Source organism: Rattus rattus, chromosome 11 (genome assembly GCF_011064425.1).
Source record: "Rattus rattus isolate New Zealand chromosome 11, Rrattus_CSIRO_v1, whole genome shotgun sequence".
Classification (NCBI taxonomy): domain Eukaryota; kingdom Metazoa; phylum Chordata; class Mammalia; order Rodentia; family Muridae; genus Rattus; species Rattus rattus.
Genome location: NC_046164.1, coordinates 68,634,532 through 69,121,519, shown reverse-complemented (window position 1 = coordinate 69,121,519; position 486,988 = coordinate 68,634,532). Strand labels below are relative to the sequence as shown.

At 51.1% G+C, this 486,988-nt stretch overlaps 4 protein-coding genes across 7 annotated transcripts in view; 3 read left to right on the top strand and 1 right to left on the bottom strand.

Annotated features, from left to right (window-relative positions):
- The window catches only part of Afap1 (actin filament associated protein 1), a 108,702-nt gene extending 66,855 nt beyond the window's left edge, over nt 1-41,847 (top strand). Inside the window, exons 7-18 of the mRNA XM_032917078.1 lie at nt 5,245-5,346; nt 5,903-5,984; nt 12,072-12,221; nt 17,561-17,772; nt 19,255-19,400; nt 25,925-26,042; nt 28,812-29,078; nt 31,039-31,153; nt 34,934-35,098; nt 36,882-37,072; nt 38,348-38,512; nt 40,660-41,847. Of these exons, the coding sequence (XP_032772969.1) occupies nt 5,245-5,346; nt 5,903-5,984; nt 12,072-12,221; nt 17,561-17,772; nt 19,255-19,400; nt 25,925-26,042; nt 28,812-29,078; nt 31,039-31,153; nt 34,934-35,098; nt 36,882-37,072; nt 38,348-38,512; nt 40,660-40,686 (1,740 nt within the window). The 3' untranslated portion in view covers nt 40,687-41,847. The remainder of the gene's footprint in view (nt 1-5,244; nt 5,347-5,902; nt 5,985-12,071; nt 12,222-17,560; nt 17,773-19,254; nt 19,401-25,924; nt 26,043-28,811; nt 29,079-31,038; nt 31,154-34,933; nt 35,099-36,881; nt 37,073-38,347; nt 38,513-40,659) is intronic.
- Nucleotides 41,848-53,584: 11,737 nt separating this feature from the next.
- On the bottom strand, nt 53,585-415,684 carry Sorcs2 (sortilin related VPS10 domain containing receptor 2). Of its 3 annotated transcripts, none has more exons than XM_032916916.1 (27): nt 415,094-415,684; nt 265,475-265,542; nt 189,438-189,537; nt 115,441-115,605; nt 108,967-109,040; nt 106,407-106,471; nt 103,787-103,905; nt 100,624-100,713; nt 93,787-93,966; nt 88,289-88,435; nt 85,473-85,575; nt 84,077-84,153; nt 81,959-82,050; nt 81,023-81,130; nt 78,323-78,443; nt 77,208-77,341; nt 76,493-76,621; nt 73,536-73,707; nt 67,707-67,893; nt 65,344-65,477; nt 64,270-64,393; nt 63,088-63,200; nt 62,243-62,368; nt 60,985-61,084; nt 60,395-60,497; nt 57,693-57,799; nt 53,585-55,789 (listed from the first exon to the last, which is right to left on the bottom strand). In XM_032916916.1, exons 1-27 carry the CDS (start codon nt 415,571-415,573, stop codon nt 55,725-55,727), a joined length of 3,483 nt encoding a protein of 1,160 aa, XP_032772807.1. In that variant the 5' UTR covers nt 415,574-415,684; the 3' UTR covers nt 53,585-55,724. The 3 variants fall into 3 exon arrangements, with proteins under 3 accessions (XP_032772807.1, XP_032772808.1, XP_032772810.1); XM_032916917.1 differs by having other exon boundaries at nt 57,693-57,796; XM_032916919.1 differs by lacking the exon at nt 415,094-415,684 and adding an exon at nt 271,180-271,211.
- Psapl1 (prosaposin like 1) lies at nt 240,979-242,563 on the top strand. The gene is given in 2 exon segments (XM_032916920.1): nt 240,979-241,743; nt 241,745-242,563. Coding segments are annotated over 2 exon segments (1,584 nt in total).
- Nucleotides 415,685-480,382: 64,698 nt separating the features above from the next.
- Grpel1 (GrpE like 1, mitochondrial) lies at nt 480,383-486,607 on the top strand. 2 transcript variants are annotated; one of them, XM_032916058.1, is made up of 5 exons: nt 480,417-480,499; nt 483,121-483,308; nt 483,991-484,153; nt 485,172-485,253; nt 485,616-486,607. In XM_032916058.1, the coding sequence occupies exons 2-5, from the start codon at nt 483,208-483,210 to the stop codon at nt 485,960-485,962; spliced, it is 693 nt and encodes a 230-aa protein (XP_032771949.1). In that variant the 5' UTR covers nt 480,417-480,499; nt 483,121-483,207; the 3' UTR covers nt 485,963-486,607. The 2 variants fall into 2 exon arrangements, with proteins under 2 accessions (XP_032771950.1, XP_032771949.1); XM_032916059.1 differs by lacking the exon at nt 483,121-483,308 and having other exon boundaries at nt 480,383-480,499.
- Nucleotides 486,608-486,988: the final 381 nt, after the last annotated feature.

Sequence of the window (486,988 nt, the reverse complement as noted above, 5' to 3'; positions counted from 1 at the left end):
GAGCTGTGAGTCAAAGGAATACAATGTGCCCTCCAGGGGACAGTATACCCAGAGTCACACAGACAGACAGACAGACACACACACACACACACACACACACACACACAGGGCCACACAGACAGAGTCACACAGACAGGCAGACACATACACAAACACACTGACATACAGGCAGACACACAAACACACTGACATATAGACACACACACACACACACAGGGCCACACAGACAAACACACAGAGTCACACAGACAGGCAGACACACACATACAAACACACTGACATACAGACACATAGAGACACACACACATATAGACACATACACAAACACACTGATGTACACACACACGTACACACACACACACAGAGGCAGACAGACACACACACACAAACACACTGACATACAGACACACAGAGACACACACACATATAGACACATACACAAACACACTGATGTACACACACACAGAGGCAGGCAGACACACAAACACACTGACATATAGACACACACAGAGACACACATATAGACACATACACAAACACACTGATGTACACACACACACACACACACACACACACACACACACACACACACACACACACGGCACCTGCCTCCCCCAGGGCTGGTAGTTATAAGTGAAACCATACTGCCACATGCTTCTCCCACGGGCAGGACAACACAAGACAACAATGCTGTCCCAGCCCACGCCTTTGCAGCCACTGTTTGGAGTGCGGGCTTTGGTAAGAATGAAGAACTCATCAAGTTCACGGTTGTTTGTGTAATTGCAGCCAATTTTCTTAGTTAAAGCTGCAATTACAAGCTGAGGTTACTGGAGGCCTGGTACAGGAGAAGTGAGGGCTGGGGTGATCCTCCACTGCCCACCACAGGGGTGCCCACCACGGCCTTGTTCCGTGGCCGTGGCATTGGGTGTTGCTTTGTGGAGTTTAGTTAAAGAGTGTAAGGCTTTGTAAGAAGCTTGGCTTTGCTCAGGCCGTGAGTGGGGGGAGCTGGACTTGAACCACAGGAGCTCAGAGCTTCCCCTCCCAGCATGTTTCCTCCCCAGAGAAAGGATAGTCTTGTTCTTGTTTGTTTGTTTGTTTGTTTGTTTACATTCCAAATGTTGCCCTCCACCCTGCTCCCCTCCCCCAGTCTTGTTCTTAATGTAAATATATCTGTCACTTTGAGATTTAGTCACTGTTTGGGGCAGAAGGAAGGGGAACCTGAAAAGGAAGCCAGGGACCTAGCCTAGGAGAGAGGGAAGCTTACCCCCCCCCATCTCACTGTCTAGGGTAGGCAAGGTCCCTGGGTGGAATGTCCCTCACAGGCTTTAACCTCAGAAGTCACAGGAGGAGCCTTGCAGCAAGGCCTCAGCGTCTTCCATTTTCTTCCCATTTCAAGTGTGGGCATCGTGGTTTTCTCTTGGGGAAGCTGAGTGGCAAAGTGGCTGGGGTCAGACCCCAGTCCTGCTGATGGATTCTTGGGTCAGATCCCAGCACCAGTGCAGTGACAGGGCTATGGAGGTTGATCTTCCTGCCACTGTGCAGACACTGGCATTTCTCAAGAGTCTAGGTTTGAGTCCCGATGCAGCTTAGGACGCAGAAGGAGGGTATTCTGAAAGAGCCATCTGCTGACTGCAGAGATGATGCCGGTAAAACCCCACATGCTGAACTCCACCCTCTGTGCCTCACAAACACAGTGAACACAGGGGGAGACATTCTGGGGTTGCGACCCTTAGCCTGGCAGTCCCTGCCTCTGTGGCTAGTCCAGGGTTATGGTCTAAGCTCTCGGCATGAGTCGGAAGGCTGCTCACACTGCTGACTGCTGATGTCACAGAGGCTGCCGCCTGGGAGGGTGTCCACGCTGGATGCTGAATTGGGCGTAGTCCTACAAGATGGGACTTCTTCCTTTTTTTTTTTTTTTAAGATTTATTTTATTTCATGTATATGAGTACACTATAGCTGTCTTCAGACCCAGCAGAAGGGGACACCGGATCCCATTACAGATGGTTGTGAACCACCATGTGGTTGCTGGGAATTGAACTCAGGACCCTAGCAAGAGCAGTCAGTGCTCTTAACCGCCGAGCCATCATCTTTCCAGCCCAAGATGGGGCTTCTTAGTCCTAGCCTTTGCTAGAGAGGAAATGGAGATTTGGGATAATTTGTTTCTTTACTCCAAGGCCACAAAGCTCGTGGCTGGTGCCCTGTCCTGATTCACAGAAACCCCAGCGTGGTCAGCGTTCCTGGGCTCAGAAAAGGAGCACAGACAATCCTTTCCTTTGGTGCAACTCCTCCTGACAGGGAGGAGGGAAGAGGGAGGAGGGAGGAAGGAGGAGGGAGAAGAGAGGAGCTGCCCTCCTCTGCCCTCTGCTCCCCTTAGACCAGTGGTTCTCAACTTTCCTACTGTGTGATCCTTTAATACAGTTCCACATGTTGTGGTGAGCCCCCAACCGTAAAAGTATTTTGTTGCTGCTTCATATCTAATTTTGATACTGTTATGGATCATAATGTGAATATCTGATATGCAGGATATCCAATATCTAATCCCTAAAGGGGTCCCGACCTACATTTTGAGAACCTCTTCTGCCTGTCTCTTTGCCTGCCTGTCCCTCTAAGTCTCTCCTAAACTGCTTAGCTGTGTCCATTTGCTTCCTGCCTTCCTGTCCCATCATGCTTGCTCTCCCAGTCTCTCCCCTTTCAGTGCAGGACAGAGGATGGCGGAGCATGCTTGATCTTCCTCTGTTCACTGGCTTGCCCTCTCTAGGGAGGCTCACCACGCTGCGGCTGGGAACACTGGTCCTAGTGCTTGCAAATGTTCTTATTTTGTGCCCTGATTGAGATGTGTCTCTGGATCCAAGCTTCTCTCCAGCACCCCTGTATGTCTTTCTTGTCACCCCAGTGCTGAAGACAGAGATACAGACTGTGTGCCCAGGGCCGAGTGAGTCTACCAGCAATGGCTTCTGCTTCCTTAGGCAATGCTTGCATGGCTCAGTCCCATCCCAACCCTGCAGCTTCCCTGTCACCTCTGCAGCCCCATCCCACCCCTGCATCTATACTGTCACCCTGCAGCCCCATCCCACCCCTCTCTCTATACTGTCACCCTGCAGCCCCGCCCCACCTCTGGAGCCCCACCTCACCCCTGAAGCCCTACCCCATCTCTGCAGCCCCACCTCACCCCTGCAGCCCCACCTCACCCCTGCAGCCTCCCTGTCACTGTCACTTCTGCAGCCCCACCCCACCTCTGGAGCCCCAGCCACACCTGCAGCTTCACTGTCACTCCTGCAGTCTCACCCCACCCCTGCAGCCCCATCCCACCTCTGCAGCCCCACCCCATTCCTGCAGCCTCCCTGCCACCAGTGCTGTCATTGCACCTTTTCCTCATCTCAGTTCCTGCAGTCTCCCCTGAGGTCCCTACACTGGTTTTTCTTTTGCTGCCATGAGCTTGTTTCTTCTTACAACGGCTCACACCCATCATGCTCTGAGTCTTGTCTGAGAACTTGGTCTGTACAAGTGGGTGTCTTTATTTTGTTTCTGATAAAGCCAGCTTAGGGGAGGAGGATTTCTTTTAGCTCACAGTCCCATCATTGCGGGAAGTCAGGGCAACCTGAGGTAGATGGTTATACCACGCTCACAGTTGAGAGCAGAGAGCAATGAACAGTATGCTTGCTGTGTTTAGGCCATTTTCTCTGCTTACATAGTAAGGCTGCATAAGGAATGGTGCCACCCACGGTGGAATCAGAGCAATCTGCCTATACACGCTCACTGGCTCACCTGATCTAGACACTCCCTCATTGGCTCACCTGATCTAGACACTCCCTCACTGGCTCACCTGATCTAGACACTCCCTCATTGGCTCACCTGATCTAGACACTCCCTCACTGGCTCACCTGATCTAGACAATCTCTCACTGGCTTACCTGATCTAGACACTCCCTCTGTGAGACTTCCTTCCCGGACAACTCTACGTTGTATCAAGTTGATAATTGAAAGTAGCCATCACAGGGCATTTAGTCCATTACGCCTACTTTAATAAGATGTGTTGCATTGGGTCATTCACAAACGAATGTGTGTCCCACATTTCTAAGGGGGGATGGTCATGATCTCGATGCCAGGAGGCCGTGGCAGCATGTGTTGTGCTTGGTGTAAATAGTTCTTAGTTTCCGTGTCCTGTACACAGAAGGCATGGGAACTCCTCTCTGAGATCTGAGCCACACCCAGAGGCTTAGCTCCCCTGACCCTGTTGCCTTCTAAAACCTCCCCATTCCAAGGCTGCTGCTGTGGGGTTTAATTTTCCACATGAACTTGGAAGGACAGAAACATCTAGAACACGATATTTGTATTCCTCTGGGGGGCGGGTGGTGGCTCAGGTCAGAACAGTTTATTATTCTGCTAAGGTGAAAACCAGACAGCAGAGCCATTAGCCCTGGCCGTGGAGCTCCTCCCTCCTTTGTAGTCTGTCCGTCTCTCCTTATACTGACCAAGTTCAGTCTCCCCGTCAGACCCGAGAGGGCCATGTGACTGGGCCCCTACAACTGCATCCATTCCTTACTTCTCTGCTCTGTTCTCCCCAGCCACACAACACTCTGGGGGCTCCTTGTCACTTGTCACCTGGTGCAGGGCCTGCTGTCCCCTCTGCCTAAAAGCCTTTCTGTCGGTCCACATGGCCAGAGTCTCATGGCCTCAGCTCACACAGCTTTGTCACCCGGGCGCAGCACAGAGTCCTCCGGCTCTACAGTAGCTGAAGCTTCCTGTGAAAGAGCCATGCTTTATTCGTGTAGCACTTTCGTCAGGCCTCACCTTTCTAAGAAAAGATTTATTTTTTATTTTAGTTTTTAATTATGTATATGCGAGCGCAAGCCCGTGAGGAAGAGAGAACGAAACTCAGGTCCCCTTTAAGAGCAGTACGTATTCTTAGCTGCCGAGACCCGCTCCGGTCCCTCACTTTTTGGATGACCCTTATTGCTTATGACGGCAACTCCGTGCTATGAGAGGGAACTTCCAGAGAGAACCTGGAGTGGACTTCCCTGCCATTTTCCCAGTTAGCACCAGGACTGCAGAGATGGTTTGGAGAGCAAATGAAGGAATCAATAAACAGAGTCACGTCCGTGTGAGTTCAAACACCAGGTGCCGTTAACCCCTCGAGGTCCCCTGCCACACTGTAGGCATCTGTCTGCCCACATAGAACTACCCTCATCACCTGGATCCCCCTGCCTCTGATCAGGCTCAGACTGTGTCTCACTCACTCCCACAGGTAATCAAAGAGGCCTACAGTGGCTGCAGTGGGCCTGTGGATCCAGAGTGTTCTCCACCACCCAGCGCCAGCGCCCCTGTGAACAAGGCAGAACTGGAGAAGGTGAGGGATGCCCGTACGGCTCTGTTTTGTTAACGGTGTTTCTATCCTGTGTGAACAGATGAATTATATGTACTTATGAAGAATTGTTGAGACAACTCAGTACATGTGTGCAATGTATTGATTAGCCAGGGTGTCCCTCATGGCTGCCACATCAGATTTCAATCCTTTCATTTGTAATTTGAATGTGTAATAACATTCTGTGAGAACCACAGCACTTCGGCGGGCGTGTCCGTACCTCTGCCCCTGACTATTTTCAGTGCCTGCTTTGGACTGAGCTCCAAGGAGTCACTTCACAGACTCCGTAGCCCGTGTTATCACCAGCGATGGATGAAGATGGGGACTTAGAGGAATGGATGGCCTGGATCATTCATACCTATCAAATGAAATCAAATGCAGCGTGCCCACTCAGCAGGTCTATGCTGGCACGCTGTCTGCAGAGTGTTGAGCGTTCAGCCTGTGTGGCCTTTAACTTTTGAGATAACATTTCGCTTTCCACCGTACCTCACCAGGCCTGCATGACCGAGGTGGGAATAATGTGTTCCTTGTGTCCTTATAGAAATTGTCTTCAGAGAGGCCCAGCTCTGATGGAGAAGGTGTTGTAGAAAACGGAGTCACCACGTGTAATGGAAAAGAACAAGGTGAGATCCTAACACGTGCCAAGAACATCTGAACTTGAAAAGCCAGTTGTCATTTTAGGTGTGACTGTGTAGGAAACCTCCGTGTTTCAGCCATGCAGGCGCTGCCGCCCTCTGTCCCTGAGAACACAAGGAAGGCCTCTTGATTTGTAAAAACCCAGAACCTTCCTTTTAGCCCACCTGCATTTAAATTATTGTTAGACCATAAGAAAGTACATAAACCACAGGATTTATAATTTTCAGCCATCTTAAAGTGTTCTGTAGACATTAAACACGCACATTTAGTGCGTCTATCTCTGGAACTTTCTGTCTTCACAAAGCATAACCTTGTTTCCATGAAACCCAAGTCCCTCATCCCTTCTTAGCCCCAGCAATCAGCATTCTGCTTTCTGTCCCTACGTATTCCACACCCTGGGGGCCTCATACAAGTGGAATGCTGTGGTACTTGTCTGTTTGCAACTGGCTAATTTCATCCAGTATGGTGTCTTCAAGGTTCATCCTTTTCACGAGTGAATAATATTCCATCATATGGACTGCACATAACCACCCAATCATCTGCCAGCGGCACTTGTATTGCTTCTGACCTTCGGCGCTTGCTAGCAGAACCACTGTGAACACAGATGTGCAGGGGTTAAAGTCCCATTTTTAAACTCAACACCATAGCAAAACAGATGGCATTCAGTGAAATGACTTTGACTTAGCCCCAACTTTGACGTAACCGTTCTATGAGCTTTAATATATGCCTCCAGCAAGTAACCATCACTACAATCAAGAGAAAGAACCTGCATGTCTGTCACCCCACTGTTCCTTCACACTCCTCTCTGTCACCGCTGCCCCAGACTACACCAGGTAGCCACTGCTGTTTCCTGCCTGCGCTTGGGATCTGGGGTGTGTTGCCTGTGGAGACTTTCTTTCCTGTATCTCAGTGCACCTTGATTTGCAGTGTGAGAGCTGCTGTGCAGCTCTCCCTGTGGAGATGAACTCTGCTAGACACCCACTGACCAATGCCAGGACGCACAGTGACCCTGGGACAGTCTGACTCCTGGGTAGGACTTTGCATGGTCATGTCCCCCCAGGGGCCTATCCAGAAGCAGGGTTGCAAGGTCATACATTCTCATAGGATCGCTCCCCTGGCTGGCCTGCAGTCTTTACCTGGTATTGCACAGATGTGTGGTGGTGTGCAGCTGTGGCCTCCCAGCGGGTGCAGTTTAACACACTTGCTGTCTGTGCATCTCTGGTAGAACGTCTCCTCAGACCCTTTGCCCATATTTCTGTGGTGTTGTTACTGAGCCTTTGGGGGCTCTGTGCATGCTCTTCCTACTTTTCCTCCGTGTCATTTGTAAAATGTGTTTCTTAAGGACTGTCCCCATCTGTGTGGCTGGACATTTTATCCCTGAGCGTGCGTTGAAGTGTGGCTTGCAGGTATGTGGAGGGAGCTGGACCCAAGTGCCTGAGCCCTCAGCTGTGCGGCTCACATGTGTGAGGAATAAGTCATGTGCTATACCTGCAGCTGTCCCAGCCCTGAGAATTCTGGGGCCAGACAATGCGACAGTTCACCCGGAAGGTCACACAGTCTTTTTCTTCATTGTGGTTTTCTGATGCAATCTGGTCTGAGTGTAATTTTAGTCCTGTTCTCCGGAAGCTACTACCAGTCATGATATACATAATAAGACCTCGGAGCCAGAAGCTATCTTTAACTTCTGCTCTGAGGTGGGACACCCTGTAGTCTCTGGGCTCCAGCTTCACTATTTGGCTCCTCTCTTCCCTTTTGGTTTTGTTGTGAGGTGATCTTTTCATCCAGGCCGATCTCAACCTGGTGGACTTAAGCTGTTTGTTGTCCAGCCTCAGCCTTCCAAGCCGGGGCCTCAGAGGTGCCACATGCCAGGTGACTGACTACTGAGGTGCGACAGACATGATTGACAGCTCAGTTTTCATAATATTCCCCATCCCCCATGAACCTGTGCGCTTACCCCATTACTATGGAGTAATGTGCCTGTTGGATGTTCATGTATGTTTTGATTCTGCCCCCTCCCACCCCAGGATCTCCTGTTCACTCCTTAAAAAGAAAATTACTGTTTATGTGTGAGTGTATGTTCAGGTGCCTGCAGAGGCCAGAAAATAGCTTTGGATCTGGAATTAGAAGTGAGGTGCACCTGACCTCAGTGTTGGGAACTGAACTCGTATCCTCCAGAGGAGAAGTACAAGCTCTTAACCAGCAAGCCGTCTCTGCAGTCCCTGCTGTACTCTATTCAACAAGAACAGCTTTGTGTGTTCATAATGGGCAGGCGACCCGGCTCAGACATTTTCCTTTTGTCTGACACCGTGCTTGCCTGTCGAAGATCACGAAGGAGCCTCCTGGTCCAGATGCACCCCGAGCATCTTCTGTCCTTGTTCTTGATCCTGACTCCTCTCTGCTTTGCTGTGGAGGGAAGTGAGTGGAGCTCTCTTTAGCTTGGCCCTTTGTGATAGGTTTGCGGTCGTCACAGACAGGAAGTCTGCCCTCCTCCATGCTATGGCCTCACTGGAGAAGGCAGTGCTCTAAACTATAGCTCTGCTCTGAGATACTCGTTTTTTCAGGATGAACCCCACTGTAGACACTGGGGAGTCCTAGAGCAGATGCAGGGAAAGACGATTGACGTCCTAGACTATAGAAACTACTGCCCCAGCTAGTGCTGTGTGGCTCTGAGACAGTCCTCAGAGGGGGTGTCTGTGGGTGGACTTGTTGAACCAGAGGTCTGATGATGTCGCCTCTCTCTCCCCTTACTTCCCCTAGACTAGACAGAAAATCATTTGATTTCCATCTCTGTAGGAGAAAGCAGGCTGCCTAGGTTTGTGACATTCCCATACTGAAATATGTCTTCATTACTGGGGCATTAGTCTTGGCCATCTGTGACCTTTGATCCCCTTCTCCGGTTCTGCCATGTAACCTCCCTGACTTGAGAGTTCTCTATTGACTTTTGGATTTAATCATGTGCTAAATCCTGCCCCTTCCCCACTGAATAGCTTCAAAGAGTCCTTGATGGCTTTTCTGTCATATCCCTACATAGGGCCCTTTCTTCCAAGGATGACTTAGGATAAGATTATTCTCTGCCTTAGGAGTCGGAGTCTAACAGGCACTTTGCTGGAAGGAGCCGGTTTCAGTTATGGTGACTGTGAATCCCACGCTCACCAAGTCCTGCAGCCTGGGTGGAAGGGTTACCCCGGTGCAGAGACCACAGGGAGTGGGTCTCTGGTCACCTCACTTTGCCTGGGAATGGGACGCAATGAAGTTCATCTTCAGGTTCCTGGGAAGCCGCTGATGGAGCCAAACACTGTCACTTCTGCCCACTGTGGCTTGACTGGACTGAAGGAGAAATAATCCAGTTCTCTGGCCCCAGGATACTGTCCGGTGGAGGGGGAAGAGTTAGGTCTTCCCACGAGACCTCGGGTAGGTCTCATTACTCAGCAAGTATGTCTAAGAACAAGGAAAAGGAGGTGCACAGATGTTCCCATGGGCATTCCCCTAAGATCTCGGGGGCCTTAATCTGGTTCATTTAAAATAAATCACAAATGTCTGTGCTTTAAAGATACTGGGTGAAGACTGAGGTGCACACAGCAGAGGCTCAAGATGAAGGCCAAAAGCAGGGTTACTCCCTGGGGCCTTTCTTCCTGGCTTGCGTCCCCATATCTTCTGGGTACACACAGTCTATAAAAAGGGTGCTACGTTTTGGATCAATCATTCGTAGGCATGAATCTTTTGCAACCGACTTTTAATAAGGGTTCTACCTCTCCTCTAGCCCACTACCCAGCAGAGGTAGTGGAAGAGAAAAGCTATTAGGATATGGGGGAGTGGACCTGTTCAGCAATAGTTCTTTGGGGGTGAGCTCCATCCTCCTGGGCAGTAGTTCAATGCCATAGCAAACACCAAATATGATTCAGCAGCTGCAGACAACAGTCCTCTAGGCAGGCAGACAATAGGCAGCTGTAGTTCAATCCTGAGGAGACCACCAAGCTCACCAACTGACCTAAGGTGAGGCTGCAGAATCAGCAAGCTGCCGCAGGAACCCCAGGAGCACTCTTGGGTGAGTTTTTCTCAGTGGCAGGGTTGCCACAAGTTGAGCTCAACAAAACAATGTAAGGCGAACCAATACATGCGTGTCATTAGCCAAGAATAGTGAGGCAGAGCAAACCAGACAAGCTCAGTGCTTGTCTCCCCCTCTGTGGGGTCATATTTATACTCCTTCATCAAGCTCCATAGTTACACTCCGTTCACCTGTGTGCCCCAGCAAAACGTCACTTGACATAACCAACTTTCCAAAGAAACTAGACGTTTCCACTCCAAACCTTCCTTATTAGCACTCCTGTCTCCTCAGTGCTGTGGGACCAGGACCGGAACACTCAGCATGGAAGGTTATATTTGCCCTCCAATTTTCATGGCTTCCTATCTTAGCTGCAGGGTGGCAGTTCTTTCTTGGACCCTGCTACTCACCTTTACACCAGAGGGGAGGCAAGGATTTCATCAACTGATCTAAGTGGGTGGGCAGAGTAGAAGTAGAAACAGGGACTGTTTTCTCCTCTTCGCCAGAGAGGATTGGGGAGGTCCCCCTTGTGAGTGAGCACGTGTGTTTAGAGGAGGGGTTGGAGAATTCTTCTGTAACCTGTCCCATGCCCCTAGGTGTTCTGTCTCTGGAAGAGTCCATATGACCTGCTGGGTTCATTTGTTCCCAGAGAGGGAGCCTGGATGCCCATTGTTTCCTAAAAGGATTTGTGTGTTGCCTAAAAGGTTGCCCCAAAGGACTGAAGGGTTGCACCAGGTGTGTAGTGAGTGAGGTGATGCTGTGTGGGTCTTGACTCAGAACTGCACCCTGGTGAGACTGTGTTCTAGTGGAGAAGACCCTTGAGGTAGGGCCTTACACGCTGCCTCTAGCATATGGCGTTCTTAAGAGACTGAGACGGGCTGACTAGCCTTTGCCCGGAGTTGCCCTGGAGTGGAAGGATCAGGCCCCTCAGCTCCGTGTGCACCCTTGTGCATTCATTCGGATTTGTCTGAGCCTCCTCCTGTGATTGAGCTCAACTCATGGATGAAAGCTTGAGGGTAAGAAAGGGCTACACATGTCTGAGTAGGAGCAAATTCAGGAAACCAGTTCATAGTCAACTTCCCTCTGTGGCATGGTATGGACAGGTGAGGGCTGCCCTGTGCCAGAACCTGGAGCCATTATTAGCCTGCATGGACTCTGCACCAAGGTGCTGCATGTGGGAGTCCAGGATTGCCAGGTCTTCTGGTCTTTGCAGAAGCCAAAAGTTCTTTTTATACAGAATGTTTCTAGATTCATGTGTTGACAGTTCATTCCCCTCAGTCACTGTTCTGGCCAAATGGGAGATGACGGCCTGAAAGGTTGGCTCTGATCTGAGAGCTCTGCACAGGGAAGCTCAGCGTAGTGTCCAAAATGGACAGGAGAGACCCCTAACATGGACCTACTTCCGTCTTCCTTTCTTCTTTTTTTTTTTTTTTTTTTTTTTTTTTTTCCGGAGCTGGGGACCGAACCTAGGGCCTTGCTTTGCAGGCAAGCGCTCTACCACTGAGCTAAATCCCCAACCCCCGTCTTCCTTTCTTAAGGACATGCCCCTTGTTAGCCAGGCTGCTGTTGCAGTGATACCAGCTCCTCTTGGTTCCTTGGGCCCTGCCATCTCTTCTCTTTACACCCAGGAGGTGCTCTCTCCGAGACAGGCAGAACTCATTCTTTATGTCTGAGCAATCCCCCAAAAGTCCGCCCTGGGCAGGTTCTGTCTGACCAGTCACCTATTTTCCAAGTAACTCGTATCTCCACGTGCTTTTTGTCATCCTTTGTTGCCACGAGTCCATCTTGTATGTATGGTCATGTTCATGCGCCTGTGTGCACATGCATTCATACCTGATCCTCTCTGCAGTGCAGGCTTCCTGCGTACAGCCGTATCCTTCTGCAATCCCAGCATCTGGACCCCCAGCTGGCTTGTCACAGGTGCTCATGTGCACGATGAGTGACAGCTAGAGAGGAGGAGATGCCTGGTGATCAGTGCTGTGACTTTTCCACTTAACGTGGACGGTTAAGACACATACTTTTGTGTTGACAGCAAAGAGGAAGAAACCCTCCAAGTCAGAGGCCAAGGGGACTGTGTCCAAGGTCACTGGGAAGAAAATTACCAAGATCATCGGTCTGGGAAAGAAGAAGCCATCCACAGATGAGCAGACGTCATCGGCAGAGGAAGATGTGCCCACCTGTGGTAAGACCCTGCTGTGTGTTAGCAGACTGTCCCTGGGTGTGCTCTGGGGCCGTCTGAACTGTGGAGAGCAGTTTCAGCTTTTAGTAATGGAAGAATCTCCAGGGCTCGTGATGCTTGCCACGGTTCTTTCAAGGTAAAAACCAATATTGTCTGTGGAATGATGACACATTCCCTGAGTTCACTCCAGTGTTTCCAGACTCAGACACAGGCACATGACAGGCCAAAGCTCTAGAACTGAGTCTCCTTCAGGTCACACTTTAGACTTAAGTTGTAGACAGAGCTGTCTGGCCATCTCTGTCTCTGTCTGTCTCTGTCCCTCTGTCTCTTTCTGTCTCTCTCTGTCTCTGTCTCTCTGTCTCTCTGTCTCTCTGTCTCTCTCTGTGTGTGTGTGTGTGTGTGTGTGTGTGTGTGTGTGTGTGTGTGTGTGTGTGTATGATGCTATTTTGTCAGAGACTAGGTAAAGCATATGGTCTCTAACAGTCACCAAGCCAGTCTTGCCCACCATTGTGTCTAGGTTAGGGTCTATAGAGGAACCAAAGAGGGAAACTCCCTGGAGGATGCATATGTAACAGTCAGCTGTCCCCACCATGGGGAAAGCAAAGAGGAGGAGAGAACTTGGCTGCAGTACAGCCAGCTGGACAGAGCTGTGACAGAGTAGGGAGAGTCTGGGGACACTGCCACACTGCTCCTTGCCAGCCCCTATCTTCCTGGAGCTCTTGGGGACATAGTCTTTCTCTCTGCCTTTGTCATCAGCACTAGTGATGACAGCAGTCGGGAGTTAAGGCGACTTTTGCTTTTTTTTTTTTTTCAACTGTTCTAGGTTAGAGAGGATAGAAATTATTTTTTGAGACAAGGTCTCACCATATACAACAGGCTGGCCTTGAACTTGGATAGATCTTCCTGCCTCTGTCTCCTGAGCTTTGTCTGGGATTAAAGACTAGAGGTAGAATGCTTTTAGAGGGGTTGGGGATTTAGCTCAATGGTAGAGCGCTTGCCTAGCAAGTGCAAGGCCCTGGGTTCTGTCCTCAGTTCTGGGGGAAAAAAAAAGACAAAATAATGAAATGCTTTTAGGAGGAATGGCTACATATTAACACGGCAGACAGGATGAATCTCAGGCCTCATTGAAGACAGAATTGGTGACCCCTGACCTCACAAGCTGGTGACTCAACTCCCCCAAACACTCTCTGACTCCCTGTAAGTCACTTCCTTATCAGAAGAGCACAGCCTTGCAGGCATTTCCCACAAATGGCTGCTTGCCCTGTTACTGTCGCACAGTGGCTCGTCTCCACACTAGTCATTTTTTTTTTTTTTTTTTTTGAGAGCTTGGGTGATCCTGAGAGCAGGGCCCTGAGGCTTTGCTGGGCACAGCTCTGGCTTCTGCTGAGACAATGTCCTCTGTCCCTACAACTCTAAAATTGTCATGCAGCTCTTTGCCAGACCAGGGGTAAGGGTAGGTATCTCCGGGGGAACAGGGGACAATGGGCATTTTCAGCCCTTCAGAGCAGCTGCAGGGCTTCTCAGCAGAGGAATAGAGCTGGACTCGGGCCCGGGGGACTGACCCTGCCAAGCTGAGCCCCTGCAGCTGCTGGGAGACAGCGCTTAAGTCGATGGGGCCAGAAGGGCAGAGCAGCTGGGCAGGCAGAAAAGATTCCCTGGAATTACTGAGCCGAGTTTGGTGCGTGTCTGTGCACTGCTGTCTAGTTATGCTAGACAGGGCGCTCTGCTTTCGTGGGCTTGGAGCAGACCTGCAGAGGCAGCTGGGTGGCCCTAGGTGCCATCTTTGTCCTTCCGAGAGGCCTTTGAGGGATGCATTAGTGTTGGTTGGGCAGCTTGTTTGGTAATGCACCCAAGAGACACGCCAAGACTCCAAACCCAAGGTGGCTTTTATCTGGCCTTCTATGGGCTGACAAAGTCCCAGAATTCTTGTTACCGTATAAGCGAAGCTGTGAGACCTGGAAGTGTGCCCTCTCTCCAGCTCTCCAGTCTGTCTACTCCCCCTTCCACCACCACACAGATGCCTTACAGCAGTCACACCATCCTGGGAGCCAGCATGAAGACCTCCTCTTGCCACCCACCTGGGATCTCAGTCTTGTCTAAGCTCCCTTGCTTTGCCAGATTATGACACTGCTCTACTGGATCACCACCACCCAGCACAGGGCCCAGAACATGCCGGCAAGGCCACTCATATTTTTGGGGATTCGGGCTGCTTGTCTGAGATGTGGCCTCAACAGTTCCTTGGTTTCTGTGGGGGGGGGCAGGGGCTGGGCACCTGGGTTACTGCTGCTGTCTATTCACCCACCATGCTTTAAAGTAACGGAACACATCTGCACACCAGCCCTGCCCAGGCTCTGGAGAAAATGTAGCCTTCTGAGGCCTTCCGAGTTAGCTTTGGAATTCAGACGTGAACTTGCTCATTCTTGCTTCCTCTCCTGTAGAATTTGGAGTGGAGTGAATCTCAGAATATTAAACTGAAATTAAGTTTTTAACGATATATTAATTAGCACATTGCTATAATATCAATGGGATTAGAAAGAAAGAAAGAAAGAAAGAAAGAAGGAAGGAAAGAAAGAAAGAAAGAAAGAAAGAAAGAAAGAAAGAAAGAAAAGAAAGAAAAAGAAAGAAAAAAAAAAAGAATAATTGTTCCCCAAAGCCTCCCAGCCAGTCCCGGCCCAGGTCTTAAGGTCCTGGCTGCACTCTGGCGCCCTCTGGTGGCAGATGTCTACTTCAGCTCGAAGATCTGACTGATTCCCCCCCCTTGGCAAGTACAAGACTGGGACCCACCCTTTGACTTGATCCCTGCCTGGGGAGGTCTGCCATTCTCTGCCTGACCTTGCTCATCTCCCTCCCTCCCCCAAACTTAAATCCCAAGAATGTATTAAAATATGATAATGTCCCATGAAGTCATGCTCTACGTTAAGGAGGACCTGTCTCATGCAGGGAGAGCCGCAGCCTCTGGTGACTATGGGCAGACTCCATCTGGACCGAGGGACAAGAGCCAGTGCTGCTGTCCTACCCAGGCTGGTGTCTGAGCTATGAGCTTGAGGTGTCCTGCAGTGCGGTCACTGGAGGGTCTTGTGCCTCTCTATCTCTAATCCTTGCCCAGGCCCAGTCACAGACAGCTCAGGAGACCTGGACAGGACATGTCCTTTCCCTGCCCGGCAGCTCCATGAAGCCCATATGCCCTGGTGTTCAGAGCTTTTTGTGTTTTTAAAGGCAGGGTCTTCATGTGTCAGGCAGATTCATCTTGAACTCATGTCCTATATCCAACTTCCTGAGTACTGAAAATAGATGTGCTACCACAGTGGTTACCGTGTGTGTGTGTGTGTGTGTGTGTGTGTGTGTGTGTGTGTGTGTGTGTGTGTGTGTGTGTGTCTGTCTGTCTGTCTGTCTGTCTGTCTGTCTGTCTGTCTGTCTGGTTTTGTTGTTGTTGTTGAGACGGGGTTTTCTTATATAGCCCAGACTGGCCTTGAACTCTCGATCCCTCTGACCCTCCCTGGTGCATGCTGGGATCACAGGCATGTGCATCCACTCCCCATGGACAGTGGCTCTTTAACAGGGGGGGAAACAATCTGTGCATGTGTGATCCTTGTCTATGGAGTATATCCAGTTACTTGAGGGCTTCCTGCCATCCTGTTTGTGGACTTATGCTCAGGAAACACTTAGGCTCTGTTGATACAGGTGATGTCTACCCAGAGGTCCAGCATTTGACTCTTGGCATGATTGATTGCTGTAGATGGCATTCAGAACCCTTCTGGTAGGATGGTCGTTCATCTGACTGCATTTTAAAGCGGGGCTTTCCTTCTTTCTTTTAAAACAATAATAAATCAGAATGGTCCCACCCATACATTAAAAGCCTTTAAAAAGGAGCCATGTCATTTAACTGCTATTTCTCAAGTGAGGCCCACAACTGTACTGGGAATTACCTATCTCTGATTTCGTGTAGGCATCGGGTCAGATGTGGCCTCTGGGATGGCACTCCATATCTGAGGGTGCCTTCTCTGTCCTAGATGGCCTTTGGGAAAAACCTTTAAAACCTGCCTGCACACAAGAGAGCAGCTAGTCCCCTGCTCTGGAGCTCCCGGGCTCCTGGCCTGGCCTCTATGACTTCAAAGATTCTTTGCCTAGCGTGACAAATAGCAGTCTTTGTTCAGCAGGAGATGCACTTTACTTTGGGTGGGTACAGGAGACCCCCCCATCCAGATGAGGACTCACATTTTGCATATGTGGGTGGGTAGTCATCATGCAATATCTTGAAAAATATTCATCAGAGACATACAGACCTTCGTCTGGGCACTGAGCATGTGCGTACGTTACATGCACAAGAACTGAAGGAGGATGAGCAGCTCCCAGCATTCTCCGCTATCCTTCCTTTCTCATGCTGGCCATCCTTTCCCTGTCTAATCCTTTTTTAATCTCTGAGGGGTGGTGTGTGCACAGTGGGACAGTTGGAGGTCATAGTAGGACAACCGTCACAGTTGCTAGAGTCTCCATGAAACCTCCAACTTACGCCTCGAAAACTTCCTAGAAATTTCTACGTCATGTTTATGATAGCCTCAAACTGTTGTTTTCCTATGTGTGAGGATCTTTCCCTCCTAGGGGATAACATTCCCTGTAATTCTGTCACGTGGGACACCACACTGAATGTAGCATCATGCTGCTGATACACCGAAGACACAGTATTATGCCAGACACACCAGAAACATCCCCGCTCAGGCCCAGACCTCAGGCAGTTTCATCTGGGTTAGCCTCTCCATGAGATGAAGCCCTCACTTTCACAAGCAGGGATGGATCTTAGAGACCAGGAGGAGGCCTCGGGGCTGTGGGTGGGGAGCTCATACCAGCCACGTTCCGTCACTCGCTGGAACACATCCAGTGCTGGGGAGTTTACCACTCCCCCGGCCTCCCACTTCCTGGGGAGTTCTCATCTTCAGATACTTTTATTTCTGTCTCACATGCTCTGCCTGCTTACAGCATTTGCAGCTGGGCCCTTTTGCTTGTGAGTTCTCCTCCCTACGGGCAGGCAGCTGTCGGCCTCTCCTAACCATCCCATGTCCACCATTACTGTCTCAAGGTGGTTTCCAGGTTCCCATGTAGACACCAAGGAGCTGAAACTGGTCCTTACACCGTGAAATGGGTTCTGTCTGGAGAAGAGCCTCCAGGTCCTATTGAAAGCTAACCGTGTAATAATGACTCTTCTGTCTTTAACTGTCTTATGAGCATTGAAGGCCTGGGTGTGAGTGTGTGTGTTTCATGCACAGTACTTCCCCGGTCTGTAAAAGGCCACAGACAAGGGACTTGGCCTCCTCAGGAGTCTGAGCTGTGGCATCCTCTCCTTGCAGGCTACCTAAATGTGCTCTCTAACAGTCGCTGGCGGGAGCGCTGGTGCAGAGTGAAGGACAGCAAGCTCATTCTCCACAAGGACAGGGCTGACCTGAAGACCCACATCGTCTCCATCCCTCTCCGCGGCTGCGAGGTGATTCCAGGCTTGGATTCTAAGCACCCATTGACCTTCCGGCTGCTTCGAAATGGACAGGAGGTGGCTGTCCTAGAGGTATGGAATTCCCTGGGGCTGCTATCCAGAGAGGTGTACACAGGTTCTGCCAACGCCATGATTAGGTCCTCTGCAGAAGGCCCTGGCTGCCTGTAGGGACAGATTTTGATCCAGTCCCTCTCCTCCCTTGGCTAATTCTGTTTTGCATTGTCTTCTGGGTTTCTCTTTTGGAGAGGCAGGGATGACACAGGCTGCTGAGAGCATCATGCATGGCAACTTTGCTTGCCACAGTTAAACACCCAGCTCCAAATAATGGGGCACTTTTCAAGGTGCCCAGGCAGGCAGTAACTTGTGGGGAAAAAAATCTCCATTAAAAACTTCTTCTAAGCATAGGCTACTGAGGCACATGGTGACGGTTTCTGTCGATTGTCCTTTGGAATCTCTGTACATTTTAGGGCCCCTGACGCCCTGTGGCAGGGTCAGTGAACTTCATTCCTGTGGCTACATGCGTCCTTTGTCATCTGCTTGATCACTTTATAGGAGAGTTCACCAATCCTCCATCTTATTCTTTTCCATTTGCCATTAACCCAGACTTATTTTTCCCTCCCCCCTTACCTTATTATGATTAAGATACACACGTATGTCATACATTCACAGACCTGAAGCATTGTGTTTTCCAGGGTACATATTGGTGTGTTTGCGCCCTGAGGCCAGCAGAAGTGGGGTTATGTTAGGCTTGGGTCAGTGGCCAAGATTGTTTTCACAGTAGGTTTTTGTTTGGTTTATTTTGTATTTGACGGGGACCTTACATTGTCCCTCTAGGACTCACTGGCTCAGATAGTCTCAGGGAACCAGGAAGAGGACTGTGCCCCCTGGTGGTTGCCTTGCAAAAACACACGGCTCATCCAGTTCTGGGATGCTGTACCTGACAGAGCAGCTGATCTGACAGCAAGCGGCCAAGTCTATTTTTTCTCTTGGCCTTGTACCTGCCTATAAAACCACGTAACAGGGATGGCTTAAAATTTTTAATAAGGATATTTTTAAAAGTAGTCTGAGAAAAACATTAAAGAGACTGCAAGGTCTGGCACCGACAGGTATCTTAGAAACTGTATACATAGAGCTAGTGGAAGCCACAGAAAAGTGTCACAACTGCAGAGATGCAGTGGGCTTGCTATCCTACACCTCACCTGCTGAAGCACAGGCTGGTTAGGACCTCTGGGAGGCGCCCGCCTGCTCTCCAGGCCAGGCCCTCAGCGAAGCTTGTAACTTGCTGTGGCTCCGATGTAATTACTCTTGTGAATCTCTATGTCCTCCGTTCTGATGCTGTCCCCCAGATCATGGGGAGGCATCTTGGTGGCTCCAAGGCTCCAATTTTAAGTCCCTTAGCATAATTTTTCTGTACCCTCCGGCTCTCCAGCCTAATGTGAACACACAGCTAATTCTCTCACTCAGACAGTGAGTATGGCGCCTTTCTCATCCACATTTGGGCCTCTGTGTTTTCTTTCCTTCCCATCACATCTTCGTCTCGCTTCCCCTCGGCAGGCATCATCTTCTGAAGACATGGGCAGATGGATTGGCATCTTACTGGCTGAGACAGGGTCCTCAACAGACCCAGGAGCCCTGCACTACGACTACATAGATGTGGAGATGTCAGCAAATGTCATCCAGACGGCTAAACAGACCTTCTGGTAAGACTCACGCATGGCCTGAACTCAGCAACATTCCTCTACTGTTTGGCAATAGGTGTCGGTGACCATGCAGACCAGAAGCACACCCGGGGACGTTTCCTTGGTGGGGTATTGACCCTGATGACCCTGATGTTGGTCATCTTAGCCCTCTGGGATTTCTGCTAGCGTGGCCTTAGCAAACTTGTCTGAAGATGGTAGTATGGGCTTTGTGGGCCTGACGATCCCTGCTATATCTGCTTGGCTCTGCCCTTGCAGCCAGACACTATAAGGGATTATGGCCATTGTCCTTTATATCAACGAGTAGTAGTCCTGATTTTGTCCTGTGGGCAGCCGTTCCCCCCACCATTCCTGATAGGGATCTTCTAGAAAGCAGAGGAGGTTCTGTATGTTGCCAAAACAAGGCCCAAGATCTCAAAAGCTGTCAGTGCAGCACTTTCTAAATTTAAGTTGTGACAAATAATTCTACTTCGGGGGAAAAAGCCTCTTTATGAGTTAGGATGCTTCCCGAGTGCAGTAATCATGAGGGCTTTGTAGCAGCAGATTCTGTGGGGTCCACAGCCCATGTGGGCATTCAGCATCGTCAGCTGTTCCACAAGGGGAAGGTTTTTTCCATGGTCACCAGGGATGTGTTCTCCTTTCTCACTGCTTTGGCACAGACTGTCGTCCAGGCTGTGGTGGTGAACAGGCCCTTCCTCATCACTGTGCCCCGGCATGCTCCTTTACACACGATGGAAGTAGGGAATGTTGAATATATTTGAGGTGGCCTTGGGCTAGAGGACTTCATTGGCCACAGTGAACTGCCCATGGCCCAGGGGTGCAAAGCCACACATCAGGCACAAGGAGAAGTTCGGGCAGTGGATTGCCAGTGGACTGGTGGCCATTCCCAACTTCCTAGTTTTTACCTTGAAAGATAACCAATGGGCTAGGGACATAGCTTAGTTGTTCTAGTACTTGCCTAAGCATGTTCAAGACCCTGGGTTCAATGCCTAGCACCACATAAACTGGTGCACATCTCCCTAACAAAACAAGCCCAAAAATCAAACACCAAACCAAAACAACAACAACAAAAGCACCCATGAAAAACCCTGGGGTCCTTTTGTGTTGGCAACTACTCCTGGGCATGGGGCCAGGCCTGGAATGTGGTCGTATGCCTGGTGACTCTCCAGTAGAGAAAATGGGCTTCCCCTTTCTAACAGGTATCAGCTGCAAATAGCTTCTTCTGGGGAGACGCAGATTGAAACGGTCTCTCTCTACATCTCTGGCTGCCCTAGAACTCACCATGTAGACCAGGCTGGTCTCAAACTCACAGACATCCACCTGCCTCCGACTCCTGAGTGTTGAAATGAAAGGCATGCACCACAGTACCTGGCACGAATAGCTTCTTGGTTTGTGGTGGGTCTTGGTGTCTACTTGCCCTGCTCAGTGCTGGGGTTTGCCGTTCTGAGCGTGTGCAGATCACGTGCGTGCTGCCAGTCTCTGTGAGCTCCAATGTGCGTCAGTCCTGTCGTGTCTGGAAGACACTCTTTCCTTGGCGTCACCTACCACCTCTGGCTCCTCTAATCTTCCTCTCATAGATCCCCGAGCCTTGAAGGGAGGGGTTAGGACTGAGGGTTCCAAAGTCTCTTGGCTCCTTACGTATTGTCCATTGCGGATCTGTGTTCCATACCATCTGCTGTGAGAAGCAGCCTCTCTAATGAGGGCTGAGCAATGCTCTGATCTTCCAGTTTAGCAGTGTGTCATTGGGAGTCATTTTACTGCTATGTCCCTTTATCAGAATAATAGCAGTAGGTCTCCCCCTGGGACCTCCTCAGCCTCAGGTTCTTAGCCACGTTAGCAGTGTTAGGTATGCGTTTCATCGCATGGAGTGGGCCTTCGTGAAAGGCAAAGAATGGTTGGCTACGACCATGACGTCTGTGCCGCCATTGCACCGGTGTATCTTGCATAATTTATAATTATATCATATATAGCATAATTGCTATGGTGGGTCAACAGGGTTTGCGGCCAGCTTACATTACTGATTATTTGTTCCCCCTGCTGTAGCATGTAGAGTACCTCCCAGCACTACGAACACTCATCAGTAGCAGTAAAACGTCTCGCTGGGCACCAGCTCTAGTTCTCTAGGTTTGATAGCTAAGTGGTTTCTTCAGCAACAGTGTCTTAACATCAGCTTATGGGAGTAACCGATAACGTTGACAGTAGCCTGTAACATTGGGGTGACTATGGGACCCCACTGGCTAATGACTGAATAAGATGTAACCCAATCCCTGCAAATGGAGGTTTTACTTGGTGGCATAGAATGTCATAGTTGGTGCATTGTCTCTCTATGGCGTCTCCGTCTAAACTCCTTTTAGATATTTTAGAAAGATTCTACAGTAGTCGGTTTCCACGTGGCTTTTCACAAGGCTTTAGTATTAATTGTCCCTCCCATGTTCCTTCCTTTACCCCTACCCTCCCTTCCCCCCTCCATGTTTAATTCTTCTATTCTAGTTCCACTTTATAACTCTATATCCTATTTCTCCTTTGGGATATCTACCCCCCACAGCCCCAGTCCCTCACAGGCTACTTAACTCCTGTAGCTGTTTTAAATGAGAAAGATTCTGTAAACCGAAGGACGCCATCACTCCAGCAAAGTGGCAGCCTATAGAACTGGGGGTGGGGGGACTTCACCATTTAAACATTTGGTGAAAGTCATATCTAGAGTATGCATAGACCTAAAAATAAAATCTGAACACCAAGAAAACAAGTCAGTTTTTAAACAGAGTATGGAAATATCGTAGGGTTTCTGTGATAAAACATGGCCAAATGTGTCTTAAGGAGGAAGGGGTTTGTTTCAGCCCAGAGTCTCACATCACAGTCTACCATGGAAGTCAAGGCTGGCCCTCAAGCGGGGAGCCTCATCCTGTGATGTCTTCACGCCCTCATATATTAGCAGTTGTTAGCTGTACTCATGTGGAAATTACTGAAATCCTCAAAACAAAGTTCACATAATGTTAGCTCTAACCAGCAAACGGATTACCACATTCAGGAGAAACCCTGAATGAGAGTATTGGCCTTTGCACACAGCTCAGTTTTTCCTTTATGTCCAAGCAGAATTTTAATTTAAACCAAATGTAGGGTGGTCACATCTTGGAGAAAGGAATGCAAGTCGCTGCATTGGACACTTTTCATTAGAAAGGCACATGCCATAAACTTAGCCTTGGAACCTTTTTTTTTACCCTCATTAAAATCTTTTTAGGGATGTCAGCTAGCAATAAAGTTAATTTTCATGTTTCAGTTTTCTAGCCAAACATTCCCATAAAACTTAACAGAGAGGAGACTGAACAAGGAAACAGCCTTCAAAATATGGTAGCTGGCCAAGCGATAGATAGCCAGGATTAAGTTAATTTTTCGCTTTTTTATAACTTGGCAGCCGCGTGGCGAATCTTCGCCAAATGATTATGAGAGAATTATCAGCAATTGTGTCTGACTGAAAGAACGAAGACAATAAGGTTTTAAAAAGGAACAGGAAACGGAGGAAAGAAAACAGCTTGTGGTATTGTCCTGGGAGTTGGACATGCATGAGTGTGGGAGCTGGACACTGGGACACAGCCAGGGGCTGACCAACGACAGTAGGTCTTGTGACAGAAGGGCAGCGTCCCGGCACTGCCCCTGAAGCTTTCACACGTGTTGCCCATTGTTGGCCCAGCAGAGGGTGGTGGTGGTGGTAATATATGCTTCTCCCTGACTAGAGAGGGACAGGGTGGGGAGAGCCACCTTCCAGCCACCATCTTCAGGTCCCTACAGGTCTCTGCATTTGCATATAGCATTCCCTGGAATGTGCTTATGTTTTACAGTTAGACTCATTTCTACTTGGCTGAAAGTCAGTTTGGAAAAAGTGCCAGAGGGAAGTGGGAAGCCCCTGCTTATTCTTGGCTCCATGTGAGTTCTCTTTACTGGCCTCTGCCCCTCCATGTAAATTTTGGGATATTCTAGCCAGTAGAGAAGGCCTTTGCCAACAAGGACATGTGTGTGTCATGCTCCCTGAATCCTTCAAACATCCCCATTGAAGGAATCAGACGTGTGTCCAGCTAGAGACCTGGGCTCTGTGGACTGTCTTTGATCTTCCTGATATCTGTGTGTAAGTGTGAGAACTGGGCAGGTTGCCAGAAGCTGACGCAGCAGAGCAAGCATGAGGTTCCCGCTGTGAGGAAGAGAGTTATGTGCACACACATGCTGCACTGAGCTTCAGCAGGGGCTGTGCTCAGAGCCAGCAGGTGAAGGAACACTTGGTACCCTGCCATTCTTCCATTTATTACGTCTCATTCATAACCGTTCCCAGACCAGTCCTCAACCAAGACATTCAGTCAGTGCCGTAAACGCGCATGTGAAACATGCAGACACCCCTAAGTGGCTAGTGAATCCTTTCCTTTTGAATTTCCTCCTTCCTGTGCATTTAACTTCCCTACACTTGATTTGACGCAGACTAAGCGTAGAATAATTATATCAATGTTCATAAGCTGAGAAGGGTAAGATGCTGCATCTGCCAGAGGAGCGGCGCTTGCCAGCTTCGTCCAGCAGGGGGCAGCAGTGCACTGTTGAGAGTGTGTGGCCATTACCACACAGGTGGCTACTTTCAGAGAAACAGTTTTGGGGGAAATGCATTTGTTGCTTAACTTTCCGTGACTTTAGTTTCTCCAGTTAGGAGCAAATGCCATCTTGGTTATTTCTTCCTGGGTTTTTACAGTTGCCCTGAAACAAGCCCAGCTTCTGAGAGGCCAGCTCATGTCTCCTCATTATGCTCTGGAAATTGGGGTGACAGAACACCCCAGAAGCTTATGTTCTAGTGGGGAGAGGCAGACAAGGAGTGGGTACAGAAAAGGAGAGCTTGGGACACAAAAGAAAGTCAGCATTGCAGAGAGAAGGGGCTTCTTCATGTCAAGGAAGGACAGCCTCACCCCGCCTCCCCGGGGCACATGGGTTGGGAAGAGCAGTGCTCTGAATGGGCAGAGCGGAGAGGCAGAAGGGGCTGAAGAACTCCAGAACATTCCTGACACCGTGCAGGCCGGGAAGCAGAAGCCGGAAGCACCAGGGGCAGAGCTGGAGGCTGGTGCCTGCAGCCTGTCCTGGACAGTGTTTCCCTTGATTGCTTTGTTGACTTGGGAAGCCTCCAGAAGGTGATAAGCATCGGGCTGATGTGCTCTGATTCTCTGAGAAGCAAGGGCGGGGAGGAGAGGCAAAGTGTCCTCTTCCAAGGTGCAGACACTTGCTCTCCGCCTCTGGCCACCAGGTATGGGTCTTTTCATACCAGGTGACACCCTAGTTCTCTCTGGGAGGGAGCCACTATTCTGTCACTGTCCTGAAGATCGAAAGCTCTGTCCCCTCCAGATGTCATTCACACACCCAGTTTGTCACCCATGCTTGTCCCAGAGCAGATGCTAACCTGAGGTTCTCACAACCCCACAGACCTCCTTAGCCCTCGGGCAGTGGTTCATTTGCTAGGTCACTGGTGTGCTAGGAATCCATTGGTGTGGAGCTCTTGGGTAGGAGGGGCAGAGCGCGAGCTATGGGAAAACCAGGGCTTCCACTTCTCCCCTGGTTAATGGCTCCAGCACCTTCCTTGGGTACACGCCTTCTCTAGTTAGGTACAGTGACTTTCTTGGTACAACTCTTTGCCTGAATACAGTACACCCCACCCCCCGAGTGAACACCTTTCCTGGGTACTTTTTTTCTGGGTGCACTCCTCTGTGTATAGTGCCTTCCCTGGGAGTGTGAGTCTCCTTCCTGGTGCCTTCATTCCAGAAGCCCTTCCGCCCTGTCACCTCAGAGTGGAAAGTCCTGGACTGTGATCCTATAGCCGTTCCCTTAGCCACCGGCACCTCTGTCCCCAAATCCTCCAGGCTCTCTTGGGGCATGGAAGGCGAGCGGCTCATTATGATGGGCAAAGGCAGCCTGTCTCCTGTGACCATTAGGGAACTAAGGATTTAGGGGCTCTGGCCAAGGACAGGAACCCAATCATGCATCTCACCTATCCCAGCAGCCCAGGCTTCTGAAGCCTTAGCATGGCTCCCCACAGCACCCTCAGAAGACCCGGGACCAGCTGAAAGTGTGCTGTGTGGCTGCCAGAGATCACAAGGGCTGGCCCGACAGTCACATGCATCCCCCAAATGGCCTGGTAGTGGTGTAGACCATGCTGCTCCCTGCCATTGGGAATGGCCAGACTACAGACAGAAAAAACTGGCTCAGGGCTGTGAGATGCCCAGCCTGTCAGAAAGAGCTGCTGTGCCCTCCCTGTGTGTGCGTGATCCTTGCTATCATGTAATTAGTGCTGGCTGGCTGGTTCCCCCCACTTGTAGGTGCTGCTGTGTGTCCCCATATAATGGCATCCGTAGTCTGTGCTGAGGCCTGTCTTTGCTCTGGGTGAGGATTGGCCCCGGTCCCTTTAAGATGCCATGTGCTGCTGCCTAAGGACCTGACATAACCTTTGGTCGCATCAGTGTACAGAGAAGCCCTGCTGGTTAACTGACATGTCCGTGTTTCTCTCTCAGCTTTATGAACAGGAGGGCAGTGTCCGCTAGCCCGTACCTGGGGAGCCTCTCCAATGGCTATGCCCATCCCAGTGGGACAGCACTACACTATGACGACGTCCCTTGTGTCAACGGCTCGGTGAGTGTCCTTCAAGAGCCAATGGTCAGTTTTGGTTGGTGACAAATTGCTGGTCAAGTCAGTCCTGGGGTGTTTACCTTCCGTCTAGTGAGATGGAGAATTAAATCACTTCCTCCCAAACCCTGGTCTCCGACATGAGCATCTGGTCATGTGACCCCCCTAGTGGACAGCTCATCTATCATTAACACGTACATCTCAGTACCCAAGAGACTGGCTAGAAGTCAATGGATTAAGTTAGAATGAATAGATGGAGCTGGGAGGATGTTCCATTTTACAGCATGGGTAAGTCAGACAGCGCAGTGTAAGTTGCCCTGATTCGGGTTCGCCCAACACAGCTGCAGCCACCATCACACGGAAGCCTTGCTGCACAATTGTTTGGCTCCTGGTACTGCCTGCTCAGTGAGCGGGTGTGGGACAGCATACGTGGGAAGCCTTGTGCTGAGAAGAGCCAGTGTGTGTCTTAGGAGTTCCTCGACCTTGGGTGATGTTTTAGACCTCCGTCCTCACCTCGAGTCCTGTCTTCGGCTTTTTCCCTGATATTCTGATGGCAGGAGCCATGATGCATTGGAAGACTTCCCAGAGTAGTGCCTGCTGTCCTTTGCTCTATAGCCCTGTGGACAGATCTTAGGGTCTATGCCTGATGAGGGCTGTGAGCAGGGATCTCAGCCCAGTCTTTGTGTCATTGTGGTCCCCAGCCCCCACCCCCAACCCAGTCTGGCTATTGCACCGTTTTCAAGGTGGGGCGTGGCCTCCCCTTATTGTGCAGACACCAGTAGCACTGGGTTGGCCCTGTTTCTGTACCCTAACATGTAGGCTCCCCACAATGGTGAGCAGTCTCTCCCAGCCTGTGGCCTCAGACAATGTCTCCACATATCCATGCACCACCTGCACATGCGTGTGTACACACAAGCACACACACATGAGCACACACACACTTACATGCCCACCATACACACACTCACATGCCCACCACACACACACATACAGAGAGAAAGAGAGAGAGAGAGAGAGAGAGAGAGAGAGAGAGAGAGAGAGAGAGAGAGAGGAGGTAAGCAAGGTGCTGCAGGGACCTAATGAGTCACACTGGGCTCACTTGTCCCCGTCACCCAGACAGTCCAGACACCATGCTGGCTGTTTCCCTCAGTGCTTCTCCCCAGATTCACCCATGGTTTCATGTGCATTTGGAAATCAGCGTTCTGCACTGAAGAATCCTCCTTACATGTACGCTCTGGTTTCCTCAGGCCTCCCCTGCTCGGGCTTCCTCAGCCTGTTTCCTGTGTGCAGGTCTCTGTTACCACGTGACTGCATTTTGGAGGCTTCATTTCCGGGTTCCATAAAGTCTAAGCTTTACGGCCTAACGCTCAGCATGTCAGAAATGCAATTCATTCTGCACCCCCTTTCTTTTTTTAAAGAAAGGGCTCTGTGCACATGCTCCAGAAACTTCTGTGGGATTGCTGTCACTGTTTACTTAGTGTTCCACATGACTTGATCCTTGCTATTTTAGGAAGATGAGAGTCAAGTACAGATCACTGTGGACCTGTGTGGCTGTCACTGAGAAACGCCCCATTCTGGCGTTTTCTACGTTGTTTTAGGTTCTCGTTTGTCTCCAGCATCACAAAAATAGATACTGATGTGGCTGCAGGAGAGACACTCCCACTCTGGGATTTTTGGGCCTTTCCTATTTTTATAACAAAGAGCTGTAATTATAGTCTGGCAGGAAGGAGCACTGCAAGGGGAGATGGGCAGAATCTATGAATTAATATTTCTTTTTATAACGCAGGGCAATTGACAAAGACCTTTGAAGCCTAAAGGGATCTGGCACTGGCTTTGTGGGGTTCCTTTGTACCTTGATGCCGGTGCTCTGGAATCCCTGTGTCCTGTGACGTGGCTTTGAGCTGTTAACTCTTTGTCCAGGTCGTCAGCTTGCACAATGCCATTGTCCCATGCAAAGGCTGAGGCACCCTGCATCCTGTGATGACTTGAATTCTGTCATCAGCAGACTCTTTGGGCTGCGACATTCTCTTCAGATGCTCGAGTGTGGGAGTTAGATTGCGTTGACCTTCCCGGTGAATTTGCTGGCCCCAAGGGCAGCATGGATGAGCCCAGGATGCTTTTTATTCCAGACATGTTCCTCTATCAGAGCCTGCCGCTCTCTGATACAGTGTGTGGCCATAAGCTTGGCTTTGGTCAGCTCCGCCTCTCCCTAGTTGTGTGAGCTGCTGTTGCCTCAGTTTCCCCTGATTGCTAAGTAGACTCTGTGATAAATCAGCCAGTGTGCAGAGCACAGCAGGCACTCTGGCTCTTGACCATGACCTCACACACCTTCCTGTGCAGCACGGAGCCCCAGGCTCTGCCCAACACACCTGACCTCACTTCCTATGCACCAGGGAACTTTCAAACTCCAGGTCGCTAGAGCTGGTAATGTCAGCTCAGCCCTCTTCATTTTGTAAAACAAAACAGAAACGTCATGATCCGATGACTCTGGGAACAATTTCAGGACAGAGAAATCTTTCTATGACTTCAAAGGCAAAGGGGGCTTTAATGAAGTAGCCCATAGCTGTGGGAGATGTGCCTGCCGTGTGGGGTGTGTGTGTGTGTGTGTGTGTGTGTGTGTGTGTGTGTGTGTGTGTGTGTGTGTGTGTTTACGCACACGCGGGTGCACGTGTGTGCGACTGGTTATGAAGAGTGTTGGGGGACTGCTAACATCTCGCTATGCTGATCTTCTCTGTTCTCGTCTGGCCACTAACAAGCAGGCTGTATGTGTTGCAGTGGGACATGGATGGCGGCTTTCCTGGCTGTGGGAGCAGAGGCCCAGTGGAAGAGGTGCTTTATGATAACGCAGGCCTCTACGATAACTTGCCATCGCCGACAATCTTTGCTCGCTCCTCTCCTGCTGACCGGAGGGCATCTCGGCCACCCACTGACAGGCTGTCCTCTAACCACTACAAATCCCCCACCTCCTGCAGCCCACCCTGCTCCCCATCTGTCACTAACACCTCTTCTGTGGGGAGGGCGTCTCTCGGGCTGCACTCCCAGGTACAGACTGTGTTCCCAAACTCCCCGACATCCGTGGACCTGTGGTGACCATGTGCTCACCACCTCACACACACCAAAGTGTCACGTAGTCTTCAGCCATGGCCTAATTGACAGCCACTGAGGGACTAGAGAGATATTTGTGGCCAGCTCCCAGATTGTCTCCCAGAATTTCTCAGTACATTTTGAGAATTATGTCAGAGATTATAAAAAGAGGCCATGTCACTTTCCAGAAAATTCTAGAATGGCATTATAGTTTATCTTGGGTATACGTTAGCAAGGATTGCCCCCAGGGAGGTGGTTACTTCCTGTCTGTAAATATGACCAGCACCATTTCGAGAACCAGGGCGTCGTCAGGGAGAGGATGACGTGTGCTCTACAGGAAGGCTCTGATTCTGAGTGGCAGACAGGCTTGAGGCCAAACTCTTGCTCTCCCACTCTCTGTGACGTGCCTCAGCTTACCTGAGCGGACACTAACTGCGTCCATGAATTTTTAACCAAGTGTACTCTTCATTTGTATACTCTTGTCCACTCTGCCTGGAGTCCTGGGTTCCTCATGTAAGGAACACTCTGAAAAGAGAAAGCAAGAGGCCATGCTTTCTGCATTCTGCCCCATTCTTTGGGCGGTTTTGAGAAAATAACAGACACCAGGCAGGGTTAGTAGTGACTCACGCTTGCACCTCCAGACATTGTTTTGTCGGAACAGACACAGAAGACTTGCTGTGTTAGCACAGTTATACAGACCCCCCTGCCCCCGGAGAGTCTGACTTCTGATGGGAGGGGTGTGGACCACTGGCTGAGTGACCAGCTGAGCACCCTTGGCCTCTTAGAGTTTCTCGAGGATCCCCGCCCAGACTGGGCCATTGTAGCCTATCTGCTTAACTATCCATTTACTGATAGCATAGCTGTCTTTGGCTAGCTTGGTACATCCACCACCTGTGCATTGGGATTGACCCCTTGCTGGTCAGGTATCACGTGATGCTATCACAGTTGTTTACCCTAGTCTCCGTTTCAAACAGGAAACAGTCCCAGGCTGAATTCTAGTGCCTTGGCATGTCACATCCTTGTGTGGCCATTGTGTGGGGGAGCATACACTACCAGAGAGGACCTGGATGCCACCTTGTGCATGGCTTGTGCAGTGTCCCTTAGAGTCCTGTGAGAGGCGTCAGTGTCTTTATATTTTTAAGTAAGCAAGCAGAGGTTCAGGAAGTTTCGAAGGGCTAGCTTAGGTTCTTCTAAATGACAAGCCAGAATTGCAGCTAGATCTCTATGCAGCTCCACACTGGGCCCCCAACATGAGAGGCAGGCGGTGGGAGGTGGGGAGGTGGGGAGAATGACAGGGCCTGGGTGTCAAGTTCCTTCTGTGTCAAGCTCAGTGCCTGGCTTGCAGTGTCACCTGCCAGATATGGAGCTGTGGCTTGCAGAAGTTGGGCGAGCAGAGGACTGTTGAACCTTTTTAAGCTCATAGCTGGTCAAGACTTGGTCTTTATGTGTTTATGCTATTCCTATATATGTGTCTCTTACATCCTTCCATCAGATCCAAACAGAGGTTATGCATCTCATTATTATATCACTCGGTTAAAGGCCAGAACCTCCCTGCAGAACCAGGCCTTTCCACTGGAAGCAGTCCCCTTATGGAAAAGTCACCTAGCTCTAGAAATTCAGGTTCACAGGTTCTCAGAGGGTATTACATGGTCATTCAGAGCTGCTTTCTGATCTGCGCTTAAGGCCCCGGTAGAAACATAACATCCCTCCCAGTGCAGACGTCATGGTAGGCCTGGGTATCCAGCCCTCAGTGCTAGGATGACAAGGCAGCCCGGTGACTGGGGAGCAGATTGGTTTCCTTTGTCCTCTGACCATGCCAGCAGGTCCTACTTAAAAGTCAGAGACTAGAAGAAATAACTTTAGGCAACAGGGTGCTTTTCTTCGATTATTTTTAATTTTCTCTCGTGTGTTTTGACAGTTGAAGAGCAAAAAACCTCCGGTGTCATCTAATGGGCTTCCTGTGAAGGGGAAGGCTCCCAGCAGCCAGCAAAAAAAGGTGGAATCTGCGGGGGGCGTGAGGCGCACAGCATCAAGTGAGTTCCCCCTCTGGGTCCTCTTTCTGCTTTGGTGCAGTTTGCCAACTTGAGATTGAATGAGCCACTCCTGCAGCAGATGCCGGACTTGGGGGTGTGCTGGGAGGTGGGACAGTGTGCATTCCTCACCCCCTCTTCACCTGCCAGGGTCTCTAACCCAGCCTCTAACCCCTGTTGGCTTCCTAATATATCATTCAAACTTGAGGCACTGGGCCTGTGGTCCGGAGACTCTAGTTTGTGTCCCTAGAACACCATTGACAACTCATGTAAACTCTGAATACATCTCCTTCCTCTGTCAGACGTGCAGAGAGTCGACCGCTGTGGTTGATGCAGTGGGAACGGGGATGCTGGGCACCCAAACCAAAGCCCCCAAATGCTCAAGGGCACAGGAGGCCTTGCTACTTCTATGCAGATCACAGTCCACAGCCAGCGTCTTCTACTCCCGCAGGTCTCTGACAGCTGTATAGTCAGTGTAGATGCTATGCACCCCGTTATGCAGATGAGGGGTGAGCCCCAGGGAAGTGCAGGAGAGCCAGAGGTCTCACAGCAGGCCAGCCACTGAGCTAGGATGTGGGCCAGGCTTCCAGACTGCAGAGCCAGCTGTACTAGCAGGCAGGGAGAGCACAGCCTGCCTGAGCATCCAGCAGCCCTCTTCCATCGGCAGCTAGATCTGGGTGTGCTGGCACCTGGAGTTGGTGTTTGCCCTGCCCAGCTGCATTGCGTGATCTACCATTCAGCCAGCCAGCCTGTGGGACTTATTCACTCAGGATGCTCACTTGTTGCTGGGGATGCAATGGGAAGACCATGCCAGCTTAGAAAAGCAGGCCTAAGGACTGCATGGGGCTCTGCAGCTCCTGGAGCTCCTCCATCAGTCTGCGTCATGCAAATCATGACAAGGAGCTCCTCCATCAGTCTGGGTCAAGGGAGTGTCTATGCCAAATCATGCCATGCCAACCACTACTGGGGGTTCCTACTTGAGCCTTCCAGTCTGCAGCCATGCAGTTGATAGATCAGCTTCCATGATAGTGTGGATAAGGCTTCACCTGGGGGACCTCCATTCCTACTTGGTACAGGAGAGAAAAGGCCCCAGACCTACTGGCATCCATTGTAGGGTCAGAGTGCACAAGGACACAGAAAGGCTGTCACCTTCCATGGTCAAAGTATGGATGAGCCTTGGGCCTTCAGCAACATTTGGCTATGTCGGCCCCAGGGAACCTATGAGTTCTCGATAGGAGTCTGCCTAGGCCTCTGCTTTCAAACCTGCATTTCAGATAGGTCTGTCAGGAGTCTGTCTGGCTGAGTGTCCTCATTGCCACTGACTTCCCCTGCCCTCTCTCTGTGTAATTTCATTCCCGATGCCTTGGATGTGCTCACACTCTTGTTCTTAGTGTTGTTTGTGCAGGGAGGTGCAGGAGCCAGAGGGATGTGTTGGCCTAAAATGCCTTGTTAAGCAAGATCTGAATCCCACGCGGGCTCCCTCGGCCTGGTGTTTCTCACGGCCCTCTGCTCGCTTCATTTTATGGATGATTTATCCCAGTATCTGGTGGGACCTTCTGCAGGGAATGTTTTATTAACTTTGGTGACATCTAATGGAAACAAAAGAGAAAAATAATTGCCTCCTGCGCTTCTGCAGAGTTCAGCCGATCGCATTACAGTTGTACGGAGTTTATTGCATAGGGACCAAATCGCGGGGAAATTTATAAGCTGTCGTCCGTAGGTTTGTTGGGGGACATATTGGTTTAGACAGTGGAGTTTGCACAGTTTAGCATGGAATTTTCTGGAAGTGCCTTGGTTTCAGGAGATGGGTTATTCTTGGGCTGAGGACCAGGCAGTGTCATCCTGTGGCGGTCTTGGGGAGGGAAAGGATGCTGACTGGACACGGGAGAGTACACGTCTCCATGAACAGGGTACGCTGTTGAAGAAGCGATGGCAGAACCAGCTCAGGGCAGGAGCTGTGTGAGCAGGACTAAGGAGTCAGCCAAGACTGATCGCCATGGGGCCACCCCAGGCACATAGTTATCTGTGTGTGCACATAGTTATCTGTGTGTGCACATAGTTATCTGTGTGTGCACCTTCAAAGACACACGCAACAGCCCTCGTCCCTCCATGGCTTCTACTCTGAAACAGATAGACATGCAGACAGGCAGCGACAGACGGACAGGCAGGGTCCAGCTACCCTTGGAGCTGATGGGTGTGTAGGTAGCACAGAGACTATAGAGATGGTAAAAGCAACGTCAGGGTCAGCAGGCCTTGGCCAGTCATGTGAGCATCTCCTGCCCCTCATCATCTTTTCCAGGGAGTTTTTTTCCTAAAGTCCTATCGGACTGCTCTAAGTTCCTGCCTTGACTTCCCCACAATAACCCACCGCAGCCTGAAACTGTAATCCAGGCTGAAGAGACTGTGGGGCCTGAGGTCAACACTGTGTGAATCGCTAGGTACTGGTTGCCAGGATTCTGGGTTTCCCCCCAAAGCATTTACTTATTTACACAGTCACTGTTCAGTCATTAAATTTTAACAGCTACTTATACAGGACTCAGTTGGGTAGTTACTTTAAGTGCTTTATAACTATTAATTGACTTTTTATAGCTGCCTGTGAATGGCCTGCTCTTATCCCCATTTCACAGGAGGAGAAACTGAGGGACAGATCCATTCTAGGTTATGGGGCTCCAAGTTTGTCTTCTAAATAGTGGGTCTCCAAGCACCACGTGCTGCCTTTCTGTCATTTTTATTTGCTGGAGAAGCTTCCCCCTCCCCTAGAACCTCAGACCAAGGAGATGTCTTCCCTCTAGCCAGGGGAAGGCTAAGAACAGATGTGGGAGTGAAGAGAGGCATTGTATATAGAAAGGACTCCTATAAACTCTAGGAGGGTTTTGGGTCTTTTCCTGCATGTTTTGCTTACATGTCTGTCTGTCCACCATGTGTATGCCTAGTGAGCAAGGAGGGCAGAGGGGGTTTGGATGCCCTGGAACTGGAGTTCAGATGATTAGGAGCTGTCATGGACTTGAATTCTGGTTCTCCAGGAGAGCAGCCAGTTCTCTTAACCATGGAGCCCTCCCTCCAGCCCCAGTAGAGGTTGTTGTTGACAGTAACAGATTCTAGCTTCATTTCTTTTGCTGTAACAAATACTCCAACAAACGCAATTTTAGGAAAGACAGAGTTTCTTTGTCTGATGGTTATAGGTTACAGTCACAGGTTACAGTGTATCCTGGGAAAGTCAGAGCAGGTGCTTAAAGCAGCCAGTGGCTTCTCATCCACAGTCAGGAGTGGAGAGAAGAAATACATGGTTACCTCCCTGATGTCCAGCACTCGGCATACCAGGGCCTCATGATATGTGCCACCCACAGTCAGGGTGTAAAAATGCAGGATATAATATTCAAGACACTCCCTCATGGACATGGACACAGGCCAATCTGATCCAGGTAATTCCTCCTTAAGACTCTTTCCCCAGATGGTTCTAGATTCTATCTGGTTGACAGAACTGTCCAGGTCACTGCCTTGCCAGGTTCCAGAATCGCCACTCTGAGCCTTATTGACAATTATTTGAAAGCTGATGCCCTGTGGGGAGGAACACTGACGGGACTCCTCAGTATTCTGTCTCTATTTGTGAGCATGCAGATCAAAGGATTTGAGGATTTGAGGCAAGTCGAGAGTCTCTGCTCCAAGCCCCCCCTTCCTGTTAGGACTGGCCAGGAGCAGCTCTGTGGTATCCCGAGCGCTGCTGACCACAAGCATGGGCGGCCCAACTCCTCTGGTTGAGCTAACTGTGTGCTCCTTGCTCAGATGCCGAGCAGTACAAATACGGTAAGAACCGGGTAGAAGCAGATGCCAAGCGGTTACAGTCCAAAGAGGAAGAGCTACTGAAGAGAAAAGAGGCCCTGCGGAACAGGCTGGCACAGCTCCGGAAAGAGAGGAAGGACCTGAGGGCTGCCATTGAAGTGAATGCAGGTATGGGGGACTTGGCCCTGATGGCCCATGTGCCTGTGTCCACTGGAGTTCTCGAATCCATTCAACTAACCCTAGGATCCATGGGCCGAGGCCGCCTCTTTAGCCTTGCCTCCTGGAGTGTCGACCTTGTGGGGGAGCCTGGGGCAGCCCAGGGTTGGCTCAGTGGTGCCACCATAGGCAAGGACTGTGCCCTGGCCCCAACTGCACAGTGAGACTCCGGCAATTTCAACCTCCGGAGCTGACAGCCAAGGTTGGCAGATTTTGTTCCTTGTCTGAGGTGACTCAGTGGGGCTTCTGTAGAAGAAGCAGCCAAGGGGTCTGAGAGGTTTTCTCAGATCTCTGCCAAGGTCAAGCAGCTCTCTTCTCCCAGAAGGGCCTAGGGGGAAGCAAGGCTGCACCGGGGTTTAAGGACCAGAGAAAAGGCCTATGGTAGTGATCCCGAAAGAGGGGCAGTGAACAAGGACAGCTGTCAGGGGAGTGGTGTCTAGAGACGGGTAGTACCCAGGCACAGGCTAGGCCTTGTTCTTGCCAGACCTCCTAGATAGAAGCTTACACGTCCCTCTGGTCCTGGCCAGCGCCCCCACGGGGCCAAGGTTTTTCATATTTTCTACTAGCTCAGGAGAAGGGGGCTGTGCAGTGGATGGGGAGCCCAGAAGGCTTCAATGTAGGCAGAGGCTGGTGCATATGCTCATCATAGTTAACCAGAACTGAACTCTGTCTGAATTAAGGCTGTTCAGGGAAGTGATTTTGGGGGTGGGGACAGAGAACAAGAAGGGGGGTAAAGGTGAGCCCATGAGGATAATTTGTGGGAGCCGGTTGGGTAAGGTGTCAATATCAGGCTGCTGGAGAGGGATGAAGACCCCCGGATCTATGACATGCAGGGAGCAGTGCATATCAGGCAGCTTGTCTACCTGTCTGTGTAAGTCACAGGACAGAGATGCAGAAAGGCCCAGCTCTGCCCTGAGAGGCCAGGCTCCCTGTGCCCTGTGCTTTGCTCACTTCCGTGGCTCACTTTTCTTCTCTGTCCATCTCTGTGCATTTTCTGCCCATGTCGATCATCATAACAAATTTCAAAGAGATGAGTTTACTGCCAAACCATGGAGAACTATGTGCCAATCCTACAGAGATATGGGCAATGTTTTGTGACCAGGAAGTATATACAATTGTCTTAGGGTTTTACTGCTGTGAACAGGCACCATGACCAAAGCAACTCTTATAAAGGCAACATTTAACTGAGGGTGGATTACAGGTTCAGTCCACCATCATCAAGGTGGGAGCATGGCAGCACCCAGGCAGGCATGGTGCAGGAGGAGCTGAGAATTCAACATCTTGTTTCAAAGGCAAACAAGAGAAGACTGGCTTCCAGGCAGCTAGGACAAGGGCCTTAAAAGCCCACACCCACAGGGACACACTTCCTCCAGCAAGGCCACACCCACTCCAACAAAGCCATATCTCCAAATAGTGCCATTCCCTGGACCAAGTATATTTAAACCATCACAGCAATAGACCACAAGTAACTGGTAGATTTGAGACCTCTCCTTATTCCACTTCCTAGTCAGTGTCACCTTTGGACACCATGTCCTTTAAGTGAGTGTCATGAGGCCCCATGGGCTGTGTAGGATTATGTTTGACTCCTGCCCCTAATCTCACACAGCAACAGGTTATTAGGGAAAGATCTGGGCTCTGCGGGAGGCAGTTGGGCTGGAGCATTGTGGGGAAGACCTAGCAGAACTCAGCTAGGTCGGCCCCTCTATGCGGTGACCATGTGTTCCTGGGATTTCAGGCAGGAAGACCCAGGTGGCCCTGGAGGACAAGTTGAAGAGGTTGGAGGAAGAGTGCAAGCAGAGGGAGGCAGAGCGGGTCAGCCTGGAGCTGGAGCTGACGGAGGTCAAGGAGAGCCTGAAGAAGGCCTTGGCGGGTGGCGTCACCCTAGGACTGGCTATCGAGCCCAAGTCAGGGACATCAAGCCCACAGGTGAGTGTCAAGGCACAGCACACAGAAGTGCTCCATGGTCTCTCAGGTAGCATGTTCACCACCATGGGTGGTGTCAGCCTAATGTTCCCACTGTGTATGGAGACACTGATGTCTCTTATGTTCACTGGGGTACTTAAAGTCCAGTACTGAGTCCTCCTCTGCATGGTCAGGTGTCACAGGCAAGCTCTTCTACCTTTTGTCCGGTCTGACTTGACACCAGCTTGCTAGGCAGGGACTTGCTCTCACGCTGACAATACTGCCGGGTGTCTGGAAGCTGCAGTGTCACCTGTCAAGTCTGAGCTCTTACTTTCAATCATGGCTCCTTCCTCATTGTCACCTGACTCAGCCACTGAGACTTGCTGTTGTCCCCAACTGTCCCCTGGCCAGGAGTAAGCATGGCCTTCAGAAGCTCAGGAATGGGTGCTCATGTCTCCTGTGTCTCCTGAGGGTCCTCTCCATACCCTGGGCTTGCCTCCTGCGTTGGTGACAGCATTATGTATAATTGTAGACTTGGAGGAGTGGCTTGTTTGGCAGGTCCTTCTGCTACAGACACCTATTGCCTGACCATCTCCAGAGACAGGGGCCTTTATTCTGTCTTTGCACTAGTGACCACACCCACTTCAGAGTCGACGCAGCCTCTGAAGATGTCCAAGGAACGGTGTATGCTGCCAAAACTGAGCAGGGAGCACTCCGGTCACAACCCTTCACAGGGCTTCTTGGGCTGATGTTGCTCTCAAACAACACCCTGCACATCCCAAGTGTCATTCACAGTGCTGTGCTTTCTCAGCGGACCCTTAGCAATCCTCTGCGGAAGCGCTGGCGAGCCAAGTCAGACCCGAGGCAGCCGAGGAGATAAGTTGCTTCATTCTAAGGTTTCCAAAAATTTCTCTCTGGCATCGGCAAAGTGGGAGTGGTCACAGACCCAGGATCGCTTGGGGCCCGTTCATCGTCCCAGGATACCAAGCTCATGCTGCCTGCCACTGGAAGTTTCTGCTGCCAGGTCTGACCCTCTCAGGGGCAGGCAGCTCCAGGAAACATTTGCAGACTTAGGTAGCATCACATTGATGGGCAGGTGAGAGAGGTAGTTAGGGTAGGAGTGTGGGTTCGAATCCGGCCTCCTGGTCTTCCACCCCTCTGAAGGTGCTCCGAGGATCAGGTGGTCCTTCCTAGTTCAGCCTATTTTCAGATCTATTTCTTCCTTACGAAACCGTTTCTCCCTGGGAAATGCCAGTGGCTGAGAACCACCCCTCACGCAGGCTCTCCTCTCATTGACAGTCTCCAGTGTTTCGGCATCGGACTCTGGAAAACTCCCCCATCTCCAGCTGTGATACAAGCGATGCTGAGGGGCCTTTGCCTGTGAACAGTGCGGCCGTCCTGAAGAAGAGCCAGCCGTCCTCCAGCAGCTCCCCTTGCCGTGGGCACGTGCTGCAGAAGGCCAAGGTGAGCCCCCTGGCAGGGCCAGGTACCTGAGCTCCAAGTGAACCCCACTGCACTTGGCACTCAGTCTTCTGCCAGAGGCATGGAGCTCCTCTCACAGCCCCCCCAACACCCTCAGGGACTGTGGTTCAAAGATAGCCACCAAACCTGAACTCCCACAGATCCACGTCACCTCAGAAATGAGCAAGACGCCCACCCCCGGGGCTTGTGTTCTTTGGGCAACACAGACTGGGCATCGTGACCCCGATATCCTTCCTAGCACTTACCTGCAACAAAGAAAGGGAAAAAAAAAGCCAGGAAAACATTTTTCCCCCCAGGCTGTCTCCCAGCACCCTGGCCATCAACTCAGGGCCCCTCCTCTCCCTGCAGTCAGGAAGAGGAGACACCAACTTTTGCCACGATTAAATCCTGGGGGTTCTCAAAGCATAATTTCTAGATGATCAGAGCCAGAGCTTCTTGCCCGTGGTAACGGAAGCATCTGGAAAGGAATGGCATCATAGCAGTAGCAGGTGGAACTGAGCGGGCCTGGGGATGGGACATGAGTCCAGATGGTGTCCTTCTGTCCTGAAGGTGAAGGAGCTTCTGTCTCCAGGCCATGTAGTGATGGCATTGATGTGTTGGTCATTCAGCAGGCCATGCCCCTTCCTCAGGAGCTGCAGGCGTATTGCTTCCAGCTGGACAAATTTCATGTAGGGGAAGGACGGTGCTAGGCTCTTGGGTGTCCTGGGATGCTGCCAGAGGTTGTGCTTGCCCCTCAGCCCCTCAGCGTGTGCTTCCCCAGCAAGCATGCTTTCTGGAAGGCTTCACGGTCAAGTGGTTACTGAGCTGGCATTCCAGTGGCTTTCCTGCACACCCCTCAGGCCTCCCTAATCTATAGTCTAACTCTCCTTCTTAGAGGACCATTTTACCTAAGCCGTGTTAGAATGGAGCAGCGTGATGCCCCTCCCGGTGTCTTTACCATCAGAGAAGGGGTCAGAAGCTGAGCCGTGCTATGAAAGAAAGGCTCCCTTGGCCCAGGCTGTTCAACTTTGTCCCCTTCTGATGGCGAACACGAAGCCTGTGACCGTCGGTATGAGACACAGACAACTTCATACAGTTCCTGTACAGCACAGGAGGGCTTCTGGTGCCAGCCGTAGCCAGGACACAGACAGGAGGTGTGGAGGTTCTCGTCACTGCAGCTTATCTCTGACACAGCCTCAGGAGTGGACTTGAGGAGAATGACCCCTGGGGTCAGAAGGGCCCCACAAGCTTGGGGGTGTGTGGGGGGGAACATGCTGACTAGGCTAAACATTCTCTTGATGTTTCTAGAATCAAAAGTTCACGTGTCATTAATGGCTGCTGGCATAGCACTGGCAGAAATAAGAACCCTAATGGAGCAGTTGGCAGAATCAGGAACACTCAGGCAGGGCTGGATTGGTGGCTTGGCTCTGTGGAGGAGAATGCCTAGCCAGGTCCCCATCTCATTCTCCACAGATACCTCCATGATGACTGAGAATAGGTGCTGAGAGCTTCACGTCTGAGGGCATCGTGCAGGGTCTGCTACCGCACCCCCCCACCGTCCCCATCCCCCCACTGCCCCCCTCACTCCCCCCCAGCAGCTGCTGTGTCCGCTTCACCCATCCAGCCACCTGTCACCCACTCTCTTGTGGTAAAAGAAACAGAGCTAACCCGACCTATTAATAGTGCATTCCCATGTGTGTCCCACCTCTGGAATTCCATCTTCCTAGATGAAACACCAAAACACCAATGCCACCTTCTTCCCTTGCCCCAGGCGTATACCGTGACACTGTTTATCTCTGTGAGCTTGGCTGCCTCGGGCTTCCATGTAAATAGGCTCACTCAGATGATATGTAGTCCTTACTTAATGATATCCCAGCCATCTGCTCTCCCTGCCTTGTTCAGCCCGATGAGTGTCCCATGTCTGCAGGGGCCACATTTACCTATTTGCTCCTCTTGGGTATTTGGGTTAGCTTTATCTCTGGCTGGCGACCTGGAGGTGGATGGCTAGATAATTCTTTTGTTCAGGGAGAGCCTGCATTCTGTTGTCTGTGTCTGAGTCCCCACACTGTAAATCTCAAAGGCTCTTGGGACATAGCGGCTTACGGTAGCCAGTACCAGACCGCCTGAGTTCACACACCTCTCTTCTCCAGGAGTGGGAGCTGAAGAATGGAACATAGAGGGAGCCCAGCCACACCCAGAGACTGTGTACTGCCACCAGCCTTGCATGTGACACGTGCGCCTCCCAAAGTGGCCCGAGCATGACTGCAGAAGTTTAGACCGAGTCTGACGCTGACCCTTGGCTGGCTTGCGTGCACGCTTTCTACTGTACGACGGTGCCCTTTAGGAAAGTTTACTTTAAAACTTTGGTGTCCAAATTTACTTGTTAAGAAGCAGAAATGAAAGGGATTGACAAGCGGTTTTGAAGCACCCTCTAGCAGATGGGGTGGTTCTGAGGACCTCAGCTCAGTCCCAACCTGCAGCCCACGGACCGTGCGCCCCTGTGAGACGGGGTGGGCCGAGCCTTCCCCCTGTGCGGTCAGAGCTGCATACCTCACCCTGTTTGCCAGAGGGTCCTACTCTGCAACAGCAGCATGAGCTCCTGTGTCTCTGCATACACACCCCTCCTCCTCCCCTCCCCACCCCCTCTCCCTTCCCCTCCCCTCCCCTTCCCTTCCTGTCCCCTGTCACTGGAGGTGAAGCCATGAGGAATAGTGCTGTGAAGCGACTTTAAGATTCAGTTTTGGTTTTGGACAAGCCTTTTGTCACCAGGATAGAGATGTTGTCATTCTTTTTACCAGGGTTTTTCATGTTTGTTTTAAAGAAAATGCCCCTGCCCTGCCCCTTTTCATCATGTGCTGTGCTTGGACCTTAAGGACTTTTCAGAGACCCTGTTTCCTTCCCACTGTATGATGTACTTTGAGAGGCTGCACAGAGCTTTCAGTCCTTGGCTAGCATGTACCCCCTTCTCCTGACCTGAGACCCCAGCTTCCCAGGCAGGGGCTCCTGAGCCCAGGAAGCACAGCGGCCACCATCTGCCTGTGGGTGTAACAGAGCAGGTTCTAGAACCTGTAGTTTAACCTGGCCCGTCTGTGAACAAAGACGATCCTTCCAGAGCTCCTTCTTCAATTTACAGTCGAAGCTGTAGATCAGGGTGCACTCACATGCCGCGGTTCGGATTGCATGGGCCCTTCCCACTCTCCCGTCTGCCTCTGCATTTCATAGGATCGTTCAGCTGCTCGGGATGCACCGTCTGCAGGTCATGGGGGCTAGCCTCTACCCTAGGAGTTTGAGAGTCAAACTGGCTTTGGGAACTTCCAGAGTGCAGTGCGAACCTCTCCACTATGTTTAGATGCAGGCAGTGACCTGGACGTTAGACATCTCTGCAGACTCGTGCAGGGCCAGTCATACACAGTGAGAACCTCGTGATGCCTTTCCATCACAGCCCAGAATGTCCTTAGCACACACGGGAGGAACGTCTCCCAGGCTCCCTGCAGAGGGGCCTTCTCTGGGCAGCCTTCATATCCAGGATTGGTGCTCTGGGCTTGAGCCCTGCAGCAGCTGCCTTGGAGTCACAAAAGAGCAGCAAGGTGGTTACCGGGGTACAGGGACAGGAAAGCTACTCAGCTGAAGGTCTGTCCCAGGCTAGCCCACTGTAAGACCCTTGCCAGCTGTGCAATGGTGCTTCTCTCTAGTGCCTTCCTCCAAAGGGCAGTTCTGATTCTTCACACCAGCATCGGTGTGGGCTGGTGTCTGCCAGGAAACTGTGTAGAAAGACCAGGAGGAGGGATACACCCTCCACACACACCAGCCTATTCACGGAGCTGCAACTGGGGGAGCCCCTTGGGTCATCGCAGGGAGCTGTGACCATTCCATGCTCTGAAAGGGAAGAGAATTTAATGTGCCATAGACTTCTGCTGCCTCGGGTCTCAGAGCAGTGCTTTTGGCCACTCCAATAATGGCCTTCTTTGCCAGGAAAACTGGTCCAGGCTTTGACTGTTACCAAAACAAGGAGAAAATGCCCAACTTGACAGCCAGTCCTGGCCAGCATAGAGGGACATAGTGAAGTATCGTGTCCAGCAGATAAACCTCAGATGAGTTTGTCCTGATGAAAACACAGCAGCCTCCGGGCTCCTGGCGTTCTTAGTTTGTGCTGAGAAACCCAGGCCTGTAATCCTTTCACTGTGCCGGACACTGCAAGTTCCTCAGAACCATATAAAGTAGGTCCTGGAGAAGTTACGGCTCCCAACACAGGGCTCCACTGTCCTGTGGTCCCATTAATGTTCTTAGATTTGGTCGGAAAGCTAGTTCAAAGCATTTGTTTCAAAATAAGTTATTTATTTGTATATGTTCAATAAATAGAGTTTTAATTTATATATGTACATATTGGGACACCCATGATCCTGTCAGGATTCTCAGTGCTCTCATTCTATGACCCTCCCAAAGCCACCGGCATGACCCCAGCCATCGATGGCAGGTTTGCTTTGTGTGGATCCAGGTAGGCAGAGGGCTGAACCAGCCCCTTTCTGTGAGCAACCAGGTCCTCTGCACCATGGGAGATGCTCCACCTCTTGGGGCCTCTCTTTGAGGCCACAGAGTTTCCCTGGGTCTACTTTTGTTACAACTTGGCAAGATGTCATCAGCTTCCACAAACCCCTACTTTTATGTCCGTTTTCTAACTAACCATTTGCATGCAAATATCATGCTGGCCCGGGGATTTGCTGTGGTCCCTGGCCTGGGCATGTGGGTGCAACCCTCAGTGTCACACAAGCTCATGTACCAGTGTTCTTGCAAGGGTGAGCGTGGGTCAAACAGGTCATCCAGGTGCCAGAGTGACCTGTCGGGACGGTATGGACCCACTTCACACAGAATCTTCCAGAGTGCTTGCTGCTCCCCTGCCTCAGCGTCAGTGCCCGGTCGCTTCCCCATGCATGCCTTGGTCCTGCCTCACCACCCTGTCCACTTCATCTGTCCACTGCTCCAGTTTCCCTTTGGCTGTTTCTGTGTCAGCTCACCCATGCCAATGGGACTTTTAGAAAATCGGCTTTGGAAAGCAATGTCCCAGGCCCTGAGGACATCGAGGAAGGCTTCCAATATGTGGGGACTGCAGTCCCCCAGGTAGAATTCACACGCAGGCAGCAGCAGGACTGTGTGTCCCTGGCCTCTCCTCCCAAAGGCAAGGGACAAGCCTTCCCTGTCGTTGACCTCTGCCCTGTGCTCTGGGGAATACTTGAGCCAAGTTAAGACATTCACACCCACCCTCACCAGCAAGCAGGATACCTTCAAGGTCCGTTCTATGGGTGGGGCAACATCTAAATGATTGATCTTTCTGGGGTTTTTTTCTAAAGTAATTTTGAAACAGAGACATTTCAAATCCATGACATAGTTTTTATAGAAGCAACTGAATGTCTGGGTCTTGTTCCCACTGACTTACTACTAATCACGCCAGAGGGCTGGGTTTCTACTGTGAACTAAACTGAAACTAAACCCCCTCACTCCCCGTGCCATCCTCACACAGCTCAGCCCCAGGGAGAGCGGAAGCAGCTTGGCCATGTCACTGGCGTGGAAAGCCCACCCCTCAGTTTTGAGGAACACCCTTTGCCAGTAGGTGGGGATACACCACCGTGATCTTTGGAAACCTGGGCTTCCCGTACACCAGATTGGATTGTCCTTTCAAAATGGTGTCTTTAGTTCATAATTCTTAGGGACCAAAGGTGTTTTTAATATGATAATGTTTTAATTGATTTCTAACAAAGGTTTACTCTACATTTTAATACCAGTTTTTTTTACATTCTAGATATTCCAAATCAATTGCTCGTGGCTCTAAGTTGTAAAATGTTTTCACGTTATGAATGTAATTATTTCCTTAATGTATTTTTTAAAAAAAAACTAAAATCATATTTAAAATAACCTTGGAAAGACAACAGGCAAAGGAAAGAGAAAGTTTTTTTTTTAATTAACTATGTTGGTAGCCCATTTGAAATGACTGTAAATATATTTTGATTGTGTAGCTCAATGTATTTAATTCAGAAAGTAAAAATTTTTTATGTAAAGAGACTTGCAATGAAAAATCCTAGTTTTCAGTCCATGCCCCCATCTTGTAGCCACTCCCTCCCAACTTTTCTCCTCTACAAACTGATTTTTTTTTTCTACTGTTGTAACCGTGTACCCATCGACTGGCGCCCATTGGCGGAACTTGTTTGTGTATTAATAAAACTGTGCTATGTAGTCCGGCCTCATGTCCTCCTGACAGTGGCTCATGGTGCAGAAGAAGTTGTTCACCGTTGTCTGAGTCTTCATTTCTGGTCACCTGACAGGTGGGAGGGGCTGGATCACACTCGTGCACAGGGAAGGTCACGTACACGAGAAACCCCTCTGCCTCAGAAGACCCTTGGGGATTTTTCTGAGTGCTTTTGGTCTGTGGACCTGAGTATTTAACTCAGTAGACATCATCACCACCTCCTCACATCCCCCACTCAGTGCCAAGTGCTGGAAACAGAGTGAATCCCCTGGAGGAGAGAGCATGATAGTCCCAGGCAGGAACTGAGTCTAGGACCTACTACTGAGCTTGACATCTGGATTGAGAGCCACTGGGTCTGGGTACCTGCGGAGTGTGGTGAGGATGTGTTGGTGTTCAGGGGCATGAGTGAACCCAGAAGCCATTCACGCCATTCATGGCTTTGGTGCTGGACAGCAAGCAAAGCCCAGACGTTTATCACAGGTGATGGAGGAGCTTACTGTGTTGAATCTGGAGATGGGACCCAGGCTTCCGGGTGACTGGGAGACCACAGAGCTATTCATCAGAGAAATTCCATTTGTGGGGGCCCCTGGAGCTCTTCATGAGAAGGAAGAACCCACTCTTGCTTGCCCAGGGTTGTCCATTGAGTCTTAAGCACTGGTCAAGTGTCACTGAGCTTGTTTTTAAGCGATGCCTTTGGTTTTGGAGTCCTGGTGGGCTGCCAGGGAATGAAGGGGTCTCCTCAGTGTCATTTAAAGCAGAGGATGACTGAGTGCTTGGCCACAGAGAGCCCCAGGATGCTCAGGTTGTGGGTTATGGTCTGTAACCCAGTGTCATGGAGCCTATTAGGTGCACAGCAGGAACCTCCACGGGAAATGTCAGATGTCTGTAACTCGGGAAGAGAAGGGTTTTATGAGGCTGTTAAAAAAAAAAATGCCTCTCTCCTCATGAGAAGTTAGCCAAGAGCTCAGGTAGGAGGCACAGCTGGGAAAGACTCCATGGGAGGAGACAGGTATGCATTCCTCCTGAGCTAAAGGTGGGAGCTCAGGCAGTACAGGAACATGCAGAATGCCCACAAAAGGACCCTTCATACGTTTTCTTAAGCCCCAGGCCGCACAGAGCTGGCTGCTTCCTTCCTGGGGTGCCAGCCTCCCCTAGGAGTCTAGCTGGCTTGCAGTATGCCTCTCTTCAGGCCCATGCCAAGCGAATGTTCCTGTGCAGACTGGCCAGTCCAGAGCCTGTGCCCTCTCTCCTGCCTCTAGGGGATGTTTGTCTCAGCATTCTGCCACATGTGATGCCAACTGCTACACACAGGACACTGCCGGTTGGGTCTCCAAGGAGCAAGGTGGGAGGTCTAATAAGACCGTGATGTCCAATTCTGGTGCTGTGTCAGAAAAGATTAAAATGGGAGACTAAGGGATCATGGAGCCACCTCAATGGCTGACAGAGCCCAGCTCAGGAAACTGCCCCCAAATCTATACATATGAGAGAGGCTCCTCTCCCTTTTGCTACACACCTTAGGCTTGCCTTAGACTGTCTCTGGAACAAGCTCATATCACACCCTGTAGGGGACCTACGGAAGCGATGTCTAATGCCCTACCCACTATACTCGTGCCCACCAGCCTTGAGATCAGTATGTCCCTGCTGTGGGCTTACAGAGTGCACAGATAGTTGCAGGGATGTCCTGCTCCTGAGATGCATGGCCATGGCAGGACAAGAACGCCTGGCACACCAGGAGGGCAAAGAACTTACCCACTCAGCCTGCAAACCCTCAGTTCATTATCACAGCCCACCATCTGTACCCCAGAACTAAGGTTGGACCACCCCAGCCCATGCTTGATGCTGACCTGCATGGTCTAGGCACACGGTATCATGGAAGCGTCTCTGGTTGTCCCTTGGTAGCTCTTGTCTATGGGTGCTCTGGCTATCCTTGCCCTCTTATTTCTATATTTGGAGTAACTTCTCCTGCTTTATAGCTGACAGGGGTACAGGAGAGACCAAAACAAACCAAAGGGCTTCCTTCTGTGCTGGTCATGTGTTCTGATCAAACCCTCACTGGAGGAAGATGTGGAGTCTGGAGGTATTGCAGCCTTCCAGTAGCCTGAGAACAGACAGACAGACACACATGACAGACAGCACGCACGCGCACACACACACACACACACACACACACACACACACACACACACACCACTACATCCCCTCAGAAGACCATAGCTGCTCTCCACTAGGCTCTGTGGTCCAAATCTGGTGAGGCCCTCCTCCTCTTTGAGGACTTTCTTGCTTGCCCCACCTCTGTGACCATTTTCTCTCTTTCCCAGATAATTTCCTGTCTTCTCTTGCTTCCCCACCTCACTTCTGACTTTTCATAAGAGTACAGCACTCCCAGCACATCTGGCTGTGTTCCCCAGTCCTGGGGGTGGGCACCTCTGCTCCCAGGTTCCACTCCTCTGCCCCGGGCTCCACCACACTTGATCCCTGTGGCCTGGCTGTGGTGTGACTCCTAAGCTGGATGCTGTCCCATCCCAGCCTCCTCTCCCCAGGAGCAGCACATGGCCCAGTGGGCATTGGTGGGGCTCTAGCATTTTCTATTCTTCCATACTGTCTGTTCTCTTGAGCTTGACTCTTGCCTATCTCTTACTCAGCTCCCTAGGCTTCCCTGCTGTTAGGATGCCAGGCCTCAAACCAGGCACTAAGGGACATCTTTCTTCAGCCAGAAGTGAGTTCCAATGGCTTTCTCCTGCAAGGCACACTCTCACTGCAGCCACAAGGTGGCCAGCCTCCGTCCCTAGCTTCCTAGCTTGACCTGAGGCCCAGGGGACCATGCCCCTTACCTGATCTCATTCTCTCCCAGGGCTCCCTCTCCCTTCTCATCTCTTACAGCTCCTGGCTTCACCAATGTAAGGAACAAATCCGTATGGCCCACTTTAAGAATGAGGTGCATTTAGAGCACAATATGGAGTTGCAGTAACAGGAGGTGCTGGGCACAGTCTTCCTTAGTTTGAAGCTGGTGCCTGCTTGCCTGGGTCTGCTCTCAGTTTATCCAAGGGTCGGAAAGTTACAGGCAGCTATGGGATGGAGCAGAAACAAGGGAATCTTGGGATTCAGGAGGATGGGGAGTTTGGGATAAGGATTATGTTAGATCATTGAAGACTGTACCTCTCTGAAGAACTCAGCTAATGAATTCATAGTGGCAGGGAAATGTGACAAGGAACATAAAAATCTGTGCACCAGTCGTTCTAGCCTTTCTTCTATGCTGACCCACAACTCTGTAAGGTCATAAAATTACTACATCACCTTCACTCCTCGGAACCTCAGGTGCTCTTACTAAGAAGTGAGGACTTGTTTCTCGAGCTGGTCCCTGCTGTGACCATGCCACATAGGCACCTGCTGTGGTCACCGGTGATCTGAGCATTCCCAGATCTGGCTGGCCCTGTGACTCAGGGTCCTCCTCCACTGTGGAGTGGCTTCCACATCTGCTTCAGGGCCGCTGCCAGAATGGCCCTTGGAGCTGGGGGAAGCGCCATGTGCTGGAATCGATGCATGGCCAAGACTGAAGCCGTCATCGTGGCTGGTTTGTCACTGCTGTCCTGCTGGCAGGTGCGGCTCAATACTGCCAAAAGCTGGGTAAGTCGTTAACAGAGCTGAACGTGTGACACCGGCTGCAGGCTGCCAATGCTGCCGTTAGCCCAGTGGTAAGCCAGCAAGTCCTGGACTGGGCCAAGTACCACAGGCGTGCTGAGTTTGGGCATGCTAGGCCTGGGATGCCTGTGATAAACAGTCATCCATACTGTGACAAGGAAATATTGTCACCAAGATCCACTGAGCGTAAGTATGCTTGGCTGCTGTCCCTGGACCCTGAGGAACCTCCATGGTTAGTGATGCTGATATGAGGCAGAGCAATCATGAATGACTCTTGGTGGAGATGAGCACCTCACAGCTCTCACAGAAGGAGCTCAGGAGCACGGGTCTCCATGTGCTGCCCTACTGAGTGCCTCCAGATGCCCTCACTCAAAATCTCCCTTCCCTGTGAATCTTGTCCCTCAGCAAGTCACCAGGCCCCATCTAGACCCGGGAGCACAGTTAGAGCTGGACAGGAGGCCCTGTGTGTGCTTCGTGAGCCCTGGACACCTAGGCTAGAGGTGTGAGGGCCTGGGCGAGGGTGGCCCTGGGGGAGCTAGAAGAGCTGTGAGTGGCCAAGTGGCCAAGGGGTGTGTGGCCAAGGGAGGTGGTCACCTGCGATAAATCTTCATCTCATACCCGGGAGGAAGGCCAGAAGGTGACAGTAGGTGACAGGGCTGATAAGTAGCAGGCTCCTACTCTCAGACCGGACTAGGCCATCCGGTGGGTCTGAACACTGATCACGACAGTTGTATTTCATTTTTGCCTGTCATGCTCACAGTGACTTTGTCCTGTGCTGGTGGCTGTTAACAGTCAGGCTGCATGGCGCAGGTGTTTATAGACACTGCTCTCTCATGCTGGAAGAAGGACCATGTGCCTGGCTTTCCACAGTCTTGGAGGCAGGTGCTGGTACCATCTGCCCTATAAGTAGTGCCCATAAGCGTGCCTTGACACTCCTAGATCTGGCACTAGCATCTTCTGGAGGCCTGGCAGCATGAGGTGTAGAAACAATGGCTCTGGGACCAAGACTAGGTACTTCGTGGGCATCTGACAAACCTTCAAGTGGTCTTGAACCCCTTCCAGACAGTCCCTGATGGTCAACTCACCTTCTGGAAGGAAGCCAGCAGCCCTTGGGTGCAGCCTGTGTTACTACCGGGCAAACTTGCCTGACTTGTCAGTGCCTGGTCCAAGAGCCAAGGACAGGCTTCAGCCCTAGTACAGTCTGTCCAGGACACTGCAAGGTTCTGTATTTCTATTACCTATGTGGTTTTGATACCAAACTGGAGACTCTCACATTCAGGACTTAGTGATGCTTGAAGTGCTAATTCAGCAAAAACAAGCAAACGCTCTGTCAACAGATCTGTCCACATGTTGCTGCCTCTTCTGGGAGCTCTGAATGTACCTCAAAAAGACTGTGAGGGAATGACTGAGGCAGTGAAACATCCTGCCACAGCATTGGTTCTCAGGGAGCAATGTCTCCCAGGGGACCATACTTGTGGAATACCTGCAGCATACCCTGAGCCATGGTGCACCTTCAGGAAGGATCTTATCTGTTTGTAGCCCAGGGGCTGTGACTGTGGTCCAGGAGGGAGAGGATGTGGTGTCACTGTGCCCTCTCCAAAGCATCCACTTTACCTTCTTCAGCACCTACACTGTACACAAGCCTCTCTGGCCTCTGTATAGCCTCTACACAGGTACCCACTGGGGGAACACATTGCCTCGGGGGCCACGATTTTAGAGGGATTTGGGGTGTGTGTGTGTGTGTGTGTGTGTGTGTGTGTGTGTGTGTTGTACGTGTAGTGTAGTGTGGTGTGGAGTGTAGTGTGCTTGGTGTTATATGTACAGTGTGGAATGTGTCTTATGGTGTGTGTGGTGTGCCTGTTATGTTTGGTGTGATGTGTATGTTGTAGAATGGTGTGGATGTGTTACAGGATGTGTGTGTTGTGTTGTAGCATGTGTGTGTTGTATTTTGATGTGTAGTGTTTGGTGTGACTGTTTGTGTATGCTTGTCCTAGGGCATGACACTATTAGGAGGTGTGGCCTTGTTGGAGGAAGTGTGTCACTGTGGGGGTGGGCTTAGAGATCTTCCTCTTAGCAGCCTTCAGATGAAGATGTTGAACCCTCAGCTCTACCTGCACCATGCCTGCCTGGATGCCGCCATGTTCCTATGGACTGAACCTCTGAACCTGTAACTAAATGAACCCCAATTAAATTTTTCCTTATAGGAGTTGCCTTAGTCTTGGTGTCTATTCACAGCAATAAAACCCTAAGACAGTATGTATGTTTCAGTATGGTGTGTGTGTGTGTGTGTGTGTGTGTGTGTGTGTGTGTGTGTGCTCGAGTGTGTGTGTTGTGTTGTGGTATATGTATAGTATTTTGGAACAGGGTGTTCGGTGTGGTTGTTTGTGTGGTGTGTGGTGTTTGTGATGGTGTATCTGGTGTGTGCAGTGTGGCTGTGGTGTAATGTGTGGTGTGTTATGAGGTGAGGCAAACACTGAAGACAAGGGCGTCCCTGGTCTTCATGCCTCCCTCTCTGAGAGCCCAGAGTCTCCAAGTCTGTTCCCCTCTCCTCTGTCCTCCTTCCTACTTGCTTTGGTTTCTGCCCCAGCATGCACTGGGCGCTTGCCGATGTTTTCACTTTCCAGTTGCTACGACATAAACAGGCTGAGGAAAAAGAGCATTCTGTCTTCTCTAGACTATCAAAATGAATGTGATTGAGTTAGTGACCTCTGGAAATGTCTTCACCATGGGCGACAAGATCAGCTGAGCAGTTGCTTGGTGGGTGTGGTAGGCGGGGCTTGTGGGCCCCTTTGCCACTTGGGTGGTATATGGGAGATCAAGTGTCTTGAGAACTGGTGGCCTCAGGTGTCTTGGATACTGAAGAAGCTACAGGGACCTGGGCCCAAGTTCCTGTTGTCAGGAACAGGATGGCAGTGTGAGCCTGTCAAAAACTAAAGGAAAAAACCAACTGAATCATGGGTAGGTGTGGACTACTGAGTCCAGCCTCTTCCCTGGACAGACTAGACTTCACTAGCTACTCCCTGACGGCAGACACTTTTTTCAACTTGATCCTCCTTCTTGGTCATGGGTGCTCACTGCCACTAATCTACGAGCTTACACAATTTAAAGACCCTAAGCTTTAGAGTCGAAAGAAAAGCTTGTCAGCCTCTGCTCCCAGCACATGACCCAGTGGCTAAAATTCACTTGGACAGCTCTATACCGGTTATAAAGAAGATAGGTGCTTTGAGTCCAGCCAGCTGTTACTAGATTCAGCAACGAGTCTCCTGTCCAGTGTAAACCACTGGGTTCAGTTTTGTACAAATGACTTGTGTTTATGTTAAATTGCCGTGTACTGTATGAACTCACTGAAACCTGCCTCTGGAGATGGAATCCGGTTTTTCCACTGCACCCAAGCATGCTTTATTCCAAGGTCCTTCAAAACCTCCTTTCCTGAGTCGGGATGCCCCCCTCCCCCAACTCTGTGCCAGGGATAAAGAACCACAAACAGCCGAAGACAGAAGGCATCGTGACTATGATTTATCTCACGATATAAACTCTGTTTGTATCTGCTACTTACAGTCCTTCGAGGCGCAGTTGTGGTAGATTACACTATGTATTGTATGAAGACTGTCTTGTGCTTTCTATAGGGTTTACCTGGGAACTTACCATGCCCCAGAGTTTAATAGTATGTACACAGGTAATTTGAATTTATTACCTATGCCGTTTGGATCCTACCGTTCTTTACTAAGGAGTTGTTATACTGCACTGCCCTCTAAGCCGGCTAACTGCCATGATTCAGCTGTGTCAGCTTGCCTAAGATGGGCGTGTTTCCTGATGCTCTGTTAATGTTGTTGCATCGCAGAAAATGGCTGGGTTTTTTTTTCCCCCCCAGAGTAGGAAAGAAAGGACAAGCAAGTTATGATGGTCTGAGAATGTTATCTAAGGTGTATGAAATGTCATAGTTCAAACCTCTGCTTAAATCCATCAAGTTACGGGCTGCTTTCTGTAACAATTACTAGGACTGGCTTAAGAAACAAAATTATGGGGTTGGGGATTTAGCTCAGTGGTAGAGCGCTTGCCTAGCAAGCGCAAGGCCCTGGGTTCAGTCCCCAGCTCCAAAATAAAGAAAAAAGAAACAAAATTATACGTTTAATCCAAGCTTATTTAAGTGTTAGGTTTTTGCTGAAGTTTTATCCAAATGTTTCACAGGACCAGACTGGTGTGATGACACAGATGTTTGATAACCATCCTTGGAGGCTATGGAAATGTTGTGGTCAGAGGGATTAAAGGGGAGAGGATCCCCCAATCCCCACCCAAGGCCAGCTAGGTCTCAGGGGACTGTAAGTCATATCTGTGGGGGGTCAGTGACCTGTTCTCTTGTTCAGGGAGACCATGAATCCTGTGTCCCTTGGACTGACACCCCCCTAGGCCGCCTCCTCTCTCATGAAGCAGGTAGAGCAGTCATTGCTCTCCCACCATGCCAACATGTGGTGAGCCTCTCTGGGAGGCAGGGAATGAGAGAGTTAGAGGTCTGTAGGTAAACTAATAAATCAAAGCAGGCTCTCTGGGATGGCAGGTTCTTGTTCCCAGAAGTCATTGTGAGAAGAAACATCGGGAAGGTGCAGGAGGCAGGTTTCTGATTGGGACCAATAAGTAAAGGGGAGAACCCAAGGGTCCTAGAAAATTCCCACTCAGTGTTTGTTTAGGACTGCCAGCCTTAGGCCTTTCCCCTCACAGGGGAATACACTCCCTCGCTCCACAGCGTGCTCTTCTGTCCTTCTGAGGTGTTCAGTTATCTGTGCCAAGGGATGAACCCCGAAATCCCCTAGGCTGACAATATCCCTGGTGCCTGGCGCATGGCATGTGGTATTGTATGTATGCACTGAGATTGTGGTACATGTGGTACGGAGAAGCACTAAAGACATCTTCACACTGAGATAGATGTGTGTTCTGTTGTGGTATGTGGGGTGGTATGTATGTGATATCATATGTGAGAGGCTGATGTGTGTGTGTGTGTGTGTGTGTGTGTGTGTGTGTGTGTGTGTGTGGTTTGTGTAACTACAGGTGAGTATGAATCAGATCTTGATGCTGAGGTCGAACAGAGCCTATTTGTTTGGTGCATGTGGGATGTGTATGTATTAATGTGTGTGGTGTGAGAAACACGTACACGTAAAGCATAAAGCAAATCTTCGCACTAAGGCAGAGACCGACCCTGTCGATTTAACCTTTGTTAAAACCATCACAAATGATTTATTGGTTTTTTTTTTTTTTTAGAAAGGAAAAAACAAAGAATTTATCACCTCAGCTATGCCCACATGCCAGGTATGCACAGGGCCCAGTGGAGAGTGGTTGTGAGCCCCTGAGCTGGTGGCATCTGGGCTGTCCGTGGGGCTTTTGCCCCTGACTATACAATGCATGGCACCTCGGCTGAGAAGCAGGGAAACCCTGTGCCCGCATAGCTGTCTGCAGTTACGGAGATGAGAACAGGGAGGCTCCTGGGTCTATGCACTCCAAATGTTCTTAATAAAAATAGTAACACAAAACCCGAACAGCGAGGGAAAGCCTACCCAAGTGTCCTTGAGGGTAACACAGTGCTCCAGGAAGGCAAAGACCTACAGTTGGTACCCCAGGCACTGGTTGGCTAAAGTGACGGGCTACATCCAGGGGTTCTGTGCTGACCGTGGACCTTGTGGAGACTGTGGTGTGTGAGCATCTCCTTCTGTGTGGGACTGGGTGATACAGTGCTGCGGGGACATGGATGGGGGAAAGGTCTCTGCTTAGGTTTCTTTTGACATAGCAAGAAGCCATGTGGGGCAAATGCCTTAGAGTGTCACAGCCTTCCCTGGCACTAGGGTCCCATTGGTAGCCCCTCACAAGGAGGACAGCCTGCAGTTACCTCTGGAGGGACCCCTGAGCCCCAGAGAGTGGCAGAAAGTGAGAGATATTGGGGTACAGTTGAGATCCTCCCACAGACCGGCTTTGTGCCCACATAGCTGCCCTGGTCTGTGACATGAGTGTCTGGAGTGCTGAGCTGTCCTGTGTGAGGGTCTGTACTAGACCTCTCCTCCTATATAGACCACAGCTCTTCCCCAGGGAGAACCGGTGGGTGCTGGTGGGTGTGCTAAGCAGCAGCAGCAGCAGCGGGTGGGGAGACACCTAGACCTGGCACCAGGCCAGCCTGGGCTTTCTGGTGGGGCAGCAAGAGTCTGAGGTGGGAGGACGGAAGAAGAGGGGAAGGGAAGGGAATACTGACTTCAGTTCAAGGCAAAAGGTGAATTGTGCCAGCTCACAGTGTCAACCTGTGCTGGGTCCCTGACTTGGCAGTGGGAGCAGACAGCAGGTGACTCTAGGGCTACCTCTGCTGCTTTTCTTTCTACGACCTTGAAAGGGCCACAAGTCCCTGGATCCTCTAGTTCATTTCACCAGGAGACGCTGCCCTCCCACACCTCTCCTGGTTGGTTCTACAAGGGTCCCTCAAGCCATAGGGCATCAGAGCCTGATGTATTCAGCTAATGTGCCTTTCTGGGGCCTGTAGACATTTCTAGAGCCCAGCCCTGACCAGAAAGCAGTCATCAGCCTAGAAGCTGTGGAAGGGCGCATCCTGCTGGACATAGCTGGAATTGCATGTAAGGGGTCCTCCCTTTCTTGCCTCCAACCCCATAGCCCTGAGGGAAAATCAGAGAGATTATTTGCCCCTCTAGGCCCAGCTCTGGGCATTCTGAAAGAGGGTTCTGAGAGTGGGATTCTGATAGAACGTAGATGGCTTCTATTGCCTGGCCTTGAAAACAGAAAGCTAAAAGAAAGAGCCCCCCAAACTCAAATAGCTCTACCCGGGCAGGTATTTACACTGCGGTGGAGAGTGGCTGCCTGGAAGGTGGTGTTAGACAGGTCTGGCCCATAGACTTCCTGGCTCTGGGGTCCTCTGCAGGGACAGGGACTGTGGGGCCAGGGCTGAGCAGGTCTACAAGTCTGGAGTGTGTGGGGTGGGGTGGCTGCAGGCTCACCCCAGAAATAGGCTGGTCCAGCCCCAGGCAGGAGAAGCCAGTCCTGGGCTGCAGTGGCAAGTTGGAGCAGCCAGGGCAGCGTGCTCAGGTCTAAGGACTGTGATGTCTCAGAGTCAAGGGTGGGGACTTTGTGTGGCACCACAGGCCCGTGTCCAGGTGGGTCATGAGTCGGCTGTCCCAGGATCCCATGGGCCAGCTGGGGCTGACAGGGAGAGATGTCTGTCCTCTGAGTGGGGACAGCTAGAGGAGTTGGCCTTTCCACAGGTCTCAGAGGGTGTGTCGTTCCAGCTGTACTTGCGGTCCTGCGCCCTCTATGGAGGAAGCAGGAGGAGAGTGTCCTGGCCAGCTGATGCCATCAGCCCACCAGGTAGCTATGCATCTCTCGGGAGTTGATGCTCAGGACCACACCTGAGTGGTTGCCTGGGGAACAGAAGAATGCAGCCCATTAGCGAGGTTGGTGGGAAACGGACCACACAGGTGACCTCAGCAGCACATGGGGCCATCATGCAGTGAGGTTCCCTGGGCGCGTGCTAGGTGCAGATGGAGACGGGGTCTCCAGGGTCCTACGTGGTGACAGGAGGGAAGTGCCAGGTGCCACCACAAGCAGTGGTCCAGAGGACTGTGTAGTGAGGCACCCACTGACCTGCGTGAGGGCTACCCCTGGCATCGGCAGCAAGGGGGCACAGGAAGGGCTGAGGCTTGGCCCCCTCTTGGTAAAGAACACTGTAAATGGGGGATGAACCAGGAGGCAGGAAGGGAGATAAGGGACATGAGGAGGAGAGAGGGGAACACAATGTTTGTTAATAAATGTCCCCCTGTGCGAGCTTCATTATGAGACCAAGGGACATTCTCCACAGAGTCTGTCTCACTCACTGTCCTACTGTGTGCACAAAATGGAAGGCACTTGTTGGGGGAGGGGGGCAGTGCTACACAGGCTGTGGAAGCCTGTACTTGACTACTGGTGCTGCCTGACTAGTCATGTGACTCTCTACCAGGGCCTTCACCTCCACCTCACAGGCCCTGGTCAATCTCAGTCACCAGGGCACCATGGAGAAGGACCATCACAAGCAGTGCCTAGTCCACGCCATGGTCCCCATTAACAGTGTCCCGGTACAGTTACTAGGAACTTCACAGCAGAAGGCTGTGGGGTAGGGGGTGCCTGTCTACCTGAGACCTCCACACCCTCCTGGTGGAGGCTATGATTTCCTTGCATGACAGCAAGGCACAGGGCTATGAGCACAGGACTGGCTCCCTTCTGTTCCCTCTTATGAATGGTTCAAAGGTGAGGTTCCAGTCACCTGTCTGCAAGAACAGCGCCATATGCTTCCAGGGTCACATGATGACCGAAGTTCTGAGGTCTGGGACCTCCTGCACGCTCAGTAAGTTACTGATGGCATGACAGTCCCAGAGGCTGTAATGTGTCCTTTGAGAAATACTCCTGGGCTGGCAGATGTAGGAGTGGCTGGAAGGGGTGGGTAAAGCTGCCCCTAGCCTGGAGGGTGCAGGCTTTGAGCTCACGCTGACTTGGTTGGGATCCAAGGTCAGTTACTGACATCTAGCTGTGCCACCCTGGGTGACAGAAGACCCTGCTGGGTCACTGATTCTCAAGGTAGGAGCTATCATGGCTCCAGGACCAACAGACTGGGATACATGTGGTATTTAAGGAGGATGCTGTAACATGGCAGCTAACCTTGACAAAGCCTTGCTGTGTGTCACACTCTGCCTAGACACCCCAGCAGAATGCCACTGAAGAGGCCATGGTGTCTACCATCACCAAAGGGGAATGGATAGGGCCTGTGTAGGACAGAGATTCAGGGCCGTAGGGCTCTGATGAGTCCTGGACACTGTTCCAGCTAAGAAGCCATGGCATTGAGGAAATAACAGCCTAGGTGACAAGTCTGGGCTTCTCCTTCTGGGCATGACAGGAACGAAAAGTCATCTTAGGGAAAATCCTGTGTAAACTGTGAAGTGCTGTCCCGAGGGTCCATAAAGAGATGCTTATGAGCTCTGCATGTGCAATAAGCAGTCGTGTGAGGTGTGTGGAGGATGAGGTAGTGTGAGGGAGGATGGGGGTGGGAGGTGTCCTCCTGTGAGGGAGTTTCCTGTCTCTATGGCAGCTGTGTAAGCTGGTCACCCATGGCAAGGAGCAGCAGCCTGCAGCCTCTGGCTTCATCCTGTAGAGCCCTGGGGAACTATCTTTCCTATGCCAGGACGCATGGCCTGGAGAGACTATCTAGCAGGGCTGGATTGGCCTGTGCCCCCTGGGCTCTGATGGACCCCTCTATGGTGGGAGCACACAGGGTCACCATGCCCCAGTTCTTACCCTGCATGGCGCTCTGGGCGTCCTCACTGTGGCTCACGGGACTTGTCATCTCCTGTTCCTTCTCATTGTGCATCTGGGCGTACACCGTCCTGCCTGGGCGCTTCCTGCTGGCCAGAGGTATAGCTCAGCTCTGAATGAGCTCGTGGCCCCAAGTCTCTTGTGGGGACATAGTACAGACAGTGCCACACAAGACCATTCCCCTGGGAGCCTACCCTCCAGCACACTCCCCAAGCCCATGTTCCGGTGCCCACAGCGAGTTGTAATCAACCCGTTCTCTTTTTCTTTTGATTTATTTATTTTATGTACATGGACGAGTATGATGTAGCTGTCTTCAGACACACAGAAGAGGGCATCAATCCCCTTACAGATGGTTGTGAGCCACCATGTGGGTATTGGGAATTGAACTCAGGACCTCTGGGAGAGTAGTCAGTGCTTTTAACCATTGAGCCATCTCTCCAGATCAGTAACCTACTCATTTTTTATCCAGGCATGCTATAACTGCTGAAGCACTGTCATCATTGTCTCACAGTGTCTAGAAACTAGGACAATAACACCCATGCACGTTCACACGTACACGCACAGGGCTGACCCAATCCTGAGGGACACTTGTTGGACTCTGTCTACAGAGATTTCCTGAGACTTTGCTTTCTAGTCTAGGGCCCAGGGGAAGGAGAGAGGGTGACAGAGCACACTCCGCCCCACCAGGACGGGGCACATTGCCACAGGCCTTGTATTGAGAATAGCCCCACTAACTTCAGCCAACCAGAAAGGTCTAAGCCTGTTCAGAAACAAGAACTACAACCAGAAATAGGCCCATTTAGAGACAAGAAGACTGAGGCCCAGGGCATGGTGGTGGCTGGTGCTTGTGGAGACATGTGGAGATAGGCACATTCAGCCCCTTGAGGAGGAGAGGGCTACTAGCTCTACTGAGAGTGTGTATGGGCCATCTCCCCTTCAGGAAGGGACACTCACGTGATGGACTTATATTGGGGGAGGGTGGCCCTACCTGTCATTATAGACATGTCAGGGAGAAACAGACCTTTCGTGGCTGTGAGACTGGAGATCGCTGAGTGGTTTAGCATCTCAGGGCTGGGGACAGTGTCAGTCAGAGCACAGTCAGCCCCCCAGATTCCATGGCTTGGGCAGAACTTAAGCCCAGGTAGATGAAAGGACAGATGAACAGAGAGGAAGAACCCAGCACTTTCCACTGCCCCGCTTTGCCTTTTTCCCCTGGGGGGTGGCCCGGAGCTTATGAGAAGGGGTGTTTGGCCCCTGCCTGAGCTCTCTGTTTCTATGGCAACATATCCTTCCCTTCCAACCTCAAAGCCTTAGCTGTTTCAGAAAGATAGCCTTGGGCCTGGGGATGTTGGGCTAGCCTCACACTGGCAGTGTTTTGTCATTTGGGCCACAGGAAGCACACTGAGGGGAAGGTTATAGAAGCAGCACTGGGGAATCTGAAGGGCGGGTCTGAAACATCACCCACAAGGACCAGCTTCTTCTACCCCAGGCAAGCATGCTGCCCTCTGAGTGACCACCCACGGTCCTGAATGTCCCACAGAGGATGGGACCAAGTCCAGAGGAGCATCCACACTCACCCTGACATCCACACACCCGGATGGATCTGGAAGCATCCCTCTGCCTGTCATGAGGATCACACCCAGACCCAGGGCTCTGTCCTCCACTTGCCCGTCTACCCAGGGCTCATATGCCACCATCCTGGAGCCATGCAAGGCAGGAATACTGCCCAGCTGGCTCCTCCCCCCAACCCCCCACATCAGTCTCCTCCATCGCATGTCATCTGTTGAACAATGTCACTATGGCTCATAGGGGGGGAAAGCCTTTATCTGAGGCAAGCCTGTGGCAGGGCAGCATGTGGGCGGATCTCTGAGGTATACTCAGTGCTAGCCACCTGAAGGGCTGCCTGCCGGTTAGCTAGGTCCTGCCCTGCGGTATGAAGGCTGCTGGGGGCAGAGGTGTCTGAGGTCATGTCACATTGCCCTGTAGCAGAGTGCTCCAAGGGTGTGCCTGCTGGAGGGGGAAAATAGCAGGCCTTGAATCAGATGGGTTGCACAAGGGGGCGTTGCTGGCTGGCTGGCTCTCAGCAGCACCACTGTGTTTAGCGCCAACCACCTTGCAGTTGTGTCTGTAGAACGGACTTGTACCTTCCCAATGGTCATCACTCCAGGGCTGCCTCCAAGTGGAGCCCATGAGGAGGACTGCCAGCACTCAGCCCCACGCTGCACACTGGCACGGCAGAAGAGGGACATGGCTGGCCTCCATCACCCCTGGAGCTATCCCATGTTCACTGTGAGGACAGGACACAGAGGGAAGAGGGCACCGAACTCTGTATAGGAGACACATGGTCTCCCAGCATCCCTTGGAGTCAGTTTCAGGTGCCCTCAGGATCACCAGGAGCCCCTGTGGCAGCCATAGTTAAGGTGTGGGAAGCCAGGAGGCAGAAGTTCAGCTGGCAAATCCTGCCCCACTGGCCTTGGACTTGAACTGTGCCTCCTTGGACCTTGCATCCTTATCCATGGAGGGTGATTGAAGGTGAAGATGCCCTGAGCCTGTGCAGAGGACCAGGCTGAGCAGAAGGGAGCCTGAGAGTTTTCCTTGGGAGAACTCACACCACCTTCCTCCATGGCCACTACCCCTGGGGCCAAGAGCTACTTACCACGGGTCGATGCTGCCATGGGCCTTACCTTTTGAACTTGTAGAGGATGAATGCTCCTACTGCAAAGAGCCCGATGACAAAGAGGACCACCACGGCCCAGTAGCCACCACTGCCACCCGGCCTCTGAGGACCTACAATGGAGAGGAACGAGAGGAGCAGCTATGGGTTGGTTGTCCCCAGCCTGGGCCTGGATGTGCCTACTTCGTGTTGTCCAGCAGGCCTTGCCCATGCGTCTGAGAGTACGGCAGGTTACGAAGGATAACGACATGACACCAGGCCTTGGAGGACTGGCCTCCCTTTCTGGCAGTCCTACTATAACCCACTTTGACTGGGTTTCCTTTAGAGGGGAACCCCCCTACCCCCTTCTTCTACACTGGTTTTGAGTGAATCAGCAGATTCCTGGTGGCTGTGGTAGCTGATTCCATACAGGTCATACCAGATGGTGAGGCCCAGAGCTGGCTGTGTAGGGGTTCGTGCATCTAGCCAGAGATGTCCCAGCCAGAAGGGACACTGGCAGTTAGATAAAAGCCCGTTCGAATCCTACAGTCACACTTAGCATCTGTGGGCCTGGGCCCGTGCCCACCCTGCCCTAGGGAGGACCCAAGCCAGGTCTGTCACCTGCATCTGTGTCCCTCAGCTCCACCAGGACACGAAGCCCTCCTCGAAGGATGAAGCTGATCCTGTGGGAGTTCAGCGCCTGCTGCACAGCTGCCAGCCTCTGAAAGCAAAGGAGGTGGGAGAGTTCCAGGGCCTGGAGCACTGGAGTCTCTCGGGGCTGGGAAGGGATGCTGCCTGATGTCAGTGCTCTGGGAATGGCACGAGAGCCCACCAGCTGGGGTCACAGGAAGCCCTGCCATCAGCAAGCTCTCATTCCAGCGCAGAACAGAGAGAAGACACGAGTCTCAGTGTGCCGGGCTGGAAGACTTGGAGTGCTCCAGCAGTCTCCACCCCGGTCAGGGAGGTCAGCGAAGCTTCCAGGAAGTGGAATTTCACAAAGAGGAGACAGGGTAGGACATCTTGCCTATGAGGGGACTCAGGAGGGACAGATGGCTTAGGGGATTCTGGGGGAGCATAATGCCCTGTTCAAGATTCCTGTAACATGACCAGTAGGTGAGGCTCATGGCACCAGTCAGAGCTCGCCTAGGCCTCACCATCCGTATGTTACCACCTATTGGGCCCAGTATGGAGACCTAGCTGTGCCCTCTGACACTCATTTCCATGTGGCTATGCCTCTGGGATTCTGACCTTAGGTAAATCCACTGTGGCAGAGCCAGAAGCTATGACAGTCACAGAATCCCAGCTTTTGGAGGAGAGAAAGCTTTGCATCCATGTGAACACCTACTATAGGTTCACACTGAACGTACTCTGGCACACCAGGCGGTCAGCCTAGCGCCTAGCTAACTACCACTGTGGAGCAAGTTGTCCCAAAGGCTACTCGACACTCAGCATTTGGGGACCTCTCTGATGACAATTCCCGAGGAGCTCCCTGCCAAGGCACCTCATGGAGGTTGTACTTAGGTTTCCTGTGCTGAATTCTGTTTCGCCTGTAGCCTGAGGCCAGAGTCTCCCATAGTGCTTAGCCATGAGTCTCAGTGTCCCTGGCAGTGAAGCTGAGGTTACATGGCAGCTCCAGACAGTGATGTGAGAGACTGGAGACCATCCCCACAATCCCAGTCTAGCCTCTTCCCCCTGAAAGCTACCTATCTCACTGACCTCGGATGCTGTCCAGTGTGGAGCCACAGGCAGAGGTAACCCAGGTCAGAGAGCATTATAGTAAGAACTAAACCTTTAAATAGTGCCCCACAGAGATGTGTTTGTTGGGAGTGACCCCCCCCCCAGACCTCAGCCATGAAGCCCTGCCACATCATGGTCATACCTTGTCACTTGTGAGGCTCCTCTTCCTTGTGGGCCTGGGAGGAGGCAGAAGCACATACAGATCCGCTATGGTGGGCAGCCCTGGCTTGACCACAGTCACTAGTAGCTCCTCTGGGATGCTGGTCTCCTGTGAGGATAGGCAGGACACTTGGGTCCTCTTCTGTTCTTCATCTCTTGTCACAAGCTAAATTTCCAGCCTGATCTGCTCTCCCTTCCTGGCCTAGGTATATCCTGCTCACCTGTCCTGATCCACACTCCTGACCCTCAGCCCCTCATGAGTTCAGGCTGTGGCTCTAATGGTTCCTCCCCTGCCCAGGCAAGCCTTCTCAATCATATTCTCATCCTGAGGCCGGAGCAGGCTAGCGCACCCTGTTCTTGAGATGACAAGAGGCCCAGCTGACTCCTGCTGTCTGCCCCTGTGCCCCAGCCTAACCATGTACCTGTACAGCTCCACGCTTGCCAGATTCAACTCCTCAGCAGTTCCCCGTCTTCTGGGAGCCCCACTCCACATACCATGGGCTAAACCCTACTCATCCTTTAACCCAGTACAGTTTCACCAGCACTATTCACGGGATGAAGGAAGGGGGTCAGGGTGGATCTCTGCCTGTGGTAGTCTTAGGTAGAGCTAGAGAGCTTTAAGAGTGCTGGCCCACTGGAGGAGAGGAACTTACAGTGTTTTTGCTGCGAATGACAATGTCCCTCCCTTGGAGATGTCCAGCGGTGAGTGGCCGATCCAAGTCACCAACCCATCATTTCCCAGTTAGCCCCCAGCCTTGTCCTACCCTCACTCAGCCCACAAACCACACTGTGGCTCAGGATAGGATCGAAACCCAAGCCACAGGGCACCTTGGAGAGAAGTCGGGTGACCACCAATCCCACGTCCCCCCTCCATTCGGGCGTGTTGGGGTTAAAGGTGTCCAGGTCCCTGGAGAACTGCAGAGGCACCACCTGGAACTGATCTGGAAGAGGACAGAGTGGCGCCTGTGAGGTCGGGGCTGGGATCCTACTCAAGGTAGCATGCCAGAGGGTCCAGATGCCCCACCTCTATCCCTGAGGTCCCCATTCTGTGTTGGAGGACAAGAGCCCTCCTCTTGTGTACCTCAGTGCCTGACGTGTATGATGATGACACTATCAACCTGTGAGGGGGCATGGTACTGCACACACGTGCTCCATGACGTCTGCTCCTCAACTCACAGGGATACATAGCTTCTGATGTCATCTACTTCCTCAAGGACCCTTGACTGGTCACCCCAGATCAAGAGTCCCATGAGATTAGAGGCCCCATCTCACGTACGTTTCATTTCCCAAGGAGCACAGCTCTGCTCTAGAGTCACAGGAGCCCCAGCCCTGCACTCTCAGCTGCACTGGCTCCTTCTCCTTTCTCTCTTACAGAGTGGGAAACAGCTCTGCCGGGGGGAAGGCTCAGGGGATAGTGTTTTGTGAACTGTGACCCAACGTCTTATGGTGTGGGAAGTCCCAGGTCCACGTAAAGGGAGAACCAGCCCAGGGCAGCCTCATCCCTCAGCCTGCAGGCCCCTAATGTGACTGATGGCTGCGGTCCATAGCAGAGGACGTTTCTAAGACAAATGGGTTTCAAGTGTGCTGAAGGAGTAATGTGTATTGGAAGATCCCGCCGCCAGACACGTTATTTTATGGAGGGGCTCACAGCCCCAGGGAGCCCAAATAAATGATCGCCATGTCCAGGTCCTCTTCTGGACCATCCTTAGAGTGGTGGGTGCAAGTGGAGAGGTCCATGGAGGTTCTAACATGAAGCTCACCTGTTCTTGCTGTTAAATCACTGTGCAACAGACAGACTCACTAGCCTCAAGAGACACTTTACTTTATAGAGGGGGGTGGGAGTGGGGACCAGAGCCAGAGTCTGGAACTCTTCAATAAAGCCACATAGCCAGTCACGGAACCTGAATCCACCTGGACTCTGCAACCTAGGGCCCTCCAGGAGTGAACAGGCCCTCTGCAGCCATGTACCCACTCACGCTGGCCTGTGTAGGGAGTCAGGGGACAGCTCACCGAGCACACGGACGAGCCTGGAGTCCTGGAGCACCGAGTTCCCACAGGCAGCTTGCACTGTCACACGCACATCCCCAGCATCTGTAAACCTTGTTGTCACGGAGTTGTCCAAGGAAAGCAGAGGCTGTAGGCACAAGCAGGGTCAGGCCTGTCTGGCAGGATGCAAGACCATGGGGACACTGGCCCTTGGTCTACTGTCAGAGCCACGTTGGGACTGGGCTGGACCTGGTTCTCACCAAGTGGGTAGCTGGAGGCTTCCGCTCTGGCACTGTCTGAGAGGTGTGGGAGGAGGGCCTGGAACACCTGAGCTCTACGCTGGACTAGGAACTTGTCCTGCCTTCATAGCATGGCACATCCTTCTAGGCTCTAGACTCTGGACGCACCTGTGGCCTCCTATAGAGCCTTTGGGTTGTCTGCTAGGCAACCACAGGTCAGGCTTTAACCCAGTTCCATTCACTGTTTCACCCATTCCTGCCCCAGCTGAAGCCCAGGTCCCGCTCAGTGACCAGAGGCAGCCATCCTGGGTGACATCTCCTGGGTTATAGGTCAGGCCGTGCCCTTATAGAAACAAGGCTATGGGAGGTGAGATGGGGCTTGGGGCACTCAGGTAGCAAGGCTACACGGAGATTCAAACCCAGAGCCCCTGGTTGTTCAAGAAACCTTCCACCTGAAGAGGCATGACTATATTTGAAGCCCCTCCCTTCTCTTAGCCCTCTGTGTCAGGGGCTTCTGTGGGGATTTAGGGCTATTGTATCTTGAGTGAGGAAATAGATCCCCTCCATTGGTCCTAACCCTGAACTTTGGGGAACTCTTCAGCTCCCCTGCATGTTGATCCAGTCAACTGCTCTATCCCATGTCATTCACAGGACTATTTAGGGGCTTTTCAGGTGGACCCCCAAACAGATGCTTAGGGTGGCCAATGAATAAAGGAAGGTCAGAGCCCATTCCTTTCAATGGTCAAACACTGTGTGCCCTGGTGCCAGGATCCAAGAGCAGCACCCCGCCCCCACCCCCGCCCCCCGCCCCCAGATAGCAATCTATGGGCGGGAAGACTGAGAAGGTCGTAGGGTGTACCTGCAAGCTGTGGCCGATCCACCAGTAGAAGACAGTGAGGTTGGGGTTCAGCGGTAACAACACAGCTGTGAGGTTCACCTCCTGGTTGATGCCAATGACAGGAACTACTTCGAGGTAGAGGGCCTGCAGGGGAGCTGAAGAGTCCCCCAAAGTTCAGGGTTAGGGGAGAGTGAGACACAGAGCTTTTCAGTGGCTACATGATCTCCACCATCACCACCACCACCACCACCATCACCATCATCACCACCACCACCACTACCACCATCACCATCATCATCACCACCACCACCATCATCATCACCACCACCATCATCACCACCACCACCACCATCACCACTCACAACAACCATCACAGTCATCACTCTTTGCCCTCCCCATCCCCACCATCCCCACCAATGTTAAGGTTGGAATCTAAACTGTCTCCACAGTTCACATTCCAAATGCTTGCTCCCTAGCCCATGGTCCCGATTGTTCAGCCTCTGCTCCCTGTGTCACCGTGGTCTGAGCAGCCTCTGGCTGCCACATACTCCTCACTGTGTACTCCATGGTCCCTCCTCACCATGATGGAATGAACCATCTGAGACTCTGCAACAAGGTAGACCTTCCCTCCTTCCATTCTTTCCCGGTAGGTCACAAAGAAGCAAAAATCACGAATACTGGAAATGGGTAGACGGCATGAGCGGCTGCTGCTTTCACTAAATCTGACCATGCAGGCTTAAGTCTTTGGTATTGTTTTACGAAAAGAACTTGGAAAAGTGGCACTGGATTTTTCAGGCACACAGGAGGCAAGGGTTACAGGGTCCTAGACACGTGGACTCGGATTTGAAAGGAAAGTTTCTTGAGCTAGGCACTGTGTGCGTTGCAGGGAGACCTGGCTGGGCAGTTCGTGAAGCTTCAAGGGTGAGGCTTAAGATTCACTGGAGACCTCGGCGTGGGATGCAGGAACATGGAGGCTGTAGAGACAACCTGCAGGTAGTGAATGGAGCCTGTGCAAGCATGCTCAAAGGGGACGGTGTGAGCCCAGCCCACGCTGCCACCGCATGCTGCAGGTGCTACACAGAGGGTGGACGGGACACCGTGGGACTCAGTGTTCCCTTGCTGTGCTTCAGGATTGTTTTGATCAAATCTTTTTCTTGCTGTTCCCCTTGCTGCTGTGTTTGGAGGTGGGAGAATGCTCACTGCAGAGAGGAAGTGCAGAATCGCCTTTTACGAGGACTGCTAGGAGATTTCGTTGGGTTGAATAGAGTCTCCGGGCTTAGACTTTTAAACAGCATCGGGACTGTTAAGACCATGGTGATTCATGAAGTTGCACTAAATACATTTTGCATTAGAGATGCGAGCCTCCAGGGGCAGAGGTAGAATGTTACAGGTTAAACCTAAAATGTCTCCCTCAGGTTCATGTTTTAGTTTGCATTTCCTATCTAGAGACACTCTTGAGGGAGGTTGTGGAGCCTTGCCGAGGTAGGTCTAGCTAGCGGAAGTAGACCACCAGAAGCAGACCTTTGGGGGTTATAGTCCAGCCTCTCATCCCAGCCCCATTCTCTGCTTCCTGAACCACTGTGATGTGAGAAGGCCCAGAGTCTTACATGCTGCTACTGCTGTGAATGATGCCACGCCTTCCTTGCTTGGACAGACGCAAGCTCTATGAAACCGTGAGCCACAATAAATATTTCTTATGATGTTTCTGTCAGGCATTACAATCAAAGCCATGCAAAAGTAACTAATGCAATCACCACCCCTATCCATCCTATAGTCATCACCATCACCACAGTCATTACCACTATGATTACATCACCACCATCACCATTACATCACCTTTATCCCCACCATCAACATTATACCATCATCACCGTCACTATCATAATCATTGGTAATATTACTGTCTTCACCACCCTTACCAACACCATCAACACCACCCATCATCATTATCCTATCATCATTGTCATCACCACCACAATCATCACCAATATCATCACCAACATCATCACAACCATAACCACTACCATTATCAACACAACTATAGCATCACCACCACCATTATCACCGATATCACCATCACCACCATTGCCATCACCGCTCTCACTATCACCCCACTGTCATCATCATTGGTATTATCGTCAGTACCAGCACCACCATTACCAACATCATCAGCATCCCTTGTAGCACCATGACCACCACCATTACCACTCTCACCATTACTTCATGAAGACCATTGGGACCAGGTCTGAGCCCAGCCCTTTCTGTCCTTGACCTCCCTATCCTGAGAACATGTAACAACCCTACATGATTCCCTGTGCTTCCCCAAAGCTCTGGCTCTCCGTTTCACAGGGAGCCATGCAGCCTAAAAGGAGCAGTGGACTTACAGTTGACCTGGACAAAGAGCACAGCCTCATCGTGGCCTGCCATGTTCTCAGCCCTGACGGACACGCGGTAGATACCAGGACTCTCGTAGTGGTGCCGAATGGGCTCGCCTGTCAGAGTGAGGTTCACGTACATGGCCTTGAAGCCGTCCCCAAGATCCACCTGATACTTAGTGGTCAGGACATCACCCTGTAGAGAAATACCACAGGGTCACTTAGGAGTGACTCTCGAGGAGGGGTTCCAGCATTAGATGCCCAGGCCTCTCTCCTTTTCCTCAGATGTAGGTTCTCTGAGACCAGAGAGTAGGTCGTCTCTGCTTTCAGGGCTTCAGCCTGCAGCGGGCTGAGCTGGGGGACAGCTCATGGGACCAAGACTTGGCTCTCCTTTAGAACAGACCACCCACGGGTGATCTCGGGGTGGTATGTTGAAGGCTGTGTGGGGCCCTTGAGAAACCCTTGAGCCTGAGCCAGGCACAGGACTGGGAAAGGAAGTGGGAGTGTCACATGAAGACCGGAGAAGGTTTTGGTAGCTACCATGAGGTCTCCTCAGGGAACCACAACAAAGAAAACACAATTGTCTCCCTACGATAAAATGGCTTCCTGTCTCTCATCTCATCCCACACCATGCCAGGAATGAGGTTTGCTTGTTTGGAGTAGGCAAGGAGGGCTGCTGGGACCTTGTCTCATAGTGGCACTGAACTCCCCACACAAGCTGCTGACTGACCCAGACTTTTAGAGTCAAGGCAGGATGGAGTTGCTGTGTCCACCTTCGAGCTCCCCTCCCTCTTCTCCCTGCCTCTCTCCTCCTTCCCTCCTGCTCTCATCCCCTCCAGCCTGGTCACCTCAGACTTCCCAGTTCACACTCTCCAGCCTTCAGAAGCTGAGGACACTTGTATGTAAATGATGTCTATTTAACTTTGCCCCATTTGCTTGTTTGGTCTGGTTTGCTTGTTTGTCTGGTTTTGAGATGGGGTTTCTCTGTGTAGCCCCAGCTGTCCTGGAACTCACTCTGTAGACCAGGCTGGCTTCAAACTCACAGAGATCTGCTTGCTTCTGCCCCCCTTCCAAGAGCTGGAATTAAAGGTGTACACCCTCCATCACTGGGTTCGTTTAACTTTCTCTATGAATATGCTATACTGGGTTAGATAGAATCACCCCAAATCCACATCTGTGGGGACCGTCTGAAATGGACATTTAAAATAAGCCTGCAGATGCAGATCATTAAGAGGTCACCATGGGGCATGAGTTCCAGAAACCCAAGGGTACATTAGAAGAGAACACAGTGATTTGGGTATCAGGAATGGCTGAGTGGACACAGAGGCAGACCCTGGGAAATGCAGCCATGGGCCAAGGAGCTCCCATAATGCCCAGTAGCTGGTTGAGTCTTTGATGGGGCATTCCCAGGAACCAACATATATGGTGTTTTACGTGTCCATTTTATTGGTTACAATACTGAGGCTTTTAAACATCCAGGCTGTGGAGGCGGGCTCTTTGCCTATTGCTTTCCTGGCAGGGTTCGGCAAGGAGAATATCTATACCTGTCCTGGCTGGTTTTGTGTGTCAACTTGACACAACCTGGAGTTGTCAGAAAGGATATGCTTCCCTTGAGGAAAGGATCTCACGGAGGTGAGATCCAGCTGTAAGGCATTTTCTCAATTAGTGATCAAGGCAGTGGGGGGGAGTGTGGAAGGACTTTGGATCTTTGGGATAGAAGAGCCATTGGGTGTTAAGAGCTCTGTGGGGTGTTCTGTAGGCTCTTGGAAGATAATGTTGAGAACAGTGCAGAAGATGGAGGCCTGGCTTGTGAAATTTCAGAGGGAAGATTAAAGACTCTTATCAGGGATGTTACTATTTGGGTTGTAAAGATTCTGTGGTTTTGGTTAGCTGGGGCTGAAGAATCAGCTGTGATTAACAAGCTACCAGAACTACTAAAGCGAAACCTTTGCCTTACTGGGTCTATTGATGCTGGTCAGCTGGAGCTAGAAATTAGTGGTGATTAGGAAGAAACCAGCATCACTAAGGTGAAATTCCCTGTTTTCTGAGAGCATGAAGAGGCTGTGTTCTAGAGATAGCCAAGGTTATACCTCAAGCTACAACTGGACTTGGTGATGTGTAAGAGTCACCCGGGTGGTACTGATTTTAAAGGCACGAAGGGGTCATGAAGAACAGCTAAGGCTGGGCACTGAGAGGCCGTGGAAGGCCATTGGTGAAGGTGCAGCCTCAGGTGCAATCGATGGCCCAGGACTGAAGGGGTCATGCAAAGGAGTTGAGGCTTGGCACCATGAAGAGAGCCTGTAAGAGGCTATTGGTGAAGCCTCATTGCAGTGGAAGACAGCAGTGTTTTGGAGACGCCAGTGCCATGAGATGATCACCAAGGACAGCAGCAGCAGTGGAGTAGAGGCAGCTGGAATGTAGAAGACAAGCTGTGTGCTACAGAGGGCAGAGCTGGAGAAGTGACCCAAGCCCTTGGAGGAGCCCAGAAGATCATGGGTGGATCCCAGACATTAGATGGTTAGAGTTTGATTTTGCTTTTGATTGTGACTGTGCTCTAATATTTTTCCCTCTTGAAGAAATAAGGATTTTAGTAGAGCCCAGAGTTAAGAGACTTTGAATTGTAAAAAGACTTTGAATTTCAAAAGAGATTGGATATTTTGAAGGGATTGAAGTTTTAATATGTAAGAATTTGTAAAGACTGTGGGACTTTTAAAGTTATTTAGATCTTGGGGATGAATAAGAAAGTAAGGATTGAGGCTTTATAGTGATGTGTTTGTGTGTCAACTTGACACAAGTTGGAGTTATCACAGAGAAAGGAGCCTCTCTTGAGGAAATGCCTCCATGAAATCCAGCTGTAAAGCATTTTCTCAATCAGTGAACAAGGGTGGGAGGGCCCATTGTGGGTGGTGCCGTCCCTTGGCTGGTGGTCCTGGGTTCTATAAGAAAGCAAGCTGAGCAAGCCAGGGGAAGCAATCCAATAAGCAGCCCTTCTTCATGGTCTCTGCATCAGCTCCTGCCTCCAAGTTCCTGCTCTGTGTGAGTTCCTATCCTGACTTCCTTTGGTGATGAACAGCAATGTGGAAGTGTAAGCTGAATAAACCCTTTCCTCCCCAGCTTGCTTCTTGGTCATGATGTTTTGTGCAGGAATACAAACCTTGACTAAGACAACACTCAATTCTTTCCTATGAGGGGTGGGGTTCTTGGTAGCATTCAAGAAGTGGGTGTCTGGCTGTGGTTTTAAAGTCCCCACCCTTCAGAGTGCCTGCCTTTGCTTACGCCTTTCAGCCTGCTGTGCCCACTGTCTCCTCATGTCTCTTGCCCATTTCATGCCGCAGAGCTAGGGAGTCCTTTGTATGGTCCAGCTCTGCTGCTCACTGGGCTGTGCCCACAAACGCCCCCCTGTCTACAGCTGCCTTTATGTTCTCAACAGTTTCCCTGCAGTTTCAAATCTAGACTTCACTTCATTGTGTGGCCTGGAGCCCCATTCGTGTAGAGCCTGTGCTTCTGGGCAGGCTTTGGTGTGGGTCCTAAAAGTTTACTCCTTCCTGCACCCTATGCAGGTGTGTGATCTATTTTAGGTTCATGTCTGAGGTCTGGCTGGGGAGGTGCTGGCTGGGGGGATGCTGTTTCAGAACAGAGAGACGCCACCTTCCCCAGTCTGTTCTGCACCTGTCAGCTATAGACAGGAGGGCTCTATGGGTCTGGTCTCCATCCCCCAACACTGTGAATTCTTAGATACTAAGGAAACTCAGGCTCCTGACACCAAGTCCTGTGTTCAAGCTCAGCTGTGTGTAGGAGTAGGGGTTTGTGTAGTGGGAAAGTAGTGGAGGAGAGCACACTATGCCTATAAAGTGTGTATGAGTGTGTAAGGGAGTTAGTGTCACAGTGTAATTGTGCATAAGCTTATCCTCAGTCCCATGTTTCTATCCCCTTCCCTCCCAGGCCACAGTGGCCTAGGAACCCCTATTTCAAGGCATCTTTGTGTTGTTCCCCTCAACTCTGCCCACTCCAGTCTGAGCCTGACAAGTAGCCCGGCAAGGGTTCCGAAGATGCTCTGTCCTCTTGTCCTGGGGACCCAGTGGAGGTGCCTAACGCTGTAGTTACTAGCTTCAAACTCTAGGGGGCAGCAGATGGCCATGTTTCCAGGATGTCTGGACAGGAATTTGAGAGCCTCCTCTGGGTCTGTCTGAGGATCCAGGAAACCCTAGGCTGACTAGGGGCTCTGCACTCCTGTGATCTCAACACAAATGGAGATACAAAGCCCTGAGGCAGAGCTGCCTGATGGCTCAAGTGAACCTTAGGACTGTCTCAGTCAGTGAGAGGACCTGGGAGGTGATGTGTGCGTGTGTTGGGATGGGAGGAGGGAGAGTTGTATAGCTTGGGCATGGGGGCTACAGACTTAGCCACTGTCTGCTTGAAGTCCTGAGACCTCCAGAGGACACAATGTCATCTTTGCCTCTTTTTACCTTGAGAGAATGGCTTCCCTGTCCACACCTCAGCTTCTTCATTGATAACATACATTTATTGGGTGCACAGTGCAAGATTGTACTTCCAACAGGAAGCGGCTGTCACAGTGCCTGATGCACACACAGGTGCTTAGTGTGGCTGGTCTGTTTTCCATAGGCTCGGTTTCCCTGTTTTCAGGAGACTAGGCCTGTGCCTCCAAAGTCAGACACCTTGTGAAGGATGTTTGTACACAGCATGTGTGGTCCTGGATTCACCTATATTAGCCTTCACGTCCCTCAGCTGAAGATGTGGGATCCTGTTGACCTGTGAATGGAGACTGTCCAGAACCCCAGGGGGAAGGGGCTCTCTCTCTGCCTTCGTGAGTGGGCATTAGCTGAATCTGGAGGCCAAGGGGGACCCCCCCGCCTTTGGGTTTCTAGATGTTCATGCTTTCCTAATGGTCATTTTATAATTTTCTTGCAGGGATCATTAGCTGCTTCTATTAGCCGAGACACGGGGATGGTGTCACGCAAACTATTACGTTTTACAGGAGCCAGAAAAGTTAATAGTCCCCTCGGGGAACAGGATTTTGGGTGATATTTATGTCTGTGATGGGTCTTTTTTATATAAATATGTTTCCTAAATATACTACAATGAGCATACATTATTTTTAAAGTCAGAAGAAAAAGTAACACTTGTTCTGAGGTAAAAATAGAATGAGTGGGAGACTGGGTGGAGGGAAAAATATGTATATATGTATATATTAGTGTGTGCATATATATAAACTTGTATTTATATCTATCCCCATACATGTACAGAAGGCATTATTTCTGGATTGTGATTATAAGTCATTTTCTTGACAAAAAAAAACCTTTATGCTTTTATTGGGATTCCAGATCAACTAAATCAATATAATTAGATGTTTAAAATTGCTTCAGTGCTGGGCTGGGGGTGTGGCTCAGTAGAGGAGAACCTTCTCTACTTGCAAAGGGTCCTGGGTTCCATCCTCATCATTAGAAGAAAAGAAATCAATAAAATAAATTCTACACCACCGATGGGGAGGAATCAATTTTGTGTCAATGTTTGATAAACTCAAGGTTTCACACACATGTACATATACACATCCATACACTCACGTGTACATACATATGTGATCTTTGAGTCCGTTTCCTGTTGACTGACACATACTTGTTCTCAGTGTCTGCTTCATCTCAAAACACTGGTCTGACCAAAATTTAGAGGCAGAACTAATGTTTTTCTTTCAACTTTGGTTCTGTGGCCTCAGGGTCAGGCTGGCCCTCTAATGGCCATGCTCTAACTGTTCAGAGAAGAGCCACCCTTGGGTGCCTGGCTGGAACTGCCCTGACAGTGACAGCCCAGGCGGATGCTCACCTGTTCCTGTCGCACCACAAACAGCACATCTTCTCTAGGTCGCACAGCCACTGCCTCTCCTCGGATGCTCACCTGCAGGCCCCGCGGTGCTTGTAGGGGGCACTGCAGCTGCACTGGGCTTTGCTGCAGGTCCACACCACCTTCGCACACATTGGACACCACCTTCCGGTACCTGGGTGGGTGGGGAGGGGTTAGGTCCAGAGCAGACAGTGGTTTGATGGGTAGAAATGGTCTCTTCTCCTGAGGCAAATCATGGCACCAACCTCTCCAGCCCCCCCCCCCTTGCTGCCTGCTCCCCATGGTATCTCATGGCTGCTTCTGCCCATATCTGAGAGCATCAGGTTGGAGGGTGGGCTGTGCTGGTCTGCTTTAGAGAGCTGAAGCACCCATGACCTGATCATATTGCTCACAGTAATAATAACTGGGTTTTGTTTATGTTTATTTTTTGTTGTTTGTTTGCTAAGGGTGACAGAAGGACACAGTACAAACTTAAGGTCTTGCTGGGAACTGGGGAGATCAGAGTGGCTGAAATGGACTGGGCCTTGGCTTCCTGGGTGGCCATAAGCAAGTGTTGCTCTTCTTGGGATGGCCGTACCCATCCACTACCCATATATCTACCCACTCAGCCAGCGGTGGCACAATGGCCTCTTTGGCAGCCACCAGGGCTTGGTAAGCATGATTCTTTATCTGAAGCGTCAGCCAAGACCTATACCAAGAGTAGACGGGTATAGGAAGATGGGTATTTGTGGGGGCATAAGAATACGTAGATTGGTGGGAGGATGGGTGGGAGAGTGGATAAGTGGGTAAATTAATGCAATAAACAGATGGATAGATGAATAGGGGATGGATGAAGTGAATGATAAGTAGGTGGTATAAGGATAGATGGGTAGATTGATGGGTGAATGGATGGGTGGGTGGATGAGTGGGTGGATGGATGGGTGGATTGGTGGATGGGTGGATGGGTGGATGGGTGGGTGGGTGGGTGGATAGGTGGATAAATAGATAGAGGAGGATTGTTGGGTAGATGGATGATAGATGTTAGGCTACATACTGTCAAGGCTAAAGCATTTAGTTCCTGCTCCTGCCTCTGTCTCTTCCAGCTCTCCATGGTAATAAGGAATCTCCCACAAAAGATGAGGAAATGGGCCCATCACATGGAGCCTTTGGACCCTGCTGAAACTGGAGACTCACAGACGCTATGTACTTGGTATTTCTACATGAAGTTGATTCTGTATAAGCAGTTTGTTCATCTCCACCACTCGGTGGGGTGAAAGGCCTGCCCGCCACTCCCCACTCCTACAGAGCTTTTAGCCAGCACAGCACAGACTGTAGTTCTCACTGTATGTCATGGGCTTAGGTCCAGAAGGTGAGTATGCCCGTGGTTTCAGCTATAATGGAGGAAAACCTGGTGTGGTGGTTTGAATATGTGTATCTCAGAAAGTGGCACTATTTGGTGGTGTGACCTTGTTGGAGTAGGTGTGGCTTTGTAGGAGTAGGTGTGGCCTTATTGGAGTAGGTGTGGCCTTGTTGGAATAGGTCTGGCTTTGTAGGAGTAGGTGTGTCACTGTGAGCATGGGCTTCAAGACCCTTGTCTTAGCTGCCTGGAAGCCAGTCCCCTCCTAGCAGCATTTAGATAAAGATGTTGATTTTAGCTCCTCCTGCACCATGCCTGCCTGGACACTGCCATGTTCCTGCTTTAATGATAATGGACTGAACCTTTGAATCTGTAAGACAGCCCCAATTAAACGTTATCCTTTTTTTTTTTAAGATTTATTCATTTATTATATATAAGTACACTGTAGCTGTCTTCAGACACACCAGAAGAGAGCATCGGATCTCTTTACAGATGGTTGTGAGCCACCATGTGGTTGCTGGGAATTGAACTCAGGACCTCTGGAAGAGCAGTCAGTGCTCTTAACCACTGAGCCATCTCTCCAGCCCCTAAACATTATCCTTAAGAGTTGCCTTGGTCATGGTGTCTGCTCATAGCAGTAAAACCCTAACTAAGACACCTGGGGATAGAGGTTGAGAAAATGACACACCTAGGCTTCTACCTGGAAGTTTGTTTTAAGAAGAGTGCCCCAGGCTTTGGGGGATGCCTCTGGTACTATCACTGCACGGGTATGAAAGGTTCAGGAAGACCAGAAGGGTGAAGCTGCTTTGGGGTCTCAGTCCCATTAGTTGGAGGCCTTGGGGCCTCTTCTGTCTCTCTGTTCTCAATGCTGTGCCAACTCAAGGTAGCTCTCTCATGATACTAGTCCCCAAGAGTTTAAATGGGACCTGTGTCAGTCTGATGACTTGCTGAGCCCTGTACACTCAAGTCAAGCACCAGGACCATGGCCTTTCCTTCTAAGCTGTGTGCTCTGAGTATAGAGCATCCCTGGGCTCTGCTTCTGGAGCTGGTTGGCTGATGGGTGAGGGATGGATGTGTGGGTGGATAGATAGATGGATAGATGAGTGAGTGAGTAGATGTGGAGGTGGGTAGATAGGTGGATGGATGGGTGGGTGGATGGGTGGATGGATGGGTGGATGGATGAGTAGGTGGATGGGTGGATGGGTGGATGGTTGGATGGGGTGGATGGGTGGGTGGGTGGGTGGGTGGATGGGTGGGTGGATGGGTGGGTGGATGGGTGGATGGATGGATGGGTGGATGGATGGAGGGGTGGATGGGTGGATGGGTGGATAGGTAGCTGGATGGATGGGTGGATAGGTGGATGGTTGGATGGGGTGGATGGGTGGGTGGATGGGTGAGTGGGTAGATGGGTGGATGGGGTGGATGATGGATGGATGGATGGATGGATGGATAGATGGATGGATAGATGTGGGGGTGGGTGGATAGGTGGATAGATGGATGGATGGATGGATGGACGGATGGAAGGATGGATGAGAAAGGGGGTGGGTGGGTAGATGGGTGAATGGATGGGTGGCTGACTGGCTAGGTGACTAAGTGTACTCACCCAAGGCTACTGGTATAGGTCTGTCCCAGGACACAGTCTTCAGGAGGAGACAGGGGGTTGAACCAGAAGTTGGCAGAGCACTTGTTGACAGTAGACTCTGAGGAAGATGAGCGCTCAAACCCGTAGTCACTGGGAAGGGAAAGCTAGGTTAAAAGGTAAGATTAGAGGTATAGCAGCTGGGGTGGAGAGCCTTAGGCCACGGGTCTAGATGTGTCCATCCGTGGGGACATGGATTAATGCACAAGTTTGTTTCAGAGGAGAACAGATCGAACATACTAACTCCATTCCAGGCCAAGGAAGATGAAAATAAATGGGAGCTGGAAGGCTTCCTGGGGCAGGTGAATGACTCTCAAAGGATGACCGGGAGAGAGAGGAAAGCAAGGAATGGCTGTGAAGTCAGGGTCAGCTGCCCGAGAAAGGACACAGAAGACCTGAATGTGGGGTGCTGGGTAGAGAGTGTGAGGCAGGTTGGGGGTGGAGGTTTTGTAAACTACATTGTCACAGGACAGTGGGCCTTTGAATAGACTGAATTCCTAGAGGGAGGAGAGGGGCTAGGAGAGGGTAGCTCGTTCCCATGATGCCCTAAGGTAGAGGTGGCAGCGTGTGTCTGAAGACTAGGCCCTGTAGGACACTGTGACCTGTGCTCTGGTTCTGGGGACAAGGTCATCCTGAAATAAAGGTGCTGGAGCAGTCAGGAGGGAGGGGCAGTGCCCACCAGAGGAAGTCAGAGTCCCGGCACTTGCACACACGGGATGTGAGTGCTGACGTGAAGCTCCTCCCCTTGACACACCAGGACGTGGACTTTCTCTTCCGGTAACTTCTCTGCTGGCCCATGATACAGTGATCACCCTGTAGCAAGAACACTGGGATGAGGAATCAACAGAGGATGGTGACAGCTGTCACTGGCTTGTCCTGTGGCTCCTGGCCTGGTGGCAGCTGGGGTTGGGGGCATTTGCCTCTTGACAAACAGGGAAACTGAGACATGGTATGTCAGTCAACTGGCTTTGCTTCCCTTATCTCAAGCATTATGATTGGCCCTTGGTGGTCACAGAACAGCTGGGCCAACAGGGGCCAGGTTTGTGAACATCTGGAGATGACACACAGGAGTTTCTTAGGCTATGCTTGGAGCAACACTGCCCTGATCCCAATAGCAGGGCACCCTGGTAATGATGGGGCAGGGCTGGCAGGGACTCTGGAACCTTCTCAAAGCCCATCTGAGCACTTTCTTATAAACCAGTTTCTGCAGAGAGCTGTTGAGTCACTAGCCAGACCATCCTCCATGTGTGAACTCTCAATGCTGGATCTCTACCTACAGAGCTACCAGGCCCCTGGCTGACTTCAGTGATTATCCCAGCTGGCAGCTCAGCCAGAGTTCCTGACCCCAAGTGTTTCCTCTTAGGAATTTTCCATCTTGGCTCCAAGTCTCCACTTGCTATTTTGTTTTTCCGGTCTTTAATAAAGTCCTCCAGTCTGACCACAGCTTCGGCAGGTACCACTAAGTCACACCCACTCACAGGCCCCAGGTACCCACTGAAGTGTGAGCTTCTTTTGTACCACCCTCCAGGAGCTGACATGGGGGTCTCATGTTCAAACCAAAATGTGAGGGCTAGACATTGATGATGGATTATGACATAGGACAGTCTCAGACTCGGATGTCATATAGTCTTTGTCCATGTCCCCATAAGCAAAAGAGTCCCAAATTGTATCATGGAGACCTCCTGGCTGAGGGTGGGGCGCAGGCCTTGCAGGTGCGGGGATCAGAAAGAGCTGCAGATCAGAGCAGCTACAGGGACAAGGAAAGGGCCCTGTGGCTGCGGGTGCATGGCCCACCTGGAGGTCAGTGAGGTCCCAGGAGCTATAGTCATCCTCAACACATGGCCTGGGGAAGGAGGGCCGGAAGTCCACCTTAACCAGCTCCCAGTCAGAGCGGAAGCTGATGTGACCAAAGACCCTGAGGGGAGAAAGGAGGAAAGTCACTTTAGACTGACCCTTTCCCGAGACCAGAAACTCAGGTTCCCTGTACCACCACCTGTGATGCCTCTCCTGCTCAGAAGGATTCAAGGATGTGACATGCTATCCGCTGGCCTTGTCCAGATGTTACCACCTCAGAGCGATTGCTGTCTATGGCATGCTGATTGTTTTAGAGCAGGTTATCCATCCGACCTCTGCAATCCCCTTTCTGCCAGGAGTAGGCTCTCAGGTGAGCAGGTTCCCTGACTTCTTGGCTGCCACAGACTTCCATAGCCTACATACCAGGCTTGCACTAGTTTTGTGTGAGCGGGAGACATGTCCCATAATACCTGGTGTCTCCTTGCCTTTCTGCTGGCCTGCCTCTGCCTACCATGTGGGATTGGCTCCAGGCTGTTTACCCTGGGCGGGGCTGGCACTCTAGAGAGAGAAGTCATTGTAAGGCTTGGACAGTGGATTTCGGGTCATGTGACAGTGCAATGCAACCCACTGAGCAGAGGGAGGGACAGAGGGAGGCCAGCCACAGAGGAAGCACCACGATGCATGGAGGCTAAGCGTGCTCAGCTTGGTCATCTGGTCAGCGTCCCACACTGACTTCGACTCCTCCCATCAACTGCTCTGTAGACCTGCCATTCCTCTTGTCAGGGCCTCATTGTCGCCGTGACAGACAGCTGGAAAGGGGGTTCCCACATTTCTGTCCATCTCTTTAGGACTCACCGCATCCTGTGAGGAATGCATGCAGATGATCCCAGATTTCAGAAGGGGAGCAGACTAAGGAAGGTCCCCACCCAGGGTGGTCCCTGGGGCTGGCAGCTCACATCTGTGAGGCGTGGTTTGGGACATAACCAATTAGCCTGAGTGTGCTAGCCTAGCATCTCCTGGATGGGAACACCCTATACTCTGCGTTCTGAGCTCAAGCAGAGAAGCAGGCTGGTCCAGCTAACCCCCTCTCTATGTCAGGTCCCATCTGTGAAGAAAGCCCAGACCTCAGCTCCTACTGTGAGCATCTCTCATCTAGTTCAATGGTCCTAGCAGGAGAGGCCAAAGGGCCACTACTTGGCAGAGAGCAGGAAATGTGGGCCACGCCTTAGAGTGTATTGCTGGCTCCGCCCTAGGGATGGCTTGCAGCCCTGCTAGGCTGAAAGCCCTCATAGTACAGCCCAGGGCTAGGACCCTCTGTCCTGTGCTGTGCTGGGGGAGAGAGCTGTGGGCAGCGCTGTGAACAATGTCCTGACAAGGTGACTAGTAAGCTTAGATGTGACCTTTGGGTGGATGAAGACAAAGGTACCGTATGGGTGGGGCTCTGTCCTAGGCTCAGACAGAAAAGTTTTTCATTCTGCCAGCCTCTGTCCCTTCTGAGGCACGTGGCTGATCTCCACGTCCACTGAAATTGGAAGCTGTTTGAAGAGGCAGCTTTGTGAAAGGCTCCGTAGGAACCTTGTGGCGCTGTTTAAAAACTTGAAACATGAACGCGCGCCTGCCCGTGAACTTTGTAGCTTTCTCTGGATGAAAGGGATGCATTTGGGACCAGACCCGGATCTGAAGACTTTGGCTGCACAAAGCACTGATGTCCCAAAGCAGCTACAAAATGCAGACTACAAGATGAAGTGAGGCGGAGGAGGGGAGGGGACGTGCTCAGGGCAGAAAGAGCCCCCATGGTGGGGCCTGGCTGGGGAACCTGAGGCTTGGGAACCCTGCCAGCTTGCTGGAGCTCTGAGAGCCCTATCAAGGCTGTCACCTTTGCTGCTAGCCCTTGCTTTGCAGGTTCATCCATGCAAGCTGTTCAACCTACTTGCAAAGAGGCCAAGGGACCAGGCTGAGTCTGCCTTAGCTCAGGATGTAGTCAGACCAGGGGCGCCAGACTTCCTCACCTGCTTCTCTTGACAAGTACCAAGCATCGTATCCCTGACCTGCTGTCTCAACCCACAGCCTTCATGCCAACAGTCCACATGCCTCCCTGGGGTCTTGGCAGGTCACAGCATCATGAAGGACCTGAGCAGAGGGAGACTGGGACCAGCTCACTCTTCCATGCTGGAGCTCAGCTCTTCTGGGATACCCATACTCCCTATGTCCTGCAATAGGGCTTGCTCTGGCTTTCTGCTAGCCACCGAGGAAGGAGGCTGTGAGCCCAGCACCACCGTGGGCTTTCTCACTACAGCCTGGCTGTGTGGGAAGAACTCCATCTGCTCCTGGGGGGTCGTGGGCATTCTGTACAGATTCCAGGGGACTGTGGACACTCCATGGGGCACTGGGATGCTCTGTGGGGCTCTGTACGGGTCATGGATGCTCCACGGGGCTCTGAAAGCTCCCTGGGGCCCAAGTGGGGAGAGACATGCAGACCACATCACCTCCCCGGCTTTCTTCCTGGCAATCACTGGCCAGTGCAGGCAGCAGATGCACCTGCTGGCCAGGGTGAGAGGAGCAGCCACTGGCCTGGTAGCAGGAAGGAGAGGCCCAGTCTGAGCCCACCTCAGAGACCAGGCACAGTCATCCTGGGGGGTGGCTCTAACCTGGGTCTTCCTCACACCTGCCCGTTTCACCCATGTCCTGGCACGCACTCACGTCATGACCAGCGTCTCATCCCCTGGTTCGCTCAGCAGCCCATCCACGAACACCGAGGTGCTGGTGAAGTTGTGTGTACTCCAAGTGTGGCCCTCGTCCACGCTGAACCTGCGAAAGGTCACCAGTGTCCACAGAGTGGCATGGTCTTACCCCCAGGCCTGACTCCTATCACCAGAGACCAGATCTGGGACATCCCAACACCTAGGCCACAGCTGGACCACAGCCTCTCTCTCTCTCTCTCTCTCTCTCTCTCTCTCTCTCTCTCTCTCTCTCTCTCTCCTCTCTCTCAGGTGAGACCACAGCAGATACCTGCCAGCCAGGTGCCCTGACTAGCAATGTGGTGGACTGGTACCCTAGACATACTGTGGTACTACACAGGCACTGTGCCCGATGAATAGCAGGGACAGCCGAGCCTTAGAAATATCTAGGAATAGCATGCAAGGCTTGATCCCAGCTCAGGGTTCCTCTGTCGGTGACACGTTAACGTTACAGTGATACCACCTCCCAGGACACACAGCTCTTTTTCAGACTAAAGCGACACCACCTGCCTAGAAGTTTCCTAGCTTTGTCTCCTAAAGACCAGTGTTACCCTGCCCTCGATCTGTCGATGGGTCCTTCAGCTATCTGAAGCTTCAGTTGAGCCATCTCTTATCTGGGCATCCACTGGCTTCCTTGTCTGTACTCCTGGTTCCATCCCTCTACTAACAGCTTCTTGCTGATACTTAGGGTGTCTCTCTGGACTCCTGAGCCCCCAGCCCTCCTCCAAGTTACCCTGACTAGGCTATGTATTCTTTTTTTCATCCTGAGGGCAGCATGGTCCATCTTTGGGCATCTCAGAGGTCTGGGAGGCCACCCCAGTGTTAGGATCCCAGGGAACTGTCATGGTCTACTGTGTGCCCTGGGCCCGCATGTCCACCCTCTGGCCCATGCTCTCACTTGAGGGTCTTCAGGGGGATGGAGGTGTCCTTGATGGCAGCAATGACACCACCGTGGTCCAGGTACAGGACATGGTGCTCTTCCTCAAAGACCTGTGGGGTGACATACACTCTCAGGTGAGACCCCGACAAGGCTGGGGAGCCTGGTCAGGGAGCGATACTAGCTCTCTAACACCCCCACGTCCACTCCTGACATAGCACATGAGGAATGAGTGGGGTTCGGCCGAGAGTGGCAATTTCTCTACCCTGAGGGACGAAGGAAATGGTGATGTGTACACACCCCGTACTGCCATAGAGACCCAGGTCAGCAAATGGTGCAGAGTGGAAGACGTCCTGATTCTAAGAAACTAGGCCCAACAGTAAGCTGGTTGGAGGCAATGTCTGAGAAACTGCCAAGAAAGTCTCTGACTGGGTCCACTTTGTGGTTCTCAGCACCTTAAGCATTCCCTGGGGTGCCGGGCTGAGGGGACACAAACCTATCCCTAGCTCAGCTTTTCTGTTACTTCAGAGTCCTAGCGGGGGTTTTAAAATTCTGCTGGTGAGATCCTTGGCCATTCCAGGAAGCCCAGGGTCTTTTGTTATCTAGGTTTTGAGACGGATCTTGAACTTGTGTAAGAATCTCCCTTTCCTGCTTCCCAGAAGCTGGTGTTACAGATGAGCATCACCAGGCCTGCCTTAAAGCTTGTGTCACTCACTCTGCAGGAAAATGTATGTCACTCTACACTCTGACCCACCTCCGTCTGTCAACGCCTCTCTGGCCAGGGAGGAAACACCACAGCAGCCCCAGAGGCCCCACTGGTCTGGAGCTGTTGATAACTCAGTCCTCCAGCAGCAGTCTTCCTCCCCCACCATAGCTGCCTACAACCACAATATGCATCTGTTTCTCTCTGATACGCACATGCATGTACACACATGCATGTGCATGCACACACATGCACACAGGTGATGCCCTTCAGGCATCTCACCTGTGAGTCTGGCTGTCCCTGGCAGGGAACCTTGCCCTGTAACACTGATCCTGAGGTCTCCAAGGTAAGCCTAAGCAGGCTGCTTCACAAAAGTGGTCCCTTAAATGTCTATAAAATGAGGAAGCCCTTCGGTACTGCCATCAGTGAAGGTGGACAGACGGTGACCTTTAAGAACCTCAGAGAGGCTTCACTGACTTCGGTGAAATAGAAATATTTAATGCAATAAATCTCTTCTGCCCTTTACAGATGCCTTGCTCGTTGCATCTTATTAAGGGAGCAGCAGCCTTACACCTTGACACCGGCGAGCTCAGTGTGCAGGGATGAGTGTTTGGTGCCTCCCATGACCAGGCATTGTGGAGATGTCCTGGGAACAGGACTGGTCTGCAAGACACCTGGCTCAGGTCATCTTCTCAAGTGTCAGATCACCCCTAGACCAACTGAGCTAGGACCCCACTCCCCCCCAGAGAGGTGGTCAGTGTCTGTTTCACAGGGCAGGGCCATCTTGAGAGATGCATGGGGTGGAAACCTGCAACGTCTATGTGTCATGGGCTCTGTGGGGCCTGCCAGACCTGCCAGTGTCCCCACTCTTCCTGTGCTACAGGCTGATGGCAGCCAGCATTCTTCTAACCGGTGGCTCTGACCATGTGCAGCTGTGAGTGGGAGCGGCGCAGGGTCCAGCTGTTGAGGGCATGGCTCCCACAGGCAGTCTTTCCTCACTTCCTTTCCCTCCTTTGTCATCTTGGGCCACATTTCTTCCTTGCAGCAACACACAGGATGTCCCCCAGGATCCTAAACCTGCCCTCTCACATCCTCTTCTTTATTTGTGTGTTCACCATCACTCTCTCTTGGCCTGAAGGAGCTCAAAGTCAAGGAGGAAGTAGCCATGTGGCCTTCAGTTCCTTTTCTCAGGTATCCTGAGACACACGTGGCTGTGAGGTGCAATGCCCAGCAGAAGGCACAAAGCTTTGGGCAGATGGCTCCACCCCCAACTGGCCCCACCTCCTGGACAGGCTCTAGCCCTCAGCAGAGGCCTCAGAAGTGATAAGGCTGATTGCCAGGTGCACACATCGGCTGAGGCATCTAGGGAGCCCCTGTGAAAGAAGGGGTACAGACGGATGGAGTCCTGGGGGGCTGAAGAACCTTTGTCACCTTACCTGTCTCCAGGTGTGCCCGCAGTCAGATGTGATGTACATTTCCTCTTTATACTCCACCAACTGTGAGCCCAGGTTACCTGACCAATAGAAAAGGCTGTGTTGCTCTAAGGCCAGGCAGATCCCCCAACCAAGGGCTGAAAGTTCCCAGAAAAGGAAACTGTGCCGAGGCCTATATTTTTACTATAGTCACCTACAGCAGGCCCCTGTCTGCCTTCCTTTTCAGACAGTGGCCTGGTGTGGCTGTGGGGCTTGAGCTGGTCCCCTCTAGGAAGAAAGAGCTCAACCCAGATGAGCCCAGTGCAAGGCTCCGGCCTCAGCTACAAGGTGGACAGACTCAGGTGCTACTTGAGGGTAAAATATGTGAAGATGAATCAGGGTCAGGACTAAGGCTATGAGCTATCTGGGGCAGCAGGGGCTTGTGGTCCCTGAGACATGTGAGGGCTGCATGTATGTTTGGGGACTAAGTGCCCCAGAGGCCAGAGAGCAGGGGAAGGCCAGGGTATATCTGGGCAAAAGGTAAGCACAGAGTGGGTGCATATTCAGTTCCTATGGAGGGCATAGTCACCATGTGAGAAAGGTGAAACAGGCATCAGGGGATAAACCCTAGCCTGGGTCATCTCTAGGCAGACAGTATCCCATCCAAGATGTAGGCCAGTGCAGCCCAGCCCAGAGAAGGTACCCCATGTAAGATGCTACAAGAAGGGATGGAGACGTCCAGTAAGGAGCATAGCCATATAGGCTCACAGGATGAGGCACATATGGCTTCGCCAACTGGACCTGGTTTCCCCAAAATCCCACCATGGCCTAGCACAGAAGGTTCCTGATGAGTCAGCTGGTTGCCATCAGGTTAAACTGTCATCTACCTGCTTGCCCCCTTCTCCATCCATCTATCCTTTCAACTTCCCATCTACCTACAAATCCATCCACCCATCCATCCATCCATCCATCCATCCATCCATCCATCCATCCATCCTCCCACCCACCATTTTGCCCATCACCACCTCCATCCATTTACCCACCCCTCCATTTGTCCATTCACCTGACAACTCACCCACTCTCCCACACACTCATCCATCTATTTGCCTATCTACCCACTCATTCTCCCACACATTTATGCATCCACCCACTCACCCTCCCACATACTCATGCATCCACTCACTCATTTATCTACTCACTCATCCGCGCTCCCATCTATCTGCCCATCCATCCATGTACTTATCTACCCACCTATTTAGCCCCTCCCTCCACCAATGTCACTTTCACCCTTAGGATTTCCAAGGGAGTCACACCTCCTTAGAGTAGATGACATTACCTCTAATGGACACAGCATGACCCCAGTTCCCACCCATGAGATAGTAGATTCCCTCAGGCTGTAAAAGCTACTGTAGCCACCCACCTGCACCCATGATGAGGCCAGGGGCAGTGTCCTTGGTGTGTACCGTGCCTGACACATAGGGGTTGTCTGCCCAGCGCAGGTGCAGGTGCAGATGGCAGTCCGGCTGGGGAGGAAAGAAGGAAGAATGGTTGGCATGTGAGAGTGACCGAGGAAAACCAGTTCTGTGGCCACACATGTCCCCTAGCCTTTGTCAGTGAAAGCTGGGTAGGAATGACTTGGAAGAATGAACGGACAATGGGAAGCTGTGCTCAACTGGCTGCTGGATTATGGGGACATAGGGTGAAGATGACTTCAGCAGGAACTCCCTGGGATCTAGGGAACAGAGGAGTGGAGTGTAAACAAGCCAGATACTGTCTGCTGGAGAACAGAGACCAGAAATCTAAGAGAGGGCATCCAGGGGGCGCTGCATCTTTTTCTACAAGGGAGGGACTTGTGACCTGGATTCTCCTCAGGATGGGCTTCCCTACATGGATACCACATGGATAGCTAGGTCAAAGAATGTGTGTGATCCCTGGGGTCTGTGCAACCCTAGCTCTCATTCATTTATCCATCCATTGATTCATTCCCTTATCCAGAATCTTTACTGGGCACTTTGGCTTGAGGCCCCATTTCTTGGCTTCCAATAGTCCTGGCCTGTCAGGCCATCCTAGGCTCTGCATTAGTCAGAGGTACAAGCCCTCTGAAGCTGCCCAGAGTGAGATCAGGCCATAGAGGTAAACAGGATCCCAAGGATCTTATACAGCAAGCCCAGGTAAGGTGGCTGGCAGATGAGTTATCCATTTCTACTCCTCCCATATGTGGGAGCTGGCAGATCCTCTGCAGAATTGTCAAGCAAAATAAATCTTGCATCATTGGGTGGACATCAGGCAGCAGCTGAACCAGCCTCAGCTCTGTCTACAGGTACTTCTGACATACTGGTCCTTCTGAATACATATGTTTCTGGGGGCTTTCATTAAGAATCCCAGACACTAACATTTAAATCCATTTCCCATTCATTCTGTTAGAAGAGATCTGATCAGGGCTGAGGAGATGGTGCAGTGGGTAAAGTGTTTGGCATGAAGACTGGAGCTCAGTCCCTGGCATATGCATGGAAGGTATGCACGGTTGCATGCATCTGAAGCCCTAGGGCTAGGGGTTGGGGGTGGAGGCAGGAAGATCCTAGGGCTTTGCTGGCTAGTCAGCCTAACCAACTGTTGACCCTCCAGGTTTAGTGAAGGGGCCCTGTCTCAAAAATAGCGCTGAGAACAATAGTGGGAGACAGCCCATTAGCCTCTGCTCTTGGCATGTGCTCATATAAATGTGCACTCATTTGTTATCATACAGAGGGAGGGGAAAGAGGAGAGGGGAGAGGGGAGAGGGGAGAGGGGGGGGGGGAGGGGAGGGGGAGGGGGGGAGGGGGGGGGGGAGGGGGGGGGGGGGGGGGGGGGGGAGGGGGGGGGGGAGGGGGAGAGGGAGGGAGAGGAGAGGAGAGGAGAGGAGGAGAGGAGAGGAGAGGGAGAGGAGGAGGAGAGGAGAGGAGAGAGAGAGAGATCCGATTAAATGTTCCACTGTATAAGAGTATCTATTTTCCCATGGCTAGAGGGAGACATCCCCAGCCAAGCCAGTCAGAGAACTGAGAGCCAATCATGACAGCAGAGAAGTCCCACCAGTCTGTCCCTGGCTCAGGGACAATGTCAATACATGCACCAAGACCATGACAAAGACCCCAGATGTTCCTGGGTGGCATGGCTCCAGGCAGACCTTACATCCCTGAATTCCCAGGAACCTTGCCACTACCATCTGAACCCTGAGTCACACATGGCTGAGAGAATTACACTGTAGGCTCTGAGGGCCTAGACTTGGTCACCTGTCAGTCTGTGTTGTTTTACTCTGGATGGAGGCCACAGCTGCTCAGGTGGGAGCCAGGGCTTTGCACTGTTGTTTGTTGCATCAATGGCCTGCTGGCTCCCAGGTACTTTGCTTTGGTCTCCAGTGGACTCTCTGCCTGCCTGGGCCACTTGGCAGCTTTCTCATCTTTTGGGTCACGTGGACAGAAATCTCATGGAGGCTGCCTCCTCACTGAGCTGCGTCATTTCAGACAAGAACTTTCTCTTAGCTGAAAGTTGCTTTGGCAGATGAATGTGACTTCACGTCCCCAAAGATGATACAAAAACTAGCCTTTCATAGCAGCTCTGGACCCGAGAGGGTTTCTTTACAAATGGTGAGTGATTCATGCTTCATGCAGGTGGGCAGAGGTTGTGGGCCTTCCATATCTACAGTGGGGTCTGACGAGGAGGCCTGAGAATGGAGTGAAACAGAGAGCTTGGGGCAGACAGACTCCATCCCTGCCCAGGGGAAGCTGTTCCTTGGGGCAGCTCATATTCAGTGGCCACCTAATGACTGTGGAAAATGCTGTCTTTGGTGGCACCTGTCACTCTTCCTCTGTCACTTGGCAGCCCTCAATGGTGTTCATCAACATACTGAAGTAGGCTTGGAAGTCCCTCTGCTCCTGCTACCCCTTGGTTCTCTGCTAGCACCATGGGGTCACACCAGTACTAGTCTGGTGGTGAACACAGAGTGAAGGGCAGATACCAACTTAAGTCAGAGGGTCTCTGGCCTGGGGCCATCTGGACAAGGGCCGTGGAGCTGAGAGTAAGTGAGGAACTAGGGTTTGGGGTAGTTTCTCACAGTTGTCCATGGACAAGAATGATGTCATGTTTCCCTGTGTATGTATCCCTATGCCTAGCAGAAACTGGCAGCTTGTGTGTCTCAAATGTATCCTGGCAGTGGCATCTGTGCCACTCTCTCGGAGGCATGTGACAGAGTAGATTACTTACTGGCTGGCAGTTGGTAGGCTTCCCATTCATGTCAGTGCTGGGTGGCCTCAGGTAATCCCAGTCACGGCCCTTGTTGTAGGTTATGACCGTTGTCACCTTGCCATCCACTTTCTGGTTTGCCAAGAAGACTCCCTTCACCCCTCTGACCTGAGGAGACACAAGAAAAACCATACGTCTCAACATAGATCGCCAAGAGCAACAGTGGCCTGGCATTGCCCCCTACTGAGAACATGCATGTGGCTTTACCTCACTCTGGTTGCAGCCTGAATCATGGAGACTGACCCCAGGCTTAAATGGGAAGAGTTCTGTCTACTCCGGGCTGTGGGTGATCTGTAGGACACTGAACTGTTTACCCAGGACCTTTGATCCTCAGAAAGCAGGGAGGGTCCTGGTCCCCTGACTAGCCAGTGTATTGATGAAGGAATTCCCCCTACACCACCCCTACTCAGGAGCCCAGGATCCCCTCAATTGCTGTGACTATTAGACCTTTTCGGGGAAGTCCTGTACCACAGCAAATACTTCTGGATTTTCTTAGGGTCCCATAGCTCAATCCCTCAATTAGTCAACTAGTGACAATGCAAAGGTCCCTGTTTGTCCTGGCATGGATTGACAGGGTTCCACTCTGCCTTCTTTTCTTTTACAAGAGGTCTTACAAGGTCTCCAGCTGAGGCTGTAGCCTCTAAGGGTACCCACAGTGTTGATTCATAAGAAAATACAAAAGCCAGCCATGTTATCACCTTAAACCCAGTTCCTCCCAGGAACACTCTGTTCTTTGAGCCCTTATTGACAAAGACTTAAAGTCACATTCGTTGAGTGCCTCTAGGGGGGTATGACAGGTACAGAAATGTTCCCTTTCATCCAAGCCCCACAGCAGAGGGACATCTTCTGCCATACACGTCTTGTATAGTATGCTGTTGCTGCCGAGCCTCCAGGGACTGGGGCTCAGACAACTGTGTATTTTACTCAGAACTCTAGAGCCAAGGATTATAATTAGACCGAAACAGTTATTAAGGACATCAGTGCTCTCTACACTGAGCTTAGCATGTACCATCTCATTTGAGTCTGAAAAGTCAGTTCAGTTAATCTCCATGTGCATGACTGCAGTACAGGTGGACAGCCCACCAGAGATGTGCTGCTATGGATGTAGGGATAGAGCGAGGAATAGGTATGTAGTTGAATGGTGGTCTGGACGAACCATAGATGGAAAGATCTCCGTGGATGAATGGGTGAATCAGTGGATGAATGAGTGAATGATGGATGGGTAGGTGGGTAGTAGGTTAGATGAACAGTTGGATGTGTGGATGGATGGTCGATGAGTGGATGGATGGTTGGGTGGACAGGTAGATGAATGGGTAGATGGACTAATATGTAGATGGGTGGGTGGATCATGGATGAATGGATGAATAAATTATAGATGGTTGGATAGGTAGATGAGGATGGGTAGATGAATGAGTGGAGAGGTAGATAAGTGGATGGGTGGAGGGTTGAACTGTGAATGAGAGGATGCGTTATGGGATGAATGAATAGATAGATAGGTGCCTGGGTAGATGAATGGGATTCATGGGTGGGTTACGGATGAACTGAATGGATAGATGAATGGGTAGATGGCAGGATAAGTAGGTGAGTGGTGGACAGATGAATGAGTAGGTAAATGAGTGGATGAGTATATAGGAATAGGTGGTTAGTTGGGTAGATGAGAAGATGGATGATTGGATGGATGGATAGATGGATAGATGGATTAGTAGATAGAGTAATGGTATTTCTACTATCTATACATCACAAACATGGCTTCAAACAACACACTTCTCATCTACCACTGTGGTGTCCAGAGCTCTGACCCAAGTCTCTGACCTGTTGTCAGGAGTGCATCCTTATCTGGAGGCTGTCGGGAGAAATCTGATCCTCCGGTACAGGCTTTGGCTCCTGGACCCCTTTCTCTTCAAAGGTAGCAACACAGAGTTCCTGGCTACCACCATAGCTTTCCTTTGTCTGGCTATAACTGCCTCCTGATTCCCCTTTCAAGGACCTTATAACTACCAGGGCTCTGTAGAGATGGTACAACGTCTCTGGAGCAGCAGCCTCAAGCCTGCCTGTAGCCTTGACATCCCTTTACCAGGCATCGTGACACACAGAGGCGTGGGCTGTGGGGCTCAAGGAGATGATGGGTGGCTGGGTAGGCATATTCTGTTCAGCAAGTGCATCCTCTGACCTCCACAGACACATGTGGGTCTGTCATAAGGAACACATTCACCCATCTGAAGGTCCCCAAAGTTCTCCTTTTATATACATCAGTATAAGTTAAAAAAAAATCTCAATTTCACCAACTCAAAGACTGCTGCAACTTGTATTAAATAGGTATAAATATAAAAATGGGCCTGTGAAATGAGAGAGTAAGAGCATCCTGAACCAACCTGGGGCCAGGTGTAGGTGTGGTGTAGGGCACTCCAGTAGAAAATGGAGAACAAGAAGGAAAAAAATGGAAGCCCCTTTGCCAAGTGATTTCATCATCCAGCAGAGAGCAGCCCCTGGTACCATAGACTGAAATGGCTGCTTGTGGTCAGGGGTCTGCTCTCTGACTGCCTTTCTACTTCAGAATGAGCTCTGTAGAACCTGGGTCCACGCCCTTCGGCTCTGCTTCCCTGTCTCTGTAGTCCACGCTGCTGTGTTTCTGCTGTTAGCGCATTTTCAGGGACCTCGGTGAAGACAACAGCATTTGGCACATGACACCTCAGGACCAAGTTCTCAGCACAAAGGAGATTTATTTGCCCCAGAGGGATAAAAGGGAGAGAATAAGAGACAGAGACTGGAGATAGAAGATGAAGGGGAAGGGAAGGAAGGAGGTGGGGGAAGGGATATTTGTCCCAGAGAACAAAGAACTGCCTCTGGATAGAATGAAAGGAGACAGAGGTGGCTACAGGAAAATGGCGGTCTATAAAGGTAAAAGGGGAAGTCCCATGTTAGGATGAGGTGTTTAATTTTAATTGGGCATGCTAATTAGGGCAGCCAAAGGGGGCTTTTGATTGCTAGACTTCAATATTCCAATACCTGGACCTTGGTACTTAGCCTCAGGAGGAGGAAGCAGCCAAATAAGGGACCTTGGTGACTAACTTTAGGAATGTCATCTAACAGTGTCTAGCAAGGCAGAGAGAATGGGGGAGAAGGGCAAGGCTGCCAGAACCATTTTGCCATGCTTGGGCCTCCTAGAGTCCCTTCATTCGGTGTCTCTCCTACCAAAGTCATCAGGATTCGCTGCAATGGACTCTGCTCCCCACAGTTAGCCTGGCAGACACATCTCCACAAGCACTTCACATGCCTCTTGTGCCACACAGTGTGACCACAGGATCCATGAAGTGAGGCGATTTGGCCTCTGATACACTGTGACACCCCGAGCCCACTCCCTAACTCTAACATAGCAACTCAGAAAAGATCTGTCAAAATCTAATAGGCCCAGAGGAAGCAACACAACCAGGGGCCTCACAGACCAAGCAGACCACCCTGCAACTCAACTGCAGAGAATCTGGACCAGCTGCTGGCTTCCCAGTGACCATATGCAGGGGATTCATGTACCATCTTCCAAGACAAGCCCTTTCCACCCACCATCCCTAGTGCCAGAGGAGGTGGCACTGGGAGCTTTGCTGGACTGGGCCTTATTTCCTAGAAAAGACATCTTCGAATCCTAAGAGGGCATTGCTATGGATGCCTCTTCATAGCCCAGAAACCAAGCCCAGAGAGGTTAAGTAACCTCCCAAAGACAACACAGCACAGCACAGCACAGCAAAGATACCTGAGCCTAGAGAAGAGCCCAGGTGATGGAGAACCAGAGCTGAACCTGTTGCTACTTCCCATTTGAGGAACTCAAAGAGGATGAGTCACTTTGGAGGCAATGGATGCTGTCTTTGCACCTGGCTGTGTGAACCTCTTTCGTGCCCTTGAGGCTCTCTCCCTGGTGGTCTCTGTGCCTGGCTCACAGCTTCCTCACTTGGCTGACTCCTGCTCAGCCTCCCCTCAATGCTGTACCCTCCTCCAGGAAGCCTACCCTGATTCCACCTAGACTTGTCAAAGGCATTGCACTGCGTTCCAGAAACAGTGTGGGGCTTAAGGACATTGCTGAGAATCATCTTCTTCATGGGGGAGCTGAGAGTGGTCAGCATGTGTGCCAGTGTGAAACCCAAAGTGTGGCAGGCAGCATGCGTGTGACACATCTGTGGAGAGGGTAGACAGCGCCCCCTCCTGTCAGACCTGTCCATGACACCCTCCCATCTATCACTGCTCACCCTAACTTGGAGCGACAGCCCCAGCGCTGAGCGCTCTGGTGCTCAGATGTTGCCAGAAATATCCGGAGGGCCAGAGGAGTGCTGCAGGATGGCGCTGTCCCTCTGCAGCCCCAGCTGGGAGGGAACACTGACAAATGGGCTCTCTTCACAAACAAACGATTACATTCATCATTCCGCTGGGGATAATGGCTCCACACTGCCGCTGACAGCTGGAGACACATTGAGGCTCCTAGCCACCTGGGAGGTCCCCTCCCTCTCGCAGGGGCGAAGCCCATTGTCTGCCAAGGGCTACCCTCTGAGCCAGACTCACCATCCAACAGAAGCACCAGTGGGCCTCCTGTGGCTCCCCTCACTGGCCTGAGGGCCCCAAGAGCAGATGTGAGGGAAGATGTTGGGAGATAGTGTGGCTGGCTCTGCTCTGCTCTGTCTTGAAAGGTTGGAGGGGGGGTAGTGGTTGAGGGTGGTGATTCTGTTGAGCCTGCAGCCTGAATTTCCTGACCTGCACATGGGCTAAATATTACTGAGAGGATTGTGAGGAACCTGTCCAGACCAGGCTCTTGTCGGGTGAACTTTTTGTGGAATTGATCTGAGGATGAGGGCACTCTCACCAGTGGAGAGCATGGGTGTGAATTCCAGAAGCTTGGGTCAGTGCTTTAGCGTGAGTGGGACCCCCATGAAGACTTTCGTGGAGCCAGGTAAGGCCAGGACCCCTGCAGGGGCGAGGCAGGGGCTGTCATCTCAGGCAGGTAGCAGGAGAGGCCACGTCCCGGCAGGTAAGGCTGGACAATGGTATGTGGAGGGGTGAGGACTGGTAGGAGAGATATATAGAGGCGAGAGACTCCAGTTCCCAGGACAGGGAGAGGAAAGAGAAGTCATGGGGCGGGAGGAGAGAAACAGAAGCGAGCCTCTCCCAGCTCCAGGATAGCTCAAACCATACATGGCTGTGGCTGCCTTTGCACAGGGAAAACCTTGCATGCTAAAGACTGATCTCAGTTCTGCAAGATGTCACCCACCAGGAATCTCCTCCTCATTAGCAAACACTGTCTCAATGAACCTCATTAGGAAACCAGCTTCCCTCTCTGTCTTTAACTCGCTATGCTCGCCTCTGACCCTAAAGCCTGAAACATCTGGTGCTTTGCAGGTACCAGTATTCCCTAGGCAAGGGAGATGGAAGACAGGTGGGGGTGGGGAGCTTGAGCTGTTCCTACCCTGCCTGGTGCCTACCTCAAGGATGTCGATGACCACGTTCTCCTCAGCCTGCCTCGAGCTGCGCACGTTCTCCAGCACCAGCGAATAGCGCACTCCACGCAGGTCTGACTGGTACAGGTTGTAGGTGTCCACCTGGTTCCACTCCTGGACGGCCACAAACACCTGCTGCTCATCTGTGCTGATGATCTGTAGGTCCTGGGGACAGAAGAGCTGTCAGAGAGGGTAGACCGGGGCACAGTGACACCTCCCCGCTGCCCTGGAGAGCAGCTGATCAAGGAGGGTGATCAAGGTTGGGAACCCGATGAGCCACACTCAGCTTTGTGGACAAGTGGCTTCACCTCCATAGACCTCCGTGCCATAGCTTTAAAACTAGGTTGAGGGATAGTGTGGGGATGTGTCTTCTTCCTCACCCCCACTGGACTTTGTCCAACTCCCTACAATGAGGAAGGGCTGCCTCAAGTACCCCACATGGTCAGAATGAGTAGCAGGTACCCAGCTCGGCTCCCCTCCATCCTGGGAGTCAATCATCCCTTCGTTTGTCCAGCACACATGTTTAGGAAGCATTTGCATCAGGACCTGTTGCCAGCGCTACCTCGGCCCTGAACTTCACAAAGGAAGAACTTGCTTTAACAGTCAGAGCGTGGTATCCACACAGCACCCTGCAAACAAGTTCTACTTGTCCGCCATCCTGTGCACCCGGCCCTGGGCCCCATGGGACAAAAACTGCTAGGAGACCCGCAGCCCAGGCAATGGCTCCAGGACTCAGTTTCCCCTTGTGGGTCAGGTAGCTCTGTGGGAATCAGCTGAACAACTGTACAATTCAGAAAAAGAGCCCTATCGTGTGCAAAGCAAAGCTGGGCTGACCTAGGCTCCTTGTTCTCCCTTTGTGCAGACCTGTGTGGACTGAATGACCAGAGAAGCTGCAGCTGGGACCACTGAGCCTAGGTATCAAAACATTCCCATCTCCAAGCTAAACAACTTTGCCCTGTATCCTCCAAGCCTTGTCTTCTGCCCTTTGGAACTCCTCAGTCCTCTGACAGGGGTTGCTAGGCTATGGGAGCTGAAGATGGATGCGGGGGTGGTGGTGGTGGGGTACCCTCACATGAAGACACCCCTTTACCCTCATGCCCTTTGGGGTATGCTCACTTTGAGGAAGTGATTTTTGTGTCTCTTCAGTGAGGGACCCATTGGACTCTTGAGAGTTGGCACCTGGTCCTTCCCCTCCCTGCCAGACTGTACCCTATGCTATGTGTTCAAAAGGCATTTCTGAGCTGGGCATGGTAGTACATTTCTGGAACCCAGCACCCAGGAGGCTGAGGTAGGAAAATAATGAGATTGAGGCTAGCTTGGGCTATATAACAAGACCCTTAAAAATGAAGTGGTGATAGCCTAGTAAGATAACCAGTGGAAGGGGAAGCCCTCGTCCTGCAAGACTGAACCCCAGTGAATGTGATTGTTGGGGGGCAGGGCGGTAATGGGGGAGGATGGGGAGGAGAACACCAATATAGAAGGGGGGGGGAGGGTTGGGGATGTTGGCCCAGAAACCAGGAAAGGGAATAATAATTGAATGTAAATAAGAAATACCCAAGTTAATAAAGATGAAAAAAAAAAGTGGATAACAGCTGAAAGAAATGGAGTGGTGGGGCTTTGCAAAAAGGGGTTCAATGTGCGAAGCATCTATCACATACCTCCACAGCTGGAGGACCCTACAGGAGAGGATCTGGACCCTGTGTCTACAGATATAAACTTGACACACAGAAAGGATGAACTAAGAGGGGCGTGACTCAGGAAGAAGTATGTGGTCCCATATATGAGATTAGACAGAAGGGTGGTGGAAGGCTCTGGAGTGTCTGTAGGAACATGCTGGCCAACACCCATGTACCCACCCCCAGTCCCTGAGCTGTGGGCAGGAGGCAGGATGTTTTGCTTTTGGCTGGGGGCCATTTTGCTGTCCACCAGGGAGGTCATGCCCATGGGTTTGGTAGATAAGCAGATCCACCAGAACTGGGTGAAAGTGAAGACTTTCCCACAAGAAGGCTTGGCAGGGTCAAGCTTATAGGAGGATGGAGCAAAGGGAACTTGCACGGTGGGGTGCAGTAATTCAGCAACAGCCCTGATCGAACACCACTTACATAAACTGGTTAGAGGCCCTGCACGGCGCTTCCTGTAAGCACTGAAGCAGCTTGGGGCCATCCACAGCGCCCCTCTAGAGAGACCTGGAATTAACACTTCAACATGTTTATGTTCGGGCTCTCTCCGAAGCATGATTCACACACTCTCCACGTCTGCTTTATAGCTTGCTCTGCACACTGTGTGGGTGTCTTCTTCCTCTGCCATGAACGTTATTTATAAACACCACTTTTAATGACTGCATGATACGTATTTGTGGCCCAGCCGTATTTCACTGAGCCATGTATGTCCCTGCTGCAGAGGACAGAGGGGATGTTTCTAGATCCGAGTCCCTCCCTGCCTCTCTGCTTATTTCCTTCCCATGAATTCTAAGAAGGGAGATGGCCACATCAGAGACAGGAAACGTCTCTAGAATGCTTGTTGCATGCTGTTAGCCTGCTATCATGAAGTTCAGATCGGTTCCCTCCCCAACAGGCTGTTCATGTCCCTTCTTCTGGGTCAGTACTGAGAAAGGTCACGCAGAAGACTTGCTGACCAGTGCAACAAATCCTTTGCACTTTCATAAAAACTCCATTTATTTCCCTCACTTTTTGTTTTTAGAGAAGCAAGCAAAACCACTCCTTAACTCCATTGTTAATAGATGCCCAGAACCTTCACGTGTGGTTGGCACATGTGACCCGGAAAGATCTGCAGACAGGAAACACTAGTTTGTTAATATTTCTTATCGGCGGACTCAGGAGTCTTTAAGAGACAGCCTCCTGCCTGTGAGAAGAGCCCAGTGGTGGGCAGGCTACGGTGGAGGACCAGCAAAGTCACCAGGGGTGGAGCTCCTACCGGGTCATCATTCTACTGACCCAGGACATGGTGCTTGCCTTCAGGGTCCTAGATGGGTGTTTGGGTAGAGTTACAGCATCGCACCGAATGGAAGGCAGCAGGAATCGGAGGCATGGGGAGAGGGGCGGACCTCCATATGGTGCTCTCAGAAGCGGCACAAGAAAACTTCATTAATTTCTCACTGGCGGATCGTAAACGCATGACCACATGCAGAGGAAGATGGCTTCCCCGAGAAGCTGAACAGCAGCTAGACTGTAAGTTTGGCTAAACTAAGACGAAGGGCAGAATGAATCCTGAGAACTGTCCCAGATTTCCTCCAGATCCTTACTTTGAGACAAAGATGAAACATGGAGGAAGGAATGGGCCAGCAGGCAGAAGTGATATATGTGTGAGTCACATCATTTCTATGTTTGTGCATATGCTCATACGCAAACCAAAACTTGTAAGTTATAATCATAAACTGTGTATAAATTATAGCATACTATACATATACAGAAAAGGTTTTAGAACATTTTAATAAGCATGATGACAGAAATTTCTCATGGACCTTCATATGGAATCCCAATGAAATATTCCATAGATTTTTTTTTTAAAGATTTTTATGTGTCTGTGTGTCTGTGTGAATGTATGTCATGTGCATGGGTGACCACAGAGGTCAGAAGAGGGCACCAGGTTCCCCAGAGCTAGAGTTACTGGAGGTTGTGAGATGCCCAGCAGGTGCTGGGAATCAAACGCTGGTCCTCTGCAAAAGCAACAAGGGCTCTTACCTGCTGAGCCATCTCTCTAGCCCCGGCACAGATCTTTTTATGAAATTCACAAAGGATTCCTGCAAGCCAGCACCTTCCTCCTATTTTGTCAGTGCTTTGGCAACTTGGTCCCCTAGCCTTCTGGTAAGAAATCTGCAGGTCATCTAGGCAGGGAATCCCTCCTCTGTGACAAGTGGCTTCTCTTGTGCTGCTTTCTAGACTCCTCCTTCATCTTTCTGGCTTAATCTCTTGATCAAAATGTACATTTGCACGTGCCTCCGTGTATCCCACGCTTGGGATTGGCCAACCTTTGAGACATTCACATTCATGCGTTTCATGATTTTGGGGGGTGGGTAAAAAGCCACTGTTCTTAAATCAATCTCTGTGTCCCTTGCTCTCATGTCCCTTTAGGATTCTCAGTGTGTAAGCACTGATTTGACAATGGTGTCAAAAGATCACAATATTTGGCTACTTCTACTGTCTTGTCCTCAAGTTCTCAGATTCTTTCTCTGCCTGCCCAGATCTACTTCTGAGTCTTTAGGTGGACGTCCTTTGCTTATTACTTTTCTCATTTCTTTCTAATTATGGTGTCAGGGTTTCTTTTTATGGCACACTTCACATTTCCTATCTCTTTGCAGACTTTTCTTTTGTGCATAGTGTCCTCCTGCAGTTCTCTGAGCATCTTGAGACAATTCTATTGAAGTCTGCCCAGCAGGTCGACCAGCTGGCTTTTCTGGGGCATTGTTTCAGTTCTGAGGAGAGCATGCTCTCCTGTCTCTCTGTGATTGTTGCCTTGTGTTGTCTGTTGCCTTTTGATATTTGATGACTAAAACTGGAAAGTGTGTGGTGTGTGTGTGTGTGTGTGTGTGTGTGTGTGTGTGCTCTGAATTTTTCAAGGTCTTACCCTTCAGTTTATGTTAGCCTTAAATTCATGATCCCCCTGCCTCAGTCTCCCAATGGTTAGGATTATAGGCATGTTCCATCCTGTCCACTTAAAACAGGATGTTTGATACAGTAACTTTGAGTTCAACTGTCTGTTCCCTGTGAGACTGCCTTATTGCTTTTGCCTCTGATCACTAGAGGCTTTGTCTACTCTGAGCACCAGACTGACACGTGTGAGGTATGGTGACATTGGGCCCCTTTCCTATACATTTAGATATGCTGGTCCTTAAAAACCTGTCCTCCAAAGAAGAAAAGAGGTAAAGAAAAGCAAGTGGATGTGCTCTACCCTTCTTCAGCTGACCTTGACGGTTGATGTCAGAATACAGGCCTGTGTCTGGAGGGAAAGGTCTAAAGTACCCACCCCTGGCCACATGCTAGCTGCTCCAGGAAAGCACACACATTTGCCCTTGTGAGGCAAGGGCAGGTATGGATACTGTTCCTAGGTCAAAAGCTTAAACTGTCAAAAACTGGCCTATACCAGTTGGCCTGGGCACTGGAGCCTTATAACAGACCGCAGAGTCCCAGAGCGGCCATGAGCTACACTCTGCTGCCAAGGGGAAGCAGGGAGAAGGCCCTGGAGCTTGAATTCACCCATCCTTTCCAACACCACTCTCCTCTATTCCGTGCGATATGAATTTCATTTTACTTTAAATAAATTTATTACAAACACAGGATGATTTTTTTTCTTTCAAGTAAATTTGCCTTTGCCTTATCCCTGTGAGAGCTTTTTATATAATTTGTGGTTCTGTAGATTCTTTGCATGAACATTTTTCTCTGCCAGGGAACTGCAGGACTTTAAAAACAGTCATTACAAGTCAACAATTCAAACCAAGGATGCTGACTTGTCCTAACAGCTGGCTACCCTTCCAAGCATCCAGGAGTGGGTAGACCGAAATGGCAGAAAAGTATTGTTTACCCACCCCCTTAGACACTGAGCAGGGAAGGCATGGCTCAACTTAGAACCAGACCACTGGGCCGAGCCTGATCTAGTTCCACAGGATGACTTCTGTGTGTGTGTTCAGTCCACTTCCTGAAACTCTCACCAGTGAAGCCCCACAGTGTAGTGGGTGCACTTAGAGGGACAGCCACATATCTGGACAATGGCTGGGCTGAGCAGGGTGCTGACTCCTGAGCTTGAAGCTCTGCAGCTAGTTACTTACTGTAGGACCATGCATTCTTTTATAAAAGCTGCCAGGCACACTGTAATGCTAAGCAAGGTGCTGGCGAACTAACTCCTGAGTTAGCCACACCAAAGTCACTTTGGTATGTGACTAGGGAGGACCAGGACAGGGCAGGAATGGGAGAAGGGGCTCTTAGCTGAGGTTCCTTTTAGGCTGAGGCAGCCACTTCCACTTTCTTGACATTATTCACATAACTTTAAAAAAGCAAAAAATGAAGGGACAGCTTGTTGAGAGGAAGCAGGCAAGAGTTGCAAACTCTCCGTAAAACAACAAAATCTGATTAGGAAATGCAGTTAGCAGACCTATAGGCTGCTGAGGGTATACTCTTCAGCATTTTGCTGAGCTGGGTGAGCAGGAGGGAGCAGGTCACAGGCCCCGGGTAGAGGGCTCGGGTGCTGAGAGGCCCCAGGGAGTTGGGCTCAAGGTCACAGAAACCATGACTTGTGGACATGTTTGTTAGAATCTTCTTCTCCACACAAGGACCAGGGCTGTAACCCTAACAGGCCCAGCAGAACCCCTCAGCTCCAAGACAGTTGTCTTTGCTGAAAGGAAAAACATGAGCTTTGAATTTGCTTACTCAGCCAGGTCGATAACTTAGTGAGCTTGTTACTTTCTGTCCCGTCTTCTCTGTTTCTGAAGAGATGTTGAAGGATGGCCTACTTGACTTTTCCCTTTGGTTCAGAAAAGTCTGAGGTACCTAGGTCCATAGCTCACAAATGAGGACTTTAAGATATATAGCCTCTGGTCATAGAGGTCCTGAGAGGCTGTCTCCCTGCCACTCCACACTACCCTTGGCTGTGCCCCCTGCCCCAGGTCCTTTGCACATGCTCTGCCTTCTAACCTAACTCTTTCTTTTTGCTCTTTCCAAAGACTTTATTACAATGGGCAGGCAGGGGCTGAGAAAGTGTGGCCACATCCATTCTTCGTTCCTGCCTCACTTGACCTTGGGATTCCCAAACCCCAGTGAATGAGGTCTCACAGTTTCTGCATTTGGCATAGGACATGGAAGGCCACCTCACCTTGGGCAGGGCATACTTGGGCAGCTTCATCAGGACAAAGTCGCTGCGGCGATAAGAGACATAGTATTTGGTTCGGTTTGTTGATGTCGCCTAGGGAAGAAACACAGTGTCAAGTGACAGAACCCCCAGTCAAACTCCTCTCTCAGTTTGAAAGCGGACAGCTTGGCCTGTCTGCTCATAGCCATGGTGGTTCGGAGCTTTGCTAGACTCAGGGTCGTCACCTAGGAGATGGTGACGCCCGCCTCACATCGTGTCTATGAGAGCATTTTCAGAAGGGATATCAAAGCGAATATCTACCCTAAGTTGGAATAGAAGCAGGTAGCAAGGCACAGGTGTCTCCCTCTGTATCCCAGCTGCCATGGGGTAAGCTGCTTGGCTTTGCCAGGCCCTCCTCACCAGGGTAGATGGCAATGTCCCAAACTGTGAGCGAAGTAACTCTCCCTTCCTTCCAGTTGTCTCTGGAAGCTTCTCTGTCATAGTCACAAGAAATCTAACATGTCCTGTTCTGCCCGAAATTGCAGGCTCCTCTCTCAAAACCCCTTGTTGAGTGCTGCAACTCTAGGGACTTCCCACATCTTTCCAGCAACCAGAACCTGCCTCTCATCTCATCTCTCAGCATCCTGTCTCCTTGTAGCCTAGTCACGGGACAAGGTGGAGAACGTTCCATTTCCAAATGTTCTCAGAGAGAGCACTTCAGTGAGCCCCTGGATGGAGGTATAGACGGGCCGAAAATATGTGTGTCTCCAAAAGTGATCATCCAGCCTTCTAGGCAAGGGAACCAAAATAAGTCACATTCTCCAGGGCCCATCTACATGGCCAGCATCCCCCTTGGTACTCCCCTGGGGCCGTGCCTCTGACTGCAAAGCAAACAGCCCCATGAGTTTGGTCATCTGCACCAAACAGATGAGGAAACGCAGGCCCAGAGATTACACAGTTTATCTCCTGCATTGAAGAGGAGACTGGAGAAGAGGCCTTTGCTCCCTTGGGTGGTCAAGGCTAAGCTCTTGAGAGATCGAAAGGACTTGGTTGTGGTGGATTCTCTGAGGTAGCTCCCTGTTCTCAATGTGTGCACATGGGTAGGTGTGGAGCCTCATGAATCTCTAGGAGGTGGGTCTCTCTGTATGCACATGTGTGCATGTATGTCTGTATGTGCACTGTGTATGTGAACCATGTGAATATCTGTGTATGAGAGTGTAAATGTGAACATGTACATGCGGGAGTGTGTATGTGTGTATTGTGAGCATGTATGTGTATGAATGTTTTGTATGAGCATGTGTTTGTGTGTGAACATACGTAAGTGCACTCTGTGTGTGTGTGTGTGTGTGTGCACGTGCGTGTGCCCACGAGATGCATTTATAGGGTTTCCATATGGGTGTGAGCATAAGTCAGGTGTGAGTCCCACTGTAGGCAGGTTTCCATGTGTGGGGCTGTCTAGCGTGGAGCTGGCTCTCGGGCACACCACTTCAAATCCCAGCTCTAAGAAGGGCTCAGGCCCTCCTGAGGATACAGCAGCTTCCTGAGCTCAGTTTCTCTGAAAGGGGATGGTACTCTCAGAATCCCGGGGAGCACTCCCAGGGGACTGTGCTTTCACTACTTCAAAGATGACCCATCTGTGAAGGAAGGGACTCTTTGGTCTGGAGGTGTCCAGGCCTCGGTAGAATGGCTGTGACCTGGACACACTAGGAACTTGGAGAAAGGGCCCCAGAGGTGGGAAGGCCTGGTATCCTTCCCCACACAGTAGCAGCTATTCCAGGAGACAGAGGACCTCCAACAGGTGAGGGATGCTGTGACTGACACAGTGTCCTGAAGAAGCTGATGCGCCCATTCCCCAAGCCCGTCAGGTAGATGAGCTCAGCGTCAGAAGCAGAGCCAGGCTTCGCCTGTTCTCATTCCCTGGGGAAGCCACTTGGTGGAGGTTTAGTGCACAAGGACATGACCACCATGACTGTGAAGGCAGTGGGGTCTTCCATGAAGCATGGTGGCTTGGTTTTCTCCCTGGCAACAGAAACCTCTTCAGAGCAGGAATGAGAACCAACTGGTCGAGACCAAAGGAGGTACGTATAAGACCCATAGGTGCAAATGCAGAGGTCTTGGGCATGGCTAGTGACACAGTGAGGTCCGTGGGGCCCAGGGCTTCCTGCCATGTTGAGAGAGGGGCCAGCACTGCTGTGATGGCTCATACTTAGGAAGGAGCAGCATGGAGACTGGGCAGGGAAGAAGGACAGAACCTGGAGGACCCTCTGGTGACAGGACCCGGGGCTGCTCTTTGGAGTTCTCTTGCAGGAGGCTCTGAGCTTGTCTCCCAAGGTTCTATAGGGCAGAGCAGGGACCAGCAGTGAGACCCAAGGAAATGGCCTGTCTCTGTAGATGAACTTGGAGATGGTGATGGTCAGTCGTCAACTTGCTGGGATTTAGAATCACCATGGAAACCAGTCCCTGGACTTGTCTGTGAAAGATTGTCTCGGTTTACTGAGGTGGGAAGCCACCCTAAATGTAGGCAGTGCATTCCATAAGCTGGGGTCAGTGACTGGCTAAGAAGGAGGAAGTGGGCTGAGTACCAGCATCCTCTCTGCTCTCCAACTGTGTGTGACTGAACAGCTGCCTCTCACTCCCTCTGCCACACCTTCCCTGACGTATGGGCTGTATTGCTGGAATTATAGAGAAGGAAAAAAATTCACCCTTAGGGTGCTCTTGTCAGGTACTTTGGCACAACAATGAGAAAAAACAAACAAAAACAATGTGAGGGCTAGCAGGTCTAGCAGGGTCCAGGGTTCCCATTCTAGAAATGGCCAAGACGCCTCCCAGCAGGGTTCACTAGCATTTCCCAGTTGGCCTGAGATATATACTGGGGGCCTGCGGCAGTGTCCTGGTCACACACAGGTCTTCAATAACCAGAGCATCCAGGATAAAACCAAATCACGAAAAGGAACCGAGTGAAATGTATATACTTGGATTTGTGGGTCCCGGGTGATGGGCAGATGCGTGGTGGACAGAGAAAATCAGGACAAACCTTGAACTGAGGTTCTGGTACCTGGGCACCTCTATAAAGACGCAGAGACTCTGAGTCCTGCTAAGCGGCATTTGGAAATGAAGTGTTGTTCTATTGACTCTTACGATGGCAAAAGGTCATGCATTGTCCCCTCCCAGCACTTGGAACACTCACCTTCAAAAAGATGTACTCATCCTGCACGGTCAGGGACCCTCGGTCAATGGGGCCAGGGAAGGGTGCTGTGTGTGGCTGGGCTGAGCAGTTGTGGATCAGACACGTGTAGTACCGATAGCCTGCAGGTGACAAGAGCAGCCAGGAGATACAGACCCTGCTGAGGCTCAGGAGCAGCGAGGACTTCTGGGCTCCCTCCATGAGGTCGTCCCAGTAGGGACAGGCACCATTTCGGGCTTCTTTAGCAACAAGCCAGAAATTGGTGTGTGGGAGAACCATCATCCAATGGAAGTGACACTCTAGGCCCCACCCAGCCCAAGCCCCACCCCCTTACAGACCTGGGCACCTTTCTGGGCAGGAGTAGGTGTCTAGGCACACATTCCCTCTAACTCAGAGCCCAAACTCTCATCTTTCCTCACAAATTCCAGTGCATCACACTGAACTTGGTTCTGCTGGGAAGCTGCTGTCTCCCACTTGAGAGGCATTTCCAGGGCTGGTTGAAACAGCCAGACTGCAGACATCCACTCATGCAAGCCCTGAATCGGTCACTCACTGGCTCAGTTATCTCCTTACTCAGCCACTCACTCTCTCATTCATTTGCTCACCTACCCACCCACCCATTCATCCACTCACTCAATTATCTACCTGTTCATTCATACAACCGCTTATATGCTCATTCATTCATTCACTCAGCCACTCACTCATTCATTCACTTATCTACCCACTCACTAATTCATTTATTCATCTACTCACTCAGCTACTCACTCATTCATTCATTAACTCATGCACTCATTCAGTCATTCATTCACTTATCTACTCACTCATCCACTCACTCATTCATTCAATCACCTACTCACTCACTTATCCACTCACTCATTCTTTCATTCACTCATCTACTCACTCACTCATCCACTCACTCATCCACTCACTCATTCATTCACTCATCTACTCACTCACTCATCCACTCACTCACTCACTATTTACTTGTTACTCATTCATTCATTAACCCACCCTCACTCATTTGCATACTTGTCATTCATTCATTAACCCACTCTCACTCATTCACATACTTGCCATTCATTCATTAACCCACTCTCACTCATTCACATACTTGTCATTCATTCATTAACCCACTCCCACTCCCATTCCTGCACGATTCATGAGGAAACTGCCTGAGGAACGTCCTGAGCTGTGAGTGACTGCCATAAAGGACTGGCTCTTGGGAGCAGTGAGAACTGCTGCTGTGGAGAGTGGCAGACAGACAATGAGGCTGCTCTGGTAGGGTGAGGGCAGTGAGTATCATTCTGTCCTGCACAAGGCTGTACACAGGGGGCCTGGCTGATGTAACACCTCTGCTGGGAGACTAAGAACCAGTCAGCATTCAAACTCAAGAAGCCCTCAGGCCAGGGGAATGCACAGAAAGCTGAGTGCTAGGGCACTGTGGAGTCCTAAGAGTGGTTGGCTGAGGTGACCTGGAGGTGATGGGGAAAAGCCCACAATATATAAACAGGGCCAGGCAGTCCCAGCCAGGTAACAGGAGTGTGGTGATCTTGGAACAGTGTCCCCTGGAGGATAACAGGGACAACAGGTTAGGAGATGGGACCTCAGGATTTTAAGTGATCTTCTGCCAATCTCTGAACACTGTTCCAGCAGGGCTCTAGGCTGGGTGCTGGTGAATTAGGATGTGAGGTCTTCAGGAGCTAGGCAGGGCCCCATTCACGAGCCAAGTTGGTCCAGAGGCTCTTGATGCAGAGAAGCCTGCTGCACACAAACTCCGCTTCCTCCAAAATGGAGGCTGTGTGAAGGATGTAAACCACCCTGATCCAGGACTCAGCCTATCTTTTCTCCTAGAGCATGGCATGTTCTGAGTCTCAGCCAGACATGCTGTCACATGGAGCCTGCTGGACGTCACCTCTATACGTCACTGCATGGGACGTGTGTCCTAAGACTTGGCATCCTAATGCCCCCCTCTGAGCTTTGCTCCCTGCTTACCAAGACAGCAGTTGGGGTAACATTTGGCCCCACCCTTTGAGGTATGGAGCCCTGTCTGAGAACTTGGAAATGGCACAGGTCATCACCTGGCGACAGCTGCCTACATAGAGAACTAACCTGTGTGGATCCATTGTTGGCCACGTGCGTCAACCCACTTAAGGAGGACCCAATTTTCCTGCCCAGGACCCCCAGGGCTCCACCTAGCTAGTGCCTGGGGACTGCAGAGGACTGACAGGACCTCTGTCACTTTCCCAACATGAGACTTGCTCTGTGTGATGGCCCCAAAGTTACTGGCTGGCCTGAGCCAGCCCTGCTTGTGGAAGGGGAGCCACAGAGAGACCCAGAGCCATCTCAGTCGTCACCCAGGCTGGGTGGGGCCATGTAGTAGGAAGTGCTCAGGAGCTGGAACAAATTGCCCTTTTAATAGACTTCCCACAGAGCAAGGTTCCTCCACTTCAATTCATCCCCAGCGGGGAAACAAGTGTGCTTCAAATTACAGCACACCAGAACACAGAGAGGTTGGTGCACAGGGCTGACCACTGAGGATACACCAGTAAACAAGAGCCAAGCTGAGCAGCACCGCTGGGCAAGGAAGCTCAGGGACACCCGTGACTGCACACCACCTGCTTACCTCCACTGAGGTCCTGTGCTTCCATGTGGACCAAGTTGGGATCATCGTCCACCCCAGACACAGCCCTGGAAAAGGAGAGGTTGAAGATGGCATCTGCGAATGGATAGCTACAACCTCCCCCTGGGCTTTCACTGACCACATGGCCTCTTTAGCTCTGGGGCTACTCTTGTGAGTCCAGAAGATATAGCCCTCCCCCCACCCCTAGACCTTCAAGGTCCAATGGGAGTCTTGACGAAGCTGGATAAATCTGGCTCAAGTTTGAGGAAGCCAGCACCCACTTGTTCATAGCATTGTTTATATGATTCACTTCTTCGTCTGGGTCTCACACCCCAGCTAAGGCACACAGGCTGGCACGGCCAGCCCAAGTCTGCACAGAGGGAAAATCAGAGGTGCATAGAGACACTCCTGTGGTCACACACACCTAACAGGATCACTGGGATTCCAACTAGGATTGGGACCTGAGTGGCTGCCCTCTCCTTCACCTGGCGGATGACCGGTCAAGTTGCCCACCACAGGTTGCAGGGAAAAATCCCTTCGGAGTTTATCCCAAGCCTCTGTGCTGGCAGAGGTTCTGTGAGAGCAGTTTTCTCCCATATCACCCTTATAAACATACTAGACTACCTTAAGCCATGGGTAAGCCTTGCATCATTAACAGGCAAGGGGTTATGTGACTTGCCCAAGGACATAGTTGCTGGCCAGGGTGACCTGAAGCTCCCACCAGGTCTGTTTGACCCAGCATTCATACTCCTCTCAGAGTTTCCCTGCAGGTGAGGTTGTGTCCTGGGACCCTATTAAGAAGCCTGTGCTATGCCTCCAGAGAAGTACTACAGCATCTCTAGGAGCCAGTGGGATAGAGATTGATAAGACAAGGGCTGAGAGCTAAGGGGTCAGGAAACTCAGGCTGGGACCTTCCCCAGCTGGCACACTCCCTCTTCCAAACTCCCAGAGAGATGGGGAAAAGAGCTAAGAATGAAGGGAGTCGGGTGGGGAAGGGGAAGGAGAGCGAAGTGGGCAGAGGAAAGGGAGATGGGGAGGGGGAAAGGGAATGGGAGGATGGAGGGGGAGGGGAGGAGAGGGAGATGGGATGGGAGGAGGATAAGGGGAGGGGGGGGAGGGAGGAAGATAGAAAGGGAGGGGAGAGGGAGGGAGGGGGAGGGAGAGAGGGAGAGAGAATGGGAGAGAGAAAATGAGAATATTCAGGGAAGCTCCCTTCTTGGTGCAGAGGCCTGAGCAGCCCAGGTAATAGCTACACACACTGATAGATCCAGGGGGCAGGGACATTCTAGGTGCTCTGGAGGCCCTTTAAAGGCTCATCCACCTGCTTACTCAGTCACTCATTCGTCTGCACCTCATTCACTCACCCACCCATTCACTTGCTCACTCATAACAAGGCATCAGCCAGCGCCTACTTTCCTGGCTTAACTCCAGGGCTGCTGACCGCTGAGGGGAGGTGACAGTCCAGAATTGGCGCTTTGCTCCGCGCCCCTCAGGATCTCCTTAATGAGCCAGTGTGTGGTGTAGCTTCAACACTGCTAATGAGCCAGGCCTGAGATAAAGCAGAGGTCCTGGTGCTTTCTGCTGCAGATCCGAGGACAAAGCTGTCACAACAGCATTATCTATTGCTCACAACAGGGGCCGTCCCTTGTCTGTCACCACATTCCAGAAAGGATCCAACCAGCTGTGCTGCCAAGCATCCTATGACTCTCCCACATAACAGGCACAGCCCCAAGCCACAGGCGAAGCTTGTGGGCAGAGCCAGTCTGAATTGTCCAAGATAATAGCAGCCTGAATGTAAGTCCTTCCTTCCCCATATCCCATGGCTGGCTTCTCTCTAGCTAGAGAGTATCCAAGAGCCAGTCTGCGACTCCCTTAGCCTCGCTTGGGACAGGTGACAATGCTACAGTCTCCCTGAGGCCTTCATGTTGGTGGAACTGGAGAAATCACACTTCTAGCCTTAGCTCCCACTTCCTGGCCTTAGTCCCCACTTCCTGGCCTTAGCCCCCACTTCTGGGGAGTGACTCAAAGGACAGTTTCTGCTTCTCTCAGAGTGCATCAGTGTTGGGCCTGTGACTGACAGCAGCCCTCTGGTTTCAGGAAGGGTACTCCAGTGGGTCGCTACAGAGGAGCAATCATCACTTCCTCCCAGGAGCAGAAGGCACAGACATCAGGAGTCAGTGTTCAAAACCAACATGGGAAGTGGACCCTTGCAAGCACAAGCATGGCCTTATGAGGAGGTGGGATGGGAAGGAGGTGTTTCTACTGTGTGCACATGGGGCACCTCTCAGGAGAAGGTGGGAGCTGAGTTGGCAAGGAGTTGGGAGGAGGGCAGCCAGGAGCATTAAGCTACTCTGAGGTGTATTGTGCCGGGGTCCCTGTGTTTCCCAGTAGATGGACAGAGAGGACAAGGTGGGGCCTGAACAACACAAAACCACACAGCCTGGCCATGAGGGAATAGGCCTGAGGGATGCTGGGCCCTGGACACTCCAGGAGTACACAGAGGACCCTAAAGATCCCCTGGAGTGAGGAGGGGAGTAAAGGCTCCCATGGAAAGAACTCTCACCAGAACACGTGGTCCTTGGTCACCTGTTCCTGCAGCAGTGTCCACTTCTTCCCCAGGTCGGACGACACATACAGCTGCAGGGCAGACAAAAGAGACAGAACTTTGGCAGGGAGGTCTGAGAAACAGTGAGCTGCTACAGGACTCCCCCAAGGGAAGCCACTCTTGTCCTACAGGCACACTGGAGCTAACACACAGGCTAACCACCAAGGGCTGAAGCCAAAGAGAGGGCTCCACATGGAGGTCTTCTCACCCAGACAGCCTGGCAGGTAAATTCTTAAGGAATGGACAAACAACCAAATCCAGAGGGTGGTCAGGGGTGGGTTCCCTCTCCCGGTCCAGCCTTGGGTGGTGCATGCAGTCCGGCAGATTCACATGGGACCCTGTCTCTTCTTTCCCTCCTCTAGCCCTTCTCAGGACTTCCCCAGTCCAACTCTCTCTGTGGGACATTTCTGCCCAGGACTGGTGACCTCACTGGACAGGGAATTCTACTCTTTGTCCTCAGCTGCAGGTGGCTGAGGAAGAGGCTATTTGTTGAGGCAGAGAGTAGCTGTTGTGGCTGTGGCTTCTTCTCTCAGGCAGGGTCAGAGACATATTTTGAGTAGAGTGGCCTTGGCTTCCTGCTAGGCAGGCCTTCTGCTTTGATGGGAGTGGGGCAGTGGGAAGACTGATGAAGGCAGACTGACTTCTTCTCCTGAGACGATCAGTCAGGATTTGTAGCTGGTCAATCTCAGAGCCCAGTTGTAGAGCAGTTAACCTAGGTATGCATTTGCTACAGGACAGACACAGTAAATCCCAACACCCACCTCCCTCATTCTCTTATGTCCCTACATTCTCATGGTTCTCATGCCAACAGTCACATACTGAGATAGCAGGCTTGGATGGGGTGACTCTGTCACCACTGTTCCCAAGGCATCTTTCACTTGCATTATCTCATGGTATCACCTCCAGTGCTGGCTTACTATGACAACTATGCCCTTCATCTCTTTGTGGAGACATGTGGGCATTGGAGACCCCCTTTGGTCCCACGGGGTTCTGTACATTGAAGTCTGACTTCACTGGAACTAGGTGCAGAGCTGTGTGACACTGTCTGTTACTTGTAACTGACTTCAGAGGGTGGACGGGAAAGAAATTCCTGCCTATGGCTCTACCCCTGCTCTCTGTGCCTGTTTGGCATTTAGTTTCCTCACCCACCAAGCATCCGTCATCCTTGGCAGTGGCATTCTGAAGGGGCGAGCCTTTGACTCCAGCAAGCATGGCTTCTGCCATAGCCCTTCATCCACAGATGCATGACCATGCATATGTTCTGGGTTCTTCTAAGCCTCAGTTTCTCATGTTAGGTCTTCACATTCCCCCCTTAATGGAGTGTGGTAGGATATCTCAATCACCACAGAAAATGCCAGGCATCTGGGTAATGCACAGTGGAGCTCCTCAGCTCGGAACAGTGCCCAGGGAATTGGCACTGGATGTGGAGCCCCCAGCTTCAGGCTCACTTCCTTCCACCCCATTTCCAATCTCTGTGTACCCTTGACTGCCTGGGGCACTCACCCGCCTTGCTCACCTTCTGCACCATTGCTGAATGGATCCTTGTCTACCAGGTACACCAGTGAGTTTTCTGAATGAATGAACACATTTGGCCGTGGGGCAAGGGGTAGCTAGAAAGGGCAGGAGAGTAAGTATTTCTGGCTTGGTGGACTGAGTGGTCTCTATGGGAACCCTCACCTCCGCCCTCTGAGCAGAAGCTGAGAGAGTTGAGAGTCCCAGATAGATATATAAGCATAAGCATGGCTGGATGCCCCCACACACACTGAAGCCTAACAGGAAGTTGGATATTCTGTGTGGACACCTTCTCTGGATCACATGGATAAGAAAACAGCATCTTCCATTTGTAAAGGAGCTTTAAACAAGGAAGTTTCCCTCTTTTGGATGACTGCCAACAGGCAAGGTTCTCCTGTGCTCTGTAAAGTCCATGGACTTGTGCCTGGCATGACCCAAAGCTCAATAACTATGAAGGCACGTGGATCAGCTTGGCTGTGATCTATATCAAATGCTGTCTCATCAAAAGCCTGCCCATACAGGAACACACACTCAAACCTACCTAGACACCCACACTCATACACCTACAGACTCTCATGCTCATGCACATACACTATCACAGACACAAACACTAGAAGGATACTTTTTCTACTTTGACAAGATGAGGGAACTAAGGTCCAGAAAGGTAATACATCACTCAGCATAACATAGCATTTGCACATAGCAGCGATTCCCATCTCATAGACCTAAGTTCATAGTACTATGTCAGTGGTAAAACAGCATCCCCAGAGGAATGGCTGACCCTCTCTGGCCCTCTCTCTGGGCCATCTGAATGATGGAGGCAAAGTTCCTTTCCATCTCATGAATCAGTTTATACATCTGCAAATTGGTAGAGCATGGCTCACGCACCCATAGCCAGTCAAGAAGAAAAGCATTTAGGGGTCCAGTGACAACATTCCTGCATTAATGGGGCATTATCACTGTTATCCCCACCAATGTGCTGGTGTTTATGACGCCCATCCCAGAGCTTTATGATGCCTTTCCCGTTCGTGCTCATGGGGGTGGTGAGTTTACTGTCTGTCATCAATTGCTGCAGAAACAGAACACTTCTGCTCCATAAAAGGTAAACATAGAAAACAAACAAGAACCAACATTGGAGGGACACCTAGTAGTTAAAATCTTCATAGAGGTAGCCTGTGGTAGGGTGGTAGATCAGCTCCAGAGGGTGTGTCCCAGGAGACTGGGGGAGTATACTTTAAGGCATTGCTTCCTTGAGAAAGGGTAAGGTGAGAAAGTGCAGCCAAGTCTAGGAGAAGGTGACAAGAGAAAGTGCACCCTAGGAGTGCACATCAGTGACCCTCATATGGGACCAGAAGGCCAGCAGCTTTGCTCTGAGCTCTGGTGGTATCACTACTGAAGGTCCTCAGCTTTCATTATCCCTTGCTCAGAATACCTTGTTGTCTTCATAGGTGGAACATGGATGTCTGCCATTGTGCTGACTCTCTTGCAGCTAGATCAGAGAAGAAATGTGTTCACGGGGTTTGGAAAGCCAAATTGTGATGAAGGGTTTTCCTTCTTGCCTTGGGATATACCCTCATATCTTAGGGAGCATGCTTAACTTTGGAGTGCAGGGGGAAATATGTATTCTGTTTTTTACATAGGTGCTAGGGATCTGAACTCAGGCCCTTATGCTTGTGCAAAAAGCTCTTTGCAGACTGAGCCATCTCCCCAGCCCCTCAGAAGAGTTTCTTGACTGGAAGAGGTGGGAAGCAGGAAAGAAAGCAAAACAAAGTGAATCTGACCTTATCTTAGAAATCAGTGCCCTAGCCAGAAAGCAGGTCCACAGTTCAGGCCCAGGGAGATAAGGCTGTATAGGTAATGAGACAGTATTCCCAAAGGAGCTGAGTAGAAGGGGCAAACCAGTCCTGGGAGCCTTAGGACTTTGCTAAGACATGTGAGGAACACATATGGGGTATCACCCAAGAGTCCTGGCCAGATTACAGTAAGATACCTCAGATTGTGTCCTAAATCATGACATAGTGAGGAAGGAACAGAGGGAGGTAGGATAATACTCCCAAGTAAGGCAGAGCCTTTGTCAGAGCAAGGGCAGGCATCTGGGAAGAGGAAGGAGAGGTGGGGGAATGGCAGATCAGGGGAAAGGAGTCTGGGTCTTAGTGAACAGTTTAGTCCTGTTCATAGAGTGTTTGTGCCAACCTGGTTGCTTGGGACCTGGTGTATGACTCGGGTCAAAATTGAAGCTGGCCAAGTTTCTGTTTTGTTTCACCCATGTGATGAAACCAGCATACTCCCCAGATGAAAACCACATGGAATCCTGGACCCTAGTAGCTAAGAACCACACCTAGAACATTCCAGAAAAGCCTGGCACAGTCCCAGCTCCCTACAGACCCAGGACCAATGCCCGACACACTGCTCTGAGCCAGAGTGCTTCGCAGTGTGTGCCTCTCAGCAGTGTCCAGATGCCTGGCTAACAGCAAATTTGTAGATTTGTAAGGCCAAAGCTGGCCTGATTCCACTACAGACCCAGCTTCTTGGGCATCTAAACATTGACAGACCACCAAGCACCCACAAAACTCAAGCCGGCCATCACTTACTAATTTCCCCAAATCCCTCAGTCCTTTTATAACAGCAATTAAACCTTTTTTCCCTCTCCTTTCTTCCCTTGTCATCACAGAAAAGAGCCAAGGAAAATAACCAAGGTTTCAGCTCCATTAATTTTTCAGGGCACCATAAATTAAGGAGCAATTGCAACACAGTCAATTTCTTCAGGAAAATAACTCGCCGTGGCTGTGCTTTGGTCTAATTACATGGAAGGCTAAGTACTGCTATTAATACCCATAAGGGTGTGCAGCCCTGAGGGAAAAAGATAGGAACAGACAGGCAGCCATAGGCCAGGGACACTAGAACTTGGCAAGAAGGCTGGGCTCTGGGGAAAGCTGGCCTTGGCCATCACCAAGGACTCCATTTAGGGTTCTCTTACCTGGTTGATCCCCATTAGTAGGAATTTGTCATTGGTCCATATGTTCATTCATTTAACCAACTTCTATCCATCCACTCATCCATCTACCCATTTATTTACCATTTATTTACCATCTACTTCCTGCCCACACATCCATCCACCATCCTACTTACCCAGGTATCTCTCCACTACCCCACATTCCTATATACTCAACCCTGGAACCCATCCATCTATTCATAATACTCTCTCTCTCTCTCTCTCTCTCTCTCTCTCTCTCTCTCTCTCTCTCACACACACACACACACACACAATCAGTTTATCCAAATCTATTCATCCATCCATAATCTGCCTATGGTGGTTTAAATAGGTTTGACCACCAAAGACTCATGCGTTTAAATGCTTGACCATAAATAATGGCATTACTAGGAGGCGTGGCTTTGTTGGAGGAACTGTGCCACTGTGGAGGTAGGCTTTGAGGTTTCCTATGCTCAAACTGTGCACACAGTTTGGCAGTCTCCTTCTGTTGCCTCAGATCAAGATGTAGAACTCTCAGCTCCTCCATCGCCATGTCTGCCTGTACACTGCTATGCTTCCCTCCATGATGATAACAAACTGAACCTCTAAAACTGTAAGCCAGTCCCAGTGAAATAGTTTCCTATAAGAGTTGCCTTGGTCACGGTGTCTCTTCACAGCAATAAAATCCAAACTAAGACACTACACATCTACGTAAAATCTATTCATCCAGCCATTTTTCCATCATCTGCTCATCTATCTATCCTTCCCTATATTCATACATAATCTATCTAGTCATGCACCTTTCCATCCATCCATCCATCCATCCATCCATCCATCCATCCTTGCCTATGTCCATCTATAATATATCCACCCAGCATATATTTTCAGAGAACACTTGATTTTATAATGGTAAAATATAAATCCAACATGGCTACCTTCCAAGAGCTCAGCCCTAGTGTGTGTGTGTGTGTGTGTGTGTGTGTGTGTGTGTGTGTGTGTGTGTGCGTGCGCGTGCACTACAGATTGTGATCAAACACTAGCAGAAACACACAACTGCATGTTAGCACCAGGGAAGGGGCACAGGAGCAGGAAGAACATGGAACATGTGTCCATGTTTATTGCATTTCAGGTACAGAGGTCTGACAGAATGGATACATGCGGGCCGTCACACCTGTCCCTCTCCCAGGGGCAGATGAACAGCAGTTTCCAGTAGTTGCTGCACAGGCCGTCGGGAGTGTTCAGATACAGTCATAGACATAAGTACACCAAGCACGTCCATGTGTGCATGCAGTGGGCTTCCTAAGGATGGGCAGAGACTTAACCATGAAGATATATCAATGCTACTTTAACCCAAAGCACACAGAGGCCACCAGGTCTGGGAAAGGGGGACCATTTCTCCCCCGAGACCCAAAGACATTCAACTTTAGCCCAGAGATACTAATTTTATACTTCTGGCATCTAGGTCTGTAACCAGACACATTTTTGGCACTTAAATCCTTAAATCTGTGGTCCCTGCTCATCATGGCTGCAGGAAACAAAACAGTAGCCTGAGCATGTTCTAGCCTAAGGTAGAGGAACAGAGGCAGAGGGACTCAATATTACCTAAGACCTCCTGACTCAGCTCATAGGCCTCTGTGTACCAAGGGCAGCTCACTTGATAGCCACAGTGTGGCAAGTACTGCATGTCTGTCAGCAGGGCTAGAGACCCCTTCTGGGACCTTTCTTTTGCCTTTTATATGGTATGGTGGCACCTCTAGTCATTGTAACACACGCCAATGATGTGAGACTCCCCATGCTGATACACGGCCACATGAGCAACATTGAGGTTCATGCCTCCCAGCTCCAGCAAGGCTCTTCTTCATCAGTTGGGGGTTCCTGAAAGGAACGCTGCTTCTGTCCTAATGTTCATCTGATTGGCTCATGGGACCTCACATCCCATGTCTTCTTACCTTGCTGTCCTTGGTGTAGGCAAGAACCTTGTCCTCCTCCTTTGGGTGGAAGAGGAGAGTCTCCACAAGGAAGGGGACAGGATACTTCTGGAAAGTGGTGCCCTCATCGGTGCTGAGGAAGAGACTCTGTTCCCTGTCACCGAGGGATGAGCTCACCAGGATGATCTGAAACAGAGAATGTGAGACTGAAATCAGGGTCACTGTTAGGAGATGCGTGCCCCATCAATGCCACTCCCCACCTCACCCCCACTCTTGAAGTTCCTCTGCAGGAACTGTGGCAGAGAGCTGAGGCTTGACCTGGAATCCTGAAGTTCAAGGTCTCTACCATAAAGAGTAGGCTCAGAGGAGAGCTGAGATGGGTATGAGTATCACTCAGGACGTCTGAATGAGAACTGTGTAATACAGGTAATGTGAGGGACGTGGGTGATGGGAGTGGAGGTGCCTGTGTGCAGAAGAGAATGCTGCTAGGTGGGTAGTAGCCTAGATTTCAAAGGGTGATGAGGGGCTGACAGAGATGGAAAGGCTACTGCAAGGTCACTGCAGCCAATGGATTAGTGTCCCCTGAAAACATGTACCCACATACTAAGCCCCTGGGAAGGTGAGAGTTGAGAATATATCATGTCCTAAGACCTCTATGTTGTGTTAGCTGTAGGTTTGGGGCTGTTCCTTGCCCTCAAAAAGTTCATTTTAGCAGCAGCATTTGTCTCCATTTTGGGCACAAACTTGGGGGGCAGGGTGACTGTACCATGGTGGGCACGTAAACAAGACCACCTGCCAGAGACCTGGGATGGGGAAGGCCCCCAGGAGTCTATGGGAGTGACATTAGCAGAGACCCCTAGCAGTGGGGATAACCTGAAGTGGGCACTTCCTGTAGCCAGACAGGACCTCCAGTGGAGGGATATGAACACCAACCCACCCATAAAACTTTCAACCCAAAATTCGTCCGGTCTACAAGAAATGCAGGGACAAAGACGGAGCAGAGACTGAGGGAATGGCCCAACAATAACTGGACCAACTTGAGACCCATCGGAAGGGCAAGTACCAATCCCTGACACTATTAATGATACTTCGTTATGCTTACAGACAGGAGCCTCGCATAGCTGTCCTCTGAGAGGCTCCACGCAGCAGCTGACAGCAGGAGATGCAAAGACCCACAGCCAAATGCTGAATGGAGCTTGGGAAGTCTTATGGGACCCAAAGGGGATAGAGACTCCTCAAGGAGACCAACAAACAGGGGTTGGGGATTTAGCTCAGTGGTAGAGCGCTTGCCTAGGAAGCTCAAGGCCCTGGGTTCGGTCCCCAGCTCCGAAAAAAAGAACCAAAAAAAAAAAAAAAAAAGACCAACAAACAGAGTCAACTAACACGGCCCTTGGGGGCTCTCAGAGACTGAACCACCAATTAAAGAAGTGAAACACACACACACACACACACACACACACACACACACACACACACACACACACACAGCAGATGAGCAGAGCTTGGTCTTCATTCACATCCCCCAAAACTAGAGTAGGAGCTATTGCCTGTCTATGGGAATCCATTCTCCTAACTGGGCTGCCTTGTCTGGCTGTGGAGGGAGAGGATGCACCAGCCCTGCAGAGACTTGATGTGCTAGGATTGGGGATACCCAAGGGGGCCTACACCCTCTTAGAGGAGAAGGGGAAGAGGGTTGGAGGGAGGGGTTGTGTGATGGGGGAGACTGGGAGGAGCAGGGCAGCAATCAGGTGGTGAAGTGAATGAATGAATAAATCAGTGGGGAAAATAAAGAAGACATTACCTCGCGCCGTGAGAGCATGCGCCACAGAATCAACTAAGGGCTCAAGGGGCTCACAGAGACGGAAGTGACAAGCACAGACCTATGTGGATCTGAGCTAGGGCCTCTGCATATACCTTACAGTTGCATAGTTGGTGTTCTTACAGTGGGAGTTGTGTGACTCTCTTGCCTATGCTTGGGACCCTCTGCCTTCTAACGGGTCACCTTGTGCAGCCTCCATAGGAGGGTTTGTGCCTAGACTTATTCTAAGTTGCTACACCTAGAGAAACAGAAGAGAAGTGGATCTAGGGGAGAGAGGAGGTAGTAGGGGGATTGAGAGGAGGGAGGAAGGAAAACTGAGTTTGGGATGTAATATGTAAAGAATTATTAAAACTAAAAAACAAAAAATAAGAAGTCACCTGACACCATGACGGTGACCTATCAGCTGACTCATATTGGCATCAAGGGACAGGAAGCTGAGAACTCCTAACGGCCCCAAGGGCTTCAGCCTAACTCAGTCCCCAGGTTGATATGGTGTCTTAGTCAGGATTTCTGTCGCTGTAATGAGACACTGTGACCAAAAAGCAAGTTGGGAAGGAAAGAGTTTATTCAGCCTACACTTCCACATTGCTGTTCCTCACCAAAGGAAGTCAGGACAGGAACTCAATCAGGGATGGAACCACTGCAATGGTATTTGCTAGAAGATTCCAGAGGGAGGCACTGTCTTTAGGACACTGGCTGGTGGGTGACCCTCAGGCCCCTGTGCTGGGCTTGCTCTGCTGTCCTTTTTAGTGGGATTGTATCCTGCCTCCCCTAGGGTGAAGCAGTTCAGTAGTGATGGAATTCTGCCCTAGAACAGGCCTCTCCTCCCCTGCTATTTACTTAAGCATTCAGTTATATCACTAGGGAATCATGAATATTTATTTTATACTTTGCATTGTAATTCATAAACTGTTTTGCTCAGAGCATCCAGCTGCAGCTCTCTGGAACTTTTGGCTCCCTTGTTCTTCCTTAGACAGTCCAAACTATGTGTCCATACCTTGACAAGAAGAAAAAAAAGACATAACCCACCCAGAAATCCTGCGTTTGGCTCATCGGCCTGCTTAACATCCCTTTCTCCACCCCAGTCCCAAGATGCACAACTGGTTTGGCCAATCTTGTGCCTAGAGCCCACATGCTTCTCATTAAACTCTTTCCCATGCTGCATTTGACGTTGCAACTGCTTGCCATGGGCCTCCTGGTTGAACTTCATGCTCTGAGCAACTCCTATGACTGCCGGCATAGGAGTGGGTGGGCTTGGCAATTGGTCCATCCTGGGTGCACGGGGAATAGAATGTATGCATGAATGAGGAGATGGTTGGCCCCAACTCCACCTGCACTCCCATAGGATCCTGTTTGTTTTTCTCTTTGGGAGAACATTCTCATGAATATTCAAGTAGCCTGGAGGCCAACAACCAGAGAGTCTCATTTACTTCCTCCTTGCTGCTCCCAGTAGCAGACAGCACACATTAGTGAAGGCTTGTTCATTCATTCATTCATTCATTCATTCATTCATTCATTCTTCTATGACTGCTCACTCATGAGCAAGAAGGGGGCCTTCTCTGAGGAGGGGCACACAGATAGCTATGTCTTCAATGGGTAGATTTCATTGGCAAAGCAGGGCAGTGACATGATGAACAGGGTTTCTAAGAGCAGGGTACCTGGCCCAGCTCCCCTCTCCACCCCAGGCTCCTGTATCAGCCACCTTAATTCTGTGTTTCTGTGGTAGACTGAGGCAGTAGGTACCTTGGGTTTCTGGGTGTGTGCTGCTCCCTACATGGATGCACAGGAGGATGGGGATAGCCCAGCTCAGTCACTGGTGACTTCAAATGTTCTGAGTGCAAACTCCCAGACAACAAAGCCCTACCTGCAGATGGCCCCACACCAGTCAACCTGTGGGTGGGGTCATAGCCTTCCTCCTACATCTGCTTATCAAACAGCGTCCTGTCCACAAAGGCTCCCATTGCATAGGCTGCCTCTTCCAGGAGACCCCCCTCCCACCTCCCACTCCCATCCTGGTACAGAGTCAGTGCAGCCTCTTTACCCTCACCCAGAGTGGCTTGCACCATGAGCCTTGTGGCTGGTTATGCTCTCTGGGGAAGCCTCCCCACAGCCTGGCAAAGCTGGATCTGTGTATCTGCTGTAGCCATGTCTCAGCCTAGACAACTCCAACTGACCCAGAGTAGGTGCTGTGACTTCATTCCTGATTAAGAGCTCTGGGCTCGGGCCACCAGACTCTGAGGTGGGTCCAGGCTTCTGTCTACATGATCCTGAGGTGAATGCCAAGAACCCAGCAAGCTCACTGAGGTCTATTTTCAGCCTTATGACTGGGAGAATGAGGCAGAAAAGAAGAAAGTGCTGACAGGGATGAGAGTCCTGGGGCAAAAAGCAAATCAATTAGCAGCTTGGGGGTGGAGGCGGGCAGATTGCACTTCCAAATTGGGAGGCAGACTCTATTTCTAACAGGGTATTTTTACTACTTACTATTCTGGGGGAGACATATGGTACCTGAGCTAAGTCCTGGGGCCTGTGAGGCTGGGCTTCCTGAAATCAGAGGCAACATGTTCAAACATGCTGTGGAAATACCTTGACACATTCGTTTGACTGATGGCTGGGCCTGAGCTCTAGGAAAGGCTAGTGAGCTACAGGGCCCAGCACAGAGTGAGAGCTATAGGATAGGGAATGGTATACGGAGCACTCACAGCATAGCTACCAAGGAAGTGTGATTGCTTTCATTTCTCCAAGGTTATGCTGAGGCCAGCGAGGCCAAGGGCCTGGTGAATGGCATTCGCTTAGCTGCACCGACTTCTTTCTCTTCATGTTTCCCTGCACCACCCAACTAAGGCCAATGCCAATGTCAAGGGCACAATTGCATCTGGAAGGCAACTAGCAAGCACCGGGGGTCTTGATACGGCAGAACATTCTACAAAGGCCTTCCTCCCTACCCCAAGGACCAGAAATGGCTCCCAGAAGTCTACAAGCCATCAACACGCTGGGGATGGATTTCTGACTGCATGAAGCTCCCTGGACCTTTCTCCACCCTGGTCACTGTCAGTGCACACACATGTCCAGAGCCCCTATTGCAGCAAGCCCTTCCTCCAAAGTACCTCTGTTCACAAGGCCCACAGGGACAGAGAGAGGACCTCCGTGTTCGGGAGCACAGCCCGTGAGTGCTCCAACTGCCCTACTGCAGCAGACAGATAACTTCTATGGAAGTCAGTGCAGCCACATACGAAGGGTTTGGGGGCAGCTCCTGGCAGAAGTGGGGCATGCTGGGTGGGACCTGTGCTCTATTCTTGTTCCCTTGGCTGTATCAGGAATCCTGACTGCTTTGAGGTCTTCTTCTGGCCTCCAGATTTAGTCCAGTCTCCTTCCTGTCTGCTGTGGTCCATGGGATACTAGTTAGAGCCTCCTAGTCCGATGTGCCCCTGTGACCCCTTCCCTCTGAGGCTTCGCGTGGCTTTTCTGCTCACCAGGTGCTGGATGTCACTTCCCTGGTCTGAATCCTGCCATAAAGCTTTAACCCACCTCTTCCAAAAGCTAATGCTAGCTCCCAGCCAACCCTAGTGACACACATTGGACTTTAACCACTTACACGGGGCTTACAGAAAACAAAAGAAAGTAAATGTCATCTTTGCTTGTCAGAGCCTTGCTGGGCAGCCCCACGGACCTTCCTTCCTGTCTCTCCATTGTGTATGTGTGTGATTGTGGGGTGTACTGCCAGCCTAAGCCTCAAGACTAGTATCACCTGTTTGCTTAGCTCCCCACCCCCACATGTTCCTGGCCAGCCAGCCAGACCCAGCTGGGAATCCAGGAAGCTTGGTTTTGACTGCTGGAGAGGCAGACAGTGGAGGCAAACACAGAGGCGCCACCCCCAGATCTGAAATTAGAACCTGCCTGAATCTCATCTGGAGGTGAGTCATGAGGAATGAGAATTCTCTAGCCCAGTGCCTGTTTGGTGCCTCGAGACTTGCAAATGGGGGCATGGCACCCTCTGGTGAGATCTCTGGAGAGGCAGGAGTGGTCATCTGTTTGGCCATCTCCAGGGCACAGTGTGCCTTAGGTATACAAGAGGAATGGGAGGCGGGAGCTGTAGGAGCCAGGTGGGTTAGTTAAATGAGACCTCAGACAAAGGCAGCACAGAGAGGGGGTGGATGGGTGCTAACAGTGCTTGCAGTTGGGGTTCGGTGGCTTGGGTAGGGAATGAGTGACATGGGTCACACATGCTGCTGGCATGGGCAAATATAGACAGAAGGACAGTCATCCTAACATGTGACCATCACCTCAGCCCATCTAGGCCTTCACTCTAGCTGGCCTGTGTACCATGTACAGAACCCTCTGGGTCCCAACGTTAAAGTCCCTTTCCCATGCCTGCTGTAGTTTCTGATGATGAAAAGATCTAGAACTATATTAGCAGTCAAAGGCCAGGATTTAGTCCATTCCCTTCGTGCTTGCTGAACAATGCACACTTCACCCAGACCTTTCCCTGTAGAGCCTCTTTGGCCTTGATGTCTCCGATTTCTCGTCTTTGACCTATAAGATCCAGGACTTGGCTGCCTCAAGACAATCAGCTCTTTCAGCAGCGTGAGCTTGCTGTGAGCTAGGAACTGCATTCCTGCATCGAGGTGACAAGATGGAAATATGTGTTGGGACAGGATGCAGATGACACCTGTTCACAGCATGACTCCCCAGAGATTTGAGCTCCCATTGTGCAGAATACATCAGAGCGGTCCTCACGCCCCAGCTGGGAGCTGCTGTAGTTTCTTAGAAATTCACCAGGAATGCTGTGAGAGGGGAGTGCACAGAGCATAAAAGCACTTGGCACACAGACCTGATGGCCTGAGTTCTGTCCCTGGAACCACAGTGGAAGGAAAGAACCAACCAAGTTGTCTTGTAACCTCTCCATGTGCACCGTGGCATCCGTGTGCCCACCCCATCACCCTAGTACTAAACAAATTCATCGGGAGCCAGCAGACCACAGCAAGACTGTCTGAATAGAAACAGGGACACAGGTGTTCTTGGCAGGGCACCCCAACTCTCCTTATTTGATATAATAGTTCCTTCTCTATTGCTATAATCAACACTGTAACCAAGGCAACTTGGAGAAGAGAGTTTATGGTTTTCCAGAGGGCGAGAGTCCATGATGGCAGAGTGCAGGCATGGCTGCAAGAGCAGGCAGTTGAGGGCCCACATTTGGAACCACCAAGCAGAGAAAGTGAACCAGAAACGCCACAAGTCATTGAACCCCCAAGCCCACTCCGCTGACACACTTCCTTCCACAAGGTCACACTGCCTAAGCCTTCTCAAACAGTGTCATCCACAGAGAACAAAGTATTCAAATGCCAGAGACTGTGCTGGACAGGGGGGTGGGGGAGGGTAGGGGTGGAGTCTCATTGAAGCCAGCGAACCTGGAGAGGGGTTACTTCAGAGCTTATGAAGGACTGGAGGGTGAGAACTGGGCCCACAGGTGGTGACTGACAGGATGTATGGTACTGGGGTTGCGGAGATACCATACACAGGATTCCTGTTATTTATCTACACCAGTACCCTGTAGGACCATCACAGTGACCAGGAGGGCAACCTCCCACCCCCTTACCTGTCTCAATTCTGGGCAGGATGCATTCATAAACACAAGCCTTAGTCTTACATAACACCCTGGGCGGGAGAATGCCCTCGTCTCTCTTCCGGACAGAGAAGCAGGAGCCTGGAGGAGGAAATGACTTGCCCAGGGCCACGCAGCCATATGCTCTCCCACAGACACATGGATGGCTCTGCTCGTGTGGCAGCCACCCTGCCTCTGTGCTCACACTTTGGGCTGATGAGCACTCAGCACTGATTTAGTAAAGCAGCCACTCAAACACAATCACAGAATTGATTGTCAGCTAAGGGCTGGTTCAGCTTTAATTACTGACTTGACAATTGCTGAAATGCCAAGAAATGTCCCCCGGGCACACTTGTAAATTGAAAGGAAGAGGCACGCCTTTCCCTTGGCCAGGGGCTGCCTTGAAACCTGGCACCTGATCGATAGTCATCGGAGAAGGAAGGCATATTTCGGGAGCTATAAAAACAACTCACCACCCACGTTCTACAACCTTGATTTATGGCTAATCTTGTCAATAACATGGAACTCGAGGCTGGGGCATTGTTGAGACCTCTGTTCTCTGAGGGGCTGTGCGTGGAGGCCCTGGAGGGGATGTGGTTTAATTGCGTTTGTTTGCCTGTCTGAAGGCATTTCGCCGACAACGCAAAGAAACCTACTCGCTTGGGCAGTGTGTGGAGGACGGTGAATTCTCTGGAGTGACTGTGTTGGCAAGATTGTCTTTTATCGGGACCGTTGTGTTAACTACGTAAGATTAGATCAGTGAACAATTTGTTCATTCATCTGCCCTAATTGAACAGCAGGAGGCGAGGGACTGCCTGGCAGCACCCTTAGTGTTCTGGCTTTGCAGGGCTGCCTGCGCCTGGGTAATGGTGGCACTGTGGGAATGACACGGTCCCTAAGATGTTCTCATGAAATAGTCACAAACCAGAGACTAAGGTGTCATTGTCACCACTAGACCAGAAGTAAGGTAGTGCAAAGGTACTGTCTCAGCTTGAGCAAGAGGCCATTCTGGTCATTGTCCCTGGAGAAGGATGATGGAGGCCTCAGAGCCAGTTGGCCTGCATGCCCACTTAGGGACTGTTGATGATCTGGTCAGAGAACCCAGTGAGGATAGAGCTGAATGGCCCACAGTGAGGCTTCCTGTTTGGCCCTCACCACAGTTTCCTGTTTGGCCCTCACCACAGTTTCCTGTTGTCCCTCACTGCAGCTTCCTGTTGTCCCTCATTGCAGTTTCCTGTTGTCCCTCACTGCAGCTTCCTGTTGTCCCTCACTGCAGCTTCCTGTTTTGCCCTTTCCTTGGCTTCCTGTTAGGCCCTGATTACAGCTTCCTCATGTTTCTCACTGCAGCTTCCTGTTTTGCCTTTTCCTTGGTTTCCTGTTAGGCCCTGATTACAGCTTCCTGTTGTCTTTCACTACAGTTTCCTGTTTTGCCTTTTCCTTGGTTTTCTGTTAGGCCCTGATTACAGCTTCCTCATGTCCCTCACTGCAGCTTCCTGTTGTCCCTCACTGCAGCTTCCTGTTTTGCCCTTTCCTTGGCTTCCTGTTAGGCCCTGACTACAGCTTCCTCATGTCTCTCATTGCAGCTTCCTGTTTTGCCTTTTCCTTGGTTTCCCGTTAGGCCCTGACTACAGCTTCCTGTAGCTCCTTACTACTCTGTTGGCCCTCACCGCACTTTCCTTTCCAACTGGCTGCTACAATTTCTGTTTGGTTCTTACCGCAACTTCCTCGAATACCCCCAGTCCCTGTGGCTTCCTGTTTGGTCCTTACAGCAGCGGTGTTGTGTAGAGCAGAGAAGAACCTTACACAGGAAACCACAGTGTCCAGCCATAGCCAACACCTGAGTGACACAGCAGTGGCACATTGATTACTCAGCATGGACAACATGGCTGACAAGATAATCAGACTTGGATTAACACTGTGTGTTAGGTCCCAAGGAAATCTAGGATCAGTGACTAACTGGGGTGACCATTGACATCAAACCTGGCCTCCAGTGTCTCTCAGCATAACAAGTTCTTGTTATAGAATCCTAGCTCCTTTCAGCTCCTCACTCCTACCCCCTACCTTAAATCTCTCAGCCCCTGAGCTTCATTTTCCTTCCACAGCTTCTGATTTCTATATAACTCAGCCATTTTGGCCATGTGCTTTCTTTGTTCTGCTCTTGGCTTCTTTCTTGGTCCTCTGCTTGGTCCAGGCTCCGGGTTCCGTCTCTTGCCCCTCCCTCGTCTTTTCCTCTCTTGCTCCCTCCCTGATCTCATGGCCATGTTCAATCCGGACTCTACCAGATGCCTCAAGCTGTTCTCTCCCTCATATCCACACTAAATCCCTTCTCATCACCAAACCTAGGACAGCCCTGTCCTCAGGTTCATTCACTGGGTACCAGGACTGGACAGAATGCTTTCTGTGTTTTTTAAATGGCCCTTTGCTGGAGTAAGGCAGGCCTTGCAGGCACTCAGGTGAGTGTCTCTAAGGTCTATGTGATGAAGGCTTGGTCCCTATCCTGTGTAGAAGTGATGGAACCTGAGGGGAGGCCAGTGGAAGCAAGGTCACTTGGGGGTGTGACCTTGAAGGGGACATGACTCAGGCCCCTTCCTTGACATTTTCTCTCTACTTCCTGGCCATCATGGGGTCAAGAGGTCACCTCTGTCACAAGCCCCTACCATGGTACGCTGAGTCAGGTGCAACAGCAGAGGCAGTGGGGTGTGGACTGTGAGCCGCACAAGCTTTTCCTTAAGAAAACAATAATTTCACGTAGTAGCTCAACTTTTGGATACTTTGTGAGTTCTATTTTCTTTCCTTCTCCAACCCTCTTCTTCCACCCTTTCAACCTCCTAACACTAGGTAGGAGAGAAAATAAAAGGACAGAGGAGAAAGGGGCGGCATCATCGTAGACTACTTCCTGCTGACTAGGGGCATCGAGTTCCTTGGGGAAAGTTTGGCCTTCACCATCAGGGTATCTAATTTCGTCTTTTGTTCTCTTCACACATGACAAACTACAGCCAACAGCATCTAGCCACCAGCCAGCCTATCAGCCCCTTCCATGGGGGCTCTAGTACTTAACACCACACCTGCTGAAAAGTGCCCAGCATTCCAAACATCACACGATTGCAGGAACTATCTGCATCTGGCAAAACAAAAACACCACACCAAACAACAACGAAAACACACCTCTGCTTGAGCACGAGGCAAACCACAGTCAGCTGCTCTGGGCAGCCTGAAGCAGCCACACATCCCTGCACCTGGGACTGACTAAAACAAAAACTTATTCCTATAACATTTCTGTGTTTTTTAAAAGAAACCAAAGTTCTTACTACATCGAGTCTCTCAAGACAGCAATGCCCAGGTCCCAGAGACAGCGGCTCTAATCCCGGCCACACAGTACCTGGTCATGTGGCTTCATGAGGCAGTAACGCTAACATCCACACTGCAGAGATGGGAGAGGATGCACACTGGGTGACCCTCAGCCCTTTGTGTCCAACCTTACCTGAGCTGGAGAGTTCATTCAGCCCAAATCCTTGGCTTCACAAGGCACAGGCTGGCTTATGATAGGCACTGACAAGGCAGGCAGAAACAAGCAACCGTGAACTCAAAGGAGGGCTTAGCCCCACGTTGTCAGGCAGTACCTTAGCAAAACCTAAAGAGTGTGGGTGAGCCAGGAGATCCATCCAGCAGGGTGATGGGGAGGACAAGGCCTCACAAGCTACAGAGAGGATGGAAAAAGCAGGCCTGAGTCTACAGGGGGAACTGTGGGGAGGTTCCAGGATGCAGCTGTGTGACAGAGAAGCACCAAGCCACAGTGGCCTGGTGTTCTCTATGGCAAAGGCAGGGAAAGAGGCAGAGAGATGGTGGACAGAGATGGGACAGGGACAGAAACGGACAATGCTACATGCCAGTGAGATCAGGACATGGCAGTACCACAGGAAGCTCAAATATGGTGAGGATGGGAGACACGACTGAGTTTCTGCATGTACCATATGCCCAAGCCTTATCAGTGGTGGGGTGTGGTCTCTCTGAGCTCTGTTGTCAGTGGTGGAGTGTGGTGTCTCTGGGTCTAGTGATGATTATTAATGATAGGCTACTGATGTCTCGAGGCATTAGTCAGTCGTGACAAATTCATGTCTGTAGATTAATACCCAGTGATGGGGTCTTAGTAACATCAATCATGGGGTTGCTGGTGTCTCTGATCTCCAGTGGTTATAACTGATGTTCATAGAAAGAGATGGTGCGGCCTCTAATGTTATCCTATAGTCCTTGAACGTGGCCGTGGCGGTGGCCATGAGTTTTATCAGTTCCTTCTAATCCTTCTTATTGGGAGGTGAATGGTGACATCATTCACATTTTCAAGGAGAGAGACCTGGAGGGGATTTTCCCAGGGCATTCAGCCACTGCAGGGGAGTGCAAGACAGAGCTAACTGAAGAGGTGGCATGTCCCAATAGAAAGGACACTTCTTGTCCTGTACCCAGAGCCCTCCCTGTGGTAGCCTGGTCATGGCTTCTCCCACAGGCAACAAACAGAGGGTGAGGCAGGGCTCGGGTGGGAAACAGGTAAGGTAAGATGGTTCCGGCCTCCCACAAAGCCCAGTGACACCCAAAGCTAGCTCACAGCTGAGTTGCAGAGCTGAAGCCAGCCCAGGGCAAGCTGGACCACATATTTTATGATGCTGAAATCATCATCCCTATCCCCGAGCTTTGCTTGAATGCTCCTAGTGATGGGAGGCTTCCTACCTCTTCCTGAAAGTGTTCCCATACAGTCTCATTCCAGCAGGGAATAATAATAATAATAATAATAATAATAATAATAATAATAATAATAATAATTCCAGCTTTGCAGCCAGCAGACCTGAGCTGAACTCTGGCTATGTTTGAACATGTAGCCTGGAACCAGTTCAGTGACCCATGGGAGCCTCAACCTAACCCTTGGAAAGCAAAAAGACACTGGGCGGCCTCTCTTTTGTCTCTTCTACCTCCTGAGCTTCAGGTTTGCAGCCTGGTAAGGAATACACTGCTTCCTTCCTAATTGAGGCTGCTCTGGGCACCTCTCCCTCTGGAGGACCCCAGGCTTCAGGGCAGGGTGTGCTACTCTTGACCAGATGCCATTTGAGTCCATCCCAAACATGCTAATTACAACTCACAGGATTGCTATGACATCGGGAAGATGTGACGGTTTGTGAAACTCAGATGCATCAGCCACATGAACACATTGATGACAGGGTGGCAGGTGTAATTCACGTTACCCGATGCCTGACCACTTCACCACATCCACTCTTGGTTCCTCCCCAAACGCAGCAACTTACGATCCCCATTGTCCAGAAGGGTAGTACTCTTCCCTGGGGGTGTCCAGCTCCACGACAGTGGCTGAGCAGGGGACAGAGATGCCCAGAAAGCAGCATTTCCGGTTCCAAGCCCTGTCACTGCCCTGTTGCTTGCCTTTGATCTGATTTATTGATCGCGTGCCTCTGTAAGATTTTGTTCAGCAAAAGATCTTTTTGCAATTTAGGAAAAACATCTTCTGCACATTTGAATTCATCATTACTGCTCTAGTGCATGTACACACACACACACACACACACACACACACACACGTGCGCAAGGGCGTGGGCACAAACAGGGAAAGAGATAGGGGTACCAATGCAGGCAAGAGTGATAGGCCCTGGAGGACCTGTGAATGGTGCTTTTAGTCAGTTCCACACATGACCTTTCCCTGGCCAGGCTCTATCTAGTATTTTGCTAGCATCACACAGGGTCTGGTCACAGCAAAACCTCTATCAACTGCTTAGGAGTCCCCTCCCTACAGACAGCAGTGGATGGTGTCACAGCTGATGGGGACAGATTCATGCCTCTGATTTACCATGTGGGTGCCAGCTCTCACTTATGGTAGCTTTGGGCAGTAGACTGAATTCAGGGGCAACAGGAAGGGGAAGGGTACTCAGGGAGGCATGGGATCCCTGACACAGGAGATTGACCTGGCTGTCTGCCCATTTGGGAGATAGGAACGTTTATGTCATGGACCTGCCTCTTCACTCACTAACTCAGCTTAGATTCTGAACGAGGCAAAGAACTCCCGTTGCTACCCCACAGGCCTGCAGCAAGAGCCACCGATGTCAGGGTCACTCACAGTGCCAACGTGTATAGCTACACACAGGCCCAGGTGACGACAGATACCTGCCACCCAATGGGGACGATGTGAGCAGAACACAGCACACGTGCGGGGACAGGGATAAGGACAACACCAGTCTTTGAATGAGAGCATGTGGCACAGCTTTCTGCATTGCCTCTGGGAAGTGGTCACAGAAGCAGACAATAATGTCACAAGACGGAGACCCCAAGATGCCAGCAGGCCACCAGATAAAGAGCCATGCGGCAGCTTGGGATCCGAGGGGCACAGGAACTGGGCAGCCCTGGCATGCTATGTGGTGTATGAAGTGGTGACGGTGAGATAGAAGAGGAGAGAGGGAAAGTGGGGGATCAGGAGCTCCCTGTTTACCCTCCAGGAATCCTTGGGGGGAAAGCAAGAGTGAGAAGGTGAGGCACAGCTGAGGAGGCTGCTGGGTAACCGAGGAAACCCAGTCTCTGCCTTCACAGCCAAGGAAACTTCCAAAGACGCTGAAACCACATGGGGGAGCTGGAGCCTGAGTTTAGTGGACCTCAGTCTCAGAGCAAATGTCCTCTTCTTTGACACTCTCAGCTCCCATATGTCATCAGTGGCCAATTCAAATGGACCTCCCCATGGTCCCTTCTCGCTCCGGCTTGTGTCCAGTCCCTGTCATGGCTCCTCCAGCAGTTCTCCTTCCTCAACTTCAGAACTCTTTCTTCTTCTGGGCATTGGTTTCAGAGGCCCCCTGGTCTGATGGGTCTGGGTCTAGAGAACAGATGGTACTCACTCCCCTGCTGCTTGCCTAGAAACTAGGTATAGGAGGAGTTTTCTAAAGGCTGAAGACTTGCTGTGTGATTGTGGATGAAGGGATGCACATGTATGTGTGAGTGGAGGGATAGATAGATAATAGATAGATGATGGGTATGTGATAGATAGATAGATAGATAGATAGATAGATAGATAGATAGATAGATAGATAGATAGAGAGATAGATAGATAGACAGACATAAGTGAGTAGATGAATACATATATGGATGGCACATGGCATGCACATAATAATGGATATACATACATATACACATGCATATATATATACATATATATATATATACATACCTATGTATGTGGTGTGCATTGGGGGATGTGTACAAGTAAATACTCATATGAGTGAATAGGAACACAGATAGATAAGACAGTCAACTGGCTTTGGGAGGTAAGTGATGAGTAGATGGACAGGTGGATGGATGGATGGATGGATGGATGGATGGATGGATAGATGGGTGGAGAGATGGGTGGATGGATGGATGAGTAGATAAATGAATAATGGGTAGATGGGTGGGTGGATTGTGGATAGGTGGAAAGGTAAAAGGCAGATGGATAGAAGGGCGATGGATAAGTGGATAAATAAGTGTTCAGGTAAAGAGTGGATGGGGAGATGGGTGGGTAGGTGGAGGACAGAGGGTGGTCAGTTGGGTGGACGGATATGTAACTGGGTGCAAAGGTGGATGGATGGGTGGATGAGTCCATGGGATGGTGAGTGGAAGAACAGATGAGCAGATAAGTCTGTAAGTGAATGTGTGTGTGTTTATGTGTGATGTGTGTGTGTGTGTTGTGTGTGTGTGTGTGTGTGTGTGTGTGTATGTGTGTGTGTGTGTGTGTGAGTGTGTGTGGAGTGTGTTTATGTGTGTGTGAGTGTGTTTTATGTGTGTGTGTGTGAGTGTGTTTAGTGTGTGTGTGTGTGGTGTGTTTATGTGTGTGTGGAGTGTGTGTGTGTGTGTGTGTGTGAGTGTGTGTGGTGTGTGGGAGGGAGTGTGTGTGTGAGTGTGTGTGTGTGTGTGTGGTGTGAGTGTGGTGTATGTGTGTATGTGTGTGTGTGTAAATAGAAGGGAGGATGGATAAGTGGATGAATGGGCAGAACATAAGGTTTATCATCAAGTATTCCACGTTTCATTGTGGTTCCTGCTCCCTAGCTGCCATTCCAAGCACTGCTGGTCCTTGTCACTGAACCCTGGCTCCTCACCTTTGCTGAGAGGTTCAGCAGGTCAAACAAGGGCCCCAGGGAGGGCACAGGGAGGGTGTTTTGGGGGAGCCTGGAGTGCTGTGAACCACTGTGGAGTACCCTTGCCAGAAATCACATCCAAAATGCACATGGACGAAACATAATTTCCACGTGGCTGGTTTTAAAACCAAGCAATTAAATGGTTTTACAGTCGGTTTTTAAAACAAGCTCGTTGAGTTATGAGCATAAAGCATGTCTCCATCATGTCCAAGTTGCTCTGCCTTGAGATTTCCGGCGCGGTGGGTTTTATAATTAGGTTGCACGGCAGCTCCATCATGATTGAGGCCACTTTGCAGAACTCATTTTGTGGCCTGATGTGACATAATTAGACATAGAAGCTCCCAAGGAGGGGTTTACCTGGGGTCATCTGAGAGGGCAGTTGGAGGGAAGCCAGAGCTGGGGCTGTGAAGGAGGGAAGTGAGGGAGGGCACCTGGGGAGGCATCGCTCTCAGCCTGGAAAGGGAAAGCCCAGGACGCTTCTGGATGGAAGCCATTTTCTCCCTGTGTAAGCGGGTGATGTGCCATGACCTCTGCCACTGAGCTTGAAGGCCGCTGGCAGGCTACATCCCCAAAACATGATCTCAGGGGCTGGAGCCTAGGGGAAGCCGGGCTGCCAGCCAATAGGATGGCCAGTTGGATAAAAATTTTCAGCAAATGAACAAATGCTTAGTATAAATATATGTATGATATTTGAGACACAGTAAGAATAGTCCATGGCTTTTGTGAAATTCAAATTTAACTCTGAGTTCTATCTAAACTTTTTGTCACGCTGCGCTTGAGTCTCTAAAGTAAGTTCAGAGCCCACTGGTCCCTTGTGGCCAGTGTGAGGCCAACAACCATGGCTCCCCATTACCTATGATAAGTGGCAGGCATTGTGACAGGAGAATTTGGGTCTGAGGGGGTGCCAAGGGGCCTGCCAGTCCCTTGGGAAGAGAAAGGGGGAGCTTCATGCCAGCATCCATGAGCATGGAGAGCCAGTTGGGAAAGTCGCTTTAACAGAGCACGGAAGAGGAGAGTGTGGACGAAGGAACACCAACAGCCTGTGGAGCAGTGGTGACCTGAGCTTGGTCAGGGGAGGGGTCTGGCCTGGGCCTCACCTGGCTTCTAGAATGGCTTCTCCCCATGGTCCTCCTGTCCCACCTTCCCAGGCTGAAGCTGGGAACTTTCAGGGGCTTAACATGGGCCCCTCTGGGCCAGCCTTGGGTTCTGTCCCTCTCATCCTGGGCCTCAAGGCTAGGACAGACTGGTATGGTGAACGCACAGGACAGAACCTGGAAACATGGACATGCTGTGGCCGTCAGATGGATCACACTGCCACACACGCCTATTGGAGTCCTACAGGCTGGACCCCTGGCCAGTTCTGCTGGAAGCTGTAGGTGTGCTGGGGACAGTGACCCTTGGGCATCCTGCACTGGGACATTGACAGCTTAGGCAGAGGCCTGCCCTGAAGGCAGCAGCCAATGCTCACCTGGACATGGAGCAGAGATTTGGGGGAAGGGGTGTTGTCCTCCCCTGCTGTCCCTGCGTCTCCTCTCCGTCCCCCCATACCCAAGCTTCAGTTCTTCCACTGTGGCCAACCACTCTAAGTCCATCTTGGACTCCTGGCATGGCCTGTCTGGGTGATCTCACCATTTCATGATCAAGCTCCAGTGCCCATGGCACTCAGCTTGACCTCCAGTCCCTTCCTCCTCCCATGTGCCAAAGGGGTCACCATTATCTCTCAGCCTTCCATGCTACGTCCTACGGCAAAGCCACAAGAGTCACCTTACGTACCCTTACATTAAGCTCCATGCTCCCAAACACATCAAATAATAGGCCCGTGAATAGAGGCCAGAACCAAGGACTCGACCAGAGTCCTTTCCCCTGCCACGGGGTCCCCTGGAGCATGGGTGCCCACTGTGGGCTCAGGAAGGTGCCTCTGGAAGGTTCCTGGCACCGTGTTTCAGTCCAGGGGCTACAGGGCTTCCACCCCGATTTCAGTTCCACTACTTCACACACGGCACCCAGAGTCACAAGGGAGGTAGTGCTGGCAGCCATGACACATACAGGTGCCAAGTCAACCTTTGCCTCGCTTCCCTGGGCCACGGAGCACTGTGAGTCTTTTTTTTTTTTTTTTTTTTTTTCTTCATAAAACCATTCAAACCATTTTTAGCTTGTGGTCACAGGGACGGGACAGTAAACAAAACCATGTGTGTACCATGCCCAGGCCACATCCAGAGGGGACTTTGCTGATAGGTCCAGTGTTCACAGGACAAATAAAATCAAGACGGGACTTGAAGGAGAGCATGCCCCCCCCCCCCGCACTGTGTGAACTGAGGCTATTCCAAGGGTGTGGGGTCAGCTTGAGGTAGAGGAATGGACATGCCCCCACCCTATACCCCAGATCTCTCAAACAGGCAGAACTGGGACTCTCTATCCCCCAGACCACTTCATCTGCACCTGGAAGACGGAGCAAACTGCACCTCAGTTACATAGGATCCAGGTGATTCACCCTGGTCTGAGTGTCTGTCTTTAGGGGCATTCCTCTGGAACGGTGTCCCATCCCTTAGTGAGCCTTCACCTTTCATAGTCCTGGTAGCCGCCAGCCACCCACCACTTCCGTGTGGATTCTTGGAGGGCAGCTCGCTGTGAAGTTCAGTTCTATTGTGTCTGGTAGATGGCGCTGCTTCTCCTCTGTCTTCCCTGCAAGCATGTGTGGCTGGTTGAGGGCTGGGGGCATCTTTATGAACTTCTGGGAACTTCATGAATGAGGGAAGCGCCAGGTCCCAGTCTTGTGCTTTGATGGGTCACCAGCTGCTATTGCTTCTGGATTCTTCCTTCACCACTCAGTAAGGAGCTATCTTCCCCCATCCCCAACTCCCATGGTTCCAGCTGACAGGATTGGTATCAGGGCTGCCACCCCTTACCTGGCCGTCCCTCAGAATCAATCATTCCTGCTTTCTGGGCTCTAATCCCTCTGAGAGGCAGGCAGAAGAAACAATCTACTACCTGTGGCAACAAGCAGTAGACAGTGCTGTTGCTTTGCCACAGTTTTTGAGGCCCTTGTGTATACCCCACCCATGTACACCCCACCTGTGTACACCCCATCCACAGGTGAAAATATATGGACCAGAGTGAGGACAGGAGGTACAGTCTCCTGAGGTAAAGACCATAGCTTCTGAAGAATATAGCCCTGTGCCCTCCTCCTCTGTCCCTTGCTGATGTCCTCATTTAATTGGCCGTACGATGCAATGCACCTTGGGAGGGTATACACAGGGATGGGTGGCATGGTGGGCGTGGCATCTAAAAGTCATGTCCCCACAATTTCCCAGGCTAGTTCCCGATTGCCTTCTCTGAAAGCATCTGAAAGTCAGTCTCTTGATGCCGGTTAGAGTTCCAAAAATTGCCTCTGACACTGTGAGCTCTACTTAGCATGTCTATAAATTAGCCTGGGCCGGAGGAGCTGGTCCAGAGCAGGTGTTAGCGAGCTAATCACCATCTCACAATTACAAAGCAGCAGCCTGCAGGCCACTGCGGTCAAGGACTCACCAGTGCCCAGACAAACAGCCAAGAAAGGGAGGGAAGGACAGTGCCCATTGCACCAGCACAGTGCCAGATGTGAGGACCTGAGTTTGCTTGTGGCACTGGCTCCGAGGGCTGGAGGGACTCTGTGACAGATTGAGGGTGGGGCGTTGAACTAAGGTACACAGACACAGCCGCTGTGAGGAGAAGCCACTGAGCCCATTCTGAACTCAGCCCCCTCATCTCCCATAGTGCATCATGGGGCTGCTTCTGTTCTCTCTCAAAGGCCCTCAATCATCCTTGCTGATCTCTGATGGTTCCAGACCTTGAGCTAAGGGGTACCAACAAAACCAGACAGTCCTAGTCCAGATGCCTGAGGCCAAGTTCATCTCATAGGCTTCCTGAGGTACTTTCTGAGATAGGGGCCATGAGGGGCACCGGCTGAGACTATCTGCCGTGGGTAGCTTTCTATGCGTGGGACCTAGCTGTGATGGAGCCCAGCTTCTGGAACCTTTCTAACCAGTCATCGTCATCATCACCACTACCACCACCACCATCTGCTTGTAGAGTACTGGGGCTGTGGCTCAGTTGGTCCAGTGCTTGTCCAGCTTACACCAAGCCCTGGGTTTGTTTTTGTGGTGCATAAACCAGGTGCGGTGAAGTGTACCCCCCTAATACATTGGAGGCAGAGACAGGGCGGATCAGAAAGACGTTCACGGATCACCTCTGCTACAAACAAGGTTCAAGGCTAGTTTGGGCTACATGAGAACCTGTCTCAAAAGAGAGAAACAGAAACTGCTAACAGGATGTGGGCATCAGTGTGTTCTAGCCTCATGAGTTCAGGGCCATTTGGGCTGTGAGGCTGGAGCATGGACCCGATTCCCAGGCTTGAAGGCTGCCTGAGCCAAATACTGTAATTTACAGAAATGTCAGTGTGGGGTCCGAGGTGGGGGTGCTGCCTTTTATTTCCAACAAAGAAAATTAAGGTTCCATATCTCTAGCCACGGAATCCTAAGAGAAGGGTTGTGCAAATATTCCCAGAAGCAGAGAGGCTCAGCACAAGGGCGGGGCTTCTGGAAAAGGCACCTGCGGAGAGGCCTCTTGTGGGAGGTACAGGGTGGAGGGGGTGGAAGGAGCTGGGAGGGCAGAGCCAGTGGATTCTGGGCAGGGCGTGTGTGTGTGTGTGTGTGTGTGTGTGTGTGTGTGTGTGTGTGTGTGAGAGAGAGAGAGAGAGAGAGAGACAGAGACAGAGACAGAGACAGAGACAGAGACAGAGAGACAGAGAGACAGAGAGAGAGAGAGACAGAGACACACACAGAGAGAGAGAGAGAGAGAGAGAGAGAGAGAGATCTGATCCTGAGAGAGGGCTGAGACACAGAGGACTGAGACACAGGAGAGACAGAGAGAGACAGAGATCTGATCCTGGAGTAGGGCTGTCTTTTAGTGGCTGTGTTACAGACTGGGACTTTTGTGTGAGGACACAAGGAGCTTCCATCTCTGTGCCTGGTTCCTGTCCCCCGGTTTGGACCATAGTCTCCTGAAAGGCAGATCTATAATATCTCAGAGTTCCCTAGTCCCCTCCCACTAAAAAGGAAGCACACGGCAGGGGTCTCCCCAGGACTCATATCACATCTCCATGCCTCAGTTTCCACACTGGAAGTGAGTGTGAGAGCCTTTCCATAGGGTTAAGGGAGGGAACATTAGAGCTTCCTGTTTCTGACTCTCTCAGTGGCTGCTCAGAGCCCATTTGCTGGCTCCCTCCTCCGTTCCCGGGGATTCCCAGGAGTGTTGTCTCTTACTGTACACTAGCTCTTGACCCCTCAGATGGGGTCATTCAATGACTATGATTTGAGAAAACAAGAAGCTGAGATCCACTTATACCCTCACTGCTCATTCCAGCAGCTGAAAACAGCTCCCACAAGGACTCCACAGTGCGTGTGTCAGGGGAGCTTGTGTGGCGTGAGAGGGAGAGGAGGCAGTAGGGTGGGGGCAAATGGGTGAGATCAGGGCAGGTAAAGCCGGAAGGCTGGGGCAGGAGGATGGGATTAAAAACATTGGGGCAAGAGGGCTGGTATAGAAGGCCTGGGCAGGCAGGTTAAGGCAGGAAGCTGGGGCAGGTGGGTGGGGACACTGCCTGCCCCACACTGGCTCCTAGGATTTCACAGGAAATTAAGCAAGTCCTTGGACCTCTGTCGACCTCTTTCTCTTGTTTGTTCCATGGTCCTCTCTCATGCCACCCACTGGAGCTAGTCACTTAGTAAAGAGCTGCTTATCCTTAAACCCTCTCTTAGTGCTACTTCTGCGTCAACCCAGGCCAAGCACAGGGAGCCCATAACAATCCAAGCCAAGCCCATGATACATGATTGAGGGTATCACTAAGAACCCCTGGGGGCTAGCCAGCAAGAAGGACTGATCCCTGGGCTGGGGGGCCCAGTTCTGGTTAGCCACTTCTTTACCACAGGATCTGGGAACACGGGCTTCCCCTGGAAACCTGTGCCTAATCCCCAGAGTGAAGAAGGATCTGCCTTGGTAAGATCCCAGCCCCTAGCCCCAGGTCTAGAATCAGAGTCTTGGCTGGACCTCCGATCCACCACAGCTGGGTGCTGACCTCTGAACCCCGATTTGTCTGTGAGTGGGATATTGATTCTGGAGATACAGCTGCTGTGAGGAGGAAGAGACAGTGCCTTGGAACATCAGGCACCAGGACACAAGGCAGTTTTTCAAAGACCCTCTGAATACAAGGAGGGACAGAGAGAAAAGCTGTCAGTAGTATGTGTGTTATCTAGACCAAAGCTTCAAATGTAGGTCATGACTGCATATGGGGTTGAATAATTGAACATGCTTTATAAAGACTAGGCAACATTATGAGACTTCTGGACAGGTCATAGCTAAAGACTTCAGAGTCAGATGTGTCACAAGTCCCATATGCTCCTTGCAGAGCTGGCTCCTGTGGTATCATATGTCTTCACTGCAGTCTTGGTTCTGAACATACACACTTTGCACTGCACATGCCAGCATACCACACAACGCCAACAGAGCCTCCTGAAACACCCTGCCTTGCATTCAAGATCAGCACTTAATCACAGAAGACAGGGGCTTCCAGCTTTTCCCCACCATTTGATCCCCAGCAGGTATCAAACCAGCATATCTTTGGATCATACCATGCTATCCTGTTAGACAAGCAAGCACAGCTATGTCAGTGTGTAAGCTTGCTTTACTCTTTAACATGGTAAGATGGTGCCTACACACATATAAGAATTGTTCTAAAATTAATTTCTTCATGGTTCGTCATCACTGGGTGCTTATTTAAGAACCTGTGTACTCAGTGTAACACAAATACGTCTCAGCCAAAAGGGGCTCTCTGGCAGAAGATTTGGGCATGACCTGGGAACCAATACCAGTGTTGGGAAATCAAAGGGACTGAAAGAAACAAAACATGACAGAAAACCCAGACCCAGCTGTCTGAACCCAGAGCAGTCGTGAAGGGTGAAGTATCACCAATCAGGGAGGCCCTTGCTTTCAGAGAAGCTGAGGACCTGAGCGACTCCAGACTCTGTCCAGCATATGTTCAGACTTTCTGGGCCCAGCAGAAAGGAGGAGAGGCAAGGACACAGGTGCCAAGCTTAGCACAGGAGACAGAAGGTCTCCAGAGGCCCACGTGTGGAAGGTAGGCCCTCGGTTTGATGTTATGGGGGATGGTATGGAACCTTTAGGGGATGATGCTAGAGGGAGAGGATTATGACTTTGGGGGTATCTCCTTGCTGGGATATTGGGACCCAGCACCTTCTTCTACCTTTGCCTTTCAGCTGCTGAGAGGTAAGTGGCTCTGTGCTCCTGCCCCTCAGAGCATCAGGCTTAGAGGAACTGAGGTAACTAACTGGCCAAGGACTGAAAACTTTCAGACCATAAGTTGCCTATATCAGGTATTTTGTTAGAGTGCTAAAATGCTGGCCAACAACAGGGAAAGAAACCCGTAAGAAGAAAATGTGGAAATAGAAATAAAAATTAAGGTAGTAAAATGAAACCTATACACTATTAGAGGCCACAGCGTGCTTGAAGACTCTAACATCTTGGTGAATTGCAAAGACTGCTAGACTGCTAGACTCCTCTTTAAAAATCCTGCTATAATGGGGATGGAGAGATGGCTTAGAGGTTAAGATCACTGGCTGCCCTTCCAGATGACCTCAGGTTCAGTTCTCAGTACTCATATGCCCTTTACAACCATCCATAACTACAGTTCCTGAGAATCGGACACCCTCTTCTGACCTCCACAGGCATTGTGTGCATGTGACATACATACATGGATACATACATACATACATACATACATACATACATACATGCAGGCAGGCGGGCAAAACACCTATACACACAAAATGAAAATAAATAAATCTTTTTTTTTAAATCTAGTTATACACAATTAAGAAAAGAGCCTAAATTATAAGGGCAAATGAATTTTGAAAAGACATTTATATCTGGCACAAATTGAGCTAAGCAAGCCAATGCGTCTATGTAAATGTCAGATTGTAAAGGTGATCTCATTGCCAGGGAGAGAGCTGACCAACAATAAGGGTAGAAGCTTCAACTGACAAGAAAGCGTAACCGTGTATTTGTTCTGATCGCTTTCTTCTTTGTGTATACATGAGTATGAGGGTGTATATGTGTGCACGTGTATATATATGCCTGTAGGGTGTTATATGTGTATGAGGTGTCATATATACATACATGTGGGTGTGCAAGCCAGAGGACAACATCAGGTACTGTTCCTTAAGTGCTACACTCACTGACTTGTCAGTTAGTCTATGGAACTTGTCAGTTAGTCTATGTAGGTTGACTAGCAAGCCCTAGGGCCTTGTCTCTGCTTCTCTAGCATGGAGATTACAAGTGGGTGTGATTGCAGAAATGATGGCGGAATACAGCTTGCTGGCTTGTTCCTCACAGTTTGCTCGGGCTGTTTTCCTATACTCCCCGGACCACCCGCCCTGGTGGTCATCCACAGTAAACTCAACCCTCCCGCATCTAACATCAATCAAGAAAATGCCTCACAGGCTCGTCTAGTGGGAGCATTTTGTCAACTCAAGTTCCATTTTCCCAAATGGCTCTAGCATATGTCAAGTAGACTTAAACCTAGCTTTCAAAATGGTCTCAATCAGCTTCAACAAGCCCCAGTCAGCATCGGTTGGACATCCTCAGCCAACCAGACCACGTGAGGTCTGTTCAGACACTGGAGAAATATTCTGGACAGAATTCTATACATTGTGACACAAACTAGCTTTTATTGGATCCAAAGGACACATTCTAGCCAGATGTCTGATCACCCGTGTGGCGCTCAGAATAGTGGATTCTAAAGGTATGTACTTCCTCTCCCGTTATTTGCTGAAACCCTTGCACATGTGACCTCTCATAGTCCAAAGGCCTTGGCTGGTGGGTCTGAGCTATGGATCGTGTGATGGGAGGTCACTTTAGATCATCTGGGGAGGCCCGGTGTCATCACGGGTCCTTAGGAGAAGGACATCAGAGGCAGTTAGAGGGAGGAACTTCAGAAACTGCGAATGGTGGGGAATGGATTTTCCACTCTGGACTCAGATGGGAGTGTGTCGTGTGGACACCTTGACTTTGATCAGCAAACCATTTTGGATACTGTGATAGCTAATCTTGATTGTCAACTTCACTACATCTGGAATTAACTAAAAGGCAAAAATGGAGGACATACCTGTAAGGCATTTTCTTAATTAGTGGTTGATGGGTGGTGCCTATCTTGGACTCGGGGTTCTGAGTTCTATAAGAAAGCAGGCTGAGCAAGCCATGGAGAGCAAGCCAGTAGGCAGCGCCCCTCCATGACCTCTGCATCAGTTCCTGCCTCCAGGTTCCTGTCTTGTTTGAGTTCCTGTCCTGACTTCCTTTGATGATAAACAGTGTTGTGGAAGTGTAAGCTCAATAAACCCTTTCCTTTCTATGTTGCTTTGGTCACGGTGTTTCATCACAGCAACAAACACCCAGCTTCCAGGGCTGTGTTGTCCCAAGCCCCCAAGTCTGCGACCAGTGGTTAATGTAGCTGATTAAGTTAGTACAACCCTCAAACAGAGCGAGGAGAAGGCAGGCTGTACCAAACCTTGAACAGCTGGGCACTCAGAAAGCCCATGGCTCATCCCTCAGTCTGGTGAGGAAGCCTCTGCTTCCCTGACCTGCCCATGTCTACCTTCACATCACATCTTACAGCCCCTTTGTTCTGGGAACTCTAGCAGACACCACTGCCTCAGGCTGTGCCACTCACCAGGAAGATGTCAAAACGGACCTGTCTGTGCAGGAGAAGCACGAAATTTAAAAGGTAGCCCAGGCACAGAGGGCAAGAGCAATAGAGGAGCAGGACGCACAGGCTAAGTTGGCTTCAGAACCCACATCCGGGGCTGGGTGTGCCCTGATGCTCTGAAGGCTCTGGCACAAGTCTCTAGTGACCAACTTTGCTTCCACAAATGTCCATCTCCCAAGACCAGCGTTCAGGGCAGGGTGACTCCTAGGGTATCAGGAGGCATGAGCAGAAGGGTAGAGCCAAGTTGCCCATAGTCAATCTGTGCCACGTGGACCCTGGGCAAGCCAGGGTTCTCAACCCCTTGGGGATACTATGGGTCCATTGTGGAGAAGTGAGGTTAAGTTTCTTTCTGCTTGACAGCCTTTGGCCTCCTGAGGAGGGGTGCAAACAGGCTTCATTCATGCTCCTTGCTCTGTCCCTCCTGCTGCCTCTCTCATTCCCTCTTCCCCCTTCCAGAAGCATGGACACTATGGCATCAAAACCAGCATAAAAGACAAGGCAAGGAAAGCCCCTCCCCACTCACAGGGGTTCCTAAGTACCATGAGGAGCTCACACTAACACCTCCAGAGGACATGGCACTGTTCTCTACTCCATAGCACACCTCCATATCCCTGTCCTTAGCCTCTGCCCACATGTCCCCTTAGTCATCAACACTGCCATGTTGTAGGTGGACCTGTTGTGGACTTCCCACTCTACTTGTAGAAGTGTTAGGGTGTCAGACATATTAGGGGTCTGAAATGACTGATTCTGTGAAGAACATGAGAGCTGTGCTGGCAAGGAGGAAGACCTGTATGCCAGGAACGCAGCAGCGACGGGAGGCACGGTGTCTGTTGGCCCCTCTTCCCACATGCTCCTCTGCTCCCCAACAACAGCTCCCTTGAGCCTGCACCTAGCCAGCCATCAAGAGCTGCCACACATGGAGCTTAACACACGGTCACAATAGGGAGAAGGGAACTGACTTCTTGCTCAGTGGACCACAAAAGATGATAAAGACAGTAGGTTGGAACTCCCCATGGCCACCTTGTTGAATGAGAAGCCATCCTGAGCCATTAGCGGTCCTTCCTATTCAGGAGTGCACAGCTCTCCGAGGCAATGGCCAGCAGGGCAGGACAATCCCTGGAGGACACACACGAGTGCTTACTGTATGCAATCCCCGAGGGCCACAGCAGAACCCAATGGACAGTGGACTTCAGCAGCAATTACTACAGTTTTCTTTGAATGACAGTGTTGGCCTACTTTGACCTTTGTATGCCAAGAAAACCAGCAGCTCAGTCCCCCACCACAATCCAGAACCATCTCTCCCCTGGAATGTAGTTCACAGTGTATTTTGTCTACCTGGATCACAGCCGGCCCTGCCTCTAAGTCTTACCCTATCCCATAGAGGTTTAGTTGAAGTATTATCTACATTGGGTCCTGTATGGACTCATGCCCTCCCACCTAACCAAGCTTGGCTTAGGGCCCCATGCTCTACAGGTCAGACGTGCATGGGAACAGGAGGAACACCCTGAAGGCTCTCAGAGGAGGTGGGTAACTCAACAGAACAGCTGAGCACTGCGGCCAGCTCCCCCGCTTGCATCTATACGTATGTATCTTCTCCCCATAAAGACTCTTTCTGCCTGGTGGCCCAGCCCCTAAGGGAACTAACAGCTCCAACCTGTGGCTCCTTTGCATTTTGAGGGCCTCGCCCATGCCTGTCACAGCAGCTCCTCCCATCTCAACAGCTCCTTCCCAGGCAACAGCTCCTCCCACCACAGTAGCCTGCAATACCCTCCTCCTACTGCAACAGCCCCTTCCCCCTCCGCTGAGGAAGCCTCTCTCTCTTGGAATAGCCCATCCCATACTACAGTAGCGTCCATACATATGCAACCTCTCAGAAACAAATTTATGGTTTTGTTGGAGGAAGCCTCAGACACATCTCACAGTTGACTGTCAGAGCTCCACTTAGCCACTTTCAGATTCAAAGCTCAGAGCCTTACATCTTCAGAGTCCCCTGGGCTTCCAGAAAACCCTGCCAACCTGACAGGGTGGCTTTCTGGGTGTCTGAAGGGTCTTCTCAGTGGTGACTTTGTACAGGCCAAGGTATGTCCCCAATCTCTTTTTCTGGCAAAGCTAAGTGGTATAGAGGCAAGAGCTTTCTGCTGAACCTACCTCCTTTCTAAAGCTCAGGACTCCTTGATGTCCCAGGGAAAGACAGCATCCCTGTCCAGCATCCCTGCCCAGCATCCCTGCCCAGCATCCCTGCCCAGCATCCCTGTCCAGCATTCCACACAGCTTCAAGGCATTACCCCCCAGAGAATGCAGACTCCTCCTTTACCGACTTTTAAAATATGGTATTAAAAGAAATTAGCAAGCTTGTGCCGGGGGGTGGAAATGGGTATCATCACAATGGAAGAGGAGATTTGAAAGAACAGTTTCTTCCAGCCCAATTTAACTGGTAATTGGGTATCTTTTGGAGCCTGCTAATTAAACAGCATTTTCCCTGAATCAAAGAACCGAGTTCTGGCACCCGAAGGGCACTTTGCAGACACAATCTGACACGCAGGTCTAGCAAGTCCCTATAAAAAGCAACATGAGTCAAAAGAATGCTGTCTGTGTGCCAACTGGGGGTGAAGTTGTCTCTGCCGAGAGGAGCTGTGTCCCTCTGTAGACCACCTTGCCTCTGCATCCTGTCAGCAGCCACTCTATGTCTCTCCCAGAATGCTTGACTGATTTCTGAGCCTCTCTTTTGTAGACCTCTACACAAGGCTCACAATGTGCCCGTTCTTTATGTCTTTGGAGAACAGCAGACACCGGATCAAAGATAGGACACACAAGGAGGATGCTGCTTCATGCCAATTAAAACCCTCCTTCACGGGGACACGGACAACTAGCTACCACCTTATTGCCACGGGGAGGCAGAAGGGAGAGGTGGAGGCAGACAGCAGACCCAAATTCTGCTTTCTCAGGGGAAGTAGATGTTTGTTGGTCATAAAGACCACCAAAGACAGAGACCCCGGATGTGTTCACTGTGAAACAGCCAGCTGTTGCCAGATGCCCACCTGTTCATCCTCCATAAGTTAGGGGTGCATCCATGGGCAAATAGAACCTATACTCCACCATGTGATAATGACATCATAGAATCATGGCAGTGCATCTGTGCTGGATACAGCAAACATCCAGGCTGTGCACGGGCTGTGCATGGCCTCTGGAGATGCACTTTTAATAGTGATCCTGCTCCTGGTTATAGAGCTCTTAGGTCCCTTGGTACCTCTGGTCAGCCAATGGGATGGCTGGGGCTTCAGAGAGCTTTGGGTCAGAAACTGGTCCAAAAAGGCCAGGGCAGGTAGGACAGTGAGGACTTTTTAGCTTCACACAACCTCAGAGAGGAGAAGAGAGACTAAACAACACAGCCAGTGGTTTTTACAGCCAGGTTTCCCCTCCCCCAAGGGTCTATGAGAGTGTCAGGTTTGAGGAACTCTGGAGGGATGTGGGAGACTCCATAGACTCCTACTTGGCCGTCTGCACATCTTCGCACAATGTTGCTGGTGAGAATTGTCACCAGCAGGTGTGAGCGGTGTGTTTCCCTGAACCCCTAGTGTCAGGAGCAAGCTCACTGTTCTGAGAGTGAACACAGGGACCCATGGAACTCCAGCTCCATCAGCCCTAAGCACAGGTGAGGTCCTGGGTCTGCTCCTGGCCCATGGGTGGGTTGTCCAGTCTCCCCAGCCTGAGCCTTCGGCTGTGCAGTGAGACTCTTAACTGCAAGTCAGCACCAGGACCGAACCGAGTGAGAGGGCAGCCAGTGCTATCACGGCAAGCATGGTGGTGCTGGGTGACATTTTGGATATCAGAGGTGCCATGAGTAAAACCAGCATGTGCCACCTTTGAGTGCTCCTGTGGCCCTCAAGATGCTCAGTGAGGTGGCCATGTGGTCGTGCGGAGTTTTCAGATGAGGGGACAGAAGCACTCAGTGGGATGCTATGGATTGGGAGTTGGCTCAGGCAGGACACTCAGTCTGTGGGGCTGAGTGCAGAGGAAAACCCTTTGGCACCGGAGACCAGGCACCTTGGGGACTAGCTCCCAGCATCTACCTCTGCTGCAGGTGCAACCACCCTGGTGCCATCCAGGAGTAGCTGGGCCAGGAAAGTCTTTCATGAGTACCCGACATGATCTGGAGTCTAGACTGAAAGCTATGGAGGATCCAGAGGTTCCCTGAACTGTGATGGTCCTGAGAAGCTGGGGGGTGCCTCAAACCAGGTGTCTGAGCCCACATGTAACATGGCTTCATGGCTCTGCCCTGGAATTTCTGTGATCAGAGTATACCCTGCCCCCATTCTCTTTGGAATCTATGCTTCCCTACTGAGCAGAATTTTTTTTCTTTTTAATAGATGCTAAAGAAAGAAAGGGAGAGGACATAGGAGCCACAACTTATTTATGACTTTGGTCATAGACCCAGAGATCACCTCAGGTAGCTGTTTCCCAGAGAGGGTACATCTTGGTGATATTTAATTCAGGGCCTTCTCCAAAGCCAGTGAGCAGGGTCAGGTGAGGAGAAAAGTCCACTTGTGGGCTTCAAGACACATCCACCATGCAAAGTTTGTCCTCCCGCAGTCTGGCCAGCGCCTGTGGGCTGATGCGTGCAAACTCTGAGCTCTGGGCAAAGAGGAGTCTCCCGTTGGCCTGAAAATGTGCCTCACTTGTTGGCCACCGAAGGCCAGGTGCAGATGTGGTGAGCAGTGAACTCTGAGGATGGCGGACCCAAACACAGCAAGAAGAATAATGACCCTGCTCATAACAGAGTCGCAGACGCTTAGAGGCGCGCAGCTGGTGTCTGCACTTGGCTCTTCACGGTCCATCGTCTTCGCCCCCTCGCTCTACTGAACTGGAGGCTGGGGATATTTCAGTGCAGGACTTGGGGGCTTTCATTTCTAAGGCATCAGGCCTAGCCAAGGTCCTAGCAGGCAGGCAATTGGAGAAACACTGAGCAGAACTGGCTTCAGGAGGCCCTGAGCCCAGCGTGCCTACAGCTTCCTGCTTGCCCCCTTGGCCTCTGCTCATCGGAACACAACATTTATGATCAGGGGCTTCCCCACGGGCACCTTCGGCCACAGAGCTTCTCTAGAGGGGCAGAGGGATTGTATGTCAAACCACATTGACAATATGAGTCATTTAAAATCAAGCATTTCCCTGTAAAAGACGTCACAGCTGCTCAGCTAATTGGCAAATGGAGTCCTCGCCCATAACTGCCAATGTCTGCCCCAGCCTCTCATTGCCCACCTGGGGCCAACCCTGCCACACAGGCATGGCCAGCACTTGGTCCACTTGTGGCTGGGCTGTGGTCAGCAGCCAAGTCACCAGGAGCTGTGTCCTGGTTATATCCATGGCAGAACCCCTGCTCAGAGGGGAAGGGTTCCGGAAGATTAGAACATCTGGGCTCTTCTATCTCTGTCTGGACAGACCCCCATGGGCTGTGACTCCCACAAGTATGCTACGTGCAGCTTCCAGGCCCTGCAGCAGACTGTATTTTTCAATGAGGATACAATGTCTCTTACTGTACCTGATCCTCTGAAGTAGATCTCCAATCCTGACTTCCAGGATGATCTAAATAATCCACTTGGCAGCAGAGGGAACGTCCAGGGTCTCTAGGGCCAGTCATAGTTGGCTTACCTCCCATCTGAGTGCAGGGGTGTGTGCTCAGAAATCTTCCTCTGTGAACCCAACCGCCATGTTGGGAGACACCTGAGTCTCATGTGGAAGCTGCCAACGGCCTATTGTTGTCCCAGGGGAGCCATGTGGGCCTTTGCCAAGGACCAGTATCACTGACAACCACATGAGTTGTCCAGCTTGGAGTGACCATCCCAGATGACATCTGGTCACGGCCACTTGAGAGAGGTCAAACGAGAGCCCAGCCACAGCAGGCACCTCAGTCCATGTGTGGCTTGAAGAATGGCTGCTAGTTGGCAATCTGGCAAAGTGGCAGCAGACAGTGCAAGCAGGCCCATGCTGGCCTTGATCTTCAGCTAGGATGACCATCAGAATTTATTCCCACCTGGACTAGGTTCTGTTCAGTGGTTTGTGTCATTTGTTCAGCCACTGGCAAATCCTCCCTAAATGATGACACAAAATTTTCATGTGACAAAAAAAAAAAAACAAAAAAAAACAAAAAACAAAAAACAAAAAAAAACCTGTGGGCTGGTTTTGTTGAAAGTTCATCTTGAACCTCTGTCCCTATCCCCATTAGAGAGTCTGTCTTCAGTGGGCAGCAAAAACTAGATCCAGAGTGGCCAGGCCTCTGCTCTTGGTACCCACATGACCCCTCCATTGTTGGGGTGGGAAGGGGAAACTGCAGATAAGCTTCTATGTTCCTGGTCTCCATCTCTCCTATTAGCATCCAGAGGGGGATCCCCTGAGGAGGGACAGGACTTCAGGCTACAGCTTTAGGAAGCCTTCTGAACCCATGGGGGCAGTTAGGGAAGGACTTGCTTTCCCCCTGCCCAGATCCCAGGCTCTTGTACCTAAGGTCCTGCTGTCAGGTCCTATGTCCGGGGCTGGCACAGGCCCTACTTGGCCTCTGGCTGCAGATATGCCAAGGCACCCTGGCACAGTCCGCACCTTCTTTTATTGAAAATTATTTTGAGAGTGGCAGATGAGGGCTAGGTGTGACTGGCTCATGAGACCTTCAGAAATAAGGACCAGGCTGTGAACAACAAGCCCGGGTGAAGGGTAAAGGTGAGATTCTGAAAGAGGCTTGTCTTTCTGTCTTGGTCAGCAGGAGGGGTAAGGACGCAGGCGGAGTTTCCAGCTGAGGCTGGGGGTTTCTTGGCTTCCAGGCTCTTCTGCCAACTGAAAGGGATTTTTTTTCTTATCTGCTGCCTGCTGGGATGCTGTGTCGGTCGAATGAAATGGCCTAGTATAGTACGGTGCTTTGAGGAGGTCCTGAAATAGTGGCCTACATGAGCATACAGGGACTCGTAATCCTGGATAAGCACAGACAGGCTATAGTGTGTCCATGAAAAACCCATCCAGCTGAGCAGAGGCGCCCCTGAGGAGGGGCAGGGCCAATGGGTCAGAGCTCTGAGATGTACAGCTTTTCAAAGTTCTCTGGACTCCACAGCAGGGGGAAGGTGGGGGGAGGGACAGGGATGGGATGACACACTGGAGAGGGACTGGGTTTCCTTCAAAGCTCCCTTGATCATCTTTAATTGTCCTGGCCTGAATTCCAAAGAATGGGAGAGGCTCCCTGGGTGTCTCAAGTCGGCAGCCAGCCCACAACAGAACATGAAGTAGAGCCCTTGTCTACTCTTCCAGACCCAGAATTCAGGTTCCCCAGTCAGTGGATAGGTTAGGGTGGCCTGGGTGCCCTATCTATGAAGCCTGAGTCCACAGGAGAGTGTGGTGGGCAGTGGTGGGTGTTTGGAGGAGGAGGAGGAGGAGGAGGAGGAGGAGGAGGAGGAGGAGGAGGAGGAGGAGGAGGAGGAGGAGGAGGAGGAGGAGGAGGAAAGGTGGATGAAGGAGGGGAGTGCTGTTGGACCCAGCCCCAGTCTCCCCCCTGTGCCTCTATAACCTACTTTCTCAGCTGAACTCCTGCACAAGGATCTGAGTATGCACCAAGCCTCCTGGGGGACCCAGTCAGCACCACAATGGTTTCTGCAAAACCACAGCCCCATGGCTTGGTTTAAAGTGTCTGGCACCTGGCTAAGAAAACTGGTCCAGCATGGTGCGGTGCGTGTTAGTGTTCCATCGCTTCTAGAGGAGACACAGCAAACTTGGTAGTCTCACACACAAGCTCATCACCTCAGGACTCTGGATGCTATGGCCCAACTCAGGAAGAAGCTACGTTCCCTCTGGGGACTCTAGGGAGGATCCCAATCTCAGAATTTCTACTGCTGTGATAAAATACCATGACGAGAAGCAACTTGGGAGAGAAGAGTTTATTATAACTTATACTTCCACATCATAGTCCGTCAACGAGGGAAGTCAGGACAGGGACTCAAACAGGGCAGGAACCTGGAGGCAGGAGCTGAAGCCGGGGCCATGGAGAAGAGATGCTTACTGGCTTGTTCTCATGACCTGCTCAACCTTTTTTATACAAATACAACCCAGGGCCACCTACCCAAGGGTGGCACTGCCCATGGTGGGCTGGACACTTCCACATTAATCGTCGATTAAGAGAATGTCCCCACATGCCAATCCCGAAGGCTTTTCTCAAATTAGATTCCCCCTAAGATGGGCTGTGACACTATTTCCCTTGTGCCCTGCATTTCGTGAGGATCAGCCTGATCAAGCCTGCAAAGACGCCAACGCCCACCCCAGTTCTGGGGAGACCCCGGGCCACGGTTTGCTCTTCTCCTGGAGGCCTCCCCATGCCATGTACCTAGGAGAGGACCCTTCCCTCCTAGCTTTCTGTCACACGCAGTTCTTTCTTAGCAAATAACAGCCCAGGGATTTGATGGAAGTGGGTCATGAATATGCATGACCCCGCTGGTAATCAAACACTCTCCCTCCCAGAGAATGGAGCCCGGTGCAGCGTTCTGCCTCATATTTAAATTCAAATTAGTCATTATTTAATGTTGGGACAAATCGGAGAAGAAGGTCATGTTTTCTGTGGTACGCTTTCTAATCACCGAGGCCTGAGCGGGGCAGGGTAGACGAACCCAGTCACACTTCATCCGCCTCTTCTAATCTGACCGCGTCCTCACGCAGGCCCTTGGAAATGGCCACAAATAGCCAGGCCACTTTCGTATGTGTGATGCCCCTCCCTCTTCTTTTCCTGTCCCCGCCATCCTCCCATAAGCAGAAGTTCTGGCTTCACACTCAGACCCCTTCACCCCCACCACACATTTCCAGATTCGTGATGCTCTAGATACCTGACAGATGCAGGCACCTGCCACTTCCCAGCCCTGTGACCTTCCACAGGTTCCTCAACCTCTCTGAGCTCTAGTCTCTTCCTTAGTAAAACGGGGAGAATAATAGTTCCCACTGTTTCTGGCACCAGAATGGCACCTTGTAGCAGGCACTGTCCTAACCTCAGGGACTGTAACCGCCATCACTGAAGCAGCTGGCCACCCAGCACCTGAAGTCACTCCACACTAACCTCTACACTCCGCCCTCCATGCCCTTCAGTGACAGTTCTCCCACAGGCTACAGCGATGGCTTACCAGGTACCATATGCCAACTTCTGCCACAGTGCCACTAACCCTGATGGGCCCTCACCTAACGGCTCCATTCCCTGAATCCTTGTTTTACCACAGTCCTCTGATTGTCAAGCACCCTCAAGGAGTGCTAGATGCCCACATCCTCTGAGGACCCAGCAGGGCTCTGAGCAGAATTGCTATGGACCCCAAAGGGGAATACAACATAAGCAAACAGGCCTAAAGAGCTGTGCCTACTTACACGAGTGCCAAGGATAGTCACTGGGACCCACTGAGCCAATGAGCTAGTGACAGAGGAGCCTCTTCTCTGGTCCCTCTTCTCCCCCACCAGCTCCTTCCTCCTGCTGGGTCACTTCGCTCTGTGATACCAGCCCTAGCTTTCCACAGAGAGTGTGGGATGCCCTGACACTAATCTGTGACCAGTGGCTCTGTGTGTTCCTCAGGGGTAAAGGTCCATCCAGGTGCCAATGCCCTAACTGACCCCCCAGGGTCAATGCAACCCAGTAACAGGGAGGAACAGCACTGTGCAGTCTGTGGGGACCAGCAGCAGACACCACAGGGCGACCTGAGCTCTCTCATCATTCTTCAGATTGCTACCAGTTTCTAGCCCTCTCAGTTTCAAATCCACCATTCATGTTCTGGAAGATAGTCCTTAGGTTCTTCCTCAAAACATGCAAGGTAGGAGGAGATCTTGGCATGACCTGGCCACCAGGACATGTTAGATTTCCACTGACAAGGAAGCAGCCCCCTGCTAGGGTTCACAGTAAGACATAGCCTTCCCTCCAATACATGGCAGAACTGGCAGCTGCAGCCTTTCTGATGCTGAAGCCAGGGGACCAGAGATATGTCATCTGGAGGCATTCCAGTGAGACACACAGGGGACAAGGGGCTTTGCTGTGTCCTTACCTCAGAGGCTTTGCCAACAGGCTCTCTCACACACAGGTGCTTCGATGGCGGTTCTCCCTGTAATACCACTAACCTCTCCCAGGGGAAGCAGGGATGGCTGTCAGACAGATGGGAAACCCCAGAGACCCTAAATCCCCCAGGACCCCTCTTCACAGTTAGAGAAATGGGCCTTAAGGCACAATAAAGTGTGTCCAGCATTAAGGATGGCGATTTATCTTGTGTTGTCTTTGCTACTAGGATGACAAATTAGCTTCAGAAAACCCTCCCTGAGGGGTGGATCTGGTGTGGGTGCTCTAAAATGATGTTTAGGCCTCAGCTCCTGGGTAGGGTGGTCATCCTGGATAGGGTGGTCCTCCGGGGAGGGTGGTCTTCCTGGGTAGGGTAGTCCTCCTGGGTAGGGTGGTCCTCTCTGATGAAGTGACCTGCCTTATGTTTTGCCTCTTCACCTAAGAGATCCTTCCATCCCACTGTCAACCCTCTGGAGTGGCAGGGCTGGTGAAAACCACTGTCATCCGCAGCATGATGGGGGGTGGGAGGGAGGATAGCAGCTGGACAGAGCTTCCCAGTGGACTAGCTCATGTTGTCAACATGACAGAAGATGGAGGTGCTCCTGGGAGGCCAGCCTGCAGCTGAGCCCACCCTCTTGAGGGGGAGGGGGCGTGGAAGATGCTATAGGCCTAGGAGGGAAACTAGGCAGTTGGGTCTCCATAGAAACCATAGGCCATGCTGCTACTGCACCTGGGACTACCTTGGTCCACAGGATGATCCACTTTAAAACCAAGGACCTGCCTGCATCACCTGCTAGTCAGACTATTCCCCAGTTAGGACGGCCATGTCCTGAGGGTCACAAATCCCTCAGAAAAAGGCTCTGGTCTGTGTCATCTCACTGTATGCCTAGAATGGAGCTGGCAGGTGTGTGTGTGGGGGGGCTAGTATGCCCTCACATGTATCAAAAAAAGAGACCCAGGTCCAGCTTAGGACACAGCATCATTGAGCAGGCAGTGAGACTATGTCCCAGCGCCAGGTCTGGGAAGGCAAGTATCTCCTACAGGCGCCCCCTCTCCTCTCAGGTGAGACAGGAGGCAAGGCATGAAGCCCTATGCTGTGCTAGGGACAAGTGGGTCTGAACCCAACATGCCAGGGGTTCAACTCCTGGGACAGGCACCCTTGCTGCTTGCACGCGGTGGCTTCTCTCTCTGATTCTGCTCATGACAGAAAGCAAGCTCTGTGTCCCTCTAACTTGGACACCAGTTCCACCCATGAAGCCCTGCCTCCAGCTTCAGTCACTGTCAATGAGCTTCTTAAAGTCCCAATGCTCAAATATATCACAGGAGAGTTCCACAGTGTGGACACAATTCAGTATATAACAACACCCCAAAGGACACACACACACACACACACACACACACACACACACACACACACACCTGGCAGCATCACTCACAACAGATAGAAACGACCCAAAGAGCCACTGAGAAACTCAAAACAACTCTAAAACATGGCTTTTCCCCACAATGGAATATTAACCAGTTACGAAAAGGAAGGCCATCCTGACGCCTACTATGACAGGATGACTCTCAAAGCATCATCCATAAAATTCACCCCTTCTCTGGCCCCATTTACATGACATGTGCAGAATCAGCTAATCCAAAGGGAGTAGCCTAGGGTTGACTTCTAGGGAACAAATCTCTGGGATGACATAAATGTTCTGGTCTAGCTCAAAATGAACCAGACGCTGAACTGAATGCACTGACGCTGAACTGTACGTGGCAGTGTTGGCCCCAGATGGACCGAGTAAGGCTGCTTTCTTTCCACCAAGAGGAAATGCATGATAACTAACGACATTGCAGGAAAGAGGCCAGGAAGGAACAGCTCTGCCCTGGCCATTTTTCTTTGGGTGTGTGTTTTGTTGTAGGGGATTAGGAGACTGCCATGCATGTGTGCGTGTATGTTTTGGTATCAGATCTCTCAGCAAGTCCACCATCCTTAGCATTTGCATGGCTCAGTACAGTGAATGAATGTTTTACCTGCCTCTGAGGATCACCTGCCTGGCGCTGCCAGGGACAAGACCTATCTATGCCCCTTTCCCCTCTAACCTTCTTTTGAGACCTAGTGTTGGGGGGTTGGAAGGGATAAAGGTAGAGTAGAATGGTAGGAAAAGAACCCAATAAAGGAGCCAAAAACAAAACAACAACAACAACAACAACAAAAACAAACAAAAAAAAACTGTTACGCTGAACCACTGGAACCAGTCACTGTGGTAGCTGTGGGGATAGAGCTGAGCCTTGCCTTGAGACCTGACAGCCATATTCTCCTGTTAAGTGTCTACAGAGACAAAACACACATCTGGAGCTGGGGTCCCTGGAGCACAGCAGTTATGTCTTGAAACGAAAGGTGTCACCTGGGTTTTTTTTCCCTGTGTTCTTGAAGGCAGTGGGGAGTGCTAGGAGACATGGGACAGCTGCGAACGCTGGTGTGCTCTAAGGGTGAGGAGGTGGACTCCTTGGAGCTGAGGTGGGGCTGAGCAAACCCACAACCCTTCTCTTACATGGGAGCTTCTCCCTCTCTGAAGATTGGTCCTTTAGAAACTATGAGAAAGCCTAGAACTTGTCCCAAGAGATGACAGGAAGCCTCCGTGAAGGAAGGCAAGATGACATCACAGGAAAAGGGCTGATGGTGGATACCCAGGTGACAAGAGAAAATATGGCTTCAGGGACCAGAACACAGAGACCCTGCCTAAAGAAAGAAGCCAGAAGGGCTAGTGGTCCTCCAAGGCAAAGAGAGACTTCTAGAAAATATCCATTCAATGCTACATTAAGCCAAATCCCTGGGAAGAAAGTGTGGGCTTAGCAGCCCCAAGCTTGTAAGAATGAAAATCCAGCAGGACATGCCATGGGCCACACTGCACAGCAAAGCATGGCACCAAGTAGTCTCCGAGATACTTAAGAGGGAAGGGAGATAGAACTCTGGCTCCCTGAGACCCAGTCCTTTAGCTGTGATGGAGTCAGTAGGTAGACCATACTAGGATAAAGTCCTTGCCCCACAACAGTGCTTGGCGACCTGCATTAGCCGTGGGGAGATGAATCAAAGGAAGAACAGGAGAATGGAACCAGTGGGCATAAAACAACGGATGCTTCTGTTGTAGTAAACATGGTGATTGAAGCGTGATTGTGGAGCAATTAACTCAGGAGCGTTCGCGATCCACAATGGAAGCGACAATCTATCGACAACAGTCTGTGACAGCACCTGAAGGGGATGGAGGGACATTATTTTTACCCCCGGTGCTTTGGGGAGGTTTCCTCAGTGCAGGGCACTGACATGGGAGAAATGGCTGGCCACAGTTCACAGCACAGCCAGCAGCAGCCTTCCAGGAAATCCTCCAGGGCAGTCTAGTCAGAGACCTTCTGACCTCTGCCCTTCTGACCTCTGCCCCTCTGACCTCTGCCCCTCTGACCTGTCCACCCACCTGAGTGCTGAAGCTGGGAGCGGGGTGAGAATAAGGCACCCCGTCCTCACTCCCATCTGCCCACCCTGCCCTGCACCTTTCTGCTCTGACTGGTGCTACGGTTTTTGGCTTCCCCACCACACCTGCAGCTACTCTTGTGCCAACACGGACCCCTGAGAACAGAACGCAGACTCAACAGGGCTGCTGGGAGTCTGGCCCTTCTCCAGGCTCCATAACTGAGGAGACTTAGAGGCTATCTCCATTTTTGTTTCCCTGGAAATCCCAGAGGACTGTGGCGATCCCGGATTCCCAGCTGACAGTTGCCGTTCTCTCTCTCTCTCTCTCTCTCTCTCTCTCTCTCTCTCTCTCTCTCTCTCTCTCTCTCTGTGTGTGTGTGTGTGTGCGTGCGTGCATGCGTGCGTGCGTGCAAGATCCTGCAGCCGCAGCTCTGCTGAACACCTTACTAGCTAGGCTCTTTAGCACTTGGGTGGGTGGCCCCTGGCCCTCTGACAGCCGCTCCCTGTAGTTCTTTTCCCTCCCTGTAGCTCTTCCTCTCTGATACTAGCTCTGGATCCATGTGCCCTCTGCCTCACCACACCTCTTGTCCATACCTCATAGATGTGTCCCTGTCACCTTTTCTCACATACACATCTGTGAATACAAAGTCTTCAGGTTTTCTCCCACTCAACTAATGCTCCTTTTGTCCTAGGACAGTGCACAGGCTGAACTGACCTTGTTTCAGTCACACAGGGAATGCCTGAAAGGCTTCCGAAGGCTCTGTTCTCTGACTCCCCTCCCACAGCTTCCTCTTGCAGAAGAGCAGGCATCACGACATACTTCTTTATATGTTCAAGTGCATTCTACGGGGTGATCTGTGGCGATAGTCGCAAACACACTCGTGTTTTCTGTATGACGAAGCTGATTGTTTGAGTCCGTTTTGGACTTCCTTGTGGTGTCGATCGCTCCTCCTGGTCATGGGCCAGGAAATGTGGCTTTTACTTGATGGGATGTCATTTGAGCAAGGCCAATGACTCAAGTTGAACGGGGAAACCACAGGTCCTGACCTAGCTCTGTCAATTCACCCCTGTGTTTGACAAGGAGCACCCAGACCCTACAGCACCGTGGCCTCACCCCTCATGTGGCTCACACGCAGCTGTGCTCAGCCACTCGAATCTTGCTTACTCCCCGAGACGCGACTTCCCCACCCCCAAACACGGGACAGTCAGTCATCAATCCGCAAACCAACGGAGCTTTTCCAAAACACTAATTTCTTCATTATGAACTCGGATCACTCATTTGTCAGATTACTGAAGGGAAACAGATGCTTCCTCAGCTCTCTGTGAACGAGTGATAGCCAGACCCAAACCTCCGCCTGAGGACCCTCCAGTTTTCCTTCACTCAGTGTCACTTCTAAAGCCTCTGTATACGACAGGGATTGCCCAGCCTTACATGATCAGAAACATGGGAGTGCAGTCAAGGAGCTCAAACTCTTAATCTAGAAACCAGGGAGATGGCTCTGTGCATAAAAGTGCTTGCCACCAAGCCAGAAGAGCAGGGCCTCAATTCCCGGAAACCATGTAAAAGCCAGCAATGGTGGTAATCAGGTGCTCTTATGAAGAGGTGGGAGGAGGAGACAGGACAGTCCCCAGAAGGCCACAGGTCAGCTGGGCTTAACAGAATATCAGTACCACGGCAAAGAGGCCCTACCTCAGAGAAGGAAGACAAGGACTCACACCTGAAGTTATCATCTGCCCTCCATGCATCTTTGAAACAACTTGGGCACACGTGCCTACGGAACGTAATAAAAAGATCAAGCAATTTCCAATGAAACGCAGTCTGCTACAGGGACATTGCCCACAAATGTAAAACACACAGTGGATTTCAACGGCAGCTTGGGGAAAGAATGAAGACAGATGCAATAGTTTTCACAGCTGTGTGCTGACACACCTGTGCTTTAGCACCACGGGACTAGGTAGGATGGGTGGGTGGGTGGGTGGGTGAGAGAAGATCTCCCAGAGACTCCCTCAGGGGACGACAGGGCTGGGGCCAGGCTCACACAGCAGGAGCCCCACCCACTTCCAGCCCTTGGACTTCACCATGCATCTTCACAGCATCATTAATGTCCAGAGACAGGGCCGGGAAGCAGACCTGAACCAGTGCACAGAGACAGCATTTGGCGAAGCTGGCGTTGGAGTGTGTGTGTGTGTGTGTGTGTGTGTGTGTAAGCTGGGATAGAGGGGTCCCAGTGGAGATGGGACTTAAGCCTGGGCAGGGCCAGTTCTAACAGGAAATGCTTGCTGTGGTCCAGGGAGAACAGGAACCTATGAGGGAGCTGCAGAGGAACAGTGGGCCTGGGCGGGGGGTGGGGTGGGGACTGCTGTTCATCACAGGATCTATCCCGCAGGGGTAGAGCACACGAGACTCAGTCAGTCAGGGGCTCACTGGTCAGAGTCTGAAGACACCAGCGCTGAGTGTACCTGGAGAAGGCTGAGCTGAGCAGCCAGGCCAGGTGGGCTGATATCTGCTTCCCTTCAGTGCCAACCTTATCGTCCCTCTGTCTAACCTCTTATGGCTGGTGACAAAGACACCCTTGACCTCTACTTCGGCGCACACTGAGTGTAGGGGAGAGATTGACTCTCCTACTGAGTCACTCAGTGGCACTGAACTCACTCTGATTGTCAAGGACATGGAATGGGGGTGGTCACTGTGACCCGTTTACACATATGAGGCAAGGGACATATCTAGAGAGGTTAACTTGCTAAGGGCCAACAGCTTTCGTGGCTTCTGCTGACTAGGGACACAGCTAGAGAGCTCATGTTCTTGTGAGGTCAGGTGGCACCTGAGAAACCAGTGCCGTTGAACCTGAAGATGACGGCTCCCAGTGTGGACCCAAGATGGCTGCTGTCACTCGCATGGTATTCATACAAGTAGATCAAGAGGTGCTTTGGAGAGATTAGAACTATCTCTCGGAGGGGCATGGGCTGGGGAGGCAGAGTCTGAAGGTGGCTGCTAGGAGCCATTTCTGATGAACATTGCTCAGACAGGCTCTCCTCTGGGCAGAGCTTCAAATCTCAGAAACAAGAAATTCTTGGCCTCCTTAGAAATCATCCAAACAAAGAGACTCGGTGTGTTTACGGTTCTTCATTGGGAATGTTTAAAGCATGCGAGCTAATCAGTGCAGACTCCGTAAAGCCCCTGGCTGGGGATTGATAACGGAGAGCCAGAATTTAGAAGGTGATGTCAGCCTCCCGCTCCATCCCCGTGAGGCTTGCCTGTCTGTGTGCAGGACACGTCTCGTCTTCAAGGCCATTATCATTAAACATGCAAAAAACCAACACAGACCCAGACTTGTTCCCGAGGGTGAGAAGACAGAACGGTGAATATCTTCATCCCAAGCAAGTACTATTTACATTAAATTTTCAACTGCAAACACAGAGTTTCACATGAGAACGTTTGGGTTAACATGCCTTACTACGTGTTCAGGGCCCCCTTTCAAACATTTGCCAGGAGCAGCACATGTGACTAGAACACGAGCATTACACACATGCCGGAACAGAGGCAGGGGTAAGCATTCTGCAACTTCAGTAATGGCTGAGTGACTAAAAGGACTTAGGTCCTCAGCTGTAAATGACCTATGCCCCTGCCTTGCCTGTTATTCATGTAATAGAGAGGCTCCTGGCCTACAGGGAGCCCAGAACCTTCCAGGCAGGCTGCTCTTTGGTTTTGTGGAACACAGTGTACCTAAGATGAGGAGGTCAAGTGTCTGACATGCTCGGAGGGCAGCCCGAAGACAGGCTCGATTCTCCAGGCCTCTCTGGACACAGGTCTCTGGCCTCCAGGTCACCCATCCAAGGGGTCTCCATAGATCAAGATCATGACCCAGGCAGAGATCCTATATCTCTGCCTTTGCTTACGGTCCTGCCCACTGCCTGTCACAGTCTGAGGACTTCTCCATGAGGTCCTCCTTTTCATCCAAGTCTGGCACGGTCCGGAGTTCTGGCCTCACAGATCTTCCTAGGCACTAACAAATAGTGTCTCAAGCAGCAGGCAGGCCCTGACACATGGCAGGGCCTGGGAGGAAGTGATTTCCCACTGATCATAGCAGAAGACCCAAGTTATATTCTTATTTGTCCCTGGCCACCATAGTCCATCTTGAGGACTCCCAGTAGAGGTGATGTCACCACACTGGGGGTTAGGGAATAAGAGGACAAGAGACAGAAAGGAAGTCTTCAGTACTAGCTATTTATCCATCTGTTCATCCATCCATTCACCTACCCATTTGTCCATCAGTTTATCCATCCATCCATCCATCCATCCATCCATCCATCCATCCATCCACCCATCCATCCAATCATGAAACCCAGTAGTGCTCACTCTTGCTCTGGGAGGACAGCCATCTGATGATGAGGTAGGCAGTATGCATGAATAGTGGTGATTGGTGTAGTTTCTGCAGAGGTGTTTCCCTATCAGAGAAGTGGCTAGAGGACCCCATCTCCATTGTCTGTGTGAAGCACCTGCCAGTAACCCCTGAGGTCCAAGTTGAGGATACTAGTATGTGGGACACACCCCCCAGCAGAGAATGGTCAAGGTCTTGGAGCCCTCATTCAAGAAACTTGGGAGAGTCTCCTGGTGCAGATCTGGTAGCTGCATTGTGACAGTGAGGAGGGCTATGGTCAGGGTGACTGGCCCTGGGGTGCTTTTCCTCCTGGATCTCAGGTCTGGGCATACTCATGGACACCCTCTATGACCTTTGAAAGGGAACACCTAGAAAGTGGAGCCTCCAGGAGGATGGCTAGTTCCCCCATTTCCCATAATCCACTGTTCAAACATGGCTAGGCTTATGTCCATAGAGCCCTGTGAAGGGGACACACCCTGCTATCTGCCCATCAAGCAAGGTGGTAACCTTGTTTTTTGAGTTATGTCTCCCACCTTCCCTGTCATGGGTTGGGACTATCTGTCACACCTATATATACATAGTACATATGCTAGGCTGAGCCCATGTGTGATGACACAGAGCACTACCAAAGCTCCCTGTTCTGTATATCTCAAGGACAAACCAGAATAAGAGACACTGGCCTGAGACTGCAGGTCAGAAGATAGAGATGGTAGCAGGAATCTCATCAAAGCTGTGAGCTGAGATTTCCAGGGAAAAGGGCTATGGACCTGCTTCTGAAGCACCTGCTTGCCTTGGGATAAAAAGGGACAGTGGCTCCTCCCCTCATCCAGCCAGACCACGGTGCAGATAAACTATCTCCCTATGTTCTCGCCTCCAAAATCACCCCACCTGGGTTTTGTTCTAGTACCAAGCCCGCTCCACCCCACCAATTTTAGAGTGGAACAATGGCTTCCTGCTCCAAGAATACTCACCCTTTGTGTGAAAACTGCAGGTTTATGCAGCCCACAGGAAGCCGGCCACTTCCCAGTTCACTGTGCCTTTCTGAGAACTTCCCGTTTCCCCAGGTCTGCCTCCCAAGGCTCTGCAGGGCCTCTGGGAAGAACAGATTACCTCTGGGAGTAAATTCACTTCTAAGAAAATGAATGGGCTATGGGTATGTCTGGATCTTCCACTGCTAGGGGATGAATAGTTGGCCTGCACTGGAGGGTGCCGCTGGTGTCGGCTGTTGATAAGTGGACATTGACTCCAGCTCTGGAGGTCCATGGTCAGCTCAGTAGGTATCCATGATGACGAGACTCACTAGCCATGGCAGAGCAAGATGTGATCAATCTATCCATGTGCCCTGCCACTGCTCTCTCAGTGCCTGCACTCTCAGGGGCTTTTATGGGCCCACAAGTTAAGACTTCTAGATTCTAAAGAAGGCAGGTGGCTTGCCCCAGGCCTCCTTAACACTCCTTCAGCCACCAGAAATCCAAGAGAATGGAGTTCCTTGATGCGCTATCAATAACACCATGCAATCAGCCCTAGTGTCAGTCTATCTCTGGGGGAGAGGTCCCCATATCATCTCCTGCAGCTGTTGAAGCTGTCGCACTCCTTTAGGAGTGACTTGGAGCTCTCAGACCTGTCTTAAGCAGAGCTGGAGAACCAAATGCCTGCCCTTTTGGCTGGCCACTAAGGAATGAACCATTCTCTCTAAAAGCTGCACCCACAAACGCACAGAAAGGAGGCTCCTAGCTGCTGACAGGATGATCTGGAATGAGTTTGCAGTGTTTCTCTGGCTTAGCACACTCATCTTCTGTGATCCCATGACACCCAGTCCCCTGCCCCAAGCCACAAATAGAGTAGGGTCTCAAGAGAAGCAAATATGACCCTTGGAGAGCCATCAACACTGCCCAGAGAGGGGACAGAAGTTCTGTGCGACACACACATTTCTGTTAGTGGGATGCACATAACCCCCACTGCCATGAGCTCCTGGGGTTAATGCATGCTTGTGTGTATTTGTATAGAGAGCAACTCCACAAATCTGTGCACAGATATGTGCGGTGTGAGTATGGCCTGGAGCATGCAGCCCAACTGTAGAGCTGAGCCCTGTAACACTGTGAGGCACAGAGGAATACCTGAGGAGCTCTGACGGTGGAGACTGAGCGTCCTACATCAATCAGTGTCTCCGAGGCTTTCCCCCTGTGGCAGCCATCTGCAGCTACCATCATCGACCTCAGAATCCACTGCCTAGAATGTCACCTCTCCTCCCCAGCAACCCCCACTCCCATGAGTTCTTGAGGTTAATGCATGCTCATGCCTGGATGCCACACCTAAGCTCCCATGATTCAGTGGGGTACACTGAGGCACAGGGACTGTGTGCTCACACTGACTTGGGCGACACCGGCAAGAAGTACAGACCCTGTGTTGCTCCCTTATTTTGTGGTCACCCCAGCCCAAACGGAAGCACTAGGGGACAGAAGTATGGGGCAGGTCTCACATTATAATTTCTTCACAGAGGCTTCATGCTATTCTCATCCCTAAGTTCAGTACCTCGCATACCAGAAACCCCCCAGAATGGCAAGCAGACCAGCCTGGGGGAGTGGGGGAGTGGGGGAGTGGTGCAGCACGATGAATGTCCCCTCCCTGATACCTGGTGGCAGCAGGGTGGGCTCAGGGGACATTGAGGAGGAACAGCTCTGTAGCAGGGATGGTGAGCTCAGCACCCATGTGACAATGATGGTGGAAGAGACAGAGCCCCTTGGAGAGGAGCAGGAATCTGACGAGCAATGCAGAGCAGGTAAAAAGAGTTTGAGAAAGATGCAGGGTGAGTAGCACTAGAGTGCAGGCAAGAGGGCTCAGGGAGTCAGCTTCTACACTGACCCCAGCCATGGCTACATTCTCTAGAGCAGTGGTTCTCAACCTGTTGGTTGTGACCTTTTGGGGGGTAAAATGACCCTCTCACAGGGGTCAGAGTCAGATATCCTGCACATCAGATATTTACATTACCGTCATAACTGTAGCAAAATTATAGTTATGAAGTAGCAGCAAAAATAACTTTATGGTTGGGGTCACCCCAACATGAGGAAATGTATGAAAGGGCTACAGCATTAAGAAGATTGAGAACCACTAATCTAGAGGTTTCTCTACTCCAGGAAGGCTGAAAGGCTGCAGCTCCCAATGCCAAGCTGGTAGTCACCCCTTCTTGAACAGCAGATCCTCTAGGGGGACCATCTGTCATGACGGAGATGTGATGAGGTGGCTCCTTCTTGGCAATTCTTGGACACTGTGTCTCTTCCCCCAGATGCTGACAGAGCTCAAGAAAGCCAGTTGGAGCCAGCTGGCACCTTGTCTCACATCATGTCATCGCAAGAGGAAAGATAGAGTGAGGAACGCATCCTTCCTGTATCCCAGCCCACTCCCTGCTGGGCTAGGCATTAAAGTACCCGTGAAGAAGAGAAATCAGGGGACACACACACACACACACACACACACACACACACACACACACACGCCTGTGTCTTCTGACCTATAACTTCCCTGCAGAAGCATGAGCAGCAAGGTCACTTTGTCCTTGAATATTCTAGAAACCTGAACAGTACCTCAGGATCCTTTGGCTCATCGATCACAGCTGTGGATGCTGGGACATCACAGATGTGGGCCTCAACAAGAAACATGAGGTCTGCAGCCCAATGGGGTCTGCCAGATGCATAGTCTGTGAGGCAAGCTCTGAGCCACAATGGCTTCCTGCTTCTGAGAACTTCATAGCCCTCTACATCGTTCTGCAGGGCCCAGGAATCCTCACAGCCCCTGGAAGGATTTTGTTTGTTTATTTGCTTACTCATTTATTTGTTGTTGTTGTTGTTGTTGTTGTTGTTGTTGTTTGCTTTGGGTGGCTCAGGCGTGCGGAGATACTAAGAGCGTGGTGAGAGCAAGTTGCCCTGACTCTGACATGGTGTGACACTAAGCACATCATCTCACAGGTGGGTCTCGGGTTCTAACCCTATCCTCTGGTAACAGGAGCTGAAGCACTTTAGAGGAATGTCCAAGGCTGGACTTGGCAGGCAGTTGACACAATGAGCCTAGAGCATGGTGTGGTGCCAGCTAGTGCCGAAGTGCTCAAAGCCAGAATAAGGCTCATAACGACAGGCATCTGTTCACGGGACGCGGAGCCAGCTGACAGAGCTCCCCACAGCAAGCACTAGGATGATTTAAACAATAAAATAAATAAAGCATTATTGGATTACAGCTGAGGAGGAAATAAATATTCATGAGCCCACCGTCATGTAAACAGCTGATTGAAAGGGTAAACAATCAGGGAGGAGAGATGGGTCTGTCTTCACATGGGCTCCACAGACCCTGCCCCACTGAGGGAGCGCTACCTACACAGGGACTCTGCACCGTGACTTCTTAACAGGGAGTGTGGTACCCAAAGGAGTCACAGGAGAGACATTTACCATGGAGAAACATGGCAGACATCTGTTCAGGCCAGGGACCAAGGTCGGCACCGTCAGAGATATACCGTGAAGACAATGGCATTTAAACCATGACAAGTCCTCAGTGAGGGACACTGGAAGACACCCCTGACCCACACTCAAGGGTCAGAGTCATCAAGAAGAGAAAGTTAAAACTCTGGCATGCTCTAGTAAAACTTTAGAAGACAGAGAGTGACCACAGTGCAGTGTCCACAAATGAAGACAGGCACTCTAGCAAAGCCAGGGCATCTAACTGAGGCTTGGCCTTCAATTAATCCCAGAAGACAGTTCCAAGTACTATGAGACACTGGTGTAGACACGCGGCCACTTTCTGCACCTCTGTCACTATTTCTCTGTAAATATTACACTGATGTTAAGAGTTAAGCCTCTGAAAGAGGCACATGGCAGACTGGGAAGGCGGCTCAACGGGGAACAGCACTTGCTGTGCACACAGAAGACCTAGGTCTGACTCTCTAGCGCCCATATGAAACATTGGAAGTGCCCATGCCTGCCATCCCAGTACTGGTTTGGGGTCAGAGAGATAAGTATCATGGGGGCCTGCTGGCCACTACCATAGGGAAAAAAATGGTAAACACCAGGTTCAGAGAGAGACCTTCTCTCAAGGAAATGATGGAGGAGGACACCCACCCTCCTTCTGGTCCCCTACACACCTATGCACATGTGCGGGCACACAAGGCCATGCCACATGCTGACCAGTGAGCTGAGGACTGAAAAGCCTCCAGGGGGTTGGGCTGTGCATGTCCCACTCCACCCCCAAGAGGCACAATGATGTGTGGAAGGACTGAGCCTCGGGAGTCACTCCAGCTCTGACCTGTCGGCGGCTCAGTTATAGCCATAAAGACCATCACTGTCCTGGTCACATCTCTACGGCCACCAGCTTTATCACAATCCTCCTCATCAGATCCTTCCAATCACATCAGGACCACTGTCTCAGCATCCTTACAGCATGGTGTATCCTCTCATTCTCTTCCCTCCCCTCCGCCCCCTCCGCTCCCCTCTCCTCTTCCCTCCTCTCCTATCGTCTCCTCTCCCCATCTCTCCTCTCTCTCCCCCCTTTTCTTTAAGACAGGCTTTTGCTAGTAACACAGGCTTGCCTAGAACCTGTAAACTTCCGGCCTCAGTCTCCCGGGGCTACCTTCTTCTGACGAGAGTGGCAAAGAAGCCTACGGACTTTGTTCCTCCCCCTCAGTACATCCAGGAAGGCAGGGATTTCAAGTCCCAAGGGCGGACTGGAAAACTGTTTGAAAACAGTTGTTTATTTTTTAAATCGTGTCACACTGATCCTCGATCACAGGAATAATTCAGCTTGAGCCAGCACAGTCTCCATTTCATACAAGAAAAACAACAAGAGGCTATTTGCCTCCCTTGATGACTTGTGGGAGGGTGGGTTTATCTCCAAATCCTGCTGCCTCTGTAGGAGGGAGCCAAGGGCTATCCCAGGGTCATGGAGAATAGAAAGACACAAGCTACTAATGCTGGTAACTGGGTCTGTTGATTCCCAGTGGAAGCAGGCAACAGCCCAGAGGCTGGGTACCTGTTTTACTTCCAGTATAAAAATGAATGCTCATAAGAACCTTTGTTCCAGAGGCCAACATGCAAGTCTTCCCTCTGTGTGGAGGTCCTGAGAACATGCCTGTTACCAGGGAAAGGCATGCAGCTGGATTGGGTTCAAAAGCAGCCAACAGCCCCTTCCTAGGCTATCCGCTCTGACAAGCCCTGCGATACTGAGTCTGGTTTCCCAACAGGCATGTGAGAAGCTGCCACCCAGCTCTACTGGCACCATCAGCAGTGTGTCTAGACCCCAGGAAAATGGCCTTATGTGGATAGAGCTCTACAAAGGTGATTGTAAAAATGAGGTCATGAGCATGAACCCCAAGACAGTGTATAAGAAAGAGATTTAGACATAACACGTAGAAGAGAGCGTCTTGTGTCCATGAAGTCATACAGTGACTAGCACCTGCTAGGAGCAAGGGACAGGAGAAGCTGGGACCTGAGCAGGTCTCTTCCTGAGCACCAGAGGGTCATGGGTCAAGAAGGGTCATGGGTCAAGGAGGAGGAAGGGTAAACTTCATTGCAGAATGACCTCAGTTTGTGACTGTGTATGGTAGAGAGCTAAAGGCAGGTCTGCGATCTCACAGACCACAGAGGACCCATGCAGTTCTCAGCAAAGCTGCCTTTCCAGGAAGCAGGGAGATGCTGTGGTTGGCTGGGATCCCCCAGCCAGCTACTTCTAGCTTGATTTTCAAACATCCAAGGCAAGAGGCAAAGGAGAAGCTGTCGTCAAATAAATTAATCTGACATTTTCTGTTACAGAGTAATTTCTAGCAAGTACCATTTCCCTGGAATTAGGTTGTTTACATTTTTGCCAAATTGTTCCCACTTAGGTTGCTTAGTGATAGCAGGGCCCTCCCTATCCATAACAGTTAAATAGCGGCTGGACTCGCTTGAATTCTAGGACAGAATGTGCATCAGATAAACAAGCACAATGCTCTTCTTCTATGGTAGGGGGACCAGCTCTGTGCAAATTCCCCTCTGCTCTGTTACAGTCACAGTGGGTCACCCATCAGTGGGGGTATTCTCAGCAACTGGGTGGGTGGGACTTCCTGCTCTCTACTTCATAGTTCTTGGGTCTTTTCCTTTCATTCTTTCTTGGTGACCCTTCCCCAACCAAGGGATGGGAGGCATGCTCACACACTCATCTCTAGAGGGAACAATAGGAAATTCTGACCCTATCCATAAATGGAGAGAGAGAGAGAGAGAGAGAGAGAGAGAGAGAGAGAGAGAGAGAGAGAATATGAACCATGAGCCTACCCCAACCCAGCACCAATATTCCTCAGGGCAAGTTCTTCCTAAGACCAGGAGATTCCTAGTCCAGGGTGGGATTTTGTGTGGCTGGAAAACTACACTTGTAATTCCAGAGTGGACTGTATATCTAGTAAATAATATCCCACACATCGGATTTCTGTCTTCCAGAGTTCAAGAACATGATCTCATTTGAGATTGGAATCTTTGCAGCTGTGGTCAAGGAAGATGACATCATCCTGGCACGGTCTGGGGCCTTACCCCAGTCACCGAATCCTCCAGTGGACAGAAGATGTCAGCACAGACACATAGATGTGCACAGAAGATGGGGCAGGCCTCACAGGGCTGTGGCCATAGCCTGGGCAGTCCAGGGGGGCCGGCAGAGGCAGGAGGTTCCTCCCAGAGCTTGAGGGATGTGGCTTGTTCCTCCTCTCAGCCTTTGGGCCTCCTTGAAAGTGGCAGTCAATGGTTGGCATTTAAGGACTTGTTTGCCTGGCTTTGCTAGAACAGCCACGGAACACTAACGTAAGTTAGATGATTAAAACCAACACACAACATGAAATAGCACAAAATACAGTGGAATATGAGGCAGAGAGCAAGCAGCCCATTCAGTCTAGAGTACGCACTCTCAGGCCATTCATAGAAAAAGTTTGCCAGCCCCTAACATCACGTGAACCCAAGCCCTATCAGCATCGTGACCTTCAAAGCTGGCTACCCAAGGCTCACCTCAGGCTGTTTCCTTACTCGCCTGCCAAGTTCCACAGTCACCTCAAGCCGTATTCTGGATATTTACCTCTCCTGCCACAGGTCCTTCGCACTTCACGTTTATAGCTTGTCCCCAACTCTTGGAGGAGCCTTCTTTCCTGACCCCTCACATCAGGACCATTGCTAGTCTGTTCAGGGGCCTCTTGACTGTTTCCCCCCAACATTATTCCAGAAGTATTATTTGCAGTTTATTACAGTTACTAGTAAAGACTAATTAAAAGCATTAGTTAACTTTAACTACTAGTAATTCAGATATTCCCAATGCCTCTCCACAGTAAGCTTTCAGTTCTATGGGGTAAGGGATCAACCAGTACCCACCATGAGGATCTCATTCAGATCAATATATTCTCCAGAAATACTACTAGATGCATGCATGAATGTATATATGTATACATATATGTATGTATTTATATACATGTATGTGTATGTATGTGTAGGTGAATGGATGGATAGAGGGTTGAAATGATAAATAGATGGACAGATGGATGAATGGATGGATAAACAGATAAACAAATGGATAATAGACAGATGGTCAGAGAAATAAAAGGGTAGATGGATGGATGGATGGATGGATGGATGGATGGATGGGTAGGTAGACAGAGGACAGACAGATGGAGGGACAGAGAATGGATGGACAGATAAGTAGATGGATGAATTCCTAAGATGTCTTAGACTCTAATCCCTACCTCATGTCTGGACTTGCTCCATGGGGTCCTGGATTTCCCATCCACTTGTCCCATGATACAACTGTTCATAGCTTCTCTGTGTGCTAACAGGGTAAACAAAGTCATGAGGTTTTCTGGGCTTGGGATGGGGACATATGGATGGATGAGAACCAGCTGTTGGCTTCAGTGAGGTTCTAGCCAGGAGTCAATATTTTAAAATGTAGACTTGCAAGGCCTGGGTTCAAGGCTAGCCCACCACTTAAACTACTTGATGCCCATGCAGAGGTCCCTGCCCTGGCTTCTAACAGTCAGCTACCAGAGGACCACATCTTTACCTAGCGTGGTACCCTTCAGCTGTCTAACTCCCAGGGCTTCCGCTCATCTTGACTACACTTAGGGCCTCATTATGCCACCAAAAATGGTGTAAACCCAAGAAAGGGAAATATGACATAAAAATGTGCCTCCTTCCATGGGGACCTACAAATCACCTTGTGAGAGTGTGCCCGCTGGCAGCTGAGCTGCCCAGGATTGGCCTTAGTCAAGAGGCAAACAAGGCCTCAGGCACAGAGAACAGCCACCCCTGGGAGAGACACTGTCACCTCCTCCATAGAGGTGGAGTCTGAGGGTCCACCTCAGACCTGTAGGGGGGCAAGGTGTAGCCCTGCTCCCAACCCCCACCTGCTCTCTTTCCACACAGCACTTGTCTCCAGCAACAGCTACTCCTAAACCCCTTCCAGGTAGAAATCAATTCTTCTCCCCTCCCCCACAGCGTGGTGGAGGCTCTGCCACTCTTCAGAGGAACTGAGTAAATAAAGAGCAGCTTTAGGAAGCCTGTCCACAGCCTCCCTGCCTGCTGCCAGGAGGGTGGGGATGGGGATGGGGATGAGTGAGACAGAGCAAATAGATCGATAGAGGTAATTACCAACCGCTTCCCGGGCTCAGCCGCCCACGTTTTTTCCTGGGCTCCTAAGCCACAGGACTAGAGCATGTATCCTGATTATTGCTTGTCCTGGAATTCTGGCCCTGGCCTCTGCTACGGCCTCCGGAGCTCACCACTGGAGTATATAAAGGACGGTTTAAGATGGTGGCGAGTGAAGTTCCAGCTCTACACTGTCTGTATGGGGCCCTATGTAGCATGGCTCAGGTGTGACAACACATCCCCACCCGTGTGGGCTGGGCTGACACTGGTGAATGGTCACTGCCCAGGGCTATCTCTCATAGGGAACAGGTGATGCTATTGTTCTCCAAGCTACTGGCGGGAGAAAAGCACGGGGTTGGATAGGGCCTCCGTACTTTACAGTGGGGAGAGTACTCTTCCTACCTACGCCATCTCTGCAACTGGTTTCTTAACCACAGCCCTATTCTATGGCCCTCTTCTCCAAATTTCCCATGTATCCTAATGTGTTCCCATCTGTCCAAGGTAGTCCCCCAATAAGGGCAACCCTAGGGATCCTCCATATCGTTCAGCTAGGATGGTTGTAGCCTGCCTCTAGGCACATCCTGTCCAGGTCAAACTCAAGAGGCCCATCAGTCCCCTACTGCAGCTTTGAAGGGTTGGGGAAGGGGTGGTCACTGGCCATCTACAGCCTCATCCCTCTTCAGCCCAGCTCCACAGGGTGGGGACAAGCCCTGGTCTACCTGCCTGGTATATAGCTTGGGCATTGGGGAGCCATGAATCTTGTAGGGCTATAGCCTCGACTCCAAGGCCCACACAGAGCTCAGTGGGAGACAACGTGGTGTTGGAGGAGCAGGAACGCTGTGTGAGCAGTGCTGATGCAATTTGAGACCCAGATGCTTGTCTCTCCCATCACTGTGCTGAGGGACCCAGGACAGTGGGACGTGATTATTGGGAAGAGTGACATATGGCAGGTCAAATGCCAAGATCAATGCAGCACAATAGACAGGAAAAGCCTGCAATGGGCAACCTGGGGGACGGGGTGGTTAGGAAGCTGAGTCATGGGCCGGAGTGGCCATCTACAGGGGTAAGCCAAGCCTTGCTTTAGCCCCATAGCAGTCCCAGTGGGCCACATGGGGCAGAAAGATGGAGTATGTGGGCAGGTGTATGAATCTCTTAGGCCACATAGGAAGCCTCCTGAGGAGCCTCCATATCACTGTAGACACAGCAGTCATACAATGGATTGCAGGACCTGGGCTCCAAGCTCTGAAGTCAATCAAAATTGAATGGAGGCTCTTCCTTCCAAAAAGACACTAACTCACCTCTCTCCCACTGAAGTTCTCTCCTAGTCAAGTGGGCAGCTGGAGAGGGAGAGAGAGAACAGTAGGTCACAGGACCCTGTGGCTCTGGGGACATCACGAGATCCTTCTTGCCAAACATAGCCCTTTGTCCTGTTTATGGTTCCAATTGGTCTCAGTCCATGTCCTGTTTGTCTTTCTGTAGGAAGCCACCCCTGTGCTCTGGGCCTGATCATCCTCCTTTGCAATTAGAGCTGGAACATGAAGATTACTCATGAGCTCAGAGCACTACAGACACGGAACACCCACACACGTGAAGAACTCACAGACGTAGAACAGTCACAGAAACAGACTACTCATATGTACAGTGCAGTCACAGACGTGGGTCATTAACAGGCAAAGAGTTCTTGCAGGTGCGGAGCACTCACGGGCACAGAAGTCTCGCAGGGGTGGAGGACTCACGTATGTGGAACACTCACATACATAGAGCACCTGCAAGAATGGAACACCAATGGCCACAGAGCATTTTCTTAAAGTGGGAATTTGCACATGGCACCGTGAACAACTCGCAGATTTGTAGCACGCACAGGCTCAGAGCACTCCCAGGGGTGGATCACTTTAGGGACACAGAGTGTGAAGTGCTCAGTCCATGCTTGTGGGACTCCTCCACATGCTGTGCTCCAGTATCCATTCATCAACCATACAACAGCCCCGGGGTCTCATCCACCCCTGTGTCCAACAACCCGGTATTGCTACTATGGCTTCTTAAAGCAGAAGGCTCAACCATGGCTCATACCCAGGAAGGAGAGCTTTCAAAGGTGCTTGATTATAGAAGGCAGTTGGCCAATATTCATTGGATGAGCACATGATTATCATTATGATAATAGAATCTAGCCCACGGCAGTTAATTCAATTCTCAGTCTCCACGGTCTGTTATTAATCTCTAGCTACTTAATAAGTGTGATAAAGAGAATGAGTCGCTGCGTTGCTAGGACGCGTTGCAGTCTCTAAAGCACATGCCAGTCAGAATGGCCCTTTATCTTTACATCATTTGGATACCACAAGATCCAGACAAGAGCAAGCGTGGGGCACCATCCACCGGTTTACAGACAGAGTAAGCAGGGCTCAGCTATAAGAAGTCATTTGACAGCTCACTGCTCAACTGATGGATTTAAGATCTCTGTAAGGGAAAGGCAGAGGTGAGGAGTGGGGTCCTTTCTAGGACTAACGAACAAATACAAATTTAACTGTGCTCTGCTCTGTGTCCCTGTGGGAAGCCTTGGTAGCACTCCTATAACTGCCCCAAACACTCGTGAGAGTTTTGCATATTTGTTCCCCCATTGAACAGGCAGAAGGTCAGGGGTAGCCTGGGGTAGAGTGATTGAGTGGGTGGACCGCTGCAAAGATGGATTGATATGTATGAATGGTTTGATGGATAAACAGATAAATGGATGGATGACAGATACATGGACAAATGGATGGCTAGACGGATGAATGGACAGATGGCTGGCTGGCTAGCGGGCTGGACACACAATTGAACGGTTGGGCAGAAAGGCGGTGATCTCTGGAATGGAGTGCAGGTCCTATAAGCACATGCCCTTAAGTATGTTCCTCCCTGTGGAAACTGGACTTAGTGCAGATCTCCTGCCTCCCATGACTGTTCTTCAGGTTCCCTCACCTTCCCACAGCATCTTGACCATTCCTGACTTTCACATCCATGTCCACTGCCTTACAGAATGCAAACACGTGCTGGCTTCTCGAGCCTGGACACCCACATGGATGGATAAGAAGGTAAGAGCATCTCCCAGTCGGGTGCTGTGTGGGGAGGTTGAAGGAACAGCTGAGCAACTGCCCTGGTGTCTTTCCTACCCAGAGGGCTGGTGTGGGGTATCCAGGCACTCTCCTCTTGGTCCCTGTAGCTTCCTGTCAGAGCTAAGGCTTGAGTGTTATTGGAAAAGGCCCTTCTAGGAAGTTCTATCTGAATTTTGCCTGCTCTAAGTCATCCACAGGCAATTTCAGAGAGATTGCACCTAACTGCTCCCAGGGAAAGTGGCCATTAAAATGAAGGCAGTTTAACAGTACCACGTGCACAGGGCTGTGGGTTCTCGAATGGTCCGTCTCCTGCAATCACCATCACTTTCAAATGGTGAGTGCTCAGCCTGAAGCCGGCTTTCGAGGTCATTCGTATACTTCAGATCTGAACCCACTTTCCGTGATGGACCAGAGCACTGACACCTCTCTGGGAGAATGTTGCTCTTGTCCTTTTGGCCTGAGCTGCAGACCCAGACACAGACCCAGTCCACGCCTGCAAGAATGGTTGCACACGCATACCTGAATGGTAGCACTCAGTCCCATCCACAGTTAGCCTTCGCTTCTAGAACATCCAGAGCAATGGCCCTCCGGCCACTCACCTTGAGTCACGGCATTTATTGGTATGGGCTGGCCATGTAACTGCTCTCCACTCTCCTCCCCATAGCTGGCTCTCAGGAACTGGCTCACACAGTGGCTGTGTTGGGGAAATAGCCCAGCTCTGGGTTCCTGCACTCGGAGAGTTTCAAAGCCAGCATTTATGTTATCTTGCAAAAACCTGTACATCTTACCAGGGCCCAGTAGTATCTGGAGCACAAGGATAGCTTTTCATCTTTCTCCCTTCAAATACTCTGAACATCTGACCTCGGCCACTTCAAACACGGCTGCTGCGGGCAGCAAGATGGCTTAAGGGGTAACAGCTGAATAAGCCTGGCAGCCTAAGTCGGATCCTGGAGCTCATGCAAAAGAGGGAGGAGGGAATTCACTTCCAGGGCTAGCCTCTGATCTCTACAAATATGCCATAGCTCATGTGGCCAGAAACAACACACACACACACACACACACACACACACACACACACACACACACACAAACATACACCAGATACATACAGACATACATACACCACACACCACATACACATACACACACACAAACACACATACACACCACACACACATACACATACACACACCACACACACACACACACATACACACCTCACACACACCACACATACCACACACATACACACCACACACACAAACACACCCCATACAGACACCACACACATACATACACACATACACAAACATACACACATACACACACGCCACACACATACACACCACATACACACCATACACATACACACACACTCGCCACACACACACCACACACACACACACACACACACACACACACACTCTTTGAAAATCAGTGCTGGGGACTGAAAAGTTTAACAAGGATTAGCTAGCACCAGAGTCAGTTTATGGGGTAAGTGTTCTTGATTGGGAGAGAAGCTGAGGTAGAGCTAAGGAGGAGGACCATGGAGAGGACACAGTGGGGTCCTAATCATAACCCCTGCACCAAAATTACAAGGTCATTGATCAGTTGACAAACAACTTCCCTACTTTGTAGGTTTATTGAGCCCACAATAGTCAACCTCCAGCCTCCAGAGTGTATCCAGTGGGAATGACTGGAAGCAGATGCTGTTTCTCCCCCATCATACATCTTTGCTTGACCCTTGGTTCCCCAGGTGCTGCTCTTTTGAAAAGTCAAGGGCAACATTTGCACCTACCTGGCCACAGTGATCTTCCGTGTCCTGTCACTGAGCTTACACATGCTCTGGTTGTCAGCACTTCCTTTCTGTTTGCGTCCTCTCCCGTGTGCTTTTTTCTCCTTTCACACTTGTGTGGGTGCCACACATCCTGACTGTATACATCAAGGCTCTATAAAGTTGTACAAAACTACTTCTCAAGGAGGGTGGCTCCCGGGCTGGTGCCTGGTCATCCTCCCATCCAGCACCTGCATCCTCTCCTCCTCTGGGCCTCACGGGATCCACCTGAGAGCTCCCTCAGCTCATTCTCCACCCCTCACCTGCTTCCCCCACGTGTCCTGCTTCCCCCACGTGTCCTGCTTCCAAGCATCCACTTTTCCTTGCTGTAGGATTGTCCCCGAGACCCCCGGTTCTCATCTCTGTCTCCTCTCCTCTCCTCAACTGGTTCTCACCTCTATCCCATTCCTTCCCTGCCCCTCTTGATGCCCCTGCTCCTGTCATGCTGCAAGTCCTGCCTTTGAGATTGTGTGAGCATGGACTTGGGGGGTGGGGGAGTGAACTTTCCAGCTGCCCTGGAGCAGGTGCATCACAGGAAGAGGGCACCTCTGGGCGGCACTGTGGAGCCTCTTAGGGGAACGGGATACCTCAGACTCCCTCTGCACATAGGGAGGGGAGGGAGCAGGATGGCTCTCCTCTCAGATCTGTCTTCATTTCCTGCAGTTATCTGGTGGGTGCTCTGTCTTCACAGCGTGTGTGTGCGTGTGCGTGTGTGTGTGTGTGTGTGTGTGTGTGTGTGTGTGTGTGTGTCTGTGTATGGTGTGTGTTTGTGAGACTGTGTGTCTATGTGTATGCATGTGTGTGTTTAAATGTTTGTGTGTATATCTGTGTATGTCTGTATGTGTGTGTTTGTGACTATGTGTGCCTGCCTGCTTACACGTGTGTGTGTGTGTGTGTGTGTGTGTCTGTGTGTGTGTGTGTGTGTGTGTGTGTGTCTGTGTATGGTGTGTGTTTGTGAGACTGTGTGTCTATGTGTATGCATGTGTGTGTTTAAATGTTTGTGTGTATATCTGTGTATGTCTGTCTGTATGTGTGTGTTTGTGACTATGTGTGCCTGCCTGCTTACACGTGTGTGTGTGTGTGTGTGTGTGTGTCTAGTGAAGGAGCTGGGGAATAGTGGTTGGTGTAGATATGTAAGGGAAATCAGGATCCTGCCTGGAAAGAGCCCAATTGTAGCAGGATCACAGGGCAGGTAGCATCTCTCTCTGGCTCATTAAATGTGCCAGAGTCTGGAGGACAGAGACACCATCCTATGGTGTTTATCTTCTAGGCCATGGCCAGAAAACTAGCCCACCAGTGCTGAGAGAGAGAGAGAGAGAGAGAGAGAGAGAGAGAGAGAGAGAGAGAGAGAGAGAGAGACTGAGACTGCTGTCTAGGAGCCCCAGGGACTCACCCACCCTGTACCCAGTGGGTGTCCCCCTCAGCTCGAGGTATTTACTTTCCTGTCAGTACAGGAGACACTGCACCTTATTAAAAGTACAGCAGGACACAGAGGACAGCTAATGGCTAATTTATATGGGACAAATAGCTATTTAATTGCTCTCTAATTACGTGACAATTAGAATTCATGCTGCAGCCGTGTCCTTGAGTTCCTATTTATGACCCACGTGGAGAGCAGTTTTTCTATGCCTGTAGCTATTACAGACACCACAATGTACAGAGCCAGCGGCACAGTGACGAGGCATAATTAGCCGTGTAACTGTTCCCTTATACCCCAGTAATTATACGGTGGTATTATCTGTATATTATAATTTATTCATACACCCAATACTTCATGAGCCAGTCTCCTTTCATGAACAGGGCTGGCCTGGCAGGTGTCAATCAATTATTTAGAGCAACAGAAAACCATGTGACAGGAAGCTGGGACAACAGGCTGTTGTTACTGGTCATGTGCAAAGGACCTGAGGTAAGGCAGCTGTGAGCATTGGACACCAAGTTTCTGACGGTTGGACAGACCCAGCTATTCAGCAAGACAGCAAGCAAGTCTAGCATGCACAGAAACATTTCCAGTGCACTGCAGGGGTCAAGGTTCCTTGCACAGTCAGGCTCAGAGTAGCCCTCAATCCGGCACTCAGGCATGAGTCTATGTGAAGTCTGCCTATCTTCTCCATCTTACTTACGGGTTGTGACGTTCTTCAGTATTAGGACCTTTGGCTGGGCCCCAACATGTCCAGGAGCACAAAAGCATGCAGAGGGTCACTGGGCCAAACCAGAAAGTTCCAGAAGGCCCGGGTTGACAAACAAAACAAGATTCCTTGGGACGGCTGGGAGGCAGGTGCACTGTGACACACAGAGGCAACAGCAAGTCATTTTACTTGACTGTCTTCGTCACATTCTGTCCAGCAGTTCTAGCACCTTCTTTCATGGAGGGCAGCAAACACTCAAGGTACCACACGAAACTTCTAGGAGCATGGAGGCCTTCCCTAGACAAGGTCTGGCAAAGAAAGACTAGGGCAAGCCACCAGAGCCTGCCTTAGAAATGAGATGGAAAGAAAGAAGAGGAGCAGCCCCCTCACAGCCTCTTGACCGGTATAGGGAGAAAGTGCCTCCAGCAGGCAGTAGTCACCGCCCCGGCTGGTCCTGGCTCTCAGCTCAGAAGACACACTGGAAACTATGTTCTGCTGACGTGCAGGGCAGTGAACCCATGCTGTAGTAAGACCCCAGGGCCATGGTGATTTGGTAAGGGCAACAGATTCTTTCTCATCAGTGTTGTCTCTTGTTACCCCACCTCTGAGGAGACCCCTGAAGGGCTGAGGCTCAGCTCTACAGAACTGAGGATGCTGGGAAGTATCTTGATCCCACGCACAGTCCTAGTGGCTTCCCCCGACCTGCTCAAGGAGATGGCAGTGAATGCAGAGTCAGCCTCTGCCTTGCCTTATTTCCAGAGGTACCAGCTCGGCTGCACACACTTCCTCCATCTTCGGATCCACAACACAGCATCTTCAATCTATCTAAACCCCTGCCTCCCTCCATTAAGGGTCCTGTGGGGACAGTGGGGCTCTTGGACAATCCAGCGGAGGTGGTGTCCTTGTCTCATGATCCTCAGCTTGGTCCCATCCTCAAAGTCCAGCTTCGTACATGAGGTGAGAATCGTAGGCCCTGGGGATCAGATGTGTACCTCTGTGGGGGAAGGGATATCACCAGGTTCCACAGTGCATAGAAATATCACTGAGATGAGCCTCCTAGCGGCCTGGGTTATCCATCCACAGCAGACAGACACCCGGAGGCCCAGGAGGCTCTTAGAGTTAGGCTAAGGGCATTGCTAATAGATAAGAAAAGTCGGGCTGGGGATTTAGCTCAGTGGTAGAGCGCTTACCTGGGAAGCGCAAGGCCCTGGGTTCGGTCCCCAGCTCAAAAAAAAAAAACAAAAAAAAAAAAAAAAAAAAAAAAAAGTCAGATAGCTTCAACTCTGGGCTTATCTCTTGCATTTATCCTACGGCCCCACCAGACTAATAGACATGAAGATGTGGACAGAGCGTTTCCCTATGTAGTGAAAGATCCATGGTCACTGAGTGCCTGCTCTCTACTTTTCTGGTGACACCATCCCATCTCTTAACTAGCGATTCTGATCACAGCTTACCTATATTCCCTATATACCTATATACCTATAGGTATAGAATTCCGTTTGTTTCTGAAAAGAATGTGACCATTGTTATGTTCTGGATGGAGGAGGCAGGGCATGAACTGGTGCCTAGAGCAGAAGGCCAGACACTGGCCTGAGATAAACAGCCACAAGTAGGTGTTGTGCTCTTACACTATAGTTTGTCTACCACACATTGACTTGTTCAAGGCACCTTCCGGGCACAGGGCGGGGCGCCAGAGGAAACAAGAGGTAGCTCTTACTGTAGGTGCTTCCCCTGGGCGCAGAGGACAGAGTCAGAGTGCAATGCAGGGGCACCTTTGGTTTGGAGAAGGGTCCATGTTGGGGTCCTAAACTTGTCTGGTGTTAGGGGAGAGGGGTGAACCTGAGAGAGCAGCCCAATGGCTGCCCCACTGGGCTGAAGTGGGAAGGTGAGGAAGCCCAAGCTGGAAAACAGGGCCTCCAAGCCAGAGAGCTCCAAGCATGTGGCTTAAGAGGAGTGGAACTGGTAGAGCTGGGATCTGCAAGTAGAGGGACCTGGAGGAGGCTGCAGAAGTCACAGGGCGGTGGAGGGACAGGACTGGGATGCTGAGAGCCACAGGCATTTTGCTCCTGTGTGGCTGTGGTGTCATTCACATAACAAAGGCAAGAAGAAGACCAGCCTTGACCGACAGACACCGGTCAGATTTGGTTTAGCAGCCTTGAGGGGGAGGGGCTGGGAAAGCACACTGGAGTGATGCAAATAAAGAGCAGAGTTTGGAACCCCTCCCCCAGCTATCCAGGGTGCTCTCACCTGCCTGGGGATTCCCAGGGCAGAGCCCATTTGCAAATCTGAGCTATTTTTACCAAGCAGAAATCCTTTAAGCTTCCTAAGAGGCCTCAGTGCACAAGGGATCAAAACATTATTTGCCACTGTTTTCTATAGACGTGGGGAAGGATGAAACTGGGGCTGCGGCAAACACAGCTTATCAGATGATGTGTCCTCAACTCCTGTTTCTAGTTTAACAGAAGCTGAGCAGAAGTCTCATGGGATTAGGTATCAGCCATGAAAATGAGGATCAGCAGAGGGAACAGGGATCAGCATGGGAATGGGGATCAGTATAGGGATCAGTACAGGATTAGGAATCAGTATGGCAATGGGGGTCAGCATGGAATGAGGATCAGCATGGGAATGAAGATCACCAGAGGGAGCAGGGATCAGCATGGGGATGAGGGTCAGCAGAGGGAACAGGGATCAGCATGGGGATGAGGGTCAGCAGAGAAAACAGGGATCAGCATGGGGATGAGGGTCAGCAGAGGGAACAGGGATCAGCATGGGAATGGGGATCAGTATAGGGATCAGTACAAGATTAGGGATCAGTATGGCAATGGGGATCAGCATGGAATGAGGATCAGCATGGGGATGAGGGTCAGCAGACGGAACAGGGATCAGCAGAGGGATAGCCAATGGGAACAAGAATCGGCACAGTAAATAAGGATCAGATAGGATTATAGATCACCCATGAGAGTGAGGATTAGCATGGGAGGAAGGATGAGCTGTGGGGATGGGGATCACACAGGAAATGAAGATCTTTCTTTTTTTTTTTTTTTTTTTTTTTTTTTTTTTGGTTCTTTTTTTTGGAGCTGGGGACCGAACCCAGGGCCTTGTGCTTCCTAGGTAAGCGCTCTACCACTGAGCTAAATCCCCAGCCCCGAAGATCTTTCTTAAGCCCTTTCAGGAACCTTCATCTTCATCTTCATCCCCCACCTGAGGCAGGTAAAATGCCCCAGCCATGGCTATACAACGTAAGGCTGCTGGCCTTCTAGGCTATGTGGTATGTCACCTTGTACACATGGGTCCTCTCAGCTGCCTTTAGGCACAAGGGAGGTAATCCATCAAATCATCAGGGACTCTCATTATAAAGATGTGACAGATTAAAATGAAGAAGGGCTAGAAGGTAGAGACATCCATCCACTAAGGATCAGGGAACTACCCAGGGATCAGGCCTCCATCTTTGGGCACCTAGAGTGATACATAGGCCTGGGAGAAATGGCAGAACAAGGAGAGAGGCCAGTACCCTGCTCAAGACTGCTCTGCTTTCTATCCTGTGGCCAAAGCCAAGTTCTCAGCATTTCTGAGCCACCACTGAAATGGTGACCTCCTATCTCCATGGTCGTGGGGGGGGGAGAGTGGGTAGAGGGAGGGGGAGGGGGAGGGGGAGGGGGAGAGAGAGAGAAAGAGAGAGAGAGAGAGAGAGAGAGAGAGAGAGAGAGAGAGAGAGAGAGAGACTTAGGTTGCAGTGCACCCTCCTTCTTAGCCCTGTCACATGCTGGATCCTGGCTCCAAATGATGGCATCTGGAGAGTGAGTCTTTGCAAGGCCACCAGGCCATGGAGTGCAGCCACCATAAAGGGAGCCAGGGCTCTTCCTTATCAGAAAAAGCCTAACGCTGTACATCCCTTTTCCTAAGTGAAGACACAAAAGATGGGGTCTGCAACCCTGAAAGGGCTGTCCCCAGAACCTACTCTTCCTTGCTGGCATGGGATCTGGGACAGGAAGAAATAAGCATCGCTGTTTAATTCAGTGAGTCTGTGGCACCCAGTAGCTGCTCCAGCTAGCAGAGCTCTGTTCCAGTAAGGGAATCACAAGGCCTTCAGTATATGCAGGGGTGTAAAAGTGGCCAGGCTCCAAACACAGGGCATCCAAGGCTCACAGGGCCAACTGAATGTCTGAGGCTATGAATGACAGACTATGGAGAAAGAAACACTCAGGGTCCAGACACATGAGTGGAAATCCACTCCGTTCCCTATCCTTGTTGACCTAGAGCAGCCACCAGTCTTCCATGAGTCTGATGGTGCACCTCAGGATGCTGCTTTACCTGTAGGTGGCCCTCTGACATTCCTATGTCCTCCTCTTACTCCCTGCAGCCTTGAGAAAGACACATACAAGTATAGAGCCAAGAGCCAATCTGCTGACCTGAGCGCCTACCTCACAGTAGGGTCTCCTGGCCGTGGAGTGGTACTTGCGAAAGAGGAACTGGGTCTTCTGCAGCATCTGGTGACTTCCCTAAGACCCCGGGCCTTCTCTATTGCATTTTCATTCTGGTCACCCTCACTTTGGGGTATGAGACTCAATGCATCTTCAGAGAAGATGGAGTAGAGTCTTATCTGCCTTGGATCGGCTCCAGAGATGAAAGGCCTCTGAGGTATCTCTGAGAAGCATGGGCATCTGACTTCTTTCCTTCTTCTCCTCTCTCTCTCTCTCCCTCTCCTCCTCTCCAATGATATCCTAATGGCTTTCAGAAGGAATAATTTCCTATGCATTAGGCTGGCGCCACAAAGGGTTTGCTCTATTTCTGAGACAAAGAACTCTGTACATAGACAAGCCCCATTGAGTCAGTGTTCTCCGGGACAGGAGAGGCGACTGGCTACAGTGGAAGACACCAGGCCCTGCCATTTGGCTCAGAAGACTGATGGAACCCTCTAGAGGGCCCTACGCTCTGGCTTCTCTCAACAGCCCCTACCATTCTGGAAGAAAAGGACTCTGCAAGCTTGTGCCTTCTTGTGGAGCAAATCCAGAGAAGCCAGAAGCCAACAGGGATGATCCAGCGGCCCCAGTTTTATTTGAAGAGTTGCAATGCTCAGCTCCATGCTGGCCCTGCTCCCTACGGCAGGGGATTCCACTGGAGCCCCCTCCTCTTTGGTGCTGAGAATGGGCAGAACTCTGGATCAAATGGGGAAACAGGCAGAAGAGGTTTGTCCTAAACTGGAACCCTCCAGGGAGCACACCCAGAAAACAGGCCCAGCAGCAAACACACACAGCTCTTCCATCGGCCAAACACTCTAGGGTGTGGAGTCTCCAAGTCCCATTCTGGGGCCTACAAGCTCCCCAAAGGTACCACATTTCAGGGATTGGTGCCCCCTCTTTGAGAAGATATCATGTGAACAGAGGACCTCTTAACCATGTTCCTGCCCACAAAGGTCAGATGCACAGAGATGGACACTGGCCGAGGGAGCAGACAGCCAGAAGGATAGATGAATAGACAGATGGGTGGATAAATGCTTCTTCCCGACACTCAAGTCCTACATTCTAACTGAAGGGCTTTCATAAAAACCACAGCAAACACAAGATCTCTTCATTCTCCCATGTAGAAGCTTCCAGAGTCTGTGGTAGTGTCTATCTTTGAGTTTGACCCCCAAGGCCCTCAAACTCTGCCTGTACAAGGCTAAGGCACTGGGGCACCCATTCTCTACATTCTTGCTGACCACATTGCCATAGAGAGGGGTTCAGCCTGTCCATTGCCGGGCAGTTCTGGACCTATGAGATGAGATGTGAGGTTAGAGTGAGTCTAATGACCTGGCAGTGCCTGCTTCTGTCCGCCCTAGGCTGGAAGAGGGGTGTGGAAGAAGAACATTGCCATCTGAAAGTGTGGGGAGGGGAACCCCAGAACCCAGATGCAACCTTCATTAGCTCACAGAGCTCTGTGAACCCCAGTTTGCTGGCTGCTGATCTGAGCAGCAGCAATATTTACTGACCATCATTCTGAGGACCAAGATGTCTAGCTTTGTCTGGGGCTGCCATAACTAAGCCCTGGAAGACCATGGGCCTGCCCCTTTAAGGTGCCACATCTCATATTCTGAAGATATCAGGCCACACCCTTCCCTGCAGTGCTCTCCCTCTCCCCAATCCCCTAAGGCAAAAATTAAAAAGCCATAGAGCGCTGACGCTTTAACCGTTATTAATTAATGGTCCGACCTAGTACCTGGCTCCTCCATGTTCTTCTGTCACACAGGCTACCTCCAACTAAATCATTCCCGGTAGCTCCCCGCAAACTTAGAAAAGTCAGACACCCCTATGTTTGGGGGGCTTCTCTACAGACTCTTCTCTGGGCCTCCCACGCCTGTCATGACAGCTCCCCAGTTTACTCTTACAAGCCATCCCTATAAACAAAGCTCTCTGGGTTTTACCTCCCCTGCCTTTTCTGTTCCGTTTCTTTTCTCACTTCTGTCTCGAGCCCTGACAGCAGTTCCCAAGCTGTGTCCCTGCCAAGGCAATTCCTCACTTTCAGCATGGAGGGGCATGGGCATCCGCCACAGGAAGAGACAAATGCGGATACCCAGCACAGGCACGCAGCCCCGAGGATGCCGTCCAGGGACCCTGCTCACTGCTGGCATCTCGGGATACTCAAGTTAGGACTCTGGGATCAAAAGGACGCGTCTGCTCTCATATTCCCGGCTACGCCTTTCTGTTGTGCATAGCTGCGGCATATTCTGTTATCACGCCGTAATCTACACACTCAGGCACCATGCCAGGATGCCTCATAGAAAAGCCGTCCCTTCCTGCTCCCTTACCCTTGCCACCCTGCCATTCCTCTAGTCCAGGCTCTGTAGAGGAGAGCACGGGGGAGGCCTGCAGGTGACTCCATGCAGGCTCAGAAACAGAAAGGGTGGTGGAGTGGGGCCCTGCATTGGGTGGCCAGGGAGCCTGGGGACAGGGATCTGCTCCCCTATGGCATCTTGATGGACAGCATCATGGGGACTGACCTTGATTTGCAGATGTGCAGTTACACAAAGGCTGGTCAGTGCTCCCTGGCACCAGGCAGCCATAGCAGAAATGAAAGCCTGCCTACCTACCCCAGAGAATATTACTCACGTGCTCCTCATTCCCAGTTCTCCCCAGTTAATGAAGCACACAACTTGAGGGCTGCTCAAGACACTCTTTACACACACACACACACACACACACACACACACACACACTCTCTCTCTCTCTCTCTCTCACACACACACACACACACACACACACACACACACACACAGAAAGAGAGAGACAAAGACAGAGAGACATACACAGATAAACAAACACGGACACACACACACACACACTCTCTCTCTCTCTCTCTCTCTCTCTCTCTCTCTCACACACACACACACACACACAGAAAGAGAGAGACAAAGACAGAGAGACATACACAGATAAACAAACACGGACACACACACACACACACACTCTCTCTCTCTCTCTCTCTCTCACACACACACAAAGAGAGAGACAAAGACAGAGAGACATACACAGATAAACAAACACGGACACACAGACACACAGACATACACGAACACACACATACACATAGAAACACAGACACATACACATACACAAAGAGAGAGAGAGAGAGAGATACACACACAGAGACATACACAGATACACAAACATAGACACACAGAGACACAGACACATGAATACACAGACATACACATAGACACACAGACACATACATAGAGATGCATACACACACACACACAGATACACAGATACACAAATGCACAGACAGACACAAACACACAGACACACACAGACATACACACAGATATACAGACACATATACAGAGATGCACACACATTCAGACACACACAGACACGCACAAAAATACACACACACACACACACACACTTCCTCATGCTCCTGAGATGTGGTGAGGCATATTGACACAGACACACACACATATACACACACAGACACACACACACATACATACACAGACACACGCACATATACACATACAGACACACACACACACACACACACACACACACACACACTTTCTCATGCTCCTGAGATATGGTGAGGCATATTGACACAGACACACACACATATACACACACAGACACACAGACACAGACACAGACACAGACACACACACACACACACACACACACACACACACACACCTCTTCTCATGCTCCTTAGATATGACAAGGCATGAATATGAGTTCCGGCTATCGGGCTACATACAAGCTGTGGCAAGGGCTGTCTTCTATAGGGAGAATGGACCTAGGTCCCATGTGCCAGCTCTGTCAACACCCGGTCTAAACATGGACATGAAGTTAAACGTGTGTCTCGACCATTTCTGGTTCACAGGGAGTCCGCGCCCCAGCTGGCAGGAGATGCTGAAGTTTCAGCCCGGTGTTAGCCAAGGTGAGACCCTGAAAAAACAGAATGCACAGTAGGGGGCCTGATCTCTTCTGAGTTGACACTGCCTGACTCAGACTCTCAGTGCGACCCTGGGGGCTGGGGGGCCAGGGTATCACCAGCTCCCATCAGTGACCATGGTGCTGAGGACTTTAGCTGCCAGCACCAGGCACCGCACTATGAAGCCGCACATCGTCATCCTATATGATACACAGTAGGTGCAAGGAGGAGATCGTCTTGAGCTCAGAATGCAACATCCAGTATGGAGAAGCCAAGGGCCACAAAGCACAAATCCTGGGGTCCAAGTCCTCACAAAGCTCTTGTTATCTCTGTCCCTCAGGCCTTCTTTCGTCCTGGCACATTAGGCCCAGGGCAGAAGGGAAGACTCTCAGGGGTATCGACCTCAGAGCAGCCAACAACACGGCTAGGCATGCATTTCAGTGTGGGAAGGATAAAGGCCAAACCCACTGCAGGGAAATCTCTGCGCTAAGTCTGGACTAAGATCAGAACCGGGGTCCTCAAACCTCCTTCACTGCTAGAGAGAGTCAGCGGGCTTCTGTGCTCTGACTGGATCAGAGTGGCTGAAGAGGCTGGGTGTTCCTTCCAAGCTCAGAAGTGAGCCTGCACTGCGGGAGCCATGGAGGCTGAGCCGATCTTAGATTGCACACTGCTCTGGTGAAGAGAGGAGAGGAGAACCTGGATTTCTATGAGGGCTTCCTCAGAGCTGGGCGGGGTGGAGCTCATGCTGAGGTGGAGTAGGAAGGAGGCCACGGAGGGGCTCAGCACTGACTCGCAGCGTAAGAGAAGATCTGGTGGAGAAGACAGACTGACAAAGAAGAGAGCAGGGTCGGGAGAGCAAGCCCAAGAAAGGCATCCAGGAGGCCCGTGCACGTGGTCCAGCAAGAATCAGCACCAAGAGCAGGATAGCTTGAAAGGTTCCAGAGGAAGTCACAGGCAGGGGCTGAGGGCAGTGGCAGAGCTGATGACTAGGAGAGTTGGGGGCTCCCTTGTGACATAGTCCCAGGAGAACTGGGATCCACAGCAGCTATCAGAAGTTAACGTGCAGCTCTAGGTCTGAACCTTTGCACAGATCTCCTGCTGTTTGCGTCCTGTGGGGATAAAGTCTGATGGGGCACCTGGGGCTGAGGCAGTCTTGACTCACTTTGTGGACTCATGGAAGTTTTTTTAACCCATCTGTAAATCGTAAGACTGCAGGAACCTTTGCCCTGGGGGGTCTATCCCATGTATGTGGAAGGCTCCACACGGCAGCCTGGTTATCGATGGAGTCCTATGGGACACGTGCCTTCTCTGCCACCACTGTCTGTTCTGCAAAATACAGGTACAGACTCTGGCCGATACTGGCAGCTTCCCAGATGCTATATTTCGATCCATGTCTCCCCAACCTTGTAAGGCTGGCAGGTGACTTCTCATGAGCTTTGGGGGAGCAAGGGGAAACTGGAAAAAGACCGATGAACCACAGGGAGGGCCTTAGTGGATGTACAGGGAGCCCAGAAACCAGCATTCTCTTATACCATCTACTCAACGGGTGCTTTCTTGGCGACAGCGCCTATGCGAGATCTTAGCATTCAATTCAACACAGATACTTTGTATAAGATGACAATCCACATACATTTTTAATAGAAAACATGAGACTTAAAAGCAGTTTCTCGCTAGGCAACCCCTCCAGACCAGACCTTCCCACCTCCACCATGTTCTAGCACTCTGGGGGCTCATTCAGAGATGAGTTTGTCACCTAAAGCCCATGTGGGAACCACAGCGACTTGGAGGAGAACGTCACGGGCCAGAGTTATGTCTGTGGTGGCAGAAAGCCATGCCCCGGGCCACATTCTGATTACACCGCAGGCGAGACAAAAATCAAAGCGAGCTCATTCTGAAGACAGCTCACAAAGCCGCCTCCTAAGAAGTCATAAAAGAGCCGCTCGGGCCGTAATTGTTATTAAATGATTTCCTAATCAGATCCCCACTTTCCAGCGAAGCTATCCGTTACCCAACAACAGGCGGCAGCTCACACAGGTGTCCTGCAAGAGAGGGATGAAAATCTCACATCATAGTCACCCTGGGGGAAGGGGACAGATGTGACATTCGCCTTCGCCTCTCTTTTTAATCCTCTCACGAGCATAATGCGGGGCTCCAAATTAACAGGCCCCATTGGACTCTCAAAGGTTCTAGAAGGGTACAGTTCTCAGCGCAGCTTTCTAGACCCAGCAAAGGACGAGGTCACAGTAGGCCCTCAGCCTGTATCTGGCTTGGGAAAAGCATTCTGTCCCAGCACCAGGTACAGCCAGACCTTTGCCTGGAGCCCAGTGGACACCTGGAGCCTGACTAGAAGAGACATGAAGACCCAGCTGCCTCCTGCACAGGACAGAGACGGCTGAGGTACACAAAGCGAAGTTGGGATTGCTTCCCCAGGGAGCGTGCTGCCTGTGGGGTTTCTGGGAGAAGGCCAACAGGGGCCGGAATGACAGACCTAAGTGGGGCTTTGTGCAGCCACATTTACACATGGGGAAAACAAAGCCCAGAGTGGAAACAGGACTTGCACAAGCAGGTGGCCAGCAGCCCGAGCCTGGAATATGATAGGGGTCTGCCATTTTCCTGCCGCTGGTAACATGTAGATGAACTGAACTAGACTGGGCTAAGCTTGCATGGACCCAGGGAGCCCAGGGATCCTGGAAACATTCAAATCACCTCTCCCTAGCAGGGCTGAGTTTGTCCCGTTTTGAAACTGCAAATGTCTCACTATCTCACTCTTATCCTAGGGGTCTGCAGAGGAAGCCAGTATCCTGAATGGGAACCAGCTTGCATAGTAGGACCTTTCCAGAACTCTCTACTGAGCCCATATCCTGGGTTGCCACCAAGGCTCAGAGGGGTCAAGGCAGTGGCCCCAGTCCATGCCAGAAACATAGGCTTGACCTCACTGCTCCCTATCCAACCTCCCTTTCCTCACAGCATCTGAGGCTCTCCTGGTTCTTACTGCTTCAGCTGCCCCTGCGCCCTCCTTCCATATATGGACACAGTGTACGGGCTTCCCTGTTGGTGTACCATACTGGGCACCAACACTGGAATGGCGGGACACACAGGACTTGGGAGATGCTCTAAGCAATGGGAACAAGGCCTTGTCTGCTGAGTCTGGCCTTCAGCACCTACCTCCAAAGGTCACTTCTGCCATACACACCATCATGGACGGCTGTAGCAGGAAGGACCCAAGGCAGCCATGGAGGCAAAAGGTCTGCCCTGTTCCTTCCATGCATTCAGGATTCCCAGCAGGTAGAGGCCCCATAGCATCTCTGAGCATGGAAGATGTCCTGTCTCCTTAGCTCACTCAGACTGAGGAGAAGCCAGTTTCAGACCCAGGTCTCCTTCTATGAGTTGTGTGATGGGGCAACTCTCACCTTTCCTTCCAGTTTTCTGCCTTGGGAAATGGATGGCAATGTCTCATTGCTACAGTTGTAGGTGGAGTGAGATTGCCCGTGTGAGGAGGCATCAGGGAGGGGTTTAGGGAGAGGCATGGAAAACTAAAACCAAACCACCTTCCTCCCCCTTACCTGCCAAGCCCCAAGGCCAGGTGCCCTGGTCCTCTGCTGAACCCTCCCGCCTCTCTTCCCATTCTGTCCAGGAAGAAGCTTTCACAGTAGCAGAAGTCAAGGAGAGGAAAATAAAAAACCAGATGACCTGCTTTGGCAGGCAAGATGGGATCTCATGGAAAAGCAGTGGGGACGAGAGCTAAGAGCCCTGGCTGCCCTTACAGAAGACCTGAGTTCAGTTCTAAGCACTCATGTGGTGGCTCCTAACCATGTACAACTCCAGTTCCAAGGGGTCTGATGTCCTCTGCCGGCCTCCATGAGCACTAGGTAAACACATGGTACACATACATTCACACAGGCAAAAATGTATATACATAAAAAAATAATAATAAATAAACCTTAAGAAAAGCAAGTGGCTGAGTTAAACCGTAGCTCAGCAAGGGCTCTGTAGGTTCCTGCTCTCCGGCCTGGCTACCTGCAGTGGGGCCTGCTCAGTCTGGCTCCACTGTCCCACTGATCCCCTGGACCTTGGTCAGTGCTACAGCCTCCCGAGTACACGATGCCCTCAGCAGGAATACCACCCAGCATGTCCATGCCCTCTGTGGTGCGTCCCAGGCTCTACCAGGGCTGCATCCCTGGGGCTGGCGCTCGGCAGAATGGCTGTTTCCCTACTTTGCCCATCATCAAACAAACAAAAGCAAAAGGCACAGCTATGTGATTAACAGGTTACCTTCTAAACGACATTTCTTTAGGTTTTAGAACCTGAAACATCTGGTGACCTGCAGGCAGCAACAAGAGTGATGGCTTCCTCACTCCTCAATTCTGTGCATCCGCTAACACAAAAGCACACAAGCACTATGCTTCACTTGTTGAAGAAGAATGTTTGTGACTGGCCCCAGGAGGTCGGAGTTGATGACAAAGTCTGGTGTGTGTATGTGGGGGCTGAGGGATATGTGTATGTCATTGTGTATGTGTTATGGTTGTGTGTTAGATGTGTATGTTGTGTGTGTGTGTGTGACTGTGCATGTGTTGTATGTGTTAGGTATGTATGGTGTATGTCATTGTGTATGTGTTGTGTGTGTTAGGTGTGTGTGTCTATGTCTGTGTCTGTGTGTGTGTGTGTGTGTGTGTGTGTGTGTGTGTGTGTGTGTATTGGGGGTGGGGACAGCATGACAGGGACTGGAATATGAAGGCACCACCCAGCATGTATTCTTTATGCCCAGTGCCCCATCCCCCTCTTTCCCTCCTTATAAAAGCTACCTCACATATGAGAATCCCCCAACATGGAAATCTGAGAGCATCCTGTCTCCTCAAGGCAAGGTCTCCAATTAACTCCATTTCTGTGTCATCTCATCTGTGAGCACCGGCCTTCAAGCTGTAAGCAGTCAAGCCTGTGTCCAGTAACAAGCTGCTAGAATTTCTCTTTTGCCTCTACCCTCTGGAGCTCAGGTGCTGGTCTTGTGTGGATCACTGTGCAGGGCTCACTAAAGTCTGTGTAAGATGTGGGCTACATCCCATTTTCTTTCTGGGAAACCAAGGCACAGAGAAGTGAACCAGGATTTGAACTCTGCTCTGTCTGTGTCCTGTCCTGTGACCTTGGGACTGCTTCTCTAGACTGAGCCCAACATGCAGGTTGTTCTCCTGACTTCATGCTGGAGTTTTCGTGTAGGCCAGGATATGGCTGCACATCTGCAGGAGGGGTCTCCCATGGTCTTCCCTCTTCTACATCTAGACAGGGAGCAATAATGGGGAAATGCAGACCAAGGGACAGCAAGTAATGCTCTGATATAGAGCCAAACCAACCCTAGAGAGATGACCCCCTAGAGAAGTCTCTCAGAGCTGCCTTCAGGACTCTGAGCCAGGTGGAACTGACTCAGCCACCAGCTCACTGACTCTCCTCCCTGCCCGACTGCTGGATGTTGCCTCCGGGACAGAAGATGGATATGCCCTAGATAATCATGCAGGCCTCCTCCAAGGACCCAACTGTCAGTTTCAAATACACTCATCAAAATTAACCAAAGCAGCAAGAGCTGAAGGACAAATACCTCACATCGGACCACTGTCCCAAAGCAGGAACAGATCAGGTAGCCATGGAACGCCAGATCCCAAGGGTTGGCCACCCTGGCCTGGCACATCATACATACCTTTCTTTTGTTAGCAGGGCAGATATAGAAGTTGTCAATGACAGTGGTGACACCAGGTTGGAGAGTAAGCTTGGTGTAGGTTGTCCCAAAATCTGAGGACCTATGGGAACAGAGAGACAACTGTTAGCACATGCCCCTGGGGGTAGGCTTTGCAGCACAGCACCGTGGTGTGCCAGCGCTGGCAGGGCTGAGAACTGGGTCACTGTTGTCCTTTCCCTCCTTCTAGGAGGAACATGTCTCTGTCCCAAGTGTAGGTAGGAGCCCCGGTTCCCTTGTGGAGAGCAGGTTTGCTAAGGGTTTATGGTCCAGGCATTTCAGTGAGGACCACAAGTCAGAACTGCTTGTTTGTTTATTGGTTGGTTGGTTGGTCGGTCGGTCGGTCGGTCGGCTGGAGACAGGGTTTCTCTGTGTAGCCTGAATGTCCTGGAACTCACTTTGTAGACCAGGCTCACCTTAAACTTGGAGATCAGCCTGCCTTTGTCTCAAATGCTGGGATTAATGGTGTGTGCCACCACCCTTCTCAGATGTCAGAACCTATTAATCCTCCCGTCTCTACAATGCTTTACAAACCCTGAAGATCTATGCTGTTTTGTCCATCTCACAGAAGAGCAGTAGGCACCTAGGGGACAGTGTCCTGCAGGAGAGACCACTCAGCTGACAAGCAGCAGACTAAGGGTTCAAACTCTGGCCCATCTGATGCCAGATCACAGCAGGCTCAGCATGGCTGCGGACTGAGCTGGGGCCCCTCTGCTCTGTTCCTCTCATCCATTGCCTTCTCTGAATACTCAGTTCCTCCAGGAGCATCCAGGCCCAGGCTGACCCCCTACCTCGAGCACAAGACCACAGGATAACAGAGAAGAGAGAGCTTTGTGCCTACTGGGAATCAGACCCCAGGATCCCTGCCACCAGGAGCTGGCCCAGTGAGCTCACTAAGGGAGAACAGGGTAGTAACTCCACGCAATCCCCATTAAGTCCCTCTGCCTCTTTTCCTCATTCTTAACATGAGTTATTGGCAGAAAGTACCAATAACTTTCTGAGCCCAGAAGCCCTCAGGCCACCAAAACCAAGAAGGAGAGACATGCTAAGGTCTACGCTATGCTCCATTGGTACATCAAACCGTGGAACAACCTCTACAATGATGTGTAAGTGACAACGGCTTCCTATAATGGCTCTTTAAAACACATGGGAACTTGGGTTGAAAAGAGCATCAGAAGTTAAGAGCACTTGCTGCTCTTCCCGAGGACCCGAGTTTGGTTCCTGGCTCCCATTTGTGACTCTAGTTCCAGGGGACCCAAAGCCTGTGTCCTCCTCAGGCACCTGCACGCATATGCACATACCCATATGCAGATACACACCTACACACAAGTAGAATATAATAAAAATAGGGACTGGAGAGATGACTCCGAGGTTAAGAGCACTGGCTGCTCATCCAAAGGACCCGGGTTCTATTCTCAGCACCCACACGGCAGTTCATAACTATCTGTAATTCCAGTTCCAAGGGTTCTGACATTCTCACACAGACATGCACAGAAAGAGGACAGCCATGTACATACGTTTAAAAGTGATAAAAGTACGTCTATAATATGTGGCAACTGCAGACCATGCCAAATGCACTGGAGGAGTCAGGTTGGGTAGGGGCTCTAGCTGTGGTCAATGTTTCTGCCTAAGATCCCAGCACCATGTGGCACCTGAACACTTGAACCCTGGCTGCGATACCGCTTGTCACCTGTTCTTGCCTGGCCTCAGCAGCATCTTCCCTTCTCTGAGCCTACAGAGAGACTGGAGGAGGCCAAGGCTCCTTGTTCTGGGCCTGGAATGAGGCCATGACACCTTAGTGTAGACACCCCAGCCCATAGGTCTTCCAACTCTCTTCCTCAGTCCGTGGTGAGTGTTCTGCAGAGCTAGCTCCTCTCTGGATCTCAAGTGAAGCAGTTCCAGGAAGATGTCGGACTTTACTATCTCTAGGCTTGGTGACCACACCCAAGTTCCTTTATAAACCTCAGGGTCACAAGGTCCCTCAGGCCAAGACAAGAGGCAGCCCCCTCCCCATCCTCAGACTCTCAGGATTGCCAGGCAGGGATGTGTTCCTGGAGACCATCTGGGGTCTGGCTACTTCAGGCCTCTCTGGAAGGTGACACCATGATCCTGCTGTCTAATCAGGGCACATTTGCTCTCCAAACCGCAGAGAATTGATTTTCACTGGTAAGGGGGAAGTGAGAGGCCCCATTAGCAGATATCGATCCAAGCGCCCCAGAGCCCTGTGAAAACAATGGTTGTTTATAAGCTCAGTGCCCATAGCCTAATGCAGATGAATCTCTGGCTGCACTTTCCTGATCCTGATCCCGAGACCTGATCCTGTTCCCCAGCCCTCACATCCCTTCCTCCTGCTCCTCTCTGCCTCAGCTCCAGTCAATCTGCCCCAGCTTCTTCCTCACCCTCTGCTGCCCATAGCTAAGAACTCAGCAGCACCCATAGGTGTGGGAAGCCACAGGGAGCAGCACCCAGTGAGTGCCCCTGTGGTCTAGGACACCTATCAAGGGAGGGAGACAGACACTTGCTAAGGAAGGTAACAAAATGCTACCACATCAGATGATGAATAGCAGTGCAGGCACCAGGGAGACCCAGAGGTGGTGGGATCTCTGAGTCACAGACATGCAGGGACAAAGAGACATGCATGGGGACCTGAGGCAAGAAGGAATAGTTTGTCTGCTAGGGAAAGATACCTTCCCCTTCCCCTTCCCCTGGTTGACCAGTATCTTTGAAAACACATCGGCAAGAACATGAGTGAACTAAAGCTCTCCAGATGTCATCAGGATAAGGGAAGGGGCCACGCAAAGGCAGAGGCCACTGCTAGAGGGCTGCAGCCCCAGGAGCTGAAGGGAATGGAAATAGAGTCCGCATCAGCCTCACTAAAGGAAGTAGTCCCCAAGATGCCGCCTTCTCTCAGGGCCAGGACTTCCAAAACAACTTAGAGCTCTTTTTAAGTTCCTTAGAATCATGCGGCTGCCACAGGACACAGATGTGGCATTCCAAAGAGAGAGGGGGGAGCAAAGATGCAAAGACATATAGGGGAGAGAGATACAGATGGACGGACGGATGGACAGACTGACTGACAGACAGACAGAAGGAGGACTATCAGGGAGAGACAGAGACAGAAACTGAGTCAGAAAGAGGAGACACTGAGGCACAGACTGGGGAGGGACAGACAGACAGGGCAGAAACACAGACAAACTGAGAGAGAGATCTAGGAGGGAGTAAGTCAGATAGAAAAATAAAGAGGCAGGAGGGGCAACAAGAAGGTAGCATTGCAGCTGAAGGTCCATGGGACCCTGGCAAATGCCGAGGGGATATTAACAAGGATACCCACAGTGCCCGGCTACCTCTCAGACCCCAGGGCCTTGCATCTCACCTTACCAGCCTGACCTGCTGACTCCCAACCCCCGCCCACATTCCATCCAGAACCTCCCTGCTGCCACCGGCAGGACCTTCCTATCCACATGCCTTGAGGTGCTCCTGGGTGGTGTAAAGACTTAGAATGGGCGGAGTGGCACAGTGTAACAGGCAGCCTCTCTCCTCCTGAGGGTGTGAGTGTCCTGAGGTCGATGTAACGAACTCTCACATCACAGTGCTTAAAGCTTGGTGGACTCAGAAAGTTCAGAGAAGTCAGAAATGGGAATTCTAGGGACTAAAACTGAGGTGTTGATCTCTTCTGGAAGTTGAGAAACAGCCTATGCCCTTGCCTGCTCCACCCTCCAGAGCAGTGATTCTCAACCTGTGGGTCATGACCACTCTGGGGGCTGAATAACCCTTTCAGGAGAGTCACAAATGACCACTGGAAAATGCAGATGTTTACAGTACAATTCATAACAGTAGTAAAATTACAGTTATGAAATAGCAACAAAATACCTTCATTGGTAGGAGGTCACCACCACAAGGGTCCCGGCATTAGGATAGATGAGAACCACTGATGAAGATTTTCCTCACAATGCTGGGCCTGTGGCTTGCCTCTGTCTCTGAAGTCCATTCCCCAGGCTCTGTGTGCACATGACATCAACCACTTCTGACCAAAATTCCTCCTCTCCTGGGCCCCATGATTACCCAGGACTCAAAAGACAATCCCGAGAGTCACCCTCAGGAATGCTCGGTCCAACAGGTCAAGTCCCTTCCTCCGAGTGAGGAAACATCCGTGCAGGTTCCGGGGTTAGGATGAACAGCACCGTGCTATCACAAAGTGGGCATTTGCCTGGTCTGCAGTACACGTAGGTGCATGATGGATTCAGTACACAGCGTCTGGTGGGCTGGAGAGCCTTCAGGGGTCAGTCAGGTCCAGGTAGAGAGGGCTGGACCTGCTTTCCAGCACAACAGTCACTCGCAACCTGAGTCCACAGCACGTGGAATGTGTGGCCCATCTGGCCAAAAGCAGAATAACTGTTAAACACTGATTTCAAAGGCTCAGGGCCCAGAAAAAAAAATGTAAAATACCTCATTGTCAGTTTTATGTAGATTACATATTGACATACTAATATTCTGGATATATCGAGTTCATTAAAATCATTACTAAAATTAATTTCACCTGCTCCTAGTTTTAGTTAATAGACTTCGTTTTATTGCAGTTTGCAGATAACTATAAAATGGTGCAGTAAACGCAGTCTACCCACACCCCTGGATCTATACACAGCCCCTCTCTGCCACTAACCTCCCTCCCTCAGAGGATACATTTATCCCAAGGATGAGCCAGCAAACTCACCACCGTCAGAGCCCATGGTTCTGATGAGGGCCCGCTGACCCAACAGACCTAATACGACAGGCAAGTACCACTGCAGCATCAGGCAGAAGGGAGTCTCATCCTTGCCCTAAACACCCTCTAGGCTCAGCCTGCTACCCACCGGACCTCCAGCCATGGGTGGCACTGATCTTTTCAGTTCTGCCAGCTTTTCATCTTCTGTGGCTAGAGCCCCTTCATGAAAGCCTTCCTTCTTTCCCTCATCCATATGCTTAGGTCTCCTCCACATCACTGTCACAACTGTCCTTCCTCTTTGTACTGTGACCAACAGTGTCTTGCATAAGTCCCACGGCCCCTATTCCCAACATGCTGGGTCTGGACATAGATGAGGTCAGGGGTGCCCCCAAGGAAGTGGCGGAATCCATGTGGGCAGAATCCTCACCTGGAAAGCTCTGTCCCAGTAGGTCAGCTAAGTGGCCATGTGAAGTCCCCTTAGAGAGTGACTGGTTGTAGCATGCACCACACAGGTTTGCCACCAGGCTGCTCTGTCAGGAGGACTGACTGACTGCTGTGGCTACAGTTGATTGTGGCTACTACTGATTGCTGTCCCCTACAGTTGTAGGGGACAGCTGGATGATGACTTGAACTGGACAAATGGGGTCTGGAAAGAGCTGGAGGGAACACAGGTGACACAGAGGGCATGTGACACTGTTCAGGAACATTCTTCTTAAGAAGGCCAAGGCTAAGCTGGCACTGGGGGCAGCCCTTGCTGTGGATAGAGCCTGGGTGGAGATGGGATGGAGTTAGGAGTGACCCCAGGCACCATGCCACCTCCTTCTGGCCTCTCCCACCTTTTCCTCACCCACCCATCCAGGGTAGGAGTCCCTCCTTGGGTTTGGCGTCCACTGCTCTGAGCTGCAGGGGCTCTGGGCTGCCAACCAGGGAATCAGCATCACTCTCCTCTGAGACACTGAGGACTGGAGTCAGCAGCCTCTAAGGTCCCCATCACTGCGAAAACTGACCAATGTTCTTTACCTGCAGGTACCCCGCACCTTTTGGCAACTGCCATCTGGTCCTAGCTCTAGATTTTTAGCAAAGGCATTGGTTGAATGGGTCCTCATAAAGTGGATATGAGGGATCAGGGCCTAGCTGTGCCTTCCCACATGGCTACCTGCTCAACATCATCCCCATGAACACCTGTTTCTCAAGCAAACAGACACCCAACAATGGTGACAGGCATACAAGGGACAGTCACTCTGAGGAGCTCAAGGGTCCAGTGAGAATGACTTGGACCCTTGACCGTTTTCACTGCCTCAGAAGAAGACAAAGCAGGAGCACCTGTTCTTTGGAACACTCTAGCTCCTTCTAAGGACAGGCTGCTGGGGCAGAGGTGGCCTACAAGATGGTGGACCCTGCCCCTCTGCAAGACAGGAGGCCTCATCCCAGGAAAAGCTGGTCTGGCCCTCACTTGGCCTGGGGGAGACACAAGATACTCAGGAATAGTGGAGTGATCTGAGCCAATTGTCGGTCGATCCACAGTCGGGAGTTAGAGTAAATGAGACTGGAAGTGAACAGGGATTGGCACATTTCCCCGGCAAGGTAAGGCCACAGCCTCACCTGGTGTCTTACTGCTGTGCTTTTAACTTCTGGCATTTTGTTTCAAGGAAGAAAACTAAAACATCTAAACCAAACCACCCACAGAGTCCATGTAGCCCAGGCAGAGACTGGCCTTGAACTCCCGATTCTAACTCTAACCCTGTAATTTCAAAGCTACAAAAACTGCAGGAGTCAGGCAACCCAGGCCATTCCAGCTCTGGGAAGTAGAGGAAAAGTGGGTAGGAAGAAGAGTGGGGGTTGGCAGGGTGGTAGGTAGATGGGTTAGGTTCTCCTGGCTGCCTCAGAACCACCTCAGACTGGGAGTTTCAACATCATTGATCAAACTTTCCCAGCTCCAGATCCCAAGTCCAGGGCTCAGAGCCTGCAGGAAGAAATGCCCTGTCTTACCCCCAGTGCCCGGGGCTCCAGGTCTCCTTGATTTGTGGCTGTATCACTCTAGTTCCTACCTTGGTCTTCACATGAGATTTGGACTCTAAGTCTAGAGCTGCATAAACAACCCACGATGGTAAGGCTGTATTGTGGGGTTCTGGGAAGACATGGGTTTGGAATGTATCTGTTCAACTCACATAGGCAGCTGTAGTTACTGAGCACTGACTGTTGACCCAGGTGATTCCCAATTAGATGCTCATGGTATATGACTCTTGTTCATACCTTCTACATTTCACTAATGACACAGGAACAGGCAGGAAGTAGATAGCAATGGAATGAACAAGTCTGCGGTTTCACCACCCCTCCAGCAGCCATTCATGCTGGAGGGAAATGCACAAATCATAGAAAAGCCCAGGACCCAAGGAGCCCCTTGCTGGGACCACTGAAGGGTCTAGGGAACATGCAGTCATGGGATAATGTTGCTTCTGAAAGGACAACAGCTGAGGAACACTTGGGGACAATGCAGGGCCTGAGTGACTGGAGCTCCTCCAACCCTTTCCTCATGCTGACTGAGGTCTGCTGGAAGCAGCTAGGGGTCAGTGGTGATGTAGAATGTTCCAGTTGCCATCCCAGCAGGGACACAGAGCAAAGGTCACAGCAGGAGTAGCACTGGGCTCAGCCTCTCCCCCAGGCCAGGGTGAGCAGGACAGAGGAAGTGAAGGGATGCCACAGCCTGTCCATTTGGAGCTCAACTTATCTACTTGCTGAAACTGTCTCTTAAGGGACCCTGAATGCAGGCAAGGAAATGGAGTGGCATTTACTGCCTCAGATAAGTCTAAGTATTAGGAGACAACCGCTTCAGTCCCCAGCAAGCAGTCCAGGCAGGGAACCCTCCAGCCATCACTGGGCCTAAGACTATCTTTTCCCAAAGGGTTCCAGAACCAGTCACAGTAAGAACACCAAGATTGTCTAAAGGTCTACCAGTCAAGCACCCAGCTGACAACCAATGCTTATGGTGGTACTCTAGGTGTCAGACCTGAGCTGTGTGACCTTAGGCTAGCAGTTTTCCCTTTCCGAGCAAATTTGTCATGCAAAAGTGAGATTGCACCAGCATTGACACTAAGGAAGGATTGGAAGGAGGAAGGATGAAGCAGGAAGGGAACAGTAACACTCAAGAAGGATCTTCCACCCCACGACAGGGCACACCCTCAGGCGACTTCTTTGCTTTCAGGATCCAAACTGTTCAACTTTTTTCCTGCAGCACCGAGTGAAACCATTCTAATCTTCATTCATTTAAATTAAAAAATTAAAAACCTAGAGTCTAAAACCGGGCTAGTAGAAGTATGGAAGGCGAGCACGGTTGGAAAATTGCTATTTGCGAATCAACTGCTTAATTGCCGAGTGTTTGCACACATTCTCTTTTAAAAATGATTTCATTAAGCCATTTTCATATTCTATAATTATTTCACTGGTGGGCCACATTCTCCCCCTCCTCCCACCATGAGGCCCTGCTTTCACATTCAGCTCCCATTGCTAACCTGGAAGGCATGCACAGGTATGAGAAAGGAATGCTTCTACCAGGCAGGCATCCCCCAGCCCTCCCATTGAGGCCACCCACAAGTCCTGTCCCATGGCAGGGCCTGCACTTGTGTGGGACATGGAGTTTATGTGTGTGGAAAGGGTCCAGAACATATGCTTATGTCCATCCTGAAAACAGAGGATGAATATAGAGGTAGCATCCAAAAGAAGCCTGTGCTGCCCAGGGCCATCTTGTTGCCACTCAGAGGCACTTCTGCCTACTGCACTGTCCCTGTGACTATGTGCACCCTATGCCCTGTGATAATCAGAAGTCTACATCTGACAACCTACAGGGTACCTCCAGTGAACCCTTTACCACTCTAGAGACAAGCTCCAACAAGTACTTTCTTTATAGGGAAACTGAGGCCAGGTAGGGGAGATATGGGGGACCTTCTACCAAGCGTAGACTTGGACAGAGCCTCTGAGCAGAGGTGATCCATGTTGGAGACATGGAGAAGTCTGTCCTGAGATTTAGTCCTGCTCCAGACAACAGAACGTGTGATGAGACAATAGGAACAGATTTGGTACTGACAGTCACACAGACCACAGGCTGCACAGGGGTCTGCAAGTTCTATAAGACTTGCCAAGAGGGAATTTTGATTCCCATTACCTTGATTTCCTAATCATCCCTCCCAGGATCAATCATAGACAGAGAATCACCACTATAGGATACATATTAAGGGCATTGGTGTCATTCGGGAAAATTCTGGAATGTGTCTTGAGAGTCTGAGTGTTGGCCAGTGAGGAAAGCTGTATGAAGGGGTGCAGGAAGAATGGGGCCAGGCAGGTCACCAAACAGATATTTTTTTTCTGCTCATGATGAACTATGGCCCCCAAAACCCAATCCTAAATTTAAAATATTGTAAGTAAAAAAATTCACACATACTCCAGCCTGCCGAACACCCCCAGAATATTCGAGCAGAGCCCAGACTACTTCAAGTGTGCTCAGCACACTCCCGCTAACTTTCAATGGCAAAATCCTCTCCATGCTGTAAGGAAGTGTTGACTGTTTTATATAACTCATTGAGCACATAGATTCAGAACACACAGCCCTGCAGCCTGTATGTTTCCCCTTTCTGCTGCCCAGTGTTGTCAGAAAGGCTCTCACATATGGCTAGCCTGGGAAAGATCAAAGATTGCAATGTGGTTTCTGTGCAGTGCCTCTGGCTTTTACAACGTCATGAAATCAAAACAAAACCAAGCCAAAATAGCACCAACAAAAGTAAGCCCATCAGACACTCCTGATGTGAAGGACATCTGTATTCTGAGAAACAGAACAGAAACTCTCTACCCCATCCACCACCACCAGTCACCGTACCCCCGCCATGCTGGCACTGTGCAACAGACTGAAGGTACAGACGCACCCAACAAAAGTTGGGACATGGTTGTGGCTACCCATGAGCAGATGAGGAAACTGAGGCACGGGGAGCCTAATGGCCCAAGGTAGAGAAACCCCAGGAGCCAGGTACCAGCTTCAGGTTTGTCCTATCCACTTGGGACTGAGACAAGGCATGGCTTCCCCAGACCTTCCTGATGTTACTATAGCAGTGTCTGTAGACCCCTCCTAGTACCTGCTAATGTACCAGTAACTGGTCAGTGAACACTGGAGTATGGGAGCAACATGTCATTGCTTGGGAGAGTTACTATGGGTTCAGGGATCTTTCTTACCCAACATTGACCCTCGGGCAGCTCAGCCATGGGCTTGAGAGAGGATACAGGGGACACTGGAGGCTCCAGTTTTCTCAGGCCTGAATGCCCAAGGGGCAGATTCCATCTTGTGAGTCTGATCCCCTGACCAGAATCTTTACACAATGCTACATCTGCAATGGCCCTGAGTGCTGAATGCTGTGAGATTTGCTGGCAGACAGTTCTGGAATGAAGTGTGCTGTGCTGACCAACCACACACATTCCTCTAAACCCTTGCCTGCAGTCCAACTAGCACCCAGAGATGGAAATGTGGTCACGATCTTGGCCCAGATAATCTGGCTTTTGGCCTTGGCACTCTTTTACTCTGAGAATTCAATCCTTTGCAAGAAGCCCTTCCAGAGACTTCCTGAGCATATCCCATGCTGAAGCCTTGTGCTGGAGTGGTGGGCAAAGAGGTATTCCATGTCTCTGGGCATGACTTCACATTGTGGGAAGATCTCAGTGCCTACAACTACTGCCCAGGCTCCTCCTCCCCTAGGCAGCTCCCAGCCCTCCTCACAGACAGCACTGCACTGAAGGGGTTAAACTTGGGCAGGCAGGAGCCTCAAGAACCCTCTGTAATGACAGCAAAATCAAGTGCCATTCTGCCAGATAATGTTCCTGCCTACAGGGACACACATGTATACGATGGTACTAGAGAGCAATCCCCAGGATTCCAGTGAGGTGTGGGGGCCATCTGAAGCCTCAGCAAAATGTAGGGGTCTCTCCATAGCCATAGGAAGGAAGTACAGACTTACCAGGACCTGGAGAAAGTATGTGTATTTCCTAGGGCTCAAGGATGGTATTGCCTAAACGTAGAGAAAAGCCTCAGGTCTATAGGGGACCTTGGACTTGGAGATCAGGCAGAAGAATTATAAGAGCTGAGAGAAAGGGGATTGGTCAGGAATATGGGTGGACATTTCTCATGAGGCAGGCTAGCTGCTCCAGGAAAGGCGCAAGGAAGGAGCAAAGCAGAAATGTAGGCAGGAAACAATCCGCTGAGGTAGGGAGCACCAAGGACAGCTTCGAGTACACTAAAGGACACAGTAGGCGGAGCTTCAAAAACACCCACATGCTGAGACCTTTCGACAGAGGTCCCCTCCCCAACCCCTCTGTTACTGAAGACTGGCAAAGTGCCCTTCCCATGCAGATCAGGAGGCACACAGAAGGTGGCATCACTTGCTTGGTCATAGTTAGGCTGACGAGAAAGGGGCCTGAGCTCTCTGTGGTGTCCCACAGGTTTTACATCACACGGTGGGGCTTCTACAAAGACTCTATCCCACCCAGAGTCTTGAGAACTTTCTTGTAAGCCTCCAGGCCAAATGAGGCCCCTGTCCCTGGGATCACCTGGCTCCCCTCCTGGCACGGACATTGCTGCTGCTGCTCCTCCTCCAGCACACGCCTGCCATCCTGCAGGGGTGGTGCCACTTTCACAGTGGGGCATGCCTCTAGGAACCAAGGCTGTGACCATGCCACCTTCCAGCCTACAGGAAGGGGCAAAGCTCCCAATGCCAAAGTCACTAGGTGTTGTAGACTCCCAAAGAGGGGGTGTCAGCAACCCTAGTGATGACGTTGGCAGCTCTTGTGGCCGGGTCAGGATGGTCTCCATTGATCCTGACCTGGTAGGATGGAAAATACATAGAGTACTTGTCCCCCCAGACTGGATAGGCAGGGCCACTCCACCAGTACCTCCCAGGAATGGCCAGGCATGTCATTTCCTGCAGAGGACAGCAAACATGTTCTTTCTGAAGAGTACCACAACATGAAAGAAGCTAGCGAACATAGGCCATAGGCTCCTATGCCCAAAACCTCAATCCCCACCTCACACAGCCCCCACTCATGACTAAATATTTACTTCCACAGGAGACAGTGTTGGGGATCGGCATCTCCCGGGAGATGAACAGTGAGAACCACTCACAGGGAGTTGGAACACTGAGGAAAAGCTGTGACTCTGAGTGCCAGTTTCCCCCTCAAGGTCCAGCTGTGGAGGGGCAGAAGAGCGTGGCCTTGTTCATTTGAGGGGATACTCATTTTCCTACAGAGTACTGTCGGCAGACATTCCTGAATTCCTGGGAGGCCCAAGGCCTGTCAGCACCCATGGTCTGAAAGGAGCAGAGTGCTTCCCGGAGGACGGCAAGCACCTCAGAGCTGTGTCTAACTCCCACAGGGGTTATAATGACCCTGAGCGACTCACTTAGCCTGCTGGTCCTCAGGGGTCTCTGCTCTGGAATGAGGGGAACCGCACCTTCCCCAGAGTCACCAAGAGGACCAAGCGAGGTGAGCCTCTAGTCCATGACTGCCTGGGGTGCATCCCTGTGCTCTGTGGAGGATTGTCTCCATTGTTAGTTGACACGGAAGGGCTCAGCTCACTGTGGGTGGCACCGATCTGTATGGCTCCTGGGCTACATAGGAAGCTAACCAAGCATGAGTCTGTGGCAAACCGAAAGGTAAGCCCGCAGCGTTCCCCCATGGCTTCTGCTTCGAGTTCCTGTCCTGACTTCTGTCTGGGTTAGATTGCAACCTGTACCCGGAAATAACCCCCTTCTCCTCTAAGTTGCTTTGGCCATGGTGTTTATCACGGCAACAGAATGGGACTGGCACAGCTCTTCCCAGGGAAGTATTTGTGGAAGGTTAGCGGGTCCCTATAGGTACCCAGGCCAGCACCTGTAAAGGCCCCGAGGTGGGACTGTCCTCCCCAGTTGCCTCTCCCGGGTGGGCTGCTGATAGAGCAGGACACACACCCCTGGCAGCATCACCCTCTGGGGTTTGGGCATCTAGACTAGGCACACTCCATGTCTTTATTTTTTTTCACACTCCATGTTTTAACCTCAACTGGTCCGCTAGGAATAAGAGGTCCCATGTCCTCCTAGGAGAGGTCAGCCAGGATGACACTATGCAGCAGGGTCGTGGGCTGCTAGGCAGGGTAGGGTAAGGGTCCTGAGGCCAACAGCAGGACTCTCCTTGGGCAGGGCACTGAATACACAGCAGAGGGAGCTTTGCCTGTTCTCTAGACCCCAAGGGAAGAGGCTGGGTCAGGAGACTGTAAGAGTAATGGAACCACTGTGGGAACCCACTTCCAGGCTAGCAGCAGACTGTCCTCCAACACGGAACCCACGAAATCTTAGAAAGTAAACAGCCTTCAGAGATCAGAGGCCGCACAGTTACAGTTCATTACGATAAATCCACCGTCGGGGTGGACAGAGATAAGCAGGATTATGCCGGTCACGGCAATTAAAATTGTAAAAAGGAGCATTTTGAGAGAGATGTAATTCTGCGGTCCCCGAAGCCACAGTGGCGCTGCCTGCCAGGGCTTGTGGCTTGGAAGGGCAGCATTGTGGTTAGGGGCTGCATTCATTCCTCACGAAGGCTGCCCTGAGCTGCTCTCCTGCCAGGGCCTGCCTGAGACCAGAGCCAAAGTGTGTTCCACTGTCATCCTGGGATGCCCGTGGATGGGCAGGCTCGGTGTGCCAACCTTCACCCTGGAGCCATGTGGACCACTCCTCTTATCACTGCCCCTGGTGTGCTCACTGTCACTCTGAGGGCTTCATGCTTTCCTATATGGAAATGGCATTTGTGTCCAAGTCCCCTGGGGTGTGACCAAGAATGGACTTGTAGGCTGGGGTGTGGCTTGAGGGAGAGCACTGGTCTCCCATTTGCCTGGAGTACAACAAGAGCAACAAAAGAATAAACCCGGAGGTGTTCTATGAACAGCATGGTGACCCTGACTGCACAGCCACTCTGTTCCTGCTCCTTTCTCTCAGCCCACCTGAGCCCCACACACAGCCCATAGGCCATCTCCTCACTTCTGATGGTTGTATCCAGGAAAGCCCACCGTCCTAGCCACTTCACAATGCCTCATGATTACAGCTCCATTGCTTCCCTACCTGGGCCTGTGTGGTCTTAGAAAGACAGAGCTGAGAGACAGCATGACCCGAGCAGGCCAGGAACTCACTTTGTATCTGCTGAGGGTAAAAGATTCCCTTACCCCACCCCCAGCCACACCGCCCCCTGCAAGTGTGCAGCCCCAGCTAGGTTCAGACCAAATGCCATGCTCGCTGCACAGCCCACACCCACTAGGGAGACCAGGGTGACTGTTTCTGCCATGTAATTACAGTGGGAATTAGGAAATCACCAACCCTGCTGTCAGGTGCATAATTAATTTGGGAAATTTAATTGTGCCTTAGTGGGGGAGGATTTCCCCAGTGGAGACAGACTTAGAAAGGGGAGCAGAGATGGTAAAACACCTACACCCGCCTTCAGTCTGGAGAGGCACAGAGGCCGAGCACACGGTGCTAGATGGCAGATCCCCACCCCATCCATGGGGAAACTGAAGTGCATGGACATCTGCTGCTTTGCCCAGAAGCGAGATGCCTCAGGCAGGACACAGGAGCATGATTTTCATCCTGGCTGCCAGCAGCAGCCTGCTGTTGTCATCCTGACACGGGTCACCACAGCTCAGAAGTGTCCCTCTTCCAAGAGCTTCATTCCACTAAGGCTGATGCACAGCCCAAAAATCTGGAGATGCCTGACGGCCCCTGAGGAAGCCGCGGTACACATAAGGGGCACCAGGGTCTTACAGACATTCCCTAAGGGTGCTCCTTTCTCCCAACTTTGAGGAGCCAGGGTCATCTCAAGTCAGAGACAAGCATTGAGCCCAGTGTCTCAGAGGGTTCTTCCAGGATATATGCTGTGGGAGCCAGGTCTCCTCAGTCCAGCCCTCCCCATCTTCTGTGTGACATCCTTCCCCTGCACCATCCATCTCAAGTTTGGGCCCCAGGACAACTCGCTTGCGTCAGAGGACAGTGAATTAGCCAGAGGGACGGATATGTGAAGACAGGGGTCAAGGCTGCCGGGGCCACTGAGAAGAGTACAGAACACACCCTAGGGTCAAGCCTGGGCTTCTGTCACCACTCCCTGCTGCTCTACAGTCCCCAGACTTGAGGTGGCTTGACTGAGGATGGCCCCAGAGGCTTGTGTATCTGAGTGTTTGGGGGAGGGTTTAGGCCTTGCTGAAGGAGGTAAGTCACTCAGGGTGGCCTTTGAGTTTTCAAAAGCCCTTAGCATTCCATTCCCAGAGTCTTTTCTCTTCTCCCCACCCTCTCTTTCTGTCTCTTACTCTCTCCGCCCCCCATCCCCACCCACCTCCCTCTCTTTATCTGCCTGGCACTTATGGATCAGGAGGTAAAGTCTGAGGTACTGCTCCAGGGCCATGCCTGTTTGCCTGCGGCCATCTCCCCACCATGACGATTGTGGACTCTAAACTTCTGAAATTAGAAGGCACATTTCCACCTTACTTTGTCACCTCTTCCAGCCTCTGCACCCCTCCTGAGTGCCCTATCCTGGCCTCAACTTGGCTCCTTGTCTCAGCTTCAGGGCCCTCTGGGAGAGCCAGTCACACAGAAAGCCAACCGGCCTGACAGCACAAGGTCTCTGCTTGGTCCTGTCAGCATGTGTTCATCTAGGGCATCACACTATATTGTAAGGAGACATTGCCTGAAGGAGGCCAGGGCTCTGCACCATCCCTAGCCCCTGGCAGACCCCACACCAGTAGGTGTCTTGAGGTTGTATATACTGCTGTGTCTCTGATTCTACACTTCTATGACTCAGGAGCTAAGTGGCTTGGAATAAGTGGGCAGGCAGCCCAAGGTAAGTAGCCCAGGCACCAGTGGGTGGTGATGTGGTGTGTGATGTGCACAGCTTGGAGCTGGGAGCCCGGGAATTCTGTACATTGGTCCCCAGCCTTGTGACAGATTATAGCTACTTCCCAAAAGTCCTTCAAGCCCTGGTCACACCACAGGATGCAGTCAACCCTCAAATTATCCAAGCAGTTTTACTTACCGTCTTTATATTCAAGAAACACAGCATTGAGGAGGCTCAAAGCTCTCCATCCATGCTGAGGAGACTGGACCAACACCCCCACACATACACGCGCATGTGCACACACACACATACTCACATAGGTGGGGGGGCTCTGTATGTCACTGCTGTCCCCAGCTCCAAGGGTTGAAGGACTAGGAAGAAGCCCCTGCACTCCCTTTGGGGACTCCATTTTGCTTGGCTCTCCAACTAGGCCAGGCCCTGCAAGAGCAGAACCTGCTGTGGTGCTCAGTATCCCCCTCTGTGCACTGGGGATGTGGTAGCACCTGACCTTAGAATTGGAGGAAAGGTTAAAGCTGCTGGTTTGTGTGGCAGTGTGTGACAAGATAGGAGCTTGGCATGTGCCAGGGACAAGGCTTTGAGCTGATAGAGAAATATCTCAGGAAGGACTGAACAACGTATCAGACCCCTGTCTCAGTGCCTGACAGTCACTCCATCTCCATTGGTCCATCTGAGGAGCTGAGATGCTCCTGGGAGGAGTCTGACTTCCACTTGATGTCAGCCCAGGAAGGACCAGGGGAGGAGCCACTTCCCTGGTTACCACTTCCCCACCTTGGCAGCAAGGGGGACACAACTATCATTGCAGGTTTCTGGGAAACTGAGTAAGGCTGGTGTATCCTGGTTTGAATGGAAACCTATTAGAAGGTGTGGTCTTGTTAGAGGAAGTGTGTCAATGGAGGCGGGCTTTGAGGTTTCAAATGCTCAAGCCAGGCCCGGTGGCTCACTCTTTCTCTCTTCCTGCTGCCCGAGGAGATGTAGAACTCTCAGCTCCTTTTCCCGCACAACATCTGCCACATGCTTTCCAGAATGCTAATAATGGACTAAATCTCTGAGCTGTAAATCAGGCTCTCTTCACAGCAACAGAACATTGAACTGTAAATCATGGTGTCTCTTCACAGCAACAGAACATTGCTAACACAGAAGTGTACCCAGGCAAGCGTCATCCTTACCCAAGGTGCAGTTCATCTGGTTAGAAATGTATTACTCTGGGTAAGTCCCCAGTTTCCCAGAGGCTTGGTCACCCCATGAGACAACAGTACTAACTCTCTGGGGCTGTTAGAGGACAGAACAAGACTCTCTTCAAGAGAGGCCAGGCCTCATGGGGACACACAGTATGGCTTCTACATTCTCTTGTATCCTTAAATTTTCCAGCAGCCTCAAACGTGGAAATGGGCAAATCGGAGGAAGAAAGGGTAGAGGAAGGATGGGTGTGGTGCTGTCTTCATGCCCAAGGCCTTGACTACTGACAATAACCACAGACACTGACCATGTCTCTTCCACACTAACCCTTGGTGTCTTGGTATCTAGATACAGGCCAAGATCATTTGGGAAGAGCAAACTTCAGTCAAGCAAATGTCTCCATTAGATTGGCCTGTAGACGAGTCTGTAGGATATCATCTTGATTAATGTTTGATGTAAAAGGGTCTAGCCCACTGTGCTCTATGCTACCCCTGGCCCGATGATCCTGGGTATAAGAAAGCAGGTTGGGCAAGCCATGGTAAGCAAGCCAGTAAGTAACACTCTGCCACAGCCTGCACTTCAGTTCCTGCCTCCAGGTTCCTGCCTGAATTCCCACGGACTTCCCTCCTTCATGATGGGCTACAACTGTCAGCCGAAACAGAGCCTTTCCTTCCCAGGCTGCTCTTGATCATGGTGTTTACCACAGCAATACAAAAGCAGACAAATGCACTCCGTTTCTGCTGCTGCTGCTGTGCTGTTGTTTTTGGAACCCGTATTCCCCTGCTTCCCTATCCCATGCCAGGGAATTGTGCGGATTCTAAGCTGCAGGGGGAACACTGGCTCTGTACACAAAGCCTTTGGCCATCCTTTGCAAAGCCGCTCTTAGCCCTGATGTCTTAGCTGAGCCATCCTGGGAGCCACGTGCCATCCACAGCCTGCAGGTCCTTCTTCCTGTCGTGTCTCCTGCTCCGTGTCCCATGGGGAAAACTCACGGGATCCAGTGTGGACCCTCCCTGCTCACCCCAGCTGCTTTCCGGAGCTGTGGCCTTTTCAGGTCCGGCCCATGAATAATGAATCTGTTATAAATTTAGCAAGTGTCCTTTCTCCCTGGGACTCGGCCTTTCTCTTTATTTTTATCATGCTGGGTTTGTACGAAAATGAGCCCCTGGAAACACATATTTCCCTCTCTGATGTCCTGACAACCAAAATTAAGTTGCTAATTTTCTAGCTTCCATGCAGAAAGCCACTGGCCGGGTGCCCTGAGCCAGGGACAGGGATACAGTGGGAGATTCTGGCAGCTTCCCGGAGAGTTCTATTCCTGGAGCTGTGGGTAGTGTGGAGAGAAGGGTTTGGCCTTGGTATAAACGCCACATGTCAGTCCTTGCCTCTCTACAGCTGGACACAGGAGCACCATGCGAGGTTTAAAGGGCATCCCCCGCCCTCCAGGTGAATAGTGAAGGACGGGCCGACCCCAGGCAGAAGCCCAGTGGCAAATATCAGATGACCCATTAGGATCTCACTTCCTCAGCTTGCAGGGAGAAATGGGTGCAGGGTTTCTGGGAGGGTAGGTGGGATAAGGGTGCACAGACAGGCAGCCACATTGGTCCCATGTGGCGATGGCTTCAATGTCCTCCTTCCTCTTCTCAGGATTCAGTTCACCATCTACCAAGAGAACCCACTGGCAGCAAGAGATGCATGCTCTCAGGACAGCTCCACATTCAAACACCACCCCTGCCCATTCTCCTTTGCAAGACCTCAGAGTTGATAATTTGCCTGGGATTGCTGGGTCTCTCTGACTCTGGCTGTTCCGTATATGGTCAGCCTCACCTCTCCCTCACCTATGGGTCTCACTCTGACCCTTGCTTCTGCACTGCTGCCCACATGTTGGCTCTGCCAGGGCCATTAGGGTGCTGCATGGTTTTCGGAAAAGCACTGAGTATCCCAGGCATGGAAACTGCCTTGACTGAACCAGCTCACACCAGCTGCTGTGCCCCATACCCTGACACTTACTTAAGGACTGAATTGTGGTGTTTGATGGCTTAGGAGCCCAAGGTCATCTTAGATGACCACCATGGCCAGCTTGAGGCAGCAGCGTGGAGGCTAGACCATTGCAGGTCACTGAGTCAGACCTAAGTGTGAAGGGCAGTTCTGCCACTTGGCCACCATGAGACCCTTTCTGGGCCTGGTGAGAGTGCTTTGGGGTGATGGAGGAGAATGTGGTACTCGAAGGCTTGGTATTCACTGATTCTCAGTGAATGGATTTCCTTCTCTATGGGAAAATGGAGGCTAGCCTATCAGTCCCTGCTTTATAGACCCGAGGTTCTAAGATGACTTGTTCCTTGCCTCTACTGCTGACCTGGGCTAAGCTGAGGTATGGTCTTGAGCAAGAGAGACTTCAAACTCTAGTTAGCCGGGTCAGAGATCACACTCCAATGACCAGGTGGGGGAGGGAGAGACAACAGAGTGGGTAATGGCAGGGTCCCTTGAGAGGCAGTGTTGGAGAACCCTGGAGGAAGTAATGACAAGCCCTGGATGGGACCCATCCTGCTATACCTAACAGATCAGGAAGTGGGTCCAGGGAGGACACTAGCCTTCTACCCATCTCTGAGCAGAATATAACCATCCCCACCTGACCACTGGGGACACAACTCCAAAGAAGTAAGAAAGCTTATACAGGGTCACACAGCTACATGGAGGTGGGGTCCATTTGCGGCCAGCCTGCCTGAACCCACACTCCCCTCTCCCTCACCTAGATTCCTGAGGTGGTTCCTCAGGAAAATGGTTAAGACAAAACCCATGATTCACTTCAAAAAAGGTCATGGTGGGGCCTGGGGGTCCCAGCTAATGAGCTGGCATGTACAAGAGACAAGTAGAAAATGACTCCACGCCACCCATCGCCAGCACCCCACAGAGCAGGTCAGCTCTCTTCAGCGTGCAGGGCGTACGCTGGCCTGAACCCAGGCTCTGCTGCAGATGTGAGATATCCCGGGCATGCTTTACCCCAAGGACACATGCAGGCTGAGGCAAGAGTCTGGAAACTGGTGACAACAGTAGTGCAGCCCTTTTGTTTCCATTGAATCCTGTCTCCAGGTATGTGCTGGGGCCTCTTCCTCAGGGTGCCTGGGTTAGGAGGCTGCCCCTGGCAGAGCAATGGTGCACCCAGTTTCTCTTTGCTCTGGGCTGTATGGCTGGCTGAATATTTTCTAAATTCCATAGAACTTGAGTCCCAGGAGTCAGCCGGTCCCTTTTAGCAGTACGCCGTCAGAAATGGCATGTGTGCACAGCCTCTGGACCAGACTTCAAGTGCTCCTAGCTGGCACTCTCCACCTTTTCCCTCCTACCTGCCTGCTACAGGTGACGGTGTCCAAGCGGGGGCTATGCTGCAGATGGAAGGGGCTTGAACCTTGAGTCCCCGTCTACAGACAGGCTCCTAAGTGAGCCTCATTTAGACCATGTAAGTCAAGAGAGAGCACTTGCAGCCTCTGAGTCAATGGAGCCTTGGCTTATTGGCCACAACATTACGTCTTCCCAAGGGGCAGAAGAGATGGTGAACAGGCCTCTCTGGGCTCAGGCACCCAGCACACAGCCTGTTCTCTCCTGTACTCCGTCTCCTGTAAGTATGACTTAGAAGAAACCTTTTAAAACTCTCATAGTAAATAAAATATCCAGGTACATTTTTGAGACAGGGTTCCTTCGGTTCGCTTGTCAGGCTATGGTCTCCACAGCTGGGGAGGGAGTTGCTCACTGATTATTTAGAGCCACTGCCATTATGGGAAAACAATGTGGAGAGTCCCCAAAACGTTAAACATAGAACCACCTGTGATCTACCATCCATCGAGCATGAGGAAAAAGGATCTGAAAGCTGTGTGCTGAAGAGTCATCCTCACGGCTGCTCTGGTTACAGGTGACAGGCATGGAACTTATGGAAGTGCCACACCAGGGATGAGTAGGTAAAGACAGGGGGAGATGCTTGTGTAAGAGAGCACCACCCTGCCACAGAAGAGAAGGAAACCCTGTGGTTTACTACACTGCGGGCACACCTTGCTGACTTCCCCTGAGGATGCAAGCCATGCACAGAGAGAGTCAAGCACCTTGGACTTGCACTGCTGTATAGGATCTTAACAGTCAAGCCTAGAGAGACAGATACAGTGAGGTCACAGGGCTGAGTGTGGGTAGCAGAGGCTGGGATCTATTCCTAGACCCTGGAAGCTGCAATTCAGCAAGCTGCCAGCTACCCTGTTGAAGAACTCAAGAGTCTGAGCCTGCCTTCCATTCCCGCTCTGAGGGGACCATGCCTGCTGGAGATTCCTCTAGAAGCACATACAGGTTTCAGATTGCTAGGAGAAGGGGGAGAATGAGGCCGTGGTCCCTCCAAAGGATGGGAACTAAACTCCTAGCCCTCCATGCCCCTGTCTCAGTGTTCCCACTATGTGGGTATGTCTATGTTCACAAGAGGGCAGAGGTTGGATAGAAATGGCCAGAACTTCACTCCCCATGCCCTGCCCAACTCTGGCACCATGCCTTGCTGCCCCAAGAATCGCACCCTTTAATCCTCCCACGGCAAGGGAGCCCACAGGGCAGGTACTCGTGGTCTATTCCCAGGGAGGTTGAAGAGAAATAGAAGTTTACAGAAGCCCCTAGGAAGAGCATCATGCAGGAGGGGAAGCAGCCAGCCAGGGATGAAGGACAGGCAGCCAGAGCAGAGGGACAGACAGTTGGGTGAGAAGGACAGCCAGCTTGGCCACCCATTCATCCACGATGGGCACTTTCATAGGTTCCAGACAACAGGGAGGTCACTGGACTGAGGGAGGGACTGTGGCCCATGCTTATGAACAGGCAGGAATTAGGGGGAAGCTGTGTGCTGTGGTACCTACAAAGCATCCGTCTGCCTGGCTATCCCTCACCTCTGCTAGTTCTCACCACTTCCTCCTTTAAGAAAGGCCTTCTCTGAGATCTGATGCTGTCCTCTCCAGTGTTGATTTGGGGATGCCAGGACCAATCCCAGGGTGATGCTTTTTAAAGAGCAGATCCAAAGACAGGAGCATTCCTGAGGGGAGCTCCATGATCTCAGGGACCCTATCAGTTCTGTCTTCCATGGGGAGGGCTGCCCACAAAGGGGTGCTTTTAAATACACCCATGACCCAGCAGAGAGACATATGTCAGAACCCCCACCACTACCACCACTACCACTGGTCCAAGCAAAATCACAGGGTCTGGTCTTCTCTATTTTTCTGAGAAGTTATTTGATTAGTGATTTCCTCAAGTAAAAGGCCAGGCTCTAGAGCATCCCTAGCCTAGCATGGTGCTAGGCATGGGTAATGCTCACTAAATATATGAATGAAGGAAAGGATGAGTGGGTGGGTGGGTAGGTATATGAATGGGTGTTCAATGGGTGTGAATTGGATGATGTGTATGAGGATGGGAAGATGATGGTGGGTGAATGATGGATGAGTGAATGAATGGATAGGCGTACGCATGGTTGAGTAATGGGTAGATATACAGTTGGATGGGTGGATGAGGGTATGCATGGGGGAGGTAAATAACTGATAGGTGGATAGATATATAGGTATGTGGATGTGGATGGAGAGATGGATGGATGGATGGATGGATGGATGGATGGATGGATGGATGGATGGATGGACAGATAGGTGAGTAGATGGGTGGGTAGGTATACGAATAGATATTGTGTGAATGGATAGGTACATAGGTGGATGATTGGGTAGGTCAACAAGTAGGTAGTTGAATGATGGATAGGAGGGTGGGTGGATGGATGAATGAGTGTGTAGATGGATATGAAAAGTAGGTAGGTGGATGAGTGGGTGAATAGATAACTGGGTAGATAGGTGGGGGGATAGTTGGTTGGCGGATAGAAAAGGATGGGTAGAAAAGGTGTAGGAGGTATAAAAAAGCATGAATATATGGATGAAGCCAGTGACCATTTACTGAGCAAAACCAAGTGATCAGTGGACTTACACGCATTGGTTCATTTACAGAACAGCTTTATAAGAGGCAAGGATCAGCCCTCAGTGGTTGGAAACACCTCTAATCCCAGAACTCGGGAGGCAGAGGCAGGCAGATCTCCGAGTTCCAGGCCAGCCTGGTCTATGAGTGAGTTCCTAGCCAGGGATACACACACCCCCACACATCCACACACCCTTGAAAAACCAATCAACCAAACAACCAAACAAAGAGGGAGGGATCAGCAGTATAAGGATGTCATTTAGATAACTCAGAGATGGCACAGAGACACTGTGTCACTGTGTGGGCAAATGACTGCTGTATGTGCTTGCCTTGCCCCTGCTACTAACTATCCCCACCACCCCACAGGGCCTCAGTCTCTGAAGTACATAAAGCACCCACTCCTTTTCTGAGGAGTTACCAGCAGTTGTGGGCATGGAGGCAGGGGAGACAGGCAAATCTCCTATAGCAGTCTGTGTTCCAGGGAAGCTGGCCCTGGTCCTGTAGGAGGTAGTGATAGTAGGGTATTGACTGTCCAGGGAGAAAGAACATTTACACTGCATGGGGTGCAGGGCAGGCAAATGAGGGCAATTGATTCTTTTCCCAGCCTAATTTCTCCAGCTCTAAGATTGAGGCTGATACCTAGGATTCTACCCAGCGCCCCAAGGCGGGGTTCTGATTCTTCTTTGCCAGGTGAAACCTGGCTGACAGCCTGCTCAGCTGTGGTACTTCTGAAGTCTCCCTGAACTTGTTTGGGCTGGAAATGAATGATGCCTTAGTGACAAGACTGAAGGACTGGACCGGAGATAGCAAACAGACCCATAAGTCTATCCTGGGGCCATGGCAGGCATCACTAATTGATTACTGTACTCATGGCTACTAAGACTATTTTAATTTTAACAGCTTTCTTACCTTAGAGTCCAGATGGTAGAAAGTCCAAGTTTTCTTGAATACAAAAACCTATCAATCCCTCCAGGCTACCCCACCTGAGGCAGTGACAAGAAAGAAAGCCGGCAGCTCCCGATGAGCCAGCAACTCTGTCTGGAATCCTGTTTCCTTTGTCCCTGCATAGACTAGGGCAAGGCCTGATGTCTACAGAGGGAGGTTTTTAATAGAATCACAGCAAAGGCAGGCTGGGAAATAAGACCATTCACAGTGACCTCTAATTAAAACGCAGAGAGCACACAGCCGGAGCCCCTCGGTTCCTAGCTGCTGGGGCTTAATTGAGAGAAAGGAAATGCAGAGAAACTTACAGCCTGGCAGCAGAGGCCTGGGGGTAGGAGGGGGGAACCACAGAGGGGCTCTGAGCTCCACGGAGCAAGGCTACTCCAGCACATTCTGTGGCTGGTAGAAGCTGCTCTGTAGGCCATAGCCCTGCGGGGTGGTGGTCCCCAGACAGAAGTCCATGGAAGCAAGCTGCATCGTTTGGTCTCTACCAAGGAGACAAGTGAAAGAGAAGTCACCATGAGACTCCACCTTGGATTTTCCCATAAGTAGCCAGCAGAGGGGTGCCTAGCATTATGTAGGAGGTGAGCCACTGGGAGAGGAAGCCTGCTCATGAGCTCTGGATCATGCCCGCCAGTCTCTAGAGGATTCGTGTATGCCCTAGGCCCATCTAGGCTCTATTCTTTCCTGTGTGTGGTGCAGGAAGTACCCTACCTCCCCCAAACCCTGTGCTTACTGCGGATGTGGACGGAATGAGAGGGATGTGTAAGGGAGGCAGAGACTCACCCTGATCTCTTCAGTGGGCTCCAGAGTGAAAGTAGGGAACTTTGGGCCTCAGAAATGGATCATGTAATCCCCTTCTGTGCACATACAGAAGACATCTCAGGGCCACAAACCAAGAGAGGAGGGCAGTCAGTACACAGGCTTTAAGGCTCTGGAGTTGGTCCTCAAGGAAGCAAGAGTTAGGGGTGCTCTAAGGCTAGGCCAGGGGAAAAGAGGGACTACAGCATCAGTCCTTCTGAGACTTGGAATGTGTCAGATACTGACCCTACTCCCAGTATATTCACATCCCAACTCACAACTTCAGCTCAGACTTGTGTTTCCCACTATGTCATGTAACTATGACAGCCTTGTAAAAAGGCAACTTAAGGGAGGAAGGATTTACTTTGTCTCATAGTCTTAGAGAGTGAGGCAGACAGAACATGGAGAAAGTTGGGGATCAGGATGGAACGAAGATGCTCAGTTCATGGCAGCCACGAAGGAGAATAAAAGGCAAGACAGGAAGAGGCCAGGTCAAGACATAGCCTTCCAACCCTGTCCCCATTAGTGGTTGGTAGGTTCCTCCAGGTTCCGCTCCTAGGGCCCATTGAGCTATGACCTGGTCAATAGATTAACCTGCTGAGAAAGGCTGCACCCCTAGACCCAATCACCTCTCAACAGTGCCAGCTGGGACCAGGCCTTCAGCACATGAGGATTTGTGGGGATGCTTCATGCATGACTTATGTAGAAAAGGGTCTTCAGACGTTATGAAGTCAAGAACTTCAAATGGGAGGCCAGCCTATTATCCGAGTGACTCTACAGGCAACAACCAGTGTCCTTAAAACAGGCAGAAAAGGAGAAGCCACAAAGAGAAGGACATGGGAGACAGAAGATAGGTAGGAGGGAGGGGACTATATGCCAAAAGGTCCAGAGCCACCAAGAGCCAGGGAGACAGAAACATCTTCCTTCATGACTATCCGAGCGGCCCAGCCCAGCCTACCTTCATTTCCAACTGATTTTCTGTCTTTAGAACTGAGAGAGAACTTGAATGTGGCTAGAAACCCCTGAGTTCATGAACCTTTGTTCCAGTGACTACAGGCAGTGGTGAGTCGGGTTCATGATCAGCTAAGGGGAAAGGTCCTTGGCAGGCAGCCATTGGCTCTGCAAGGCAGCCCACGTGCCTGAGTGAGCTCAACCAGTAGCTACTGGCTCCCTTCCTCCCCCTACATCCCTCATATTTTACCATAGCAGCAGAAATAAGACTAAGACAACATGTAAGAGAGTGGGTGTATCAACACCCTCGAGAGTCAGCGAGGCTGGCCCTCTACCACACGTCCAACCATTCGACACATGTCTGTGGATGAGCAGGTGCCGCATTCTGTAGCCTTCAGCTATCTAAGGGCCGGCCTGACTGTGAGGTGCAGAGCTCCCTACAGCACAGCTTCCAGAAGATGAAGAACTGAAGCAGACAGAGGGCTGGGACCAGGGTGTCATGATGACGGGCAGCTGAGGCAGTGATGCAGATTGCTTTTACAAGTCATAGACAGAGATGACACAATGTATTGTTCACACGTCAGGGAAAGGGAAACGGCTCGCAAATGAACAAATCTAATACGCTAACAGTCTAGCTCTAAGTGATGCCGCAGACCCCAGGTAAGACTCACTCACTGGCAGTGGAGAGCTGGGGCACCAGCAGGTGAAGTCCGAATGGCACTGCAAGCCGTCATGCTAATGTCCACTGATGGAGGAAGGACAATGGATGCTGGCTCTGCGCGTTCGGTCCGCGGCAGCTACAGAGGCTAACAGGTCACAGACTCAGTTGTGCTTAGCCAGGCCAACCAGGGTGCCAGACACTCAGCAGTCACCAGGTCAGAACCAGGCCAGAGACAGAAGGCCCTGGTCCTTGGTTGCCAGTACATGTGGCTCTGTGTGCATTGAGGTATTTGGTGGCCAGTATTGACTTGCCTGGTGCCTGCATTTTTATGGCCTTAGAGGTTCATCTTGTCTGTGAAGACTTTTTGGTCCCTGCTTCCAATCCATGAGGGCCATGAGCTAAGACTTTTCAGGTTATACTCAGCTGCTCGCTTCTGACATCAGCTCATTCTGAAGTCGGGATGTCGAAAGCAGTGCTTCTCCTTTTTTTCTTTCTTAATTTTGTGTTCTAATGCTCATTACAGCACAGCCTTCCACCTCAGAAGTCTCCCACCACCCCATAAAGATGGTGTCAGGGCAGGCAGGATGGCTCAGTGGGTAGAGGTGTCCCTTACCATATTGAAGACTTGAGTTTGTTCCCTGGATCTCAAATGTTGGAAGCAGAGAAATGACTTCCACAGGTTGTCCTTTGACCTCCACACCAGTGGGGCGGCACACACACAAAACACACATGCGCACACACGCATGTGCACGCATGCATGTACATATACGAAATAAATTAAATGTAATAAAAAAATTTAAAGATGGGGTCATTTGGGTTCCTTTGCAATTAGGACCCCAGTGACCAAGGTGTGAAGTTCTGGAAAGTGGGTAGGGCTTCATCGGTGTGGAGGGCTGGTAAAACAACAGAAATAGGGAAAGACCTCAAAGTCCCCCATCCCTCAGGAACTCTCCTGGCTACAGATATCACACACTGGGCCCATGGCTGAGGAATTCGTGTTTAGCAATGGGTTTAAGTGTGTGGAAACTCACACAGCCCATAAAGGCTGCCAGGCTCGTGGCAGAGTGGTCTTCTTGATGTGGCCTTCCCGATGTCCAGTTTGTCACCATCAGACTTTACAGATCATGTTTCTAAGGGAGCCAGCAGTCAGGTTGGCTGGATGAGGACATGCAGGGATGCAGGGGACAATACACTGTCACAGAGCAGCCAGGCTTTATGACTATTGGGACACGAAAGGCTGTGGGCAGAAGCTTTAAGAGCTCTACAGAGCTGTGCATGCGAGCCTTCCACACTGATGAAGCTCCGCCCACTTCACGCCTCTTTATGCCTTTGCCAATGAGCTTTTCCTCACACCGTGTTTTCTAGGGGAAAGCATGAAAACACTTCAGTGCTTGGAAAGGTTTGGAAAACAGCACTGGCAGACATGGGAGAGGATCTTTGAGGTCACATGAGTTTGAATTCTGTATCTGTCACCTCCCTCATGTGAGTATAACTCTTGATTCTTTCAATTCAGTTTCTGGAAAGTTCAGGAACACAGCCCACTGGCATCCAGGGGTATGGCGGTCCCCTAAAGAGAAAGCTGTATGGACAATGTTGCTAGGCTGAGACTCGACACTTGGTATTAGCAAGAAGTATGGTAGGCTGGAGGTTTGGATGTGACAGCACCTACACTCTCCTATGGAAGGGACAGAGGTCCCCGACCAGGGCAAGGCTGTGGAAATGTGCCTTTCTGGGTCCCCTGGCAGTTGTCCTTTGGTGACAGCAGATTGGTATTCCTTATCTTTGTCCCCATAGTCACACATACTCCATACCTCGAGTCTCTTCTACAGGCACGAGTCATGGGACCTCAAACTACCCTTCTCAGTAAAGTGCATTCCAACTACAAAGAACCTGCTTCAGATGAAGCCAGGTCCTGACAGCTGGTAGCTAGGAGCTTGAAGGAGCTCTCTCAATCCTGCTATGTAGCAAGCAATGAGGCAAGTTCTCACCAGAAGATACGGCCTGGATGGTAACGACTGGACGAGGGAGAACAAGACAGACCCAGCGAGACACCAGGCTGTGGCCATGAGACATGGGCCACTGAACCCAGAAGCCCAGCTTCCATCTGCCTCCAGGTCCCTGGTGTTCTCAGGCAGAATCTGCCCCTTCCCATCCTGAAGCAGTCCCACTTCCGGTGTTGTTCATACCAGGCACGCTGTCACTGCCCCTAGGGTGACATTGCTGTTCAGGGCCCTGGTGATCTGCCTTCTACCTTGGGCTTCCAATGTCTTCCACTGTTATTCCCCAGGATCTCCACACTACAATCCTTGGGCTTCTGTCTGCTAAGTTTCTAGAAGGTTCCATGGACACTCTGCTCCTGAATGTTTGAACCTGCCATTCTATCCCTTTGGACTCTATGGTCTGTTGTGCCCTGAGCTGAGCCAGGCTCTCCCCCACATGTCCCCTTTACACCCCATCCTGTGTTGGTGCTATCCCTTTAGGGATCATGCTTCCCTCTAGGCAGGGTCTCCGTGGGACACACAGTCTGCCTCCCTGCTCAATTCTTGATCAGCTGCAGACTATTTTCCACGGTACCTGGCTGGGCTCCGACTCCTTAGGCTCCCTTAGCATTTGCTTTTGGCCATTGTGTGCATGTCACTAACAGTAACCTTTCTTTTTATATCTTAATATCATGGAAATTAATTAACTGTTGTCAGATGACAGCTGGCTGACCCCAAGGCTGGAGGCACACGCCTAGCAAGCTGTCCATCAAGCCTAACATGGAAACCATACACAACATATGCCAGGGGTTCAGTCCTATGTTTGGTAAGAGAATCAGGGAAATAAACCTACAGCTGACAGCAACACTAGAATATCTTCATGAGCACAGGAGCTCCATCACTAGTGGGGGACGGGGGAGTTCCTTTGTGTAATGGAGCTGAGGAAGCTCCATTTGATTTGGCCTGGCCTAGCCAGTTCCCATGAAAGCTGGCTCTGGACTGTGTTGGCCTCACTGTGGGAAGCTAATGAGGACAGTAACGAGGCCCCCACAAAGAACCAATCTCCACACAGCCCTGTTTAATGGTTTGGTTTAATGGACTGGGCTACCATCCTGCCATAAAATGGGTTGGGTAGGAAAGAACTCCTTGTCTATCGGGTGGGTTCCCCTCCCTGCCCAGCCCTGCCTGAGGGATTATGTCCAGCATGGGCTTGGCTTCAGCACGAGGCCAAGGTCTCTGGTTTGGCTTCCTCTCACGAGCTGGAAGGGCTGTAAGTGCTCCAAGGTCCCTCATACCAGAGAAGGACATGCCGCCATCTGCTGTGGCCTCTACTACTCTCTTCCCTTACCAGGTCACTCAGCTGCCACTTCCTTCTGGAAGCCCTGAATGTCCCCACCCTTCAGGTGGGAAGGTGCTCCTTTTAATCCCTCTCCCTCTCATCCTGAAATACTCCACAGGCCTGCTGGCCCTGTGTTCTGTGACTTTAACAGTGCTCCCAAGGGGGAACAGGAGTCAGAGAGCCGAGTAACCCTTTGCTGTAGATGCAATATTCAGCCCCACATCACCCAGGGTCCAGGACCTCACTCAGGTCTCTCGCCAAGGCCGGATCTTACTCCCAAGCTTGCAAGGGTTAGGGATGGAAGAGGAAGAGAAAATGACATTTGGTGACCCTGCACAGTGATGACTTCTACCCCCACTACCATGCCCAAAGCAGCATGTGCCAGACCTGAGGAAGAGTATGGCCATGGTGAGCAACCAGGGTTGCTGGAGTGAGGGGAGTGAGGGGATATGAGGTCTCCACTCCCAACACCGGGGCAGGCCTCCTCCCAGTTTACAGAGGATCCTGTCGGTTTCGTATGCGATGCCCTAAGAACTCTAGTTCAAGGCAGAAAATCCTCCTGGGAGGAAAAAAAATGGGCTATACTCCACATTCCCTCCTTAGACGTCCCAGCTGCTTGGCCTACTTAAGATCAGCCACAATCGCCATTTAAAGTATATTATGGTAATGGGGACAGGGCAACCATCGTGAGTTCATCAGTGGAGTTCTGTGAATACTGGGACTTGAGTGGAAAGATGACAACTGGGGAGCGCAGAGACCCTGAACCCTCACTGAGAAACACTATACCCTCATTAATGGGAAAGCTATGAAGGGGCTTTCTGTGACAGGAAGTGTGCTATATGGACCAAGACCATGAAGAAGGGGGAAAGTGGGTAGAAGGGCTCTATCTGAGGTGGGGCGGAGCCACCTGCCTCCTGCACCCAGATCATCATTTGGGACCCCGGGCCCTCTCCTCTGCCTAACTGCTCCCTCTCTGGGATACATCTTCACTTTGGTTCTATGCCTCACTAGCCCCTCTGTCTGAGATGCCTATAGTGTCCCCACCTAGCTGAGGTTCAGGAAGAAGCAGTGAATGCTGGGAAAGCACTGTATCCATATGATCTCACGACTGTCTCTACAAAGCTCATGAGTGGGTGAGAGGATGGGCAGGTGGATGGGTAGGTAAATGGGCGTGCAGATGAATGGATGATGAACAAGAGGCTTGTGGGTGATTGGGTGGTTGAGAAGATTATAAAGAGTGGGGAGATGGATGGACAGAATGGATGGATGGGCAGAGGGTAGATGGATAGAGAGTAGAGTGAAGATGGATGGGTGGGTAGATAGGTAGTAGATATGTGGATGGTGGAGGATAAGTGGATGAGTAGAAAATGGCATGAATGGTTGGATAGAGTTTGGGTGGGTGGATGGATGGATGGATGGATGGATGGATGGATGGATGGATGGATGAATAGATAGATGGATGGATGGATGGGAAGAAAAAGAGGAAGATGGATGAACAGATGTTCAGTGGACAACTGAATGATTAGGATTAACAGATGGTCATTAGATGGGTTTATGGATGAAAATGGAGGATGACTGGTTTGATAGGTAGATGGATGGATGGATGGATGGATGGATGGATGGATGGATGGATGGATGGGTGGGTCTGGGCGGGTGGGTAAAGAATGAACAAGTGAATGCACATGTAGATGGAAACATGGAGAATGGGTGGAGGGTAGATAGATAGACAGCTGAGGTTAGACGAGTGGATGATGTGCATATTACATGCATAATACAACTTACTGTGTGACCCTGGTGTGCTGGCTTGCATTAGAATATCCTCTATAGGCTCATGTGCTTGGGATGCCTAGTCACCAGGACGTGGTAATATTTGAAGAGGTGTGGTGTCTTGGAAGACCTGTGTCACTCAGGGTGGGCTTTGAGGTTTTAAGAGTCCATGCCAGGCCCAGTCTAGTGTTCTCTCTGTGTGTTTCTCTGTCTCTGTCTCTCTTTCTATCTCTGCCTCTGTGTCTCTATCTGTCTCTGTCTCTGTCTCTCTCTGTCTCTCTGTCTCTGTCTCTCTCTCTCTCTCCCCCCCACCCTCTATCCAGTACCATGCCTGTCTGCCTGCCACCATACTCCCTGCCATGATGATAATGAACTAAACTTCTGAAACTGTAGGCAAGCTCCCAATGAAATGCTTTCTCCTCTGAGGGCTGCCTCCATGATGGTGTCTCTTCACAGCAGTAGAACAGTGACTAAGACACCTAGGAATCCCACTGGGCCTATTTCCTCATTTGGCATAAGAGGAGGAGGCATTCTTCCTCTGGCCACTTGCCTATGGAGATGGGACCTACTATGACCTCACTACATCATGGTGATCTCTGACTTCAAATGGCTGAATATCAAGACCCACCAATAACAGCTGTCCCTCTCTTGTGACAGGTTCCCAGGAGACCACTGGCTGTGCCTGTGATCTTCCCACAGATGCTGGGTAGGGGGAAGGACACATTGCCTGTGGTAAGAAGGAGCTGAGTGCTTTGGGGATCACAAGCTCCGCTGAAATGGTGACCATCTAGGGAACTTTGCAGACAGATGGGGACCCCACTGCAACCCAACAACATTGTGGGGATCACTGAGTGGGCCCAAGCCTCACTGTATCAGAGATCATTAAGGAGACCGTGTACAGCTAGGACTGGGGGAAGTAGACTTGACCCACCAGTCTTGGGGCTGGAGGAGTGTGATGGAACACAGGCGCTTTGAGAGCGGACAGGTCTGACTTCTTTTTTTTTTTTTTTTTCCTTTTCTTTTTTTTTTTTTTTTGGTGCTGGGGACCGAACCCCGGGCCTTGCGCTTGCTAGGCAAGCACCCTTCCACTGAGCCAAATCCCCAACCCCAGGTCTGACTTCTTATGGGACTTGTTTAGTGGGTGTAATGCATGGCTTGCTATTCTCAGGAACTCTCAGCTCAGAATCAGGATATTCCCTGATAACTCTCACAGCAGGCAGCACTGAGAGCTGTTGCTGTGAGATTCACTCCTGAGCTTTGGGCCTATCATTCAGACCCTGGGTTTGACTTGTGTCATCACTATCTACACTCCATTATCTTCATCACTAACACCACCACCATCACTTTCATCACCAGCATCCCCTTCACCACCACCCTCATCATCACCATCATTGCTCCAGGGAATGCCCACTGTCAGACTCCACCCTTCTTGTTGATAGGCAACGCTCAAATATACCTTCACAACCCTTCGAGGGAGCGTTGGTTACTTCCCGTCTCATGAATGAGTATATTGTAGTTCAGAGAAGTTGACTGACTTGTCTCACAGTGACTCAGTAGAAGAGCGAAGATTCCAACAGTGATAGGTGGGGCTTAAAATTAGAAACGGGAGGTGCAGCATCCAGGCTCAAGCCCTGGGTCTCAAGGGCCAGCCTGAATTTTCTGCAATCCAGTCACCACACAACACTGACTTGAGATGCTGTCCAGAGGTGGGAGGCCATGCTCAGGAGGACTGGGAATCTGAGCTTATGATAGACACAGATGTGGGGCAGGCAGTGTGGGGAGCACAGCTGTGTGCTCACACTGGGGTGGATCTGCAGGCCTCGGGGCTCAGACCTGGCTTCTGAAGCCATGCGGTTGGAACAGCTCTGGGAAGCTGAATCTTGAAGCTAGTCCTGTCCCACCTGCAGTGCTGGGAACATCTCTGGTGTTCTGCCAGCATGGCGGAAGGCACCAAAGACTCCTCCCGGTGTTCCCAGTGCCATGGCAGCAAGGGACTTAAGAGAATTGGGGATGTGTGTGCTACAACTGGGATATAAAGTGAATTAATAATAATAATAATAATAATAATAATAATAATAATAACAGAATTGGGGTGAAGCCTCTACTTTGTCAGTTGAGATCACAAGCTGGTGCTCTGTCCCCAAGGGATAGTGCTGAGCTTGGATCACGAGGACTCTATCCCAGGCCTCCGTGACATTTCTATTATTTCCATTCGGGTGGACAGCCCTAGAAGACCCTCCAAAGAGGGTTCTGACAGTTGGACAGCATCGACCTTTCTGCTCTTCAGAGCTCTCACCTGAGGGTGGGAGGAGCCCCAGTGGCCTTCCTGGGACGTGGCCTGAGGGTACAGCCGGGGACTTAACCAGCTCCAGCAGCTGAGAGCCATGCTTCCATATGACTTGCATTCACCGGGTCTTCAAAGAGCATGCCAATGTCATTTCAAGTGCATGGCTGCTGTAAGGAGCAATTTATATTACCCTCTGCCAAGTGGGATTGTGGGTAAGCGTTTCCCCCTTCAGTATTTCCTGTATGTTCTATAGTGAGCCTGTGTGTTTATAAAAGAACAAAATACAAACTTGAGAAGTGCCTGCTGGTCTCGAGCGCAGGGCCCCTGGGATGGCAGCAGCATTAAAATGAGCGGAAATGAGAAAACTCTAGCTCTGAGCTCCCTAAAGACGCTGCCATCCCATCTTCACGATGGCAGAGGGAAGTCTGTGTGCTGGTGCCTGGGGAGATGTCATGCCTTTCCCTGGCATCCTGGGGGAGCCACCAACTTTACACTGTGAAGAGAGGAGAGATTGATATAGTTCTCCTGCATTAAGAGAGAAGTGTTGGGGGAACAGAGACTGAGCTGGGAAGGTAAATACTGACGTCCTGGTGGTGGAAGGACTCCCGGTGGGAGAAAAGCCAACGTCTGCCTCCGGCTTTGCTCTGACACACAGACACCCAAGCCTGTGCACCAGACCACAGAGAGAACAGTGGAGGTCACGTGGACCTGACACACAGTGAGGAGCTAATGACGGTCACTCCCGGTACTAGAGTCCAGGTCTGGGTGCCCTTTTCATTGTTTCTGTAGAGAGTGAGCAGCATGGTGAGGACCCTGACCTGGAACACTGGTACCTCAGGTACCTGACCCTTAGCCAGAACTGAAGTCGCAGGTGGGGCTACATCAACAGCTGGGCTACTGTCAGCCCCAGCTCCCCCTGCCCACACATCTGCTTCCCTCTCCTAGGCTAGCCCACTGGCCAGCCTCTCTGTCTCTTTGTCTCTGTCTCATTTTTGCTTAGCTTTTAGCCTCTCACCAACTCCAGAGAACATGGTCAGAGTATAGATTCAGGTACTCCTGTGGAAGTGACACCCCCACAAATCCTCACTCTACAATAAGCAGCTCAACCCCTCCCCCTTCTGGATGGTCAGTTTGCCCACATGGCCCTCCACTGCCTCAAGTCCCCCAACAGCTCCCATGCACTAACACCCAAGCCATCTTGTTAGTGAGGCACCAAGGCTCTCTGCCTTGCCACCCCCAACCAGTGGGTGTGCCCTCCACTTTCCTAAACAGTCCCAGTCCCTCAGAACACGAGGGTTATGGTTATGCCTTCCCTGACAGGGCACATTCCCCGCCCCACACACCCAGCAAACATCTCGAAATGACTGTCACAAAAGTTCCCACCTATCCCAGCCCACAGAGCCTTCTCCAAGAGAGCTGTGACAACTCTTCCATGGAGACTGGTCATCTTGTAGAGTTCTGGTGTCACTCAACAGTGAAGCCATCTGTATCCACTTTCCTAATCTAGCCAGGAAAGTTCCAAATTGTACCCTTACCTGGTTCACTGGGGTTCAGCATAAACACTCCTGTGCATCATTGATGAATGAGTTAATGCTGGTTTAAAATCACTGAATGAAGACACTAGATGCTTAGCCATGGACCAGTTTGGGCTCCCAGGTCTCCTGGGGGTGGGGTGCCTACTGGAAGTGTCCTCCTAGATGTCGGCAGGCTTCCAGTGCAGCATGGGAGGCAGGTTTCTAGCAGGCTGATGGGCACGAGGAACCCACTGCAAGACTAAGCAGGCCATTTGTATGCACACGGCAGCGGCCCAGGCAGCAAATGAGACAACATCTCCCCAGACCTGCCAAACTTCCCTTCTCACCGTTTCTAAACTCAGTAAGCACAAATCACTGGCCTCGGCCCCCAAAGCTAAACAACAGGTTGCTTTGCCAGTCCCCAACATGTACAGTTCCAGCTGGGACAAGGCGTAAGCTCAGCCCGCTAATCCCTGAAACCCTTGGGTCCAAAGCCCCCCCACACACACACACACACCACACACACACACACACACACACACACACACACACACACACAGACACACAGACACACAATACACAGACACACACACACACACACACACACACACACACCACACACACCACACACACACACACACCACACATGAAGCACCTACTGTGTGGGCATCTCTTCTGTCAATCCCTGCTCAAACATCTTTGAGCTCTAGATGTTCTCTCAGCAGCCCCTTATCCCACAGTCAGCCTCAGCCCACATTGTAGATTAAAAACCCAGTCCCTCACTCAAGCCTATTTCCTTTGAATGACCAGGCCATGCAGCCTATCCTAATGACTCAGGGGCCATGGTTCTGGAGCCCATGTTTCTACAATCTTTCATTCAGAAAGATGCCCAGCCACGATGTCAAGACTGAATCATGATGCCAGTTTCCTTGGCCAGGTGCCTGGCTTCTGTCTCCCAGTCCCAGGTCATTTGCTACCAGTGATCCAGTCTTCCTGTCTGTTTACTGGGTCACCGTCCCACTGCTATCCTATAAGAGGCACAGACCGGAGGCCAGCACTCTCAGCCCCACAGCATTTGAAACCCCCATCTTTAATGATTCTTGCCTTCTGCCCGTTCTATGTAGGGAGAAGCTGAGGTCCTGGAATGTAGGTCACCTGCTCAGGACTTCTCTGAGTGGGCATGAGGATAGTGGGATAGGCAGTTTGACCCAGTGAGCGCCCACTCTAAGCAATCATTACCCATTCCATTCAACAGATGTTCTAGGCAGACACGGGCATCAACAGTGACCTTCATCCACTGAGTTCCCCTCAGTAACAGATCTGATGCTGGGTACAGAGTCCCCAAGAAGTCCGGAAGTCTCTAGGGGAGGGGTGGTAAGAGCAGGCATGTGGGCTTCAGGGACCTATCTAGTGCACAGGAAGACAAGATGACAGGGGTAATGAGGGTCGCCATGCTGTCTGTTTCCTATATAGCAGCGGTTGCTATCCCACGTCCATCCAGCAAGAACATAAGGCAAAGCTGTCATTCCTTAGTGCTCCAGTCACCAAAGCCAGACTTTACATTACAGTGGCCTTCTGCCCATTCTATAGAGGAAGAAACTGAGGCCAAAAGAATCAAGGCCCAGTTCCTGGGTAGGAAGCTCCCCATTGACTGTTCTGTGGGCTCCCAGTCTGCAATGGCTATTCTGCATTGGCAGCCTGGCTAGCTTTCAAATCGCCCAGAAAAGAGGCTTCTAAGGTGTCTGTGAGTGTGTGTCCAGAGGTTTAGCTGAGGAGAGAAGACTCACTCTGAATGTGGCTGGCACCATCCCAGGGGCTGGCATCCTATACTGAACAAGAAGGAGAAAATGCATTGAACCCTGGCATTCCTCTCCCTCACTGTCCAGCAGTCTCATACCACCGTGCCTTTGGACTGTCCCCTCAGACCGTAGAGTCAAACAAAACCCTTTCTTCCTCAACTTCTTCTTAGTTGCTTCTTGCCTCTCTGATCACAGCAAAGAGAGAAGTCAGACACAGTCTTCCCATCTCACAGGTATTGGATCCCAGAAGGTGCAGAGCACAGAGCCAGATTCAAGTGCTTTCTGGGGGGGTGGAGGTGGGATGGCCCTGGCCTCTCTTCCCAAATTTGTGCTCTGCCCTTCCTGGAAAGCTCACTTTTATTCCCCAGAATAAAATATTTGTCCTGTACCAGGACAGGTGATTCTGCTGGGAGCCCATCAGATTCTAGCTGTGTCTAACAGCCACAAGATACAGGGAAACAGAGGCAGGAAGAGCAGCGATCCCAGAGGTCTCCCTACTGTGAGGGAACTAAGCAGATGACATGGGCTGGGGACACAGAACGTGGGACTTGGGGCTGAGGCTACTCGAGTGCTCCTGGGCCCCCTGGGTGGGTCATGACATGGACTCAGAGGCGCTGGACTTAAGTACCTTGCCTGAGGGTCAGGGCTGTACCCCTGGGGGATGACCACTGGCCATGGAGACAGAGGGCAGGTACCATGCCCTAGGTGTGCTTCACAGCATCCTCACCAGAATCCCATTTCTCATTCCAGCTCTCCCTGTTGCCACCATTCCTACTTTGGTACCACATGGCAATCCTTGTGTTCCTGGAATATTGATCATAGCCATTCAACATTACCCCTGCTAATCATATATCATTTGTATCATACAGAGAAGGCTCTCCGTCAGCTGTACGTTGGTCACTAAAAGGGAATGGGGGTGAACATTTGGATAAAGGAGCTGATCATGGTGGATGGTCCCTGGCCCCCTGGTCCTCCCCTGGGGACTCCTCCCTAGCTCTTTTTACATTCTGATGGGAAGCAAGTCCCCCTCGCAGGGAGGGCAAACTCGAGGCAGTAATTATTTTATTAAGACGGAAATTATGAATAATTCAATTTGGGGAGAGAAGGGTATCACTGATTGAATGTTGCTTCCTTAAGCCTGACATCACCTCTTGCTAATTTCCTTTGACATTTCTGGCAAGGCATCTTGAAGAAGGTCCTGGAATACTTGAGATGCGCCTTCATCTTGGGCATTTCTGATCCCTCCAGGCTGGGGGAATAAGGGGGAAGATCAAAGCCCTTGATGACAAGGAGGTGCCTTCGCTAGCCTGCCACATGAAAAATTCAAACCCCAGGCTTGGCCGTGTGTGTTGAACATGCTGTTGTGGGAGTCAGAAAGCTGCTGTAAGTTCATAGCAGGGTCACAGGGCTTATATGAGAATGCAGCCAGTTAGTTGGGTGACCTTGGAGAACTGATCTCACGTGACCGCAGAATGGGGAAGGCAGTGTGTTACTTCCCAGCTCTGAACTTCCAAGTCCCAGTGCATTCACGTGACCATCCACTGCTCTGCACATGGAAGGCCAACAAGCCCACAACTCCTTCCATGACAATGGATACCACTAGAAGCCTGAGATTGTGCGTGGGCAGAGGTACCAGAGAGCCCCAAGTGCCTCTCCACATAGTCGAGCATGGTAGGGTTATGACGGCCAATAGGGGAAATGTCATGTATCGCTGGAAGTATTTTAGATATCTAGACTTTGGGTGGCACCCCCAGATTGTGTGGGGGATGGCACCCTTAAGTCTGGACATCAGATATGTACTCCCCACTGGAATGTGGCTACCACTGGGATGAGTTCCCATAAAGCATGTCTCCAACACTGTACTGGGTCAAACACAAGCACCAGGAGTACCACCCACGAGTTTCACAAGCTCAGCTTAGGGTCTGATCACCACAGAGTAAGTGAGACACAGACTGGTTAGAAGTGAGTTAACTGAGGTTGAGGATTTAGCTCAGTGGTAGAGCACTTGCCTAGCAAGCGCAAGGCCCTGGGTTCGGTCCTCAGCTCCGGGGGTAAAAAAAAAAAAGAAGTAAGCTAACTGCAGTTCATTCTTTTCCACATGAACATCGGCCATTGACATCAAGAAGAGGGGGCAGGCAAGAGGGGGCAGGAAAAGGAAGGGGCAGGCCTGCCTCATAGGTAAGAACAGAGACTGAAGCCCTAGCTCACCTTGCAAATATGAAGTTAACTGTCCCCTGTTGTTCTGAGTTGCTGGATGGGGCAGGAATGGGGAGGGCAAGAAGATAGAGAGGGAAAAAGGAAGTAAAAAGTTAGGAAGGAGGAAGATCTTCCTGGTGCTACAGGAGGGTGACCAGGTAGCCCAGGACTCACAGTAGGAGGCCCCATGTAGAGCTCAGATGCCCTGGGTAGGTCCCTGAGACCTAGCTAGTAGGTCCCTTGCTGGCTCCCATAAATCAGGGCATTCAGCATGGGCTGACCTGACTGCAGCAACAGAAAGCTAGGGTATGAAGCTTGGGGTCCCTCAGAAAGGGAGCTGTGACACCACCTGTGAGCAGGTCCTACAAGCCAGGGCATCAGGGGGCAGCCTCAACACTCTAGACACCAGCCACAGACGCAGCAGAATACAGACACTTGGGTAGAGAGTGAGCAACACTGCAAGGGGTTGGGGGTAGACATAGCTGGCTCTGAGATGTTTCTCTTTCCAGGAATCTGCAACGCATATGTGGGACACATACGTCTGCCTAAACCTGGGAGAGGCGGGGCTCTGTTACAGCTCCGTGGTAGTTGAATCTCTTCCTAATTGCAGGATTTTGCTGGCACAGCTGCATCTCCCACCTCCAGCTGGGGGCCTACAAGAGCTGACTCCTGTCCCCAGCCCACTTCAGATGGCCCCTGGGTTGGAAGCCCTGATGCTGCAGTGTTCGTGCTTTGAAGGCCATGTTTCCAGTGTGCCAAAGGGCTTTTCCATCTGTAAAATGGGCCAACAGAGGCACTGCCTAGGGCTCATCTAGAGCTAAGTAATCCTGGAAAAAGTGGGATGAGTTAGCACAAGGTTTATGCTACCTGTAGCTTGACAAAAGGGTAGGTAAAGATGAACCCTCAAGCAAGGTGCACTGACCTGTCTGGGACCACTCCTCTGTTGGTCCTTACGAAGGCCTCAGAGGGGGTCCTCAGCTAAAAGTCTCTGTCCCGCCCACTCCCCCAGGGCTGCCCAGCTGTTGCAGATTCCATGCCAGTCTTCCAAAACAAGAAGACCCCCTGGGAAGCATCGGGAGAATGGAATGTTCCTGGCCTTTCTAAAAGTTTCTGTAGTCCCCAGGTGGAGGGAACAGCAGAGCTTATCCGAGTCCTCCACACACTCCTCTGACTGCGGTCACTGATCTCCAGCCAGGAAAATCTCCACCCAGGTCCCACAGATGCAGTGGTGGCCCAGTGGGCCAGGGCTATGGCTCTGTCCCACAACAGCTGCAGGGAAGGGCTCTTGGAGGCTGCCTGTTAATAAACTCCTGCCAGCAGACCCCAAGCAGACATCACATCATGGCCTCTCTGAGTACATCATCCTGTGACCCCAAGCCATGGCTACGGGGGTAGAACTGGGATGCCTCGCACACAGAGAGTCAGGGCCTGAAAGCAGATTAGCTGGCTTCAGAGTCTGGGTCCCTTCTGCCCTGACGCAGGTACCTACCTCAGCCATGACTACCACTGTGCCTCAAAGTCAGGCTCTTAGCTTGTCAGGGGAAACTGGAGCTGGGGTAGACACCTCTGTCCTTTGCCAGTGACAAACAGGACTTGGGATGTGGGAGCAACTCCTCCTCCCTCGGGTGGAGCACCCACACTGTCTCCCAGGTTCCACGAGGTGACTGAGCTCCTCCTACAGTGATGACTGTCACACCGTGTTTGGGACACCTCCTCAGAGGCGTTTGCTTTGTGCTTTCAAACTCAGCATCTTGCCTTAGGGTTTTGGGGGACTCCTTAGATGAGGGGCGCATGTGAACAGAGTGTCCAATAGAATCTTCTCAGGGAGAGAGAGAGACAACACCCAGCCACCTCCAGCCAACGAGGAAAGCTCCTTCCTCTCTGTGCCCATGGTATGTCCTTCCCACCCTGGTTCTACCTCACAGCTAAGCCATGTTAGCACACCTGTCCGGTCTGGGTGGCTCCCTAGAACCCTTGGAGAAAGTCCTTGCTCTTCCGGGTCCTGCTGGATGAAGGAAGGAGTGTGGTTGGGGCCCTGCGGATCAGGACTTGTCTCCTTGGCCCAGGTCTGTAGTCATTTGATGACCCATCGGTGCCCTCAGAACAGAACTAGATTCTGCCCCTGTTCCCTAGACCGCCATAGAGACCTAAGGCAAGTGGCATACAGAGGGCCCCAAAGAGATCCTGGCATCCCTGGTGTAGAGTCTTCCTGGGTCTCAACTCTCCCTTTATCCATCTGCCACCAGCTCTGTCCACAGTGTTCTATCGTCATCCCAGGCTTCGACATGTACCTGCCTCCCAGCCTGCACAAGCCACCTTGAGGTGTCCCTGGGTGGAGTCAGTGGGTGCCTGCTTCAGGTAGACCCTCCCAGGCCTGCGGGCAGGAGGAGGGGCTGGGGTTGTTAATGTCTGCTGTGGTAGCCAGAGGAGGATCTTGAAGAGAAGGCTGAAGGTGAGGCTGCAGCCGCTCTGTACACTGAGGCCCATTGCTCAGCACAGCCTGGCTCACTGCGATTCTTCCTGTACCACCTGAAAGGGTGGGGCCACAGGCAGCTGCACACCTTACTTATGGGCCACATGCAGGGGAGTTCAGATGCAGAGGCCCAGCAGGGACACCCCAGAAAGGTGTTAGCAAAGCTCTGAATGAATTCAGTATTCATGGCAAGCATCAGGGTTGCTCCCAGAGACCAGACAGATACACCCTCACGATCCCAGCAGCCCTGGGCACAAGGTCACCTTGGTCAGGGACACTCAGTTCCTGAGACTAGCCAACTCCTGCTGGGGGAGCTGTGCATGAACTTTGTCACAGCTGACTTCAGAGAAAGCACATGCTCAAAGGAAGGAAGGTCATTCACTTGGGGACAAGGGACTAGCAGCAGGCTAGGATCAGTGTTCTCCATGGTGGGCCTCCCTTGCTCAATAGTTTGGATGCTCAGGGGCCTCTCAGCTGTCCCTTGCCTACCTCTCTCTTCCTCTGTCCTCTGTCCTCCACTTCTCAACAAGCCACTCTCACACCGCCTGTAAGGAAAATATAACCAAGCACCAAAAACACAGGGGAGGAAGAAAGAAGAGGAGAGGGATAGAAAAAGAAGAGGGAGGGAAAAAGGGAGGGGCAGGCAGAGGGCAAAAGAGAAAGACAGGGAAGGAAGGAGCTGGGAGGCAGCCTTTGGCTCTTAGCCTAAGACTGCACTCCCAGTGCTCTTTCAGTACCTGGCAAGTCAGCCTCGCCCATCCTGCCCCAGGCCAGGGTGGACATTTAAATGGTCCATCTGGCCCACCCAGAGTGCTGTGCTTCTCAGGGAATGAAAATCTCAGCATTTCATGGTGTGATCCTGATCGTAACGGGCACGAGAGAAGAGGCAAGCACACGTGAGGGACTGGCCGAGGTCATGACATTCCAGCTGAGAGAAAGGTTCCCCTGCCCCTGCCCCTGCCCACCATGCTCTCCCTTATTTCTGCCTCCCAGCTGGCTTCTACAGCAAGGCCAGGGTGCCCAGTCATGGCTGTTCACCGACCTCTACCTGACTGAGGTCTCACACCTTCCTAGGCCAAACCATGCATTCTACCCCCTAACCCCTCTTCATATTTCTCCAGGGCTCCCAGACATCTGACTCCCCTCATCTGGCTCCTCTCTGCCGCCATTCATGGGTACCCCTCACCTCAGACCTCAACTGCATCCAAAGACTGGGATCTCACACTTGTTCCTGGGCCCAGTTCCTTGCTGAGGCCTAACTCCTGGGAGGGAGGTCTGGGCTCCTGAGTTGATGCCCGACTGGCTGCTCTCTGTATCATGTGAGTCCCCTGTTTCCCACTCTTGCCCTCACCCAGTGCGCTCCTTCTGTGGGGAGGGACAGCTAGCCCATGGTGCAAGCCTGTATTTACATACCCTTCCTTCCCACTGCCCACAGTGTGGCCCCATTCTGTGTTCCTCCATCCTCCTCCACACCACACCCTGAGCAGGCACCTGCTCTCCCTTGGGTGGTGCAAGGACACCCAGGACAGGTGAGCCTGGCTAGGCTCCTCCTCCGGACGGTTTTCTCCATAGCTCAGGTCAAATGCTTAGTGCTGTCTCTCGAATGCTTTCTCTCCTGTCCCCAATTTAAACCACCAACCAGCAGGTTTGGAATTCAAGGTCACCACCCAAGCCTACCCCACCCCTGGAGCCCTACTGCCTCTAATTCCTGCTTGCTGGCCCTCCCAGCTGTGTCGCCCTTGCCTGAGGACATTTGTCCCCACAAATGTATTCTCAGGTCATGTCACTGCTCTGCTCAGATCCCTGCAGTGGCCCCCTACTTCCCTCAGTGTCCAGCCATGGTTCTTAGTGTGTGGTTCTTCTAATCCTGCTTCCTCCTGCTCCTTTTCCCCACTCACTCGGTCCTAGCCTTCTGCTTCCTTGCTGTCTTGGATCACCTGCCTCAGGACCTTTGCACATGCTAGCCTCCCTGCTTAGTACATAATCAGACTCCCTCCCTGGTTTCTCCCACACCTTCTCCAGGATCCCACTCAAATACTGTCAAGTCACCAAGACCATGTCCGACCACACATTGAATTCTCCCAATCCCCTTGCAACTTGTAGGGTTCCTTTTAGCTCCCTCCCCCGACTCTCCACTATGATGCTTACTGTGTTTGTTGCTTAATTTCCACTCCTTCCCCCGAGTGTAAGTCCCAGGAGCTTGGACTGCCATCTATCTAGTTAACTCGAGTATCTACAGCACCCAGAATAGCACTCAGTGCAGAATCGATGCCCAGTAAATAACTGCTGAACGCATACAGGAGAAGAACTAAACTCCAAGAGGCCCAGCAGCAGCTCTCAGACCTGCTGCTTTACCCTCCTCCTCTGACACGGGAGGGAAGAGGGGCCCTGCCCACTGACCCAGCTCCTCCCTCAACCTGGGACGTGCTGACCTACTTATCCTGAGTGAGGTCTTTCAGTCCTCTCCCCCACCCCAGGGCTCAGGGACAAGGTGGGCCAGGAGGCTCCTCAGATCTGAGATCTGGATTGCACAGAGGTGGCCCTGGGAACACTGCCAGAGTCCTGGACATGCTGGGAGGACTAGGGCTCTGAGGAAGAACGTGTGCTGCTCCTGAGCTAGTATACAATTATAATCAGTCTTGAGGACCAGGGAAGGGCGTCCCAGACACATGGAAGTGTGGGGGGGAGAGGGGAGGGGAGGGAGGGGAGGGGGAGAGAGACAGGCAGAGAGAGAGAGAGAGAGAGAGAGAGAGAGAGAGAGAGAGAGAGAGAGAGAGAGAGCTCCAGCTACCATGAGGCCACGAGATCCCCAGGTCCTAAACCTCAGGGGCTGCAATGATGACTACACCTAACAATCATGATGGGCATCATGGGTATCCAGGCATCAGGGCCTGTGTCTGGCTTACAGCATTGCCAGTAGCAGAAGCTCAGGCTTGGGGTTTCCTCTGAGTCCTGGCTTTCAGGGTCTGTGCAGCCTAGGGAGCCATAGTACCAAATGCTCAGGATGTACTGCAGGCAGAGGAGAGGTCCAGAAATACCCAGGCACTGTGATCCCAGGGGATCACAGTGTAACCCGGAGGTCTCTGAACAAGCTTTCTACCGCAGTGCCTCACCCCTAGGCTTCCAAGAACAAGGAGTGATCTAAACCATAGTGCAAGAATGGGAGCAAGGACACTAAAGCCCAGAACACACCTTCCATGGGCCATGGGTTGATGTTTGTGTGTGTGCGTGTGTGCATGTGCGTGCATGAGTGTGTGTGTGTGCATGTGCGTGTGTGTCTCCTGATGTATGCTGAAGTATAACCCCTGCCATCTTTGACTTGATCCATCTGGACCTCACTCAGGTCTTCATGGAACATAGCTGAGGTTTTTCTCTAATGGGGCTCTGAACCTATGACTGGATCTTTGTAAGGAGGGGGAAAACAAACAAAAGGAATAAAGAAGAAAGCCAGTTGTTGAGAGGTGCAAAGATGAGGTGGTCAGACACGTCACGGAGGTCCCAAGAGCCTAGACAGCTCCAAGTCTGGTCTTGGAACTGGAGGACAAAACATTCTTTTTTTTTTAACCAAGTCACACTTGGCCTCAGGGTGCAGTAACCAGTCAGGCAGTTGCAGGAACCCCTGCACCTTCCACCCCTGCTCCTGGCTCAGCAGCCCCTGATGGAGCCAGGTGTACAAGGCTTTGGCTTGTGGGCTCCAGCCTTCGCTCTGTGGTTGGGAAGCCAGGAGGGGCCACAAGCCAAGACCTCACATCTGAGCTCTTCGCCGAGTGGTTCCAGAGGAGGGGTCAGAAGCAGGCCATGCAGCAAACTCCAGAAACAGAGAACCTGTTCTCCACTGTACTCAGCAGTGACCTAGCCAGACCCCACTTGATCCCCTAGCTTGCTTTCCTCATCCTCTATCCCTCAAGAGCCAAAGGAGCTGTTGGGGAGGGACAAAGACCCTGTATGTTGACCACCTTTGAGTTGGTAGATGGTAAGTAGGGCTCTATGGATACACAGGTCCCGCTTTGTCTGGGCTGGGGCTGTAATGAGATTTCAACTGACTTGCTTACTAGAGGCACTCACAGGCCTGGGTCCCTCTGCTTCAGCCTGCCTTCTACTCAGCCAGCCCCCAACCCAGGCTCCTTATCCACATCACCCTGCCCTATAGGCTCGTTTGTGGGTGAGCACGCCCAAAGGAAATCAGACTGTGGGCTCAGCCTCCTCTCACTCCTACCTGGTGTTCTCTTCACAGATGCCTCGTCCCCCAGAGACATGCTGGGGGAATCTCACCTCTACATCTGACTCCTCTGCTCAGATCAGCAGCTTCCTGTGAGCCAGCCCTGGTGTCCCCTCCTTGCTGTTTCATAAGAACAGCATGTGGCCCCCACCCCTGACCCAGGTTCTATGTCCTTACCATAGAGTATATAGTGCCTCTCCTGAAGGCTTTCTCCAGGGGACCCTATTCTGCCATTGACATCACATGGCCCCACTTAGCAGGGAGGGCCCTGATGTGCTTTCTCTCCATCAACACTCTGTGTCCAAGCATGGTGTCCATGATTCCTCCATCCTCCTCCCTCTTGAGGTCCAGCTCACAGGGGCTTGCAAAACACACGTGAAACAAGTCTCTGGTGAATCCACATGTCCACACAGTCCACACAGTCCACACTTGGCTAGATATCCCTGGAAAGGGGACAGGAGTATCTCCCAGAAGACCCAGGAAAGACAGAAGTGAGAAGAAAGGGAACAGGGTATCACCGTGAGTAACAGAGGTAGAGGAGTGACGTGGAGGGACAGTGGGTCTGTGACCCACATTCCAGAAGAAGATAGGCTGCAGCTGGACAGAGAGCATCATCATCTGTCCCCAGAGGAGGGCAGGAACGGCAGGTGAGCAGGCTGCATGGACCTTCTCCCTCCTTGCCCTCCTGCTGGAGACCAATGTCAACGATGCCAGGCAGGCGAGAGGCTAGGCAGAGCACAGGGAGCAGAGCATGAAAGTTGGAGTTTCTGTACTCGAGTGACAAGAAAGATCCTCAACTTTTCCCACAGAGGTGAGGCAGTTGAACTCCCTTCTGCTTCCTGCCTGGTCCAGCTTCCAAGTCAGGGAGTCATCACAACATGGTCCCCAGCCACCACCTACACGCCACCACAACCAAACCAGACCAGTCTTTATTTGGGAATAAAAACAAATGTGTTCAGATAGCTTTGGGAACAAGTGGGATTTCTTAAAAAACCTCACCGACAGCCACAGAGCGTTAACCTTCACGGGGTAAGTGAGCATTTGTTCATCATCTCTGAAGGGCTGAAACCAGAGACACGAGGAATGACAGGCACCAGTGGTGCTGGGTGGCGGCAGCAGGTGCAGCCATTTCAGAACACCTCAGGAGGGTTGGCACTTAGGAGAGAGGAACCTTGGCACACACCCTACAGAAACCTGCACGGCCCACATCAAGCTACCAAGAATGCTCTGAGTGCCAGGGGACTCACACCAGAATCCAGCAATGTCAGACCACAGTGAATACACAACCCTGCAAGGGAACTAACTGCAGACAGCTGTGAAGGCAGTGCAGACAGCTGTGGAGGGAGAGCATAGTGGTATGTCTGAACGCACATTCATAGCACTGGAAATGAGTCTATGGTACCAAAAAATGAGGAAAGCTGAGCAACTGGAAAGGGCCACAGGCAAGGGCTGTGTGTCCTGATTGGGGTGTGATTTAAAGAAGCATGTGTGTTGGCTGACACTCACTGACCTGCCCACTTAAGACGTGTGTGCTTTGCTGTGTATAAATTCCTCTTCAGAAGAATAAAGCCCAGTGTCAATAGATACAGAATTCTAGTTAGTAGATTTTGCTTTTCACAGTGGAGTGGGCTAGTGCTTCTGAAACTAATTTTTAAAATGCATTTGGATTCAGAAATGAGAGTGAATAGATACATTAAAGATAATAAGAGCGAGGCTTTTCACTGTTAGGCAAGGGAGCTTTAAACATTGAAAAGAGGACAGCTGGATTGCACTTTGCTGCACAGGAGCATGCATAGGAACAAATGGGCTCACAAAAATGGGAGCAACATGCAGATGAGTGGGTGGCTGGCCGGATGGCTGGCTGGCTGGCTGGATGATGGATGGATGGATGGATGGATGGATGGATGGATGGATTGGTGATATATATATATATATATATATATATATATATGGATGGATGAATGATGTATGTATGGATGAATGGATGGATGGGTGGATGGATGAATGATGTATGGATGTATGTATGGATGGATGGGTGATGTATGTATGTATGAATGGATGGATGGATTGGTTATGTATGTATGGATGTGTGGGTAGGTGGATGGATGGATGGGTGGGTGGGTGGATGGATGGATGGATGGGTGACGTATGGGTGGATGGAGGGATGGATGGATGGATGATGTATATATGTATGGATGGGTGGGTGGGTGATGTATGTATGTATGTATGGATGGATGGATGGATGGATGGATGGATGAGTGGATGGAGGATGGATGGATGGGTGGATGAGTGGATGGATGGGAAGGAGGGTGTGTAAGTGAGTAGACACATGAGTGTTTAAGTGAGTGGCTGGGTTGATGCATGGAGAGTTGGGTGGATGTACAGGTGGATGGAGGGGTGGGTAGATGGATGGATATGTCACATGCATTTATGTGCACACAGCACATAACACACTTACTACTTTATGAACATGTGCCTATGATTCCACAAGCACACATCTTTCCCTACACCCTCATCCATTCTCCTACCAATAATAAGTAGAATGCCCTTGTTTTGTGTCAGTGAAGGCCTGGAAATGACGGCGACATATCAGGCTCACCCGGCTTCCAGATATGACTTCTAAATACTTCCCTTGGAGGGAAAGCTGAATTCAGGGCTGGCTGATGAAAGAACAGACAGCCTGGAGTGGTGCTACGACTGGATAAGAGAGGCTCAAGGAAGGATGGGGACAAGGAAGAGACACAGACCAGCTCCATGTGCTCCACAGGTCAAAACTGGAGCCATTTGGGCATCAAACCAACCAGAAATGCCAATGGATTGATGCATGGTTCAAAATCACCATAAATCAGATTTTAGTGCAGTAAAAATAAAGTCAAAAGCCGTAAGTCTAGCTTTGAAGGAAAGAAAAAATGGAGAAAGCAGAAGGGAATGGAAAAAGAGGAGAAATCTTTTCCCGTACAGAAAAAGATTAACCAGTTTCTGGTGTCTCTGGGTCCGATGCCCTGAGACTACCCAGGGTAGTGCAGAAGGAGGCCATTATAAGACCCAGCTGGACCAGTTAAGAAGCATCACCAGTGAGGAGCTTGGGAAGGTTACCAGCCTATGCCCCAGTGTGACAGAAGAAAAGGCCAGGCTAGCAGGGCAGCAGGCGGACGTGAGCAAGGCAACGTGGGCTTGGGAGATAAGCTGCTAGGACACAGCACCTCTGATACCTGGACAGTCTGGACTCGGGTGTAGGGCGGACAACAGTGCTGTGTCAACACTGCGGCTCTCAGTTTTGATAAATGCACTGTGGCTATGGGAGAGAATGCCCTCATTCTTAGGAACGGCACACGGAAGAAATGGGCAAAGGAGCACAATGGCTTCGCCCACAGCCGCCCACAGCAGTTGTGACACATGAAATGCAAATATTTATGCATATGTACAGACATATAGCTAGTAGACAAATGATAGATGGGGTGGATGGATGGAAGGATGGATGGAGGGGAGGATGAGTGGAAGCATGGATGGATGGATGGCAAGATGGACAGGTGAATAGAAAGATACATGGAAAATTGGATAGGCAGATGGATAGACAGACAGTGGTGAATGGATGGATAACTGGATGAATATATGAATGAACAAATAGATAGACAGGCAGACAGAAAATTGGATAGATGGATGGATGGATGGATAGATGGATGGATGGATGGATGGATGGATGGATGGATGGATAGATGGATGAATGGATGGATGGATGGATGGATGGATGGATGGATGGATGGATGGATGGACAGGTGTGTGTGTGTGTGTGTATAAAATGGATATGTGGGTGGATGTCAGATGAACAGACAGATAACTGGGTAGATGGATAGATAGATGTACAGAAGGATGGATGAACATGAATAGATGAGTGGGCAGACAGATGGATGGGCAGATGAATAGTTGGATAAGAAGAAAATAGGTCTGGGTTGGGGATTTAGCTCAGTGGTAGAGTGCTTGCCTAGCAACCGCAAGGCCCTGGGTTCGGTCCCCAGCTCCGAAAAAAAAAAAAAAAAAAAAAAAAAGAAGAAAATAGGTATAGAGAGAGTAAATAAATATTATCAGTATGCCTGGGAAGGCATGGCATTCTCTGAACTATTTCCACCACTGTCCTCTAAGTTAGAAACTATCAAAATACAACAGAGGCCCTAAGCCTGGAGTATTTCCTGAACCTGTAGTTACTAAACTAGTCAGATGATTTGGGCTGGTGTCCTTGACATCACCGAGCCTAAAGTACTGGGACTTTCAGCCATCCCTCACCCACGACTCTGGGGAAAAGGCATGTGCTCAAGATGAAATTCTTAAATGAGATTTGTTGAATCTTGGCTGTAGGCACAGAGGTCCCATGTCCTGTCCATCTCTTATTGTTGGCACCTTCCCCAGGTGGTCCCTAAGTTCAGTCCTAGGGGATACACTGGCCAACACAACTATGGAGCCTTCCCGGGTTCTGTAAGCCTGCCTAACAGCAACTCATCTTAGAGATGGCCACAGGAACCCCGATATGGAGAGTCAGGTGGAGAAGACTGCGCCAGTGTGTAGTCCGAAGCCCTAACTGCAGAGTCTGAATGGACTCTGGGGACTGAGTCAAATGGCAGGTCACACATTTGGCAAACAGAGTTGATTGTAGGGTTGAAAAAAATGCCTGCGCCCCAGAAACAAAGTGAGTTGTGAGTGGGTGTTCCACAAACAGCAACTGGGTAAGGTGCTGGGTTGAGTCAGCTGGGCCTGCCCAGACAGGTCTAGATAAGAGTACCTTGTTTCAGTTCCACCTCTGTACAGCTCACCAAGCTGGCCCTGGTGGCCCTTCAGCTAAGAGAACCCAACCTCCCCACTTCACCAAGCCTGTTTCCTCCCCGGCCCAAAGGAGGCAGAGACCTTGGCAGTCAGTCATTTAAAGGGTTCAGCGAACCTCATTCCATATTCTCTCTGTAGCTGGGCCTCTTAGAAGGAGGGCAAGAGAAGGCACCATCTGCATTCTTTGCAAACGCTGTTGCAAAGGCAGCTGGGATACCTGCCCCACATAACTGGGAAATGGATTCCTCTGGGTACCCAGAGCCCCAGGATCTGAGCCACAGATACCCATGTGCCGGACTCACACTACTCAGGCATGCAGGGCTTCCATAGAGCCCCCGCGGTCCCTGATCTGCCCACTCCTGTGGGAGCGGTGAGCTGCCTGTCAATCAGGACAGGTGAGTCTGGCTTCAGAATCCTCCACAGAATCAACAGGATGCGGCTCTGGCCACCTGTGTGTTTGTCTGGAGCCAATGCTCTTGCCTAACACTTATTTCCAAAAGACAGCAGATGACCTAACCGTGAAACAAAAAGCCCTTTTGTATATGCGAGCCTCGGCAAACATCATGCGCATCTGCTAGGAACCAGCCCACACATGGCCTCCCATAGAAGTCTCCAGAATGAAAGACTCTGCAAGCCAGCAGCCTTTACACAGGCATTGTGGGATCCACAGTTCAGTCGGCCCCTGAATAGTGGGTCTTAGGACCAGAGCCTGTGGCAGTCATGTGGCCATGCGGCCCAGTTAGAAATAAGTCACTCTAGGAATTCAATTCTTCCAGGTCTGGTGTGACGCAGAATAGAACCTTCGTTCCCAAAGAAGCTAGACTTTGAAAATAGTGATTATTCAGGGGGAGAGAAGGAGATAGAAAGGCCAAGAGGTAGAAACCAGAGAGGATGGTGCTAGCATCCAGGCAGGTGGGGCTCTGACTCAGGCTGGGGAGGAGCAGGAGGCAGGTACCTTGCTGGGCAGGCTAGACAGGAGAGCTAGTTTTATAGCAAGAGCCAAGCAGAGGGAGCAGCCAGTGAAGCCATGAGCATTATGCTGTGTGCTCTGATTCTCTGGTCTGGTCTCCTGGGGGCCACCAAGGCCAGCCCCATCTCGGTCCCCCACGAGTGTGCCAAGGGTTCGGAGGTATGGTGTCAGGACCTGCAGGCAGCTGCAAGGTGTCGGGCCGTGAGGCACTGCCAGAGTGCTGTCTGGAGCAAGCCTACAGTCAAGTCCCTGCCCTGCAGTGTGTGCCAGGATGTAGCCGCCGCTGCTAGTAATGGGGTGAACCCGGATGCTAAAGAGTCGGACATTTTGGCATCGGTAATGAAGACCTGTGAGTGGCTTCCAAGCCAGGAGTCTTCAGCTAAGTGCAAGTGGATGGTGGACAACCACAGTGCAGCTGTCCTGGCCATGCTCCGTGGCACTCCGGGCACTGCCCCGGCTTTGGTGTGCACTGCGCTCACACTCTGTGAACCGCTACAGAGGCACCTAGCTGTGGCCACCTCGGAGAGACCGCTCACCCAGGAGGATGCAAACGAGGTGATGGCCCCCTTCTTATCCAATGGGGCCCTGAGCTTCCGCCCATCACAGATGCCTGTAGGTGCTGTGTGTCATGACTGCGTCCAGCTGATCTCCCGGCTGCAGAGTGCTCTAGAGTCCAACTTGACCTTGGCAGAGGTAACTGTCCAGAATCAGTGTCAGTCCATGGGGCCTGGCCTAGCTGCCCTCTGCGAGAACTACATCCACTGGCAATTTGTCCCTGCTAAACAAGCGCTGCAGACTCTTCCCCCACAGGAGGTCTGCAGGAAAGGGGGGCTTCTGCGAGGAGCAGAGAGAGTCTGCCCACTGGCTGGCTCAAGTGGCCGCTGTGGACGGAGTCCCCTCCCTAGAGATGGAGCTGCCGAGGAAGAACGAGTTGCAGATGCAGTTGGGCCTGACATGCGATGTGTGCTTGAACGTGGTCCAGGAGCTGGACAAGTGGCTTGAGACCAACAGCACAGAAGCCCTCATCAGCCACGCCCTGGAGCGTGTGTGCTCCATAATGCCAGAGTCTCTAGTCCAACAGTGCATCACCCTGGTGGACACCTACGGCCCCAACTTGGTGCAGCTCGTGTCCAAAGTCACCCCAGAGAAAGTGTGTGAGACCATCAGGCTGTGTGGCAGCAAAAGGCAGGCCAGGTCCATCTCCAGGGTTGCGACAACCACACCACCCCTGCTGATGGATGAGGAAAACCAGGGCAGCTTCTGCCAAGGGTGCAAAAGGCTTCTGGGCGTGTCTTCCCAGAATCTAGACCGCAAGAGCACCAAGCGGGACATCCTGAATGCCTTCAAAGGTGGCTGCCGGATCTTGCCGTTGCCTTACGTGCTGCAGTGTAACCGTTTTGTGGCTGAGTATGAGCCTGTGCTCATAGAGAGCCTCAGGTTCATGATGAACCCCACGGACCTATGCAAGAAGATGGGGGCCTGCCACGGCCCCAAGGTTCCACTTCTAGGCACAGACCAGTGTGTCATGGGCCCCCGCTTCTGGTGCAAGAGCCCAGAGGCCGCCGAGATGTGTGATGCCCTGGAGCACTGCCAGCGCCTTGTGTGGAAAAAGCCCATCTCCAAAACCAATGAGCAGCCATGAATGTGGCCACCAGAACTCAAAGCCTGCCAGGGCCAAGCTCACCTGCAGGCTTCTGCCTCCCATGGGGACCCTATGAAGTGGGTGTTATCCCCATGTCATAGATTTAAAAAAACAAAACTGAGGCTCTGAGCAGGGCATTGGGGCAAAGTGGAGCTGATATTCAAAGCCACGATTTCCTGATGCTGGGCGAAGTCATCTTTCTGTCTCTGCCCTTACCACTGTCTCTAACAAACAGAAGGCCCCTCCTCACCCCTGCCCCAGTAAGCCACCCTCTTCTGCCGTGCTGTGATGCTGATGGCCTGGGGAATGCAGGGTGAGAGCCCAGCTGTGAACCGAAGCAGTTGCAGGAGGGTCAGGCAGGTAAGGGTAGGTAGGTAGAGGGGACTGTCACTAGTCAGGCTAATGGCTCTTACCAATAGCTTGGCGTGGGAGTTGGGTATTCTCAGACTGGGATCTCTCAGGCTGGCTCCCAGGGGTGCAGTTGGGATACGAGTGGCTCTGGACTTCTCTGAGGGAGGGTCCTGGGTCATTGGCTATCATTCACAAGGGACATTTGGACTTTATACAACTCTTGTCCCACCAAGAGGAATCTGCCCACCCACCCAGACTCCAGCCACCGAGGTGCTAAGCAATCTGGGGTGTACTTGAATCTGGGTGAGCCCTGGGGAAAGCCCTGAGGGGTGTGAAAGGGCTATAGCATAGGCAGTAGCAGGAGGTCCACCCTAGTCAGCAGTCTGCTGAGCCTCAGTTTTCTAATCTGTAGACTGGGAGGATCATGCCTGCCTCAGGGATGTTGAGACAGTTTTAGGAAATGTCTTCAAGTTCTTTCACTTAGAGACGGGCACCCAGTGACCTACCAGGATCATCAAAACCTATCTTGGGAATTGATAGGGAATTGATAAGGTCTCCGGGGAGTCTGACTAAACAAGTTGATATAAACCAGAAGTTTTCTCCAAACAATGTTTGCTGTTGTTATTCTAATAGAAGAGCGTGGTCCCTGGTCACAATCCCTCATAGCCTCCCGTGGGTGTTCCTCCACTAGAAGGGCTTGCTTATCTCAGGTGCCCACTGCCTGCCTTTCATGCGAAGTCTTCAGTGTCTCGTGAGGCCCTCACTGACAGCCCCTGGATTGGTGTCTTTCTGCACAAGCACCAAGTCCAGCACAAGACCGGTACACAGTCAATGCTCAAACATCTGTGGCAGGTGCACACGAGGGAGCTTACCATTGCCTGGGTGGGGATGAGACTTGCTTGTCTTGGCTGGCCAGTAGTATGAGTGGGTGCTCTCCAGGGGGACACACCTGGGTTCTTAGGCAACTGTTTAGATCTGGGTCACCATGCAGGGCCATGGGTATAACTAGCCAGGATTTCTTGAGTCCTGTGCGTTGGTGTTACTGGTTGGTCAGCCCTAAGCAAGAAGAGAAAAGCGGGAGGCACTTTTCTGCCTGCTGCAACCCATCCAAGATGTGGCCTTGTCGATCACAAATTGATCCCAAAGCACAGATTGAGGTCACCCGTCACCATCTGAAGCCCACTCATCTTCCCAGAAGCCTGAGCAGACCCTCCTCTGTTCTGACAGTGAGCCAGAAGGACACTTGCTAACCATTTATGTGACATGCCACGGCTCCCTTGACCTGACATTTCCTTAGAGACATCACCAGTCACATAGGCCCGTTCTGCCGGAGACCTTGAGGTTACGAGTGCCAAGTTCTCTTTGTCTCTGAGCCCAATTCACTGACTCCAACCCAGATCTACAGTGAAGGACAGGCAAGGTGGGACCTCACCTCATCCCATCTCTCTACTCCCCTCAGCTCAGGGCCTTGAGACAGCTGCTTCCTCAGATGACCGATCAAATGTGCTCCGCATACACATGGGCCACAGGAGCCTGCCACGGAATGCAACTGACAAGAACTCCACAGGGCCACTGCACACCGTGGCTGGCAAGGCTTAGGTTCCCTCTGCCCAGTCACAAGGATTCCAACTGATCCACACTCTTGATCTTTAGTCATCCTGTACCTTGTGGCTAGTGACAAAGGGACAAGGGAGGATGGGCACTAGGGGTGACAACAGCAACTTCCACAAATTTACCTAGTGGCCAGGAATGGCAGCTCAGCAAAGGGACAAGGACCAACCAGACAGCTTAGTATGTTGCTTGCTTCAGACGGAACCTCGGGCAGAGCGGCCATCCTCACCACATCCACCAGGGGGACAGATCCTGCCTGTGAGGGTGGGATGTAGGACATGAAGTACGCAGTGACTAGAGGTGGGGACCACAGATCCCTGATTAAGATGGATGCGTGGGCTCTGTCAGGCTGCCCAGGTGGAAGATGCCAGAAACTTCTATTACACAGGCCATGGGTGTCCATCAGATGCCACCACCAGACAGAGATCTAGACAGGTAGGAACTCTACGGAGGTCCACGGCTTCTGAATTCCTTGAATCTGGATTTGAAAGGTTTGGGGTTAAGGGTTTGGCACCTGGGCCATTTTCTAAAAACATCCTTAAAAATGGTAGGTCAGTGGCAAATATGGACTTGATGGAGCTAGGCCCCATGCTACGACCCAAGAGGGATGTCCTTGTGAGAACACTGAACCACTGTGGACCCTTTCAGTGTCCCCCAGTGGAGTCGATACCTCAGCCTGCACCTGTGAGAGCTTCACACACAGTCTAACATCCTTTCCTTTTCTTTACAAATAATTTACACCAGCTCTAGGCACTTCTGAAAAATTGGATCTGTCCGTGAGGTAGCCACCTCCAAAGCTGGTGCTCACAAGAGACCAGGGAAGACCCCACTGCTGTCCCCTTCCTCCACCGCCTGCTTCACCTCCTTTTCTCCAATGACACTGTTCATATTTTCCTGCCAAGGAGTGGCACCTACACACTTTGAAGACATAGAGCCCAAGGAGGGTAACGTGAAGGTTACCCTCAGGAAAGCTATCTGTGCTGGAAGGTCCCTTCCAGATCTGCGTGGGTGGCCCCTTGGAAAGCAAGGCCCCGGAGTCACTGCAGGCTCTATTCTATCTGCTCATTGCTTCCAGTGCTAGCGAGCTCCCAGATTCCAGAGTCTACCCTGAGTGTGGGAGAGAACGCAGGCCCTTACCCAGGGGACCCCCTCAAGGATCTCATGGCCTGAAAGAAGCAGTTAGCTCTACAGTCGGCACTGCACAGCAGCTAAACACCACAGTAGAGGGGAGCAGGAGGGCAATGAGATCGTCTGTCCTATCTGGAAGCCATGGCACAGCCCATTTCTCCTGTGTCCCGGGGAAGGACCCCTTCTGCCCCTCCAGAACCATGGTTTGAGGGTTTCTGTTTCCTATCTATAAAAGGTCAGAGCAAGTGGGGGCATGTGTTCAAATATCCCTAACACTCCCAAGTGTGCTCTGTGTAAAACTTGGTTCTCTCCAAGTTCTTTTGGTTCTCTTCATCCCAAGAAGGATGTCCTTATGAGGACACTGAGCCACCACTGATCCTTCCAATGTCACCAGTGGAGCTGGGACCTCAGGCCGCACCCATGAGAGCTTTGTGTGCCTCTATGCTGAAGGCTCTGTAAAGCCAGTCTAAAGTCCTCTGGGGGGAGAGGAAACTGCCTATAGGTCGGGCTGGGACCCTCCACTGGTTGTGAGGGAAGGGGGCATGGTCTCGGCATCCCAGCACCCAGGTGCATTTGGAAAGCCTGGCTGAGGCCTATGCGCTCTCCACCGAACTGGGAGAGGCTGGACATGACTGAGTTCCAACCTGGGAGGGTGACACACAACTTAAGCAATTTACCTAGGACAAGGGAAAGTCACACCACTTCCAAACCAGCTTCTCAGGGTGGCGATCCCTAGGCCACAGAAGAAAGGCCCAAGAAGAGCAGAAAGAGAGAGTGACGTTTTGGTAAGCAGGATTCTTTGGGACGTGGGTCCAGCGATCCCATCTCAAGAGAGAAATCGCTTGGGACACTGTCCAAGACTTCCTGGGCCAGCCCCCTGGGATTCTGGAAGCTACTATCATTTTACAGTGATCTGGGGTCAGGGATTTGGGGGACACGGCAAGCCGGAATACCTGATAAGTTGGCCAAATGTAATACTGGATCTGAAGGGATAAAGCAAGCCCAGGGAGGGCCCTGCAGCCCTGGAATCCAGAAGCCACACCTGAACCAGAACATCTGGGTTCCCTAGTTCCCCTAGTAGGGCCCATGGGTGTTCACCCAGGACAGCACCCATACAAGATTCCCAGAAGCTTCTATAGAGACCTTGTGGCCTTGATTCCCTCAAACCCAGATTATTGCACCTATCAGAGGGGTGCCCCTCCACAGGTAACTCAGAGGCAGGTAACTCAGGAGGGCTTACAGGGTCTTGAAAGACCATCTCTCCTGGTGCCTGTGTATGAGACATCGATGTCCCGGGCCCTGCTGACCTCTGTTAAGACTCCGTTAGGGAAAGCCAGGCCAGCACAGGGGTCCTGTGTGACAGGTGCTGAGGGTTGGATGGCACAGCCAGCCACTCTGTCACCAGGAGAGACATAATCACCACGATTAGAGACTTTAAGCAAGCCGCCAGGTTTTTCCTCATGGCCCCTTCCTCCTTCAGCACAGAGAACTGTGTACACCCAGTTTCCACAGCTCTGAGACCAGGAGAAGCATCCAAGAAGGGCAGGCAAAGGTGTGAAGTCAACGGAGATCAGAGGACATGTCTAGGGACAATGGGATCCCAGGCCCAGATGAGTGAGGCAGAGCACCTCCCCGTAAGCCTTGCTGCCCAGAGACACCCCACTTGGTGGGGCTTTCTGCAAAGGGCAGGGAACCAGAGACTACAAACTAACAGAACACTCCAGAACCAGGCACCCAGAAACAGCAGTTGCCATTCACAGCCCAGCACCGCGGTGTCCATCACCACTCACACGTGGCCGAGGAACATATAAGGGTTAGGGAGGGTGACAAGCCCAAGGACCAAAAGCTCTGGGAAAAGCTGGAATTGTCCCATTTGCTCTGTCGGGCCAGCCATGCCCTCCCAGGCCACTGCCCACAGACCCAGACGCTCCTCTACAATTTCAGGACTCCAGAGCCTTAAACAGCAGGGAGCCAGTGTGCTCAGGTGACTGTAGAGGGAAGATGAAGGCAACGCCTCTAAGCCACGCTGTAGCTAAGCCATGCTGTATCCAGGAACATGCCTCGTCAGCCTGAAGATGGCCGTGATAGGGGAATCCGCAGTGTGATAGGGGGATTGACCCTGGCCTTACCACACAGCAGGTGGAGGACTGTCCTACTTTTCTACGCTGCTGGCTCTCATATGCTCAGAAACACCTTACTGCCCCCAAGGCATCTCCTGAAACATGAGGAGGCACAGGAAGCACCACGCCCTGAGGAAGCCATAGGACGCCCAGGCTTCCTGAAAGTTGTCCCAAGCCAGGTGTGGAGCAAGCATGAAGGCTGGGCCATCCAAACAGAATAGACCAGGTTAGCACCTCAGGTTGAAGATGAAGGAAAAGCTCCTTTTGCTCGACTCTCTGTCAGCGGAAGGTGTGGGGGTTAGGGGGTGGGGGCTGGGAAAGGCTGGTACTGTTCCATAGGCTATACTGGCCCAGCAGCTCTCAAAGCACAGGGGGTGGGGGTGGGGATGATGGGAGCTGGGGGTGGGAGGTTGGGGGGTACAGGACTGTCATGGGGGAGGTTGCTGTTCACTCAAGCCTGCCACTTAACATGCAAGGCAGATGAGCCACATGCAAGGAAATAATGCCAACAATGACATTTGAAGGGAAAATGACATTAATATAATGTCAAAATAATACGAAAATCTTAAGGATTGTGCATCTATCCCAGGAGACTGCGAGAAAGGCAGTGGAAGGAAAACAACAGGGTGAGAGCACCTCGGGAGAGAGAGGCTGCAGGCAGAGTGCAGGCAGCTCTGGGAGGCCGCTCTGCTGGAAGCTGATGTGTTAGGCAGGTTAGAGGGCTCAGGACAGAGCTGGACTGAGGCGAAGATGGGGAGTGGAGGGGGAGGGGAGATGGGCTGGCTAGATTGAGAGAGGACAGGAGGTATGTCCAAGGGTCACATGGAAGCCAGGGGTCAGTTCCAAGCTGGGCAGGAGAAATGGTTCTCCTGTTCTTTAGAAGTTAGCCTTAGGGGCAAGATCGGAGTATAGGGACCTTGTCATGACAAGGCAGGTGTTGGGTGGGAGTTTTAGGGGCTGGCCAGGCTGAGACGTAAGAGAGACAGGAGTCTGAGCACAGCACAGGAAATGTGACCCAGTCCCAGCTGTGACGCATGGGCCTCTGCAGAAAAGCAGATGTTGCTGTGAGCCCCAGTGCAGGTGAGAATTCTGAGCAAGATGGATGAAGACTTCTACAGGTGGCACAGCTGGTCCACCAGGCACCTGCTTTGCACGTGGGTGAACATACAGGAGTGCCAGACTTGATTTTCTTCTTCAGTTCTGTGCTGACCGCAGAGCCACAGCATGTGTGCAAACTTCAGTCCGCAGAGGCTAGCCGGGTTCCCATGCCCCTCCCCCTGGGAATCATCGCTGGACCCAGGACTGACAAAGGCAGACAGAGAGGGACTTACCAGACTAAGGCAGGATTCACAGCATGTGCTTCTCTCTACAACCCAGCAAGGCACATTGGAAGGAAAAGGCTCAGGACACTAGGTCTTCCTAAGGGCATGAGGTGGGGTGTCAGTCCTGAGGCAAGGAGGAGATGTGGCAGAGCAGAGATAGAGGACAATGGGGGATTGGTTACACCAGCCTGACACAGAACGCCACCCTGAGTGGAGTACCATGCACACAACGTGGGGCAACTAGCAGAAGGTGCCATGGCTTGGCTGGAGCTACCAGCCATGTTGTGATGTGTCCTCTAAAATGCATGTGTTGGGGCCATGATGGAGGCCTCCAAGGTGGCATTGCTAGTTTTATAACAAAAGCAGAGATCCATCCATGCATCTCTTCTGTGTTGGCATGGAAGGCTGGTGTCAAGAACAATGTAGTACATGGCCCTCATTGGAGGAGCATGTGTTTGACCTATAGTGTGGCCCTTCAGTCTCCAGAATTCTGAGCTAAATAAACCTCTGTGCTTTGTAACTTAGATAGCCTCGGGTATTTTGTTACAGCAACAGTAAACATGCTGAGACATCACAGGTCAGTCCCAACCTGCCCTCTACTTCACCAAAAAGGAGACAACAGTCAGAAGGGCAGCAGAGGTCAAGCTGTCCTCCTCTGCCTTCCTCTCCAAGCAACCCTCTGGATCCTGCTCTCTGGATATAGGAAACACTATGATTCCCCCAGGTTAGAGGAGACAGAGGACAGGAAGGATAGAATTTAGCAGTTGTCTCCACAGAGGTGGTGGGAACATGGTGACAAGAAATGGTGGTAGAGGTTCTGGATCCCTTAGGGGCCAAGATTGTGGCCCAGTCTCCATGTGGTAGAGAGTAGTGTTGGGTCTGTGGAGGTACACGCTACCATACACAGGGATCCCCAAGAATTGAAAACCTGGTCCCTCTGGTAAGGAACAGGAGTTTCTCAGAGGATGATAAGGAATGGTGTCAGAAGTATTGAAGCCAGGCACTGGCCTATCCACTCTACATCCACTAATTGGACCCCCAAACCAAGGCCATACAGCCATCCTCATTGCATAGACTTGGGCTCAGAGACAACTAGCAGTTTTCCTAAGGCCACACAGCTTACAAGAAGTAGAGTAAGGATTTAAACTCAAATCTTCACTTCGAAAGCCTGGACTCTGGCTGCCCAGAAGAGATGGAGACTCTTGTCATAGATGGACTCCCTGAAACATGTATGACAGTCTGGGGTTAAACTGTCCCCTCTGCTCTCACAAGCCTACTGCATTCCACAGGCCCTAGCCAGCAGTCCTGATGGGATCTCAAGTAGAATTTTAAATCACATGCAGCATGGGAGAGGAAGGCTCTGAGCAGCGGAGCCTGCCTGAGTGAGAGAGAACCAGGCACCGGGCCAGAGAAGACTCCTACACAGAGGGAAACAACGCCAAACAGAGACGATGGCGGCCATCTGCTGGCGAAACATTTCAAAGTGCAGGTAGCCCCCTGCTCTCCTCAGGATGGTGGGCACAGAGGCAGCAGGTGGCTCAGTGCCAAGCTTGTGAACTACTTAAGCTCAATGTGGCATCACACATACCACACAGGCCTGGCAGGTGGCGAGTTCTGCATTCTGACACACTCCCTGGGGTGTACTGCTGTGGGCTCAGCTGGTGAGCAGGTTCTACGCTAAGGCTTGGCAGAGGTAGGAAAGGGTGTGGGGACGGGTGTGCAAAGGACCAGAGTCACCTTCCAAGGTCATGCTTGAGCTCCTGCCTTTTTGGTCCCATGACAACCTGCCTCTGGTTGGACAAGGGAGAACTTCTCGAATTTCACCAGGTCCTCCAATGCCCGCTGACCTTCATCAAGACCTGGGCCTAGGACACTTTTTCTAAATTGGTCCTGGGCAGGGATCTGTCTTAGCTAGGCCTTGTACATCTGAGGTCATGGGACCCTGTATAAGGAGACCATTGCTGTGACATGAGCAGATGAGAATGTTGGGCACTGAGGAAGATATTTCCCAGTATTCTACAGTCAGTCCATGGAGCAGCCAACTTTGCACATGGGTCTGCTACACATAATGTGCACAGTGCCAGTATGGCCAGTGGCCATGGCAAGTCCCTCCACGAGTGCATAGTGCACTATCTTTCTGAGCCTTGCCCTGGAGTACACATGCAGCCCAGGCTGTAGTAAGAAGCATGGCCTCCCATGAGCTGTCTGTCCTGTATTCTGACCTCCTCTGCCTGAGGCAGGCACGGACTGGATGCCTAGACTTAGGGGTCGGGAGTATGTGGAGCCACAATATGGAAGGAACCTGGGTCCTCGTCATGCTTAAAGGAGAGCTGTCAGAGGACATGTAGTCTTTGCATGCATAAGCCTCTGGGCTGCCGGGCTACAGTTACCTGTACTGGTGCAGCATGCCATTTCTGAGTCTAGCTTCTATTCTGCCCACCTCTACCCTACCCTTCTGTCTTGGTCCAGCACCAGGGGTGGACTAGATAACCTCTCACTGGGGAAGAGCTTACCACTTTCAGTTCCACCAAGTCCTTCACCACAAGTCCAAAGACCAAGGTTTGTGGAAAACAGCTAATATGGGAGAGATCAGCCCCTGCATTCAAAGAACAAAGGCTGCAGAGAGTCACCCACCCTCCAACCCTAGGAGAATGGTGTGCTAGAGGCTGAGAGAGCAGTGAAAGCAACTCAATAGACTCTGAGTCAGGAAAGCCCCAGTCATCCCTGACCCAGACTCAACACAGGGGTGGTGGGGTCACTAATGTGGGTGTCAAAGGCCACCCAGGCCTTAGCACCTCTGCTCCCCAGGACTGCTCAGAGTTGGCCCTGACACTTTCAATGTCTGTGGCCAGCCGCTCCCCATGAAGGAACCCTCCTTAGTAAAAAGGCCACTTCAATAATGTATCCCACTCCTTTCTCTGCCATTTGGGCTCCACTGTACTATCCCTGGACCCCAGGACAGTCTCAGAAGCCTGGAAATAGATTTTTCATAGACCTCCATAGACCTCTCCTTCACACCCTAGCCCAACTGGAAATAATGACTTCAAATCCTTCCTGGTGTTAAATTCATTTGCAATGGTTCTCTATCTGTCCACAAACCCTTGCTCTGAACCCAGGCTTTTCTTCTCTGTGAGTTGCTTTACCTACAAAACATGCAGAAATGATGCTGTACAAATACAAGTTCTGAGCCTGCCTTCCTAATCCCTGCTCTGGGGTTCTGTATGAGCCCAGGCTAACACGATGGGGGATGAGGGTCACCTCTATCATGCCACGCAGCAGCAAGCTCAGAGCTGAAGGCAACAGGCTTGCTTCTACAGAGCCAAGGTGTGATGTCTAACATCCGTTTTCAGCTCAACGGGATCTAGAAACACCAGGAGACACAATTACATGCATGTCTGTGAGGTAGTTTCCAGAAAGGTTTAGCAAAAAGGGAAGACTCATCTTGACCATGGGTACCACCATTCTTTGGACTGGAGCCTGGGATAGAGTGAAAAGAAGAAAGTGAGCTGAGCACCAGCATTTCTCACTCTCACTCTCTCCCCTTCTCCCCCCTCCCTCACTCCCTCTCTCCCTCTTTGCCCCCCTCCCTGTCCCCAATTACTGACTGTGGATGCAATGGGACCAGCTGGCTCATGCACCTGCCATGACTTTTCCACCACAAGGGACTGTGAACCCTCAAACTACGAGCCAACACCAGACCCTTCCTTTGGTTGCTTTGTCAGGTATTACAGCGTGAAAAAAGTCACCCGTGAAGGTGCTTGGAGTCAGAGGCCACTGTCCACAAGCTGGGTTTACAGAACCATGAATATGATTGATTTTCACCCTGCCAAGCAAGCCTTCCTTCAGCCAGGAGACAGACACTCTTAAGTGTCTGTCTTAAGTCTTAACTTCGATAAGAGTTATCCTCTTATCGAAATGGTTCCCCAGTAGCATCAACACCAGTCTCAACAAACCTGCCACATGCTCAGATACATCAGAATCCCAGCACCCCAAACCCCAACACGCAGGAGAGAATGTCCATGCCCAGGCATATATCCTAAGCAGACGCTGAGATGCAAGGTGACGTACACACAGGGACGGTGCTGCAGCTCTGCACATTTCACGTCTTCTTCACCTCAGTGATAATTGAAAGTGGCTCAGATGTCTAAAACCAAGGACCTTGGTTAAATAAATGATACCTTCCTCTTAGATCAGGGTATATTATACAGCCATTAAAAATAGAGACTGTGAAAACATGCCAGAGCATAAGAAAATGTTTAATACATAATTCCTTTGGGATTCAACATTTATAAAACATGTATATATTTGCATCTTAAAAAGTCTGGAGAGAATATTCATCTCGGATATTAATAGTTTTAATCTCGTGGGGTGGGACTAACACAAGGATTGCTTTTATGCCTCATCTATTTTACAGTTTTTAAAAGCTCTGTGGTAATCGTTAAGTTATATTTAGCAGGGATTTTCTTGGTGGAGAATTTTCTACAGGGAAATCAGTCAATACCCATCCCAAGGTCCTCCTAAATGGTCATAGCCTTACCTGGTACCTGTGTAAAGCAGCAGAGAGGTCTGAGTGTTGAAAGCCAGGGTGACGCCTTGTGTGTGTTGTTCAGTAAAGCAAGACCCCAGATTCACATCTGGTCTGAGATTCTGATGAAACAGGAAATAAAGGAAGACCAGATACTAGGAGGAGGGGACCACAACACAGAGAACATGTGGCTGGCTGTCACCCTAGTCCTCAGAGATCTGGTGGAGGCCAGTCATAGTAGGATATGGGACTGGAAAGGGCTTCTGGGGAAGACACAGAGGCTGCAAGGAGGCCCCAGCCAGGGATAGGTGATAACAGTGGTAGGCAACTCCAGTGTAGAGGTCCAAAGAAGATTTGAACTCAAAACAGGCCTGAGACCCAGACCACCAGGAACCTGTCCACCAGTACTGTCTTCTACTCTCAAAAGACAGTCATTGTCATGAGGACCTAGAAGGTGGGGCTCATCTGTCCAGGCCAATTGCTATCATAGTAGGAGAGAAGCCATAGCCCCTACAAACAACCAGGAAGGCCACTCCAGACAAACACTACCAATGGCATGCTTTTAACTTGCAGGCCTGCTTTCTCCCAGAGGCTCTTTAGTACTTGGAATGACCACTTCTCAGTACAGTAATTGCTGTAGGATGGCCATTCTAACCCACAGGACCTAGGTCAAATGTTGAGAAGGTTGAAGAGGGATGAATGAAAGGCAGGCAGCCCCAAGGCCAGGGTGAAGCCCATGAGAATGAGTGTCAGATCAAGTCTAACTAAGAGGCTACATTAGAGGCCTGGCTAGAATAGGACAGCACAATGCTGCCATTGCCCTCAAGAGCCAACCCCATACTCAGTATTTCTCTGTGATGTAGTTTAGGGTACCTGAAGGATTGGTGGCTACATACACATGACAGAAGGTTTCAGAAAAACCATCAGTGGAGATGAGGAGGAACTGAGCTGGGTACTGCATAGGCAGAGCCATTCTGGGAGAGAAAACAATCTTCTTCCAGGATGTCCTTCTTGACGGCCACCCTCTCCAGTAGAATGACATGTTTAGAGCTCCCCTTTTTTTCTAAGTCTCATGTCAATGTCAGTGAGGACAATACCACACTGTGATGGGTGGTTTTCCTTATCCATGTCCCTCTACACTTAGAGTCTCGGGTGCCACTTATGGTCTACTCTAACTACTCTTAACTTCAAGTCTAGATAAATGGATGACAGATGGCCGATGACCGGATGGATAATGAATACATGGGTGGATGGGTGGATGGGTGGGGGATAGATTCCTGGATAGTTTTATGTATGTATGCATGATGAATGAAAAATTATGAATAGATTAACAACAATGGGATGGGTGGATGGATGATGGAGGATGATGGAAGATGAAGAATGAATGAGTGATGAATGGAATGGAGGATGAGGGGATGGACGGTGGATGGATTGGTAGGTACAGGATGATGAATGGATAAGTGGGTAGACGGATAAGCGGAGTAAGCACGTATAGGTAGATGGATGGTTGGATGGATGATGAATGGATAGTGATAGATTAATGATGGGTGGGCATGTGGAGAATTCATAAATGAAAGATGAATGGATAAGGGAATAGGTAGATGGTGATGCAGGGAGAGACGGATATTTGATGATAACAGATGGATGAATGGATAGATGAATAGATGGGTGACAAATGAGTGAATGGATAGGTGAGTTGATAGAGGGTAAATGATGAATTGATATTGTCTTAGTTACTTCTCTGTTGCTGTAATGAAATACACTTACAAAAGCAACTTAAGGCAGGAAGGGCTTATTTTGGCTTACAGTTCCAGGGGAGCACAGTCCATAATGGTGGGGATGACATTGCAACGGGCACGGTAGGTAGAAGTAGCAGAGGATGCCTGGTCACACTGAATTAACACACAGGAAACAGAATTAACAGCAAGTAGGTTCAAGTACTGAGTCAGGCTAGCCTGGGGAGGGTGGGCATTTCACATTCAAACTATGGTAGTGGACGATTGGATGAATGGAGAATGGTGGATGAACCCATAGTTTGGTAGATGAATACATAGAGAGGGAAGGTTATACAAGCAGATAGGTTAATTGATATGGAAGGGTGGGTGAGGAAACAGATGGTGAATGGATGATAAACAGATAAAGAGGGCAGAGATGAACGGAAAGGTAAGAGGGATGGAGAACCAAAGGTAGAGGAAGGGGGAGGTGGGGAGGAAGATTGGATAGATGGATGGATGGATGGATGGATGGATGGATGGATGGATGGATGGATGGGATGGGATGGATTGAATGAGTAAGGGGCTATAGGGTACTGGGGTTACAAAAGGATGTCTTTGAATTTTCACAAATCTCATCCCTGGTTGGTCTGTCCCTCAAGGTACAACCAAGTCTGGACTCCAACTGGGCCTCCAAAGTGTTGGGATTACAGGTGTGTACCAGGCCCATGAGCTGCTGCTTCATGTCAAATGCTTGTTTATTGACTGGACTCAAAAGCTTCCAAGTCAGGGGCTCTCTTGAGATCCCTACCTGCCCTGAGGTTTGTTTAAGTTCCACTCAGCTCTCTGTAGGCACAGAGCTGAAGGGAGGCCATGGGCTGAGACATGGGGGAGACAAGGGATCTCTGAGCCCTGAACAATTCACAAACATTCTCAGGGATAAAAGCCGTCTTTGTAATAGCTGTGGGAAATGGGTCTGGGTTGAACCACTGGGATCCTCGGACAGGAAGTCCCTGAGATCACCAGGAAGGACAGGGACTGAGCGAAGATCAAAACCAACTTCTCTGTGCATACACACAGGCCATGCCAAAGCAAGGCGCTGAAACACTTAAAAACCAGCCCAAGAGCGCAAGACCGATGCCCTCGGATGCCACCAGGACACACAGCACACTACCCTTCAGTGCTCCTCTCTGGGAGTTGTGGTTGTGCTTGCCCTGCTGACAAGGAACCATCGGCACCCCATGCTGTGCCGGTCCCAGCATCTAGGCCACTGACAAATACACTGTGTCCCCTGGGAGCCACCGCTGCCTCATGGGCAGGTCAAGCACCCTGCCTCCAGCTCTGTCCACCTCTCCATTGGGAAAAGCAAGCCAGAATATACACAACATGGCTTCTGCCTCCACAGGGGACACACTCTTCTTAATAGTGAGAAGTGTTGGGAACAGTGGGCCCAGCTGTAGAGTTTCAAAGTCCTGATCTCTCCCACTTGGCATTCACAGACCATGACATCGTGGCACAGTCTATGAAAATATACATCGGGTGCCGTTCAGGGGCAGAGGGTGTGCTGTGTATGTTAGGCCTGGGTTCTGACTGTGAAAACGAGGTACGGGGGAGATATTATGGAGAGATGGAATTAAATCTGATTTTAAACAGGACGTTATGCCGCTGCAGTGATGTCACAGGGAAACAGACACGATCCGAAAGTCTCAAACCCCACCTCTCTTGGAACATGAGAGCAGACAACAGAACAGATTCCCAAAGTGTGCTCTGTGGAACACTGTCCCAAGAATTAATCAACAGAACAAAAGGCACAGTAAAACAAAACTTGAGTATTTGCATTTAGATGTAAAATATGAAATAGAAATGAAAATTAAACAAATTAAAGCCAATTAAAATTTTTAAATGAAATGAATTTAAAAATGAAATATTATGAAGGAAGATGGAAAGTTGCCCGAGACCTTTGCATGGGGAGCAGGCTGTGTTCAGAGAGATCCAGAACAGTCCCCTCGGGTTCTACCCTTCCTTCCCGCTGAGTGTCCTTGCTCCAGAACTGCCCCTGCCACCTGTGATACTTGACCCCATGTCTCTCTCTCACGCTGCTGCAGATGACATTGTGGCCTGCTCTGGCCCAGGAAATTTTAGCAAGTGCCACCGAGCAAAACACTGGAGCTTCAGTGTCACTCATGTGGCAAATGCATCATGATGGTCTCTGCCCTGTCCCTGTCATTGTGACATATACCTGGAGAAGGCCCAAGCCAGCAGCTTGAAGGGTTTCCAGCCTTGGGTGGACTCCCCCGCTCCATGCCCTGCCTGAAACAAGCAACCAACAGCCAGCCCAGGGCTTTGAGACGTCTAAGTTAGCTCTGGCACACTCCTGAGATACACGCTAACCACTGCATTGCTACCAGAACATTGGCGCTTTAAGACTTAACTATGGCAAGATAGAACACGCTTGGGAGTCTTTGTGGGTCTTGAAAAGAGCAAAAGACCCCAGGCTAGAGATGAAGGGACATTTAGAGATGCATCTTGACATTTGGGGTCTTGGCAGTGGCTTGGTCCCCTTTCAGGAGAGGAAGGGATTAGAAAAGGCTTGAGCAACTTGACAGAAGCAGGGGGATCGAGCAGTGCCTACGTAAGAAATTCAGAGGAGCCCTGTGACCATGAGAAGGTATAGACCATCTCAGGAGGGCACCAAGTAGCAGTCCTACAGCCCCTGAATACAAATGGGTGAAATCTGATGATGTCAAAGATATGAAAGTGCAAGCCATCGCACGGACAAGCTGGCAAGATAGAGAGGCGACACCAGGCAGCCCTGTCCCCTGCCCTTATCTGCCTGGAGAGGAGCCCCGGGCTTTCACTACGTCTCCCAAGCTCGCTGCTACCCTGACTGGAATACCAAACTCCCTCTCCATGATGGAGAATGCACACATCTGAGAGGATCCACGTGCAGTGTGAGGAAATGACCAGAACGAAGTTGAGAACATCAATCAAACACCCGGAGCGCGATGACGCCATTCATATCAATTTTTAAAACAAGCTCAATGTTTGGTTGTCTGATTACAGAGAGTCGCGCGTTGTCCTGAACCAATATAAATTGTGATTTATATGTTGTTGTAGGTGTTTAGATTTCTGCTTTATAGGTAAGCTATAAAGCAAATTGGAAATGGCTCACCCCAAGCTTAAGATGGAGATTATTTCCAGGTAGACACGGGGAGGGGGGCGTAGCAGAAGGGTAAAGGGTGAGCATTATCTGAATCTATTGCTGTCTTTACAAACTGTGAGCTCGCCTGCGGAGAGGGAAACATTTAACATCTATGAGCCGAGCTGCGTGAGGCTCCGCTGCGATCAATAATGACGCCCTGAATTCCACTGCTTACCTGTGATATACCTGCTCCCCATCCGCTGACCCCAGGAACCCCAGACACTCAGACTCAGAACAATGGAGACCATTTGGGAGGAACTGACAGAGATTTTAATGTGCACTAGCCCGCCGCTGCCACTGGTCCCCAGGCTGGTGTTTTATGGCATCCTGCACTTTTCTCTATATGTCAAAGATTCCATAATTAAAGAGAAGGCAGGAGAAAGGGATGCTCTCCACCCCCGACAAAGAAGACAGGTTCCAGCCACGCCATTCTGAGGGGAAGCCTGGATCATCCCACTCCAGTGCCGCTGAGGCTGCTCCTGGCTGCCTGTGTGGCAGGCACCTCGGCCTCTGGGTCATGGAAGTGTGGCCCTAAGTCAAAACCACCTCCTTCAATAGCCACCATCAGTGTACAGTGTAACACTGTCAGTATACTGGAGGCTAGAACCTAGGAAGGGGGCGGGGGGCAGGAGTAAGAAGGTAGGCCCTCTTTCTCCTGGCTCAGAAAATGCTATGCCTCCTTTCCCTGCTTGACAGCATCAGAACTGACTGTGTTCTCAGGCTTCTCCTATAAAGACCCCATAAGCGTAAAGAAAACCACTCTATCCCTATGATTCATCCACACATCCAGGCATCTACCCATCTGTCTGTCCATCTACCTATCAACCCACCTAGCCAGGTGTTGCTCCACCTATCTAGCTAGCCACACACAGACACACATATGCATACATACACACATCTACACATCATCTATCCATCACCCCCATTCATTAGTTCACCCATCTGTCCACCGACCCATGCATTCAAAGCCAACATGCATCCTTAGTGCCAGTCAGTGCCTGGTTATGGTATCCTGTGATTAACCGTGTGGCCTTGACAGGTCTCAGTGCTCATGACTTGTGTTCTAGTAATGGCAGAAGCAATATAAGCAAGAACACGGAAACTTCAATGAGAGAGGTGACAAAGAACCTTGTCGGGGATGCGGGGGAAGGGCCGAGCTCTATACACTGAGTGGCGGGGCAGCTTAGGGGAAATTGTGCTGGACTGAACAAAGGTAAAGTCAGAACTGAGGGGCAATGCTAAGTACATGCCAGGCAGGAGACAGCACACACACCGACACCCACAGACACCCTAATGGGTAAAGTCCAGCTTGATCAGATACTACCAGTAGGCCGCTTAGCTTTTCTAAGACTCCCAGCAGGCCTGCCGTCCTATGGACAGGTGGCATCAGCATTTCCTAGCACTTGTTTAGAGTGCAGCCTAAGGTTCCACCTCAGATCTGATCTGCATTTCATCTAGATTCTGAGTCCTGGGCCGAGAAGCAAGGCTGAGCCAGTTTCTCTACACCAGGCACATTCACTGGGGTAAAACAGCGCCCCCAAGCGGCCAACACTGGTTCTTGAAGGACCTGGAAGATGTGAATCCCACACGTAAAAAAAACACATGCAGGGCGCTTCAGTGAAACTGCAGATATGTGGGAGGCCATTAGGAAAGCAAGGTTTAAAAGGCTGGGGACAATAGTGGGGACAATAGTGGGGACAAAAGGCTGAGAAGGTGAAACCCAGGCACTGAGTACTATGCAGGGCCTCCTGAGAGGCTGATCTTCCGTGTGTCCATAGGGCTGGCCCAGTTTTAACACTCTGAACCCAGAGTCCTGGGCCCCCACTCCATTCCAACAGTCACCACTACCCTGACTGCCTCTGTGCCCAGCTTGCCTGGGGGTGGGGGTGGGGAGCTCCAGAAGCATGGATGGGCCTAGCAATACTCTCCCAGAGAGAAGGGAGAGTGGTAGGCACAGGGTGGTAGGCACAGTGGCCAGTTAAGAATGGCAGCCAGGATCTAGCTGTGGATGATGAGGAATGAAAAGAGTGTGGCTGGGGACAGAGAATAGGGCAAGAGCCAGTGGCCATTCGGGGGGGCATTAAGCATCCCCAATGCTTAATGATGGAGTATGGCACGGGCTGAGCGGTAGCTCCCTCAAAGAGGTGTTCATGTCCTGAACCCCATGAATTATAAGGGGGTCTTCACAGAGGTAGCTCAGTTAAGAGTCTCGAGATGAGACGCCCCAAATCGTCTGACCAGACCCTAAATCCAGCAGCCACAGTCTTTCAAAGGAACACACAGTGAGACAGTCATGTGGAGGCGGAGGCAGGGGGCTGGTAAAGTGCCTGCTATGCAGATGGGAGAACCTGAGTTCAATGCCCAGAACCCACACAAAAAGTGCAGACAGTGGGGTACACACTTCTAATTCTAGATCTGGGAAGGTGGAGATAGGAGGATCCCGGGGTTTACTAGTCAGCCAGCTTAGACCACTAGGCCAGCTCCAGGTCCCTGAAAGATTCTACCTTAAAAACAAGATGACAGCAAAAGCGAATGTCTCCAAAGGAACGGCACCGAGGATTGACCTCTGGCTTCCACAGGCACATGTGCACAGTGTGCCCACATGCACATACATGCATCTGTGCAGTGCAGCCACATACATATGTACCTGCACACATGTGCACCCACATACATATCAACACACAGCGGCAAGGACTCAGTGACCCAGCCACCAGGGACTAAGGAGGACATGATAGGCCTCCTTCCCAGTCTTCAGGAGAAATTCTGCCCTGTAACACCGTGGTTTGAACCTTTGACCTCTAGGACTGTGAGAGTCCCCGGCTGTTGTTTTAAGTGCCCCAGTTGTGGTCATTTGTTCCAGTAGCACAGTAGCCCCTGTACCCAGAGTTTTAAGGATGGACACCGTGTATAGACTCTGAGGAATGAAAAAGACTTGGCCAGGCCCTGTGAGCCCAGGAAAAAGGGAGACAGGAGACTGCAATTCCCTGGTGCCAGCCAGCACGGCCTAAGGTGGGGATGTCTCTCCCAGCCCACTGTATCATTCACAGGACCCAAGTCTGGCAGAGGATGCAGAGAGAAGGTGCTGATGGTGGGTCAAGGAAGCCGTGAGGGAGAGGCTGCTGACGTGAGGCCCATTAAACACAGAACAATTAAAAATGCATTCAGCCTCCATTTCCCAGAGCCATTTCCAGAATGTAAATACCAGACCTGTCATTAAAAATGTATTTATTGTGATTACACAGGAGAATTCTTGGGAGGATCAGTGTGCATTCAATAAGTGTGTATTTAATAACCCCACTTAATATGTGTTCCCCAGACACTGGCACCTGAACCACACATTCCATGGGCCTCAAGTGCAGACAGCACGTAGGCAGCACCCAGGAAACAACGGCATGCCCTCGGCCTCTCAGCACCCCTTTGCCCTGTCCCAGTGTGGAAAGCAAGACAAGAGCAGATGACACTCCAAAGAGAAATATAATAGGGACAGCATGGAAACCGTTCCTCACCAGGAACTGAAAGGATACTGGGACACTGACAAATTGGTAAAACTTAGATAAAATGTCATAGTGCTGTGAGCACTGGACCCTCCCCACTCTCCCCAGGTGGGAGCTGTGAGCACTGGACCCTCCCCACCCTCCCCAGGTGGGAGCTGTGAGCACTGGACAGGTGGGAGCTGTGAGCACTGGACCCTCCCCAGGTGAGAGCTGTGAGCACTGGACTCTCCCCAGATGGGAGCTGTGAGCACTGGACCCTCCCCACCCTCCCCAGGTGGGAGCTGTGAGCACTGGACACTCCCCAGGTGGGAGCTGTGAGCACTGGACCCTCCCCAGGTGAGAGCTGTGAGCACTGGACTCTCCCCAGATGGGAGCTGTGAGCACTGGACCCTCCCCACCCTCCCCAGGCGGGAGCTGTGAGCACTGGACACTCCCCAGGTGGGAGCTGTGAGCACTGGACTCTCCCTGTACAGGCGCTCCATCAGCTCCTACGTCACTCCATTCTCTTTAAGGCCACCACAGCCATCCCAAGGAAAGAGTGAGAACGGGAAGGACAGGCCCTGCTTTTTTACAGCGCCATCACATGGGTATGGCCAAGGCCTGGAAGAATCATCTCAAAGGCCCATAAGCAGCCAGGAAAGTAATGGCTGTGCAGACCTCAGAACAAGGGTGTAGGATGGGAGCCAGGTTTATGAGCAAAAGAGAAAGGCATGCACAACTTCAGCTCGAGTCTTCTCAGACTTAAGTCTGTGCAAGCACATCATCAGCACAGAACAGGCAGAACAGAAACACAGAGAGTCACTGCACCAGCGGAGGAGATGGGGGAAGTTTCTGGAAATGACTAATGCTTCTGAATGCATTTTTAATCGAGCCGAGGAAACGTCTGGGTGGAGAGACAGTGACGAGATGAGAAAAATTAAGATCTGTTGCTTCGCTTTGGGGAAAATCCAAATTTAGACACACCGTGCTCGGGATGTTTTGCGAGCCGCCCCATTCCATCCCGCCACCTCCCTCTCCTCCATTTGACCTGCCTTGGACAGATGAGAAACCGGAGGCTCTGTGAAGAAAGTCTACCTGGCCCAGGGCTCTAATGAGGTGGTTTAGCCTCTGAGGCTCCCTATCTGCTTCTGAAGAATTCAGAGCCTGTCACTCAGGAGTCCTGACCCCAGGTAGCCTTTTCTGTACCCCCTGAGTTCCCAGTTAGGTCTCAAACCCAGGGCCAATGGCTGTGGTGCCTACTTAACACATCAAAGTAGAAACTGGCCTCTAGGTTCTTCCCACAACCCCTCAGTCCCTTTATCCCTTTGGGCCTCCTAGCTGCTACACCTAGCTCCCCTTTCTTGCCTCTCCTTCCCCCCCCCTCCTCCCCTGCATGGTACTGCTCAGTTTGGCCACACCCACTCTGGACTCTCCCAGACGCCCTTGCCTCTAACTTCCTTTTATCTGCAATAAACTTGCTCCTCCGCCATACCTCGGAGAACTCACGTTTCCTTTTCATTTCTTTTTTTGTTCATTTCTTTTTTTCATGTAAAGTAAGCAGGGCCTACATCTAAGAAACACCTTGCAAGAGCCCGACTACCTCAGGGAAGCGGCTCCGCTACCCAAACACCAGACACCTTTCCAGATCGTCCCACGTCCTGTCCTGCTCCTCTAGCCGGACTGAGAAGCCACTGTGAGTGGAGGAGGCTAGCATTCAGGAAATCTCTAGGGAAGGTATCTGAGGGGGTGGGTAACAGAGAGACCCGATTGCTGGTGTCTGAAGTCTGGAGTAGTTGAGGATTTTTGTTTACTGGACAAGAAGGATGACAGCTAACTCCATCCATGTGGCGGCATAAGGAGACGGTCAACATAGCAGGAAGGTGAACGTGTCTCTGTGCACTTGCTGTCCCCGGGTGATGCCCCTGAGCCAAACTTCTAGGGAAGCTAAGGGCTGCTGGGATTTTATGTTTTATTCTCTGTGCCTTTTACATGTGTATCCACGAGATACGTGTGCAGCAGTGCATTCGTGGAGGTCAGAAAACAATGCAGGAGTCATTTCTCTCCTTCTACTATGTAGGTTCCAGGGATTGAACTCGGGTTGTCAGGCTTGATGGCAAACGTCTTTACCCACTGACTGGCTCACCCCTGGAACTCAATTCCTGCCTTCATTCTGCAGCCGTGTTCCCCCTCCTCAAGGACCTGAGCGGCGAGATACAATGAGAGCATCAGAGTCACATCCGGAAGCAGATCCTCCACATAGGAACACAGCCCATCTCTGACTGCTTCTCTCAGTAATGTCAGGAGATGAGTTCCGGCTGAGGGAGCTGGCCCAGAAAGGCTGGGGAGGCAGTGACAAAAAACCCAAGGGGTTTAAGTACCACAGTGGCCCGGGCACAGTGGACAGGGTTCCCCAAGGAACACTGTCATCGTGAAAAATCCAACTCCGGGCTCCATCCGAACACTTTCCTAACAATGCCACAGAGGAAAGAAAGGCAGGATGTCGAATCCCACTGCTAGGAGCAAAGCCAGAACTAAAGAGCATCCCCACAGCAGGCAGGTGCAAGGGGCTCATCCTGCAAGTCATTCTGATGAGCCAGGCACAGGGATGCAGGCCCGGTCCAGCGCTCTGGAGACAGAGGCGGGAAACTGCAACGATAGATTCCCAGGCCAGCCTGGGATACAGAATGGGACCCTATCTCAAACAAACAAACGGTCCCGACTGGCAGGTGTTTTTCAAACCCAAACTGAAGTGAATTAATCGCTACTGGAAAAACACACAGAGAAGACAAAATGATCCCACACCAAGAATGACTGGAGGGGCGAAATTCCCGCGGGAGGAAAGGCGCCCTCCCCCCCCAGAGCCGAAGAGGCCCTCATGCTCCGAGCAGAACTGAGGATGATAATGGCCAAGATGGGCTCTGCAGTCTCCTCCTCCTCCCTCGTCTCAGACATCAAAGACGGTCTGATGTCCTTGGGTCCAATTCATGTCTCACATATAAAGAGATATCCCGCCTGGGTGGGTTATTTATTTACAGTTCTTTGGCTAAGCCGGAAAGAAAGCAAAATACCCCAACAATGAGGCCAGTCTGAGCTTCGGGGGGCTTGGGAGCCGCCTATAGAGCCCAGCTCAGAGCCAGGGATATTGTGCAGTGACCTGGATTCACGCTGCCAGCCTCCTCCTCCGGGGAGGAGGCAGAAAGAGCCGGGAGAAAACAACAGGCAAAAAAGAAGCAGGAGGAGAGAAGCTTGCCAAACAGTTGTCCATCTGCCAGCACCCTTTGTCCCCGTGACGAAACTCCTAATCCGCTCTCAACATCTCCATTATGCCTTTCTAGCCGCTGAGAATTGGTGGGCCCCACCAGTGGGCAGGAGCCTCTGTCCTGGGTAGGACTGCAGCCTCGGCCAGGAAACTGGGAGATGATGGCACACAGGTATAGGAAGAAAAAAAGCCCAGCAGGCTGTCTTACCTCCACAGAGAACTTTCCAGAACCTTCCCCATGTCTGCATGGTAGTACTTCGTCAGGATCAGGATGACCTGTGGTGGCAACAGAATGGAAAATGTGGACATCAGCTGGTTTCAGGGTTCTGAGAGAGAAAGACTGTGACACTTCCTGGGGCTTGGGGGTCTCTCAAACCCCACTGCCGAGTAGCCCAGTATCATAACACTTCGACTTGGGCCTTGCTTCTTCTTTGGAAACTCCCTTCTCTTTAGAATGGCTCAGGAGATATCCCAACCCATGAGAGCCACCAAGTAACTACCATTCTGTGGGAATCGTTAAACCCAGCCTCAGACCATCCTAAACTATGGTCAAATACTCAGCAAGGCTGATCCCAGTATGCACACCTTGAGAGTCAACACTGGTTGATATAGGGTCCACAATTGCCTAGGACACAAGCCTCTGGGCTTGCCTATGGGAGCTTGTCTAGCTTGGGCTAACAGAAGTGGGAAGACCTTGAGGTTAGTGGTACCATACCATGGGCTGGGCCCTGGGCTCAATGCAAAGGAGAAAGTGATCCGATCAGCAACACCTCCAGGCTGCCTAAGGCTCCTACCTCCAGGCTGCCTAAGGCTCCTGCCGCCATGCCTGCCGCCATGCTTTCCCTGCGGAGATGGACTATACCCTCAAACGGTGAGCTAAAGCAAACCCTTCATCTCATGTTTCTTCTGCCAGGCATTTTGCCATTGCAATGAAGAAAGTAAACAAAACAAGAACCAAGTGTATTTGGCAAGCTTCTGAGGACAGGACTGTACATCAATGCATCAACACATCCCCTGCAACTCGTGGAAGCTGCCCCTGAGGCTGTGCTGTCATTCCTTGTCCTGGACTCCAGAGTGATGACAGGGGTTGGGAGGTGAGGGTGACAGCCAGAGGGGTCCATAAATCACCAGCTGACACTTTTATTTGTTAAACTACTCAACACAGGTGGGGAGGCATGACAAAGTAGCAGGAAAGAAAATACAACTGCTCAGAAAATGGAAATTAATGTGTTTCAAAGCACTCAAATGTTCTTCAAAACCCATGCTGGGGGGGGGGAGAGAGAGAGAGAGAGAGAGAGAGAGAGAGAGAGAGAGAGAGAGAGAGAGAGAGAGAGAGAGAGATGGTCAGGCAGCCTGGGGAGACAGAGATTGATCTGCAATTATTCTGCTAGCGGCTGGATTCTCATGTATATCAAATTCCATTTCATTTACTGCCAGTCCATATTACCAACACCTAACAGCCCCGTTGTCATGGGAACCCTGGGAGGCGAACCTGGACACACTTGGTTCTGGTAGAAGCCCTTAGCCTCCTTAATTTGGGTTACCACACTGGCCACATTCACCATTCAGCTCCTCCCTCATCAAGAGCAGAACTTTCCAGGCACCAGGTCCCAAGAGGCTGACTGATCAAGTATCTGTTTTTCCCTGATGATTAGAGCGGGGAGATAGGAGGAGGGGTGTCGGTGAGCTGGGACAGCACATAGCTGAGAGGCAGGGATGATTAAAGAGAAAAGCGGAGCCTTGTCAACGGAGGCAAGATTGGCTCTACCTCTTTCTGAACAAAGCGATTTTCTCCCATCAGCCCACGGTCTGCCCAAGTCAGAGATGATCCTCCAAACACAGAGGAGGCAGGCAGAGTGACAGGGCCGTGCTGGACGGGAGACAAGTGTGGTCTTAACCTATTGATTTATATTTCATATAGTCTGCTGTCCCAGGGGGCTTCCGAGGAACTGGAGTGTGACAGCTGGAAGGGACCTCAAAGTCAGTTCTACCTACTTGTTCAGAATGAAATCATCACCCTCTCCTGGTCCATAGCCCAGGCCACCAGGTGGGGCTCACCCTCCAACCTGAGATCAAGTCCCTTGAGGCTGAGAAGCTGAAAGGTGGGCAGTCTCCCGGAACTCCAGCCTACCCACTTAGATTCTATTGCTGTATATGGTGCCACCTCTCCCTGCTGAGGACTGTCGGCACTCTGGATCGTGCATCTTGCCATACTTAGGCCAACCAGACCTTCGCAAAGGTTGTGCCCTGCCTGGCACCCTCTGCTCTTCCATTACCTGCGGTGGTTTGAATGAGAATGGCTCCCACAGGTTCGTATTTTTGAATGTTTGGTTCCCAGTTGATAGACTATTTAGGAAGAAGGATTAGGAGGTGTGGCCCTGTTGGAGGAGGTTTGTCACTGGGGTTGGGCTTTGAGATTCCAAAAGCCCAGAGCAGGTCCAGACTTGTGCTCATACCCATATACTCTCTCTGTTTCTGCATCTGGCCTGCAGATCAGGATGCACGCTCTTAACTCTTGCTCCAGAACCATGCCTGCCTGCTGCCTTGTTACATTCCTTGCCATGATGATCATGGACTCACCCTCTGAAACTGTAAGCAAACCCCCCAATTAAATGCTTCCTTTTATAAGTTGCCTTGGATATGGTGTCTCTCCTAGCAATAGAACTATACCCCATTTAATACACTATACCCCATTTCTTGGCTATTCCATTAGTCTTCAGATCTCTGTCTACACCATACTGCCTCCAAAAAGGTTTCCAGACCCCTGCACTTGGTTCTGCTCCCCATGTTCCCCCAATACCACAAAACCCATAGTTCGGTCCTTGTCGGCATAACTGTGAGAACTGGCATGTGCATACCGTGTAACAAACACGCTGCTATGGCCTAAGTGATAAACCAATACAGCGAGGCCAGACGGGGTCTTCTTGTCTCTGACTGCCCATAAGTCAACTCTACTTTCATGAAGAGGACACACCATCCTGCCCTTGTTTAGGGGGACAGAGTCCCTGTGACACCTTCCTCTTAACTCTCAGTGAACTTTGGGCCTCCAAGTCAGAGGCCTGGGGTTATCTTGCTAGGGACTGCAACCAGGAGACCACCGAGACGATGTGGGGTTGGGGGAGCCACACAGCAAGGAAGTCACCACCTAAGATCCCACCTGTCTTAGTTTTACTGCAGTGAACAGATGCCATGACTGTTAGCATTTTATCTAAGCTCCACCCCTCAGCTACCTAGCAACAACTCCTCACTCTCGCTCTTGCCTTCTTGCTCCCATTCTCTCCCCGTTCTCTCCCCCCTCTCTCTCCCCCACCTCAACTCCCCTCCCCATGCCCAGAATAAACTTTATTTTATACTATACCATGTGGCTGGTCCCTCAGGGGGAAGGGATGCCTTAGCATTGGCCCTCAGAGGCACTCCCTTCTCCCACACCTCACCACACATCCACCAAAACAAATCTCCTCCTCTCTCTTTATCTATTTATAAACACATCAATGACCAAGGCAACTCTTATAAGGACAACATTTAATTGGGATTGGCTTACAGGTTCAGAGGTTCAGTCCATTAGCATCAAGGTGGGAACATGGCAGCATCCAGGCAGGCATGGTGGAGGAGGAGCTGAGAGTTCTACATCTTCATCTGAAAGCTGCTATCAGAATACTGACTTCCAGGCAGCTAGGATGAGGGTCTTACAGTGACACCCACAGTGACACACCTACTCCAACAGGGCTACCCCTATTCCAACAGGGCCACATCTTCTAATAGTGCTATTCCCTGGGCCAAGCATATACAAATCATCACACTACCCAATCCCATGTCCCCTGTCTCCTGATCTGTGGTAACAACGTACTGAAGAGAACCTAGAGCCATAGCCACAGGCATGGCTAAACTACACCCTGACAGCGGTGAACCATGTCGAAGGGCTCTCTCAGTCCTTCACATGCAAAGCTTCCAAGATGGTCTAATTGGTGTCCCTCTCCCATAGATGGAGAAACCAAAGCACAGAAAGCCCAAATGTTTTGCCAAACCATACATACTATGGGCCAAACCCAGGACCCATTCTGGGTCCTCTCAAGCTAGCGGGCTCCTTCCTGCCGTGCCAAAAGCATTTCACCAGCTTTTTATCAGAAGTGGTTTCAAGGAGCTCAGAACTGCAGCATGCTCTTCAGGAGACTTGATTAAAGCGGGAGCCTCCCCAGAGCCGTCCACAGCATGGGTGCGGTCCCCACAGCTTTGGGCATTTGAACTGAGCAGGAAGGAGATAGGGATGAGAGACTTTTCTTGCTTGAGGCTCTCCACACCCCTAGCCCACAGGAGCCCTGCCCAGAGTGCAGGAACCACCAGGCAGGATATAAAAACTCCCTGAGGCAGTGGCAATGGACACTAGTCACTCTTTCCTGCCACCCTGTATCTCCTCACTTCTGGTCTTCTTGGTTTTAGGGACTGGTCCCCATTTTGTGATTATCTCAAGGGTGCTGGGTGCCTATTCTGCCAACTGCATGGCACGAAAAGCCCATGTGACCTTCAATGACACCTCACAGGAAAAGATCATGACAACTGTTCCCTCTTAATCCTGAGGAGACTGAGGGACCAATCTAAGAGGCCCACCTGGCGTCGTACACAACAGCACACATCTCATGCCCAAGCCCAGGCTTTCCCCAGTCATCCTCATCCCCAATTCTGGTGACCTCACTTTCCCAGCACAGGACATAAAGATTCTGATGGTCCTCCAAGGCACTGTCACTCTGAAAGTCAACCATGACATCCAGTTATGGAGGCTCTGAGGTCATGGGACTGGATTGTAAACCCCATAAAGAACAGGGCCTGGCCAACATTACGGTGGAGGGGGTAATAAACCCAGCTAGCAATATAAGCCCTTTGAGCCTGTCTCCTCGCCTTCTGTAGGACTCTTTCATGAATAACCTGACACTGGGGCTCTGGGGTTGGCCATGACTGTCAAGCAAGTGCACTGAGACCTTCCTCATACTCCACCAGCAGCTGCTTACCCGGCCAGCTGTCCCCAGGATGCTGCTGGAGGGCACACCAGACCATCACTGCTCAGGGAAGAGTCTTAGTGTCTTGTGACACTTAGTGTCTTGCTCTACCCCAGGGTTTTATTTTAACACAGTGTGGTGAGTCAAGAAACCAGCACGTTGCAGAGACGCCCTGAGACATTAAGAGCGGCTCTAAGTCTGGTCTTCACCCATCTGCTCATCAAAGCACATGCAGCTTCCTCAGTGGCATTAGGTCTAGAAACCAGGAAACTCCCACAGAGGTCCCACGCTTTCAAAATATCCAGCAGAGAGAGGTTCAGAAGCAGTTTGCCTTCCCGGGGCCAAGAATAATCAGAAAGAAAAACAAAAGCCAACAAACTCGCAGGCCCAGTTCACTGTCAATCAACAGAGACCACGAGGCAGCAGGACAGCAGAAGGGAGAGAGAAGAGGAAGGAAAAGGGCCTCCTGACTCCAGCAGTCAAAATCATCCAAGGAAAGTAAGGGGCCAGAGTCAATGGCCCATTTACCACAGAGGCATTATCAAATCTTCCTACCCAAGCAGGACAGCCCACCCTTGATGTGGCCTAGCCTGAGGTCTCATTCCCCTTAGTCTGACACCTGTCACCTGGCTTTCCAGATCTAATTGTCTATGTAGGTGAATGCCTCACTTCTGACACTCATATTCAGAAGGAAGCTGACTTGTTGCTCTGTCTCCCTGAAGGCCTGGCCCTCCCTATCCTCATCATTACTGCTCCATCCCTGGTGGGCTAGCCTCTAACAGGCAGCCCCTCTCCCAAGACCTCATTACAAGAGCTGTCACTTGGGCCTTTGCGAATATGATTCACATGCCTGTGTCTTAGGGTTTACCATGACACCAAGGCAAATCTTATAAAGGACAACATTTAATTGGGGCTGGCTTACAGGTTCAGAGGTTCAGTCCGTTATCATCAAGGTGGGAACGTGGCAGCATCCAGGCATGGTGCAGGAGGAGCTGAGAGTTCTACATCTTCATCTTCATTCTGCTGTTAGCAGAATACTGACTTCCAGGCAACTAGGATGAGGGTCTTAAAGCCCACACCCACAGTGACACACCTACTCCAACAAGACCACACCTTCTAATGGTGCCAACTCCCTAGACCAAGCATATACACACCATAACATCCTGGGACCCTCCCTCCTCTCCTGTGTCACCTTCTCCTCAGCTCTCTTCCTCCAGGAAACCTTCCCATAGGCTGAGTGCTCCAAGAGTGAGGACCTACATCTGCCTCTGCACCCCACCATCTCCAGAGCCTAGCCAAGTGCCAGCACATCGGTAATGGCTGAGCAGATTAATCAACCGAGGACCAGCTCAGATGAGGCAGACCAGCTTCTGGTGAGGCATTCCCCCACTAATCTACTTGTAACCTGCCCATCCAACCATCCCTTCAGAACCCACACGCTTGGGTGGCTCAGCCCAAGGTCACTGATGGATCTGCACTCTCAGGTCCCCGTTCTGTGATGTATGGGCCCTCAGAAGAGGAAAGATGCTGGTGTGGAGAGCAAGCCATGAGAAAACCTTTTCAACAGCAGCAAGTCAATCCCTGTAGTCTCCACCCCACGCATGATATGCACCCCCACACAGCCCCATGGGTAGGCGGGGTAACCACTCTCACGACACAGATAAACTAAGTGGGGGAATAGAGACAAAACCATGCCCCTGAGGTCACACAGCAAGCACAATGCTGGAATTTGAGTGAGTAGATGAGTGCAAAGTGGGCTGATGTTGACAACAGAGGAAAGACGGGGAGATACTGCAAAAGGTCTTGACACACTAGGCACAGGCCCCCCGATGGGAAAGCAGCCAGAGTCCACATCTGTGGTGCCTGCATTCCCAGATGCCAGCAATGACAACTCTGCTTTTGGCTTAAAGATTCTAAGCAGGGCGGTGGCCAGAGTGTAGCTGGTACAACATGGGGAACAGTGGCTACACTCACAGGTCTCCATGCACGATATTCTGGAGAGGCTGTGGAACCCTCCCTAAAGGGTGCTTCCCACAGCAAGTCACAAGCCCCTAGCTGCTGGGAAGGCAAGTGCTTCTGCAAGGAAGTCTCCACCCCTTCCGTCTGGTTCTAGAAAGGCCTGGCTCTCTTGACCTTCAGCAGGAGGGATTCCCAGGGCTCTACGAAGCTAATGCTTACTTCTGTCCCACAGATGTTCAGGCTAGACCAGTCTCTAAAATTAAACAGGAGTTCCTGCTCCATTTCGACTTCATCAAAAGGTCGTGGCCCTTCAGAGAATGGTTGTGCAAACGTGTGACACCCATGAACTGCTGTCCCTGGGGAAGGGGACGGAGACGGCCACACTACAGGAGACTGGAGAGCATTTGGATGGGACTAACCAGAAAGAGTACTCGCTCCAAATTCCTAGCAAATCAGAAGCTCTGGGCCTACTAGGCTCTCCTGAGGCCTGGCTGGGCCAGAGGGAATTAGACATGGCCTAGTTAAGCAGAGAGAGGCCCACAACCATGCTCTGCAGATGGCAGCATGCCTAAGGTACAAATGGCTACAGCCTCCCAGGTAGGTAGCCACGTCTGGGACAGGGAAGCATGAGTTCTAGCTTCCCAGAATGACCCCTTCCCTCCAGCATGAAGCAGGCTACCCCTCACTCTGGAGGCCCAGGGTTGAAGGCCTTGGTCCGGGACACATCAGTGAAGCAGCAGCGTCCCACTGACTCAGGTATCTATGGGGCCATGGGCAGTGCCTTGCCCTGAGTTAAAGATGCCCATCCCTGGTGCAGGTCACACACTTAGCCTGCCTGAGCCTCAGTGTCCCCATCTACCCAGGTGGGGCAGGAGTTGGCCAGATCCAAGAGCTCTCACCAAGAACGCCATAGCCAATCACAGAGTCTATTCTTACAGCTACCCAGATGCAGAGGGAAACGATGGACGCCTGTTTACCACTCAGGCTCTTTCAAGGACCCTCCCACTACACACTGTAGTGGGGACATTAGCAGCCCCACTCTCATGCAGGGAACAATCAGAACAGCCAAAGTAAATCACAAACCCATTTGTCTTCTGACCTGGCAACTCCACAGATGTCCTTCCCTTGAGACACAGATGTCAGAAGCTCCAGATGAAGACTGTGTGGGGCCTTCTCCCTGGGCTGGGAGAAAGCATTCTCCCCCTGGAAATCTAGGCAGCGCCATCAGGGAGACTCACAGGCTGTGTGAAGAGACACAGGGAAGCCCCTGAAAACCATAGCATGCCACTTCCACATGGGAACGTGGGACAAGGAAGGACCCGTGGGAGGGCTGGTGAGACCTCTCCACGCAGCCCCCTAGGGGTGTGTGTGGATTCTAGCCAGACATTTCCAGTATTCATCTTATTCTGAACAAGGGCTTCCCCGTGTTCAAAGAAAATTTTTAAATAAAACCACCAGGCTGCCTCCTTCCAAGACCCCCTATTTCTCCATCTTCGGAGCAAGCAAGCCTTGGATACTCAGGTATTCTTTGCCTGACCTACGGCGTGGGGTAGACATACACTCTTTTTTTCTCTTGTATATTATATCCTGACTGCAGTTTCCCCTTTCCTCCCCTCCCCCCACTTTGCCCCTCCCCTGCCTTCTCTGCTGCCCCTAGATCCACCCCCTCTCCACCTCTCTTGGAAAAGAGCAGGCCTCCCAGGGATACCAACCGAACAGGGCATAACAAGCTACACTAAGACCAAGCACATAACATCACATCAAGGCTGGGTGAGGCCACCCAGTAGGAGGAAAAGGGTCCCACAAGTAGGCAAAAGAGTCATGGATCTGTCTGGACCCCATCCTTCTCTCTGGAGAATCAAGAATCTGGAGTGGATCCTCCCCTAGCTGGCAGGACAGGAGATGAGAAGAGAAGGGGAGAAGCAGGAACATGAATGACCCACGTGACCCCACATTCTGGTGCTCACAGTCTTTCCTCAGTGAGAGAAGCCAGGAGTTGGTAAGAAACAAGAGCTTCCATTCCCTGGGCAGGGCGGGGTCTTACGGAGCATGATATACACAGCTGGGCCGGGATCTGTCTGGCTCAGAATGGACATTGGTATTCGTCATAACCTGCCCTGTAAACACTTGGCATTTAGAGGAGTCTAAGGAGAGATGTTAAAGAGGCCCCTGCACCCTCTGCATAGCTAGCTGGGCCTTCCCAGAAATGGTTTAGCTGGGACACCATTGTAGCTCTGCTCACTAACTGGACAGAACATCAAGAATGAATCTCCTCGTCACAAAGCCATGCAAGTCCTCTCCTGCCACCTGCTCACTGAGGTCCCACTAAGGTCCCTGCATGTGTCATCGTCTCTCTTAAACCCCTACAGCTCTCAACCCTGTGAGACATGTTGCTCAGGCTTCCCAGGGGAAAGTGACTTTATTTGGCCAAAGTCACCCTATTCAGAGGCGGAGGTCTGCGCTTCTAGTAGCCTCTTTTGATGGTCATAAGCATTGCTGGGGCACGGGGAGGAGTGCCCTTTGTCATATGAGAACATTGGTATAGGCTAGGGGCAACCATCTGAGTCTCTGCTGTGACCAGATTCACATCCTGCAGTCTCTACAGAGCCACCTCCTCACGCACACTGAGTTGTGGGCCCCAGCACTAGACAGCAGCTATGGGGCAGGTAGCACTGGAGGCCCCAGTCCTGTGAGGCCTTTACCTGGAAGCCAGGCTATGCATCAGGGCCACACACTCAATGATAATGAACAACCCCAGAAGAGGACCCAATGAGGTCTCCTTTCATCATCTTTGCAGAGATGAATGCTAGCTGTGATTTAGGAACTATATTTACATAGTTCCCCTGACTTCCCTATCTTGTCAAACTCAATACAGTTGAGTTTCAAGACCTCAGAACCATTGCCAACTTGGTTCATGGCAGCAGCCCAGTGTGTCGGAAGGACCATCTCCCACACAGGTAAGGGTCACCCTGTCCAGCTCCTCAGGGGATTAAAGCCTCTTACTAGCTCTTTTGGGTCTCTCATCCCTTCACTTGCTGCAAGTACTCTAAAGGTTTGGAGGCTGGGCAGTTGAATGCACACAGGCATAGCCCCCGAGCACAGTCACACGTACACGCTGTGGACAGATACCCAGCTCACCTGAACATGCCCACCCTTCCAAGCCTGAGACTCTTTCCCATCAAGTCTTAAGCTTCTTCCCTCTGCCCCAACTGCCCAACACCTGTCTATAGGACTCACCTCAGGGTATCCTGGGATGACTTTGGAGATCTGCTCTCTAGTCTGGCTGGGCCAGGGTAGTGCAATATCTGGAGTCCTACCGGATAGATAGAGTAGTGCCCCAAACTGCTTATCTGCCCAGGACCTGAGTGTGCCCTTGAGACTTTCTATATGTCACTTAAGATCTCAAGGTGAGCTGGCCCTAAACTCCAGACATCTTTATCTAAGACAAAACAGTAGGTACATCCTAAGACAGGCAGAGGGAGTGATGGGAACAGCCGAGGGATGTTGGAACCATTGTGTTCTCCAGCTTCCAGCCCCAAGCAGTGAAGAGAGACCTGGTGCCCTCCTGCGGCTGTGCCACATCCGGGCACTTGGTTATATCAGCCAATGAGCTGATATAGACTCCCGCCTCCCACAGATGGGAACACCAAGGCTCGGCTTGCCAAGCTGATGCACCTAGAAACTCTCCCCACTGGTGACTGATAACCCCAAGTGACAGACGCTACTTGTCCCTTCCACAGGCTCTTGGGGGAAATGGTGGTGTCTAGCGGAGGCCATGGAGCTCAGATAACTCAGAGCCTGGCCTTCCATCAGTCACCCGCCTTTCACAGGCACCAAACCAGCACTTAAAAAAAAAAAAAAAAGCTCAGAACAAGCTGGGAAAGGACCCCATAAATCAAAATCAGCCAGCAGAAAATAAATGTATGAGCGTTACTGATCTGTAGAAAATTGCATTTCTACATTGACTCTGTTTAAGGGATAATGTGTGTTTTAATGGGCGGGTCTCTGTAGACTTTTCCATCCAGCCATCCTTCGCAAACATTATTTACTCTTCATTTTTCAAAACCTGATTGAATTTTAATTCACCCATTGCTCTTTCTTAATAGTCACTGTAAGTAAAATTATTAATGAAATTACACGGTTCTTTTTTTTCTTCTTTTTTCTCTGCTACTGCTGTTCAACCTGACGCTCATGGGCTCCCACCTGAAAGAGCTGGTGTTTCTCAGATCTATTTCTGGCAATGAGAGGTAATTGGACAAGCCGTGGTGCCGTTTCTGCTCAGACGCTTCAACGCTAGAAGCGCCTGGGGTATCTCCTGCAGGTGGATGAGAGTTGCTGAGCCCACTTTGAAACTAGAAAATTCCTTAACTGGCTCTCAGGCCCTCCCCATCCTCCCAGATCCCACCAGATGGCCATATGTTCACTGCCTTTGATAGTTTCTATTGGAAACAAGCTGTCGTGTCAGAACTGAGGGGCCTGGCACTGGGCAGGGGCAGGCTGCGCATGCTGGAAGAGAAAGTGGTAAACAGTGTCAGCTGGGAGCTGTGGCCTTTGGTTTGCTCAGGAAGATGAGCTTTGGATTCCAACTGAAGCAGACTCCCTATTTATTTATCCGCCCCCCCTCCCCTGCATGGGTGGGGGAAGGAGGATTGCCATCCCATTCTTTGAAAGTTCTACATCTTCATCCAAATGCAGACAGAAGACTGGCTCCCTCGTGGTTAGGAGGGGGGATCTCATTGCCCACAGTGACACACTTCTTCCAACAAAGCCATACCTCCAAATAGTGCCACCCCTAGGCCAAGATATGCAAGCCACCACGGGAGCGTGGTGTGTGTGTGTGTGTGTGTGTGTGTGTGTGTGTGTGTGTGTGTGTAACATTTCAGCTGTCTTATAGAAGAGGCCTGACTTCCTGGAAAGGCAGCCCTGGGATGCCTGCAGCCTCAGGCACAAAATGCTTCTCTTGGACCTCCTCCTTCCACTGTGTCCTGTGTCTGACTAGCTGCCCCAGCATGGGGATAGCCACATAGCTGGACCACAGGTCAAAGTGACCGTCTGAAATTCCTGCAGCAGAAGTGCCCACGGGGTATCTTGTGGGACTTTTGCTGCAGTCTGGGTCTTGAACACCTTCTCAAGCCCTACATAGTAAAGACTTTGTCCCCAGGGTGGGCCTGTGGGAAGTAAAGCAGCTCTTAGGTAGTGGGGCCTGGCAGGAGGTCCTTGGGATATTGGAGTGCACTCCTGAGGGAATTATGGGAGCTTCGCTCTTTGCTCTTGTCTTTTGATTCCTCCCTTGAGGTGAGCACTTTGGCTCTTCTCTGTGCTCCCTCCCACCAGGATGCCTCCCCGGGCTAAAGCAACAGTCTGCTGACCATGGACCACCACTGCCAAAATCATGCTTTCCCGTTAGAGGCTGGCACTCCTGGGTCTATTACAGCAGTGAAAAGCTGACTGTCCAGTTTTCTTCCTGATTAAGCTGCTTCTTTCCCTTAAATAAGAAAAATTCACATCAAAGAAAGGAAAAGAGGGTGACCAGCCAACCCCCCCACAACGAAAGACTCAACATTCACAGCTTAAGCGTCTGAAGAAAGCCCGACACCCCAAAAGCCTAGTCACGGGGTATGGTACTTAATCCTATCAAGTTGAGGGATGTAGAACCGACCGGGAGACAAACCTCTAGGTGTCTCTGTGAAGAGGATTCCAAAGAGGTGTGATCGAGGAGGAAGGACCCTACCAATATGGGCAGCTACCACCCCATGGGATGGGAACCCAGGCCAAATAAGAAGGAGAAATCAAACTGGGCACCAGCATTCATCTCTTTGCTTCCTGGCTGTGGCAGCTATGACCAGCTATCTCAGTTCCTGTCACTGTGCCTCCCCAGGCACGAGGGACTGTACCCTCAAGCCATGAGCCCAAATAAACCCTTTTTTCCCTAAGCTGTCAGATATTTTGTTACAGCAACGACACCTAAAGAGAGAATGCACTGGGGAATGTCATAGCTTAAACTAAACACCTCTGGAGGCAGAGGCAGGGCCCACAAACTCAGAGAGCTGCTCTCAGAGAACCCAGGCCTGTGCAGAGGCTCACCCTGAGCACTTAGGCCCTGCCTAGTACCAAGTATGTGGGGACAGACACCTGGTCCCATGCACAGCTGTGATCTTCACAATCTCTGACAGGTCACTGCCACTTTGAGGGTGGTCAGTCCTTGTCACTTCTGGAAGTCACTGTTGCTGAGAATCTTGTAGACCTAGGAATCTTCCAGTGTGTCCCCAGTTGGGGCCCAGGGCAGCCGGTTAGACAGATGGAGGCAACATATTAGGCAGCGGAAGAAGATTCGTCGCATTTGTGCTCTGAAGGCCTAAGACTTGATATTTTAAGGCGTTTTTAAAACAACATTTGGTGATGTCTAGAACAGGTCTCTGCAGCTGTTGGCATGTGTTTTCTAAGCATAGAGTGGCCTGGAAGAATGTAGCACTTGAGAGGGTTTTGGTGTAAATCCAACATATTTCTAGTGAGTCCCTCGCCTCTGCTTAGAAAAGGAATCCAGAGGCTTGGAAGGTTCTGCTTCCCCTGGCTACACATGGCCCTGGGCACAGGGCCAATCTCCTAGAGCCTTGAGAAATCTGTGTACAGCCCAAACACCCTCCCACTCATGGTAGGAGGAGGGTTGAAAGGGTAGCTGTAGCACTTACGACTCTCCTATGGATGAGGACACTTCTACACTTCACAGCATGCCAACCAAGCAGCCTTTCGGTTTGCATAGCTTGGCTGACAGTTTAGCTGGACCTGTATATTTCTACCCATTAGCCCCTGTTGGACCACACAGGCTGCATCTGCATCTTTGTGCACACTGTACGAACCATACAATATCCCCTGACCTCCCTCTAGGCTGCTCCAGCTCTTGATGAACATGTCATAAACCAGTAAGCCAGAAAGTAAATGAGACACGTCTCAAGACTCTTACGTTTGGTTTTGCAGTATTGGGGATAGGACCAGGGCTGAGCATCTATCTGCTCTACCACTGAGCCACAAAGCCCATAAGCAGTAATGCAGGAGACTCCACTCCCAGCAAGCCTGAATCCTCAGCCACTGTTCCCAGCACAGGATCCAGGAGGCAGCAGGACTTCATGACAACCACACATTTTGGGTTGCGACACATGCACTGCATACACCACAGACACGACACGAACGAAGGAGCACAAGTACAGAACAGAAGGGGCTCTGACTCAGGCCTTCCTTGGTGACTGCCTCAAGCAGATTCATGTAGAATCGTTGGGGCCATTCATGGTGGCTGCACAGGGGTTGGGTGTGAGCTCTCCTCCGACAGCCATAGAATGGGCAAGACAGACTGAATCTGGCTTCCAGCTGCCTGAGCGACCAGAAGGAGATGAGGAGAGTGGGTTTGGGGAATCACTAAGATTGGTGGGGATGCTCCGAAAGAGGTCATGAGAAGCCTGTACCTGAAGCAGGGAGGCAGGAACACCCAGAAAGGCATATTCAATTCCCCAGAGGGACCCATTGACGTGGGCATCATCCAGGGAGCAGAAGTCACGGGTACAAGGGGTAGCTTTCAATGGCCACATCCATCTCCTTTGTGTGGCCATGGAGAGCCACTTCCTTTGTGTTTGTATTAGACGAATGCATATCTGTGATGACCCTTGATAATCCTGACTCCGAGAGGTATTCATATCAGTCTGGTTATAGCTAAAGCTGGGAGAATACATGCCCTTACATTCTCACTGAACACTGGGCATGTGGCAAGAATGGAAGTTTCTGGATGCAAAACATTTTGCTTTCTGAAACCCGCTTTATGAGATCTCTACAGGGTGTTCACAGTGCCTCTTTCTCCCAAAGAAGATCTGACGATGGTTCTACAGGGGCCAAGCATGAGGCCAAACTGCCTCTTAAGTTTAGCAACCCGAAGGCTCCCTGGATGGAGCAAGCTGCTACACGTCACATCAAAATCCCTGGCAAGCTTCTAGCCGATGAACTCCATCACCAGCTGTGGCAGAGAGCCCTCTTCCATGGGGGCGAGGGAGGGCCCCATCACCATCCCCTGGGGCTAGAAACAGAGCCCTCTCCATCACTGTGACAGCGACAAAAAACCTGGAATTAAGAACCTCGTCTAAAATTGACCGTGATTGAAAGTTAATGACGGTGCAAATGTGGCAAAATTATTTCCACGTGCGTCACGATGCAGTCCCGGCATGCATCCAGGAACCAGTGATGGGCATCTCCTGAGATGCTGTGGTGCACGGGGGCCATGTGGCTTTCTGATGTGCCCCTTCCTTAGCATCAGAACCCTTGGTGGAGATTCGAGCTGTCACCGCCATCACATCGCAGCTATGGGGCTGGGAAGACACATCTGCTTGTCAGCGTCCCAGGCTGGAGTCTGCTCATTATAGTTTATAATATCACGCCAGAGACCAGCCCAGCTGAAGAGCATTCCAGAAACTGTAGCAGAAACGTTTAACCAACACACAGTGTGTCGGGAGGTGTACATGGCACACGCTCCCTTTTTCCACACGTACTCTAAAATGTCTGTTTACTTGTCTACTTCCTGATCTCTGCAGACACAGGCCATGTTCACTCCCAGCCCGAGTACAGAGCCAGCGTCCAGCGGACAGCTGTAAGTACTTACTGAAATGGAATGTGCCACATGATCTCTTTATGGTAACTTAAAAAAAATGTGTACTTGCATGGCTCCCCAGGAACCATATGTACATACACAACCAACCCCACAGAACCCGGGACAGAAATGTGTGTGCACACCTCCACAGGAAACCACAGAGGTGTGTGTACACACACCTTCACAGGAACTCATGGACACAAGTGCGTGAACACATCCGGAAGAGCCCGGAAAGTCCAAAGAAGTGTTTCTGTGTGCCCACGGACTAGACCCATCATGCTTCTAGAGTATGATGGACAAGAAATCAGCAACAGAGAGAGAGAGAGAGAGAGAGAGAGAGAGAGAGAGAGAGAGAGAGAGAGAGAGAGAATGAGAATAGACTAGATCTACCACTACAGAAAATTTAGGTATTTGTCCTGAGTTTCTTTGGGACCTGGCAACTAACTCTTAAGATATGGAAGGGCTGGGTATGACTTAGTGTGAAACCTGAGAGGCCTAGGTTCCAACCCTGGCACCTCAAAAAGAAGAGGGGAAAAGAGAGAGAAGAGGGGAGGGGAAGGGAAAAGGGGAAGGGGAGGGAGGTACTTTAGTTCCCTTCTCTTTTGTTGTGATAAAATGTGGACCAAAAGCAACTGTGGGAGGAAAGTTTTCCGTGGTTACAGGTTATAGGCCACTGCCCCATCCTCAGGGGGAGTCAAGGCAGGATCTGAATGAAGCAGAGGCCGCTGAGGATCACTACTTACCCTCTTGTTCTCTCCAGCTTGCTGGGCTAGCTTTCCTATACACCTCAGAGCTACCTGTCCAGCCGTGCTATTGTCCAGGGAGAGGGCTGGACCCTCCCTCACCAACTGTCAATCAAGAAAAGTCTCCCATGCATATGCCTAGGAGCCGGTCTAATGGGGGAGGCTAACAAGGCAATATAAAGGCCCCATATCTGAACACTCCCATTGCCAAAGAAAAGCTACAGGTGGCAATTGAGCCCAAGAAGATGTGCTCAGTGCCATCAGTTACTGCGGGAATGTAAATTGAACCACATACAAACCATACACTTACAAGAATTCCTGAAATTTAAAAGTTGACAATATGAGGGGTGGGGGAGGGCTGGTAAGGATGGGGTAACTAGAGCTCTCCTGACCCAGGGTTAGAACTGAATGATCCCACAATCAAAATGGCATTCTTTTATGAATGACGTTAAATACATCCTTTTTCATTAATTAATTAATTTACTTTACATCCCAATTGTTGTCCCCCTCCTGTCGCCCCCCCACAGTTCTTCGCCCCACCCCTCCCCTTCTCCTCTGAGAAGGGGGAGCCCCCCACCCCCGTTATCAACCCACCCTAGCACATTAAGTTCCTGCAGGACTAGGAGTATCCTCTCCCACTGATGCCAGACAAGGCGGCCCAGTTAGGGGAAGAGGATCTACAAGCAGGCAACAGAGTCAGGGACAGCCCCCACTCTAGATGTTGGGGGAACCACATGAAGACCAAGCTGCACATCTGCTACATAGGTTCAGGACACCTAGGTGCAGACCCTGTTTGGTTGGTGGTTTGGTCTCTGGGAGTCCCCAAGGATACAGGTAGTTGACTCTTTTGGTCTTCTTGTGGACCCCCTATCCCCTTCAGGTCCTTCAACTCTTCCCCCAACTCCTTCACAAGTCTCCCAAGCTCCATCTAATGTTTGGTTGTGGGTCTCTGCATCTCTTTTCATCAGCTTCTGGATGGAGCCTCTCACAAGACAGGTATGCTAGGCTCCTGTCTGCAAGCCTAACAGTATCAGTAATCGTGTCAGAAATTGGTTCTTGTCCAGGGGATGAGTCTTAAGTTGGGCCAGTCATTGGTTGGCCATTCCCTCAGCATCTGCTCCATTTTGTCTCTGCCCATCTTGTAGGCAGGATATTATTCTGAGTTGAAGGTTTTGTGGGTGGGTTGTGGTCCCTATTCCTTCCACTGGGAGTCCCGCCTGGCTACAGGAGGTGCCACTTTAGGCTCTGTATCTCCTACGGCTGGGTGGGGTCGCTCATGTTTGAAGGGATGTACTTACTTCGCTATAGTAAGTTTACTTCATTATAGTAAATACATCCTTTCAAACATGAGCGACTCACCCAGGCATTTATCCAGGACAGAAACCACAGCATATGTCTATACAAAGACCAGTGCAGTGTTCATGGCACACAGCTTGCACATGACAGAAGGGACACAGAAACTTGCAAGCTCTCCTTCAGTCAGTGTCAGAAAGGATGGCGAAACTTCTCACCTGTGTGTCAGAAGATCAGAAGCACCACAAAGGAGCCAACTCCTGCCACTTACCATTCAATGTGGTTCTCAACCTGTGGTCTTGACCCTTTTGAGGGATCCAAAGACCCTTCCACTGAGGCTGTATATCAGATACCCTGTATATCAGATGTTTACATTACAATTCATAATAGCAAAATTAAAGTTATGAAGTAGCAACAAAACTTTTGCTTTGGGGGGTCACCACAGCATGAGGGACTGTATTAAAGGGTCACAGCATTAGGAAGTTTGAGAACGACTGCTCTATGCTATAGAATATAAAGTGTCCAACAGATTCCTATATCAAAGGTTTGGTCCCATCTTGTGAAGCTATTTGGGGAGGAAGCCTTAAGAGTTGAGACCTAGTTGGAAGAAGTGAAGTCACTGAGGGACCTTAAACCAGATTCTAGGACCCTCTAACCTTTTCCTTGTTTTTCTACTGCCTGAGATGGGTACCTCTGCTGTAGTATGTGCTCCCACCATAATGCACATACCCTCCCGCCATGATACATGCATGATGGGAAAGGCAGCATGTCTGAGTGAGCGACAGAGCCACAGGTACCAGGATATTGAGTTCAAAGAACCTGGGGCTTCTATGGCTGTTTTGGGGGACCATCGTGCTGGTTCTCATAGTTCATGATCAAAACTTAACAAGAAATGCACTTTAAAAGGCATGCCCTAACATATGCCAACCATACCTCAGCAAACCTATGTCAGTTACCCCAATCACTGACTTACAAACACCAGGTCCATACCGCCTCTGCACATCTGACTTCTGGAGCATGCAGAACAGACACAAACTGGCATATCACACCACCAAGGTCTCCCACAGCCAGCGTCCATGTGGCTTTCCTATCAGACTAGAGTTCCCTGCTGTCTCCTCTGGTGTCCTCTTAGCACAGGTTGCCTAGACTGCCCTCCTCCTACCCCTTGTCCTGTGCCACGTGTCAGCACTGGGCAGCTCGGTTCCCTACCAGTTCCACAGCCTCCAGCCAGAGCTGACTCTGCCCTTCCAGGCTTCTCCAGCATGCAGGTGCCCTATTTCTGTCATTTCTCACAACCGTCATGACAGCTAAGCAAGGAGCTGTCATGAGCGCCAACACACACGGAAACTGAGGCTTGATGAGGTGAAGTCAACACAGCATCCTCCGCAGGCACAGGGGCCCGGCGTGATGGAACTCCATGTTGCATGCTCCTGTGTAGGCGGCAACACAGCGGCTCGGTTCAGCCTCGAATCGTTAAAACCTGCAGCTCCAGAGCCCTAGGCCTGCCATGGGGATCCACGCCACCAACCATCTGTGGGCCCACACACAAAAGAGAAAGGACAACCTGGGCTCAGCTCAACCTGTGCTCTTTCTTCCTCTGATGATAAACGGATAAAGTGCTCACCAAGACATCGAAATCTAAAGCAGAAGGAGGCGGAGTGCAAGACCTACGTGTGAAATAATGAATTTATAATCCCTCCAAAGACAGTTGGCATGGGGAACTGACATCACCATGGAAACCAGGCAAGCATGGCAAGTCCCCAGGAGGGCAAGGCAGAGCCACCTTAGTCTGTAGCTCTGTGCTACACAGACTGATGGGGCTCCATGCTGGGTAGGGCAGCCCTGGGAGAGCCCTAATTTCCCTAACATGCTGTTGGATGCAAAGGGACAGAAGGGACATTACCTGCCCAATAGACAAACCAATCTGGGAAGAGCCTTGGCTTGCACCTGCAGTTCTCAGTGTGTGGGCATGGGGGGGAAGAAGAGGAGTTGTTCTGGGTTGTAGGGCCCAAAGAGGGCAGCTTCCCAGATGAGCTGCCCTGAGGTTGGGGGGTTGGAATTAGCCATGGGTGCCTGGAGGTCAAAAAGACATCTAATTGGAGAGCCAAGGAAGAAGATGGCCAAGGACACCATAGAGGCTGGAAGGTCTGGGATGTGTAAAGGAGGAGCTAGCGGAGAAAAAAGGGGAGAAATGTCAGTGTCAAGTCAGAAGATCCCTGGTCAAAGGAAACAGTGCCCCCACCTGAGAAACAGGACTGAGAGAAGACTGAAGGGTGGGGCTAGGGCTCAAAGCATGGCACAGTAACAAAATGAAGGGTGCATTCTCTCTCTCTCTCTCTCTCTCTCTCTCTCTCTCTCTCTCTCTCTCTCTCTCTCTCCCTCAGCTCAGGCAACATCTGCGTATTGTTTTTCAATAAGAATTTGGCAGCTGACGACCCTAATTGTAAATAAGTCTTCTGGAGTTAATTCTGCTCTCACCTTCTTTCCAGCTCATTATCGGGAATTGTAATGACGAGGTTCCCAAGCAACCCAGCTGTCCCCTGAATACACTTCTCCCCTCCTCCTCCTCCCCAAGCACAGCCATCTTGGCTCCAAGCAGGTCCCTGGGCCTGGCGCTGCAGGCCCCTGCTTGGGCTCGCACACTGGAGCCCAGTGGATTTTACAGAATGCAGCTGAGACTGGAGGTGAGACTGCAGACCAGAGAGATGAAGAATCTGGCCCAGATGCTGACAGAGCTGGTGGCCTCTGAGGCTTGTTTGCTTGGCACATGGCCCAGGGAAGAGCCCAGTGACTGGGCTCCTCAGTCAGGATGGAGGGCCCGACTAGGACATCTGGAAGGCTGGCAAGAGGTGGGATGTGGCAGGCCTGCCATGGAAGCACAGCTAGAAGTGCTGGTCCTGAGGGTGCTCAGCTCTCTAAACTGCCCTCCTGCAGTTTACTGGAAGTTGTTACTCCAACTTTACTTGTGAGCTTACAGGGCTCCCGCATTTCCCAACTGCTGGCAGACATGGACAGAGAATGGCAGAAAGAGGGGCTGTGTCCTGGTTAGAGCCAATGTGGGGTGGTGGGGCTGCTTTTCAGAGAGCATGAGGGACAGCAAACGAGGCAACGGAGCAGTCACTCTTCAAGGTAACGCAGAGAGGTGGAGGCTGGGAAATGGGGCTGACCAAGGACGACATCCCAAGCCTTCTACAGGGTAAGGCTAGAGTCAGTGTACTCCCACCCACCTTTCCTATCCCAGAAATTGTTAATGTGACCTCTGAAGCAGACACAGTCCCAGGGGAGGCTCCTGAGCAGTGTCCTGTGGTCTAGCTAGCCAATACCATTTCCAATACTCTGGTTTCCCTGTCCATGCAAACAGGCAGATGTCAGGGGCAGGCTCACGTAATATTCCTCACTACACATTTGGGCCTTTCAGACACAGTAGCTGCTCCCAGAGCCAACGTGGTCTTCAGGTGTAGCCTTCCTGGAGCCTGTATGCTGGTTCTATGACCAGAGTCAGGGCCATGTGCCCACCCCATCACCATCATGATGAGGGATCGGGACACAGAAGGTGCTGGAAAGAAGGCCACAAATCCTGAGGGAAGAAAGAATCCACGCCTTCTGTGAAGGAAGCCTCCTGGAGCCAGAGCCTAAGCCCCGGGGCCGGAAACTTCCACACACCGAAAATCTACTGGTGCTGAACACAAGGCAGAGCCCAGGGCCTGTTACGGGACGGAGCTGCTGAGCTGAGACTTGGGGGTCAGGGTTTGGGACCCTGCCAGCGTCTCCATTATGCCTGGAGGTCTTTCTTTGGAAACCATCTCTTTTTGTTTTCCCACTCCCCCAAATTTATTTAAAAATAAACTGTGAATCTGCTGCACACTTTCGCCACTGCTGTAATGAGCAATTTCCTAGTGAGACTCAGTCAACAGCAGCTCCGGAGGGGGCTGGCAGTGTTCTCTGTGCCGGGAGACTCCATCACTGCAAGTGATCAGCCTGAGCAATCAACGGGGCCGGAGGGAGGAGCCCTCTGAGGACACACCCAGCACCGCCCTGCTCTGCTGCACCCATGCGCTGGGACTGTGGGTGTCCCTTGGGATAGTTGCCACGTAAGGCTTTGAGCAATGCTGTAGCCTAAATAAGTTCACATTGGCAGCTTGAAGCCCAGCAAGGTGACGCCGCACCTTGTCCAAGGCTGAGCCCTGCGAGCTCACACCCAGACCGTCAGATCTGACGGTCTGCATGTCACTGTCACTGGGTTTGCTGGTTCTCTCATGTCCAAACACACGTAAGCTGTGGTGTCCCTTTAATGGTGGCTTCATCTCAACAGTCAGGTCAGTGTCAAATACAATGGGATTAACCCTCCCTTACCAAAAACAAACAAACAAACAAAACAAAACAAAAAATAAAGAATCCCTGTACTTCCATTAACACGGCTGAGATGGCATCATTGCCATCACCTGACTCCCCCTGGGGCCTGTCCTCTGAGAAGACACTGGGAAGGGCCTACTGCTTCTGGGGTCCTGGTTAGGAACCTCAACACACTGTGACTACTCCTGTCTCAAAAGACACATCTGTGACTCTGGCCGGGACAGGCTCCCATCAACTGGCCCATAGACCCCCATGAAATTCCCCACTCCTTCTCTTGTCAGAGGCTTGGCTGAGGGGCTTCTCAATAGGATGCTGAGAAGAGACATGGCGGGATAATAGAGGAAAGGAACTCTGTCATATGACCAACTCCTGAGCCCTCACAGTGCACCCAGAAACACAGGAAAGGACAGACAGACAGGCCTCTACCCCCAAGGGGCTGTCTGACTCTTTTGAGGACAGATAACAAACACATGAAAACACACACACACACACACACACACACACACACACACACACACACACACACTATGGTCCACCTCTTGGTGAGGCATATGGTTGGTACCAGGTAAGGGATTCTGGTTCTGCATGGGCTGCAGGTCCTGTTTGCTTTAGGTCATCAGGAACAAGGGCAGGAAGAATGGAAGCCTTGACCAAATCATGCTTAAGGAGACAAGGCCATCTTGTCCTCACAGGGTCTGACATAATCACCTGGTGTAGCCTAGAGTAGGTTAGTGCTGTCCACATGGGAAAAACGAGGGACGAAAGAGATAGGGTGCCAGGAAAGTGAGGTAGGAGAGAAAGTGCCAGAAGGTTCCTGACCTTCCCTTGCTCATCTACAGATGACTGAAACTCAAGGAGGAGGAGGTGGCAGGAGTCCTGGGCACCGGCCTACCCTGCCTTACCAGCTTCTGTGGCTCTAACATAGAACTGTGCAGTGCTCCTGCTCCTCCTCCTCCTGCTGCTGCTGCTGCCGCTGCTACCAGAATAAGTACAGCGAACCCACATCCCATACCTGGAGACGCGAAGCCACACTAAAACACTTCTGGGTGTATTATTTTGATGTTCAGTAGGTCTCTGAGGTCAGCCGGTGTTGGGAACTGTGGTTTCTCAGTTCTCTTGGACCCTATATCCAGGTTATGGCATAGGCGTGGCTGCTAAAGGTGCCCAGAAATTGGTCAATGGCTGGAGGTGTTGAGCTCAGTAAATCCTATCAACAGCTCTGCATTTCTGACCAAAAAAAAAATCAAATTTGTCAGAGAAAGCTGGGGGGGGTGGCTTTTCCAAGTCCTGAAGTTAGAATGCCAGCTCTACCTCTAGGACAGTGAAATCTTGTTACAGAGAAACAGGGATGCTTAGTGAGGGCGTTAGCCCAGGCACAGTCTCCTCACGAGCATCCCAGCTCACCCGTCGGATGCCACATTCTTAGCTTCCAGACTGAGGTGGGAAGTCGGAGGTGCTGTAGCTGCAGATGGACATTAGAGATACAGGTGACTTTGTCATGGCCCTGCCTTTGCCAACATGGCTCCCTCTGTCCCTCCATATCCTCCTCACTGAATCTATAAGTTACTTCTCTTTTCGCTGTGACTAAATATCTGACAAGAAACTGAAGGGAAAGGGGTGGATTTTGTCTCCTGGTCCAGGATCTATACTCCCCCACAGTGAGGAAGGCATCGGTATGGGACCAACTTTTGTCTCTGGCAACATGAGGCTGCTTGCTCCCATCTGGGCAGATGTAGAAGCTGAAAATGTTGTGTGTGGTGGGGGGTGGTGTGTACTAGCATTCAGCTGTCTTCCTCCCTTTTTTTTTATTCCTTCTGGGTTCCAAGCCCATGAGTTTGGGCCATGCATATTATAATCCTCTCTGGACATGTGCTTACAAGCATACCCAAAGGGGTACCTCACTAATATCCAAGATGAGTCTTAACCTATTCAAATTGACAAGAGAAATTAACCATGAAACTCAACATGAGGACAGGGATGAGTAACACAGGTACCTGGCTGCAGGTCCAAGATCCTTTAGGGTAGACACTCACATTAGATAAATGAGAATGGGCCCTGGCTCTCTCCAAACTACCTCAGCACCATGAAGAGAGGCTACTTCTAGCCAAGGATGCAGGCCCTGCTCTCCGCTAGAAACTGTATGCCAGCATCCACTTTGGTCCAGCACAGAAGCTAGCACTGTGGCACCAGCCTCCATTTATGCAGCTCTCTGTACTCTCTGGTCCCTCGGCCACTGCAGGAAGGACAGGTTGATTGGAGCCTTATAGCCGTTGACTGCCAACATTCATGTCTCTGTGATGCTAGAATTAAGCAAGCCGGCTGGCGGTTTTTACTTCATAAACAAATGTTATTCGTATAACCGGTTCCTGGGGATTATAATGACTGAGGCGGGAGCCACCACCCTTCCAGCCCGAGTCAGGCAGTGGGACAGGAGGCATGTACCTTCCCTCAGCATGGCAGCAGGCCTGTCTGCCTTGCGTGCTCCGGAAGAGGCACTGCTAATTTGGGTAACAGCTGTAGGCGTTCACTTTGTAACGAGAGCACCTCTCTCCTTCTTGACAAGGGGTGACATTAATGGGGGCAGCAGTCACCGGAGACACGGACGCATTTTCAAAGCCATTATGTTGATGATATTTCCATGAGGAAACTCATAATCGATCATCGTTTTTAAAATCCATTTGGCATCCATGTAGCACAATTAAGCCTAATGAAGTTACCTCCAAATTATGTATTTTGCTCACTAAATTACGAAGCCGCTGATGGGGAATATGTGGGGAGGGCTGGGGGGGAGGCTGTGATAAGAGTTGGATTAAAAACACTCAGGGGGGAAGAGAGACAGAAGGCCTGCTAACCGGTGTGCTACCTGGGAGATGGCATTGCAGACGGATCTAGAATCTGGGCATGGGAATTATGGACACGGGGCAGATCAGAAACAGAACTGGCCAGGAGTTGTCCTCTCATCTTCAAGAGTCAAAAAAGACTCAGGGAAGGTGTCAGAGACAAACCAAAGGAGCCAGGAGGCACTGGAGAGTCAGCACCCAGCCCTGTCAGTACCCCTCCCCTATTGGTCAGGTGCCCAAGTATTCAGGCAAGAAGTAGAAGAGGAAGCCAGAAGCTTGACAACTGAGTTGCTCAGGACACATAACCTCATGGGCAGGAGTGAACTCTACCCAGGAACACAATGGGACACTAGGCACACACACAACCATTGACCTCCAACCTCTACTGACACACCCATGAAGTCACGGGAAGGTCAAAGCTGAGCGTCTGAGGCAGGCACTGTTATTCAACCAAGCTCTCGGCCCTCAGACCAGGCAGCCACCCAAGAGTCCTGCCAAGACAAGCTGACTCTGAGTTCCTGGGCAGAGTAGGAGCTGCCAGAGGCCAGGAGAGGGTCACATGCCCCATTATCAGAGAACAAAAATAAAAACATCAGATCCAGACAGAACGCACAAAGCCCCAGCAGACCTGATCCATAAAATAAAGCTCCAAGGTTTCAAGGCTGATGAGATGTCACCAGGGGGAAGGGGTCCTAAGAGTATCCATGCCCCATGCAAGCACAGACCTTCCCCACTGCGCTGGTACACCACCAGCCTCCTGGACTCCATAAACCTTGTCGTTCACCTGCTGTCTTGCAACAGCCTTGAGAGGCAGTCAGGAGGTCACACACTAAATGTCCACCAGCATCTATAGGATCGGATGGAATGCAGTGAACCACGAACAACCTGGCCCATTCCCTACTAAACACAGATCTAGCTACACACCCCTTCCATCCAGCACTGGCTCCACACCATGCATTACGGAATGCTCACCTGAGTGCCACCTTCAAGGACAAAAGCAGAATAGCCCAACAGAAGAGGAATCTCATCATGGGGTTCTTGCTACTTCCTGTTCATGAGCCCGCAAACCCCTCGGCTCTAGAGCATTTAGCACTCAAGGATTCTGAGGCCAAACCCAGAGGATCTCAGATCTCAGGTTCATGACCCCAGGTACCCACGTACACATCCACTCACTGCTTGGCTACTGCCTGGGCTACTGTGATACCCTCAATGGACGACTCTGAGCCTCAGATCTTAGCATGAAGAAGAGAGCATCTCCTAGGAGGAACCTGACATCTCAAAGCCTCTCAACAGCTTTTAATAGCATTTGTCGTCCTACTGTCTCAGAACCCACTGACAATTCACCTGGGAGGAAACAGTGTGGTGGTGTAAGGGTGGCCTGTCCTGGGCAGGGGTGGGGGTGTAGGACCTCAGCCTAAGGGAGTAAACCTTGGGTATCCTGGGCCTAGATTCTCTGCAATACAGGGTGTGATAAAATGCCAGCCAGTGCCCACTGTAGGTACCATTTTCTTCTTGTTGCATAGTAGGACCCCCCCCCAGATTGCTGCAAATCACTTACTAAACTACAGAGCAGCCGCCCTGTGGATTCTGCACTGTGGCTTGGTCCTGCAGGGGTTACAGGGCCACAAAGGACATGGGACATGAGGCTATCCATCGGGACTGGGGAGAGTGCACATGTTTGTCGTCTTACAGAGCTGGGAGCAATCACAGCTGGGGATCCAGGTAAAAGCCCTGACATCCATTCAGAGTAGGCACAGTCCTACTCGGTGAGTCCCTGTTACTGAGGCCTCTCTGACATCAGAGTCTCGTGGTCCACTCACTATGGCCTCTAGGAGCCTGACACTGGACAAGAACGTGTCATTCTGCTCTTTTGGACTGGGGCATGGAGGAGGTATTCAGAGGAAGATGAAGGAGGGGAGGAAGAGGAAGAAAAGGACTGACTACAGTTTAGGATGTTGCCATTGTCTTGAAGACAACAATGCCAGCTTTGCAGGAGCACACAAAGTCCACTTGGAACGTGGGGATCATGAAGGTGACCCAGGATGATAGGGGCCCCACCAGGATCTGGAGATAAGACCCACCAGTGTGCCGTTTAGGGCCACAGGGATGTCGTGTCAGGAAACATCAGACTGGCTCCCCAATGCTGGCCCTCTGGGGTTCCTGGAGCATGGCTCACCCTTTGGAGTCACCTGTGAGAGCTACAGGATGGCATGACAGGTCCATGAAGAAAGCCTGAACTGACACTGCCGGGGTGGTCTTTTCTCCTGCCGGGCTCACGGCAGGCAGATCAGCGACATTTAATAGTCAATTAATAGTGAGAATATTAAAAAGATAATTACATACCTCACGAGTGTAGGTTGAAATAAAACACTGTGAGGAGTCATTAAAATGGTGTGCCCACTGGAGCGGTGCCACAGCCATCATCACAGGGGGTGCTCTTGCCACCATTCTACACCACGGCCGCTGATGTTAGTGCTGCCTGGCCCCCATCTGACAGGAGCAGGCGTCTGTCTGCCCTAGATGGTCCCATCTAACCTGGCACACAACAAGCCCCTAGGGACGCCATCTTTATGTGAGAGGAGTGGTCTCTCAGTGGAAGCTCCCCATTGGGACCCATCTGTCTCCCTCAGGTTAAAGGCCTATTTATTTTTCATTCCATCGACCTGATTTCTACCCCAGTTACATTAATGTTTGCAACTATAAATGGGGTGTGTTCAGCAGGAGAGTAAATCCATTCCCGCGGAATGAGGCTCCCACAGCGGCTGGCAGAGGTCAAAGCCAGAGGTGTTTCTGCCAGCCAGAAGAATCCTCTGGCTCAGGCCTTCAGAAACACCACAGACCCTTCCAACATGGGAACACAGACAAGGAAGTGGACTGAGTATTTTTAGACCCTGTGACCGCCTCTGCTTCCACAAAGGCAATTAAACAAGCCAAGCAGGCTGAGCCCACGTCCTCAGTGGCGTGTCCTAAACGTAAATTACCATCTGTAGAGTGTGGGTGCTAGAGACCTACAGACACACCTCACCGGACACACACCAAGAGACCCTTCTGTGGGGTACCTGGAAGCTGAGCGCTCTTGACCTTCACTCCACCCTAGGGCCTGAACACGCTGTCACTGTTAATAATGGTGGCCTGTTGGGTGCTCACTAGGTGCCAGGCCTTGGTCTAGTTCAGTCAGTATCAGCTCAGGGAAGGCTGCCATAACTTTAGGGGTACAGGAGCATTGGTGATAACATAGTGCAGCCTCACAGAGCCCTGTAACTTGTGGACTGCCTCCCACCAAGTCATAGGGCATCCTGACTGAACCCATAGCCACCAGGGAGGGTGGTTCCTCCACACTCCCATCATAGGGAAGAGCCTACTTTCTACCAGGGACTCAGAAGCTAGCAGCCAATCTAATCAGAGCTTATGTTAATGGGTTTCAAGAGAACTGTTAGGTCTGCTTCAGGTCACAGGCAGAGGAGACACACTGGGCCCCGTGACCGTCCCTAAGGCCACTTCTCTTCTTTTCTCTGGTTCCTCATCTGCCCTCACACAGTTCTGAACGCTGTTCAGTTCATTGGGAAGATGAGAAGGGTTGGTCATAAAATGTGTGGCAAGGTGCTTGGCACATGCTGTACAGAGAGCAAGTGGCCAGCAGTCCAGCAGTTGTCACAGGATGAGCCCAGGACAAGGACAGCTGGGTCTCAATCTCACCAAGGCAGGAGGCCCCACCCACCAGGCCCCGGTTGGAGCAAAGATAAAGTAATTAACATTCAGACTCAAGCTTGGTCCTTAACAGGGGCCTTTCAGTGAGCAGCCTCCTCTAGCAAATGTGAAATGTGTCAGAACTGTTTGTCTCAAAGGGTTCTAAGATGGCCTCAAGCTAGTGGAATGTGTTCTGAGGCCGGGGAGAGCTAAGGACACTGTGTACCAGAACCTGCAAATCATATAGGGTGGAAAGGCCGCTGCGGAGGGGGTGGGGATGGTGGTGTCAGTGTGGGGGGACCTAGCTTAAGCTCCTCCCCTGGGTCTAAAATGCTTTCCAAATCCGGAATTATACTAACAGACAGAAACTCTGTTCTGGGGACCTGTGTGTGGATTGGATCCAGTATTGTCAACAAAATGTAGACTTTTTAAACCTGTAGGTGTTTTCCTATCACTTTTTATTGTTTGGAAACAAACAATGAGACTGAGATCCAGAACGCATTGCTGAAAGCTGCGTCATTATGAAATGTAAGAGGTGCCGGGCAACACCCCCTAGCACACAGGAAAAAGAATCAGCCGCTTGGCAATGGATGAGCGAGTCTGGGCTGCGCTCACTGTAGAGTTGGGATGTCAGCCCGCAGCCCCAGCTGCTGCCCACAGGGTTTCTCCTCCTCCCTCTCTCCCCCTGCTGCTTTCTCAGCTGGTACTGGACAAGCTCCCTCCTTTAATCCGTGCATGTTCCTTCCTGCTCCAGCGTGTGACGCTCCTGGATGCCCTCTGACATCTTTATAGAGGTCACGGAACAGAGTCAGGTCTCTCTGACTGTAATGGGTTGACACGCACAGGTGCGTGCCCAGATCAAGGGCAGGAGTGTTTCACTGCCACTGGGGCTTCCTTTGCTTCCCGTCATGCAGAGTCAGGGCAGGGCAGCATCTGTCCTCTGCTCATATGGGACTGTGAGGCTCCTCCCGAGAGTACCTAATGCTGCAGGGCACGAGGAGAGGAGACCCAGGTTGAGGATAAAATGTAAGAGGGCTTCAAATTAATGTTAGTGATGAGGCCCAAAACTGATCCCGGTCCTGGCTCTATTGAGAACATGGGGCCTGTAAATCATGGATGTCAGGAGTAAAATGAGCGTGCTGGGTGATATGGAGTGGGGCTGCATAAAGAGGGCAGAGGTGACTCAAGCTGCAAGTGGCTGACGAGAGGTCGGGGGGTGGGGAGGACCCTTCCAGAACAGGCTCACTGCCAATGGGATACTCCCCGTTCAACATCCTGACAGACATTTGGATTTGTATCAGCCTCCCCAGAGCCCCGGCAAGGCTGTCCTGCTGCACTCCACCTCTTCCTCCCCTGCCAGCCCCCAGAGGTTCTGCTCATCTGAGGTCCTCCTGCAGCCCCTTTCAGTGGCTCTGGGTAGGCCTGGAGGGATACGGCTATGTCTCACTGCCCTTGAGAGCTCTGATCCTTGTGCTGGACTAGAGGTTAACACCCAAAGCCACTCTAAGTATCCCTCCAGGTGCTCACACTGGTGGGGCTGAGATACACATGATCCTCAGAGCCAACGAGGGTCCTGCTTCAGCCCTGCCAGGTCCCCAAGTTCATACTGTGGCTGCCAGGTAAGGTACCACAGTAACAACCTAGGCCTGTACAATTATACCTGCGGGACACCCTGTTCTGAAGGTCAGGGCTTAGCCCGTCATCAGCTGTATCCTTAGGTCTCTTGCTATTAGCCAATGCCACCTTCACCCACCTCTCAACAGGACTACTACAGCAAGCATCATTCTTCCGTGTCGGCACTGAATGATGGGCTCTGGGATGCAGGAGACTGACCACAGACTCAATGGACAGACCGAGAGGCTATCACTTCCTAAAATAGAAAAGGAGGCCATGTGGTGACTCCCATGACTGTCTTAGCCCACAAAGAATCCAAGGAGCTACAATCCGGAAGCTGAGCACCCACAGACCCTCAGTGTCCTGCATATTGAGAAGATAAGGGCTCTAACTGTGCCCTAGTTTTGTCTGTGAAATGAAACATGTCAGGCCCTGGACTGAAGATGCTTACCTTGCTGTTTCCATCCACAGCTCCCTAAGACATCTCCTGCCATTCATGCTGGGGCAGCTGAGAGTCTCTGAAGTGGCCCTAAGGAATGCAATGTACTCATCTGCCCCTGCCTTGCCAGTAGACGATGAGCCAATGCCAATGCAGAGGCAGCAAAGACTTTCAGGGCCACACGCACATACCATAAGACCCACCCCTCAATACAAGCTCAGGAAGAGCCCCTAAAACTCATGCCAAGCCTTAGCTCACACCTGAAAACAAACAGTAGATTGCACAGGTTAACATCCAAAGAGGAACCAAGAGACTGAGAGGGCCCAGCATCATTATGGACTCATGCTATAGACAGGGCTATAGCTCCCATGTTGCATACACACTGAACGTTTAAAGCAACCATGGCTGAGAATCTAGAAGGAGCAATGACGCCCCCCAGCCCAGATGAGAACCCACAGCACCTTGCTCATAGGCAATGCGGGTGGATGGAAAAATGTGTAGATATGTAGAGGTAGATGGGGGAATGGCTGTGGGGATGTGGGGTGAATGGGGTGAGCAGAACAGTGATTAAATATGGCAGATGTGGGGAGGGATGGGCTAGTAATTATGGGTAGCAGATGAATAAGTAGGTATGTGAGTGAGCAAGTAGATGAATGGGCTGGTGGATGGATGGATGGATGGATGGATGGATGGATGGATAGATGGATGGATGGATGGATGGATGGGTGTGTGGATGGGTAGTTGGGTAGATGGATGGATGGATGGATAGATGGATGGATGGATGGATGGATGGATGGATGGATGGGTGTGTGGATGGGTGGATGGTAGATGGATGGATGGATGGATGGAGGGATGGATGGATGGGTGGGAGGATGGATGAATGGATGGATGAATGGGTGGGGGGAAGGATGAGTGGCTGATGGGTGGATGGATGGATGGGTGGATGGATGAGTAGATGGGTGATAATGGATAGATGGGTAGGGATGGATGGATGGATGGATGGATGGATGGATGGATGGATGGATGGTTGAGTAGATAGGTGAGTGGTTGGGTTGTGGATAGATGGGTGGGTGGGTGGCGGAGGGGTGGGTGGGAAGGTGGGTGGATGGGTGGGTGGGTGGTTGGGTGGATGGATGGGTGGTGCAGGAGTGGGTGGTTGGGCAATGCATGAGTGGATAAGCATGTGGGTAAATAAGCAATGAGTGGCAAAATGATTAAGAAAGTTGATAATGGGGTTGGGGATTTAGCTCAGTGGTAGAGCGCTTGCCTAGCAAGCACAAGGCCCTGGGTTCGATCCTCAGCTCCAAAAAAAAAAGTTGATGATGGGTGGGCAGATAAGGAATAGGTTGAATGGATAAGTAGAAAGGTGAGCAGGTAAGTAAGTAGGGAAGGGTAAACGGGCTTCTCTGACCAACTTTCTTGTCTGGTACTGTGGTAAAAACACCCTGACTAAAACCATCTTAGGGGAGAAAGGGGCTTATTTCAGCTTATACTTCCAGGTCACGGACCATCCTTATGGGAGGACAGGGCAGGAACTGAAGCAGAAACTTGAAGGCAGAAACCATGGAAGAACACTGCCTGCTTTCCTGACCTACTCATGGCTTCATGCTTGGCCAGCTCTCTTATACAGCTGGGGACCGCCAGCCCAGGCAATGGTACTTCCCACAGTGGCTAAACCCTTCTACATTAATTAACAAGGCAAAAACCCCACAGAGAGTCTGATCTGGGAAATTCCTCAGCTGAGACTCCCTTCTCAGGTGACTCTAGGTGGGCCAAGTCGACTGGTTAAAACTAACCAGGACATTGACTCTGCAGCGGAACATGGACTGTCCCTCTCTGTGTGTCGCACTGATACTCTCCCAGCAAGTCCTGGTGAGAATACTGTGACCAGAACGTATTCAACAAGAGAGTCGGGTAGGCAGAAAGAAAGGGAAAGGGACAAGTCTGTCAGTCCAAAAGAAATGAGAGGGAAGAGAAGAGAAGAGGGTGGGAACAGGAGACAAAGCAGAGGAAGCAAAGCTGGGGTAGAGGGGGAAAGAGAGCAGAGAGAGGGTGGGGCCGCTCTCAGGGTCACAGTCAGGTGACGGATGATGGTCACCCTGAATGCTGGTATAGTACAGACTCCATTTAGAGACTGTCTCTGAAGTGCTACATCGGAGAATGTTCTGCGCTCACAACTGCACTGGGCATGGGGGAAGGGGAGGGCAGGGTGACTGTGATATCAGCAGAACATTGGGGCCTTGGCTAGCCAATGGGGTCAGACACACACACACACAGGTACCACAGAGTTCCAACAGGCCAGGGGTCTGGCTGCACGTGCGTTAGAGTCACCTGCTCTAGGTGGAGGCAGGAGAGTGGTCTGAGTGCGGTGACATAGAACCCCGATTTGTAAACATCAGCCAGGACACACAGATGCATGCATGCATGCACGCGCACACACAAACACACACACACACACACACACACACACACTCACACACACACACTCACACACACACAAGTGCACGAGCCCTAGGAGGCCACTCTAGCACTTCCCTAGCCATGGTGCCAAAGACAGCATATCATGGGTAGACATGTGCAGGGCACATGTTTGGAGTTTGCAGAGAACATGCAAAGTGAGCGTGGTTGAAGGAGTCGCGCCTGGGGTGTGCTCCAAAGTGAGGCTGACTCTGCCAGAAAGCTCAGCCATTACAGCAGCAATTAATAGTCGGGAGTTATTCATAGCTGATTTAAAAGAGCAATTATGACTGGTGGTATTTTATTAGAAAGGCTGCCGAGGGGCCTTAGTGAAAGTCCTTCAATGCCTGCTCCTTGCAGTCCCTGCCACCGCCATGCAGAATCCCTTCACCCCACACCTGTGCTGCTTCTGCATCCCAGCCTGCAGAATCACACCTGAGCAGCACCCCCTGAAACCCCACCCAGCAGTCTCTGTGCCTGGCTCTGCGCTGGGCAATGGGAATCGCATGCCCGGTTGTACTGTCTGGCCCTGAGAGTGGCACATCTGTTGGGACTCAGGCACAGAACCCAATACAAAGGGTCAGATTTGAGTGTGACACCTGATACTCCCTTCTACTCAGCCCAAGGGTAAAGAGATAGGTGTCCATCCATAGCTATGTAGTCTTTGTGGCAGTATTAAAATGGTGACCTTCAGTCCATTATGGTGTACACATATAGTTCCCGTAACTAAGGATCATGCTGCAAACGTTCTCTCCAGGTGCGGTCTTTATCACCAGAACAGCAGGCTTTCCCACTGTGGAGCAGCAGAAAAATGCATGTGTTAGAGAGCCCTCTCAACGAGCCATGTGGACTTAGTATTTACACCTGTTTCCCCATCCAGGAAGTAGCGGTGACACATGGTCATGCTATAGGGAAGTCAGAACAACTGAACACACAAAGAAGGTCACCTGTAAACAGCACAAGGCATCTTGTGAGGACACAGTAAACAGAGAGTAACCATCCTTATCCTTCAGGTTTACAGACCAGTTGCCTCTCTCGATCTGAGCTCTGCCTGAACTTCCCCTTCCTAATTCTTGCTAGAAAGCCAGCAAGGACAGAAGACTGAAATGTTGGCAGAATGAGAAACAGGAGTCTGTGGAGAGCCATTTTCCCAGGAATCTCAGGAACTCCAACAGGCAAGCGGGTGACCCACCGCATCCACTTCTCCACTCCCTGACTCCATCAAGGGACCATTCTTAATTAACTCCCTTTTCACTACTAATCTTGGAAAATCATTATATGTTGCAAGAACCAGTCCCACCACGAGTCACAGGTACGGCTAGTGTCGCTGCTCATTCGGAGCGACTCACAGGAAGCTGTCCTTTTGAACCAGCCGGGTTTGAGGGTGTTAATCGCAAATCTATTAGCACAGACACTGTAATCATGAATTGAAATTTACATCATGTGTAATCTTGTTAATTGTGCAATCATACTGGGTTTGACAGTTTTAATGCGCTACTAAGGGAAATAGTCTAATACATGACACTGAAGATCTTATCAAGGTTAATTTGCCTCAAAACATAGTTACTACAGAGTTTCTCCTCATTTTAGATACCATGGTTTAAAACCAGGCAGCTCTAACCTGGAAGGCAGCTCACACAAACATTCGCGCGTGCGCACACACACACACACGCACAAACACACGCACAAACACACACACACACACACACACACACACATAGTGGGAGTAGTACCCTCGGTCATCAAGGGAGTAAAGGGGACTTTAGAACAGTTTCTATAACTTTTTAGTCTAGAAATCTAGGAACTTCTCAGGTCTGTTTCATGAGTGCTAGAAAATGCATTGTATGGCATTGGACAAACATTCCATACTTGATGACCCTCAAGTCCCTCATCGGCAAAAGGGTATGAAAATCTCACCAGATAGTGAAAGGCTGACATGGGTTTAAAGAAGGTCTAACAGAGTGCCTAGCACATAGTAGGTGGGGTTTTTTTTATTTAAGTTATTCAGTTATAGTCACAACAGTTGGTGCAAATAGAACTTAGGGAGTCCATCACAAACAGATCTAAGTGGCCATATGGGAAAGCAAAGTGGACCATGTCGCCAAATCAAATCCAAACAGAAAGCAGAACTGGGACAGGCACAGGTGCCTTTCTCACAGGTGACCCACCTCCTACAGGTGTTCTACCTCAGACAGGTGCCCAACTCACACAGGTGACCCACCTCCTACAGGTGCTCTACCCCAGGCAGGTGACCCACCTCCTACAGGTGCCCAACTCACACAGGTGACCCACCTCCTACAGGTGCTCTACCTCAGGCAGGTGACCCACCTCCTACAGGTGCCCAACTCAGACAAGTGACTCACCTCAAACAGGTGATGCATCTCAGAGAGACACTATCTCCTACAGATTCCCCACCTCAGACAGATGATACTGAGGTTCCAAGCATGGAAACTTGGAGAAGCCATTTTGATGACATCCCTGGAGAGAAGCCCATGCCGATTCAATAACATTAAAATACATGCACAGGACACAGCAGGGATCTGTACTTAGCTTTAAAATAAACAATACTGGGCTTGTGCAGTGTCTCAGCAGATAAAGGTGTGTGCTTCCAAGCCTGATAATCCAACCCTAGGAACCACATGGTGAATTGAACTGACTTCAGAATGTTATCTTCTGACTTCCATGTGAGCAAAGTACAATAAACACAAATAAAAATGTAATAAAGTAACCACTATTAACATTCTGTCCCTTGGAACTGTGGTATTACATTTGATCAGCAAGATTCACTACATGGGAGAGAGGAGAACTGTGTTAGGTGCTGGCCAGGAAAATCTGAGTGGGTTTGACATGACCTCATAACAAAGAAGGGTGAGAATGCTTAGAAAGTCATAGCTGGAGGTCTGAGAAGTCCAGCCTGGAGAAGGTATGTTCAGGATGGGCTGAAAGAGCAGAAAGACACAGTAAGAGCAAATACGTATGTACCTAATAACACGGTCCTCAAACACAAAAGGCAAAGTGGACAGAATCAAAGAGGGGAAAGACTTCACCAACTAATAGTTCCCAATAATAATTAGAACAGTAGACAGAAGACCAGTAAGGATATAAAACTGAGTGAGATTATCAATCAACTGGGCCTAACAGAGAGTCACGGAGTACTCTGTGACGGCAGAACATTCCAAGTGCACCTGGAGCATTCTCCTGGGCCATTGCATGGTCTGTCAATCCAAGAGTTAAACCACACAACCCGTGCTCTTAAACCACATGTGTAGAAACACATTAGGAACTACCAATAGAAAAGAATTGGGGAAGCCCTCCGGCATTTGAAAACAAGATCTCTGAGTAACCCAGATATCAAAGAAGGAAACCAGAGAGTAAGCCAAAAACTATCTGAAGCTGAAGGAGAGCCGCAGCCCAGGGTTGTTTGGGATGCAGCCCTGAGTGGGAGACATGCGACTTCAAAGTGTATGGGAGACAAGAGGGTTAAACTTTAGCCACCAAGGCCTCCCTCAGGAAGCCACAGAAAAGGGGGTGAGATAAATATCAAAGATCAGAACGGAATGAACAGAGACAAATCAATGACATATCAATATCAATAGACTTGATGACGGTCTGGCCAGAGCTGAGGGGGAAGATAGTGCCACATGTGGAGGGAGCAAGAGAGGGAAGCCCAGAGGTAAGAGGATGAATGGTAGGGAGGTGATCTAAACTGTAGTGTGGGTGGTTGAATGCCAGAGGGCAGGCTGGGTCTGTTGAATGAGGCCTGGAGATCTTACAGCTTTGCTGACATTCCTGGAGCGCGCTAAGCCATCACTCCAAGATTCTAAGGGGGGGGGAAATCATGATCACCCATTTTCAAGCTCACTGGAAGTCATGGATGGGAAACTGAGGATTGGAGACATCTTGGACTGACCTCAGATAAGCCTGCTAGCCAACAGCATCCACAGGGCTCTGCAGAGCCCTGGAAGGAACGCTGAGAGACCCTAAGTGCCCCTTACTGAGTGCTGTCATCCCCTGCCAACTGATGCACTTCCTGCAAAGCTCCGGCAGGCTCTCCCAACAGCACACATAATTCTGTATAAGGAGGCAGGCCCGTGCTTTCCCATTGCTCTGAAATCATGTCCAATCCATGTTTTTACGCCATATATGGGTCTGTGAGCTCCATGCCGTTCAATCTTCCTATGCCACAACATTGTGAAGCTTTAAGTTTTCACATCCGGCACCAAGAAGAAATATCTACAGTGCTGTCGGCCCTCAGGAGCAAGCTTCCACAGCCCCAGGGCCTGGCTTTGAAAGTCAGTCCCCAGTGCAGCGTGGTGACATTTTTTTTTTTTTTAAGTACAGTGTAAAATTCCCACCTCTCTCTCTCTCATCCATTCAAGCCCCTGGAAGGAAATCCTCTGCAAACAGCTAGCAACAGGGGAGGAAAAGGCCAGGCTCTCTCCACCTCCAACCCCACTGGGGAGCTGAGAGCCGCTTCAAGGGGCTTAGAGAACTAGGCTCAGAGCTATCGTGACCTCTGCCTTCCATGAGCCGGGGTCTGGCCGGGCCCCAACACAGGCTTCCAAATTCTCCTCTGCTCCTGCCTGCTCCCTGAGCAGACTATATGTTAGCTGTGAGAGTAAGCAAGGAGTCTGTCTGTGGTGGGAGGTGGAGACAGACTCAGGGAGTTTCTATTAGCTTTGCCAACTAGGCTTCATCTCCACAAATGAACCTGCTCCCCACCCCCAATCCTGACCTCCCCTGCTGACCCCCTGCCCCAGTTTGGAATGGGCTCAGTGGGTCAAAGTCACACACAGCTCCACCCACATACATTCTTCCCCACTCTTACCTACTGGGCTTTTCCCTGGTGCACGGAATGGTCAGACCCCTTACCTGCTGTTTATAACTCAGCCGCCAAAGAAAGGTCACCTGGTAACTCTGTTCTGAGGACCCGGGTAACTAAGGTGCAGGCCTGCTGCTGTAACAACCCGTGGTCCCTAACTCTCTGTCTAGTCTCCCTTCTATCAGTAGGCAGCAGCAGCAAAGGCCTGGGAAGGTTGACTTGTTTTCTTTCATTTCTGGAAGGTTCCGTGGGGTACCTGAGCTGGCCTCTTGGGAAGCGATGGCCCTCCATGTTTGCATGACTGCTTGGTGTCTTAATGACTTGTAGCCAGACTCTGCAGGTGGAGTGCTCACATAAAATTAAGTCCCAGCCTTGTTCTGGGGGAGTAAGGAGGGAGCGAAGTCCCGGATATAAATTTAGTCAAAATGATTAGGGACAAGTGGTCCTGCCTTCATGTAGGTGAGCCAAGGAGGGAATGCCAGGACCTACAGCCAAGCCTCATTCTTGTCCTGTATGCACAATCACATCTGAGCCTGAGGGTGGAATGCTGGGTGCCCGTGCCAAGCATCAGGCTGCAGAGAATTGCCTCATTCTCTTAGCCACCATCCCGAGACAGACCAGCAAGGATCCAAAGGCAGGTGCCTGTCACATACACAGGACCTGGCAGCTGCACTCAGGGATCTCAGAATCCCAGTGAGGCTGGCCTGTCCTCCACAAAGGTAACTTCATAAGTTGGGAAGCCAGCATTATGACTGCTTACTATACGCTGCGTGTTAGCTCCATCCTTCCAACAATCCAGTGAGGTGTCACCTTCTCATTCAGCATAGACGTCAAGATAGACGTCCTCTTGACATTGTAAAGAACCTGGTTTCCTGATAGGGAAGGTGAGGCAGGCTGGTTAAGCATTACATGAACATGGTCACCCAGGTGGAAAGCAAGTACCACACTACTGCATTCTGAAGTCTGGCATTTGCCCCACACAGTCTCAGCCCCCATTGTCTGTCCTGTGCAGGCAGAAGAGCTACACCACCCAGAGGCCCAGGTACACACTCGCTAGCTCCATATGGGGGACTACACACCCCACCCCAGCTTAACACAGAGGAAGCTGAGGTTCAGATGTGTCACTTGCTTTGACTCTTAGCCAGCAGTGTGGGTCTCAAGCCGGAAGTGATCCCTCAGAAGGCTTGTTCCAAAGGCCTGAGTGCCTCCTCCAGCACCACAGACTGACGCTACAGCACACAGCTACATTCCCACCCATCACAGTCCAAAAACAACAGAGCACCCTCTACACAAAGGCACAGCCCCTAGATTGAGCATCTCACCTCTCCTTCTCAAGGGCACTACGAGCACAGGCCCAGGACACAGTGACAGTGCAGTTCCCTTCCCCCCACCGTCCCCTCTGGAGTCCCTTGATCTGTGCACGCTGTGAGCCTGCTCAGCAAAGGCAGAAACTTCACAGGCACCAGGGAAACAGGCGTCACCACCTTCAAGGCACCCACTTCTTCCTTCAACCTTGGCAACTGTGATTTACAACGGGAGACATCCAATTAGCATGTCTCCTGCCCACAGCTGGTTATAATTGCTATTCACGTGAGCAGCCAGTTAGCCACTTGGACACTCTTGAAGGCAGATTGCTGTATACAACACTTTATAGGGGAAACCTCATTAGCGGGGCTGCAGAAACCCTGTGGGTAGAGAAGGCTGGAGAACCTCACAGCTTTCTTCTTGGGCTTAGCTCCAGGAGCACACCACAGGCTGGGCCCCGGAGTTCCTGCCAGGAGCACTCCCACTTCCCTTTCATATCCCCAAAGGCCTCAGGATAGATCCTGGCCTGCCAGAGAGCTCCTGGGCTCGCTCCATCAAAGAGGGCAGCTTTTTACTGGGCTGACCTAGGACCGACTGCAGAATGTGTAAGGCCTAGTGGGAAACGGAACTCCAGTGATTCCAAATGCAGAGGCAAGAGCAGTGCCGGCAGATTCACGTGGTCCCTGGGGCAGCAGGAGTCCTTTCTCTCTTAGGGTCAGGAAGCAGCTCCTAGAGGTTGGAACCCCAGGCTTTGGGCACAAGACACTATTAGGGGTTGTGGGAGGTGGCTCAGTCTAGAAAGTACTTGCCTCACAAGCATAAAGACCTGAGTTCAATCGCCAAACCCAGACTAAATGGCCTGGCAGAAGGGCACAGGCTTATAAACCCAGAGGTAGAGAAAGGAGGACCCTGGGATCCTCCAGTAAGAGACCTTTCTCTAAAACCAAAGTGGATGGCACCTGAGGAATAATACACATGCATGCATACGCGCACACGCACCACACACACGTAACCACTTGGCCCTGCCCAGCTCCAGTCCCTGAGCTCCAACTCAGTTTCTAGAGAGTGTAGTGAGTCTTCAGACCTACCAAGCCAGGCTCGCACCCCTTCCCAAGATGACACAAAGAAAGGCCCCATCGCCACAACCTCCCATCAGCCCCTAAAAGCTGAGTTTCCTCATTCCTAGGCCTGGGTTTGACGTGAGGAAGTCACTCTGTCCATAAAGGGGTAGAGGCACCATGCCTTGCTTAACTGTAGAACCCCACTGTGCCTCACCAGGAGAAGGGAAGGGTTTGGTCAATGGGGTATAGGTCCCAGGAAGGTCAAACATGGCCATTCACTCAGAGATTCCTGTAACAGGAAGTGGGTACTTCCCAGACTCTCCCTCTATGTTTTTTAAAGAAGGACGTAGACATAGCATCACAGGTCAGGCGTAAAGCCACTTCCTCCCGCCTGTGCCCTGAATGGCTGGATGTGGTACTTGTTCTTCTGAAGGCTTAAGCCATCTGTGGACTTGGGCCAGGAAGTCCCCCAGAAGCACTCAGTGTCAGGCCCACCTGATACTAGGCTCCAAGTGAGCCTGCAACACATGCTACCTGAACCAGTGACAGCCGGGTGTCCAGGATGGTCTTTACAGCAGCCAACAGTTATCACATATGCCCCCTGCCTAGGCCCTTGAACTTGACACCGCTGTGTAATCCTTACTCTATCCTGCAAGACAATCCTGCATCTAGACCCTTCCTGCAGGGAAGGGAAGAAGCTCTTGGAGGAGCTATTGGCTTGTGAATGACAGTCCCCAGAATGCACACACTCAGTGGTAGACCAAGACCCTGTCTCACAACACCCAGCACAGGAGGTGCCCAAAGCTGAAAAAACCCCAAACTCACCATTGTCAAGTCCCATGAGCCCTCTGAGGTCACCACCACGTGTGGCCCTACACACCAGGTCACTATCCTGTGATTCTGGCCACTGATCTTGGACAAGTCCCTGGACCTCTCTGAGCTTTGTTTCTTTTTTCCAGAAGTTGTATTACAACAGGCTGGGGCCACCCCCATGCCCATGTAGAATCCCCTATCCCTCTGTCCCAAGCCTTCTTCTGACTTCGAGACAGGCCCACAAGAGAGCTTGAAGTGCTGCCACCAGGGAGGTATGGGGAGCAAAACACGCATCCCAGGACAAAGCTGGCTTAGTCAGGGCTACCAAGGTGGGTGCTCAGAAGAGCCTACAGCAATCAGCCAGTCTACCGAAGCCTCTCCCCCATCTGGCGCCTCAAACTTAGAGCTCCACATAATCCCAGAGCTTGCCAAGGCCTTGCTCAAGCAGGAGAGACTAGCTATGCCCAGAGCCTGGGACTGTTTCAGTTTCAGCAAGCAGCATCTGCATCCTGAGACCCATCCAGCCCCTGGCTGCAACCCACCCTCCCTACATGACCCTGATACTGGGAGATAAAGCTTGGTGTGGTCAGAGGTGTGAAGGTTGTACAGGCCCAGCAATACAGGCCTCGGGCATTATGGCCTGTTTCTTCCTGACTCAGTTTCCAAATACACAGGATACAGAAAAGGACACTGAAGACTGGGGTCTTGCAGGTAGAGCCTGGCAGATTTAACAGAGTGAGAAAGAGCCCAAGGGCCTAAATGGTGCACGTCAGACACTTGGTACGCTGGTTTGGGGCTGCCTGTCTGATTTTACTATAGCCTTTAGCAGACCCGCTCCAAGATGTCAACTAGCCCTAGAATAGTAAATATGTAAAGGTCTCAGCTGGTTCCTAACTCTCTTAGGTGTTGAACGATGGACCTGTGATGGTTTGAATGAAAATGCCTCCCATAGACTCATAGGGATTAGCACAATTAGGGGGTGTGGTCTTGTAGGAGGAAGTGTGTCACTAGGGGTGGGCTTAAAGGTTTCAGAAGCTCAAGCCAGGCCCAGTTGCACACTCTCTTCCTGCTGCCTGAGGATCCATTTGTACATCTCTTAGCTCCTCTCCAGGACCATGCCTTGCCTGCATGGATGCTTCCCACCACAATCATAATGGACACCAAACCTCTGAGCTGAGGAAATGTAAGCTGGCCCCAGTGAAGTGAGTTTATAAGAGTTGCCATGGTCATGGTGTCTCTTTGCAGCAATAAAACCCTAAGACAGTCCCCAAACCATGTGCTGAGTGAGGCCCTTACCCCAGCATCTCAGAACATGGCTGTGCTTGGGGACAGGTGCTACGGAAGTCCACAGGTCACAGAGAGTCATTAAAATAGACCCCATTTTGCAGGGAACATGGGAACATGAGGGAGAATGCCAGTGATGTGTCCACAAGACAAGAACACCAAGATAGCAGCAACCGCAGCCGGAGAGGGGGAGTGAGGACAGGCCCTCCCTGGGGCCTTGGGAAGAGCAGCCCTGCCACACCTCTATCTGATACGGCTGGCTAGGGAAGTGTTAGAGAACAAACCCCATACCTGGTGCTGTCACACAGCCCTGGATAACTGTCACAGTCTCATTTGAGGACACATTTGGATCAGGAGTCTATGTTCCTGCTTACATCCTTGGATATATGCAATGGCTAGGCTAACCACTCCATGCCTCCCACTCCCAGAGGGTACCTGCCAATTACACCTTAGCTCTCTCCAATCCACGGTACCTGCCAATTACTCCATGCCTCCTCCCTCCCCTGGAGGACACCTGCCAATCATCCGGGCCTCCCTCCCCCGAAGGATACCTGCAAGGCACACTTCAGCTCCCTCCCTTGCAGGGCCTCTTCTACTTCATCCTCACGAGGCTCACAGCTCGGATTGGGCCCCAACAAATGTCAGGTGATACCAGGTTGCCAACCCGCGGGGTCACACTTGAGGACTGGATGCTGCATAGGATGCTGTAAGTCCTGGAGCAGCAGAGGGAAGCCCAGGAGGCAGACAGAGAAGCGATCCAGTGGAAGGGGACAGGTGCCCCAAACTCTTGCAGAAATACCTTTCAAGCTGGGAACTGCCGCTTCAAAATAGGCCATGTAGGCCAGAGGAATTGTAACAAATTAAGGCGGCTGTCTGCTGTCCCACCACTTGGGATTAATTAAATGGTTCCCAACTGTGATCGAGACGCTGCATAATATATTTTTAGATTAATTTTTAAAGAATAAATGAGAACATTACCATTTTATGTGCTGGCTGGGGGAGGGGGAACCGGTTCTAGCAGAGGGAGCCCAAAGTACACTGAGCGAGCAGTGGACGGGGAGTCGGAGTCTCTTTTCTCACCCCACCACGACCCTACTGTTTCCCACCAGTGCAGAGGGACTTGGAGCAGAGGTTTTGATCTGGGAACTCTGTTCATGATGGGGTATCTATCCCAGGATGCCATTCATTTGTTTATTCGTTCATTCATTCATTCACTCACTCACTCATCCATCCATTCACCAACGTCTTCCAGGTGATGAACCCTGGCTATAACAGTTCACTCTACAGCTTCAGGGACCCGGTTCCCCAGAACCACCACCCAGTGCCTCAGAGGGTCCTGAGGTCACAGGTCAGGAAAGGTCCTATCTAGGCAAAGATACAAGTGCCTCCAGGGAGATGTGAGGAAAGCCCAGGGAGGCTGTCCATAGTGGCTGTGTGACCCCATGAGGGAGTGGCGTCTTCCCTACACATGTTGGCTGAGAGTAGCTAGGCCTCCTGGGGTTCCTGGGGCTTTAGACTCTTACACCCTATGGCTTGCCCACCTCACCAGCACTTGGTCTCCCACAGATCTTCCAACGAAGCAGGTTTCCTGTGCCCCAGGGCCTTTGCACAGCAATCCTTTCATCTAATCACTCCCAGAAGCACCCAAGCTCTGCCAGCAAAAGTCTAAAGATCACTGTCTCAGAAATAACTCCCCTGCCTTCCCTACATGTCCCTTACAGCACTGACCATTCTAGCCACCTGAAAATGCCCTGCCGTCTCCCTGTGCCACTGAACTGGGCTTCTCAGACCCACTGAGGACCCATGCTTCTTCCCAGTGAGGCTGCTAGCTCTTGCCGCTCAGCCCAGCACAGAGCAGGCATGCTCAGGAGTAAAGGAGCACAGGGGCCCTCTGGTTAACCAGAAAGTCCCTGGTTGGGCGTAAGAGGGTGGGTGCCTCTGGGAGTTTTTTTCTCCAAGGCCTTCAGGCTGGAGGAGGCAAGGAAGAACTCTGAGGCAGAGGGCGGTGTTGTCTCTCTGCTGAATCAGGAATCCTTACTAAACACTCAGTGTTCCCAGACCTCAGAGCCCAGCTACCAAGACTGTTCTTGCCTTTCCGCAAAGATCCCACATTCTGTGAGGAAGTGTCCTGTCCTGGAAGGGGACAACCTTCATTTGCCTGTGTCTGGTGCCAGGGAAATGCCTGGATAAAGATGGGACCTCGGGGAAGAAGACAGACTCTTAGCTCCCATGGAAGTTGTAGCTCCATGTTCTGTCACCTCCCAACAATAAAGACACCATTCCCTGGATCCACGGCAGGGATTGTCAGGGAGCTGGGGAGTTGGAGGTAGCAGCCTGGGTACATAGGTCAGGAAAGAGCCAGCCTAGGGGTAAACGGCTTTAACTACCCAGTTGTAATTATGCTGTTTTCATCTGGTTCCCTAAGATGATGGCACAACTTGAGGTGGAACTAGCCAATTGTCACTTGCCTAGGGCCGCAGGTGAGGAAGCAAGCCTCGGCCACACACTGGTAAAGCTGCACTGGTCCGGCCTACAGATCAGAGAGCAAGTGTGTTGGCCAAGCCCCACCAGCAGGGGGCAGAGCTGAGGCATGAGCTGTTAATATCCAAGTGCCCAGGCCTGCCCAAATAACCAAGGTGGGGCAGATGCTCCTCCTGCTGGGTGAAGCTTTCATCCCCCCCCCCCCGCTAGCCAGCCCCCACTTCCCTCAGGGATGCCCTAGGTGACAAGGCCTCAGGCAGGCTTCTCAGGAAGTCAGGCACACTTGGGGCCTGGGACTAAGGGTGGGAACCACTCAGCTCTCTGATGCAAGACTAGGCTGTCCCCCCTGAAAGGCTAGGGGGCGACCAGGAAGAGCAGAAAAATCCAAGGCATGAGCAAAGCATGAGGCCAGCCACTGGAAAAGAATAGGCAGCCCTTGAAGGCAGAGCTCTACATGTCAGTCTGAAGGAACCTGAGGCAGTCCTCGGGCATGTCTGTGTTCTCTGCAAGGTTTCAAAGCTCCTCTCTCCCAGGATTCCCGAGTCCCAAAACCACTTTCTCGTTCTCCCACACTGCGGGGCTGCAAAGACCTGCAGGGCTGACAACTAGAGGGACAAAAAGATGGCAAGGGTGGGGTGTGCCTGGACCAAGGTACACAGAACGTCACGCAGTGTAAGCATGCATCTGACCACGGCCGGCTGGGTGCTGTCGAAGCATTGCTGGAGGGGAGAGCTGCATGCTTCCTGCATGACTCTATTGCTCACCACTGCCACCAAGACCAAGGTGAAAACGTGGCCTAGCCGATCCACTTCCTGAGTTTCTTTCCTCCCCCATCTTCATCTCAGAGGCCCACATGACCCAGGGTGCAGACACACTGCTCTCTGCTGCCATCGAATCCCCAACACTCACTGCTCTTCGTGCCAAGAACGTCCATGGCTGACTCTTCATCCTGCAAGGCCTGCCCAAACGTCTAATGTTGCCTCCTCCACAAAGCTTCCCCAGGTCAGTCATAGAATAAGTCCCTTCCTCATCTCTCGTCCTGGCACTTTCACCAGCACACCTGCATCACCTAGTCAGTATTCTGCTGAGGCCAGAGCTCTGTCCTCCTCCTCCCCATGCCCCCAGGGGCTACCTCCACTTCCCCATGTCCCCCAGGACCTGTCTATTTCCTCTCTGTGGACCTACCTGAACCAAGCACATTCAGATGTCCTACCCAAGTGTTCTATGAATCTGAGAGCTGACCCCAGGCCTCAAATAAAGGCTTAGCAGTGATACCCAGTCACAAACCCCAGACACGGGTATTGACCATGGAGCATGGTGATAAACAGTCAAGGCCTGGTCCTCAGAGCTCAGAGCCACAAGGGTTGGGCAGACTCTGGATGTGGAGTATGAGAGGTGACAGGGAGGACAGAATGTGTTGGAACCTGGGCAAGCAGTAGTTAGGACTGGCTAGGGCCAAGGGCAGAAGACAGGGCCGTAAGATGCTTAGGGGGCTGCAGCAAGCTGGGAAAACAGGCCTGAAACAGGGGAGCACAAAGATCAAGGAGACCCTCACTCAGACCCACTTCTAGGGATTACCCAGAAATCCTCCCGAGGCTGCAACAGGTCCTAAGTTGAGAGGAGTCCCAGGAGGGTTGACAGCCAGCCCAAGCTCAGCAGCTCTGGTCTGAGAAAGGCACCCAGCTATGCATGGAGTCTGGCCAAAGCAGCAAAGGTGGAGGAGGGAGGTCAGGGGACACTCCTTCGAGCTGCCTGCCCTCAGAGGTTCCAGCTGGCTGCTCCCTGTGAGGTCCTGGCAGGGACACACGCTTCCTTGGCCCTTCCCCCAGCAGCTCCACATCGAGACGTGTTCTTCTGACCAAAAGAAACACAAACCACAAGATAAAACTTCATGTTAAAGGTATTTCATCCCTCGATTCGGCCTTATTACTTTCAGATGGTTGGAAACAGTCGGTGTGGAGCCTTCTGTGGGAGACCTGTGTGTCAGGCTCCAACTGAGTCACAATGCACCTAGATCCAGGCCCCAGCCAATCCTGAGGGTCAGGTGGGGGTCCTCTCTGGATGCTAATCTCATCTTCTCGAAACAGGTGGAAGCAAGTCCCCAAGCAAGTGCCCCTCACCCAAACACCACCAGGAAAGGAGTGTAAGCCCCAGGCCCAGGAGTGCCAACCAGAGCTACTCAGCAAACCTGCGCCTACCTTAAAGGCCACTTTACACCTTTACCAAAGTAACTATAACCTCGGCAGCTCTTCAGACCACGAGGCTGGGCGGGCACGGCCAGAGTCTCTTGGCTTCAGATTAAAGAAAAGCCACAGAGTAGGAAGAACACAGCTACTGAATTAATGCCATCCCTGAGGGCAGAGGGCACCGATCCTCATTCCAGAGACAAGTGTGGGCTCCCAGGTTTTGACTCAAAACCCCAAAGAAAAAGCCAACTAGAGACAGACCTCTATTGGGCATGGGGTGTGGGCACAGCTGGACAGCTGTCCTGCTTTCCAGCTTCATCCTCTTCCCACTGCCCACCCTATGCTAACACCCTCTTCCAAGCGTCTGCCCCTTGCCAGCAGTTACATGTTCCATCAGCAAGCAGTCATTTCAGGAGCACATTCCCATTGTACAGATGGGAAAACAGAATCTGGTCCAAGCACCAATGTTAAAAGGCAGAGCTGTGGCTTGAGTGTGAAGCCTATCCCTCCTACCTCTCCAGCAGCTCTGTCCCTGTAGGTGACGGTCCCCAAGCCATAGCACAGGGTAGATGACATCATCTGTATGCGACCTTTGGGGGTGGGGACTATATTTGTACAAGTTGGTACGTTTCTTCTTTCTTTATCAACCTCTGTCTAGTTGAGACTGGTGTGGTGCATTTTACAGGGCTCTAGATGGGTTCTGTGGGGCTTGTATCTGTCCTTGGCATACCAACCTCCGAGTTTGTCCCCAGGGATCTCCAAGCCTTGGCCTGACTCTTCCACCACTCAGAGCCTGGCAGAAGTAGGGTGGGCATAGGAGTTGCCCCCGCCATGGGCAATACTACTATCTAACTCCAGAAAAGCACACTGGTCAGGGGGATCCATGGGTGTCTCTCTGGTGTTGCTTCTCAGGAAGTAGAAGCCTCAGAGCAAAGACACAGATGAAGATGCAGACGGAGTCCTCAGGGCTTCTATATGCAGCAGTGTCCCTGACCAGCAGTTAGGGCCTGGCTAAAAGACTCAAGTCACAGTAACAGAGCTTCCCTGAGCTTCTGGCACTGAAGAAGCAAGGAAAGGGTGCCAGCCTCCAGTAAGGGCATGGGTAGTGCCTGGCCCATAGGAGGTGCTCAACAGACCCAGGGATCTCTTCCTTCCCAAGCATGGGGTGCTGATGCTTTAAGAGGCCAAGCTCATTCTTAGGAGAGCCAGATAGAGCACCAGCCACGCCCATTCTCACGCTGCTCACTTCTCTCCTGCTCCAGGTTCCCCATCTGTCACATGGTGTGTAAGCCTTGCACCACTGCCTCCCCCACACTCTATAGACCAGCCTCCTCGGTCGCCGGGGACCTCGTTAGAAATGCTCTCTGGCTTCATCCTGACCCACCACATCCAAGCCAGCATTTTAACAAGGTCCCCAGAGGCCGTGGGTGGACTATCATGAGGAAGAGCTACTGTGAGGACTCCGGAGCACCATCTGCCCAACGCCTGGGCTAACTCTCGCTTCTTCTCTTCTCTGCCTGCATCTGGGTTCAGCTGTCCCCTTATCCAGGGTCTCCAAGGAGCACCACCTTACCTGCGAGTCATATAAGTCTCTACCTATGCAAAGATACACACAAGCACCAAGGGCCAGACATCTGCAGACACCTCCAACTGTCTGAGCTATCCTGGACCCAGATCACTGGAGTCCAGGCCTCACTGAACCCTACCTAAAGAGTCATCTCTAGTCATGGCCAGGGACAGACAGGCTAGGTCTCCTTCCTGTATCTGTCTTAAGCCCAAAGAAAATGAAGCTGAGACTCCACCCAGCATGGGCTCTGGTCTCCTTCCCATGTTATTTCCGTACTCCACTCCCTACAACCTATATAAGTTTCCCCTGCACAGATGCCTGGGTTTGTGTCCATTACTCTCCCCACCTGGAACCAACCTCTGAGTCTCCTTGTCCTCTGGGACTTGACCCCAACCTCACTTCACTTCAGTCTGTCTCCCTCCCAGGAGCCTGAGCCCTAGGGACAGAGACAGACCATTCATGGTCATCTCCCAGCACCAAGAATAGCCCAGTGAAATAAACATGGTGGGACACACCTGGGGGCTCCATAGTTTGCTATAGACTTCTGGGAAGCCTCTAACGCATTCTTTCCCTCTGTGTATCTGTTCCCTGGGCCAAAAGAAACCTCTACAAAGTTCTGAGGCAAGCAGGGTTACTCATGATAGCATTCATCTGTGCTTCCAATTATGGTTTTGCTGCTAAATTCTGATGTCATTTCTAGACTTTAGGCCAAGTAGGAGGAGTGAGAGAGCTGGGAGCGAGTCCTGGCTATGCCTGCCATGATATTCCCATGAGCAGAGGATGGCTGTGCTGCTCCCTGGGTCAGGGCATGTGTGTTATGCACAGCTCAGCCACATACCCTGCCTCTGGGAAAACACAGAGTCTCCAGGCTTAAAATGCACTCAGACTGCATACTGGACCACAGAGACAGATATCCTAACCCAGGGACACCGTGTAGTCATTTCACCTAGCAAAGTAGCTGTGAAGAACTGTTCTTGTTAAAGGTTTGAGCTGGGTAGATGATTCCAAACTATCCACCCAGGATGAAAAGCCATCATCAGAGGGAAAGGAAAGTGAGTGGAGAGGGGTGAGGACATATGGCCTCTGAAGCCAGAGGCTACAGTGAGGTGTGGGACAGGGCTAGAATGAAGGTGGCGCACGGATGCTGGAAAGGCAAGTGATGGTGCTCTCTTCCTAAAGCTGAAGAAGTCACAGCCTTGCTTTGTATACTAACACAGGTGTTCCAAGTTACTGGGTCTGGGGTTGCTCGTTACAGCAGCCAGACAGCACTCATACCTTCAGTCTGCCATCAAATGGAGACGGCAGGAGCTCTGACCTGGAAGTCTTTACAAGAGAAAACCCAACATCAGCTAGGCCTCTGGGAAGGCTATAATTCCAGGGGCTATGGTATGCCTGGGCAGGATGTATGGTCCTTTGTGGGTAAGAAGTTTTCTTTCCCCCTTTGACTCTGCCTGAAGCCCCTCGAAACTCCACACCTTTGGCCTTGGTGGGTCTTCCCAGGTGGGCGAACTGCTTCATCGCCTGTGTAGGCAGCCTGACTGCTTGGCTTCTGAGCTCCAGACTACCTGCAAAGGAGCTTAGCACCCCGGCTCCTCCTGGAATCCCTGTGGAGAAACTGAACCTGTGCCCAAGCTTAGACCAGGAGAGGACCCTGGATTTACACACAAGGAGTGACAGCCTATACTTTCTGTATGCAGTGACCCTGTCTACCTGGGACCGGGAGAACCACACCTTACTGACCAGCTACAACCCCCCAAGGATAGTCTGTCTAGGGCCTCTCGAGCTCAGCCAGCTAATAAGCCAAGGCCAGGGTGAGCCAAGCACCTGCAACTGCTAGTGGTGACTGCTACGTGTGACAACCAAGGAGCACCTGTCAAAGGGACCTGCAGAGATCTGAGCTCCAACTACATCCGGACCTTGAGTGAGTGGCTTAGCTTTCAGAGCCTATGCCCTCCTCTGTAAGATCAAAATGATGACAGTGCTGCCTCACAGAGTGGCCAAGGGGATACAGTGGTGACATCTGGCTGAGACACAGGACAGAGAGTCCCCATTGAAGGGAACAAGAGGAGCTACCAAATGTCCACCACAACTCCAGAAAAGCCACAGTGGGGACTCCACTAGCCAGGGCCCTCTTGGAAGGATTCTAGAAAGAAGGCATGGGAGAGCAGGCCTGGGAGCAGCAGACAGATTGGGAGGCCAGCAGAGGTGAGAGGAGATCTGAGGGACCGGAACCTCCAGGGCACAGGCCTGGAAAGACGTTGGATGGTTCCAAAACAAGGAAGCGAGCACGGGGGAAGGGTTGCTCAGGAGAAGCAACCGTGAAGGGAAGAGGCCAAGTGGGACCAGGCCAGGATGTCAGTCCTGTAGCTGCATGAGGAATGTCCCCTACATAGATATCCCCAGGGCCCCAGAGTGCAAATTCGCTTGGAAATAGTGTGGAGATAAGAGTGAGAACATTGTCTACTGAATAGGCTTTATCCAGTGACTGTCTACACAAGAGAGCAGCCTGGCGGGGATAGACCTGCAATCAAGAGGCCACGTGAAGACAATGACAGATGGGAGGGGACATAGATGCACAGTGGGGAGGTCACATCCCCTGGGAGCTGAGGTGGGGAGGAGTTGCCCCCAAACCTCATGGGAGCTGAACTGCCCATACTTTGATCTCACGATTCTTTAGGGACCACTGTGCGGCCACTGTGTCCTGGTGATGCAGAACCCCATCAATAGGCCCTTCACAAGCAAGCAAGGGTGTGCTGGCCTCATGCCAGACCCACCCACACCAGCTACCCTGCCCTTCGACCTCCAGTAGACAGCACTTCCTGCCCAACACTGGGTTCACAGAAGCTAGGCTGGCCATTGGCCAGGGCCCGAGTCCAGTCCCTCCAGCCTCTCTGCTGTTTTAGCTTTGGAGGGTCATGCAAAGGTGACAGGGACATCAGCCAAGCTGAGAAGGCTAACTCCATCGTAGGTCCTAGACCTCACAAGGTTCCTGTACTGCCTAGTACCGATGGGGGCAGAGCACCTGTCAGAGAACATAAAGGTAGGTGGATATGGTTTAGTACAAAGAAAGCATGCTAGATGACGGTCCAACAGTGAGGGCCTGAATGGTACCTCACTGTTCTGTGCACTAGGAAGGTGTCCTTCCTTGGCTATTTTCTTAATAGGAAGAGATAGAGGGCAGTCCAGTGGCCAGTTGTCTCTGCTACACTGAAGCCTCAGCTTCCATTAGGCATAACCTGAGCAGAGGGGCCAGAGTAACCATGGTCTCTGTTTGATTTTTGGTTCCAGAGATCCAGATCCTGGCTCCAGAGAGTCCCCAGCACTGCCCTGGAAGCCAGTGCCCCATCTGACAGCAATGACTTCTGGTGAGGACATTCTGGAAAGGACGGTGAATGGGGACTGAATTGTCCACCATGAAGCCCAGGTCATGTAGAACACATAGACACTAACTTGGGGCCAGGCTTTGTATCCCCCAGAAACCTGATGCTCCTCTCCCTGAAGAGAATACCACGGTGACCAGAGGGACAGGCAGGGCATGAACAGCTCCAGGTCTGGAGACGACTTTGAGGCCTGAAGCAGAGGTGGAGTGGCACACCATTCCCTGTCGCCCTCACTCAGTCCTAGGGAGACCCAGTGGCATGACTGTCCCGTTAGCAAACTCAGGGCACTGTCTGTGTCCCCTCAGTACAGGCTGCAGGCTCCTACTGAGCGTGTGTCACTCAGTTGTCTGATGGTGACTCCACCAGACTGGGATAGAATAATTCCTGTTGTTCTGCTCCAGTGACAGGTGTCCCTAAGAAAGAGTAACCATGGACAGAGTCACATGTGTGCACCTAGGACATGTCCAGATCAGGCATAAGGGAGGGGAAGAGAAGTGACAGCCACAGGCAGGTAGCTCTGGGCTCTGGGCTCACGATTACATTACTAAAGGATCACATTGGGGGAGGGGCTGAAGTGCGGCATGGGAGCGGGAGGGGATACATCCTCATTGAACCGACACTGTGGACCAGAGCCTGACGCCCTGCTAGACCCCACCCCCACGTCCACATTCCCTGGCTCACAGCCTGCTACCCTGCCCCGATGTGCTGAACCTCTCAGCTCACCACGTTTGATTTGAGGAGATAAACTGTTCTACAAGCTCCCAGAATACACTGCCCCCTCATCTGCCTCTGAGCCACTGCCACCTTGACCTCTCCAGCTGAAATCACCCTTCCTGCTTCTCTGTCCCAGGAAATTCACTTGCACATCAAAATCACCTCCTCTTGGAAGGCTGCTCATCTCCACTCTCCCTCAGGGGTGCTGGGGTCCCCACTCTCTGCCACTCCTCCGGGGGGCCCACTCAGCAGCATCGAGCACAGCGGGTTCCCGGAGAGTGGTAGTGTGGGGAGTCTGTGTCTGAGCAAGGACAGCTTCAGGGAGGTCCCAGCATCCAGGCTGAAGGAGACTGAAGAGCTTGATTTGATCAGAGTGTACCCAAGCAAGCCCTACCTACGGCCTTCCAGTGCTGCCTGCATGTGTCCGTGGTGGTGAGCCTGCTGTTATTGAGAAAGCTCACATGTATCCAGATTGAACCCATGGAAGACATCTTCAAGAAGCAGCAGCTCAGGGTGCCCAAGAACCTGCAGAGAGTGTCTTCTTTCAGAGAGACTGCTTCTCTCAGTGGCTCCTTACTGTCACTTTGCATTTATCCATCCATCCATCCATCCATCCATCCATCCATCCATCCATCCATCCATCCATCCATCCATCTGTTCATCCTTCTGTCCATATATCCACCTAAATATTATCCATCCATCTGTCCATAAATCAATTTACCCATTCATCCATCCATCCATCCATCCATCTGTCCATCATTCCACTCATCCATCCATCCCTCTGTCCATCAATCCACCCATCTGTTCATCCATTTATTTCCTCTGCCTATTGTATGCAGGGCATCAAGCTTTCTCTTCCTTGTTGTCCTATTTAACTCTTACTGCAAGAAGCTCATTTTACATGTGGGGACACTGAGGCACACGGAGGTGGGGGTATGCAGTTCAGCCAACAGGGGTCAAATCCACCCACACCTAAAGGGCCACTGACTGAGGGGGAAGCCAAACAAGACCCCTCCCCCATCTCCATTCCTCTTCCTCCTGTATCCATTCATCTTAAATAGACCCAACACCTGTGTCCACCCCAGAATGGCTGAGAGGACCCAAGGGGAGGTGCACACCAGCGTGGACTTGCAGCTGAGTGACAATGCAGCCCACAGGTCTCACTTTCTCTCGGGGACAGGAGCGTGGCTCTCCCTTTTCCTAGTTTCGACAACCACTCCTCCTAAGTCAGCAGCTCAGCAGAGCCAGCATCAAGCCTGTGGGAGGGTGCCAGCCTCCGAGGGCTCGGCCACTGCACTGCCACCCATGGGGGATCTGGTAGGGCCTAAGAAAGTGGCAAGCGTGCCCTTGCTTGATGACCAGGTGCCGCTAGTGCACATCCTCACACGACACTCTGCCTTCTTTACTTTGGTCTTGTTCCCCTTGCTTTGCATCTCCTCTAAATCAAACAGAACTAGATATTAGAGCTAAATGCTCACCTGATCTGATGACCTAGGCATTCTGTCCAGCCAGCCATACCAGATGGACCCCAAGGACAGCCCGGGCCCCGAGGACCCACTCCTCTCTTTCCACTGTAATTAAAGCACACAGGGGACTGAGTGTCAGGAGGTGAATCTAGTCCTCCTTGACAAGAGCTCCAGGCAGAGTGACTCAGAGCAACCATCCCTCCTGACAGCTGGGCTGGTGGGGGTGGAGAGCAGTGGACAGTCCCTCCTCCTCTGCTAGCCTCGTCTGAGCCACCAGAGAACCCGCTGAGAAGGGAGCTTTGGTGATGCTCTGCATCTGCCCTCGAGGTTCAGCGCTTCTAACACAGCCCCACTAGGCACCATGCATCCACCTGGCCGGCTGGCACTGAAGACGCGGGTTAGGAGAAGAACAGAGCCCGGCACCAACACCGGGGACTACACCGAGGCAGCCTGGCTTAGTGGAAAAGGAACAGGCTTTAGAGCCAGACTGCCTGGGTTTGAATCCCAGCCTGTCACCTGCGCTCTGGGCTTCCAGGACCTGCAACAACGAGGCAGTCCTACCGGATATCCACATACAAACGTGATGGCATTGGCAGCAGAGCCAGGTAGCCCAAGTGGTACCCATCGGAGCCCCAGTGATATTCCCTGCCTCCCACCACAGACCATGATGTATATTCCTACAACTGTTAGGACAGTACTAACAGCCTTGATCTTGGAGCCCACAGCCCCAGTGATCCTGGGAGGTAAGGCTCCTCCTTCCAAGTCAGAAAGACTGAGACTCAGGAAGGGAATTAACATGGAAGTGGCCAACACTCTCTTGACACCAGGAGCTGGTGAGCAGTGTGGAGACCCACCCGTGGCAATGTGACAGCTTGAATAGCTCCGTCTCTCCTGCTCTGGACCACACTCCCTCAAAACGCCTCTCTGATTCTCCTCACAACCCCAATACCTGCCTCCTCACAGCCAGACAAACAGGGATCCTTCCAAGGACCACCTTTAGCCCAGAACATGAGTAGCCTCCCATGACACCCAGGGGTTTGCTTCACCCCGCAGGATGGATCTAAAGGAAACCGTGACTCAGCCACCTTCCTGCTTGACCTAGGGGTCTATGGACAGTTGCACCACAGGGCGATGCCACACCCCCTGGGCTGCCGCCCACCTGGGCTGCTGTGCCTTCGCTGGTCCTCATATTCTATGTGCTTTAGTTGTCTGGTTTGAGGTTTTTATATTTTTATTATTATTGTTTTCCTGCGACAGCATCACCATGAGCCTAATCTTCGTTGTCAGCTAGACTAGATTTAGAATCACAAGACAATTGGGCTCATCTGTGAGGTAGTTTCTAGACTGGGTTAGGTCAAAGGGGGCAACACCATCCTGGACAGAGTGAACAGAAGAAAAGCAGCTAAATGCCAGTTGTCGTCTCTCTGTCCCCCCCCCACTGATAAACTGGGACCCCTCAAGCTCCTGACAGTGCTACCATTCCAAGCCACACCTCCTAACCCTGATGGACCATACCCTCAGACGGTGAGCCAGAACCCTTCCTTCCTTAAGTAATGAGAAAAGTAACTAACACAGTCTTACACTGTAGCCCAGGCTAGCCTCACACTTGTGACAATCCTCCTTCCTCAGCCTCTTGAGTGCTGGGATTGTTGGCGTGCACTGCCACACCTGGTGGCCTTTTGCTCTCTTTCTGCTGAGATGTGATGTGATGTGATGTGTTGTAGTATGGTGTGTTGGTGTGTGTTGTGTATGTGTGTGTTTGTGTGTGTATATGTATCAAAATCCCTTACAACTCATCAACTCATATATATATATATATGTGTGTGTGTATATATATATATATACAATCATCTAAAGCCATTTATGAAGTAATCAGCTGTGAATGCATAAAGGATAGTCCATTCACCACTAAGTGATGTCTACAGTCATACAGTTAATAAAGGCCTTCCGTATTATAACATCAGCAGAAGTCTGGAACAATGTCTTCTGGGGCCTTTGGGAGAGGCTGCAGGAGGCTGGCTGTGCTGATGGCCCTGTCTTGTCTGTGCACCCTGTGATCCTGGACTTCTCTGCTCAAGGCTCACTCTCAGCCCTTCCTCTCAGCACACTCTGTGAATGTCTCAACAGCTCCTGCTCACTGGGACCCAGGGCGCCAGGTTTCCCCACTTAAAAAATCATGAGCGGAGGCTGGGCTTAGAGGAGGATGTGCAGACAGGGCGGAGAATGTGGACAAAAGGGAATGGCAGGTCACTATCCCTCCATGGGTCCCTGCCCCTGTTCTTGCCACTCCAGAATCCTTTCTGTAAGTCAATCAGCAACATTTACGCAGTGGTCCCTGAAGAGCACTGGTGGAAATGAGAGGTATCCAACTCAAGCAGCTAAGACATGGGCAGGGAAGGGGGTTCACATCACAGACAGCATCTCAATGAGCTCCAGAGAAAGGGAATGATCACAGGAAGAAATGGGACATGCTCCCCGGAAGGGAGGGCAGCGTTAGGGCTAGGGGCTAGGGGCTAGGGGCTGGGGCTAGGGGCTGGGGCTAGGCTGGGGCTAGGGGCTAGGGGCTAGGGCTGGGGCTGGGGCTGGGGCTGGGAGGGCTAGGGGCTGGGGCTGGGACTAGGGCTAGGACTAGGGCCTAGGCTGGGGCTGGGGCTAAGGGCTATGACTAGGGGCTATGGTTGGGGCTGGGGCTGGGCTGGGGCTAGGGCTAGGGCTAGGAGGGCTGGGGCTAGGGCTGGGGCTAGGGTTAGGGGGCTGAGCTAGGGTTAGGGGCTGGGGCTGGGGCTAGGGCTAGGAGGGCTGGGGCTGGGACTAGGGCTAGGGCTAGGGCTATGGTTAGGGCTAGGGCTAGGGCTAGGGCTAGCCTTAGGGTTAGGGCTAGCCTTAGGGTTAGGGTTAGGGCTATGGCTAGGGTTAGGGTTAGGCTTAGGGTTAGAGTTAGTGTTAGGGTTAGGGTTAGGGTTAGGGTTAGGGTTAGCGTTAAGGCTAGGGTTAGGGCTAGGGTTAGGGCTAGAGTTAGGGCTAGGCTTAAGGTTAGGGTAATTGTTGCAGAGAGGGAGAGAGGGAGGGAAAGAAGGAAGAAAGGAGTGAGGGAGCAACAGAGTTAAAGACTCATTCCAAGATTGTTGGGATATTATGCCAGTCCCTCTGTACCTTCACCATCATCATCCCATTCTCAGGCCTAGGTGTCCTTGTCTGTCTATCTGTCTTCACCCCTGAGAACAGTTTTGGATTTCCAAGGCCTGTGTATCTGGCTGTAACTCAGTCTTTGTGATGGCTCTGTATGGCTCACTACTTTAGAGTCCTGGGCCTGATTTAGGTGGAGTCAAATCAAACTGGTGGGCCTAACCTCTTTATCTTTCCCGACAAATCGTAAGTACGGCCATAACATTGAGTCAAAAGTTAGACCAGGTCACCAACCCTAAAACACCATTATTGAGAATCTAACAGTTCTTCCTGGCCCTGGCTTCAGATCTGTTTGCTGATACCACTCGTGCTAGACTTTCCAGGGCATGTAAATATCCTCACATTGGCCTTTGCTGAGCACACACACACACACACACACACACACACTTCCACTAAGCTCTTGCTTGGCCTCCTGATCTTAATGTTTCTGCCCATCAGAAGGTACCCACAAAACTGAGTGACCCCGGTGAGCTAAATAGCCCATGGCTTGGCCCACCATACCCTGGCCCCTTCCAGTTTCCACAGACACCTGATTGTGATCCAGGGGCCCAGCTCTCAGCAAAGCTCTGACCAACTCAGTCAGTCATGGCGGCCCACCCTCCCATGTGGCAGCAGCAGTGTGTCCAAATGTGTGGATGTTTGTATTTCTCAATCCCTGAGCAGCCGTCTGCTGAACGTCAGCTGTTGCTCCAGCCATCTGGCCACAGACTCAGAAAACTTCAGCCTCAAAATAAAATGTCAAATGTGAATCTTCCCAGCAGGTAATATCACAGGTCTCTTGGCCACCCTTCCTACACAGTGGTAAAATGCCTTCTCTCCCAGGAGATCCACAGTCCATCCTTAAAACCACATTTCTGCCTGGCAGCAGGCACACCCACCTTCTGCATTGAAACACGGTCCAGTGGGAACAAGAAAAGCCTCCCCTTGTCAGAGCCACCGCTACATGGGAGAAAGTGCTCCCTGATGCTGAGTTTCACAAAAACCTCCAGCAAAACTCTTATTGGCTTAATTCTCATGACCATGGCAGCAACCTGTTCTTAACAAATGTATACATTTCCCCCCATGATGATTGAGTAGTCAGATGGCCACGGCCCAGCCATCTGAAGGAACAGAAAGAAATTCAAGGGCTTAGCAAACCCTGAGGCACAGTAGGGATCGAGACCAAGAGTGGACATGCAGACCACCACACCAGCTAACCACTGGCTTCTCTGGCAAAGCCAGGCCACCGTAACTGTCCACACTTCTGTCTTCAAGAGAAGCTCAACTTGGGGCTGGGAAGATGTCTTGGTAAATGAAAGCACTTGAGGCACAAGCCTGATGACCTGAGTCCAGATCCCAGCATCCATGTTCAAAAAAAAATCTGTATGTAGCTGCCAGGCCTGAAATCCCAACCCTGGACAGGACCACAGAAGCAGGAACATCCCTGGGGTTTACTGGCCATCAGTGTAGATGAAAGCGAAGCAGGCATTGGGTTCAGTTAGATACTGCTCACGGGAATAGACGGAGATTGATGGAGACCAACACTCGCCACCTTCCTCTGTACATCCACATGGGCGTGAGCATGGGTCCATGGCACATGCAGAGCATCAGAGTTGATTTGTAACCTCTAGAAAATACCACGTAAGTCTGATGACACAAATCAGAGGGTCCAACCTGATCCTTAGGCCACAAAGCCCCAAGCGAGCTCTACTTAGAAGGGACGTTACCAGCAAAGCAAGCGTGGAGGTGTACCATCATTCCCAAGTGTGGAACCACCAATATGTCTCCTGCACACGGCCAACAGGTCCAGCAGAAGCTAAACACCAAACACACTTCTAACCAACTGCCCCCAACGGGAACAACCAGGTGACAGTGTCAGAAGCAACCCGTGGCTTTTTTACACATGACCAGGGAACAGTTGAAGGAGGCAGAGAGTATAGCAAAGATGAATATCAAGTGCACAGTTGGAGAAGTCTGCAGGCGCATGCACACTGTGCCACATAGTCAACATGGACAGGCCCAAGTCACTAGTTGTCCAGGTCACATAGAGATACTAATCCGTGTTCCACTATAGCAATGGCTATACACACTTCTTTATACACTTCCAGGGCACTGTCCCCTTAAAATTGCACTCCATCCAGGAGGTGATGTGTTCAGTAGACCTGGTGGGAAAGAAGAATGGTCCAGCCCTGAGAAGAGGCTTCACTGGGAACAGCTTAGAGCCATGGTCCTCAACCTTCTTAATGCTGTGACCCTCTAACACTGACCCTTCACCCAACCATAAAATTATCTTCATTGCTATTTCAGAACTGTAATTTTGCTACTGCTATGACTCATAGCAGTAATGTCATATTGTATAAAATGTCGTAATGTAAATATCTGATATACAAGATGGTCTTAAGTGACCTCTGGGAAAGTCATTCAACACCCAACCAAGGGGGAGGCGGGCTTGTCTCGATCCACAGATTGAGAACACCGGCTTAGAATTTCCTATCTCTGAGGGAGGGAGGACTTGTTATATGCCAGTCACTGTATCCAGGATCGGTTCCCTTAACCCTTCTCACAATCCAAGGGGTCGATTCTAGTGGCAGTACCCTGACAAAGCAGGCACCGGAGAGGGAGAGTATATTCCCAAATTCACCCACGGTGAGCAGAAAGCCCGACATGACTGCATGCATGCACTCAGTGGACTCTATCGAGCCCGAGGCACCTTGGGAAATAGCCCCATACCCTGTCCTGCAACCCACTAAGGTGGGGCACCAGAACCGTCCAGTCCAGTGACCAGACAGAATCCTGCAGAGTCACAGCCGCTGTCCCACCTCTCCTTTCCTGAGCTTTTGTCTCATAGACAGCTGTGTACTTAGCAGCACCTGTGCCCCTATTCCAGAGGGGAGGGGCTGCTCCCTCTATGTCCCCACAGCTAACCAGCATCCAGCACAAGGTAGGTAGGTACTCCGAGGACTTGCATATTGAAGCACCAGCACCCAGTAGTGGACCTGGAGTCCTTGGTGGTTTAGGTTAACCTGGGCTCCAGGGCTCCATGCAGGCTGCAGCTCAGCATTGGGAAACGTTAAAGATGGAGACAGAAAGGTTAATTTCCTGTAAGCACTGAACCATGAGCAGAGTCATGGCAGGAAGCCGGAATGTTTTGTCTCTGGGTAGCAGGGATCATCCCAGACAGCCATGACCTTTCTTCAGCAACAACACTGACTTAAATTCCCCCTGGGATGGGCAAGCATGTGCAGCCACGTGTGTTTGCAAAGGTAGAAATAAAGACCATGTGAGGCAGAGGAACCTCCCGGAGTGCCAGTGCCCAAGGCAGACTGTGGAGAGCCAGCTCAGGTCCCTGCACCCACCTCTCCTGGGCTGCTCTTAAACTGGCTGTGGGGCAGAGAAATTCCCTATCACCCAAGTCGCTTCTCCATCTCTCAGACGTCCATGTAGAAGGGACTTCCAGACAGCCATTCACCTATCACAGCTCACTTAAGGATTAAGAGTCAGGTCCTCTCGTTGCACAACTTCCCGCAGAAGCCCTCGGCCTGCCCACACATTGTCAGTGGCCTGAGCAACTCAGTCACCACTCGATGCTCCACACCAAATGAGGTTGCCATCCACCCAATAGCCTGGGAGTCTGGGACCATAAGTGGGAGTGGGGCAGGGAAAAGTTTGCAATAGTGAACTTGGCTATCTGCTTTGAGCGAGAAACAGTAGCCTCTCTGTGTGCTCGGGTCTTTACCGCAAGTTCAGAGAATCATGACTTTCCCCTCATTTAGGGGGTTGTGAAGAACAGAAATATTAACCTTGGAAAACTTCTGGAGGAAGTAGTATGCAGACAGGGTATCTAACAGCTGCTGTAAATCAAGTCTCACTCAGCAATCCCTACCCCTCACAACTGTGCCTCAGATTCTGGTGCGACAGCACGCAGTGCTGTGTAACAAAGCACTTCGGTGGGTGAGTCACACCACACACGTCTACAGCGCCACAGCTAGAAAGCCTCACGTTGGAGCCCTGGGTGTGCCAGGGTTGCTTTCTCCTGAGGCCTCTCTCCTTGGCTTGCAGATGACATCATTTCCGGTTCTTCTCACATGGCCCTCCCTCTGTATGTGGCTGTAGCCTACCTCTTCTGTTTATAAGGTCACTTGGATTGGGGATCACTCTGGTGACATTATTTTAGTTAATCGACTCTGTGAAGATTTCATCTCCAAGCACATTGGATGCTGAAGTTCTGGAGTCAGACTTGTAGACTTGGAGGGGGCACCCATTTATGTCCATAATTGCTGGGTTCACAGTGAGTCGGCAGGACAATGGAGAGGTGTGCAGATGTCTAGTTGCTGTCTGGTAGCCCATCTAGCCTTCAGAGTATGCTTCCAGGAAGCTGCAGATGGCACAGGTGACATTTACATGTCATGGTTCCACAGACAAAAGGGAAACCTGACTCCGGGGCCTGGGAATGAGGACTGAAGAAGACATAGAGTGAGAGGCAGATAAAACAAGTCCAAGATAAGCCACGGGTCACAGGGAAACAAGAGACAAATTTGAAGAGGTTTCCAGGCCTGAGTGGGAGGTGGCTGACTGGAGGTGACGAGGTCTCTAGGGCGAAAGGCACAGGGTTCTGGGAGCCTCTGCTGTGAACAGGCCTAGAACGTCACTCAGCAGCCACCAATCCATCCTCACCAAACAAGACTCAAGTCTGCACTAGAAATCTTGTCATATTGGTATGACTACACACACCCAGCTTTCTGTGTGCCTTTCTTATCCCCCAAGTCTTTGATTAGAGGTCCTTCCATTCCTCTTTCCCCTAGACAGGACACTGTGCACCTGACAGTATTATCACCATTGCCAAGGCAACTCCATCATGGCTGGGCCACTTCTATCCCAGACAGATACTGCCAGATAATAACTTTCTAATTTGTGTTTGAGGGAAGGACACACCACAGTGCATATACAAAGGTCAGAGGACAACTTTCAAAAGTCAGTTCTCTCCTTCCACCATGCATGTGAGCTCCAGGAATCAAACTGGGATCCGTCAGGTTTAGTAGCAAATGCCTTTACCCTCTGTGATCATGCTGGATGGACATAATATCTTGAATAAGCAACTTATGAGCTGTGGAGACTCACCTCAGGGCAGTGGAGACTCTCCAGCTCTCCTCTGGTATCTTGAAAACCTTAGGGGAGAGTGACAGTCCCCCTAACCTCCTGACCCTGAGGGCTAGGCGTGGTACCTGTATGTAAAATGACGGAGAGCTGGGCCAGAACTCACCCTCCGGGCTGCATTTCTGCCTTCCGTGAGAGGATATCCCAGCACTTATACTTCATTGTTAGCCCTCGTAGCTAACAATGAGAGTTGACATTTGCTAAGACAAGTACTTCATATCCCTCCTCTCATCCAGTCTACACAAAGGCACTGGAACATTAGCTGCCTTCCTCAAGGCCACATTGCCAGTACTCGTGACAGACTCAAGAGACAGCTCTCCAGAGCACATACCAAGAATGCTCCAAGCCCCTGGCTTATATTTGTGGGAGTGTCCTTTCCACACTGGCACTTGGGTACTCAGCAAAAGTGACTCAAGCTTCTTGTGCCTTCCTGTAGCACAGTGATGGGGATACTGGACAAGAATGTGCTATCTGGATGGATGGATGGATGGATAGGGGATTAAAAGAAAGGATAGGGGGTTGGGGATTTAGCTCAGTGGTAGAGCACTTGCCTAGCAAGCGCAAGGCCCTGGGTTCGGTCCCCAGCTCCGAAAAAAAGAAAAAAAAAAAAACCTCACTAAACACTCACTCCTGCGTCTCACAGACCTTTAGCTTGTTCTCTACCTGCACGATGGTTACATATACAGAGGTTATGTTCTCCTCTTCCCACCAAGCCCGATAGGACAAGGCTAGGGAGTTTATCAGGACTCCCATTGCTAATGACAATGTAAAATTCTAAGTCTGGTTGTTTTTCAGAAACACGAAATGAATTCCCCACATGATTGGTCCATCTCTCCTGGGCATTTACCCAAAGAAATGAAGTTCCATGACCCCACAAGACACGCAGGAAGGCTCATGGTGGCTGTAACAGCCCAGGCCTGGCAATTGTGCAAGTGGGAAAACCCAGTTTTCCAAATGGAGAAATAAAGGGGACACACGTGTATGGGTCCACGTGGTAACATACATGAATGTCAGAAGAGTGAGTCTTGGTGGCATAATCCAGACAAGGCGAGGCCAACAGGAACCCCTGGGAAGATGAGGGGGTTGGGGGACAGGACAAGAGGGGTCATGGGTGTCACATAGGCTCTGTCCCAGTGACAGCTGCAAGGCCTGTGCTTAAGCCAATACTCAGCCCACCGTATGCTGTGAGCACATGTGACCTGTTGTATTTCCCAGCACCTCAAAACAAACAAACAAACAAAAGCTGTTTTTCAAAGCCGCTTAAAGCCAGTACACTGCCCTGGAAGACGGGAGCGTGACCCCAAAACGAAAGAGCGCATACTGTCACAGCAAGAAGCAGTTGCCATCTTCCTCTGGGGTGACTGGGCAAGATTTCTTGATAAAAAATCTCTTTGCGGCTTAATATCTCTCAAGACTACAGCTGGCTAACCCAGATACAAGGTCAAGGCTCTGGAAAAAGCTTCTGGCTCAGCTCCAGCTCTGCCTTGGGGCTGACCTGGAGGGATTGCACAGCAAGCTAAGCTGGCATGGGGCTGGGAGGCAAGGGTTAGTACTGGACAGGGACTCCCAAGCCAGGCTCACAGTAGAATCTCTTGCAAAAGTCAAATATATATATATATATATATATATATATATATATATGTGTGTGTGTGTGTGTGTGTGTGTGTGTATACATATGTATATATATGTATATATATACACACACATACACACATATATATACACATATATGTATATGTGTATATATGTATATATATGTATATATATATATATGTATATATATATCCTGCTTCCCCATATGTAGTAATTTAATGCCAATTTCTATGAGTGAGGGTATGTGAATCCCAAAGTTTCATGCATGCTAGGTATGTCCTCCACCATTCGATCCACCCCCAAGTCCCCTCCCACTGTGCAGACCGGCAGTCCACTGCCAAAGCCAAGGCTGTGTAGACAGGAGGAACACGAATCCTTGGCCCAAGGCAGCATCCCTGCACCTGAGGTTCCACCTTCTGCTCCCCCGATTCTAACTTCCTTTCAAAGTAGAAAACCACAGGCTCGGGAGTTGAATCCTCCCCACCCCCATCGTTTCCTAGCGCCATGATCTTCGGTAAGTCAGAACAGCTGTAGACCCCCAGGTAACAGTTCCTGTCAGTGATTAGGAGAAACAGGGCGCTGCTTGTGTTTGGCAGGACCATGGCCTCCCTTGCTCTATAGACATTTTCTCTCTTTTGTGGTCCTTGATTCTTAAAAAACAAAAAAGGTAACCTCCCTCCATGATGACCTACTGCTCATATAGTCCAAGATGAACCAGGCCAGCATGGAGAATTTGGGCTGCCTCTGCCAGTCCTGGCTGGGTGCTGCATAAGAACGCAGACAGGGCAAATTCGCTATCCTGCAGCCAGGAAAAGGGGGGTAGTGCAGCCCCTGAGGGTCCCAGCTCCCTTCCCAATGCCTAGAGGGACCTTAGTCACAGGCCAGGGACAACCTTGGCCACGTTCCCAGTCAAAGCATTGGACAAGGAGCCTTTGCCTCAACTGTCCTGAGATCCTGTGACACTAGGTCTTCCACCTATGTCCACCTTAGCTTCCTACCAGGTCACAAGAGGAGGGGACCATGAGTCATTGGCTCCCATGAAGACATACTCTGCTATCGGGAGGATCACAGCTCCTGTGTGGTTAGCAGGTCCCCCCAAAGCACTCAGAGGCCCAAGTTGTGTATTGCTAAGAAACAAGAGCAACGCTAGGAGTCGGATAGTCCACCGCCATTACCCACATGATGTGGTGACCTGGATGAATCACTTCACCTCTCTGGGCTCATCCGCACTCACACACAAGGGACGAAAAAAATCTGCAGAACAGAGGAGACCATGATGCTGGCAAACATCACCCAGTCTCGCAAGCACTGACACCAGCACAGGTCTGGGTTAGACGTGGCAGCTCTGGGCTGCTAAAGGGGCTGGTGCAGGAGCTCTGAAGAGAAGGCCTGGGGGGGATCCCACCACCATGAGGTCTGCAAACACTGGCCTTTCTTTGTGGGGTACAGACACATCAGGGACGCTGGCAGGGACTCAGCCTGGGTCAGAGCCAAGGAAGACCCTGAGGACACAGATAAAAGGGCCTGGGAAAGGCCACCATCCTGAACAGACCAGGCCCCACGCTCTGGCTGCACTAACAGCACGCAGAGCACCTCAGGAAGGCAAAGTCTCCAAGCAAAGCCACCCCTACTCACAACCACACACACGTGTGCATACTCACACACACACATCCACACAGACAGTCATGGATACTCACGCCAACATGCTCACACATTCCCTCCCACACAGTCAGGCTGACACGCACACACAAACACACCCTCCTGCTCTCAGTTTCTCAGCTGCCCCATCAAGCTGTCCTCCCTGGCCGCTTACAGAACAGTTTGTCAGTGCCCACCCTCAGCTGCTCCCCTCAGATGGAAAATGCCAGGAGAGGCCAGAGAGCTGAGTCTGGGAAGGAATCCTGCCTGCAAAGCCCAGACAGCAAGGGACTGAGCCCTGGTCCCTCATGACCAGGGCAGGCCCTTCGGCCCCTGGGCCTCAGTCTCCCAGTGTTCTCAAGGAGGAGACACACTCCTGAGCATGGATTCACAGGGAACAGCATGAGAGTCAGGCCAGAAACAGCACAGCTACAGGCTCCCTCTCCTTTTCTGGATGAATTTGTTACGGAAGGAACTTCCAGACTGCTCGGAAGTGAGAGAGGAGGGTCAAGCATTGGGTCTTCCGGAATGCACCCTGGGGACCATGAGCCGGCCTTCCCAGGCACAGCACTGCCTTTGTCTAGCTCTGAAAGCCTTGGAGAGGGGGAGGGGAAGAGAATGTGGGGGCTGTATGACTGATGTCATCTTCAGAGCAGTCCAGCCCCTGCATCTTACCCAGACCTGGAGAGTGCTTAGTCCTCCTCATCAGCCTCAGTTTCCCCACAACACAGAGAAAGCTCCAAGAACCAGATGTCTCAAGAAACAGAACCAAGCAGAGCCTTTTCGGGTCCACACATTGGAATACAGATCCTGTCTTGTCAAAGCGCTGATCCAGCTGTCCCACACCAAAAGCTTGGCCCCTAGGTACAGCCCGTCTAAGAAGTCCCTCCAGTCCCTCCTGCCATGTTTCCTGAGCCCACAGTCTTACCACCTCCAGGGATGGTGCCTTATGGTGGTCTGCCAGAAGCTCTACAGGTGTCCATCAGGGAGACATCCCTAGGAGAGCACACGGTACACCTCAGCCCCACAGTGGTTGCCCTTTGTGAATCCAGAGCCACAGAGCTCCAGTGTTGCCTTGGACGTGTCCCATCCACCTCCCAGGTACCCCGTCCTGAGCCTCTCTGTCTGAAAACAACACTGTCTGGCTCAAAACAACACTGAGGCCACGCCACCCATCTTTGTACACCGCGCCAGCCAGTGCATGCCAGGCAGCATGTAGGGTCCACTCTGCTCCAACCCAAGATGGCGGCTGTTAGAGCAGACAAACATGTCCTACCCCTGCCCACTGCGCCTCCAGGGAGGAGAAGAAGGCGACAGATCCCACAGGTAGCAGAGCTCCATGAAAAACTGCCCCGCATCCAGTTTCAGAACTGGCCGAGTACCCCTCCTGACAGGATGGGTTCTAGAAGAAGAAAGCTCTGAAGGAAACAAGGTAGAAACAAGACAAGAAGCTGGGGTGTGATGGTGCATAGGTGCCATCCCAACGCTCGGGAGGCTGAGGCAGGAGGATGGAGGATTCTGGGCCAGCCTGAGCTACAAGGCAAGACTCTGTTCTCAATAAAAATAAAATTAAATTAAAAATAAAAATAAAATTAATGAAATATGACAAAAGGTCACTTCATGATCTTGGTCAGCCTGATTCCTAGCTGACAGGCAGGGTCATAGTATGCCAGACATGTGCCCCAACCAGGTTCCCGTCAGTCAGAATCAGGTCTAACGCAAAGCCTCCATATTTCCCCAGCAAGCTAGCTCAGCTGTACCACTGTAGCCTTCCCTCTGACCTATGCAGATCCGTCTTCGAGACCTGAGATTTGAGGGCCGTAAACAATGGGGCAGACTGCATGTAATGCCGTGGACAACTTTATTTCGGTTTCAGCATACTTTCAGACACGGATGTAACAAAGAAAGCAACGATCCAAGGAAGGTTGAGTTCAGAAAAACATGATGAGATACAAAAGCCAGTGAGCACGGACTAAACGTTAACAGAGCAGCCCTTTCCCAGAACTTTCGCAAGACAGACCAATTTAAACACAATTGCCTGGCACGTACTGCAGATTCTATCGGGGAAAGCATGAAAGCCGGGGAGAACGCTGTACCCAAATTCGGGGTGCACCGAGGACAGCACTCAGCAAATGTTTTCAGCAGACTGGTTTCTATAGTTATGTTCTGACGTCCAACAAGAATAAAAATGTCTTACAAATTGAATGCAAATATTTGTCACAGGAGGCACAAAATAACATCCAAGAACAATCCAGGGAACAAAATGCACCTGAGGTAAAGGCCTTCTGCCTTTTTTTTTCCTAGCGCCTCTTTCACAGTTCCCCAAGACATTGGTCACCATGCGTCATTCTTTAGACCATGTCCCGACACACCATCACAAATGCTATTTGACTTCAGGTTGAGGACAAAGGGTCCAATGAGCAGTGACTCATTCTGGCTTTTGTATGTGGTGCTGACAAATGTAAACTTCATGCATTCCCTAAACCACACCCCAGCTCAGACTTACACTGAGGTCTGGAGTGACAGTCCCTGACCTCTTGACCTCTGCTTAGGAAAGGCCACTGACAGTCCTTAGGATCTTCTTGCCTGGTCTGTGCCTCCTGACAGGCTTTCCAGCCCCACTTTCCTACAGGCCTCACCCTCTCCTCTCAGCTGGAGGTACACCTATCTGAGGAAGAAGAAATGCTTTGAGGGAACTGCTGTCTGCTGAACACACAGGATGTGTCCCATTCGCATTCCCAGGTCAGGAATGAGGCCTGGGTTATGTCCAGGACCCATAGAGTATCTAGTCTCTGACTACTGCCTCAGTGGACAGCCTGCACTACTGGCTGGGCTGAGAGAAAGGAAGGTTCTCTACCCTGCAGCCTCCCTACAGCACAATGCCTGAGGGAAAAAAAGGAAAGAGACACAAACAGAAGGGCAGAGGGAACCAGGAAAGATCCCTCTCTCCACACACCCACAACAACCTGACCATCTCTGTCACAAGAGGACTGGAGGGTCTCCCGGGTACTTCTCAGTTGCCGCTTGTGCTTTATTTCAGTTTGGTTTGGTGTGTGTGTGTGTGTGTGTGTGTGTGTGTGTGTGTGTGTGTGTGTGTGTGTGTGTGTGTGTGTGTGTGAGTGCATACACAAATGAGTGATTGCATGTGTACATGCGTGGTGTGCATGTGTGTCTATGTTATGAGTGTCTCTATGTGTGTGGCATGTGTGCACACACGTGTTCACAGGTGCATTCACCCATGAGCACATTTGCAGAGGTCAAAAGAGTTCAGGGGCACTGGTCTGTCACTTTTTCCTTATTCTCTTGAGATGAGGGTCTCTCCAAACTTGGGATTTGCCTTTTGTCAGCTAGGCTGGCAGCCAGCAAGCCACGGCAATCCTCCTGTCTCCACACCAACGCAGCAATCAGTTACAGCTTTCTACACAGTCGTACCTGGCATTTTAAAAACTCGTGTGCTGGGCATTTAACCTCGGGTTATCATACAAGGCCAGCAAACACTCTGACCCCGAGCCATCTCCCCAGCCCTGATGCCACTTGGTTTCTAACCATCCCCTTCTGACCCAGATGAGAACATGAGGTCAAAGAGAGAAACAAGAAGCCGAGGTTTGCTTTGGCCACTAGTCTCCAGCACTGAGACCTCCCGGGTGTCTCTGGAACAAGTAAGGCAATGAATGAGAATAAATGAGTGCATTATGGGGTGCCGTCCTGGCACCAAGTTCTCTTTGTGTCTGAACGGAGGCTGAGAAGAGCTCAGAGCACACACGTCTTGGAAGGACTGCACTCATGTGTGTAGGGCTGGCTTTGGGGGTACCCCACTGCAGGGGCTTTCCCCTTCTGCCATCCATGTCTCAGACAACTCTCAGGAAAGGTCTATAGTGGATTCCATCAACATCACCTAAACAGGGAGCTCTGGTACAGCCTGAGCTCTGTCTGTTTTGAGAGGTATTTTCTGTCCTAGGTTCAACGTGCCACAAGTGAGCATCGACTATATGCTGCTGCTCCAGGCCCTGACCACTAACAGAGCTCCCAAAAGGCGGTACTTTGAGCGTGCATTTCCCAAGGGGGCTTGAGGGGTCCTGAGGTCAGTACCAATGTCAGAAATTAACTCCCTTCCAAAAGTCACATTGAAAGGGAGGTGGAGGCAGGGTGACATTAACGGCTAGCTTGACTACTTAACGAGATCCTGCTTCAAAATTTTAAAAATAAATAAATAAATAAATAAATAAATAAATAAAAAATGTTTTTGTTTTGTTTTTAAACCAAGCTGCACTGAGCTTAGCAGGGCACTGGGTCACAGACTGTAGACAGAACAGAACAGGGAAGAGAGGGCGAGCACTGGCCAAGAGAACCAGGAGCATTCAGGGCCATGTCTATGCACTACCTGTAGGTCAGGAAGCAGCAGAGGGTGTATGGCCATGAGGAGGCAACAGATTCGAAGGGTTGCTTCCTTTCTGGAAAAGTTAGGGTGGGGGAGATGCTCAAACCATATAGTGTCTGTTCAAGTACACTTATCTGAGTCCGATCCCAAGAACCCATGGCAAGAAAATGTTCAGCAGCAGCGTGTACCTGCAGTCCTAGTGTCGGGGCAGAGGCAGGAGGGTCCCTGGGGCTTGCTGGCCAATCAGGAAGGTTCAGATTCAGTGAGGGACATCCATAAAAATCCAAAGGGCAGAGTGATTAAGGAAGATACCCGATGTCAACCCCTAGCCTCTGTGTGCACAATGCTTACCCACACACACAAAGAAGAAGAAAAAGAGGAGGAGGAGAAAGGGGGATGAAAAGGAAAAGACGAAGGGCCTGCAAATATGAGGACCTAAATTTGGGTCCTGCAACCCACATAAAGCTAGACACAGTAACCTTCATTCATGGGGTTGGGGATTTGGCTCAGTGGTAGAGTGCTTACCTAGGAAGCGCAAGGTCCTGGGTTCGGTCCCCAGCCCCAGAAAAAAAAACAAACAAACAAACAAACCTTCATTCGTGTATAATCCCAGCACATCCACAAAAAGGTAGGAGGCAGACAGAAGAATCTGGAAGGTCTCTTGAGTACTCAGGAGCAAGCAACAAGAAACCCTGCCTCAAACAAAGTAGAAGACAAAGATTGGTGCTGAGGGCTGTCCTCTGACTTCTACACACACACCAGGGAGCGTGCGTGCGCAACACACACACACACACACACACACACACCACGTGGAACCAGAGAGCCAGAGAAACCTTGGCCATCACCATCCCATTCCTCACCACTGTCACCAGCAGGGGACAACCATGAGTCAAGCCAAGATGCCCTGGTTCTTTGCAAGGTTAAGAAGTCACCATCTCTCACTTAATGAAGCTAGGACTGCCTCGTTGAGTGGAAGATTGGATTTCCCTCTGGAACCGACGCTCCCTGCAGTGGCTGCCTTTCCCTGACCCTATGCCAGCTCCATTTTTAAAAGTCCTCTGGGGACACTCATTTTGGAAAATCAAATTAGCTTTGCTGTTTATTACCCGGTCTGAGCTCTCATGTGTGCATGTGGTGGAATAGCCAGGAGCACCCCACGATGGCACCACATAGCAATACACCACAGTAGCCCAGGGGCATGGAGACACTCCACAACCACGGATAAGGCCCAGAGATGATGTCTATGCTAGGATGGGGCCCTAGGCTGCAGGAGGCACATGCAGAGATTAGTCATGGCTAATCAGGGAGTTAGGAAGTGCCAGTCAGATGGAATTGTGTTTCCTGACACTATGAACTACTGTACAATATTTCTTTATAGCTCATCAAAGAAAACAGGGACTTCACACACACACACACACACACACACACACACACACACACACTGGGGTGAGGCACGTACACTTGCACATTCACAGAAGACATATTTATTGATCGTCCACTATGTGCTGACACGGTTCCAGAAGATGCATATACAACGGAGAACAAAACAGGCAGCATGAGCTTACATTGCTGGAGAAGGAAGACAAAAAAATCAATCAGTGAAAGACAGAGCCTGGTCCAACTGTGAACATCACGTAGAAAAACAGAAGGGATCTGGGCCACAGAGCAGCCAGGGTTGGCCCTGGGTTGCCATTTTAGAAAGGAAACTGATAGGGTAGGGAGAAAGCCAGGCAGACACTGGTGAAATGACAGATACCAAGGTCTGTGGCAGAAACGCACTCGGCAAGCCCATGCCAGGGAGCCTTGGTAATGACCCTGACGTTTCTTATGAGATACGTTACCATACATTACCACACACAGATTGGCTGCCTTTTCTTGGTGTCTACACCTGGAATTCTTGCAGGTGATGACTTATAAATAGAGTTACAAGACGGTGCCTGGGGGACACAGCCAGACACCCAGACACGAGAACCAGTGATCGGAACTCTATCTCACTCAGAAAGGAGTTGAGGTTTGGTCTTGCTGTCTACTGAGATGCTCAATGGGGACCCCTAAGACCTGGAATCTGCCCGTAGACCCAAGTGACTCTATGTGACCCTGCCGCCCAGTTATATCTGATTGGTAAGTAAAGATGCCAACAGCCAATAGCTGAGTAGAAGAGATGTGGGTGGGGTTTAGAGTTCCCAGGCTTGGGGTCAAAGGAGAACCATGAGGAGGAGGGGTGAAAGAGGAAGGAGAAGCCGCCAAGGGTTAGGTGAGCCATAAAAACGTGGCCCCGAAGGCTGGCCAATTGGAGGTAAGAGCAGCCCAGGTGAAACATAGTAAGAATTAACTCGGGGTTATCGATAGGAAAGTGGATTCTAACAGCATAGAAGGTAGGTATCTGGCCAGCTCTTGTGCTGTTTAAGGCATATTGTAAATAAAAAGATTGTGTGTTTTATCCGGGAATTGGATGGTTAAGGGTATCTAGGGACCCCAGATTGGGATTAAATAAATGTCAACAACAACAGAAATGCCATAGCTCTCCTCTCTCCCTGAGACACACACTCCACGGGGACAGGGCCTCCTGTGAGAGCTGCTATGTTTCTGGTGCCTGACATAGTTACCACTAAGCAGACACTGGTGGTGTGAACAAGTACCCTGAGTAACGGGCTATCTCTGGGCTGTGTGAGGGAATGAGGAGAAGGTCCAGAGAACCCTGATTCAGAGAGAGACGGGCTTGGTCCCTCAGGCCAACTGACCCTTCAGACAAGGGAGAGGCTAACTTAGGAGGGAAGCGGGCATGAAGGAGAAGTTGCTAAGGCTGCAGGAAGGGCATGAGGAAGAAGCCCCACCTCGCCTGGCGATCTTGCAGAGGCCTCAGCCAAAGTTGGCAACCTGGTTACTGCAAAGGGGCTAGCCTGGTAACAGGCTGGCTAAGGTATGAGATGCCCCACTGACCACAGTGATATTGATATTGACAGTGTCAGGGACTGGACATCCAGGGCCTGGTACAATATACTTATAGCCTGCGCCTGTTGTTTCATCTGCAAAGCAGATGTAGTACATCAATGTCAATACATGTTCAGTGTCAGAATCTGCACTGTGCAAGGACGGAGCTTTGATGGTGCTGATGGTCCTCGGAGCTCTTCCAGGGCAGGGCCACTCCCAGCAATCCAGAGGCTTAGCTGGGCTGTGGGAAAACACTGAGATGCTAGAACAAAGATCTCCCATAGCATAGGGCAACGGCCTCGGCTTCCTAGCCCCAGGTTCTGAGGGAAGCCTGCTACCACCTATCTCTCCTCAGACAACACTGTCCTAGTCCCTCTACCCCCTGTAGTAACATGGCCCTTGGTGGTCCCAGGACCCACTTAGTGCCCACTAACGGCAATCTTCCACTTTGCCTCCTAGTCATTCATTGACCAGTGGAGGGCAGTCCATCCTCTCTGTCTTGACTTACCAGCCCCCAACAAGAAAAACCTGTCTTACCAGGTCAGTCTCCAAGTGTAGAGGCCTGGAGCAGGCCCTATCTCCCCCCACACCCTGCACCACACACACGCACACGCGCGCACACACACACACACACACACACACACACACACACACACACACGAGAGGACTCTGCCTGGGGCTGGGTCCAATGGGTTCTGGAAGGACAACCACAGGCCAGACTGGATGGAGATGGAGGTGCCAGGCCTGGAGTATGAGGAACATAAATGCCTATAGGTAACTTCCAGGTCCATGTGAACCCATGTGAGGAGCGTGGCGAGGGCACAAGCTGCCTGCCAGACCCCATCCACCAGAGTCCCACGGCACTGGGATGGAGACAGCACCAGGATGAATGCAATTTTCAGACCCAAGACCTGAGCAGCTTCTACACAAGGCTTTGAGAGGAGAAACAGCAGAAGCCGGCATAGGCAGATGCCCAGAACTCAAGGTGCTTTGCCCTTGGACTGGGCACCGAGATAGAACTGGCTACTGTCCTTGGATTTAGAAGGAAAATAAATAAGGTCCCAGGCTGAAAGTCTCTTGGGTCAGTTTATGCTGCTCTGGAGGTAAACTCTGTTGGGGAATGCAAGCAGGAGCAGATAGGGGTCCAGCACATGATCACTGCTCACCTGATGGGCAACCCAGCTCTCTCAGAGGACCCGCTGAGACCACTTGGAAACACTGCTCAGAACTCTAGTAGTGTCTCTTCCCATCTGCACACTACCAAGAACAACAGCCAGCAAGAACATCTGTAAAGGCCTGACTCAGCCCACTGCTTTGTGGATTCCTACACACCCTCCCCTTCATCCCAGCCACTCTGGGCTTTCTGTACCCAGGACCACACACAGTGGCTTCTAGCTGGGCTCAGGCCTGAACTAATACAGCCTGAGCCAGGTTGTGAAATGCAGTGGATTCAAGGCCTTCTCTTCCCCTAGGATGGGGCCAGCTTGAGGCTAGAGTCAGGGCAGCCAAAGCTCTCCCCTCACCCTTGTCTTCCCTCACTCCTGTCCTCATGGCATCTGGCTTCAACCCTGTACATGTGTCCTGGCTTTTGGGTCTAGCCCAAATCCGGGCTGCTAATCTGGCAGAGGGTAACAAAAAGCTCCCAACATCTTCCAGAAACATCTGCCCTGGCCTTCAATTTCAAATCATCCCAACCTCTGAAATCATCCCAGAGTCTAGAGTAAGATCCCAGGAAGGATGAGGCAAACCCTGCCAGCATCCGGCTCTCTTGCCACTGGCCCTGCTCTCCTCATTCACTGGCTGGACGCAGTGGGAGCTCTCACACTGCCCATCGCAACACCACAGTCCCATCCTGACTTCCAGGGCCTCGAATGCTTACATGTGGGTGCCAGTCAGCACAATCAAGATCCATCTCTCGTGTCCTCTCCTGTGATGCTGCCGGGCACATTCAGGTCATACAACCTAAGAAGACGTACTTTGGCCCTGAAAGGGAACGTAGGCCACAGGACCCAGAATTCCAGAATTCTGAGACTTTAGAAGGGCTACGTCAGCACCCAGTGGCTTAGCTGCTTGGCCCCGCAGACTTTCTGACCTTCCACTGGCCATGGCTGAGCTGGGCTTCTGACATGGGGGAAGGGCAGAGTCTGACAGAAGGAACACAAAGTAGCATTCAGACTAGGGTCAAGGCTGTGTCCTGATGACAGACTGGCAGAGACTGCATGGTTTCCCTTACAGTTAGGCGTGGTGGTGAAGGGGTATTTGACCGTTCCTCCTGGGACCAGTGTGCCCTTTGAGGGATGGTGGCTCACTGCACATAGATTCCCTGCCATCACCACCCACCACAGCGCAGGGGCTTGGGAAAAGATGCGATTATCCCAGGGAGGTAGAATGACCCCCAGGCATCCAAAGAGGCATGATTTCAGCTAGTCTTGGGACAGAACAGTGAGTATTGGTGTCTCAAGAATTTAAGGATTTGAACAGATCCCTGGAGGGAAGAAGATATTGGTTTCTGGATGGGGAGGGTCATGAGGCCTGTTCCTGCGACTCAGAAGCCAGACCAGGCAGGTGGACTCTAGCAGGGGGGCAATGGGAAATAGAGACACCCAGACCCTTCATGTCCCCAACAGTCAGTGACAATAAAGTTGTGGAGAATAAGGAGGATGCTCCTGCCTATTGCAGGGGGTCCCCAGCTTCCTGGGAAAATCTCTGTGCATTCCCTTGGTGACAAGGTCTGGGGGTTGGTCAGTGTTTGCAATTCTTATCCTGTGATTCTTAGGGGCTCCAGCAACTGTGAATCCCATTTGATGGGAGGTAACACTGAAGTTTAGGGATCCTTGGTAACTGCCCAAAGTCTATGCCTATGGCTATCCACTCGTCCTCCAGTGACCTCAGCCACCACTGAGCCAGGTATCCTTGATGAGGAAAGGCAGTGGGAAGGGAAGTGGGGGGTCTTACAAAGTTCCAGGGTTCCCCCAAGTCTACCACATCCCACCCAAGGGCCTTTGAAAGAAGAGGCAGAGCTTGTCCACGGCTGCCCACGACTGGCTCACGGTCTCAGTTAACAATCGGAGTGTGCGGGCCAAATGCAAGGCTCATCGCTGACATGCCATTAGAGAGAAAGCCATTATTCATACCACAGCTCATCTCTGATACACTATCAGAGAGAGAAACCATTGTCCAGATGAGGCTCACAAGCCATTAGAGAGAAAACATTATCCGTTCAAGGGGCGGGAAACTCTGGCTCCTGAGAGATGCTGGGTTGGGGAGCTAAGCAGATATTCTCCTGGAGTTAGGAGGCAGGACCTGGGAGAGCCACCCGGGAGCCCTAGGATTAGGACCAGCCTGGCCACCAGCAGGTGTCGCTACAGCGGGGAAGAAGCAGCAGATCCCACAGAGCTGACACTGAGTCTCAATACCAGTGCTGGACAGGGCTGTTCTGGAGGAGATCCACTCAGACCTGCAGAGGGCAGGGTCACACCAACCCCAGAGAAGCTCCTGGGCAGTCTCATCAGCAACTGGCCTGTCATTTTTACTCAAGCTCACTGCTGTGTGCTGGGTACCTTGTGTCCCCACCCTGACCAACCTGCACTACAACCAGGCAGAGCAGGGCTGAGATGTCCACCAGTGCCAGAAAATGAGCCCTCTGGGTGGTGGAGATGCTATCTCTAAGGCTTGCCATGCTCCCCCATGTTGACACTGGGTTCACAGTGGTTCCAGCCTCCCGTCCAGCAATGTGGGAATCCGGTATCCTCCTGTAGGAATGTTGTGAGTGGTACGTACATACATAGGTACATAGTAGGCCTTTTCTCCAGAATCTTACATGAGGCCAGCCACACCCTTCTTACCCATAGATTCTGACCAGAGTCCCAGCCCCTGGGCCGCTTTGCAAAGTGGCTCATAGCTCTGGGACCCAGCTGACCCAGCTTGTCCTACAGGCCCCAACAGCCATCCCCGTCCCTCCTCCCCAATACCAAGGCAACATGGCTGCTGGCCAGGGCCTCTTCATTCCCAGACAAAGCCCTGAAGCAAACCACCCGGCTGGCCGCCCGAGCTCAGGTTGCTGCCTGCAGTGGGCCGGGCCGGGCATCGAATCATTCATGAAAATCAGGCCTCCACCATGTTCCTGGCCTTCAGTGGGACTCCAGCTCACAATCACCTCATTGTGTGGTGACCACGAGGATTTCTCTGTGGAAGAGAGGAGGAGGGGGAGAAGAGGGAAGATGGAGGAAGGTGGGAGGAGCTGAAGTTAGAGGCAAAGAGAAGAGAGAGAAGGGAGAGAGGAAGAAGGGAAGAGAGGGCAGGATGAATGGGAGATGCAGAGGGAACAGCTCCAAGAGCAGGAAGACAGTCCACAGCAGGTACTGATGCGCTCTCAAGACTAGGGAGGGTCCCTGACTAAGATGCTCCCTGCCCAGGCCACAGTGATGATCTGAAACTTCTATAGATTCATCTCCCCAAAGGCTAGCTATAAAGATCACCCTCTCCACAGGAGAACAAAGTTCACAGCACAGAGACTGGACAGCCTGGGTCCAGCCTCTATCTCCCCAGTGGACACTATCTGTCCTCCTTAGAGAGCTCGCCTGGGCAGGAGAACAGTAGCTTCAGACTCAGGCCAATTATCTTCAGATCCTGGCCACAGTTTTCACTCACTCATGCCTCAGTTTCCCCACCTGAAAGTCAGAGGTGACACCCATTCTCTCCTTCATGGCGGAGCAGGTGAGACGCGCTGACACAGCAGGCTTTCACGTCATCTCCCTTATTTCTGACCCAAGGCAGCCATGTCTACCCAAGCCTAACCTAGAGCCGGGCTGGCTGACTGCCAGCCATGGCATCCAGCTGCTGTGGCAGATACCGATGTTTGCTCTCCTCAGCAGCAGGCAGTGCGTCGACTCCTTCCCTGTTACACCCAGAAATGAACAACCCGACCAACCACCAACAAAGGAAGAAGACCCAGGGACAGAAAGTGGGGTGAGTGGGGGCCATGAGAGAAGCATGAAAGTCAAGACACTATGATGCCCAAACCAGCAGCCAATGCAAAGAGCCTGGCACACCGGAAGCCATGGTCAGAAGCGCCAAGAGCCCAAGGGCTCCATGGCACATTAGGGCTATGGCCCACTTCATGGTACCCATGGACAGATAGGTTTAGGCTATGTAACCAAGCGCCCCTTTCTGGGGTCTTCATCTAGGGGGCTGCAGTTGGTACAAGACAATGGGAGATGGGGCAAGCATCTCAGGATGGCTGGGATGTCGCCTATCAGTACCCCTCTTGACCCATCCAAACTCTAAACAACCAGGTAATGCCAAGGACCAGGTCAGTAGGAGAACATAAGTAACCAAGAAATGGAGCAAACGTTGTTGCTTTGTGTATTGTGGAGAAGGGAGATGAATCAGACCAAATTCCACGCAGCAATTTCTTAGACATCAGAAGTACACAGCTATGCACCTACTGGACAAACCCCTTATCTTTGGCCCTTGTCGTATCATTTCAGCTATCTCTTGGAACATGCTTCCTTCTCCCCTCCAGCTCCTGGCCACTGTCCTATTAGCCAAGAGGACACTTGGTCCCCCCATCTGTCCCTCAACAGTTCTTTGCTCCAGACTTCCTGTATAAGAGCCCACCCCCTGCCAAGAAGAACCCCCCTGCCCTCAGGTACCTCTCCTACCACAACACAACACAATATCATCCTTGGCCTGATTCAGCCTCACATGTTAGAGGTGTGTGCATGCACACTCGCGTGTGCTTGTAAGTGTGTGTATGTGCGCATTCACAGGTATTCCAGAGCCTCTCGGTCACCAGGGGTGAGGGAAGACAAGGAACTGCACCATGGCTTGAAGCCTCTAGGCAACATAAGTAGAAAGGAAAGCCAGGCCACAGAAACTGGGCCGTGCTGATGCCCCTTTAGTAAATGGAAAAATCCCAGTGAGGCCATATTCCAAGTGTGACCTAGTGGATGGGGAGTCAGCACTGTACAAGAAGCTAACGCCATAAGCGTTGGCAATGAGCCCATGTGAGGGAGCCCCGATGCCTGCAAGGCCAGCTGTGCACCACCATGTGCTGTGCACGGTTCACAGCCTCCTGCCAAGAGGATGCCTGATCCAGATCCAAAATGCTGGCCTGTGTCCAGCATCATGGGGGACATGTCTGTTGTCCTAGCCAGGGCAGCTGCCCATCAACCCTACAGAAAGCAAGCAGTGAGTCTCACCTAGATCCCCAAGTGTTCATCCCTGTGTCCAGGGCTGTTAGGGACCACCTAATGAGGAAACACCATCTCAACCCACTGAATACCGAAAACAACTGCAGCAATCCCGACATATCTTAGAATAGCCACTCACTGGGAGTCTGGGTCACAGAGACTGTGGAAAGGGGGGTGTCTGTGACATCAGGCCAAGGAAGGAATCAGTAGAGAAACAAAAGCGTGTGTGGTCAGAAAAACCTTCATCACCACACAGGTCCCAGACTCTGGAACAGGAAAAGCCAGAGAAGAAACTGAGCAGAGAACCCAGCATGGCTCTCTGGGTAGACCCATTTCCTGCTTCCTGCTTCCTGCTTCCTGCTTCTTCCTCCTCCTTCTTCCTCGTTCCTCCTTCCTCCCTCCTCTTTCCTCCCTCCTCTTTCCTCCCTCCTCCTTCCTCCTTCTCTTCCTTCTTCCCTCTTTCTTCCTCCTTCTCTTCCTCCTTCCTCCTCCCCTTCCTCTTCCTCCTTCCTCTCCTCCCTTCCTCCTTCTCTTCCTTCTTCCCTCCTTCTTCCTCCTTCTCTTCCTCCTCCTCCTCCTCCTTCCTCCTCCCCTTCCTCTTCCTCCTTCCTCTCTCCTTCTTCCTCCTTCTCTTCCTCCTCCCCCTTCCTCTTCCTCCTTCCTCCACACAGTTTTCCATTTTTAATTAACGAGTGCCTCTGAAAAGCCATGCAGCATGCTGCCAGAGTTCATAGCAGGGCACGGGCTAGTGCCAGAGTCATCTCCATCACCTTCTGAAGGAAGGAAGTCGCAGTTCCTACCTGCCACCAACACAGGACCTCATCCAGCCCTCCCAGCTCCAGCAAGGCAAGCTGCATGTGACCAGGCAATAGGCAGATGTCAACAAGGACCCCAACCCTGGTTCTTGTTATTCCCAATGCAGCCTAGCCCTCCTCTCCCTCCATGATGAACACATATTTGAGATCCAACAGCCAGGGAGCTAAAATTACCTAAACCAAATCGCCTTCTCCTCCATGTGCCCTGCTGGTGGGAGGTGGATGTTCCCTCCCAGGCCAGCCAGACCCATGGGAGCACATCGACTATGGGCAATCTTGTCACTTCTCTTTGGTTAGCAAGTCTGGAGGGCACCCCTGTCTCAGGTCCTTAGATCTCCACAGGGCTCAGGCAGTGCCCTGACAGCAGCCTTGGGAGGGAAGGTGGATTCAAGCATGAGAGGGGAGGGGCATCAGCTCACTTCTCTCCCCAGGGATTGGAATGATCCCAGCACACACTTCAATTCCAAGAGCCAGGATCAGGCCTCACTTCACCCCAACAAGACGGAACTGCTTCCCAAGTTCTCCCCCTGAGAAGTGTCTTCTGTCCCCAACCTCCTAACCCCCATCTCAGCCAGCCCGTACACCTGAGGGCTGCCTTCCCCACCCACCCTGTGCAGGCAGTCAAGGTGACTGGCATGAGTCACTCGAGTGGGAACAAGCTGTGATGTTCCTATGTTGTGACCTTGAGCAACCCATGGGACTCTCCTCTGCACCTTCCTCTGGGCTTTCTCTCCTCCAAGACAGAATTCATCGCTGGGCTCTGGTGAAAGTCACATGAAAACAGGGGCTGGTCATGCAAAAGACACGTCAACGGTCCTTAGCTGCCCTGCTCCACCTCACTCATTAAGATACTCCACAGGCTGGGCCTCGGGACGCAGGTCTTAGCCAGCCCACATGCCTCAAAAACATTCTTCCACCACTGGATAATCACAGGCCTAGATCTCCATACTGGAATTGGGTTCTGAAGCACAGGGGCAAGATGGGTCACCGTCACAGCCATACCAGGCAGAAACCAGGGATTTTTAAGTGGGGACAGACACCTGGCTTCACCTCTAGTTGTCACTAGTCCCAGAAACCTGTCCTCACTCCTGAACCAGGCTTCAATATCAGTTCATGGCTGGCCTCACAGCAGATTCTTCCGCCACAGGGCTCCTACAGGTTCTCTAACCTGGCCCCCATCCTGCTGGATTTTGGTAAAATCCTCTCGCTGGCTGCACAGGCTTCGCACCCCATCTCCCTCACTTTCACTTGGCTCTAGCCTTCTTGTATCCCGTCTGCCTCCATATTGAACCACCAAGGTCTCTCCCCTCAAGACCTCTGCATACACTGCATGCCCCCCGACAAGGTGGGGTACTCCTTCAAATACCTCACTTCCTTAGTCCTCTCTGATTGGTCCCTTGGATCTCTTTTTCCCCTCCTCAGAGAGGCCTCCTTCAATCAAGTCAGAGTTCTCCTCCTGTCAAATCTTTAATTGCCTATAGGAATAGTTAAATAGCCATTCCTTAGTTCTCCTCTGGCCATGCTGCTAGGGGCTTCTTCCTGGACCCTCACAGTCTCTCCCGTCCTGCTTGGAGTCCAGTCAGGCCCTGCCCGTATCTGTGCAATGACTGTGGGAACAAACATGCAATCAGTATGACAACTTCAAAGGCAGTCCTGCCATCCACATACAACATACACACACATGCTACACATGTACAGACACCTCTGCACCCACCCCACCCCCCACACAGAGAGAGAGAGAGAGAGAGAGAGAGAGAGAGAGAGAGAGAGAGAGAGAGAGAATGCAGCCCAGCAGACATAGCAGAAGCGAGTGCAGGGGGATGGCCTAAAGTGGCACTGGTCACAACAGGGATAAGAGCTAGTGCCTACAAAGCCACCAGCTTCCATGCCCATGATATCTCTTCGCCCACCCCTGCTGTCCCATAACATGGTCCTAATTCCTCACTTCCTAGGTGTCAATGCTCAGAAGATTGCACCTTCTTCCCGTCCCCCAATCTCCGCCACCATGATTGCCTTGTGTGCTTCTCTTCTGTGTGTCCTAATGGGGAAGTGAAGGCTGCAGGACGCAAAGGTCTCCAACAAAGGGGAGCCATCCGGCAGGTGGCATTACTACTCAGAAAAGCGTGGTCATGTGAGAACAAAGGGATTCATTGTTCTATGCTGCAGAGGTTGGCCCTGGCGGTAGACACTGCTGTCCTGATACACAATAGATCCCCAGTGACCCACACTCCCAGGGATGCCTTGCTCTCCTGAGCCTACCATGTAACAGCCATCACCAGCTCCAGCTCTAACAACAGTGAGATACAGTGAAGACAAATGGAGAAACCGAGGCTCAAAGCAGGGGAGTGTCTCCCCGAGTTTCACATACCTTTTGTGTGCCGTTCTCCTGAGCCCAGTCCCTCCACAGCCTGGATACTCTGCAAGACCATGTTCACAACATCAAATCAAGCATTGTATGATGGTTGGTTTTGTGTCAGTTTGACACAAGCTGGAGTCATGGGAGAGAAGGAAGCCTTGCTAGCCTCCATAAAATTGGGCTGTAGGCAAGCCCGTAAGCCATTTTCTTAATTAGTGATTGATGTGGGAGAGCCCAGCCCACTGTGGGTGGGACCACTCCCAGGCTGGTGGTCTTGGCTTTTCGAAAAAGCAGGCTGAGCAAGCCATGTGAGCAGCACCCCTGCACGGCCTCTACATCAGTCCTGCCTCCAGGCTCCTGCCCTGCTTGAGTTCCCCAATGATGGGCTACAATGAGGAAGTGTAAACCAAATAAACCCTTTTCTCCCCAACCTGCCTTTGGTCTCGGACACAGGACTATTTCATAGAGCAGAGGTTCAGGCTCTCACAAGAACATTACGGTTCCAAAGAAACCTGAAGATGACATCGACTTTCTTGCTGTCCCCCAGCTAGTGTGGGCGGCCCAGGTTCTTAAGGTTTCACCCATAGTCTTTCAAAGCAGCCATGAAAATACCACTAGCTTCCAGTTACCCAGCACGTACCCGCTGTACCCAAGACCACTCACATGCCACCAAGGCCTACGAAGTAGGTACAGGGATAGCTGTGAGCACAGCCAGGCTCCCAAGATCCCCTGACAGCCCGATAGACCAGGCCAAGTATGGGCTCAAAGCTCATTTGACTTCAAACTGTGTTCTAAGTGTTCCCTCTCAGCATGGGACCGGAACTACCAGGATGAACCCTCTGCACAGTGCGATTAGAAGATGCTGTTTGCCTCTTTCTGCACACCTCCCATCCTGCAGGGAAACACAATCGTACCTACGGAAGGACATCAGGCATTATAAATAATATCAGTGAGGGGCTAGGAGATGGTTTAATGGTTAAATACACTTATGCTGGACAAGCATAAAGACCTGAGTTAGACTCTCCAGTACCCATGTTTTTTTTAAAAAAAAAAAAAAAAAAGGCCTGGTCATGCCACCTGGGCCCCCCCAGCACTGTGGGGACATAGAAAGGGGACTTACCACACACACACACACACACACACACACACACACACACACACACACACACACACACAGTCCCAGCCCTTAGAAGAGCCCATCTTCCTTCTAAGCAGCCGTGTTGCCTAGGTGAGGCAGGTAAAGACCCAGCCCCATTGCCCTCTCTATTTGGGATGTGCAAATAGCTCTTGTTTGTTCTTCCACGCTGCCTTCTGCAGCTCCGGCTTTTATCCTTGAAGTGCCGCTGATAAGAGAGTCTGGAAAATGCTAATACCGGAGGACCGTCCCTGCAGAGTTATAATGAAGAGCTTTACATAAATTGTGATATTTCACTCCTGTCCCGGGTCTGTGAGGGCTTTATTAACTGCAGCCCCGTCTCCTCGGCAGTGCCTGCCGATCCACACTGCTGACTTCAACGCATCCAATTCATCAGGCATTTATCACGTGCCCACTTGGTGTCCGGCACCGTTCCAGGCAGCGGGAGGCTTCATTCTGTCAATGAATATTTACTGAGCTTCCACTCGGTGCCAAGGAGACTGGCAGGTACATGAAACAGTGTGGTAAGCTCAGAGAAGTACACACTGGACAGGCTTGCAAAGGAGGAAGCCTCAAGCTCCTTCCTAGAGGGGGAGGAGCAGGGTGTGCTGGTAAGGGGCCTATACCTGTGAAGACCCAGGGAGAGGGAACCTTACGGAGTCCCCAGGGTCCCTAATTGTATCTGTTTTCCTTAGGAGAGAGACCTCTACATGTCATCTGTACATGAACAGACGGAACAGGTGTATTTTACTGTCAGCTCTACCCCATTGTCTCCCAATCTAACCTCAATGGCACCTCCAGACAGGAGGAATGAGTTGGTCAGTGAACTTTTGGATGTTACAGCAACATAGAAGACTAAAGGAAGGAAGATTCCAGAAGGAGGGAAGGCACCTATCTAAGCAACAGGATCTCAAGAAGGGCTCATGTGAGGCCCCTGTGATGGACAGAAACCCACCCTGCCCCTCTAACTCCCATGAAACAGTCAAGATGGGGGCTGGGAAGAAACCATGGGGGGATTTAATGAGGTTGTGACAGGAGGGCCCATTCTGAAAGGACCATGATCTCAGAAGAAGGGGAGAAGCACAGGCAGGCCGAGGCAGGTCCCCAGACTACAGCTCTGCCACCATTGGTCTTTGACCACCAGCCTCGGGAAAGTGGGAACCACGTTGTCATTGATGAAGCCCCATCTGTGGCACTGTGCTCATCAGCTGGGCACGTGCGTGCAGCCCGCAGCCCTCACTCCCCTCTGTCCCACTGTGAGACCCCAGCATGCCGGAGTGCACAGAAGGCTCAAACGCTCATGGCCCAGCTGGCCTGTCTTTGGAGCTCATCTTGAGGCCACGGCAGATGAGAGGCCAATTCCCAGGGGTTTCCACAGATTAGCCGTTCATTAGTCCCACGCCTTTGAGTCTTTCAGCACTGTAGAGCCCCCAAGATAATCTCTGAAACCATCAGATGAGGCCCACAGCAGGGACTGTTTGCCATAAAGACCCCGCTGTCACGGGGTCCAGCTTAGTGTCCCCAACAACTAGCCTCCTCCCCACCCAGATCCACAGAGGTGACCACAGGGACTGCTTCCGCTCACTGTTTAAAATATTTTTTTCTCCAAACAAGGAAGCATTTTTTAAATATTCTTTTAAGAAATTATTTAGTTTTATTATATGTGCCTTGGTGTTTTGGCTAAGATGTATGTCTCTGGGAAGGTGTTGGATCCCCTGGAGCTGGCGATTCAGACAGTTGTGAGCTGCCAGGTGGGTGCTGGGAACAGAACCCAGGACCTCTGGAAGAGCAGCCAGTGCTCTAACCACTGAGCCATCTCTCCAGCCCAAAAAATATTTTTAAGGTAGCAGAAACGGCAGCCTTTCCTTCCAAGAGCAAATTCGTTATGCCCTCTGCTCTTTTAATCGTTCGGCAAGACCACAAATCCAAGCCACCTCCAATGCTGGATCCTCACTCCCAAATTACCAGCAAGCTACCATCTTCCCTCTTGGTGTCAACATCAGTACCAGAGTATCTTTCTTAGGGTGGGGGTGGGGGCCTGCACACGTGTGTGCAAGTGTGGGTGCATGAATAGGGAGGGCAAAGGTCCAGCTTGGGCTTTCACGCTTCACAAGCTGTCTACCTTGTTTTTTGAGGCAGGGTCTCTCATTGGTTTGAAACTCACTAATAAGGCTAGGCTGGCTGACCAGTGAGCCCCAGGGATCCCCCTGCCTCAGTTTCTTCACATGCACTGGCATACCCTGGGTCAATCTCAGGTCAGGCCTTCACTTGCAAAACAATGTCTTTACCTACTGAACACATTCACTATAGTATCTTTTTTAAAAGTTTTTTTAAAGACAAAGTATTATCTTTAAACTTATAAGCTTGTAATACTGGGATCTCTCCAGAGGAGTGTGGGACATACCCACCTACCCACGACTGAATGACAAGGGTATGACCGAGAGTTCTGTATCTGCCATCCTTCCCCAGTCTGCTGGAAACCAGATGGAGCAAAGGTCACTCACTGTCTCTGGCCTTCTCCCCGAGTACACAGCTCCAAGTTTCAGAGCCTGTCACTCAGACAGCCTCACCCAGACAGTAATGGCTTCCGAACTGGTCCCTGCTGCAGTCTGAGCAGCCACTGTGCACTCAACTCAGCAAGCCTCAGACCCACTTGGATGCCTGTCAGTCATCAAGATCTCATGGTCTGGGCCTCAGATCTACAACCAGAGCCATTGCCTCTGCCCAACACACCCTGTTTCTCCTCACCTGAATGAAGGTTCTCCTCTTCTATCTGCTTACTCCAAGGGGAGCCCAAGTCCACTACCAAGCAAGGAACAAGACACAGAGAGAGAGAGAGAGAGAGAGAGAGAGAGAGAGAGAATAGAAACAGAGACAGACAGACAGAGAGACACACAGACAGAGACAGAGAGAGAGAGAAAGCCCAAGTACTGCACTTCATCGGCCTGGACAAAAAAGCCAGCAGAGGACACCGTCCCATCTAGCACAGGACCTAGGGAGGAGCGGCTCTTGAGCCCAGCCCCAGACTTCCAGTGCTCCGGCAGGTGCAGTCAAGGTCCCCCTCATTCCTGTCATTTCCCTGTGGAGCGCAGTCAGTCCACCCCATCTCATGAATGAGGACCCCGAGGCTCTCCTGGAGACCCACTGGGGAGTCTGGGACACGATTTAAAATCACACTGAGTGCTCCTGGCTGCAAGTGAGACCTTATTGCTGAAGACACGTGCTCACGCTTTGACCAGAGGGCATGAGAAATCAGGTTCTGACCAGAAAACTTTCTCCCTGCTGGCTAGCTTTCATTGTGTGGGAGGGTGCTCGTGTGAGCATTGTATGGATAGGTGGTAGGCATATCCCAAAAAGACAGGCAAGAGGGCAGAAGAAGGAAAGGCAAGACGCAGGGACTCTAGAACCCTGAGACCCACCCCTGGCTGCCATCAAGGTGGAGCCAGCCTCTCACTCCCTTACTAGCCTCTCTGTGTAGGTGTGAAAATGGCCTAGGTTTGTGGCCAGGAAACAAACTCGCCTGGTGGCCTGGCATGACTGGCAGAGGCAGGAAGGACCTGCTGAGAGCAAGTGAACTCAGAGCTTGTGAAGTCAACTGCTGGATGAAGCAGACACCCAACTCTCAAAGGCAGGGTATCGGGGCCTCCCAAAGAGTTGCCCGCTTGCCGCAGCGCACTCAGAGAGACTGGGAATGTTTGCCAAAAGATAATGAGTTGCCTTGGCAACAGTGGCCAGATGGCGGGAATGGGGTGTGCTATGGAGAGTGACCCAGAGCTCTGATTCCACGGAGAGGCTGACGGGGAAAAGCCCGCGGCCCTCTTGTGCTGAGGATTTTATCAACGTGTCGTCTTTTATGTGGCTGGGCTTCAAAAATGTGAGGGTTCTGAATGGTTTGCATTCTGCCCAGCGACCTGTGAGGCAGGGCCGCCATACACGTCACTAATGAAGCTCTCAGAACAGCCTCCCGGGAGATGGAGGAAGAGCTTTAATTATTGCTTCCTCCTTGACTCTTACCTAAGGCCCTGGTCAGACACCCATGAGGCAGTTAGGGCCCAAGAGCCCGGGCAGGATCATGCTGGGCTGCAGAGCAAGCACAGTCACAGAAACTGGGTGCAGTTCATCTGGGAAAGAAAGGCAGGGAGTCTGAAGTTCAGTTTCAGCTGGGGGTGGGGGGTTAGCTGGAATGGTCTCCCGTCAGAGATTACACATTCAGCCGAAGGCTCTGCTCTACAGCATGGTGAATTAACAGGCTGGGCTGTGCAGACCAGACATTTCTTCCCAATTCTGTTTTCATCTTGTCCTATTAACTAACTGTAGATACAAATGTCACTCACAGGTTTCGAGTATTCAAAATGCTTCCTGCTCTAGGAATAAGCCAGCTCTGTGGGTGGCCTCTTTCAGCATCCACTCCCTCCCATATGCCTCCCTGGCTGCTAAGACTTTGCAGAGACTGGGCCCTCTGGAGTGGAGAAAACCATGACCTTGAACTGGGGACTTGGTTTCTGCAGACACCTACGAAGTAGGTTCTGGACTAAGCCCTCAAACCGCTATGAAGCAGGCTCCAGGACTAAGCCTTCAAACTGCATTGGCAACACTGTAACAGCTGAGTGAATCAGACCATGCTGATCCCAGGGATTTATGGGTGGCCCTGCAGCCTTCAATTAGCACTGGAGTCTGAGGCGCTACTGAGCGACTGCTCACTTTTATCTATGCATAGTTCCCTTTTTGCTTTGGCTGCTAGGAAGCTCTCAGATCAGTGGCTGGACTTCAACATGTCATGCACTGGGCCTGTCCCCACCAGTGTGGTCTGGTTCTTCATTCCCATGTTTGCTTTATCGATACTGTCTCACAGGCTTTGTAAAGTTTTCTTGAGGGTTGAGGATTTAGCTCAGTGGTAGAGCGCTTGCCTAGCAAGGGCAAGGCCCTGGGTTCAGTCCCCAGCTCCGAAGGAAAAAAAAAAAAGTAGAGTTTTCTTGATTCTTTTTTAATGTGATGGGGGGAAAGATTCGTTCATACAACAGCCAGTCTACACTGTCAGGGCCCCTGTTGCCAGGATCAGAACCAAAGCTGAGAGTTCAGATCTGCCTGAAGATGTGAGCATCAATGGAGGAGGGAGAGGGAGGAAGGAGAGAGGTAGGCACTGAGTGAGACGGAGATGCCAGGTGTAGGCTTCACGGGAGTGAAGGTCTGGTGAGGAAGCTATGGCTGGGGTGGGAAGAACCTGTAGAGATTATAAAACTGGACCTCGAGAACGACAAGATAGTCACCCCCGGCTGGAGCTGGGGTGACAGCTCACCCTGTCTGCAGATGAGGAGGCATCAAGGGATGAGGGCCCAGCGCTCCCCACAAAATCAAAGGATGCTGTCGTAACTCTTCCCAGCTCAGGACCCCAGCAGCTCTCCAGATGTGAGTCCTGCACCCTATTATACAGTGAGACTCCCATGCACAGTTCCCTAACAGTTGAGACTCTAGCCGGGGGTCCCAGGATGGAAGGAGTCAAACAGGAGTGTGCTTGGCTCACACAGAGAGCTAAGTGCCTTCCAATAACAGGCAAGACCCTCCTTGTATGGGGAGCTCCTCCTCCCAGAACCAGGGTATTGCCTGGCACTCCACGTGCTCCAAACCTAGTGGGCAGAAAACTACCTGGACAGGCAAGATCAAGCATGGGTTACAGGAACCCAGACTTTTGGTGTAAAGTGTTTGCTCTGCTGAAGGACGAGGGAGGGACGGAGGGAAAGGACAGAGGGAGGAACTAAAGGAGAGAGGAAAAATAGATATAGGTGTCAGTTCCTGGCCAAAAGCACAGTAAATGTCACAGTGTCCCACCACAAAACTCCCTAGCTTCTTCCGCCATTGTTATCTCAGAGAGCACGATGCCTTACTTTGCTTACAATGCTGGTCACTTAGCCCTGTAGGTTTCTAGGCTATGGGAGACCAGAAGAAACTTAAAGCAGCAATCAAGCAGCAGCAGGAAGTGACACCAAGAAGTATGGCAACATCACTGTACACAGAAAGAGGTCAGTAAATAGCACCAGTGGTGACTCCAGGCGGTATGAGACCCCTGGCACTGTCTAAGTAGCCCCTGACATGGTCCTGTTGCCCCTGACAACCAGATAATTCCAGCAACTGGCCAGAGCCCAGCGCGTGCCTGGCATGTGATGGGCACTGGGTGACTGAGCAAACAGTTGACTGCTAGGTTTTGTTTGCATGCATTTGGTAGGGAAGCTCGCCAGGATCAAACCCATCTGCAGCATCCCTTATCCTTATGGCTCTGTTCTCACGCATCGAATGATGACTTCAAGTTAGGGAGAAATTAACGATCATATCCGCTGCTATTCGTTTCTAGGACACCGGCCGGATTCCAGGGACATTGTCCACCAAATGCTTACAAACCGCTGGTCTTCCTCTCTCTTCTGGAAGAAGAAACAAGCTCTAGAGATCAAGTCTCTATACTCTAGACTCCAGAACACACTTGGCCATGACGAACCTGTCCCCTTGTCCCCCAGAAAATTGCACCACTCGTTTTGTGAAGGCTCTCATCAAAAATGAGAATTTAATGTGCCTGCACTTGTAGATATCAGGGGGCCAGGCCTAGCAGTGCACACCTGAAATCCCAGCAGTTAGGAGGGCAAGAGACGAGAGGAAGGTTGTAAGTTTGTGCCTGTGTTACAGAGCAAGAACTGGCTTAAAAAAATAAGTCTTCAGGCAGCAGAGACAGTGTGTCAGGAAGGCAGGAGAGGGTGACAGTCCACGAGAGGGAATGGAATTGAGTTAAGGAAATCTAGGTCAATGGGGAAGCCACTCCCAGTCAGAAATCAAGTGAGTGATGCCAAGCACGGCCTGCTCTACCCAGAGCAGATGTGCAGAGGGCACTGTCAGATCTTGGCTCTGTGTCAGATGCCCAACACCATCCCCTCGCTGACCTCCATTACCGTAATAAGCTCACTCCCAACACAAGTGCTCAGAACACTATCGTGTCTCATTTTTCTGAGTAGCTGGAGGACGAAGGCCCACTCCCAAGCTCTGTGAGCAGAAGGACGTGTGGGGTTCTGAAGACCAGGGTCCTGCCAGCGGTATAGTTTTCAAAGGAAGGAGTCAGTTTCACTGAGTAACTTCAAATCCACAAGCCCTTTGATAAACTGCCACCTGGCCCTGCCTGGCCCCCGCAGAAAAGTGTCCTAGGAACACTGGGATCAGCTGGTATGAAGGAGCGGTTTCCTCGGAGAATGGTCTGAGATTCCTGGGGACATTGCTTTGCTTCCTAACTTGGCACAGATTTCTGGTTCTGCCATGGGCACCGTAGCTCATGATGAGGAAAGGGGGAGGGAAGCTTTTGGAAGCCCCATTCTTCATGTACGTAGACCCCATTCACTAGGACCCATCCTAATAAGCGTGTCACCAGAATGTGATATTCATGAAGGACAACCCATTGCTCTACGAGTCTCAGGCCATCGGCTCATAGATATGGCGGGCAATCTTGTCAGGCTGTAGGTGGCACTCCCAGAGGAAGGTTGGGGCTGTGGAAGGTGATAAACAGGGGACCTCATAATTCAGACCTCCCACTGGGGCTCTCAGACTCTGACTTCTTTGACAAAGAAGCTGCATTATTATCCCATAGCAGCAGCTGATGATAGAAATGGAGGTGGAAACGAGATGAACGAGACTGGGTCCTACGACAAAACTCTGCCATCTCCTCTCCACCCAGGACAACCTCTGCTCTTCGGCGCTTTCCCTAGGCACTGATGCACCGTGAATGAAATCACAACCAGACAGAACATGTGGGTCCTCTCCGCCCTTGTTAAAGTTAACACTTACTGCTAGAGTGCAAGTACAGGCCTGTCGTCTCCACACTAGGAAGATGGAGGCAAGACGATCGTTAGTTCAGGGGCAACCTGGGAAGGGAGGGCATTCATCGTTAGTGTCCCCTCGTGTGCTCTTCTCTCACACTGGAATGACAAGGAGCAGGTTCCCACGAGGCCCCCGGCACAGGAAGGCTCACCCCCAGCACTAGGTCCCATCTCTATACCCCTGTCCCTTGCCCAACAACTCCTTCCTTGCCGGCTTGATCCCTGTGTAGTTTAGAGACTTTCAGATGAGAGATACCCACACGCCCCTCTTTGTCACTGGTGTGATTCCACACACTTTGAATTCCTCTTGTCCCCTCCCATCTGCCAATGTGTGCGTGGATGGTCTCTGCAACCTCCCACTGCTACTCTCCTGTCAGGGCCACACAGTCTTGAACCCTTGATGGAGACTCTTATAGCTGTCTCAACCAAGGTCACCATCCTCCTTCCTCATCCTCCCTGGCTCCCAGCACTACTACCCTGCCTTGTATTGCAGCAGCATCGAAGGTGCCATGTTGGATCCCCTCCCTTCTTCCTCTCTTTAGTGGAGCGACATCTACATGGGCTCACGTGTGTGACATTCAAAAAACATCCAGCTCCCCTCACCACCTATTTTCCCAGAGGCTCAGAAGGAGCCACCCACACGGACATGCATCCTTTAGGATAGAGCCAGCAGCAGCAGCCAGCACACCTAGTTCTCTGACCCCAGAGTTTAAAAGAGATTGTTAAAGTCACAATCTGGGGCCAAGACCCCAGTTATGCCCACTCTGTTCTGGAAGCTTCTGGCTCGAGACTCACCTCACATGTTGGCCTTGAGTCTCCATGTCTGGGTCTCTCCTCTCCCATTCCCAGACTCAGCCCTCCTGGGCAGGACCCATGTGCCACAGGGGAAGCAGTCCTCCAGCAGTAATGCTGAGGGGGAAGATGGGTAAGCAACCTGGCTCTTCAGGTAAAACAGCACCAGTGATTGGTCCCCATTGTCTCCCTGAGTCTCTACAGGCCCTGAACTCCAGCTACCTGCTGACTGGACACTGGACACTGGGCTAGATGGCCATCTACTTCACTCAAGCCATCAGCCAAATCCATGCCTCATCTGGGGTCTGCTCTGGGAAACAAGACCACCATAGGACCTCAAAAAGGACTATTTTGTGAAGGGTCCTGAGGCTGACGGAAGGCTGAGTGGAGGAAGAAGCCTCCGACGTGGTGCTCCCCTCCCACCTCCCTCAACTGTTCACTGAGAGTCCTCCCTGAGTTCACATTATACATTTACATCTGCTTTGCATCCTCCTAAATATTCATAGGGGATGCCGGGAATCTCATCAGAAGCTGGCAGCCAGATGTGATTTAAAACGCAAAGGCCCCTCCACGCCCTGAAAATACACCTCCTAGCAGCCAGTGAAGGCAAAGAGTAGGGGTGCCGATCACCTCAACCCTGGGAAGGATCCATCTGGGGCTCTCCACACACTGAACCCCAATCCCGCTGCATTAGCTCAGGGCTCACTGGGTAGGGAATTCCAGCCCTCAGGGTGGGTAGAAATGATTAGAGAGAAGGGTCTTGGAGAGCCCTGGCCACAGTGGAAACTGGAGCGGAAGCGCTCTGGAATACTCTGGAAACTTTTGCAGGCTTCTACTCGAGGGTACATTCCTCCCTGCCTCTGCGGGAGTTCAGCTTATGCCTGAAGCATAGGATCTGATTGCCATTATCCCAGGCTGGGGGCCCCAGATGGCATGACTTCTCGAAGCGTCTATCAGCTGGAAGTCCTAAGCTCCATTTCAGGGCCAGCTCTCCGCAAACACACAGAGGTTTGGCCTCCACGGTGGCCTCTGCGAACAGGAGCCGAGCTCCCCCCCTACCCCCCCACCCCCGGCTCTCCAGAATGTAAACTACAAACTGTGCACATTTACAAAGAAGCCGCCTGCCTGGCGGTGTCTGCATGGCCCATTATTCTCATAGACAATTGATTCTTGGACCTGCGTTGTTTTCCCGTTTTATCATCTCTGAAGTGAGAATATGCCTTTTAATCAATGCCAGTTCTCAATGGCAGACACATAAAGGTGGTTTTGGGGTACATCTGGGGGTCAGATGAAATCCGGTCTTTGGAAGTCGAAAGCTGCAAGGCAAGACCATACCTCTTTTATTGCTGGCCTCTGTCCTCGCCTAGCCGTGACACATTTGTCACTGTAGCTGGTAATGAGAGCAGAGGCCTTTTAAACGGACATCAGTGGCTAGGATGAAGGACCTATCCAAGTTTCCTAGGATAACAGGGCCCATCCAAAGTCACCTAGAATTACTTCCATGATCCTCAAAGGCCTCCAACTCCCCTAGCCTGTGCACATGTATTCACACACACTGACACTTCCATCCCTAGAAGCACCAAAGTAGAAGAAGATACTCTCTCTGATCTACACACACATTAATTAACCAATTAATTAATTAATTAAAATATAAGTTTATAAGTTGAAAGAACACCAGAGATCTCCCTGCTGCCTCTGGGCTGAGCTGGACCAGGTTTAAACACCCAGAGCCCACCCCCACCCCTGGGCCCATGCTGCAACCTTGGCCTAGCTAGGATCTACCACTCCCTGGTTCCACAACTCATATCCCCTTCTCCATCCCTGCACACTGTACTTTCTTAGCTCCTCCCACCCAGGACACTTCCAAGACCTGAGGCCACTCACTTGTCTTGTCATCTGTTCAGATCCTATCACTTGCCAAAGCCTGAGCCCAACCCAGGGGGGACCACAGCAAATCAGGCCTCGCCCTTTGAGGCATGGACTCGGAGAGGAGCCATGGACAGAGGCTGGACAAGGTACCTAGTGACCCACTGGGAATAACTATCTTGAGCAAACACTATCAGGAAGATGTATGAGAAGAGGCCTGGTTGTCAACACTTGAGAGTTGTCAGAGGACATCCTTGAGGAGACGACATCATAGACATGAAGGAGATAAGGAGGGGCATTGAGACTGTTTAAGAAAGGACATTGCCGGGTTGGGGATTTGGCTCAGTGGTAGAGCGCTTGCCTAGGAAGCGCAAGGTCCTGGGTTCGATTCCCCAGCCCCGAAAAAAAAAAGAAAGGACATTGCCTGGCCCAAGAAACAGCAAGTGACCAGGCCAAGGCCAGATGGTGCCCCATCAGCTTATGAAGAGTAGAGGCCAATGAGGGTAGGAGAGAAACAGGAAAGGAGATCAAAAGATACAGGAACTCAATCCTTAGAGCCTTAAGACTCCCTGACTTTTCTCTGAGAGGATGGCAAAGTGGTAGATGTGCTCAGAGCAGAGAAGCAATGTCCCCAAAGCAGAGCAGGGGCAGTGCTGGGTGGAAATATATCCATAAGACACCAACTAGAGTCATGGAGATGTCCCAACCCTTCAAAAAGATCTGTCCTTCACTTCTCTATGGATGAGCCAACCACCTAGCATGGATGGATGCATGGATGCATGGAAGGATACATGAATTGATGCATGGATGGATGGATGGATGCATGCATGCATGCATGGATGGATGCATGGATGCATGGATGCATGGATGCATGGATGATGCCAGAGAACACAGAAGTTACCACTATCCCTTTGGTCCACCCCTATGTCTAGAAAGGAGACTGCTGAGTCCTTGAGCATCCTCCTCTAGGTACTCAGGGCTAAAACCCAGAAACAGAACCTCCTTCCCTGACGTCCTCCCAGTTGTGAGGCCCCTCTGTTACATCTGGTAGGCGCTAGCTGAAGCAAAAGGGAACTATTTTGGTCCTCACCTCCTTGACAGTGGCTTCAAGGGAACTGAGGCTTTGGGAAGACTCCTTTGCCAGTGAAACGGCACATTTTAATTTTAGGTTACGTGTTCTAAGCCACAATTTTCTCAGCAACTATTAGTTTCCATACGTGTCTTTAAAAATACCCAACTCCAGGAGATGGAGGTGGAACCCTAGCTGAGAGGGTGGGCTGCCCCCATTCGGAACAGGGCAGAGTCATGCTCACACTTGAGAGGACCACAGGCCACACTGTGGTCACATGTATTTCTGGCATGCACACACATGTTCAAAGCTTCTATGGCCTGCACTTCAGTCCTGCTGGTAGGTGGAGTCCCTGAGAATGGCAAAAATCTGGGTGTGATTTAAAAGCACACTGGTCTCTAGGGCTGAGAACAGGGCCGTACACACAGGGCCTGAGAACCATGAACACATCTTTTCCTCACAACTCTGGAGTCCAGACTCTCAACTCAGGATCACTGGTAGAAGCCAAGGTAGAACAGACTGTAATCATAGCACTCAGGAGGAGGAGGCAGGGGGATTATGACTTGGGCTTCGTGAGATTATTCCTCAAAGAAAAGGAGGAGAGAGTAGAGGGGAGAAGGAGGAAGAGGGGAAGAAGGAAAAGGAAGAGGAGGAAGAGGTAGAATCAAGGGACACACATGACTGTCTGTAGAACAAAGGCCTCAGGCCTTCACGGCTTCATTTTCTCAGCCTTTGGTTCACTTGGGATTGGAGACCTGTGCTCTGGTCTGTGCCTCACCTAGCCCGCCTTTCCCACCCCTCCACAGCACCTCTCAGCCCCACCCTCCTCTACCATTGGCCATTTTCCTGTCTCACCCACTCAAGATCTTGCTAATTCAGAGCCCCAGACACCCCAGTCTTGCCATGACACTGGGAGGTCAGCTCCACTAGGTAACAGTCCTCAGAGCTCTTCCAAGTCAAGACTAGGACCCAGGAGAAGAAGACACCAGTGACATCGACTTTGAATCTGCTGCCATAGCCCTCTCCATCTCCTCCCTCAACCCCTCCTCCAGCTCTAGACACCTCCTCCCTTCCCCCACTTTGCCTCACCCTAGTCTGAGTCATTGCCCCTTACCAGCCTATCTTTGAACATCTTTGAACAGCAACACCATTACAAGAGCCTTGAGATACACTTTTAGCTACCTCCTCCTGGAAGCCTTCCCTGATTCTTCCCCACCTGTGGTGGTTTGAATACGCTTGACACAGAAGTGGCACTAATAGGAGGTGTGGCCTTATTGGAGTAGGTGTGGCCTTGTTGGACTAGGTATGGCCTTGTTGGAGGAAGTGTGTCACCATGTGGGTGGGTGTTGAGACCCTCCTCCTAGCTACCTGAGAGACAGTCCTCCTCTAGATGCTGTTGGTTCAAGATGTAGAACTCACAGCTCTCTCTCCAGCACCATGTCTGCCTAGACACTGCTGTATTTCCTGCCTTGATGATAACGGACTGAATCTCTGAACCTGTAAGCCAGCCTCAATTAAGTGTTGTCCTTTATAAGAGTTGCTTTGGTCATGATGTCTCTTCACAGTAATGGAAACCCTAACTTAGACACCACCCCACCGCCAGAATGAGTTGGCACCTCCATTATGTTTCCTCTAAGCTTCCTCACTCACAGGAGCACTCTGTCTCAACTGGTCATTGCCACCTCTATCCAAGATGACACCTAGCACTGGCAGATCCTCACACAGATAAACCAGAAGTCTATCTGTCTTATTCCTGTCCAGACACTCTGCCTCAATCAACTCAATCAACTAAGTTCAGGTCATCAAAGATAAGGATGAATTTCAGCCCACTGTAGGCATCACCATTCCCTAGGCACAGAGAGCTGAGTTGTTTAAGAATGAAGAAATCAAATTGAGAGCAAGCAAACAAGCATCCATGCATTTGTCCCTCACTGCTATTTACTGGGTATGTGATGTGACTAGCTGTTTGACGTTCCTGCCTTGACTTCCCACAAAGATGGGCTATAATCTGAAATGATGAAATAAATTCAATGTTCCACTATACATAAAAAAGAAAAGACAAAGATGAATGGATGCCATTGGCATAAGAATGGATAACAAAAACTGTGATATATACACAATAGAATTTTTTTGGTCAGCCATAGCAAGGTAAGATGATATGTCATTTACAGGAAAATGCATTATCCCAGTTGTTGGGATGAGGAAATCACCAAGCTAAGGGAAATTAGGCAGACCCAGACAGAAAGCATTACACATGGAGAGCCTAGGTACTATATACACATGTGCGCATGTATATGAGGCATGGAAGGAGACCTGTAGAAGGGGAATGGGGATGATGGTGGGGCTGTGGTCAAACTGCACCATATGCATGAGCAGAATGACATCAGGAAACCTGTCACTCCGTGAATGAATGAACACACACTAACAAAGTTATGCTTTAAAAAAGAAGACAAAGTTCTTCAAATTGCGAGCCAGGGCCCACAGAGAGTTTGCAAGGGCTTAACCCTGCATCTATTTTCTCCTGTATTCTTCCCCCACCGGTGCTTCAACTCCAGTGAGATGGACTAACCAACCCCAGTCCTCTGGGCCCTGGGCTACACCTAAGAGGAGAAAAGCAATAGGAGGCATCTCGTCCCAGCTTCAGGGGTACCAGTTGTATGAGCCTCTTGTCTGCCAGCCTTAAGTAGGTAGGAGAGGGGGGACTCCAGATGAAGCTGGCCCTGAAGATAGATAGATAGATAGATAGATAGATAGATAGATAGATAGATAGATAGATAGATAGATAGATATCTTCACGCATTTATGAATTTTAACACTCTGCTTCTAGGAATAAGGGAGGGGGTACCAAAGGATCCAGCAGTCCAATAACAGCAATGGCTTTTTTAAGGCATCAAGAAAGGAAAATCCAAAACCTCCCTGTTTCTCACAGAACCCCGCCTTGCAGCCTGGACAGACATTTCCCAGCTGAAGTGAGGCACACAAAAGCAGCTTCTGTGAATATTTGTTGAGAGCCCATCAGCTGCTGTGTGGGACATCAGAGACCATCAGGCCCTAGGGTGTCACGGAACAGGACCCTGCTCCATCATCACAAACCTGCCTACTGGGCCTCCTTCCCTCAGATCTCTGGAACTCCCTTCAGGAGGCCAAGGTGCACAGGTCCTGGGACTGTCCCATTCTTTCTCTGCAGCAAGGGATGCCCCTGCTTACTAGTACTAGGAAATAACTTGGAAGACCCAAGATGGCTTCTCCAGGGAAGAGTCTGCTAGCCCCATCCCTGAACCCCACAGCTTCCCTGGCTTCCTGTAATCTTAGCATGTGATTCACGTAGTTATCTTTTTCTGTTTGTCTGCCCCGAACTACCTGGGAGCTTCTGAGAGACAGGGACATGGCGACCTTAGGACCCTGCTAGGCCTGGTATATACTAATTCTTAAGGATGTGGGAGAATTAGTAAGTGAATGAAGGAAGGAAGGAGTGAGTAAGTAAGGGAGGAAAGGAAAGGAAGGAAGGAAGGAAGGAAGGAAGGAAGGAAGGAAGGAAGGAAGAGTGAGTGACTGAATTGGTACAAGAGGCACTCCACCAGCTTGTTGACACCATGGCCAACAGCAGGAAGGGCACAAGCCCAGGCAGCCCCAGCAGGCTCCAGGACAGCCTGACATGAGCACCTAGTGAGGCTAGGCCCTCACCTCAGGGACCCACAGAGTACGCTGTGGAGTCTTACCAGCCCCATAACTACAGTACAGAAGAGACCTTGACCCTCATAGGAGTCATGGGCACCTAGAACCCAGGTTGGCAGAAACTATGGGTTTAGGGGAAAGCAGAGACCAGGAGAGGCTCCATGGTCAAAGACAGGAGCTCGAGCCAGGAAGGCGATGGTGAACTGGAAAAATTGTTAGCCCCGTGCCATTGTCACACACAGGAGCTGACCAGACCAGACAATGGCTTCTTCATGTAGACAAGTAATCCCCACACTGATGGTATACCAGGGCCTGGCACTAGAACCCCAGGAGCTCTGGGACAAGATCCTTCCTTTGTCCAGGTGAGGACACAGAAACAAGCAGCAGAAGTTCTGTCCTACCCTGTCACGACGCTTCCTTTCTCTAGTAACCACACTGCAGGACTCCCAGCCATCACCAGTAATCTCTAAAGCAGTAGGTGGGTCCCTATGCAGTCACAGACTCCTCCTTCTCCCCCACTTCCTTCCCTCTCTCAAACTGGGTTATTTTGCCCAATTTCCCAAATGAATGAACCACTGTTTGGTGAGTGCCACATGACATCCCAGGTGTCTGGTTCCAGACCCCTGTATGGCACGATGTGGTCTCCTAGGAGCAGTAGAAAAATGCCAAGCTTTGGGAGGAATGCCTGAGAACAAGCCAGGGAAAGACGTCATTAGAAGAAGCTAGAACTCATCAGACGTGAGTAAGTCTCATGCTGGCTACCCACCACAGCAGGGAGCTCCCAGGAAGTTCCTACTGTGGCCTAAGGCCACAAGACCAATTTCTTCAGGCATAGTTGGGCAAGGACAAGCAATACCCCAAATTCTGGCTGGCTGGCTGGCTCGTAAGACTCAGAACACATAGCCAGGAAGCCCTCACTGAGGAGGGTCATAGAAGTCACTTCCACAGTGGATGAAGGAGCCACTGGTTTGGTGATGGGTGGGTAGATAAATGATGGATGGATAGATAGATGGATAGAAGGACACATGGATGGTTAGATGATGGATAGGTGAGTGGATGAGTGAATAGGTAGACAAAGGAATGAAATGGTGGATATGGGTGTATGGTAAACACATGGATGAATGGGTGGATGGTGATGAATAGGTGGGTAGATATAAGGATAGATGAAGGATAAAAGGTAGGTGAGTGGGTGAATGGACAGGTGCACATTCTTACACCTAGAACCAATCAGAAGAGAGATGTGGTAGTGACATCCTTACCCAACTATGTCTGGAGATGGTGAAGGGGTGGGGGTTTTGGCCTTAGGACACAGCAGGTAGGTAGGTAGATAAATGATAGATAGATAGATAGATAGATAGATAGATAGATAGATAGATAGATAGATTATAGATGCATGCAAACATATGTACATACATACAAATACATAGACATGGATACATAGATAAGTGATTGATAGATGACTGATTGATAGGTGAGTAAGTAGATAGATGACAGATGATACACAGCAGATAGAAAGATGATAGATCTATACATAGATACATAGATGACAGATGATAGATTGACAGATAAATTGATGGGTGATAGATAGATAGATAGATAGATAGATAGATAGATAGATAGATAGATAGATAGATAGGTAGGTGAATAGAATGGAGACGAATAGACTGAGAGATGATTGGCAGATGGATAGATGAGTGGATGATGAGCAGGAAGAGGGAGGGAGGGCAGACAACACCACAGCTTCCATTGCTACTGTTTGTCCAGGAAGCTGCATGGATTCAAAAGCAAGATGAGAATCCAGAGGGCCTCTTGGAGGAGGCAGCCTGTGAGATGCTCCCAGAAGGCTGTGCACAGGCTGGCTTGGTGGAGCAGATGGAGATGTCTGGCCCTGCATTTGTACTGATTCTCTTAGAGTTTGCATCACCTATTACTGCTTTGCTAACGCCATTTCTATGAAGCTAATTTTCTTATATGCACCTCCTTTCCAAGAACTCCCATATCTTGCCCAAATCTATTTTGTACACACGTAAAATGTATTTATCAATGTTGTTCTTTTTGCTGGAATGAAATGCAAATTACATTTCATACATAATGCAAATCCCCCAAATCCGCACAAATCAGACAGAAGCATCTTCGGTCTGTGCTCACAGACAGCTTTTCAAAGCCAGAAGACAGAGATGGGTGCCCAAAGACCCTGAGAGAACCTTGGGACCTCTGTGTGTGTCTTCTGACACCTTCTCTGCCTCCAGGGAATACACTAATGCCAAGGCCGGTTCAAGGGTGTTTTCCTTCCTTTATTAATGCTCTGCCCTAGGTCTCCAGCAGTGTTCGGCCGAGTGTTCAGCCAAGCCTCGCTCCTTATCCGCCGTAATTGAATAAGCAATTGCCTCTTCTTTAATAACTGAGTTTATTAAATGCAGAATATATACAGCTGATCACTCAAGGAACTAATTTGCAAGTCTGAGCTTTTGAGAGATTGTTTAAAGAAAGATCCATATGTTTCATAAACCCAGGGTGAGGCGGGGCACAAGGAGAGGAAATAAATTTCCATGGCGTGATTTGCGCTGCGTGAGTGCAACCTCAGTGTCTCAGTCCTGCAGGGTATCCTTGGCAAAAACAAACATTTACTCAAGAAGCCGCACAGTCCGCCTGGCCCAATAGCTAAGTATGGCACACTTATGACCATCATGGTGTCCCCTAGGGGCTGCCTGGGAAACCCACCTCCCCCTAAGCTCACCACAGGGGTGTCACTAGCTCCCCTGTACCCCCTCCATTGGAATGTAAGGCCTGCCCATAAAAATTAGCCTTCAAAAACAGAGTAGACACCGGCCAGCTACATAAAGGGACAGAACGCTGCGGCTCATCCTAGTGCAGCCCATCATAGCACCAGCACTGGTAGATGGATCCAGGCAGGCATAGTAAGACAGTGTCCCATATGTGACTGCAGATAGATGCTCAGGGAGCCTGTGAGCAGGTGACTTGGGGAATGCTGTGTTAATGTTAGTAAGTGTGTTCAATTGCAGGACTCATCGGAGCCTTTGAAGGCTGCTGTGCAAACTGACGCGCTCCCTAGCTGTGTGCATCTCCTTCTCCCCAGATCCATCAAGAGGTGCAGATCCGCCTCCAGAGAGATCCAGGCAGGCTTCTGGGCAGCTGGAAGGCTTATCTCACCAGCCTGGAGGGAACAGAAGCTAAGCCGGGTTGGGGGCTTAGGGGGGGTGAGCTCTAGAGCTTGATGGAAGGATCTGGAAACTGACTCTGGACTTTGGATTCTTTGCAAATGGGATGGCTCCACAGACTACCTATTGGGGCTGAATCCAGTCAGGGAGTCCATATCCCCACAGCAGCGGGCATACCCTGAGTCACCCTGAATGAGTAAAGGTGATGTGAGTAACTCTGCCACCAGGCTTCTCTACTGGAGGACACTGGACGCACTGCGCCACCCCCAACACTACAAGAGGGCCACCTCCACACCCTCCTGGGGTCATAGCATGCGGGATAATAAGCTCAGGGCTGAACATCATGGAGCCCTCGTCAGGGCTGAGTGTGGGAGAGAGAGAAGGAGAGGGAGAAAAAGCTATGGAGTTCAGAGGCTGCTCAATCCTGGGGCCTTCCAGGGGCTGCACCCAGAGAAGGCAGGCCTGGGAGGTCTTGGCCACTGGGTTCTCACTGCCCCCTTAGGGGCACATGACAGGAGAGTATCTGTCTTGAGAAGTCTAGGCTGCTGTCCTTTAAGGTGTTGGCCAGACAAGTGACCTTGCTGCTGCTAGCCAGGGCATGTGGCTTCTGAGGCTGGGTGTTTGTGTCCCCAGGCAGAGACTCTCAGACCTCAGTGGGTTTAGCTTCTCTGTGTATCTATAGGTGGCAACACACCGCCCTGATTAATTTAGAGTCCCATGTTGGTGGCAGAAGGACCCAAAGGCACCTGGGATAGAATTCATCGACTCTCCCATCCACTCAGCCATTCGTCTCTCCACCCACCTATGCATTCTTCAGTCATTCCCTCACAAACACCTGCTCAAACTTGCTGAGTGGGGCAGAGGAGAAAGCTATGAGGTCATGGTGTGATCCCACAGCTCCTTCCCCTCACATCCTCTTCTGAGCTCCCTTGGCCACCAGGAATTTGCACCCATGATGCAAATCACTCCCAACACTGCTCGTTGAGTGGCAGCCCAAGTCTTGTCACCATGGCTCTACTGATACCCACATCACACAAAAATGCTGGAAAGAAGTGGCTGGGGCCAGCACCCTCGCTTGGCCAGTGAGAGCCAAGGCCCATGTGGAGCCCGAGCTGCAAGTTGCCAATGCTGATCGGAGGGCAACCCCACCTGGTGAGCCACAGCTGGGACTGTGCCAGCATGGGGAACCATCTGCAAGGCTGTTCCAAGGGAGGCCTTGCCAGTTCACCTATCTCCCTGTGGTTACTCATTCCAAGGCCTTGTCTGCTTGCTGGAGAGGTGTACAACACACACCGATGGCTGCTATGAATTCCCTGGGCTCAAAGCTTGGCTCAGCTACTGCTAGTTGGGCGATCCACAGCAAACTGATTAGCCTTTCTGTGCCTCAGTTTAGCCATAGCACCCTCCTCTGAAGGGACTATGGGGGCCTAGTGAGTCAGTCCTTGCCTCTGTCCTTGAGCCTTTTATGACTACAAGCAAGAAAGAGGTCTGTAGGAAAAAATGTGGTTTAAAAATTAATAAAGACATCTCTAGAAGAGATTGGCAACTAACACTGGATCAGTACTTGAGTAGAACCCACCCAGACGACACTCAGAGTTGGCCTTAGCCTCCCTTCAGAACTGCTCTTCAAGGTCACCACAGTGACCTTGGGACCCAGCTATGGTGCAAGCCTCAGCAATGTGCCCAGGCTCAACCTAAGCTGTGATACCAAGAACTGTCTTAAAAATAAATAAATAAATAAATAAATAAATAAATAATAAAATAAAAAAAGAAAAAAGAACTGTCTTGCCTGAGCCCTGACCTAGGTAAGGGGGCCCTGGCTATGTCTAGGGAGGAAGGGGGCTGGAGACGGTATAAATGTCCTTCAGTGGAGGAGGTTATGATGTCCCTCCCCATCAAGCTGGGACATACAGGGAAGACACCAGGGATCCCTCAGCAGCAAGCACAATCCTAACTCTGTCACGTCAGGACCTGCTTTGATGATGGGCTAAGATCATCCCTTTCTCAGCCAGCTCTCCTCACATGACAGGAAATTAGGGACACAGACCACACTTAAGGAACAGAGTTCCATCCCATCCCTGAGGACAGGACTCCACATCGGGTATGGGGGCTTTTCCTGAATGTTACCAGGATACCAGGCCCCATGAGCATCTACTCACTGCACACTACTGAAGGACTAGTTACCCACCATGGCTTCTGATGACAGGTACAGTTCTGACTGGAGAAGGTCAGCCTGCAGGAAGCCAGGTCCTCAACAGAAGAATCACTTGAACCCCAAGAGGAAGACCCCAACCTCTCTTCCTGGCTTCCCACAGTCCTTTGCTATGGCCAGCCTCAACCTTATTCTTCTCACAAATGGACCCTGATACCCACCCCCTATTTGTCCTGAGGCTTCCAACTCTTGCACCCTTTCAGACACCTCTGTATTGTCATTCCCTGGGATGTGAGGTGCACAGTAAGGGAGCCTCCCATGCCCACATCCTTGGTAAGGGGGCCTCTCTCCCCACATCCCCGAAGGCTGCCTCTTCCTAGTCCTCACTGCCCATGAGTATCCCCACTATGTCTGAAGCAGAAGTTTTAGGTACTTATCCTACCTCACCCCCAATTTCAAGCTAGAGGCCATATTCCACATCCAGTTCAGCTTGAACCCCTGTCTTAGAGACGCAGAACCAAAGAAGGGCAGAATAGTGAAGGAAGGGCAAATATATCCCGTGGTTTCCCACTCCATCCAGCTGAATGCACACAGATGGATTTGACGCCATTAGTTCTGTTGGGGGTGTTAGGAACTTGAATGCATTGTCAATATCCACACCAAAAGAGCCCCCCAAATGCTTTCCAGACTCTCGCTATCCCAGGTCCATGGTCCTCTGGAGAAGCCCTAGCTGAAGCCTGAGACCAGCACTTCCTTTGCCAGACTTGCATACATCACACGCCAACACACATCACACGCCACTCAACAGCACTCAGTCTCCACGTCTGTCATCCTGGGGCTGGTCCTCAGGACACACATGCACACGTCTGCCCGTCCTTACTGCACCTGTGAGCTGCCTGGAACCCAAATGAGCAAGTCTGTAGCCTGTGGTCTGTTTCTCATGGCTCCTAGCTCAGCCTCTACTGTCTCCATGGATGGGAGCCCTGTGTCTCTACAACACCATTGCTTAGATTACCAGTGGCCAGGGGTCAGGAGACAGGACCGCTGCCTGACTGCCTCAGGATGGAACACTGGCGGGGAGCACAGATGGCCCACTCTTGGGGATATGGCTGGCCTGTGGCCTTGATGTTAGGGAAGGCCATGTGTCATAGCCTACACCACTCACAGGCAGGACAGTGTTCATCTTCTCAGTCCTCCAGAGGCCTGAAGGACTGGGAAAACTGCAAGGTCTTAGCCCAGAGGGGTGACTCCAGGCAGAAGCCTCTAGGGTCTGTGTCCAGAATGCTGATAACGTCAGTACCCATCGATAGTGATGCCGAAACCCAGTGCTGCCATGGGGATTTTCTAAAATCTTCTGGCAGAATGCTACCTGTGAGCCATGGGCCAGCTGTGGACTTCCGCATCTGAATTACAAAGCCTCCTCTATCCAGGGCACAGGTAAGGGACGACACAGCTTGACTGCTATGGCCCCGGCTTGCACCTGGCATGCCACCAACCATACCCATTTCCCCTCACGTATCTCAACAAATAAATGGCTTGGTCACTTGGCATGTCACGAACCCAAGGGGACTGCCTAGTACTTGGCCATTTGGGAAAACATTTATTGTCAAAAGTAAAATTGTTCCATTCCTTCCTTCTCATTATAAAAAAAAAAAGTATATTCCATGAAAAAGCCCATCTGTGTGGATATTCAGAACCAGGGCAAGAGGAGGTAGCCCAGCAGGTACTTGCCACATAAGAATGGAGACCTTGAGTCCCTAGAGACTGGGTAAAAAGGCAGGCATGATAATGATATGTGATCCCAGTTCCGCAGGGCAGACACAGATGGGTCCCTGGGTTCACTCACTGGCCAGCCAACCTAACCTAACACAGGAGCTCCAGGCCAGTGGGAGACCCTGTCTCAACAAGGTGGACAGCTCCTGAGGAACAACCCCTGAGACTGACCTCCATCCTCTACACACACGTGTCCCTATGTACACATGCACACACATTTCAAAACTGAGCAGGGGTGAAAAGCCATCTCCTGTCATGGACCCTTGGATCACACAGGTTGCTCTGAGCATATATACACACTTGCAGCCCCTGGGCCCTGCCCTGCTCCATCAGGACCTATCGCCCCACCTCTGTCTCCATGACTACCTATTTTCTGCCCACACAGCTCCTCCCAGGGTTTCCTGCTCAGGACCTTTGTTAGCCAGGAAGGTGGGCCTCTGCCTCAGCTGGCCAGCTCCCTTACCTCCACGAGGCCTGGGCCTCCAATGCTTGGGGTGTCTCAGGACGGGGAGGACAGGCTTCCTGCAGAGGATGGTGCTACAAGGAAGAAGATGGTACCCCAAAGTCTTATAGGTCCCCTCTACCTTGCAAGCAAAATAACTAGCAAACTGTCGATACTGTGAGCCTCCGGCCAGAGGGTGGCTGCTTCATTCTTCAAACCTAATCAGACTCTGCAATTCACTGACTGAATGGTATACAACACTGCTTTAGGATGGCCATGTAACTGGTTCTGACCAATGAGACATAAGCAGCCACTGGGTGGGAAAGTTGTTTCAAAGGCCTAGGCTCTCTGAAAGAGTTTATCCCTCCTCCCATTCTCCCCTGCTTTCGGGATCAGAATGTAGGCATGAGGCCAGGAAGCGTGGCAGCCATCTTGTAGACATAAGGATGTGAGCCACATATTGGGAGTAGTAAAACAGGAAGGCAGGAGGTGTGCAGGACAGAAGCCACCATGCTGTCACAATGGAGCTGATCCCAGATAACCTCCAGTTCAGGGCAAATACACTCCTTATACTTTTGCCCTGTTCACCACCAAGGGTTGGTTATCATCCAGAAAAAGGGGCTGAACCAAATCCAGCCAGGGAGACAAGAGGCAGCTGGAAACCAACAGGAACCACAGGACTGAGGAACACACGTTGACCAAGAAGCGATGGAGAGAGTGACAGGTTGCTCGCCACATCCAAGGACTGTTTTCTCCAATGTTACCAGCTGCCAGTTGGCATCAGTGGGCAGCCAAGGTTAGTAGGGGTCTCTCTCCCAAAACCACCATCAGTCCTGGTCCTCAACCCAAACTCTCTTCCCAAGTGCATTGGTACAACCTTTAGCTCACAAGAAGCCTCTACATTCTGTGAAGCAGGACTCCCTAACAGCTGCACAGGGCAACATACACAGAGAGACAGAGATGCTCGTGTTCACACACACACACACACACACACACACACACACACATACACACACACACCACCATGTATGCATATATGTGTGTGTTTAAATTCCTATCTGTTTAATTTCCAACAAGATGGAATGAGGACTCCTTACTACTCTCAGGATAAACGTTCTTCACATAGCAGAGCCCAAAGACTGAGCAAGCAAAAGACACAGAGCTCTAAAGACACCGCTGAGGCCCCTGGATCAAGCCACACCTGAAGCCACACAGCACACTCTTGGTTTAACGCTAGTATGAGCCTGCAATGGGTGTCTATCACATTAATGGACACAGGTTTTTTTTCTCTTTTCTTTTATTTTAAATTCAGTACTTGTTTACACTTTCAGATGAGATGATTATTTCAAGTAACAAATACCCACGGTTATAGAAAGCAATTGAATGTATAATGATACTTATTCATCTCCATTCACAGAAAGGTTTATCTCTCGGATTTTCATTCTTCAGGAACTTGCCCTGTGTCTTGGTCATACACTTCTAACACTGCAGTATTTTTGGTCTGCTGCTTGCCCCTGTAAGGGTTTAATCCCACCCCCACTCCCCCACCCCACCACCCCTCCTACCCCAACCCCTCATCCCCGAACCCCTCCCACTCTCCCACCCCCCTGTGACTCCCCCTGCAACATACACACTTCCTACCAGTGGCCACCATTGTTCTTGCTGATCCTGTTGCGAAGAGCAAACTGTGCCTAAGGTGTTAATAGCCTTCGCTTGGTGAGGTTGGCTCCAGTGTTTTTGTTAGTTTGTTTCCATTTGTTTTGTTTTGTTTTTGCTGTTCTCCCCTGGCTTCTGCCCACAGATTGATTCTGAACATTCACGATCACTAATTTACAAGTGGCCTGTGGTTGGCATTAAATGGCGTGTGGTCCCTTAGCCATCCTTCCACATCTGCCCCAGCTAGCACTCAGAAGCAGAATCCCTTGTTTGAATTTCAAATTTTGATTTACATGATGCCTCCCTTTTAGAATCTCTGTTTATCTTTCCTACACTGTCCTATCGAGGGTTTATCTACTCCTTGTTTCCCCTCCTGTCTGGTTAGAGCCACCTTTCCGACTGATCATCATAGAAACGATATTCCCACCTCAGCCCACCTTGAGACTTCTTCGTCCATATTTAAAATGCCCATAAGCTTCGCTGGGTTGGCCATTTGGCTATTCCCCATGCATTAGGTTGAAAACGTTCTTCCTGAGAATCGCCCCTTTCTCTTCTGGAACCCAGGACTGTCGACAAGAGGATTCCTGTCTCGCTTTTACCTCTGGTCTTTTCCTTTTCAGTATTTTATTCCTAGTTTTCCAGAATTTTATCTCCCTTTGCAGATGAAGAAACCGGGGTCCAGTGAACCCTTTTTCCAACCACTTAGCCTTTAGCTTTAAGGTCGAGAACGCTGTGGTTGCTCCTACCCCAGCACGCCCTGGCCTTCCCATTGGCTAAGCTAATCTGGTCCTGGTTTGTCTATCCTGGGCGGAAGCCGGAGATCCCACCATTCCCCAGCAAAGCAGAGAGAACCCGTTGTTCCCTCTGTCGATGGCTCTGGCCTCTGATCAGCACCTGGCTTACACACCATGAGCATCCTGGTACCCGCTAAGCCCATCCTTTCTTCCATGGATACAAACATGCACCACAGCTGCCTTTCAGCCCAGGAGACCTGCAGACTATCGAGGGTCATCAGGAAGACGCCATTCCACAGGGTCCAAGACACATCTCTGGGACATAAACCCTGGGAGGTCTCTATAGAAACAGGCAAATGTACGGACTGTTTTTATGAAGGCTGTCTATGCACTGGCTAGAGTAGGGGACTCTTGAAACCCCACCAGGAGTGCTGAGAATCCCCACAGTAAAGGACCCATAAGAACTTGGATCAGGAACACCACAGCCTACTGACCAGACTGATGTATAGACATGAGACCCAGGGGACCAAATGTTTGCAGTTCCTCCCTTGTAGAAGATATATTCTACCTCACCCGCTGAGAACAGAGGCCTGGGCACCCATCACAGGATGTACTTCTTAAAAAGCTGCTCTCACTAGAGAGGAACATCAGGGTCTCAGCAGCCCTCTCACATGAGACACATGCATCCCTAATGCAGCAGAGGAAACAGCTGTCCATCTGAGTCTGACCTTATCGCACACTCCTCTGCTCCTTCATTTCCACAACTGTAAAATGGGGCCGTATAAGACCCATCTCCCAGCATATGTGTGAGGTTTCAAGGTGATGATGTAGCCAGTTCACAGCAATGCTTAGCCCTAGGAGAGGTCACATGAGACAGTTTGGCAGCAGGTCCAGGCAGCTCTGTGACCTGCTATAAGGTGGCATGGCAGCATGGCAGCTTTTGCTCCCAGTAGGACACCAAGATATGAGAAGGGCTGAGCTCAGTGAAAAGGGTGCACAGAAAGAGTGGACCCTAACAGCTCCAAACTATGGAAGCCTTTAGAGGACTCAGCCATAGCCACTGACCCAACCAAACCAAAGCCGTGAAGGCAGGAGAGCCAACCCACAGTTTCATGAGTCATACACTAGTAAATAGCGCTTTATGTCATTGAAAGTGTGGAATGTTTGTTACCGCAGCTGCTCTGGTCGATGCATACTACACACCCCCACACACTGTGGCCCACTGTGTGCCATGTATACGGATCGCAGTATACATGAAGGGTCCTTGATGCTTCTGGAGACAACCAAGGGGCACCCACCATGCCATGACTACTCCAGCCCCAAGTACCACAGGCTCTACTTGTGAACTGCCATCATGCCTGGCCTCAGAGAAGCTGCCTCACTCCCAAGGCCGTGAGGTGGAAAGCTTCTCCTCTCCCACGGCTGCCTCTGGTAGGCTGCATGTTGTCCTATAGAGCACACAATTTGTAACATTACAACATTACAAGTCCTACCTAAACGTGTGCCTGGGGGAAGAAAATCACAGATGAGATATGAGAGAGAGAGACAGAGAGAGAGAAAGAGAGAGAGAGAGAGAGAGAGAGAGACAGACAGACAGACAGACAGAGACACAGAGACACAGAGAGAGAGAGAGAGACAGAGAGAGAGAGACACAGAGACAGAGAGAGAGAGAGAGAGAGACAGAGACATAGAGAGAGAAAGAGCAGAGAGAGCGAGAGCGAGAGAGAGAGAGAGAGACAGAGACAGAGACAGACAGAGACAGAGACTAGACTAGCAGAGGCCAGCCAGGGGCATCTGGTCAGTGGAAACTACTTTTCCCATGCCAGACCCTTTTGAACATGGCCTCCAATCCTTGTGAGGAGCATCAGGGAGAGGCCACCACCCATTTCTACAGATAAAGAATTCAGGGCCCAGAGATGTTAAGGACCTTGCACAGGCAGTGTTGTGTGCAAGATGAACAGTTGGTGTTGATGTTTCTGAATCTGCATCTCCCTGCTGTGTCACATCACCCTGGATGTCACCAGAAGGGGAACCTGGCCTGTCACCTGTATAGCACTCTCCTGCTGGTCAGGGTCCACCCCCAAACCATCTCCTTACATAGCTCCTCCAAGAATTTGAACGATCACAGAACTGCCCCAGTTTATAGATGGTACCCGGCTTGGGGAAGCTCCTTGGTCGATGGCCACAGAGGGCTGCTGAACTGGCCCCAGGCGAACCTTGAGAACTTTCCTTGGTGCCTAGGCCTCCTGTGAGGCACAGAGCTCAGTTCTCAGGTAGGTGAGCAATCCTGGTCTCCTTCCCAGGGAGCCCTTTCTCTGGAAGAGCTGGTTTTCCAAACATTTCGGGTGGGCTTCAAACTGGGCAGAGTCACACCATCCTCATCCTCAGGTAACAGACATCAGCCGTGGTTGCTCGGCCTCAGGCTCAGAAAGTCCTGCCCCACCACCATCTAGTGCTCCCACAATGCTTCTCCAGGGTCAAACTCCATGACCTGGCCAGGTCCTCCAGAGTAGCCAAGCCCAGCTGCCCGGGCCTCCAAACCATGGTCCTTCTCCATCCTCAGTCACACTTATAACAAAATGGGGCACCAAACCCCATCGCAAGTGCACCAAGACAAGCACACACAGGAAGTGCCTGCGGAAGGCTCACAGGTCTGTGTCTTAGCTTTGTCTCATAGGCCACGCACATCCCCCAGATTCACAGAGAAAGTGTAGAGGAAACAGGTTTTGTGACATTCTAAAGGAATGTTTGGGACCCTGTATGAGTTCGTGTATTCATTCTGATAATCTGCTCAAGGGTTGCACTGAAGACCTCGGGAACATCAGAGCCTCCAGTAAGCATGTCTGCCTAAGGAGTGTACACTTGGTAACCCTTAGCAGCCACAGCAGGCTCTACCAGATAAAATCCAAACAGGGAGGCCATGCCACCTCCGTTCTAACACAACATGGCCTCTGCGCGCTCCTACTGTAGCACGAATGCTACGGACGGCAGGAGCTTCGAGAGCAACCAGGTCCCCCCAACATCTTCTCAGGGTCATACCTACACTGCCACAGCCTGACATCAGCCTAGCTTTGTAGATGGCTCTCCCCTAAGTGGGTCCGCTGATCCCCCTGAGCATCCATGGGGGCAGGACAGGTACTAGGCTTCTGGGGTGCTGGGGCAGGAGACATCTCCACAGGGACAGACCCTAGAGGGAGTGGCTGCGGGGTGAGCAGGACGGGGGCAAAGAGTCCTGACCTGCAACAGGACATCCTGCCCTCTGAGTGCTCAGTGCCCCAACCTCAAGGGACCCACATGAAGGACCCATCCATTAAGGTCAGGGGAGGCATTTCTAGGTTATCAGAGTGCAGGCTGTCTCTGCCCTGCCCAGAGCCCAAAGGCACCTCCATTTCCACCAGCCCTCTAGAGGAGTACTTCGAGGCCTGACTCAGACACAGCGCCTTGGTTTGGAGTCACTGGGAAGACAGGCTGCCATCCAAGCTGCCGGTGAAATGGTTTTTCTAGAAACACTTGGAAAAACCAGGGACATCTCTGAGTACCAAGGAGAAAGAAGAGAGAGCCCAATGCTGTCACATGACGGCAGCCACTGGACCCTGGCATCTCTGCATAGAGGCAGGAATGCCGTCCACCAAGAGAAGAGATGGTGGTAGAGAAGGGTCCTGGCTGCTCTGAAGTCAGACCTGAGAGGCCTGTGCTGGGTCAGCGTGTCTGGCCACTGAAGGAGCGGGCACTTCCTCCTGATTATCTATGCCCAGCTGTAGCTTCTGTCAGTATTTACCAAATTCACCAAGGACGGCAACCATATGGTGTGACGTTACCAGAGAGCTAGCTGCAAGGCCTTCAAAATGTACTCTCAGAGGTCGACCCCCAGCCAGGAGTTTGGAACCAAACACCTTCCCACCACCAGAGTCACCGCTGTGATTCTGTTCACTTCTCAGAAGAGAGACCCCGTTGGGGAATTCTAGAGGCAAGGGACAAATGGCAAACTGGAAGGGAGCTGCCTCCAGGCTCCCGTAGGATTTTAAGTGAGGTAAAAAGAGGCTCGGCCTCCATGCCCTCTTCACTGTAGATAGATCTCATCTGGCTGTCCAGGGGACAGAACCCAGACCACTGAGGCCATCAGCACCTGTCTACAGCTGCTGAGTTCACAGGGTCCAAGCAAGCAGCCCACGGCTGCTTCCCATGGTTGTTTCCTTTCCTCCCCTGGCTTCCCACCCATTTGGCCAAGGAGGGGCAGAAGACCGACTGGGCAGCCTGGCTCTGCCTTGCATGTTAAAGTGCCCAGCTCCCTTACCAACACTGCCAGCCCCCACACCACCACCAAGAATGAAGCCTGCTGGGGCAGCCTGTGTTGGCTCCACACTTCCCTAATTGCTCCAAAGGATTTCCTTGAGTGTTTAACAAGAGTGTGAGTAGCGGGTAGGCAGAGGAGGGAGGTGGTCCCAGCAACAGTTCAGAGGGGCTCTAAGAGCTTGCAGCTCCCCAGTGGCTCAATGGGGCTCTGGGGCTCAGAGCCAGTGATGTGGGGCCAGGCCCAACACCCACAGTGCCTTCTCCCTACTCACCCCTGGGAATGCAAACCCCTGAAAGGGCCTGGCAGGCCTCCTGCTCCACCATTAATTAACATGCAGTATGGTGGCCAGGAGCAAGGAGGGGGCTGAGGCCTCTATGGAGGGAGGATGGACAGTTAGCCGTGGAAGAGCATACCACCACAGAAAGGGCAGGCTGTCCTTGGGGAATACAGGGCATCTCGATTTCAGGGAGAGTCAGAAGCATTCACTCCAATTCCCCAAGCGTAGGGGCCTCCACAGTCGTGGGAGGGGGAGTTTCAGGAGACAAGCTGGAATGCCACAAGTTCCAAGGCTGGGAAAGGGCCCACTCTGTATGCCAAGGAGAGGGCCTGGCTCTCACAAGGCCCCTACCCATGTGTTTGGAGCATCCAAGGTCTGATTCCTGCTACCTGGGATTCAAGTGGGAACAGAGGCAGAGGCAGGCAGCTCAGCAGAGTGGGCAGGGTCAATCCCACACTGCAAGGGGGAGTGCTTTCCTCGTGACCATGGGACTCAGCACACACCCAGTTGCCTCTAGAATCCCCCTGTCAGCCAGCCCTGCCTCAGTTCCAAAAAGGAGCATGGATCTGACAGTGGGTGAGCAGGCTTCATGGGTGGGCTCTGAGGCCTTGCAGCAGACACAGCAAGTGTCCTCCCTCCTCAGGAAGCCCCGCTGCTTAGCAGGCAACAAGAACCTGGACTGCGGACAGTGTCTGCCCGGCAGGTAGGAGGGGCTCCTGGACACAGCATCTTCCCTATGTCCCCGGCTGTGGGACTAAATGACTATGTATACTCCCCTCTGGGGAGATCCTAGAAACTGGTGCCCGGTTTCCTGAGCTTTATCCATGGGCAATCCCTGTCTGCTGGTTCTGGTGTCTTCACTGGGGTTGTCCTTAGCTCTGAGTGTAATCATACACCTCCTCTGTGTGCCTCCTAGGGGCAAGCCACACCCCTTTCACCTCCCAGCATGCACCAAGTCCAATTGCTGCCATTTCCACCCCAGATGGAAGCTAGCTCCACTTTGGCAAAATGGAACCACCATGTAGTGGTGGAACAAGACCCCAAAGTGCACACCAAGAGGGGACCTCAGACTTCACACAGCAGACGCTGAGAGACCTAAACTCAAAAGGCAAACCGTTGCCAGCGTTGCTCAAAGAATCCTGGGATGGCGTCTTAAGGATCTCACAGTGGCTGCTGCTTAGCTTCTTGTGTTACCGTGGGCTTCTTGGTATCTCCTGTCCTACCACGTTGTCAGGTGACAGCTCAAGTCCCTAAGGTGGTTTGGGACTGATGGGACCTGGGCCTGCCTTCTGAGGCGATTAGCAAGGGTGCAGACATAGTTACAGCTAACTATGATACAAGACCAACAAAGCATCCGCTGGGGCCCTGGGAGAAATAAAAACAGGAGCGGGGAGCAGTCTGTTAGGACATTGGGGGAGGCTTTGCCCACATGCTGACAGGGTCAGAACTGGGTCTCAAGAATGGGCAGGCTGCAGAAACAGAACAGAGGACAGAATAAAGGAAGGAAAGCCACAGTTGGCTGGTACAGGGCAACCAGGGAAGGGGTGCTCAAGACAGAAGGGCAGATCCGGCCAAAGATTCAGGGTTGATTCAAGGTTTCAGAGAGGAGCACCTTGTCAACCTCCCTCCAAGGCCCTGCCCACAGAACCAACACAGCTATGTTCAGGGTGGCAGTACTCCGTGATGGAACAACCAAAAGGAACCACCAGTCCCAGATGGCAACATGCTTGCCAACTAGAACGACACTCCTGGGGCCCCGGACAGTCCAGCTGCACCTACTGGAGCCAGAGGCACCATGAGCTCCGATTTGTTCCGCTGTGTCTGGGGATTCGGTACCGAGTAGACCTTCTACTCCGCTGACCCACAGCACAGTGAGGAAGCATCTCTGAACTCGCTGATGAGCCAAACCTGAACTCGCCATTGCTCTCCCAACCACTCATTTTGAAGAGGTATTCAGAGTAAGAGCGTGGCACGCAGTGCCCAGGAAACCCTGAAGCTCATGGTAGAAGAGGTGGCACCTTTTATGGCACCAACCAGAACCCACAGGAGACATAGAGGACATCAGAGCCAGAGCAAAAGGGGAAGCTGGGACTTTACAACACTGAGCATGCTCCGCTCACCAAACCCAGGGCCCCTCCAGCCTGAGGCAAGCTATCCACCTACAGGAGAGAGGAGACAGTAAGAAAGAGCCCTGGGGTGGTCCGATTTCAGAGGCGGAGGAGAGCAGGGCGGGTGTGTGGACTGAGGTAGCCTCCCCAGCTAGTGCGGCAAATAGAGCCTCCACATAATGTCTGTTTCCGGCTTCCCTGGGACGTAAGTTCAGCAGAGCATCCAGACTGAGGGACCCACACCACCCAGGAAGGATGAAGTCCAGGGGCAGCAGCAGAGGAAGCCATGGGCTCAGACAGCTAAGTACCAGGCTTCGGATATAACCAACAAAACCTAAAGGGACAGGTAAACCTGGCTTTCAAACAAACAACAGATCCTTAAGAGCCATTTTTAGGTAAGTACGTCCCATGCGATATTTGAATTTGAATTTCAAACAGGGAATCTTTTTTTTAACATCTAACCCATGTGATATTTGAATTTTAAGTTCAAGTAGGCTGAATAATTTCTTAGTTCAAGCCTGTCCCCAGGTATTCTTATTCTGAAACTTGCCCATTGTTTATCTGAAACTGAAGTCAGCCAAGGATCCTGCACAGTGTCTGGTAACTCTAGATCAAGGCAGGTGTAAAACACACAACACACCTTCTCTGGCAGCTACCCACAGAGGCGCTCCGCAAACAGCAGCCCAGCCCACGAGCCCTGAGGTTCATGTGTGAACTCACACATCGCAGCTGCCCCTCCGGGGAGACATTTACAAGTCTCGGCTTCAAAGTTCTCAATGAGCCACACCTCAATGAGGTGAAAGCCACATTAGAAGGTGGCCCCTCAGTCTGCAGAGTCAGCAGGGACCAGAGAACACCACTTGGACTGGCCAGACCTGCAGGCGGCACCCTGAGATCCAGCCATCCCTGGTTCCGACCTCCACGATGAGGGGGAGGGGGGATGTCACACATCAGAAGAGGAAAATCGCTCTAATTACCCTCACTCCAGCGGCACTGAGCTCCCAGCAAATTAGAGTTTATCTTTCATTCCGACTGACACTGCGTTACGTATCAAACAAATTATGAGTCCCCAGGAAAGACTCGTCAAGGTAATTTGCGGGTGAAACATTTCTCAGAGAAGTGAAGCCTGATTAGAGGGGATTCGGTGGGCTTCCCTCTCTCCTTTTTCCAGAGTGGGTGAAGTGGGCGTGGACAGGGACCAGGCCTGGGGCCACACCTGCTGCTCACAGAATGCAGGTACCAGAGATACACAGAAGCTTGACCCTTACTCCCTGCTTGTTTGCTTTCTGTTCGTCATCTTCTTTTCAAATGAGATTTCATACAGCCCAGGCTGGCCACAAACTAGCAATGTAGCTAAGAGTGGCTGAATTTCTGGTCCTGTGTCCCCTTCCCGGAACCTGCAGGCATTACGGGCAAGCTCCATCAGACCTGGTTTTAGGCAGTACTGGAGATTGAACCCAGAACCTTGCTGATGCTAGGCAAGTGCTCTACTAAATTAACTACACTCCACACTTTCACACTCTACCTTTGGGGTGAGTACCCCACTCTGGGAGGGAATAGAACCATTACCACAACCCAGAACACACAGTGTTCCCAGTTTGAAGGCCAGAGCTGAAAGTGGAGCTCACACCCATCAGGACATTGGGTCCCTTCTGATGGCACCAACCCACCCACCCCACCCCCATCCTGCCCACAGGGGCCAGGTAGAAAGCAGGCCCCACAATGCCCATCTTCACCCAGTCAGTTTCAGTGAGTAGGGACAGATAAGGGAGCTGCCTCGCCCTCTTTGATGAATCCCTGAGCTTTTCACTTCAAAAGACAAAGACATCAAAGGGTATTCTCCTTCCTCCTTTGTCTCTCTCCGAACACGGCAAAGGGCAAATGTTCTTTTCAGAGCTTCTCAGCTGAGCCTCTGCTTCCTATTTCACTAGCTTCCAGGGCCATGTGCAGGTCCTGCCCCGACACCACTCTCGAGAGACCGTTTTACCCCTTACTATCTTCATTAAGTTCCTTCGGGATCTCGGGGTCTGCAGTCTGAGGATAGACCTTGGGGAGGTTGAGGGGTGGGGGAACACAAGGTCAGGAAGATTGAAAGAAAACAGAATTCCTCCCAGAAGACAAAGAAAATCAGAAGGAAAAGCACAGGTCTCTAGGGCAGCCATTGTCCAGGATCCTGGAGGTTTCCTGAGCTTCATAGGCAAGGGGCCTTGCCACCACTGTCCTGTCATGGGCCCTTTGTGGCTGAGCTCTGGCCTTTCCCTAGAGCCCAGAGCTCCTACTGTCTTGGGTGCAAAGCCCCTGAGAGGGAGGTCAAGCCACTGTGTGAGCATTCATCCTCACTGTCAAGTTGGCAGGATTTCGCGTCACCTAGGAGACAGGCTTCTGAGGTGACCGTGTACGTGTGTGTCCGAGCAGGGAATGTAGGAGACACCGTCCAGTGAATAGGCGTTCTGGACTGAATAAAGCAGAGAGAGTGGGCTGAGCCCCAGCATTCTTCTCCATCTGCTTCCTAGAGAGGGGAAGAGTTCAGGGCTCAAGGACAAGAGGGAAGGAGGCAGGGAGGGAAGGAGGCGAGTTGGCTGGCACAATGATACAGACCCTTGGTGAGCAAGAGAAGAACCCTAAAGGGGCAAGATGGTAATGGCTCCAAGGACAGCCAGAGCCTCCAAACAGTCTGCCAGAAAGGAGTCCCTTGGTCTCTGGTCAAGTCATATGGAGTATGGCCACAGGGCCAGAGCAGACCTTAGAGAGAAGCTGAGAGTGCGGTTAGCACTGAGGGTGGGGTGGCCACTTCCTGAAGCGAAGCGCTAAACAGAGGGAGAAGGGATCCAATCTAGTCAGTCCTCACCCCTGGTTTAGCTATTTAATGATGCAGGCAGGGTTGGGGACTTAGCTCAGTGGTAGAGCGCTTGCCTAGCAAGCGCAAGGCCCTGGGTTCGGTCCTCAGCTCCAGGGGGAAACAAAAATGATGCAGGCAAGCCCAACTTCTGCTTCAGTCACCCTGCTCTCTCTCTCTCTCTCTCTCTCTCTCTCTCTCTCTCTCTCTCTCTCTCTCTCTCTCTCTGTGTGTGTGTGTGTGTGTGTGTGTGCATGCGTGCGTGCATGCATGCGTGCGTGTGTACACTCACCCCAGATTACATCCCAAGTACAACCCAGCGGCTCTGTGCCAACAGCACCCCTCAGTGGCCACTGAGAGGAATGGCCTGCCTGTGGCTCTTCCCTAACTAGCTCCTTCACCAGGGCCTTGGCTTCCTGGCTTCCTGAGAGGATCATGAACAACACACCTGTGACTCTACTCAGCAGCACTGGGATCTAGAATGGCAGCAGCTGATACCCAGGGCCTCCACAACAACACCTCTCTCTCGACAGCCTCTTCTAATTACATCTAATTGAGCCCTCTCAAGTCCCAGCACCCAAAACTTAATAAAATCACTGTTTATTCTTCTTAGGTCATCTTGCTTATGAAAGACCATGATGATAATTTCATCTTGCTCCCGCCAACATGGTCCACATGTCATTCCTTGTCTTTGCCTGCAGAGCCTGAGAAACTATTCTGAGACTGGGGACTCCGACCAGGATTTTAGTCTTGAACCCACTGCTTTCACTACTTAGGTCTCTAGTAATGACAAAAACATAAAAGAGCACTGCTGATGTGGATGTGTCTGCCCATGCCTCCAATTCCAACATAGGAAGGCAGGGGTGGGTTAGAGCGGGATGGGGCAAGAAACCAAGGCCAGCCTGGGCTACAGAGCAAAGTTAGATATTATGAAAAGATCATTCCAGCCTTGAAGAAATTCCCCTACAAGAAGATATGAGTGACTGGGCTCTCCAGGTGCATCCTCCTGTGGCCCCGTGAGGCATGCCACACAGGATCTCAGCATACCTAGGTCATTCCCACTGTACAGATGGAAAAACAGAGGTTCAACAGTAAGCCAAGAAATCACACCCTCTCTCCTCACCTGTGGCTTCTCCTGGGGACGGTGGTGAACACAGGGTTTGCTCATGCAGCTCGGGAGTGGCCCTGGAGCACGCACCTGCCCATGGCAGGTGTTCCTGAAACCTGGCTAGATTGACCAAGCAATAACAACCCTAATGCTGAGATTGGAACCAGGCCTGGAGGCAGGGGCTCAGGCCAGTTCCTGTCACAACTGTGAAGGCAGAAATGGGTGGGGTTCGCCTGGATAGACAGCTGTGGTGAGCAGAGGCCAGCAGCCACGGGTATCTCTTCTAGAGAGGTCTGCTGTTAGCCCACAGAGCTGCTGGAAGAAAAAGCCCCTTTCGCAATCACAAAGGAAAACTGTTTGAAGCAGGAATCCCTTTGGACTGCAGGCTTTCTCCGGCATCGTGAAAGGCCATCTATTTTTATTGCAATCAATTCTGTTAAAGTTGGATTTACTAAAGAGAACGGTGGAAATCATCTTGTTATCTTGTAGCTCAGCAGAAACTTCAATTTCTATTTCTGTTCCTGGCTGGACTCGAGGCCCTGGACTCCTCCGTTGCCTCTGCCAGGAACTAAATATAGCCATCTGCAACTGTGTATCCCAGAGGCGAGCACCGTGAGCTAACTGAACCAGGCACCGCCTTCTTGCCCTTCACAGATGAGTCTGGCCCCCAGCCGAACCTTGCACGTTCCCCAAGGCTAGGTCTCCATCTAAAACATACTAGAAGCATATTATCTCTGAGGGAAGCCAGCCTGGATTGGAGTCTAAACCACAATGACCGTTGGGCAGCAATAGAAGCCAGGGTGCTGGTATGCTCACACCAATACCCCTCACGTGGGCCATCTGCCCCGCTGCCAACAGACACACCATTGGCAATCACACCCTTCAATGCAATGATACCTCAGAGTCTCTTAACCCGCTGCTCTGCTGTCTGCAATGCTGGGCCCCACACTCCCCCAGCCCCTCCTCTGTTCCCTCACAGAATTCCCTGCTCCCTTTATAATGAGACCTCCGCTGGCCTCCTTATTGAAAAAGCCAACTTGGTCCACGCCCACAAACTCCCTCCCTGGTTCATCTCCATTGCACACACATGCGTGCACACTGACATGTGACTATGCAAGTGTACACGTGTGACTGCACACATATAGCAATGCACAGGCACATGTGAACCAGTGTGTGTTTACCGCCGCCTCTTGTTCGGATCCTGTTTAGAGCAGGACCTTACCGGTTTTGCTTGCTGCCCTACCCTCAGCCCCTGGGTGGATGCCTCACACAGACAGGAGCCCAGGAGAGAATTCTGGATGTGCGATCCATCCTGTGGGCCCAGCAGTGCCTACGCCTGTCTGTAAACTCAGTTATGGCAGTGACAACACAGCCTGCCACAAACTGTGGCTGTGGCATTCAGCCAGGTACCTCTCGGCTCTACAGGTCTCTGCTTCAGGCATAGCAGTTCCATCTGAGCCTCCCATGCCAGCCCCTGAGGGCTCCTCACCGCAGGTGCGCACAGACCCTACACAATTTGCACAACCCACCCAATTTGCAACAGGAGCCAGGCCCTGAGGGCTGCCCACCTACCCCATATTCATTCATCTCATCCAGAGATGTCTTTGCAGACACAGACAGTTTGGGGCTGAAAAGGACCAGGCCTGACCTTTGAGTGACCTTAGCAAGAGCTACACGTCTAGGAATATTTGCTGCCTATTCTAGAAACAAGGTCTTCACAGCTCCAGACTTGAGGTCTTTTCTGCAGGTTCTAACAGAGCCTGGCCTCCCACCAGATCCATTTCTGCCCACTCACTGATTACACACTAGGCACACTTGAGCATTGACAGAGCGTGGTGTGGGCTACATCAACAGCAATGACCATGGAGGTGAGTATACGGGGCACCTCCCAGAGGCCAGCACAGGGTCACCATCCACTGAGTGAGTGCCTCTCCCTCACTCTGAATCTAGATCCCCAAGTAGCACTGAGGCTCAGAGAAGTCACTGGAGGCCAGGAGACCACCAACAGGACCCATGTCTGTCCCACCACAGAGCCCAGCTCTCAGCCCTCAGAATTCACTTCCTGCTTCCCAGTCCAACACCTCCTGCCAACTCCCTCCCACCAGCCTGGCTCAGAGCAGCCACTTCCTCCCTGAGTGCAGCCGGGGACCTACGAGATCCCAGGGAGCCCTCATCCAATGTCTTCCTACAAAGAGCCTGAAGGAACAGAGTTCAGCCAGCACTGCAGACACCAAGTGACTGTGTACACACCAGCAAGGAGCCTGCCCGGACTCAGGGCTTTGTGGAGCTGCCCCTCCCCTAGCAGGTTCACCTAGCCATGACTCTGCCAGACCATTCCTACTGCCCAAGTGCTGTGACTCCTATAGGAACCTGGAGACCTCTCTCTCTCTCTCTCTCTCTCTCTCTCTCTCTCTCTCTCTCTCTCTCTCTCTCTCTCTCTCTGCCTGAGGAAAGAGGGCCATACCTTTCCTAGCTGGGACAACAATCATAGTCAGGAAGACTATGATTGCATAGACAGGCACTAAAGGTTCCTGGCCTCAGCTAACACTTACCAGAGGAAGCAGAGTGAATCAGGCACAGGGTGGTTTTCGTGTTGGCCCCATAAGCAGGAGTCACCAGGACTCTGCCCATCCTGGGATCTTGGCCCTGGCTCTGCTAATGCCTCTCTGTTTCCTGGGTCGACATAGACTGAGCTCCTGGGGCACCCACAACACTGCGGCTCACAGATGGAGTTCATGGTAGCCCAGGGTGGCTCAGAGAAGGATGAGGAAGAGCAGGCAGGCAGCTCACAGCAGGGCACTCTTCCTGCAGAGGCATGGCAGCTGGTGCTGACTGGGGGGTGGGGGTGGGGGTTCCACATTATGCAAAGCCCCAGCACAGACCCAGATCTGAGCAAGAAGCTAAGACTAAAGGTCATGGACCGTGAGGCTTGGCAGAGAAGCAAATTAAGAGCTTGGATGGGAACCCTGGGGGCTGTAGAGATGATAAAAAGAATGAATGGGCATCCTGGACTGCCCAGGCTATAGCATAATGAGGCCACCTGCCACTCACTAACTAGGGCACCAGGGCTTGGACCCCTGGAACCAGTAGCACCCAGAGAGGAGCCCAGAGGGACAGCCTGCACTGTCTCAGACTACTACTGTGGCAGTGTCATCAGGGCATGCCCACCCTCCTCTCAATCCAGCAGATGGGGCTCTCCCTGCCCCTCCTCACAACCCTCCGTGGAACATCCCAAATGTATGGTCCCAAGACCCCCAGACTCAGACCCTCCAGCCCTGCTCCATGCTGAGCCTCAGGACATGTGGCTTCGTGGTGGCTACCATTGCACCCTCAGCACCCGTCTCACTCAGGGTTCCTATTGCTGTCTGATGGAACACCATAACCAAAAGCAACTAGGGGAGGAAAGATTCCTTTCTGTTTACAACTCTCAGATTGTAGTCCATCATCGGAGGAAGTCAGGGGAAGAACTCAAGGCAAGAATGGAGAGAGGCCATGGAAGGGACGCGGCTTACTGGCTTTGACTTCCTGGCTTGCTCAGTCTTTATTATACACCCCAGAACCACCAGTTCAGGGATGGCACCCCCACACAATGGGCTGAGCCCTCCCACATCAACCACTGATTAAGAAAACGCACTTCAGACTTGCCTTCAGGCTGGTCATGTGGAGGCATTCTGTCAACCAGAAGTACCTCTTCCCAAATGACTCTAGCTTGTGTCAAGTTAACATTAAAAACTAACCAGTACAGCATCTAAACTCAGCTTCGCAACCCTGAACATCCCTTGCACCTGAGGCCCTTGTTGGAGTGCAGAGGAGACCAGAGCAGTGGCATCTCTAAGAGTACGTGGGCAGTGGTGATGTCACAGGTCCACATGGGCCCTGTGAACCCAGCCATAGAAAAGCAAACACGGGGTTGGGTAAATGGGTCAGTTGCTTAGCCTTGCACGTTATTGTGAGACCCTGAGTTCCATCCCCAGAACAGAAATACAAAGGAGCATCTCTGGGCCCTTGTTATACACCCCAGGACCTTCTGCCCAAAGATGACACTACCCACAAAAGTATTCTACACACAAATATAAAAATATGGGTGTTGGGGCTAAGAAAGATGGCTCAGCAGCTAAGAGCACTGGCTGCTCTTCCAGAGGACCAGGACTTGATTCCCAGTACCCATGTGGTGGCTCTCAACCACTGTGACTCCAGTTCCAGGGGATCTCACACTCTCTCAGGCCTCTGCAGGTAATGTACTCACAGTGTCCATGCAGGCCAAATACCCACAGACGTAACATTTAAATTAATGTAGGTGTCATCTCTCTAGATACCCATCTCTCTCCCAGTAGTCTCAATTCACTGGAGATCCTGTCTAAGATGCTGGGAGCTGTTTCCCTCATCTAGGGGCATAGTGACACTGTTCCCACTTCAGTGACACAGATGTGACCCCGAGGCAGCATTCCTCACTCACCACACCACAGCCAACCTTGTCAGTTACTCTTAGATCATCTGCCTGAATGACCTGCCATCCTCTGTCCCCTTAGAGTAAGCAAAGAGATCCAGTCAGGAGGATCCCAGGCTCCCAAGAGGAACATCACAGCCTCCAACACCTGGAGGACCAGTCCCCTCCAGCAGTGCTTTCTGGGCTGGAAGACAATCTCCCCACACAGGGAAGTTCCTTCTAGAAATGCTCCCAGCTCCAACATGGAGGAGAAGGTTCCTTCTCCCCATGGGGCTAAGGGGAGATTAGCACTTTGAACTTTCCAGGTAAGGGATTCCTATCAGTGGGGGCAGCCATTTGTGGCTATATCCTAGGGGGAAGAAATAGGGAAAGAAGAAGCAATGGGGCCACCCACGGAGAAGAGGTTCCCAGTCTCCTGAGTACCAGAGCAGAAGGGAAATTCCCTCAGGCAGACCTGACCTATGACCCAGGAAAGACACAAGAGACAAAGCCAAAGAAGACACAGAGCACCAGGACCTCAGAGGCAGAGAAACGTGTGAGGCAGAGTGAGCCTGGTGTTTGACTCTGACTGAGTTAGCAGGCACATGTCTAGCCAGCTTCGGGGTGCTGGCCCCTTGTGAGACACATCCATGGGCCTTTTGACTGGATGATAGGCCTGGGTCCTTACAGGCAGAGTCCCTTGGCCCCAGCCTAGCGAATATGTAACCATCACAGAAATAGTATAGCTAAAGTGTAGTTAGCCCAAAGCCCTGACCACAGACAGAACTTCTTGCCCCAGATGGTATAACAGGCTCAAGGCCATCTTCCTGCTTCCCCTGTGACCCCCTTACTGCCAACTTGTGTGGGCAGAATCGCTACCCTGATGCTTGGTGAAAAGCTTGACATGGAGAGGGCACAGAATCAGCATGTGGAGGTGATAAGGAAAGTCTGAGGCTTCAACCCCACCTCAGCTCCCAGCCCCAGCCCACACGTAGGTGTGGTGGCTTAAATGAGAATAGCCCCACAAGCTCACATCTTTGAATGATAGGTCAAACAATCGTTGATAGAATTGTCTTGGCAAGGGTTAGGAAGTGTGGCCTTTTGAGGGAGATGTGTCACTAGAGTGGGCTTTGAGGTTTCAAAAGCCCACAATCGACCCAAGTTCTCTCTATATATACCTTCAACTTGTGAATAAGATGTAAACTCTCCGCTACTGCTCCAACACCATGCCTGCCTGCCTGCCTGCCGCCATGCTCCCCACCCTGGATTCCACCTCTGAAACTGTAAGCAAGCCCCCAATTAAATGCTTCCTGGGTTGCCTTGGTGACGGTGTCTCTTCACGACAATAGAAAAGTAACTAAGACAACAAGAAGAAACTGTTGAGAAAGACTCAGCTTTCTCCCCCATACCCACAGGCCGAAGCTAACTCCGGGACTCCAGCACTAGACAGAGGCTTTACAGAGAGCTCCTGAGTTGCAGATCACTAAGTAGGTCAATGTGCAGTGACCGGCATCTTCGTAAGAGTTTAGGACACTGAGCCACACAGGAACGATGCCGTGAAGACCCAGGGAGAAGATGCTACTGGGAGCCAAGAGAGGCCGTGGGAGGAGCTGGGCCTGTGTCACCTTTATCTTGGAATTCAGTCCCAGTCTATGAACACAGAGAGGTGACAGTGAGGAAGGAGAGGACACATGAGGTTTGTCCCCAGGCCCACAGAGTCCCAGGCTTCTCCTCCCTGACTATGTAAAAAAATCCCAAGTGTCCCTGCCACCACCTTAATTGGCCGTCTCTCACCTCGTGCCTTCTCACCATGTGGGGTAGTGGATACTTCTAGAAAATCTGAGAAAAAAACTTGACACACTTGCCTCCATCCCCACGGGGGTGCACAGCCAAGGAGTATACAGGCACCAGGCCTTGTGCGTACATGGAGGGTCTTGGGGACACCTTCAGTTGAAAAGGGGATAGATTCAGGGTCGTGGTCACTCTCGTCTAGTCTGAAGGGCCAAACGTACAGCTAAGGTCTGGTTGTCTCCAGGAGCTAAATAGGCATGCTTGATTTCCCAGTCTCAGCAAGTGTGGGGTGTGTATGAAGTGAAGGTGACACCCTTCACCCCAACCCCAGTCCATGAATCAACCCCTAGTGAAGCCTGTCAATCACTCAGACCTCTGCAACACAATGACAGGACCAGCTGGAAGTGCAGAAAGATCCACACCCGGAAGTTCCTGGATCTCCTCCAAGCCATAGCCTGGTGAGGAATCCTGAACTTGGGGGCAGTCTCTTGCTATCCCTGTGTGCTGTGGCCAATGGCAGCTCCACCCTGCAACCTGCGGTCTTTCTGCATCTTAACCAGAGCCATGACTCAAGGGGACAGATGGCCTCTGGATTAGTGGGTCTCAGGGGAAGGGGCCTCTGCCTTTTGTTATCTGCAAGGCATCTAGCAGGCTGTCTCTGGGTCTCCAGAAATGCCTGCGCCCTCCACCTGTTAGTAATAAATCCCCTTCATAAATTTCCACACCAGGCAACCCTCAACGAGACTTAACCCTTGAGCAAACAGGGCTGTTCTAGCTGGCGCCTGGGGAATGCTGCGTGACCCCACTACTGCCTGCTCTGGTTCCAAGTGCTGGAAGGATATTTGGAAGCTGCAGGGTCAGGCCTGGGGAGACTGGCTGTGGCCTCAGGCTGGCCACAGGGCTCTAGGTCACACAGAGGTCAGAGACGCTGTCGTCTCAGAGGCCTTGAACTAGGAGGCTGTCTGTGGTTCAGATTTGCCATAGGCACACTTTCTCACTACGGTGGTGTTCAGGTGAGGCCCCAAATTCTGTGCTATTACTCCACAGGAGAGGGAGCGGCACCATCCCCCTTGAGCCTGGCCAAGTATCTGATAATGGAGGTGACTCCTACTGATTTCTAAGGCTGGGGCCTAGAAGGCTCCTGACACACTGAAGGACGGAAGGAAGGCATGTGGGCCAAGGCAGAGAGCAGTGATAGAGGGGCCACAGCAGAAAGTCCATGGCAGAGAGACCCAGCAGTGGGCCATGAAGAGATCTTATAATGAAGAACCACAGCAGAGACCCAGGGCTCTCACAGCAGAGCGCCACAGCCGAGTTGGGACAGAGCGAGAATGATCTTTGCCATTGCGGCTCCTCTGTAGGGCCCCTCCCACTGACCCAGAAGCCCTGGGCGCCCTGCCACTGTGCCACGGTTACTGTGCCAGCTCCGATCTCCGCCCACTCTCCTTTGCCCGTGTGTCCCTCAGCAGGTGGCCCCTTCCCACCACCCTTTGCTCTCACCTCATTACCTCTCTTTGGAAACTTCACACAGACTTCACTACTAAACTCCTCTCACCTTGGGTACAGCCCAAGGGTTTGGGGACAGCTGCAGACCCCCCCTCCCCCAACAATGACAACGCCTGAGCACTCCACTGCCTCAGTCTTAGTTACTGATTCCCCCACCACCACCTTCTTCAGGCCAAAGCAACCACCAGTCTACTTCCTGTCTCCTTCAATCTCCCCCACTGTAGTCATTTCATAAGGAGGAAATCAAACAATCTGTGGCCTGCGGCGACTCACTTAGCATAAGGCTCTTGGGGTACAGCCATGTTTTACTACTTGCTTCTCCTTTGTTCCAAATAATAGTCCATTGTATGGATAAACCACCCTTCGTTTACCCAGCAGGTCTGCAGCTGGACGGTAGGGTCGCTGCCAGCTCTGGGCTACTAAGATATGACAGAGAATTTATATGTGAGTTACAGTGCAGACATGAGCTTCGCGGTCTGTTTCAGAGGGAGCCATGTTTTGTCTCCCCAGTGGGACATACTCATCCCTACGACTGACTCCGAAACGCCCCCAACCCCAGCCATCCCAACTGTTCAAGATCCCTCAGATTCTCTTGATTTATTTTTTACACAGCGGTGACTGGGTTTATGTCACTGTCCGTGGGTCTGTGGTAGTACTACCCAGTAAGATCCAAGGTCTCCACTGAGGCAGGATAGGCTCTGTCTGAGTGGCTACCTCGGACATGAGAGTCTCCCCTTCCAGGAAGCTGCTGGCCCTTTTCTGGATAAAACTGTCCTTGATGCACCAGCTTTTCCAACTTCAACTGTGCTCTGTCTTCCTAGTGTCCTGTACGCCCACACCAGCCTGGCACATGCTAGCTGCATGCTCTATCATTCATATTGCTGGCAGTGCTCACTGGCCAGTATGCTAGTGGTCACCCTCCCTCAACCCCAACTATCTTTTCAAGACAGGGTTTCTCTGTTAGCCCTGGCTATCCTGAAACTCCCTCTGTAGACCAGGTTGGCCTCAGAGTTCCCCTTGCCTCTGCTTCCCAAGTGCTGCAGTGTGCACCATTACCACCTGGCAACCCCAGCTACACTTGATCATCACAGACCTGGGATAGGAAGGCACCAAGGAAGGGCTAGCCACATAGAATGCCGCTGTAGAGTCCTTGTGCCTCTGGCCATGCTGCCAGAGGTGGAGCCTGCACCCCCTCCCGCCCCCACCTTGTGAAACTAAGGTGGCTCCCACATGCAAAGCCAACAGAAGGTGGCTGCCACAGGTCAGGAGCGACTCCTCTGTAGTACTGGTTCTGTTACAGGAAACAAGGCAAGAAGAGGTGGTAGGGCTTGTTCACAGTATCTCTGGGCAATATGGCCGCCCCCGGGGGCGTGGCCAGCTCAGTCAACACAATTAGATGCTTAATCAGGCGCCTCCTCAGCCTGACGCATCTGCCCACGTGAGTAACTGTGATTTATTAAGACCATTAAAGCTTTCTCTCCCAACCCCATCTCTGACAAGCCAGCGAAGCGCTGCTTTGTTTTAAAAAAAGAAAAAAAACATTCTTGGGAGGAAAAAAAAATCTGTGTGGGCGCCACTTAATTAATCATTTAGTTTCTCCGGCAGTTTGGAAACAAGAAGAGAAACACGGGTGTGCAGGAAGTGTCACTGGATCTGGCCCTCGGTCTCTCAGTGTTGCTCAGAGCCCAAGCTCATGGTGGGAGGGAACACTCTTCCCAATCCACAGCGGCCACACTGTGCCCATGAGAACAGTACCTGACCCAAAGCTCTGCACACTGAACTTCCCAGAACTGTGGAGATCTCCATGACCCTGCTGCCCTTAAGCAAGAAAGCGGCCCATCCATTTGCCTGGACCAACCTACTAAGTGAATGATGGGTAGATATTTTCAGAAAACTGGGTTTGAAAAAAATCTACCATACCTGTGGCACCACGACCCTGCTCAGGCCTCTCCCTCTGTGGGTCCACCCACACTGACTTCCTAACTTCAGTTGATCCCTAGGGCCCTTCTGGGTATCCCCAGAAGGTACCAGAGTACAGAGCAGAATAGCATGGTGGGCTATGTCATATAATTAGCATGTTACCCACACAGGACATGTCACCTGCTGTCCCTAAGCTTCTGTTTCAGCTTCAGGACAGCTCCTGTCACTGAGCTTGTGACCTCATCAGTGGGCATCTCCACAGCAGAGCTCCCTCCATCAACCAGCACTCGATAGCAGCAGGCCTCCAACCCGAGGCCTCGAATCGGTTCAGCGAGTTCAGACTCTGCTTCCGGGATTGAAGGGGGGCTGGGGTTGATCTCTAAATATTGCTGGTGAATTTGTTCTGAAGCCATCAGATCACAACCATGTGGTCTCATCTCTCCAGTGTCCGTGCGTCCGTCAGCTCCTAAGGGCATGGACAAGAGTGGTGCAGAAGGCTTCAAGGCAGGGATGGAGGAATTGGGGACAGGCCTACCATGCCTTTAAACAATTCCTCCATTCCTCAGGCGCACCCCTCTGAGGCTGAGAGCTGCACAGATTCAACAGGGAACTGTCGTCAGATGCCTTCAGTCTCTGCAGAGAGGAATTATTTTTGCTGGGCTGGAATCAATATCTATAACTGATGCCTCCGAAAAGTTAAGCGGAGAAAAGAAAGCCTTCTCAGCTTACCAATCCTCGGGAGATTTCATTGTGACAGAGACAGCCAAACACGTGTGTCCTTCCACAATTTTAGAATGTATTGAATAACGATAAATTCACAGTTAGGCAACATGGAATAACAGAGTAGGGCGTGGCCTGCTCAACAGCTTTCTAGGCAAATAGTTTGGTGTCCTAACAGTGAAAGCAGGCTTGCATCTGACACAAACTTCCTTTTTTGGCTTGGAGAACCATTAAGGTCCACCCTCAGCATGCAGATGGGGAACACCTGGCCATGGCAGGGCGGTTAGCCAGGAGCACGGACACCCCTCGCCGGGTTCCTCCAGCTGTCTAATACAACGCCCAGCTTAGCCAAGTCCTCAGAAATAGAACATTCAGGGCAAGATCTTGACTTTGGAGGCCCTTGGGTGGTTCACACATAGCCAGGGGCCCAATTTATACTCAGAGAAGCCAGGTCTTGGAGGCTACCACCTGCCTAGATTCGCCCTGTTAACTGTGGCTAAGGAAGGCTTGACCCCTTATCCCTGTAATGCCAGCCAGATGTCCCCTCTCTCAGGCTCTCAACTGCACACCCCAAAGCACATGCATCAGTGGGAAAACCACCACTGTCTTTGGTGTCCTCCTGGACCTCTGGACCACAAACTCCTGTACCATGTGGGTTCTCTTCTGACTCATACTTAACTGGGTGCTCTCTTGGCCTTCTGTTTCTATGTTTGTCAGACCACTGAGTAACCCAAGTACACTGACAACACACTCTGGACTGTTGGTGGCAGGTGCAGAAGGCCACTCCCTCCCCAGCACAGGAGCCACCTGCCACTCTAGATGCCACCGCAGCCCAAAGGAGACGACACCAAGCCTCCAGCTGTACTGTGTGTTCTGTGAAGCCAAAGCTGGACAGAGAGGATTCAAGGTGGCCTAGTCAATGGTTTTACCTTTGACCTGAGTCTGGACAGAAGGCTCAGCATTAGAGTGCTTCGTGCTCTTCTACAGGACTTGAGCGAGGCAGCTCACAACTGCCTGCAACTGTAGCTTTGGAGAGTCTCACACCCTCTTCTGGTCTCCATGGGCAAGCATACACATGTACACATACATGCACACAGCACAGGCTCCTAGAGTGACAGGTGGCTCCTGTGCTGGGGAGGGGAGTGACCTCTGCACCAGCCACCAACAGTCCAGAGTCTGTTGCACACACATATGTGCACGACACACACACACACACACACACACACACACACACACACACACACACACACACACGCCAATCATTTTAAGCCTTTTTCCTCTGGTTCACCTGCAGCTTCTCTACTGCTCACACACAGCCCCCTCTCCAACCACATGGCCATGGTAGAGACTGGTCCTAGCTAAAAGAATTAGCCAGCAGAGCAGGGGCTTGCAGAAGTAGTGAGTAGGAAGCTTGAGAGGGGAGAAGGTGGCATGGCCCCAGTGTGAACGGTCGGCCCGCTCCTGAGTTGGGCAGAAAGCCTCTGGAAGATCTTGGTTTAATATGTGACGTCAGAGCCAAGGCCTCAGAGGACAGCTACGGTGTTGATGGTGGATCTCCTGAACTCTGTGAGGAGCCCAGAGATCATGGTCACTACCCCTTTTGCCTTTGTACAGGAGGAGGCTGACCTGACTCCAAAACACCCACAGTCAAGTCCCAGAGTCAGGCAAAGGTTCTCTACTGAGGGACCCTGTGGATGACCCTCAGGAGCTGGGAGTGGGAGGCAGGATTATCCACTGTCATCGCAGGTCTCCTCAAGGGATCTGAAGGTTACTGTCAGTAAGAGACCTGTGATGTTAGGAGCAGAGAGGAAACAAGCGAGAGGAGAGCTCTCGGGGTCAGAAACTGGGGGGACCTGCAGCAGCTGAGCAGGTCTTACACACACACACAAACACACACACACACAAACAACCAGACAACCATACACATACACACACATACACAAACACACGCACACACATATACAAATACACACAACCATACAAACACACACAAACACACATATACAAACACACACACACACACACACACACACACACACACAAACACACACACACACACGTGCGCGGGCGCCTCTGGAAGAGCCAGGCTCAATGTGGCTAACTTCTGGTGTCCAAGACTAGACAAAACCAAACAAAGTTGAACTGTTTGAACAGTCATTTTTGTGTGGCCCACTGTAGCAGCTTCAAACCACACAGTTCACATCTGAGCTTCAGGTGGACCCACCAGGGCCTGGGTGTTCATTCTATGAGGTGGGAAGTCCCCCCTTCCAAGGCCGAGGAAACCAATCTCTCTTTAACATCTCTGTCTTCCGTCTGCCAGGAGCTCAGGCCGCTTGGCAGACTCAGCATAAAGCTCAGCAGTGCACTGAGCCCACGCCACCTTCCTAAGCTCCCTATGTAGAAATGCCCACAGGCATGGTGTCTGCCAGTGCTGGGTATCCTCAAGTTTCCTGCACAAGCAGCCGGCTTCAGTCTCCTCACCCAGCATAAGCCCAGCCCCATGCTGACCTCACCTTCTCTCAGCAAAGACCAGACACACTGGAATGTGCTGACTCGGCAAAGGGTGAGCCGCCCATGTCTGGGGGTATCCCAGCAGGCACCCTAGAAACTCTAAAGGCCTGTGTGGGCCTTGGCACTCCGTGGAGACCACCACGGGCATGGCAAGTGCCCACATGGCATTTGCTGAATGAATCTGCCTTCCCGCTGTCTCTGGCAGGCGGAGCCGTAGGCAGAGGCTGGTTTCCTTCTTGGCTTTTCGTAAGGATCTCCATCTGGGGTTCACCTCCAACTTCCTACAAACACTGCAGCAATCACTAATGCCAGGCTGGAGGCTGACGGCGCCCAAACAAAACCTCCCAGACGGCTTCCTGGCATGGGAACCAACCCCACCTCCAGGTATAGTGAGGCTCATTCACTGAAGAAACCTCCCAGCTTTGCTGGGGAACCAGGAAGAAAATCCACCGCCCAGAGGAGGGAAACTATAGACAGCCCTGTCTCCTGAGACCCTGAACCACTGTTCCCAGGGGTAGCCTAGCCTCTCTAGGTTCCTCTGGAGAGGTGCTGGCCTGGGAAAACCAGAGCTGGCTCAGAGCATGTTCTGTCTCAGAGGCGGAACCCTCCTGAGCCCCCACCTCCCAGCAGGTCTTTCCCGGCTCTACAATGGAGGCTCTGGCCAGGCTCCAGGACACCTTACAGCCAGTTCCCTAATGCTACACAAGGTCTCAACCTCTTTGGGTTCTGATTTTTTATGGGGTATACTCAAAGCTGCTGAAATACATCATCAATGTTAAGCAGAGGTGACCTTAAGGTCCCTGTCCCCAGAGACATGATAGCTATACCACACTCGGTGCCTGTCCCCTTTCCCCAACACCTTCTAATAAGGCTGCTTTGCATGACCAGGAAACTCTTTCCCCCATGGGCACACATGTCATCTCACCTGCATGGCACCCCAGAACCTGTCACCACAGTGAATCCACAGAGTGTGCCGATCCAAATAACAGATATACCAGGCAGGACAACCATTGAGACACACACAGGTTCCACGCGAGTGGCCTCTACGTGGGCCAAGTGATGCCAGGACACCAGATTTAGTAACCACCAGGCACACACCGTAAAATGCAGGTATAAAGGGAGCTGTGAGCACCTCAGGGACCACCGCTCTCAGTAGCAGCCACAGCCCAAGGCTGACACCCATTGGCCCAGGTGGTTGGGGTGGGATGGCATTCTCCTACAGCAGCGATAACTCTCAGTGAAGAGGCCAGAAGGGGTGGGAGATGGATGCTGAGAGCGTTCTGATCCCTCCCTTTACCCACAATGCATTCTGCCCAGAGCACCCTCCTGCTCCATCAGGGGTACTTGGTCTATGCATGGAGACAAAACTCCACCCCCAGAATCCATGCTTGTGGTTTCAGGGTGGGCCTGTGAGTCCAGACTGCTCATCCAGTATTTCAGCCTCTGGCCAACAAGAGGGATTCAACCGAGTCCAGAGCTTCAGTTGTAGACTTCTTAGCAACCTTGGGAGATACAGCCATCTTTAACCTAACTTTCACAGAGTGACCTAGGAGACCTTTGAGAAGAAAGCAAAACAGAGAGACGGGGTCCAGCTTGAGGGACACAGACTAGGGCCTACATCAGAGTCCCTGGAGCCAGACAGGCCCGAAGCCAGTACTGGGTGATTCAACTCTGAGTGGCTTCCAGTCGCTCCCCTCAGCCAGCCCATGCGGGGCTTCTGTGGCCCATGACCAAGAGTCCTGGTTTTGCGGACAACATTACAGGGCACACAAGCAGAGAAGGAAGTGAGAGCATGCACCCAACCCTTACATAAATTGAAACCTAACTGGGAAGAGTTGTCAGCCAGAACACAGACATTCAGAGCCAAGAGTATGGTGTGCAGATGCTGGGAGAAGAGGAGCACAGTGCAGCCTCCTGGAGAGGAAACCTTAAGTGACACTCTCAGGAGAGGCCCTGCACCGTGCTGCACCCATCTTCAGTTTCCATATGAATCACACACGCATGTACACACACGCACACGCGCACACACACACACACACACACACAGAGACACACAGGTGCACACACACACATACACATACCATACACACCCACCACACAAACATACACACAGGCACCCACACACACCACACATACATACACACATATCACACACACCATACACACACACACACACACACACACACACACACACACACACACACATTCATACACACATATGACATACCATATACACCCCCACACACAAACACACACACTGGCACCCACACACACACATACATACACACATATCACACACACCATACACACCACATACAACACATACATGAACACACAGCACATGCATACACCACACACATTCATACACACACATAACATACACCACACCACACACATACCACACACACATACACACACACACACATACCACACAATACACACATGCACATATAGATACACACAACACACACATACATGCATAGGCACAGAAACGTGCACATACACACATACCACACACACACCACACACATGCACACATACACCACACACACATACACACATACTACTCACACATACACACATACTATTCACACATACACACACCACACGCACACACATTCACACATATCACACACATGCACATACAGACACACACATGCATAGGCATATAAACATGCACACGTGGGCGCACACCATACCCACACTGCCACCATCATGTGGACAGGAAGCTACAGGGAACTCAGGTCACAGGAGAGGGCTACCCACCCAGATAACAGGACACTCTTGATAGAATTATGCAGATCAACAGTTGAGCAGTCATTATCTACTTTCACTACCATAAAAAATTCCCTTTTCAATTTCTTCCAGAGGAGAGAGAATAAAAGGGATTAAGGATTAGAGGATTAGAGATGGAGTCTTAGCCACACATGGCCCCTTCTGGAAGTGGCCCCACCTCAGCATGCCTGCTTCCCTCCTAATGGCCCTTGGGATGTGTCTGTGCTTGGTGGAATTCCACAAGAATAAACCTCGTCCTTTAAAAAGCTACCTCAGCGAGTGTCAGGGGATGACCACATGCCACATGTCACTGCCTGCCCTGAGGATGCGCCCTAGTTTCCTCTCTCTCTGCCCCCACCATCTTTAGAAGCTTTTCCACTCCTCCAGGCAGAAGGTTGGGACTTTCCTGCAGTGGAATTAGGGCTCAGTGTCAGATCCCTCATTTATTGCTTCAGAAAAATATGCAGAAATGTGAGATTTCTTGAATACAGTCTGTGGCCATGACTCAACTCCTCTGTTAGCCAGCCGGGTTCTGAGAAGTGCAGCTGGCCCCTGCCCACTCAGGGTCCTGTGGTCACCACAGCGTTTGGACTCACTAGGCCTCACTATAAGGCTCATGGCCATGGGCTCCTGGATAGAACCAGGTAAAGGGGTAGGGAGCCCCAACAACCTTCCAAGGGACACACCCCATATGCCTGTTTTATAAGGGGAGCTTGTTCAGGGATCCCGGGCATCATATGCCTGATGCGAATGGGCAGGATGGTCACAGTGGTCACCTGGGAGCCAGCATCAAGTCAGCAATCGAGTCACGGACCCCAGCAGACAGAAGGTAGGTGGGTAAGTAGGGTGAGTGGGCATCCTGACACTGCTCCTGAATGTCCTCGACCTCCCACAATTCTATGCTGTCATCCTCTTCCTATGCCAGAGAGAGAGAGAGAGAGAGAGAGAGAGAGAGAGAGAGAGAGAGAGAGAGAGAGAGAGAGAGAACTCCTTACACCCTCACTGGGCTTCTGCCTCAGAGCCTCCTCCCCACCTGTGCCCAGGTCACCATGGGTCCCTCCCACCTTAGGCAAGGAGATACCAATCTAGCCACGTCAACCTCTTGGATCCTGTGGAGGAGCTGGCTGGGACATCCCTTACGGCTTTGAGGATGAATCAACTGCTCCAGACACATCACTAACTCTGAAACACTGTCTGGATCAAAGTCAGATCAGCCCATGCCCGGGCATAGCAAAGGCTGTTGGACTGGCAGCTCAGAGGGCTCACTTGACACTCCCCTCCTTCCCCGGCCATGCCCAGCCCTGACCCCATAGGTCAAAGGTGAGCTCAAGAGACAAGAAGAACCAGATCGGGGTGGTCTCAGAACTTACAGAACAGCTCCAGAGAGGTAAGGCGGCCACCATATCTGGAGTCAGCCTTCCCTGGCACCAACATGGAGGTCCCATTCCGCCACAGGAGCTCTTTCAGCACGATAGGGCAGGTGGGCTGGCTGGCATCCCTCTGATAGGAGCAGAGATTCCAGGTTGGAACCCGGAGGTTCCAAAGAGAGTCCTCCTTCCTTCATGACCACAGGAGTCTAAGGATCCCAGAATGGGACACTTAGACATTGGAACAGTCAGAACCTTGGAGAAAGCCTAGGGAAGCAGGTGACAGACACAAAACCAAGTCCTCACAGACTGGAGGCTGGGATGACAGGCTGGGTGAGAGGACAGCCTGTGAGTGGGTCATGGTCGCTCAGCAGAGTCCACCAGCCCTGGTCAGTCAATGCCAGAGTGAAGGGAAACTCAGGGGGAGGGTGGAGAGCCAGGTTCCCAGGAGAAAGGCAGAGCACAAAGTCATCCGCTTCAGGGCAGCAACACACATACAAGACTGTCATGCTTAGCGGTGTCCCAGACACAGCGCCACTCAGGAACTGTCTCACCCTACCCCATTATCAGTGCTGACTGGGCATGGGACTGGTGCCTCAGGGCCTTCTTAGAGGAAGAACTCAAGTCATGGAGAGAGAGAGCATGGGTGACAGGGCTGAGGTGGGGACCAAGTGACCGGAGTTGAGGTTCACACAGTAGGAACTAAGAAGCCACATCCAAGTGGGATCCTCCGACTTCATGCATGCATGAGGTCCACTGCAAAGTCCTTGGCCAACCTTCCATGTTCTGCGGGTGGCATCCCAGCCTGGCTCACACACACCCGTAAGACTGAAGCAAGCAAGCCAGGGTCTTTGCATCTCTGAGCTCAGAAAGCCCTTGAATCAAGTCTGACACACAGTGTATCTACATGAGAGGAAAGAGTAGATTAGCCTCGGGGTTGGGGATTTAGCTCAGCGTAGAGCGCTTGCCTAGCGAGAAGGCCCTTAGCCTCCAAAAAAAAAAAAAAAAAAAAAAAAAAAAAAAAAAAGAGTAGATTAGCCTCGGCACTGTCCTTCCATCTGGCCATGCTCAAAGTCTCTAGCAAACAGTAGTTCACCAGCAGCCTCTGGAAACACAGTCAGATGCAGGGCTTTCCCTTGTCCTGGAAAAGAGGGACAGTAGGTCTCCCTGGCATGCCACATAGATGACATCACGTCCCCACCAACATCAGCTCACACATCCAGTTAGCTAGAACCAAAAGCCAAGCTGGATCAGCCAAGTCAGAAAAAGGTCACCTCAATGCCACAGCTTCTCCTCTACCAGTGGCTGCCACCCGGAGGCTCGCCCAAGGAAGGAGCAAAGCCAGCACTAAGCTAGAAGTCCTGTCTTTATACCAGTCCCAACCCCACCCCACCCCCAAGTGTAGGGTTTCAGGTTTCCTGGTCACTGCCAGACCTCTTCTCTGCCTCCATCGACAGGGAAAGAGATTCTGACTTGCTCTTAAGAGGTAGCATTCCAGCCATAACTCTGATCAGGAAACTTGTGAAAACCCAGATGTCAACGGGAAAAGCACTCTTCAGAGACAGCCTCTAGAGATGAGTGTTTCGTGAGGGCCCCAGGGCCTTTGTTTCAGTTAAGTGGGTAACTCCGGAAATAGGAAGAAAATGGAACCACGTGGAAGCCTGTTTTAAGAGCAAGAAAATCATAATTTCTGGCAACTGTGTAACCGGTCCTTTCCCTCAAGGTCCAGGGACAAAAGTACCTTAGTGGATGGGGAAACTGAGGCTCAGTAATGCAGGGGAAAAAGCCTTCCTCAGAATGGGTACACAGCAACCCAAGCCACCCTCATCAAGGAGGCCACCAGAGCTCAGCACATCAGAGCATACATGGAGCGGCCCCCTAACCCAGGCTGCATGGTGGGGTGTACAGGAGGAGGCAGGAGAGGACTGCAAGCAGGAGGGACCCAGTCACTACTTCCAAGAAGGGTGAACCTTCAGTCTTTTTACAAGTAGCATATCAATTCCTAGACACAGAATGAAGCCAAGGCCCCAGATACATCAGATAAGGCTCCTCCCCAAAGGGTCCCCAGGATTACAAAGTTGGTATCCCCTAGAGGCTGACCCCAAGGCAGTGCTGGAGGGACTGAGGGGAACTGAGTACGTAGGCAGTGGAATAGATGTGTGCTCTGTGTGGAAGGTTCCCTCCCCCCCATAAGCCTGAGCCCCTGATCCTCCCTCCTGCTCTTTCCAGAATGTTCTCCAGTGACTCCACCTTCCCACTGTCCCCAGTCTCTGTTAACCCTCTTTGTCAAAGGCTAGGCAGACGTGTCCCCTGGGTTTTCTGCTTGGCTCTGCCTTTCGTAAGTGAGATGGGACCGAGAACAAGGATACTATTTAAATGTCTCAACTTCCTTTGGGAGCCAGTGTCTTCTCCCCACTGAGCACCCTGGCTCCTGGCTGACCCAGTCAGGTGGGAGAGCTGAGGCTGGTCTAGCAATGGGCACAGCCTGTGCTGTTGTCTGGCTACACAGCTTCCAACGGGAGTCAGGAAGCTCACTCCCTTTCAGCATGGCTCCTCTTGGCAGGGCGTACATCTCTCTTGCTTAGTTGCTTCCTTGCAGAGGTGGGCCCTGGGCTTTGCAGCACAAGATGGGAATTCCTTTATGCTCATAGGAGCTCAGTAGCTGAGCCTCTGAGTTCCCTTGTCATAGCGAATCATAAGACACCAGACGCTAACTGAACATCTACCCTGCACTGGAGGTCACCCTCAATGAAGGCTCAGTTCTCCGTGATTCCCTTTCTTGGCCCAGCACCACATTTCTTGGCATGCGTCTCTCTGATGGATCTTCCAGAGCTGTGATCCTTGCCCAAGATACAACCTCTTCATTTTCACAGACTGCAAAATGAGACAGCTTCTTCCATTAGAAACAGAATGCAGGTCACAGCAGCATCGGGAGGACCAGGGCCTCCATCCCCAGTGCGGACCGTAAGGGTTCCTCGGGCAGCTCATAATTAGCCTATGTCTCAAAACAGCATTCACACCGCTCAGAGCTTCAAAACTCTCGCGTCTCTTCTCAGATGCTTTCAGACAGATTAGTTGTGTTTTGATAACTTCACAAAGAGTTGGCTTCCTTTATTCCTATCCATTTTACAGTAATTATAACATTCCGAGAGAGTGCCCCTCCCCCACTTCTCCAGAGGTGAGGCGGGTGGAGTCTGTGGCACAGAGAGGTAGGAACCCCCCCTCCCCCGTGCCAGGATGAGGGGTCCCTCAAGCCAGGAAATTCCACACTGTGTGTGCTGCGGTGCCCCTCAAAGCCTGACTCTGAGGAGGGTGGCGACCCAGCAGCTGACTCAATTCACAGAGAGGAGTATTTGGGTTGCAGGACTCAAAAAACACCCAGAAGCCCTGCTCGGCCATCAAATGATAAATCAGACAACAAACTCCAACAGGGTTAAGCAGTATTGATGGGAATAAATTGAGAAAAACATAGGGATTTTTATTGAGTGCTTTATTTTTACGGAGTGAAAATTGAATTACTTAGCTGGTCAATGAGGAAGTCAATAGGGAAAAATGCCCAAAAGCATGAACTTGAAACGTAGCCTGCAGCTTCCACAGTACAAGGAGGACACCTCCGCCTCAGGACGGTGACTCCCACCCTTAGCCCAGCACCACACCAGCCCAGTTCTCTGTCACACAAGTTACAGATGTGGATGTCTTGGGCTTGCCAGCAGCCTCTGTCTTGAGTCACAAAAGCACACTAGTTCCAGACACAGCTATGCCATCCCCTTCCTGGGCACAGGCAGGCCATGGAATTCTCGGGGTTCTCTGGGGATTGTACCCATACACCAGCCTGGCAGGCGTCAAAATTCAAGGCAGCATAAAAGAGACTTTGGTAGTTCAAGGTCATGCTCGGTCCAGAAGTTAAGCAGACTCACCCTGTTACCCAGTCGGTCTATTCCCAAGCAAATACCCCAGGGATCTGAAGCCAGGACTAAGCAGGTTCCTGTGGGTCTGCACTCAAAGTTTCATTCACTACAGCCAAAGGCGGAAAGAATTTAAACACCCACCATCAGATGAATGGCACAAAATGTGGTCCATCCCTACAATGGAGTATTATACAGCCCCCAAAAGAGAACATGCTTCCACATGTCACAACATGGGAAGGACATGGAGGACATGAGGCTAACACAGAACAGAGACCGTAGTTCCCACTCACATGAGGTCCAGAGCTGTCAGATCCAGGGAGTGATAACTACCGGGCCTGGGGAATTAGCTCTTAGTAGAGACAAAGTTTCAGCTGGAGAACATTCTGGAAATGAATGTGGGGATGGTTGCACAGCAACACAAGTGTCCTAATGCTGCTGAGCTGTGCATCTAAAAATAGGTACAACTGGGAAATGTTATATAACCACGATTCAGATCATGATAAAGGAAAACAAAAATATTTTAAAAGCTGTGAACGCTTTTTATTTATGACATATATATGTGTGTGCACATGTGCATGTGTGGAGGTCAAGGAACAACTTGCAGGAATCAGTTCTCTTCTTCCACCATGGAGGTTTTAAGGATCCCCCTTAGATCCTGAGGGTTGGCGGCAAGCACCTCTACCTGCTGAGCCATCTCAGGGATCCCAAAATACTTCTTATATTTTTACAAAGGAGAGAAACTTGTGTTCAAAACTAATGAACTTCAAATCATGCCTGGGGCCCTTAATGGCTGTGCCCTGCAAGCCTGGAGGACAACCGCGTGCATGTTGGCTCATGACTGTAAATGGTATGGAAGTAGCATCTCTACAGTGAGAGGTGCAGGCTGCCTGGCGTGGCAGGTCCTAAGGGACTGCGGTTGTTCCACTTTATTGTCCCTAGTCCAGAGCTCTAGGAAACAGAGAGCACTATGAGAAGGTCAAACTGCATCATCGGCAGAGGCAGGAGGTGACCCTGATTGGTAGAGGCCACTTCCTCGTGAGCCTGGTGGGGTACCCACTGTGACACTTCACAAAATACCCAAGGGCAAAACAAACAAGCAAACAAACACACTCAGACTTATGATGGGTCCACACGGCAACCTACACTTGGCCCAACTCTTTCCTTGCTTTCCTGTGAACTCAGCTTATCCATGAGCAGCAAGAAATGGCCAGAGCCAGGCTGCGCTCAAGTTGAGGCCAGCTCAACATCGGAGCAAATCATCTGCTTCTGTGAGAAAATTAGTAAGGACGGAGGGTGTTGTTATTTTAAGATCTCCGAGCCGGTGTGAGGAGAAACTAATTAAATGATTGTAATTTTCTGTGCGAATAAGCAACCAAGCGCTACAGAAGCTACGAACTAGGAAGGGGCTTCTCCACCTTCAAAGACTGGTGGGCTTTTTATTTCTCGTTCCTACCTTCCCAGGGTCTACTCTGCGTCCTCAATATTCAAATGATGAATGGAGCTTGATTGGATTCAGGTTGATGAACCCTTAAGTGTCAGCGATCCTAGGGTGTCTGCCATCACCATCGCCCAGCGCCTATTCAGGCTGGGACCGCAGGTGGACCTGCCATGGGGGGCGTGCCCATCCCCACTATGTCGTGGCTTCTTTCACACTCAGAATCCAGATCACACACCTACAAGACCCTGGGAGGGTTTCCCATACCCAGCACAGCCAGGAAATGATCTGATACAAGCGTGCACTCCGCTGATGCCCGTGATGTAGAGACCAAAACCAACCTAACACATAGAGATTCGTGTCCACATTCGGCAAACCACAAATTCCGCAGGGTCAGAGCACAGCCCTGTTCCCTACGCCCTGAGGAAACGACCCTGAGCAGCAGTCCTAGTGACGTCACTACCCTCAGGCCTCAGCCTCCCTTGGAAACCCACAGAACTTCCAAAGAGAGCCATCAAGATGGTGAGCAGAAGTGGACTCTTAAAGTATGGGACCCCAGAGGGCCCCAACCAGAAGGCAGCCTGTACGCCCAGGACCCGTGAAGGCGCCCAGCTGCTTTTCCAGAAGCTCCAACTCTGCTCATTCTCATCACCCCTGGCAAGTCCTAACCTGACTGGAAAACCATCACCGTGGAGTAAGTAAGAGCAACTGTGGAGAGGCCTGAGCAAGTGCAGACTGCACTCTGACCCTGCTGGTGTGCACAGACGAGCTAATGTACGACCTTCCTGGAATGCACTCTGGAACCTGCTGCAGCTATGGACTGAAGAGCCCCTTCACTAAAGCAGAAGTAGGTATGTGAAGTGTGTCAGGAACTTTGCTGAAGGGCTGTCCTGGCACCTCTGAGCCAGGCTTCCTGATGACAGCTGTCTCCCTCCTCTGCCTGGGAACATTCCAGACTTCTCAGCTCCTCATCTCCCTTTTGGCCTCAATATCCTTTCTTTTCTTTCCCAGTCTCCACCTCAGACTGGGTGAGGCTCTTCTCCTTGTCCTTCAGACTGACTTCATCTGCACCTCCTCCAGGAAGTCTCCCCAGATCCCCCACCTACATGTTCACACAGCCCTGAGGACACTCTGGGTAGAATTCTGTTTCCACTCAGCATCTCACCAGGCAAGGTCTTTGCTTCATTGGACTCCACGCTGCAGCCCCAGCAGTTAACCCTGGCAAGTACACAAGAAACGCTCAGCAAATATTAGCTGAGTCCACAGCTACTGGGGGCTGGGACCTGCACTGTTGCTAGAAAAGAAAGAACAAGGAAGTGATGTCCAACTGCTTGGAAAACCAGAGTGGAAGACAGCATTAGCAGCATACTGGCCAGACCCCACCCATGCTGCCAGGCTCCGCCCATGCTGCCAGGCTCCGCCCATGCTGCCAGGCTCCGCCCATGCTGCCAGGCTCCGCCCATGCTGGCCAGGCTTCGCAGGGAGCCCAAGCTGGACAACTAGCCTGACACAGAATTGTTATCCTTGCTTTACCAACTAAAAGCAAGCTCAGAGAGGCTCTATTCTCAACCAACTAGAACAGCAGAAGCAGAGGAGTGTGGCTGCACCTGATGCTGGAGTCCACACTGGAGCCTTGAGGCATTAAGGCCTGCACCTCCAGCATCATTAAGAAAGGAAGCTGTGTGTACCAGCACTGGAACTTTCAAGCCCTTCCCAATGCTGCTCGCTATGTCTATAAATAAAGTATGAATAAATTAAATGTATGCACAAAGTCCACAGCAGTCGGTAGTGATTTGGAAAGCACCTAATACTTCTGCTCATGTTACAGATGAGAAAACTGAGACTCAAGAAACTATGGGTACACGGGTACAGCGCTGGTGGAGGGGTGGGCTTCTGATTGAGGGTGGAGTGGTGTGAGATCCATCCGGGGATTAATGGGGAGACAGGTGGGCAGGCATTCTGGTGGACAGAGTAAGGTCCCCGGGGCCAGAGGCTGAGAGGGCAGCGTGAGTCTCACACACACAGGGGCTCACACTAATGACTCTGGACCTCGGCCTCTCGCCCATGCGGACACTTACCAGGGGTCGCACCCCACAGGGACTCACACCAGCCTCTCTGCCCGCCCAGCCTCCTCCTAACCAATGCTGATGGTCCTCAGCAGGGCCTGGAGCAGACATCTCTCATCCCTTCCCAAACAAACCGAACTCTCAGAGTTCAGTGTCTCCACAAATGCACGGAAGCCTCCCAAGCATGGCTCCTGTGGCTCTACTAGCCACACACACAGAGGCTGAACAAAAGAGCCTTCCATTCAGCCTAGTCTGTGCATGTGCTCATGCGTGTGCAATCACACACACACACACACACACACACACACACACACACACACGAGCGCATGGGGTTGGGGGGCAGGTTTTCTGGACTCTGAGTTGCCCACTAGAGCATTGAACAAGACAGGACCTTAGCGTCTACTGGAGGGCCTGGGAGAGTGGGGCTGTGACCCATCTAGGATCAAACCTGAGGTGCCCCAAAAAAGATGACATGAAGTGCCGGGGACCTCAATCCACAATGACGTCACACCTGCCAAAGGAGATATCCAACAGGGAAGGCAGAAGTGGGCTGTGCGGCCAGAGCCAGGAGTCTTCCTCAGATCCCAGCTAGGAAACCCCTGAGAGCGGTGGCATGCATGCACTATGGCGGAAGAAGACCTACAGTCCTTTCGGCCCCTCCCATCCGGGCCTCCACTGCTCCCCGCGCCTAGCTCACCGACCTAGTCAATTGATTTAATTTTCCTCGGACTTCACAGTTGAAATGAGCTTCCCCTTCCCCTCCCAAACCCCACATGTGCTTCTTCACCTTCCCCAGGCGAGTCTCTGGGAACCGCAGGCAGCCCGGGGTTCTTTGGGATACCCCCACTAGACTTCCAATGTTTGCATGGGAGGATGGCATCCCACAGTCTGCAAAGTCTTCTCACTGACCTCAGTGTCAGCCTGGGCCCAAGTGAAAATGCAGCTTGTATTCCCTGCCCTCAAGAACGGCCCTCAGGGGGTTGGGGATTTAGCTCAGTGGTAGAGCGCTTGCCTAGCAAGCACAAGACCCTGGGTTCGGTCCCCAGCTCTGAAAAAAAGAAAAGAAAAGAAAAAAAAAAGAATGGCCCTCAGTGTCACCCTAACCGCCTCCCCGAAAAGAAATCTATACAGGAGAAAAATAATCACCCTTACATGCAGATTCTAACCTGGGATCCCTCCATATGTTGCTACTCTACACAGCACAGGACCCTGTGTACCCTCAGCACAAGACCCTGGGGCACTCCCGGCACAAAACAGGAGACCACTAGAGTACGCGCCCGTGGTTTGCCTCCGTAGACCCTGCGCTACGGTACACTGCTCTTCGACTGCCACCTGTCCACAACACAGGCATCGCTGTCTTCCTCCTCATTCTTCACCCAGACACTAGACTGGAGGTCCTGACAGGCTTGCACCCCAGTGGGGAGCACCTGACAGCCCCTGTGACAGACACTCAGCATGAGCCACAGCATCCTTGGCCTCTGTCTCACTTGGGTGGCCACTGGATGCTTTGGTAGTGGCTGCAAGGACAAGTGCTCAGTGCCTACAAGCTGCCAGTCTCAGCTCCCACGGGAAGCCAGACCTCTGCTCCAGCCATAAAACCAAGGAGACTGGAGCTTAGGAGCCCTGAACTGGGGAACTCACAGTGCCCAGGAGCCACTGAGATACTTCTAATACAAAACCAGAAAACCACAGACACACAAAACCCACAACTATAGGGAACAGGGCTAGACATGAGCTCTGGGCCAGGTGTGGACCCATTCACTTCATTTCTCAGAAGGTCTCAGTAGGCGGAGACTCACTTGGAGCCTCAGAGCCCAGCACTGAAGAAAGCAAGAGGCTGGCACAGCAGGGACCCCTCCCTCAGACCCCCCTCTCCCCAACACAGCCAAGGCACAGCACAGACGGGAAGCCTCTTCCCAAAGCAGTACAGAGTCCTGCTAGCCTCAACCCTGTACTTCTCCTGTGGCCTTTCAGGCCACACCCGAGCCAGATGCCAAGTTCCAACTACACACCATGCTGTGATCAGTGCATTTCACGTGGAAAATCTCTTGTACAACCAACCTACAGGTGCCCCCAAGTCCCCTCCCATGGCGAGGACAGAGGCCCAGAGCATCTCCTCCATTTGTCCTAGGATCCAAGGCCAGAGGGGTGATCCTGAGACAAACCCAGGCTGGCAGGCTTAGAAGCCAAAATATTCACCACCCCGACACTCCGCAGCCACACCTTTGGGGACTGTGGGCGCCCTTTTTCCCTCCCAGCTTCTTGCTCTGGCTTCTGCTCCCACACAAGGTATTTGGTGTCTCTGTGTGGCACCTGTGACCTTCAAAGTCCTACCTAGCAGGCCTCGCTTAAACTGTTCCTCCAGCTTAAACACCCTCCTTCTCTCCTCTCCTCCCTACTTTTGAGCCAGCCCCGATGCCGCCTCCCCTGTGCTGTCCTCCCTGATGACACCCTGCCCACAGCTGCCTGTTTGTGTCTGACCCTCCCATCAGGTGACTCTGAGCTCCAGGTGCATGCTCAGAGGATGACAAGTGAGACCTGCTCCCTGCTCTTAGGGGCAGAAGTGTGTCAGCCCCTCCCCCAAGGTCCAAAATTAAAGCCCAGGACCTCCAAACAAGTGGATCGGGAGTAGAACTTCTAACAGTGATTCCATTATACTGAGCTTGTCGAGATGGCCTTAACCCAGTGGTACTGGCATCCCAATAGGAAAGAGAGATCATGTCCCAGGTACAAAGGGTCAAAAGGACACTGCTGTCCAGGACCCACACTGTCATGATCCTTTGCCACAAAGCCAGAGCAAACTAATGCACCTGCCCTCAAGGAACCTGGCCTGCAGCAGTCCTCATACAACTCAGGCAGAGGCCATGATCCTCTATACAAGAAACCAAGGCCGACAGCCTGCCCTTGACTTTCCACCACAGAGAACCCACCTTTGGCTCTCTGCATTTATATAATATGACACAGGATAAGGAGTCCAGCCAGATGCCTGGAGTGGAGTACGCTTAATCTGCTCAGAATTATCTGTGAGCAACCACCACCACTTCCGGAGACATGGCACAGGCCAGAGGGAAGTAACCGGTCAGCCTGAGGAACAGGGATGGGACCTGGCTATTGGAAAGTTCGCACCCAAGCTAAACCATGAGTCGTATTCAAGTGTTATAGGGGAAGGAGACCAGGTGAGCCACACTTAAAATAAGCTCCGTCAGCAAGCAATTTCCCCCAAAACAGTACCTCACAAACCTATCAGGCTAACAAGAAAACGCCACCCCTCAGATGGAGCCCAGAAAAGTGGTCTATTTCCCACCTTGGTATAACCTCTCTGCCTCCAAGGGCAGTGTGGAGACGCAGAGCCCAGTGTGCACCGCCCAACCCAGGCCCATCAAAAGGCAACCCTGGTCGGTTTCCACGAAGGACTCATCTCACTTGTAACAATGTGTTGCCACAGCTAAACGGCAGCTGGAGAGGCCCTGTTTGAACTTCCAAGTGAGTTCCCTTCCCTATCTCCATGGGAGCAGGAAGAATCGAGGCTTTGCAGGGAAAACTCACATATGTTCCCAGAGCTGGAGTGACAGAGACTGTCTGGGAACCAGCTTGAGTCCCACCATCCCCCAGCCCATCCCTTAGTGGGATGCTGGCTAATGCCATTCGGAGAGTCTGCCCCCCACCCTCCACCCCCCACCCCCACCCCACCCCTCCCCGCACTCGGCTCTTATTTTGAAAAGCACCTGACATGATAAAGCAAACACTCCGCTGTGGACCACATCTGCAGAGGGCAGGGGCAAGCAGCAGAAAGGCAACTCCATAAAGACAGCACTCACAGAGTCTCGGTCTGCTCCTGTCTCATCCAAGCTTGCTGAGGTGGTGCTTGAAGCAAGAGGTACAGCCAACTGCCAAGTGCTGGCTCTCATCTTTGTCCCTGTGGCTGCACATTGAACACCGAGGGGGGTGGGGGGGAACAGCGCACTTCCAAGACACTTCATGTGCCAAGAATGTGCTGTGCACAACCAGATCTGAGAGAATCGTGTTTAAAGGAACCGGTTTCCTGAGGCAGCTCTCGGTGGCAGCCCTCACCCAACTTTTTCCGTTCCTGGGTTTTTCTCAGACAAGGTAAACCTATGAGCATATCCCCAGCCGTGGGCGGGCGGTCAGTCAAGATTTCTGGAGGGAATCCCATCTTCCGTATGGCCCAGGGCTGAGTGCAGTGAGTAGGGAGAAGGGAGGAGACTGAAGTCAGGTAGATGCTTGGGCAGTGTTTCCATGCTACTCCATATATTCGAGGTGCCAGCTAAGTGCCAGGCTGGGGCCTGGTATCCTCATCTCACACCGGCCCCCATGTCACAATGGCTGCAGAAGAGAGTCCCTCAAAGCTTGGCCAGTCCTTCTCCATCCTCAACTCTCCAAGAAGCCTATTCAAGGGCCAGGCTCTGAACTCATAAGGGGTTCAGCTGTACACCAGTCCATCCTAGAGGCAGTCGGTCCCCTTTCCTGTGGACACGTCAGACACACGCACACCCCAACCTGGTGTCTCACTCCCTTCTTCCATACCATGAAGCTAAGTGACAAAGTGACAAGCTAGTTAGATTAACAACCTCAGCACTCCAGATCCATGGTGCTTACTCTCAGTGTGCTTCTGTCCCTTTCTCTTCTTGTGTTCCAGCCTACCGTAATTCAGTCCTCAAGAATGGCCAATGGCCCAGGGGTCCTGGTTTATCTTTAGGTACTAGCACTAAAAGGCCCCGAACAACAGCATACCTAGAGTTGGAGGGCTCTCTCAAGGTGCAGTTAAGAAAGGCAGCAGGGCACCTCCACGCCCTACTTGGGAGGAGCACCCAAGTACTCTGCTCAGCACCCTGACTGCCCCCTGCTGGCCAAATGCATCCACAGCACCAGCTCTGCCCTCTGAAGGCTGCTAGTCTTCCTGGAGATGTCATTAATTTAGGGACCAGTGAAGGCACCTGCATCCTGGATGCAGCCAGCCAGTAGGGAAGGGGCTGGCAGGACTGGAGTTCAGGCCAGTCAAGACCACTTGGTTGTCCCTTCTCGAGCACAAACGGAAGCCTCCTAGCACTCACTAAGAGTGTGAAGAGAGGAGACAGGGGTAAAAGTGTCTGTGATAACCCAAAAAGGAGACACACTCACTTCACTTCCCGGTGCATGCTGGGACTCTGGTCCCATTAGTCTCCTCAAAACTTGGAAGACAAGGAGAAGAGGTGGAGTCACCTACTGGGGGATGGGGAAGGAGTGGAAAGTATGAGCGGACTGTATGCAGGCGGTGAGGAGGGATTCCTAGCTCTCTCCACGAAAACACACTTCCCTGGATAGCACAGCCTTGCAAACCGGGAGTGCACATACCTGGGACTCCCCGGAGGGGACAGAGTGACTCTGGCTTTTAACTACGAAGAACAAACCCCTTGGGGCGTGCTACCACAAAAGGAAGGAAGTGGATCCTAGATCTGGGAGTGCAGGAGGGTAAAGGATTCTGGAGATCTGGGCAGAGGGAGAGGTATGGGAGAAAGGCGGGGAGGGAGTCAGCACCCTGCACTAGAGACCACAGAATGGTAAATAACATTAAAGACCCCGTGGTCCAGGCGGTCTAAAGACAGCCGTGGGACACAAGAGGAGCAGCAATCCTAGAATTGCTAGAGTCTTCGAACAGGACACGGAACTGGCAGCGATACCGTGGTCCCCGAGATCAGAGTAGATGAGGTAGTAAGGACTCCAGGGCTGGCATTTCCAGAGGTGCACTCTGGAGCTGCTGGGTGCAGTGCAGTGTGTGGGCGACCCACCCACCAGGCACGCGGCACAGAGCTGAGTAGCCCTTAAGGACCTGGAGTTGTCCCATGCTGCCCAGATCCTGAAGACTCTAGGGACCTTCCCCACTGCCCAATCTAGAGGCCAGGGATGCTTGTGGTCTCCGGATCTTCGGAAATGCCTTCTGAGCGAATCCGAATCTCACAAATTCGAGGACCCTTCCAAAAGTAACCCATAGCCAGAAGCCAGTAGGGGCGCCGCCGAGGTGACCCGCGTCCCCCAAGTAGCCAAGAATGCCCAGCAGGAGTGACCGCGGGTGGTCCGGAAGTAGGGGGGCTGTGGTAGTCTCCCTGAGTATCCCGAGGTGTCCGGGCAAGGCCGGGGGCGTGCGGAGGTCACTTACGCTGCTGTTCTCTCCTGTCCAGTGTACCATCGCCTGGTTGTGCGTCGCGTCTCCCTTGAGCACGAACGACGTGCTGATGAGCGAGACCTGTGCGCGCGAAGCCGAAGCCGCACCGGCCACCGGCGCCGCCCGAACCCTGCGCCCCTTGCCCAGAGCTGGGGCGCCATCGGTGCTGGGACCCGAAGCAGAACCCGGACGGAGACCCGGGACGCCAGGCTCCGATTCTCGTGCCTGCGGATCCTGGCGATCGCTGGACTCCGTGCGTCCCGCGGGCAGCAGCCTGGTGACCTGCACACTGGTACCCCAGCGCCCGGGCTGGGGGGAGCGCCCCATCGCTCCGCAGGCAGCCACCAGCACCAGCACCAGCACCAGCAGCGGCCACGAACGTGGCCAGCACGGCGGCGGCAGAACCTGGGAGCTCCGATCCGGCACAGTAAGGCCAGGACGCTTCGGGGCGCTCGGGGTTCCCCGGTGCGCCATGGTCGCCGGTAGGTAGCGGCGGGGCGGTACGGGCGACACCGCGGCCGGGAGAGCGGGAGGGCGCTGGAAGCTTGAGCAAGAGCGCAGAGAAAGGAGCCGGGAGGGAGGGAGCGCGGGAGGAGGAGACTCAACGCCGCCACGCAACCAAGGGAGCACCGCCACCTGCCGGCCGCGGGCGAACCACCGCAGCTCTGGGCCCGGCCAGGCCGGGCCAGGATGTCCTGAGCGCAGTCACACCTCCAAGACCCCTTCCTTCCTTCACAGTGACTCCCAACCTTGTCCTCGATCCTCCTCTCTCACCCTCTTTCCATCCTCCCTGATTTCTCGAGGCGTTTACGAAGCAGCTGCACTTGACCAGACAGAGTTCCAGGCACTTGGGGCATAACGGGGTGCAACAAAGGGAAACGGGCCACACCCAGCTAGCCCGCTTAGAGGCCAAACAACTCCAGAGCAGCCGGTCTGCAGAGGTGGGGAGAGCGCCTCCTCTGGGCGCTGCTGGAGAGAGTCAAGGGGATGCCGGCGAGTCATGAAAACCCGGAGAGCTGGTCCAGGCAGCTGAGGACAGTGCAGGAACCTTGGGGTGTCAACTAAAACCAACTCAGTACCTCAGACTTTGGCTTTATCTCCCACCTCCCGGGGAACCCCTGAACAGAATATTACACCTGTGTAGAGGTAGCAAGGAGAGAAGAACAGAGAGGTGGGGTCCCAGCCAGACGGGGTAGGCCAGCACAGAACATGTGGAAACTAGACCCAGAGCTCACCACGTCTTTAATTCAATGCCAATAAAAGCCGCCATCACTGCCAGCCCCTCTGCCATCCAGGACACAAAGCAGGAGGCTGCCCAACTAAAGCCAAGAGTGCAATTGAGCTTTGTCCCCTCGGTCAGGCCAAGGCTCATCCTCTCAGGCTCAGGGTCCGGGAGGCAGGGAGTCTTAGAGATAGACACTGAAAGGCCCCGCTGTCTGCTGGGTCTCTTCACTCCAGAAAACCGAATAGAGCAAAGACCCAAGTATCCAGCAAAGTCTGAATTTGCTATCAAGGTTGAACTCCAGTGCCCTCTCCAGGAGTTCCTGTTCAGCACAGGCGGGCGTTGCTAGGGCTCCACTGTGCGGAGCACTGAACAGGACTGGAGTTCCTGCCGGGCCTCCTCCTGTGGAATGTGCCCAGGGTGCACCCTGATATAAACTTCCAACCCGAAAAATTCAGGAGCTGAAGTCCAAAGCCAGGCAAGAAGAGAGGGTGCACAGCTGTGGCAACATTTGGTCTAGCAAAGAAAGGCTAGCAGAGCCAGTCAGTATGGGGCTGAAGGGGGTGGGGAAGGACAGGAAACTAGGAGATAATGTGCCTTTCCTAGATCTGAGGTGGCGGTGAAGGGGGTTCTAAGTCACAACTGTATACCATCAGAGTATAAGGTGCTTTGTTGTGCTTTAATTCTTCAAAAAGCTTCTAAGTAATAAGAGAAAGCCTCAGACCATGACAGAATACTGAACACCTACTATGTGTCGGGGATTTCCCTAGGGGCCTCTGTGCCTCGAAGGTCATGACTAGGACAGGTAGTGGGTAGAACTGTCCCCATTTACAAATGAGGAAACACATTCAAAAGTTCAGCCACAGCCTGACGTCACCCAGACTCTGACTCAGGTGCTGTGATCAGAGATGGTGCCTTTTATACCTCTTATCATCTGGAGAAGGAGCTCTGGGACACTACACCATCCAGGCACTTGCCACCCAGTCAGAGGGAGATGGGAGCCACCAATGGCCATCCCAGCCTATCTGAGACTCAGGTCCCAGAGACTTGGTCCAGGTCCCCCATGAATAGCAGAGTCCAGGCCTGGCACAGAGGTGTGATGCCCTGCTGGGGCTCTTTCCAAAACAATCTACTGCCTCTGCTCCAGAGAGGACACAGGGACTTAGAAGAGTGCGTCTGGCTCATCTCTTCCATGGTGAGCCCAAAGCTGTTAGGATCACTCCGTTTACAGCCATGGCTGGACCCAGGGACACTGATGAAGGAGAGGCGGCTCAGGTCTGGCAGAATGGACAGATACTTTATTAAAAGGCCTACCTCAGCGGTTGGCTGGCACCCGGGAGAAAGGAAAGGTACTGTGTAATGAAGGATGAATCTGAGGAGGAGGGGAAGCCCCACTTTATTGTGAGGTAACATGGAACTGTCAACCAAAGAAGCAAGTGTCAAGAGGGAGCCAGCCACAGCTACCACGGGTGCTGTCCTGGCAGAGGAAAGAGCCCTTGAGTGCTGATCTCACTGCTGTGCCCAGGAGTGGCTCAATTGATATTCAGAGGCTGACCGAGTGTAGCTGGAGTGTTTGAAGCAGGGGAGTGAGATTATTAGCTTTTTTATAGCTGCTATCCTGGCCTTGAGGACGGGCATAGAGACCACTTAGGAGGCAACTCCTCCAAAGGGCTAGAGGTGTGGGGGCTGGAACAGAGGGAAGGAAAACTCTGCAGAGATCTTTCACTCCACTTCCGATCACCGTGCATTAACCTTCCTCAGACATCCACGGCAAAGGCTTGCACATAGATGCAAGAGAGAGATGGAGGGATGTGTAGACAGTGGAGGAAGCTGACTGGCCACCTCTGGGCGTCACATCTAGATGTCTCCAGCTAGAGTAAAGAGGGCATGCACTGTCAGCAATGTATGCCAGGGTGGCCAGAGGCAGACATAGGACGTGAAGGGCTGATAGCCGTGCTGTACATGAAGCCCTGAAGGAGTCTGGATCCAAGCACATGCAGATGGTATGATTCAGCATTGCCCCTGCTTGGGAATCAGAAATGCAATCCTCTTCAAAGCTACAAAGCTCCTGATCTTCAAAATACAGAGATACTGAGATGCTGTCTACCCCAGATATCCTCTGGCTCTGCTCCCTGCTCCATGCCCTACAGGGAATCAAAGGTTGATCCTGCTCCTGGGACCTCATAGCCTCACAGCGACACTGAGTATATGCTCCAAGGGGAGAGTTTGAAACTCAGCCCAGTGACGACCTCAGGCTCTGCTCCTGAATGTCCACAGCAAGCCAGTGTGACTCCAGGTGGACTTACCTCACATATCGTGGATAGTAGAGAATGTGTCCCCACCAGAAGCTCACGTGGGACACAGTAAGGGACCCTGACTAGTCAGTGTCCTACTTCCCCAGGTGTTACACCTCCACCTGCCCCTCAGATGCCTCACCTGTCAAATAGGCCCAGCCTGCCTTGACCGTGTGCTTCTCAAAGCTCAGGCCTGGGCCAGCATGTGCAATGTTTTCAGGAAACTAGACCTAGAAAGCCAAGAGCCCCCAAGTATGACCCAGGGCTTAGGTTTTAGCACATCGTCTGGTAGAGCTCGCACATCCCAAACTTGAAGTGCAGCTCTGTCCCAGTGTCTCGGGCAGCATTTTAGACTCGCCTGTGGGGGGAGGGGGGCTGGAGAGATGGCTCAGTGGTTAAGAGCACTGACTGCTCCCACGGAGGTCCTGAGTTCAATTCCCAGCAACCATATGTGGCTCACGACCATCCGTAATGGGATCTGATGCCCTCTTCTGGTGTGTCTGAAGACAGCGACAGTGTGCTCACATACATAAAAATAAATAGTAATAACTAACTAACTCGACTTGCCTGGGAAAGAAGAAAAACTCCTGGTCTCAAGTTTTCTGAGATGGAGACCGACTATAGCATTCGGCCCTCTGAAGTTTCCAGGGTGGTTTGACTGTCCATCCAGTAAAGACCACTGTCCCTATCGTTCCTCCCAATGCTGGGAATGGAACCCAGGGCTTTGCACATGACAGACAAGTGACCAACCCAACCCTGACCATCTTCTCCTTCTCCTCTCCTTCTTCCTCTCCTTCTCCCTCTCCTTCCTCCTCCTCTTCCTCCTCTTCCTCCTCCTCTTCCTTCTCTTCCTCCTCTTCTTCCTCCTCCTCCTCTTCCTCCTCTTCCTCCTCCTCTTCCTTCTCTTCCTCCTCTTCTTCCTCCTCCTCCTCCCTCTTCCCCCTCCTCTTCCTCCTCTTCCTCCTCCTCCTCCCCCTCCTCCTCCTTGTCCTCCTCTTCCTCTTCTTCCTCTCTTCCTCCTCCTCTTCCCCTTCTCTTCCTCCCCTTCTTCCTCCTCTTCCTCCTCTTCCTCCTCTTCCTCTCCCTCTCTTCCTCCTCCTCTTCCTCCTTCCTCCCTTTCTTCTCTTCCTCCTCCTCTTCCTCCTCCCTCCTTCCTCCTCCTTCTTCTCCTCCTCCTCCTCCTCCTCTTCCTCCTCCTCTTCCCCCTCCTCTTCCCTCTCCTCCTTCCTCTCCTCCTCTTCCTCCTCCTCTTCCTCTTCCTCCTCCTCTTCCTCTTCCTCCTCCTCCTCCTCCTCCTCCTCTTCCTCTTCCTCCTCCTCCTCCTCTTCCTCCTCCTCCTCCTCTTCCTCCTCTTCCTCCTCCTCCTCTTCCTCCTTCTCCTCTTCCTCCTCCAATTCCTCCTCTTCCTTCCTCCTCCTCTTCCTTCTCTTCCTCCTCTTCCTCCTCCTCTTCCTCCTCTCCCTCCTCTTCCTTCTCCTCTCCCTCTTCCTCCTCTCCCTCCTCTTCCTTCTCCTCCCCCTCTTCCTCCTCTCCCTCCTCTTCCTCCTCTTCCTCCTCCCCTCCTCTCCTCCTCCTCTTCCTCCTTCCTCCTCCCCTCTCTCTCTCTCTCTCTCCTCCTCCTCTTCCTCCTCCCCTTCCTCCTCCTCCTCCTCTTCCTCCTCCTCCCCCTTCTCCTCTTCCCCTTCTCCTCTTCCTCCTCTTCCTTTTCCTCCTCTTCTTCCTCCTCTTCCTCCTCTTCCTCTCCCTCCTCTCTTCCTCCTCCTCCTCCCTTTGGGACAAAGTCTCACTCTGCAGCTCTGTCTGCCTGGAACTTACTATGTAAGATGGCCTCAAACTCACAAGGATCTGCCCTGCTCTGACTCCAGAGGGCTGGAGCCAGAAGCATGTACCTGGTCCCAGTGATGGATTTTTACAAGAAGTCAGGGAAGGTGGGAGTGACAGTGGTAGGCCTGGAACCTCAGCCCTAAGGAATCTAGATAGCAGGTCCAAGGTCAACCTGGGCTACATACACAGTCACCCACCCCACCCCACCCCCGAAAAGTAAAAGGGGATAGAAAGAATAGCAACAGGGATAAACTCGGAGAGAGAGGAGAAAACAAATATAACAAAAGTTTAAGGTAGAATAAGAAATAATTTAGTAAGGATAATTGGATTCAGGAGGTAATAAATATTAAGGGTCAAGCACACAGTAGGACCCCCACTGAGAGGTCAGTGGAGCCCAGCTGTGCTCTGACTTTGCCAGTCCCGTGACTACACTGTGTCCCAGAAAGAGGAGGGTACTGTCTTCTGTATAGTGAATTGTTGCACTTGCTCATTGAAAGTCACAGCTCCATAAGTGGCTCTGGCGGTGATGTGTTAGTCTTCATACATGTGACAAAGCTAAACCTGTGGACTGCCCCAAGGGGGGTCTATCTCAGACAAGTGGGGTCTATTTCAGAGACAGGTAAGGAACCCAGGAGTGAGTACCACCAGAAACAAGGGACTCGACCAAGCAGAGGCCCCTAGGGCATGCCCCACATCTTCCAGCTGTCTCTAGAGCTGGTGAGTGGCAGAGCGTCTCCTAAGGACTGCTGAGGATAAAAGGCAATAGCTCTTAGCCAGGAAGATCAAGTGCGACTTCTCCTTGTCAGGTTGTCAGGGGCAACAGAGCAAGGCAGCAGGGACGGTGGGTCAGATCCTCAACTGGGACCTGGAGCTGGAGTCTGATGCCTAACAGCCGCCTCTGTGAGCCAATGGAGAGAGTAGAGAGAGGAGGAGAGGTGGAGAGGTGGTGTCTGCAGTCCTGTGGTGGGGTGCATTTTAAAGGGCTTGCTTTATGGTGGAACCAGGGGCTCCTTGACCCTTGGAATACATCTCTGTGGACCAGCCAGCCCCAGGGTGCTAACGAGAGGAGTGGTTAAAACACTGCATAAAGGGCAGGTTCATTTCTTCCGTTCATCAGGGTTTACTGAGCACCTGTTGGGTGCCAATCCCTGCCTTCCAGGGCTGACATGCTAGTAGCCACGGTCAGACCAGGAAGAATGAAAAGTGACAGTTACATCACACTTCAAGTCTGGAAGCAGAGAGAGGTGAACGCATGTATACACACACACACACACACACACACACACACACACACACACACACACACACATCACTTACCAGGACACACCCCAGTAGCCTAAGGAATGCCTACTAAGCCTGCCTCTTAAAGGGGCCCAGCCTCCAATCCGAATTGTGTCTCATTTATCATGCAGATAACTGGACCTCTGCACAAGCCCCAAAGGCCATTTAGAAGAAAAAAAAATGGTAACCGTCATGGGTGGTGCTGAGATGGCCTCTTTATGACAATAGTGGCTTAGCCCTAGGGGTCCCACTGGCATCCTATGATGTGGAGTCTTTGACAGTCCATTCGGATACCTGCCCTGCAGTCAGAGTACACAGTCATTTAAAAGGCGAGCATGTCTCTGCACCATGTTCTGCATAAGAATAGCCATTCCCCACATCCACTGCTGTTGCTGTGCTGTGACCCCGCCCCATTCTACCACCCCTCCCCCATCATCCCCATAAGCATGCTTCGCCCCTCCAACATCTCCTCCAGTTCTCTTCAGCCGTGTATTTTGGGTCTCTGTCTCCCCATCTGTCAGAACAGAAGATGGGTTCCCTTAGGACTCCAGAGAACCTTAGCCCCTGGGCCACTCTCCACACTGAAATCGCTGCTGACTGTCTGCTCCTCTAGAGAAGTCGCATGACTTTGCACACTAAGGACTGCAAGGTGCTGCAACTTAAAGCCGTATTTGACTTTGCTTAACTCCATTGTTTCCCCAACTTTTTGACCCTGTAGCTCTTTATTTCTGCTTAAGAGCTACAAACACCCTGGAGAGCACCACCATTATGGAAAAATGTGCTGAATGTGGCAGAAGGAAAAGTAAGAATTTATTTCTACCTGAGGTGCTGGAGCCCAAGAAAATACAAATGTGCAGGTCCTGAGTGATGAACCCAGTAGAAGTAAAGCACACACACACACACACACGCACACGCACACAGAGACACACAGACACACACACGCACACAGAGACACACACACAGAGAGACACACACACACACATACACACCACACACCAAACACACTATACACACACCAAACACACTACACATACACCACACAGACCATACATACATACACACTACATACCAAATACAATACACACACACATACTACACACCAAACACAAACCATACACACACACACACCAAACACATCACATAATACACACAATACACACCACATATATACCACACATACACACACACCATACATACCACAGACACTACACACCAAACACATCACACACATACACACACAACACACACACACACCACACACACACACACACACACCCACACACACACATACACACACACCACACACACACACACACACACACACACACACACACACACACACACATTCACGACTGGGTAGAGAGGCACCAGGCTACCCAGGGAACAAAGCAGGTCCCATGGTAGAGGACAGCCTCTGGGAAGATAGGTCCAGAGGCTTCCGATCTTCATTCTAAAGTGCCTATGCTTTATTCTGAAGTGCAAGAGAACCTTTCAGTGTTTTTAAGAATAGCAATCGTGTGGTCAGATCTATGAGTCAGAAAGTGAGTTCTGGCAGCTTCTAAAGGCTGGAGGGGAAGAGCAGAGCAAACACAGTGATGGTTCAGGTTAGGGACAAAGGAATGTGAGCAGGGGGAGAGGCAAGTAGAGGAGGGGAGACAGAAGCCCCAGGACCCAAACCATACAGGGTGGGAATGAGAGAGCAGTTGGGAGACCCTGTAGTGTTTGGGGGCCTGATGATGCCCTTCCATGCAGAGGGGAACTGTGTGAAGAAAGTGTATCTCTGTCTGTGTAGCTGTGGATGCCTGGGAGTTGTCCTGGAGGGATGAGCTAAGAACATCCAGGTTCCTACCATGCCCAATTATCCTCACATATCAGTGTGTACCCCAAGAAAGGCTCATTTTGTCCCTTCCCAAACTCTGGTTTCAATGAAAAAAATACCAGGGGTCCCACCTCTGTCTTTAGCTTTACCTTCTAGAACCTGTGGCTATGATTGTAAATGAGAGAAAAGAGAGAGCCAACAAACTTCAAAATGTTCCAGAAGCTTAGGATCTGGGTGCCCCTCCATCCATCCCATCACAGAAGCATGGGGTGACACACAGGCACTGCTATCACTATGACCTAAGGAGAGCTCAGGAGCCCTTCAGAAACAGCCACAGGAGACCCACGACTGCTAGAAGTCAATGGGAGGACTAAGCAGGCAGTACCCTAAGTACCTCTGAGGCTATGTCTAGGAACGTATGACTGCTGGAGGTTAATGGGAGGACTAAGCAGGCAGTACCCTCAGTTCCTCTGAGTCTGTATCTAGGGACTCATGACTGCTGGAGGTCAATGGGAGGACTAAGTCGGGAGCACTCAGAGTCTGTGTAGGTGCCTTGAGAGATGACTCAGGAGTTAGTGCAAAGCTCCTGTTTCCAGACATCCAATTTCTAGTCATTTAGAGAGAGCACCCCCACCTCCTCTGAGCTTCTTGGTTCCCATACTGGTAGCCAGGAGCAGTTGGCAAGGTCTGAGCACACTGCAGTCCTAGAGTTCACCACAAGCCTCCCTATTCTAGATTTCTCTAGAGGATTCTTCCAGAGCCTTCCATTTTCACAGGCATTTGGAAAGCTGCCTCACGGTGCTCTTGTTTATAAGATTTATTACAGAAATTACAAGGGTTTTTTGGTATTTGTTTGTTTTACCAATTTACTCAATGTGAAACTGATGTCAACTTAAACTATCTTCAGGTTTAAGGGTTCTTATCATAAAATTTTGGTGGGAAATCATGGCTTGAACAGTTTCAGCTTGGGGTTAATTAAAACTCACTTTTCCTCAGAACAACTTTTTTAATGAAAACTGGTGGGCATGCACAAGCTATGTCCTCACCTGTGAGGCCAGGTAAAAACACCCCCATTCTGGGACTATAGGAGTCCTGGGACCTCAAGTTCTTCTTGCATTTTGAGGTGGGTAGATGGATGGGAAGATAGGTGGGTAGATGGCTGGATAAGTAGGTGGAGGATGAATGGATGGATAGATAGATAGATAGATAGATAGATAGATAGATAGATAGATAGATGTGAGAAAGTGGGTGGATGGATGGATGAGTGGGTGGGGAATGGATGGATGGATGGATGGATAGATAAGGTAGGTGGGTAAACTGACAGATGCATGGTGGATGGATAGATAAGTAGGGGTAAATGGTAAGGTGGTGGGTGGGTGGATAGAGAAGTAGGGGTAAGTGGAAAGGGGGGTGGCTAGAAGTATGAATGATGGAGTGGGTGGACATCTATATGGATGGGCAAGTGGGCAAGTGTGTAGATAGATGCATAGAATGAGTGTGCAAATGGGTGGATAGAAAGATGTGGCGTGGGTAGATGGATGGCTAGGTAACAGGGTGGGTATGTGGGCAGGTGTATGGGTGCATGGGTTGTGAGTGAGTGGGTGAATGGGTGGACAGATAGATGGATAAGGTGTGTGGAAGGATGGATAATAGATAGGAGGGTGGGTGGATGGACGAATCAGCAATGGGTAAGGGTATAAGGATAGCGGGGGAATGAACACACAGGTGGATGTGCCTGTCACTGAGGTTTTCCAGATCTTAACTTCCCAGTTACAGGTAGTGCTGTAGCCAGCAATGAGTTCTAAGGGAAGAGTCCCAGCTTGGGAGTCCAAAACATGCTGAGATCCCTCCTCTCACTACCATGGTCCTTCTCTACTAAAGGACATTTTACCCAGCCTCAGACGGGACAAACTCTCAACCTCCTATCCAGCCACTGTTTCCTGCTTCATCCTTCTTAGGTCTCTCCTCTCTGCTCAGAAACACAGCTCTGGGCTACAGCACTCATACTTAAGATCAACTGTGAAAGCTGGCGAATTCTCCCCAAAGCTGCATAGCATTGCTGGAGACACTGTCTCCGTTCTCCGTGCTCTGGAATCAATCACACGCCAGTACTCCAGGCTGAGGAGGTTTAAACCTTCAGGGAGGAAGAATGGAGGGCACACGACTCCACCCCAAGGCTTTCCCATGTTCCCTTCCTTGCTGGGTAGACATAGAGATTCTTTCCAGTGAAGCAGACAGGAGTCTCCTCTGCAGCACTGAGGATGAATCCCAAAATTCTAGAGCTGAGAGCAGCATGTCTGGTGGCAACTCATGCTGGAAGTAGCAGTCTGAGAGGTAACAGAGCTTGGCTCTGCACTGGTGTGGTGGGACCTGAAGAGGACCAGGTTAGCTCCCTGTTCTAGCTGACCCTACGGCCGAGTAAGACGTGTAACAAGCATAAAAGTTCCAGCAACAGGAAGCAGCCGGGCAGATTGGACACATCTACGTTCCAAATGTGCCCTTTCCACACAAAACCCTTGCAACATATACAAGGCTGACAAGGCTCAAGTGTCTGAGGCTAGCCTGGTCTCAGAGTCGTGAAGACAAATGTGCAAGGGCAAGCCTTAAAAATTAGAAAAGAAGGGTTGGGGATTTAGCTCAGTGGTAGAGCACTTGCCTAGGAAGCGCGAGGCCCTGGGTTCGGTCCCCAGCTCCGAAAAAAAGAAAAAGGAAAAAGAAAAAGAAAAATTAGAAAAGAAAAGAAATAAATCAACAAACAAGCACCAACATAAACGAAAAACAGGAATGCCAGTTAGCACAAAACCCATGAAGGAAGTCACCATGCATCGATGCCCTGTGTTAACAAAACATGAGAAAAGCAAAGAAACGGGAAAACACTATCTGTTCTCCACAGACAGTAGGTCACCAGGGGTGGGACCTGACAAGAAACAAACCAACAAAAATACACATTATCGTTCGCAGCCATAAATCAAATGCATTGAGTCTCAATAAGGACAGGAAAAACATAAAAGAAACACAAATTTCTGAAATTGAAGAATACAGCAACATGGAAAGTTCACTTCCAAGCGCACCTCAACTGCAGATCTGAGAGAGCAGAAAATCAGTGCGACTGAGGCAAGAAAGGCTTCCATGGCCAGGAACACAGAGAGGAAAGCCAACCATGCTGTGCTGCCCGTGAGGCAGCCTCCACACACAAACACATAAGCAAGAAGAATCCCAGTCAAGTGGAAAGAAAGGCGCTAACAGAATATTTAAGGGAAATGCAGCAAAATTTTTCTAAGGCTGATGTAAACTTTTAAATATCTAATATGTCTTACTACCCCCATACAGGTTAGAGAAATGAGCACTTAGGTGCACCATAGTCGAGCAAGTGAAAGACACAGAAAACCATGAAAAAGGGAAGAGAAAAACAATTCATCATATAAGGAGGAATAATAATGTAATTAACAGCCTTTCATGGGATGGGGGGGGAGCAGAGTGATGGAAGGATGTAGAATGGCTTTTAAAAAAACTGTCAACTAAGACTTCGATACCCAGAAAAACTGTCATCAAAAAAAGTTCTTAAAGACAATGAAAAAAATATTAATAGAATTCCTTGTTGGTAGAAATGCCTTGTTATAGATAGGTAATAGATAGATGGATGGACAGATATAGATAGATAGATAGATAGATAGATAGATAGATAGATAGATAGATAGATAGATAGATAGATAGATAGATTAGATAGATAGATAGATAGATGTTAAAAGCCACCAGTCAGAAAGACTGAGAGAGACTGGGCAGGGGTTAAGTGCAGTCCACAGGAACAGATAGGAAGCCTCAGATGTGGTAAATGTGAAAGTTGATATGAAATATTTTCTCAAGGGCATACTTCTCTGTAATTATTTTAAAGATATAGACAACAAGGCTAGCACAGAGGCGGGGAAGAAGAGAGCCATACTGAAACAAATCTTTAAAAGTTAGCATTGATCTGACAAGTTAAAGTTTCTTAGTTCACAGATTATTTAAGAAAAATAACTTGGATACATAGTGCCCTAGTTAGGGTTACTATTGCTACAATGAAACACCATGACTTGGTGAGGAAACTTGGAGAGGAGAGGGTTTATTTGGTTTATGCTTCCACATCTCTGTTCATCATGGAAGGAAGTGAGGACAGGAACACAAACAGGACAGGAACCTGGAGACAGGAGCTGATGCAGAAGCAACGGAGGAGTGCTGATTACTGGCTTACTCCCATGACTTTGTTCCAACTGCTTTCTTTTTCATTATTATTAATCATCTTATTAGTTTACATTTCAAAATGTTATCCCCCCTCCCAGTTTCCCCTCCACAAACTCCCCATCCCGTTCCCCCTCCCCTTTGCTTCTATGAGGGTGCTCCTCTACCCACTCACCCACTCCCGTGTCACCGCGTTAGCATCCCCCTACACTGGGGCATCAAGCCTCCACAGGACCAAGGGTCTTCCATCCTATGGATGCCAGATCAGGCAATCCTCTGCTACATATGTATCTAGAACCATGGGTCCCTCCATGGGTACTCTTTGGTTGGTGGTTTAGTCCCTGGGAGCTCTGGGTGGTTCAATTAGTTGGTATTGTTCTTCCTATGGGGTTTGCAATCCCCTTCAGCACCACCAGCTCTTCCTTTGAGATCCCTGGGCTCGGTCTGATGGTTGGATGTGAGTATCTGCATCTGTATTGGTCAGGTGCTGGCAGAACCTCTCAGGGGACAGCCATACCAGGTCCCTGTCAGGAAGAGTTTCTTGGCATCAGCAATAGTTTCAGGATTTGGTATCTGCAGATGGGATGGGTCCCTGGGTGGTGTGAAGACAGGGACAAAAAATGGAGCAGAGACTGAAGGAAAGGCCATGCAGAGACCACACCACTGCTTTCTTATAGAGCACAGAGTCACCAGCCTATGGACACCACCTACAATAGACTGGGCCCTCCCCATCCATCACTAGGTAGGAAAAATAACCTACATACTTGCGTACAGCCCAATCCTATGAACACATTTCCTCAATTGAGGTTGTTCCTCTCAAATGACTATAACTGTATTCAGTTGGCATAAAACTATCCAGCACACGTAGCTTTTAAAAAGCAGAGAATAAAATGGAATATTAAAATATTTAATGTAAAAGAAAGCAGTAAAAAAGGATAGAAGAAAAAGGAAAAAATAAGAGATATATACAAGGACAAAAAATGATGACTGTAAATATTAGTGTGATGCAAATTGCACACTAAATGTGAATGGTCTAAACCCCAAATCAAAGGCAGAGAAATAAATAAGATATAACTAGGAACTATTACAAAACAAAGCCATGCCTTGTGTCCAAAGACACTAGTCTGTCAGAGGCAGCAGGGTAGAACTATAATATATCATGAATGCACTAACCCCAATAATTCTAACATTTGACAAAGTAAACTTTAAGACAAAAATATGACTAGCCACAAAGTGATGGTTTCTAGTGATCAGTGGGTCAGAACATTAAGAAGGTATAAAAATTATAAACATATTCACCCCTAATACAATAGCCTCAAAATATGTAAAGCAAAAACTAATAGAATTGGGGAAGACCCGAAAAGTTTTATAGAAATAGACCAGATGATCTCTTCAATAATTTATGAGGCAATTAAGTAAGAAGAAAGCATGAAGAAAAGAAAGGATTGAAGTGACTTATCACTCAGCCCATGCTAACTGACACACAGCTACAGGCACATTCTCAACACACATGGGTCATCCCCTAGGTGTGAAGGTGTGAATGAGCTTCTATGAATATAAAGACTGAACTCATGAAATTGTGGCCTCTGACAGTGCTTCAGCAAGAATAGACATGAACTGCGAAAGTCCACAATTTCAAAGTCGAATGCCACACTTTGGAATAATTCTCAAGTCAAAAAAGAAACCATGAGAGGAATTAGAAGAAATTTTAAATGGATCTAAAATACTCACTATATATGAAATTTTACGGAGTGCTTAGGAAGAAACCCATACCTTTAAACACTTGGGTCAGAAATAGAAAGCAGAAAAAATAAAGGGAAATCAATAAAACAAAAGGGAATGTTTTAAAATATCATAAAACTGATAAACTTTTTGCCAGAGGGGAGACAAAGAAACACAAACAAATTCTACAACAGAAATAGAAAAGGAGACATCACTACCAGCCAAATGGAAATTAGTTGGATCATAAGTTCTGTAAAGAGAGCCAAGGGCAGTAGGGCAGGCTAGCAATCACACAACCCAGAGTCTGAGACAGCGAGCTTGAGACTAACCTGAGCTGCATAGCAAGACTTTGGAAAGAAAGTGGGGAGAAGAAAGAAAAGGCATTCTATAAATAATTTACTGTTTATGAACTAAACAACCTAAGACAGGCGGATTTCATATCAAGGTGTTCAATACCTTGGTGTTCAAGTTGACTCAAGGCGACAATTAAGAAAGAAATTGACAATTCAGAATCTTTCCACAATGACAAGCCAGACTCACATGGCTTCCCTGGTGAGTTTGGTAAATATCTAATTTACCTAATGTCACCTGCAGCTACTCGGGAAATGATGAAGGGAACATCCCCAATCACGGTCTGATGGCAAAGCCAAATAAACACATGGCAGGAAACCCAGAGAAGAAAAACGTTCACTAAATGAATGCAAAAGTCCTTGAAAAAGTACTGCAAACTCAGTCAGTGTTTCAGTAAGAAACACTAGAGATAAGACTGTTTAGCACCGGGGCATCAACTAATGTAATATCACACAAAGCAGAAACATCTATCTCAAAGAAAAGGTGTTTGGAAAATTCAATACCGTGGATGACAAAAATCTTTTAATTTAATCTATAAAGAGAACTTCCAAAGCCTGGTATAGGGCAGCTATAAAAAGCTGGGTGCTGGAGAGATGGCTCAGAGGTTAAGAGCACTGACTGCTCTTCCAGAGGTCCTGAGTTCAATTCCCAGCAATCACATGGTAGCTCACAACCATTTGTAATGAGATCTGATGCCCTCTTCCAGTGTGTCTGAAGACAGTGACAGTATATTCACATATATAAAATAAATCTTACACACACACACACACACACACACACACACACACACACACACACAGCTGGCATTATATTCAATAGTGAAAGAAAAAATTATTGTTTAGTCCCTTGCACTGGAAACAGATGTGTGCTGTGTTCACAGACTAATCTTTAAACTCAATCTTCTTCAAAGTTTCGTTAGGCTTTTTAATAGAACTCAGTTAGCTGGTCTTGAATTTTAAATGGAAAAACCCAAAACCTAGAGTTGTCAAGTAATCTTGATAAAAATAAAAAAAAAGAAAAGAAAAGAAAAAGCTGGAAGGTCAGTCCAGCCTGGCTTCTAAGCTAATGCCCACTCTCAGTGGTCAGAATAGCAGGTTTTCTGGAAGGAGGATCTTGAAAAAACTAATTTCTGATAAAACAACTCATTGAAGAAAGGACCAAATTATATCTGACTCTAAAGAAAAACCCTAAAATTTAACAAGATTAATAGGAAATAAGGAGGAGGAAGAATCAGGGAGCTACAGAAGAAAGAAAGAAAGAAAGAAAGAAAGAAAGAAAGAGAGAGAGAGGGAGGGGAAAGGAAGGAAGGAAAGAAAGAAAAAGAAAGGAAGGAAGAAGGAACAAAAGAAGAAAGGAAGGAAGGAAGGAAGGAAAGAGGAAGGTATTTTAGTTACAGTTCCATTGCTATGAAGAGACACCATGACCATAGCAACTCTTTTTTTTTTTTTTTTGGAGCTGAGGACCGAACCTAGGGTCTTGACCATAGCAACTCTTCTAAGGACAACATTTAATTGGGGCTGGCTTACAGGTTCAGAGGTTCAGTCCATTATCATCAAGGTGGGAGCATGGCAGCATCTAGGCAGGCTTGGTGCAGGCAGAGCTGAGAGTTCTACATCTTCATCTGAAGGCTGCTAGGAGGAGACTGGATTCCAGGCAGCTAAGACAAGGGTCTTAAAGCCCACACCCACGATGACACACCTACTCCAACAAGGCCACACCTCCAAATAATGCCACCCCCTGGGCCAAGCATATACAAACCCTATTTAACTGTCTGCAAAATGGGCTGACATTCAAAGTGCCCTGTGAGAGGGGTATGATACACTAGCCATGCACAGTTGAACCATAGGTGAGGGTCTTTGCAGTTGTTCCCAACCGCTCTGAAAGACAGAGTGCCATCAAGCAGCACCTGAGGATGGTACAGCCCAGCCCGACATGGTAACATACCAGGTATCGGGGTTGGGGATTTAGCTCAGTGGTAGAGTGCTTGCCTAGGAAGCGCAAGGCCCTGGGTTCGGTCCCCAGCTCCGGAAAAAAAAAAAAAAAAAACATACCAGGTATCACCTAAAACTGGCTGACACAGCAGGGACGCACCTCACAAATATCTTTATCCAAGTGAAAGCAAAGCAGACAGGAAATCCCCACACTATATGTGTGACGCCATTTATTTGAAATTTATAGAACACAGCAAACAATGCGGTAGTGCCCAGGGCCAGGGTGGGAACGGCGGCTGCTTGTCATTGAGATAGGGGTAGGATGCCAGATACTCTGAAGCTGGACGGCAGGGTGGCTGCACACAGTTATAACTGGCCAAAAAAATCACCGAAGGGCAGGCTTTAAGTGGATGGGTTTTATGGTGTGGTGAGTTATGCCTCAATAAAGCTTTCTTTTATAAAGGCAAAAATGTGCTTCCACAGTGGCTGCCATTCCTCGTGGGTCTACCCCATGTTGATCAGAGTACCTATAGCCGCTGGTGGCTGAAACGCCAGCATGTCCCAGCCTTCCTGCAGCCCCCACTTCTGTTAGTAGCATCCCCTTCTACAGATGAGAAGAGTGAGGCTCTGAGACATCCTCTATGTACCGGCCTCCAAATCTAAGGGCCTCAGCTTCTCCAGATCTGAGCCAGCTTGCCCCTGAAGACTAACCTGGGACTGCTCTGTCAGACCCTTGTCCTGCTCCTTGGATCCCTGGCTGGTCCTCAGTCCCCTCACCCCAGGATACCCCAGGACACCTCTCTTCTCCAATTTCAGCTTCCCTAGCTCCCAGAAAGCCTGGCCCCTTGCTCAGAGGTGCCTACCCTCTGAGGCTCGTCTTGATCATTGGCTGTTGACACACCTGTCTTACACATCCACTTGAACCCTGAGAACCACTCTGAGAAGCCGTGAATATAACATTATCTGGAAGCAGGGTCCTTGTGAGTAGCATATGCTAGGGATCTCAAGATTGAATTCAAGCAGTCTGGTTCAGGGTGGATCCTAAACCCCCGACATGACATGGCCCTATAAAACATAGGAAAGAGAGCTAGAGAGATGGCTAGTGGGTTATAGCACCTGCCTCACACACCTGAGGACCTAAGTTCAAATCCCCAGAACCTCTGTGAAGCTCAATGTGGAAGCACGTGCCTGAAATCCTAATGCTCTTAGTCATGGTTCTACTGCTGTGAAGAGACATCACGACCACAGCAAGGTGCTGGAGGACCTGAGAGTTCTATACCCAGATCCACAGGCAGCAGAAAGAAACAGCAAGCCACTGGGCCTGGTTCTCCTCAAGTGGCACCACACCCTAATGACTAAACTTATGAGGGGCCATTCTTATTCAAACTACCTCATGTTCCTACAGCAAGATGGGCATGACCCCTGAACTTGCAGATGCAAATGGCAAAGAGATGAGAGCCCTGGACCAATATTTAGGTTGTCCTCAAACCTCTGCATGCGTGCTTTCACAAGCAAACGCATATATGCATGTATACCACACATCATATATATACATATATATATGTATATATATATATATATATATATATGTATATATATGTGTGTGTGTATATATATATATAGAGAGAGAGAGAGGGGGGGAGAGAGAGGGAGAGAGAGAGAGACAGAGAGAGAGAGAGACAGAGAGAGAGAGAGAGAGAGAGAGACAGAGAGACAGAGAGAGACAGAGAGACAGAGAGAGAGAGAGAGGCGCCTTGGATGGAAGGCCAAGTGGAGCAGGAGGGAAAGGTTGGAGTAGCGTGCCTACAGTCTGTGAGCTCAGGCCTCAGCAGCATGCCAGCAGAAGCCAGACAGCAGCCTCTTCAGACACCCTCACAGAAGCAGAAGGAGCTGGCCTGCCCACACTTTGGCCTTGTACTTGTAGCCTTCTCTCCTGTGACAGAACACTGTGGTCATTTGCGAAGGCAGCCACAGGATAGGAAGGTAGGGCCCCACCCCCAGCAATGACTCAGCCTCCGCCGGTTCTATTCAGAGGAAGCAGATTAGTTTGGACCCAAGCCTCAGCAAGTCTTTAAGTTGTCAGCTAGAGCAGCCTCCCTGAGGCCAGCAGGCGTACATGACAAGTGATTTTATCCTTTCTGAAGACTCAGATGGGGGCACAGTGGCCCGAGGGCCACACCTGCCAGGTCTCTGCCACCGTTTCCTTGTGGTAAGCTCTCTGCTGCTTTTCTCAAGAGGCTCCTGTCACCAGAGCCAGCAGAGGTCTCCTGCAAGAACCGACTACAGCAATCAGAATGACAGGAAACAGGGGTGGCATGCTCCCACACAAAGTGACTCAGGGTGGATGGAGGCTGCCAGTCACTCCCTGCTCCATGGCGTGCAGAGTCTGCACACAGGACCCATGGAGGCAACTTCTTACCTGAGTTCTGAGAACTGTGGGCCTAAACTGGCTTCCCTCTGTGTCTAAGAAGTTCACACACAGCTAGGAGGAAGCACATTTTCAGGGCCAGCCACATAGAAGACCAGGTTCAGGGCAGCGTATCTCCTGGTGGGATTTCCTAACAGAGTTCCATGATGACATAGCAGCCTCCCCTGTGACTTCATCACAGCACCATTGTGATGGGTGACTTTGTGTCCGTGTGGCAGTGAAATTCATGCAGCTGGTTCAGCATGGCTCCTGAGGTGTCTGTGGTAGCATTTCTGAGTGAGAATTGCATGAGAATTCCAGGGTGAGGGTGGCATCCCAGGAACCAGGGATGGTGCAGGAAGGGAAGATCATCCCCGCCACCTGTTTGGCTAGGATGTGACTGTGTCCTGCTCTTGGCACTCGACCCCACCACTCAGTCCTTGAGACCCAGACCAGGGTCTTCATCAGCCACTCCCTGTTCCCCGGATGTCACACATACCACGGCCTCCTCCAGCACTCCAGCTTGCAGACGGCACGTCATGGGGCTACACAGCCTCTGTGATTGCATGAGTGCATTCCTGTAATGAATATCATTCTTGAATTGAGAAGTAGGAAGATGATACATGATTAATTGATAATCAAGTTAGGTGATAGATAAATGATACATAGATGATAGGTAGATACATTGATAGACAAAAGATGGTGATGAACAGGTGAGTGATGGCTCAGTCGGGAAATTGATGGAAGGATGGGTGGATGGACAGACAAACAGATACTAACTGTTGCCTCTAACAGCTATGACTGCTGAGCTCCCCACTTGGGTTATTCTTAGGGAAGTGGACTCATGCCACAGGAGCCTCTGGAGTTGCAGCACCAAGCAGGCCTGAAGCAGGTGTCCCTGCCCTCCATTGCTCAGTGACATCAAACTCCACTGTCCTTACTGCTCAGACTGTTCGAACACCTTATGGGAATGCAACATGAAGGGCTTTGTAGGGGACAAAGAACCAGGAGTCATAGAGCAACCAAGTGCCTGCCAACAGGCGAATGTGGACCAAAATCCCACATTCCCAGACCCACTGTGGACCTCACTTGGGGCCCTTCCTCTCTCAGGCATAAGCCAGTCACCAGAGGATAACTTCTTTAAGATTCCCCTCGAAGGAGACAAAATCAGAAAAGAAAATGGTGGCTGCCAGGGGCTGGGGAGGGGCTGGGAGCTGCTGTCATGCTGACCTTAGGAGTCCCAGAGACAGATGGTGGTGATGGTCCCACAGTCATGTGACTGCCTGGTGACACTGGGACACCTGCTGGAAAATGGCTGGAGGAAAGTTTTGTGACGTGTATATTTTAATTATAATCTGTGGGTTCTTTTTCGTTTGTTTGTTCTCACTATGTAGTTCCAGGCTGGCTTGGAACTCCTATTCCTCCTAGTTCAGCTCAGTCACTCACCCAGCCTTCCTTCCCATGACTTTTAAAGCATGCAAATTGTTCTTACAGACTTTACAACTCTTCCTTGCCAGCTCCATGTTTCAAGGCTGGGAGAGTGTGTCAGGCAGAATCTTCCCTGAGCAACAACTAAAGAGGGGCTGATTTTGTTCCACCTCTTGGTTTTTTTGAGGTCTCAGATGTCGGCCCCATCTCTTGGGCCTGTGATGAAAAGGACATCACAGCTGAAGAAACACAAGAGCAAAGCAGCTTGCCTTGTAGCATCGGGAGACTGGGGAAGAGCAGAAGGGAGCCAGAGCGAGATACACCCACAGAGACACACTCCTAGGCTAGGAACTACTTCCTCCAACCGGGCTTCACCTTTCACAGCTCTGCCTCCTTCAGTAGCCAACTTAGATGTTGAAGTCATCAGTGGACATTGGAAACGTTTTTCCCCCCAACCCCCTTTGGCTTTTATTAAGATAGGGCATCATTATGTCTCTTTCACTGTCCTGGAACTCACTCTGTAGACAAGGCTGGCCTCAAACTCACAGAGATCTGCCTGCTTCTGCCTCCTGAGTGTTGAGATTAAAGACATGTTTCTGCCTGGCTCGGAAAACATCTTTACAGAAACACCCAGAAACATACTTCACCACACTTCCAAGTGTCTCACAACCACAATCCAATCAAGTTGACCACCAATATCAATGATCCCAAAGGTTGATTCATCGGGGGCGGGGGCATTTGCCAGGAGCTCCCAGTTAAGAGATCAAGGCTTAGAGGGAAATTGAGCAATCTCTATTGTAGTCTTGGGACCATCAACAGCCATGTGGCATGGCTGTCCATTATGACTTAAGGTACTTAGCCTTCCACGGACACTTGACTTTAACACAAGGCTAGAGCAGGATGTGCTGGATGCTGGAACGTTCATGGAGTCCCCAACTGATAATACCAGGAGAATTTCCAACACTGGGTTAAGGTCAGGTCTACCACAGTGCCCTCTGCCACTCGCAAAACACCCGGTTTGCTGTAAACCAGCAATTTCCCTTCCTCCTTTTTCAGATCAATGAAATCAAATCTGGTGTGAAGAGAGGGAAGGATTGTAGAACTCTGCAGCCAGCCAGTTTCTCTTCCCGGGAGTCTCTGTTCAGTAACCGTGCTAAGAGGTGACTGACCGGGTGATTGAAATACACTGGTACTAAAAATATTTTAAAAGCCCTTCTCTTGATTTATACCCAAAGAAAATATCACCAAGGAGAATGAGTTTTCAACTCAAGTAGCTCTTATTCCTGATCTAACTAAATTAGCCCCTTTGAACCAGTGGTTTTACTCTGATGCCTGTAATAAAAATAACAATAATGTGCATTTAGAGGGCGGTTTATCCTCTCCAAAGCACAGGCCTCTCGTGCCGTACAATTCCCCTCATCCATGCTGGTGATCACTGTGACAGGGCCAGGGGAGGGGGAGCTGGGGTCTTGGGTTTCCCAGAGGCTGCTTGCAGCCAGCAAAATCAGCACATCTTTCAAATATGAAAGAAGGCTTATTTCATACGCTTCAGAGGCGGAGAGACAAGCAGGCAGGAAGGGTCTTCTGCTGCTGCAGACTGAATAGATGTCTCCTCACTCACACCCAGAAGCCCTAACCTACAAGATGGGGGTAGGGCTGTTAGGAAGTGAACAGAGTTAGGTGAGCTCATGGGGGCAGAGCGCCCATCAGGGGATTAGCTCCCTTATAAGGAGAGACACCAGGATGGAGATACGGGCTCAGCAGTTAAGAGTACACTCTGCCCATCCAGAAGTTCAGAGTTCAATTCCTAGAGAGTTCAATTCCCAATATGTACACTGGGCTGCTCACAACTTCCTGTAACTCTAGCTCCACCTCTTGCCTCTGTGGGCATCTGCACTCACAAGCACACGCACGCACGCACGCACGCACGCACGTACACACACACGTGCATGCACACACACACACACACACACGATTATAAATAGAGTAAAAAGATGTTTTAAAGAAACACTAAATAACACCCTCCTCTTTCTCAACCCTCCCTTTCTTCCCTCCCCTTTCTTCCTTCCCCCTTCTTCCTCCTCCTCCCTTTCTCCCTTTCTCTCCATCTCTCCCTGAAGGCAGCTACCTGTAAGCCCAAGAGAGAGCCTTCACCAGCACCCACCCACATTGGTACCCTGGTCTCAGCCTTCAGCTTCCAGGGTGCGGAGAAATAGAGGCTGCTGCCTCAACCTCGTTGGTAGTAATAAATTACATAGACCAGTTGGCAGATGCAACATCCAGACTCAGTTCTGCCCTAGCCATCTGCTTTGGGAATCCTTTGATCAACAGGAGAACACTGGCCTTTCCCTGAACTGTGGGACAAAAGAAGGGACCAAACTGGCTCTCAGACCCACCATCTCTCTCAGACCATCATGCATCCCACCTTGGTTTGGGAGCAATGCTCATATCCATGTTTCCTTGGCACTAGTATGTCCTTAAAGCTCGTCTCTTAAAACTGATGTTCATTCTTCCAGGAAGTCCTCCCTGATATCTACTCTATGGTAGGTGGTGTTCCCCAGTCCCCCTGTAGCTTCACACAGGTCCTGTCATTCCACTGTTCCTGCATGTGTGTTTGTCCATCTTTGCAAACTGCTGCTCCCCAACAGAGCCTGAATACTGCCCCCTCGTTGTGGCCACACAGACAGGATAGCAGGTGCTTATAGAAATAAGTTCAGAGTGGTGTGGCTGGTCCTCACTTGCAAGCTCAGTATCATTGCAGACTCATCACAAATGGGAACAGACCATCTCCAGAGGGCTTTTTTAGGGGGTTGGTATTTAGGAAGCCTATACCTAGCATCAGTTCCTAGCTTCCACTACCCATAACCTGCCCAAAGACAGAACTGCCCCTGAATACTGTCCTACATACTCAAGGGAGTTTACTGGTCATATGTGTGGGGAATTATATTAATGATATTAATTGATGTAGGAAGGCCCAGTCCATGTGGGTGGCACTATTCCCTAGGCAGAAGATGGTAAACTATATGAGAGTTTATATAAGGTGACCTGAGCACTGCAGGCATTCATTCTCTGTTCTTGATTAGGAATTTGACCTGATGTTTCACAGTCTTGCAGCCTTGACTTCCCTATAATAATGGACTGTAATCCAGGAATGTAAGCCAAATGAGCCCCTTCTCTCCTGAATTGCTTTTGGATCCCTAATCATGCATCAGACCTGAGACTGAACTTGGCCTATGCAACTCTGTATAACATTTACATGAGATCCAGACATATAGGCAAATTGGCGAGAGAGTGAGAATGTCTTAGTTCATGTTTCTATTGCTGTGAAGAGACAACATGACCACAGTGACTCTTATAAAGGAACACTTTTAACAAGGCTGGCTTACAGTTCAGAGGTTTAGTCCATTGTTGTCATGGTAGAAAACATGGCTGCTTGCAGGCAGGCAGTGCTGGAGAGGAGCTGAGAGTTCCACATCTGGAGCAGCAGGCTGCAGGAAGAGTGTGACACTGGGTCTAGCCTGAGCTTCTGAGACTTCAAAACCCACCCCTTGTGGCACACTTCCTCCAACAAGGCTACACCTACTTCAACGAGACCACATCTTCTAATTGTACCACTCTGTATGGGACCATGGAGAACATTTTCATTCAAACCACCATGGAGGGCTTTCGGATCCAACTCAGTGGGACCCCAAAGGTGAAGGAGGAAATAAGGGAAGGAGAGACACTGACAGGACTTGCTGTAAGCAGCAAACTGCTTCACTCTCCCCAGGCAAACCCTCTTACACTGCCAGCATGGTACATCAGGTCATCCATGCTCTCCAGCAGCTACACTACAACCTCCGGCCACTCCCACATGTTTGATTCATGAGTTACAAGGCTACAGATGATGCCTGGGAGGCAGCCTGATCATACAGCAGCACTGCATGAGCCACAGGAGACACCTCTGGTAGCCCTGGCAAGAGTGTTTCAGGACCCACTGTCCCCAGAGGAATGTGCTCTTGGGTAGAATCTAAACCTTCCTGCCCTGCCTGGCTACTGTTTCCTAGGTCAGACAGGCAGAGCCAGCACTATTAAAGGGAAAGAAGACACCCTAGGACCACATCTCAGCTCCAGTCCCCACCCCAGGTAAAATCATGAACTTCAACCTAGCTAGCTTTGTGCCTTGGACTCCCCTTGCCCCTGACTTGGCTCTCCCCAAAGTTCCAGTAGCTTGCAGTCCAGAAGCAAGCCTCTCTGCAGATGAGGGGTTCCAGCAGCCTGTTCCAGCTTTTTGATTAAAGTTAGACCTTTGCAACTGTGATTCTTAGGATGAGGCAGTGTGGTAAGATGGCTTATCCCACAAAGATCCAGCATCCTTGCCCGAGTGGCAGGACAATGGCAGGCTGAAGGACCCACAATACTGCTTCTTACCTCCTCTTCTCTGTGTGTGATGGTTTGAATGAAAATGGTGCCCCCCCGTAGGGAATGGCACTATTAAGAACTGAAGTAGAGGGGCTGGAGAGATGGCTCAGCGGTTAAGAACACCCGACTACTCTTCTAGAGGTCTTGAGTTCAATTCCCAGCAACCACATGGTGGCTCACAACCATCTGTAATGAGATCCGATGCCCTCTTCTGGTGTGTCTGAAGACAGCTACAGTGTACTTATATATAATAAATAAATAAATCTTTAAAAAAAAAAAAAAGAACTGAAGTAGATATAGCCTTCTTGGAGGAAGTGTGTCGCTGGGGGTGGGCTCTGAGGTCTCAGAAGCTCAAGCCACGCCCATGGTCACTCTCTCTCCCTGCTGCCTGCAGATCCAGATATAGAACTCTCAGCTATCTCTTCAGCACCGTGTCTGCCTGCGTGCCACCACGCTTCCCACCATGACTGTAGTGGACTAAACCTTTGAACTCTAAGCCAGCCCCAATGAAATGCTGTCCTTTATAAGAGTTGCTGTGGTCATGGTGTCCCTTCATGGCAGCAGAACACTGACTAAGACACTACAAGCAGCTGCCCACACTGCCAGGTCTATCTGCGTCAGGCACCTCTGCCTCAGCACCTGCCCACAGTCTGCCATGTCTTACCCACTCCTGGACCTATGCATCCACTTCTTGATGCGTCTTGGGTCTTCCTTTCCTTCTAAGAACTCCCATGCCCCGCAGAACACTTGGTCCCCAGTTGGTGGCACTGCTTGGGGAGGTTTCGGTGATGGAGCCTTTCTGGAGGAAGTACATCAGTAGGAGCGAGCTTTGAGACTAAAACCTCAGGCCGCTTCTGGTTTGCTCTCTCTGCTTCTGCTGATAATTCAAACTGGAAGCTGAGATCTTGCTTTAGACACCATGCCAGCCCTATTCCCACGCCTCTCTACTATGAGGGACTTTAAGACCAAATAAACTCTGTCTTCTTAGCACCCTCAGCCGCGCTTTTCCTCTCTTCTGTTACCTTCTGAGTTCTGCTTACCCACCCCTCCCCTCCCATCGCCTTCATCCTCCTTTCAAAGCACCTATAAATCAAAAGCAAGTCGGTTCTAGCTGGAGGCTTGCTGCTTCAAAAGTCACTACGTGATGAAGTCTGTCCTCCGGGTTGGCTCTACTCTGCCCCCCTCTTCTGCAGCCCGGATCCCAGAGATTTAAAGGTCAAGCTGTGGTTTCAATGTGTCCTAAAGGTGCAAGTACTAGAAACATCCCAAGACCCCAGCGCCAAAAGGGAGGACCTTGAGGAGATATGAAAGCTGTGAGTTCTGCTGCAAGACAGGTTTGCTACAGAAAGGTTGTGTCCTGCTGTCCTGCATGAACAATTTTGCCATGCCGCTCTCTACCACGGGTGAAGCTACATTCAGATGTCTGCCTCTCCTCGCCAAATGTCATCAGATCCTTGACCTCAGCCTACCTCCAGAACATGAAGAAGTGAAGTTGTTCTTCATAACTCATCCTGCCTCAGGCATTATGGCACAGCAGTTCCGTACAGACCCAGGAATGACGTGCTCAGTCTATATTCAGGGCACAGCCTCCAACAGCCCTGAAGTCTAGCTCTGTTCCTACAGGCCTAGATGACCTCAGTACCTACTAAGTCTCAGGAGGCATGTGACAACCCCACCCCACCCCCACTAGGCCACACTTTCCCCCTACTGGTGAATCTACAGCAAGTAAAGGCATTTGCTCTGTAGACTGACAACCTGAGTTTGATCCCTGGCACCTGTGTGTTGGAAGGAAAGAACCAACTCCCACAAGTTTTCCCAACTCCACAACTTACTCTGGCATGTGTCCTAGGAAGCCCCACCTTCTAGAAAACGGAAGTCCCCCTCCCCTCACTCCGTGCAGGCTGAGGTCAATCCTAAGGAGGCTGGTTGGACCTTTCTGTGGTAACCGTGGCAAAGCTGAGAGAGAGAGCCCCACCCCACTTCTGATAGCTACCACCAATGGTTCCAGTGACCACGCACTTAGGATTTTGTTATTCTGTGTGGCGAAGCCCACAGTCACTGTCAATTAGCCACAAAGCACATGGCAGATTCTGGCCAGCTCTTTTCTATTCATAGCTTAACTCGTACTAAGCCTGAGGGCTGGGACAGGTACTATCACCAGGAAACCAGGCCCCAGAACCTCCAAGTGGCTTCCTCACCCAGAGTGACACAGCTAGTTATCGGAAAAGGAATGCTGGGATGCTGGGCCCTAACCCTTCTGCTACCTGGGAACTCACACCCAGCAACACGCAAGCAGGGGTGTGCAGCCCCTAACCAGCCCTCAGGCTTCTTCCAAGCGTGGCTTCTGCCCCAGGTGAGTCAACTGGCTTCCTGGAATTTGGAAACAAGGCCAGATGACCCCTGCCTCCCCCATAAAGAAGCTTGTTCCTTCCACAAGCATTCAGTAGAAGATGGTGGTTTGGCTCAGGCATGCCCCCCTCTCTCAGTGAATGATGAAGCATATCCCCTGACCCACCTGAGGGACAGAGAAGCAAGGTAGGACTACAAGGCCTGGGAGTTCTAGAAGTCTCGAGATCCAGTTAGAGGCCCAGGCCTGGGGAAAGCTGTAACCTAGCCAGAAATAGTGTCAGCTCGATGTGTTCCAAGAGACAGTGTGTTAAAATGTCCTCTCCACCTGCATGGGGTACAGGGAGCACCTGCATTTAGACAGGAACACCCTGGAGAGGCCAGTTCTGGGGTCTCAGCTACCGGGGGCTAGTGCTGGCCTTGACACAATTAGAAAACTGGGTTCCTGAGCAAGGAGGGGTCTCCATAGCAGACTTGTCTGCTCCTTCAGCTCTGTTCACTGCAGGTGTAGACTCATACCTCCATTCCTGTGGAAGTCAGCGCCTTTTAATAAGTCTCATGTCTATACATACAAGGCTCTCTCTATCTGGAGATTGCTGCCTGATATGCCTGGACATCAATCCTGAGGAAATGCAGCAAAGCACTGAGGAGGGAGCCATTATGATGCCTTTACCTAACTTAAAGAAGCAAGCAAGACTCTGTTGCGCTCTCTCTCTCTCCTCTCTCTCTCTCTCTCTCTCTCTCTGTGTGTGTGTGTGTTTGACTGACACGTGTACCTATAGATACACCACATATGGTGTTCTATTTGTGCCACAGGACTCTCTACCCCCAGGTTTGATTTTTGCTGTTTCAGTTACCCATAGTCAATTGGCTTTGAAAATATTGAGTGGAAAATTCCAAAAATAAACACAGTATTTTTAAATACACCACAACCATTATTGTAATGGGATACAATTATAATGAGTTATTATTTTCCTACTCTGCCTAACACATAAACTAAACTTCATCGCAAGAGCATATGCATAGGAAAACAGCGTGTGAAGTGTACGCAATGTTCATGTATGCCGTCCTCACGTGAGACTGCAAGCAATAATTCCACATGTCCCTGAGAGCCTTAAGCATGAACCTGCAATGAGGGGCCTCTGTGTGTCTGGGTGTGTGAGCTCTGCATCTTCTATAGCTGTATGTGGGCACGTGTGCATAGCATATATGCTAACAACTTCCAGAGCAATAGTGATACACGGGTTTATGCTGGTCTTCTGGGGTGTGTGTGTGTGTGTGTGTGTGTGTGTGTGTGTGTGTGAGAGAGAGAGAGAGAGAGAGAGAGAGAGAGAGAGAGAGAGAGAGAGAGAGAAAGAGACAGAGAGAGAGAGAGAGAGAGAGAGAGAGAGAGAGAGAGAGAGAGAGGGTTAGAGGCTTTCATGGACTCAGTTCTATCCTTCCAGCTCTGCAGGGATGGACCTGAACTCAGGCCATCGGACCTGCGCAGTAAATGCTTTTCCTGCTGAGCCATCTTACCAGCACACTGTTCCAGCCTTTCAACCTGTCTGTAGAGTTTTTTGATCTTTTACCATAAAAATGCAGGCTTTGGCGGGCAGGGTTTTTTTGTTCGTTTTGCTTGCATTTTTGGTTCGTTTGCTTTGAGACAGGGTCTCACTGTGTAGCTCCAGTTAGCCCCAAACTCACTATGTGAGACCAGGCTGGCCTTGAACTCATGGCAATCCACCTGTCTCAGCCTGTGCCACGTTAGGATTAAAGACATGCACCACCACACTTGGCTGGGGATGCTTTTTGATACTCGCTTTCTGTGACCTTCGTGATCACGTCCAGGCTCAGAGCCTGTTCTGGGGGCTACTGGGGACTGAGGGACCATTAAGCAGAACCCCGTGTTCCCACCCTGATTCTGGACCAGTTGAGAACTGAGATGAGGCGCTGGTATCCTCTGGTGTGTGATCAGTGCATGAAGAGATGGCCCCAAATGACGACCATGGCACATGCTCACTAGGTGAAGAGATGGCCCTGAATCCCTGAATGGCAGCTGTCGGTACTTGGTCACTGGGTAGAGAGATAGCCCCATAGTGTCTAGGGGAAGCCTGAGTCAGCCAACTCTATTGTCCTCCTTGTCACTCATCCAGGAAGAAGAACGGCGCAGGCCACCCCAAACCCAACCTTGGTATCCAGATACAAGGAGCAAAGGGACTCATGCAGCCATCAGGTTAGTCTCTGCAGGTGAGTAGGGGACAGGACAGGGGACCAGGGCCAGAGCAAGAGTTTCAAGGACAGTCCCAGCTCCTCAAAACCACATCAGCAAATCCTCCTGAGGTCTGCCCTTGGGCTCCCAGGACCTCAGAAGCTGTACTCCTGAACCTTTTTGGCTACCCCCAAACTTCTTGGGGACCAGAGAGCCTCATCCAAACTTTAGCCTCAGAGACCCACCTTTTAGTGTTCTCTGCTCCTCTAGCCCACTGGGAACTGAGAGCCAATGAGAGCCATGCTACGGAGCCCTCTCCAGGTGTCACAGCCAAGGGAGTCCCTACACCAGCTGGGAGTTTAAAGGTTGCTAATATCAGTACTGGCCAAGTGGAGACACATGAAGTTCTACAGCTTGTTCCTAACTGGCAGGACCTCTGGGAGGTACTTTAGCAATCTCTGTGGAAGCTTTAAAGACGTGACTTTGCCAACCTAGCAAAACCACAGCCAGAAACATACTGAAGGCTGGCAGGCACGTGCTAGCATCCGCATGGACAGGGAGAGGATGCCAGGTTAGCTGGAGACTGGGAAACAGGAAACGTCCTCAACAGCATAGGCAGATGGCAGGAAGGAGGCTGCCTGTGACACTGGGGAATGAGTGAGCCCAGAAAAGCAAAGGCCTCTCATACAAAAAGAGAGAAGAAGCGGTGAAAAAATCCCAGGTCATGCTCATTCTGCACAGGAGGCATGGGATGACACATAATGTAGCCCCCCCCCAAAAAAAAAACCCTCCGAACCCCAAGGTCCAGGGGAAGACCCTGCTGGGTGGAGCTGGGTGCACTGAGCTCTCTCCGCCATCTCTTTAGAAAGGCATGTACATGCCACTTAACTTTTAACTCCCTGGCTAACACAGGAGCCCTTGGCGGATGCCCCGTAGGCTGGCTCAGGTAAATGAGTTCCTTATCACAACAGGTGACACAGGAGAGGCTCTCCCTGGCCCTGCTAAGCCTATGTGCAGAGGGACTGCAGCACATCTGGATATGGCTGCCCTCTCTACCCTATTTCCACAGACCAGCCCCCTCATTCATGCATGGCCCATGGTTGTGCCTGCAGGATCCACGGTCTTCACACTCACCCCAAATAAGGCAAACATTGCTGGGCTCTGACCTTACCTGTAGGAACTTAGAGACTCACAGGATAGCATTTGGTAAGTGTGAACGGCAGGCATGACAGAGGAAAAGGGAAAAGAAGACAGCTAGCCCCCCCCACATATACTAGGCAAGAAGACTGGACTCCATCTAGGACATTACAAGCCTGGCTTAAATCCCAGTTTTAGGGCAGGAATGGTGGCACAGACCTGTAATCCCAGTACGTGGCAGGATCGTGAGTTCAAATCCAGCCTCAGCTTCATAATGAGACACCACATCCAACAGACAAGCAAGCACACCTGAGCTCCCACTGATACCAGCTGTAAGACCTCAGCTCAGTCACAGTCCCTCTGCACCTCTATGTTCCCATCTAAACGGGGAGGTCAAAAGCCACAAAGATCCTCGGAGGTTATAGAGAGGGTTAGCAAGATGGCGACTGAGGGGCGTGTACTTAACTCAGTACCAGGCTGACAGGAGGAAGCAAAGAAGCAGCAACCAGCTGCCATCATCATCGTTGCTGACATTTAATTTAGGCTGAACTGAGACTGGAAAAAGAGCATGAGTAGCCCTCAAGGCAAGGGTAGGTCAATATACAGAGCCATAGGCTAGACCAGACTGGAGCAAGGGCATAAACAAAGGAGGCCAGGAAGTCCCTCAGAGTCAGGCTGAGCATTTGGGCCCTCCCTCCTCCAGCGCTTTCACATGGATTAGGCAAGTCAGATCTGGTGCCTATTGTGCCGGTAAGGACTGACTGAAAGCCACTCCAGACAGTAACCCGGTCCTACACAGGGCTGTGAGTGGCTCAGGGTTGTGCAAGGAAGAGAATTCCTGCCCTGTACTAGGTGAGCACAGGACATGGCCACTCTACCCACAACCACGGGCAGAGAATCTATATCTATTTGGGGGCAAGAAGAGCAAATCTACGTTGTTGCCCACAGGAGGAAGTGGGGAGTTTGCTCTGAAAGACAACATGATTAATGGCTAGGCTGTGATTTATGAGCAGAGATTAGGAAAAGAAGATCTGAGCAGCCAGAGGAGAGCAGTGTCAGCCGAAGGAAACAGGCAGAAGTGCCGGCTTGCGGGGAGAAGGGGCGGGGCAACATGGGGCCAAAAAGCCGGAGAAGACGGAGAAGACCAGTCTCCGCCAGAGGAGCTCCGCAGAAGTGCGGGGGAGGAACCCAGGAGGGAGAGATCAGAGAAATTGTGGGACTGGTCTGAGCTACAGGGCAAAGCCGGAGAAACGCTCATAAACAAACCGTGGCTGGAATTTAAGAGGCAGCTTTCCAGTTTCCAACTCCAGGATGGGATTTCCTGCAAGAGCAGAGTTTCTCAGGGCCACTAACAAATGGATGCCCATGTGACAGGGAGAAGGGGAAACCAGGCCCTTGAATCCAGGGGGAACGTGGACAGCCGAGAGATTCACATTTCAGGGTGGCAGTGCCTCTCTAGCCGTCACGGGCAGCTTTGATCAGGTATCTCCAGAGGGGTGTGTGTGCTGAAGTCTCTTCTTACCACAGCTTTGGGTTCCACAGTTTCTACCCGCCTCTGTCAGCCTCTGTCCAAGTATCACACAGAAATTTCTGGAACTAAACATCCCTAATGTTATTTTATGCCCTTCTCTGAGTAGAGGGATGAGAATTCAAGCGGTCCTGTTCTGTCCTACTGTGACAGGATCCATCATTTATCCAGAGTGCCCACCCTGTAGATGTCATCCACCTGCTAGTCCCTTTGCAACGATCTCCGTCATCATGTGGTGCATATTGTGCATGTGTGTGTCTTTATGAGTGTGTATCTTTGTGTGTGTGTGTGTGTGTGTGTGTGTAGTGTGGTGTGTGTATGTGTATGAATGGTGTGATGTACAAATATGTATATGTGTATATATATGTGTGTGTGTGTATGTATGTATGTGTAGTGTGTATATGTATTCAGTTGACCCTTCTGCATTCAATAAGTCCAAATCCATGGATTCAACCAAAGTGATAAGGGGAAAAAAATGGCTCACAGGCTAGTGAGATAGCTCAGCCTGTAAAGATCTAGTTGCCAAGACAAAAGATAACCCAAATCTTACAACCTGAGTTTAAGTCTTGAAACCTATGTGCTAGAAGGACAGAATTAAAGAACCGAGTCCCACAAGTTGTCATCTGACCGCCACATGCATGTTTTGACTCATGTGTGCACACACGCACATCCACACACCAAATAAACACATGTTGAGAAGTCATCTGTGCCTTTCTGGTCATGATTCCCATTACAAAGTGTAGAAAATAAGTGTGCAGAACTTACGTCGATGCAGGGTTTATGTCCTCTAGAGATGACTTCGCATCTGGGAGGGGCGCAAAGCCTTGTGTAAATGTCATACAACCTGTCATAAAGGACCCGAGCACCCACACTGTCCTGGTGTCCTCAGGTTCTGGGGTTCTCCATAGACACCCTGAAGGATGGCACACAGATATTGTGGTAAGAGACAGGGAGGTAAACTGCAAGCTTCCCTGTAAGGAGCTGGTGGCCCACATGCCCTGAAGGCTGCACCCCTGAAATGAACAGGTTGGTTGTAGTCCAGGGAGGAGCTGTGCCTGGCTCAGATCCCAAGGCCCCAGCTAACAGAACTCCCTCATGGAGCAGTCAGCCTCTCCTCTCTTTAGGCTGTTGACTGAGCTCCACTCAGGGTAGAAAGTGCTTCTACTCAAATGGAGGCTCCGGAGTCAGGGCAGGATGTGGGAAGGAGCTGACTAGAGTTGAACCCTGCAGGAAACCTTCTCCCTGAGTGACATCAGGGATGGCTGCCAAGACCTGCCCTACCTCCTACAGAACATGGTTAAAAGAACGTTCTCTGTCTGCTTCTGTCTGTCTCTGACTCTGTCTCCGTCTCTGCCTTTCTCTGTCTCTGTCTCTGTCTCTGTCTCTGCCTGTCTCTGTCTCTGTCTCTGCCTTTCTCCGTCTCTGTCTCTGGCAGAACAGACTCTAAAGCTCCATAGCAAGGCCACACTACCTGCCAAAACCTTGCAGCACTCTGTGAGTCCCCTCAGACACTCAAAGCCCATTTTACAGATTGGTAAACCAGAGCAGGGAGATGAAGTAAGGTCTCTGGTGTCACAGCCAGCAGATACAGGTGTTAAGGCTTACCCCAGTCCTCTGTTGGCCTTTCACAGAGAAAGATAGCCCCTCCCCCTGAGAATGACACTCCCTTTTTCCAGATCCACTACCTGGGACTCGAAACTGCACAGCAGAGATCTGAAGAGGATCCTCAATGGAATGAGACACAAATATCAGCGATGGAAACATGTCGGCTGTTCCTGCCACCAGCTGAGACCCGATAACAGTTTTGCCGACTGTTTCTGTAGGCTTTTTATTTAATTTTTTGCACCTGTATCATACAACGTGTACACGTCTCCCTTTTGTGTTTTTACCATAATTATCTCCCTAAATTAGAGTTTTCATCACCGCCACTTTTTATGAAAACAAAGCCTCTTTTAGCACGTAGCTATGAGAATACACCCGCCACGCCCGCCCCAGTAAACACCCTTCCAGCTCTTTCTTTACCCAGCTCCCAACACCCTAGAGTCGCAGCAGCAGCTCCTTCTGAAAGCTCTAGAATACAGCTGAAGGGACTCTGGCCAGCACCAGCGTGGTGAGCACGGCTGGGCAGCCCTTGCTCTTCTCCCCCATTCCCTCCTCCTTTCTAAAACCCAGGAGATCACATTCCTAAAGCTAGGCCCCCAAAGTCTGTTCCCTTATTTGGCTGCTTCTTCCTCCTGCGGCTGACAGCCAAGGTCCAGCTCTCAAAGTATTGAAGTCCAGCAATCAAAAGCCCCCTTTGGCTCACCTAATTAACATGTCCAATTAAAATTAAACACCTCCTCCTAACACAAGGCTACCCCATTTTATCTTTATAAACTTCCAGTTGCCTATGGGCCATGTCTGTCCCCTCTCTATCCAGAGGCAGTCCTTTGTCCTCTGGGACATATACCCGTTCCCCTTTCCTTTGTTCCCTTCCCATTTCTCCCTCATCATCTATCTCTTGTGTTTGTCTATCCTGTGCCCTTTCTCCCTCTGGAGCACATAAATCATCTCTGTGCCGAGAACTTGGTCTTGAGGGTCCTGAGTGGTTACGTTTCCTTTCAATGGCTGCTTAAAGGCTGCTGGTGGGCGCTGTAGCTCTTGGTACCCAAGGGTGGTATTTCATAGTTCTTCCCAGTCTTACCTTTAATGTCTGGTTTTTTTTTTTTTCCCCTTGACCCTGATTCCCAAAGGCTGACCCAGACAGAGCTGGGCATTCGACACGTGCATTAGAGCAAGCTCATGGCAGGTGCGTGTTGCCTGTGTGCACATGCGAGCACCACATATGGACACCAGAGGTCTCTTTCTCCATCATTCTCCACCATGTGTATGGCTGCTTTGCCAATGAACTCTGGGTGTCATGTGCCTACAATGACTGTGGAAACCAGAAGAGGGCATCGAATCCCCCTGAAACTGGAACTACAGACAGTTGTGAGCCAATGTGTGGATGTAGGGAACCGAACCCGGGTCCTCAGGAAGAGTAGCTAAACGTGTGAGCCATCTCTCCAGCTCGAACTCTATGTTTTTTTGAAACAAGGTCTCTCACTGAGCCTGAAGCTCACTGATTGAGCTCGCCTGATTGGCCAGCAACCTTCAGGGATCCTCAGGTCTCACCTTCTCAGGCTTGAGATTACAGCAGTGGGCTGCTAGGCAGCCTTCAGAGGGTGCTGGCTATGGGTCTTGGCCTGATGAGTGGCAGACGCCTTACCCAGCGAGCCGACCTGTGGCCCTAGCTTTTCCTTCCCTTTTGTTTGATGGACAGCAGCTCAGGCTCCACCCTTCCAGCCATCAGTGCACTGCACAGCTCCCCTGTGACCTCACTTTCCCTACTGAAGACTCCATAAGGAGGGCAGAGAATGATTTTGAGTTTTCAAAGTGCATGTGAACATATGAAATGGAGCTCTACCATACGCTCCTTTCCCTACGTTTGCATTAATTTAAACTAAAGTAACAAAGAGAAAGGAAACGAAAGACTCCTGCTCTTCTCTGAGGCCTCTAAATGGCCTTTCCAGGAGCGTGATGTGCCTGCTGGCACTTCTCTGGTTTCTCTTCCAGAAAACGAAGTTCAACATGGATCAGAGAAAGCTTATATATTTTAAAACTTTTTATTGGTTCTTTGTGAATTTCACATCATGCGCCCCAATCCCATTCATCTCCCTATCCCTACAAATCCACCTGTCCCCTTGCAACCTTCCCCCAAAATAAAATATAATAATGTTGATGATAAAGTAATTATAAAAAAGGAAGAAATAAACATCTCATGGTGGAAGCTATAGTGTGTCACACAGAGCATCCTTTTGCCCAAATAGCTTTACTTGCAAAATGTTCATTGCAATGAGTCATTGGTCTGGTTCCAGGCCTCTGGCTTCTGCTACACTATCAATGCTGGGTCCTCACTGGGACTCCTCTTGGATACCCTGTTGTTGTCCTGTGTCATGGCAATCCCACCTTCCATTCTGCAGAGCCAGCCTCTTCACACATTCCAGCAGTTCACAGATGAGGTAGACATTAGGGTGGTCAGCTCCAAGCCCTGGATCTGGGGCTGGTCAGCCTGCCAGCTCTCCTATGTTCATACCCTCAGGACTGGCTCTCCTGTGCCCACAGCACCAGGGCCAGCTCCACTGTGCTAACCAGTGAGGGGTGGGGCAGGAAAAGCATATTCTATAAGCACATAGAATCTCAGGTTAATGAAAATGCTACCTGTTGCAACTATTTCCCACTCTAGAACACTGGTATAACTTTGGATCCATCTGTTTTCTGTTGCCATAACAAAACACCTCTGGCTAAATTAGGCCTAAGCAAAGAAGGTTTGTTCAGGACAGCTCAAGGTTAAGTGGCTTTGACCTCTGATGGCAACCTCATAGTAAATGGCACATGGCAGAAGCTTGTGCAGGGAAGAGAGCATTCATAGTGGGACAGGAAACCAGAGAACAGAGAGGGGCTGGCCTTGTCTCAGGGCCACCAGAACTACATTCATCGTACACCCCCAGTAGACATCCTGCCATGGATCCTCTTAAAGGTCCTACTTGATATCCCCACGCTGAGGAGTGAGTTCCCATTAAGTAAATTAAATCACTGGGGGAGAAATTGCAACCGCATCCCAGCTAACGTTAGTAGAGTGGCAAGGCATAACCCATTGCACACATGGACAAAGGCTCCAGCAGGCAGAACTCGGCTTCGTACGAGTGCCTGAGGTCTAAGCGTCCTTGGAATGCAAGGATGGTTCACATCCAAAGTGAACAGGGATACAGCACTGTCCCCCACGATCACTTGGTGGGAATGTTAGAAGCATTCCATCTATCAAGGACCAAAGCAGGAAGTCCACAAACAAGCTGGATCTTCTTTATCACTGGTCTAGAAGCCCTGGCAACCGTGATAGCTCTGCTCATGCCCAGACACTATACAACCCCATCCTGTCCCCTACAGGTAAATGACAGTAAGAGGGGATTCTAACAGACATCGCTGACCTGACATCTACTCAGAGTCTGACAATGAACATGAACTTTGCCCAGCCTAGTACTCAAGGAGCCTACACCAGTGCGGGACAAACAAGTGCCAGTTTGGGACATGTCCTTCCCCAGGACAAGAACTCTGGACGCCTAGCACAGGAGAGCTAGAAAGAACAGAGGAGTGCCTGGGTTGGATCCTTGCTTCTGTCTTGGGTACAAGGAGGTGGCCAGGTCCCAGGTCAGGGACAAATGCTGGAGAAGCAGAGCTTGTCACATAAAGTGTCTCCAGTGCCTCCCATATACTGCCACATCTGACCCCCAAACGGTGCCACAAGGTGAGGGCTCCAATCCCCACTTCACTGATAAGGAAATGAGTTCAAAGCGGCTGTGACACTCACCCAGGGTGACTGCTAATGAAGTGGCTGAGTCAAGATTTGAGGCCACAGCTTATGTATGCTCACCATTACAATGACTTCTCCCTGCTCTGGAGACAGAGAGCCACTGAGGGTTACTGAATACGGGGTCAGTGTGTGTGTGCATGTGTGCGTGTGTGTGTATGTGTGTGTGTGTGTGTGTGTGTGTGTGTGTGTGTGTGTGTGTGACTTGGATGATCTGAAAAGGGCTGAGTGGAGAGGAGATTGGAGATTAGACCCATGGGCATAAGGAGAGGTGAGAGATAGCAGGACATGCCCCAATGAGGCATGTGAGTTTATGGCAGAAAGGAGGTTCTTGCCTTTTGCAAGGGTCCAGTGGATGCCTCAGCTCTGCTCTCAGGCCTGACCAAGACCTCCCAGCCTCCCCTCTGTCCTCAGAGCTCAGCAACTCCAGGGCTCTATCCCAGGCTGTTCTAAATCCCAGACATCTTGCTAAGCAACCCAGGGGTCTGTTGTCCATTTTCTGTACCTTCTCTAGGTGAGTCGTCTGGGTTGGGCTTCTGACCTCTTAACTACAGAATGAGAATACAGAGGGAAGGCCTTTCCTCCTCACTTAGAGGGAAGTGTGAGGGGGGACAGGCTGTGCTGGGGACAACAGGACTGCATGCGGCTGCCATGCTGGCTGGCAGAGGCACAGCTGGGCCTACGAAAAGAAAACATGAGATTCATATTAATTTTCTGTTTAGCAGAATTTGAAATTCAAATTAGGTCCTGTGTTGGTTCAGACTGACTGCAGCCTGTCTCCTAGGGCTGTCAATCAATGCCAGCTGCACTGGCCCCCAGGGGACTGTCTGCAAAAGCCAGTGTATAAGGGTGGCTGTGGACTTTGTGCTGAGTTGGGAAGGCAGGTGCACCCCAGGTCCTGTGTTTGGGGTAGGGAGGTCTCAAACCCCATCCCCGTGTTCCTGTCCCAGTCTTCTCCCAAAATATCTGCCTGGGAAGCCCCTCTGGTTGAGAGGTCCCCATTCATTTTGCTCAACTCTGTAGCCAGCTCTTTGTCCTATGAAAACTAAGGTAAGATGTACTCCTGGCTTTACATGACAACCCAGAGTCAGCCTTGGGCCCCTCAGCTTGGCATTGAGCTCACTGACATGTCCTTGAGTGCTGCAGTGCCAAGGAGGTAATGCGGGACTCTCCAAGGAGCCCAGGGTGCATTCTCCATGCCAGCCTAGTGGGCCAACCCATGCCTGGAAGGTGCTGCTTTTGCAGGTGCCTGCAGAGAAGGGTCCCAAGCTCATCGGGAGGCAGCGGAGTGAGGCATTAGTGAGTAAGTCCTGCTCTGAGCATTAGACAGCTGGCAAAGCGACACCCAGGAGCACTGGCCTTGCTCCGACCCCTGCAGCTAGCAATCTCGACTTGGACCCAAACCCTGGCTATCCAGTTCTTCTCCAAGCCACAAGCTTCCCTCACCAAGGAGACAGGGAGAAGAGCTGTCGTGACTGGGCTGGCTCTTGAGCCCCAGAGGAAGGGCAGGAGCCATGTTTCACAACCAGCCAGAGCCGCAACGAGGATCTATCTTGAGTCCCTCAGCCACCATGTTTTAGAACATCGTCCACAAGCCCTGTCCGCAGCACTCCATAAATGCTTTTTTTTTTTTTTTTTTGGTGGAAAAAAAAAGAATGAAAGAAATTCTGGGCAGGACATGGAGGGTGTTCAGGGTGCAGACTATTCTGCATGAAGGACAGTGGAGAGGCAGGGTCAGCAGGGTTGGCAGGCAGTAGATAGATGACCTTGAGGTCAATTAATAACAATCCTGTGTCACTGTAGGGCACTATAACAAGGAGGCCATGCTGAGGGAATGAGGATGTTGGGAAGGGTAAGGGTGTGTGTGTGTGTGTGTGCGCGCGCATGCGCCTGGGTGCCTGTCTCTGTGTGTGTGTGTGTGTGTGTGTGTGTGTGTGTGTGTGTGTCTGTGTGCGGTGTGAGCGTGTCTGTGTATGTGTGCGCGTTGTGTGTGTGTGGCATAGGCACAGCTGCTGTTTAGTGTAGCACTTTGGTCACACTGAGGCAGGAGGATGACTGCAAGTCTGAGGCCAGCCTGAGCTGGACTGTGAGATTTGCTAACTGAGAACAACAGAAGGAAGTGCTGCAGATGCAGTTTCTGGAGAACAGCTCAGTCTCTGAACCACGGCTCAGAGGGAAGGGCCCAGCGAAGTCGAGGAAGGCTGCAGCTGACTGACTCCCTCGGAAACACTCCCAAGCTTTTAGAACTCTTTTTCTTGTAAAAAAACATCTCTGGTTTTGAGGCTGCATTTTTGGCAGCCTTGCCCCATCCTCTGCTTATAGTCCCTTGTCACTGGTGAGGTGGGGATGACATTCTTGAGGAAAGGCAGAGCAAGGAAAGCACTGAGGAAAGGGGCCGAGGCAGAGGGCGATGCTACAGGCCAAGAGTACCACTGGGCAAGCCCCACCTGAGCACTTCTGGCTTGGTAGCCCATACTTACCACTCCTTGGAAAGAATAATGCTTCAAATCCCAGCTTTCTCCTTTAGCCATCCACCAATATAAAGCTCCCACTGTGTGCTGGTCCTGTATACATGCTTCCATGCAGGCCCACATTATCAAGAAATGGGTGCTTCGAATGACAACGTCTGCTTTCAGCTGGCCAACATCACTAAAGCTCCTACTGTGTGCCAACAGCACCCAAGTATTTTTGCACGTGCCTATTTGGTAGCCAGCTCAAACTAATTATGCAGGATAGTTGTATGACAATGTGATAAAAGCGAAAGTCATCTGAGAGGAGGAGAAATGCCTCCATAAGATCTGGGCTGTAGGCAAGTCTGTAGGGCATTTTCTTAATTAGTGGTTGATGAGGAAGGGCCCAGCCCATTGTGGGTGGTGCTATCCCTGGGCTGGTGGTTCTGCGGTCTGTAAAAAACAAAAAAAAAAAAAAAAACAGAGCTGAGCAAGCCATGAGGAACAAGCAGCATCCCTCCATGGCCTCTGCATCAGCTCCTGCCTCCAGGTTCCTGCTCTGTTTGAGATCCTGCCTTGAATTCCTCAGTGATGGAAGTGGAAGCTAAACGAACCCTTTCCTCCTCAAGTTGGTCATAGTGTTTCATCACAGCAATGGAAACTCTGTCTAACTGACTTCAAATCCCCGGAGGCTCTAAGGGCTGGGAAGAGGGCATCTGAGCAGTTAGGAGCAAAGGACCTGCGTCAGTTCCCAGCACCCACATGGAGGTCACAAACGTCTGTAACTCCCGTTTCAGGGGCTCTGAAGCCCTCTTCTGGCCTCTGTGGGCTCCTTTGAATGCAATACAAATAAATTCATGCAGGCATCACGCATACACACACATAAATAAAAGTGTACAAGTGAAAGGTATTTAAATCCTTGCTCTGCCTTGCAACCAGCCAACCATGCCTACTATGTGCAGAGCGCCTCTGTGCATCCCAAAATAAATGTCCACTTCTGTGACTTGTTTCCCCATCGAGAGAGGTGGTTTGCTTCTTACGTTGAATAAGAGTCCTTCTGAGGGACTAGTGCTGACCAATAAGAACAGCTGCTGAGAGGAAACGTGACTTAATTAAAGGCATCTCTGATGAAGGAGGCCCTGTGTGTGCGGCGCCAACTGCTGGGAAGGCAGTAGCAGGCAAGCAGGTGGCCTTGAGGGGAAGGGGTGTGAAATGCTTCGCAGACCCAAGCTCCACTCTTTCCACGGCAGCAGGGTTCCACAAGAATCTTGGACACAGGGGCTGGGATTTAGTTTCAGGTAGAGCCCACCTAGGGCAAGGCCCTGGGTTCGGTCCCCAGTTCAAAAAAAAGAACCAAAAAAAAAAAAAAAAAAAAAACTTGGACACCAGCCAAGAGAAGCTGCAGGGGGAGGCATGGGTCCTTGCTTGCTTGCTCTGAGCCTGCTTTCTTCCTTCTTACGGTTTAGGGACCAGTCCATGAAATGGGGCCACTCACATTCACCATGGGCCTTCCCACCTCTGTAGAGGCTTCAAGACAGTCCCACAGACTTCCCACGGGCCAACCTGACACAGGAGCTCCCTCAGTCCAGGCCTCCCTCCCACATCCTTGTAGGCTCTGGCAAGTCGACACTTCAGTGGTCACAGTCCCAAGTGTGCGATGGCTCAAACGCCCTGTCTCTACGATGGTGTAGAAGTGATGCATACTGGGTAGGAACTGCACTTGGAACTTGGACCCAAGACGGTAACATAGGGTGCTATGCTCCTGAGGTACTCATAGCTCGTCTAAAGCAGCTATGACATCAAAGTCATACTTCCCAACCCACTAGCCTGCCAGGTCTTCCCTTTCCTTTGTGACCCCCATCCCTCACCCACTATGCCCTCCATCTCGTGTCCCTCTTGGCCACAACCTCAGAAGTACTAGGATGATAGACATGAGCCAGCCAGAGGAAGCACCGAAGCTCTAACCCCTGCGGCAGTGTGGACTGACCCTGCAAACGTGATGTTCAGGGGAGGCAGCCACAAAAGAACTCACTGTAGGAGAAGACCACACTCTATGATGAGCCCAGAGGCAAAGAGGCCGTTTCTTCTCAAAGTAACGGAGGTATGACTTCGACCGTCCTGCCATCCCCCCGAGCCACACACGCCCAGTGGGTGAAGCACACTGAATGAGAAATACGCATCGGTAAAAAAGACTAATATTAAAAATCCATAAGCCATTATGGCCTGCCTTGTTCCTTAAAGGGGCAGGCCTCTCGGAGCCCTGTAAGTCCAATGCCAGCCCATGTCTGCCCAGCCCTGCCTGCTGCCTGGCACTGCCTTGCCTGGCACTCTGCTAGGGCAGCCATGTTCTCTCCTCTGCACTGGGTCCCCTATCTTCACTCACCTCAGAACAGGTACAGGAGCTCAAGAGGTCGTGTGTGATACCGGCATGTCCTTGACTCAGACATGAGAGCCACCATAGTCCTGAGAGCCATCTCCAAATGAGCTGCCCTCTGTCATGGCTGCCACCACCCAATCTGCCTGGTCCACTGGGTCCCACCCGGTTCACCTGGTCTTGGGTGTCCCATGGGCTCAGAACTTCACAGAAGACAGAGAAAGCCCTGAGAGCCTATGGAGAAGTGACAGGGTCCTGACATCCCAGGAAAAGTAAGAGGAGATGAAAGGTGAGGGGAACACCCCCTACCCCACCCCCATCCCCACCCTGGCCCCCCAAATCCAACCTGTAACATGTTCTACAGAAACTCAGGTCCTTGTGCAACAAAAACCACCACCACTACAACTATTACTATTAGTTTTGGGGTTTGCTTTGCCTTTTCCAGACGGGGTTTCTCTGTAGCCCTGGCTGTCCTGGAACTTGAGCTATAGACTAGGCTGGCCTTGAACTCAGAGATCCTCCTGCCTCTGCCTCTAAAGTGCTAGGATTAAAGGTCTGTGCCACTACTGCCTGGCAACAGTGAATTATTTATAATACTCCCATGCACATCCCCAGCTGTGGAGGCCGCTTAAGAACCACGAGTCAGTAGGTTGACACAGAACGAAACCGCAGCCAGGCCTCTGGCTTAGGGCCATGTACACACCCCAGACCCTGCAACAGACGTAGCTCTCAGCCTATGGGAGACGGAGTTAAGGCCTGGGAAGCCCTCTGTGCTGAGGAGCGGGAGGAAGGCTGTCTGCGTGTGCTGTGAAACCCAGGATACACCACCTTACTGCAGACACCAGAGGCCTCCCTGCAGGAAAGCCCTTCAGTGATAGACTTCACAGTGTTCTCTAAAGAGGAGCTGTTTTTACTTCAGTCAGTTAGCAGATGAAACATGTTTCAGGTTTCAGCCATCTTCAGCCTCTCCACACCCTCTTCCAAGCCTCTGCCCTTCCCCTTCCCTCCCGGTTTGCTTCTCTGCCCTTATGTGGGTCCGCTTGGCCTCCAGTCCCTAATATAACCAGCCCTCCTCTGGCTGTACGGCTCTTGGCACCACAGCACCTCCCCGCTTCTGTACATGGAACAAGAGGGTTGGGGATGCCTGTTGGCTCTACGGTCTGAGTTCCAGGAACCTCTGAGCCTGGCCTGCCAGGAAAAATTGCCACACGCAGCTGAGCTGAGAAGCTGACCACACTGGTCTGCAGGAGAGACAGAACCAAGGCCAGCTTAGCAGAGTCCAGTGCCAACCCTGCGTCTCCCTATGATGGACGTGAGCTCTCCACTGCCAGCAACTGGGGCACTGAGAGTGTGTGCCCCCTTCCTGGTACCTGTGTAAGAAGTCACTGCCAAGGCAGTTGTCAAGAGCAGAGAAGTAAGCACACCTGACTTCCGAGCTAATTCCATGATGACTAGTGTGACCTCCATAACTCGGTTTGCCCATGTAGAAAGACCGGCCGGTATTCACAGTTGTTCCTTAGGATCGAGCGTAATCTGCTCACAGCTTGGAGCGCACGTGTGGATCAGAGCCACATTTCAGTGGGATGATGGGTGCCGAGACCACAGAAGGAAATAGATGGGAAACCCCATAGTCTCCCTCAGCCTTCTAGCTTGTCCTACAGGAGTCAGTGAGGTGAATGACTCTGGAGAACCAGACACGCAAGAGAATCAGAGGTTCGAGGCCACTCTTAGCTGCGTGCTGTATCTGAGACCAGGTCATGCTCTATGAGACCTTGTCTCAAAAGAAAAGAGACTTTAGAAAAGGGACAAAGAAAAAAATAATAAAGAATTCTGGAGACACAGTAATGGTCACACCGCAATATGGATATAATCAATGTCACTGAACTGACATTAAAAAATATTGTGGATATTTTTATGCTATGTGTGTATTTTATTACAGTTTTTAAAAGTCTCTGGACAGATGACTTGAAAGACACAGAATGGATTGTATTAGATGCCTTCAGCAAACCAAGCAGGGGAGCCCAAAGTATATGGCTTATTTCCTGTGAAAACTGCCCCTGGAATCCTGACAGGAACTCTCTGCCTTTGTAAAAACCTACCTATGCCCAGGGCTAGCACCGCCTCTCCCTCAGCTATGAAACCTTACCAGGGCAGCCTGGGGTTACCCTGCCCTTTGGTGGAGAGAGGAGAGAGAGGGCAGTCCAGCATGGGGAGGGGGAGCCCAGCCATGAACAAGCAGAACCAAGCTCCTAGGACTGCAGGACTTGCCCAGAACACACAGCTGTGGACATGCAGAGCCAGGAACAGCCACCTTCCCTGGCCTGAGACTCCCCTCTTCTTGTCTCTGCCTCTATAGCAGATTTAATGCAAGCGGCAGTAGCAGCTCTTAAGACTCAGCGAGGGGCTTTGTGTTTTATAGATTTGTACGTGTTTCAACTTTTCTCAGTGGGTGAGTTTTAGTTTGGTGGGTCTTTATTTTTTAATGTTTAAACGGGAACATTTGGTTTCCAGGAGAAGCATTCAATAAAGCAGAAATCCAAAGAGGTCTGTGCTGGTTCCAAAGATCTCAGGCAGCCACAACTGCATTTGGCCTTCGACAGTGCTGTGAAGAGCTTGTGAGCCCAGTTTAGAGGGGAGCAGGTGTGGGCGAGATGACACTAGGATCCAGCTAGGAAATGGGGAGCTGATGGTGCTCAGGGCTTCTTCCTGTCGGGCCCCTGTTGGGCCCCTCCTCCCCGCATACACACTGCTCCCTCCACACGTGAACATGAATGTCTCTTGGTCCAGATCCCTTCAAGAGACCACAGGATCGCAGTAGGGACAGGTATACATGGATCTCACACCAGGGACTTGGATGGATGTGGGAGGCGGGGCAAGGAAAGAGTTGCAGGGACAAAGGAGAAGGAATCACAGGGTGACTGTCACTCAGCAGTGGCCAGGCCCTGAGTCCCTGGGGAAATCTCTCTTGGTATAATGATAACCGACTGAAAGCTCCCTGGCTCTCAGCAGCCCCGGGCACCAAGCTGAGGAGTGGCCCTCATTCAACAGTGCAGGAGCTAGGATGCTGCATGCTGTCACTTACTCAAGATGTGCATCCTAAGCCCTGGCTCCAGCCCAGGCCATGGGCACAGTGAGAGGTGACAAGGGCCAGGCTTCTGGGTCACTCCCTTGGGACAAACTACAAGGCTGAGGGAGACTATGAGGGCCTTAATGGACAGCTCAGCTTAAGCTCTGCTTACACAGAGGGGATCCCATGGACTCATCGCTCAGACACTGAGCCACTCTCCTCTGTACATCACTGTCTTACTCCACCCCATAGGCTTTCCACTGGGCCACAGAGGGGAAGGGGATCCCTTTCTATAGAAGCAGAAGCTAGGAACAGAGGCACTCTGAATTTTCACGGCTTTCAGAGGCAAAGCTTGAACTAGGCATCCCAGGTCCCAAGCCTCCTGTGCCCTAGCCCTGTACCCTGCAGTCATGTACACAGAGGACCGACCATGCTGCAACCTGGGCAGAGGGACGTTGCTTTAGTTGCTTTTCCCCCCTGTTGCTGTGACAACACTCTGACAACAAAGCAACCCAAGGGAAAGGGGGCTCATTTCAGCTCACAGTTTAAGGTACAATCTGTCATGGCATCTTGTACCATCAAGCTTCAAATCAAGGCAGCAGGAACTTGAAGCAGCTGCTCACATCACATCTGCAGTCAGGAAGCTGAGAGTGATGTTGCTGCTGCTAGCCAGCTCCCTTTCTCCACATATACAGTCCAGAACCCCAGCGAGGGGAATGGTGCCGCCCACTATGGGAGAATCTTCCCACCTCCATTACTGTAATCAAGAAATCCCTCACAGACATGCCCAGAGACCTATCTCCCCAGTGATTCTGGAGTCTGTCAATTTGACCATTAATGCTAACGCCAACTGCCACGACTTTACTCCTTGTCAGCTTGACTCTCAAACACATTATTTTTAAGCCATAAGCTTCCACCCTTCACAACCACATATACAGGATACATACATATGTGACCTCATGCATATGTATACATGTGAGTGCCTTCCTACATGATGTGCTTGCATAGAGCATACATTCAGACTTCTTCACTCATGTGTCCAGAGCACATGCATGCATGCTCTTGCACATGTGCACACAGAAAACATACATGTGCACTTGTATGTATGCATACAGGCACAGGCATGCAGAGGGTACCTGCACACTCAAACAGCAAGTGTGGGCACCATCTCACTCAGCACAGGGCATTGCCTAAGGCTCAGAAGGTTAAGAGAGCCTTATCCAGTGCCCCAGAAGAAGCCTAGTTAAGGTGGCTCAGAGGAAGACTAGAGGGGTACCATAGGAGGAGTGGGGACAACTAGAGGAGGGTGTTCAGTGGCTAGGAATATCTAATCCTCACCCTGACTCCCAGCTCCCTTGGCTTTCAGCCTTGCGGGGTCTGCAGGCCACACATGGTCCTGATCAACCTCCTCAAGCCTTGGGCTTCCAGTGCAGAGCAGCAGAAAAGGGTTTGGTGGTTTTCCATCAGCTGGCCCCATGTGGGCTGAATATCTAACAGCTCAGCTCAGTGAAAGCCCCAGGGAGGCCACATTGAGCCTTGTAAGTCACTCAGAATACTCATGAGCCAAGGACACCAGACTTCCCCCAGTGACACAAAGCAGCATGGTACAAGGTTGCTCTTCCTGAGCCCTGAGAGACCACACCCCATGCTATGATCACCTCAAGGTAGGTATTTGTCTTCTGGGAGGAATACAAATTGAGGGACCAAAAGAATCTCATCTTTCCGGTCAAAGGGTATATTGAACAGGACTTGTAGCATTGATTTCTCAAAACATAAATAGTGTGCGAAGAGAGCTCCAAGAACAAAGAAAAATCCAGGCTGGGGAGGTGGGGGGGTTGTATTTTAAATGATTTCTCGGCTGAAGTCTGCAGTAAGAGCAGAGGCAGGCAGGCTGTACCATTCACACCCACTGGCTCCAAGCTGAGCCCCACTGTGCCCCGTTTATCACCTCCAGGCAAACCACTTGTTTCCAGACAGGGCCAGACACCTGGCAAATAGGCCCAGTAAGACCAGTAAATCAGGCTGGCTTGGAAGAACTGAAGGCAGGGGGTGCATAAGGAGGCTGGACTCAAACGGGCATCAGGCTCTGCCAGGTCTCTGCAGCTCAGCAATTATCCCAGCATGGGGGAATCAGCGAAGCGATGGGGGTGAATGCTCCCAGCAAAGAAGCAGGGATGAGGGAGGACAGAAGGGAAAACAGCTCAGTCAGAGCCCAGGGGCAGCCGCCTGCAGCCCAAGGGAAAGCAAAGATCTCCCAGTGTGCCCATGCCCCGGGAGGGGGCATGGAGGGGACGTGGAGAAACTGGAGTGGACAATCCTAGAATGTGGCTCAAGGAGGTGACAGCAGAATTAGGACCTGGACAGAAAGGTGGCTATTAGTCAGGCAAAGGGAACAAGGAGCAGGAGTGGTCCAGGAGACTCGGTGCCCACAGAGGCCCAAGGCTAAGCAGAGGTTCTTCGAATTTTTGGTTATAATCTGACTACCAGAGATCCTCCCCAACCTACACGAACTCTTCCGTGTGTGGAGGTGGAGGTGGGGGTAGGCTAGATGGAGGAGGGGAGCTGGTTCTGACTCCTAGCCTCTGTAAGGCAGAAAGCCTTCCTCTTTAAGACCCTCCCCGCCTATTCCCACCCTATTGCAACCCCTTAAGCGGGCACCCGTGGCTGGTCTTTCAGCTGCCCTTTGAAGCTTCCAGATTGTTGAAATTGACCTAGGCTCTGCCTCTCTGATTACCCCCCAACACTGATCCTAGAGCCCCCCTCTCCCAACACTGACAGCTCTGCAAGTTGCAGTAGGATGGACCCTCTCTGTGTTCCAGGTGGAACTGCTGGGTTTCCTCACAGGGGATCAGATGGCTGCCTGGAGGAGCACAGGCTACCCCACCCTTAGCAGACATAGGGTGGGAGCTGGGAAAATACTCAGTAAAGTGCTTGCTGTATATGCAGGGGGACCTGAGTTTGATCCCTAGAACCCTTGTGGGAAAAGTCAGGCATGGTGACATATGTCTAAGACCTTAGCACCCAAGAGGCAGCGACAGGAAGATCCCTGGAGCTTGCTGGCTAGTCAGCCAGGCTGATCTGGCAAGCTTGGGACCAGTGATGAGCACACACGCAGTGAGAAGATACATGGCTACCTCGTCACAATCAACACAGAAACAAAAACATGAGCGAACAGGCAACAGTAACAACAGCAAAAATGACGGGCACAGGAGATCCATCAAACCCAAAACATTGCTCATCAAAGGACACGCTCTGGGAGCAGGAAGACTCTGAGAAAACACTTTAAACCACACATCTGCTAAGAGATTGTATCAGAATGCGTGAAGCAGTCCTGCACTGGTAACATAAAGAGGCAGCGACCTCGGCAGGTGTCCTGCAGAGGCCTGTGAAGAGATGCTGGGCTCGTTAGCCAGCAGAGAACTGCAGATCAAAACCAAAAGGATATAGCGACATGAATCCACGCAGACAGGGAGAATACCAATGTGGGGGTTGCTCCGACTGCTCTGGAGGCCAGTCTGCTCCTTTCTCCCGTAGAATTCCATGATGCCCAGCATGCCAATTCTGGGTGCACACCTATACTGGCGAATCTCCCCTGTCAGCCTGACTGCATTCAAATTCACTTAGGAGATGCCCCAGGGCCTGTCTGAGAGACTAGTACCATTCTATGGGCTGTAGTCACAGATTCAATCAAAAGCAGAAAGCAGCTATGCTTCCCGACTAGGAAACACAATGTAACGAGCTGCCTCCTGCTGACAGTGGACACAATGTAACCCCTGCTTCCTGCTGCCTTGCTTTCCCACCAGGATGAACTGTACCCTCCTCTAAATTGCCTCTGTCCAGCATTCGTTGTAGCTGTAAGCGATTAATAGAATATCTAAAAGAAGTGAAAGCCAAGGTCCACACAAAGGTGCTCACACAGATGTTTAGAGAAGCCAAAAGGTCGGGATGGCCCAATCGCCCATCAAATGTCAAGTGAACAAAACGTAGTCTGGCCATAAGGTGAGACCATGAGGAATATTATTTAACCACAGAAAGGAGTGACATTCTGAAACAGGATACAGCCCAGGTGTACCTTTAAAAACTGCCGTCAAGCAAAAGAAGCCATTTACAAGAGGCCAGGGATTGTAAGATCCCATTTACATGGAGCTCCCAGAGCAGGGAGAGAGAATAAGTTAGTGTGCTGTGTGGGTATCTTCGTTCAAGTTTCTATTGCCTAAATGACACACTGTGACCAAAAAAGCAAGTCAGAGGAGGGAAGGGTTTATGTTGGCTTAGATCTTTCAAACCCTACTTTAATTAGGGTTCTTAAGTGCTTCAACCCACTTCTAGCCCACTGTCCAGGGGTAGTGGAGAAAGAAGGTTAATAGGAAAGGGAGACTGGGGGTTGGGGATTTAGCTCAGCGGTAGAGCGCTTGCCTAGTGAGCGCAAAGCCCTGGGTTCGGTCCCCAGCTCCGGGAAAAAAAAAAAAAAAAAAAAAAAAAAAGGAAAGGGAGACTGTGGACCTGTATAGAAGTAGTCCTTCGGGGGAGGTTCCAGTCTTCACTGTCAGGATAGCAGCAGTTCAGTCCACTAGCAAACACCAAACACAAATCAGTAGCAGTGGCTCCATTCACTTGAAACCCCAAGGATTTACAGCACGGATCAGCAGAATTGGCAAGCGTCAGCCAGAATATCGTGAGACGTTTATAGTTGCATTTCTCTCTCCAAAGTGAAGACCAGAGAAGATCAGCAAAGCGTTGCACAGCTTAGCAACACAAGTGTGTCGTCTCACTGTCTGCGGGTTATATTTATATTCTGCCTGAACACCGTGCATTCGCTCCAGTGTCAGCTTCAGCAAAATGTATGCTCTCACACGCATCTGCTTCAGCAAAACTTCCTCTCTTGTGTCTGCTTCAGCAAAACATCCTCTCACAAGACAGCATTCAGAAAAACGTCACGTGACACAACCGCGTTTCCAAAAACATTCCAGAAATTTCCACTTCAGGTTTATTTGGTTTCCACTTCCACATTGATGTTCATCATAGAAGGAAATCAGGATAGGAACTCAAGCAGGGCTGAAACCTGGAGACAGGAGCTGATGCAGAAGTCATGGAAGGGTACTGCTTACTGGCTGGGCCTTCCTCCCTCGATCACTAATTAAAAAATGACTTACAGCTGGGTCTCATGGAGGCATTTTCTCAACTGAGGCTCCTTCCTCCCCAATGTCTCTATCTTATTTTGAATTTTCACACAAAACCAGCCAGAAGAGTAAGAAAGAAAAAGTGTCTGTCAGTGCGTAAGGACAATATATAAGTGTTTACTTCTCGTGATGGCTGTGCCTGCCTGTGAGTATAGTAAAAACCACTGGGTTGTATGTGTGTTTTTTATTTTTATCTTGCCTTGGGTGGGCAGGCATATGAAGGCCATGCATGTGAAGGTCAAAGGACACCTGCAGGACTCTGTGAAAAAGACCCAACCTCAGAGAAGGTAGAGACCTAGGACTCAGAATTAATGGTGTGAGATTCTGACCCAGAGGCAATACTGGACTTCACAGGGCTCTGGGAGTGTTGGGGGTGAAGAGATTTTGCAATGGGGGAAGGGTGTGATGGAGGGCAGAAGGTGGGCTGTTATAGGGTAAGTGACATCACAGTCCTCTGCAGTCAGTGAGAGTGACTGAGGGAATGGAGTGTCACGTGACTGAGGTGGCTTACACTTGAGCATGATGGAAGCCACCTCCACAGACTCATGTGATGTCTGATGAGAAGAGACGGGGTCCAGAGGGGAGAGTACGGCTCTGCCATTGTAAGGTACTTGGATTCCTTCCCACACAAAGGCCTGAGCAATTGTAGTCTATCACAGTGCCAGAAATCAGGTTCAAGATGTGGATAGCGCTCTGTCCCCTCCTGAACAGTGCCTTCCCCCATCCCCCAGGCCAGCCTCTGGTGCCTGCTGACCATGCCCGGTGCCCACTGGGTGGCAGGCATTGGGACAATCTCTGCCTTTATTGGTCCCTTTCTCCCTAAATATCATCTCTGCCCCAAATCCTCTTCACAGGGAGACCAAAATGCACCTGATGACTTCATTTTAACTGCATCCCCTCAGAAATGTCCTTATCTCCGTGGGTCACATTCACAGGGCTGGGGTGAGGAATCAGAGGCATGGCTCACCCGTAGCACCTTTTCAGCCTTCAGAATTGGTCTCCATCGTAATTGAACAGAGAGAACAGTGTGGGTTGGGCAAGTGCCTGCTCAGCCTTCTGTGAGAAAAAAAAGTACAGGGGTCATGGGTTTTATGTACTTCCTGTTTTGCTCATTTACTGAGACCTGGTTTCCTGTATCTCAGGGCAGCCTCGAATCCTGGTCCTTCTGCCTCGGCCTCTCAGGTTTGCACCACTATGCCGGGCTCTGCAAGTGTTGAGTGTACAGTACAGGGCATGGAGCCATCACAGAGCTGGCCATCACCCCCATCCAGCTGCAGAGAATGTCCACCTCCCCATACTACGCAGGCCACCAGTAAGCACCTTCCCACCCCTGCTGACTGCCTCTGCTCTCTGTCCTGGGTATTTCAGACCCTGAGCCAAGATTTGCCTCTTCACAGCCAGGTTGTCTCACTTGGTAGAGTGACTTCCAGGTTGCAGCATGCATCACTTTTCCTCCCTCCCTCCCTCCTTCCCTCCCTTCTCAGGCTGAGCTGTATCCCTAGAAAATGGCCACTCTTTGCCCATGCATCATGAGACAGACTTGCAGGCTGCTGCCTCTTTCCAACATGGTGCTGTAGAGGACAGAGACCACACTCGCTGGGTGGAGCCTAGCGCTTTGTTGGTTTGAAATGTGTCTGAGGTAGACTCGTCTGTCAAAAGTAGAGCCGGTGTGGGGTTGGGGATTTAGCTCAGTGGTAGAGCGCTTGCCTAGCAAGCACAAGGCCCTGGGTTCAGTCCCCAGCTCCGAAAAAAAAGAAAAAAAGAAAAGAAAAGAAAAAAAGTAGAGCGGGTGTTCTTGGCTTTTGTTTTAGCACGGAGCCTTGACTTTCACTTGACAAGTGGGGAGGAGGGCGGAGCCTATTGGTCCCTGTTGATGTCCAATCGGCCTCCGGAGAAACACAGACCTGTTCCCCCAGGGAGTGCACACTTGCTGCTTGTGTGATCCTGGGGCAGTGATGACAATGGCAGATGACTCTAAATCAGCCTCCAAGCAGCCACCCCACCATCCAGCTGCTAGACCACAGCAGGCCCAAACCATGCTCTGAGCAAGGACTGATTTCACTTGGGATTTAAAAAAAGTCAACAGGTGTGGGTGTGGGGTGGAGAGTAGAGGAGGGGCTGGCACAGAAACTGAGTAAAGTATTTGTCCCACAGAGGGTAAGGACCTGAGTTCAGATCTCTAGCACTCACTTTAAAAAGGTGGCCCCAGAACTGGGACAGGAGGATCTCTGGAGCTCACCGGCCAGTCTAACCAAAACCAAGGAACTCCAGGCCCATTGTCTCAAAAAGTTACACAGTGACTGAGACCTTTGACTGCTGACTTCTACACTCATGGGCATGCACACACAAAGTCAGCAAAGGGGCAAGAACTCTTAAGGTCAAGAGTGGTAGCCAAACACGGAGAGAACTAGACCTGGTTTATATTTAAGTTGATCATGCAAGATACACACAATGCACAGAGAGAGAGAGAGAGAGAGAGAGAGAGAGAGAGAGAGAGAGAGAGAGAGAGAGAGAGAGAGAGAAAAGAAGGAGGAGGAGGAGGAGGAGGAGGGAAAGGTTTGGGAAAGCATATATGCACACACAGAAAAGGGGTTCTGTGATGCTGGAACCCCAGAATGAAGGTTAGCAGCTAAGCTGTATGTGAAAGACACCAAAGACCTCTGTGACTCGTAAAGGGTATGTGGGTTAGAGACAGGAGATGGAAATGGGGTTTAGGAGGTAGAGGGAGGCGACCAAAGTAGCCTGTGACCCTGGGTTCCCCAAGCAGAGAGGAGGTGGCCCTGGATATCTCACACACACACACACACACACACACACACACACACACACACACAAATGCTGACAGTCCTGGCTGACTGTGCACTGTTATCCAACTGTGCTTTCTCCCCACTCAGCCACCAACCAATATTCCTGAAGGGGACCTCTCTATGCCCCCAGGGATGTGGAGAACAAGCCAAGTCACAGCAGCCACTCTCTGCCAGCAAGAGCCTGGCATGTAGCCCTGGTGACACCATGGTCACCGACATCCCCCCTATGACTGGTTGTGGCCAGAGACAGGAACTTGAACCCCCTTCTGAAGGACCTTCTTCCTTTTCGAGATCACCTATCCCCACAGTAAACCCTCTGTCCACCTGACTCCTGAATGACCTGGGGACAGAGCCTCAACTTCACACACAGAAGGGAATGTCCTACGGTCATGAGCCAGGGTATCCTCTGGTATGAAGGGGCAGTGAGCAGCAACTGTCTTCTCCAGCATGCTAGCAGGTTTGGTCAACGTAGGGGAGCACTTCCTGTTTAAAATGCAGTCTGGTCCTGCCAGGCTGTGGGGCCCACAAAGGTGGTCACGGTGGCAGCTGTGTTATAGGTGTGTACCACAGCACTTCCCTCTGCCCATGGTCTCCTAATGCCATACACTTCAGAAGCCATAATCCTTTTCCTGGGGGCTGCTGCAAGCTGGCCAGAATTACCCTTCCCTCCCTTGAGCCTGGGATGAGTCACAGGAGAGGGTTCCTGCTCTTTAAAACAGTGCACAGCCAAAGATGTGCCTGACAGACTAGCTGGGCCAGTTCCTGCCCTTGCTGGGTCCCATCAAGGACAGTCATGGCATCTGTGGGCAAGGCTGTGGCAATGAATTGGGTCCCGAGTAGAAGGCTCTAGGGATGCAGCAAGGTTTGATCATGCCAAGGGTAGCAGTAGACTAAGCAGCTGGTGAGCTCCCCAAAGCTCGAGCAGTGTGTCCCATAGGGGGCGGCTCCTGGTTCAGCTTGCGTCTGTGCAGATAATTGGTTTTAAAGGTCAGATCCCCATCTCTGTGACACACCGGTGCGCGTTTGCCTGCGAGCATTTTCTCGCATGAATTGTCTTCGCTCCTCAGCATCCAGCACAGGGCAGGGAAGCTTCAGGGAAGCGCTGACCCAGAGTAGCCAGAGCTCTCCAGGGCTGGGAAGAAATCTGCAGTTTGAAGCAGAGTCAGCCTTAGCCCAGGAAAGTAGGGATCACAGCCATTATGAAGAAATTCGATTAAAATTAAAAGTCCACCCAAAAGTTTAATGTGTTCAATGCTTTTGTTTGTTTGTTTGTTTTTTAAGACATGTCTCACTGTGTAGCCCAGGATGACCTCAAACTTACAGTCTTCCTGCCTAGCCATCCCATACTAGAATCACAGGGTGCCCTGCATACTGCATCCAAATAGGAAATAGTGGTCAACTCTAAAACCCCGAGGCCCAGTGGGCTGGAGAGATGACTCAGTGATTGAGAATGCACTGCTCTTGCAGGAGACTTAAGCTCAGGTCCTAGTGCCCATATCCGGCGATTGACAACCACCTTTAACCCTGCTCCAAGGGGTCTAATGCCCTCTGGAGTTCTCCTGCCTGCACCCATTGCAACGCCCCCCCCCACATATAATTTAAAAATAAGTCTCTAAGACCCCTACTCCGAAAGGTATCCCTGCCGCCCTCTAAACCGCCTTCCCAGATGAGTGCAAGCTACAGCTGTGAGACCGATAACCCCAAATCTAATAGCCTAAGGTGACACCCCACGCAATGCTGCTGTCTGACCTCAGCCGTTGGCAGAGCGGGGAGTGGCTTCATCTCGATCTCCTTTGCATCCTGTTCACGGCTAATGAAATGCAGCGCTCTTCCACATTCTCTGCCAGTATCGCTGAGTGATAGTTTATCCTGACTGTCAGCTTGATGAGATTTAGACTCCACATGGGAACACACTGCTGGGTCTAGCTGCAGAGGGTTTCTAGATTAGTCTACTTGGGGTGGGAAGCCCCAGTCTGATGAGTGGTACCATCCACGGACTGGGGTCCTGGACTGAGTCAAAGGAGAAAGCGAACCAGGCACCAGAATTCATGGCTCTGATTCCTAGCTCTAGGCATACACTTTCCCCACCATGATGGACCAGACCCTTGAACTGAGACCCAGAACAAACTCTTTTTTTAAGTTGCTCTGTCAGGTAACAACGAAAATAATTAACACACATTCTGAGCCGTGTAGTGTCTCTCCGTGGGGCTGTCTTTTCTGTGAACTATGATTCCGTTTCTGGACACGAATCCTCACATAGGTTACAGCTATAACCAACTAACCCTCACCTTAAGCATTCCTGTCACCCCTTGGTTGACAGCCTGGCTGGTAATGGCTCGCTTGAAGAGTAGCCCTTCCCAGGCTTTGGAGGTTTTTGCTCTCATGACCCACACAGATCGACAGCTGTGTGAAAAGCGCTTTCTGAGCAGACATGAGGCAGACGTCACAGTCAGTCTTCCCTAGGTTGACATCCAGTTCACCTGGAAGCATTCTGGGTGAAGGCCATTTTTTCTCAGACAGGCTTCCTTTATGTTTTTTGCTTTCTATATTCTGGATGGCCAGAAGTCTCTTCGGCACGTCTATATCATTTCTGTAATTTAACCGTGTGTACATATGTGGATGTGTGTTCAAAAAGACTTGGAAACTTTTTGTTTGCCTTGTTTCGTTGAGATAGGGTCTTGCTACATTGCTCTCTGGCCGTCCCAGAACTCACTACGTAGATCGGCTAGCCTTGAACTCACAGCAATTCACCTGCTTCTGCCTACCAAGTGCTAGGATTAAAGATATATATCATTATGCCGGGCTGGTAAGGATTGGGAGCGTTTCGAACGTCCCTGGATGGGGTCAGATGAGCTGAATCAGCATTCAAGACAGCAGGGCAGCATAAGCGCCCTTGCAAACCGGAACAGCCCTGAGGGGTTTTAGAAGGAAGAATGAGCAATGACCCCACCCCACCCCACCTCGGGGTGTCATGCCTCAAAGAGCATCATCAGGAAGGATACTGCGGGAAGAGCTTGCCACATTGCTGCTAACTGCCCCTCATTTCTGGAACATGCTGTTTTCCTCAGTTCCCCACCACAGTGACAAGCACACAGAACATCTTAGAGGGACTATTGGATTTGTTTCCCAGTTCCTAGGGTTCAGACCTTGGCTCTGTTGAGAGCCTGTGGTGAGGTGGAACATCTTGGTGGGTAGAGTTATAGAAAGACTACTTACCTGAAGAAGTCTGGAAGGAGGAAGGCAAAGAGGGATGGAGGGGAGGAGAGAGGGAAGGGGAGAGAGGGAGACAGAGAGAGAGAGGCAGAGGGATGCAAAGGGGAAGTGGGAAGAAGGGAAGGGAGAGAAGGAGAAAGTGTGAAAGTGTTGGGTCCAGGGAAGAAGCTGAGAAAACTCACTTCAGAGACAGAAGCTTAAAAATGGAAGCTTTATTTTTCTGTGCTTTCAGGGAAGTGGCCAGCTCAGGATCTGAAGTCCCTGAAGGGAGATTGTACCACGTTTTTATAAAATGAGAACACAAAGCAAGGAGGCGAGGGGCGAGCTGTTGTACTGACCAACCACATTTTGACACAAGGGGTTAAGCAAGAAAGCGAACATTGGTGACTTGACCTTATCCGGATCACCTGGATTCAGGGTCCTTGGGTCAGCTTTTACAGCCTGGTACCCTCCTAGATTCTGGTCTGAAATTCTAGAATGAGAAGGGAACAATAGCGTGGCAAGCTGTACGGAGTCCATTACGTCAAGACCGGTAGCACATTTATGACGTTGTGTAGGTAACTGGAGAACAGCATCTTCCCTCCTCACATCCTTTACTGCTCAGCGACAAACATGGAACATCTAGAGGACAGGAGCTGGGTTCCGGGGCCTGGGAGCATGGGCTCAGTCTTGATCCCGCCAGCGAGGTGGAACTTGTTCCTGAACTCAGGAAACTATCTCCTAACAAAAGATGGGGGGCAGTGGGGAGGAGGAAGGAAAGAGATGGGGAGAAAGGAAACAAGGGAGGGAGAGTGGTGGAGAGAGAGAGAGGGAGAGAGAGAGAGAGAGAGAGAGAGAGAGAGAGAGAGAGAGAGCTAAAGAGAGAGAGGGAGAGAGGGGGAGGCAGGAGGGAGAGGCTGACTGATGTTCCCTTTTCATTCCATCCCAGCATCCCAGTCTTTAGGATGGTACCACCTGTTGCGTGACAAAACTCTTTTTGGGAGCTGCAACACACATGTCTACTCACGCCACATAGGGAACCCATAATAGATCAACTACAGATACCGCCAAAGTCTAGTTTGGTGAACCAGTGAGTTCTACTGGGGCTACTCACAGGAGTGTGGGTGAAGAGTTACTTGCAGGAGTAGAAATAACTCAAAACCAGCAGTATCACCAAAGGCTACCCCAGCGTGGGTCACAGCTCACAAAGCCGGGAGCCCGGAACACACTGCACAGAACTCAGCAGGTTGGAGAGTGTCCTTTCCCGGTGCCACAGTTGACCTAAACTGTTTCCACACAGCTCAGCTGTCTTTGCCTCTGCCAGGTCTGGTCTCAGAGTCTGCTGAGGTCCTGCGGTCCTGGGTGTGGTACAAAGCCATCAGCAGGCTGTGAATAAAAGCCAGTGAGGAGCTGACTTGTGATTCAAGCTTTCTGTTAGGAAGGCATGGGACAGGGTTTTAAAGTGTGAGGGTGAGGGGAGGTGAGAGCCTGGAGAATTCATCCCAGGAGAGGATGGCTGGCTTAACGAAAGGCCACTGCTATGACAGAAGTTTCTTGGACATGTTTGAACAGAGTGCTCTTTAACGCTGGGAGCTGACTGCAAGGGCTGTGTTCGTAAGCTTTCAAAGCAACCTCACTGACGTTCGAGACAAGGCAGGGTGGACCCCAGCATAGCTCCCATTCAATATGAACTGAATGTAGAGGAGGCTGGGGAAGATGGATGGGCACTGAGTGAGAATGGGGAACAACTGTCACCCCACGAGGTGAGTAAATAATAATACACTGTTGAAGGGCTCTATCAGGCCCCAGCATGGCAAACATCCTGCCCACAGGTTTTACCCTTCTCCCCCTTACTAAAACCCCTCAGATTCCATTCCTAAAGCTAGCCCCCAAGGCCTATTCCCTTATTTGACCACTGACTCATTCCTGAGACAAAACACCGAGGTCCGACAATCAAAAATCACTATTTGGCTAACGTGTCCAGTCAGTATTTACCAACTCACCCTAGCACACACTCCCCCTTTTCCTCCTCTAAAACCTCACTCCTGCAGAAACGCCTGCTCTTGTGTGCTGCTGCCTCACAAAGTCTGCCTTTGCAGCCCCCACCCCACCCCACCCCTGCCTTCCCCTCCAAAGTTATAAATCTCTTTTGTGCTAAGAATTTGGTGTCTGGGTATGTCCTGTGCTGACTCTGAGGCGGCTAACTTCCCTTGCAGCTATATTCCCCCCCAAACACCTTAAAGGCTTTGAGTTTCCACCACCAAGAATTATAGACATGATAGACAGGCTTGCCTCGATCTAATGTCACACAACGTGGGCATGGGTGGCACCGTCACAAACACCCCACAAGTAAGCACAATTTTTATGCATCCAGACAAACAAAAGATTTCCTAAATAAGCTTGGAGGGACGCAAGACCTTGGCCAGCCTGGGCTACGTGACAAAATAATAAAGATTTCAATTTGAAGCCATCAACACTGAATCAAGGCAAATGCAGTAAGAAAATGAAACGAGGTGTAAGTAAGGGAAGGCATGTCATGAAGAAGGCAGAGCTGACCAAGCGGCTACTTCGAAAACAGTATTAGGGGGCTGGGGAGATGGTGCGACAGCTGGCTTACTGCACAAGCGTGGGAACCTGAGTTCAATCCCGGAATCCAAAAGAAAAAGAAAGAAAGACGAACAACAAAACTGAAAGCAAGTAGCACGGAGGTTTAAATCCTGGGAACGGGAAGGTGAAAATTAGCCTGACCAGTGAGCGCCAGGTCCCGGTAATAGGCCCTGCCTCAAAAGCAAAGGGGTCTATTTGACATCTGATGCCACATGTGGTCTCTACATGCATTCCCATACACAGGACCAGCTCATACCCGGACATGCACATTTGTGTGAGCATACATATACATGTGAGTGCACGCATGCGCACAAACACACATGCGCATACAATTAATGGACTGAAAACAATTTTAAGTGGCAATAAATACTGGTAAGAGAAATAAAATGAAGGTGTGGCCACCAGATGGCAGTAGCGCTCAGAGGCTATGTTTGGCTGATCTTAGCAGGTGCAGGAAGTAAAGGCATGTGAAATTAACTACAAAGAAGTACACCTTTCTATTAAAGTATGTATTTTATTGTTTAGATATATTTTTAAATGTAGTGTGTGTGTGTGTGTGTGTGTGTGTGTGTGTGTGTGTGTGTACATGCGTGTAAGAGGACAACTTTCAGGACTTGGGTCTATCCACCTACTGCAGAATTCAGGAATCAAAGTCAGATGGCGAGGTCTATCTCTCAACACTGATATCCCTAGTGTGGTGGTGCATAATTTTAATCCCAGCCTTCTGGAGGCAGAGGCAGGGTGATCTCTATGAATTCCAGGCCAGTCCTGACTACATCATGAGAGCCTGTCTCACACAAGAAAAAAAAAAAAGATTCTACCCCATGTCAGGCTTTGTGCTCATAGCGATTAAGGACAGAGGAGCACTTGGAGAGGAGCCTGAAAATGCAGGAGTGAGCCCACAGGAAGCAGAGGGCCCCAAGGTCCAGCCCCTGCAGACATATCCCCCTGCCTTCCTAGGTGGGCAGGTAGAAAGCCGGCTCCCCACACTACCTCTTAACACACTAAGAAGTAGGGTTCACTTGTGGGTTCTGCTGGAGGACCTGTGTGTTGTCCATTTTCCATGGCTGTGATAAAATACCCAAGACAATCAGTTAAAGGGGGAAGGGTCTATTCTGACATGATTTCACCACTGGCCACTAGGCTCCATTCATTCTAGCCTGTGATGAGGCAAGAATGCATGGCTGGGAGCATGTGGTGGGACAGATGCTCACCTAATGGTCTTCAGGAAGTGCTGGGGTGGGGGAGGGAGGGAGGGAGAGCGATCGAGAGAGCAAGAGAGCAAGAGAGCACAAACAAAGTTAGAAGTAGCACCATGATTGTCATCCCCCAACCTCTGAATACTGCTGCCCTAGAAACCAAGGTTCCAACACATACACTTTGGGAGACAGCAGATTGAAACTCTGGTCCCGTCCTGCCTCAGAGCTAAACAATGGTACCCAAATGTGCCCCTATCCCAAGCACTTGGCCTATAAACATGGAACTATGCAAGGTGGTCAAATGAAGGAACTGAGACAAAGACCCATCTGGATCACTGAGGGCTCAGGATAAGCACTGGGCTCTTATGGGAGGGCTCCAGGAGGGCTAGAGGGAGCCATAGGAAAGGGCAGGGGATGGTGATGAGGGATACAAGGTCACACACAGCTAAGAAGGCCTCATGTACCACTCCCTGGGGCCCCAAGGAGTCTGCTCTGCCATATCCTGTCTGGTTCCATTGACTTCTGCCCCCCACCCAGAGTGAGAGAGCAGACTCTCTCACTCTAATGCTGTGTGCAATGATTGTCTATGCAGCCATCTCCCTCACAATGGGTGACCTGGCATGGCAGGCATGCAGGGACCAGTGACCAAGAAAAAGGGCGCCCACGAGGGAAAAGCTGTCATCCTTACATAATTCCATGAGTCAGTTTCCAGCACTCCCATGGTAACACTCACTATTGTATAGGGGACACACACACACACACACACACACACACACACACACACACACACACACACACACACACATTCTGTATGCCCTTGGCACTTTCCCACTTCTGAAATTTTTCTGCCTGAGTGATCCCATCACCACACAGGAGGGTTCACGGTGCATGGGCTTTCAACCAGACAATGTAACCAGTTTTACAGTCAAATGTTCTCTCACGCCCACCAGCTTTAGAAGATGTGGTCGTCAGAATCCTGGGACTTCAGCACCTCCAACTCTCCTTTGGGCAAGCTTAAGGTCACTTGACGCCCACTCCTGCGACTACTCTGGAGTTGTCTGGGAACCCAGATGCCACCATCACTGAAATGTTCCCAGAGAAATGGAGGCTAATGTTGTGTTTGCTCATCTCCAGTGCACCCGCCAACCCAAATGAAAGACCTCACAGGAAGTCTCCCTCTGCAGCAGGTGACTTCAACCCGACCATTCGACCATTCGCAGCCTTGCCTCCGCCCATGGTGGCATTTTTCCTACCAAAAGCATCTCTTTCCATTTGGAACCCATGTACCTGGGTGGGGTGGAGAAAGCCAAGTTTCTGTGAGTCAGAAGTTATAAGGGCAACCAAGAAACCAAGGTTTAAGACACATTTCCACGCTATGCATCGAAGTCCACAGTGAGGGTACAACAAAGTGGGGAGAAGGCAGTGCTGTGGCTTCTGTGAGATAAATCAATTCTCCTCCCCAGAGTTCTCCAGGCTCTGGGGAAGGGCCCACTTCCGGGCTCCGCCTAGTGACTGGTTATTTCCACTCTTCCAGTCCTGCAGGTTTGAAGTGCTCATACTGACTGGCTTCCTCTGGGGGTTGCCGCTCTGCTCCTAGATCACCTGTCTACCTTCCAGTCAGTGATGGGAATTCTACGCTTTTTCCTGACTTTATCTGGATTTTACTTCTGGCTGCTTTTTAAGGACTTAAACTCTCAAACCTACAAGTCAATCTCTACCTCAGGGACAATGGACTTGGGACAGGGATGCTGAGTACAAGCTCCTACCCAGCAGTATCTTGAGTGTCTGACTGAGTGATGAAAAGGTGTGGGATGGTCCTTGGAGTCCATCTAGAGAACTGGTTACCTCTTCCATTGCTAGGACAAAACGCAACAAGCACCCTGAGGGAAGAAGGGCTCGATTTTTTTTTTTTTTGATTTTTTTTTTTTTTTTTTCTTCATTAAGGTTACAGTCCATCCTGGTGAGGGGGGCCCGCAGCCGTAGCTTGAGGTTGCCTGCTCACATTTGCAGGACCAGGAAGCAGAGGGAAGCGACAGCCAGTGTTCCTCGGGCTTTCTTCTTCTCCACTTTGGCTTCAGTCCACAGGATGGTGCTACTCACATTTAGAGTGGATCTTCCCTCAGTTAAACCTCTCTGCAGGTTCCCTGTGATAGTGTCATAGACACGCCCCCACGTGTCCCCGTAGGTGATTCCAATCCTGTCAAGTTGATGAAGAAGGTGAAGCCTCCCCCCCCCCAATCCATTGATTCCCGGATGTTTCCAAACTGGACGACCTCCAAGTTGCATGAGGGGATAAAGAGCCACCCCTGGCTGAGGTACCGCCCCCCATGCAGCTGAAGGTGGTAATGGACACCGTTGGGAGACAGTGCTCTCCCAACCCAGTGCATGCTGGGCAATATGAAGGAATACTCAAGAGCCCTGTCTTTTAGCTGTGTGATTCACCTAACCTGGCCAACTATTCCTCTCCTCAGCAAGTCTTGGGTCTGATCCCTAAGAGGACATCTTAAAGCACCTGGCACCTAGAACATATCATGCTATAATGCATACCACACCCACAGTCAAGCTGGTGAGTCATCTGCATGACCTTCTGAGGACTGCTTTTCTCTGTAAACACCCCTTCATCCTCTCGGGAACCCCACCCCACGTGTTCAATCGATCTGCTGGCATCCCTGTCTCTGCTGGGCTGTCCATGATCACCGTTGAATGTGAACTCGGACAGCTAATCCAAGTGTTTTCTCCAGGCGACTCCATCTCTGTGTGTAGATTGCTGGCCAGGTGGGTGGTGAAGTTCTGGACCTCAGGGGGACCACACAACTGCCTAAGACAGTATTGTCTGTGGTGGCTTCCATTCAAGTAGTTCCCGAGTGGGCCACCAGGTGGCAGCACAGGCCAGTATGCCTCCTAGCGGGAAAACCTGGGACTGAGAAGGTAGTTCCCAGGGGCCTCATCCCTGGAAAAACCCATACCTCCATACACAGCGGCTTGAACTCTTCATCTGTCTCCGCTTACAGACGTGCTGGTACTGGGCATTATCATCTCTCTGAAGCCTTACGGCAAGTGAGAAGACCCAAGATTTAAGAGTAACCATGTTCCACAAAACAGATGCAGTTTGGTGACCCGCTGCTACTACCAGGGAAAGCCACAGGAGGTTTAAGTCTTATCCCAGAAAGCTTCAAAGGAAATTGTACAAGCCCCATGGTATTCATCCGCCGGCTTCAGCACTGTCAATACTTTTCCACAGTCTTACAAGAAACCTCACCTTTTAAAACTAGAGTACTTTTAAAGCCATTCCCAAACAACATGACAATTTACCATAAATATGCCCATTCACAGCCCTGCCCATTGGCCCGTATCATTCCCTAACAAAAGGGCCAGTGGCACCGCACTATCATCTGATACCCGTCACACTCAATTTCCCTTTTCACAGTTGGTCTGTTCCATCACGTCCGAGTGCCATAGACTCAATCCAATTATGCCTTTTCATTTCGTTAGTGCTCTAACGGTATCCCCTCTCCCCCTACTCGACCCCAGCCCTAATGAATTAACAAATCAGGCCACTTGTCCTACAACACACCAATGAACCAGGATTCCTGGAAACTGCAGCAAAGGCCGAATAAAGGATTAAAACCTCTATGACTGTGGAGAGGCTGAATCGTTGCAGGTGCAGGGCCTAATTGCAATTTATCTTGGGCTATCTTTAGTCCATTAAATAGATTCTTTGCCCCACTCTGTGTCAGACCTAACATCAAGATAAACAGATTAAAATCTTGGTGACGCGTAGTAACAAAACCCTTATTCCCCTCCAATCAAAGGGCGAAGAATGAAGCCTGCAGCTGAGGTTCCGGTTTCTACCGAACATTTCCACTAATACATTTTTCGACTTGAATTGTGGCTTTCTTTGTTCTGCTACTATGCAAACGTCCTGAAACTGTTTTCCCATTGGAACGTAGGATTTGGGGTGTCCTAAAACTGTTTCTGCACTCATTATTGGCTCCAGAATTAACTTATTCCCCATGAGGTGAGTGCTGTGCTTTTGGGTGGACATGTTCCACCACCCCACCCCCAGGCCACCGACAAAAAGCAGCATGTGTTGAGGAAATGGTTTTAATAAAAGCGAAGTTAAATAATAGACTTTTTGGTCCTTTTGAGGGCACTCGCAAACTGTAGTCCACAGACGAAGCGTGGAATTCCGTCTCGGAATTTGAGGGAGCGGGGAGAGGAAGGAAGCAGTTGCATATACAAGAAAGCATCCTCCGACATCTCTCAGCTTTGCGACCTCCCCCATAGTACTGACCAAACATCTGCACCAAATCCTCGAAGCTCTCCTGCACACACTGCTGTTAGTTCATTTTCTTATGTTGCATTCTGAGAAAACTGGAGGTGGCAGAAAGCACAAAACTAAGTCATGCTCATCGGGCCGTCCACAGGCAGCCTGCTGACACAGCGTGCTTGCGGCAGACGTAGTAGAGATGGGGTCCGTCCCTTCCCGGACGCCGCCCCCAAAAAAAAAAAAAAAAAAAAAAAAAAAAAAAAAAAAGAAAAAAAAAAAACGTTGGCAGAATGTAGCGGGAGCCTAGAGCGAACACCAGTCAACTGGCATGCGTTCCACGGTCCCAAGCCCAGCGCTCGCCGCCTCCCGCCCCGCCCCGCCCCGCCCCGGCGCTCTTCCTCTTCATTGGCTATCTCCGGGCGCGCCCACGCCCACAGAAGCTCCGTTTCCCTCCACCCCCTTCACCCCTCCCGCTTCACCTTTCACCTCCTCACCTTCCGGGACTCCCAGAAGCCTCAGTCCCCGCCCACCAGAGAAGGGGGAACCGGTACTCTGTCATGACTCGCAATTATTGGTGAAAATTATCTGTCCATCAGAACAACGGCGATCACGGATTAGCTAAACAACAGCAGTAGGTGGGGAAGCCGGTGTAGGGGCTTTCGCGCATGCGCAGTGTGAGTACAGTGACGCGACCCCGAGGGTAGTCATGGCGGCTCGGTGCGTGAGGCTGGCGCGGCGCAGCCTCCCGGCTTTGGCGCTGTCGTTCAGGTAAGAGAGCACTGCTCCTCCGCGTCGGCCCCACTCTTGGCCCAGAGCTCTGGCGAGGACATTAGCAGCAGGTCTGGTCCCCGCAGCGGTGCCCGTGCGCCCTGAAGTCTCATCCTCAGTCGGATCCCCGTGCCTGGCCTCAACGCGCGGGTGTCCCGGTGTTTGCTGTGCGGCGCTGCACGAACTGGGCCCGAGGGCCGAGGAGTGGGGCCGCTGGGGCGTAAATGTAGGGATCTGGGTGATGCGTCAGGTGGAAGGCTCCGCCATTTGCTTGTCAGGCGACACACGGTACTCTCACCGGCATAGGGGCACCACCCCTCCTGGAATTGCAAAAGACAACAAGCGGGAGACTTGCCCAAGGTCAGGCAGCCAGGCAGAAGCCCGCCTGCCTAGGGGCTGGGGTTACTAATCCCTAATCCAAACCAGAATGTGTGCTGCCTGGTTATGGGCTTTTCCCACTGTCCCTCACATTTTGTCCTCCGCGGAACGTGAAGTCCAAGGAGCAACAAAGACAGTGTGCGCAGTTTAATTAGATAAATGCCCATTTTTTTGGCAATCTTTACCTTAACTCGTGGCTTCCGGCTTTTGAGTCGCACCTCCAAAGTTAGGCAATGCTCAGTTTCTTTAGCTTGTTTCTTCCTGGAACCAAGTTTTTGGTTGATTTAAAAAAAATAAAAAGAGCGACTTTGCCCGAATCTTGTGGAAACTGAGCGGAATGGGAGCGGGCCTTTTCATCTAGTGAGAGTTAACATGTGGATGATCTCTTACACGTGACCACAAGATGAAAACAGGCTTACATTGTGCAAAGAGCTGGGAGCTAAGCAGTGAGCAGTCTGGAGTATTCCCGTGGAAGCATTTCTTACTTGTGGTGCTTAGAGTTGACAGGAAGGATTCCCATCCGGTCCCATCCCCCAGCTTGGTTCATGTCTGTCTCTTAAATTGTGGTTTTGAAGAAAGGTGCTCTAGTAGGAAGGACAGCCGTATAGCTGCTAGTCATAACTCCACAGTATCCCTAAGCTTGGCTTCCCTCTTCCCTGAGGGACCTAGTCCTAGTTCCTTACATGAAAGGATCTGTACAGCAAAACTCTTGCTGAAAGGCTGATTGTCACTCCCAGGGGTGGAGATAATTCATACTGTAGGCAGGCTTCACATGTGTATGGGTGTTTTGCCTGAACATAGGTCCATGCACCATGTGTGTGCCTAGTGCCTTCAGAGGTCAGAAGAGTGTTACAATTAGCTGGTTGTTACCTGGGAATCAAAGTTAGGTCCTCTACAAGAGTAACAAATGCTCTCCACCACTGAGCCAACTCCCCAGCCCAGATTCTTAGCTTTTGTAAAAGCATGACAGAATAAAAAATAAAATTAAGAGGTCACTGCTGGGGCCAGGGGTTGGGGGGGGGGTCGGTAGTTAAACACTGGCTGCTTTTGTGGAGGACCTACCTGGGTTTAATTCCCAGCATCCACAGTGGGTCAGAGCCGCCTGTAACTCCAGCCCCAGGAGATCCCATACCTCCTGGCTGCCTCTTCAGGTTCATGTCGAGGATTCATTAGACTTCTCTTTGCCTTTCCTCTGCACAACGCTCATACTCCCACTTCCACCTCTCTGTCCAAGTGATTCCTAGTTCCTGAAATGCACCGCTTACCCACCCTACTCTGTAACTCACCTGGGCCTGCTTTGGATCTGTGCAGAAGAGCGCACTGCAATCCCAGGGCTCAGCACCTGGGAGACTGAGGTTAGAAGATTGCAAATTTATTGCCAGACTCAATCTCGGAGTAAACAAATACATCAGAAAGAAAAACAGGGGCTGGAGAGAAGTCTCAGTGGCTGAGAGTGCTTGCTATTCTTGTAGAGGACCCAAGTTTAGTTCCTAGCACCCACACTTAGACAGAGCACAACTGCCTGCAATTCCAGCTCCAAAGTATCCAGTGGTTTTGGCTTTCATAGGTACCCAAACTCACATGGCATACACTTATACAAATATACACATACAAAGGCACACATGGACAGACAGACAAACAAGCACATAATAAATATAATAGCAACACATTTTTTTCTTTTTGTTAAATCAGCTTGCGGTCCACACCTTTAACTGAGGCAGAGGCAGTCAGAGCCCTATTGAGTTTGGGGCCAACCTGTTCTACATATCAAATTCCAAGCCAGCCAGGGCCCTGGCTCAGAAAAGAAAAACAAGTGTCCTGGGTTTCCCTGCAGCCATAGGTGACTGTGTTTTGGGTGTTTACTTTTTCTGTCTGATGACAAGATTTCTGCTTAGGCCCCTGTCATCAGCAGCATGTGCAGTGGGCCTTGTTCTATGAAAGGAGTCTGAGTGTTTGGACTCTAGGAGACACCTTAGAACACATGAGATAGATAAGGAACACAGCTAGGCCAAGCGTGGATTACAGATTGTTCATAGTCACATGTCATTTAATGACAGGGCTGCTTTCTGTGAATTGTCTTTTTGTCAGTTGATCCTGTTAGCTGGTGGGTATCAGAGTGCATTAATACCACCTGATGGGACAGCTAGAGCCACCTATGCCATATACTGTTAATTAAAGACTCTTAGGATAGTGGCAGAAGTAGGAGATGGTTCTGTGGTTGAGTCTTTGCTTCTTTTCTGTAGGACCCAAGCTCATATTGGACAGTTTACAACCACCTGTAATTCCAGCTCCAGGGCATCCCTCTTCTGATCTCCTGGGACACTGCACTCATGTGGCATACACTCATACTGACACACCTAAAAAGGCATCCACATTCTTTGGGTGGTGTATGTGATGTGAGCACATTGGGAAGGCCCAAGGTCAACATCAGGTATCTTTCTTCTATCCCACCCTCATTTTCATATTTGTTGGGGGCCATAGCAAATGTGTGGAAGTCAGGACAACTTGTAGAAATTAGTTTTCTCCTTCTACCATATAGGTCGTGGGAACTGTGTCATGACTGGCTTGGTGACTTGACCCAATAAGCCAGCTTGAAGCTCATGATTTGACTAAGGTGGCTGGCCAGTGGACTTCAGGAATCTGAAGTGCCTGTCTCTGCCACCTCAAGGCTAGGACTTTAGGTGTGCCTCCATACTTGGCTTTCTTATGTGGGTTCTGGAAGTGCAAACTCAGGTCTTAGTATTGTACTGCAGGGTCTTTTGCCTACTGAGACACTTCCCCAGCCCCATAGCACATGCCTTTTGTATGTCACAATTACCTTTGTGAGGTCTAAATCTTTTCTAGCGAATAGTTTGAAATTACCCAAATTTATAATTTTTGTTGTAAACATTTCCTTTGTTAGGGGAAGAGGGTTGCATATTTGTACAGCGAGTGTGTGTCGAGGATGGGGCAGCTTGTGAGAAATTGGCTCTTTCTACCATGTGGTTGTCAGGCTTGGTAGCCAGTATCCTTACCCACTGAGCCATCTCAAAAGCCCAAATGTCTTAAAAATCTGCTCGCTGTCTTTAACATGCTGAAAGGCTGTCTTCACTTATGTGTGGGCTTTTCCTTAGGCCTTCTCCTCGCTTGTTGTGCACAGCTACTAAACAAAAGAACAATGGCCAGAACCTGGAAGAGGACTTGGGGCATTGTGAGCCAAAGACAGATCCACCCTCTGCAGACAAGACCCTCCTGGAAGAGAAGGTGAAGCTGGAAGAGCAGCTGAAGGAGACCATGGTAAGGACCCTCAGGGTGTGCACACTGTTGGATGGTTGCCTGCATGATCCATACGGCAGCTTCCAAGTTCACAGGGAACAGAGCAGAGCCATTTAATTGTTTACTGCCTGCTGCAGACCCAGGTAGCAAACTAAACTGCCAAATAGGAACTAGAATTCAAACCCTCTGTGGCTCCGCTACTGACCTGGGAGTTTCTGTGTTGGCTGTACAATTCTGATACTATGGTGTTTTCCATACGAATGAGGAAGACTTGTTATGGCTGAGCTGGGACTCAAAGGGAACCAGAAAAGTTTAAATATAAGAGTTGAGTATGGGAGTCAGTGATAGCAATTATCCACCCTATATTGAAAAGCAGGCACCAGTCAAGTTCCTTAAGGATGTGGGCAATTTGTAGTGTCACTCATATAGCTGGCACTGTGGTCCCTTCATTTCCCAAGTCACCAAGGCTAGACCAGGACAAGCTGTCTTAGAACCTTGCCCCATGACTGCCTGAAAACTGAGGTTAGAGGTATAGTAGAGACCTCTGGAGTCCACCAGTGGACATTAAGCTGAAGATGGTCAGAAATAGCTACAGGGACAGTGGAGAGAGGCAAGGATCGTCTCTGACCCCAGTAATAATCTAGCCAGGCATGTGAGCTCAGCCTCCTTGAGATTTCCTACCAGCTGATCTTCCTTCCTCTCTTTGGAGGCAGGAACTGAGGTTGGTGAGCCCTAGTGATGTGCATCTACCCCCTCAGGTTGGACAGGAAAGTAACATTCTTCCCCCACAGGTGACAGGTATCGGTCAGCACATAAGGACCTTCTAGCTCTTTCCTATTGTGGGCTTGGGTAGAACATTCCCTGCTTCTTGTAGACACTAGCAGGGATATAAATTACTCTTCTACTGTCCTGGTTTTGTCCAAAACCTCAGTTAATGGCAGGTTGTATTTGTGTTGTGATTTGGAATGTGTTTAATTATTTCAAAATCAGAATGGTTGTCTTACAATTTGTTACATAATGTCCCCCCTTGTCCCCCAAGGAAAAATACAAACGTGCTTTGGCAGATACCGAGAATCTACGGCAGAGAAGCCAGAAGCTGGTAGAAGAGGCCAAGTTATATGGTGAGCAGACACTGTGGTCTCTGAGGGAAAGGAGCAGGGCTGCAGCTGTGAGCATGTGGCTGTGATGGGGCTGCCACCACCTTTACCTTTTGGTGTTGCTCAGCTGGCAGTGGCCTGCCACCTTGGTGTGGGAGCCTCAAGGGCACGTTAAGTATTTCCCTTTTTACCTGTTTTCTTCCTTTCCTACTCATTTTTGCACATGTTAACCGCTCTTATCCCAGAGAAGGCTCCTTTGGATGCTTTAAATTATTAAAGTACTGCGGTTCTTTGGCATATGATTTGACCAGGAATCATGAACATCCATCTGTGTGAGGAGCCCATGCAAGTGAGACTAAGTGCAGACCATCTTTTCCTCCATGTAGGCATCCAGGGTTTCTGCAAGGACTTGCTGGAGGTTGCAGACATCCTAGAGAAGGCAACCCAGAGTGTTCCAAAGGAGGAGATCAGCAACAACAACCCTCACCTGAAGAGTCTTTATGAAGGGCTCGTGATGACTGAAGTCCAGATTCAGAAGGTGTTCACAAAATACGGCTTGCTCAGGCTTGACCCCATTGGGGCAAAGTTCGACCCTTATGAACATGAGGCCTTGTTCCACACCCCTGTGGAGGGGAAAGAACCAGGCACTGTGGCACTAGTTAGTAAGGTGGGCTACAAGCTGCATGGACGCACTCTGAGGCCAGCTTTGGTGGGGGTGGTGAAGGACGCTTAGCTCTCTCCCTCAAGGCTCTGGACTTTGTAGGTCACTTGCTAGAACTCAAAGGGTGGGCGGACTTGTAATTTCTCATCTGTGAACACATCTGACCCTTGCCCAGCCTTGTTGGAAATCTTAAGTAAGCTAAGCAGAACATGAAGCTGCTTGCACACTGTGTCAGAGACTCTGGGAGTCTGGTCATTGAGTTTAGCATGACCTACTTCAGAAGAGGGCCAGCAGGGCCTCAGGAGTAGCATGCTAACATTGTATCTGTTCCACCTTGTGATTAAGTACTTTACACAAATAAAAGGTCTTTGGCTACATCTGTGCTGCACAGTCTACCTCTGAGTGCCAAGGCGCTGGTGTCACTCAGGCGGTGGTCCTCCCTGGAAGTGGGGAAGGCCAGAGTGGGAACACTTGTTGCCAGCAAAGCTAAGACCTTCAAGAGCACATTCCTTCCAAGTACTGGGCTTTCTATGCCTGCCCTTGCTCTGAAATGAGAGTCCTGGTGTATTTATTAATGAGCTCCTTGCATTACAGCTGGGCGGGGTTCATCAAAACAGGGTTCTATCTTGACTGTAAAACTGCATGGCTGGCATGCTTTAGACATTTCCACTCAGGAGGTTGTGGTTAAGGGAATTAAAAAGCTCATCTTTTATCTTCCACTTTCTGGTATTGGATTTTATCTCTAATGGAGATCTGGTGAGAAAGCCTAGCTTACTCAGCTGTAGCGCTTCAAGCTTGGAGCTGCATAGGCCTGGGCTGTACACAGGCCTTACAGAGAGTTATAATACAGATCATAGGAGAAAGCCAGGAAGCCAAAGCCACAACACACATGAGAAGCTGATTTTAGGCTCCCACCAGCCAGACTCTTCCCCATTTCTATATTGAACTCAGAAGAGCTGATGGAATGGTTATCTAAAGGAAGCCATGCAGCAGCAGTGAGTAAGGCATTGATTATACCCTATGTAGAAGCCAGGGTAGAAGAGGTAAAGCCATAGAGGTGTGGGTATTCTGTTGTGTTGTTAAATTTGAAAGATAACG

Coding starts and splice junctions, on each gene's coding strand:
- Sorcs2 (XM_032916916.1), bottom strand. CDS start 415,573: ATGGCGCACCGGGGAACCCCGAGCGCCCCGAAGCGTCCTGGCCTTACT. Junction 265,543..415,093: donor GGACAGGAGAGAACAGCAGC/GTAAGTGACCTC, acceptor TTGCCACCACAG/GTCATCCTGATCCTGACGAA. Junction 64,394..65,343: donor GGATCGGCCACAGCTTGCAG/GTACACCCTACG, acceptor TTGTGCCTACAG/CCTCTGCTTTCCTTGGACAA.
- Grpel1 (XM_032916058.1), top strand. CDS start 483,208: ATGTGGCATACACTCATACTGACACACCTAAAAAGGCATCCACATTCT. Junction 483,309..483,990: donor AGGCCCAAGGTCAACATCAG/GTATCTTTCTTC, acceptor GCTTTTCCTTAG/GCCTTCTCCTCGCTTGTTGT. Junction 485,254..485,615: donor AGAAGAGGCCAAGTTATATG/GTGAGCAGACAC, acceptor TCCTCCATGTAG/GCATCCAGGGTTTCTGCAAG.